This window comes from Linepithema humile, chromosome 1 (genome assembly GCF_040581485.1).
Source record: "Linepithema humile isolate Giens D197 chromosome 1, Lhum_UNIL_v1.0, whole genome shotgun sequence".
Taxonomy (NCBI): domain Eukaryota; kingdom Metazoa; phylum Arthropoda; class Insecta; order Hymenoptera; family Formicidae; genus Linepithema; species Linepithema humile.
In genome coordinates, this window is record NC_090128.1 from 41,258,169 (window position 1) to 41,773,424 (window position 515,256).

The 515,256-nt window shown below is 36.1% G+C and overlaps 52 protein-coding genes, 8 long non-coding RNA genes and 1 pseudogene across 147 annotated transcripts; 26 read left to right on the forward strand and 35 right to left on the reverse strand.

Moving 5' to 3' along the window:
• Positions 1-513: 513 nt before the first annotated feature.
• Positions 514-9,750, reverse strand: LOC136998478 (uncharacterized). 3 transcript variants are annotated; one of them, XM_067351154.1, is made up of 12 exons: positions 8,945-9,749; positions 8,701-8,859; positions 8,428-8,589; positions 8,026-8,187; positions 7,799-7,933; positions 7,424-7,546; positions 6,741-6,946; positions 6,177-6,669; positions 5,565-5,675; positions 943-1,130; positions 716-865; positions 514-626 (listed from the first exon to the last, which is right to left on the reverse strand). In XM_067351154.1, the coding sequence occupies exons 1-8, from the start codon at positions 9,132-9,134 to the stop codon at positions 6,634-6,636; spliced, it is 1,173 nt and encodes a 390-aa protein (XP_067207255.1). In that variant the 5' UTR covers positions 9,135-9,749; the 3' UTR covers positions 514-626; positions 716-865; positions 943-1,130; positions 5,565-5,675; positions 6,177-6,633. The 3 variants fall into 3 exon arrangements, with proteins under 3 accessions (XP_067207255.1, XP_067207251.1, XP_067207253.1); XM_067351150.1 differs by having other exon boundaries at positions 6,177-6,946; positions 8,945-9,750; XM_067351152.1 differs by lacking the exons at positions 514-626; positions 716-865; positions 943-1,130; positions 5,565-5,675 and adding an exon at positions 5,730-5,896 and having other exon boundaries at positions 6,177-6,946; positions 8,945-9,750.
• On the forward strand, positions 6,555-7,378 carry LOC136998505 (uncharacterized). Its single transcript, XR_010889074.1, has 2 exons — positions 6,555-6,682; positions 6,764-7,378. It is a non-coding gene; the product is annotated as an uncharacterized lncRNA (long non-coding RNA).
• A 110-nt stretch (positions 9,751-9,860) lies between the features above and the next one.
• LOC136998487 (uncharacterized) lies at positions 9,861-15,026 on the forward strand. 5 transcript variants are annotated; one of them, XM_067351182.1, is made up of 7 exons: positions 9,861-10,429; positions 10,780-11,041; positions 11,617-11,764; positions 12,128-12,290; positions 12,363-14,555; positions 14,641-14,799; positions 14,911-15,026. In XM_067351182.1, the coding sequence occupies exons 5-7, from the start codon at positions 14,366-14,368 to the stop codon at positions 14,955-14,957; spliced, it is 396 nt and encodes a 131-aa protein (XP_067207283.1). In that variant the 5' UTR covers positions 9,861-10,429; positions 10,780-11,041; positions 11,617-11,764; positions 12,128-12,290; positions 12,363-14,365; the 3' UTR covers positions 14,958-15,026. The 5 variants fall into 5 exon arrangements, with proteins under 5 accessions (XP_067207283.1, XP_067207261.1, XP_067207275.1 ...); XM_067351174.1 differs by lacking the exons at positions 14,641-14,799; positions 14,911-15,026 and having other exon boundaries at positions 10,083-10,429; positions 10,623-11,041; positions 12,363-13,048; XM_067351167.1 differs by lacking the exons at positions 14,641-14,799; positions 14,911-15,026 and having other exon boundaries at positions 10,083-10,429; positions 12,363-13,048.
• A 1,036-nt stretch (positions 15,027-16,062) lies between these two features.
• Positions 16,063-16,887, forward strand: LOC136997456 (uncharacterized). The gene has a single exon (XM_067348335.1). The coding sequence runs from the start codon at positions 16,063-16,065 to the stop codon at positions 16,885-16,887; it is 825 nt and encodes a 274-aa protein (XP_067204436.1).
• A 10,470-nt stretch (positions 16,888-27,357) lies between these two features.
• On the reverse strand, positions 27,358-30,905 carry LOC136998476 (cytochrome P450 9e2-like). The gene has a single exon (XM_067351145.1). It carries the CDS (start codon positions 29,910-29,912, stop codon positions 28,386-28,388), a length of 1,527 nt encoding a protein of 508 aa, XP_067207246.1. The 5' UTR covers positions 29,913-30,905; the 3' UTR covers positions 27,358-28,385.
• A 13,277-nt stretch (positions 30,906-44,182) lies between these two features.
• Positions 44,183-46,937, reverse strand: LOC136998504 (uncharacterized). The gene is made up of 2 exons (XR_010889073.1): positions 46,164-46,937; positions 44,183-44,851 (listed from the first exon to the last, which is right to left on the reverse strand). It is a non-coding gene; the product is annotated as an uncharacterized lncRNA (long non-coding RNA).
• A 24-nt stretch (positions 46,938-46,961) lies between these two features.
• Positions 46,962-50,850, forward strand: LOC105679145 (uncharacterized). 2 transcript variants are annotated; one of them, XR_010889263.1, is made up of 2 exons: positions 46,962-47,814; positions 48,128-50,850. It is a non-coding gene; the product is annotated as an uncharacterized lncRNA (long non-coding RNA). The 2 variants fall into 2 exon arrangements; XR_001101805.2 differs by having other exon boundaries at positions 50,427-50,850.
• Positions 50,851-53,784: 2,934 nt separating this feature from the next.
• Positions 53,785-85,651, reverse strand: LOC136998567 (uncharacterized). Of its 7 annotated transcripts, XM_067351433.1 has the most exons (20): positions 78,670-79,071; positions 65,104-65,293; positions 64,860-65,018; positions 64,587-64,748; positions 64,185-64,346; positions 63,958-64,092; positions 63,583-63,705; positions 62,900-63,105; positions 62,336-62,828; positions 61,724-61,834; positions 57,102-57,289; positions 56,875-57,024; positions 56,653-56,785; positions 56,415-56,558; positions 56,154-56,225; positions 55,867-55,953; positions 55,007-55,102; positions 54,707-54,918; positions 54,202-54,361; positions 53,785-54,098 (listed from the first exon to the last, which is right to left on the reverse strand). In XM_067351433.1, the coding sequence occupies exons 14-20, from the start codon at positions 56,539-56,541 to the stop codon at positions 53,992-53,994; spliced, it is 861 nt and encodes a 286-aa protein (XP_067207534.1). In that variant the 5' UTR covers positions 56,542-56,558; positions 56,653-56,785; positions 56,875-57,024; positions 57,102-57,289; positions 61,724-61,834; positions 62,336-62,828; positions 62,900-63,105; positions 63,583-63,705; positions 63,958-64,092; positions 64,185-64,346; positions 64,587-64,748; positions 64,860-65,018; positions 65,104-65,293; positions 78,670-79,071; the 3' UTR covers positions 53,785-53,991. The 7 variants fall into 7 exon arrangements, 3 of the variants coding, with proteins under 3 accessions (XP_067207534.1, XP_067207542.1, XP_067207540.1); XM_067351441.1 differs by lacking the exon at positions 55,867-55,953 and having other exon boundaries at positions 78,670-79,074; XM_067351439.1 differs by lacking the exon at positions 56,154-56,225 and having other exon boundaries at positions 78,670-79,069.
• LOC136998582 (uncharacterized) lies at positions 66,611-70,672 on the reverse strand. Of its 3 annotated transcripts, none has more exons than XM_067351518.1 (6): positions 70,594-70,672; positions 69,228-69,444; positions 68,617-68,877; positions 67,894-68,041; positions 67,369-67,531; positions 66,611-67,296 (listed from the first exon to the last, which is right to left on the reverse strand). In XM_067351518.1, the coding sequence occupies exons 2-6, from the start codon at positions 69,278-69,280 to the stop codon at positions 66,986-66,988; spliced, it is 936 nt and encodes a 311-aa protein (XP_067207619.1). In that variant the 5' UTR covers positions 69,281-69,444; positions 70,594-70,672; the 3' UTR covers positions 66,611-66,985. The 3 variants fall into 3 exon arrangements, with proteins under 3 accessions (XP_067207619.1, XP_067207614.1, XP_067207608.1); XM_067351513.1 differs by having other exon boundaries at positions 68,617-69,034; XM_067351507.1 differs by lacking the exons at positions 69,228-69,444; positions 70,594-70,672 and having other exon boundaries at positions 68,617-69,221.
• Positions 85,652-87,514: 1,863 nt separating the features above from the next.
• Positions 87,515-89,710, forward strand: LOC105672976 (metallophosphoesterase domain-containing protein 1). The gene is made up of 5 exons (XM_012368290.2): positions 87,515-87,706; positions 88,057-88,201; positions 88,341-88,617; positions 89,012-89,238; positions 89,302-89,710. The coding sequence occupies exons 1-5, from the start codon at positions 87,584-87,586 to the stop codon at positions 89,427-89,429; spliced, it is 900 nt and encodes a 299-aa protein (XP_012223713.1). The 5' UTR covers positions 87,515-87,583; the 3' UTR covers positions 89,430-89,710.
• Positions 89,711-90,316: 606 nt separating this feature from the next.
• On the reverse strand, positions 90,317-98,503 carry Prps (phosphoribosyl pyrophosphate synthetase). 5 transcript variants are annotated; one of them, XM_067351523.1, is made up of 8 exons: positions 98,349-98,503; positions 96,652-96,859; positions 95,799-95,982; positions 94,281-94,343; positions 92,837-92,860; positions 91,410-91,633; positions 91,007-91,340; positions 90,317-90,896 (listed from the first exon to the last, which is right to left on the reverse strand). In XM_067351523.1, the coding sequence occupies exons 1-8, from the start codon at positions 98,413-98,415 to the stop codon at positions 90,804-90,806; spliced, it is 1,197 nt and encodes a 398-aa protein (XP_067207624.1). In that variant the 5' UTR covers positions 98,416-98,503; the 3' UTR covers positions 90,317-90,803. The 5 variants fall into 5 exon arrangements, with proteins under 5 accessions (XP_067207624.1, XP_067207631.1, XP_067207628.1 ...); XM_067351530.1 differs by lacking the exon at positions 98,349-98,503 and adding an exon at positions 97,233-97,379; XM_067351527.1 differs by lacking the exon at positions 94,281-94,343 and having other exon boundaries at positions 98,349-98,502.
• Ubc4 (ubiquitin conjugating enzyme 4) lies at positions 97,559-102,248 on the forward strand. Its single transcript, XM_012368303.2, has 5 exons — positions 97,559-97,870; positions 99,156-99,308; positions 99,685-99,767; positions 100,043-100,206; positions 100,298-102,248. Exons 1-5 carry the CDS (start codon positions 97,808-97,810, stop codon positions 100,435-100,437), a joined length of 603 nt encoding a protein of 200 aa, XP_012223726.1. The 5' UTR covers positions 97,559-97,807; the 3' UTR covers positions 100,438-102,248.
• Positions 102,249-102,403: 155 nt separating this feature from the next.
• Positions 102,404-103,911, forward strand: LOC105672834 (cell growth-regulating nucleolar protein). Its single transcript, XM_012368020.2, has 3 exons — positions 102,404-102,733; positions 102,827-103,209; positions 103,306-103,911. The coding sequence occupies exons 1-3, from the start codon at positions 102,609-102,611 to the stop codon at positions 103,839-103,841; spliced, it is 1,044 nt and encodes a 347-aa protein (XP_012223443.1). The 5' UTR covers positions 102,404-102,608; the 3' UTR covers positions 103,842-103,911.
• Positions 103,912-104,059: 148 nt separating this feature from the next.
• On the reverse strand, positions 104,060-108,110 carry LOC105672844 (putative inositol monophosphatase 3). 2 transcript variants are annotated; one of them, XM_067351573.1, is made up of 6 exons: positions 107,971-108,110; positions 105,983-106,313; positions 105,664-105,912; positions 104,615-104,993; positions 104,433-104,541; positions 104,060-104,218 (listed from the first exon to the last, which is right to left on the reverse strand). In XM_067351573.1, exons 2-6 carry the CDS (start codon positions 106,209-106,211, stop codon positions 104,180-104,182), a joined length of 1,005 nt encoding a protein of 334 aa, XP_067207674.1. In that variant the 5' UTR covers positions 106,212-106,313; positions 107,971-108,110; the 3' UTR covers positions 104,060-104,179. The 2 variants fall into 2 exon arrangements, with proteins under 2 accessions (XP_067207674.1, XP_012223455.1); XM_012368032.2 differs by lacking the exon at positions 107,971-108,110 and adding an exon at positions 106,396-106,630.
• Positions 106,672-109,073, forward strand: LOC105672717 (tubulin delta chain-like). Of its 3 annotated transcripts, XM_067351445.1 has the most exons (3): positions 106,672-106,809; positions 106,881-108,360; positions 108,861-109,073. In XM_067351445.1, exon 2 carries the CDS (start codon positions 106,996-106,998, stop codon positions 108,337-108,339), a length of 1,344 nt encoding a protein of 447 aa, XP_067207546.1. In that variant the 5' UTR covers positions 106,672-106,809; positions 106,881-106,995; the 3' UTR covers positions 108,340-108,360; positions 108,861-109,073. The 3 variants fall into 3 exon arrangements, with proteins under 3 accessions (XP_067207546.1, XP_067207549.1, XP_012223268.1); XM_067351448.1 differs by lacking the exon at positions 108,861-109,073 and having other exon boundaries at positions 106,881-108,406; XM_012367845.2 differs by lacking the exon at positions 106,672-106,809 and having other exon boundaries at positions 106,859-108,360.
• A 964-nt stretch (positions 109,074-110,037) lies between these two features.
• Positions 110,038-127,097, forward strand: wnd (wallenda). 12 transcript variants are annotated; one of them, XM_012367871.2, is made up of 13 exons: positions 110,038-110,616; positions 112,918-113,015; positions 114,644-114,833; positions 120,053-120,339; positions 120,751-120,937; positions 121,021-121,212; positions 121,556-121,982; positions 122,238-122,470; positions 122,647-122,974; positions 123,344-123,735; positions 124,026-124,205; positions 124,318-124,513; positions 124,878-127,097. In XM_012367871.2, exons 3-13 carry the CDS (start codon positions 114,679-114,681, stop codon positions 124,995-124,997), a joined length of 2,697 nt encoding a protein of 898 aa, XP_012223294.1. In that variant the 5' UTR covers positions 110,038-110,616; positions 112,918-113,015; positions 114,644-114,678; the 3' UTR covers positions 124,998-127,097. The 12 variants fall into 12 exon arrangements, with proteins under 12 accessions (XP_012223294.1, XP_012223281.1, XP_067207362.1 ...); XM_067351258.1 differs by lacking the exon at positions 110,038-110,616 and adding an exon at positions 112,492-112,515; XM_012367858.2 differs by lacking the exon at positions 112,918-113,015.
• Positions 127,085-129,696, reverse strand: LOC105672862 (armadillo repeat-containing protein 1-like). The gene is made up of 4 exons (XM_012368054.2): positions 129,075-129,696; positions 128,670-129,005; positions 128,387-128,596; positions 127,085-128,249 (listed from the first exon to the last, which is right to left on the reverse strand). The coding sequence occupies exons 1-4, from the start codon at positions 129,180-129,182 to the stop codon at positions 128,082-128,084; spliced, it is 822 nt and encodes a 273-aa protein (XP_012223477.1). The 5' UTR covers positions 129,183-129,696; the 3' UTR covers positions 127,085-128,081.
• A 158-nt stretch (positions 129,697-129,854) lies between these two features.
• DCP1 (decapping protein 1) lies at positions 129,855-132,325 on the forward strand. Its single transcript, XM_012367964.2, has 4 exons — positions 129,855-130,236; positions 130,428-130,854; positions 130,933-131,379; positions 131,494-132,325. The coding sequence occupies exons 1-4, from the start codon at positions 130,028-130,030 to the stop codon at positions 131,731-131,733; spliced, it is 1,323 nt and encodes a 440-aa protein (XP_012223387.1). The 5' UTR covers positions 129,855-130,027; the 3' UTR covers positions 131,734-132,325.
• On the reverse strand, positions 132,311-154,155 carry LOC105672885 (BMP and activin membrane-bound inhibitor homolog). 5 transcript variants are annotated; one of them, XM_012368130.2, is made up of 6 exons: positions 148,576-148,989; positions 147,804-148,065; positions 147,511-147,730; positions 146,400-147,007; positions 133,837-134,109; positions 132,311-133,610 (listed from the first exon to the last, which is right to left on the reverse strand). In XM_012368130.2, the coding sequence occupies exons 4-6, from the start codon at positions 146,533-146,535 to the stop codon at positions 133,354-133,356; spliced, it is 666 nt and encodes a 221-aa protein (XP_012223553.1). In that variant the 5' UTR covers positions 146,536-147,007; positions 147,511-147,730; positions 147,804-148,065; positions 148,576-148,989; the 3' UTR covers positions 132,311-133,353. The 5 variants fall into 5 exon arrangements, 1 of the variants encoding a protein (XP_012223553.1); XR_010889228.1 differs by lacking the exons at positions 132,311-133,610; positions 146,400-147,007; positions 147,511-147,730; positions 147,804-148,065 and adding exons at positions 149,640-149,768; positions 151,664-152,083; positions 152,737-152,875; positions 153,215-154,155 and having other exon boundaries at positions 134,032-134,109; XR_010889225.1 differs by lacking the exons at positions 132,311-133,610; positions 133,837-134,109; positions 146,400-147,007; positions 147,511-147,730 and adding exons at positions 149,640-149,768; positions 151,664-152,083; positions 152,737-152,875; positions 153,215-154,155 and having other exon boundaries at positions 147,799-148,065.
• A 79-nt stretch (positions 154,156-154,234) lies between these two features.
• Positions 154,235-158,608, reverse strand: LOC105672892 (uncharacterized). 2 transcript variants are annotated; one of them, XM_067351787.1, is made up of 6 exons: positions 158,378-158,608; positions 157,896-158,290; positions 157,469-157,673; positions 155,725-157,169; positions 155,201-155,485; positions 154,934-155,065 (listed from the first exon to the last, which is right to left on the reverse strand). In XM_067351787.1, exons 2-4 carry the CDS (start codon positions 158,112-158,114, stop codon positions 157,153-157,155), a joined length of 441 nt encoding a protein of 146 aa, XP_067207888.1. In that variant the 5' UTR covers positions 158,115-158,290; positions 158,378-158,608; the 3' UTR covers positions 154,934-155,065; positions 155,201-155,485; positions 155,725-157,152. The 2 variants fall into 2 exon arrangements, 1 of the variants encoding a protein (XP_067207888.1); XR_010889249.1 differs by lacking the exons at positions 154,934-155,065; positions 157,469-157,673; positions 157,896-158,290; positions 158,378-158,608 and adding an exon at positions 154,235-154,686 and having other exon boundaries at positions 155,725-157,430.
• Positions 158,609-158,797: 189 nt separating this feature from the next.
• Positions 158,798-160,828, reverse strand: Spx (Spliceosomal protein on the X). Its single transcript, XM_012368008.2, has 4 exons — positions 160,724-160,828; positions 160,364-160,447; positions 159,890-160,164; positions 158,798-159,771 (listed from the first exon to the last, which is right to left on the reverse strand). The coding sequence occupies exons 1-4, from the start codon at positions 160,755-160,757 to the stop codon at positions 158,935-158,937; spliced, it is 1,230 nt and encodes a 409-aa protein (XP_012223431.2). The 5' UTR covers positions 160,758-160,828; the 3' UTR covers positions 158,798-158,934.
• Positions 160,829-161,503: 675 nt separating this feature from the next.
• On the forward strand, positions 161,504-164,075 carry LOC105672851 (uronyl 2-sulfotransferase-like). Of its 2 annotated transcripts, XM_067351581.1 has the most exons (7): positions 161,504-161,631; positions 161,856-162,295; positions 162,686-162,886; positions 163,051-163,211; positions 163,307-163,381; positions 163,558-163,718; positions 163,814-164,075. In XM_067351581.1, exons 2-7 carry the CDS (start codon positions 162,119-162,121, stop codon positions 163,975-163,977), a joined length of 939 nt encoding a protein of 312 aa, XP_067207682.1. In that variant the 5' UTR covers positions 161,504-161,631; positions 161,856-162,118; the 3' UTR covers positions 163,978-164,075. The 2 variants fall into 2 exon arrangements, with proteins under 2 accessions (XP_067207682.1, XP_012223464.1); XM_012368041.2 differs by lacking the exon at positions 161,504-161,631 and having other exon boundaries at positions 161,639-162,295.
• A 138-nt stretch (positions 164,076-164,213) lies between these two features.
• LOC105672805 (obg-like ATPase 1) lies at positions 164,214-173,210 on the reverse strand. Of its 5 annotated transcripts, none has more exons than XR_001100876.2 (12): positions 171,747-173,016; positions 171,203-171,397; positions 170,703-170,763; positions 169,439-169,566; positions 168,209-168,384; positions 167,031-167,108; positions 166,839-166,936; positions 166,606-166,746; positions 165,298-165,394; positions 164,932-165,054; positions 164,621-164,862; positions 164,214-164,483 (listed from the first exon to the last, which is right to left on the reverse strand). XR_001100876.2 is itself a non-coding variant. In XM_067351474.1 (12 exons), the coding sequence occupies exons 2-12, from the start codon at positions 171,775-171,777 to the stop codon at positions 164,752-164,754; spliced, it is 1,239 nt and encodes a 412-aa protein (XP_067207575.1). In that variant the 5' UTR covers positions 171,778-172,193; positions 172,263-173,016; the 3' UTR covers positions 164,214-164,751. The 5 variants fall into 5 exon arrangements, 4 of the variants coding, with proteins under 4 accessions (XP_067207575.1, XP_012223411.1, XP_012223399.2 ...); XM_067351474.1 differs by having other exon boundaries at positions 164,214-164,862; positions 171,747-172,193; positions 172,263-173,016; XM_012367988.2 differs by lacking the exon at positions 171,747-173,016 and adding an exon at positions 173,060-173,210 and having other exon boundaries at positions 164,214-164,862.
• Positions 173,211-173,946: 736 nt separating this feature from the next.
• Positions 173,947-311,901, forward strand: LOC105672946 (uncharacterized). 5 transcript variants are annotated; one of them, XM_067351744.1, is made up of 11 exons: positions 173,947-174,141; positions 174,253-174,418; positions 174,571-174,633; positions 175,051-175,113; positions 175,443-175,571; positions 228,677-228,854; positions 233,576-234,097; positions 236,419-236,457; positions 267,163-267,269; positions 283,425-283,454; positions 307,970-311,901. In XM_067351744.1, exons 7-11 carry the CDS (start codon positions 233,845-233,847, stop codon positions 308,027-308,029), a joined length of 489 nt encoding a protein of 162 aa, XP_067207845.1. In that variant the 5' UTR covers positions 173,947-174,141; positions 174,253-174,418; positions 174,571-174,633; positions 175,051-175,113; positions 175,443-175,571; positions 228,677-228,854; positions 233,576-233,844; the 3' UTR covers positions 308,030-311,901. The 5 variants fall into 5 exon arrangements, with proteins under 5 accessions (XP_067207845.1, XP_067207840.1, XP_067207850.1 ...); XM_067351739.1 differs by lacking the exon at positions 228,677-228,854; XM_067351749.1 differs by lacking the exons at positions 174,253-174,418; positions 228,677-228,854.
• On the reverse strand, positions 226,984-305,991 carry Sp1 (transcription factor Sp8). 6 transcript variants are annotated; one of them, XM_067351335.1, is made up of 4 exons: positions 304,513-305,991; positions 280,097-280,195; positions 228,792-229,836; positions 226,984-228,723 (listed from the first exon to the last, which is right to left on the reverse strand). In XM_067351335.1, the coding sequence occupies exons 2-4, from the start codon at positions 280,139-280,141 to the stop codon at positions 227,858-227,860; spliced, it is 1,956 nt and encodes a 651-aa protein (XP_067207436.1). In that variant the 5' UTR covers positions 280,142-280,195; positions 304,513-305,991; the 3' UTR covers positions 226,984-227,857. The 6 variants fall into 6 exon arrangements, with proteins under 6 accessions (XP_067207436.1, XP_067207447.1, XP_067207444.1 ...); XM_067351346.1 differs by lacking the exon at positions 304,513-305,991 and adding an exon at positions 235,100-235,138; XM_067351343.1 differs by lacking the exons at positions 280,097-280,195; positions 304,513-305,991 and adding exons at positions 235,100-235,138; positions 263,122-263,230.
• A 4,535-nt stretch (positions 311,902-316,436) lies between the features above and the next one.
• LOC105672921 (uncharacterized) lies at positions 316,437-319,005 on the reverse strand. Of its 3 annotated transcripts, none has more exons than XM_012368208.2 (3): positions 318,814-319,005; positions 317,981-318,111; positions 316,437-317,735 (listed from the first exon to the last, which is right to left on the reverse strand). In XM_012368208.2, the coding sequence occupies exon 3, from the start codon at positions 317,699-317,701 to the stop codon at positions 316,790-316,792; it is 912 nt and encodes a 303-aa protein (XP_012223631.1). In that variant the 5' UTR covers positions 317,702-317,735; positions 317,981-318,111; positions 318,814-319,005; the 3' UTR covers positions 316,437-316,789. The 3 variants fall into 3 exon arrangements, with proteins under 3 accessions (XP_012223631.1, XP_012223623.1, XP_067207712.1); XM_012368200.2 differs by having other exon boundaries at positions 318,810-319,005; XM_067351611.1 differs by lacking the exon at positions 318,814-319,005 and having other exon boundaries at positions 317,981-318,176.
• Positions 319,006-320,921: 1,916 nt separating this feature from the next.
• On the reverse strand, positions 320,922-330,662 carry LOC105672908 (zinc finger protein 271-like). Its single transcript, XM_012368188.2, has 5 exons — positions 329,694-330,662; positions 328,430-328,484; positions 323,688-323,755; positions 322,738-322,857; positions 320,922-322,498 (listed from the first exon to the last, which is right to left on the reverse strand). Exons 1-5 carry the CDS (start codon positions 330,632-330,634, stop codon positions 321,553-321,555), a joined length of 2,130 nt encoding a protein of 709 aa, XP_012223611.2. The 5' UTR covers positions 330,635-330,662; the 3' UTR covers positions 320,922-321,552.
• Positions 326,311-327,934, reverse strand: LOC105672950 (uncharacterized). The gene is made up of 3 exons (XR_001100897.2): positions 327,713-327,934; positions 326,832-326,960; positions 326,311-326,583 (listed from the first exon to the last, which is right to left on the reverse strand). It is a non-coding gene; the product is annotated as an uncharacterized lncRNA (long non-coding RNA).
• Positions 330,663-335,311: 4,649 nt separating the features above from the next.
• Positions 335,312-355,251, reverse strand: LOC105672709 (uncharacterized). 4 transcript variants are annotated; one of them, XM_067351307.1, is made up of 8 exons: positions 353,573-355,251; positions 349,306-349,466; positions 346,524-346,681; positions 341,205-341,361; positions 340,831-341,127; positions 340,439-340,752; positions 340,017-340,360; positions 335,312-339,916 (listed from the first exon to the last, which is right to left on the reverse strand). In XM_067351307.1, the coding sequence occupies exons 2-8, from the start codon at positions 349,457-349,459 to the stop codon at positions 338,989-338,991; spliced, it is 2,352 nt and encodes a 783-aa protein (XP_067207408.1). In that variant the 5' UTR covers positions 349,460-349,466; positions 353,573-355,251; the 3' UTR covers positions 335,312-338,988. The 4 variants fall into 4 exon arrangements, with proteins under 4 accessions (XP_067207408.1, XP_067207418.1, XP_067207413.1 ...); XM_067351317.1 differs by having other exon boundaries at positions 340,017-340,333; positions 341,202-341,361; XM_067351312.1 differs by having other exon boundaries at positions 340,017-340,336; positions 341,202-341,361.
• A 150-nt stretch (positions 355,252-355,401) lies between these two features.
• LOC105672703 (uncharacterized) lies at positions 355,402-359,425 on the forward strand. Its single transcript, XM_012367806.2, has 7 exons — positions 355,402-357,279; positions 357,426-357,548; positions 357,610-357,753; positions 357,944-358,178; positions 358,313-358,504; positions 358,566-358,714; positions 358,787-359,425. The coding sequence occupies exons 1-7, from the start codon at positions 357,026-357,028 to the stop codon at positions 358,917-358,919; spliced, it is 1,230 nt and encodes a 409-aa protein (XP_012223229.2). The 5' UTR covers positions 355,402-357,025; the 3' UTR covers positions 358,920-359,425.
• Positions 359,426-359,714: 289 nt separating this feature from the next.
• LOC105673002 (acetyl-coenzyme A transporter 1) lies at positions 359,715-367,211 on the forward strand. Of its 2 annotated transcripts, XM_012368327.2 has the most exons (10): positions 359,715-360,448; positions 360,953-361,242; positions 361,328-361,482; positions 361,556-361,749; positions 361,827-362,011; positions 362,096-362,213; positions 362,308-362,523; positions 362,641-362,816; positions 366,449-366,542; positions 366,635-367,211. In XM_012368327.2, the coding sequence occupies exons 1-10, from the start codon at positions 360,218-360,220 to the stop codon at positions 366,650-366,652; spliced, it is 1,677 nt and encodes a 558-aa protein (XP_012223750.1). In that variant the 5' UTR covers positions 359,715-360,217; the 3' UTR covers positions 366,653-367,211. The 2 variants fall into 2 exon arrangements, with proteins under 2 accessions (XP_012223750.1, XP_012223758.1); XM_012368335.2 differs by lacking the exons at positions 366,449-366,542; positions 366,635-367,211 and adding an exon at positions 363,724-363,868 and having other exon boundaries at positions 359,716-360,448.
• LOC105673020 (cationic amino acid transporter 4-like) lies at positions 364,254-369,385 on the reverse strand (annotated as a pseudogene).
• Positions 369,386-372,556: 3,171 nt separating this feature from the next.
• LOC136998716 (uncharacterized) lies at positions 372,557-373,921 on the reverse strand. The gene is made up of 3 exons (XR_010889260.1): positions 373,634-373,921; positions 373,275-373,494; positions 372,557-373,190 (listed from the first exon to the last, which is right to left on the reverse strand). It is a non-coding gene; the product is annotated as an uncharacterized lncRNA (long non-coding RNA).
• A 293-nt stretch (positions 373,922-374,214) lies between these two features.
• On the forward strand, positions 374,215-375,725 carry LOC136998715 (uncharacterized). Its single transcript, XR_010889259.1, has 3 exons — positions 374,215-374,648; positions 374,788-375,007; positions 375,092-375,725. It is a non-coding gene; the product is annotated as an uncharacterized lncRNA (long non-coding RNA).
• Positions 375,726-379,616: 3,891 nt separating this feature from the next.
• Positions 379,617-382,035, forward strand: LOC105673658 (INO80 complex subunit B). Of its 3 annotated transcripts, XM_012369446.2 has the most exons (7): positions 379,617-379,795; positions 379,929-379,999; positions 380,115-380,265; positions 380,485-380,662; positions 380,801-381,034; positions 381,129-381,301; positions 381,394-382,035. In XM_012369446.2, exons 2-7 carry the CDS (start codon positions 379,954-379,956, stop codon positions 381,524-381,526), a joined length of 915 nt encoding a protein of 304 aa, XP_012224869.1. In that variant the 5' UTR covers positions 379,617-379,795; positions 379,929-379,953; the 3' UTR covers positions 381,527-382,035. The 3 variants fall into 3 exon arrangements, with proteins under 3 accessions (XP_012224869.1, XP_012224868.1, XP_012224870.1); XM_012369445.2 differs by having other exon boundaries at positions 379,618-379,999; XM_012369447.2 differs by having other exon boundaries at positions 379,619-379,957.
• Positions 382,036-382,173: 138 nt separating this feature from the next.
• Blos1 (biogenesis of lysosome-related organelles complex 1 subunit 1) lies at positions 382,174-383,600 on the forward strand. 2 transcript variants are annotated; one of them, XM_012369451.2, is made up of 5 exons: positions 382,174-382,379; positions 382,567-382,643; positions 382,718-382,790; positions 382,871-383,088; positions 383,180-383,600. In XM_012369451.2, the coding sequence occupies exons 2-5, from the start codon at positions 382,583-382,585 to the stop codon at positions 383,212-383,214; spliced, it is 387 nt and encodes a 128-aa protein (XP_012224874.1). In that variant the 5' UTR covers positions 382,174-382,379; positions 382,567-382,582; the 3' UTR covers positions 383,215-383,600. The 2 variants fall into 2 exon arrangements, with proteins under 2 accessions (XP_012224874.1, XP_012224873.1); XM_012369450.2 differs by having other exon boundaries at positions 382,570-382,643.
• Positions 383,601-385,978: 2,378 nt separating this feature from the next.
• Gr43a (Gustatory receptor 43a) lies at positions 385,979-389,679 on the forward strand. 3 transcript variants are annotated; one of them, XM_012369432.2, is made up of 9 exons: positions 385,979-386,376; positions 386,614-386,745; positions 387,066-387,273; positions 387,609-387,825; positions 387,920-388,253; positions 388,380-388,487; positions 388,678-388,952; positions 389,193-389,351; positions 389,444-389,679. In XM_012369432.2, exons 1-9 carry the CDS (start codon positions 386,346-386,348, stop codon positions 389,603-389,605), a joined length of 1,626 nt encoding a protein of 541 aa, XP_012224855.1. In that variant the 5' UTR covers positions 385,979-386,345; the 3' UTR covers positions 389,606-389,679. The 3 variants fall into 3 exon arrangements, with proteins under 3 accessions (XP_012224855.1, XP_067207475.1, XP_067207482.1); XM_067351374.1 differs by having other exon boundaries at positions 387,920-388,487; XM_067351381.1 differs by lacking the exon at positions 386,614-386,745 and having other exon boundaries at positions 387,920-388,487.
• Positions 389,680-390,004: 325 nt separating this feature from the next.
• LOC105673649 (myotubularin-related protein 3) lies at positions 390,005-397,407 on the reverse strand. 2 transcript variants are annotated; one of them, XM_067351197.1, is made up of 16 exons: positions 396,852-397,407; positions 395,150-395,213; positions 394,645-394,961; positions 394,307-394,493; positions 394,046-394,224; positions 393,763-393,961; positions 393,465-393,655; positions 393,156-393,351; positions 392,892-393,077; positions 392,651-392,815; positions 392,310-392,560; positions 391,997-392,236; positions 391,626-391,914; positions 391,386-391,487; positions 391,113-391,297; positions 390,005-391,006 (listed from the first exon to the last, which is right to left on the reverse strand). In XM_067351197.1, exons 3-16 carry the CDS (start codon positions 394,950-394,952, stop codon positions 390,649-390,651), a joined length of 3,036 nt encoding a protein of 1,011 aa, XP_067207298.1. In that variant the 5' UTR covers positions 394,953-394,961; positions 395,150-395,213; positions 396,852-397,407; the 3' UTR covers positions 390,005-390,648. The 2 variants fall into 2 exon arrangements, with proteins under 2 accessions (XP_067207298.1, XP_012224848.2); XM_012369425.2 differs by lacking the exon at positions 395,150-395,213 and having other exon boundaries at positions 396,852-396,983.
• Positions 397,408-398,112: 705 nt separating this feature from the next.
• LOC105673659 (protein OPI10 homolog) lies at positions 398,113-399,289 on the reverse strand. The gene is made up of 3 exons (XM_012369449.2): positions 399,126-399,289; positions 398,845-398,974; positions 398,113-398,738 (listed from the first exon to the last, which is right to left on the reverse strand). The coding sequence occupies exons 1-3, from the start codon at positions 399,153-399,155 to the stop codon at positions 398,308-398,310; spliced, it is 591 nt and encodes a 196-aa protein (XP_012224872.1). The 5' UTR covers positions 399,156-399,289; the 3' UTR covers positions 398,113-398,307.
• A 501-nt stretch (positions 399,290-399,790) lies between these two features.
• Positions 399,791-409,116, forward strand: raw. Of its 6 annotated transcripts, XM_012369438.2 has the most exons (16): positions 401,338-402,080; positions 402,199-402,794; positions 403,642-403,740; positions 403,938-404,091; positions 404,188-404,348; positions 405,084-405,160; positions 405,255-405,364; positions 405,436-405,650; positions 405,739-405,847; positions 405,926-406,029; positions 406,097-406,160; positions 406,236-406,314; positions 406,401-406,628; positions 406,818-406,923; positions 406,998-407,226; positions 407,519-409,116. In XM_012369438.2, exons 5-16 carry the CDS (start codon positions 404,206-404,208, stop codon positions 407,657-407,659), a joined length of 1,605 nt encoding a protein of 534 aa, XP_012224861.1. In that variant the 5' UTR covers positions 401,338-402,080; positions 402,199-402,794; positions 403,642-403,740; positions 403,938-404,091; positions 404,188-404,205; the 3' UTR covers positions 407,660-409,116. The 6 variants fall into 6 exon arrangements, with proteins under 6 accessions (XP_012224862.1, XP_012224861.1, XP_012224864.1 ...); XM_012369439.2 differs by lacking the exons at positions 401,338-402,080; positions 402,199-402,794 and adding an exon at positions 399,791-400,023; XM_012369441.2 differs by having other exon boundaries at positions 401,338-402,794; positions 406,401-406,538.
• LOC105673663 (uncharacterized) lies at positions 400,903-401,557 on the reverse strand. Its single transcript, XR_001101000.2, has 2 exons — positions 401,417-401,557; positions 400,903-401,190 (listed from the first exon to the last, which is right to left on the reverse strand). It is a non-coding gene; the product is annotated as an uncharacterized lncRNA (long non-coding RNA).
• PIG-S (phosphatidylinositol glycan anchor biosynthesis class S) lies at positions 409,005-428,578 on the reverse strand. Its single transcript, XM_012369435.2, has 9 exons — positions 428,027-428,578; positions 413,063-413,293; positions 412,154-412,351; positions 411,440-411,658; positions 411,010-411,198; positions 410,815-410,953; positions 410,463-410,610; positions 409,967-410,313; positions 409,005-409,711 (listed from the first exon to the last, which is right to left on the reverse strand). The coding sequence occupies exons 1-9, from the start codon at positions 428,070-428,072 to the stop codon at positions 409,609-409,611; spliced, it is 1,620 nt and encodes a 539-aa protein (XP_012224858.1). The 5' UTR covers positions 428,073-428,578; the 3' UTR covers positions 409,005-409,608.
• LOC105673654 (protein I'm not dead yet-like) lies at positions 418,422-427,779 on the forward strand. Of its 2 annotated transcripts, none has more exons than XM_012369430.2 (10): positions 418,422-418,836; positions 423,328-423,398; positions 423,471-423,588; positions 423,769-424,040; positions 424,207-424,321; positions 424,404-424,462; positions 424,586-424,711; positions 424,951-425,280; positions 425,534-425,912; positions 426,081-427,779. In XM_012369430.2, exons 2-10 carry the CDS (start codon positions 423,337-423,339, stop codon positions 426,330-426,332), a joined length of 1,713 nt encoding a protein of 570 aa, XP_012224853.1. In that variant the 5' UTR covers positions 418,422-418,836; positions 423,328-423,336; the 3' UTR covers positions 426,333-427,779. The 2 variants fall into 2 exon arrangements, with proteins under 2 accessions (XP_012224853.1, XP_012224854.1); XM_012369431.2 differs by lacking the exon at positions 418,422-418,836 and adding an exon at positions 418,938-423,122.
• A 147-nt stretch (positions 428,579-428,725) lies between the features above and the next one.
• LOC105673653 (sodium-coupled monocarboxylate transporter 1-like) lies at positions 428,726-434,266 on the reverse strand. Of its 3 annotated transcripts, none has more exons than XM_012369429.2 (15): positions 434,115-434,266; positions 433,060-433,392; positions 431,950-432,164; positions 431,808-431,859; positions 431,531-431,598; positions 431,069-431,223; positions 430,765-430,905; positions 430,471-430,579; positions 430,287-430,396; positions 430,024-430,210; positions 429,866-429,952; positions 429,653-429,741; positions 429,477-429,587; positions 429,155-429,353; positions 428,726-428,954 (listed from the first exon to the last, which is right to left on the reverse strand). In XM_012369429.2, exons 2-15 carry the CDS (start codon positions 433,322-433,324, stop codon positions 428,871-428,873), a joined length of 1,872 nt encoding a protein of 623 aa, XP_012224852.1. In that variant the 5' UTR covers positions 433,325-433,392; positions 434,115-434,266; the 3' UTR covers positions 428,726-428,870. The 3 variants fall into 3 exon arrangements, with proteins under 3 accessions (XP_012224852.1, XP_067207467.1, XP_067207461.1); XM_067351366.1 differs by lacking the exon at positions 434,115-434,266 and adding an exon at positions 433,730-434,108; XM_067351360.1 differs by lacking the exon at positions 434,115-434,266 and adding an exon at positions 433,730-434,108 and having other exon boundaries at positions 433,060-433,545.
• A 3,596-nt stretch (positions 434,267-437,862) lies between these two features.
• On the reverse strand, positions 437,863-444,170 carry LOC105673666 (sodium-coupled monocarboxylate transporter 1). Of its 2 annotated transcripts, none has more exons than XM_067351353.1 (15): positions 443,548-444,170; positions 442,862-443,148; positions 441,731-441,945; positions 441,590-441,641; positions 441,313-441,380; positions 440,818-440,972; positions 440,508-440,648; positions 440,211-440,319; positions 439,958-440,067; positions 439,695-439,881; positions 439,537-439,623; positions 439,325-439,413; positions 439,032-439,142; positions 438,707-438,908; positions 437,863-438,507 (listed from the first exon to the last, which is right to left on the reverse strand). In XM_067351353.1, exons 2-15 carry the CDS (start codon positions 443,124-443,126, stop codon positions 438,421-438,423), a joined length of 1,878 nt encoding a protein of 625 aa, XP_067207454.1. In that variant the 5' UTR covers positions 443,127-443,148; positions 443,548-444,170; the 3' UTR covers positions 437,863-438,420. The 2 variants fall into 2 exon arrangements, with proteins under 2 accessions (XP_067207454.1, XP_067207451.1); XM_067351350.1 differs by having other exon boundaries at positions 442,862-443,342.
• A 147-nt stretch (positions 444,171-444,317) lies between these two features.
• Positions 444,318-446,604, reverse strand: Prosbeta1 (proteasome beta1 subunit). Its single transcript, XM_012369457.2, has 5 exons — positions 446,407-446,604; positions 445,338-445,405; positions 445,139-445,270; positions 444,795-445,069; positions 444,318-444,705 (listed from the first exon to the last, which is right to left on the reverse strand). Exons 1-5 carry the CDS (start codon positions 446,497-446,499, stop codon positions 444,578-444,580), a joined length of 696 nt encoding a protein of 231 aa, XP_012224880.1. The 5' UTR covers positions 446,500-446,604; the 3' UTR covers positions 444,318-444,577.
• Positions 446,605-446,632: 28 nt separating this feature from the next.
• LOC105673664 (uncharacterized) lies at positions 446,633-449,029 on the forward strand. 3 transcript variants are annotated; one of them, XM_067351626.1, is made up of 6 exons: positions 446,633-446,951; positions 447,317-447,532; positions 447,598-447,681; positions 447,748-447,854; positions 447,934-448,057; positions 448,339-449,029. In XM_067351626.1, exons 1-6 carry the CDS (start codon positions 446,804-446,806, stop codon positions 448,494-448,496), a joined length of 837 nt encoding a protein of 278 aa, XP_067207727.1. In that variant the 5' UTR covers positions 446,633-446,803; the 3' UTR covers positions 448,497-449,029. The 3 variants fall into 3 exon arrangements, with proteins under 3 accessions (XP_067207727.1, XP_067207736.1, XP_012224877.2); XM_067351635.1 differs by having other exon boundaries at positions 447,518-447,532; XM_012369454.2 differs by having other exon boundaries at positions 447,598-447,854.
• Positions 448,978-450,668, reverse strand: LOC105678870 (uncharacterized). Its single transcript, XM_067351541.1, has 3 exons — positions 450,293-450,668; positions 449,768-450,179; positions 448,978-449,595 (listed from the first exon to the last, which is right to left on the reverse strand). The coding sequence occupies exons 1-3, from the start codon at positions 450,496-450,498 to the stop codon at positions 449,050-449,052; spliced, it is 1,164 nt and encodes a 387-aa protein (XP_067207642.1). The 5' UTR covers positions 450,499-450,668; the 3' UTR covers positions 448,978-449,049.
• A 280-nt stretch (positions 450,669-450,948) lies between these two features.
• LOC105673670 (borealin) lies at positions 450,949-452,173 on the forward strand. Its single transcript, XM_012369467.2, has one exon. It carries the CDS (start codon positions 451,199-451,201, stop codon positions 452,024-452,026), a length of 828 nt encoding a protein of 275 aa, XP_012224890.1. The 5' UTR covers positions 450,949-451,198; the 3' UTR covers positions 452,027-452,173.
• A 172-nt stretch (positions 452,174-452,345) lies between these two features.
• On the reverse strand, positions 452,346-455,041 carry Gbeta5 (guanine nucleotide-binding protein subunit beta-5). The gene is made up of 5 exons (XM_012369466.2): positions 454,402-455,041; positions 454,057-454,193; positions 453,857-453,975; positions 453,410-453,767; positions 452,346-453,078 (listed from the first exon to the last, which is right to left on the reverse strand). Exons 1-5 carry the CDS (start codon positions 454,505-454,507, stop codon positions 452,749-452,751), a joined length of 1,050 nt encoding a protein of 349 aa, XP_012224889.1. The 5' UTR covers positions 454,508-455,041; the 3' UTR covers positions 452,346-452,748.
• A 740-nt stretch (positions 455,042-455,781) lies between these two features.
• Positions 455,782-458,866, forward strand: blw (ATP synthase subunit alpha blw, mitochondrial). Its single transcript, XM_012369465.2, has 8 exons — positions 455,782-455,970; positions 456,361-456,474; positions 456,616-456,965; positions 457,129-457,485; positions 457,607-457,988; positions 458,055-458,199; positions 458,292-458,409; positions 458,483-458,866. The coding sequence occupies exons 1-8, from the start codon at positions 455,905-455,907 to the stop codon at positions 458,595-458,597; spliced, it is 1,647 nt and encodes a 548-aa protein (XP_012224888.1). The 5' UTR covers positions 455,782-455,904; the 3' UTR covers positions 458,598-458,866.
• Positions 458,867-459,069: 203 nt separating this feature from the next.
• elm (calcineurin like EF-hand protein 1 elm) lies at positions 459,070-461,040 on the reverse strand. Its single transcript, XM_012369427.2, has 4 exons — positions 460,726-461,040; positions 460,337-460,600; positions 460,087-460,180; positions 459,070-459,978 (listed from the first exon to the last, which is right to left on the reverse strand). Exons 1-4 carry the CDS (start codon positions 460,790-460,792, stop codon positions 459,834-459,836), a joined length of 570 nt encoding a protein of 189 aa, XP_012224850.1. The 5' UTR covers positions 460,793-461,040; the 3' UTR covers positions 459,070-459,833.
• Positions 461,041-462,544: 1,504 nt separating this feature from the next.
• LOC136998627 (uncharacterized) lies at positions 462,545-466,492 on the reverse strand. Of its 3 annotated transcripts, none has more exons than XM_067351650.1 (6): positions 466,122-466,492; positions 465,789-465,954; positions 465,692-465,712; positions 465,508-465,589; positions 464,904-465,385; positions 462,545-464,185 (listed from the first exon to the last, which is right to left on the reverse strand). In XM_067351650.1, the coding sequence occupies exons 1-5, from the start codon at positions 466,196-466,198 to the stop codon at positions 464,973-464,975; spliced, it is 759 nt and encodes a 252-aa protein (XP_067207751.1). In that variant the 5' UTR covers positions 466,199-466,492; the 3' UTR covers positions 462,545-464,185; positions 464,904-464,972. The 3 variants fall into 3 exon arrangements, with proteins under 3 accessions (XP_067207751.1, XP_067207748.1, XP_067207745.1); XM_067351647.1 differs by having other exon boundaries at positions 462,545-463,006; positions 463,999-464,185; positions 465,508-465,712; positions 466,122-466,461; XM_067351644.1 differs by having other exon boundaries at positions 465,508-465,712; positions 466,122-466,461.
• A 161-nt stretch (positions 466,493-466,653) lies between these two features.
• On the forward strand, positions 466,654-472,399 carry LOC105673667 (nuclear receptor coactivator 5). Of its 6 annotated transcripts, XM_012369464.2 has the most exons (9): positions 466,654-466,811; positions 467,023-467,110; positions 467,471-467,706; positions 467,832-468,116; positions 468,225-468,735; positions 468,915-468,992; positions 469,071-469,270; positions 469,374-469,805; positions 470,182-472,399. In XM_012369464.2, exons 3-9 carry the CDS (start codon positions 467,472-467,474, stop codon positions 470,385-470,387), a joined length of 1,947 nt encoding a protein of 648 aa, XP_012224887.2. In that variant the 5' UTR covers positions 466,654-466,811; positions 467,023-467,110; position 467,471; the 3' UTR covers positions 470,388-472,399. The 6 variants fall into 6 exon arrangements, with proteins under 6 accessions (XP_012224887.2, XP_012224883.2, XP_067207427.1 ...); XM_012369460.2 differs by having other exon boundaries at positions 467,832-468,735; XM_067351326.1 differs by having other exon boundaries at positions 466,658-466,811; positions 467,040-467,110; positions 467,832-468,735.
• On the reverse strand, positions 472,135-473,930 carry LOC136997458 (uncharacterized). Its single transcript, XM_067348356.1, has 5 exons — positions 473,777-473,930; positions 473,463-473,589; positions 472,775-472,996; positions 472,405-472,606; positions 472,135-472,333 (listed from the first exon to the last, which is right to left on the reverse strand). The coding sequence occupies exons 1-5, from the start codon at positions 473,786-473,788 to the stop codon at positions 472,135-472,137; spliced, it is 762 nt and encodes a 253-aa protein (XP_067204457.1). The 5' UTR covers positions 473,789-473,930.
• Positions 473,931-474,096: 166 nt separating this feature from the next.
• LOC136998636 (uncharacterized) lies at positions 474,097-476,994 on the forward strand. 2 transcript variants are annotated; one of them, XM_067351670.1, is made up of 7 exons: positions 474,097-474,421; positions 474,499-474,697; positions 474,793-474,981; positions 475,092-475,209; positions 475,604-475,879; positions 476,003-476,085; positions 476,177-476,994. In XM_067351670.1, exons 2-5 carry the CDS (start codon positions 474,545-474,547, stop codon positions 475,828-475,830), a joined length of 687 nt encoding a protein of 228 aa, XP_067207771.1. In that variant the 5' UTR covers positions 474,097-474,421; positions 474,499-474,544; the 3' UTR covers positions 475,831-475,879; positions 476,003-476,085; positions 476,177-476,994. The 2 variants fall into 2 exon arrangements, with proteins under 2 accessions (XP_067207771.1, XP_067207769.1); XM_067351668.1 differs by having other exon boundaries at positions 474,097-474,417.
• A 971-nt stretch (positions 476,995-477,965) lies between these two features.
• On the reverse strand, positions 477,966-482,388 carry LOC105679274 (fatty acid synthase-like). The gene is made up of 9 exons (XM_067351563.1): positions 482,292-482,388; positions 481,093-481,571; positions 480,413-480,670; positions 480,001-480,252; positions 479,814-479,916; positions 479,032-479,491; positions 478,546-478,780; positions 478,098-478,427; positions 477,966-478,017 (listed from the first exon to the last, which is right to left on the reverse strand). The coding sequence occupies exons 2-5, from the start codon at positions 481,516-481,518 to the stop codon at positions 479,815-479,817; spliced, it is 1,038 nt and encodes a 345-aa protein (XP_067207664.1). The 5' UTR covers positions 481,519-481,571; positions 482,292-482,388; the 3' UTR covers positions 477,966-478,017; positions 478,098-478,427; positions 478,546-478,780; positions 479,032-479,491; position 479,814.
• Positions 478,122-479,392, reverse strand: LOC136997459 (putative nuclease HARBI1). Its single transcript, XM_067348359.1, has 3 exons — positions 479,379-479,392; positions 478,546-478,780; positions 478,122-478,427 (listed from the first exon to the last, which is right to left on the reverse strand). Exons 1-3 carry the CDS (start codon positions 479,390-479,392, stop codon positions 478,122-478,124), a joined length of 555 nt encoding a protein of 184 aa, XP_067204460.1.
• Positions 482,389-486,801: 4,413 nt separating the features above from the next.
• Positions 486,802-488,474, reverse strand: LOC136998723 (uncharacterized). The gene is made up of 2 exons (XR_010889265.1): positions 487,083-488,474; positions 486,802-486,992 (listed from the first exon to the last, which is right to left on the reverse strand). It is a non-coding gene; the product is annotated as an uncharacterized lncRNA (long non-coding RNA).
• Positions 488,475-488,557: 83 nt separating this feature from the next.
• LOC136998647 (uncharacterized) lies at positions 488,558-495,322 on the forward strand. 4 transcript variants are annotated; one of them, XR_010889241.1, is made up of 7 exons: positions 488,558-488,658; positions 488,749-491,707; positions 491,922-492,243; positions 492,459-492,629; positions 493,040-493,248; positions 493,365-493,524; positions 493,734-495,322. XR_010889241.1 is itself a non-coding variant. In XM_067351705.1 (6 exons), exons 2-4 carry the CDS (start codon positions 491,942-491,944, stop codon positions 493,230-493,232), a joined length of 666 nt encoding a protein of 221 aa, XP_067207806.1. In that variant the 5' UTR covers positions 490,087-491,707; positions 491,922-491,941; the 3' UTR covers positions 493,233-493,248; positions 493,365-493,524; positions 493,734-495,322. The 4 variants fall into 4 exon arrangements, 2 of the variants coding, with proteins under 2 accessions (XP_067207806.1, XP_067207808.1); XR_010889242.1 differs by lacking the exon at positions 488,558-488,658 and having other exon boundaries at positions 490,087-491,707; positions 493,734-494,026; positions 494,187-495,322; XM_067351705.1 differs by lacking the exon at positions 488,558-488,658 and having other exon boundaries at positions 490,087-491,707.
• A 1,980-nt stretch (positions 495,323-497,302) lies between these two features.
• LOC136998643 (uncharacterized) lies at positions 497,303-505,584 on the reverse strand. 2 transcript variants are annotated; one of them, XM_067351690.1, is made up of 7 exons: positions 502,588-505,584; positions 501,853-501,997; positions 499,278-499,484; positions 498,942-499,181; positions 498,695-498,808; positions 498,340-498,423; positions 497,304-497,987 (listed from the first exon to the last, which is right to left on the reverse strand). In XM_067351690.1, exons 3-7 carry the CDS (start codon positions 499,465-499,467, stop codon positions 497,902-497,904), a joined length of 714 nt encoding a protein of 237 aa, XP_067207791.1. In that variant the 5' UTR covers positions 499,468-499,484; positions 501,853-501,997; positions 502,588-505,584; the 3' UTR covers positions 497,304-497,901. The 2 variants fall into 2 exon arrangements, with proteins under 2 accessions (XP_067207788.1, XP_067207791.1); XM_067351687.1 differs by having other exon boundaries at positions 497,303-497,987; positions 499,278-501,997.
• Positions 505,585-515,256: the final 9,672 nt, after the last annotated feature.

A 515,256-nucleotide genomic window follows, 5' to 3' on the forward strand; every position in this document is an offset into this window, starting at 1 on the left:
TTCTGTCTTTCCTAATTTCTTGGAAGTTTATATCATTTTTATGTATATCTATATTCTTCATTTCGTCTGTATTTTCGGAAAAAATAAAAATATAAATATTACATATTGGAAAACATTAATGCTCTTTTTATTTAAGTAGATTATTATTTTAATTCAGTTGAAGTTGTCAATATCGTACAATTAAGTACAAACAATATATTTAAGGCTACTGAATATTTTACACACTTCGTGTTTAATCTGCTTTTAATGTAATACCTGGTACATCTTCTTCATCAGAGTGTTTGTGCGATGAATGCGATGAATGCGATAATTTGCTACCTTTCTCTAGATCATCCAAGGAATCGTTGCATTTATCATACAAAATAGAGATATGTTTTCTCATTTTCTCTGGTTCGTATTCTATGCATTAATAATAACATATATGTTAGAATTATTTTTGTATTATTTATGCATCATTGATAATATTATGCATTTCGTGTAGAAAAATCTTAACCTGGCTCAATAAAAGGAACAGACTTTTCAATTGGTTGACTATTAGATAAATGTTCTCTTTTTTTTGCGGAATGTAATTAGAAGGCGCGTTTATATTTCTCTTATTCTTTTCTCTTTTCCTTTCTTGCTCACATCTAGAATTTTAAAAATTATACATTAAAAATTACACTAGTATTTTGGATTATAACGAACAAAACGACAAATCCTGTACGAACGTAAATACCTTCATCCGTTGATGTGTCGCCATAAAACTTTCGTTTTCTAATAAATCTTTTTTGTTTGTCAACGGTTGTCGAAACAAATATGTTTTCATCATTTGATGTTGACAATTCACTCACAGTTTTTTCGACTGCTTGTGCATTACTGTAAGTATCTGAAAGAAATTTTAGAATACAAATACATGTGTTAACTGTTGCATTTGTTGCAATTGTTGCAAATCATGACACGCACCAAACGGTCCAAACTTTTTCTTGAATGACAGTTCCTGCCAATTGTCTGACGGAGTAAGCTGTTTATAACACGCTTTAGACACTTCTGAATGCTTTTTGGGCATCTTGAAAGTACTTTGATCGAAATTGATCCATGACGATGGTACAGATATGCAGTACATATCATACAATAAAACGTAATACTCCATTCTGAAAATAATATATATAAATTATAAAATATACATATATCAGTTATAAATTAAAATATGCAAACATTTATTTTATGACTGCATTTTATAATAATAATGTAAAAAATAAAATATAAATTGTAAATTAAATTGTAATAGATTAAACCAAATACAAAATATTAATGTATTACTTAAAATATGCTAACAATAATAACATAAAATGTTGAAACGCGTAGTCAATCGGGTGCCATCTAAAATACACAGTAACAAAAAATACAAATTAATTAATATATTACACATAAAAATATATCACAAAATGTAGTACGATAAATAAAAAAATATATGCGTTCAAATGTGCACAACATTAAAATATTATCGCAATTCATAAATAAAATTGAATCGTACCTTTCTCATTAGCGGGCCATCAGGTAGTACTACAGTGTAGAGGTAGTAATAATTTCTAATTTAATGCTACAATGAATGTAGCAATGGCATACAGCACCATGAGTCTTCCCTGAACGGAAGTTGAACAGCTTTATTCGAAATTTCGGTAACTGCCCATATCATTAACTGGGATAAATTGTTTACAATATACACATCCATATTTTCCGATGAACATGGGTACAAAGATAATGAATTTTTCGTTAAAAACTTTCTTGCAATTATGACGGCAGTATCTCCATTATAGCAAATGTGTTTAATAACAACAATTGTATTATCTTTTAGATAACAGCAATTGTCGGGTTTCTTAGCTGTCAAAATAAAGTCTTTGAATTGAATTACACGATGTGCTCTTTTGTAATTTGCAGGAAGAATTTCTCGAAATTCCTTCTTCAGTATGGGATAAATGGATTCGTTGTCAGTAATTTTAAGTTCGGCATTTATTTCGGAGATTCTGTTGTACAGCTGCTGCAGTGGCTTTTCAGCTTTTCGGAGCATTTTCTTTATTGTCTGCATGTAATTTTCAAAAGGAAATGCAGAAAAATTATCGAGTGGTCCATATTTGAGTACGTCTTCGCTTAAATGAATTAAATTGTGTACGTTATAAATAATCGAATCTTTTCCGTACAACTGTTTACAGATTTTGACAAAATGTATCAACAAATCTCTGCTATATTCATTGTTGTGTAAGAAATCGGTTGAATGACATAGTATGCGAATAGCACAATGTAGCACATTGAAATGTTGTAAATTATCTCGCGATAAAATACCATGCAAAGCGATTGGTCCTACGTATAGAAGAAACAATCGCAACTCAGTTGTTTTCCATCGAGGCAAGTCATCCAATGATCGTGGCTTTCGAGGAAATTCCTTTGGTATCCATTTTTAAATAGCAATTAATTTGTCAGATAACTGCGTTATTTTTTGACCACTCAATTTTGACGTATGATATCCATTTGTCCACAACTGTAATAATTTCTTTGTGACTCCCAGACACACTAGATGCATATAATCTAGAGGGAAACGTGACACCATAGGTAGTATAGATTCCAATGGAGACGTATTATTATGGTGCTCTTCTTGCAATCTATTTTTAAAATTTTCATCGGTCCGAGGAGGTGAATCAAAGTCTAAGAAAAGCATGCGATGATTATCAAACGTGCCTTCTTGCATACACTTGCCACATCCAAAGAAGGCATTGTGTGCTTTAGTGCCTGTAACAAATGATCTGGCAGGGCTATCGCAAATTACGCATCTTATTTTTACGGCATAAGTTTTTCTACGGAAAGCTATTCCTGTGCGTTGAAGTTCACGATACTCTTCGCAGAAAGGAGCCAGAAAATCTGTTAAAGATTTCGGTTTTGTGTACCCATGATAGGCACTAATAACAAAAGACGTGAATGCTTTATTTCCATAGATCTTTCCCAATATCGGCCAAATTTGACTTTTACTGCTCTTACTTATTGGCAGTCCATCAATATTTAAATCTATTTCAATTACGTTATTTTCATCTTCATAATTAATACGTGTCAATTAATCAATTAGAGCGTTTTTCAAACCGTAATAAAAATTACTACCTCCGCTGGCTGAAATCTTGATAGAGTTAAACCTGGGTGTTCGTAACAGTGTTCTTGCATCCTTTGGTAAATCGGCATGGCCGCATATGCGCAATTGACTCAAAAGTTCGGACATAGCACTGTGTGAAATGTTATGTTTCAATTTCCACGAACGTAACCAAATAGAAAACTCTTCATCGTACGTATTTTCGGAAAAGTTTCCATTGTTCTCATTTTCATTATTTTCTCGATCGTGAGACATTAAAATATTATTGGAACTTTCGTCACTATCATCTGAATTATCAGCAATGAATTGGTGAAAATTAGAGACCAATTCCACATTGGTACGGACGTTAGCTAGAGTATTCTTTGGAGAAGAATTTGTTTCCTGCTCTTGTTCAGTTTCGTACGCTTGCAAGCGACGATATTGTTGCCTTGTTGTCAATTCACGAAAAGATTTCCGCATTTCTGTTATAAATGTTGTTATTGTTATTATTATTTATTATTATTATTATTACTTTAAAAGATTTAAATTGAAAATTCTCCGTTCCGTCCTAGCCGCATAGATGGCTCCCATACACATTCATGCAGAGTATCACATAAGGGGACACGCACGTGCGAGAAATAAACAGTATATATATACGTATTTGCGATAGTTACAATAAGCTTGTTTTATATAATTGTGTTTTTGATTTTAACACATTGATGTTTCCCGCAGAAACATTTAACCCTCAAAGTACACACCTTTATTTTATACCTTAAAGTGCACACAAATGCGAATTGGGATTCGAGATTTTTGACTTAACATAACTTTAAGGAAATAAAAGCAATTTAAATGAAAAACCAGTGTTTTTTTATATAAAATTTTGTCAGTAATCCAATTGTAATATGTACAATTTAAAAAAACAATTATTTCTTATCGATAATGCGTGTTTTTCACAAGTACAATTTAGAAAAAAATCAATTTCTTTAAATTTTGCGAATTTGCACTGGTATGCACTTCAAGGGTTAAGTAGCCCGTAATGGGTTACTTTCGCCGCACGTATGTTGAAAAAGTTTTACTGATTCAATGATATGATATATCAAGGTAAAAAGAAATAGAAAGCTGTGTTAAATGTATCACGAAATATACTGTATCGATTCGTATTTGATGTTCCAAGTTTAAGATAATTAATAAAAAAAATGAGAGGTATAAATAAAACAAATTACGAGGCGAGACAGCATGTTAAGATATAAAGCAAATTTTACAAGCAATTCTATAAAAGCAAGTGTAATTTAACTAAATATAAAGATTCAAAAGGCTCTCGGATTAAATACAAATAATAACTAACAAGACAAATAAGAGCTGTACGCGGATGGATTTGATGAATTAAATTTTAATTTTAATGCATAAAGCACAATATTTCTTGGTACTTCACGAAGTATTAAAATTAATAGATCTCAATTTTGAAATTCATTTAATAAAAACTCCCTCTACACCCTCTAAAGATATAGGCGAGAAAAATATCGAGACGAGAATTTAAGTCGGATATCGAACCCGAGACCTTATCGTTTTACGGACGACTGTTCTACCAACTAAGCTACTTCAAGTGTAATTTATTATTGTACAATTTTTATTGTATATTATATATATATATTATGTATTGTATAAAAATTAGATTATACATATACTTTATAATAAACACAATAGTGTCATGCACATGAGCACACAGTAAAGAAACAAGAATATACCCACAATGTAGGAGGTTTAGAAATAAAAGTTAAGAAGAATAGTTTATAATGTGAAATATTAATAAATATTTGAAATATTAAACATGCAATTAATATCTTTGTATTAATTATTGAAAGTAATGTCATTTTAGAAACAATCTAAAAACAGTTATAAATAAGGTATGCAAAAATATAAAAATGCACAATGCAAAACAAACTTCAATATACCTACGAAACTCAATCAAACTTTATATAAGGCTCACGTATTCATAATTCGTTCTTATACTTAAAATCGTCTTAAGTACAGTCTTAAGATATTATGAGAGAAATAAGAGATTATACCATTTTATTGACTGAGATTTTAAGACGACCCAAGATCACTCTTAAAGATGATGTTAAATATAAATTCGGACTATAAATACCAGTCATAGTTATATGTGCACAGAAACTGCACTTACATATAAACAATTTGACATGTGTATATACTTTTTTATAAAATAATATAGAAAAAAATAATAAAAAGTAATGATTCTAATGTATAACAAGTAAAAAAACAAGAAAAGAAGAAGCAAAAAAGTATAGTAAACAGAGTACAATTAAAATGAGTTTCTATATATTTATAAATTTATAATTATATAAAGATAAAAACTGAGATTAAAGTTGAATTACGTTTTACAAGTATTGTGCAGTGTATTTTTACATAATAAAGAAAATAATTAAATATATGATAAAGAAAAAAATTACCTTACCTTAAAGATTGTTCTTTCCGTATAATAGAAGACCATAAATGTGAACGATAGATAAGTCTTTCGCATTCAACCAGAAATGGGATACAAATGATACCATAAATGATGAAAGATCTGTAACATAAATTCATAGCAAAAAAAAAATACAAATAACCATGCAATCAGTGCTCTACTTTTCACATTTTTATTTCTTCACAAATATACAATCGAACCCCTGAAAGAGTATAATCCTTTAATTCCTTTAATTTTTAAATAATTAATAAAACATTATATATAATTATATTTTTACTCGAACACGACCACGTTTCTTGAACATAACCTCTGTGATGTTAGATCTTAAAAAAGATAAAATTGAAGTAAAATACATTGAAATATATAAAAATATTTTTAATAATGTGTATTTTACTTCATATTTTGTATAAATATATAAAAAAGGAAAGAGGATTAAGCCGACGACACATGATATGATATTTTCGTACTAGATTTAGCCACTCACGAGAGCGAGTGTCTTTCGCTGCCTCTCGCTCTCGTGCTTAGTGGTTAAATCTAATACGAAAAATCGTACCATGTGCCGTCGGCTTTACTCTTAAAATACATGATTTTTATTACACTTACCTCGTAGATATCGAAGCACATGGAACATGTAGAAGCAGGAAGAAACACACGCAACACAGAGATCGGCGGAGAGAGACGCCCGGAAGCCGAGAGAGCTGCGCAGCAGATCGCAGCGCAGCTCTGTTATTACGCTAACGGGCTACGAGCGAATTAAAACTAAGATTTCTTTTTATGTTAATTGTCTTTTCGGCAAGATAAAATATCTATCATTTGTATCTTTTCGCTTTGTCGAAAAGATATAAATAACTTAAAAGATATAAGATCTTTATTTGTCGTAAAAAGAACAGAGCTTTCGTCGACTTTGAGTCATATTTCAGTCGACTATTTATTAACCATTTGTCGACTTTTAAAAATCGCCAAATAGTCAACAAATAGTCAATTGCTGTCGAGTTACAGTCGACTGTTAAAAGTCGCCTTTAAGTCAACTGAGAAAAGTCGGCTATCAGTCAACTAACAGTCACGCGTGTTGTGTGGGGAGCAGTATGTGGCGAGTCTGCAAAGTACATGTAATCAAAAAATGTGCATCATGTAACTATTGTATTTAGTACATGTACATAAACTTACAAATTGCTTGCATACATCCGCAGATTGCAGATTGTCATTAAAAATCTCCAGATCTTCACTCGTCTCCAGTGGAAAATCTGGCAGGAGGTTGTCAACCTCCTCATTCAGCACAGGTCTACCATGATCTTGGAGTTGATTTATGACGTGGTTGAGTTTCGTCATGATTGTTTTATAATATTTTAAAAACCGCTCCTCAGTCAACGGTTCTGAAACAAATGCACATTTTTGTTTATCAACAAATGAAATGTGTTTTTTTAATTTTTATATATATATACATTTGTTATATACATATTATATTTTCTAATAGAAATATCAATTAGTCTTGAAGTAAACTTTCATTTTTTAATTAAAACTAAATAAATCTTGCAATGAAATTGTTGACTGATGGACATGTTTATTTACCAATTACTGCAGTAATAGTCCGAAAATTATTCATGACTATGAAACTACTCGATAAAATGAAATACCAATTTGTAACTCTTTTGTGGAGAATAATGAGATTACAATGGAAATGAGAATGGGAAAACTCATTATAGTTCCTCGTTAACAATTTCATTACAATATTTGTTCAGTTACAATTTAAAACGGAACATTTTATAATTATAACCTGGTGCTCTAATTAAAAATGTAATTAGCAATGCCTATGTCAGTTTATACGTGAATATTATCGAATTATACATTACCACATGAACGAGCATTTCCTCGTTGTTGAAACAAGCGCCTCTGATCAGTGTCATCGAGTTGCTCTTCGTCCATTTCTTTGGAGTCATCATCGCTCTCCTGCATGTTCGACGACTCATCTTCAACTAAAGGAAAATAACATGAATCTATAGTCTTATTATTGCAACATCAAAGGTGTAAATCATTGAAATAACTAGGCAATTGAAGAATTTTAATTTCCCTGTTTTTTTTTAATATTTTGATTTGATAAATTGTCAAAACATTTAAAAAATTGAATTTTTATAAGAAAATATATCGATTGTTCTTCGAATATAAAAGCATAGCCTTTATTTGTACATATCATTTTTTATGTATACAAATTATGAACATAATATTACCTGTTCGCTGTTTCTTCAACGGTAATGACACTCCCTTGTGACATTCATTTCGTATGGAAGTAGGCAAAAGTTTCTTTTTGCAAGGGTTGGTTAATGACTTCGTCGTGACAATACCTTTATTTCTTTGACATGTATCTGTTGAAAAACGTTTCGTGTAATGTGTTATATTATTACATCAGTATCTATCTACGTTTCCGTAGATTCAAACAAATAAAATAAAAACTCACTTTGAGATTGCTTCTCATCCTTGTTGGTTGCCAATACATTTTGCCAGTGTCGTGATGGAGAATTCTCTACCTGAAGAGATGCGAATGCAATTTCTCTTTCAAAAACTGCATCGAAGTTTTCAAGCTCCTCGGATACATCATGCGATAACAACTTTTCGTTCTCTATAAAAATATCGACATGAAATACGTGTGTATTATGACATGGCAATATGAGAAGTTATGAAATATATTATTATCAATTGTGCAATATATTAGTATAAATTATAAATTATAAATTATATTAGTATTAATTATATTAGAAATTAAATATATTAGTTATATTTAACATATAAATTAATTATATTAGAAATTAAATTACATATATAATATAAAATATATTACTATATATAAATATAATTGTACCTAAAATAGAGTTATGCTGCAATACGTCGACTAGTGAAAGTTCTGATACCGAAACTGTGACCATAGGACTAACACTTTTCGCAGAATGATCACATTTCTGTTGGGCCTGGTAATTTGAAGGTGGTGGTACGAATGCACCTATGCCAATATCATCGTCAGTAGCTGAAAAATTCATATTTAATTAATTATTGATGTCATCATTAGAATGATTATTATTGTGGCTACTTGTAAATTGTAATATAATCTATTAATCAATTTAATCTTTAACAGTACCTGCTTCCTCTTCCGAGGTATCCCCAAGACGTGCGGGTTTTTTGGTGACACGTTTCTTGGCCGGTTTTATTAACGCTTTCGTACACAGATCATCCGTATCATCATTTGTGGAAGCGTTCGTGCAATGCTCCTCTACTTGATTGGCAACTTCAATGGTCTCTGTTAAGTTTATAAAGACATTTTATTGTGATAATTCATTTTTAAAATATTATGTTTATAAATTGTTTTACAAAAAAATATTAACCGAAAGGTCCCAGGAGTTTACGATATTCGTACTTGATCCATCGGTCATCTGGTTGAAGTACATGCATTTTTTTTCTTATGAATTTCATGTTTTTTGGAGGCCAAAGAATGAACTTATGATCCAGATGCACCCAATGCTCAGGAACGAGAGAGCAAAAGTCTTCGCACAATACAACATAATATCGCACCATCTGCAAGTTAACGATTTCACGTCGACAATAATTACTGATGTAAAAGTGGCATTACATATTGATTGTTTTGAAACGTTAGTAAAACAGCTTTGCGGCATATTTGGTCTGCAGGCCATATTTGTGGAGGTGACAGATTTTTTACTTCATATATGTGCAAGTTGCTCGAGGCACATGGATAATTCTGAATATCGTTCCTGTTTAAAAATGCACAACCAATAACGACAATAACATTTCCTCTGAATGCGATATGATTGATCATGACGATACTTCCATCAGCCATGAAGCAACAATTATCTGGTCTTTTATTTGATATTTCCAAATTTTTGAATTGTAAAACTCGATGCTCTCTGTGACAACCCATAGGAAGATTGGACCTAACTGGTTTCTTTACCAGAGGATAGTTGAGATTCATACCACTTATATTTGCTGTTATTTGCGAAGATGTTATTTGCGATGAAAAGTATGCAGTTGCATGTTTTTTTTTGCAAACTACATATTTTTTCTTGAAAGCAACTATGTGTTTTCTTTATACCAATTGATTCGTCTTATTATTTTATGCATAAAAGTATTAAAGTAAGATTCCCAAAAATTAAATGTTTTACAAGATATTTTGTATTTTATGTCAAAATACTGTAATTTACAAGCCTCATAACTCGAAAAGTACTTAATGAAAAATAACTTCATTATAGTGTTTTGAAAAGCTCTTGACACCAGCTATTAGATTTTGGAATCAAAAATAGGGGTTTCTATTTAAAAAACCTAACCTAACCTTGAAATGACCTTGAAGGTCAAGCTCAAGGTCAAATTGAAGGTCACCGTTGAATTCCTCGTTGAAAATTACTTCAGAAATGACCTTGACCTTTTTCAAAAATACCTTACATGAGAAAATATTCAGCCGTCCCGGGACTTAATTGACACCCTGTATAGCGTGATGAATATTGCGCTCAAAATATTGTGCTTATTAAAATATTGTGGGAATTTTTTACAATTACAGTTACTGTTACAGAAAAAGTATTATTACTATTTTATGTTTATGTTGACAATATTAATGTTTAGATTATTTTTGTCTTGTTTTTAGATCCATACATCGTCCAAAAAGATTATGTAAAAAACCACATCGATTCGAAACTACTTCGAGCGAAGAAGGAGTGAAGGTTAAAAAAAAATCTAAGTATATTAATGAAGAAAAAGCAAAGAAAAAAGTTTCATCTACTTTACAAGATATCCATAATGTTATGAATAATGAAAATGTGCCGTGTAATTCTAATTTCAATAAGGATTCAAACTGTACAAGGGTACGCATTATGTCTGATAAGACCTATCAAAATACTCCATACACACTAACGTATAATCAAAAACATCGATTACCATATCACCCAATACCTCTTACTGGACAAAATGTTTCTAATAATACTGGACAAAATGCAACAGACAATTTTACAGAAAATGCACAGCAACAGACTATTAACAACTTTCAATCATTTAAAGCGAATAATGCAACAAGTATATCACCACAACAATCTGGCATTAATGGAAACAGTTTTCATCATATAACTCAAGAATTAAACAGAAATTTAATGAAGAATAACATACAACATAAAGAAGTTTCGGAAAATATTACATCATCACCCATTTATCCACATAGTATTCCTTTGGAGAATGAGATGCAGTTGCTACACAATTTACAACCATGTTGTCAACCTGTATCAAATGTTGAAAATGCAAATTCATTAGTGCAAGAATCATATCACATACAAGAATTGGGAAATACCGTATCAATTGAACCACTTCAAAAAGTTATACCATCACATCAAATACAATTGGAAAATAATGCACCAATAGCAAGAGAAAAAAATGAAATATCGCAAGTAATTGAAATACTTCGCGACTTACAGCATAAAAATGCAGTACGTATATATTTTCTTATTTTAACTAAAATTGAAAATAGATAATAACTCTGTTTTGAATAATATATATTTACTTTCTCTCTAAAAGTTTTTAATAAATAGTTCATAAAAATTTTTAAACGTTACAAGTTTGCTTCTGAGCAAAAATTTGTAAAATATATTTGAAAAAATATGACTAAATAAGTAATGAAATATTCTTTTTTTATTCTGAATGATTCTAAATAAAGGAATGCAAGAATAACTAACATATTTTGAACATTATTATCGTTTTGATATCATTGATTGGTTTCAGAATATATGCTTCTAATTATACTTTATTAATATGTTTACTACGTTATATATATAATTTTTTTTTAAACATTTCTCAATTTGAAACTTCTTATAATCTATAATATTTTTGATTTTTGTTCTCAGAAAAACATATACTTGTTTCATTCAATCTATTTAAAAGTTTTGATGAATATGAAATATTAATCATTAAAACAATTAGATGGACTATTACCGTTAAATATTTATTTTAGTATTTTCACACACATTGTTTATTAATATTACTAATTATAATCAATTAATTTCAGAAGAACAAATGAACGATTGAATACAATAGAGCGAAAAATCGATTGCAACGTTATTAATACAATTCCTACAAAGCCGCGAATTCTTCCATTTTCGACAATAGAAGCAATACAAATGTTTACAAAGGATAACGCCGTTTATGAAGAAGTTGTAAATATTAAATTAATTCATATTTAATATACACATAAAAGAAATTGCTTTATAGATGTATATTTCAATTTATATTATGTAATAATTTGTATATCTTCAGAATTTATTTTATACCTCGACAGTTTTGAATCGTTAATCTTGTTAGAATCAGTCTTAATTAATATTGTATTTATTTATTTTTAATGTTTATTTTCTAAATGACTATCATCGTATTCGAAAATAACTTTATTACAGATCGAAACGTTTGCGGAATTATTCTTTTACACATATACATAATTCAGAATATTAAATAGCATGTAACTAACTTATCTCTTTATTGATTAACCTTTTTTACTTTTATTGCAATAATTTGTATGTTTATAGGTACAGTACTTTAAATTTTTAAACTGCATAACATTAAAAGATAGCGTGCATCAATGTATAAAAGAAGCTTTAACGATGCAAGTAGCCGGACAAATGACATGGTGGGGAATTAATGATATTAAATTCCCATTCTATAATACAATTTTATGTCAAGCGATTTACCGTATGTATATTTGTGTATATTTGTTAGTCCACTGTGTGTACAATATTGATTATAATATTGATTATTTTTCAGAAGCCGTAGCGTCAAATAGGTATTATCCTAAACCAACCAGAGAAGAATTCCAAAAAAATATCGTCGCATCCTTGAAAATTGCCAAACAACGATTCCGGAATGCCAGAGGTAGACATCCAGGTGTACAAGGAAATCGGAGAAATTTGCAGGCAACTGCAGATGCATTATATAATGATGATAACGACGGGGATAATAGAAATTCAGAAAATGATGATAACGACAGGGATAATAGAAATTCAGAAAATGAATATAACGTTACAGACGTAGAAAATGATAGCGATGAAAATGAGCACTCATCAAATGATTCATAAAGTTATCTTTATCTTAAAGTTATCTTTTCGGTTTTTTTTATGTTGTTAACGTGCATTCTTATTTTCGGTTTCTTTTATGTTGTTAACGTGCATTCTTATTTTCATAAATATATTTTATATAAAAAATGCGTAGATACAAATATTCATTTATATAGTGTTGGATTGGCCAATAAGTGTGTTGTTTTTTTTGTAAAGTGTTTGGAAAGTCTAATTTAATTTTGTAAGGACACTTATTATTTAATTGGGTAGCAATAAAATATATAATAGCTATAAAAATTTTATTTTCCCAGAATATGGGCAATCATTAATAAAGAAAATTCTAAAAGAATGTTGAAAAGATACTTTTTAAATAAACTTTTGAATCCAATTATATAATTATGGTTAATTATTGTGAAGCATGACCTTGATAGCCTACCAAAATCTTACCAGGATATTGATTGTGTCATGCAACATAATAAAAATTACAAAAATGAGCAAATTTATGCATCTGTATGCAATGAATGCATCTGTAATTTAGGAGTCGATTTTGTATTCTGTATTCATGCAATGTAGTAAAAATTACAAAAAGTAAGCAATTTTATTACTTATTAAACAATAAGATTATATACTTTTTAGTAATTTTTTTTATTTCTGTAATTTTCACTACATTTCATGATACAGAATTGACTCTCAAATCACAGATACATTAATAAATTTGCTCATTTTAGTAATTTTCACTATATATATTGCATGATACACAATCAATGTCTCAGATGAGTCTTTTTTTAACGGCAACGGTTTCCTTCAAATTATCGTCAGATTATTAGCAACTAATGGAATTAAGATTTTAGGTGGAAACTATTTCCGTCATGTTGCCATATGATTTCCAACAATCTATTATATGACTGATTCGTAAGAAGGCAACTGTTGCCATCAAGTTGCTTGTAACTGTTCCTAGCAATAAAAATCGACAATCCAATAGACAAAATCGGAAGCCGCTTTCCTCAATATTGAAGGCAACTTTAATAAAGCAATTTCAAGCAAATTAATAGCAACTTGCGGGCAACTTGCTATCTGGGAAAGAGTATGTTACGAGTAACGTACATAATTTGATTCATCTGAACGAAAGTGTAAAGGCATTTGGCACGTTGGACGGATTTAGTGCTTTCGATTTTGAAAATCACATGCAAACTTTGAAAAGTTTGCTCCGAAAACACGCGAAACCATTGCAGCAAATTCATCGACGATTATCGGAGATTGGTCAGGCCAAATCTTCGCAAATAACAGCAAATATAAGTGGTATGAATCTCAACTATCCTCTGGTAAAGAAACCAGTTAGGTCCAACCTTCCTATGGGTTGTCACAGAGAGCATCGAGTTTTACAATTCAAAAATTTGGAAATATCAAATAAAAGACCAGATAATTGTTGCTTCATGGCTGATGGAAGTATCGTCATGATCAATCATATCGCATTCAGAGGAAATGTTATTGTCGTTATTGGTTGTGCATTTTTAAACAGGAACGATATTCAGAATTATCCATGTGCCTCGAGCAACTTGCACATATATGAAGTAAAAAATCTGTCACCTCCACAAATATGGCCTGCAGACCAAATATGCCGCAAAGCTGTTTTACTAACGTTTCAAAACAATCAATATGTAATGCCACTTTTACATCAGTAATTATTGTCGACGTGAAATCGTTAACTTGCAGATGGTGCGATATTATGTTGTATTGTGCGAAGACTTTTGCTCTCTCGTTCCTGAGCATTGGGTGCATCTGGATCATAAGTTCATTCTTTGGCCTCCAAAAAACATGAAATTCATAAGAAAAAAAATGCATGTACTTCAACCAGATGACCGATGGATCAAGTACGAATATCGTAAACTCCTGGGACCTTTCGGTTAATATTTTTTTGTAAAACAATTTATAAACATAATATTTTAAAAATGAATTATCACAATAAAATGTCTTTATAAACTTAACAGAGACCATTGAAGTTGCCAATCAAGTAGAGGAGCATTGCACGAACGCTTCCACAAATGATGATACGGATGATCTGTGTACGAAAGCGTTAATAAAACCGGCCAAGAAACGTGTCACCAAAAAACCCGTACGTCTTGAGGATACCTCGGAAGAGGAAGCAGGTACTGTTAAAGATTAAATTGATTAATAGATTATATTACAATTTACAAGTAGCCACAATAATAATCATTCTAATGATGACATCAATAATTAATTAAATATGAATTTTTCAGCTACTGACGATGATATTGGCATAGGTGCATTCGTACCACCACCTTGAAATTACCAGGCCCAACAGAAATGTGATCATTCTGCGAAAAGTGTTAGTCCTACGGTCACAGTTTCGGTATTAGAACTTTCACTAGTCGACGTATTGCAGCATAACTCTATTTTAGGTACTGTGGCGGCTCACCGCCACACCGCTGCACTGACGCGGTATAATACATCACGGCGCCGCTACGCGCCGCAGGCCTTCTACCAGTTACAAGCTTGCGGACCCACCGCCAGGTTGCGCAGGCGGTGAAGAACCTTCTCGCGATCAAGCTTCGATCGACGAGATATAAAAGAGCTGCTCCGCAGATCTTTCCTCACTCACTCGCTTCAAGGCGAGCTCTCCCCAGGGCCCTTGAACTGAGTCGTATTCTGCCTCGGCAGAAGATAACCAGAGACACAGAGTCTCGCCGTTTTTCTCACACTGCCTCGCAAGGCGTGTAAAAAGAAAGCAGAGTCCCAGCATCGGCCACGCACTTCAACCAAGCGGCCCGCGGATACTCCACTTTCGCCGTCACCTCCTCAGTCTCTAGTGTGGAAATTAATCCCACTAGAGTTCTGCGTCCGGTTGACTCGACCACCAAGGGACACGCTCACTCAAGGCGACATCCGAATTCGGAGACCTCTCTCTCCTCGGTACACGGAACAATCCGTAATTCCGAGAGCCGAGACGGTTGCCACCACCAGCACACCAGAGACTCGATCCATCGCAGTACAGACTTCACCGCTCAGAGCCTGCTCAGAGAGCAGTTGTCAGACGGAAGACCACTTCCCTAACGGCGTTCCACCGACACCGGGAAAGGGGCTGCAACGAGCTAACTCAGTTGAACCGTCCTTTTTAGGACCCGTTCAACACACTAAGACGCGGCCGGTAATTTCTTACCGCGCCCGTCAATTTTTCTTTTAATTCTCGGCCTTACACGCTTGCCGAGAAAGCGCCTCTGGCGCCCTTAATCAAATCAAACACAAAACTTGTACTTTACTCTACTTCTCTGACGAGGAAAAATAAATTATATTTTTCTAAGAAATTGGTCTCAATATCTTTCAACCAAGTCGAACACAATCCTTAGGCAATACGCCTATAAACTGGTGACCCCGACGACTGGTTAAAGCAAATGAGCCAATCAGAGAAGGCCGGCGATATGCCAGGCGCCGACGCAGCACAAATCGGCAGAGTATCGGTGCGAGTACCACCTTTTTGGCCGGAGGAACCAGAATTATGGTTCGCCCAATTAGAGAGCCAGTTCCTGCTGAGCGCCGTCACGTCGGATTCAACCAAATATGCGTACGCAATCTCGCAGATCGAAACCAAATACATCAAGGAAATCAAAGACGTGATAACGAATCCTCCGACATGCGGGAAATACGAAGCCGTAAAAAGGGCACTCATTCAAAGGCTGAGCGACTCACAGGAACACCGCATCCGCCAATTATTAGAGCGAGAGGAACTAGGCGACCGAAAGCCATCGCAGTTCCTGCGCCATTTAAGGACGCTCGCGGGCAATGCCGTGCCTGATCAACTCCTGCGCACGCTATGGCTGGGGCGTTTACCGGCCCAAATGCAGATCATACTAGCGACGCGAACTGACGATCTTCTCGAGGACGTGGCGGAACAGGCCGACCGCGTCTACGAAGTCACATGCCGAACAGTCGCAGTTTTGGACAAGCCTAAGGAGACGAAATCAAAACCTACCGGCTCGCTCGAGGACCAGATTCAGGCATTGGTCAAGCAAGTCGCCGCACTCAACACGCGATTGGGCCGGCAGGAGCACCGCCACAAGCAACAGCGCCACAGATCGCGCAGCCGCAGCCGGACCAAATCAAATTCGGAAGAAGACAGCGAGTTTTGCTTTTTCCATCGGCGATTCGGTAGCAAGGCAAGAAAATGTACAGAGCCATGTACATACAAGGAGAAGAAGAAGGACAAAACGGAAAACTAGACGGTCCGGAATCAATGGCGGCAGACGGCCCGGACCCGAAACCATGCCGCCTTGTAATAACCGAGCGACAAACAAAAGTTCGGTACCTCATCGACACGGGATCAGACATAAGTGTCTACCCGCGCTCGATGGTACGCGGACGGATGTCCGGAGCAACGCAAGCCCTGTTTGCAGCCAATGGAACTGTCATTCACACGTACGGGTGGATCGCGCTTCAGCTCAACATCGGATTGAGGCGCGCCTTCCAATGGAAATTTATCGTAGCTGACGTCACACAGCCAATCATCGGCTCCGATTTCCTTGGGCATTTCCATCTCCTGCCGGATGTAAGGAGAGGCAAACTTTTGGACGCTACGACGGGATTGGCCACAAACAGCCTGCAGAGCAGAACCGGACAAACATCAATTAAGACATTACTGCAGGAAACAGCTTTTCACGCCTTATTGGCTGAATTTCCACAGCTCACTAGACCAACCGGAAAGACGGAATCCGCGCCGCACTCAACGATGCATTACATCGAAACAACACCGGGACCACCGGAAGCATGCAGGCCGAGGAGACTGGCGCCGGAGAAGCTAAAAGAAGCAAAACAACAGTTCGATCTTTTACTGCAAGAAGGAGTAATCGCGCCGTCCAAGAGCGCATGGGCCTCACCGTTGCATATGGCACCGAAGAAAGGTGGCACGTGGCGACCATGCGGCGATTACAGGAAGCTCAACAACCGAACGGTGCCGGACAGATACCCGATTCCGCATATCGAGGATTTCACACAGGCTCTTCACGGGAAAACAATTTTCTCTACACTGGATCTGGTTAGAGCTTACAACCAGATTCCAGTAAACGCTGAAGACGTGCCAAAAACGGCAATCACCACACCGTTCGGTCTGTTCGAATTTCTCAAAATGCCTTTCGGTTTGAGAAACGCAGCGCAAACGTTCCAGAGATTCATAAATGAGGTGATATGCGGACTCGATTTCTGCTACGCCTACATTGACGACATCCTGGTAGCATCTCACAACGTAGACGAACATAAAGCGCATTTAACAGCTTTGTTCCAGAGACTCAGCAAATACGGAATTCAACTAAACCCAGCAAAATGCGTGTTCGGAAAAGAAACCGTAGCATTTTTGGGCTACCAAGTCTCAGCAGAAGGGACGCAACCACTACCGGAAAAAGTCGAGGCCATTCGGAAATTTCCAAAACCGATCACCGTCAAGCAGCTGCGGCAGTTTCTCGGAACCTTAAATTTTTACAGGAGATTCATTCCGGGAGCGGCCATAGACCAAGCAGTTTTGAATGACGCGCTAAAAGGGAACAGACCCGGGAAAACACCAATCGAATGGAGCGCAGAACGAGAGGCAGCGTTTGAAACGTGCAGAGAAAGCCTTGCACGGGCAACGCTCTTGGCACATCCGGACCCGAAAGCAGAACTCTCCTTAACAACCGACGCCTCAGATTTCGCAATCGGAGCAGTAATCCACCAACATGGAAAACTCGGACAGCAACCGGTGGCGTTCCTCAGCAAAAAGCTGACCACCGCGCAACAAAAGTACAGTCCGTACGACCGAGAGCTCTTGGCGATATACGCAGCAATCAAACATTTCCGGCACTGGTTAGAAGGAAGGGAGTTCATCATTTACACGGATCACAAACCGCTCGTGTATGCATTTCGAAAAGATCCTTTACAGAGCTCACCGCGGCAGACACGGCACTTGGAGCTGATCGGGCAGTATTCAACCGACATCAGACACGTGGCGGGAAAGGATAACATCGTAGCAGACACACTATCGAGGACGCAGGCTGTCCAGCAAGCAGTAAACTTTGCAGAGCTCGCAAAGTCTCAAAAAGACGACGCCGAAATACAAGCATTACTCAAAGGGAATACGAAGTTGCAGCTTAAAGAAACCGTAATTCCCGGCACGGATATCAAACTAATTTGTGATACATCGACGGGCATCCCACGACCATACGTCACGCAACAGTTCCGAAAGCAAATCTTTAAGCATTTGCACGGACTCGCGCACACCGGGATAAAAACCACCGTCAAATTAATCACGCAGCGCTTCGTGTGGACCGGAATAAAAAAGGATTGCCGCAGATGGGCGCAGGCTTGCGTTCCCTGCCAGAAATCAAAGGTCCACCGACACACCGTTTCACCAACAGGAAATTACTTGGGGCCTACCAGCAGGTTCCAGCACATACACATGGACATCGTCGGACCTTTGCCTCCATCTCGAGGGAAGAAATACTGCCTCACAATCATTGACAGATTCACACGATGGCCAGAGGCATACCCGATGTCCGACATCACCGCAGAAACGATGGCTCGCCTCTTATTTGAAAACTGGATTGCGCGTTTCGGAGCGCCGGCACGAATCACCACGGACCAGGGACGGCAGTTTGAGTCGGAACTATTTAAGCAGTTGGCCAGACTGACCGGATCGCAACACATCCGAACTACCGCATATCACCCGGCAGCCAATGGCATGGTAGAGAGACTACACCGGCAACTCAAAGCGGCTATCAAAAGCCACGAAACAGAAGCATGGACGCAAATTCTTCCAGTCATTTTATTAGGCATCCGCGCCGCAGTAAAAGAGGACATCGGAGCCACACCAGCAGAATTAGTTTTCGGAGAGACTATTCGGATTCCCGGACAATTCTTGGACCAAACCAATAACGAGCAACCAACGGACGAGTTTGTCCGTCATTTACAGGAAAAAATGAGCAAACTCCGTCCACACTTGCGACGCCATGGCCACCGCAGCACCTTCGTACACAAGGACCTGGCCACATCGGAAAAAGTTTTCGTCAGACACGATTGCCCGACCAGAGCGTTACAGCAACCATACGACGGACCATTTAACGTTTTAAGCAGAAACGACAAAGTCTACAGGCTATTGGTCAACGGCAAGCCAATCAACGTCTCGATTGACCGATTGAAACCGGCTTACACGTTGGACGACGATGAGCAACCAATCGAACCAACATCAGCCGACCAACCAAAGCCCTCCGCAACCAACAAGACGAGGAGCGGCAGAACTTCTAAACCAACCGTGCGTTTCCAGGCTTAAAAACTGCCAAGGGGGTCCTGTGGCGGCTCACCGCCACACCGCTGCACTGACGCGGTATAATACATCACGGCGCCGCTACGCGCCGCAGGCCTTCTACCAGTTACAAGCTTGCGGACCCACCGCCAGGTTGCGCAGGCGGTGAAGAACCTTCTCGCGATCAAGCTTCGATCGACGAGATATAAAAGAGCTGCTCCGCAGATCTTTCCTCACTCACTCGCTTCAAGGCGAGCTCTCCCCAGGGCCCTTGAACTGAGTCGTATTCTGCCTCGGCAGAAGATAACCAGAGACACAGAGTCTCGCCGTTTTTCTCACACTGCCTCGCAAGGCGTGTAAAAAGAAAGCAGAGTCCCAGCATCGGCCACGCACTTCAACCAAGCGGCCCGCGGATACTCCACTTTCGCCGTCACCTCCTCAGTCTCTAGTGTGGAAATTAATCCCACTAGAGTTCTGCGTCCGGTTGACTCGACCACCAAGGGACACGCTCACTCAAGGCGACATCCGAATTCGGAGACCTCTCTCTCCTCGGTACACGGAACAATCCGTAATTCCGAGAGCCGAGACGGTTGCCACCACCAGCACACCAGAGACTCGATCCATCGCAGTACAGACTTCACCGCTCAGAGCCTGCTCAGAGAGCAGTTGTCAGACGGAAGACCACTTCCCTAACGGCGTTCCACCGACACCGGGAAAGGGGCTGCAACGAGCTAACTCAGTTGAACCGTCCTTTTTAGGACCCGTTCAACACACTAAGACGCGGCCGGTAATTTCTTACCGCGCCCGTCAATTTTTCTTTTAATTCTCGGCCTTACACGCTTGCCGAGAAAGCGCCTCTGGCGCCCTTAATCAAATCAAACACAAAACTTGTACTTTACTCTACTTCTCTGACGAGGAAAAATAAATTATATTTTTCTAAGAAATTGGTCTCAATATCTTTCAACCAAGTCGAACACAATCCTTAGGCAATACGCCTATAGGTACAATTATATTTATATATAGTAATATATTTTATACTATATATGTAATTTAATTTCTAATATAATTAATTTATATGTTAAATATAACTAATATATTTAATTTCTAATATAATTAATACTAATATAATTTATAATTTATAATTTATACTAATATATTGCACAATTGATAATAATATATTTCATAACTTCTCATATTGCCATGTCATAATACACACGTATTTCATGTCGATATTTTTATAGAGAACGAAAAGTTGTTATCGCATGATGTATCCGAGGAGCTTGAAAACTTCGATGCAGTTTTTGAAAGAGAAATTGCATTCGCATCTCTTCAGGTAGAGAATTCTCCATCACGACACTGGCAAAATGTATTGGCAACCAACAAGGATGAGAAGCAATCTCAAAGTGAGTTTTTATTTTATTTGTTTGAATCTACGGAAACGTAGATAGATACTGATGTAATAATATAACACATTACACGAAACGTTTTTCAACAGATACATGTCAAAGAAATAAAGGTATTGTCACGACGAAGTCATTAACCAACCCTTGCAAAAAGAAACTTTTGCCTACTTCCATACGAAATGAATGTCACAAGGGAGTGTCATTACCGTTGAAGAAACAGCGAACAGGTAATATTATGTTCATAATTTGTATACATAAAAAATGATATGTACAAATAAAGGCTATGCTTTTATATTCGAAGAACAATCGATATATTTTCTTATAAAAATTCAATTTTTTAAATGTTTTGACAATTTATCAAATCAAAATATTAAAAAACAACAGGGAAATTAAAATTCTTCAATTGCCTAGTTATTTCAATGATTTACACCTTTGATGTTGCAATAATAAGACTATAGATTCATGTTATTTTCCTTTAGTTGAAGATGAGTCGTCGAACATGCAGGAGAGCGATGATGACTCCAAAGAAATGGACGAAGAGCAACTCGATGACACTGATCAGAGGCGCTTGTTTCAACAACGAGGAAATGCTCGTTCATGTGGTAATGTATAATTCGATAATATTCACGTATAAACTGACATAGGCATTGCTAATTACATTTTTAATTAGAGCACCAGGTTATAATTATAAAATGTTCCGTTTTAAATTGTAACTGAACAAATATTGTAATGAAATTGTTAACGAGGAACTATAATGAGTTTTCCCATTCTCATTTCCATTGTAATCTCATTATTCTCCACAAAAGAGTTACAAATTGGTATTTCATTTTATCGAGTAGTTTCATAGTCATGAATAATTTTCGGACTATTACTGCAGTAATTGGTAAATAAACATGTCCATCAGTCAACAATTTCATTGCAAGATTTATTTAGTTTTAATTAAAAAATGAAAGTTTACTTCAAGACTAATTGATATTTCTATTAGAAAATATAATATGTATATAACAAATGTATATATATATAAAAATTAAAAAAACACATTTCATTTGTTGATAAACAAAAATGTGCATTTGTTTCAGAACCGTTGACTGAGGAGCGGTTTTTAAAATATTATAAAACAATCATGACGAAACTCAACCACGTCATAAATCAACTCCAAGATCATGGTAGACCTGTGCTGAATGAGGAGGTTGACAACCTCCTGCCAGATTTTCCACTGGAGACGAGTGAAGATCTGGAGATTTTTAATGACAATCTGCAATCTGCGGATGTATGCAAGCAATTTGTAAGTTTATGTACATGTACTAAATACAATAGTTACATGATGCACATTTTTTGATTTTATATACCATAGTTTAAAAAAATCGTAATAATTTAATAGAATGTAATAGTATGTAGAATATATCGCAGTATATTAAAATTATTGAAAAAGAGTATGTACAGAATTTTATTCATTGTCAGTCAAGTCGGGCCAAGAGAATAGAGTCAGGGTGGATATATGTTGAATAGATTGTGTGATTCATTCACTGTTTTCGTTTCATAAATTATTTTCCCGTGGTCACTGCAAGCAAAACTTCAAAGTGTAATATGCGCTGATAGCTAACTTGTATATGACAACGCGCTGCATACGAAATGCAGCGATTATCTATAAGAGTGTAATGTGGAAGGGATGCTTTAGCAACAATTTTAGTTAACTTTTCTTCCTTAAATATGTGATAACATGTCATTTTTATATTTATTTAACGACTATTGCGCAACACAAGTGCGGTATAAACAATGCGTCATGCAGCGCGACGCATATAATATGATACTGATGACTTATTTTTGAAAGATGCAATTTCGGAACATAATAAAATCATATATGGTTAAATTCAGCGTAAAAAATGCTACAACTTTTGTCATTACAAAAATTTTGAAATTCGAAAAAATAATACCAAGGGGTAAGAGTAAATTTAAAAAAATTACATTTTTTGAAAATCCAACTACACAGTTATAAAGCCCATTACAAGCCATACAACTTCTACTTGAAACATTTTTTTATATCTCCTACGGTTTTGGCGATAGTTACACACAAAGAAAAAACTCGTTTTTTTCAAAAGGGTGTTTCACCCTTTAAATTTGAGTTAGGGCCGCTATAAAAAAATACGTGTCTTCTCAAATTGTATGTTTTACAACATATTTCAAGGAGAATCAAATCGGGAGGGGACACTTGTGAACGTTCCTTTTAAGAGTGTTGTCAGCATGTGTGTTGCTACACTTCTGCACTTCAAGACGAGAAAAATTTTTTTTATAAAGAATACTATTATTTTGATATACACTATCTCTATTCGTCTCCACAACACGTTACATATACATTTTACGACCGATATTAATTATATCAATGTGATTAGTATCATCAAAGCTGCGAGCTGACAGGTCTGAGCGCCGCCATGTTGAAAAAGGACAGACATCTTTTAGAAAAAGAAAGGAAAGAAAAAAGACGCTCTTATGCGGGAATCGACATTTCACGGGATGTAGAAAAGGACAACTATGTCGCATTTTGATGCTTCTAGTTGACAAAGGAAAAACTTATATATTAGAGAAGGATGACGAACAGACGACGACGACGACGACCAAGCTTACATAAATTTCGGCATATTTCGACTTTGGCAAACTTTGGCAATTAATATATTTTTTTAGAAAGTATGTACAAAAAAAGTAAAGATACTTTTATTATGTAAATCGCATGTGCTCTATCGATTGAGCCTATTATAAATTCGATCGGTCCACGCATTATTGAGATATGAAAATCTCGACTCCTATCAGCTCATGTGCTCGCGTAAAGATACACGGTCGGTCTTGCGCTGCGCGTGAACTTGGCGCGAGACACTACCGTGTCTCTTGATATTAACATAATTTTTATATATTATAAAGTAATTCAAAGTAATCAAATAATATGTTTAGAGTTTCAAATAAATTGAAAATTAAAGACAAAATGTTTATAGAATAAAGCCAATTAAGAACTAACACAAGAATATAAATGCAATAAGAATATATTATGCAATATATTATATAATGTAATATTAGAAATATGAGAGAGACATTCAAACATATTGCACTTTATCGGATAATGAAATAAATTTTATAAAATTACTAGAATGCAATCAAAAATAGAAAAACAATATTAGTTTCACGATACTTTAAATTAAGTATTATAAAAACATGTCAGCAAAATAAAGTTAATTTAAAATTAAACATGAAAATATTATAGAATAGATATATTATGCAATATTATCTACTGTTATATATTGCAAATATTAATATGAATAGAAGAAACCAAAGCATGTTGTACTTTATCGGATATTTTAAAGCAGTGCTCGAAATTAGTCTGAACATTTCAGCCGATTTCCGTGGTATACGCCTCCTCTCCTCTCCTTACCGCGCGCACCGCAGCCGCTAGGGCCAGCGCCGCCGAGCGTTAGGAGCGGCACTATCCGATTATGAGTGGGTTCTTCTCCCTATTTATTAAAATTTAAAAAAATTTATTAAAATTTATTTCTTAAAAATAAATTTAAAAATAAAAAATTTATTTTTAATAAATTTCAATAAATTTTTTAAAATTTTAATAAATAGGGAGAAGAACCCACTCATTAAAATTTAAAAAAATTTATTAAAATTTATTTCTTAAAAATAAATTTAAAAATAAAAAATTTATTTTTAATAAATTTCAATAAATTTTTTTAAATTTTAATAAATAGGGAGAAGAACCCACTTATAATCGGATAGTGCCGCTCCTAACGCTCGGCGGCGCTGGCCCTAGCGGCTGCGGCGCGCGCGGTAAGGAGAGGAAAGGAGGTGTATATCACGGAAATCGACTGAAATGTTCAGACTAATTCCGAGCACTGAGTTACATCATATTTTTACGACTGATCCGGTTTATAAGAATATTGCGAAACATTTATTTTCTGTGCGAGTCGTGTTTACGAGAAACAATACATCGTCACTGGACAGAATTATAGAAAAGAAATATTCTAGAAAACTAGAACTTCTAGAAAAGAAATATTCAAAAAACAGAAATGTATTCAGCATTCTAGTTCTGCATAAAATCTTCACCAGATTAACAGTTATTTTTGTCAATAAAATTTATAATAAATTGAAGAATGTGGAGGCCAGCAAAGCAAAAACCATTTCCATTATTTTAATATTGCGATTTTGTAAACTGAAAATATTTAACTTTACAAAAAGAATTTTCCATTGACTCTTTGAACTTACACTCTCGTGCAGATGAAATATCGAGTGTAAAACGGAAATAATTTTCTGTGAGACATAAACGAAAAGAATTTAATTCTGCGAAATTAAATATCTAGTCTTTGAAACCAGGAACTCTTGTGTGGCTCTTTTTGAGAGTTTCGTCCTGTTTCTCTCTATTTCCAGCATACCAATGCCGCGTGCGCGTAAACTGAGTTACTACATATAGTGAACAAACAAACGCATATTTTATTTTCATATTAAATCTCGATTTCTTTGTCGAAAGAATTTGAATAATTGCAACAGAATGCGGTTGCGAGAGAATTTAATTTTATAATAATATAAACTACTCTCTGATTTCATTAGACATCATTAAAATATTTCTTTGCTTTCGCAATTTTATCCTTTCCAATTCTTCTCGGCTCTTTTTAATTCCTCTACTTTTTGCTAAAAGGACGACAGAAATGAAACTAGAGCGACGTGGCGATGAGCGTAACTTTATTAAAAATCTCGAAGAGGCACCTCGCGCTTCTCGAGCGTAAATAATAGATCGCTTTTCACTGCGCGGCGGTCTTTACGTCGTTTTCTCAATATCGGTCTTTCTGAAATATTGCGCGGTCCTTTTTGTGGACATTCAAGTTCACAATTTATTGATCTCCCGATTTTATTTACGTACCTCTACTCGCATGCCGTGCCATTTCGTGTGCGTTCCTTTTACGTGCGTGTGGACTGAATGCGTGTAAGCTCGCGATTATGATTTAAATTATTTTATTTGTGCCAACATAATTAATTCATGAGAATGCTAAAAACGACAACGTTTTTCTCCGGTAATGACGACAAGAAATCTTTTTATATCTTGCAAGAAACAAAAAATTAAATAAAAAATTTACTGAAAACCAAAGAAATGTTTTATGGATAGAGCGCAATTTTTTTTTCAAAATTGTAAAGCCATAAACATAATTAAAACATAATTCTTTTTTTTATCTTGAATGCTTAATTATACCTGTATATTGCTACATTTTATTTCCACACAAGCATTTCAAAAGAGTATTCTGATTGTATAAATTCCACAAAGTGCATTTCTAGAAATAGGACGCCGTAGAAAAAAAGAGATCGAGAAAAACAGTTTTCTCACTCAATGCTAATTTTCAACGATCAGAAATTTAATTTCAGTGAACGACGTTTGTCAATTAAATGTCTGTCAATATCGCGGAACTTTCAATCCATCTATCAGTTCTTCTGCCGAATAAAAATCTAATGAGATGTTCTTCAGGATATACTTACGCTCTCAATAATTCATTTCTCGTTTGCATCCAGAGCTTCACATGGAACCTGGGAAGGCCAGTGGACGAGGCGGAGGTGTTGCAATTGGCAATCGTGTCGCGCGGGGTGCTGAGAAACGAAAAGGTCATGGCAAAATATGGACTGGTGTTGCAAACAGTAGTGCGCGAAGGCAGGATCCTGGTCTCGGACGCTCTGGTTGACCTCAATAACAAACCGCTTCCGGTATGTTTCGATATCCAAGCGAATAATACTGAATACGTAATCGCGATATCAGCTATGCGCGGTATTGAATATGAAACTGTATTCAAACGTTCCATCGACGTTTGCTATTGCCTGCAAAGATTTTTTTTTTTTCATATTTTTCTCGTAAAAATATCTATTCTTTTTCGAATTATTAAAAAAAGAAATGTTTAATTTGGACCTTATTAATAAACGAATTATCATATAATGTAAAATAGCTATATCGATCCAGAGCACAGGTGTTGGATGCTCAAAGAATAATTAACAAATTATTATATCAAACGTTTCGGCACATTTATTTTGGCCATCCTCAGTGAAAGGATAATAGAAGGCAACCACTCGTTACAGAAAGAAATAAGATAACAATCAAAACAAATATACGCCGCAAGGCCACCGCATATCGGTTAAAGAACTCAAACGCTCATTACAGAAATAAAATAAAGATCACAATAAATCTGCGTCGCAAGGCCATCGTATATCAGTTAAAGATTTCGAACGTTTTCCATATGTGTCAAAGGACTCAAAATAGTTTTTGGAGTTGTAAATTAAAAAATCTTACTTGAGTTGTCAGCGTTATAAAATAGTATAATATGACGGTGTGTTACGGTAACGGATAGATAATCCAAACCATGTGATTCCACCGTCGAACGCATATGAGTTATCTGCCATAGCTTGTAGAACACACAACAGCGATCAATCATTTTCCTTTTCTTATGTTTTTCAAAACGAGGAAAATATGCAAAAATATGCAAAACTTTTCTCTCTGTTCATGTTTCGGTTTATCGTTGTTTAATAAGTTTAAATATTTTATACCACTCGAGTGTAGTATTGAGTTTTTTATCGCATAATTTCAATTCCTTCAACCAATCTTTCTCGCAGGTTGACCGATCAGTTGTCTTCTTCATTTTTGCATATTTTCCTCGTTTGAATATTTTGACGACATCAAGTTAATTGAATTGTGATAAAAAAAAATACATTTAAGGTGAGACGAAATAGATAATGACAAAGTATATTAAATACTAATACAGTTTTATACATAAAGAAATTAATATTTATTGTTGCCATGTTTATTAAAAATGTTATAATATACCATATACATATAATATATATAGAATGACATTTTTATTGAATACATGACATTTTATTCCAATATATTCAGAACTCAGGCCTTTTGATATGTTATATATTAATATCTTATAAAGCCCATTTTTTTTTTTTTTTAATATGATTTTAATTCTTAAAGTAAACATTACATGCAATAAATGTTTCAAATTTTTTGCCCATTTGACAAGAATTTCTAGGTAGAAATCGATGATTTCCTCGCCCGCATTTTTAACCAGAAACCATTTTCCGAAGTCAAAGCGAACGATTTTTTTCCCAAAACGATAGGATTTTTGGTTTTAGTGTCAGGTTCGAGATCGCAATGCCATAACAAGTAAAACAGCATAACTTTTGTTTCCATTGCGGCCAATCTGTTACCTATGCAGATCCTTCGTCCGATACCGAGTGGGTGGTAAACGGAATTATCCACTTCGTCATTCAGGAACCTGTCTGGATTAAATTTCTCTGGCTGAGAATAATACTTGGAATCGTGATGCAGAGCGTAAATCGGGAACCAAATAGTATCTCCCGGCTTAAGTTTGATCGGTTTGCCATCCGGTGTCGCTGGTGGCAATACGAATTCCTTAACGCACACTCTATCGAGGAAAATCGATGAATAAAATCTCGTGACTTCCTTCACAACGGCATCCATATATATCATGCCGTTGATGGCTTCATATGTAGGTTTGTTATTGGTTTCCTTGAGAACATCTTCGATTTCTTCTTTCAACTTGCTCTGTATGTTGGGATTAACAGCAATCTCGTGTGCCGCAAAGCACATAGTTCTTGACACGGAATCAAATCCAGCCAGGTAGAAAACGAATGCTTGAGCGGTTATCTCGTTGATATCGAACGTAGGTCTATGGTCCTGGTCTTTAGCTTCCATCATCAATTGAATCATGTCCGGACGAACAATTCCTTGTTCGTTCCTGGCCTTCACTATACTGGTGACAATGTTCTTAAAGAAATTGTTCGCTTTTGTGCTGAACACCCTTATTCTAAATAATTTTGCAATGTTTGGAAAGTTTCTATTCATGAGAGATGTAAACACCAATCGGGGGTTGGTAAAACTCATATTTTTCTTGCCGAGCAGGTAAAAGTCATTATTCGGATGCTTGAAAGAATCCATATTGATACCAAAAGCGCACGTGGCAATCACATCATTGGAGTATTTGGAGATCATGTCTTGCATGTCGTATGTCTTGCCGGTGTCTCCAGATTCAGTAATTAAAAAATCGGTGAAATTTTTTGCGCACTCACACATCAGTTCAAACATTATTTTTATTTTGCTGGATGTAAAGCTTGGACTAAGAAGCTTTCGCATTTTGTTCCACTCATTGCCCCGCAGACAGAATAAATTCCTGCTGACTATTGGTTCATACTCTTCGTTTATTACTCTTTCATGATCACAGAAATAATCAAAATTTTTAATAGCAATTGAATTGATCAGATCTGGATCACGGATCACGTATTTCGGTTGCATAAATTCAAAGAAACCAAAATACTTTGCATCAGGAAATAAATTATATATGTTGAGTAAGTTGTCCGCCATGGCTACGCGTCGGAAAATGAAGGGTGCCATGTTACCCAATAACGGAATTGGCCGTACATGCGGAATTTTCAGTCGTTCGAAATAAGATAACTTGCTTACAAAATAATATAGACAAACCGCCGTGAGGACAGTCAAAAGCAAAGTAGAAAATTCCATAATTTCCGAATTCATTACGGATAAAGAAATTACTGATGTCCAGCTGTTGCTAGTTTTTTTAAGAATCGGCGAAAGAATTTCCAAACACTATTCCAAACACTATTGTTCAATATCAGTATCATACGAAAATATTCGTAGTTGATAGTACACTAATTTCTTGAATTGTTGTTGTATTTTCTTTGTAAAGAAAAAACTTTAGAAAGAACTTTGATGATAGATTCTGTTTCGTAGAAGTCACAATGTACACTAACTTCCTATATTTTTGACAAGTGAAACGAACACTTCGAACGTCTTTTCATCACTGAACGTTGTCCAAAGAGAGTGTCCTTATAAAGGACACTTATCCCGGAATATTTAACGCAGGACTCAGTGTTGCGATATGGGACCGGTTGTATGCGCATGTGCGGCAATAGGCGTCAGTACAGTGTCTCATACAAGTTAAACAAGGTACCGTTACCTCGCTACATTAAAAATATTTCAAAATTTTTTGAAATTGATTGAAATTTTCTACTTCTTGGTTTTTAACTGCTGGCTCCGTAGATTCCATGCTTGTAAATAAATAAATCTTACCTTATTTGTAGTCACCTAACCTTCTCATGTCAAAACGTCCCGCCATACGGTCAACACACACATATAACGGCACTGGATCTCCATCACCGCACATGCGCAGAGCCGCACATGCGCATACAACCGGTCCTATATCGCAACACTGGCAGGACTGACGAAATGTGGCTCGCGAGCCGACCCCTACTTCGGACGCTTCTTCCTCCAACGCGTCAGCCGGCAGAACCGACCGACGTCTGTCAGGACCGTAGATAGCCCATCGTGCGAGATTGCGGGGCCATTGTGAATTTTTGGAAATTTCGATGTTTAACGACGTAGTGAATGTATCGTGAATAATTGTTAGAACATCAACTTCGTCTCGCTTCAACGCAAATTAATATTGACATTAAAGAACTTATTAGCAATACTAAGCGCATCCATTTGTCACATTAATATTTTCATTCTTCATTTTATTCACGATACATTCACTACGTCGTTAAACATCGAAATTTCCAAAAATTCACGATGGCCCCGCAATCTCGCACGATGGGCTATCTACGGTCCTGACAGACGTCGGTCGGTTCTGCCGGCTGACGCGTTGGAGGGAGAAGCGTCCGAAGTAGAGGTCGGCTCGCGAGCCACATTTTGTCAGCCCTGATTTAACGAGTTATAATGCAATATTTATACAAAGTGTCCGATAACTCAAAGACCAACGATATAAATTACGTATAAAAAAAAACGGGAGATAATCATATCTCAGAGCAAGTTTTGCCGCTTGTAATAAACAACTCTCCGTGCGCTTAACGACTTGGCGGCTGTAATTATTTCAGCATTATGCCCTATCTCAGCGCTCGGAATTAGTTGCACATTTTGGGCCAATTTAAGAGACGCCTCCTGTTCCCCCACTACCGCCCGGCCGCTGGCGGTCGAGACGCCGATAGCTCTGACGCAAGAGCGTTTTATATAAGAAATAGGCTCGGTTGTTGAGGCACCTCTCAAAAAATAGTAATATTTTCTTTGCTACATAAATAATGTTTATTTTCATTAATAATTAAATATATATATTATGTATTAATGAAAATAAACATTATTTATGTAGTGAAGAAAATGACTTAGTTTACACCGATTGTTTAGTACGCGTATCAAATACTAAATCTGCTTCTTCGATAGGTATAAATCGTTTAGTGTAAAATCTACACCAATCAAAGAAGCTGATTTAGTATTTGATACGTGTACTAAACAATCGGTGTAAACTAAGCCAATGTTACGATTTCCTGAGAGATGCCTAAACAATCTAGTCTATTTCTAATATAAAACGCTCCTGAACCAGAGCTATCGGCGGCTCGGCCGCCAGCGACCGGGCGGTAGTGGGGGGACAGGAGACGTCGTCTCCAGAATCGGCCCGAAATGTGCAACTAATTCCGAGCGCTGCCCTATGCAGTACGTGTATCCTGAACCGATTAATTGAATAGTACCACTCCTCGGCGACGCTGGCTTTAATGGCTGCAGCGCGTGCGGTAAGAAGAAGAAAGTAGGCATGAACCGCGAGAGTCCTGTAATGCTGAAATAATTACAGCCGTCAAGTCGTTAAGCGCGCGGAGAGTTGTTCATTACAAGCGGCAAAACCTGTTCTGGGATATGATTGTCTCCCGTTTTTTATTGTATCTCGCCGCGCGCTTGCATTCGGCAGCAGGCTAGACGGATACGCACTTATTCGCGATCTTTAGTAATTAATAACTCATTAATTGTTGCGAAAATTGCAAAATGGTACAAGACTTTTCAATTTAGTTTAGTCCGTTCTATCTGCACACGAGCGCTTTGTCAAAATTTTAGGGACATTCTGTATATATATTAAAATTCAATAGCATGATTTTGTTTTGCTTAAAAAAAACTTTTAATCTAACTTAATAACATTAAATTAATAATTTATCAGATTACCATCCAATTATACATTGTATTAAATTTTATGCCGTAATGCGATTAAATTAAACTTTTTAGATTCTTTATATTATTTTCAAGCACAACTTTTATATAAAAGACAGAAAAATTGTTTACTGACTTATTTTGCAAATATGTTTTAGGTTTTTCTTTTTTAATATTACATTCACTGAACCTTAATTGCGAGGGACGCATTAAATACATGAGTTGGATATTTTTAATAACAAATTTAGATGTTTGTATGACCTATATCAATGCAGAACTACCGTGTACTTGTCAGTTGCACATCAACAACTGATTGCGTTGTATCTTGAAAAAAGACGTACGTTAATAACGTAAAAAGTAAGTAAAATAAAACATACGTGTATAATTAATTATATGATCTCTGATATCATTCCATTGATAGAAAAGAGACACAACTCAAAATGAGCAACTTTACAGTAGAGTATTTAAAAAAATTCTGAATTGGAACAATGTTTTCATTAAAACTATGTCATGAGTTTTCAAAATTTGAACGGTGCAACCCTAGTATTGTGTAAATTTCATCCTTTATCAAAGTTATGATACTTTTCCATATAAGCTTTCTAATATGATTACATAATCTTTCACACGCGTGCGAAGATCTTGCATTCTGACTCTTTGCGCTCTTATTAATTTTATATGATTATTTTAATTACTTGAGCCTTATTATGCATTTAATTCCCAAATATATCTCAATTTTCTGAAAATGTTATTAAGATATCATAATGAGTATATTACTAAAACGCTCTCATGTAAAATATCCATAAGATATTTTCCATAAAAAATGTAATTATAAAACAAATAAACGCGCATATCATGAGAATTTCTGACTACTGCAGTAAAAGCATACACCAATAAATAGCACTAATGTTTGTAATAAATATTTTCAGACTTTATAACTTTATTGTGCGATTTGTAATTACTGTAACAAATGTCTATAGCTTCTCTCTCGAGACAATGCTAAATCGATTGCAAGAGCCATCGAAAGCAGATTTACGATAAATTCTCCTTTGAGATAATAAAATTTTCAGTCGTTATCAAATAATTTCGTAGTTTCCTACTGTGTAAAAGAGAAAAATTATAATGTGACACATTTATAATTCAAAAATTGAAAAACGAAAGAAAAGTATGAGTGCATGAAGTTGGCCCCCCTTTTTTTGAAAATGACAATTCTGACACTTGTTCCAGGTTGTTCTAACTTTGTTCCAAAGCAATATTATTATATTCCAAACGGTTCACCAATAAAACGAAAAAAACAATTTTTTGAAGTGGCCCCCTTTTTTTAAAAAATCAAACTATTTTTGATCGCTATAGATTGTTCTAATTGTTCCAAACATTGTTCCAAAATGACAATTCCGTAAGTTCAACGAGAAGCTCGGAAAACAAAAAAACATTTTTTGAGGTGGCCCCCCTTTTTTCAAAAATCAAACTTTTTTTGATTGCTATAGATTGTTCTAATTGTTCCAAATATTGTTCCAAAACGACAATTCCGTAAGTTCAACGAAAAGCTCGGAAAACAAAAAAAAAGTTTTTTCACAAACGGATTCTCGGACCAAGAGTAAACGTACTCTTCCCTTCTTGTTCCAATCATGAACTTTTTGTTCTGAGTTGTTCTAGGCCTACGAAACGTAGTTCTGCAATATATATCTCGTATCGACATCAGTTCTCTCAAAATTCGGAAAAATCGACTTTTTAACAATTACCGTCAAGAGTAAACGTACTCTTCCCTTCTTGTTCCAATCATGAACTTTTTGTTCTGAGTTGTTCTAGGCCTACGAAATGTAGTTCTGCAATATATATCTCGTATCGACATCGGTTCTCTCAAAATTCGAAAAAATCGACTTTTTAACAATTACCGTCAAGAGTAAACGTACCCTTCCCTTCTTGTTCCAATCATGAACGTTTTGTTCTGAATTGTTCTAGGCCTACAAAACGTAGTTCTGCAATATAAATTTCGTATCGCCATTGGTTCTTTCAAAATTTCGAAAAATCGACTTTTTAACAGTTTTAATAGTTTAAACAGTATAGTATGAATCTCGCAACACAATCGGTTCTCCAAAATTCAAAAAATTCAATTTCTTTATTTTATAATATGCAAATAGTTTAGTAGAATAAGTCAACCTCTATACAATAAGTCTCCTGCATCTGCGTTTTTATCTGCCGCAATCTCAGTTATCGGCAATTTGCAAAATGTTAAATAAATATTAAGGAAGAAAAGGATAGAACTAGAAATGTATACATTTTAATTTGCAAATTTTCATCACGTAAAAAGTACAATAATATATTGTGAGAGAGAAAGAGAGGGAGGGAGGGAGGGAGGGAGGAAGGGAGGGAGGGAGGGTGGGAGGGAGGGAGGGAGGGAGGGAGGGAGGAAGAGAGAGAGAGAGAGTGAGTGAGTGAGTGAGTGAGTGAGTGAGTGAGTGAGTGAGTGAGTGAGTGAGTGAGTGAGTGAGTGAGTGAGTGAGTGAGTGAGTGAGTGAGAGAGAGAGAGAGAGAGAGAGAGAGAGAGAGAGAGAGAGAGAGAGAGAGAGAGAGAGAGGAGAGGGAAAAAAAGGGAAATATAAAGTATGGTCATGCAGATAATAACCTAATGTAATGTATAATCGGGAGTATTCGCGTGCTATGATAGTATTTTAAAATAAAACATATTTTAACATTATTATGATAATATATTTATTGATAATATTCTATAAAACACATTTCTTTGGTTTAATTATTACAAAAATAGGTAGGGATACTTTTGATCATTCCTTTGGCGTGATTATTACAAAAATATTTTATGTTTCTATGTAAATACACATATTTACATCGCGTTTTACTTTAACGCATACTTTTTTTGGCTAACGTAACATGTCATCGTATTCAATCCAGTTGGTACCATTACGTACATATGCAGTGGAATGACCAACTGACGTTTTGGAATGTTGTCCGTGGTACACAACACATCCAACATGAGTGTAATTTTGCTCATTTAATTGAATAGATAATGGAATATCTTCCAAAGCGGTTATAATCGAAGATTCGATAAATAGTTGTGCACCGTATGATACGTTCATAGAACGTTCCTTATCACATTTGCTACATCTAAGTTTTAAAACTTTTCCCTCTTTTATTGCATCAATAATTTTTGCGTAACCGTGTTTGTTTAATATCTTCTCATTTACTGGTAAAATACATTTCTTAACAATTTTTATGTTTCCACATATTTCACATGTACATCTTTCGATATAGCTATAATTTTCTTGAAATATATATTCGCATAAATTGACAATGTTTGATAAGGCATCTATTGTTACAATGTCAGGAGTTGCCGTATCTTGTAAAAAGTATGTAACATTTTTCAAAAGTTCAGCTCGCATTTTATACATCTTTTTAGTCGGACCTATTTGTACAAAAGATTTTATAAATTTAAAAGCGTCTGTTGTTGCTGTATCTATAGTTCTTTTAAATTTATCATATACGCATGCCGCGGCGAAAATTTGCACAATCAAAGCCACTATCAAAGCCGCACATTTTTGACGATTATATTATTGAATCTTATTTTTAAAACAGAAGAAGTATTGGCAACACACTTACATTAGAATAACGTGGTTTTTATTAATATATCAAATGTGTCGCAATTAAAACATACAATTAAATGCGTTTTGTTTCTTTATTGTTTTTATTTCGCCAGTTTTGTTCTGTTGCTAACTCGCAAGGTTCTTTATCTGATTTGTCAGAATTTACTAATTTTATATCTAATTTTGGTAATGTAACCACTTCTGATGTCTTGTGATGCGTATTAATACTTGATGCAGATGAAGATACTGGTCTGTTAATTTCTGACATAGCTAACTTTGCTTTACCAGAAAAAGATTGAATATGTATTGTTAAAAATTTATTTATTCGCATTGATTGCGAACTATATTTTAATAATCTGTGTTTAATATCATTAAATTCTGACTCAACTGCAGATGAACTTGCATTTATTTTACCAAATCCAAATTTTGATATCATTACTCCGGAGTACAATGGAAAATATGGTAACAAATATTTAATTTTTTGCACCATTGCTGGACAGTAATATGGATTTATGTCTACACCCTCAATAGCATTACGTAAGTTATTAACACAACTATCAAAGATTGTTATTAACCCAAGCAATAATTAGATTATTATCAGTAGAATTAAGTTCCTCGCTATTTTGATGTGTATCTCTTTGATTATCTGTTAACAACAAATCCGATTCGTCTACATCGCGACCAATCTCATTACCCTGATCAACAATTTCATTTATATCAGGAACTCCTTTGATTGTATTACATAACAAAAATCGTGATTTCTCGGATAAAGTATCTTGCTGATTTTCATCTTTTCCAACAGTTTCACTAGAACAGAGAATAATCGCTGCTCGCACGATTTGTTGTAGATCAATGAAATCTGTTGTTTTTGTTAGCAAACACATTATCATTATATAAAATGTTTTAACTTTAGGATGGACAGATGTAAAAATTTTCCATCTAGTTATAAAACTGACATAATGGGAAATATCTAAACGCAAAAAACATGCAGGCATTTTCTCGTTGTTATTTGTAATTAATAAGAAACATCTTGATAAATATTCTTTTAAATCATTACAATTACCAAATGCTCTTACAATAGCACCCATTAATGCCCTATCAAAGTCACAAACTATTTGTTGTGGACATGGAAAATTTGTTTTGTGCAAACTACCAATTCGGCGTATTTCAAATAACCAATAAAGAATCGCATTCGTGTGTTGCGCAGCGCTTAACATTTGAAATATTGGCATCTTTGCAGTTGGAGTTTCGCATACTATTTGATACAAGAATATATGATTTGACAGTTCTCCATTTGGCAATTTTAGTTTTTTTACCAAGGATCCAGTCGCATCTATTGAAATATATTTTGGATATTGCATATAGATTGCTAATTGTTCTAAAGTCCAATAATGAACGAAAAACTAATGAGATAGAATGTATTGTACCGGCATGTAATTCATACTTCATGTTAAAAATATTCTTTATCGGATCTGTTTCGTGATTTGCGCCTAAATTAATATCTTGCCTCTCTTGTTTCGCTTTTCGCAATACGTTGTTATTAGGTAAATGTGGAGGTTCTGAATCGCCTAAGTCCATAAGTTTGTCTGCTTCCGTTCTGCGCCACCGACAAGGTAATTCATGATTTTTTGCCAGTATTTTGGATACATCTATCCTCCTCTGTCCCTTGAGCTGACGTTTTCTTTCATGTCTTACGGATTCATCAAAATTACTAATCTTACATTCCATGATAACGTCGGATTTAGGTGGAGGTTTGTTAACAACATGACCTAAAAAGATACAATTGCATTCTTTACATGACCCCTTAACGGTAAGATATATGCCAGTTTCTGAAATTTTAGAATTTTTAAAAACCAACGCGCACGGCAGCTTTATCGCTTTATAAATATATATTTATAAATCGATTTATAAATCTTATCTGTCCAAATTTTACGCCGTAACATACAATAATTGTGAGAACTCTGTTTCTTATCAAAATATAATACATCTTCAGGAGACATGCCAATCCAATCTTTATATGAAAATGTGACATTAAATTCAAGAGTTTTATCTCGTGTAGAAGTATCGAGAGAAGATGTACTACTTTCTAAAAGTGTGGAATCTGATATATTAATATTGTGAAATTTTTGTATTTTATCTTTAATTCCATATCGGTATTTTATCATCATATAAATATATTTTGGTGTAATATCATTTTTTAACGCTGTACTTATCTTTGTGTATATTTTGTTACTCGGTATAACTGGTTCGCCATACTCGTCCAACAAATCTTTATAATCTAGTGATAGAATAACGTCCAACAAACGTTCGACGTATCTGGCCATTCTACTATAACATGACACGCGAGAATAAAAATAATGTCATTAATATAATAAAAAATAACAATAATATACATCAGAATAGCTATACGTACGCTATAATATACATCAGAATAGCTATACGTACGCGCGAACAGGTTTCAAAACACTGCTTTCACTGAATTTCTGTATATAACTATTTCTGTATGCTCTACACTCTACAGTAACCACAGAGACACTGCCACTGCCGTGTTTTCAAGAACAAAACACTAGCGAAGTTCTTGCGCGATCCTCCACTGTGCTTCTTATATTTATTTATTTTTCGTTAGCTTACAACTCGCATGAACGCGGTAGATACAAAACTATCAGTAAATTTGACAAATGAGAAACCTTCTGAGTTAATAGCGGAAAAAACTGGTAAAATAAGAACAATAAAGAAACAAAACGCATTTAATTGTATGTTTTAATTGCGACACATTTAATATATTAATAAAAACCACGTTATTCTAATGTAAGTGTGTTGCCAATACTTCTTCTGTTTTAAAAATAAGATTCAATAATATAATCGTCAAAAATGTGCGGCTTTGATAGTGGCTTTGATTGTGCAAATTTTCGCCGCGGCATGCGTATATGATAAATTTAAAAGAACTATAGATACAGCAACAACAGACGCTTTTAAATTTATAAAATCTTTTGTACAAATAGGTCCGACTAAAAAGATGTATAAAATGCGAGCTGAACTTTTGAAAAATGTTACATACTTTTTACAAGATACGGCAACTCCTGACATTGTAACAATAGATGCCTTATCAAACATTGTCAATTTATGCGAATATATATTTCAAGAAAATTATAGCTATATCGAAAGATGTACATGTGAAATATGTGGAAACATAAAAATTGTTAAGAAATGTATTTTACCAGTAAATGAGAAGATATTAAACAAACACGGTTACGCAAAAATTATTGATGCAATAAAAGAGGGAAAAGTTTTAAAACTTAGATGTAGCAAATGTGATAAGGAACGTTCTATGAACGTATCATACGGTGCACAACTATTTATCGAATCTTCGATTATAACCGCTTTGGAAGATATTCCATTATCTATTCAATTAAATGAGCAAAATTACACTCATGTTGGATGTGTTGTGTACCACGGACAACATTCCAAAACGTCAGTTGGTCATTCCACTGCATATGTACGTAATGGTACCAACTGGATTGAATACGATGACATGTTACGTTAGCCAAAAAAAGTATGCGTTAAAGTAAAACGCGATGTAAATATGTGTATTTACATAGAAACATAAAATATTTTTGTAATAATCACGCCAAAGGAATGATCAAAAGTATCCCTACCTATTTTTGTAATAATTAAACCAAAGAAATGTGTTTTATAGAATATTATCAATAAATATATTATCATAATAATGTTAAAATATGTTTTATTTTAAAATACTATCATAGCACGCGAATACTCCCGATTATACATTACATTAGGTTATTATCTGCATGACCATACTTTATATTTCCCTTTTTTTCCCTCTCCTCTCTCTCTCTCTCTCTCTCTCTCTCTCTCTCTCTTTCTCTCTCACAATATATTATTGTACTTTTTACGTGATGAAAATTTGCAAATTAAAATGTATACATTTCAAATTCTATCCTTTTCTTCCTTAATAATTATTTAACATTTTGCAAATTGCCGATAACTGAGATTGCGGCAGATAAAAACGCAGATGCAGGAGGCTTATTGTATAGAGGTTGACTTATCCTACTAAACTATTTGCATATTATAAAATAAAGAAATTGAATTTTTTGAATTTTGGAGAACCGATTGTGTTGCGAGATTCATACTATACTGTTTAAACTATTAAAACTGTTAAAAAGTCGATTTTTCGAAATTTTGAAAGAACCAATGACGATACGAAATTTATATTGCAGAACTACGTTTTGTAGGCCTAGAACAATTCAGAACAAAACGTTCATGATTGGAACAAGAAGGGAAGGGTACGTTTACTCTTGACGGTAATTGTTAAAAAGTCGATTTTTTCGAATTTTGAGAGAACCGATGTCGATACGAGATATATATTGCAGAACTACATTTCGTAGGCCTAGAACAACTCAGAACAAAAAGTTTATGATTGGAACAAGAAGAGAAGAGTACGTTTACTCTTGACGGTAATTGTTAAAAAGTCGATTTTTCCGAATTTTGAGAGAACTGATGTCGATACGAGATATATATTGCAGAACTACGTTTCGTAGGCCTAGAACAACTCAGAACAAAAAGTTCATGATTGGAACAAGAAGGGAAGAGTACGTTTACTCTTGACGGTAATTGTTAAAAAGTCGATTTTTCCGAATTTTGAGAGAACTGATGTCGATACGAGATATATATTGCAGAACTACGTTTCGTAGGCCTAGAACAACTCAGAACAAAAAGTTCATGATTGGAACAAGAAGGGAAGAGTACGTTTACTCTTGGTCCGAGAATCCGTTTGTGAAAAAACTTTTTTTTTGTTTTCCGAGCTTTTCGTTGAACTTACGGAATTGTCGTTTTGGAACAATATTTGGAACAATTAGAACAATCTATAGCAATCAAAAAAAGTTTGATTTTTGAAAAAAGGGGGGCCACCTCAAAAAATGTTTTTTTGTTTTCCGAGCTTCTCGTTGAACTTACGGAATTGTCATTTTGGAACAATGTTTGGAACAATTAGAACAATCTATAGCGATCAAAAATAGTTTGATTTTTTAAAAAAAGGGGGCCACTTCAAAAAATTGTTTTTTTCGTTTTATTGGTGAACCGTTTGGAATATAATAATATCGCTTTGGAACAAAGTTAGAACAACCTGGAACAAGTGTCAGAATTGTCATTTTCAAAAAAAGGGGGGCCAACTTCATGCTCTCCACAGCAACGGTCTTTATTTCGTGGTGCTTTTTGAAATTGCTGCCTGGTGAACAAGGTCCCGTAATAGCTTTTTTGAATACTGTCGTTCACATTATTATGTACAGTTATTATTTCATTGCCGCGCTTGGCTCGAAATACAAAAAGTACATTTGGTGGAAGAAATATATGACCTATATTCAGTTGGTAATTATAAAGCATTATACTGCCAAAATAATTTATACAGATTATTAGAATCTTATTTCTGTCAATTGACATTGAATTAATTCTCGTCAATTTTTTTCAATACGCGATTACATTTCTACAACTTAATAATCGAATTTAATGTCGACATTATTTTTAAATGTTTTATTTTATTATTCTCAGCTATTTTTTTCAATTAGTGTGCTTAATATAATTTTATAATATTTGTTTATTTAATAAAAAAAAATTGGAAGGAACATGACAATTATACATAGATTTATTATAATATAATGATTCAAATGTAATAATTAAAATTTTTTATCAAATTTTAGTCGCACTTTGGAATGCTATGTTTTTATCTAATAGCAACGTTGGCTCTGGACTGCCGAATGCCAAAGGCTCTAACGTAGTTTTTCCTAATAGTTTTTGTCATATTTATCTATCTGTTCAGCAATTTCTTTCAAAAGACCTATAAGACAAAAACGGCTTAATTTCGCTAAAATTTAATAAATACAAATAAATTCAATCGAGCTAACGTATGATTGAATTTTTAAATAAGCGAATTTTAAATAAGTAATTTTTAATATTTTTAAATTAGTAAAAAAAAAGAATTAACATAAGAACATACAACAAGAAGATTGCAGTTTGTAGTGCAGCAGCAGCTTTCAAATGTCATCAATTTTTATGATAAAAATAAAATAACGTAAGAAATCTGTGTATAGAAATATCTACAAAATAAACGATACATTTTTATGCTTTATGCTTTAAAACATGTGTTTACTTGAATTCCTATTTCATTGTAATTACATGTATTTCAAACATTATCGCCGAAATTCTTCTAAAAATTATAACACATATAACGCATATAACACGTTCTAAAAATTATAACTCATATAACAAGGTTCTACAAAAAATAGCATTTTTCGAACACATGAATGTTAGGCATCTTCTTTAATAAGTTTTTTTAATACAATGCCGCTCGTAATGATGCTCCATCACGTCACAATTTTGAGAAATTTAAGATCAAAGTTATAATAATGGGCTATTTTAACTTTACCATGCTATAATATGCAACGTGTTAAAAAGTTCCTTTTTTTTAAATAAAGTATATTACTAAAATTTTTAACTCTTAGAAGGAATTTTTTGTATACATTACGATTAACATGAATTTGACGATTAACTATTATGTTCGTTACACCGCTATAGATAGATTCTAATTGATGGTTTATTGAGATTTTTCGGATATACATTTTTCTTACATTTAGTTTTATATCTATCTTACCAAAATTTAAATTCTAATTTTACTTTATTTTATCCTACTTGGAGAATGCTAATGCGTGTCCAGTTAAATCCGGTCACGCGTGTTCACACTCATCCCATTTCACACTATACACACATGTACATACGCTCCTAATCCGATTTTTATTTCTTATTGCATGTTAATTTATCAGTGCTGTGCCAATGTACCTATGTGAACTTGGCACCCGACTTTTAATAAATAAAATTTTAAATAAGTAAAATGAGAGTATTTCGTTTGTAGTAAAAATATTTTTGTTTGTAGTTCAACCCATTATAAAAAAAAAAAAATGTTTAAAAAATGACTGTCACCCGACTTTAAGATTTTTCAAATCCGCTTCTTCCACGTGATTCAGAATCGTTTGTAGTTGTTTGTAGTGATTTTCCTTTCGTTTGTAGTTGAATAGTTTAAAAGTTACAAAATATTTGCAATAAACAAATAATTTAACTTTGTCAATTTTAAAGATTTTTGAAATCCGCTTTTTCCACGTGATTCGGAATCGTTTGTAGTTGTTTGTAGTGATTTTCCTTTCGTTTGTAGTTGAATAGTTTAAAAGTTACAAAATATTTGCAATAAACAAATAATGTAACTTTGTCAATTTTGAAAATTTTTCAAATCCGCTTTTTCCACGTGATTCAGAATCGTTTGTAGTTATTTGTAGTAATTTTCCTTTCGTTTGTAGTTGCACCGTTTCAAAATTATGATTCTTTAAACAATTAGCCAAGAGTGAACTTTGTCAATTTTGAAGATTTTTCAAAAAGTGGCGAAGATATGTATTTTCTCTATCCATTTTACTGCTGTAACTTCTCAACAGTGCAACTACAAACGAAAGGAAAATCACTACAAACAACTACAAACGATTCCGAATCACGTGGAAAAAGCGGATTTCAAAAATCTTTAAAATTGACAAAGTTAAATTATTTGTTTATTGCAAATATTTTGTAACTTTTAAACTATTCAACTACAAACGAAAGGAAAATCACTACAAACAACTACAAACGATTCTGAATCACGTGGAAGAAGCGGATTTGAAAAATCTTAAAGTCGGGTGACAGTCATTTTTTAAACATTTTTTTTTTTTTATAATGGGTTGAACTACAAACAAAAATATTTTTACTACAAACAACTACAACGAAGTACTATTATTTTACTTATTTAAAACTTTATTTATTAAAAGTCGGGTGCCAAGTTCACATAGGTTGCCAATGTGTTATATTTATCTCCTCTTTTTCCCTCTCTTTTTCCTTCTTCTTTTCTCTCCATTTTTCTCACTCTCTATTAAATCTATTGTACTATTTAATATTTATGAGATACACTGTATATATAATGTACACAGCAATATTTAAAAAAAATTTTTTATCGCTGCTCGATGATAAAATACACACCGTCTTTGGGTACAAATGCAAGAGGTCGTTCATCGAAAGAGAGTGGAACTGGAGTTCAAGGATGAAGCTTGAACTTAAACTTCGACAAGAGACTCACAAGTGCAATTTTGACTTGCAAATGAAAATTAGATGTAGATGCAATAACGGAATAATTTCCAGTTCAATCTATAATTATTAGCTTTATTAACTAGCAACAAAGTTGTTACAATTTCTCTGATTACGAAGAGGAAATATTTCTTTAACTTATGCAAAATTAGTATTGCAGTATTAGTAGTCTAAGAAATCTTTAGGTGGCTGTAAATTTCAAGGTTCCTAATTACAAATCAGAGATCATAATTACAAGATTTCAAATGGCCATGTTAATGAAAAAAAGAAGTGTAACTACGTAGCAAACAAAATGTTAGCGATGTTGGCAAATTGGCCAACATTGTTAACATTTAATTATCTAGGTATGATAGTCAAAAAAGAAGACAAAAATACTTGTAACGGCGAAAGGGCAGATGCAGCGTTGTTCGAATTGATTTAGTTGTATGATCCCCTGTTATTAAATATATAAATAGATTAATTTATTCTTACCGATGCAATTTCGTGGTCTTTCTCCAAAAGGCAAATAAGCATAAGGATGTCTAGCCGCTATCTCATCCGCGTTGAATTGCTCGGGATCAAATTTATCCGGATCTGGATATATTGATGGATCACGATATACTCCTAATACCGGAATGGAGATTAAAGTTCCTTTTGACACATGGATGTTCGTCGTTGGAATGTTTATGTCTTTAGTGCAGACACGATTCAGAACAGGTACAGTCGGATATTTTCTCAAAGTTTCTGTAATACGTAAAAAATATAAAAATGCACTTTTGAAAATGTAACATATTTTTATTAATATTTTTTTAAGAAATACATATAAATTTAAAAAGAAAGTATTTGAATATTTCTTCAAGTTCTTTGATTCATTATCTTACAGTAAACTACATGTTAATTTCATCACTTTGAGGTGTAGCAACGCCAAGTTTTTTTGCGTTTTTTAATAAATATTTTTATTTTTTAAATATTTTTTTTATTTAAATTTTTTAAATATTTTTTTATGAAAGATATTTATATATACAGTGATGGGAGAAAGTTCCGTGACGGTCAAATATCTTGGAAAATAATGATTATGAAAAAAAATGTTTAATACAAAAGTTTTAGTATATCAAGTGGTCTATTATATGGTTATATTGAAATGACCTTCATGTGACCTTGAAGGTCATTTTAATATAACCATATAATGGACCACTTGATATACTAAAACTTTTGTATTAAACATTTTTTTCCATAATCATTATTTTCCAAGATATTTGACCGTTACGGAACTTTCTCCCATCACTGTATATAAATATATAAATGTATTATTGTGTATATACAGGGTGATTCAAAATAATCTGATGTCCTTGCAATGCCATATTCTTGAGCAAATTCTGAGACAATTTTTCTTTTTACAAAATTTTGTCCGAAGCTTAGTTTTTGAGTTATAATTGAAAATAGGTAGTAACTTACGAGTTTGATGCAACGGGCAGGAAGGGACGTATAATGAGACTGTCAAGTGTTTACTATCGTCTCATAACGCATTGCTCGTCCTTGCCTGTCCGTTGTATCGGACTCGTAAGTAGCAAACTATTTTCAATTATAACTCGAAAACTAAGCTTATGAGTCGCAAAGTATTCATTATTCATAATGAATTTTTGGGGAATACTTCAAGACAAACTGATCCCAGGGAGAACAACAGGTCTAATAAACGGCTAATAGACGTCTATAAACGTCTATAGACGTCTATTAGATGTCTATTAGACGTTTCTTAGACCTGTTGTTCTCCCTGGGATGGTAGTTACAATAATTCTTTTAGAATTCTTCAGATATTCATTTTTCTAATTCTGTATATATTCTTTAAAATGAATTCTCTATAAACTTCTATTCATCTCTGTGCTATCTGGAATAAATACAATATATTCAAGTTCAATATAAGCAAGTTCCCACACGGAATAAAAAGCTCTAATGGATATCCACTAGATGTCCATCATGGAGATTCGAAACCTCTATTAGATGTCTATGTAATCTCCTATAAATGTCTACTAGACATCCACAGTTCCGCATTACATACCTCCATTCGACATCCATTAAATATATTCATAGATATCATATGGAGCAATCATAGATGTTCCATAGATATTTCATAGAGCTTTGATGGATTGTAGTTTCAATTCGTCATTAATAAAATTATTTGGAAGTAAAGTCACAAATATGATTGCGAGATAGTCTTGTTTATGTAGGTGTTAACAGAATGTCACGACTGTGAGACAGTCGAGAACTGTGAGACAGTCGAGAACATAGTGACACTCTGTTAACACCTACATAAACAAAACTATCTCGCAACCACATTTGTGACTTTACTTCCAAATAATTTTATTAATGACGAATTGAAACCACAATCTTTCTACTAAACAGATTTGTAACGTTAGCACTGAAGATGGCTGAATGATCAGCCGAAACGTTTGACATCAACGATGCCCTAACAATATTCGTTACTATGGATACTGATACTTCTATCAAACATCAATAACAGATGAATGATAACTACGGTGACCATCCGTCCTTTATTTCAAAGGACAGTCCTTTATTTCAAGTAGCTGTCCTTTAGATTTATTCATTTCTTGAAAACTTAATTTTGTCCTTTTTTTTAAAATTGTATTTTTTATATTACAATTTTGTCCTTTATTTACAAATTTACAGTCTTAATTTTTTTTTACTTAGTGTATCAATGTCTAATGTCATACTAAAGTGAAATTTTTACGAAAACGATCGATAAATATAAGGTTTGTTCCTTTATTGCTGCACTGGGATTGCATTATAACAGGATAATACAAGACAGATAGATAGGCTGCGTTCCCATTTCGTCTCACTCAGTGCAGTATCCAGTGGCCGCCATTTTGCTGGATACTGCACTGGAGAAGCGTTCCCAAATTACTGGACTGGCTAGTGACTAGTAACAGCCTTGCATACGTATTAGCTCATAACCTAAATAAAATTGTTAGTTAATATGTAAATAGTGTTGAAGCAATTATTGCTAGTAAAGATTATTATATCGGTAAGTAAATATTTCAATTAGCAATGTATTAATAAGTGTTAGCGTTATTTTTAAATATTATAACGACAATTATACCGATTATTTGCTTGTATAACTTCACATTTAAAAACAATAAATTATTGTAGATAATATTTATTGTATATAATTATTGTACATAATTTTATTTTTTCAGTACACATTGATTTATTATTATTATTATTATTATTATTATTATTTATTATTTACATTTCCCGGCCGACGACATTCTGAACGAGGTACGATTGTCACTAGCCAGTCCAGTAATTTGGGAACGCTTCTCCAGTGCAGTATCCAGCAAAATGGCGGCCACTGGATACTGCACTGAGTGAGACGAAATGGGAACGCAGCCATAGTCTGATCTGTACTATCTTGTTTAGTACAGTTCCAGTGCAGCTATAAAGAACAAATGATTTCCTGCAAGAGCGAAATTAGTTATTTGATATTACCAGAGAGAGCGGTACTGTCAAAGTATTTATGTCAAAATATTGTACATTTTTTGCAAATTATTTTAATGAAATTATTGCACATAGACATAATTCATTAGACTTCATTGACAGCAAGATACTCTTGATCTAGTTATTAATAAGATTCTCTCTTACATTTTTCTTTTTGTGATAAATATATTTTGTTCCGATTGAACATTGAAGATGTAAGTTGGCTATTACGATACCTATTCAATATACAATTAAATATTTATAAATCTTTATACTTAATAATTCTTTTTACATAAAAGATATTTAGTAGTAATATAATTGCGTATAACATAATAATCGTAATATTGTAGTTCTAACCTCTAACCTATATCTTTACTAAGTATCCCGACAGCACAAATGCCTTAAAGACATTTAAAAAACTAAGAGTTTAAAAGATATCTTTAAGATACTTGTGCTGTCTGGGTATATTTTGAATTTTGATACAAAACATTTATATAGTAGTTTTAATGAAACTAATTTTTATTTTAGCCCATACTATGGCACCTAAAAGAAAATGCATATTTAATGATAAATTACAAGAAGAGTTCCCTTTTATTAAAAAGACAGTTACAGAAAGTGATGTTAGATGTGAAAAATGTACGGCTAATTTTAATATTGCAAATAGTGGGAAAGCGGCAATAAAACAGCACATAGAGACATCAAAGCATAAAGAGGCTGATTTGAGAGCTTCATCATATAAACAGATAAAATCATTTTTTAGAAGTGAAATGTTTCAAGATAGAGAAAAATCTTTGGCTCTTAAAGAAGCTAGCTGGAGTTATCATTTAGTACAACATAATCATTCGTTTCGTTCTAATGACTGCACTTCAAAATTAATAAAAAAATGTTTTGATGAACAATATTCTTGTGCTAGGACAAAAACAGAAGCTATAATTCTTAATGTTCAGTTAACTTGTTAAAAACTGATTTATCTAAAGTGAATTATGTTACAATTTATTCCGATTGTTCCAATCATGGTAATGTAAAATTATGTTCGGTTCTTATTAGATATTTCTTACCAAATGAAGGTATTAAAGTTAAGATTTTATCTATAAAACAATTACCAGGTGAAACTTCAGATATTTTAAAAGATTGTATCTGGGATTTGCTAAACGAATATGAATCTACAAAAAAATTAGTGGCTTTATGTGCTGATAACACCAATTGTAATTTTGGTGGCGCTCAAAGAAAAGGCAAAAATAATGTTTTTTATAAAATTCAAAGAATGTGTGACAATAAGTTAATTGGTGTCAATTGTGCCGCCCACATATGCAATAATTGCATTTGCACTGGTTCGGAATGTCTCCCAATTGATATTGAAGTTATATTAGTAAAAATTTATTCATATTTTTACATCTATACAATCAGAATTGAAAATTTTAAGGAAATTTGTGATGATGTAGATGTTCAATATCACAAATTACTAGGTTACAGTAAAACCAGATGGTTGACTCTGTTACCAGCTTTAGAAAGGATTTTGAAATTGTTCCATCCTCTTAAATTGTATTTTTTGGAGCAAGAAAAATGTCCTACAATTTTAAAAATCTTTTTTAACAATTCTTTTGCTGAAGCATGGTTATTTTTTGTTTACAGTCAAGCTTATACTTTTCATACACATATTCTAAAAATAGAATCTCAAAATATTTCTATGTGCGAAACTTTCCATATTTTGAAAGAATTAAAATTAAAATTAATTGAACGTAAACAACAAGAGTTCCTACCTATAAATGTTAAAAAAATTATTTTAGAATTAGAAATATACCAAAGCCATGAAGTTAAATTATTTAAAGAAAATGTGCAATTATTTTACCAAACCTGTATTGAATATTTAAATCAATGGGACAATGCTTTCCTAGAAATGGAAGTATTTGAATGGATTCTTTTACGAGAAATTCCATTATTATGGTCAAAAGTGGAAGAGAGTCTTTCTCTTATTTTAAATAAAATAGAACTAAATATTGATGACGGTGAACTATTTGATGAAGTTTGTTGCATAAGAAGCTATATTACCAAAGAAAAACTTGAAGAGTGGCAAAAAAATACAAGAATGCCTTGTGATGAAAAATAGATAGAAATATTTAAGCATTTTAGTGAGAAACAAATATCTTTTAAAAATATATTAAAAATTGTTGAATACTGTTTATGTCTTCCTGGCTCAAATGCTCCAACTGAAAGAACATTTTCAATTATTAATAATTTTTGGAGCAGCGAAAAAGCACAAATAAAAGTTGAAACTCTAGAAGCCTGCATTCGCACAAAATTCAACTACGATATGAATTGTTTGCAGTTTCATGATTTTCTCAAAAATAATCATAAACTTTTAAAAAAAATCCATTTATCTGAAAAATATCATTAAATAATATTATATGAATATCAAAATTAATATTATAAAAATTATTCATCCGGATTGAACATTAAAAATGTAAGTTAATTATTACAATACCCATTCAAATATGCACTTGAATATTTATAAATCTTTATACTAATCTTTTTACATGAAAGATATTTATAGTAATGTAATTGCGTAGTAATATAATAATTATGATAATGTAGTACTAACTTATATCTTTATTAAAGGTACTTTTTTATGCTGACGCTTGATACTGAATTTCAGCGTCAAAAGACATCATGTGATCAAAAATCGCTGCAATGATTCGTTATTTTTAGTCACGTGATGTCTTCTAACGCCGAAATTGAGCGTCGAGCGTCAGCATGAAAAGGTACCTTAAGTATATTTTGATGTAAAACATTTAAATAGTAGTTTTAATGAAATTAATTTTTATTTTAGCTCATGACGCCTAAAAGAAAATGCTTATTTAACGATAAATTACAAGAAGAGTTCCTTTTTATGAAGAAGATAACTATAAAAAATGATATTAGATGTGAGAAATGGCTATTTCAATATCTCAAACAGTGGAGAAGCGGCAATAAAATAGCACAGCAGCACATAGAACATAGAGACATTTAAACATTAAAGAGGCTGTGTGTGTGATCTAAAGGCTTCATTATATCACAGATAAAATCACTTTTTAGAAGTGAAAAATTTCGTGCTAAAAATCTTTGGTTCTTAATGAAGATAGCTGGAGCTATCATTTAGCAACATAATCATTCGTTTTGTTCAAATAACTGCACTTAAAAATAAGAATAATAAAGAAATATGTTTTTATGTTTATTACATTAAATTTTTGTCATTAAAATTATTCACATTTAAATCGTTTTTATTTTTTTTATCGGAAACCTATTTAGAAAATATATGTATAAGAGGCGAATTAGTTTGAAATAGCCACAAACGGAGTTAACTTTTTTTTTGTTTGTCGACGCACAGTGTTAAAATTCTGAATGTCAAGTGAACATTATTAGTCATAAATTCATTTAGAAGCATATCGGAACGAAAACCCTGAAATTTTTTGATTTGTCCTTTATTTCCTTTTCGAAAATATGGTCACCGTAATGATAACAGATGAACAGAATGTCTAATAGACATTTATGATGGATTTATATCGTCATTTATCATGGAAATAATATGGATTTCTAATAGAAACCTATCCAATATCCATCGTAAAGATAGATGTAGTATGGAGTTATGGAGATTATATGGACGTCCATTAGATATTATGTTCCGTGTAGGTTAAAATTAATTGATTGTTTCTTAAAAAATTTATGTGCGATTTCCTTGGAAATAAATCTTAATGTGAAAAAAACAAAAAATACCCTGGTGAAAAAACATCTCATAATTTCCTAGAAAATTTTAAGAATTTTTCATAATTTTATTTTATGAAAAATTCTGAGAAAAAATTTCTTATTTATTCATATTTTTAAAACATTTCTTAGAAAATTATATATTATAAGAAATCTCAGAATAAGAAATCTCAGAATTTCTTGCATTGTGGATACGGGCTTTAATATTATACAGATCTGGAAAATATGAGAAATAATGAATTTATTCATATATTTTCATTTCTTTTCTGAACATATCTGAAAAGTGTGCCAATTCATATAAAAAATCTTAAAATTTTCTGAAAAAGTTATAAAATTTTTGTAAAAAATCTGAAAATTTTTATGAAAAATTCTGAGAATATTTTTCACCAGGGTAGAAAATCTTAATTTTTATACAAACTTTAAAAGATTTCTTTACAAATAATAAAATTTATATAATTGTAAATGAGAATACTAATACAATAAAGAATATTTGTTTATTTCCTAAATTCAAAAACAGTTTTTCTCAAAACACATGTTTAGAAATATGTGAAAAAAATTCATATATGTATGTCAACGCATATATAACATTAACATCCCAGATAGCAAACAGAATTCAAAAAGAATTCCTCAAGAATTCGCAGATTCCAAAATGAATTCTTTAATGTGTCTCATTTCCATCCCAAAAGAATTCATAATTAATTTTATAAGAATTCAGGGTTATGTCAGTATTTGTGAATTCTTTTATAGACACTAAATGAATTCCAAATAAGGAAGAAAGAGTTCGTAAAGAATTCATAAAGAGTTCCAAAAAGATTCCAAAGAAGTTCGAAAAGAGTTACAAAAGAACTAAAATAGATTCAAAAAGAATTCTTGTACTAATCCAAAAACGTTCTATAAGAATTCTGCTCCTCAGAAGAATCTCATTGAGCATTCAGCAAACGCCAATAGTTGCAAAACTGCCAAGCATTTTTAGTGGTTCAATTTTTCAATTGGGTTATTACAAAAACTGTCTTATTCAATTGGAAAATTGAACCACTAGAAACACTATAAGCAGCTTTGCAACTGTTGACGCCTGTTGAACGCAACTATACTATTATATTACGGAATTATATTTATTTCATCATCAGACACACAAAATATACATAAATATTGGTAATGTTTTTTTTATTATTAATTTAGCTTTTTTATTTTTGTTATATTATTTTATTACTATAATATTTACGCATATTAATTAACATATATGAAAAGTTAAAAATAAAAATTTATAAAAGAAGGAAGAAAAATAAAAATATTAATTTAGTTGAAATTATTTTATGCGGTCAGTGGCATGCTGTAGCCACATTCGGATTGTGGCTTCAACATTTGTTCTTGGCACTTGCCGGGAACTTGAAACCCCTTCTGCAATAGAAAAGTGTTTTATTAAATAATTATATAATAATGCATTATAAGACATAGTTGTGTGTGTGTGTATATATATATATATATATATATATATATATATATATATATATATATATATATATATATATATATATATATATTATATATATATATACTTTTTCAAATATTAAGTCAAAATTTAAAATAAAAATGTGTATTGTTAACGGTTTTATAAGAGCTTTCTGTAATATAATATAACCTTTGAATTGTTTTCATCAACTCACCGATTATCACTTGGCAAACCTTCATAGCCCGGAATTTTTTAGTGTTTCGCTGTCCCGACCAGGAGTATATTTTTGCTAGCTGGTCTGTCATTATGTTTCTCAATACGCCGCGTGTCAATTTTGCTGCATCCGTTCCACCAATGACCCACACAACACGAAGTCGACTATGAGCCGACTTTAAGCTAACTGTGAAAGGCGAGAGTTGACTTTTAAGTCAATCTGTCAGTCGACTGTAAGTCGACTGACAGTAGACGAATGTCCCAAAAGTAGTTGACTGTCAGTCGACTTTTAAAGTTGACAATATGTTGACAATGTGTTGACTTTAAAATGACAATAAGTTGACTGTGAGTCGACTATCAGCCAAGCTAATGAAAATTGACAGGTTACCGAATACTCAGCTGTTGGGTGGTTTATGTCCCACTTTTTTAACTTATTGGACATTGATAACTACAAGATATAATTATCAGTGCTCAATGAGTTAAAAAAAATGAGACGTAAACCAACCAATAGCTGAATATTCGGCAACTTTTGTCAATTTTGATTAGCTGGAAATTTATAAATATATTTTTAAATTTTAGTTTTTAGAGTAGCACAATAAATACGTTTAAAGAATTAATGCGTTTAAATAAATAATTATTTAAAAGATCGTTTAACTTGTATGTAAATTTTTAATTTGTCACAATAGTAATTTTATATAAACTTTTCAAAATTTTCCATTTTTAGTTTTAATGTGATTTATTGTGCTACATATATAAGGATAGGAATAAATAAATAATATGTAAATTTTATCAATAGAATTATATATATTATTTCATCTATGTATGTATTATTTATATTGTTTTATACGTTTGCTTGTTCTGTTCAGTACTCCGCGAGCAAAGAACAACGCCAAAACGATCTCAACCGCCGTACAGCGAGAAAACACGAACTATTTGTCCTCGTTACAAGTAGAATGACGCATTCTTCATCTATATTATTAATTAATAAAATTTATTTTTTTGAGAGCGATCTAATTCTATCGCCGGCTCGTCGCACCCATTCTTTCATATATCCTTCCACTTCGGCCATTGTCGTATTTATTGAAATCATAATTGCTTCTAGAAAGAGATGATAAAATAATGGAACGGTTAAATGCGGAATGAATGAAACAAATAAAAAGTATATTGTGTAAATATGAATAAAATAAATGAATATATGTACCGATAATAACATCTGAAATTTTAGTTTTCTTTAATGCTAGTCTCTTTTTTTGACCTGTCCACGTATAAATTTGGGCCAATTCATCTGCAATTGTTAGAGACATGACATTTCGCACTGTTTTACAGACAGTATCTCCGCCAATCTTTGACATTTTTTGTACCTATAATATAATAGATATATATTATATATATATATATTTTGAATATTTAAAAAAAACACAAAGATATACATTTCTTATAGTGTGGTTCAAAGTTGGATTTTCCAATTTAGCTTTTAAAATGTTTTATATAATACTAAAATTTATAAAAGAAGAATGCTTAATTATTCAATTATGAAACATATAAATTACAATAATTAAAATAATTAAAAGATTATCCAAGTTTTGCTTTTTATTATTATAATTTTGTTATATTGTTATATTATAATTTTATTTTATATATTATATTTTATTGATATTTTATGTTAGTATATCTTAAAAATTTTTTAATTATAATAATGGACTTACGAATTGTCGTTGAACGTCATTCTGCATCAATTGCTCGTTGAAATTATTCAATTCCTGTATTGTACTAAGAGGAAAGTTTGGTAACAAGTTATTGTTATTTTGTTCGACTGGGTCGGCTTTATCACCTCCTTTATTTTCCAGCAAATTAATGATGTGGTTGAGCTTACGTTTTACTTTTGCATTTTCTTGTAAAAGTTTTCGTCGACATGCATCTGAAGGACAAAATAATTACTTTATTAATAAACAGAATGCAATTCTATAATGTAAAAATAGCAGTCAAGTAAAAGCAACAGAACTTACTACAGCAAGATGTATGGTCTTCATTCATACTATTAACTGGATTTTGAATTCGTACATTAATCGGAATATTAGTCATTGCTTGCCTACCTGAATCTTCTATAAAACGACAAAAAAATTTATATTAATTTGTTATATTAAGGGAGTGCAATGACACTATCAATATCATTATCGAAAGCAGTTTGTTACTTCAATTGTGACTTCAAATATATTACACAACGGAAAATCCTTTTCGTGATCGAAAAAAACAATTGTTCAAAATAGATATATGAAAATCTCGATTTTGCATTTCTGATAAAAAGCTACAAAACATATCTTTTGATTTCCAACACACATAACTTAGCTTCTGAGTAGTCATCGCTGCCAACGTCAAATCATGACATCAGAAGCGAGAAATGACATGCTAAGACGGTTAAAAATTCTTACGCGCCATTTTTTAATGAAAAGATATTTTTATGAAATAACACCATAAATCACTTTAACATACCTTTAAAATTGTCTGAAAACTGTTTTTAATACATAAACCGTCAAATGAGTGTCAGTAAAGTACGCCTAGTTATGTGCATAATAAGGCACAATTTTACATGTTTAAAGTGATTTATGGTCTTATTTCATCAAAATATCTTTTTATTTAAAAATAGACCGCAAGAATTTTTAACCGTCTCAGCGTGTCATTTCTCGCTTCTGATATCACAGTTTGACGTTGACAGCAGTGACTACTCAAGAGCCTTAAGTGACATTATCATTTGTCACTATTTTAAATTATTTAGGTGTTCAATAATAAATTCGACTCTATTTATCAAATTCATTCAATTAATGTTATTCTTTGTAAAGTTTTAACACAATTACAATTGATAATATACCTTGTTGCGTCTTCTTTTTTGCTTCATAAAACTTTCCTTTATTGTTCGGGTTTTTAGAGATACTTAATTGCATTTCTTGTAGCGGTCCTAACAGGAAAATAAAAAAGTGAAATATTTTAAGATGTGCAATAATCTTGAATTAAATAAAAAAAGAATTAAATAAAAAAGAAGAAAGCAACATATATCTATATGTACTTTTGAAATGTATATATTGTGTAATATATAATGTAAATTTTTCTAAAGATTTTTTAGGATGAGATCGCGCGATTCCAATTGCTTATATATACCTTCTTTTCTGTCTTTCCTAATTTCTTGGAAGTTTATATCATTTTTATGTATATCTATATTCTTCATTTCGTCTGTATTTTCGGAAAAAATAAAAATATAAATATTACATATTGGAAAACATTAATGCTCTTTTTATTTAAGTAGATTATTATTTTAATTCAGTTGAAGTTGTCAATATCGTACAATTAAGTACAAACAATATATTTAAGGCTACTGAATATTTTACACACTTCGTGTTTAATCTGCTTTTAATGTAATACCTGGTACATCTTCTTCATCAGAGTGTTTGTGCGATGAATGCGATGAATGCGATAATTTGCTACCTTTCTCTAGATCATCCAAGGAATCGTTGCATTTATCATACAAAATAGAGATATGTTTTCTCATTTTCTCTGGTTCGTATTCTATGCATTAATAATAACATATATGTTAGAATTATTTTTGTATTATTTATGCATCATTGATAATATTATGCATTTCGTGTAGAAAAATCTTAACCTGGCTCAATAAAAGGAACAGACTTTTCAATTGGTTGACTATTAGATAAATGTTCTCTTTTTTTTGCGGAATGTAATTAGAAGGCGCGTTTATATTTCTCTTATTCTTTTCTCTTTTCCTTTCTTGCTCACATCTAGAATTTTAAAAATTATACATTAAAAATTACACTAGTATTTTGGATTATAACGAACAAAACGACAAATCCTGTACGAACGTAAATACCTTCATCCGTTGATGTGTCGCCATAAAACTTTCGTTTTCTAATAAATCTTTTTTGTTTGTCAACGGTTGTCGAAACAAATATGTTTTCATCATTTGATGTTGACAATTCACTCACAGTTTTTTCGACTGCTTGTGCATTACTGTAAGTATCTGAAAGAAATTTTAGAATACAAATACATGTGTTAACTGTTGCATTTGTTGCAATTGTTGCAAATCATGACACGCACCAAACGGTCCAAACTTTTCCTTGAATGACAGTTCCTGCCAATTGTCTGACGGAGTAAGCTGTTTATAACACGCTTTAGACACTTCTGAATGCTTTTTGGGCATCTTGAAAGTACTTTGATCGAAATTGATCCATGACGATGGTACAGATATGCAGTACATATCATACAATAAAACGTAATACTCCATTCTGAAAATAATATATATAAATTATAAAATATACATATATCAGTTATAAATTAAAATATGCAAACATTTATTTTATGACTGCATTTTATAATAATAATGTAAAAAATAAAATATAAATTGTAAATTAAATTGTAATAGATTAAACCAAATACAAAATATTAATGTATTACTTAAAATATGCTAACAATAATAACATAAAATGTTGAAACGCGTAGTCAATCGGGTGCCATCTAAAATACACAGTAACAAAAAATACAAATTAATTAATATATTACACATAAAAATATATCACAAAATGTAGTACGATAAATAAAAAAATATATGCGTTCAAATGTGCACAACATTAAAATATTATCGCAATTCATAAATAAAATTGAATCGTACCTTTCTCATTAGCGGGCCATCAGGTAGTACTACAGTGTAGAGGTAGTAATAATTTCTAATTTAATGCTACAATGAATGTAGCAATGGCATACAGCACCATGAGTCTTCCCTGAACGGAAGTTGAACAGCTTTATTCGAAATTTCGGTAACTGCCCATATCATTAACTGGGATAAATTGTTTACAATATACACATCCATATTTTCCGATGAACATGGGTACAAAGATAATGAATTTTTCGTTAAAAACTTTCTTGCAATTATGACGGCAGTATCTCCATTATAGCAAATGTGTTTAATAACAACAATTGTATTATCTTTTAGATAACAGCAATTGTCGGGTTTCTTAGCTGTCAAAATAAAGTCTTTGAATTGAATTACACGATGTGCTCTTTTGTAATTTGCAGGAAGAATTTCTCGAAATTCCTTCTTCAGTATGGGATAAATGGATTCGTTGTCAGTAATTTTAAGTTCGGCATTTATTTCGGAGATTCTGTTGTACAGCTGCTGCAGTGGCTTTTCAGCTTTTCGGAGCATTTTCTTTATTGTCTGCATGTAATTTTCAAAAGGAAATGCAGAAAAATTATCGAGTGGTCCATATTTGAGTACGTCTTCGCTTAAATGAATTAAATTGTGTACGTTATAAATAATCGAATCTTTTCCGTACAACTGTTTACAGATTTTGACAAAATGTATCAACAAATCTCTGCTATATTCATTGTTGTGTAAGAAATCGGTTGAATGACATAGTATGCGAATAGCACAATGTAGCACATTGAAATGTTGTAAATTATCTCGCGATAAAATACCATGCAAAGCGATTGGTCCTACGTATAGAAGAAACAATCGCAACTCAGTTGTTTTCCATCGAGGCAAGTCATCCAATGATCGTGGCTTTCGAGGAAATTCCTTTGGTATCCATTTTTAAATAGCAATTAATTTGTCAGATAACTGCGTTATTTTTTGACCACTCAATTTTGACGTATGATATCCATTTGTCCACAACTGTAATAATTTCTTTGTGACTCCCAGACACACTAGATGCATATAATCTAGAGGGAAACGTGACACCATAGGTAGTATAGATTCCAATGGAGACGTATTATTATGGTGCTCTTCTTGCAATCTATTTTTAAAATTTTCATCGGTCCGAGGAGGTGAATCAAAGTCTAAGAAAAGCATGCGATGATTATCAAACGTGCCTTCTTGCATACACTTGCCACATCCAAAGAAGGCATTGTGTGCTTTAGTGCCTGTAACAAATGATCTGGCAGGGCTATCGCAAATTACGCATCTTATTTTTACGGCATAAGTTTTTCTACGGAAAGCTATTCCTGTGCGTTGAAGTTCACGATACTCTTCGCAGAAAGGAGCCAGAAAATCTGTTAAAGATTTCGGTTTTGTGTACCCATGATAGGCACTAATAACAAAAGACGTGAATGCTTTATTTCCATAGATCTTTCCCAATATCGGCCAAATTTGACTTTTACTGCTCTTACTTATTGGCAGTCCATCAATATTTAAATCTATTTCAATTACGTTATTTTCATCTTCATAATTAATACGTGTCAATTAATCAATTAGAGCGTTTTTCAAACCGTAATAAAAATTACTACCTCCGCTGGCTGAAATCTTGATAGAGTTAAACCTGGGTGTTCGTAACAGTGTTCTTGCATCCTTTGGTAAATCGGCATGGCCGCATATGCGCAATTGACTCAAAAGTTCGGACATAGCACTGTGTGAAATGTTATGTTTCAATTTCCACGAACGTAACCAAATAGAAAACTCTTCATCGTACGTATTTTCGGAAAAGTTTCCATTGTTCTCATTTTCATTATTTTCTCGATCGTGAGACATTAAAATATTATTGGAACTTTCGTCACTATCATCTGAATTATCAGCAATGAATTGGTGAAAATTAGAGACCAATTCCACATTGGTACGGACGTTAGCTAGAGTATTCTTTGGAGAAGAATTTGTTTCCTGCTCTTGTTCAGTTTCGTACGCTTGCAAGCGACGATATTGTTGCCTTGTTGTCAATTCACGAAAAGATTTCCGCATTTCTGTTATAAATGTTGTTATTGTTATTATTATTTATTATTATTATTATTACTTTAAAAGATTTAAATTGAAAATTCTCCGTTCCGTCCTAGCCGCATAGATGGCTCCCATACACATTCATGCAGAGTATCACATAAGGGGACACGCACGTGCGAGAAATAAACAGTATATATATACGTATTTGCGATAGTTACAATAAGCTTGTTTTATATAATTGTGTTTTTGATTTTAACACATTGATGTTTCCCGCAGAAACATTTAACCCTCAAAGTACACACCTTTATTTTATACCTTAAAGTGCACACAAATGCGAATTGGGATTCGAGATTTTTGACTTAACATAACTTTAAGGAAATAAAAGCAATTTAAATGAAAAACCAGTGTTTTTTTATATAAAATTTTGTCAGTAATCCAATTGTAATATGTACAATTTAAAAAAACAATTATTTCTTATCGATAATGCGTGTTTTTCACAAGTACAATTTAGAAAAAAATCAATTTCTTTAAATTTTGCGAATTTGCACTGGTATGCACTTCAAGGGTTAAGTAGCCCGTAATGGGTTACTTTCGCCGCACGTATGTTGAAAAAGTTTTACTGATTCAATGATATGATATATCAAGGTAAAAAGAAATAGAAAGCTGTGTTAAATGTATCACGAAATATACTGTATCGATTCGTATTTGATGTTCCAAGTTTAAGATAATTAATAAAAAAAATGAGAGGTATAAATAAAACAAATTACGAGGCGAGACAGCATGTTAAGATATAAAGCAAATTTTACAAGCAATTCTATAAAAGCAAGTGTAATTTAACTAAATATAAAGATTCAAAAGGCTCTCGGATTAAATACAAATAATAACTAACAAGACAAATAAGAGCTGTACGCGGATGGATTTGATGAATTAAATTTTAATTTTAATGCATAAAGCACAATATTTCTTGGTACTTCACGAAGTATTAAAATTAATAGATCTCAATTTTGAAATTCATTTAATAAAAACTCCCTCTACACCCTCTAAAGATATAGGCGAGAAAAATATCGAGACGAGAATTTAAGTCGGATATCGAACCCGAGACCTTATCGTTTTACGGACGACTGTTCTACCAACTAAGCTACTTCAAGTGTAATTTATTATTGTACAATTTTTATTGTATATTATATATATATATTATGTATTGTATAAAAATTAGATTATACATATACTTTATAATAAACACAATAGTGTCATGCACATGAGCACACAGTAAAGAAACAAGAATATACCCACAATGTAGGAGGTTTAGAAATAAAAGTTAAGAAGAATAGTTTATAATGTGAAATATTAATAAATATTTGAAATATTAAACATGCAATTAATATCTTTGTATTAATTATTGAAAGTAATGTCATTTTAGAAACAATCTAAAAACAGTTATAAATAAGGTATGCAAAAATATAAAAATGCACAATGCAAAACAAACTTCAATATACCTACGAAACTCAATCAAACTTTATATAAGGCTCACGTATTCATAATTCGTTCTTATACTTAAAATCGTCTTAAGTACAGTCTTAAGATATTATGAGAGAAATAAGAGATTATACCATTTTATTGACTGAGATTTTAAGACGACCCAAGATCACTCTTAAAGATGATGTTAAATATAAATTCGGACTATAAATACCAGTCATAGTTATATGTGCACAGAAACTGCACTTACATATAAACAATTTGACATGTGTATATACTTTTTTATAAAATAATATAGAAAAAAATAATAAAAAGTAATGATTCTAATGTATAACAAGTAAAAAAACAAGAAAAGAAGAAGCAAAAAAGTATAGTAAACAGAGTACAATTAAAATGAGTTTCTATATATTTATAAATTTATAATTATATAAAGATAAAAACTGAGATTAAAGTTGAATTACGTTTTACAAGTATTGTGCAGTGTATTTTTACATAATAAAGAAAATAATTAAATATATGATAAAGAAAAAAATTACCTTACCTTAAAGATTGTTCTTTCCGTATAATAGAAGACCATAAATGTGAACGATAGATAAGTCTTTCGCATTCAACCAGAAATGGGATACAAATGATACCATAAATGATGAAAGATCTGTAACATAAATTCATAGCAAAAAAAAAATACAAATAACCATGCAATCAGTGCTCTACTTTTCACATTTTTATTTCTTCACAAATATACAATCGAACCCCTGAAAGAGTATAATCCTTTAATTCCTTTAATTTTTAAATAATTAATAAAACATTATATATAATTATATTTTTACTCGAACACGACCACGTTTCTTGAACATAACCTCTGTGATGTTAGATCTTAAAAAAGATAAAATTGAAGTAAAATACATTGAAATATATAAAAATATTTTTAATAATGTGTATTTTACTTCATATTTTGTATAAATATATAAAAAAGGAAAGAGGATTAAGCCGACGACACATGATATGATATTTTCGTACTAGATTTAGCCACTCACGAGAGCGAGTGTCTTTCGCTGCCTCTCGCTCTCGTGCTTAGTGGTTAAATCTAATACGAAAAATCGTACCATGTGCCGTCGGCTTTACTCTTAAAATACATGATTTTTATTACACTTACCTCGTAGATATCGAAGCACATGGAACATGTAGAAGCAGGAAGAAACACACGCAACACAGAGATCGGCGGAGAGAGACGCCCGGAAGCCGAGAGAGCTGCGCAGCAGATCGCAGCGCAGCTCTGTTATTACGCTAACGGGCTACGAGCGAATTAAAACTAAGATTTCTTTTTATGTTAATTGTCTTTTCGGCAAGATAAAATATCTATCATTTGTATCTTTTCGCTTTGTCGAAAAGATATAAATAACTTAAAAGATATAAGATCTTTATTTGTCGTAAAAAGAACAGAGCTTTCGTCGACTTTGAGTCATATTTCAGTCGACTATTTATTAACCATTTGTCGACTTTTAAAAATCGCCAAATAGTCAACAAATAGTCAATTGCTGTCGAGTTACAGTCGACTGTTAAAAGTCGCCTTTAAGTCAACTGAGAAAAGTCGGCTATCAGTCAACTAACAGTCACGCGTGTTGTGTGGGGAGCAGTATGTGGCGAGTCTGCAAAGTACATGTAATCAAAAAATGTGCATCATGTAACTATTGTATTTAGTACATGTACATAAACTTACAAATTGCTTGCATACATCCGCAGATTGCAGATTGTCATTAAAAATCTCCAGATCTTCACTCGTCTCCAGTGGAAAATCTGGCAGGAGGTTGTCAACCTCCTCATTCAGCACAGGTCTACCATGATCTCGGAGTTGATTTATGACGTGGTTGAGTTTCGTCATGATTGTTTTATAATATTTTAAAAACCGCTCCTCAGTCAACGGTTCTGAAACAAATGCACATTTTTGTTTATCAACAAATGAAATGTGTTTTTTTAATTTTTATATATATATACATTTGTTATATACATATTATATTTTCTAATAGAAATATCAATTAGTCTTGAAGTAAACTTTCATTTTTTAATTAAAACTAAATAAATCTTGCAATGAAATTGTTGACTGATGGACATGTTTATTTACCAATTACTGCAGTAATAGTCCGAAAATTATTCATGACTATGAAACTACTCGATAAAATGAAATACCAATTTGTAACTCTTTTGTGGAGAATAATGAGATTACAATGGAAATGAGAATGGGAAAACTCATTATAGTTCCTCGTTAACAATTTCATTACAATATTTGTTCAGTTACAATTTAAAACGGAACATTTTATAATTATAACCTGGTGCTCTAATTAAAAATGTAATTAGCAATGCCTATGTCAGTTTATACGTGAATATTATCGAATTATACATTACCACATGAACGAGCATTTCCTCGTTGTTGAAACAAGCGCCTCTGATCAGTGTCATCGAGTTGCTCTTCGTCCATTTCTTTGGAGTCATCATCGCTCTTCTGCATGTTCGACGACTCATCTTCAACTAAAGGAAAATAACATGAATCTATAGTCTTATTATTGCAACATCAAAGGTGTAAATCATTGAAATAACTAGGCAATTGAAGAATTTTAATTTCCCTGTTTTTTTTTAATATTTTGATTTGATAAATTGTCAAAACATTTAAAAAATTGAATTTTTATAAGAAAATATATCGATTGTTCTTCGAATATAAAAGCATAGCCTTTATTTGTACATATCATTTTTTATGTATACAAATTATGAACATAATATTACCTGTTCGCTGTTTCTTCAACGGTAATGACACTCCCTTGTGACATTCATTTCGTATGGAAGTAGGCAAAAGTTTCTTTTTGCAAGGGTTGGTTAATGACTTCGTCGTGACAATACCTTTATTTCTTTGACATGTATCTGTTGAAAAACGTTTCGTGTAATGTGTTATATTATTACATCAGTATCTATCTACGTTTCCGTAGATTCAAACAAATAAAATAAAAACTCACTTTGAGATTGCTTCTCATCCTTGTTGGTTGCCAATACATTTTGCCAGTGTCGTGATGGAGAATTCTCTACCTGAAGAGATGCGAATGCAATTTCTCTTTCAAAAACTGCATCGAAGTTTTCAAGCTCCTCGGATACATCATGCGATAACAACTTTTCGTTCTCTATAAAAATATCGACATGAAATACGTGTGTATTATGACATGGCAATATGAGAAGTTATGAAATATATTATTATCAATTGTGCAATATATTAGTATAAATTATAAATTATAAATTATATTAGTATTAATTATATTAGAAATTAAATATATTAGTTATATTTAACATATAAATTAATTATATTAGAAATTAAATTACATATATAGTATAAAATATATTACTATATATAAATATAATTGTACCTAAAATAGAGTTATGCTGCAATACGTCGACTAGTGAAAGTTCTGATACCGAAACTGTGACCGTAGGACTAACACTTTTCGCAGAATGATCACATTTCTGTTGGGCCTGGTAATTTCAAGGTGGTGGTACGAATGCACCTATGCCAATATCATCGTCAGTAGCTGAAAAATTCATATTTAATTAATTATTGATGTCATCATTAGAATGATTATTATTGTGGCTACTTGTAAATTGTAATATAATCTATTAATCAATTTAATCTTTAACAGTACCTGCTTCCTCTTCCGAGGTATCCTCAAGACGTACGGGTTTTTTGGTGACACGTTTCTTGGCCGGTTTTATTAACGCTTTCGTACACAGATCATCCGTATCATCATTTGTGGAAGCGTTCGTGCAATGCTCCTCTACTTGATTGGCAACTTCAATGGTCTCTGTTAAGTTTATAAAGACATTTTATTGTGATAATTCATTTTTAAAATATTATGTTTATAAATTGTTTTACAAAAAAATATTAACCGAAAGGTCCCAGGAGTTTACGATATTCGTACTTGATCCATCGGTCATCTGGTTGAAGTACATGCATTTTTTTTCTTATGAATTTCATGTTTTTTGGAGGCCAAAAAATGAACTTATGATCCAGATGCACCCAATGCTCAGGAACGAGAGAGCAAAAGTCTTCGCACAATACAACATAATATCGCACCATCTGCAAGTTAACGATTTCACGTCGACAATAATTACTGATGTAAAAGTGGCATTACATATTGATTGTTTTGAAACGTTAGTAAAACAACTTTGCGGCATATTTGGTCTGCAGGCCATATTTGTGGAGGTGACAGATTTTTTACTTCATATATGTGCAAGTTGCTCGAGGCACATGGATAATTCTGAATATCGTTCCTGTTTAAAAATGCACAACCAATAACGACAATAACATTTCCTCTGAATGCGATATGATTGATCATGACGATACTTCCATCAGCCATGAAGCAACAATTATCTGGTCTTTTATTTGATATTTCCAAATTTTTGAATTGTAAAACTCGATGCTCTCTGTGACAACCCATAGGAAGGTTGGACCTAACTGGTTTCTTTACCAGAGGATAGTTGAGATTCATACCACTTATATTTGCTGTTATTTGCGAAGATTTGGCCTGACCAATCTCCGATAATCGTCGATGAATTTGCTGCAATGGTTTCGCGTGTTTTCGGAGCAAACTTTTCAAAGTTTGCATGTGATTTTCAAAATCGAAAGCACTAAATCCGTCCAACGTGCCAAATGCCTTTACACTTTCGTTCAGATGAATCAAATTATGTACGTTACTCGTAACATACTCTTTCCCAGATAGCAAGTTGCCCGCAAGTTGCTATTAATTTGCTTGAAATTGCTTTATTAAAGTTGCCTTCAATATTGAGGAAAGCGGCTTCCGATTTTGTCTATTGGATTGTCGATTTTTATTGCTAGGAACAGTTACAAGCAACTTGATGGCAACAGTTGCCTTCTTACGAATCAGTCATATAATAGATTGTTGGAAATCATATGGCAACATGACGGAAATAGTTTCCACCTAAAATCTTAATTCCATTAGTTGCTAATAATCTGACGATAATTTGAAGGAAACCGTTGCCGTTAAAAAAAGACTCATCTGAGACATTGATTGTGTATCATGCAATATATATAGTGAAAATTACTAAAATGAGCAAATTTATTAATGTATCTGTGATTTGAGAGTCAATTCTGTATCATGAAATGTAGTGAAAATTACAGAAATAAAAAAAATTACTAAAAAGTATATAATCTTATTGTTTAATAAGTAATAAAATTGCTTACTTTTTGTAATTTTTACTACATTGCATGAATACAGAATACAAAATCGACTCCTAAATTACAGATGCATTCATTGCATACAGATGCATAAATTTGCTCATTTTTGTAATTTTTATTATGTTGCATGACACAATCAATATCCTGGTAAGATTTTGGTAGGCTATCAAGGTCATGCTTCACAATAATTAACCATAATTATATAATTGGATTCAAAAGTTTATTTAAAAAGTATCTTTTCAACATTCTTTTAGAATTTTCTTTATTAATGATTGCCCATATTCTGGGAAAATAAAATTTTTATAGCTATTATATATTTTATTGCTACCCAATTAAATAATAAGTGTCCTTACAAAATTAAATTAGACTTTCCAAACACTTTACAAAAAAAACAACACACTTATTGGCCAATCCAACACTATATAAATGAATATTTGTATCTACGCATTTTTTATATAAAATATATTTATGAAAATAAGAATGCACGTTAACAACATAAAAGAAACCGAAAATAAGAATGCACGTTAACAACATAAAAAAAACCGAAAAGATAACTTTAAGATAAAGATAACTTTATGAATCATTTGATGAGTGCTCATTTTCATCGCTATCATTTTCTACGTCTGTAACGTTATATTCATTTTCTGAATTTCTATTATCCCTGTCGTTATCATCATTTTCTGAATTTCTATTATCCCCGTCGTTATCATCATTATATAATGCATCTGCAGTTGCCTGCAAATTTCTCCGATTTCCTTGTACACCTGGATGTCTACCTCTGGCATTCCGGAATCGTTGTTTGGCAATTTTCAAGGATGCGACGATATTTTTTTGGAATTCTTCTCTGGTTGGTTTAGGATAATACCTATTTGACGCTACGGCTTCTGAAAAATAATCAATATTATAATCAATATTGTACACACAGTGGACTAACAAATATACACAAATATACATACGGTAAATCGCTTGACATAAAATTGTATTATAGAATGGGAATTTAATATCATTAATTCCCCACCATGTCATTTGTCCGGCTACTTGCATCGTTAAAGCTTCTTTTATACATTGATGCACGCTATCTTTTAATGTTATGCAGTTTAAAAATTTAAAGTACTGTACCTATAAACATACAAATTATTGCAATAAAAGTAAAAAAGGTTAATCAATAAAGAGATAAGTTAGTTACATGCTATTTAATATTCTGAATTATGTATATGTGTAAAAGAATAATTCCGCAAACGTTTCGATCTGTAATAAAGTTATTTTCGAATACGATGATAGTCATTTAGAAAATAAACATTAAAAATAAATAAATACAATATTAATTAAGACTGATTCTAACAAGATTAACGATTCAAAACTGTCGAGGTATAAAATAAATTCTGAAGATATACAAATTATTACATAATATAAATTGAAATATACATCTATAAAGCAATTTCTTTATGTGTATATTAAATATGAATTAATTTAATATTTACAACTTCTTCATAAACGGCGTTATCCTTTGTAAACATTTGTATTGCTTCTATTGTCGAAAATGGAAGAATTCGCGGCTTTGTAGGAATTGTATTAATAACGTTGCAATCGATTTTTCGCTCTATTGTATTCAATCGTTCATTTGTTCTTCTGAAATTAATTGATTATAATTAGTAATATTAATAAACAATGTGTGTGAAAATACTAAAATAAATATTTAACGGTAATAGTCCATCTAATTGTTTTAATGATTAATATTTCATATTCATCAAAACTTTTAAATAGATTGAATGAAACAAGTATATGTTTTTCTGAGAACAAAAATCAAAAATATTATAGATTATAAGAAGTTTCAAATTGAGAAATGTTTAAAAAAAAATTATATATATAACGTAGTAAACATATTAATAAAGTATAATTAGAAGCATATATTCTGAAACCAATCAATGATATCAAAACGATAATAATGTTCAAAATATGTTAGTTATTCTTGCATTCCTTTATTTAGAATCATTCAGAATAAAAAAAGAATATTTCATTACTTATTTAGTCATATTTTTTCAAATATATTTTACAAATTTTTGCTCAGAAGCAAACTTGTAACGTTTAAAAATTTTTATGAACTATTTATTAAAAACTTTTAGAGAGAAAGTAAATATATATTATTTAAAACAGAGTTATTATCTATTTTCAATTTTAGTTAAAATAAGAAAATATATACGTACTGCATTTTATGCTGTAAGTCGCGAAGTATTTCAATTACTTGCGATATTTCATTTTTTTCTCTTGCTATTGGTGCATTATTTTCCAATTGTATTTGATGTGATGGTATAACTTTTTGAAGTGGTTCAATTGATACGGTATTTCCCAATTCTTGTATGTGATATGATTCTTGCACTAATAAATTTGCATTTTCAACATTTGATACAGGTTGACAACATGGTTGTAAATTGTGTAGCAACTGCATCTCATTCTCCAAAGGAATACTATGTGGATAAATGGGTGATGATGTAATATTTTCCGAAACTTCTTTATGTTGTATGTTATTCTTCATTAAATTTCTGTTTAATTCTTGAGTTATATGATGAAAACTGTTTCCATTAATGCCAGATTGTTGTGGTGATATACTTGTTGCATTATTCGCTTTAAATGATTGAAAGTTGTTAATAGTCTGTTGCTGTGCATTTTCTGTAAAATTGTCTGTTGCATTTTGTCCAGTATTATTAGAAACATTTTGTCCAGTAAGAGGTATTGGGTGATATGGTAATCGATGTTTTTGATTATACGTTAGTGTGTATGGAGTATTTTGATAGGTCTTATCAGACATAATGCGTACCCTTGTACAGTTTGAATCCTTATTGAAATTAGAATTACACGGCACATTTTCATTATTCATAACATTATGGATATCTTGTAAAGTAGATGAAACTTTTTTCTTTGCTTTTTCTTCATTAATATACTTAGATTTTTTTTTAACCTTCACTCCTTCTTCGCTCGAAGTAGTTTCGAATCGATGTGGTTTTTTACATAATCTTTTTGGACGATGTATGGATCTAAAAACAAGACAAAAATAATCTAAACATTAATATTGTCAACATAAACATAAAATAGTAATAATACTTTTTCTGTAACAGTAACTGTAATTGTAAAAAATTCCCACAATATTTTAATAAGCACAATATTTTGAGCGCAATATTCATCACGCTATACAGGATGTCAATTAAGTCCCGGGACGGCTGAATATTTTCTCATGTAAGGTATTTTTGAAAAAGGTCAAGGTCATTTCTGAAGTAATTTTCAACGAGGAATTCAACGGTGACCTTCAATTTGACCTTGAGCTTGACCTTCAAGGTCATTTCAAGGTTAGGTTAGGTTTTTTAAATAGAAACCCCTATTTTTGATTCCAAAATCTAATAGCTGGTGTCAAGAGCTTTTCAAAACACTATAATGAAGTTATTTTTCATTAAGTACTTTTCGAGTTATGAGGCTTGTAAATTACAGTATTTTGACATAAAATACAAAATATCTTGTAAAACATTTAATTTTTGGGAATCTTACTTTAATACTTTTATGCATAAAATAATAAGACGAATCAATTGGTATAAAGAAAACACATAGTTGCTTTCAAGAAAAAATATGTAGTTTGCAACATGCAACTGCATACTTTTTCTTGAAAGCAACTATGTGTTTTCTTTATACCAATTGATTCGTCTTATTATTTTATGCATAAAAGTATTAAAGTAAGATTCCCAAAAATTAAATGTTTTACAAGAGATATTTTGTATTTTATGTCAAAATACTGTAATTTACAAGCCTCATAACTCGAAAAGTACTTAATGAAAAATAACTTCATTATAGTGTTTTGAAAAGCTCTTGACACCAGCTATTAGATTTTGGAATCAAAAATAGGGATTTCTATTTAAAAAACCTAACCTAACCTTGAAATGACCTTGAAGGTCAAGCTCAAGGTCAAATTGAAAGTCACCGTTGAATTCCTCGTTGAAAATTACTTCAGAAATAACCTTGACCTTTTTCAAAAATACCTTACATGAGAAAATATTCAGCCGTCCCGGGACTTAATTGACACCCTGTATAAAGATTTGAACAAGCAACATGTATCAAATTCTTGCGAAATAAGTTTGTTAACGACGTGAAAATACATACATGAAAAGTATAAAATGTACATACACATATACAATTACCTTTAAATATTTTAAGATGATCGATGTGATATGTGATGTGACAATTTTTTTATGCAAAAAATGTTTATAATCACTTTTGATAACAAAGTTTATTGTTATTTACATAAATACCATACTTTATAATTATATATATATATATATATATATATATATATATAATTAATATATTATTATATATTATTATATATATATATATATATATTATTGATAATATATATTATTATTATATATATTATTATTATATATTATTGATAATCAATAAAAAAAGAAAATTTTTCTTTATTTTATAGCATTACTGCAACGATAAATTCGTCTTTTATTATATTATCTTGTATTACTTCATTATTAGAAAGACAACTAAAATAAGGCATTTTAAAACATTTAGCTTTGATATTTTTTAATAGAATAATATCATAATCATGAGCTAATCTAGAACACTTGTAAATACCGACGGAGGATGAGTTGATGCCAATATTGTTAAAATCTGTTACTCGTAGAAATTTTTTAATAACAATAAAAAAATTATTTTCACATTGTAAAATATTTTTTACGCAACATATATTTGAGTCTGATAAAATACAACAATCGTCTTGTTGACTAATACCAATTGTAATATCCAAAGTTTTTAAAAATTTGTACTGGTCATACATCCTAGAATTATTGTCAGCATAAGGTAATGGACCCTGCTCGTGTTTTTTCCACACTTTTATATAATCATTTTGTACAATAGACTTCCTTTTGCATTGTTCTTGCTCCGCACGCCTTGCAGCAATTTGTTGTAAGGAAAGATGTGGTTTTCTACACATTCTTTTGAAATTAATTATGCTGTTTTCATAAGGAAATGCTGAATAACTATCTAAAGGGCCAAATCGAAGTACATCTTCGATTAAATGTAGAATTCCATGTATATTGTATGATAAAAAAGTTGGGCCATAAATGTCTTCAGAAAGCAACACAAATTTCTTTATAGCTATTTCAGAAAAAACTAGATTTCTATTTGTATTATATACCGACGAAACAAGAATGCGCATGGAAATATGGAAAAGTAAAAAATGATTATATACGTAATCTTTAATAACTCCTTTAAAACATACTATTCCAACATATAACATAATTTGACGCCACTGGGTGGCTTTAAATTGGTCACAGTCAACAAGCGATTCAACACGGCGTGCAAATTCTCGTGGACAATATTTCGATAGAACCTTCAACCGATTTGAAATAATTTCGATTTGAATTTCCGATAATTTAGTATTTTTCGTATAAGTCCCGCGTAACCATGTCAAAGTTAATTTTTTCATTACTCCTAGACAACACAGATGCATATATTCAAAGACAACATCTTTAACCATATTGAAAGATAAATAAGATAATGGACTTGAGCCTTTATGATGCTCCTGATCTATTTGTTGTTTGTATTCTTCATTTGTGCGTTGTGTATGCTCAACACCTCTAAGTACCATATATCTTCCAATACTAAACCCGTTAACTGTGCATTTTGAGCATGGACTGGAAGAACAGTGACCTTTATGTCCTAAAATAAATGCTCTAGCTGGCGCATCTGCGATAAAGCATCGTAATTTTATTAAGAATTTTTTATTTTTAAAGATAATTCCACCTTCATTAAAAATTTCATGTAAATCGGAGTTACAATACTGGAAAAACTCTTCTGCACTGTTAGGTTTTTTTGGACCTTTATATATGCCTACAGTTTCTGGAATAGATTTTGGAATATTAGCAATTCTGCATTGAATTGGCCAAATATCATGTTTCCCACTTTTATATAATTTTGCACCATCCGTACTAATATCAATTTCGAGAATTTCGGGAATCAATGACAAATTTACATATTCAAGGGTTTGAGCCAGACATTTCTTTACCCCAATATGTAAATATTCTCCTGGCTCAATTTTATATAAAATTGAACGAATGTGTGGTGTGAAGAGCAATGTTCGGATATCTTTGGGTAAAAATGTTAAGCAACTATGACTTCTTAAAACTGTTAAAATACGGTTACCCAAAATGTGATTTGCATCAACTAGAACAGCTGCTAAGTTTTTCTGAAAAATTACTTTATTATTTGTATTCATAACTTTAATCCTATCTACATTGTTTATACATGAATGAAGAGAATATTTATTTGCAGCAAGTTGTGCAATCGGAGCAAAAATTTCTTGTACAAAATAATTTTCGTTGCAGTCTTCAAAATTTTGAGGTTTTATAATATATTCTTTAACATTTTGAGATTCTATATTTTCAGCAAAGTTTTCAAGCGAAATATTTACAGGACTACTATCTATCAAAAGTGATTTTTTAACACTAATTGCTTTTTTTATCATTTGTTTCTGATGGGCTAATCTTAACCTTTGTTGCCTTTTTGATACAGCATGAAGAGACTTGTAGTAGCGCGAATTGTTAGTTTCCAATTGAATTTGCTTCATTTTTAAATTTGAATTAGATCCAGATTATTTACACTGCGAAAAAATTAAAATAAATAGGTACATGTAATTAACATACAACTTCTTGTTCAGTGAATGCATATAAATTGTTGTATAACTTTAGGAACGAAATTTAAGCGCATAATCTTTTATATTGTAATATTTTCTATTATATAATGAAAGTTTTAAAATAGAAAAGTGCAAAAAAGTTTCCAAGCATAGAACTAAACCACATAAAATAAAGTTTTTATTCAATAAAGTCATTGTATTACAATGTGACTTTATTACCAATGCTTTAATAAAAATGTTTGAATCTTTTATTCATACTACTGGACATTTAGATGTATCACTAAAAATCAAAATACAATGAATCATATTGGAAACTCACTTCGCTGGTATTCTAGTAATCAAACAGCTACGATATATAAAGTTTATATAAAAAAAATATCGAAGAACATGTATGTACATACATGCGTGCAGGAAGAAACAGAAGAAGAATAGAAACAATTAAATAGTGCAAGATTAATTTGATAAATTATAAATAATTAAAATTTCTTTAAATGTATTTTTCTCATTAATTAAGTTTATGCAAATATGCACTACTTTAAAATGTTCCACATATGCATCAGTTTAAAATTAAAAAGTTTTTAAGATTATTGATTGAAAAATTGACATTGAGTATACTAACAGAACAGAATTTGTAATGTGTTATTTCAATTTTGTAATATAAATACATATACAAATAATTAAATATTTAATTTTTTAAATAAAATAATTATCAAATAATTACCACTAAATTTACTTATATAAAGATTCTGTTCTATTAGATCTTTTGTTAATCTTTAATCCAAATTTCATAAAAATCCATTGAAATTTGTCATATAAAATACATTCTCTTCCTAGAGTATATTTTTCATGCATTTAATCAATATAAAAATGTTTGTTTAGATACTTAAGTCTAAGTTTTTAAATTAAAATCACTTTTTATATGCAATATGATAAAAAATATTATAAATAAAATAAAATAGTATGATAAATATGATAAACATAAAATAGAAAATTTAAACATTTTTTAATTCCATGCTAAATTTTCACTTTAATGATACAGTCTTTTTAGAAACAAAGATTGATTATTTTAAAATATGACTCTTTCATTTGGCTCCATTTATAAAATATGTTGCTATAATAAAGTTTGAATAAATATTTCTTATTGTTATTTGTTTTACATTGTTCAAGTAACACATGTAACAAAAAATTTAATGAAACAGTCTAAATTTTTTAATAATCTGTATTTAATTTTAACACTATTATTACTTTAAGATTCAATGTTTCTTTTGAAATATTTATGAATATAATTTAGAAGATACAAAATCTTTAACAATAACATATTTTAACTAATAATGGGCTCTTTTTATAAAATAATTTTAATTACAGAGCAGTATATTAAGAGTTAAAAGCTAGAACTCAAATACATTAATGTTTTATTTTAATTTTTATTAATTAATTTATATTAATTAATTTGTATTTGCAAGTAATTTTAATTTTTATTAATTAATTTGTATTAATTTGTTAAATTGAGCACCAAGATCTAGCTTAGACTCTTAATACACTACTTCATAATTTAAATTACTAAACTTTTAATCAATATATACACAAGTAAAAAGAGTAAGAGAATCAATCTTTCAAATATCTTTTCTAAAAATTACTCACTATTTTCGACTGAAGCAAAATTGAAATACAAATTTTTTTGCTACTTTATTCATTTATTCTCCTCATTGTAATTTCAATTTTTTCATCGACAATAATTGAATGTTGTCTAATATTTTAAATATTTTCGTAGATTCTACCAATTACTTTTAATTTGTAATCAATTAATCCAAAAACATAATATAGAGCAAAATAAATAAAATATTTCAACTAAATATTATTTCATAACATTTAATGCAATTTAATATAATTTAATAAAAAGAATTAATAGTGCAAAAATACTGTCGTAGTGAAAGTTTATAGAAAATTTTTTTGAATGTGAATTATAATGTACAATATATTTATACTTACCGCATCGCAGTAAAACTTTTTTCGAGAAATGATATCAAAAAACGACAATGCTAAATTTATATCTATTATATAGTATATTATACATATATAGTAGTAAATAAACTGTGATACACTGCCAATTTTAAATCTGAAATTATTTAAAATAAATGCACAATTAACATATAAAATATTATTTAATAATCAATCCTACGGAAAATATGTGATTTACTTACATTATTCGCACTGATTATTCTTAGAGTTAGAGGTTATTGTGCGTCTTGCGACGTAGTAGTGTACTGCCGAGTCAGACTTTGTTATTCTTCTTTCTTCTAATGATATCTGCTCTCAAAATGAGAGTCCTCAACATTTCACGTATTAAATACACATAGAAGACACAATTGTGCCGAAATTGTTAAAATGTTGTATAATAAAGAACAGCGAGAAACGGATTACGCACGTGCACGCACGCGAGACCAGAAGTAACAATGCTGCCAACGATCTGGGCTGCGGGCGGCAACGCGCACATCATGCCGCCCGCAGCCAATAACGCGCTCTTTTTAGTCCAAATGTAAAAATTAATATCTTGCTTATTATTGCTCAAATCGCAAAACTATAAAGGATTTTTCTACTCGGTTTAACCCACTCTACCTGTATAAGAAAGGTGTTTCATCATGTCGGGGACACTCTGTATATATGTATAGATATTTTTTTTTATTATGTATATATATATATATATATATATATATACCATATATATATATATATATATATGTGTTTAAATAAATATCCATTAAGGTCCGCGCGCTTATAATGCATTTACTACGGTACATGAAGGGCAACTCGGCCCATTTAACAGCATTGAGAGAAGATGTAAATTACGTCTTGCGTTTCCGTGAGACACTAAGTTTCATCCATATATTCCCAGTATTACAATCACTGAGCGGCTAAGGCTGTGTCCGAAATTGACTGCCGGTATTGAAAATCTGTAATATACGTAACGTGAAATATAGATTTTTAGTACTGGCAGTAATTTTGGAATGCAGCCTAAATAGTATCGAATGTGATTAGTTTTTCAAATTATTATTATATTTGAATTATTATTAAATTATTATTAAATTTAAAGATAAAAATATTAATCATTATTTATGGCAATACTCCTTAGTGAGAAATACAAATCGAAAAAATGTCTATTAAATATCTATTATGTCTATTAAACGTTTTTCCATTCACTCAACGGAAATGTGAAATAAATATTTTACGAAAACGATTTCCAACAGATTGTAATAATTTTTATGACAATAAATGTGCTACAGCATTTCCGCTTGTTTGCGCAGGCAATCGTTGTCTGCATAATGCCTTTAGTTTGACCTAAACAAAATTATTATTGTCTCGATAATAGCAATATGATGACAACTGAAGAGAAACTTGTGTCAAGCAATCATTTTCCTTTTTGTACCAAAGACGCTTTTGCTATCTGGGTTTCCATAAAGGGTTTTGAATTGTTGCACAAAATAAACCAACAATTCTTTAGCATAGGCATTGTTGACATAACAATCGTGTGGGTCGCATAATATCCGAATAGCGTAACTTACAGCATTGAAATGAGCCAAATATTTTTTCGAAAAAATTGGTTGTAGCAAAATCGGTCCTAGATATAACAAGAAAGTCCGGAATTCAGTGGCTTTCCAGCGATGCAATTCTTGCAATCCTCGAGGTTTCCTGTTGAAATCTTTGGGTATCCATTGTCCTGAGATCACTAATGCGTCAGATAATTGTTGTACAGCCTCCGCGCGTAATGTTAGAATTCGACGACGATCGAACCATATCGTCAACAAAATTTTCATAACTCCTAAGCATACTAAATGCATATAGTCCAGCGGAAATTGAATAACCATATCTATAGGTAATGCCTCAAATGGTGAAGTACCTGTATGATGCTTTTCATTCGTTCTGCGCCTAAAGGTTTCATTTGTCCGTAGTGGTGCTGATTCAGAAAGAAAGACCATCCGATTCATAAAATCTCCCTCTTCAGTACACATTCCGCAACTGAAATATCCATTGAATTGTTTCGTACATTTCACATAGGATCGTGCGGGACTATCACAAATTATGCATCTTATTGTGACAATAAATTGTTTTGAATCCACAACAAATCCTTCACTGTTCAGTCTTTTATATTCGTTTATAAAAGGTATTAGATAGTCGTGAACTGAATATGGTTTTTTATCCCCGTGATATATTCCAATGACGAACGGGGTATTAAAAGGGCCATTAATAATTTTTCCTAAAATAGGCCACAAACTTGTTCCAGAAGATTTTGCAATGGGTAGCCCATCAATATTTAAATCCAACATAATTTCTGTTCCAGAGATGAAAAATGTATTATTTTGCAAGCGTTCTTCTAGAGCTTTTTGCAATCCGTAGTGGAGGTATGTTCCAGGCGGGCAGTCGGTAATTTCCATATTAGAAGTACGTAGTGTTTGCAACAGTGTACGAGAGTCTTCAGGCAAGTTCTTGTGACCCGCTTTTCTCAGAAGTTTTAAAAGGCGATTTAAATGAACATGTTTCATTGCAGTATCCAATGCAAAGGATGCTAATTCCTCTACGAAATCAAAAGTTTCCAAAATAATTGCAGGACAGTCCTTTTCGAGATCCTCCTCTGAATTACTGTCACAATCTTCTGACACGAAATCTTGTGCAATGTTTTCAACAGCCTTGTCAATGTTCTGAACATTAATAACATTTTCTGCAAAGTCATCTGCAAAGTTATTAATCATAAATTGAGGGTCATTTTTAGCCACGCCATATTCTGCGTTATTTGCATCAGTTGCAGGATTAAGGTTCTCTTTATTTCGCTTGTGTTCAATGCCCATCGGAAGCCGAGGTACATTATTGAGAAACTCGTCATCGACAGATGAACTGTCTACAAGCATTACATCTTCTTGCCATTGTTCAGCGAGCCGACGATAGACTTGACGTTCCGACAAGTTATTGTAGCGTTTCCGTTTTGGCATGTTGCTTATAATCTATAAAATTATTTTATTATTATCCCGAGCTGTTTTCTATGATGCAAGCAAAAGTGATGAGTAGCGAGTGTAACTCGATATCGGTCACTAATTTATGTAAATACATACGACCTTTCTCGGGCCGAAGTGTTTACACCGAGCACGATAAATTCATCGACGAGACCGTGTGTCACCGAGAATTATTGATATCGAGAGATAAATATCATTCTTGCAACCTCAATCTAATTTCTGTGTCTTGTATCATCGATAAAGTAAATATCGGTACCAAGCGGGCCATTTTCACAAAGAGTATCGCGACCATCGCCGTCACAAAAGATGAGGCACACGTGCGAGATGCGATAAGAGATTGTACGATAGGCGTAGCTGTGATATGTGTGTCGCGACGGCGAATATCGATAAAGGAATACAAGGAAAGTTTTAGACTCATTCTACAAAAGAATTATAGCGAGACACGGATCACGGATTCCGAAAAATTCTGGGAAAATATATCATCTCTTTCGTGCATGTGCATTAAAAAACAGACGAGAAGATTGAATTAAAGAATAGGGTTAAAAAAAATTTGACAATGTCCTTACCGTTTAGTAGGTTACAGCACGTCAGTGTTTGATTAACTGATGGAGATAGTAGAAGAAAGAGACAGAAAGAGAGAGAATTAAGAGACACACAGAGAAACAAAAAGAAAGGAAAGAAAGAAAGAAAATGCAATAGAAATACAGAGGTAGAAAAAGTAGAACAAAAGAGACGAAGAAAAACGCGATTTTCACGGCACTTGAAATTATAGAAACAGAATACACGCAGCTCGATCTCGATCGCTCAAAGTGCGGAATTCTAATGTCAACAATGACACTCAGCGCTGCCGTGAAACTCGTTGCCATGATAACACAAACATATCACACTGCTCATGCGCAGACCTCTAAAAAATGATACTGTTAATAAATTCTTAATGAGTACTTATTTTTCGTCCATTTGGACCTTTCGCAAAGGAACTCTTTCGGAACTCTTTACAAGTAAAAAAAAATAATTCTTAAAGAAGTCTAGATCAAAATCGTTTTTGAAGTCTTAAAGAATACATTATAATTCTATCATTTTGATTATGCAAAAATAAATTCTATTTCAGTTCTTTTTAAACAGAAATACTGAGGTCTTTAAGAAGTCGAAAATGCGAATTCTTTTGGAATTCAATACGATTACTTGTGCTATCTGGGTATGAATCATGTAGGGGGTAATGTTGGCGCTGTTGAGCACGTAAAGAGCTGCCTTCTTATCAGTATTCATTATCAGTATTGAAATTTATAATTTACGTTACTTACTTCTACAATTTTAATATTGGTAGTGAATATCAAGACACAGTCAAGCTTAGAGGGTTACAATGGAAAATTTTTTAAAAATATTTAAACAAAAGGCCTGAGAGTACCTTTTTTTCCTAAATTAATATTTTATTGCCAATTCATGATCAATTTTCAGACACATGCGAAAAAAAATATCTAACTTTCTTTCACATGTTTACAATGCAATTGTGATAACAGTATAGTCCTAATCGTTACCTGAAATAAACCGTTTCCAAAAATAAGTCCCAGATAGCACATGACCTTGCCAGCACAAGTATGAGAGAAAGAGACGTTTTATCCCACATAACATCGGACATTCTATGTATATGCATTTTTTCTCCATTATGTGAAAATAATATTCTGTATGTAGAATGTATGTACATTTCATATACATGATTTGAATATACATTATGATACATAATATATATATATCCATTAATGTATTTCGTATGTACATACAGTGCACAATATCAAATACGTGTACATTTCATATTACAAAAAAATATGATATCAGGAAATGGCACCAAGTGGGACTAAGGAACTATGAAAAAACTTGTATACTATTTCTATAAAACTCTTCTATAAAACTCTTGTACATAAAGCTGTCGTATATATAATTAACTATATTATATACTATATTTTATCTTATTTTACATATATTATACTATATATACTATATATATTATAAAAAAATAAAAAAAATATTTAAAAAATAAAAATATTTATTAAAAAACGCAAAAAAATTTGGCGCTGCTACAGTAAACTACATGTTAATTTCATTACTTTGAGGTGTAGCAGCGCCAAGTTTTTTTGCATTTTTTAATAAATATTTTTATTTTTTAAATATTTTTTTTATTTTTTTATAATATATATAGTATATCTAATAATATATATAGTATATATAGTATAATATATGTAAAATAAGATAAAATATAGTATATAATATAATTAATTATATATACGACAGCTTTATGTACAAGAGTTTTATAGAAGAGTTTTATAGAAATAGTATACAAGTTTTTTCATAGTTCCTTAGTCCCACTTGGTGCCATTTCCTGATATCATATTTTTTTGTAAGAAGTATATAGGATAGCTTTCTTTGAAAATTTTAAAATATATGACAGGTTTTTTTGAAAGGTTTAATATATACAATTTTTTTGAAAAGTAAAACAATACTGTTTTGTTTTAGTTGTGACAAGAACGTGTACTTGGCGCCTTTTTTTTACCTTTTTTTAAAAAAGGTAATTTTTTGATAGGTATTATTTCTTTTTTTTTAATAATATATATACGACAGTTTTTTTTATTTAATATATACAATTTTTTTGAAAGGTAAAACACTGTTTTGTTTTGATTGTAATAAAATTGACTGGAAATTATAAATATTGTTGGAACTAATTTAGTATACATAGAACAGAAATATTAAACTTTGAATTATTTAATTTTATTTATTTTAGACAAATCATACACTAAAGTCTCTAAACAATTGTCACATAAGGCATAGTGATAATTAGTATAATTGTATAAATTTTAATTTTATCATACTTTCTGTCAAAAAAGCACATGATTCGAGACTTTAGTGTATGATTTGTCCAAAATAAATAAAATTAACCTTTAATCCCGACTCATGGGTCGTTTTCGACCCAAGCGAAATTTCAAAGTGCTGTAAGGTACCTCCATTTCTTAATAACAAACTATATAAAAAAATAATTTTTATCGAAATATTATAATTGGGACTTCAAGTTGAAGGTTGAAAGAAGCTCCATGAATTTTTTCAGATTTTTTAAAGCGTTTTTACTGATCCAAATAACGCAAAGACGCAAAGCGACCCATGAGTCGGGATTAAAGGTGCCGAAAAGAACCGTCGGGATTAAGGGTTAAATATCAAGTTTAATATTTCTTTTCTATGTATACTAAATTAGTTCTAACAATATTTATCATTTCCAGTCAATTTCATACTGTTCTGTCTGTCCACTAACCACAGAATACTGAGAGTGTTGTCAACATGTCTTGCTACACTTCTGCACTTTAAGATCAAAAAAAATTTTTTTCATAAATAATACTATTATTTTGATATACACTATCTTTATTTGTCTCCACAACACGTTATATATACATTTTACGACCGATATTAATTATATCAACGTTAATTAATGGGCTTGTTCGTTTTAGCTACACTGGGGCTGCTCTGGTTCTGCTCTACACAGGATAATACAGGACAGATAAATAGTTTGTCCTGTATTATCTTGTTTAGAGCAGACCCAGAGCTGCCCCAGTGCAGCTAAAACGAACAAGCCCAATATCATCAAAGCTGCGATCTGACAGGTCTGAGCGCCGCCATATTAGAAATTTGAGTTGTGTGCGTTCTGATTGGTTGCGTGCTGACGACGCTGACCAATAAGACATGCGTTACATTTTAGCGTGACATCCGAGAAAAATGATGATTTTTTAGATTTCTCGACTTTGGATGCATATATCTTGATTTATAAAGCACACAGAGCAAAAACAAGCATATTTTTCTTATGTAATTTGGGTATGCGCTTTCGATTGAGCCTATTACCAACTTAATCGGCCCAGCCGTTATTGAGATCCGATAATCTCGGCTCATCTGAACCTTCCGTCTCGCGTAAAGATACACGGTCGGTTTTGCGCTGCGCGTGAACTTGGCGCGAGACACTACCGTGTCTCTTGATATATATATATATATAAATATTTATTAATTTCGTGAAAAAAAATACTTTTTTTTGCGCGTGAATAAAAGAAAAAAACATTTTTTTAAATCGTTTCTTAAATATTTTTTTATCGGAAAAATAACGTTTTTCTTAACGTTTTTCAGAGTGCGGTCGAGTTGCCGCTTCTGAGTGCTTCGAACGCTTTCGTTTTCAACGCTTTCATGGAATGGTCAAGTAGCGCTACAGATGTTCTCAACGTTGGTAAAATTGACCGGTCTGAAAGTGTCTGAAGCGTTTGAAGTGTAAAATTAAAAAAAAATATAAATTAACATATAAAACATAACGAAATTTAAAAATTTTTTTAAAATAAATAAAGATATAGCTGCAATATGTATTGTAAAGAATTATTTAGATATATATTCTTATCTTTGTGATGATGAGGAAATTGACATAATAATAACCTCTCAAAATATCACAAATGAAAACCGTATTAAGAATATTGAAAATTATGTTGAACATATACTTTGATTTCTTTCATCAAATAGCGTAATATTTGGCATTTTTAACAATAATGTAGCTCAATGTTTCTTATTATACACAGAATCTTTAGATGAGCACGTAGAACCACGTTACACATGTATGTTGTTTAGTCGACAGTCGACACAATTTCCCGCAATTTACGAAAATTCAAAAAACGCTTCAGTCGTACTACCTCTCCGGCTGCAGCATTGGAAGCGAAATGGTAGAGAATATTTATGACGTGACGTCATTTATATCATTGAAATGTTTCAAAGTGCTAAATTGACCGCAGTCGAAACGCTTCAAAGCATTTGTAGCAGAAAAGCTGGTTCTACAATAAGTTGCAAATGCCCCGTCACCGGTCGCGAAGGATGGCAACTACTAATTGGAAAGCGCTATTTTTAGTTATTTTTAGTAAGACGGAGCATTCGCGACTGGCGACGGAGTATTTGCAACTTATTGTAGAACCGGCCTAACTCGACCGCACCCTCATAGCGTTTTCGATTATACAGGATTTGAACGACCCAAGATTGGTTAATGACGTCATTGCAACCTCTCCACCAATGAAAGACTTGCATTTATAGTAAAATAGTGGGCTTGTTCGTTTTAGCTGCACTGGGGCAGCTCTGGGTCTGCTCTAAACAAGATAATACAGGACAAACTATTTATCTGTCCTGTATTATCCTGTGTAGAGCAGACCCAGAGCAGCCCCAGTGTAGCTAAAACGAACAAGCCCATTGATTGATCAACCCTAGATCGTTCAAACCCCGTTTATTCGAAAACGCTATCAGATTGACATTTTACCCATTCAGATTGACCAATGAGAAACGCTTTTAAGAACCGTTATGAAACGTTTTAAAGAAACATTTGTGAAACGTTTCTGAAAAGAACATGTGCTATTTGAGTTCCTGAATCATTCTTATAGTATTCTTTTATGAATTTCTAAAGAATTACAATGAAAAGAATTACATAGAAAAGAATAAAACTTGAAGAATACTTAACAAATTCACTGTGCTATTTGAGATAAATATACATTACTTATGAATATATATTTAAAAAACATCTTGGCATCTTGTGAGTCATGAATTTAACATTATAAAACAGGTATTTCCCAGTAAACATCAAAATCTTGTAGACATCGAAAAGATATTTTATTCAAGATGTCTTCAAGATATTTCTAAAAGATATCTAGAAGTTATTTAAAAGATGTCTAAAAAAGTTTTGTTGAAGATATCTTTATAGAATATCTAAAAGATATCTATAGACATCTAAAAGATCTCTTAAAAGATATCTTTAATATATTTTTAATAGACATATTAAAGATATCTAAATGATTTCTCTTAAAATATGTCTTTAAGGCGTTTCTAAAAGATATCTATTATATCTTAAAGACATCTAAAAATATGTCTTTAAATTATTATTTCTAGTAAACAAAATATAATTAAGTGTTATATAATACAGATCATACGTATAAATTCATCGACGAGACCGTGTGTCACCGAGAATTATTGATATCGAGAGATAAATATCATTCTTGCAACCTCAATCTAATTTCTGTGTCTTGTATCATCGATAATAGTATATTGTGTATCAAGTGCGGGAAGTTGGCAATTGCCCACGAGTGGGTAGGGAGGGGAGAATGGTCGCACTCGCCTTCGGCTCGTGCGACCATTCCCTCCCTACCCACGAGTTGGCAATTGCCATCCCGCACTTGATACATATGCTATTTTGTAGTACACGTGCGTCGAAAGTAGCCTATTGTAGTATAAGTGCGGGGTAAGTGTAATGATAAGACGCTTTTTACCTTACCAGTTTCTTACATGTGTCACTGCGTGTTGGGCGCAATTGAGATTAGACTTTGGGACAGGGAAGAAGTAATGGCTATTTATTTTCTATCGCGCTGCAAGATGGCGTTGCTTTGTAATGAAATAATAAGTGAAGCGTGCGGTAATAAAGCGGAAGCGTGCGGTAATAAACCGGAAGCGTGCGGTAATAAGTTTGAAGCGTGCGGTAATATGTTGCGTGTGAAATTGGCTACTTTCCGCACGTAAAGCATGCGCGTAATAGGCTACTTTCGACGCACGTGTACTACAAAGTAAATATCGGTACCGAGCGGGCCATTTTCACAAAGAGTATCGCGACCATCGCCGTCACAAAAGATGAGGCACACGTGCGAGATGCGATAAGAGATTGTGCGATAGGCGTAGCTGTGATATGTGTGTCGCGACGGCGAATATCGATAAAGGAATACAAGGAAAGTTTTAGACTCATTCTACAAAAGAATTATAGCGAGACACGGATCACGGATTCCGAAAAATTCTGGGAAAATATATCATCTCTTTCGTGCATGTGCATTAAAAAACAGACGAGAAGATTGAATTAAAGAATAGGGTTAAAAAAAATTTGACAATGTCCTTACCGTTTAGTAGGTTACAGCACGTCAGTGTTTGATTAACTGATGGAGATAGTAGAAGAAAGAGACAGAAAGAGAGAGAATTAAGAGACACACAGAGAAACAAAAAGAAAGGAAAGAAAGAAAGAAAATGCAATAGAAATACAGAGGTAGAAAAAGTAGAACAAAAGAGACGAAGAAAAACGCGATTTTCACGGCACTTGAAATTATAGAAACAGAATACACGCAGCTCGATCTCGATCGCTCAAAGTGCGGAATTCTAATGTCAACAATGACACTCAGCGCTGCCGTGAAACTCGTTGCCATGATAACAACAAACATATCACACTGCTCATGCGCAGACCTCTAAAAAATGATACTGTTAATAAATTCTTAATGAGTACTTATTTTTCGTCTATTTGGACCTTTCGCAAAGGAACTCTTTCGGAACTCTTTACAAGTAAAAAAAAATAATTCTTAAAGAAGTCTAGATCAAAATCGTTTTTGAAGTCTTAAAGAGTACATTATAATTCTATCATTTTGATCATGCAAAAATAAATTCTATTTCAGTTCTTTTTAAACAGAAATACTAAGGTCTTTAAGAAGTCGAAAATGCGAATTCTTTTGGAATTCAATACGATTACTTGTGCTATCTGGGATAGGCTGTGTTCCGAAATTCACTGCCAGTACTGAAAATTTATAGTTTACGTTACGTATATTGCAGGTTTTCAGTACTGGCAGTGAATTTCGGAACGCAGGCATATTACTACTGGTCGGCTAAGCTGCATTGATAAAAAAAGACAACCGTAAATTGATTTTTTTTATATAGTTTTTTTCATCCTTTATTTAAAGAATCACATATGTGACTATCATCAAAACAAGTTTTTACTTTGGCCATCTCTCACAAGGTTAAACGATCTCTTACTAAACATAATTTTAACATAACAAGTTTTTACCTTAGTACGTTATCTCATTAGTAAAAGGAACGGACCAGGAAACTTTTTTGCGGAAGGCCATGATCTTTCCCTCCTACCTGTGAATTTTAAATTCCTATTATCTTTTATTGAACGGTTATTTAATGATATGATAATAATTCTAAACCAAATAAAGACATTAAAATATTTCTAACTTTTTCACGTCATAACTCTGTGCTGCATGCCAAAATTATTTTTATTTAAATTAATTATTATTTTTTATTCTTAATGGGCTTGTTCGTTTTAGCTGCACTGGGGCAGCTCTGGGTCTGCTCTAAACAAGATAATACAGGACAAACTATTTATCTGTCCTGTATTATCCTGTGTAGAGCAGACCCAGAGCAGCCCCAGTGTAGCTAAAACGAACAAGCCCAATTACTTACTATTTAAATTAATTTCGAAATTTCTGAGAGGGGCTGTGCCCCTCCCCTTGACCTCCCCCCCCACTTATACCTATGATTTACCTATATAAAGAGATGAACAGATCGAATGTTCAGTACAAGAATTGGATTTTTGGTGCAAGAGTTAGCATAAAAATAGGAAGGATGGTTCAGCTAAGCTGTATTGTGTTTATTGGTATTGCACTAGTGTTCGTTTTCGCAGAGGAATTATACACCAGTCAGTATGACTATATCGATGTCGATATCATTCTAGCAAATAATAAACTACGAAATCAATATTATAAATGTTTCATGGAAACTGCGCCCTGCAAGACAGCAGATATGAAATTCTTTCGAGGTACATATACATCAGTAAACTTTATACTGGAATGCACCGCATTATATACTTCGTTATCAATGAATTCAATGTCTCAATTAATTACTATAAATTAAAACTAATAAGTCTATTATTTTGATTTTAGAAGTCTTTTCCGAATCTCTTCAGACTCAATGCAAAAAATGCACGGAAAAGCAAAAGATTATTTTGGAACATATAATTGAGTGGTATACAGAAAATAGACCCGATGAATGGAATGTTTTAATTCGGAAACATTTGCGAGATTTAGCAAAGAAAAATGCTCAATAATTACGAATAATACTGTGGTGACAAAACTGATAAAGATATTTGCAGCGAGCCGATACTTTTATATTATATTATATAACACTATACTGTACTATAATACTATACTATACTGTAGCTAATATTAGAATAAAACTTGAAAATTATTTCAGTTTTACTTATTTATTATAATCATTATTTTAATGTATATTATCTACTATAACTTTGCAAAAAGAGTAAGCAAAATTTTAATATATACATTATACTTTAATAAAGTAATTTTTATTTTCATAAAAATAAAAATGATAATATTTGTTATTATTTTATTTAAATAAAGTAGTAGTAATTTTTAATATTATTTCATTATTGTATATTATATGTTGATGTAATATTTATTTATAAAAAACAAAACCCTGTCTGACAGTTTGACATCTGTACGTATTTCACGTGTGAAAAATTAAAGATAAAATTAAAAAATTAATAATAACTCACATAATAAATATATAGAACGCAATAAAGTGTTGCTAAAACTTCGAGCAAATCTCATGTATGTACTGTAGTTGAAAGTAGCGACATAGCGACAGACTATCGCATTTATCTCGTTCAGCATGAAGATAGAGATTCATCCGTTGACAGCAGATCCTACAGCAGCCTGGCGCGAGTTATCTCAGCATCAGAAAGTTGTTAACATAACTGCTAAATTGCCGACGACCGAGGCACCAAGCGATAAAGTACGTTTAATAATTTTTACTGTCCTAATTTCTTTATAAAAAGATATGTGTTTTTGTTAACCTCAAAATTACTTTTGTTTATTCTACACGTTTTTTGTTGTATCATTAATTATAATATAATTATTAATAGCATGCAACACTATATATACTATTATATTAATGAGTAGTAAATCAAAGAAATATAAGAACAAAAATCAGTTTTTTATTGAATGTCAACGTTTCCAAATTTGTTAATTTAAATATTGAAAGTGTAAATAAAATCAAGTTCTTCTCTTCTTATCATTTTATCATTATTAACATACACATTTTTTTGAGCAACACATAAATTAACAATACATTTTAATTTTTAGTTGCGTATAGTATGTATGAGCGATACGCATTCACTCACACCATACATAAAATTTGACATACCTGCTGGAGACGTTTTCATACACGCCGGAGATTTTACGAAATGTGGTAGTCTACAAGAAGTCATAGAATTCAATAATTGGATAGGTAAATTAACAGCATGCTATATATACTTTTATATTAACGGATAGTAAATCAAAGAAATATGAACAAAAATTTGTTTTTTATCTAATGTCAGTGTTTCCAAATTTGTTAATATATAATTATATGTATTATATAATTTCAGGCAATTTACCACATAAACATAAAATAGTTATAGCTGGAAATCATGAACTTAGCTTTGATCCAACATTCACACACCCTTTTTCTGTGCATACTGGTGGGGATCATCAGAAACATACAGGAACCAGTATACTTGACAATATACCTACCTTGGGTATGTCAAAAGATACTCTTGCCGAAGCTATTAAAACTACTAATGTTAAAGATTATTTGACAAATTGTACATATTTGGAAGATTCTGAAATTATATTGCATGGAATCAAGATATACGGTACTCCATGGTAAATATTTTACTGTATTTCTCGATAAGTTAGTAGTAAATAAATATAGGATTTATAATGTACTGAATAAAATATTTATATAAATTGGAATGAAAAAAGCTAAGCTTATTACATACATAAAAGTGAATAACTTTATATTATTTTTTAAATATTTTGAAAAATATATTTCTTATATATATCTTTCTCTAGATATTCTAGAATTAAGTAAACAACTGTAACATTTCAACTGTGAATTTCCTGTGTTAATATGCTGTGAATAAGATCAATTTAATCGTTACAAGTGTAATCAAAAGATTATGTGTGCATTGTGAACATACTATAAAAGATATTTATAGAAAATAATTTCAGGTAAAAGAGATTTTTATTTCTGAGGGATATTTTGTTGAAACTTTAGGCAACCAGAGTTTTGTAAGTGGGCATTTAACGTGCCGCGTGGGGAAGCGTGCCTCTCTAAATGGGAAATGATTCCATCAAATACAGATATCCTCGTAACGCATACTCCTCCTGTAGGTCACGGAGATCTGTGCTGTACTGATGTACGCGCTGGATGTGTCGAATTATTGTCAACGGTGCAAAATCGTGTGAAACCCAAATATCATGTATTTGGTCACATACATGAAGGTATGATAAAATTTTAACCAAATTTAGATTTATATGAAAATATTCAATTTTATTTTATTTCAGGATATGGCATATCTTCAGACGGCAAAATCATATATATTAATGCATCGACATGTGATTTGAATTATTTGCCAAGTAATCCACCAATAGTGTTTGATATAACACTACCACCTGGTGTTCAAAAATCATAAACCACCAGCTAAATTGAAATTAATATATACTATACTGCATAATGTTACATCAGGAGTATGTCAGATCTTACAAACAGAAAAAAATTGATAAAAGATCGACATATAAATTATGTAGGAGTTTATATAGTTTCTTGCCTTAATTCAATCATGACATGTATAAAGCATAGACTGTAAGTATTAATTTGCCTTTCTTTTTCATACAATTTGTAAGGTCTTAATAATAACATGTAAGAGATAATCTAATTTGTGATCTTTCTTAAATAAAAACTTTATAAATTATATATATTGTTATGCAATGTTTTTTATAAATTAGCTTCTAATATTTATCTTTTATTTTTAATCATTTTTAACAGTTATTTAATAGTTGTTAAGTTTTTGTTAAAGAATGATCGAATTAGTAAAGGAATCAGTTGTGGAAAGGAAACTTTTATTTAGATATCTTGAATATACGTTTCCTTCGAAGTAATTTTCAGTAATAAAATTTATGTTTTACTTTTTATGTATTTATTGTATTTTATGTATTTATATGCCCAATTGAGTAACAACCCAATTGGCACTTTCTCATTAGGAAAAATTTGCAATTATATACTGTCACATTTGAGACTACATTGGTCCGAAGTTATTTTACGGAATAGAAACACAATTTGCATTTAGCTCTAGCAGCCTATTTTCATTTTAATATCGCTAGCATAGTAAATTATTATAATCGCATTAAAAAGCTATTTTTCCATTATATACACAATCATAATACTTATTCAGTATAATTATGAAAATTTATTTATGTGATTTTTTGTACTAATATACGAAAAATTTTAGATATTGCAAGTTTAAAACTTGTTTAAATATGCGATTTCTATCTCCTTGTTGGTAAATTACATTTCATGTGATTTATGTGCATTGGTGACATTTTATTCATAGTTTACAAAAATTTCGATCCATTAAATAACTAGTGATCTCGTCACATAACAGAGATCCGATCTTTCTCTTATTTTTTAAATCTAAGTAGATAAAAAGGATGCGATGTCATTTGTTTTATAGAGCTGAAGCTATAAATTCAATCACAACAAAATTCTAAAAGCATTATGCATTGTTCCTGGTTTTTTTTAAATTCGGATAATGCTTGGATTACTAAGTTTTAAAGAAAAAATATATATCTATTCTATCCTAAAAATTCATTATGATTCCATATTGATCTATGTCACATTTGTTAGATGTTCGTGAAAAAATAGATCAAGTAATCTCAATTTGGAATTAGGACACAGATATACCTACCTGACTAGCAGGTAGACGAAGTTATCTTTAACTAACAATAATAATAAACAAATGATTTTTCTTGCGCAGTTTGAGAAAAGGTAGATACGGAAGATTTTTTGTCTAATACGGTACATTTGAAAACAGGTACGATACAGATTCACCGTTATGAGTCCGTCTAACGGCTTCGGCAAACATCATCGAGACGTCAATACACTGAAAGAGATAAAAGTTTATTGAATTCATTTCTATTATATTACAGTTACGATTATCATAATGATAAAAGAATTTAGTATGAGAATTTCTTTAGTTTATGAAACAGTTACCTGAATCTTTGGGCAATCCTTCATGTGACCATCTTGAGGAATAGTATTGGTCACTACTACAGCCTCAAAGCAAGCATTGTTAATCCTACTAATTGCAGGACCACTGAATATGCCATGTGTAAGTATTGCATAAACTTTGGTGGCACCAGCTTCCAAAAGTTTCTCCGCTGCGTGACAGATAGTACCACAGGTATCAGCCATATCGTCAACGAGGATCGCAACTCTGTCTTTGACGTCTCCGACTAACACCATACTAGCGACTTCGTTTGCCTTCTTCCTCTCTTTATGGATAAGCGCGAATTCAACATTTAATCGATCTGCGATAGATGTGACTCTGTAAAACGAAAAATGTTTGATATATTATTTTAATAAAAATGAATTTTCTTTTCTTTAAATTATTTACCTTTTAGCACCACCCGCATCAGGAGAGACAATGATACTATTTCGCCACTCAACGATATTCTCTTTGATCCACTTCAAAACAGCTGGTTCAGCAAATAAATTGTCTACCGGGATATCGAAGAATCCTTGTATTTGACTAGCATGCAGGTCCATTGTGATTATGTGATCAGCACCCGCGACGGAAAGCATATTCGCCACTAGTTTTGCAGAAATGGGCGCACGGCTCTGTAAAATACATTTGAATAGATAAGTTTCGAGAAGATTTGGACGAGTCTTCAAGTCCATTTGCAACTGGAAATATCCTGCAATTTAAAGAAATTGCTATTAAAATTTCTCAAAAGCATACCGGAAATATTACAAGAGAATTACAGAATCTGTTTACCTTTTAAACTAAATATAAATTTCAAAGATACATTATTAATTTTGTTATTTCGACTACCTATATGGACATTTTGGAAAATCCAAGATGGTTTACTAAATATTTTGGAAATAAATTGCTGAAAGAAATCTTTTACAGAGGGGACAAAATATGAATACAATGGCTATGTACTAAGATACTACTTTTCAGGAAATATGTATTCATAAAATTTGACAGGGAACAACGTTGCAAATGCACCCCAGTTAGACTCTCAACAATTATTGTAAGTGAAGCAAAATATCTAAAATTATGAACGCAAAACGAAACACAATGCATCTCGGTCCCTTGCCCTCATATAGCAAAGGATGATGTGACATGAACAAGAGGGCAAACATTCAGATATTTATGTAACAGATATTTTACAAGTACATATCACAAGTGTAGAAATAAATTTTATCAAACAAATATGTCTGTACTAAATTATATAAAAGAGAATTTAGAGCTGTGAATTAAAGAGCATCGATATTAGTACATTGTTCTCTAGAGAAATGCATTGTGTAAACAATGAATATATTTTTAGTAAACCAATATTTGTAATAAGTATAAGGTTCACAAGAAGCTATTAATAACTGTTTCAAGATATCTTCCCACAATCGCTTAATCGACAAGGCAAGTTATTACCAAGATAACACATTGACATTCCTATACTATTTAAGCATTAATAGGATAGGCAATACTTGATTAGTGCACTTGGACAATAACACTGATTTAAGCTTCAATAATTAGTACCCAATGAAACATATATGTGCGTACCCCACTATACTAATGACTAACAATGTACTGCTATTATATTAATATTTTGCCCTCTCATTCGGAATATCAATATGCTTTGATCAAATGATTCATTCATTCATGGGGATACCACTGTGCTGTATAGCAACGATATAAGTTTGGTTAGTCCTACAAAGAAAATTCTTGTCTGAATTCAAAAATAATATTAAAAATCGTATAATTCATCGAGTTATCATTGCAAACGCTGCACTCGACAATCTCGTTGCTATTATACTCACTGTAGACAGGTCGGGCGGAATATCCTGAAAATACCCAACTATTCAGAAACTTGAAAAAATATGATTGAAAATTTTTTTGAACAAATAATATTTTTTGTATCTCTCTCTTCATTTTTACAATATAATCTAGAAATATGAGCAATCACTGCTTTAGAGTTGTAGAATTTTCAATTTTATCTTATATATCATTTTCATGCAATACCCTCAATTAATATTTGTAAATGTCCACTTTTGTCGTAAATAAATAAATAGAAAATACCACGCATGCAAATAAATTTTTACTTAAAATAAATAATAGCAGAAAATATAAGAGAAATCTTATTTGCAACATGTTTAACGTCTAAAGTTAATCAAATAAAAAGTATTTCAGAGATTAGTTATAAACTACGTCTGTTGTCATCGTAAGATAAATAAAATGCGCAAGAGACCCCCCTCAAAGACATCTAGCATAAGTTCCATTTGGGTTATCTAGCTTCTGATAACCCTATATCATTATTGAACAACATGCTTGGACTATATGCATTTACAGTGCTCAGAAAACTAAAATGTTTGCTATTTATTTCAATACAAACATCTCATGATTGCATCGTTGCAAAGTGCTTAAACGTGATAAACCGTTAAAAATTATAACTCTATGTATACAATATTGCAATCATCTATTTCGTCTGTGTTTCAAAGTAATATCTATATGTTGATAATACTAAAAGCAATACGTGTTTATTTAAAAACAAAATTGTAATATGACGCAAATCTGATTTAAACATGTTGATGTCCAACTCATGCCTAATTTATAAACTATTTATATGGTTATATAAATGATGTAATTCATTTATTACTAAGATTTTGATATGACCTCTGCAATGTACGAAATATTATTAGAATTTTCACTTATTATTCATGCATTGCTTGCAAATTTTATTAATTATATTATATTATATATACAGACATATATATATATATATATATATATATATATATATATATATATATATATATATATATATATGCCTGTATGCATGTTTAGAAACTATATTAGTTTCACCATTTGCTTCAGAATAAAAAATTCAGAAAAGTAAATTTCTTATATATTTTGTTAAATTTTTTAAGTAATAGAATTAGAATTATTTATAGAGATTTCACATATTTGTATAAAAACTATCTATATAATATACAATCATTTGATATTCTTAAATGAAAAAAGATACAGATATCTTGAAGAGAATACAAAGTTGCAATAATCAACGAATGGTGAAACTCCTGCAATATACAAATGTGTGTACTATTAAATGCAGCCCAGTAACATAAAGCCGGTAGATTACAAGCATATTTTATATGGCGATGAGAGATCAAGTTTTGCGTTCCTGAAATGATATTTCTCCACTGGTCTGTTGCAAAGCTATGAGAGAATATAAAATAAAACAGAAAAAGAACCGCCGCAAGTTACCCTGAATTTCCACTCGTTCGACTTCATGACAATCTGATTTTTAGAGTCTCCACCATCACCGCCCTGTGAAGATAGTACATGAAAGAAATATAGCTTCTTCTTCAAGACAAACTGTTTTCTCCTGTTTCTTGCGCTTTATTACCAAAAAACTTGGATTTCAAGGTAATATTAAAAAGAATCAGAAACTGGAAACACATTTTACAAAGACAAGCTTGCACATTTGCATTATGTAATATGATATAAACGCGTTGTATCATTCGAAAAGTAATGATAAAATATTTTTCACCAAAGAATTGCTATAAATTTATAGTTAAGCAAAGAGATATCAATGAAAAGAATTATCTAATTATATAAATGTTTAAAGTGTACACTTTCTCTGAGCTATTTCTTATAAATCATTACAATTCAAAATTTTGCGGATTATACTATATATCTGAATATACATATGTATATTAACTACTTGCATATAGATGAGACATACCTAAGTCCTGTCAGAAAAATTATAAGTTTAAACGTTAGTTTTTTGTAAAACTGTATTGCTAATCTGTCTTATGTAAATAGAAATATTAATATTAATTTATTCAGTGGATTGTGATTATGTTAATGATAAATTAATTGAGCACATTAGTATGTAATTTGTTTAATTGCAGGATTGATGTCGCAGGAATCACTGCAGCATGTAGAGTATATATACAGTTATATGTACATGTATAGTAATACACACATACACATATATATATATATATATATGTGTGTATATATGAATATACATTCTGCAATGATTATGTAAGTTGTATAAGACATATGTTCAATATTACTAAAGTGTATTAAGCATTTCAGAAATATGCATGGATAGAATATCTTATGTGTGTATGTGTATATAGATATATATATATATATATATATATATATATATATATATAAATAAAAGAAATATTGTTTCTGTATGTGTATGTGTTTCTATATATTGTATATTGCTGAATATTGAATAAAACCATTTTATCAAAATATTTGTAATAAAGATATAATCTTTTTTAAAAATATTTTAAATAAGATCATTTTCCAAAGATATTTTTTATAGCCAAATTTTCTATCACAAATGCATAGAGAAGCATATAGATATACATATAATGTGTAAGTTTCTTATTTATTATTTTGTTTTGCAAAGTTCATTATATAAACTTATAAACAGCTCATTATATGTTGATAATTTTTAAAAGAGATAAGCATTTACATTAAAAAATATTCACAAAAAAAGTTAATATTCTATCCAAAATGTTGCATAGCTATTTCAATAACATACTATATTATATAAATTATTAAATTACTTTAAATAAAATATTCTTATATGCCTAAGACACAATATAAAACAAAAAAAAATTAACTTATATAGCACTATCATTAAAATAGTGTTATTTATTAGTGTGAATATTATTGAGATATTTATTTTGTTAAAAAACTATTTAAGTGCACACCTATCTAAACAAGTAATCATTAATTTATTATTTTCTGTCTTACCTTGTCCTTTTTGTCCTGTCTTGCATAAGGAAAACAAGGAATAACTGCTGTCACTCGAGATGCTGAGGCAATTTTGCAAGCATTGATCATGATCAGGAGCTCCATTAGATTGTCATTTACTTCACCGCTTCCACTTTGCACGATATACACATCTTCTCCACGAACAGATTCTCCTATCTCCACGCTAAATATTAAATTTTGTTATTTTTAGCGATCTTACAACAATCGAATCTAATTATATGTAGTGAAAAATATACCAAATAAAATTTTAACTTAAAATTCTTAAACTAAAAGGAGTTAGTATTAAAAATATTAAAATTATTTTTAGCAAGTGTAAAATTCGAATTGATATTTGAATAATATGTATTATACTTCGCATTTTCCATACGGACATTGATAAAGATTTTTTTCGTTTATTAATTACACGTGGTATTTACATATTTCAATTCATCATACACGTGGTCTTTGCGATAAATAACATATTACGAGTTTCGAAAATTCTAATATCACACATACGTGCGATTTCGCGTGTATATTCATATTATAGCATGTTGCAGCATGGATCGATTTTTATAGCACACGGCCACCAAGTTGAAAGACGCGGTTTAACGGACGCAATCGACTTCGAAAGGATAGGGTTGTTTGGAGCATTCGAAAGGGGTGTTGCAAAAACAGACGAAATATCTGAACATTAGTTAGAATACGCGTGAAAGACGACGGCATTGGCGCAAGGAGGAACGCCGAATGGAAAATACGCAACTCGTGCGCAATGACACGTGGTCACGGTTACGCTTGGGTCTCATGCAATTAACAATAACGTGGTTCGCAGCGGGGTACCCGCGGCGACCATTACCATGTCTCGAGGTTGCTGAATTTCTTCGTGACAACCTTGCCAATGTCGATGCCGAGCCGATCCACGATCCGCTGGGCCAAATCCGGATGCGAGGTGCCGCTGAAGACCTTGATGTTCGGCATCCTGCTCTGCAAGACTCGCACGCGAGAATTTTCTAAGTTTGCGCGTAACAAACTCTTGGCACGCACTGGCTGCGACACGGGCATCACTACAACAGAAACCACCGGAACGGTCGGCCAATCGGTGATCGCGCATAGACCGGACGTGACGTCGCTGGATTACGCTCCGCCTACGCGCGTGAGGAATTAGCGCGTAAACGATGCTTCTTATCGCGAGCGGCCCCCTTTTAGCTTTTCGCGCTTGCGAGGAAAATAATCTCCGACTGAGTGCAATCCAGCTTATACCGTTGCGTAAATCACCGATTGCGACATCGGCCGCGTTGGCCGGGCGCGCTTCGCTGTCTCTCGCGAAGGGCGCGTCGTCGCAATCAATACAGCGATTTGCGTCTTGTGATTTGCTCTCTCTCCCTCTATCTCTGTCTCTCTCTACCAATGTCTACCCATCGAATCTTTTGTTTTTACTTGTTGGCTCGTTGCTCGCCGGATCGATGCGCAAAAATGCTTCTATCTTCAACTTCGTGACGAGTGCTTCCAACCCTTGTGCTCAGTACCTTTGCCTTACGACAATAACGCGACCATAATCTAAATATCTCGACTGAAACACACGTGCCACTCTCATCCCGCCAGAAAACGATGCTAGATCACCTCATATGCAGTCATGTGTATGTAGTTCGGAAAGTCGTGAGGCGCCGTCGCGTAACGCGACGTGAACCTAGACAAAATTCAAAAGGAGCGGGCGCGAGAATGGGCTGATAGTCAAGTTTTGTCCGCAGAAATGTGGTGCCGGTGGCGCCGATCGTATGATAAATCGCATGTGTATACACGCGACGGCGTGAGTTTCTGAATACGGCCACGGGTTAGGGGAGACCGCGCGCAGTACTCGCCGAAGGACAGGGTGACGGGCGAAATTCGCAGGTATACATCGCGTGAAAGACGCCTGAAACGCGACGCCGACGTGCGAGCACGCGTGGTCCTTAAATTTTCATTCATCCGAGCGACAATGACAATGTGCTAACCATCCTAACGATTCGGAAGCCATGGCGAACATCGCGGCGCAGCGAATCAAACGAGAATTTAAAGAGGTTATAAAGAGCGAGGAGGTGAGTGTGCGAAAAGTCGCGGTTGATAGCACCCCCGGGAAGATGCGAGATCCATTTCTCTCGATAACCCACGGCGAATGAAAGCGGGGACATGGATTACGCAATCTTCGCAATGAGAATCACGCACGCGGCCTGACAAAAAATGCAATTCGCATCAGCTATTGACATATTTGCAATAAAGTCCGATCGTTTGTATTGTGTATCGTCTTGTCGATCGACTGTCATCTGGGTTTTTTCATTCATTTTGCAACGTCAATCGCAAAATTTTTATTGTTTCTCATCTCCAATAGCTCTCATTGTATTCCTGTTGCTCAAAACTGTTTTGTATAGCAAATTTTACGTCAGCAAATAACAAAATACCACATATTTGTGGATGTTGACATGCATGAATATGCGATGTAATAATTAACATCTTTTTATTCTATATGTGACGATTCTAATTAAACTGTATGAACATAGATATTAAATGTTTACTTACTGCGATGTCTGGGATCTCGACTGCATTGAGATCTTTGAGTAGCTTTACACTTTTTTAGATTGCTCATTCTGTATTCACATTAACGTCCCTTGTGATAGAATGTTACCACATGCATCTAGGCAGCTGAATTATGTCAAGACACTACAAATGTCAATGCCATGACAATTTTGGAGATTATCGCTAACAGCAGTCAAGAGTTTTCTTATCATGCTTGAATGTCATAGGTTATGTTGATTACATGTTTATTTTGAAAGTATTATGAATGACGTAATACCACATATGAATTTTATAAAAGCATGATGTCGCAATGTATCTGCTTCAGCTTTATATGCTTTTATCTATGATTAGGCAACTGCCATATTCTTTAACTGACAAACAGGATTGATTGGAAAACAAGTATCCCAAACATTACATTCTTAACCATCAATTGTTTTTCACCAGTTTAGTTGAGAAAGATAATTTTATATTAATTTTTGTATAAATACATATAAATTATTTTTAAAATTACTTTTTTGCGAAATTTTTTAATTGTAGCTTTTAAAACAATCATTGTATTCTCTATAATGTATCCTTATATTTTAAATGTGTGTATAAAATAAAATTTTATAAAATATTTTTTTCTATTTATTTAATTCAATCTTATATTCATAATCAATTAATATTTATTATCTTTACCATAAACCTATTGATATTGGTTTTTTTTGTACGTAACATAAATTATAAGCACAAATTATATATAGTAAAACTAATAAATATTTATAGCTACTTGATTCTCTAATATTTTTTTTTATTTGATGTTTCTACTAGATAGCAAAATGTGCGATTAAAGTTGAATTGGTCAACGATAGTTTTACCGAATTAAAGGGTGAGATTGCTGGTCCACCAGACACACCATATGAAGGGGGTAATTTTGTGCTTGAAATTAAAGTTCCAGAGACATATCCATTCAATCCTCCTAAAGTAAGTTGATATTTTAAAAACATATATCTTTAAAGAACATTTGTAACGCTTATTTTCATTACTTTTGAGAATATTAATTACATTCAATATTAATAATATTTAATTGCAACATGCAGAGCTTAATTTATTTATATTTTAATTTTATATTGTAATTTAATTTATTTAATTGTAATATATGAATATTATATATTTATTGCTTCAAGTTTATATATAAATGAGAAATATAAATATGAACCATTAATGTATTGCTAATAAATTTTAGTTTTTATTTTATTCTCTTGCTATTATAATAGACAAAGCATTTTTTTATCTTTTTGAAAATAGATTGTTGAAAGATATTTTACATTGTGTAAATAATAACACTTTTATTTTGCAGGTACGTTTCATAACAAAAATATGGCATCCTAATATATCTTCCGTCACTGGTGCCATTTGTTTGGATATTTTAAAAGATCAATGGTATGTATTTTCAATATATTTGTATTTGAAAATAATTTATTAAAAAGTTTAATTTACAGTAAAATTGTTACAAAACATAGTAAATAGTTTTATAAGTTATATTTGTTCAATTTTTATCATGCTTTATGTTTGGTGAAAACTATTACATTTATATATTTTCTGCATATATTCCAATTTATTATTATAACTTTATTGCATAAGTTACATAATATTAAAAACTATAGTCTGCAAATTACAAATTAGCATTTATCTTACTCTTAATTTTTGTATCAAAGGGCTGCTGCAATGACTTTGCGTACGGTACTGCTGTCGTTACAAGCGTTATTGTCTGCAGCGGAGCCGGATGATCCTCAAGATGCTGTAGTTGCTAAGCAATATAAAGACCATCCCGAAATGTTTCGTCAAACTGCCACACATTGGACATTTGTATATGCTGGAGGTATGTGATTTAATTTTTGTGTATATGTGTTTGGATGTATAATTTTAAGTGTGTGTATGTATATATACATATAATTATATATTGATTTTAGGACCGGCAAAAATGCCTGATTTAGATGACAAGATAAGAAGATTAACAGATATGGGAATCGAGGAACATAATGCAAGAGTTGCTTTGTCTTCATATAATTGGGACTTGGAACGCGCCACTGAGCACTGCCTCTTCAGTTAGTGATAACTATATAGCTAATCTGTCACATCCAAGTATCACTCATTTTGTCACTAAAAATTTCCTTGTAATAATATCATGCTCGGATATTGATATCATTAATAATTTTAAAATTAAAATTTCACTTTAAATGACAATATCTGAATGATAAAGAAGTTATCAGAAAAGTTATTCACACACAATATCTACCAATAGTCATTTATTTAATTTGTAACATAGGAATGAGAGAGAAATAATTAATAAAAAATCCACTAGTATTCATCAATTAGATAAATTTCAAACATTTTGTGAACAATGTATTGTTTTATAATCATTTATTGAAATTATTGTTTAAACAGCAAAATTTCTTTAATGTTAATACGATGTAAAATTCAAGTTAACGTATTTTTAGTTGCGTGCTTTCTTTCTATGCGTAATTGTTCAATATGTAATAAATTTGATATAAAAAAACCATGTTATATCTGTTAGTATTGCATACTAAAATTTTTATGGTTTTCTCAGCTTTTGAAATCCTATATTATATTACAAATTTTAAAATTATATTAGCAACACACACACACGCACATCACACAGAGGGTTTTTGGTACAATCTGATATCAGATTCATGACGCTGAACATATTTCAATCATTTTAATTGTGTAGTTAGATGTTTTAATTGCCATTTCTATAATTTACAATATCTATGCTTTATGTCAGTGATGCACAAATTTTACTGATAAATTGCATATTTACATTTACAATCTTAATGCAGAATATATATAACAAAAATCCATATATTTGGATATATGTATATAAAAATAATACACATTACAATTTTACATATATTGTTAAATTTATCTTTCATAAGAAAAAGAGAAAAAGACATCACACTACTTAAAATTATTAAAATACTAGAAATAAAATTGATATTTTTAATTAAATGGTATTATGTTCTTTATATTAGCTTTGAAATATGCAAGGATGCTAAATATTTATTGAATTTGTTCATCACTGATTTATGATAAAGCACTATTAAAATGATATGTGTGTGCAAAAAACTTTGTATCACACTGTTTTTTCGATAAACTTGAGATAGAAAAATCTAATTTAAGCAAATTCAATTGTATTGAAATAGCATATAGCATGTAAAAAAATTTATGAATTTAATTGCGTATTGATATTTTACATTTATATATTTCCAATGTTGATTTGTATGAAATAATGAAATTGTTACTATATGGATATGTATCCTTGTACATACATATTCTTTATATAATTCTTTTTGCATTTGTATATTATGCGGTGTACATTCCAGACTCAATGTAAATGGCATTTATTTAGCAGCGTCAATTAAATTCTATATTATAAAACTTTTAAGAAATGTGATTGAAAATGATCAAAGTAAATAAAATTATTGTTTTCGATCTTTACATTTTAAAAAAATTAGGTGATTCTATTGTAACTAATTTGTAACGTCATGAAGAAATCAAGAGGGCAATTAGGGTAAAAATAAACATTTAATTAGCTTATTTGTATAATAATATGTATGGTGCAGAAATGCATAGTTTTTTGTACAATGAAATGTTAAATTGTATGCGTTCTATGAAAAGATGGAAATTTAATTACAGTTTCTACTTGCTGCATTAATTTTCACACGTATTGTATTTAGAAGTTATAACCGAGTTAATTATGAAATATTTTTTATTTACTTCTTTTTTGTACTATTTAACTCAAGATACAATTTTACATACGAATTTGTTCATGGGTGAACCTACATCTTCTTACATGTTACAATATAATAAGTTCATGAAAAAAAATAAATACTTCTTTTTTTATCTTTTCTAGTTACTGGTCCTTTGCATCGTTTTATACATCCATGGAAAAAAATAAATAAGCAGAGAAATTTTATAGAAGAGGTCTTTGGTAACCAGATGGAAAAGAGTAATTTAAATTTGCCTTTAAGTAATTTCAAAATGGCCTAGCCAATCAAGTTTGCTGCTCGCATGTCGAAATATTTGCTTGACTTACCATCTTTCATGTTTTTTTTCTATGGTTCATACTTATATTTATGGAGCCGATTTAAAACACATGGTTTGTAGGTTAAATTAGTGTTTCATCAATTAACGACATATTCGTGATCATATTGACGATTATTGATATCAATTTTACGATTTAGTTACATAAACGATCACAATATGGTTGTCTTTACTTGTAGCCATTGTGGTGATACGTTGCAAAAACCCAAAGTGGATAAACATTATCAATTTAAATGCCGAAATACACCTTTCCTCACTTGTGTAGATTGCTTAAAGGATTTTCGGTAAGAATCTAAATATTAAATAATAAATATTGTTAAATATTAAAAACTGCACATAATTATACATGTTTTTAATATTTTTAATTATATTTTAAGAGGAGAGGAATATGTTGCACATACTAAATGCATAACTGAAGCTGAGCGATACAGCGGAAAAGATTACGTTCCAAAACCGAGCGCAAATAAAGGTGAACGCAAACAGCAAGAATGGATTGGCGTTGTTAACAATTTGCTAAATGGACCAACAGATTTATCCAATGCAGAAAGAAATTTTCTCAACTCCTTATCAAAATATGAAAACATACCAAGAAAGAAACCTAAATTCCTCAATTTTATACGTAATGCAATGGGTAATCGTGTAAATACGAATGTTTTGGAAAATGTTTGGAATAAAATGGAGAATGCACATAAACAAAATCAACAGTCTGTTTCAAGGGAGAGAGATGTGCAGACCGTACAGACTCGGGAAGAAAATAATGGTACGTTTTTAATTATCTTGTTTAAGTTTATTGAGCAAAGAAATTAACTGTAATGTATAATATAAATTGTATATTTTTATTATCTCTGTTTTTCAGCGAATGACAGAACATCAAATCAAAACATGGATTCCAATAATTTACTGGACACGGAGAACATTATTGAGAATCAAAATAACGAGAATATATATAAAGAAAATAATTCTGCGGAGTGTCAAAATGGAAATAATGAAGCCCATGAAATTAATGGCAATGATACATGTGAAAAGCGAACAAAATCTAAAAAACGATCATTGAAATCAAAGAATGTTCAAATAACAGAGGAAAATGAACCTGTTGCCAAGATTTCAAAAACATCCAGTTTAGAAGTAAATGCAAATGACAGTGAAAGTGCTGTGTTTGATTGGAAAAATATTATTTTAACCATTGTACAAAATAAAGGTGAAGTATCTTTAAAAAAATTACAGAGCAAGATTATTAAAAAATATACAAATCACATTTGTAATTTGAGTGACATATCTAAGCTGACTGATGAAGAGCACGAGAAAGCTATTGCAAAGTTTAACAAAGCATTGAAAAAACTGAAAAAAACATTTGCATTATGCATCTTAGAAGATAAGGTGAAATTATCTTAATAGTGAAATTATCAAACCTGTCCATCTATGTATTACTTTTATATAGAATAAACCAGATAAAACATTTAAATGTTAGTTATTTAACATTTAGTTACATATGACTCATTGCAATAAACCAATCAATCAGTTATGCAATTCACTTACTCTGATTTTCTCTAGATTGTGATTAGGTATACAAAATATAAAACAAATTTTTAATCTACAACGCTATGAATGGCTATTGTATAACTTATAATTTATTGTATAAAAAATCTATACGGTAGTTACACAGCTACAAGAAATACACTTCTTATAATAAATAGTTAACGATGACAAAATCTACTGGAAGATATGTGATGTTATTGTGTATTAGCATATCTTGATATTAATTGCTCGACCTAAAACATTTAAAGACATCCTTTAATTAAAATTTGTCCTTTTTACAGATAGACATTAATATATTGGATATTAATATATTAATTATATTAATTATTTAATATATATTTAATATATTAAAAATATCATGTCTTGCTTCGTATATTATATTACTAATTGATAAAAATTATAAAAATTTATTTAAATATTTTTTCGGAATACGACATAATCACTTACAGAATCACTCATAGTCGCCAAAAGACCCTTTGTAAGTACTTTAGAACTGTCAGCTCCAAAATGGATTGTTTGTCGATCATACAACTGTGCTACTGTTCCCCCTAAAGCTCTATTAAAAAGTAAGGAGTAGTTAAATAATAAGACCAGAGAAATATGTAATAATAATCAAAATACTTAAATACCTAAGAATTGCTGTTCCTGCACAAATATCCCATTTCTTGATAGCAGTTGCATGAGCGTATGCTGTCGTATTACCAACAGCTACCTCTAAGAATTTATATCCTGCACCACCAGCAGAAATAATTTCAACGTTATTGCCGAATGCAACTTTAGATGCATTTGTGATTTCTCCAGCATGTGAAAGAGATACAATCAGAATAGGCGTTTCACTATCCTTCATTTTGGGCAAATTTTTCAAATTTTTTGATGTACCATGATTAGCCCACGCCCAATATAAACTATGATTTTGTCTTGTCTCAAATGGTTTATATATAACACCAATAATTGGTTGTCCTTTCACAGCTACACACACCATAGTGGATACATATTGTAATAAATTCTCTAAAAATTAAACATAAGATAGCATGTAAAAATTGTTAAAATTTCTAAAACATTTTTTCAAACTAAAAAATAGTGTCCAAGAATCTTTAAATATCCTTTCAGCTACAAAATTTCATTATTGAAGTTCAAGCCTATGTTTGCTTAGCAAAAACTTTCTAATGACTGAAAAAAGAACATTTAGCAAGTTTGAAATATCTTGTATAAACTTTATATATATTTATGAAGAAATTTAGAATTTTGTATCAAATTCTTATGCTTACATATTAAATTATTTAAAGAATAAGCTTTACACACAATTTTGTGCTTTATATATATATCTGAGATTAACATGATCTTCATGATCTTCACAGAACTGAAGTAATTATCTGTATATCATGTGTCAAAATTTATTTTTATTATTTTATCCTAAAAACCAGTGCGTTTTTAATATTTAATCATAAACAAATGTAAAAATATTAATTGCTTCCAAATTGCACTTATAAAAAATATATTTTTCTCATTTTTTAAAAATTCTTCCTATAGAATTTAAAATGTTGATTGTAACATAAATATGCATAAAAGTAGACAGCATCAGCCACCTTAAAAATAATTTTTGCTACAAATTACCTGCAAATTTATTTATAATTTACTTTCATTAAAATACTGGGTTATTATCAAAATATATTATTACCTGTGAATTCTTTAGTAGCGTCAAGAGGATCTATCCAAATTGTAACATCATAAATGTTTACAATGTCATCATTTATGTCATAACCATCAATACTTTTAATAGATTTCTTAATGTCTTCTACTACTATCTTGTCGCAATCTTGCGATGCTTCCTCAGATATCACAGTAATTCCTGGAAATGCCTGGACTAAAGAACCATACATTGCACAATGGGATCTGTAATCAGCTGCGGTTACTGGGTCATCCACTCCTTTAAGCACACAGAAGAAAAACATTTTATTATTTAATAGTTAATACACATTAAATATTAATGTACCTACCTTCCTTCGTTTGACCTTTACTTTCAATTTTAAATTTAATCTGATCATGTACTGTCACCACTTGAAATCCGCCAATTTCCGCCGCTCTTATCGCGGCGGCGAGAAGCTGTTTTAAGGATACATCCTTGTCATTCGCACGCTGATTTGTACATAAATAAACGATGATGAAGATCACTACGAATACGCACAAGAGTATCTTCTGCAGACGTACGCTTATCCTATTGTACATTGCAAATTAGTGATTTGCAATTAATGGTAAGTCAGCAAAATCTATCTATCACGTTGTAATTTTTACTGTTGCGCTCAATTTTTTAGTGCAAATATAGAAATCCTGTTGACAAATAATACAATTAACAATGCAGGTTCTTGTTAACCTCATTTACCATATAAAGTTTAAACATGAAACAACATACTGCTGATATTGTGCGAACAGTCTCTGTATAAATGTGAGTTGTAGACAGATTTATGTTGGGTATTAAGCTTGATGATAAAGTTTTGTTTCAACATGGTAATTAAATGGGATTAAGTGAACTTTTTATTTAGGTTAGTTTCACTAGTCAAGAAACAGTACAGCTACAGCTACAAAAGTGCAACTACAAAGAACGGGTTTATGCCTGTATATATTAATTTAACCGTAAATGATATAGAAAATGTTTAAGATATAAACAAATCTAATTCTCGTTTAAGTTATATTCTTCATACGTTGTTTTGTTTTTTTTTGCCTCTCAAAGTATGAATAAATATATATTTTATTTTAAAGTGCAGGATGCAGTTAAATCGACATATGCAATTCTGGCGGGAAACAATGGCGCGCTGGAAATTTCAAGGTTACTTGCTTTGCATTCAAATGTAACTTGAATATTTTTTTTCGATAAATAACATATTGTAATTATTGCAGGTATATTCTAAACCTAAAGCTGTTTTATAGTACATCTGAGATATATTTAACGAAACGTAAGAAAGTTTCTGTATCAATGACATAAGATCATTCAAAATACAAAAAAAGGACGAAAATGCTCACGATACAGTTTGGGCAATGCGGAAATCAATTGGGATACGATTTATTCTCGAAGGTATGTGCTGATCTGAAAAGTCCAAATACTGGCGTTTCTTATTCTGCCAATTACGAGTACACGGAAAACACAATCGAGAAATGGTTCGACGGAATCACGAAAGGCGGTCAGCATTTGGCAAGGGCGATTCTCGTCGACACCGAAGAGAAAGTCGTCAACAAGATATGTAAGAATACGAATGCATCTTGGATGTACCGAACAAGTAACGTTATTTGCCAGTCTGGCGGTGGTTCTGCCAACAATTGGGCGTATGGCTACAAAATAAATGGTCAACGATTGTCAAATATTATATTGGATGTTACGCGACGAGAGATTGAGAAATTGGATCGATTCCAAGGATTTTTCTTGCTTCTCAGTTCGGCCGGGGGTACAGGATCCGGTATTGGCAGCCACATGGTTGAACTTCTGCGTGAGGAGTATAAAACCAAGCCTATTGTTGCTACAATGGTGTTACCATTCACCTTTGGAGAAGTTTGTACTCAGAACTACAATACTATATTGACATTAGCTAAGTTTTCTGACAGAGCAGATCTCTCTGTGTTATTTGAAAACGAGCAGATGCATGCTATATGCACCAATTTATTGAAGAATCCTAACATCATGTTATGTGACATGAATAGCATCATCTCTGAGAATCTGCTTGCTGCTTTTCAACCTATCAATAATGCAAGACATGATGTGAATTTTTTAGTATCCAAAGTAGCTGCACATCCAAATTTTAGATTTGTAACAGTCAAAAGTACTCCTCATGCTTCTGAAACATCCTTACAATATGAATCTACATACAAATGGAATGTGTATATACGTCATTTGAAACAGACTCTTCGTATATCAAAGTCACAAATGGAATTAACAAACATCCAATTAAAAGTACCAAATCCTATATTAAGCAAAACAACAGTGTCTCATACATACAGTCCTTGTGTGTCCAATGTTCTTGTAACACGTGGCAGATCTATGGAGAATGATGTTGTAGCATTGGAAGATTTGCAAGAAAGACATCTATATCCAGAGTGGATTACACTGGATTCATTCACTCATATGCATCAGGAACGCAGGTTTCTGAATCGAGATAAGTTCTTGGCATTAGTCACTAACAATTCGGAGATACATAAACCATTGGATGTTTACGCAGACAAAGCATGGAATTCTTATAAATGTGCAGCTTTTTTGCATCAGTATAAACAGTTTGGTCTGGAGGAAGATGATTTCCTGCGTGCTTTTGCAAAAGTTGAGAATGTAGTGCAGGAATATAAAAGCTTGAAGAACGATAATGGAAACTAAGTTTTCTTATATATCATTTTTGTAAGTAAGAATTTTTGCTTAAAAATATAAATCTTATGTATTTCAATCTTGAAGATGAAGGGAATAAATCCAAAATCAATTTGAAATATTTGTATAATTATATTTTAAAAAACGAGCTATTTTTTAGTTACAAAATAAAATACAGCTTTAAAATTCATATTATTTGAGCACGGTACAGCACAGAGACAATACTTAATTACAAAAAAATCTGTGGTTTTACATAAATAATACGGATTTTTTGAAGTAAAAATTCTTTTTAAATAAAAATACTATATAAAAATTTTACATTTATTAATATTGATTCATAATTTTAAATTAATTTATTTAATTCAAAATAAAAATTATTTAATTTATTTTAAAAGTGCGCAAAAATTCTGCGTCTTCACAATTCTTTCTTGAAAATAAATATTTGGATTTATATCCCTCTATTTGTCAGATGGAAGGTTATTTTTGAATCCATTCTCTCCACGTTTTTCTTGCTTTTTCCGGGTATTGCGTAGGCGCTTACGCGAAACCTTGTATATCACCGTATTATTACAAGATGAAGAGGGATGGGCGAATCGTGACGTCACTTGGGAATCGACCAAGCTGCGGCTACAGACACATGAAACAGGCTTTCATGTAAGAGAAGGAAGGAGAAAAAAGAGGGTAAGAAACGGAGGGGGTAATCATAGAACGAACGAAGGAATGAACGGATGATGCTTACCGCGGAGAAAAGCGAGATGAGACAAATTACATCGACGTAGTGTGTATCTGATTTCTCAGTTATGACGTGTTTTCAGAACTTGCGCAACTGCATCCCTGCTGGGACAGAAATCCATACATCTGTATGTGTATATTAAAGAAACGAAATGCCTTCTCTCTCTTTCTCTGCGTAATGTGCGCGCGTCTCTCAGTGATAGACGTAAAATCAAAAGCCCAATCACCCCTCTTCTTGGAAAAGAAGGAAATGTTTCTAGGAACTGCTGCTCTCCTCCCGCGCCAACTGGGAAACAATCCAAGGAATAATCGAACGAGGGAATCTCGGCGAATGAGCTGATTCCAGAATATACACAATCTCGCATATTCTGAAATGTACTCTGGTTATTTTTGGGTGAATAGAGAGAAATTATGTATGTATTTTAGCAAAATTCTTTGAATTGTTTACCTTTTTTTACATGTAAATAAATTTAACATTAACATTTTCGCAACCGCTCACGTATTTTTACGTTTATATTTTGGTATAAGCCAGGTGTCGGTCACGTAGTTTTACTGTCTTTTGCATCAATGTATTAAGTGTAATGTGAAATGTCGGATTTTATATAACGGTCGCGAAAGTGTTAATAAAATTAAAGGATAACAATTAAGTTTATCGTTTCTAATCTTTTAATTTGCTACTTTCTATAAATATTTTTGTTTTAGTAGTTTCTGGAAGTTAATTAGGAAAATATGATTGATTTTTGACTTTTCCCACATTTATAAATTAAAAAATTCAATGGCCAAATTGCAAAGTCGCAGAAATATAAAAACCATAAATAAGAGAAAATATTTCAAGAGAATGATAGATTAAGAGACAAGAAATGGTAAGTTTAATCTTTATTTTTTAATTTTTTTATTGCATAAATATTTTCGGAGCATTTCAACTAGATTCTCTTGTAGCCACATCTCCACCGATGCGGCTTGAATATCAAAGAGGTTTCGGGAAGTTTGATCATAAAAGAACCTGTTCGTTTGTTTTCTACCGTCGTTCTCTATTCTCCTCGTTTCATGCGTCAGCGATGTGACGTCGAATTAGAGACGGAGATTTGCTGACGGCGTCTCGCACCGCACATCCAACTTTTCTCCTCAACCTGTTCCCCACGGCGCGCTCTGGTGTCAGAGTTGCGGGATAATCACGCGCGCCATTTTGTTCAGTGTCCGTCGAACGCGTCGCGCGTCGGGGTGCTATCGCTGTAGGGTGGTTCGTCGAACAAGCCGAGTAAAATCAGAATTGTGCGGTGCGATAATACGAGCGCGCGTACGGGCGAGCGAGCGCTCGTCGTGCTCCATTCGAGACGGGTGTAATATGTATTGCGTGCTTTCTCAGTTCGTGGTGACAACGTCCCGCGCAGCGAAGAGGACTGCCTTCTCGGACAATTGCGGCGAGCTGCAACAGTGGATGTAGCGTCGCGACGACACTCGACACTCGACACTCGGGAAGGACGATCGACAAAAGAGTTGAATGGCAACGGCGGCAATCTCGATTCCGTCGTCACAGCGGAGAACAGTAGCGTTCAGGTGAGCATTGACAGGGTAGTGCGCCGCTCTGATCGATAAAAGCGTGTGGCGTCTCTCTTGCCGTCCATCCTTCTCGATTCCCTTTTTTTACGGAAGAGGAATCAGCGCGCACTCATCCCCATCCTCGCGAGAAGAGCTTTGCGGCTCGCCGAGTGTCCTTTTGTCAGGTACAAAACAGCGACGGCGGATGAACACTCGCTCGCTTGTGCAAAAGTGAAAGCTCACCTCGCCGCCGCGATCGCTTCGCCTCGATTCGCAAAGGAGCATTTCATTCGCTTTTATGTGTTATACATTTGCTTTTCAGTCAATTTGTGTGCGACGGCCTTTGCTGCGCACCGGTGCGCATTAATGCAGGCAACCGTGTTCACGGAAAAAATGCACAAAGCGCACTTTGGACGAAAGGATCCGCCGTTTAATGTAAAAAGACGCTCGTTCCAGCGGCTGGCATCGGAGCGATCTCGCAATGCGATTCGTAAATGATGAGAAAATTATGCGATATGCTGGAATTACACAAAATAGATTTTTTGAAAACTCTGAAAAAATTCCTATTACTTTGTTCTTGAAACAAAACTGGAAGTGTATTAAGTTAAATTAAAACTCAAAAACAATGTTTGCACTCCTTTTCGAAAAAAGAATAAATTTTTCGTGGAATTTTGTATACAATAAGTAGCATAATTTGGACAAAGCATTCTCACATATGTATAACAAAGAAAAATTTATTTTTCTAAAACGATTGACACATTGAATAATTGACACAATGTATTGTTATAAACAATTATGTAACGTTTCGAAGACTTGCATAGACATTAAGCTATCCCAAATTTGTGTCATCTTTGGTCATTTCTTTTATCTTTTTTGTTTCAAATATAATAAGAGTATACATAAATTTATCCAAAATTTATAATATACTATTACAGATATTACAATTATTATCAGATAATTACTATATAATTCACATAACATTAACATAAGAATAAGTTAAAAATAGTGAAAACGGAGTTATAAGAAACAGTCTCTATAATGAATATAGCTAATAATAACTTGGTATTCCTAGAGTTATTTTCGGAAAATCGATTTGTTAATAAATAGTTGATCGTGGGATATCGCGAATAGCATTGTGATCACTGACCACAATCAGTGATCACTGGCTATTATCGGTGATTTCAATGCCAGGATGCGTAGTAGAAGCGTACGCGAGCTGTCTTTTAAAGATTCGGCTTCACGCCGTGTTTATTTATGAGCCCCGAGGGGTGAGAGGTTTCATTCATGATATGGCGACTTCGTGCGATCGATATTGCACGCGAAAGAAACACCGAAAGCAATCTCCGAATACGCTTGGCTATATATTTTTATTTCACCCCTTTTTCCTTTTGTTTGCAAATTTGAAGCATCTGACTGCAAATATATAGTCGTTAGTTTACGCTCAGATTTTTTACATTTCTATGTCGCGTAACAATATTCGAATGTCATATTATAAAAATAAGTGTGAAATTTAATCAAGATTACTTTCTGTACACAGATTGTTCGAGACGTAATTATATATAACATAGCAAATAGAATCTTCTTGCTTGGTCGATGAAAAATCGTAGTTACAAACTGGCGAATAGTTTGCGCGAATAACATAAAAAAACGGCTTTGATAGGCAGATCTGGAGTTTGCAACGTTATAACCATTTAACGACGTTGAAAATGGATTTTTATCTTCTCCACCCTTGTTACGTTTGTCCCTAAGGGGCTGCCTAGGTTCAGCCCCAAAGAGATAGCTTGGGCTTGTGTGCGCAAGTCAACTCGCACAATCCATGCAATTCTTTACCAGTGGCTCTCGGACCGTTGTCACGTCGTACTATCCGTAAAACGCAATTATATGGCAGAGTGGAAAAAGTAGGTTCGGCGACATCAGGTGCGGAAACTTTTCAATACGAAATCTTGATCTTTGACATAAAAGAAATCATGCAGATCTTTTCTTTCGGTTGGTTCGGAGTAAATCTCTTTTTCTGAAAATGTGCAGCCGATTATTTATCCCGTTTTCAGTCCGTGGGATGTTAAGCGGATATTATAAAGCTTTGCATTATGTGTATTATGTGTATTATGTGTGTCCACGTAGGTAGTCAGTGATTCTCAAAATGCTTTTGACGTGAAATTGGGCCATTTTTTGCGCCTACATTCTTCATATATTTTATAATTTTTTATTGATTAATAGAGTATTTTGTTAAAGAAAGAAATTTAGTATACTTATTTATCGTTATTTGTTATCATTAATGTAATAGATAAGAGAAAAACTGACATTCCTTTGTTATTTTAGGAAGTACAATACAATGTATATTGCACACAAGTCATATGAGTAACGGACTGACATATGTGATGCTACCATTCGCTGCTATTTCTGTCAGATGGCTGCATGTGAGTTTATATCTGATCGAAGTCGCAATTTACATGTGCAGGGTGCTTGGAATTAGAACGGAGGGTATATATCCCTTTCGTTAAAATTCATACATCTCAAATGAAACTGGCAATTGCTTCAGAATACTGTGTTTACTGTGTCGGAATAGTACAACACTGACGTCATGTAGATTTAAATCTTTTATTCAAAAGCTTTATAGATTTTTGTTAAGTGTTTTGAAATCTGTACCTATGATTTGATTAGATAAACAGCTAGAAATTTTGAATAAAACATAAAAAAGTAATATAATTTAGAAAGCAGAAACAAATTTTGGAAATTTTGGAAATGCCATTATTGCGGATATTTGTATGCCACAGTTGATTACGCGGTTTTAAGGGTTGCCGGGTTCAAGTAACTTTACAAGACTTCGATCCAGGTGCGCAGGATTAAACCGGGGCACACCTACGCATGACTCATTGTTGAGGAGTTTCCTTCACCCTTCGTATAAGGGATGTTCGTAGAGTGAATATCATATGTACAATTCATTCTCCGTTTATACATTATTAATAACTTATAAATCTGAAAAGGATATAAAGATTCTTTTAGCCTTATAATTTTTAATTTATATTAATTTCAATATTTGAACACAGTTTGATTTTGAATTCAGACAAACTAGCAAAATTAAGTAATACATTGCAAGAAGCAAACAGAAATAGACTACTTTTGTCGAATTTTTGTTAACGTTTGTTTAAACATTTTGAACATTTTTATTTGTTAATTATTTGAACATGGATTGTTTATTCGTATTCTTTAAAATTACATTAATTTTAATTTTTTTTTAAATTTAAAGTTTAAATCTTAATTGAATATTTGATTCATTTTAAGATAAATTTAAACCATTCACTTTAGCTTCGTATAACTCTTTATTACTTCGAGGAAGCTGCTATAATTATCAGAAAAAATGCGCAAATAACAGGGTTAAGTGAACGCAGGGCCCAAAGAATCTGCGTATAAGATAAAATAAAACGAATGCTATAAGTTCGGTATGCGGACGCTCAAATACCATACCTCTTACTAGATCGGCATTCCATTGAACCCTTGATGCTGCGCGAAGACAATTCTTAACATACTGCGATATAAGCGCTTGATGAAATAATCGGTAAAATTGATCAATAGAGATCCTGAAAAAATTCATCATTAACTCTTTAAAAATATTAGCATTTATTTTTGTACCATTTACATGTTAACACATTTATCAAATAAAATTATATAATAAAATAGAAACAGAATTGTTCTTTTTTTTGCAAATTAAACTTTTAAAAGAAAGAAAAAAGAGTGGATAGTTTATTCTGAGATCAAGGTTTAAAATTGCACGTTATCGAGGAGCAATTTAGATAAGAATTTACATAATCTCGCGATAAGTTATAACAAAATTTTTCTATTATTGTTATTAGCAATGTAGTCTCATAAACTAGATAGCTTCATTTTCATAACTTATATTTACACAAAAACGTTTGCTAAAGATAAAAGTAAAAAAAAAAAAACTCGTGTTTTTATATGATTTTTGGTACAATAATACTTACGCGACAGATATTGTTGATAATTGTATTGTTAAGGATAGTTGCTAAAGATAATGTAATCTTTTCAGATGCAGCAAGTTAGGCTGACACGATAAAAGCGAGAATGCGCACCCCTGCTGAAACCGAGGTCTTGGCTATACCCGAAATGTATAACTTAGCGAAGAATATTATAAAAAGCGAAGAAGCGGAGACGTCTGCAGACGTAAATGGCGTGATTCTTTCGTCTCCACATCCAGAGGCTCATATATTTACTAACAGGTACTTTTTCCTTTATTAGCAATTTTCGCCTTAAAATCCCAAAATTTTTCTTTCAAATCGAAAATTGTCCATAAAAAGATATAGATAAGAAAAAAGAATTTATATAATATATTACGTAGCCACTTCGTTCATTTTCAATATTTATGAGAAACAAAGCTTGCCCGAAGCTTGCTTTCTTATGCAAAATATTATGTATCAATATTACGTACACGATGACAGTATTTAATGAAAATAATTATAAAAAGTGCAAATTTAAACTTGAATTTAGATAAAATTAGATAAACTGAGGATTATACGTCTGGTTATATTTACAAACTGTCAATGACGTTAATAGCGACACGTTAAGAACTGTATTATTTAATAATTGGTACAAAGATCATCGTTTCAACGTACAACGACTGATATTACATACCGACGTGTGGCGAACGAAAATCGGTTCTGATTACATTCTGTATTCTCGCATCATGCTTCTGATGTGTAAATTCAAAACAGCGCGCGTCACGTTATCTATTCTCACGCATATTGCGTCGCGATCGGGCGAAAACGAGCACCGTAGCAGCATAATATAGCGTGTAACGGCGACATTGGAACAACAGAGAAGTCGAACGGAAAGCAGAGAGAAGAAAATGGAATGAGAAAGAGATAAAGCAGCGATAAAGTCGACTCTCTTGACCCTCTCCATACAGTCTCGAGTCTCGGCTCGTTCACGCGCGCCAAGCAAGTGCCAGTTGGTGAGATACATTTCACGTGTGCGTGTCGCTGCAAGTTCCGTCGCCTTAAAAACATTCGGTCGGCGGTGTGACGCGACGACGACGACATCCGTGCCGTTGGATTGTCGCGGTGCAGTGTTCTCGTCACGTCCATATGCTATACGCGACACACGATGGTCCTCGCGCGATTCTTCCTCAAGAAGCCAGCGACGCAGAACGATGACGCCGCGGTCGGCGACGTTGCCATCGGCGTCGTGATGGCACCCAGCGATGTACCAGACGAGGTACCCAGCGCTACGAGGAAGAGGTGAGCGAGAATTCCTGCGGCGCGAGGCGCGAAAACTCGCCCAGCCGAGTGGCACTCCGGAACGTGCTCCGATAACGGCATCAGATCGCTGCACACCGTCAACGGAGTCGACGGCTCCGATTACGTTCTCTTCTCGCATCCGATTTTCGATTTATCGGCTGTCTCGAGCGACAAGATTTCGGGCTGGCGTTTGCTCGCGTTTGTCAGTTACTTTTATATAGATCTCCACTGTCCCTTTGACTTATCTAGAGCATAAACGCTCAAATCTCAGCCTGGAGTTTTTTTCTGTATCTTTTGTTTGAAGGAACATCTGTGAAAGAAAGGATATTCACAAGCTTTCAGACTCAATTGTCCATAAAATTTCTAATCTCGAGGATTACATATGCCTAATGTACGTACTTTAGATAAAATTTTTCTGAGAGATTTTAAAGTTTTCTTTTATTGCATCTTAAGTATCTTCTCTGCTCCTTTGTCTTTTATGCTATTAATTTAGAATGTCACGCTTTTGTTGTATTGATTAAGAAGAAATGATATCGAAGAAATGGATAGACCGCTTGGATTTCTTCGCCGATGACGTTATCATTGCGTGGCGTGCTTAATCCTTAATCACAGAGTTACCTGAGTTATACCATGAAATAATTAATTAAAGATAACACTTCATAAATCGATGAACTGCTTGCAGTAATACAAAATTAAAAAAGCAAGATCATTACAATAACATTGAATAGCAGCCAATGATCTCAAATTAAATCTCCAAAAAAACTGAAATGCTCTGTCAAATATCATATTATTTGTATATAAGATTCTCTCTATGTAGGTAGTTGAAATTTATATGTGATAAACGTGGTGGAATCTGTCAATCCGTCGGTCGGGAATATTGTTTACGACAACGAGCACGGGTTCTCTCATTGAGAGTGACGCCAGCGGACAGCTGATACGAAGGCCACGGTGAGCGTGCATGCGCGTACTACGCGTTTACTCAATTTCTTCGCTATGCAAGCGCATTAGTTTCTCGTGCATACAAGTGTTAATTATTCAATCGGCTTCTTGCATATTCACAAGGATAGAAAGAGACCATCGTTACGGAGACAATCGTTTTATCTCGTAACCGGACGACCGCCGTAATCTTTTCTTAAGGCCACTGTCATCTGTGACTTCAAGGTCGCTTTCACTCCCTTAAATGGAAATATATCTTTTACGGGGCTATTTTAGCGTGAGCATACGTTTGAATGTGTTCAAAAAAGGAATATATAAGTAACGGATCTCTCAGATTGTAGAGTTTGAATTTTATCTTGTAACTCTTGTTACATATGCAACGAATGAAAAATTAAAGATTAATACAATAGTATTTTTATCCCATTTCAGGGATGTATTTCAGGTAATCGATAAAAGAGTAATTAATATGAAAAAAAAATCATTTGAAAAAAAGAAAGTAATTTTTCATCATTGTTTTAATTTTGTTTACTAGATGGTCATTAAACTTGGAATTCGAAATATTTTCGTAGGTTGGCTAATTCATTATGTTCAAAAATACACTTTATATTTAAAAATCATGAAGTCATTATATATATATATATATATATATATAATTGTCCTGAAAGTTATTTTTTTCTTTCAATCTTACTTAATTTTATCTTTTATCTGTAATCGTTACATTTTCTTCCAGAGAGTTTAAAATCAAAACTTTTAAATTTAAATAAAATTTTTATTCGAGATAGTATTAATGTATAAAAAATACGACTAGCATTTCACGATTAGTACAGCAAGCGGCATTGTCATCGATTGAGCACGCAGCGTGATAACGCGGTGTAAAAATACAGACAGTTTATCCGCACTCCTTTGATTTTTTTTTCATATTGCAATGGACAACCCATTCTGTTACCGATTACCGTATCGAGTATCACTTACGTTTTTTGATAAAACTGCCGTGCATTAGACATTCTTGTGGTATGTGTGCTTCGTTATGCTGCATCGATTATCAATCAAAGTAACAGCTGATAACTAGTGGAAACAAAACCTCAGTTTGTTTATGCAATTCCTTTCGCACGCGCATATAATTCCCTCCATTTTACATGTCATGTCATGACTCACATTACAAGAATATTACAAGAATATATCGTGTCGCTAAAACGAGTTCATTTTACAGTTGTAAAAAATTGTAATAAACTCAAAAATGTTCCGACAAATTAAATATAATTAGTAAAATTCTGTCGTCTAACAGTAATTGAAATTTTGATCTTTACGTATGTTTGTCATCGACAGAAATATTTCAGGGTTGATAAGCGTTCGCTAAATATTTTATCGATATTTTAATATGAATAAAAAAATATTAGTAAATGGTGCATTTATGAGAACTCAATGTACAATGAGCATTCAAACGTGTATGTTTGAAATATTGCTTTATAATTATTATTTTGTGCAAGGTTATACTTATCAGAGACAAATTAAAAAAAAAAAGAATTCTTTTCCTGAAGTGCCGTCTGGCTGAATTTGATACCGTACCATATTACCGCATTCTAATGTCAGTTAACTGCTACAGTTTACAAAATGCTTTACAAAATACCTTACTCGTATTAAATTAACAATATTTCGCATTATCCTTCTATTAAATGCAATTTGCATTTTAATAGCTCCGCGATTTCATTAGCAACCGACAAATACATATTATTTGTAATTTGCGTGCAGAAATGCTATTCGTGATTGAATTGCTATTGGACTGTTTCTGGTTGAACATTCTTACAAAATAATATCGTAAAATATTCTTTCTTTTTTGATAATTTATCTTTATTATTACTAACGATTCAAATGACAAATTTTTATACAAATGGGTTGTATTTATATTATACTTCTATTTTTTGGTGTAATATACATTGCTTTTTTACATTGTAGCGAAAATATAACACTCGGAATATGTGAATATTGAAAGAAAGAATTTTTTACATAGGTCTTTTTCTTTAAATACAATAATCCATATATTTCAATAACTCAGTTTTTTTCAAAGTGCAAAGGTCTCTTCGTGAGGGCGCTGGAAAACTTATTGTTCGGGGGACGCTAGAAAACTTACTGTTAGTAGAGCGTGACTGCTAGTACTATCAGTTAAGAGCTAAATTTAGGAAAATGCTACCTGCAATATAGTCGCGTGTAAAGAGCACGATCGATATCCGCATTGCATACCACATTGCTGTCCGCTCAATGGTCTGTCGCGATCGCATAACGAATAACGAAACGCCCGATAATACTATACGATATTATCGGAACCGGTATTGTGAATCTCTGCGATGAGTATGGAAAAATTGTAACGTATTAATCGAAATTACAGTGGGCGTGATTTCAAGTCTGCGATGTGAGCGCGCTATCAATGCGTTTGATTATACAGAATGTTTTATTGATCTTAATCTTGAAAATAAATATTTTGTCATAGTAATAAAATACCGATCATTAGGAAAATGTTTTGAATAACCTTATCATTTGTTGTAATGTTTTAATAGTACATTTTTCAGTAAGGAGATTATCTAGATAAATATCTAAGTTCTGAAAGAGTAAGTTGGAACAAAGGCTTAAAAATTTATAGAAACTTCTTATACATATTGCGTATTCCTAAATAGATAATGTATTCTTTCTTATTAAGAATAATGTATGTTAACTATTTTGTTTACTTAAAATTAAAATCAGGACGGAGTCCTTTTCCTATTGAAGTTTTTTTACATAAGTATTAATATTTGTATCTTGCATAGATAATTCAAAAGGCAGTTTTAATTACGCATAAATTGAACTGATCATATATACCAAAGAACAACAAACGTGTTGAATATTAGTGTCAGTCTATATATACAATCAGCCGATTGATATAGCGTGACGTTGTATACGTCGTTTCTTATCGTTCATCAGACTGAACAAAGATAAAATTACGTGTGATTGATATACCTCTTTTTTTAGTACGCGGGTTCTATGTAACTTATATCAAGATAACATTTTTTTTCTTAGGTTGATTATTCATTTGCAATATATTTTGAAAAACGTATTATAATTACAAAATATAAAACTCTTTCTATTTTATCACTAAATAATTTAAAATTTGTTTTATTAAAGAAATAGAGGACAAAATTATATTTAAAAAAAAAAAAAAAAAAAAAAAAATTAATATAATATAATAAAGAAGGAAAATATATATAAATTTCTAATAAAACATTATAAATTTTCAGCATGTTATGCATCCAAGAGGAGTTGGCTCAGCTAAATGAAATCGCAGGAAATCCCGAAAAGCTAATCACGGAATTGCAGGAGGTTCAAAATCAATTGCCCAATAGCAACCAACCTAATTCTGCAAGTAACTCCAGTGATACTGCGATAAAATGCCCTCTCGGATCGGAAAGCATCGATTCTCGATCGAGTTGGGTCGACGGCATACTAGGATGTATGCGTCCTGTTTGGACTATGTTATCGAAGGCTGCTATTAACGAAAAAATTAAGATTCTCTCAAGTAAGTCATGTAAGTCTCCGTTTCTTATGTTGGCTTTTTCACTCATTCCTTCTTTCTTTTCTTAATTAAGTTGCAGTCGGTAAAAAAAATTTATACATTTGATAAAAATAAAATTTTGTATTTTATATCCAGTAGAGATGAGTCGTACTCATTCGTTGTGAATATTCTCCAGAAACGTTTGATGTAAGAATAGATTAAATTTACATCATTCTTTTTTTGTAGACTTATTAAAATTTACTAAGTATTCTTTGTGAGAAATTTGGAGACTATTTTTCTTTAACCACATTAAACCAACTTCTTAATTTAAGTTTAAAAAAGTTAAAAAACCTATGAGTTATGCATAAGATTTATTTTTACTCCGAACATTTGAAATATTAATGAATACACTTAATATGCTGATTAATACGGCCTGCATTTTAGCAGATGATTGGGAGATAGATTTTAATGACATCAGCGAGATGCAGTGGCTCGCATCCGGGGCTCAAGGTGCAGTATTTAGAGGAAAGTTAAATAACGAAGTTGTGGCTGTAAAAAAGGTGAAAGATCCAAAAGAGACTGACATACGCCATTTACGAAAGCTCAATCATCCGAACATCGTACAATTCAAGTATAACGCTCGCTATTTCTCCTGCATATAATATTACGACGTAAGTCACGCGTTATAAAATACTTATTGTTTAATTTTTACAGAGGAGTTTGTTCACAACCCCCTTGCTTTTGCATAATAATGGAGTTGTGTCCGTTTGGACCATTGTACGACCTTCTGAGAGCTGGAGAACCGGTTCCTCCCGCCAGATTGGTGTCATGGTCAAAACAAATTGCTGCAGGAATGGGTTATCTCCATGCCCACAAAATCATACACAGAGATCTGAAAAGTCCAAAGTAAGTAAACAATGAAATGATAATATGGAATTTTATCGAACTTATAAAAGTTGCAGTTGTCTTTTTTTACTTATTAAGCCACTTTAATCTATTAAGTTTTGTTTTTTGGACAAATTTGAAGACAATTTTTCTTTGGTCAATATTTTTTTTAAATTACAAGTGATTTGGAATAAATATCAAGCTTTAGAAGTGGCTAAAAATGAAAAATAGTTTGATAGATATATGAGACATGTTGTATAATATAAACGTTGTATAATTTAATTGGCAAATTATCTCCTGTAAACAAGATAGATTCAACAATACTCCCGTAATGCTGTGGAACAATAAAAAATTATACTTGTAGCGTTCTAATCGGGCAAAGGGAAGTGGTGAAGATTAGCGATTTTGGCACGAGTAGACAGTGGAATGAAGTTAGTACGAAGATGACTTTCGCCGGCACGGTAGCATGGATGGCGCCGGAGGTGATCAGGAATGAACCATGCTCGGAAAAGGTGGACATATGGTCGTACGGTGTTGTATTGTGGGAATTACTGAGCGGTGAGATACCTTACAAGGACGTCGATTCCTCTGCTGTAATGTGGGGAGTTGGCAGCAATTCTCTTCATTTACCGATACCCACTAGTTGCCCCGAAGGTTACGGATTACTAGTCAAGCAATGTTGGGCAGCTAAACCACGTAACAGGCCCTCCTTCAAGCTTATCGAAATGCACCTTGCCATTGCAGCTGTTGATGTACTTTCTACGGAACCTGATGATTACTTTAAGGCACAGGTAATAATTGTTCTGGTGGTAAATTTATGTGTGCGAAATGCTTGAATAGATAAGAATAGTAATTCACTGTCTTTTAAATACGAAAAGTTCCTTTTTATGTTCCTTTGGCTATTACGACAAAGTCTGTAATAAGAATCAAATTTGGAAGGAAAGAAAACGGTGTTTTTAAACGGTGGTCATAAATATTTTTCTCTTTTCTCTCGATGCCAATTTATTTAATTACTAATCAAAGTACATGGAAAGATGATAGTAAAGTTCTCTCTGTTGCAGCAAACTTGGAAGAGGGAAATACAGGAACGCATGCAAAAGATACCACTATTTACTAACACCAATCCAGAAGACCTAATCCGACGGAGGAAGGATGAATTACGGCAGGCTCAAGATGTCAGAGAACACTATGAGCGTAAGCTCGAGCGCACGAACAATTTATACTTGGAATTAAACGCTATTCTACTGCAATTAGAGCTACGCGAACGAGATGTGATAAAGTAAGCAAAGTATTATTATGTAAAGTCATAGAAATGTATTATATTGCATTATATTTGTTTTTAAACATAGATACTGCAGTAATTGATATTTGTATAATTGTTTTATGTTATGAAGTAAATTAGATAGCTTACATACAAGCCATACATTTGGAAATTAATGTCCGTGTTTGTTTCAGGAGAGAACAACAATCAACGGGCTATAAACAGTACAAGAAACGCCTTGTCCGTCCTTTATTGAAGGCTCAGGAGAGACTGTATCGGAGACGGAATGGTACAATGCAGTTTTCCACTTCTTCTACGCCCACTACTCCACCGTCACCCACGGATTCACCGCAAAGCCCTGTCAAAGTCACCATGTATACGCAATTGAATGAATCCAATCAACCGGAAACTATTTTAGCACCGAACAATAGTTTCAAGCAGCGCAAATACAGGCATCATAGAGTCGGTTCGGGTTGTGGCCTGAGTTCCAGTCCTAGATCAAGTCCTCATCGTGAAAGAAAGGTGAGAAATCGATCATAAATAAATTAAGCATATTAAAAATAATTTTGATCGACACTTGTTGACTTTCTTAATGTCTTTTATATGAACGTTTGTGTTTACATTTAACTTTTTGAATGAACTTAAAGTAAATTCTTTGACAAAAAGATGATGTTTATTTAAAAATTTACTATAAAGCTATTTGCTGTGTGTATTAGAATATTCGACAAGGTTCTTAATTGCATAATGAATTAATTTATATCATTTTTCAGTCAACTAAAAGAAATTTAAAGAGAGATCTTTTAGTTATTTTATATTAGTTAATTGTAATTAACGATAATGTTATAAACGTGGCGTAAGTGTGACACATGACATTGTGCTTTTTAATTATAGAGCATAGAGATATCTGGAAAATTCGTGGATAGTCACACGCAAACAGATATTATGGGCATCAGCGAAACGGACCACATCCCGAATATAATGTCTTCGCATGAAAACATTTCTTTGAACGCTACTAGCAGACACTCATTCAGTAAACAAGTCATCGAATGTTTAAATGGAAATCCAATTTTGTCTAACACGCACTATCCGATGCAGACTAGTTCGTGCTCTAGTCCTGAGCCCATGAATGAACATAACACGAACGGGAATGAACGTTTAAAGGATTGTAGCGATGATGACAATCTTGAGACTCTCGGCAGAAAAGTCAGTGAGATTATGAATGCGAATCGTCTTATCGTATCTTCCATGGATAATGGAAATGGCGATATCATAATATCCCACAGGTACAGATATAATATCCTCTGTGTGATTTACTTTGATTTTAAAACTTACAACGAATTCTGAAACAAATGTTTCGAAAGACACATTGCTTTATTACATATATTTATAGACAGAATACGTTATCGCTATTCATACTGTCAAAGTAATATAATTTTATGAATTATTTTATCGCATTTTTTGCTTTAACAGCAATATCTAAAAATAAAATGCTTCAAAGTTGTGTAGAATTGCATTACTAAAGAATCAACATTTGATGATCGTGTAATTTAATATTTAAATGGAATTTTTACAGTAGAAACAAAGAAGACTCAAGTAAGTTGTCTGGACATTATGTGGAGCAATCCGACATTGAAGTACGAATTTCTTCGGACAATACAGATGATCGCGAAGATGATGCTTGTGAGGAAAGCTGGTCAGATGAAGAGGGAGAGGATCCAAACTATACTTACAATTGTTCCTTGAGACGAAGAAGGTACATTTGATTTATGTATATAATAAAGAGAATTATTAAGAAGTATTTAAATGCCTGCTTCTCTGAATGGTCAAATCATATTAAAAAAACGTTTGTCGCGAATATTACATAGTATCGCAAGAAAGCCAATCGGTCCCGGCTGCAGATTACGAAGATCCAAACCAGCAGCATCTGGGAGAATACAAGGGGTCTTAGCTTCTGATGAGGAAAATACATCTGAATATTCGCATCCTCCGTCCAGTCAGACCTCCACCTTAGAGAGCAATCCAGATGTTCAAAGGATTCTTCGTAATATACAATGCCAAAAGGTGAGTAGAGTAAATTCATTTATTTTTATAATATAAAATCTGATTTAAGAATTATGCTTTGTCAAGATCAAATATATCACATGCGAAAAACGTAAATTATGTTTTGTAGAAAGTAAGTAATATGTTTGTACTGGAATATACATTACATTGTTAATAAAGAATATTGTACATTTATATTTATCACATAGTGAAAACGATATGTACAAGCTAATATATCACTTGTTACACTTTTAAAGTGGACTTTGCAAAATTTAATTTTTTTGACTTATCTAGTTTTTCGCAGGTGGTTAATTAAACTTTATAACAATATCTTTTATAAGAAATGCAGAAAGATTAAAAGATGCGTGTGTTTTATCAAATTTAGAGAAAGGAAATAGATGATGCTTCTGACACATCGAGTCAATCGGAAACGGATGAAGTCAGTGAGGTTACAATCGCATCTCAACCAGTGAGCGGAGCGATGAAGATAGAGAGCCGAGTATAAATTACTTATTAGTATAATTTTTATATTTGATTTATGAACGATTTGTAGGATAGAGTTACTGCCTAAGTGAAATTCGGTGATTACAGCATCTTTCATTCTGCAACTTACATTGAATATTGTAGATATTTATCGATTCATATACATGTATACACATTCATATATACACATACATAACGATATATATATGCAGTTACATATATATATATACTTATTTATGTATATATACACATATGCAACCATATACATCATATATATACACACACACATATATACATACATACATATATATATTAAAAAGATGTAGTATTATTTAGAAAACATAAGCAAATAATTGGAAATTCGAGACTTGACGTCTTAATTGAATATTGAAGCCAATCAGATTTCAAAATCACTTATATAAGTTAGTGAAAAACTATGTTAATATTGCTCAAGTTTATTTGAGTTACACACAAGTTTTTTTTAAAGCCGCATGAGATCGTGAATTTAGATCTATACATAGTATAATTTTCGTCCAACAAATCTAAATACTGCTTCGAAGGATTTTATTTGCAAATGCAGCGATTATATTAGTATTATTCAGAATCACTGTGTCCACCGAGCTTTATCTACGTCGTAGCATTCGTTAGATTTACTATTGGAGAATGTTATATACATGACGTGTCCGGTGTGCTTCACGTGAGAAATCGTCTATTTATTTATTTTTCATGGCATCTCATATTTTGCGTTGATAGTTCCTGAATAAGCGTATGTACGTCACTTACAAGTCACAAATTTAATTTCAAGCATACCCATTGCCGTAGAAATTAGTTTTCTACACATATTTGGAGACAGACAGCAGATTCTCAAGTTCAAATATTTCCCTACTTATGTACGTTTATGTCTGATGAGACAGAAAGGCAATTATAAGTAATCACAATTGTGAAAGCATCCAGCTAATGATATTATGTATATATACATACAATTTAAACGCAGAATACATGCGTTTGCTTGAAACGAAAAGAAAAAAAAAAAAAGAGCAAATAAATTACTTGTCAAAAACGGGATAGAATGTACAACATAACGATAACGAATTTTATGAAGACATAAGTGCCTATGGCAATTTGCATGCATCGACCGCGACGATTGAAGTGTCTAGTGAAAGTTAGAGAATTAGTGATATATACAATTTAGTCTTTGAAGCATGTATTGGAAGATATTGTTGTACTTATATGATCTTTTATATTTATAATATATTATGAATATACACGGGAAAAAAAAATGTTAGACGAGAAACGAAATGCAAGAAAAAGTGCAAGAATATAAAATTTCCTTCCTAAAAAGCTGTACTCTATTCACGGGAGAGTATCGTTGCATGTATCTCTCTCCGAGATATGTGCTCATACGTAAGGAACTTGATTCTTTTCTTTTTTTTACTTCACAGCCAACAGGGGTCAAAGAGTATAAGTTTACAGTGACTATGTACTTATTGATTTCGGGCTAAGCATTTATATATAGTTTAAGAAGTGAGTTGTATTGCGCAAGATAGTCAAACGTGGTGCAGATTACGCGAGTTTCAAAACGAAGCTCAATAGCACTGGACTGCACGCGAACCTCATACTCATTCCGCGGATTATCGGTACTAATAATTATTGTAAACTCTGTCTCTCTCTCTTTCTCTCTCTCTCCCTCTCTCTCTCTTTCTCTCGCGCATCTTTATGAATTATTACGTTTACTCAAATGCCGAAAAGAAATGATGTTTTGCATCCATCTATTGTACCTGCTTTGAAACTCAAATTGCCTTAATGACAATTATATATACATCTGTATCTGTAAATATAGACAATACAACGGAAACTTAGTGGAGTAAGAATAAAGTAGAGTAACGATTTTGATGTGCTCATTTGAACGAAATAATTTATAAGATATATTATATAGAGAGATGTACTTTTTGTAGTAATCATACGTATTGTATCCATCATACTTATGTGAGTAGTTGCGTAAATTGTTCCTTTCTGTGCAGTGGCAGCTAAAACTGACTAGTTCTATTATTATATAATAATGGAAGCAGTACACAAAATTTGTGTTATATATATAAGATAAAAATAAAGTTGATTTACACGATGTCGTATATTTCATTCTTTGTACAAATCCAACGAATGTATCGTGGCGTATATAGATCGCTAACAAGCGATAAAGATTTTTAAATGTATGCAGCTTTGTTTAAAAGCGATCGTTAAATTTAATGACGGCATTGGCATACGAAAGTTTTGACGCTTAGTTGAGAATTGCTTGGTAATTTGATAAACATGGATTTACAAATATGTTACACGAGTAAACTTAAAAACAAACAATTTACATTACAACATCGATGAAAACTATTGCGGATTTAAACATTAAAATTCTTTTAATCAAAACTTCGCACAATTGTATACACTACTACATCTTGAGAATGTCCATGTCATATATATATTTAATTCCTATATCTAATTTGACATATTGCAAATTTCTACACTGAAATCTCATTTACACGCAATCTCTTTAGTATGTATAATATATTGACATTACATTAGCATATTTGAATTTGAAGAAAATCCTTTGGTCGCAGTATATCAAGTCACACGTTAAAAATTTTAAATGTAAAACATGTATAATTGTTGAAATATGAAAAATAAGAAAAAACTAATTATGTACATAAGTAAATACGTAAACAAGTAAATAACATAAAGCGTATATACATTTTCTTTTTACAAATATAGGTGTAAAAACTTAGAAATCTTTTTATACAGATTAAATTTATGAGAGTATAGGGCATTATTAATTGTTAGAACCAATTAACATGTTATTCTACTATAATTATTATCATAAACACGCTTTGACAGGAATATAAAATTCTTAAATGATAATAATTGATTCATCATAAACATTAAACTAAAACAGTTTATCAAGTCTTTCTCTTTAACGTACACCTATTGAAGCAGTGTATATCATTTAAATCCGTAAAATTGTTTTTGTTCATTTTTTGGTAAAATAAATGAACAATTAATTTTGAATAAATAAAACTGTAACTACAATAATCACAAAGGAATAATTTTCATTACATAAATTCTACCAATAGAATGAATTACTTAGAAATTCAGCGGTAGATTTATATAAAGATGAAGCGCTTTGTTTTAAACCGGTAAATAGCGATACGACACCTTCCTTGTCATCTTCTTCTTCCTCTTCGGGCAAATAATCAGGCATTTCTTCGCCATCGCTATTGTCGCCTTGTATCTGTGAGAATTTTATAATTGCATACTTAATACATAAAAATATATCAGTTATTGGTATAGCTTAGCAAATAAAAATTATACTAATATAAAAAGCAAGATAGAAAACATAGTCAGTAATTCAAAAATTACAATTCTTACCAAGTTTACTAAAAATTCTTGATTAAATTTATTTCTTGTAACCAATCTTGCTTCCATGGCATCTGTGTTTTTATCGATTGCTTCTGCAATTTGTTTTGCAGTGACATAATTTAAAGTACGCATAGTTACACGCTGGTGTTCTACATCGACAACAAGAGAAATGAGACCTTCAATTCTTATTAAGATTCTTTCCAATTCGGCACGAGTTTCCTATAATCACAATCATTATAGTTTATATAATCAATTTATTACTTCTTTTTTATATAAATTAATTAATGCTTACAGGTAATAAACCTTGAACATGTAAAACCATCACATGAGTCTTCAACTTTTTGGGCTCTATAACTCGTCTGCAACGACTGCGTAAGTTGTATATAGGAGGTTTCATGCGCTCTATGTCATCTTTGATGTGTTGCGCTTGACCGGCTATCTTTGGTTCACTCAAGCTGTACTTATTTATAATAGCCTCTAAGGATTCTCGTACACCAAAGGTAGATGTTATGTGAATATAATTATCAACGTTTTTAACAAATATCTCCAGAATGTCTAAGGCTAAAACGACTATATCTGGGTCAGGTACTTCTAAGACATATGCTATGTAAGATAAAACTGTTTTGTCCTGCAATATAAATAGTAAATAAACCATAAAAGTATACATTTTGTACAGGCTTCGTAAATGAATACTTACTTTCAAGATTGTGTCATGGTTTACAAAATCATCGGCAAGCTTTCTATATGTTTGAAGAGTCTCCTGTAACTCTCGCGGATCGACATCAATGGCATCCTCTCCGTCCATCGTCCGCTAACGTTATGTTGACATTAACACGCTCGAGATACTTTGAATGATTAGATGCGATTTATCTAATACATCTATGACTCTCGCAAATTATGTAGCTTATAAATCAGGTTTTAACGTAAAGTCTCGCCAAGAACTGTATTCATCTTTGAGCAAAAAATGAAAAACCTGCCACTACGTTATTACGTCGCAATGATATTGCAGATGTAATCTAGAGATCACTCCAACCTTATTCACAGGACATTGATGAAGAACATTACTCGAGAGACCGACACATTAAAACGTATCGCGAATAAAACAATAAACGAGTGCTTAAAAGGTCACATTTGGCATTTGATCAAAATCGATCGAAACATGTTGTACTCCGACATGTTGTCATTTGATCTTATCAACACACTGTCAATCGTGATGCCAGAATACAGACGCGGCCGCTGACGAAAAGGGATATAAAAGATCAGCTCTTTGTAGCTGTACTATTTGTATTTATGTTTTCTTTCCTTTCCTGTAGTGATATTATTATCGAATAATTTTTTTTATTTAGTAAAAAAATACATATGGCGCCAGGAAAATGTCCATGCTGTTCTATTATCATCTAATAAAACGAGAAGAATTATTTTGTGCCATCTTTCGAGTATTTCGGAAACTCTTTAGCGTCTGTGATATCAAGCCAAAATCTAGTATGGCGGTTATTCCAGGAGCAGCTGCTTGCGTTATTTGAAAATACGATCCTTTCTGTGACTGGTAATCAGTGGACAAAGAGTGGTGAAATCAGCACGTTTATATTAAGTTTCTAATTATTATAAAGCCCCACGTGCACAGCAATTTTAATCATTATCATCATTATCATGACGGATCGGATCGAATTGAGGATGAACGTGGCCGCGTTGAAACGAGTTGATCCCTATGTCAAGGATATTCTCGAAACCGCGACTCATGTCGCTTTGTACACATTCAACGCAGAAGAGAATGAATGGGATAAGACGGACATCGAAGGCGCTTTGTTTCTTTATTCGAGAAATGGCGAACCGTATCACAGTATTCTCATAATGAACAGGTAGTGTGATATTCTCTGTTGGTATCTATGTATCTATATTTCCTGTCTAAAGAGATATAGTATACTATGTTTACCCTGTATTGCCAATTTACTCTAGAGATTTGTTAACTTTTAATCCAATACCTGATCTAAAACTGACCACTGGAACTTGACATTTATTTATTTATTATAATAAATAAAACCTGTTACAGATTGAATACGAATAATTTAGTAGAACCAGTTGCTCCTGGTTTAGATTTGCAGCCACAGGAACCATTTCTGCTGTACAGAAATTCCAGAAACAACATACATGGTATTTGGTTTTATGAAAAAGAAGAGTGCATACGTATCGCATGCATGTTAAGAAAACTTTTGAAGGAATGCGAAGAGACTCGCAGTGTTAATAACAATGAACCAGTAGATAAAATTAAAAAAACCTCAGGATCTAATGTGAACGATGTGGATATATTCAGTATGCTCAGCAAGGCGCAAAAGGATTTCAATACAAGCAGGAATATTGAAGGTGGCACAATAATCAGATCAAACTCTCCACCGAATAATGTTACCGGGCCACTAGCTGTTCCCTTAGGACCTGACGTTACCTCGCAAAGTGTAATGGATTTCTTTGCTAAAGCTAAGGTTAATATCATCTTATTCACACTTGTATGTAATTTGGAGTAAAATATCTATTTAATTCTTCATATTGTTTACATGTAGGTGAATACTGGACATTTCAAAGCAGGCGATCCGCCTACTCAGGGAAGTGCGGTTGCAGCTGAAAGCAAACCTTTACTCGCCCGCTTAATGTCTCACCCAGCGGCGCATACTTTGGAACATATTGAAAAACAACAGAGATCTATAACGCCACAGCCCTCCACCCTTCAGTCGCAATCCGCAACAATTTCCTCTACAAACAGATCTAAAAGACGGAACAAAGCAACTCCTCAACAAGAGTCAGTAATGTCCACGTCTACGTCGATCTCACAAGATCATTCGTTACCCGTTACTCAAACTACTACTGATTCAAACGGGCCGACTGGATTTCTCAGGATACTGTCTCCAACCAACACGAGTTCTTTAAAAAACCATCAATCTATGAACGTTGCTAATACCAACAATGCCAATCCACTTGCATCATTATTTGCTCACGCTTCCGGAAGTACAGTAAGAAAATAAAAATTTCACGATCTTACATATATTAATACACACACACACACACATACACACATATATTATATATATATATTTTTAATCTTTATTTTTCTTTGTTTGATTTAGTCATCGGATGACATTATCGCACCGACAGCAACATTGTCTGGAAGAGGATCAGCGCCAGCCTTGATACCTCCTGTAATGTTTGCCGCTCCCAGTCCGCCAGATCCTTCAAGCAGATCAGTAGAACCATTGACGAGAAATCAGCTTTTACAAGCGTTCAATTACCTGTTGAAAAGCGATCCAGATTTTATCAACAAGCTTCACGAGGCCTACGTCAAATCATTTGGAGAGATACTTTCCTAAATCTGTCAGCATATTGTAATACTAACGAAAAACCCATGCGGGTTGTGACTGATAAAACAATTAAGCTAAAAATCTCGATACTGTGTATGTACATGTATGTATGTACATATTTGTGACAATGCTCGAAATTCAATTGACTCGAGAAACCAAGAGCCGTTTCTTTTAAAAGAAAGGAAAATTTCTTTTCTGGCCAAGAGTTAGAAAGCAATTACAGGAATACAAGACGATATGATACCTTGAACAGTATTTTTGTAAAATAATGCGCTTTCTTTCGAAAAAAAAGGAAAGAATACATGTAAGAAGTGATCGGTAATGGAAATCAGTGAGAAATCTGTGAACAAATTGGATGGTATACAACGGGAAAAATAATGAGCGGTTTTTAAACTGTGATGCCAACATTTGTATTATAAGCGCGTTTTATGACTGAAATTTCAATGCAGCACGAGATCCTTTTTTTTTTGAGCTGATCAAAATATCTATTTTACAGAGTAATGACGTATCCTTCCTATATATCGGATACCAATGTGTATGTTATCCATGAAAAGGAACAAATAAATAGAGACAAACACATCGAGAAGATGCTTAAAATATACTTTACTTTGATCTTTTTGTTCATTCCTCACAAGTAACACGTGTAAAACAAAATCTAAATAGTCTTATTGTGTATTTGTTTAATCATATTATGTCGTACTATCACATAGTATTTATACGGAATACGCTTAAAAATATGTATAAAGTAGGTAAAATACGGTTTCACAAATTTAGTGGCTACGCTTCAAAGTTACGCAACGGAACTCTTGACGTAATTATATCAACTACGAATTAATTTCTCACTGCAATAATTTTTATAGATTATTTGCGAAATATTATCTTCCCTTTATTGGAGAAATTAAAATTATATAATATTCTTATTTACAGTCCATAATGCAAATATTTCCGCGTTTACGACATTGTAACTCAATCATTACATCTTCGAGAATTCAACGTATCGTTTAATATGATAAAAAATACATAGGTACATATATTATCTATATTTACAATCCTACAACGATGCAGAGACATCGTATGCGCTACATCGTTATAACGTCATGTTTAAAGGGTCCAAAAATCCTGGCCCGTTCTCACTCTTCGATTTCACGACGACGCATGTACTGCGTCGGAGTTTCGAGGAAATGCAACAAGTAATACGCCATTGTTTACGATATAATTTACAATAGTTGCTTTCTTCGTAAAATTCACAGCCAAATGGAGCCTTCGCCGGCTCGCTAGCTTTCTATATAGCTTAAATGGCTGGAGTTTAGTATATGACTCTGGCCTCCATGGAATCTTGCAGAGATTTTTGTGCATTAAATATGCATTAAATATGTAAAAAATTAATAGAGTTGAAATGAAGTTAAATGTGAATAACATTAATATCTTATCATAAAAGAAATCTTGCTCATACAGCCTGTTGCATAAAATTGCAATACACAAATGCTCGGTGTCGTCCGCTACGCAAGTATACGTATATGGCACAGTTCCGGTTGTATGAGTCATATACTAAACCAGCACAAGCAGCTCTACTGACTACTACTTAGAAACATCTTGTCGAGAAACTCTGTCTTTGGATTGCGGAATTTCTTAAACCAGAGGCACTTTCGGTGATCCGAGTAAGGGCGGCCCGTTGTCGGATGTTCGATGTGGCATAAACTTGTTTACGTTTTGTGCCGGCACGGGCTGGAGCCATCTGACACCTAAACTGACGATCATCAACAGAACGATGAATCCACAGATACCTACGACGATTGTCGCCATCGGAAACCAACCGTCCGTTGGCTGACTTCCGTGATTGCTCGGATGCAAGGAATCCAAGTACGCACGCTGATCGCCGAACAATTCTATAATAATAATGTCAACGGCGAATTAGAATCAGTATTTGACAAATATTTTTTTGTAAAAGTTTAGATTGATACTTTTATTTAAAAAATTTAATTTGATCGATATTTTAAAGCTATATCTAATATTCAATAGCAATGTATATTACAAAATAATCAATACGACCGACGGTGGAAGTATTGAGAATATTTTTAATGGCGTGCGACATAAACAAGACAACCATCGAACCTTGTATTGTTTTGTTAAATCTGTTTTTCATCGCAGGATCGTCCACATGGTTGCAGAGGTCCTGATTGCAGCAGAGAAATCCCACGGGGCACTGACGTATTTCGAGACTCTCGGCCAGGCAACCGCTGTAAACGCTTTCCATTTTCAAGCGCAACATGTTTGCACTCGACGGTAATTTTGTGAAGCAGGCTTCACCGCGACACATATATCCCTGAGGAACGCAGTCCGGTTGATTGCAGAAGCATCTTATTTGTGTGTTGTTCTTAGGAAGATCTGTAAGCAAACGAAATCGTTAATATCAATGAAGTACTTTTCAAATTAAACGTATTGGATAAATAATCGAAGATATTCACAGACATATCTGCATTCGAAGAATTCAGATATTCACTGTTTTATTGTGCTGTGAAAAGTAAAAGTCGGAAAATAAATAACTATAGCATTTCTCAAAACCACACACATTCTTTCAATTTTGAATAATAATTTTTCTTGCGATAAATACTCCAAAAAAGAAAAAAAAAAAATACATTAAAAGTCAAAGTCTGGACATTGTTCAATATAATCAAACGTAATGTGAAGTTTATAATTTGGTTTCCAGTTTGGCATTTCTCTGCACTATTGCTACTGATAATCTTTTTTTTTTATAAATGATAAAGGAGCGAGATGAGGAAGTGATTCAGCCTTTTTGTTAATTTCAGAAGTTAAGAGGATTGAGAGAAAAGACAGACAGCCTCTCGAGCCGTTATCTTCAAAGCTCTCCAAGGGTGTACGGCGCGCATAAATCTTTCGCGAACAGAATGTCTTTGCTGAAATCACGAACGAGTCCGACGACTCCTACCAGTTTCGAAAAGTCTTGCGCGTACCAAACGTGCTCAGCGTGAATATACAACGAGGGTGGTCATTATTTTTTCGTGCGACTCCGTTAATGAGGACCGTGCGAAATAAATAAAAACGAGAGAGAGAGAAAGACAGAGGGACACGAGGCACATTTATTATGATATTGCGAGGCCATCTTTATCCATGAGCATGCTCGCATTTGCCCCAACCCCCGGTCTACCATCTTGCCGGTTCCCCCGGCACGACCTCGTCTTTCCCCACCGGTTTCTTGCTAATAAGCCCGCAGCGATGTCTTGCCTATATGCATCTCTCTCTCTCCCTTCGCAACGAGCGAGCAAGTGCGGCCCTCCCTCCGTGCGCGGCCCGTCGGGGTCCGGCTCATCGGGGAATAAAAAACGCTAAAACAGCCGAGTCACAAAAGAAAGATTAAAGTGGAGAGGATATATAGAGAGAGGCATGCGATGCCGTGCTCCGCCGCACAGTGGGGCCAAACGACATTTCGTGTTTCAAAAAAGGCTACAGTCTCGAAATGTTAACCGATTTCGATGCTTTTTTTTTTAAATGAAAGCTAACAAAATTTGCAATAACTTTGTGGAGGTAGATTTTTGTTTTTTGTTTTTTTTTTATTATTAAATTACACATAAAACAATTAAATTTGTAAAATATAATGACTGAACAGCAAGTAACTCTTCAACAGTAAATATTTTCTGTAACTTAACATCGGGCACTGATATAGTTGAAATTAAACATTCAAATCCTGATTTAGGAACCATAAAGTTTGACCTAACTTCACAAAATGTTACCTTAACAAATAAAATTGATATGATAAAAATAATATAAAATTTTAATAAATTAGTAAATTAGTGAATTAATTAAAAGTAACACTAAATTATTATTATAAATTCGTAACGAATGGAAGCATTTTCCAATTCCAATAGATGCGGAAGCTCAAAACTTGTTGCTTGACGAACAATAGTTATTTAATAAGTACGAATTTATAATAATAATTTAGTGTTACTTTTAATTAATTCACTAATTTACTAATTTATTAAAATTTTATATTATTTTTATCATATCAATTTTATTTGTTAAGGTAACATTTTGTGAAGTTAGGTCAAACTTTATGGTTCCTAAATCAGGATTTGAATGTTTAATTTCAACTATATCAGTGCCCGATGTTAAGTTACAGAAAATATTTACTGTTGAAGAGTTACTTGCTGTTCAGTCATTATATTTTACAAATTTAATTGTTTTATGTGTAATTTAATAATAAAAAAAAACAAAAAACAAAAATCTACCTCCACAAAGTTATTGCAAATTTTGTTAGCTTTCATTTAAAAAAAAAAGCATCGAAATTGGTTAACATTTCGAGACTGTAGCCTTTTTTGAAACACGAAATGTCGTTTGGCCCCACTGTGCGCCGGCGCGCGTACCCCTCTTCCTCTCTCTCTCACTCTCTCTCATTCTTTCTCTTCTGCCGCCGGCAACTCTGTGCTAAATAATGACAAGCGCGAGACAAAGAATAGGGGACACTTGATGATTTCATTGCGTTCCACATTGACGGTTTTTACATGCCACAGATTGAAAAGTCGTATACAAATTCAGAAAACTATTTCCGCGTGTCGGCGTCTTGACGAAAACGTGATTCTTCGATCTTAAGGCCGAAATAATTTTATTAAAGTAAAATCGAATTTTGCTTTCGAGATGACGGAACATGCTCAACTTAAAATTCTCGTCCGAGTTCTCGTTTCGTTTCTGCCAATAAATCCAGTTTCATCTTGTTACACATGAAATATATCTTTCTAAAGCGTGCACTTTGGAATCTATTGTGAAACGGTCGAACCGAAAGAAAGACAGTAGCCCCCGAAAAGAGAATTCGAAGAGGCACTCGAGGGACAATCCTGTGCTTGCGCGCGTGTGTGTGTGGCGTGCGTTTAAAATAAAAAGGGAAGGAAGGGAAAAACAGCAGGAGGTCGAGGGGCCTGACTGAACAGAGATACGGCCGACAAGCCTAAGGCCGGGTAAGAGCCGTCCGAAAACAAACAGACTGCATCGCAGAGTCGTTCGTTATGCGTCTATGGTATATTAATTATTCCCGGGGGCCCGGCCTCGACGAGTAAGTTCCCCCCCCCCCTCTCTCGCCTGTATTTCTTTTTACGTTCCTTCGATATCGGGGGGGGGGGGGGGGACCACCGACGAGATCGACGTGCAGGACCGTCGAAGGTTTCATCCATTTTTCAATTATCAAGATTAAATTTGTATGACATTGAAATCGGTATTTCATTCGTTAACGATTTTCAATTGGCCGTATTACGATAATAGAATACATTAAGTGCAACTTTGATTGTCGCTCTCGGGTGCTTTCTCTGTTCAAAAAGTTCGCTTCATTTCTAAAATATTCGAAAAAAGCTGTGTATTTTACTCAATCTTTTCTTGCTATCTGTGTTACTATTGCAGATAACGCTATTGTCTCGTCGTGACTCAGAGAGGATCGATAAGTACTCGATACGGTTTGTATGCGAGCGCGGCGACAGAAATAAAGGTGCATTTAAAAATAAACTCGCAATATTCGACGCGAGTTCTGCGAGCAAGGATAGAAAGCTCGGCTGGACGGAAACTTGATTCGAACGAGCGCCGTTTGTACATGCAATTACGAGAGCGACGACTTATATACGCGTATATACGGCAATATGTAGCGGACATCTGAGGCGTACGGCCAATGTCTGCCGCGTTCGCAATGATGAAACTAACGAGCCGCCTCGAGTGTGTCCATGTAACCCGCGCGAGCATTACGCAACGTCGTCGCCCGTGCCTAGGTACATCGCGAACTTCTGCATTAAGCCGAGTTGCATCGGCGAGCGCGCTTTTCTAATTAGCGAGTGTAGTTTCTCTGGCGGTCAAGTAGCGTGAGAGCGAATCGCATCTTTACATCGCGGGGATAACAAAAGAATTGCAAATCCGCAATGATTACGAAATAGCGAATCGGATTGTCGGATATTGGCGCTTCCGCTCCGTTCGCTTCTCAATCAATTTAGCATTGCCACGTGCGATCCTTCGTCTGAGCGATGGAGTTATCTCGCCATCTTGCTCTCTGCGAGGAGTATTAAGGTAGCGGCGGGAATTAGAAACGGCTCGCAAATCGAGAAATAAAAAGTCAGCGGGAATGGAGTCACGGGACACCTGTTCGTACCTACGAGCGAGCAGACTATGAACCCGCGGAGTTATGCGAAAAGGAAGAAGGAACGTCGGCTCATCATCCAGCAACACGTGGAAAGGCGAAAGGAGTGGCCGAAAGAGATGAGCAGGTCGAAGAGGACCGGTCTTCTCGAGAAGCAGCACAGCGTGGTTCGTGAGAAACTTCCGTCGAACGATATACACTCGCAGTTCGAGACCTGCCGACTTGCGTAGAGAATCGCAACGGTCTATCCGATCGCTTTCGATCGTGTTGCGATCTTGAAAAAAAAAATTGCGAAATATCAACAACGCGCAATTTTTTTCGAAAAAATTCTCCCAGACAAGAAATACTTCACCGGTGATTAAATAAGTCGTCCATCGCGACAGCCTTTCAGGAGCGATATTCTTATATAATTTTACTTTTCCTTATTTTCTTATGTAATTTAAGGAAGTTCTCGAAACACGCTGCTGTTATGCTTGCACGGACGTGTAAAGGAAGGCGCCATCGGAGATCATCGTTCGGATAAACCTTTTTTCGAAGTTCTGCGACGGAAAAAACACGTCACAGGTCGAGAATTTTCGTTACGCGGCAAAAATTATCCTACATTCCTTCGGGCGAAGAAAGACGAGGGGCGTGGGACAATCCCGCTCGGCTTTCGGCTAATTCCCGTTTCACAAAGGTACTGTACCGAAGGTAGATATTTGCGTTGGGACTTGTAACTATCGAGAGAGCCGGGTCTATCCGGCTATTATGAGAAAAGCCGGCTTGAGATGGTTCGGAAAGAGAGAAAGAGAGAGAGAGAGAGAGAAAGAGAGCGGGTGGACCTAGCCGCCGGATGGTTACAGCGGGGTGGCAATTAGCAAGGAACAATGGGGAGCCCGGGTCCTTGTTTCTGGGAAGTAGGCGGAGGGTCCCTCACCGGGGGCCCTGCCATTCCACGGCAACCCGGGCCAGGTATATACGCGTCCGAAGACCGAATATAATATATGGCCGACGTAAGTATACACACAACGTTTCGGCGATAGAACGACGGGTTGCCGATGCTCTCCCGGCAACCTGGTGATTAGCCCTACTTAAACTCGGATACGCGGACGCGAGCGGCCCATCGGCAAGTAAAAGGCATCCTCATCAATTATATGCAATTGCCAAATTACTCCAAATTACACACGCCGGCTCTTGAAGAACGCGCAACCTTTTATGATAATTTTCGTGTTTTTGCGGAGGCAGCCTGCGCGATCACCTTTGATTATCGTTCGCCGAACGCGCACGTGATTAGCTCCGAGAGATTCGGGATAATTAAATTTCAAATTTCGACGTACGTCGGGAGAAATGTGACCGAACAAAGTGGGCATCGACAGGCCGAGCACGCGAATATACAATTATTCGTTCTCCGACCGATCGCGTTTACGCGGTTTGTTATCGTCGCGCGTGTCGCGTGGCAGAACAATGATTTTTGATTTCTTATTTCTCTCGTCTCGTTGTCTCGCGGAGGCGACCGGATAAAGCGTAATGTCGCGCGGTATATAACGTTCCCTTTGAATCCCTTTATTTCCGCTCGTTTGCGTGCGCTTGAGTTAGCGCGAATCAACACGGCCGCGTTGGCACGCAACGGCATGCGTGTGCACGGCTTGGAGACCAGCTGGCGCTTAACCGACGCCAAGCCGCTCTAACAGTCTAATTGCGCGGCACGAATTAACGGCGTCGCGACGCGTCGCCGGCGACGCGAGCAAATCCGCGCTACTGAACAGCGTGTTTTCGTTTCCACATTCTTTTCCCGCAACTCAAGATAAGATTACGATGGAGCATCGCCTGTTTTAATCGCCTTCTCTTTCCTTTGCCTCTGCGCAAATGCTGCCTGAGCAACAAAGCGGTGACCGGAGCCATCGAGACGCATTCGATGATTTATTGCGAGAACAAAGAACGAACATACTCGATATGAAGCGTGACCCGACCGAAACAATTGCGACGTTTCTCGTTTTATTGTAAAAGAGATGTCAACGACTTTCCCGATGACTAACGCTTCGACTCATTTTTGCACAAATTTGCGAGTATAAATACGCGGGTCTAATTAAAGCGATGATTGCTGAGTGGAAATCGATTGGTAAATTGAAGCAGTTTAAATGATTATCTATACACATTTTTTGCGATCCCTACGATTTTTCTTTCAGCTAATCCAATAAATCAGCGACAGCAGGTAGACGAGCAGCCGCGTGTTGCGCTGCGGGCGAGCGGTTACTAAAACGGTATCGTGTTCCTGATTCCATCACGCTTCATCGAGCATTATCAATGAAACCGGAATACCCTCTCTGCTGCATAATGCATTGTTTATTTTACGTCATGTACGCGCGGACATCTCGTGACGCGATTTCACTGTGACTTTACGTGTTGCACGAAGCAAGTGCCGAGATAAAGAGATTGATTTTATCAATCATTTCGAAATCTGCCGTTACGCTTTTATCAACAACAGAAATGTGCAATAATGCGTAACCTGTAGCTTTATACTGCGTATATTTGTAAAAGCGTTTCCTTGGAACCGTTGACATTGGTTCCGAGAATCTATCGTTGTGGCAGATCTATTTATAGAAAGTGCATTGTGACTGCATCGATACAAAAGTATCACTAACGATCCATCCACACGTCAGTCCAGCGGTCTTAAATCAACGACTCGTCTCTTGCTAAATGTGAATGCGCGATAAAGTAAAATCAAGAGCCCGTGAACCGCCCGGAGATCGACGCGCGATTTTCTTCGTCGAGTTTCTGCTCGCATCGAGTAATTAATTCCCCCTCGCGAGAATCCGCTATCACAGCCGACCGCCAAGATTCTAGCTTCTATTCCGCGATTACTTTCGCTCGCTCCGGGTGATGCAAACACGTCATCGGCACGGCAAAAAGTGGCGCGAAGGGGGAAACTTGGAATCGCGTTAATTGATCCAGAACGGGCGCGCCGTTATTGGCCGGCTATCGCGAGCGTCGGCGGCACGTGAATCCGAGGCGCGATTCAACGTGCGAGGAGAGATTTCTATCCCAGCGAGTACGCGGCGAAAATGCGAATCAACGCCGCGAATCAACCTCTCTCATCCTTCGTGTGATCGAGAAATTATCGAGTTATTAGCGAGAGAGCAGTCGTCATTCTTATTAATTTAGACCGCGCCGCGTCTTTTTCTCATCGCCTCCCGACAGCCCTCTCATCAGTCGTCGCGCATCGCAAGTTCGTTGATCGCCGCAACTACCGAGCGGCAGGGAATGGCAGATTGCGACAACGCTCGTTCATTTGGATTCGACGCATCTCGATCCTCGGGAGTTGCACATGCATGCACGCCGTCGCGCCGCGCCGCGTCGCATACAAAGTGCGCGATTAACATAACGCGCGCGTCTGTCTATTCCGAATGCCACGGATATAACACGCGCGGTGATTGATAGTCGATTGTAAATAGCGAAGAGCAAACGTCTCCCCGGGTAGTTATGTACACGCCGGAGTAACGCGCGATTTTGCACGGTCGCGGGCGTAACGTCGCGCATTTTTCATGAGCCGTATCGCGGAATGCGCCTCGGGCGCCAAAGGGTGAAAAGAAGAGTTTCGTGTCCGCGCGTGAGAAATCTTGTCGAGCGGACGCGCACTGAGAGTCGCGAAAAAATTTTTGGCAACCGATATATCAACGCGGCGATCGCGCGGATTATTTTGTTCGGCCGACAACACATATGTATTTAACAGAGAGAGAAAGAGAGAGAGAGAGAGAGAGAGAGAGAGAGCTGCTTTGGAGGCAGAGTGCTGCCGCGCGGAATTCCAAGTTCAATAAAACGGAATATGCGTTCCAAATAGCGGGGCTATATTTATAGCGAGATCGCGTACGTGATCGTTCATGCGATCACATGCGTGTGATCGTGTGCGGCGCCGCGAAGAACGCGTGTGTATAATTTTTCGCATGACAAAGACGACCACCGGGAGAGCATCATTATCATGAATAGAATGTTAAATCCAGACAAGTGCAATACTGTGGATAAATATGTATGATAATCGAACGACTTGCGTCCTGTGAACAGGACGTTTCAGTTTATAATACACATGCGTTGCGAAGGATAAGCGAGCGGGAAATCCTAATCAATTATCCGATAACCGGAAGTTAATAAAGATAACCTAAAGTTCCTTAATTAACAAGATAATATTTTTTCGTCGTCTTATCTAGTCACGATGGTTCTGATTCATCGGTAAAAAATGCGCCTGTATGATATAAATCCTGCTACCAGCGTGTAAACACGTCCCAGCGTTTACTCGCTCATCCACAGAGTTACCCTTGTTCTCGATTCTCGCGCTTCGCAAAGCAACGCTTGAACGAACGGCGCGAGCCGAGAAAATTTTCGAACGCGCCGAGTTTTACCGACGATTGTACGACCCCAGCCCTGGGACGACTCTGCGTGATTTCACCGGCTCGGAATAATGCGAGTGGTGGTAAATCTGTAAATAAGTAGCGAGCGAGATCGGGATTACATGAATTAGCATCTCATGGCTCGTAATGTTTGCCACTCGCCTACACGCGCACAGTCGCAGTAGCACAAATAAATCAAACAGATATTTTGCGGTCTTTAAAATAACTATCAAAACTGAGGTGGAACACGTGATTTTCGAACGACGGCGCTCGCGTGTGTAGCAACACTTCTTCAGCGTCGAATAAACGAGCTATAAAATTTCCATCAGCGTCCATCGAACGAGTCGTTAACTTTGAACTCGTCGAGTCGGTTTTGCTCAACCTGAATGCGGTTCGTAACGAACGACAAGGCGAAAGTGTTTTTGTTCATTGCGTCATTTTTACTTGATACTTTATGTTTTTATGCTCGTCATAATTTTGTCGTCTTAATTGATACAAGCTATTTAATTAACAGTGGAATGTACAAAATAAAACGAAAATAGAAATTTAGAATTAAAATAAATGTTGCGATACATAAAAGAGATGCTGAGGAGATTTTCTACTAAAATGTGATTTATAGATCCAAAATATTTTCAAGTATAAATTCACGTTGCTTAAACCTGTTCTTCCTCTTAGCGATATCAATATGTTTCCTATTGCGAAAAAAGATTTATTCTGTTTGACGCACAATTGTATAATAAATTCATGCGTGGGCCAGAAGCTTTATCAAAAAATATTGCAAATTTTTTTTCTTTATATCACTTTTTTATATAACATGCGTATGCAAGACCGTTCGCGATTATGTGCGACAGCGGTCATTTCCGTATGCCACTGTCTGCAAAGTGCAGAGACACACAACACAGTAATGAGTCATATTAAGGGTGTCGCAAAAACGAACGGTGCTTCAACGCGCACCGTATTTTTTATGCAAAATAATTAAAAAAATTATTACATATTCATATCGAGATTAACAAGATTCGAAGAGCACAGCGGCGTTCCGAAGGAAATGCGAAAAAATTCGACAAAATAAAGCCCATCCTTACGAATCCATAGCGCGATTGCTTCGTGGGACACCGCGTATGTGTACGCACGGCTACGCTGAGTATTTATGTACAGAGCGTACATAGCCGAAGAGGTACAAACTCGTCACGCACGCATGCATATCCGTGTAGACGACAGGCGCCATCGAGTTGACGTTGTGTGTGTGCGTGTGCACGTAGCGTAACGCCATGCGCCAGCTGTAGCCCCGCCACTGCGCCGCGGTACTTACGAGGCGCACACGTGTGCGTATATGCGAACGATAAACTAAGCGTGTGCGTGCATATGCTCCGCTCTCCTCATTGGCGTCGATGAGCTCGCATTTTTCGTCGTCGTCGCGCCGTTCGCCACTCGAAAGACAACGGCTGCGGCAACGACGACGATATAATGAGAAGCAGCGCGGATCGAAGCTCCAATTAAACCGAGCTTTCGACCGATCGATGAATTTATCAACGTAATTACATGCTCGAGAATATCTCACAATCACAGTCTAGTCTCTTTAATATCTTTCTAGTAAAATTTATCCCAACTTTGAATTTTTAAATCTACGATAGAAAAGTGTATAAATGATAGAAATAACATGGTTTGCGGAAGGGATGGGCAAAGATCACTCGATTAATCGATCATCGAAGCGTTTTTTATTAAGAAAACGATTATGTGTCCAATGTATTTATGTTCGATTAATCGCAACATCGTTAATTTTTTTTCTCGATGTTACGAAATTTTTTACTAGATTTACTAGTTATAAGTAGTGTAAAATCGTTTAGTGTAAAATTTACACCAATCAAAGTAGCAGATTTAGTACTTGATATACGTACTAAACGGTGTAAACCAAGCCTGTTATAAAAATTAGAAATGAATCGAATATTATCGATGTTTTCAAGATATAATCGTTTATAAAAAAATAGTTATTTTTGATAATCGATTATTTAAAAGTAGATTATTTTTTTTAGCATCGCCCATCCCTAGTTTGCGGTCGCATTTCCGACAAAAACAAAATGTTATTCTCGAGGTTTACACAATTTCATAATAAATTAATACAGCAGTGTTATGCTCTTCGCAATATGCAACACGTGCAAGGATAAAAAATTAATTAAAAATTTAGATCGCAGGAGAATAATTATTTCCATCAAATGGATAGAGCGCCGATGCCGTTGGGATTGCAGTTCGCTTTAATTAGCCAATGGACACTCGATTTTGTGTGCGCATTTAAGAAGCGAGTCCGTATCGGATGCTGCTATTATACGCGAACGGTTTAACGACACTTGCAATTCGTCGAACGCATTCGGATTAACGACCTCGAGCGATATATAGAGGGTTGCAGCTTTGCCGAAGATGCGAAATGCATTCGGGAAACTATAACCGCCCAACGAAATAGTTACGCGGAATCGCGCTCGAGTATGTCAATTAAAAGCGAAAGAGCATTCCGCTCAAGTCGATCAATCGAATTTTATTCCGGCTTAAGAGGAATGCGCGCAAACAACGCGACCGGCTCACTTCCTTGATTGACAGGTCTGCTTAACAATTAGATCCTCAGCGGAATCTATGCGACGATGTCTATTATTCAAGTATATATATTCAAATCCGCTTCGATTCAAGGATTATCGAAAGAGAAAAGGAAAACAAGACGCGCGGACGCGTGCAACAAGCGTGTCGGTACCTATCGTACACATATATAGATATGGTACATTATATACTCTACTATCCGCGCGCCTAGCTGGCGCCCGGCATATATACTTTATCGTCTTCCTAAACTCGCTATCGTGCTAAACGACGAAATTTCAATATTTATTATTTCGCCGGCTGGGTGAAAAGAGCAAAAGCAGAGTCACGCGTAAATAAATTATGCCGCTCACGACGTCAATTATGTATTATCGGTCATGCATTATACGTAATCACTGTGCTCACAGAAAATTTACCCAATCTCACTTGGCCGATTAAGGGGATTGTTGGCAATATAGATACGGAATACTTATTGTGAGAAGTTTGAACAAGTCCGCCGGCTCGCGTGATGCTAGTAGGCGCCGCTCTTTTGCGGATATAAATCTATTGATCGATCGTGAATCATTCGTACGTCGCACCGCGCCGGGCGATGCGAACGTTCGCTCCGCTCGCTCGCATTCAACTCGAGTAAACGATTTTATTGCTCGCGCTGAGCATTCCACGAACAGCGATCGACCCCCTTTCGAGATAGTTTACACCATCGCGTAATGGTTTTTGTTTGTTTGTAACTAAATCGCACTGGCGAACCCCTTGGCGCCGAGTATTTTCGGGAAGTGCGTGAACCTCTCATCATCCTTCGGTGGCTCGGTATATAAAAAGTAGCAATTTAGTATTCGTAAAAGTTCGAGGTTTTTCATTTTGTCAAGCTGAAAACGATTCTAGCAAACAGATTATAAAAAATCATAGCTACAAATGGTATCAATAAACGTTTTATCTTAAAATAAATGTGTTGAAAGTACGATCTTTGGCTCAAATCACGTCACGTAAATATTTGTTGAATATTTTGAGGTTCTAATTTTTATATTACAACTTTCACACAAACGAATAATCGGATAATACGATAGCCATTATCCCTGAAAAGATACGATGTGCTAAATTTGTGAGAATTAGCAAAACAAGCGTGTCGAGCACGTGTATGCGCCGTGTTTCCTGAGATTATTCGCACGCAAGTGTCTCACCTTTGCTAGTGACCTAGTGCTCATATCAGAGCACTATGTTCCACATTTGCATTCGAATAATAAAAGATTGACAATCGCAAAAAAAAAAAAAATTTATTACCGGCGAATAATTTATTGTGCTTTAAAACTTGAGATTTTTCACCACTAATATATTTATTTTCAGGTCTGAACGAAATATAAAAAAACTAGAAAAAAAAGAATACAAAAGCTGAGAATACCAAAGGAATGACAATGTCGCGCGAGAAGACACAATAAGCTCGATTGAGATGTATAATCTTCCACGAATATGACTTACAAGCGCCTGCCCGCGCGCTCATGTTTTCGCATTGGCGACTTATTTAAGTGATATTTCATACATATATGCGACATTGTTTGCATATCTGCAGCACGATGTTTGCACATCGTTCCGTTTATTTCTAGCAGACACGTTACCTTTATCGATGGATTGCTCCTCGTCGAGCATCTTCTGATAATCCTCCAAATCTAAATTCGCAGGCGCGCCGTTGGCGACGATGGCGATGAGACTTATCATCACCTTCGCGAGGATGAGAACGTTGTGCGGCAACATCCCGAACAGTCGGTTGAATCAATGAATATCAAAAGCGCCGCAAATCCCGGCGGTGGCACAGCGTCGTCGTGTTCGTCGTCGTGTTCGTCGTCAGAACGATGATGATCTTCCAAGGATCAGGCATGTGTTTTTTTTTCCCGCGTGGATCAAAGCGTCCGGAGCATCGCTGAAAATCGTCACGATCAATGGACCGCTTTTACTCGCTTGATTATCGCATCGCGTACAACGCGAATGCGATCGGCTCGAGAGAAGCACGCGCGAGAGGTTCGAAAGCGGACAGGCGCCGACACGAACGTACCAAGCACGGCGCTGTCCGACGACTGACTGACTCACTTGGTCGCGCCGGCCGCTCGGAGCCAGTCAGCCAGCCAGCAGGCACCCGGCGTCGGGGGAGCACTCGCCTCGAATAGTTTTTAAACGAAAGCTGCCGCCTGCCGCTCCGTATGCCACCGCTCCGCCGCTACCGCCGATCCTGCGATGCACAGTATTTACTTGGTTACTATGCAGGTCGCTCAACTTGCCACACAACAGATTGACACAAAAAAGAAACTTATTCTCGGGTGAAAGTAACTTTAAAGTTGTTATTGCGGTAAAGCAGACTATAAGTAAAAATTACTCTGTTTATTTTTCTACGGAAGCAAATTTTCCGTTGGTACGATATTATATTTATTTTGCAATTCTGTCAATTATGCAAATCTACAGCGCGATTGTACAGACATTTTCCTGCCGCGTGTCAAAGCGCGTTCTCCCTCGTGAAAATTTGATATATTATTATTCGCGCTTTTAAACGCAAAAGCTTTCGACTATTACGAAATATATACATGGAAGTTTCATATACGAAACGAGTTTTTCGTTCATGAGAGAAGGGGAGAGTTTATTACACGTATCCGTTTCGCATATTGAGATAATCGTCGCTGACGCGGAATACCGGAATTCGATTATTTTTCCAAAGAGCACACACGGCGCGCTACTTACATTAACGATGTGAGCTGTACACACGAACGTCCGATCAGCCGACACTGTGAAACAGTGTGCGTGCAGTCTGTCGGCAGAAAGTCGGTGAGAACTGCGGAGCGGAAGGGAGCGGTGGCGCCTGACTCCCGACGCCAAAGTGGTGCGACGCGACGCGTCTTTGCCTGCTTTTTCCCGTTGAGTCTCAGCCGTTTTCGGCGACACAGTGACAGGCCACCTTTTTCTACCATAATACATATCTTATTATTGCTTCCCGTTTACGAACACGAAACTTTAAATAGCGATTCGTACATTACCGTTTAAACAGAGGCAATTAGCTATCCGTTCCGCGGCACCGCGTTAAACACACGGCCGCTTTGGCTTATTTCCATCGTGGTAATACATCGTCCTTAAACGAAAGGGCTTAAGTGTAAACGCAGTTTAGCAATGACAGCGTGATGGATCTGCTGCTAGTTGCATCAGGCGCAAAATAGTCAAACACAATTTCGCCGTCTTATTTTAGGCGTCAGATCACAGCTGGCAATCGCGACAGGCGGACGACACACAAGCGGGATGGAACTAATATAAACAATTATACATTATTTCTATTAAGAAATATATTATGTATTATTTATCTTATACAATATATCTCTATCTAGATTTTATTTTTAGATAAGACTCAAAAATTATATTTTAAATGTACAACAATAACCTTTTTTCTATAACTTTTTTCTATATATTTAATTTTAGTGTTATAAAAACCCTTAAAACGTCATAAAATTTTTTATGTTAGTTTATATATTAATTTTTAATGACGATAAAAGTTATCAATAGTGTAATATTATATTTTACTGTTTGCAAAATCACTGTGTAAAATCGATATACGCAATGTATTTCAATTCTCAATTATATATAATTTTTTATGTATCTATTTAAAGAATTGAAATTCAAGCCCGCATTCTTGGCGTTCCATAGATAAGATTTGGACAGCGAATTTCTGACATCTCTATCTATATGCTTCAGTGACAAGCGCACATTTAAAACCTCACATTGATTACATTACTCTCACAGAGAATTCACTATACTCACGGGTGTCACGACGTCTTCCTCCTCGTTGTTTTATTTATGTTAGATGGAATCTTTTTTTTCACGATGATGCGGCGTTTCGGACGTAAGGTTTTCGGCGCGCGCGTGCATTATTTCTCCGCCGTTATTCATTTGATCGGCAGGATGCGTGTGCATGTGTGCTCAGCAACCTGGAGGATGACTAATTACGTTGAAACGGCCGAGGCACCTGGTATACCGAACGCCCCTCGAGGGGCTTGCTCGATAGCGGTGAAGAATTTGAGCTACATGGCCCGTCGTTAGGCAGACGATGTAGAACAAAGGATGCTAGCGTGATGGTTTATTCTTCGGGAAGCTTCGTCAAATACGCATACGTCGAGCATCTCGGAGTCACCCATCGTGAGTGACGTGGCTTTTCTGGGACCTCCCCAGTTATTCCTAAATAAAGATAAACCAAGTCTCGTTACTCGGCGCGCATGCATAATTTCAAATGGCATCAACAAAGGTCTCTTTTGTAAAGCGTGGTACAAAGTTAAACGATGTAAAGCTTAAAAATGCGCAAATAGTTACGGCAATTTTTTCCAAGCACATGCTTTATAAATATCATGTATCGGCGAATAAAGTTAACAGCTGGGTTTGCAATTTCAAGCTTTTCAAAATCGATGTTACGGTTATATCACTTGGACTGGTAAGGATTAATAGGTGCGGAGTGTGTGTCCGCTGAGATAATATTATTAGCATGCGATATTCAATCGCGCTCGCAATCCGACAGCCGTGCCGGCGCTACTGCTGGAACTTGAAAGCTATCCAACGAGAGTGTAACAAAAAATCGCCTTAATACAGACTCGGCCGACCTGTCGGCGGCAGTTATCTCCCGCACGGCCGGCTTCTATTTATATTTTCCGTTCGTTAGTCGATCAGTGGCATACGATCAAGGCGAGAATTATATCCACGAGCGCGAACAAACGCGTGCGTAAGACCGATCTGACGCGAACGAGAGATATTATCTTGTTGCATTGTGCAACGCTACAATTCTGTAAGTATTTATATTTATAAAATTTTGTGACATAACAGCCACAATACTTTACCTATGTCTTAATTTATCCCGCTGGAGGAAGAAGCGCAATTGTCCTACAATAATTATAATATACCTAAGTTTCGGCAATTATATTCAGTAGCTTACAGCGCCCATCGTATAACGATTGCTTCTCAGGAATCTATAATAGAAGTATTTATCATTAAAATTGTTATTATTCCTCGCAGCATTTATATTAAAAAATTGGCGTGCATGGTTTATGATGTATGCCTGATAAGAAAGAAATAAATGCGAATGATTAAATACGAATTCGGTATCATCACGTCGATTCATCCCGAGCTTCCTGCGTATAAATCGCGATCAAAAATCGATTCGACGCGCATCATGTCGGTCCACTTAAAACCGGATTTCGCCCCGACTCCCTGGAGGCTCATTCGGATATGCCTGACAAGGATTAGAAACCGTGAACGATGCGAGGGAAAACAATTCTTTGACGTAAAACGTGCGGAACTGAAACGATCGTTAACGTTACAGCAGTCAAAGGAATCAATTACGCATGTACTCTTAGTGATACTCGATAGAATCACACAGAGTCGATATCTCTGTCGACCTGAGAACAATAATGCTGGAATTTTGGATGAGTTTAAATTTACATTTGAATGTCACGATAAATAGAAAAGAAGTCGATGTTCGTCATTAACTATTGATGTATGTTAATAAGATGTTGTCAGCGTCCTATCATGTTCTTAAATTGAACAGACGTGAATTTTATTAGAGGTGATCATTATTTTTAAATAATATAAGTAAGTTAATTATTTTATATTTTATTTTATATCGCATTTGATCGGTGTTATATTTATGCGAAAAGTGCCAGTTAAGTTTGCAATGTGTTTATAAAGAATTGATTACAGATTGTGGCAAATTGTTCTTTTTTTTTTTTTCAAGAAGGAAATAGCTTAAAGTTTTCAGTCGCTTTTATCGCTGTGAAATGCGAAGAAATCGACGGGGCGCACCGTAGAGCCATACCGCGATGCCGTCCATTTCGAGATAAAAAGAATGAGAGGCTAACGACGCGCTTCGCTAAGGTGTATACAGGATGGGTCGAACCGAGACATTCCCGAACTCGAAAACCCACTTAGCCATTCGGAGAACGAAGATTAGAGGGTAGGTCTGTGGGTATCTTCAAGTTGTGCTATCTTATGCCTTTCGGGATCCGGAGGCTGAGGATAGGACCCCTCGTCGAGAGGTGGACTGATAAGAGGGCGGCTTTTAGCATATCGCGACAAACCACCGCGGGGAAGTGCGGTCGAGTAGGAGGAAAGGAAAAAAGGAACCGAGCAGATAATAAGAAATGAGCCTAAAATGCAGGAATGCTGTCAATTAGATAGAAGACGGTTATAAATATATAAAGGCGAAAGTCATAAATATGTTGGCGCGCGTATGTATTTGTATTTACTTATGTATTCAGACTTGATATCTGTTGTTTTATTAAAAAGCAAGTACTACTATATTTAATAACACCGTAATTGAGAAGCATGATATACGTAAATTGACATTAATGGAAGGTGCATTGTGGAGATTTACTCTATTCGAGAAATCTCTCGCGAAATGGTCTGCCGTTTCCCACGTGGGAAAAACGAGTCCTGCACTGTGTAGGTGGCTGCTATAAGCGTGAACACTCGCCATGTGGCCTCGATGCTCATGATCTGTGACATAGGGTGGTCCCTGCGCTACCAAGGCTGCTTTTGAGTAGATTTATCTTTCCCGAGCGTTAATTATATATATATATATCCAATGTTAATTAGCCGTAGTATGAAACCTTATGGCGTTTCTTTGCGCACGACGATATTTCGACGATAATATTTCTTATTTTATGTTGTTACGAGAATCCTTTTTCATATATTTATTATTTTAAATCTTATATTTAATATTTCTTTTCGTATAGTTGAGTGTAAGCTTGAAAAAAGTATGTAACGACAGAACTCGATATTTTCTTTCACAGCAGGTAATCTAAAGTCAAATAAATGACTGATTTATGTACGTGAGTAAATAAGATAAAAAAATGTGCGTAGTTACCGTGTGACTACGTAACAAGACGCCAGGACGGATATGAGGGCCGCAAAGGCAAGGATGAGGGCGGCAACGTGCAGCGCCCTGACGCGATTTCGAAGGAGTCGGTCGGCCGATTCCGCTTGATCCTCGGACTTCCGATCAGGTTGCATCGTCTGTATTGCGTCACGACTCGTCGATGCTGGATTCCCCGGCGTCTCGCGGTCCACCGTGGAACGTGCCTGATCCATCTGAGGCTTTCTCTCGCGTGTCCACGTACTCGTGTTCTCCTCGTCACTGTCGGCGTTGCAGTAGTCGTGGCTATCGCAGCATTTCAACCTGGGCCAGGGCACGAGAACCTGGGAACTCGTCGACGGTTCCACAGAGTTGACCAATCGCGACCCTGTGATCCAGGATTTTGTTTCGCACAATAACGGCCTGGCGACCCTGCATGCACAAAATTACGAACGATTAATTAATGAACTTGCTCAATAGAAATAACTGTACAATAGGCGGCAACTATTTTTTTCAGTTCAATTATTGATTCTCAACACCGAATGATAGATTTGTTGGAGAAATTAGCCGCGTTATAATATTCATAAAATTTGTACGACACCTTCTTTTACTGATTTTTTGAATTGAACAAATTAATACGAATTCTTGTCTAATCGGACGATTCTTCTGCAAAAATCCGGAAAAAAACAATACTAGCCGCATTAGCATATTACAATTCGGATTTTGTCGAACTTCTGCGTGATCACAGCTTTTAGGACGGCGATCATGATGGTAATATTAATGAGACATTTAACAAAGTTCGCAGAAACTTTTTCGTTCGATTATCTCGTCAAGGTTACTTGCGCATTCCTGAATTTATATTATGGCGTTAATCGAATTTGTACAACGCAACGAATTAAATCCTGTTTGCGAAGAGACATAACACCTTGCCTTAACACTTTAGCATTTAAAAGATATTAAATAAAAAGCTTCTTATCAGAAAATCAGAAGATAAACGATTCAAACGTTATATTACATCAGAAAGCTGGTTGTCTGCGTAAATGCAATTTCCAATAAATATTAAATGTAATTTATGTTATACACACTCTGTACATCCTCTTGTAGTCGTGCTTTCGCCAATTTCTTGACTCGTCAGAATAAGTTCGGTGTAACAAAAGAATTTCGTTCTACAGATTTCCACTCCAGCTTCTTTACAAGCCTTGTTCGTGCACACGCATTTTCTTCCTATAAAACGTAATCTTGCATGTAACGAACAATTAAAATGAGACAGTTACAAGTAAGAGTTTCATGTTCATAATATTTTATGTATTGTAAAGACAAATTGCTAATTCATGAAAAATAACAAGTCTTGTGAACAGAAGCAGTTTACAAAAATAAAACTGAGCAATTTTTAACGATACTATTAATTTGTTGGAATAAATTAAGTGAGCTAGATATATTCGCTACATATATTTATGGGAAAAAATGTTTAATTAACGACTCTTCTCCGAACGTTTCGCTAACGAGCGTCCTTTGCCAATTAGAAAAGTCGGCGGTGGCCGGCGATAAGCGGGCCTCGCTTACCTTCGACTTGCGCGAGACTCGTTGACAGCGACACGACGCACACCGCGACGACGTATCCGGCTAACGATCGACTGATTATCGATCGACGAGTGTGCATTTCTTTCTTCCGCTTGCCGAATTACACGGAAGTTTATCGGATATTTATCGTTTATCACTCAATACTGTACTTATCACTTCGCGTTCGCCGAAGTGATCGCGGAAGCGCTTATCAGATTGTAATACCGTTTATCACTCGGCGTTCGCTGAAGCGACCGCGGGCCATAATTGTAATGATTCTCGAGTGCCGATGGAATATGACTGTGATTCGCGTCTCATCGGTTGAAACGACTATTTGGAAATGTCCGAGGGAAGAGGTTGTACGCGGCTACTTACGTAGGCACCTCCAATTTTAGCACCTCCCACTAAAAGAACGTCGCGCCGTATAGCGCCGTGCTGCGTCGCGTCGCGTCGCATCACGGTCGTCCGGTTCGACAATTTACTACTACATCTATTTTAATTCCGTCATCGGCGGGCATTTATACGCGGCCGCGAGTTCAGCTACTCCAGCCGCGGCCGATTTATTCCAGTGTTTTCGGCGCAAACGGCCTTTCTCGCGGGTGTCACGATAGAAGTTGGTACGCTCTTAAAGTTGGCCGATTTATTGAAAGAACAACACGCCTGACTCCCCCTCGCCTATGTTTTTATATATTCCGAGACACGTGTGTCCCGTCGACGACAGTTCGGACGTAACGAAGCTTTTGACGGCGTCTGATAGCGAGACTATAAAGACGCTTTTCACGAAACGGTGCCGACTGCCTGGAGTCGGAGTTCTCGTTAGCGGAAGAATCGAAGATACGACAGTGTAGCGCGTTTTCATCTTTTTCACAAAAAGATATTTTTATTGCTTACACGGGCGCTTCATTCAGCATTATATCGTTCTCAGCAAAATTAAAAAAAAAAACAAAATACAGGACTTAAAAAACGAAAGATTATTAACAAATCAAAATATATTTTTGATTTTTATAAACACGACATTTCATAAAAAACCTTTCAAAAATTCTGCAGTTTAAGCAATAAAACAATTTTATAATTTAAATTCTTCAAATTTTTTCTTCGGTATTTTAATATTATGAACCGCTATAGATATAATCGTTACAGATCAGTTGAACGGCGATATTTCGCCAGCAGCGTAATATGAGATGCTTTTCATTTGACTGGCATTCAATGACTCAATCGCGTAGTTATTAACTTTTCAAGTGCAGCAGACGGCAGTTGGATTCTCTTGCTTGGTTTTCTGTGCATGCAACATTAACCAGAGTCGCCCGCTTGTTGCATATTTCTTTATCAATCTCGAGAGTAAAGTAAAAGCGAGTTGGGTTATCGGAATGACACTTGGTTACAGTTTAACGAGGTCGCGTCACAGGCTTTAACAGTCCACTCTTCGATCATTTCTTGCTGCGCGAACGGATCGAGTGTCCACGGTAAAAAGATTTCTAAGAGAGGAGGGATTACAAGGCTTTCTTTCATGTATGAGTAATTTACCGAAATGTAGTTTGGTCAATCATCTTTTCAGTACGTAGATCGACTAAGTCTGCTAAGTAGAGTGTGTGAGATAAATCGCGATATAAACATTTTTTTCTTAATATTTTACAAAAGAATACAACGATTTATGTTGATAATTCTAATAATAACATTTAAAAAAATCTAAGAAATCGAAATTTGGTTTTAAAATCTTATAGATAAATATTTAGCCGACTTTATTAAATTGGGAAAGTACATTGCACGACAATTACAATTGTTTTGTCAATAATCTGCGCTTTACTGTTTTCCGCACAGTATAAAGTCGTTAACTTGTGTCGATCGTATCTTTTGCTACACGATTCAAACAAATGCGAGTAATGTCAACCACATGATTTATATTGTTGCAAAGTATATTATTAAAAAATGTTTCATCAATTTTTTGCTAATAAAGCGGATACATCCGCGAATGTATTATAATTTACTTACGTAAAAAAGCGGAAAATCCATAAATCTGCAAATTCCAAAAGCAAATAGTCGCATCATGCTTATTTTGGATCTTCATACATCGATTTGCAACGGTTGCTACGGTTGCTATATGAATAACATACGTTTCTCGCGCGTGAACACATGCATACGCGGTTATCTTGCTTTTATTGCGAGGAAAAACTTATTTTCCACTGCGGTATTTTTGATTGGATGGAAATAGTAGTTTCTTTTCATTTGCGACTTCGTACAAAGATCATATCTTTTATTCATGTTGTGAGTTTAACTCTGAAATAAAAATAGGAACAGGAGAAATTAAGGAAAAAAGAGTAAAAGTAGATTAAATGTTTGTGCTTTAAAATAAAACAATACCCATGTTATTATTTTAATATTCGATGTTAATAATACATTGATTATTAACATAAAATATTTTAAAAAACAATAAATTAAATAAATAATGCAGAGTTATTATTTGCGTAGACGCTAAAAATGTTCATTAAAAAGATTGGAAATGAAGCGCTGCTTACGTGAGGGAAAGGGAGAATCGTCGCTGCGAGCGGGATTGTCCGTTTTAATTAACTTCTGCATTCTCGTCCTCTCCGCTCAAACACAACGATCATGCGGACAAGAGCATGTCCTCTTAATTGTCGGCGAGAATTGCGCCCGGTCGGGTCGACGCGAAGAACGGGTTTCGAGCAGGTTATTCCACGGGTATGCGAGGGGAACTTAGGACTAAAGAACGCGGCTATATCGTTATCCTGGTTATCGCCATCCGCTGTACCGGTGACTGGTGAAATGTTGCTCGAGAGAATATGCGTTAATCGTTTAAATTGATCGACGCGATCTCACGAAATCACTGTGAGATGCGACGAGAGCGGTTCGTGAAGCCTGTAATTCTCTCGTAATGGCTTCGAGAAAGAACGTCGCTACCTTCACACATGTACGCGCAAGCTGCGCGTCGCCGCGGCATTACATCTTACGTGAATTCGAGCGGCAGATTATTGTCGGCGACGTGAACGAGCCCGCTTGAAACACCGCGCTACTTTCATCAAAGTTAATGGAAAAGATGATTACGGCAATCAATGACTGGAAACGATAATTACCCCTTTGAAATGATCATAGTTAAACTTGTCGCGGAACTACTTCGCGTACTTTCGTAAAAAGAAGGGACCGTACTGAACCAAGTTGCAAATTCAAATTTTGTAACTAACAATAGACAAAGTTCTAGATATTAGGGGAACAAAATTTAGAAGATACAACCCTGCGAGTCATTCTGTGTGGCGCGAGTTTTAAAATATGACTTTTCTATATTAAATTCTATCAGAGATTTATCTAACATTTTTTAGGTTTAAAACTAATACTTTTGAAGTTTCTGATAAAAAATCTATATTCTCATTTTTATTGGAAATTATTCACGTTCGCATTACTGCTTAGTGCTGTCAATACACGGCTATTCGCGTACGCGGATATTCAAAATATGATAATTACACACACGTATTGCATTGTAATTGCATTGCTAATACAAAATTATCGCACATAATCGCATTACATGTAAAAAATAACATAAAAAGTTATAATTTATTTTTTTTATATGTAATTATATGCGATAATTTTGTATTAGTAATGTAATCACAATGCAATCGTGTATGTAATTATTATATTTTGAATACCCGGGTACCCGGGTACCCGGGTAGTCGGGTAATACCTGAGATAATCGGCTACCCGGTTCTAAATGACAGCAGTATCACTGCTATCGATTGTCGAGCATAAGAATAAAGTAAAGAGATATGCTTGAATCAATGTTGTGTCTATAATAACGTGACTCGCAGGCAAAGAAAGACAAGATACAAAAATTATATACCGTAGATTACCACGTAGACGGTTTAAAGCAGACATAAGTTTAGCGTCACATTTCCCAGTCGATCGTGGCGATGTGTCACGCCAAGTAACATTTATTATGCCACGACGGGTGCTGAAATGTAAATCAATAATTTCTATGTTTCAGTAATACATAAATGCGTAAGATAGTTGTAAAAATTGCAAGTTTACGATTGAGCAATTAAATATGCGTAATAAGATTATAAGCATTTCAACACTTTTTCATTGTTAATTTAGATTTGCTAACGTCACTCAAATATATTGGGTTTGTGTAATAAGTAATTTCAAATTTTTCAATACGTTTTGAAAATTCCGAAATTATTACACAATCCAATACTATATGCAAATCACTATAGATTAATGCTAAATGAGGAAGACGCTGCTCTCTCTTACTCATGTGCGTGACGTTCGGCTGCGCGCCAACGACCAACATCTTTTTTTGAGACGAAAACATTCCCGTCGTGGAAATTATGCTAACAGATATTTGGTCCTGATTGGTTCTCAATTGATTCAACTCCCGTCCGTTACCGTTGACATTTTGTCGGAATCGAATACCTTGAATGTTATGTCTGTAATTATTGACTATGTAGCTGCTCACCTAGTTTCAAAATGAATCAGAAATTTTCTTAGCACGATTCATTCTAGATAATACAATAAAAATTTTAAAACTTGTCTTGTTTTGCCGGCACACAGATTGTGATTCTAAAGATGTTTCTAAATATTCTATTTAAAAAAAAGAGTATGATACTATGATGCATTCTGTATTATTATATTGCGTATAGAATACTCTGCAAACTCGATATATTTCGGATATGCTCACCGAACAAATGACAAAAACAGCGACCAAAGCAACGCCTAGCCAAAAGTACCAGGCTTCCCAAAGATGACGTGGTGGTCGCCGTTGCACTACGAAGCAACACTGCGAGTTACAACAGCAATACAGACAATACTTGGGTGTGCACGCGTACGGCTTGAGCGCTTCGCTCTCGTTGTTATTTTTAAGTTGGAAGTTGTTACATTCGCGTAACAATCGTGCCATATCTATCTCGTGATGTTCGCATAATTCTCACCGTCATGCATACAAGATCGTTAAAAATTTATCGCTTTATCGGCGATTGCTTATGTTTTTATAATAAAACGTCCGAGCGTATTCAACGAGTCGGCGAACGTGCGTCAACAGATCGATGAAAGAACATTGCGTCGATCGTGAACAATCTAAAATAAAAAAAACATTATTGGAATGTGCAAAGTAAATAATAAATTGATTGGTTTTTTGCTCGAACACCTCTTTATTTTACTTACCAAATTAACGTTGCGACACTTGGCAACGTGATGTATATCGCACGTAAATTTTCTTAATAACTCACCTAGAAAAACCGATCACTCAAATGTTTAATGTAACAAATTTAAGAAACTGTTTAATGCGCAGTGCGGTAACGGTTTTCAAGAACGGTGTTCAACAGTAGACTCTGTGTTCGACTAGCGCTATCATTGACTAGGCTGGACAGAGACGAAATAATCAATAGAATAAACGTAGTACGTTATTCACGCATGGCCAATCAATAGAAAAAGTAACCGGGGGTAACCGCATCATTAGTGCCGAAAGCATCACTATAACTAATCAGTTAAGATAATATTTCAATTAATTACGCAACCTGTAATCAATACACAATGAATAGTTACAAAAGTTTACTTAAATACAATAAAGAATCGTTTTACAAATACGGCTAATTTCTGTCGTTTATTCTCTTGCTAGTAATAGATTTATCGACATGAATTTGTTGTAAAACAAAATGTTGTATTATATCAAATATTTGCCAAACATTATTCATATGATATAAAAATATAAGATACAAACATTAATATTGACTGCCATCATGCGGGGGTGGCGGTGGCGGCGGTCCTCTTGGCGGGAAAGGTGGTCGGAATTGAGGCGGAGGCGGCGGCGGTGGACCACCCTGTGAAACAGGTGGTGGTGGCGGATGCCGCCAAGCCGGAGGTGGTCTTGGCGGCGGCGGCTGGAACTGTCCGAATTGCGGGGGTCCACCGGCAGACGGCGGCGGGGGCGGTGGAAACTGTCCTTGCGGCGGTGCTCCTACGGCCCAATGAGGTGGTGGCGGTGCCATCATCCTGGAGGCTGACTGCGCTTGAGAATTCGGTACAGGCATCGGCGGCAATGGCGGCGGCATACCAGGTGGTAGAGGAGGATGCGCGGCCATGGACATCGGAGGCAGAGGAGGCGGGGGAATGTTTGCCGGCGGAAATCCACCCGATGGTGGTGGCGGCACAGGTGGCGGAGGCGGATGGCCGAGCGGTGGTCCTGGAGTCGATGGTGGCGGCGGCGGTGGTACAACCATTCCGTGATGCATCACATGATGCTGAGGATGATGTGGAGGCTGATGAGCGTTTGCATTCGAATTCGGCATTGGCGGTGGTGCCAGCGGTGGTGCGTCTGCGAACAGCTGATGCGGCCTATCTGCTTGACTTAGAGGGTTTTGCGCAGCGAGAAGTCTTTCTGCCGCACTGCCGTGCCTTTCGCCTTTAGCATCACGCTTGAAAGCGTATGATACTGAGATGGGACGATTGCATAAATACTGTCCATTCATGGCCTCGATGCTGGCATCCGAGGCGTCAAAAGAAGCAAAGTTGATAAAAGCAAAGCCTTTCGAATTGCCTGTCTCAGGATCTCTCATTATCTATAACCATTTCACAATATTAGTGATAGTTAAAAAGAATCAATATAATAGATAACTAGATTACAAAATCTTTATAGTCTCCAGAATGATTCATTTTAATAAAATAAATAATACATACCTTGGGTGTTTGCAAAATTACACCAAATGCGCTGAATGTATCGTACAACAATTTTTCATCTACTTCTGGATCCAGATTTCCTATAAATATATTTGCTCCAACATCCAAGTTCTTCTGATGTGCACTAGCTTTGTTTACTCGAATAGGTTTGCCATACAGCTTGATCATATTCATGATTTTGATAGCATAATCTGCATCTTCTTCTCCCATAAATTCAACAAAACCGTATCCTTGATGCATTTGAGTTACCCTATCTTTTGGCATGTGCACATTAACTAAAACAAGATTATGTTAGATATATTTCAAAATCTTGAGAAATTTAGACATGCATATATCTATTTTTTATCTCGATTAATTATAGAACTGAGTTTACATTATATGTTTTAGTTATACATATATAAAATATATATTAGAAAGTATGTATATTTAAAACTGTGCATATATCATATATGAATAACACATAAATATGCTTACCAACAGGACCTGATTGAACAAATAGTTCCCACATAAGAGATTCAGTGACTTTGTCATCCAAACCTCCAACGTATATTGTTGCATCTACAAATGTTTATTAGTTTTTATATTAAAGATATGATATATATAATATTTATTATGTTTGTAATAATTTATTATGTTTGCTACATATGCATATATCTGTGATAAATGCAAATATCTCTTAACTGTTTAAAGTAACCACAATCATATATTATATCTACTTTTTAATATAATAACAGAAAAGCATCAATTAAATTTCTTTTTTAAACATAACATTAAAGTAAAATATAAACATAAGTTAAAATAACGTATTATTTAAATTAAAAAATTGAAATATACCTTGATTACGCTCTGCAATCGGACCGGCTGCCATAATTTCTAACCTCTTGGCAAATACCACTCGCTCTTCTGTTCCCTGGAATATACTAAATGGGTATCGCTTTACTACTCTTTACCATTGAGCTCTATAACATAATGTGACGCGTCACCGCTAGATGGCAATACATACATAAAAAAATGTACGACGAAACACGTTCATTGGGCGCGTTCAGCAGAACAAATCGCTTGGTAGCAATCGAACATGATTGGCTCTTACTTTTAGAACCAACAAATCAACGTTAATAGCGTTTTCGATTATACAGGATTTGAACGACCCAGGGTTGGTTAATGACGTCATTGCAACCTCTCCACCAATGAAAGACTTGCATTTATAGTAAAATAGTGATTGATCAACCCTGGGTCGTTCAAATCCTGTATAATCGAAAACGCTATAAGTGTTGACTAGACGACAATTCAGCAGTTGTTCTGCTGAACGCAGCCATTGGCTGTTAGTATTATGAAGCATTTACATTGCATTCAATGTTTGCGGCACTGTATTAATATATAGATATATTTTTTATATAAGCCTAATACAAGCGCGCGATAATTAAAAAAAAAAACAAATTATCTTTATCTCTTTGTTGACACATTGAGAGCTTGCTGTATAATTCGTCGAATGGCAAAAAACAAAAAGCAGAACATAAGATAATCAATACGAGTTCTGATTGGCTTAAAAAAGTTCTGCACTCTGCTTTTCTGCTTCTAGTGTGAATTCTTAAGTTGGCAATTCTAAAAAAACTCACTATTGTCAATTCAATGCAGTTTTCGGGAAAAATTTGTGATTATTTACTTTAATTTGCAATTGCTGGCTACTCAAAATCTTCATGATAATTTTAATGATCCATCACTGACAACTGAATTCCTAAAATGTAACAATAAAACTTAATTAACTATTACGATTGCTTTTTCTATGTTTTATTGGGATATTTAATTATTTGATTAAAAAACTAACTTTAATCAAAATTTATAAAACATAATAACTTTGATTTGTAATATTATTAAAATATATATTATTAATATAAAATCATTTATATTAAAATATATATATTATTAAAATTAAATTTTTTTCTTTCTTTCGTAATTTACATATTAGTCATTGGATATTACGCAAGAATAAAAGGCTCATGCAGTATGCATTGGAAAGTGAAATGTTGCGTTTCACCTAATCAACCGGTGGGGGTCATAAGCTACGACGAAGATGTGGGGATCATACGGTGTATCGAGTCTGACCCACTAACATTCTCTTCAGTTCTGCGGCAGGCAACAGTATCAGTAAATCCTACCAAATATAACTCTATAATAAAATTGTGAAACACAATTAAATAAAAAATAAATAACGTATTCCTCAATTAAAACATGCGAAATTATAGTCATTTGTTATTGCTTTCAATGTGTCTAACAATAGTCTTTATTGTTTTAAATATGAAATCATCTACGGAATTGCTTGAGCCTGCAAGTATTGCCGGAAAGCGTAGCTTCCGGAAGCAACAGGAAGAATCGCGCGCCGACTATCGATGGATCGCTCACAATAAGGTAAAAATAAAATTCAAACGCCAATAAAAATGTAAAATAAAAATCATATTCAATTCTACACTTGCTAAAAAATTTTTAAAATTATATCATCGAGAGAATATTTGCTCGATCTTGAAAGATGAAAATTTCACACTTTGTATTCTCTTTATATAAGATAAGAATGTTCTTATATGCTTGAAGCGTAGGATGCAGCGAAAGTGCATCATCGCGCATGTTTCACATTGCAATCACCGAGAAATTAAGTACATTCCATAATTTAACCCACATATGATTAATTATAAATAATTGGTGTTTTTTACGGATAAGCCGTTAAAAAAATTAATGTTAATTTATATCACAAAATACAATGATTGTGTATGTGATATTGTGATTGTTTCAATTATAAAACAGACGCCTCGATATGTCACTCCTTCCCTTGCCGAATTGGGTAACATACCGTACAAGTACAAGCACATCCTTATGTTAACACGCATACCTGGCACAGGCGCTGAACTAATAGTGCTGATCCTGCAGCGTTTGCAAGGATACAATGCTTTCAAACACATACGTCTACCACCGGGCGATCATGGATTTTTATCTACTTTGCAACAAGTAAGCTTAGGAAAAAAAATTGTTTCTAATCTAATTATTTAAAACTCGATATTAACGATTTTTCTTGCAAATTAATAAATATTTCTTTTTATGATTTTGCAAACATCGTCGAGAGTGAGAAATGCGAACTTACATTTTAATCATAAACTGTTTTAACTTGGTAGGACTTACTAGTGGAAGAAATTTCAAATATCGTCAAACAAGAAGCTATTCCCTTAACTTTCGATGGAGATGTAAAGTTTCTAAATTTCTCGAAATTTGGACGGCAAGGACCTACGTTTATTTCTTTAGTGAGAGATCCTTTGGATCCACGCATCTGGCAAAAGTATATCTTCGCACTCTTAAAAATTATTTATTGGAAAGAAACAAAAAAAGGGGATATAAAGATATAAATAACGATATTACTTTGGTATGATTTAGATATGAAAAGGGAGAAGAAGGAATGCTTTATCGTGGAGCTATACCTCACTTTTGTGGACAGGAACCGCGTTGCATGTAAGTACATTTTTGTTAATAAATAAACACTATTACATGCAATACGATATTATTAGTAGTTTAGCAGATAAAAGTAATATCTGCTCATTGCATATGAGTAGATATTATTTTTTTAGAAAAGGAGTTTGAGAAAATAGAGTACCTGTTATTTTCATCTTGCACATATTTTCCTTCAGGGAACCAAATGACACATGGGCGTTAGAACAAGCTAAAGCAAATGTTGTTCGATGGTATCCTGTTGTTGGCATACTGGATTACATGGAGGAGACGTTGAACGTACTTGCAGTCGAATTTCCCTATTTTTTTAAAGGCGCTATTCGTATTTATGACCAATTTCGTAAGTATTTGTATAAATATTTGCTATCCATACCTTTGTAATGTTTCTTATTGATTCGTTCCATCCGTATTATTACATTCATTTCTCACATATAGGGCCAAAAGAAAAGTACCTGTTTGCTTCTTCAGTAACTCTAAATCCATTAGTTATTGAAGATATGCTTTTAAGAAAAGTTCTTGCACAAGAAGTAGAATTTTATGAATGGTTGAAGTTCCGACTTCTCAACAGAACTTTCCACAATGACCGAGTTGTTCCGTGACTTGATTATTCAAAAATAGGATTAGACGTCACAATTTTATAATTATTACACCAAAGAAATAAATTTGAACTTTCCGTGCCATTTAGAGGTTGACTATGTAACTGTATATCCCGTGCAAATCGTTGCAGTTGCATTACGTAGATATACTCGATTTTTTTACCGGTGTGGTACACTGTCTCATCAGTAGAGTAGTTGTCATGGCGCTTGTAAACTTGTAAATTACAAAGTTATTACAATTTTCATATATCAATCTAATTTAATATTTGTCGAATAAATACAGAAAAGTACAAAGAAATGCGTTACGTGTTTGTCGTTTTCTTTCCTTTCCTTTCAAATTCGTCCATTTTCCTAGCGAAAAATGCAACTCAGGAGATCTGCTGTTTATGTACACACAATAAGAAAAGCGAAAATGCAGCTTGTTTCGATTGCCACTACATTGATATCATTGTTTGCTATAAAAGGGACATTATACCGTGCCATTGAGTACGTTGTTTCTGCGCGTAATTCTAAACAAAAAGAATTTTTATTTATTCAGATAAAACGTCATGCAAGTATCTATCTTATGAGCACGATTAATTCTCTATAGAATATAAAAATAATTGTCAATATCGTGACCATTAACTGCACTTTTGCAAATGTATACTTGTTTATTGTGAATGAAAGTCAGGGAGAAAGCGAATTGGATTGATTGACGCGTCGGCGATGCGTGCAGCAAGATAGTAGGATCATGTTGATGTACAGGTAGACAAGCAACAACATGAGAAACGCGTGCCATCACTTCTTTTTCGCGTCTTTTAACCCGGCTCCTGCGTTGAACTTGAAGAAGATAATATCGCCATCCTCAACTACGTAATTACGTCCTTGCTGTCTATACTTGCCGGCAGCCTGGCAATAAAATAAAAAGTAATAAGTAAATAAATGAAGAAAACATAATACGGAAATGATTTTGAATACCTTCACTGCGCCTTCCGAGCCTTCATTCTTGAAATCTTCGTATTTCATTACTTCCGCCATAATAAATCCTTTTTCGAAATCCGTGTGTATCTTTCCAGCAGCTTGAGGTGCTTTCGTGCCTTTCTGTATAAAATAAGTAACAAATTTTTTACATCTATTATTAAAATAAATAAAAAATTAAATTTATAATATTATTTAGTTTTTCCATGATAAAAGAAAAAGAAGAATAATAATGTGTAATACTAGTTTTTAATATTAATTTTATCCAATTAAAATTCTACATTTTCATAAATTTCTATTAATGTAAAATTTTATCGATATTATAATTTAATATGTAATTTTTTTATATTAAAAATTTGTGCTTACCTGAATTGTCCACGCCTTAACTTCATCATGACCAGCAGTGAAAAAGTATTGTAACTGTAATGCCTTGTATCCTTGTACAATAATCTTATCAAGTGCACTGAAACAAAAAAAAAAAAAAAAAAAGATATGGAGGAAAAATAATTCAACGTACTTTCTTATTGAAACAATAAACTATTTATGATTAAGCACAAAAATGTATTTTCACGTTTGCAAGTCACAAATAAAATGCGTCAAAACGAAAGGTGTCCGAGCGCCGCATTGTAGAATGAGATTGTCTCGGTCCAAATATCGTCTAATGACAGGTTAGCACACAAGTGGAGCCGTCCAATGTGCGGTAGGCCCGTCCAAGAGTTCAGAGAATACACATAAAGCTGAACGACTTAATACCGCAATTTTATCATTCCGACTCTGACGCGGACCTATTCCTCGGCGCCTCAGTTATCTGCGGTTTCGAAATAAAATCACAGTATCTTTCGTCCCTTCATTTGTGTTGCCTAATTATTAGGCGAACTTGGATATCATAGTCTCTCCGATCATAGACTGCTTGATTCGCCACAAGAATCTAGCCGAACGTAAATGCCGGAAATACCAAATATATATATCTCTCTTTCTACCTATTCCTTTTAAATCAAAATTATTATGTCTCAACTGACTTGATTAATTAAGAGAGATGTAGTTTACAAAATAATAATTCCAATTATATTATAATCCAGAAAAAGAGAAATCATATGCGTAAGTTGTTGCGAAAATTCATACCACGTGCAGCGCACCTATGCCGTAGGGTACGAATGACCCACTAAGCAATCGAATTACCGAACCTTCGTCGATTACTGTTCGCTCCACCCACCTCCCCGATTATGCTAGCGTGCCCGCAAGGGGAGGGAGGGGTTTTTATGCAATTTTGCAAGAATTTGAATAGCCGTTCGTAAAAATATAATGCGCCGCGTCGAAGCAGCCATGGTTTTTATTAACCGTTCCACGTGGTGAGAGTGGGACGGAGTCTAGACGCCGGTCGGACCCACCATTATTATTACCGTTAGAGAATAACTCGATGCATAGTTAAATGTGGGAACCCGAACTTGGCCAAAAGAGACGCATTCGCCAGATTTTATGAACGTTTACAACCTTTTTTCTCTGCAATCTTGTGGCGCTCCGTCGCTGACACCAAGCGATATATGCCGTACTACCAAATTTCTCCGAGTTTAAAGTGGCGATAACGTTGAACCCTCTTATTTGAGTGCGCGACAAAAGCCGCAAGCATTTAGGGCGTAAAAGTAATCGTTATACTATACCGAAGCTGATATTAACCTGGTGACTTTCTGTTCCTCGAAATATTTTGAGCGATCCGTCTCGTCCATGTCGAAGATCTTGTTTTCGAAAATGCCGCTGAAAGGGATTAACACTGCTCCTGCATCGTTTTTGTCAACCCATTCTTTTATTTTAATTAACCTGTTTAGAAAAGATTAAAGAAAAACATATGAGACTCATAGAGCATAATATTGATTAAGAATACTTGTTTCATCATTATTTAAATTGCGTACCACTTATTCTTTTTCCGTATATAATCCTTTTCCGACAGATTAACCAAATAGATAATTGGTTTCGATGTAAGGAATAAATATTTGTTGAGTACTTCAATCTGAAAGTTTATGAAATGTAACGTTAGGAAAAAAGTCTTTTAATAAATGATGAAACACAAAGTATACATATAAAGATAAAATTTTTAAACTTACATCATTGGCACTCCAGTCGGCAAACCTTATGTGTTTTACGTCGTCCACTAGAACGCTTTTTACTTTTAGAAGTGTATCCTGCGAAATACAAATTGAAAATTTTTTTATTCTCTTAGAAAATACTCTTGTTGCGTAGCTTTATTCCACAGCAATCAATCGTAACGTTGCCATTTGTTATTGATCGATTTCATCAGACATTTGGATAATTTCAAGATAGAATCATGATTAAAGAATTCTACTGGCTAACTAAGCGCGCGGTCCCATTAGGTTTGCTGCTAGAGAATGAGAGGAGGAGGAAGGGAAAGAGAGAAGAAAAAATGAAAAAAAGTAGCTTTAAATTCTCGAAAACTTTTGCCAAATTGCAAAGTCGAGAATGAGGGGAAGATCGGTAATTGCCGTGGGTCAATCCGCGGAAGGAGGGTAATCCAACGATCGACTCGTTCCAGGAAGCCTTTGCTTCGCCCGCGTTCTCTTAATTTTCTCGGTAATTTCGTAGCTGGTTTGCAAAGGGGGCTGCAATTGTATTTGGCATTCATGTTTTGCGTATGAGACATCGAGCGAAGAGGAAGAGCGCAAAGAAATTCTTCAGATTTTCGATGAAGAACAATTCAATGAAATGATTGAAAATAAAGTGATCAGAATATTGGTCTTTAAATAATCAAAAATACCAAGTAAACATTGTGTGACATTGTAGAATGCGTATAAATTACGACAGATAATTAACGAAGCTATTTATCCATAAAAAGATAAACAATCGAATGCGAATCGAGCGATTTAAGCTTTGCGCGCGATATTGTGTTTGTTTGCAGGAAGTGCGTAAGCGCATGTTTATGCATCAATGAAAATAGGTCGATTGAACGTTATCGCCGTTAGGAATAGTCATTCTTGAAACGTTCGCATTTTCGTGTAAAATTATCGCGATAATTCAGGGTAATCAATGTGTCACTGTACATATAGGGAAAAGTCAGTGGTTACATCGTGCCGATAATAGCGTACGTGATAAACTTTTTAAGTAAGAATGCTGGAAATACTTTCAAATAACAAAGAAACATGTATATAAAAAATAATTTTCACAAAATAAAACATTCTCCTAATAACTGAAAATATATCTTGATAAAACTGATTCTTTTTCTTGTTGAAGAAATGATTTAATTAAAAACTAGTAATGAAATACTCACGTATTCAGGTTTCAGCTTCTTATCATTACCGCGAATTACAAGCTTTTCGAGTTTCTCAAGATGCGTGTTCAAGAATTCTACATCCTTCAATCGCAGCTCCTCGCTGATAATATCGAGATCTCTCACGGGATTTACGTCGCCTTCCACGTGGGTAACGTCATCGTCTTCAAAGGCACCTGATAAAGCGCGAGTAAATTAGTTTTGTGCGCAAAGCGAGAAAGCGCAAAGCACATATTGGAGCTGCGGTGTTCGTAGCACTCGCTTCAATGCGAAGCTCGCATGTCAATTATTTAAGCGAGCCGCCGCCGCCGCCGCCGCCGCCGCCACCGCCACGCGAAGATTGCCGGGTTGGTTTAATTGAAAAAATTACCACCTGTCGGCGGTCTGCCAAGATGTATTAACCGGCAAAATTACTTCGAAATGTTATTCTCAGTACGAATGTAATATATACCTCCTAACGATCGTTCTCTCTGACGAATCAGTAGCCGTTTGGTGAATAACTATGTGTTACATTATAGCGACGTAAAGTATGCGGGTTAACGTCCTCACGACCCCTGCGGACGCAAGAAATGCCGTGTGCTGTTGATTTTATTAATGACTTCCTTCGAATTCACAAAGTGAATTCCTGCGTTACTTGTGGCAATATTCATAATCTAGTTGACTGCGATAGATAGTATCTAGCATAACTAAAAGCTCATATTAAATGTTCATTAATCATTGAATGCAAATTGCGTAAAAGATTTTTTTAACTTATGCAACAAATTTATCCTTTATTTATTTGAAATGTATAGATGTTTCTGTTGAGAAACAAGCGCAACATAGTCGATGTAAATTATTCAGTAGACTAACAATGTAATGTAATGTGCTTCTAGGAAGATAGTTAAGGACAGTAATAATGTGTGCTCGTAATATAAAAAAAATACACGCTCGTGTACTCGTAAAAATAAATTCGCATCCTCGATTACACGTTCAACGGGCGCGAAGTAAATATAGTTCGAAACTAATCTTCCGATTTCATCAACGAAAATTTCTCCCTCTAACTCGCCGTAATCGCTCTTATCGTGATTCCACGCGCGAAGTGGTTCCATGAAAATGCGCTTCTCTCTGCGATTTATCTATTTACTCGTGGGTGCAATGCACGTCGTTGCAAACATTATTAAAAAGAAATTAACAGAAAATAAATAACATAAATATTGAACGAGTGACGAACATATTCAATAGTACACTCACGACAGAGATGAAATATGCCATCACAAGCTCCGATGTGCGAGAGAAAATTGTTTCCTAAGCCTTGCCCCTCGGCGGCGCCTTTCACCAGCCCAGCGATGTCCATTATGTGCAGGAAAGCCGGAACTTTACTAAAAATCCAAAAATTTCTAATTACAAATAAGTCTGACAAATGCTAACAATCGATATTTCATGTAGTTTGAATCGATTTACTAGTGCAAACGTACGCAGTCATTATTATTTCGGAAATAGAAGCGCTTTTCACATTTATTCCTTTATAACGAAGGTCACTGATGATTGCGATTAAAGGTCGAAGGCACGTGATGTGTGTGTGTGTGTGCACGCACCGACAGAATGGAAACGGGGGATGACGATGACAACGAGGTGTATTTAAATGCTAATGTCAGTGGGCTCATTAAACAATTAGCCTTTGAAGGGAGGCGTCGGTGAAAGTGGACTACCCGGCGGCGGCAGAAAGGGAGAGGGGCGGTGTATTAGTTAGCTTTCATCACGGATCGTCGAATCATCCGACACGTGCCCGGTAGTCGGGGTCGGCCCGACACATAGACGACGAGAGCGCAACGATAATAGGGCGACCAAGAGGCACGGATGAATCGGCCACTCTTTGATCGACGCTGCTTCGCATTTTCAATGCTTCGATTGCCGTCGAATCTGGCGCAAGACAAGCACGATTTGCATTTGACTATTCGCGTATAATGCTGAGCGGCAAAGTAGAGTTTTATTAACTGTTCAACTCAAACTAACGCTCACGAGTCACGCTCTCGCACGCACTAACGCGTTAAACGCGATTGAACGATCGTAATCAAATATTGATACGTTTCTCGTTCAATGTTATATTATTCTCCAAGTGCTATCTATAGATTCATCATTTGTTGCACATTGTTTGCCGATTGTTTCATTTGAAAATCTGCTGTTGATGTTATTCGCAATGTAAAAATGCTGCATCACGTGCTAACATGAATAAAGAATGTGTAGTTTCGACGAATAGGAACTTTGCGTTTCGTAGACGAATTTAGTTCAATCTGCATTGCAGATCGTTCCCTTGCCCCCTTTCCCCCCCCCCCCCTTCCTCCTCTTTTCTCCGAGAATAAAAGCGAAGAAGTATGGAAATGTCCCCGGTTATTCCGACTCGTTTCCCTTCACAAGGGTGCATCTTTAGGCGGTACTATATGCTTTTATTCCGCTATATACATTTACCCGCTACGTCAATGTATTTTAGAAATGTTCGTTGCGGCGTGTTTCTTACCTAGCTGGCTTAAAGTATTCGCAGAGATAGTCGAACCTTTGGTCGGGCACCGGAACGCGACGTGCTGGAAAAGAAAATGGAATAGCTTTACATTCTCGATAATATAAAAGCGATTAACAATTTATTGAGTCAATTAGAAAGATTCTTTTTTTATCTTTCATTTTTATAAAAAAAAATCGGAAGAAATGCAATAACGATTACACCGTTTCTATTCGATATTTCGTTCCTCTACAACCAAGCGAGATTAAATAAACGAGACTGAAATTGTTTATATTACATACACGGCGACTATTATTACTTTATTATTGTATAATAATAAAAGTTTACGTGCAGTTTAGAATCGATAGTTTGATTAATTGATATCAGTAAAATAAAATTCGAATAATTAATTAAATGCCGCCTAATTATAGTAAATTAAAAATATAATAATAGAAGACGAGCAATCAGGAATATTTAAATTCTGATAAAATTTATATGTTTATATATCAAAATATACTTATTTTCATTTGGATCAATGGTGCAGAAAGGAAAATTCTCGGCCGCCGCTTGACTCTTGGTGAGAACATTGAAGAAAGTTGATTTCCCTACGTTTGGTATCCCGACTATGCCCATTTTTAAATTAGTACCAACGCGACCGATGAGCGGCTTCCGCTCGGGTTCCTCGGGTTTTTTTGGAGCCATGAAAGACGATAGAGCTAGAAAAAATAAGATGTTGCGTTAATATATCGAGTGTATCTGAATTTTATTCACAAATAAAAAGAAAAGAAGACAATGTGGAACGAGCGCAGCGCGCGAATATAGTATAAAGATAGCATAATCAGCTAACGGCCGTCGCCGTAGATGAGACGTACGTTGCCCGAGGCACACGTCCCGATACACGCATCCCCCGAAATACTTAAACGCAGCTGCGATATTTTGTGTGCGTGCACCGCCCAGAGCACGGCGTGCCAGAGAATCCGCTCCCCGGCATTGCTCTCCCCAGTCGCTCGCGGTAACTAATTATATTAATGCAGACGGCACATCGCGAGCGATTGCTGTATTTACCGCGAGATTGAGCCCCCTGTCTCGCCGGCATACGACCGGAGCCGCCGTCGTCATCGTCGTCATCGTCTTCGTCTTCGTCGTCGCCGCCACCGCCGCCGCCGCCGCCGCCGCCGCCGCCGCCGCCGCCGCCGCACTGTATCAAAGACCGAGAGAGGGCTGCGCGGGAGGAGGAATCCGACCGGACGAAGACCCAGGATTACTGGGCACCGAAGCCGCGAATCACCGGCATCACGCCGAGAATCCGCAACCGCGCCCGAGGCCGCCAATCCGCCACCGTCTTCGCGGTTCCTGTTTCTCCTCTCTCCACGCGCTTCGCCATCCTCCTTTCTTTTCACCTCCTAGCGGTCCTCTTCCTCCTCCTCTCTTTTTTTCTTTCCGTGCCTGTTCACCGCACTCGCACGTTTTAACGTGAAACCACGGCGCTTCTCGTCGTTTTTCATCGCGGTCCTGAGGAAATTTGCAAATTACGATAATGGAGGAGCATCTCTCGGAGAAGCGTTCCGTTCGCGATGCTACCTCGAGAACCGAGAGCCGTCTTGGCGCCGCGGCGTGACCGTCCCTCCCCTTTTACGACGTCGTCTCACTCTTCGCAGATCGCTAGACGCATGGTTAATGGATGATCTCAGAAGCGCACCGCGCCGCTCTGATCGAGATTAAACCTGAGGCCTCGGGGCTACTGTTAATCGCAAAAAATCTGCGAAATAAAAGTCCTCAACGAGTCCCTGTTGACATGTGAAAAATCAAACCGAGCATTTTTGCACTAGTATTTATAATCGTGTTTCGCAAGATTTTACAAATCAAAATTATTTCAAAAAATTAAACTAAATATCTTACAATCTTCAGATTTTATTCGATCGGGTTTTTGCCTATACTTTCTTCTTCCAAGTTTTTTTAAACAAAAAATATTTATATTTACATTTGCATGGAAGTGCTGCATCGTCGAAGGTTAGGTACTGTTATAACCGGCGCCGTCAAATGGTGCTGCCACATGACGGCCGGTGGATAAAGCAGTTGTCCGAGCTGCACTATAAAACTTAACCTTACCTCACTACCGGGAGCAATTCTTTGCCGGGACTTATTTTCGCGGATAGATTTTTACGACTTACGAATGTTATATCCATATCCATTGTGGATTATCGTCGCACTGCGTTGAGCTTGACGCACATAGCTCATTACACTTGATAATGTCTGTAACCTCTTTCTTTCTCTTTCTCTCTCGCATATACATTCTTTCTCGACTTGTCCGCAAATCAAAATAATACGTTTCGCACTCGTTCCACAAGTAGCATGCACCGCAGTCCTTGGAAAAATACCTTGTACGTCTGGGTTATGCACTCGCAATATGAATATCGATGTGCAACGTGTCGAACACACAACAGGAACACGGCACGTAAACGACGTCACAGATCCGACCGGCCATCCGTAGAGTGCAGCAAGAGTGCAGCATTTTTATTTATTCGCTGTGTACCGCGCGAACGCTCCGCCGATAACATAGCTTCGCAGGAGTGCCAATGGCTATACATGCATATCTCGCAGAATTATTTATTTACATATTTGTAAATATGAATATTGCAGCGTCTTCGTTGAACAAAATAGTACTTAATTAAACATTGGATCGAATAAGATTACATTAATCCTAAAACTTTGCACAATTCCTGCAATTAGAAAAATTAACATATGATCAATCAAATCAAGCCTAAAAACATGCAGTGAACATTGTCATGAACATTGTCACTTAATTACTCATTATTAGTATAATCGAGTATTAGAACAGACCAGTTTATGTCGATCGCGCCCCTTTCCGATGGTGAGTTTGAATTATTGTTTGTATTATTTTGTTCAATCCAATTAATACATTTTCGAATTACTTACAATTAGTACATGAAAACTTTTGTATTATGCATTTCCGATCAAGATGTGATAGTAACATTTGTGATAATCGAAGCGCGGCAATCTCGTACGAATTGTAAGGTTATTAATATGATTTTTCAATTCTTTTTTCGCAGATTTTCTTCTCAGATTGACCTGGCATGAATCGAAAATCATCATTCACAAAGTATATTGGTGAGGAAAAGAACATCTACATTATATACAAATCAATTTTAGAATAAATTTTAATGCATTAAATATATGTACGTGTGCATATGGGTGTGTGTGTGTGGCCGAAAATTTGCAGTCTAGTTATAATAGAAAACACCAATAATCAATCGTGGCGCCGTGCAAAAATATGTAATGTACATTATTAAGTTATTCAGTTGCAACCACTGCAAACAAACTTTTGAAGTGACTAGATGTCACACCGACCGCGTCCGTTATGGGTCAAATTGAATTGTATCATTCGGTGAAGTGGGCCTGATACATCATGATTGAGAATCGGCATCCGCGAAAGATATTGGTGAGCGAGAGAACATTATATATTTACCGGCTTTAGAATGAATCTTATGACGTTGCATAAATGAATGTGTGTATGCATGTGTATGTATTTGTGTGATCGAAAACTTTACAGTCTAGCCATAATGGAAAACACTAATAATCAATCGTGGCGCCATCCATGCAAAAATAAGTAATTACATTATCGTTTAAATTATTCTGTTGTAACCGAATATTTGGATCAGCTAGTTCATCGAATCAACTGCGTCTCTTTGCTGTCGAATGTTGAATTATATCATTCGGTGAGTTAATTAGTATATAAAAACATTTGTATTACGTATTTCTGGTTAAGATGTATCAAGAGAGACGCAAAGATAATACTTGGATAAATCGAATCGCGGCAAGTTCATGCGAATTGTAAGGTTATTAGTATTATTTTTCAACTTTTTCGCAGAATTTCTTTTTGGATTGACCTGGTACAGCGTGGGTTGAAAATCGACATTCGTGAAAGATACTGGTAAGTGAAAAAACATATGCATTATATATTTGCCGGTTTTAGAATGAATCTTATCGTACTGCATAAATATATGTGTGATTGAAAATCTTTGCAGTCTAGCCATAATAAAAAGCACTAATAATCAATCGTGGCGCCACCCAATGCAAAAAATATGTAATTACGTTATCGTTTAAATTATTCTGTTACATCCGAATATTTGGCTTCAATTCAGCTAGTTTATTGAATCAATTACATCTCTTCTATCGAATATTGAATTATATTGTTCGGCGAATTAGTTAGTACATGAAAACTTTCGTATTACGCATTTCTAGTTAAGATATATCACGAGATACGAAGATAATACTTGGATAAATCGAATCGCGGCAATCTTATGCGAATTGTAAGGTTATCAGAATTACTTTTCAATTCTTTTCACAGAATTTCTTTTTGGGCTGACCTGGCACAGCATGAATCGAAAATCGGCATCTACGAAGAATATTGGTGAGTGAGAGAACATATATATTATATATTTTTCGGTTTTAGAATGAATATATCGTATTGCATAAATATATATGTGCGTTTATATGCGTATGTGTATGTGGTCGAAAATCTTGGCAGTATAGACGTAATAAGAAACACTATAATAGTCAAGCAAGGCAATTTTTCTTACTTTATCGCTTGAAAGATTAATTATTATATAAAAACCTTTTAAATATGTTAAATTACGCGATAGTAGAATTTATAATATTTGGATGGAAAAGTAATCTTCTCTTTTGTGTAAACTGTAAGGTTATCAAAGTCATTACTTTAATAATTTATATTTTTCACAGGATTCCTAAAATCAATAAAACCTGGAATCAATAAAGCTTGGAATCAATAAAGCGGAATTAATGTGGCGGAATCAACGTTCTTGTCTTTTGCAGAATTCGTTGGATTAACGGGATCAGCGGCGCAGAGTGGTGAGTGAATTCATTTATGATATCTGTTTGATTTTATATTGTTCCATTATAAATACATTGCGTCTGCAATCGTGTATTGGCACAAGCACTTGTTCGTTGTCATCGTACGTTTATATTATGAGTCATCATAATTTGCTATTATATAATCAATTAAAACATAACATTTTATAAATCATATTTTATTTTAATTATTGATATTATTAATGTCGTTATATTAACAATATTATTAATATTGTTTTATGATAGACATAAATTAAATATTTGAAAATTTGCGTTGAAGTAAAAGTTAGAAATCCAGCGTGAGCTTCTTATTCTCTGCATTATTATGCGAATAAATCGTAAACACAATGAACGTCCAATGTCGATGTTTATCAGCGCGGACGGATAACAATCGACGATGTAAAGGGCTTTTCGCGTCGGTACTGCCGCGACATGACGTCAGTCCATGTTTATGAAGTGTCGCTATCACGACACGGCTACAAGTTATGCCGTGTATATCCAGCCGTTTCCTGCCAGGACAGGCTACGAGCGACACGATACGTGCCGCGATATATGAATGTATTCTAGCCAACGGGGCGAATATTATTTGCGCCATTCCATTGCGTCGATATAGCATCGAAGATTTACGACGGTGAAATCTCGTGACAATGTCTCATGTTCGCGACGGACGGCGGAACTATTCGACACTGCGAAATATTCGCACGTAGCATGTTTGAAGTCAAGTTGAATTATTACAAGAATTATTACAATAATCATTAAAAGCCGCTCGTAGTCTGCAAAAAGTAGAAAATGCTTTGTAAAAAAAAAATCCGGCAGCATATTATTTATTTCGTACATGCGCGAACGTAATAGGATAAATTGCATAAGCGTAATGAGAATTATAAATAATCATCTTGTTTGCTGAAAGTTGCAAAATAGTCCAGATGGTATCCTGATATTATAGTTTGAAACGTCCGGCGAGGAAACCGCTCCGAATTTCTTGTTCGATCATTAGAGTCGATGGCTTGTACGTGTAGTGGGAATGCGTATCGCGTCGGATAACATTAGGGCCATAATTCGAAGGATAATATTAAGATTGGCATGGAGCAAAATAGAAGGCCACATGTGTAGCCGCGACGGTTGGATCGCCGGCGCCATGCGCCATGCCGCGCCGTGAGATCGGACAAGGAAAGGGCAGGGCGCGACTATTCGTAACGATTATTTCAATGTGCGGTTGATTTCTTATTTTCTTATATTTAAGAGAGCCAGAAAGTGTTCCATTTGAAACCAAGAATTCTGTGAGCTTCGTGAACGACAAATTTTGTCGAGTTTTCACATTCGGAAGGTCGCGTTTCTGGGCTTCAATTGTTACGAAAAAACATTGCGTATAAATTGTGCATATGTGTGAATCGCGCGTGTGAATTCTACATCGTATCTTTAAAGATACACGATCGTTCGCGATCTCGCCGCGTGACAGCGGACTTCAGTTGAATAAATCTTGCCATAAGGATCGGTGCATCGGTGTTTCGGTAGAATTAGTAACGCAATCCTTCAATTCGCCCAATATCTAATTTGCCGAAATTCCTATAATTCGTTGGCCGCTAATACCCTTTTGATCGAGATCGGTCCACGAGGTGGGAGAAGGGCGGGAAGGGGGGTATAGAGATAGGTTGCGCGCCGGCAAGATGCTTCGATGTACCGGTGACGTCAGGGGGTTTGCGGTCTCCAAATTACAATATCGTTAATATGCGAAAGCGACGGCGAGAGCGGAGCGGAGCGAAGGGATGAATGCTCTTTCCGCCTGCTCGCCCGCACTCGCGGAGTAATAAGTTTCTGATTATATGCATTATGTGGGCTGAGATTAATATGATATGTAATAAAATAAATGAAACAATATCGTACATCACGTGAATGAGTAGGTATTGATAGATATTACGCCAAATGCGATCCGCGAAAATAGTATGCAATCGAAAACGAGTACGTTCGATTAATATTTGATAATTTGTATTCTTTTCTGATAGCACTTGCCAACAACGCAATATTTAGCTGGAAACATTTGGAAATTGAGCATAAACACGCAAAGAAAATGTATACTTTATACATAGAAGTTTATCTCCGACGAAATATAAATGCAAATGAATAAGAAATATGTTATTTGAAATCTCTTGAGACGTTATGTTATTATTTAAAGACACAAAATGTATGTAATAATAGATTTTAACTGCGCGAAACATTACTGGTGCTTCAGATATAATGTGCACGTTATTGGAACATTACTACGCAGAAAGAATGTACTCTCCTTCGCGTGCATAAGCTAATTTAAGGCAGTGCAAGGCTTAATCATTTCTCTAGTGAGTATCTTAATCTAATAAAAAGTAAGCTCGCGTTCGTTGAGACGTAATGAACAAGCTCGCAGTACAGAAGAAAACATCAGGTGCTTGTGCAAATACCATACACCTTCCGTGGCTTTTATTTACTTGCGGGTGAATTGTAGTAGACTAACATTTTGCGAGAGGTATATTTCATGTCAGAGCACTTGCGAGTGCACTGCATGCTTTTATTGCTAGAAGAAATGTGGAAGGCGGCTCGTAAATACGTGTTCGAATAACAGGGTACGGAAAATAAGAGAGACGGTACCCCTATGCGCAACTCTATAATAAATATATAAACGATTATTTAATGAAGATCTCGTAGGGTTTATGATAAACTGCAGTTCAATTATTTACTCTCGGAAGCTGCAATACACATGATTTAATTCGTTCAAATCTGGCATTTTCGTATCTAAAAATCAAAAACATTTATATTTGTACATAATTGTGATTCTTTACAATAATACCAATTTATATTTTTGAAACAATGTTTTCTCATCGTCAACATTCTCAAAAAAGAAAAAATATTGCTTCAATGTTTTCATCCTAACGAATTTAACATATTTATATGAAAATACAAAAGTGGAAATGACTTTCTGCAAAAATGCAAAAATAATTTCAGGGGGCATTATATTGTTTTATGAATGCGATTCATAAAGTTGACAAAATTTACATAGAAACAAGTAGAATATAATAATCAGGCTGATAGTATTTCAAATTGTCGAATTATGTTAGATTATGAAAACTTGACACTACGATTTATTTTTTTATTTGTGCATCGCATGAGCTACGGATTACGTAATGTATTGCACATTGATAAATTGGTCTCTAGGGATGTGATATTAACTGAATATTTATAACAATGGCGCCGGTAAAATGCTCATGTTAAACTGTTACCAAGAGGGTATTCAATAACGCCGACGATTAACCGTAAAACGAATAGTTTATAGTAGAAGCGTCGCATACGCTCTATTTGCATTTTCTCAAACATGAGCAAGGAAAATGCAGATGAAAAATAAATAAGCAGTTTCTGCATAATAAATGATAACTGCTAATTATCACATACATTTTTCACTGCAATTAAAATTGTTTTGAATAGATCAAATAACAAATTGCTCGCGAGTAATCCTACGGTTAAATAAATATCCAAGCATTATTATTAGTTAACATATTAATATTTTCAATAAAAATTGAAAAAACATTTTAGAAGTACATGATACATGTTACAGAAAGTTAAAATTATCAAGAACAGAAAGTCAATTCGAATAACGTGATTTTATGCGTTATACGTACATAAAACCGTTTTAATTTATTCTGAAGATAATTTTTATATTAGAATGTCTTTATAACATAACTTTTTTCTACACGTATAAATATCATGCCTAAAAATGTTTTAACAATATTGCAATAGTCCGTAATTAAGATATTTATTTAAAATATATATTATCATGTGTAAAAATCCTTTTTTCGTCTCAATGCTTGCGCAAAGCACAATATTCTTATACGTTATACACAATATTCTAATACGTTAATCGTTGTTTTTTCCGACCGACGCTGTATGACGTCCCAAATATGGACATGTAAAAGAGGAAACGCGCATCTCCTGATCGTTGTGTCGAGAACCGAGAGAAGAGAAACAGGCCATGCTATGATCTCTCATTTGCCTCGTAAAAAAAAGAACAAAACGTAAAAGAGCAGATGCAACGTAGAAGCAGTATCGCGTTTTACGGCCGCGTAATATAACCAATGGTCTATCGCTAGTGTACATCCGAGTCGTCGGGAAGTTATTACAATATCGTAATATACCGATAATTTCCACGTTTCTTTCTTTAATTCATATCAGTCGTAGAGTTTCTGGTTACGACTTCACGTCGATTTATTCAATTTTCAAGCGCTCTTTTTCATCACTGAACACTCGTTGATCTTATTACTTTCTATTTTTACGGCACGACTTTGGTTTTTGTATCTATATACATATATCTTTATATACGATTTATATACGATTATATACGTAGCATATCGTAATAAGGATATTATTTTTTATACAAGACTTACATGATACAAGCTCGCGACAGTTTAATGAAAAAGCTATTAACGAGCAGATATCGCGACGCGATTTCTCATACTTTCGGTCAAGTGAAGTTTTTGAAAAATGGAATACAGTTGTATCGCAAACTTCGTGCTAGAGCCGGCTGTACATGTAATAAGTAATGGTGTAAGGGATGTAAGGAAGCCTTGATAATTCTTCGAGCATGTAGCCACGCAATTAAGGTGTAACGTTTCGAAGTTCTGGTCGTAAACAACGCGGGCAAAGTAGCGGAACCTTCGAGGCTCGGTTCCGCCCGTCAATTGTTACCAATTGTTGCCAATCAGAGTAATACGTGTCATTATACCGAGAGAAGGCTGGCAGCGGTGCGCAGCGCTGCTGCTTGCGTACCAGCCTGATTACACCGCGGGTAATATTAATTTGGCGCTAATTGGATAGTATCTGACGGACGCGCGCGCGGATCGAAATCAGTGTTTTACAGAATGATGCGCCCTTGCCTCCTAAAAAAAATGAATTCCCTTTTTCGCCATATGTAAACAATTTGTAAACAATTCGGCAACGTGATACCTTTTTAACATTCGCGGTTTTGCAAGTTTATATTTATTTCAATACTATATTATAATACCTACTAATTGACTCATAAATAATTGTTTTACTTACATATCGGTAAATTTATGTATCATGTAAGTACTATATTTTGTAGATCAAGAAAAAGCACTTATTTATAACTTGAACCGATTAAAATCGATTCCGATGTATTATTGCCGTTTCGATGATTGCTCGACGTTACACGGCGTATAATTAAAGCTCTTTGGCCATTAATTGATACTTCGTTATTTCGTTCATTAAAGTTGATGTGTGTATTCTTACATCTCACATTAATGGTTTTGTGTATTCACTGTTATCCTTTTTACGCGATCGCGTTTATGCACTTGTAATTTACTCTTAAAAGAGATAAGACAAATCAACATAATCAGTAACGTTAAACTATTTAATTTTTTTAATTGATTTTTTCTTGAATATAATGTTTTCTTCTTTTTGCCTAAAATATCTAGGAATACAGAAAGTTGTTGCGTTAGAATTAATACCTTTGAATGATTCAACTACAAAAATAATAAGAATATAATATTTGCAACTTTTCCATCACGGCAATGTTCGTCTTTCTCATGAAATTGTAACCGTTCCACTGCAGCGAGCACATTGACGACCGTTGATTAAGCGGCGTAGTGCACTTTGCAATTCAGGAATCCGATGAGCTAGACCACGAGCGTAATTCTCCGCCTTTCGCCGCGCCGCCAGTGTCGGCAGCTACTTTGTCCGTGTACCAGTTAGTTGGCATTTACATCGCAGCGTAGGAGTAGATTTATTACGTGGCGGTATATTAGTGCCTGGAGATTGTCGCAGGATAATCGATAATTGCCGCTTAACGTCATTAAGATTAATTGCGGCGATGTACCAACTTGATCGGATATTCATTATCGTTTGTCATGAGTTACACTTGGACGGTTTTATTACTTGGTTACTCAATATGCTGTTATCTTCTTCCGATGAGTTTCATAACTTCATTTCGTGACACCATTTCGATATTTTTCGAGATATATTTAGTTTGTTTTAGCAAATTTCATAAATAATTTGCAAAATATAGGATAAAGTTAGTTTTCGGTATACGTAACGACTTGTGCAAGAAATATTTTATTCAGAATGCTTGTAACTTCTCCCGTTTTGTAAACATTCCGCGTATTTTGCAGCGGAGAAAGATAGGGAGTGGGAGAGTCACTCTTCGGTGCCTATACATGTAGTTACGGCTCTCTGGTAACTCGATGCGATTAGCATACGTGTTGCGCGGACACCGTTGCACTCGACCGAGACGTAAGGCGACTCGAGAACGTCGCGATGCATCGTACTCTCTCACCGTGCGAGAATACGCGAAGGGAGCGAGGGGCGGTGGGAGAGAAAAAAGAGAAATAAGAGGAAGAAAACCGATGCGTTCGTGCATCGCGTGGCTGAAAGTGAACCAACCGGTGACCACGCCTCCTTAGACAGCCGCCAGCCAACAATTAAGATTTGATCGGCAAAAATGGTCGAGGCAAAATGGCGCTGGCCACTGAATACGTAATGCCCACGAACGAGACGATCTCGATCCGTTCTGCGCCGATGAAACTGATGCATTTCTTCATTCCATTCCGAGATACATTCGAACCGGTAACTTCGATTGGGGGGTAAATGATCGATTCGCAGTAGCCTTTATAATTTCATACAAGAGTAAAGCAAACGGAATTATTATTATTCAATATAATTTCGTTAGAAAAGACCGTTGAAAACCTCGGCGCGATCAAATATTTTTTGTACACATATGCGACATGTGAGAGAATGCCTTTAGAATTTTAATATTTGATATTGATTCGGCCGACCGATATTTTGCGTTTCGTATTGCGATTAGTGTTGACTATTTTTAACTGCGATTGAGATAATTGAAATTGTCGATTGTCGCGATTTCATTGAATCGTATGCTTCTTTAAATTTGAATTTTGCATATATTTAATGTACTATCGAGCAACGTACTCATATTGATATTAATTACTTTGTTTATAACACGCGTCCGATTAACATGTTTCCAGCAATGCACGCCTGTAAACGGGTAACCGAGCGTGTAACGCTGCAGCGAATCGTTTCTATCGCAATCCGACCATCTTGTGAAAATATCTGATATCCGCATAGCAATCGCGCGCGCGACATCACTGAGGATTTCCCAACAGTTCAACGCGCGGGACCAAAATCGACCGTGTTTACGGAACAAAAGCGCAGTGAAAAAAACCGCGCGCGTCGTTATACGGGAACATAAATTACATCGATAGCAAACTACGCTGTCAATCTCGCCGCGTGATCAGTCGTATTGTGTCTATACGCGCGCGCACACATATATATCTGTGATATCGAATGCTCGGCCGTCGCGTCGATCGAATTCCTCCTTTTTATATTCCGTCTTTGTCCTCGTTCCCCGCCGAGATCTCTTTCAGCGGCATTCCTCTTTTTCTATTTCTTTCTCCCTCTCCCACCGACTGGAAGGAAGACTCTCCGGGACTGGATTAAAATTGCAGGAGTGATTTCACGAACTCACGATATCGGCGAAAACGCCACCGAGGCTCTAATCATGGCGGGATACACGGCGCGCGGTAGCCGCTACCATGTTTTACCCCTTAACTCAAGACTCTCATTACACTAATGTCCTACCAATCATCGGCCCTCAGTCGGCGGCACTCCCCCTCCCCCTTACGCCCCTCCTCGCGTTTCTCAATCACTTCAATCAGAATCATGCAAACCGACGAGAAAATCAAATTCCTCGACCCCGCCGGGGCGCGTGACGATACTGCGAAGATACGATCGATTTCTGCGAAACGATCGGCGTACTTTGTATCCATCCCGTAATAGCCATTAGTTTGCGCGTGATTCGGATTTTTCAGGACTTTTAGTCTTCTCTTTTATTCAAATGCTTTCCTCGGGCGTGCTGGATTATAAAGAAAGCTCAATTATTCGCAATTATTTCGTTTATACGAACGTTATAGGCGAGAGAAGGCGATCCATTTTCCTAGACGCTTTGCACGACGCACTCTCTCTCTTACGTGGCGTGGAAGCCGCAACGGCCCATCGAAGTCTTTAACAGGGTACTTGGCGAAATAGCCGAAGAAACGCTCTTTAGCATACCGGGAGGGCCAACCGTTAAGGCAGTCGTTAAGTTTATGGGGGAGCGCGAGATGCGAGAGGTTGGCAATTAGATGCCTTCTGTGAACACTGTGATCTTCGCCACGCGAAAGAAAACGACCGCGACCGCGCGCGCAAGGATCTTATATAGTCTCTTCGAAGCAAAGCGCTGTTGTACACGCGGATGCGGTCTAGAGAGGAAATTGAAATGCATTCACCGGATTCGAACGATTTCACCCCATCGTTGTCGTTTCGTTTTAAACGAACGTACGTGGAAGATCGATTTTGCGCGGTTGAAATCGGCAAAAAAGGAAACACGAAGCAGGCGAGAATTAAAGCCGCGCGATCTGATTCGTTTACTTGGAATTTAGTGTGTTGCAAAGTGTTGCTATGCGCACGGCGTGCATCGGGATTGTAATTTACATGGCCACACTCGATAATTGACATAAATCAACTGCAACATTACGAAAGACCGTCGGCGCCATTGAAAGAATGTTTGCTCGCGAGCTGCATACACGCCAACGCGCAATGTAAACCCGACTTTGCCGATGTAGGGCCGATTTAATCAAATTTTTAGCTGTAGTTTCACCGATACTCCGTCTCTCTCTTTAGATCGCATTGCTGATTACGATACAGAAAGGAAGGAGCGATAGAATCATACGGTCCATGATCTCGAGAATGTCGGACATGGAGCAAAAAACGAGAAAAACTGATGACGTGCCGCGATAATCGGTCGCGCAATTTGCGTGATTTTGCACGACCAAGTATCGAAAATTGATTCCGTTGGCAATTACGAAAAAAGTTTCGAGGTAACTCCGATTGGATTAAAGTAGCGTAGATGGAAACGTCGACACTCAAAATTATACATATGATCGATTCGTATGGTACGCATTAACCGACATAAACCCGCCATTGTACAGTATTGTGGCACGTTTGATATAAATCCTGGAGGGGCTCTCCGCGCTTCCTATCTCCAGCTTATCCGCGTGGTGAAAATAGTGCTGACAAGAGAGAGAAAGAGAGAGAGAGAGAGAGAGAGAGAGAGAGAGAGAGAGAGAGAGGGAGAGAAAGAGAGCGACGAGACTAAAGGCACAACGCGCGGCAAAGGCTATGCTTCGCAGGCCTTCCAGAGAGCAACCAACCACTTATCATTAGCCGCATCTTCCGCCGGGCAGTCAGGGTAATTGTTTCCTCCGGTTTATAGTTTTATTCCGACTCACCGGCGCGATGATATCTCTGCTCGTTTTATATTCCTCGAGGCTATATCGGCGGCATCATGGCCGCGCGTCTGCCTTTCTTCTTTTTTTCTTCGGCGCGTTCTAACTTGCTTTTTTGTCTCCTTCAGCATCCGTTTGCTTTCCCCCGGCGCTTCTTCAGCGTAGGCCGTTGCGTCTATGATCGCAGAAGCGGCCGGGTGGCGTGTCGAGATATGCATCTGGCGCGATTCGATTCGTTGAAACATTCGTGCACGCGAGGCGAAATTTAATCTGCCGAATTGCGACGACGAGAGAAAGATTCCGCTTCCCGACGAGCCTGTCAGCAATTGAGCGATATATCAAATCGAAAGAGGAGGACTGTCCGAGGCTACAAACGGCTGGGATTCACCAGTGAAATGGCGGCGCCCATCCCAAAAGCCGAGGAAGCTACGGGGGTTGGCAGAGGTACCACCGATGGCGCGGCATTAAACCGTCTAGCGCGATATGGAAATATTCGAACCGCTTGTAATAACACGGCAACGGGTGGCCCGTCTCGTAAACGGCGACGAGGACCTCCTTGTAAAGTATTTTCGTGGAAGCCGCGCCGCGTTCTCGTTCTGCCTTGGAAATTAAGAGTCTCGCGTACGAGGGCGGCGCTCGAAACGGGGCCTATCGTTTAAGCCGGATCTCCATGCGAGATTATTGCCCCCGGGGGTAGCCGCGGCGGCGGTGGCGACGAACACGACGATGATGGAGGCGGCGGTGTCGACGATGGTGTGGCCGGTATTGCTAGTAGCATCGGCGGTGGTAGTTGTTCGCTGGAAAGGCGGACTCAGGGGAATCCCCACCCATGCATAATCTAAGTGGCTTTTATATATGGACGACCCGCGGTCGCGATAAGCCTCGATGTTCGTCAAATGGCAATACGGCGCGAACGTTCGAAGATGCGCTCCATCGCGAGTACATCGGTGTCGAAGTTTCACGCATTGCTAGGAAAACGATCGCTCTTAATTTGGATTTTAATCATTAAAATTTAGAAAGTTATTAGTAAATTTTGTAAATTTAAATAAAATCAGTAAGAGTTTATTCGATATTATTTGCTACTTTGGCGGTTTCCAAAAACTGACAGATATTTGTTTCGCATTCAATACTACGTGCCGCTCTCAGAGCTTTTTATCGCCACAAGATCGATCGGAGATTGATACGCTTTTATTGTGTGTCCGAATGCAGGAGGGAACAAATCTCATCTAAAATCGTTACAAGGGTATTAGGAAAAATTTGACAACGCGTGCCAGTCAACGTGAACTTCTGAGGGGGGTGTGTCGTGTGGGCGTGAGGGATGTTGCAGCTGCCTCTCTGCACTATACACGCGTCCCATAAAGCGCGCGTCGAATACGCACGCTTCATCATAAATAAACGTGTCGTACGTGTGTCAAGTACACTGCAAAATACCGTTCCTGGCGTTGCGTAACCCAACCTGGCGTTTTCCGCCTTTGCGATACAGAATGCATCTTCATCTTTCGTGAGTTTCGTGATATTCGAGAAAATGACGAGAACCGTGCAACCACTATCCCGTTAGATACAGGATCGCCTATTAGCGTGCCGCGAAGGGAGGAGCACCTCGGGACGCGAGCAAAAGAATCTCAAATGACAGGAAGATGGCAGAAGGGAGAGAAAGCGCGCTTTGCTTTCTGCCGACTTCCGGGCTCTTCCTCGGTATCTCGTTTCGGCTTAGAAAGTAGCCGCTTTCTGATAAATGCACTTTTAACGTATCAATGCAGCGGCAAATGTGCCACTGTTGAAATAAATATGTTAAAGAATTGTCTAAGAATGAAGCAGTTTGGATAATATTAATGTTGCGATCGATTTCAATGCTAGAAAAGTATGGAGAAAATTTCGCATCCGTCGGTTTTACTTTAAAAACTGTGATTAGGAAAGCATCATGATATTTTCAATAGCAATCACTGGCGTTACTAACAACCTTTTCATTTTCGATCGTTACGCGCGTTTTTTTTCTTTTTATATAGACAAGCGAGTGCCCACGCGCATATACATATACACTATGCCCGAAAGCAACCGGATCTTTCCTTCTCCCCCTTTCTCTCTCTCTTTCTCTCTCTCTTACTCTCTCTGAAGCGGGAATAATTTGCCTCCTACCAGCACAAATTCTAATACGCAGGCGGGCACGGTAATGACTACAATCATCTGGGACCGTACAATGCTATCTGATCGGATCACAAAATGGGCACGTCGTTGTTTTCAAAACAGGTATGATTGTAGAGCTTTGCGGCGCTCGGCAGATGCTCTACGCCCGAAAATGCCCCGTATAATAATAGAAATTCGACGCCGCGTAAATTTCGATGATTTTGAAACAATGGTTGAGGTGCGACTTCCTTGTCAATAGAAATTACACGAAATATCTAGAAGGCCCGAAAATTAACGTGAAAGATTTTCCGGCACTTATTTTTGCAGATGTGCGCACTTTAGGCGTTTCGTTGATTAAGAACGTATCCGTAATATAGTGTTACCGTGAAAATTTTCATACGGTCAAGCTTTTATATTCGCTTTTGAAATAATTTTCTAGTCAGGTACCGCGTCTCGTCCATTCAGCGAACTGACGACGGAATCGCGAATTTCTCGTGTCAAAATCCGATTTGAATGAAGAACCGAGAAAATGCGTTACAATAAACGAAAAGACGAAGGTGTCGAACGCGAAAATTTCGGGTATTCTAAAAGGGACGATGGTCGAGCGTATCGCTCTTCAATAGAAATCGTTATTCTGAAAAGCTCACTCGTTCCTTGTCGTGGCCAGGACGATGATCTAGAAGCGGCTTTGAAGCGTGCCGCCGCATTGCAAATGCGTTTCCTTCTCATATCGTTTAGCCGCTTCTTTAGCAACCATAATGGTGACTTGGGAATATCAGATTCTATTCGTCATTGTTGCCCGCGATGTATCATGCGGTGCCATGTATGATGCGGTGAAACGTCAGCTGTACTTGCATCCGTCGATCGATGATTCGATTATTCGGCGTATTTCATTATGCAATGCTTCTGAAAAATTGTTCAATAGTTTCTCGTTTACATTTATCTTTCTTGGATTACAAGTATAATTTATTTTTCATTCTAATGTCATCTGAACGTAGTAAAACAGCTGTATGTGTGTTTCAATTAATTCAATCTATGTATGCTATTTTTTGATAAAGTGTATGAAAATTACTGAGATATTAACGTGCAATTAAGAATATAATATCTTGAGAATAGTTTTAAAAAAATAATATGTCAGATTACATATTATTGACCACAGTAGATATCTATTATCGCATCCGCATTTGAAATAATGAAGAGTGTCATTATAGTGTTCTTTGCTCGATGTGAATTAACCTTCGCGGACATTTTTCGTTTCGAATTATTCGAATCTGCAATTCATAGCTTCCTTGAACTCAATTGTAATTACATAATTAATCGACAGAGATACGAAGAGAGGAAGGATACATAATGTATGCGCCAACCGCAACTCCGTTCGTCGCTGTTATCCGTGTAGCCGCGAATTATACCACGTATTCCGATATTCATTATGCCAAGATGTTCTGTGTATCCGCTGATTCTTCTTTTTCATCTTATATCTGTAAAAAACTTTTTAAAGTTGGTTAAAAACTAATTTAGAACTTTTTAATATAATATTTTCACTTGCGCACATCAAGATTTATTTTTTACGGACATTTACATATCGTAATAAAATTGCCATGATTCGTTTGTTTACATTGTTTGCGAGTTTTTCATGTATCGCGTATATATCTGCTTCTGAAAATATATAACCATCTGTTGCGAGATTTGCGTACAGAGCGGAAAAAATCCAGTTTTTTAGCGCGTTACATAAAATGTGCGTAAATCTCGCCATTGACGAAAGATTTATCATGATGTATCGTTAAAATCAGCGATAAATTCTCTTTTATCGGGAGTAATTACAGGCAGCAGTGTCGAAGATTGCATACAAACGGGGCGTTGCAAATTTTCGACGCTGTGCGTCGCGCGACTGAGGGATGAGAGGTTCAATTATCGCTTCGTTTGCTTGAAAAATTCTCGTATCATCGTTTCCGTTAGCGGGATTAATGATTACCGTTACTGATCGCCTTGTATGTTAAGACAACAACTTCGCCGTCGCGTTATCGTCGTCATCGTTTTTTCCCCGCTGTTATTATTATTATATTAATATTATGTTATTATATAACGAAAATTATATTTTTTGTAATCGTCGTGAACTTGCAATGAATTATGTATTCCATTTCTCAAACCGATGCCGTTACGTCCTTCTTTATAAGGAAATCTTTTATTTTGCAGACATGAAGGACCGAGCAAATTGTATTATCTTTTAATTAGATATTTATCTTCTCTCTCATAACCTACATATAACTGTTTTTTAATGCACAAAATTTAATTGAAAAGATTTATACTTTATTTTCATTTATGCTAATAGTGAAATTAATGATCACAAAAGCGTAATCGTCGATAGTTTTCATAAATTCATATATGCAGTTAAATTAAAAGAAAAAATACAGTTACTCGTGAATCACCTAGATATTACCAATTTTTGCTTCCACTTTTTTTGGATAGTATCGTTTTTTCGTTTGAAGTTTTCCGGCTAGTCGAATACAAGAGACATTTCCGACGAGAGAGCGCATGTGGAAGAGAGAGGTGGCGAAAGAGTGGCGATGAGGGGAAGAGGGAGAGAGGTGTTGAGTGTCGATGAAAGGGAAGCTGGAACCGTTGCTACGAAACAGCAATCGTGGTACGCACAACCCCGACGGGAAGACGAGAGGGATTTAGGCGGGGTGTATTATATGCTGAAAACGCAGTTTGTCTTATCATCCGCCATCTAGCAATGGCGAGGAGCATTGGTTTACGACTAATGGACTTGCACCGGTAAATCACCGGATACAATGCGCGCCGGTCTGCTCACGATTTACGAGGGTCCAGTTCCGCGCGGTATAAAAGATCAGGACGTTCGAGTTAAAAGCGGAGAGTCTACGGCGTTCTGTAACACAGAACGGGACGAAAGACTTGGAAGACGCGCCGCGCCGCCCGGTATCGATTTGTAAGATCTCACTTTTTTTTTCGATTATAAATACATCGTAAATCACGCGAAAACTTAAACCGCACTCGACGCAATATTTTCTTAACACTTCAAAGGGGACGTTCTCGCTGACAATAAGTATCTCGTTCGTTGATAAGTTTATGAGTCGACTCGCGGCGTGAATGCTTTAATTTGCGTCGATACATAAATTTCATAAAATGCTCTGGGCTTCCTCTTGGCTGTACCGTTTTGGTATCGTTGAAAAATCGAGCGAGGTAGCGCGATGTTATGAATCGTGTAGAAGGAGAAGAGTTCGATACCATTATTCGACGTGCAGCAGAAGAGTGGCATTACGGCGATGCAGTATCGCGACAATGCTTAGTTTTCAATTACCGCGTGTTAAGCGCCCATCGACTTACGGTCGCGTCGCGGTCATCCCGGATGCAGGGAAGAGATGGGATCTTCCCGACGCAGGCGCAATCTCATCTTGAAAAGCACTTTTGATGTTCCAGAGCGAGAAGCACTTATAGGATACGCCTCGGGTATGGCGTAATGGTAATAATAATGTTATCGAGCTTTTATCTGAGCGCGAGGACGATAAATGTTTAGCGAGGTATGGTTACGGCCACGTAAACAAGGATCTGGGGGCGTGAGTAAATCTATAAAGTATCGAAAGATTCTACCTTAAGGGAAACGCGCGGTTGAATTTTATGGGGGATAATGCTTATGAATATCTATTTTAATCAATAATTTATTCGTCGATGTACACACATTGATATTTGACTTGAGGAATCGTCATAAAATACTGAATTACATTTTCGAATACTGTTTATTCGTGCTGTTTTCGCTGTGGAGTGAAATATGACGGAAGCGTTTTTACTAGTTTGAAAATCAAAAGTGGATTGACCGTGAATTGAAATGACTGAAAATGATCTTTTTATTTTGATAATAATTCAAAGGGACTAGGCGCAGTTGCCAAAGAGGTAGCTAATTAAATTATTTCGTGCATCGATTCAGCCGTCAAAGAGAGAGAGAAATATAAAGAGAGAAAAAATCGTTGGTTATATTTCTTCGACCAGTCACTCGAGAGGTCACTGCAAGAGGCTATTGTGCTCATCTCGATAGTCGAGTTCATCTTGTCAATTCAAAGGAGCTCGAGAGACCGAAAAGAACGAATTGTTCTCTTTTGTATGAAATAGTTAACCAATGCGGTGTGCTTGTTATAATGCTTTTGCTCGGCTAATATTCAGACTTTTCTTGCCAACATTTTTTCCTCTTTTGGAGGATATTTAATAAGGAAACTTTCCGATTAAGATATTTTGTGTAGATCTTAGATAAGATTTAAATTGAACGATGAAAAGTTTTGTGTGTTAAGATAAGCAAGGAAAGTGTCGTAGGAATTAAGTTAACTGTTAGTTAACCTGAGGTTAGTTGTAGTACCTGTTAGTTGTATCAAGTCACTTTTAAGTTAGCGATGGCTTCTGCCCATTAGACGGATAAGATCTCCGATTGATCGGACCTTTACTCTTCCGACCCCAATTTGTATCTTTCTACCATCATCAGTGCTGCCTTTACGAAGCCCGGCTTTGTCGGAATGCGAAAAGTGACGCTTAGTACTTCGATAAGATCGCAGCGGTGTCCCCTCGGGAAAAGATATTGAAAAAGAGAAAACTATGACAGATGCAAAATTTAGGAAAGATCTTTTTTCCAGATTAGAAACGGTTTTTTTTTCTGTCAAATTTTTCATCTATTTTTTCAAGGTCTGCGACCCAAGTCTCATACTTGACAAATGTGATTAATATTTCCGAATAAAACACATTTGTCATTCTATGGAGAAATCTCTCGGGTATCGTTTACTGAATTTTGAAATTGAGCCTCGCAGTATGATGCTGGTTCACCGAGAAGAATCGGGTAATGAGTTGGAGCAGACCTGGCGCCAGCCGCTGCGTCACGGTCTTATTTAGTTGAGGCCGTTTTTTGTCATTTACTCCTGGCTTGATAGGACCACAAGGGAGATTGTCGAAAATACACACGCATTGCATATAAAAAAATCGGAATAATGGGTTATTGTAATAAATCTCGATGTTTTTCTTAATCTTTAATCAATTTCTTTTGTAGTTTTTTTTATCTTGCACAAATTGTATGCACTTTTATTGTAGTATGAGTACAGACTCCGCTTGACTTCTACAACTGATCGCAAACGCAACGGAGATGGAGAACGTGTAAAAGCTGAGAAAAAATTTCGGCAATACACGCGACAGTGCCGGACAGTGGCGTTCGATTTACGTTCGATCAAATTCAATTAAAACGCGTAACGACCCTATTCGTAGGTCATCACAGGACGGATATTGATGGGTCCAAGGGTTCGACGTGTCCCGTCGCACTTTGAATTACTATTGGATTATACAGCCAAATTCAAGGTTTTGGCTTCGGGCTGCGCGGCGCGGAGAAGAAGACGAGGGTCTGACTGCCGCTTTATTGTGTCGGCTTCTCTCCTTTCGCTTCCTTCGATAAAGGATAGCATTAGTAATGGGTTTTAATTACTTTATAATGAGGCCGTGATTTGGCTCCCTCGACTGGCGCCAAGGTTGGGTGTACTCTAGAAAAAAGACGCTGCCATGGCTCTCTCGCGGTTTGCTGGCAGGTTGATGGCTTTATACTCCGTTTTATAAGGAACAAAGGACGCGCATATTCTGGTCTTTTCAGCGCGGCACGGGAAGCGTGGCTATTATCGTAAGAATTTTTCGAAAAAACATCGCCGTTATGCAAAGAAGCAGGTTTAATTTTTATCAATTTCAAGAACGATCCGCGGTCGAAGATTCGCGATTAATTTAACGTAGAATAAAAGGCATGTAAGATTCGAGAAACGACAAGATGGGATGATGCAGTTTCTTTTTAATCAATTTGTACTATTGTCGGAAGCATGCTCACACGCATACGATTACTTTACAAAAGAACAAGTATTCAACTGTGAAGAGATTCTGTGGTCGATGATTAATCTCGCGTAAAAGATATACAGATCGATCTGTATTGGCAATGTTGACACGTGTTCACCGGAGCTCGCAGCCTATTAACGATTCTGAGCAGCTCATTTAGATACCTTCGTCTTCGGCGGCATGAGTAGCGGAGAGGGAGATGGGTGAGGGGAAGGAGAGGAGTGACTAATGCGTCTGTGGCTACCTGAAAAAGCGTCCGCGCGGCTGATCTCAAAGGATTCGTTGGCGCCGGCTGCATCTTTCCGAGACATCGCGCGTTGATGTCTCACAAGCGTGCCGAGAGTTACCAGGGGGACCTTACGTATGATCGCCGCGCCGGTGTTTTACACAGCGGAATTGTGTTCGACGGGAGATAAGGAATGGCGAGAGAATGACGCGTGGCTTTCGGTCGCGATCGTATCTGTGGACATGTATTTACACGGTTGACTAATCTTTTTTGATCGCGAATATTTATTTCAGGACACATTCGGGAATTCTATCGGAATGCTGCTCTATCGAGCATGATGAATGCGCGATGAATGTTTGAATGCTTAACGCTTTGATATTAATTGTGATATTCTCGCCGCCGAACGTTCCTGGAACGCGATCATCGTTCTTTCTCTCTCCCGATAATCACAGTTAGCGCGGCAACTTGGCGAAAACCATGGCGAATATCCCGGACATGTTTGACCCTGAAGCAAGACGCGGGCAATTCTACTTACCATCTGTTTAATTCGATCAATTTGCGTTGCAGGTCGCGATAAATCCCGTCGGCAAATCGAATGCAAATTGCAAATAAATTGCAGCCCTACTCTCGTCATTTGCGCGGCATGCAACTTCTATGAAACAATTTCCCTCTGGCTTCGCGCGTCTGGCTCTCTGTCTTTTCTACCTCTACCGGAGATTCCTCCCCGATTCTCCCTTGTCACTTTACCTCTCCCTTCGTTCCCGGTCTCCTGTATCAATCAGCTAATTGTCCTGCCCTTTGCGTCAATTATATCATTATTTAATTAATCGCGAGTGCGCAATTCCCGCGGCCCCGACTCGCCCTCGGTTTCTTGCCGCATACATACTAATTACAACCCTTCGGTTCGCCGGATCGTTACTCTGTGTGCGCGGTGTATGCGAGTTCCATAAACGTGAGCACGGCACGATCGCGTCCGGAATTCGTATCTCCTTACGTTATTATCGGACGAATGCGTTTTGATGTTGCATGTCACTTTCAGAGTCTCATTGCTGATGCGAGTCGCGTACCGTCGATTACATGCTCGCGTGGTTGTTTTCACGATGTATTTACGTCCTGTTTGTGTGGAACAAGACGCGAAGCCGATTTTTTTCACGACGTTCCCGTGAATATGTATTTAATTGCAGTCGGTGGAAACGGTTCTTGGCGGTATTCGGCGAGATTTTACCTTTCTTTCTTATATAGGAAAGACATTGCAAAAATTATTACATCAAAACGTATGCATTCCTTTGTAATGATTATCGCGATAGAGCAAACTGCGCAATGGTCAATGATTCGATGATTCAGTGTGTTAATTGACGACTCGTTTGCAGATATGAGTTACATCGAATGCAACGAATATACCGTACAATTATCCGCCATTTTCAAGTATACGCGGTGCATATACGCGACGGTTTAGCGAGCGTGCACTCGACCGCACCTGAACGTCGCCATGTTTCGACTTAATATCGATCGTAGATGCTCGGCACTAGCAGGCAGCGATGCTACGAATGCATTATGCACGCTCTTATGGAAAGACGGATAGACCGGGACGACTCGTTTATCGGTGCGATGCGTGTCAGTTGTATGGGATATCCTCAAATTGGTTGTACAAAGGGTGATTCTTCATGAAAAAGTAAAACGGAATAATTTAACTGTGGAATAGCTTCTTGTCATTTAACTGTATACAATTTAATGATTAATCGTCTTCGCGTGTCGTCTGCACTGCAATATCGTGCAAGAGGAATTGGTTTTGCACAAAGTATTATTAATTACAAGTCTTGTGTATCGAGTAAGCGAAGAATGATAATACAACCGAGCGATTTATTTTCGAGAAAAGTACGTCTTTGAAAGTTTCTTTCATACAAATTTATTTCTTTTGAAATTTAGCTTGGAATTATTTCTCTTTAGTTTTAGAAAGTTGGAAGAAAATTTTGCATTTGGCTTGAAAGTGTATTAGCTCAAACTAATACGATATATACTTTTATATCATAGAGAGAATATATACATATTTATTACACTTATTGCGAGCGTATGTTTCAAATATATCAGGCTACCTAAATTGTTGTTGATGCTTAGGTATATTCAAATTTTATGATAATTAATTTCGGATTATTTTTTGTTAAGAAAAAGTTGATTTATTATTTTAACAATAAGTTTTCAATTTATGTTGAAATAATTTTGAAGCGTTCTTAATTAAAGCGTATTAAATTTAATTTATACACACACAAAAGTAAATGCAAAGATCTTTGAGTATTAAAATCTTTTATAATATGCACATTATTACGCACATAATTATTGCGAATACATATGTTGCAATTGACATCCATTGTACATATTAAAAAATCACTCTGTTATTCTCTGTTTTTGTACGGTTTTGTCTCGAGAAGAAATTCGGGCAAAAACACGTACAACCTGACTCTCTCGCCACATGCTGTGCCATTATTTAAGACAAACGTGTCCCAGTTCCACCAGCCCAAGTAAACATCCTCGTATAGTATAATATATGCGGTAAACAAGTCATTATATGTATTATGCCATCGTTCAGGTTATATCAGTTTTCCCATCAATCTGTCCTTTCAAATTATTGCACCTGTCAATGACACGAAATACGCACGCACACACATTCGTTGAATATTAAAAATACGTCAACTGACCGCTTCTTTGTTGACAGGCGTTGAAAGGTGTTTATTATCTTAAAAAATGACTTCTCGTAATACGATCATCATTTATCGATAATCATTTTTTAAATTTCTTCAATTTCTGCTTAAAACTTTCATAAAATAATATTTGCTTACAATATTTCTCATTTTTTTCATGACGCTGCGTCTACCTGACTCGGATTTATTTTTGTGAAAACGTTGACTCGCTCAGTCATGGTCGTCAACTACAGACGGTGTAGACACGGCGAGCGATAAAGTCCTCTGTTGCTCTCGGTTGGTCCGTGAAAATCCACTAATACGTTACGTCAAAAAGAGGCGACGAGGACAAATGAAAGAAGAGGGAATGGTAGTATTCCTTTGGGATGTGTCCGTGAGCTTTATGTTCCGTCGTAAACCGACGATGCTTTTGCCGTTCGAGGGGGCGGGGGCTGCTGCCATCTCCGACTATAAAAGGCAACCGACCCTATACCAACCCGCAGCTAATGAGCCGTGTGTATTTATGCGATATGCGATTCGGCTACCGAATTCCCGTGGTCCGCAGCCGTGGTCGTTAATCGAATTTTATATAACGCCACATAATGCGACGAATAGCCGCACATGTTTTCATATCGCGATAAAATATATAAAGAAAAACGCAACGAACTCTTTGAATCATTCACTCGCACCGATATCAGGGGAAAATTAATAGAAAGTGTATCGAGTCTCTCTTCCTCTTCCTCCTCCTCTTTTTCTATCTCTCTCACAGGAATTGTCTAAAAGTTAGGAAAAAATTGCTTGTGGGAGTTTGATTATCGCACTTTATTGCATTTAGAGTTCAAAAAGAGATGTTAGTATTTAGTTTAGAGCATTGTGAAATAATCAAATAACCGAGACGATGGTGTAAAGAGAAGCGTGAATGGCATATTTGTATAGAGCCGCTGGCAGGAACTCATCTGGGATTAAAGCTTCAGCACCACCCAACGACGCCCTGGACCACCTAGGGGTCGATGGGGGCGTTGACTCGGTCCGTCCTTGATACGCCTCTGCGTGTGCTGCTGTTGAGACCGTCCGGGGTCCAACAGCAGTCGCCGCACACGCGATATTCTGATCTCGAGAACAACACGCGTACCAACCGGGTTTAGAATTATCCACGCGGCAGGGGCGTGAACCGGTCTCTCTCGCCGACTCCCGAATTTGACGACGCGCAGCCCGCCGCCCGACTCCGCGGACAAAAAACTAAGGGTGACGAACGTGTACTCGGCCGTGAAGCGCGAACGAGAATAAACTGATGCACGCTGGTACGCAGCGGCTAACGATCCCTCCTGATGCAAAACTAACGACTGTTCATTAGCCCTTGATAATTTTCTCGAGGAAGCGTCGTTCCGCGAGTTCTCAGCGCGAGTTATATACGTTCTCGCTTAACCGATCACGTAACGAACCTCAAAATTTAATTGCTTGTAAACGTAGCGCGATACTCGTGGATTACTTAAGAATTTAATACGGCAATAAAAGTAGGGAGTCAAGCGAAAAGAATGAGAGGCACGAGTCGGGTATTTACAAATGAGAAATTTTTGTTCGAATGATTATAAGTGATTAACTGAGCGTCTTGGTCGGAAATCGAGAAATATTTCCCTTTCTCAGAGATTTCCCGCGCTGGTCTAATTTATTTTCGATGGTTTTGTCGGGCCTTTAGAAAGTTCATCTGGCCGATAGAAGCGGCAGGGAAAAAGTTGTAATAACGACTACGTAGGCGGAGTCCTGTCCAGTAGGGATATGTAGAACGAGCACAAAGGATTTTCCTTTGTCCCGCCGACACTTTCTGAACCCACATCTAGATCATTTGGGAAGCAAACGTGGGTTCGAGCGAGATCGTTGTTTGCTCAACTCATTAGAGAAGCTGATATGTTATTAAATTCATAATAGGTTTCGATTCGACTTAGCGCTTTTTCACAAGACAGCTCGAGGAGAGCTCAAGTTAGCAGCACTTTTTACAATTCTCCACAGAATCTTGAGTATGCAATTGCGATCGATTTTTTAATTCGAGATATTGAAAAACATTAGATTGATTAATATCAAAATTTTTCGTAAAAAAATTATTGCGTTTTTTTTTGTCATTTTATTCCTCAATCATAGAGATTTTAAATCGAAGGTTTCGTTTTTCAAAAAATGTTTGTGTCTGCTCTGCGTTTGAACTGGGTCCGGCACAGGATTGAGCATGTAGTAAGCGGCGCGCGTTGAAACGGTCACCCAACGTACGTTTGCGTCCTCGTCCTCGTAATCGGATCCGCGCACCCCTGCATCTTCAAAAGGTAAAGCATCCGGGCGTCGAATTCAGCTGTTTCCGGTGGGCGTTGACGTGGAAACGGGTTCGCGATTTCTTTCGGTCGCCCGGTCGAAATCGTCGTGCAACGAGAGACTTCCCGCTATACCTGTGATAAAGCGCGCGGAGCTGTAGACATATGCAAAGGGTGGCGAAGGGTACGCGGTGGGTACGCGGAGGGTGCATTGGGAGCGCGCGGAAGAGTGTACATGAAAGACGCTCGAATAAAATCATCCCGACGGGTGCGGAAGCGATGACGTCGCGGCGGCAAAGGGTGCTGGCGCGTGTGCTCGCGCTCTTAGATCTTACGCCTTTAAGGGCGTATCCGGCAAACTCCCGCCGGGAAACACCACGGGGGTCCCGGGGTGCCCCTCCGACGAATTATCGTCCCAGGCGGTATGTTCTCTTTCGCCCCTGCGGGACGGCGGACGCCGCGATGATTACGGGTGTCTCGGGTTTCCTCGCAGTACGCGGGATGTCGCAGGATACATACGCGGACTTATTGTCTCCCCATTTGGGTCCGAACGACGTTGTGACGCCGCTCTCGGAAGTTTCTAATCGTGAATCTAATATTCCATTATGAAGTCGTGCACGATAAGGATCCCTCCATTCGTACAATAGAGTTGTTTTATACAATTTCCTCCTTTGATTTGTAAAAGCGAAAACAAAGTCTCTATAATTATTTTGCGGAAGAATGCAGTTTCACGATATTTCCTGAACGAATTAATTCTTTTCACATCTTTCCATCGTATGCAATTACTCCGTTGCCATAAATAAAATAAGAGGCGTATGTTTAATTCGCGAACGATATCTCGCGAGCTCACGTGCGACACATTCAATCTCGACATTCCACGCTCGGCGTTAATTGTGGCGCCAAGAACGATTTTACAGCCGTATCCACGCGCCGAAACTGCAATTGCCCGCAGTTTGAGAGCCGCGATTAATCTTGAAATTAAAGTGAGAGACTTTGTCGGCTGTAATTGATGCCGAGGGAGCGAGAGAGCGAGGAGGGCAGCGCGAGGATAGCGGGAAGGACAAATAAGAATGGTAATTATTGTAATCTCTACGCGGTGGGAGGACAGCTGGGAGGTCCTGCTGTTCTCCTCACTCCAGCCGTATCTAATATCGGAGGCTACCGCGAAATTATCTTCTCAGGAGGTCCATTTCTTTAATTTATATTATTATTTAGGACGTCTGTAATCGAGATTACGTTTTCAACGTCACGCCTCGTATCTATTAAACAGTCATCAGTGAAAAGCTGTTACTTTTTAGCGCTGCTTTAAGAAAACACAATTAACGAGATTATCAGAATTAAAAACACATGTATTTCTCAACCGAAAAGTAAGTTCAGTAGTCGAGATAATTAATGATCTATGTTGATTTTTATTATACAATTATTCTAATCTTTGACTGGTAAGCGAGCCGCTAGAAATGCATTTCGTAGGCAGACGGATCGAATAGACGATGCCATTTCTATGCATCGCGATAACGTAATGTTGCACATTATAAATGGCAAGATATAATCGGCGTAACGTTAGAATTGGCGATTCAATTGTTTGTCGCATTGGCCGTTAACGCGGACATATCGCGATGTATCGAAGAGGTGCGCGCGTCTCAGGTGAGCTATCAGGTTGTTCAGGTATCGTCCTGCCCCGCGAATACCATTGGTCGAAGCGAGACCACGCCTGCTCACCTGCAGCTAGCACATTCCGTGGTGGGGTTGCAACTTACCTGTCGCTGACGTCACCGAAGTCACGCTAACTCCGCGCTCTCGCTTCCCTGCATTAGCCGCCCTCGCGATATTTTCACTCGTTTATCCCGCTCGTATTTTCTCAGATCTCACGTCAAATTGACGCTATAACTCTAGAAGCTATGCACGTAATATGGAATGCACGGAGTTTTTGTACAATGGATATTTTTATCGTGTAGAAATATTTCCAGATACGATGGTACTCACAGATCGATGAATGCAACAATCAATTGCGAGATAGTGAAGAAATATAATTTTACAGCAGCAATAGAGTAGCAAAAGATATTAATCTAGAAAGGCAGAAGAATATAATTATATTATAAGTAATATCATTATTGGTCGTATTTGGGAATAAGCAAAAAAGTACATCTTGCCGAGAAATCTCGCTAAGTAAATATTGGGTATTAAAAAATACCAGATTGGAAAGTTAAAGAGATCAATAATGATTGCTATCCGGTTCGCTGTCTGGACGTTTTTCGGATCGGGCGAGAGCGTTCGCTCTCGCGAGTCATAATCGTTGGAGCGAAAAAAAGCGATGGTCGCAACCTCGGCGGCTTTCATGGCGAGCTCCGACGCGGGGTTCCCGGACGCGTATGAAAATTCATGAGCGCCTGAAGTCAAAGGCAGTTGATATCCATATTCAGAAAATGGCGTCGTTAACATTAAACGGGCACCATTATGCGTGGCTACCAACACGAATGCGCTCGCGGCCCCGCGTACACACACGATTGTTATTGCGTGCTCCGCTACGACTCCCAGGAGAAGTCGCGCGCGTGCAGCGCGCACGCTGCACGCTGCACGCTGCATCGAGGCTGCGCGCATTTCCCGCGACGACGACATTGCTCCTTGGCATGCGACGATAGGCGGTCGTCTCGCTCGGCTATCATTTCGAGTCGTTCCATTTGGAAAGGGTGTGACTCGGGGTGTAGTTCGCGAAGGAGAGACCGATTACTCCGGAGATCGTCGGACGATACGACGCCATTAGGGCGCTTATCCTTTCTCACGATGCGTGTACTAGGCAGCGGACGATAATTATTTAGCGCCGCTACGCTGAATAGAACTACCGCCGTCGACTCGTTATGTCGACCGATCGAGTCGCGGTCGGGCTCTCACTTAGTTATAATTCCGTTCAATAGATGTTAATTCGTTACAGCCGAGGCTGTGATCGGGGCCGCGATTTTTCTTATGAGCGATAAGTATATATTTTTTGCGAATCAGTATGCATTGCGCTACCGTAATGCAATATATTTTGCAGATCGTCGATATCCGACATTTTAAATTCCCAAAGTTCAAACACTCTTCCAGTTGACTCGATTCGCGTTCAGTTTCCTTCGGCAGAGCGAGCGGAGCGCAAAGTGTTCGACATCAGAGAGCTCTGGAGCCGACGAGCTAATATTGACGCACGTAGGATAGAGATAACGGCAATATTGGATGTCCCTTGGTTGCGAGCCGAGGAAACGGGGATGATCGGCGCCCCTCGCTCCAGGATTTGCCTTCGTAGTCGCAGCTCCATTGTGGCATGTTCGATGAAGCAAATGCACATCGGCGGTGCGCTCTTCGGCGCGGGACCGCGCTTCGGCTCGGCCTATATATCTATATACGCGTCGTCCGCGTGCGTGTGCGGTGCCGGTACATGCTCCAAGACACCCTGCGGCGCAGGGTATTTACATATCAAAGTGACGATGGTCTCTCGCACCGTGGTAAAGCTGCGCTATCTATCGACAGACCGCGCAGTGGCTCGCGCGCGAATTTTCCTCGCGTTCCGTCTATATCGCCGATTTTGTCAATTTTCGCGAAAAATGGACGATAAATAAATAGGGTTTGTTTTTGCGCACTTTCTTGTAAATCTGTGGCTCTAAATAAAGTATAATTTTTTTTTTTGATAATATTAGCCAGTTCTATTCTTTGAATAGAGAAAAATTAATAGACTTTTTCATTATTTTAATATCTGTGATTTGCTGTCCGGGGCAGATCTGAGTCCCGAAAAATCAGCGATAAATAAGACTCGATTGAAAAGACTTTCGTTCGATCATCTATCGCGTGTCGCACCCCGGCTGGATGCCAGGGTGACATCCATCACGGTCTCACAAATTTGTCAACGAGGTATAGCTCCGAGCTCGGTTCAGGGGGTCCCCCTTTTGGCGCGCCTACCTTAGGATTCCCACGTCGGAGGGTGCATTGTCACAATACGCTCCCCGCGTGCTTTAATTCATGGCTAAACTCGGTGCTAAAAGCAACGAAAGCGGCTGAATCTACGGGATAAATCCGCAAAGCGTGACATCGATCGCCTTGTTGCGTTCAATGGAATTGACAGAAGTATTACGGTAGAAAAGTTGCAAATTTGTATTACTTTGAGAGAAATGTATATATATATATATATATATATATATATATATATATATATATATATATATATATATATATATATATATATATATATATATATATATAAAATAGAAATAAAACAAAGAATAAATATATCAAATAAATATATGTTTTTCGTCGCGATAAAGAAATGGATGAGTCAGCCGGAAACTATAAGCTGACGGCAAATGTGGCAAACAAGTTGAGTGTGCAAGTAGCAAACTTATCGTGAAACCAGATAGAACGCAAATCACATCACCGATCGCAGAAACAAGCATTGTTCCCCCCGCGACTTGAGAGGCTTGCCGCGTGCATGACGGTTACTGCAGTAGATCCGCCATATGATTAGAACTCGCAAACTCTGCGCAGTAAAAGTGGAATACGTGGGTATCGAGCGCTGCGGCGTCTCTTTAAAACTTGTCTTTTCGTAACTTTATCCGTCGGTTATGGACGTGAGAACGTAGGTGGAAGGCGTAAGTGCGGGTAATAAGCCGGAAACGATTGCATGCTATGACGATCAGGAAATAAATTATTTTGCACGTTCGAGGGAACGGCGAACTCATATAGCATTTTGTAGTATATGATTTTTTTTCGCTTGTTCCCGATTCCGTATGTTGCATGTGGTGCAATTTATCGAACAACATTTATAGAACAACTGCATATTTTGCATTCACATTTATATTTCTAATAAAATGCTGTTATGCATTGTCGCGCAAATTATTAATCAAAAGACAGATTCTTTTGGCGTAATACAATTAAAAAGTTGCTCTATTGATCTTTTATTATATTTCGCACGCGAACGCGGTATTCTTCACGGTGGCGTCGCGTCAGTTAAATTAGCGGTGTTAGGATATTCCTTCTGCAGTTTACATCGCTCGGCGCATCGTCGCGGCATCACGACGGTGGCTCCGGATCACGGATGATCTCGATGACCCGGCGCTTCGGGGTCAAGGTAGGCCTCCTCCGCCAATGGGTTTCCGTCGATCGAATACAGAAAATCAGCGGAACGACTTAATAAGGCACGATTGCGGGACGATTGCTTCACCCTGCCGCTCTGTGACGATTTGCATACACGATTATAGACCGCGGAAGGCTGAACGGAGGAGAGGAAAAAAAATATCGAATTCCTCTCTCGGTAGAGAGGTGGATCGAGGCGAGATGCCAAAAATGTTGGCTATATCCGCCTGCATAGGTATCGCGGTTGCATTTACGTGTTCATACTATTACCGTGCGATAAACTTCGCTAACCCTCGGTGAGCGCACCTTCAAACGGCTAACATAAGTGCGCACTCGTTATAATATGCGCAGTCTGTTACGATTTCCATGATCGCGAAAGCGTGAGTTCTCGATTCCGTGACGCAAAAGTCTGGAAATTTTTTAAAATTATATTTTCTCTTTTATTGGATTTGCAAGGAATAATGCTTTTTTGGTTTTTTTTTTAAATTATTTTAATAGTAGCACAAACTTTCTTCGTGGTATTATTCTCAGCAGTGCTAGAATTGCATTCGTCTACCGCAGCGCTCGGAATTAGTTGCACATTTCGGGCCGATTCTGGAGACGACGCCTCCTGTCCCCCCACTACCGGCCGGCCGCTGGCGGCCGAGCCGCCGATAGCTCTGGTTCAGGAGCGTTTTATATTAGAAATAGGCTGGATTGTTTAGGCATCTCTCAGGAAATCGTAACATTTTCTTCACTACATAAATAATGTTTATTTTCATTAATACATAATATATATATTTAATTATTAATGAAAATAAACATTATTTATGTAGCAAAGAAAATATTACTATTTTTTGAGAGGTGCCTCAACAACCGAGCCTATTTCTTATATAAAACGCTCTTGCGCCAGAGCTATCGGCGGCTCGACCGCCAGCGGCCGGGCGGTAGTGGGGGAACAGGAGGCGTCGTCTCTTAAATTGGCCCGAAATGTGCAACTAATTCCGAGCGCTGGTCTACCGCGTCAAGTCGCTCTCGATTAACCCGATTGATTTGAATTTTGCAATAACGCGAAAAGCGACGAGACGCAATGTCTAAAATGACAAGCGTTCCCGTCGTTCCGGCGGATACGTACATATCACATGAATTAGAGATAAAGTATGACCGTTTATTAGATTCGCCAGCAGGATAATAATAACTTGGTAATAATTTCGTACCGAGAGACTACAATGGCGACGGTAGAAAAGCGGCCGTACAGTTGGTTGCGCATCTGCGATATCACGCGAGTGTAATCGCCGCTGTTCCGCACTTTTTGTACGCACTTCGTCTCTATTGCGACAGTTTGTCATGTGAGCTTTTTTTTGCTACAGAGGAAATTGATTTTCTAATTTATATATTGCTAATTTACGCAAAATAAATTATAAAAAAGAAAATTAGCTCAAGCTTGTTTTGCCGACTGGAACGACATAACTAGCGTGATAGCGCGCCATTATGTGTAAGCTTACGCAATACGCGGACGCAGGAAAAACAGGAAAAAACGTAATATAGAAAGGTCTAATCATCTATGCTAAGCTGATTCAATTTCTCGCGACCGATTGCTATAGTTGATCTTGTAATTCTGTCGCGAGTGAAATGGCCGCGCGATGTCACCGATGACGCCGCGCTGGGGGGCGGCAGACATCAAAGGGGACGAGGCCGATTCGAGTGCGAGACCCTCATAAGCTTTCGCGAGCGGGTCTGTCCCGACTCATCTTGCGCCGGTGCTTCGCCTCGCCACGGATTGGGACGTGACGCGAGCGCGGCGATTTATTTGCCATTGCTGCTCCTCATTTTGCGCGACGTGCCGCCGACACGGCGTTCCTCATCGAGAACGCACGACTCGTATTGTCCCACTCCCCGAAACGTCACGAGCGATTGATTTCTCGCGTGGTTTATTTTATTTTTCTTAATGTATAATTATATTATAACAATCGCGAAAAATCGAAAATTTTGACTGATTACAATGGAAAGGCGTTTTTCAACACATTTAATAAAATGATATCGAGTAAAGGGAGGTGAAAAAAAAAAAAGAAAATTAGACGGAAAGCGTGATAAGAAATGTTCTAAATCGTAAAAATATACGAAAGTTAAAAATTATAATCGGAGGCATTTACTTCAAGGAAATGAGGAAAATTGTGCGGGGGCGGGCGAAAGAGAGAAGGTCTATCAACATTCCGCCGACTCGGTCGTTCTTGAATCGTGTGGAGACTTTTGTTGCCGAGTGTCGTCGCGATCGGGCGGCTTCATCGCACGAATTACAGGCTTCGCTCGTGTTCGTGGGTGCCTTCGAGAGTCGCGTGGATAGGCGGAGAAGCTTTGCTGGAGCAGCACGCCGCAGCCTCCTGGATTGAATCGGTGTGCAGCACCGACAATGGTTGGCAAAAAGGAATGAAAAAGATGCTTTTTAAAACGACTACACTCGAGATATTTAGAAATTTCGAAGATTTGCAAAAGAATTGCAAAATTTTGAAAATTTTGAGAAATGAAAAAAATAATTTGTAATGGAATGCATAATCCGGCGGGTGATTATTTTAGGATTATTTTAGAATTAGGTTGAAAGGATCTCTTTTTCTCTCGCGTGTTCCACTATATTGCATTCCTGTTACAATACTTCTATCGAGTTGTGCTGCCACCTCATCGGCTGACTGACCAACCCGGGAAACCACCGCGTCGAGCAGCCGGTGCTGGACGTTCCAGAAAAGAAATTGCCTGCGCATCGCTGTGGGTGCAATCGCTTGGAGAATGTTAATCGTGGGGACAACGACCCAGTCGGTGTGGTCCATCGAGCCAAAATTGCGTTTTCGGTTCTGGAGATACTCGACGCAATGTACATTAAGGTCATCCGGTTCGCGAGAGGCCGAGCGGCTATCCTTACTTCCACTTCTCATCTCCTCGTACATTTTACCTGCTCTGAACGTGCTGGAGGTATACGCTTTGTGAGATAAATTAAACTCCAAAATGGAATGTGAATGTAAATTGATAAACAATTTTAGTGGCTAACAGCAGAAATATAATAATAGCTGTAACAGCTGAATAACATTGGAATATTAACAACATTTGATAATTATTAACATTTGATGATTATAAATTATTACACGCAGATATTCATATCTCAATTACATAATAATAATCGATTATATCGATAATGGAAGACGTTGAAGAGTAAATTGACCGTTTCGAGACAACAATACGCGTTAACGAGTTTCGAAGTTTCTATAGAGACCCATTTTTTCATTTTTTCGTGAACCGAGGGAAAACATTCTTTGCCGGCATCGATTGGACGTAACGACTGTCGAAGACGGGTGAGATGTATTCTCTGCGTTCAAGAGAAACTTGTTTCCATCATTAGGGATCGAATGAGTGGCCGGTACTCAGAGCGCCGTATTCGGGACGATGCTTGGTGTGGATGCTTCCGAAAATTGTCGACGATAAACTGGACACTCGACATCGGTCCCCCGAGTGCTCGGAGCTATTTCCTGTTTGCTCCAGGCTCGACCACGGTATACTCCCGTGACCATAAAGCTAATACATCTGCAGAGAGGGGTTCGCGATTGGGGTGTCGCTACGTCCTTCATTTCGATTGTTCGTTCCTTCGCCATACCTTCCGCACATCGCTCGATTCCATTCGCCGTCGGCATGGGAGGATACGTCGTTGAAACTCTTTGACAAATCGGTCGCGTGTCGAAAATGTACGATACTTTAATACCACGCTTAAACGGGAAGGAAGCTGTAACTATTAAGTACACGGATGAGTCATTTATTCATTGACTCTGCTTTGCAAAAGAAACGGGGGGGAAAAACGCTGAGAGCAGAGTTTGCTATGAAAATTGATATTTAGATCTCTTATTAGTGGGATAAATTATAAACCTCTGGCGCAGTTTGCTCCAAGTTGTACTTACATATGAATGAGAGAAGTAAAAAATGATGCTGCCTGAGATAGCTGCCAACTCGCGGAAATCCCGAGCGCCGTTGACGATGAGAACCTAGTCCGGCGGATATTGTTCTCGTCCTTCAAGCAGGCTATAAAGATAAATAGTCAGCCGGCAAATTTACACAATTTGTGGCGAACGACGGTCGGCATGGATCTCGTGGAACGAAAGGAGGTGTGGGGTGGTAAGATAGGTTGTGGAGGGAGTAGCAATCTACGGAAATTGGCAAGAGCGACGAACCAATTTCCGAAAGAGGCCCGCAAACACCGGGCCAGGGGTCAGTCGGGGTGAGGGTTAATCGTCGATAAAACGATCCTCGTTAACGCGCTCGAGCGATATACGGCCGGGCTCGAAAACGAACGTCGCACTTGGCACGTCCCGTGAACTTTGTACGCTACCGTGTCTCGATATAAAGTACGTGTTAACCCTCGGTTAGTTACGACGATCGAACTTTGGATTGATCTCGATAAATTTTTTCAACGTCAGTGTTCAAAATTAATTTTAATGCAAGAATAATACACTCACCCGAAAAAAAAGCGGTACACTGAAAATGTGGGAAAAATTCATCAAATTTCAACTGACGATAACTTCGTAAATAATAAAGATAGAAAGTTCTATAAAATATGGAAATGAAGCTAAAAATCTCTACTTTAAGAATCAATTTATTTCAATGTTGCAAAATAAATTTATTGAAAATGGCGGATGACAAAGCGCGAGCATGCAAAATTGAAAAATAATGGTTCGAGTTTGCGACGGTGCACGGTATAAACAAAAAATTGTAGCTTATTGGGATCAAAAGCGTACGAAAGTACAGAGTCTCCTCTTTAAAATGCTTTTTTATGCATCTCGATACGATGATTTTTCGCCGAGAGATTCGCATTTGAAGAAAAAGGCAGATTCTTACTTCAAATGCGAATCTCTCAGCGAAAAATCATCGTATCAAGATGCATAAAAAAGCATTTTAAAGAGGAAACTCTGTACTTTCGTACGCTTTTGATCCCAATAAGCTACAATTTTTTGTTTATACCGTGCACCGTCGCAAACTCGAACCATTATTTTTCAATCAATTGTTTTGCATCCGAAGGAGATGTCTGCAGATCTTTTGTGATTTCTCCGCCCTGACTTTTTGTTTATGCTCGACCGCACATTGCGAGAAAAGTGCTTGATTTCTACGATGAAGTTGGCATAAATCGACTCGAATGGCCAGCAATGAGTCCAGATTTAAATCCCATTGAACACCTATGGGACAATATTAACAGAAAAGTACGAAATCATATACCTGCTCCTCAGTCATTGCCAGAACTTCGAAGAGTTCTTGAAATAGAGTGGAATGACATTACGCAGTCTGAAATTAGAACATTAATAAGGAGTATACCTCGTCGCATGAATGAGGTAATACGCGCACGAGGAGGTCATACCCATTATTAATATACGCGCGCGCACACGCAATTGTACACGCACCACCGGGAGGGTTTGGAGTCGTTAAATATCGTGGACCTGACGAGCCATGAGGTCCTTATCCCAGTGGTGCACGCACACACACACACACACGGGATCAGATTTCTGCCACGTCCACGCCGTTGATCCTGGGTAACGCTAAAAGCAGAATTGACACTTACAACCGTAAGAAGAGTTTGGAGTTTTAAAATACCGCGGAGCTGATGACCACGGAATTCTTATTCTTGCAATTCGGTCTGGTTCAAAATTGAATATCTCGGCACGTAATACAGCTAGCAGGATTTTTTAAAAACCATTTTAAAAGTTTGGATGTCTAGTGTTCGAAAATTCATAACGCAATAATGTGCAACAATTTTCTCCAAAATGGCGGATGACAAAGCAAAAGCATGCGAAATTGAAAAATAATGGTTCGAGTTTGCGACGGTGCACGGTATAAACAAAAAATTGTAGCTTATTGGGATCAAAAGCGTACGAAAGTACAGAGTCTCCTCTTTAAAATGCTTTTTTATGCATCTTGATACGATGATTTTTCGCTGAGAGATTCGCATTTGAAGTAAGAATCTGCCTTTTTCTTCAAATGCGAATCTCTCGGCGAAAAATCATCGTATCAAGATGCATAAAAAAGCATTTTAAAGAGGAGACTCTGTACTTTCGTACGCTTTTGATCCCAATAAGCTACAATTTTTTGTTTATACCGTGCACCGTCGCAAACTCGAACCATTATTTTTCAATTTTGCATGCTCGCGCTTTGTCATCCGCCATTTTCAATAAATTTATTTTGCAACATTGAAATAAATTGATTCTTAAAGTAGAGATTTTTAGCTTCATTTCCATATTTTATAGAACTTTCTATCTTTATTATTTACGAAGTTATCGTCAGTTGAAATTTGATGAATTTTTCCCACATTTTCAGTGTACCGCTTTTTTTTCGGGTGAGTGTATAAATTATATTTGCGAGGCGAATTATACGACATGCTTCTGCCTTCTGCATCAAAGAGAGAGGTTATACTGATATATTTATAATATTTTTAAGTTTTACTACATGATATCGATCATATCTACTATCTTCACTTATCTCATCGAAACAGCATCTGCAATTTTTTTTAAATTTTTATTCTCTTTTGACGAGCGTAGACGGAAGCAAGCTACTTACCCAGATCTGTTACTCGTATTTAACTTACGTAATCATCGTTATCGACAGTCTAAAGAAATCGAGACGAAAACAGAGAGCAAAGGGCGGAGTTTATGTAGGAAGCAGGGCAAATACATGGTGGCGGATAGCCCTTCGGGTTAGTTACACGCGGATTTTGGACAAGGCCCGAGGGGCCTTTTAGGCTCGAGTATCGGAACGAATGATATTTATTGACCGAGTAAATCTGCAGACTATCCAAATCCCAAGGGTAGTCCTTACGTCTATACTTTCCGATAAATAATACCCACGGGGTGGTCATAAAGTGAGAATAGTACCGGTACTTATCCGAAAGAACGACCGTGCCGAAATCACGAGTGCTCTACAATTCCTGTCGGTTTATGATATTTTTACATTCCACTTCCCGCAAGACGAGACGTTGTCGTATATTTTCCGAGGACGCGAGACGGCATCTGCGACTGGAACACATAGTTCAATGCTTCTTATCTCTTCTTCGAAATTTAATTTACATGACATTTTAGTGAATTCCTATAATGGGGGGGGGGCTATGAAAATTATTCTTAGCAAGTTTGCAAAGATGAATCAGAATTTAGATATTTTTTCTCTCAAAATCTAAATTAATAAATAAATTTTCTTTCAAATTCTAATTTTTTAAAGAGATTTAAAACTTAAAAAAAAAGAAAAATATGATTGTGCTGCAATTGCAACATCTCTTAACACATTCTAAGCTTTCCGTCGGAATTAACAATTTGTTTCAATAAAACTAACATCAAAATATTTTCATTTTATTTGGAATAATGAATGAATGATTTTTTTATCCTAACGAATCGTGCATCAAGTTACGTCCAATTGTGAAAAACGCACGAGCTTTAGCGGATATACTGATCCATGACATTTGATACTAATTGCCTCTCTCGATCGATTGAAGGTCTTTTCAGGCTGTCTGCCTTTTTTAAATCCGTGTTCTTTTCAAGAAATCGTCGATCTATGAAAGTTTGCGCAATTCATCGGTTCTACACAAACATTTGTATGTTACATGATGAAAGAATGCGCTGCATATAGTCTACAATATAAGATTTAGGAATAAAAATTAAAAAATCGTCAAATATATCTGTAAATTTACTTATATTTGTAAAAGATGTTGTAAATGTTTTTTTGAATTTTTAAGGTCAAGATTATTTTTGTACATGTCGCGATGTAATTTATTACATAAAGATAAATAGATTTCTTAATGCGAAAAAATCGGAAGCAACACTACCGACGCATACTACGGAAAAGTTATTGAAAGAGAAATATCACTCATATAATGTATCTTCTTTTTAATCGCGTTTTTAACATAGCGTTAGCGTCTCGACGGTTCTTACATCAAACGAGTACGAAGCGGCTGTAACAAGTACTTTCTAGATGAGGCGATAGATAAGACTTGTCCGTATACCAACTCGAGCGAAGCTGCACAAGGCGTGATGCATGTTTTGTGTGCTATGTAGCGTTGACTGCCGTGAAAAAAAATTTGTATGTTTTTCGATGATTTATTGTCTTCGGGGGCGAAAAAGTGCAACGTGGTTCGCGGTAAGATAGAAAAACGATGATGCCGACGAAGAACGGATCTAGAAAAAGAGAAACATTTATTATCGTCTGATATGAACGAACAAAACGAGTAAAAAGGAAAAATAAAAGTTGCGTAAAGTGAAACTTTGTAAGATGAAAAAAGTTTATTGCAGATATACAGGATGAAGCGGTTGGTAATTTAAAGTGTTAATATAAACTTCAACACGGTCTACTTTATTTATAGCATTAATTATATATTATTTCGCGGTTCAAATTTACAATTATTTTTCCTGATTGTTACAAAAAATGTACGTAGAAAATGATTTATTTGTTCCGTAACATCTGCAGTGATTAAAATGGTCGAGTGACGCGTTTACCATCTTCTTCATTGAGCTATAATTTACGTTTCTTTTAAGTGTGACAGTCAGCACGTTAATAAGCGCGCGCTGTTCGCACTTCCAGAAACAATTATTCGGTCTGCTCGCGCATTCCGTGCTGGACTTGTTGTAAATATATCGGACGAAGCGCGGATATGCCATAAATACTCGTGCTAGGCAGTATATCTCTTTCGCGCTGCTCCACGCCCAGAGCACATGCTGTCGCAGGCACTTCTCGCGGTCCCCTTCGCGTTTTCTTAGGCTTCTTCTTGGGCCCGGACGACGACGAGGCCGTAAACCCCGTTCTCGGATCGCCAAAAATTCATCGTATTTAACGCAAAGGCGCGATGCAGCGTCGCGGGTGCCGAGCCGTTTGACATCCGACCTCTGAGCTGTGTATCCTCGAACGATAACGCCCATTGTCGTCGATTCAAGTGCGCTTTTCGAGAGCTTGAATGATTCCCTGATTGATGTTACACGGTATTTAATCGCGTTTACCATGCATTAGTATTTTTTAAAACGAGTGATTACGCGCTTCTCTATTTTTCAGAAACAAATTACTGTTATGAGTAAAGTAAATTTTCAATTTGTCAATTATTAAATATTTATCGTACACGAATTTCACGAATTTCATAAATTTTCCGTACGTTCGTTGTAATAGAGCCGTCCTTCTGAACGAAATTCCTTAAAGGACCATAAAGCGCAGATGGACCAGAAAGAAGGATAGACTTCCTTCTGACGGCCACGGGACCATAAAACAAGCTAAACGTCGACAGAATCCGTGCTCATCTTGCGTCGTTTCTGTGCGAGGCGTTACCGGAGCGCCAACTTTACGCGCCCCTTGTACTCGTAACTCTTGCGAGCGGTTCTTCACGCGAGTGACACTCTCTCAAGTCGCCGTGAATTCCGAATTCTATTCCTCCGAAGGTGTTTCCGTACGATCTCGGGATCGGTTATTTTCAGAGTTTCACAGCTTCTTTCGAGTCGCGTCTTCTTTACGTCGAATAAACTGAGGAAAGCGCACTCTCGAGTGCTTTTCACAAATCTGTTACATGTTTAGGAGGAACATTAGCTAACAGATCAGTCTGCATTATGCTTAATCTTTGTATTGCTCGTAAATCACTGATCTCTCTTTATCGCAAAACTGAATGAATGGAGACCACTTGTAGTGGGAGCGTCTTCAGAAGCTAGCTGTATTGTACGATGTATTTTGGATACTTTTCAACAATCAGACATGGTTCCACCGGTAGCAATACGTTCCCAAACTTATTTCTCTCGGTCGATTCAAGAATTCCCTATTTTGTGCTAAAACGTAGCGGGCACTTTGACCCGATACGAGGTGAAAGGAGTTCCACTTTGTATCTGGTTATATGAGTGATTTCTCGACACGTCGGCGTGCGTAGATCTCTTTCCATTCGACGTAACAACGGTTGACCATCACAAATGACACATAGGTTCTCTAGGTCGATCGAACAAGCCACCGGGTACCATTTGTCATCGGGCTATATTGTGGTATTGCCTGTCGCGTCTGGAAAAAGCGTCGCGGTTAAAAATCTTTGCTCTCCTTTGAGGAGACAGCGATATATCCCCAGGCCTTAAGTCGGAACATTGTTGCCCGGTTTCGCACCGATACAGCTTGATTTATGCATTACGACTCGCTGTGGGACTCGACGATACAACACCACCGAGGTCCGACAATGTGCTGCGAAAGAAACCACGGAAATGTCGTTCTCTATTTTGGGGTGCGCGCTGCCGAGCCCCTCGGGACGGCGGCAATAAAGGATGGTAGGGATGACCCTAGATGTTTAGGCGGTCGTGGCATCGCGCGATCGAGCATCTGCCAATATTTGTCATCTATTATCGCTCTCGCCTCGTAAACAGAGAGGTATATGATCCGCTTGTTAAAGCTTGTTAAACCGCGCGCTCGCAGTACGTGCAGATCAGTGTATCGGTACGCGGCTCGCGCTTCGTAAAATACCGCTTCTTATCGAGACTAGCAGCCGTCATTTTGCCGCTCAAAACTTGTCATCCGTGTACGTTGTTTGTCTGTCGCGTTCTGAAATGTTTCGATACTATCGTACAAGCCATTCGCGAACATTGAACAAGTTATTTGCATTATCGCATTATCAATCGCGCGATCCGCGCCCTTATTATTTCTCGCGCGTGATGGAGCGATAGCCAGAACCGGAAGAAGAAATTTGCGAACGAGCGAACGAGACTATCTGTGGTCGCACGCATATCCTCTTCGAGTCGCTGCTGCCGGTCGCTATTATTCCTTCCTCGGGCATATGTAGGACACGTATTCAGGAGGTACACTTTCGAAGACATTGACAGGCGCGTTTCTCCATCTGTTGCCGTCACCACTTTGCCAGTCGGGAACTACAGTTACTCATTGTTCGGCCGAGACGTGTACCGAACAAAAACCTTCCCGCGAGATGCAAAATGCGAGAAGGCGGGCGGAGCAAAGGGGATGCGCCGGCGAGAGAGTATCACGTAACTCCGCGCAACACATCAAGTCGGTGATGCATGGGTATGTTGCACGCGATATCGGGAGCGGTCATTGTTGTCGCGCGGAAATTACGTTATGTTCTTATACGTCTTACCATCTGACGCGCTTCGAACCCTTCGACAGTCCCGTCTGCGCTGTCTGATCGAAGGAAACGCAATGCAGCGTTTTTTCCCTTCCCTTTTGTATCGATTGCTTTATCAATCCGAGAGCTTGATTCTAGATAACGTGAAAAATATTACGTAAATATTACTGAGGAATTTTCCTTTCAATGTTGCAAAGCCATACATAAATCTTCGCTATCGCTTGTGACGTCATATGTGTCACGCATTTTACACATTCTCCACACGAATTCATGCTTAATTAAGGCAATGTTAGCGTGGTCGGGATCTTTAGTTCCATGGTATTTATACTTGCGTTATAAGAGCGTGAGATATGCCGGGTACCACCCTGACCCACCTGGGGGCGGAATCGCCACCGCCCCGGCCGCCCTCGGGCGTATTCGGGCAGCGCTTACAAGCGTTCCCGTTGTTCCACGCGCGTGCTTCGACGTGAAATGTTTCCCGACTCATTTGCCCACGAATTGCCGAATTCGAAACTATAATCATATTTCTCAATTCAAAACGCATTTGCGTAATCGCAATTAAAATTCAATTACGACCACGAGCGTGCGTTTTGGAATAGAATCTAAAGTAGCGTGCGCGGGTTTGTTGCGAGAATAAACTTTCATTCGAAGACATTTAAAGACTTCTCGAAACTCTCGGGCAATCTTTACAACAATCGCATACGGTTTACTACTTGCAAAACGGCGTACACGCAGAAGAAACGTAACCGATTCTGCCATTGTCCCATGGCGCGTACACATATCGCGGACAATACTCATAGACGTGTAATGAACGGCTTCGTATTGTGTTTTGTGCGACGCCGCTCTCGCCGTCCCGTCTGTCACGCGCGAAACCGTATGTGGCGCGCGCGCCAGATCTACGCATCCAGGACGAGGTCCTATCGGCGTGAGCGCGCGTGTGCGGAATAGTACATTCTATGAATGTACGTGCGTACGTACGACGAGGGTGCATTCACGGGAACCTCTTGCATCGCGGCCGAGAGGCGTGGTAGGTTCACTCCCAGGTGCGCTCCGTCCTGGGACAATGCCACGTAGGAAACGACACCATCGGTCACGCCCCGATCTACGTGCTCTAATATACGCTCACCCCGTGGCAGATGCGCCCTGCTATATATAAAGAAAAAGAAAGATAAAAAAGATAATGGAGGTAAAGTTAAGGGAAATAATGACGCGCGCGCGAGAATAGTGTCGCGGCGCATTTTATTACGTTATCGAATTCTTTTATCGATATTTTTTTCATATCGCAATACATATTTTAAGCGGATTAAAATATTAGCTTGTTACCCAATTCGATTTGATAATGTTTTTCTCGAATAACTTGAATAATGAGCGAACGTGTTTGCCTCGACCTTCATTCGCTTTCAACGTGCTCGCGGCATTCATCAGAATAATCGTCCATCCATCGTGGAGAAATCAATCGTCGACTCGAAAAACCACGCGACAGATGCGACGTGCGGTCGCGAGTGCGTGCATCGGTCGTTGTTGCATAAGAATAAGCGACGAAGCCTTTAGCGGTTTATACTGTATCTAAAATCTCACGCAAACCGCCGAAAGTTGCACTGCTGTTCCACATCGGCCTTTCTACTCCACTGCTCCGTAACGTTCGTCGCACTTGTACGAATCGGGAGAAGAGAAAGATATTTTGGCGAAACACGCGCGCCAAACCGCAGACGAGACGAGATGGATCGCGATCATGCTACGGGACGCATTTTTAGGCCGCATCTGACCCAGTTCTGCTTCCGACGTCGCCTGGTGCAAAAGAAATTCGTGACACGCGTAACCGCGGTTGCATCTTGCTGCTCGCTACGTGAGAATATGCTCGGAATCTTCAAAAACATATATCGATTCTTGTCTCATTCGCAAGCGATAAAATTGACGCATTCTTAGACATTGGCAAAGCATATGCACGCTAGCGTTACGGTGGGATAGAAAATATTTGTATTTTGAAGAAAACTACAATTGTGTAGTGTACTACATAGTTTTCTTCAAAGTACGAATATTTTCTTTCCCACATTTTCTTTCTTCTCGGACACGAGTCTCTATACATAGCATGTTTCAAGAAAACACACAACGCTAGAAACTGTGTTTGACGGATGATGGGATTTCGTAGGGACGGTTCTCCAAAACGACTCGCATTTTCCCGCGCTCGGTCTGTCGGTGGTTTACCTGCGCGTCGCGCGCCCTTCGCCCGTCGTCGGAGAGCGCGCAAGCAACGTGTATATAACCGGGGCGGGCGAATCGTTCACGACATCCGAAGCATTGTAACGCAACGTGTCATTCCGGTAATGCTGCGCGGGCCACGAGCGTAACAATGCCGCGCGCATAGACGTTTAATTATCATAGAGTAATGCGTCTAATGACATACATTAGCTCGCGAGTCGCCATATGGGGACCCTTTTGTCCGCCACTATATACGGTATATAATAATAGTCGCTCACGGAAAGAGTTGCGCACATGCGTACAGGCGATCGCGGGTTTCTCGCATTCTCTCCGTTCCCCCGATTCCCCCTCCCTCCCGGTTTGTCTTGCTCTATCGCTCGTGATGTCCTCCACGCTCTTCCGCAACTCGGCGTCTCCTTTTCGCGTCCTGACTCGCGTCGCGCGCGACGCTCCCTCCCGACGTTCCCCGGCTTCCTGCGTTGCCGTGAATCATTCCGGTGCGACTGCGTGCGACTGATTACCGTAATCAGGCGATTCCTGGTTCCGGTATATCGACTGCTAATTATAATCATCGATTTTTCTCTCGTACGTCACTTCCTCGTTTTCATGCTCGCTTCGTATCGTACGGCCCCGCGGATGTACGACCAAACGGATCCCGTCGACCCGCGCCGCCGACCGCGGGAAAGCCTGTTATTCGGTAACCTACACGCGTGACCTGTCAGTTACACCGGAAGCGAGATACGTTGGGAAGCCACGCGCGGAAATTACGCGCTCTCGATGTCGAAAAAATAAATCAATTTTGGAACCGGGAATAATCGTTTTTTAATGTGATCGTGTATCCGCCAGAGATTTTTCTAAAATATCCTTGATCGGAAAAATTGGTTGTATACGTGTCCTTGAAAGATACGCGATCGATCTTGTACTTTTCCGTATTCGCCTTGCGAAAGGAGAAAATTGAAACGTGGCTTTTTGTGAAGTCGGGAAATGCGATTATTTCTACTACGACTGTAAATTGCAGTCATTAAGCATACACTCAGCGTTCAATTCCTGATATCTTTTTGGCATAATCGATCGCGTCCTTTACGCGGAATTCAGGATATAATCCGTATGTACGGTGCTCGCGCGTACGGAGATATAGCATCAGGCTCGATATGGTGCGAGCCTGACAGCCAATTGCCTTTGCACCGTTCCGTGCTGCGAAATGGAAATCGACCGCTAATCCAGTTAGAGAAACGAGAGGTATCGCTACGCGCGGCGTCCACAAGGGAAATATATACCCCATAGAATCGTTGAAGTAATAAGCGCGCCGAGCGTAAGTAATACCGCAATTATCTAGAACTCAACCGCTCGAGTTACCTATATGTGCCTTCTCAGGTTGCGTGAAATTGAGCAAATATAGCTTGTTAACCCTTTCGTTATCATTCTCATCATTCGTTATCATTCGTTATCATTCGTTATCAAGTCTCACTCGAAGAAAAGGCTTTGAGTTTTATTTTTTGCAAAAAGAGGCGTGAGTAGACAAAGTATTATCATTTAAACGTTGTAATAAATCATTTTGATGTTTTTCATCAATGTTGGCAAAAACGATAGTGTTAATTTATGCAGATTATAAAGATTATAAATTATAGAGGACAAATTGCTATTTGTGATGGCCGGTAGCGTCACCACGGATACGAGAGTCGACCGATCTCGAGCTGCAATTCAATCCAAACGTAAAGTCTATTCGACGAGACGTGTCCACTGAATTGCGAAATGCGCACGACGAAACGAAAACAAAGCGGCAGGTGGCGGCGCACAAAGCGAGCGCTTTTAATTGCTAAACAATGAGAGAGAGAGAAAGCCGTGCCACACTTTGCGCCTGTGCGCTCTGCGCTTTATCGCGTTGCTTACACCGACAGATCGGCGTCTAGCAACACCGTCGGCAATCATTGTCGCATCTATCGGCGGAAAACGGGTAATAGTCGATATTAATAAAAGAAATGAAGCTTTCGTTGATACTTTCGTTCGATTTTATAAATCTTTGCGCCCAGTTTAATTGTTCCACGAAGCCGACGAGAACTGTTCAGAAAGGCAATTGTGTGTTTGATCCGTGCTTCGACATTACTCTTAAAGTGGATAAAGTACAAACTTTCTTGTTCGATTACGAAAGCAAGGGTAATTACGAAAGGGCTACACAGGTCTTCTCTCTTGGCCGTTATCGTATTGCCGGACAAACCCGAAGCGATCTGAATTCGTGCAAAAGTATGAATAAACCGTGACATAGGCGGAACAATGGCATTACACGTTACACGCCGGCCACATGCGAAACATCTGGCATTTTTCACGTGAAAGAGAAAGACCGCGGAGGCCGAAAGACGAATTTCTGAAACGGTGCACGCCCCCCTGTCACGCTCCTCCGGAGAGGCCCCCGGGGGAATTTATATTGTCGCGGCGCTTCATTGTACCGACACACGCAATTATATCGCAATTGTTCTACGATCTAACCGTTAATTAAAGATCAATGAGATCACTCGCGCGTGGACGCGCAAGACGAAATTTAATTCTGATTCTTGGCTGACGAGAGGCGTGACACCTTTGGCGTGTGGATTTGCACGCGTTTTTTGTCCCGTCGTGTTACCACCTACCTTCGAGCGGTATTTAGTAGAAACGGTAGGCGGCCGGCGCGTGCATAGGAATTGGTCCTCTGTTTGCAGAAGCGAAGGTACTTATTGTGCGGCGAAAAAAAATTTACCTCTCCTTTTCATCGCGAAACTGTTTGGAATCTACAACGACGAATAATGCACAAATCTCTAGCATATATTTTGTACTAGATTAACAAATTAAGAAAAATTACGTAAAATCTCCCGAAGAACATGCGTGACAGAAATTTTGGGCGCGCATACGTCGCGAGAAATTAGAGGGAACGTCGCTCTCGTTTCTCTTGGAGATTCCTTATTATCCGTGTGCTTATTCTGTACCGTAATGTCGATCCGTTGTTATGCGCGTCCCGTCTATCAAGATCGATCGCTGCTCTCCCGGTGGGCGTTCGTTCGACGAAGGAGGTCTCCGAGATTGACGCGCATCGGTCGACCTGGCGACGTATAACGCTTCAGATTTATTCAATGACGACGATCGTTAAGGGCTCCGAGAGGTGGGTGGGGCAGGGTCAAGGGGGTCGCGGCCCCTTCCGATATCCGACGCCAGACACGTGCTTCATTCCGGCACGGCTCGACGCCAAGAATCCAAAGTGCGGCGTGATTAGCGTCGCGCGAGCGTCTGCTCGTCATTAGCTCCAATCGCAGTACAATCTCGTCATGCTCTATAAATTGCGCCGATGACACACGGCCGATGACTAAGTATGAAAAACAACTCTTCCGTTCACTATTTTGTTAATAACAAAAGACAGCCGATGCCGAGCGACGGTTAGACGAGTCGCGAGATGTATCGAGCGGGAGAGTCTCAGTTTTCGTCAGCTTCGAAAGAACTAAGTTTAGCCCGCGGCTGCCAAATTGCGTCTCCGTTGAGTAGCGACATGTTAAAGTCGTACGTCATATTTCTGTGGTCGTGGTTTGTCGCTTAACCGACAGTCGTTTTATCGTCCGCCGTCGCCTCCGGAAATTGTCAAACGTCGTGCGAGGAGGGTCGCAGTTTTTTGGCTCTTTATCACAGAAGGCATATGTCCGGAAAATGTAATAGATACGGCACTCCTTCACCTATATTTTTAATGCACGAACGAGATGAGTAATTATCGAGAAAGACGTGAAACTCAGCGATATAATATTTCCAGTGATTAATTTGATATTATTACTCATCAATTATCAATTATTACTCATTGATAATTATTAATTGTGCTCATGAGAGGAATTTAAATATTCTAGTCGCGACCGATGTACGAAAGAAGAAAAAAAGAGCACAAAGTAAATTTTACCAAAAAACCGATCGCTCCAAGAAAAGCTTTAAGAGCCTTATTCGTCTCGTTCATTCCGCCTCTTCGAGATTTCATGTCCTCCTTTTTCATCGTTCTACTCTCCCTTCTCCTCTGTTTCTCTCGTGCTATCCTGTTTATCCGTGTGTGTGCGCGTGTGCATACAAGACCGTCATGAATCGTGCGATGACTGGCGAAAATCAATTCAATTCCGTCGTATATCTAATTCAATAATCTGAACGTGACGAGTGGGCGAGGTACAGGCCGGAGAATGTAAATGCGATAAATGAGTTCGAGATGGTATACTATAAGAAGGAACAAAGAGTACCGCGACTTCCGGCTGCGCCGCATGACCGACCCGGCTGTCATAAATCGTTTCGTGGACGGAACCAACTGGCTCGGCTTCATCCGCCTTACGAATCTGACAAATGATCGTTTCACGAGAAGCCAATTAACACCTCGTACAACAGTCGTACAACAGTCGGACTGGAACGCGGGGAGTATCTCGGTGACGTGTGTTAGTGAGATGACTTTGATCTGACAAGGAGTTGTATCTCAGATGAGGTGTATAAAGCATAAATTTAGATTCTCTCAGGCCGAAAATCTTACTTTACTTGCAATGGTTTTCTTTTTTTTTTTTTTTTTTTTCCGCGTATACACACAGTACACTTTACAGTAAGAAAGAAAAGTGAAAGAGCTGTTTTATTCATTCACTAAAGAATCGATAATCATGTAAAGAGAACATTTACAAAGAAAAAAAAGAGCTGCTTTGTCATCGCTATTTGGAAACGTCGTTTATACCACCATGATCACTTTATACATTTTTTAACTGTTCGGCCTGGCAACGATGAGGTAACGAGGTAACGAACCAAGGGTAGTGAAAACGTGAAACGCGAGGGTTAAAATTCCAAGTACGAAACGTTTAATCACACCGACAATTAGCATGTTTCATGACTTCAGTGGAGAAGGCATTTTTATTTCACGATAGCGTTTCAAATCTGCGGTTTGCTTTATTAATTGTTCCTCAATTAATTCATTATTTATTGATATTCTTAATTTGAACGTAAACATAAAATTATTGTAAACGTAATGTTGAAATAATTTTTTTATAGAAAATAATTGCAAAGATTAATATGAAATTTCTTCGCGATCTGCATCATCAGCTCGACCCTAAAAAAGTTATTCGTTCGCGAGCGTGCCATCGAAGATAGCCACGCGTTCCCCTTAGATGTTGCCATCTATTTGGCACATCCGTTGTCATGGTGGATTTCTTGCTGTCGAGGGGCGACCACTCGCTCGTGGCAAGATAAAAATACGGTCGGAAGGGTATTAATCACTGCGCAATAGTCCGTGGGGTTTCGAGAGAGAGAGAAAGAGAGAGAAAGAGAGAAAGAGAAAGACAGAGAGAATGCGAAAGAAAGAGAAAGAGAGGCGCGTCAGTCCGTCTTTCACGCGTATTCCGCCACTCTGCAAACTGCATCAACACTCGTCCGTGATGCACGCGTGTGCGTACGCACGTTAACTAGATCGCCAGGAAGCGAAGCCGTTAAATCACTCGCGGGACTCGAACAAACCCGGAATGCAATGGTCGTGTGTACATATACGGCCGGGTTGTGTGCGTGAAATCGGCGCTGTGTGTATCTCGCCGCCTCATCGGGCGCGGACGTATCAATTAACTCGGAAACTCGACGGCCATCTCAACTAATTTCCATCCATTCTCGACATACCTACTCGATGTGCCGTGAAATTATCGGTCGATAGCTGCGAACAGCTAGACTACCGCGTTGCTCTTTCGTGAACTCTCGGGTCGACGCTTCGCTTTTGAATAATCATCGAAAGATGGTTGAAGGCTTCTTTTTTCTCTCGTTTGCAAGTACATAAGAATATTGTTAAATTGAATTCCTTTGATATGAGCAACGCATGCATCTTACACGACGACGGAGACGAAGTCATTATAATTATAAAACTCAATTGCTTAGTGGCAGTTACTTCTCATTGTCAGCTGATCATTTTTTAAATCATAACTACAGCGTGTTAATGAAAAGCATCGTCGACAAATGCAACACAAGCGTCTTTGGCTTCTTCAAAACACTTAATTACGCGCAATTGCCGGCTGTTAAATCCGCCTCATGTGATTAAAAACACACACATTATAATCCCGATGCTGAAGCTCGTCAGTACACGCATCGATCGCGAACGAATAATGAATTGATATCGAAATTGGCAGCGCTCGATAATTAGTCGCGGCTGTTCGCTTCAATTAGGGTAAGCTTGCGTAACGAGGTGATTGCGGGAGCGACGTGATTCGTTAGCCAGCCCGGAGAAATAACGCAGCGTTCCGTGGCCCCTCGACGAGTGTCGCGTGAACCAACCAGATACTTTAATGACCTCTAACGACGAGCAATTAACTCGAATCGGACGGTAATGTTATCAGCCTTGCGTTACAGGATTGCCTCGGCCTGTCCTGTCCGGTGCGTCGCGGTGGTGAGCCAACGCTCGTTATGACAGCGTCAGAATGCTCGGTGTTGTTTGCCCATTAGACTCGGCTGTTCGACAATGTCGAACACGATATCGCATCGATCGCACGTGTCGTATGACATTACTTGTCTGATTTTCCGAGATTGTTATTTCACTCGCGAGAGACACACAAGATATAAACGCGGCTTCTTTTTGCCGCAAAAAAGCGAATTAGAGTATAAAATTTTACAGGTTGCAACAGTACTAATAGAATAATTTGATAGAATGTCAAAAAATTTTTGCAGAATTTTTGTCGGTGATAAATCTTTTTTTTTTCAAGTCGATTTTCACAGACGGCCCGGTTTCTCTCAATGCTCAAAAGCCCGCGGCTTTTTCGAGTGCGCGCGGCACTTTGGTAACAGGACTCGCGTGGTTCTCTTACGCGAGCACGTGTGCAACGCGCGTGTCTACGTGCGTCTAGTAAAGGACGGTCTTTCAAACGCATACTAACTTCACGCATGTGTTTCCCTGACTTTTCCAACAAACCACAAAGGTGTTAACCATATGTCCATAAACCTTATATCTAACAGTGACTTCATTAGTTCTCCATAGACCTCTTTTAGATATACAATCGGTTCAGATTAGTGCACTAATCTGTTTTTACATTCAGCAAATCGGTTACATTTATCGTCTTGTCCATCATTACAAATCTTACAAATAATGTTACAGTATAATCTGAATAATATGTACTATTTGACGCAGTAATTAAAACTATGTATATTTCACACTCAAAAAAATGATCTTGCAATAATAGCTAAAATTTTCTAGGTGTAAAAAATTAACTAAAACAGATAAATGATTAGCAACTGTTGTGATATTGCATATGTAATTACTTAATCAGTTTAGATGACAGAAACAGAATATATATTTGTATTGTTTGTGAACTTTAAAAAGAAAGTTTCTCTAAAGCGCCTATCTATATAAGATCAATCACGTGTTAGATCATGCAATGAATAACATTTAGCAATGGTACCTAAATTTTTCAGAAGCTATTGCTAGAACATTACTGCTATAAATTCTATATGTGACAAACAATGTTTTCACAGATACGAAAAATAGTGATACATTCTTGTTGCGATATCTAGAAATCTAACTACATCAGCGAAATATTTTTTTGAGTGCATAACATTATTTTAGAATTTTCGAGGAAATATTTTATATTCTTTATTAAAGACAAAAAGCATTATATATATAATGTAAATTCTTCATCATAAATTATACATATAGCACGTTAATTTTATATTTATTATTTGGAAAGGGACGTTTTTAGCTTTTTCCTAGCAGTAGGAGCTCCAGTGCGGTGGGTTGAAAAGAGACGGTTTCGCTTTTGTAAATATGAAACCGTGGTATTTCTAACCAAAGTCGCGTCGTTAGGATCATGAGATTTGTTAGCAGACCTCGAAGGGGCGAGAAATGGTGAACCTTTCGGGGTTCTTTGTCCGCATTTTTTTACTAAGCCTCGCCGACGGACGAGTGTGAGATTTCAAAGCATTATTCAATGTTCCGTCTTCGCCACTTAGTACTTTATCTTTATCAATCGCTAGTTTGTTGCACTAAAAAAAAAACCGATTGACTTAATTTATTATTCGATTTTGAAACATAGTAAAATAAAAAAAATTCTCAACTGCTATTATTGAATCAATTATTAAGTATATCAATTGATAATTAATACTAGAGCTCAGACGAAAGATTCAAACATATTCACCTGAAATTTCCGAGTACTAATTAACATTATTGCGCATTTATCGCTCAGAATGCGTTTTATTTCGTTACATTTGTACATTTCTTTTATTATTCACGATCTATTGTATTTATAAATCATGACGAACGCGATTTGAACAGGACGATGTTTGCGAGCAAAGTGTCGTTCCGCGCCTGCTTCATAAAACGCTCCCACCGTTCCATTCGTTTCAATTGTATCGCGATGGGGCGCACCGCCATGAAATTAATCGCACAGCGGTGCCTTTGTCGAGTGACGGTGCGCGACCTTTATTATCGCAACACGTTCGAAAGAACAGACGGATCTAATGACCCCGAGCCTTGAGAACGGTCTCGCGAACGTGACACTCGCACGCGCCTAATTATTCACTCGCAAGCTGCGGAAGAGACATGTATGCACTGAAAGGAATCTTTTTTTTTTTCAATTTGGATTATTACATAAACTCGGGTGCATATTTTGAAGAAATTAAATAATGCTGATGTTAATAAGTTGACATCAATTAATTGGAATTTATTATCGTATTCATATTCAATCGTCATTTTAAGGAATATAATGATAAAAGATTATTGATAATTGCAAAGAATGACTATTGCTTTTTTTGCAAGAAAGACAAAAGATGAGAAAGACGGGATGGATATATGATTTGTGTAAAATCATTTTATTTAATTAAAGATTATTTTCTTCTTTCAAATATCAATTTTTCAACATTGATTATCTAATGACAGATTACATTTTAGAAATAAAATAGATGTAGTATGCTTCAGATAGAGTGAAAGAGAGATTCATAGGAGATAATTATATAGAAGAAAGATTAATTGTAGAAATCTCTTTTGATTTACAAAGTTTACCGCGATAATGTGTATTCTTATACTATAATTAACAAGTCTCGGGTTGCAATGCGTAGAATGGAAGATAATTTGAACGTCTCTGAATACAAGATAATACGGCACAATGTTATCAATGTGTAATTATTGCATAATTTTTAGTAATAAAAAATGAAACGGAGAATAGCATTACGTAAATGCGGAAAAGTAATGTCAAAACATAGCGGAATACCCACCAGTCGTTATATCTGGAACGAGGAGAAATGTTTCCTGCATTAGGAACGTACGGCCATGGTCGTAAAGGCGCGATGATCTGTGGGTAGAGGGTGAGCAGTGGCTGGTACCGAGGGGGTTGCAAATTGAATAACAAACGTTCACCCTCCTCGGTTAAATCACCGAAAAAGCCATCCCCCGGGCTTGCATGCTCGCCGCTAGACGTTAACCGCACCCCCCGCGAATTGCTGCGGCGCAAACCCGGCGCGACCCTTTCCGACTGCTTTGCATAACGATCTTATTTCGTAATCTCTGCCATATTGATCCAGTTTACGGCGCTGTGCTTGAAAATTGTTTATTGCGGCGTCGTTGTCAGGGCAGTTGAATGTCGCGACGCTGCTCCTCGTATTCGGTCAAATTAATTTCGTCTTTTTAGTTTCGGAGTCAAATTTTGCGGCGTCTTTATGAATGTTTTCTTCTCGTTAGATCCGAGAGATGATTTTTCTATAATCTTTCCATTAATTTGTTAACGTATTTTTGTTTAAATACATGAGTTGTTTTGCGACACAAGTGATTGCTTTTGTTATTATTGTTTGAAGAATATTGTACATGTTGTAATAATTATGACCGGTCGGCGGAATGCTCGGGAGAAGCAACTTTTATAGGCTCGTAATGACCGCGTGACGCGGCTACTCCGCTGTTTAGGCCTGAGAGGCGCGAGCCAAGTCATTCTCGCTAATAAGATCAAGAGCTGAAGCACGTATCGAACGCATTTTCGTTGCACTCGCGAGGCGATGCCGGAACGATGCCGGATGCCGCACAATCGGCGGATCTCCGAATGAAACGAGAGTCGGAATAAAATTCTGGAGTGAGAAAATAAAGTGCCATGACTCCGAGTGGGGGAGGCCTGATGTTATGACAGGACATTTCACGGTTCGCAGGATCTGGGATTTAACGGCCCATGCGATAATATCGTCCTAAGAGCTCGTGTCCCGTGTTGGGTTATTCTTTGCTTAGCGTCACTTTGAAGCCTCCTATTGACCTCCATATTACTCTGTAAACATTTCTTAGTATCGTGCTAAATGATATTTTATCGTGAACATTTAGAGAAGGATGTCAAAATTAGTCATATTTACATTAACTTGGTGAACTTACTTTCAATTTGTGCGTGGCCGAAATTACATTTAAAAACTAGGAAAATAACATTAATTACCTTCGTAGGGATTAATCCTTAATCAGCTGTAACAAGGTCGAGCTAGGAGAATGAAAAATAGAAAAAATATCTAAATTGTTGTTCCATAGATTTACGATTGGAAATCGGGAAGAATGAACTTTGTGGATCGAATAAAAATGCGATTGAATGGAGCCCTCATTATTCACAAAAGCATTATTTATTTTCTCTTTTTCTTTAAAATGAATTTATAATTTTTATAATAATACAGTAATAAGAGGAGTTAATAATAATAATAATAATTAATAATAATAATAATTAATAATTAATACACTAATTCATTGATAATAGTGCGATACTACATCCAAAAGGTGTAGGTGGGCTGATATGGGTCATCGTTCGAGTCCAAGTTCCAAACGTAATCAACAAAGATGGACTTTGCCTGGAAAGAATTTCAAAATCACTAAGAAAACTTTCTTTTTTTCGTTAGATAATATGTTCAAGGCCCTGTATGGTATGAAATCGTTTGGAACCTGTCCATACTCCATGGTCGTTTCTCTTTAATTTGTTCCGTCTCTTGCCTTCCAAAAATAAACGGAAGAGAAGAGTCGGCAGGGCGCGAAGTGTTTTGCCGGTGTATGGTACAACGCGACAGTGCATATTTATGTATGTATATATATATATATATTTATATATATATATATATTTATATATTTATACGGGTTACTTTTTACACAACATTACACCGCTTAATTAATATAGCATTGATTCTCTCTCTCTCTCTCTCTTTCTCTCTCATCCTCGTTCGCTCTCTCTCTTGCTCTCTCCCTGTCTCTTTCACACACTTTATATATATTATGTACAAATAAAAAATCCTGAAATATCCACGTGCGTGCGTTACGAGGACCAGATTTGTAATCGAAACCAGGACGGGGAGCCAGATATCGTGTGTACATCTCCGTGTGTACTCTCGTGTCTGCGTGTGTGTATCATTCGTGCCTGCGTGTATGAACGCGGCGGACGGACGTGCGGTGGATCGTGACCGGTTGCTGGACGCGAGTGCGCTCGTAACCGCTTAGAGACTATGTACAGGCGCGGGGGACGAGGGTGAGGGAGTCTGCGCGGTCCCCGGCGTGCCAGGATTTTGTTGTACGGAGTAGGTGTTATTTTGTCGCGAGTGTTGCTGTTGGTGCGATTGGTGATGATGGTGATGGTGATGGTGATGGTGATTTTGGTGTTGTTGGTGATGGTGATGGGGTGCGGATGGATTCATGGTCGCGTGATTCTGCATGAGATTCAGGTTGAGGGGGTAGGATAGGGGGGAGCCCAGGGCCGTTGCGGCAGCGGTACTGCAGGCACCGGCTCCGGGCCCCACCGGGCTCAGTGCATGCTCATCCCCGCGTGCGGGTGGTGGGCCGCCGGCACGGAGGCTGCGTGATGATGAGGATGGTGCATTAGAGGCGGGAGATGCGGGTGGTGGGGATGGTGTGGGGTCAGAGGCGGTGGGGTCATCTGTATTGGAGTCATGGGTGTTGTCGGCTGATGGCCGAGAGTGGTGGTGGTGGTCTGGGGGGAGGTGGTGTTGCTGGTGTCCTGGCCCGCCGCCACCGCCGCCGCCGCCGCTGCCGCCGCCGCTGCCGCCGCCGCCGCCGCCGCCAGCTGCTGTTGCTGCTGCTGCTGGGCCTGTGCCGGCTGCTGCTGCGGCGGCTGCGGCTGCGGCACCGAGCTGGAAGTGGGACTCTGCTGACTCCCGTTGTCCTCGCTGTCGGAGCAGGACTCGGCCGACGAGCTCCCCGCTCCCCCCTTGCCCTTGCTGCCGCTGCTGCTGCTGCTGCTGCTGTGGGTCTTGACGTGCTTCGCGAGATGGTCGCTGCGCATGAACCGCTTGTTGCAGACCGGGCAGGCGAATCTCTTTTCGCCGGTGTGGGTTCGAAGGTGCCGCTGCAACTCATCCGAACGTGTGAACCGCTTGCCACAGAAAAGCCAGTTGCAAACAAACGGTCGCTCACCAGTGTGCCACCGTAAGTGGGCCTTCAGATGCGACGTTTTCCCGTAGACCTTGCCGCAACCAGGTATGTGGCAGCTATGGATGTTCTTCTTCCTCAGGTGCACGCCGGCGGGACCGAGTCTCTCGGCTTCTTGACAATTCGGGCAATCGCAGGTAGCGCGCCCGGTGTAGCGTCTCTGCGAGCGTGGCGATGGCGCCTGGCTGACGCCGGCGGCTCCGACGCCGACGCCGCCGCCGCCGCCCTGAGGACTGCCGGCACCGGCGCCGGCGCCTGCCGTGGCAGCCGCGTGGTGATGCAGTCCGAATCCAGGAGGACCGCCCGGTAGCATTGATTTATAAGTGTCTTGCAGGAGATTGTGGCCGGCCGTCGTGGCCGTGGTCAGCAGGTGATTGCCGGCGAGCGCGAGGCTCGTCGAGTAGTCGGCCGAGTAATTGGCCATTTGCGCCGCGTGGACACCGACGCCGACGGTGCTGCTCACGTCCAGCCACCCGCCGGCGGTCGCGGCCCCGTGCACATCCCACCAACCGTCGCTCGCTTTGATTCCACCGTGCGTCGCGCCCGGCATCGCGTTGAACGGCCACGACTCGTACGGATGCCTGCCGTACACCGAGCCCAAGGTCGCGCCCTCGACCTTGCCCAGGAGACTGCTCTGATGGTGATGGGGATCACCGGCCGGCTGGGCGCTCGCCGTTCCGGGGAAATATAATTCGCTACCGTATTGCGGCGCTGTCGAGGCGCAGGACGTCACCGGCGCTCTAGCGTAACCACCGGTCGTGCTGCCGGCGCTGCTTGTCGCCACCGGTCTCTGGCTCACTCCCGTCGTTGTGCACCCGCCGGCACCGCCGCCGCCTCCTCCTCCTCCGCCCCCGCCGCCTCCACCGCCGCTGTGCTGCGGCGAACTGCCGCTGCTCTGCGGGCTCTTCTTCCACGGGTGAAAACCCTTACCCACGGCTGCGTCCGCCAGTGGTGGTGGACTTTTGCTGCTTAGCTTGTTGCATTGCGCCGCCAGCATGGCTAAGGGCGTGCCTCGTAGCCCCGGATGATCCTGTAACATTGCAATGAAATCTCCGCTCAGTCTATAACATCGTAATTGCGCGCGTAGGAAAAGAGCTTATCGATTTTTCTCCTTAGTCAAATACTATCAGTTTCCCACATTTCTTTCGTCGCATATACTTATATCGTATAGCTACGTGATAAGTATAATTGGAGTTAAAACTTTATGTATTATAATATAGTATATATAGTCTCGGTTAAAGGCAAATGTCGGTTCGCATGATCTCTATCGTCGATTTACAATGTGCTAACAACGCTCGCGCGCGCGCGCGCGCGCACGCATTACTGGTCTTTTTCGGAATTTTTAACATCGGAAGCGCTCGTTATGGAGCAATCTCGTCGGCGCGATTACGCAAATCGGTAATAACAACTCTGGAACGAATTACGTATCGCGCGTATCGATTCACGGGACCAACGGAGTATTTTTCCGTGCTGGTGCGGTTCGTAATATCGAAATCTGGCGGTCGGTGGACGCCCATAATCGCCGCCGCGTCTAAATCGATCTAAAAAGAAACCTCGGCCCGGGCCCGGGTCCAAGAAGAGAGAGAAGGAGGAAAGTCTTTCCTAAGGGCGTATAATGACACTAAATTGCCGCTCCTATCCTAGAAGAGATCGAAGATTAGTCGTTGAAAGTAATGAGACCCGGGTAGGCCGCTCTCCTCTACCTAGGCCAGTTTCATGCAAATTGTTCTCGAATCAAACACAAGGTCGACATACATTTTTCGCGATACCATATTAGGAAACCTGAAACAACGTGAGAAAACGCTGTCGAGTTAAAAAGATCGAGATTATTTTGCTTTAAATATCGTGCAAATATGCGCACGATGAATTTCTCACGCAAATGTTGACGCAATAATTCAATGACGATACAATTTGAATTTTATCACAGATTTGAATGAATCTTTTAAATTCCCAGAAATTTGCCAGACATTCGCGTACGCAGCACGTGAAATTAGAGGGGACGCAATTTGCGAACAAACTAAAAATTAGAGCGAACGACAGAAGTCGATTGAAACTTTGGATAACGAACTTGATCAAAAGCAGCTTCATGCAAATCGCTCGCAGGAATAGCGCGAGGGCGAAAGGACAAGGAGAGTGTCGGCGGCTACCGAAAGGGCCGGAGGCTGAAGAGGAGAGATCCGGAGCGGATTCGGACGCGGAGAGGTAAAAGCGAGAGGGTCCGCGGAAGCGGCAGGAAATTAAGGTCTGGAGGGCCGCGCGGCCATTAGCAGCCGGCGCCATCGAGGCGACACGCCCCCACGTGGATTCAACCTTGCGCCAACAACACCGGCGGAAGACAACGAACGGCGCGCACCCTTCCAGGATGGAAGTGACGAGAGAGCGAGAGAGGAGAGAGAACGAGGGGGGGAGAAAAAGGAAAAACGGAGGAGTCCGCGACCGCTCCATGCTTGATCTATCCTTCGAAGAGAGATCCCAAGTCCTACTCGGTTGCCTTGATCATTCATCAGCGCACACAACTAATATCCTGCTCATATTTCTTCACGGTAACATGACATATTGCTGTATATGGTTGTTATTTAGAATGCATTCGTATGCGGAGCTCCATTACAAGATCTGCCGGGTGATTTAGTGCTATTACGTTTAACACAGGTAATAAGTTAAATAATTAAGTGTTAAAACGTGGACATTGTGAGTGGAATTTATACTTTCATGAAGCTGTAAGTCAAGCGGAATTACTGTAATTTATACTTGAACGATAAGACGTGGGAAGGTGACGAGTTGCAAAAGTTGATACTCCGAGAGAAATCTCTGCGCGGACGCTATTGCGATTGCTCCCCGTGTTACGATGCTCTCGACGAATGAGAGCGCTCGTCGACGCGGAGATCGCGGAGGGTGACGACGGGAGAACCGCGTTGAGGGCTGAAAGGACGAAATCGTCTCTCCCGCTTTTACGTCGAGAGGGAGGCGGAAGGTTAGCGCGCGGCGGAGATCGCAACGGGGTTGAGTGTCTCTCTGCCGGTGTACGAGCCACGCCCTCTTCAAGCTCGATGAGTGCAGGTTGTAGGCTGCGTATCGATCCGCCAGGGACAATATGACAGTGGCCTGCGGAGACAACGACGTCCCTCGATCAACTCCCTCCAGTCTCCATGGCGAAGCCCTACGCGTAGATACACGCCCTCTATGGCGAGTTACTCTTAACCATTTCGATAACATCTCAAGTTATCGTCGCTCTTTCTCATTTATCGCATCTCGTTTACCGCAGCACACACCCAGCTCGCTCCATTCATAACAAAATAACTTCTCGGTTGTAAGCCGCGGGTTTTAATCGCGAGAGATTGTTCGGTCGAGCAAGCGGATCGATTGGACTTGACGGCCGCTGACGGAAGTGCAACGTCAACGCGATCACTTTTGTAAAAAGATCCATAATACGAAGCTGACGGAGCGTAAAGAGTATCGAGCCACTCGGCACCGGCGTCGACGTCGGCGAGGACCGGTCCCTCGCGCCCTTCTGTCGGCACGGTTGAAAGGGAGCCGACGTGAAATGAGCACCGGTAGGATCCTTTGTTTTAGCCGCGTGACGTCACGCCCCTCGTAGCCAGCTAGGACTAATAATGCCTCGAGCTACGCCGCGCATAAATTAAAACGAAGAATCTTCGCTTGTCTCGCCTCGTTCCATCTGCACCGACTCGGATCTTTTTCCGAGAACTCATTCTCGCCACAACGTAGCGCGATTGTTTTCCGATTAAACGTCGAACGAGGCCAGAAAGTATCGATCGCCGCTCGGGATCGTTAACGAGATCGAGCACTCGACGTCCGACACGATGCGGCGCCGGACGGCGGAAAATAAAGCGGAAACGATCGTTCGAGCACGGGCCACGTGACAGCTGAATGCGAGGGAGGTAAAAGACTCGACAGCGAGGGTGCGAAGCAACAAACCGTAGGGTGTCTACCGGTCGAGCTTCGTGGCGAACCGCATCCGACGGCCGTGTCAAACTTTCGTTCCCCTTTCTGCTTGAGGAGAACCCTCATTTACACATCAGGCGAGTCGTATGTACGGTGATCGGTATTTGACGCGTGCACGCTAACGAAGACGTTGAATCTGTTCGATAGATTAGTTTAGAAATCCTTCTTTTAGTGTCTGCGAGACGAAAAATCTTCTTTCTTTAAACAAAATTCACGTACAAATTTTTACTTTAACCAATACAAGTTTAAAAAAAAAAAAACGTTTTATAGCACATATAATGTTGCTTATTTATTTATTTTTATTACGAAGCTATGTCGTCGAATTAGCCGAACAAAAATAATTGAAAGAATTATAGAGCCACGGAAGAAGAGTTGCTCCGTGTTTCGTAATGAAGCGCCGCGCAAAATTAGTCGACGCTCTTTTCTGCTTTCTGTGTAAAAAGTGTCGGCCGTTCCCGAAAGCCATTGACCGTGATCCCCGAGCACCTGCCGAGCTGGCATGGTCGAGTTTCTGATTGGATTCACCTGCATTGAATAGCCTCAAACCAGTGATATTGACCATTTTACCACATCAAACTTTATGACTTATTTTAATTTCTATTTTTATATATCTACTTAAATGGCTCACATCGTTCTTTTTTATATATTTCCGATCTTTTATCTTTTTTATAAGACGCCGTCCAAAACGTTTTAATTATGGTGCTATGTATATGTTAAATTGGTGTACATTAAATTATTATCCATCAATTTTACGCGTACTCGCCGATCATCGTAACTAACACATGTCGATATTTTTTTTGTTTCAGGAACGATATTTTTGGACATGATTGTGCAAAATTTCGCTAAGTGAGCAACATCCTCGAGCTGCGAGGCTCAAATTGTTACCATTGGTGTTCGGTCATTTACGAAGTCGGTTTAATTCGCGCGTGAGTACGTCGTTCGTCGTGTGTGCTTTTCCGTATTTTGGCGGATTTACAGCGCAATAATTGCTATATATAATATACATGCTTAAGCTTACGTATATAGTATTCACGAATAAAGGAGTCGCGGATACGATTGTGTGAAATTTCATTGAATGAAAAATGTGTTCGGAGTCGCGATAACGAAGATTTCGACGTGTGAAATATCGCGAGAACGATTGTGCGAAGTGTTTATATTGGAACCGCGATTGTTTCGTAATTTTCGTCGCGTCGGTCGCGCGTGTGTGTGTGAAATGTGTATACTTGGATATGGATTTGGACCAACGATAAAGCAACGAATGCGGCTGTTGAGAAGAGATTATTGTCGAATTTCGATTTACACATTGGATTGCATCGTAGCTGCGAACGGTGAGTGTTGCATATTCAATTTTTCTTTTAATGAGTGTTGGAATTACTATTTGGAAACTCAGAATTCTACATATAAGATATTAACTCTTTGCATTCGAGGGTACTATAATTGCGTTTTGAATTATTTTTATTATCTTAATAATTTCCTTTATAAAATATCAACATCTGTACTCATTTTTTATCGGCGAATCTTTCATGAAGATAAAACCGTAATTTTAATTTTTTTAGCCTTAATATGTAAATGTTATTTTCATATGGAAATTGCTTCGAGTAATTGATAATACCTATAAAAAAAATTTAGGTGCGAAGGTTAATTTTTAATAGTTTATGAGTTTCTTCACTTTATTTCGTTCTGAAGAAAAATATATCAATTTAATTTATTAAAAAAATCAACGAAGTAATTAAGGCGGTGACAGTATCAGCTTTGAATCTATTATAAAATTTATAGCGTATATATTTTTAAAATATACATGTGGTTTAAATTATTATAGAAGAATCTGCGAATTAATTTTCAAACATAATTTCATACTTATCACACACATATATACATACGTACATATATTATATTCATTGACTGCGAAAAAGTAGAGTAAAGTAAAATTATTCATAAAGTATGTAGTATCTGAGATAAGCAATCATTACTACCATGCAAATTGTAACACGGTATAGATGTGCTATATACATAAAGTGTCTTAAACCAACCGTATCACCGGTGAATAACAGATTTCTGAAGTCATTTGGAGACGAAAATTTTTATACCAAATGTCCAGGCTACAATAATATTCAAATTTTAAAGTTGACCGATTAAATTATTTAAAATTAACGCGCTCAAGCACGTCGCATATTGATTTTTATATACTTGGCATATAAGAAGCCTCAGAAATTTGCTTTTAACAGATGATACAGTTACTCTGTGAGATACCTTGTATATTTTACATTATTTTTAAATCTGTTTTCTTAATTCTCTAATATTAAAATAAAACAAATTGGATTGAGACTTACTGGCACGATGTGCAGCAACGGAGTTGTTTACAAGTTGATCTGTAACATACAAAGTACATTCAAATTATAGCAGCATTTTAAATAACTTTTTGCGAAATAATTATTATGCATATTAAACTTTTACTTATTTTTCATGCAAATGTCTAATAAAAGAATTATATATCTAATAACCACAAATATTAAAACTTGCAAATCTTTTACTGAATATTTAAAGTTTCTATGTGCGTTACACAATATTTAACGCAATAATTTGCAAATAATAGATAACAAATAAATAATTATTTACTTTAAAATTGCTCCGCCTGATGCCCTTCCCGAGCTTCTTCCTTTCAGTTCTCTTTGCAGTTCTTTAAGGCACTCACATGCGTTCACGACGCGAATACAAAAATCGCACAATATTTTAAACGATACTCTCGATATGTCATCTCGACGGACAAAGTAAAACTTATATATCATTGCACGGGTTACACATACTCTGCCACGTCTATAATAAGTAACGACAGAAAGAGTGAGATCGAACACTACGGAAAATAATAAAGATATTATACTAATGAAGTGGATAAGGCATCGATATGGAATGATCTGTACGAGGTGTCGCCATGCGCATAATAATTGGGCAATAAACATATCAAGAACAAAGTCGCTCCGATTCCGATTTTAATTTGATTTTGTCCTTGATATGTTTACACAGTTATGCGCACGGCAACACCTTGTTCAGATCGTTCCGTATCGACGCGTTGTCCTCTCCAATAGTATTATCTTTATTATTTTCCGTAATTTTTGGTCTCACATTTTCTATCGTTAATTGTTACGGATGCGATAGAGTGTCGAACGTGTAATCTGTGCGATAATATTCTATACAAGTTTTACTTTTGTCTTAATATGACAAAGTACGCATCGGTGGTGTCGTTAAATATTGTGCGAATATTTGCGTCGTAAACGCGTGTGAGTGTCTTGAAGAATTGCAAAGACTGAGAGGAGGAAAAGGCTCAGGAAAGGCATTGGACATCGGCGGAGCGACTTTAGAGTAAGTAATCATTTATTTGTTATATGTTATTTGTAAAATATTGCACGTAAAATATCATGTAATGTACATAGAAACTTAACAAATTAACATCATGTAACGCACATAGAAACTTTGAAATATTTAATAAAAGATTTGCAATTTTTAATATTTATGGTTATTAGATATAAATGTATAATTCTTTTATTAGATATTTGCATAAAAAATAAGTAAAAGTTTAATGTGCATAATAATTATTTCTCAAATAATTATTTTTAACATTGCTATAATTTGGATGTACTTTGTATGTTTATAGATCAACTTGTAAACAATTCTGCTGCTGCGCATAGTGCCGGTAAGTCAATCTAACTTGTTTCTTTTAATATCATTAAAAGAACAGATTTAAAAATAATGTAAAATATATAAGGTATTTCACAGAGTAACTGTATTATCTGTTATAGCAGATTTCTGAGGTTATACGGTCTCATATGGAAAGGATATTAAAATATACCTGAGTGCGTAAATTTTTGACAATTTGATCGATTAACTTTAAACATTTTCCATTTAAATATTGTAGTCTGGACATTTTGACGTAAAAACTTTTGTCTTCAAATGACTTCAGAATCCTACTCTTAATAGGTGATACGATTGGGCTGAAATACTCTGTATACCATTGTATTATAATTTAAAATAATATTATACTATTGCCTCATATAATCTCATTACTCGGTGTTTTCTTTATCATCTCGATACGCTTACGCGGACACGTAAAACATATTACGGAAAAGAAATGCACTTAGATCGAACGGTCGAATTGTTCAACGTGATTTCCATACCGCGTTAATTACCCGTCCGAGTACAAGTCGGGTAAAATGTATAGCGGGTAGCACGAATGCCGTTGCACGTTAACCGGCTAGGTCTTCGCTGGCTCGAATGCGCGCAGTATATACGTCAACGAAGGGTTACGCGAATACGCCTTCCCTTCACGAGGAGAGCGATGCCAGCGATAATACGAATGCAGGTTACTTCGAATGCTAATTATTTGTTTATCAGCCTCCGCATGCAACCGCGCCGGCACGCAGCCAGTGTCCCGATAAGAAGCGGTGCCCCTTGAAACTGTTGCGCGCTAGGGTTCTATACGCTCGACTCCGGCCTCGCAGATAATTGCAGCGATTATAAAAACGTTCGCTTTGCCTCGCTCGTCTCTCTCGTTATCGGACTGGCCGTCGACTCCGATATAGTCGTTTCCTACGTTATTTCCTACGTCGCGTCATAGGCTTCTTTTTTTTATCATTACTGTTTTCTTCATTCTTCGTTTTTTATCTTTGAAGTATAAATTAACATTCAATATGCATGATTGAGTGAAATACGCATATCCATACAATGAGCAACCAAAGTAATACGTAAGATTTAATCAATAGCACAAATTCTTAGTTTGCGAAAAATATTGCGTGTCGTGAGACTTCATGTTGCAACGATAGTCTAAACTGAAAGAGAAAATTACTTTTTTTGTTGCAGAACGCGTTATCTGAACAACCTCGTTACATTTATAAAGTTAATTGTGTGATAATACCAGCCGCGTTAGTGTCTCCATGGGTCACGCAATATTTTTGCAAATTTTACACAATACAAAGCTTAGGTAGTTTAGTAGAAATAGATTCGAGCTTGACGTAAATATTATATGAAGACAGATAAATTTTTGCTATTCTACACTATACACAACGTTCACAAACGTGCTTTTCATAATGTTTTGTAATAAAGGTTATAAGTTATTTTTCTCTTTTTGTTTAATTGTGAAAAATCTTTTCGTACTGACGACTGGCACCTCGTTTTCCTTCCGCTCTGTTGGCTTTGCCGACAGGACCCCTTGATCGACCGGTAGCGATGGAACAAAATTGTACATTCGCACGCAACGCGACTGCCATTATACGCGGGAGAGAAACTAGCCGCGAGGTCATCGGTCCTCCTTTCGACAAAATGGCGTTGCTTTTCTTGTCCGTCGGTATCTCTCTTTTAATCTCGCGCGCGACACTGACCGCGTCCCCAACAAATGGATTTTTAACTCGGCCCATCTAACCGACCCGGGGTCCAACCCAGTGTGTCAGTGGCGATCAACTTACTGCCTGTGCTGACTGCGGACGGCCGATGCGGCCGTATCGCGTGTAACATCAGCGATTACAATCATTAACGAAGAACGATGGCTAACTTGCTTAAATCTCGTAAATTTGAGGGGATAAAAAATTTTGCCAACTTTTTATGAGAGAAAATCCGAATCCATCCGTAATGCAGTAATTATTTTGCAACAATGCTTTACGGAAATCCGTACGATATTAATCGTAATTCGTATCTATCAAATTTTGAAGTCAAATGAAAGATTATGAATCAAATGCACTATCTCGCCTTGCAGTCTTTCTCACTCGCTCATAAATAATTATTAATAAATTAAATCACGTGCGATAAATTTTTCTAGATATTAGGAAACGCGAGAAGAGAGCGATTGTGCGAGGAGCGAAACAAAAAAAAAGTGGTTTTCTGTAAAGGACGGGATTAATAATCTTATTCATGAGTGACCGCAGGCCGGCGCCGAACAGCGCCGTGCTGTGACGGAACCTCCGTTAGTTCCCATCGGAGCCAAGCTACCTGTTATCCTCTGCCTGCTAAATTATGTTTTTTAATTAAATCCATCGTAAAGGAGCGGCTCGCCTGTATACCTCTCTTTCGCCGGCCCTGCCCAGTTTTCTTCTCTACCCTTCTCGCGCGCCGCGTTACGAAAGAGTCGATCGTACGTCTGAGAGTGCCTACGTCGGGTAACCGTGGCTCGAGGCCAAAACAGGGAGCTATCCAAATTTATTCCGCTATCCTATAGCCCGAGAGCCATCTCCTACTTCGCCTCCTTTTTGCTCCTTCTCCCGACGGCATCGAGTTTTTTTTTTCCATTACGCACCCTCGACAAATTTCGAATCGCCCTTGGAGCTAATGATTTCCGGGTAAAGTGTCGGCATGTAAATCAGATGTGCATTGTTCGTTATGTCGTACAACGTTTTTCTGTATAACATATTCCGATAAATTTTATCTCACTCGATTATTAATAAATTATCAATCAATAATCGATAACAAAAATATAAGCCAACACTTTCGGTTTTAAATCAAATTGTCCGCGAGATAGACGGAGAGAAAGAAACGGATGGGAAGAGGGATAGATAGAGAGAATGACTACCGATTCATAAGCTCTCGTAAATCCGTTGCTCCGCCGGCGTTGAATATTAAGCGGACATTACGCGGGCTGGTTATAATTCGCAGTCAGTTAACACCGGAATCGTTCTTCCGACCTTTCGTGCTCCGACGATTATTCTAGTGCATCTTTCAAGTATCTGCAAATTTACGTTTAAGAAAATTCGTCGTAGCGTCAGTGACGAGAAGTTCGGTAACAAGGACGTCGCAATGATCAATTTCCAGCAAAAATTGCGACTCGTTTTTCGCGAAGCGTTTACGTCTTCATTAGGATAATGAGGGCAGCGTAATCTCAAAGGGCACGTCGTCTGCGCGCGCGAGCACACTTTCAGAATGCCCTCATCGAGAGACGACGGAAGCGGTCACATTTGCATAGAGTAATTTAGTGGTACATAAAATTCCGCAGCCAATTAGCGCCGAAGTGTCCGATCTATCGCCCGGCTAGTCGTTTACCGCGTTCGCTCGCCACGGAACGCTTCTAATTTGGGAAGATGGTGACTCCTTTAAGAGCGGGGACATTCTCGCCCCATAAAAAACCTGCATCTTCGCGCAGGTTTTATCATCCTATACGAGTTTTATTGTCGTACCCTACCCACAATGTTTTTACATCTTGATGGACCACCCACTAATATTCATGCGCGAACAAATATTTGTTTCGAACACTGTTCGAAGAATTTTACAAATAATTTCAACTCGAACTCACGTAAGATATTGATTTGAAAAATATGAAACAAATATGTGAAAAATACCGATGTTTATTTCGTACTATTTTTCGATACAATCTGACGCTGCTATCGTGATTTTTAATTAACATTCTGTAAATCTTCAATCATTGTACATTTCTCGAAATCGAAGATATTCTTCGATAATCTTCGGCAAAGCCTACTAAGATTTCGGAAGTGGAGCAAGCACGGAAAGCGCGAAACGTTGTATTGTATATCGGAAGCCGTGTATTAGCATATAGACGGAGTTGCCTCTTGGCGATGTTGTCGGGTAGGTAGGTAGCTACGAGGGGCTCTTATTTATTAACGATGTATTCTTCACCGCTACGCCGTATTTGCTCACTTTGTTCTCGTTAACCCTTTCCACCTTCCTGCGCCGTGAGGTCCGCGCGGAACTACTCAGCTAAATAAAACCAATTTGACTGGGATAGGGCAGAGCGTATGCGGTAGCGGTCAAAGGATGACTAAGCCGGACAGGTTGATTAACTCTCTGATGCACTGTTTCATCTTGCTCAGATATCTGCAAGCTCTATACAATAATAATAAAATGAAGTTTTTAAACAGAATTACTCGATTAGTTGCAGTGAGAAATAAATTTTATCGTCAAAAAGAAGTAATAAGAAGGGAAAAAAATATTATTTATCTGATACTCTCTCTCTTTTTATAATTTATATTTTAAATTTTAGTGCAGTTATTTGTATATATTACGAATTACATTAACCGCGTCTGATTAACCGCATCGTAAAAAGCATATTTTAATTTTGGAAATGTTAAATTCCTTAGTATTCGGAAAGGGCCCGATCTCGGAGCGCTTAATAAATTTCTCTATCTATGCGGTTCCATTTTTTTTCGTATACGCTTACAGCTGTTTCTAAATCGTAGGGACAATAATTTTTTATATGGCGCATCGAGTTTGGGCGTCTTATGACGCGTGAAAGGCGCGCGGTCATAAGCACGCCTTTATCAACCACTCAGGTAGACTAGTATGGTCCATCTCTCGATCGTTGTGCGCTCTCCTAGACGAGTTCACCAAAAAACCTCCCTGTTCTCGTATATTTCGAGTTTTATAGCCATAGCTACACGGTGGTCCTGGTCGGCGGCTTTCTTTCAATTATGGAAGTTCCACGTAGAATCGACGTGTAAATAGCGTCGACGCACGGGGTTGCTTGGCAGAATCATAGGCCGATAAATTAGGTCTGTATTAGCATTTAAACGATGGAGCGGTCCATCGACGATCTCGATGACTCTCGATTACTGCGAGAACTGCGAAACGAGAGGAACAAGACGGCTTCGTCATTGAAAAGAAAAGAAAAATGCTATCATTTTCAAACTTGCTTTCTGTATAAATAATCGCCATATGTATATATATGAATAATTTATTCAAGAATAATTTTCTCACGTCGAGAGAATTTTTCATTATTATTATGTATTCTCATATATCGCGTATTTTATTATTAAATTTCTGACAACAACGAATAGATGACGAATACGTATAGACGGAGTTGCCTCTTGGCGATGTTGTCGGGTAGGTAGGTAGCTACGAGGGGCTCTTATTTATTAACGATGTATTCTTCACCGCTACGCCGTATTTGCTCACTTTGTTCTCGTTAACCCTTTCCACCTTCCTGCGCCGTGAGGTCCGCGCGGATTCCTGCGTCTTAACATTTGATAACCATCGTGTCGAGAATACACTGAAGTAATTACGAGCACACCCACTCTCCCATATTCACGCCTCGTGAACTGAATTTCGAAGACAAACTGTCTGCTTCGCGCAACATATACGCGCGGTTGTAAATAATTCATGGAAGCGTGTACGAAACTGTCGAGATTGGTTTTTTCTTTCGCACGTTGCATTGCCATGTCCAAGCTGTGAGTGAGCTGCACGCATTCTGGAATCAATTTAAAAGGTATGTACGATTCTCGTCGCGACGCGCGTTTATCTCATTATTTGTGGTGTACAACTATTTTCTGACGAATAATCCATGAGAGAAGCGAGAGAAGTACTAATTCTTGTTTAAAAATCGACCACACACGCCGGTTTGAATTATCTCACCTGCTCCTGAGCGGCATTATTTATTCGCCGCATTTCGGCCGTTGATACAAAAGCGACACCGTTTAGAGAACAAAGTTATAATTTAATCACGGAGACATTTTACGAGGCGAAAAACAGAATGCTCGACGAAATTCGCAGACAGACATATGGGTGAGTTTATAAATTTATGTTAGGCGGCTCGCTTTTACGATGGAAGGTTACATCGAAGTCGGATATACATGTCCGATACGCGCCTGCGTTTCGCGCGATTACGAGCGAAATCTCGTGCACTCGCGCACCTGCAAATATTTACGTTCACTTAAAAAGTCGTAAAGACACGGCGCTCCGGTAAATCTGTGCAGCGCGCTCTTCGGGGTGATAACGAGCGCGCCGGGAACGACACGCGGTCGCCGGCCTTGAAGACGATTTGCTCCGAGACGATCGGCGTACCGCTCTCGAATCCAGTTCGAGACGATGCGCCGCCGTTCCATCAAAGGGCTCGTACACACACACACACACACACGCAGATTTCACACAGCAACAGATTTTACTGCATTCTACGGGCAATCTAAACGATAGTAGCGCGATAGGCATGTTGCGTGTTGTTTTCGGTAGAACACATAAAGATATCCTCGCGCGATAATGTCAGAAAGTGCGCCTTGGCGTGTAAAACATTTTTTGTTTAACCTTCCAATATAACTTTATTATTCGTAATATCTATTTTTCTTATCCCCTTTCGAAGAGATTTTAAAGAAATCGGCAACGTGCGTAAAACTTTCAGGATTTGCCACAAGGTAGCATTTCGCGGATGTGATACGATCGATTGGCGGCGAATGACAGTGCACCTGCATCATCGCAATCATCGTTCCCGATGCAAGCGAGATTGGCGTCTAATCGCGGCGGCCACCGGCGTGGATCGTCGGTAGTAGCGCGCTTAGACCGCGCGATAGATACAAATTGTTGGCGGACTAACGCGCGGCCAATTCGCATAGCGATCCCTCTCGCGCGCGTTTGCGTTTTAATCGTCGGCTTATCGGGATCGTTTGGAAGGATAAACAAAAGCGCCGCGCCGACCGGGGCTGAGCGAGCGCCCGACGAGGTAATTTAGCGGCGGACGACCCGCTCGTTCGGCAGATCCTCGCGTCTACGCGTCTCGGAGCCGTGTAATATAGCGGCCGCCTTCGCCTTCGTCGAACGGGGCGACGTGTTACCGACGGCGTTACGGCAACAAACCGGCACTAAATCACCTTTGGCAGACCACGTGAACCCGTTCATCTCGCCGGCCGGACGCAGCTGCCGCTAAAGTAAAGCGGTTAAAGATCCAATCTCGTGGAGAGCTCGCGCTCGCCTTCCCGGCGCTATAATATTCCGAGCAAAAAGACGCGTGCGGTTCTGAGATCGCCCTTGCAAATAGCTCGAGAACTTGTAAAGCTTCGCGACGATTCGCAAAGGAGCGGCTACGTCGACGATAAGGGATCGCATTCCGTTTCTACGCCTGTAATATTCGGTATTGATCATTTCGCGCATTTTTTAAGGCTCGAATAATCTCATCCCAGAATATTGTAACCTTTATGAAATATGCAAGATTTTCATAGCGTTATCGCGTTAAGCAGATGACTATAGTCGTACTTAACATACTACACGTACCTGACTGATGGGACTATAAGTTGCGAAACAGGTGACACTATTCTCGAGGAAATTGCGCTTTACATCCGGTAGTGTACGTCAGCGAGTTAATTCTGGCATAAAATGCACACTATGTTGTTGATCATAATAATATATTTTCAACATTTGTTGAGGTTCGAATTATTTAAAAAAAATCTAAAACAAAAGATCAAGTGAATTAATGCAAATTGTCCGTACTTGTATAATACATTATCTTAATAAATCTGTTAAGCCAAGTGGGCCAACGGACCAAGCAATTTGGCCAACGGACAACTTGTGTTAAGTCAGTAGTCCGTTTGATCTTTAATTTAATATTTTTATTATTGATTTATGATGTACAAATGCTTGTGTTGCATTATTTTTAGAAGTAACATAGCGTTGATATAAAGTTCCGCGTTGTCTATTTGTAATGTGCCGGTAATGTCAAAAGATTAACGTGCGAAAGAATCGGAATACGAGAGTCAAAAGGTTGCGCGTAGCTCAGTTGCGTATATCTATACCCGGTTTGTTTAACAATGCGCGCTATAATAAGAGGTATCGATTGCGTCCCGTTAAAGTCAAATATAAATATTGAAGCTATTAACATTGCACTCGGAACAAAAATTGTTATTTTTATCCTATAAAAATTTAAATAATAACCAAAAATAGGTTATAAATTGTAATTTAAGATAACGCACACCAGGCCTGCAATTCCAGGACCTTAAAGGGAAGGCAGAATTAAGTGGTCCTTTCCTTCAGCCGTCAACGAGACGCTTTACGATCGGTACATGCATGTAATACCTATAATCGTTGCATGTGTAATCCGTGCTTGAGAAGAACCTGTGCTTTCTATCTCGTTAGCGTTTGGTATAAGGTGTCCGTTTCAATATATAGGCGAAATTTAATTCGCAATTGATTCCGCGCATTCAAATTGTTTTTGCCTTCAAATATAACTGCCTTTCAAAAATTTATAACGTACTGATTTACAAAGAGAAAAAAAGCAGTGCGGAAAGAAAAATGTATGCAGGTGTCAAAATATGATAAAGATAGTTGTAAAAATGATAAAAGTGGAACCGTGTACGTATGTTTAGAGAAAGCTTGTTGCTCGTGTGTGTAATTGACATGACGTGAAAAATACCTTTAATGGCGTTCGTACTGGTCGACGAGGCGATAAAGTTTACCGACACGCACATCACTGTGTTATTAAAGCCAACCGAGCGCTATTAAAAATATTTCTCACGTTGTCTATTAGAAGAGATCGTAATTTTAGATATTTTCTTATTTTCTACATGGCTGTTACTGACAATGAGTATGTAGCGTTGTAATTAATGTTTCGCGCTTAATAGAGCAGTACATTGATGACGTTTCTCTTTAATAGATGATTCGACTTGCATTAATCACTGCAACTATTCATAGTTCTGTCGACACGTGATATAGTTAATATGGCATTCGAAGTAACCAATGAAAAGTAGCAAATAGCGTTGAATGTTTAATATGGCATTCGAAGTAACCAATGAAAAGTAGCAAATAGCGTTGAATGTATGTTACTTATAAAATATCCAAATTATTATGGCGAAATAAAATTATCGATTATATATGTAGTATCCACGCAGCCAATGTTGCGAAAGTGAGCATTTACGTGCGCAAGTACCGGTGAACCGACCGATCGTCCGGATCTCGAACAAAATGGTTCGCGTGTCTTCCGCGCCAACTTGGTAAAATTTATTGCTTCATCGTGCTTTCGCGCGGTAGATTCGCGATACGCTCGCTCGCTCGTCTTATCTCACAGCGGATCACGCGTTTTGAAATTATGCAAATCATTTTTCTCGACACTGCACCTTAGACTTTTCAACGACTCCATAAGCCAGGTTTTAACCGACCTATAGAACAAGGATCAAAGAATGTGGTTAAAGATGAAATTTGTCATCGGCGAATTCAGCGATTCACAAAGGAAACAAGGCGGGCGCGATTCTCGATTGTAAAGCTCAGGGAACACGAGATCGTAAAATACGAGAAACGAGGATCATGCTTAATTCGATTCGCGGACTCGAAACCCGGGAACGCGTGGAATCGGTTTATCAGATCGTCGCTATTGAATCGCTCCATTAAGAGCGCATCTAATCGCAAGTCGACCCCTGAAACGACGGGCCACCCTCCTTTTCGAGGATGGGCTCTGGCGGGTCGTCCTGCAACAGACTGTGACATATTAGACTACCCCCGCACTCATGGCGAAGGGGCATCATTCCCGGCTATGAGGACCTCGTAAAGAGGGTGACCCCGGCAACCGGATTTATTGTTTCACGATTTGATGGACGGGCGAGCGAACGGGCCGTGGGAGCGCGATCTGTCGCGGTCGATTCTTCGCGTATGCATCGACAAGCCGCATAAATGTATTATCGTCGCCGTCGCGGAAAGATTGCGAGCGATCGCCGGAGACGGCTGCCGAGAAGCGGTAATGCTCGCGAGCACGCGAATAGATGCTTACCGGCGCGCCTTTCAGCGATTTTATCGCCACGACGGAAGTTTGAGTAATCGTTGACTGTCGGTCGGTGAGTTACGCTGTTCTGGTCATGATATAATGAATGCGTCTAATTGTAAGACACACTAACGCAAGTTGATCGGAATATTAGTTTCGAGTTAAACAGTAATGAGTGGGCAAGTATTTTGTAGATATTTCATAATATTGAATAGAAATTCTTCGCGTCTCCTCTGTTAACAATTAATCTCCTTTTAAACAACGAGAGTCAATGTTAAAGAGAAGACGTTACTGCTTAACGATGGTATCCCAATGATAGAGAGCTTCGTAAATAAGCATGAGAGTCATACGAATCCCCCCTACATAAAAATTCATAAACGAATGGACAAGAGAATGTTCCCTCGATTCTCGAGGAGACGCCATAAATTGTGACGGTAATACGTTTTGCGGGAAAGGGAGTTTGTTTTCCTAATTCACTGGTGGATGTCGTGCTGAAATAGAACATGGTGAGTGGACCATCCGATTTATAAATCTACCAGTATTGCGTTCGATAACGACGACACGATCGTTCTGTAAAGGGCTCATAGCTCAAGTCGTTATGCAATGCGCGGAGAGGATAATTCCTCGCCTCGAGCTGCGCGAAGCGCAGATAGGGATACTGAGATGCAAATTATCCGACCTGCGAGAAAGCGAACGAGTGAAACTGGTGGAAAATTGAAATCGCGTCCCCTTGACCGGTCCTCGTTCGCCGGTCCGGTTTCTCCTAGCGCGCATTTTCTTATTACGCGACTACGTAAGATACAATCTAGATTCGGTCGCCTCGCGCGAATCGATTCCACGAAAATAGAGGTAAGGCAAGATTTGCGTTGCTTTTTTTACGATCACGCACTTTCCTTTCGATAGACTGCGTCTTGTCCGACCACATTAATCCACGAAGGATCCGGCGGATTCTGGCACAATCTCGCAACAACTAAAATATCTATAACGAAAGAGCGTTTTATGGATTAAAAGTGTCACAATTGAAATATGCAAATTTCACATTTTATATTTTTATATAATGTGTATGTTTGATATCGGTGCGAGATGAGAACAAGACAGCTATATTGAGCGTTAAACGCGCGGTGAAAACACGAGTCGGCCTTTAAACTCTCGTCAGACGTTTCATTTGACTTGTCGTTCATAAAGCGTTATGAGTTATCGATACAACATCCACTCATTAATCATGCACGCCTCGTTACTCGAAAACAAGCTTCTCTCATTTCTGTAATTTATTATGCGGGGCATTACGTAGAAAAGACCAACGAAGTCATCACAGATTTATTTCTGGCTTGACGAGTATATTCGTCCCTTTCAAAATAGATACGCAACGTGTGCCGTCATTTTCTCTCTCCGAAGATCGGGTTGAAACAATTGAGCGCCGGCGTGATGTGAAATAATTTCCGAGCGCGAACGTTCTATGAAGGGCTTACGGGTCAAGTATCATTACGCGTAACGATTGCGCTGGCGACTCCGCTTTTTATCGGCGCTTCCAAGACACATTTTCTCAAGTCAGCGGTTCGTTCGCGTAAGTCGGGATAAGAATAAGGTTAGGCTTAGGAAGAACGATTACGTATAGGTGCGCGCGCGTTACCGATTATCGTGCAAGGAAAAGATAGGCACGTTCGTCTCACGCGCTCGATTAAATATCGAATCCGCCACATTCCATCGTAATAACACGCCGGGCAATTATCCCAGCTATTACTCGAAACTCGTTGGTTCCTCTTTCGCACGCGAACCGCACGCAATGCGAGATCCGCTCGCAAGTGTGCACACATACCCGAGGCGGTCCAGGGCGCACAAGGTGCGACCGTAAACACATCTGCTGGAAGAGGAAAATCGCGGTTGGTCTCTTCACGTGCGGAATATGCCGGAAGTCATCGTCAGAATCCCGGAAAGGGTCGTCGGCCGGCACTACGCGCGAAAGAGCTTTAAATTGCTCGAAAGAAAACGACGCTAAATACGGCTCCTCGGCCGGCGAATAGAATTGCGAGACGCGTCGAATATTCGTCACGCAAGCGTTTTTCATTCTTCCTTCCTCTTCGGGTTTGTCGTCTCTTCGCGAGGAGTGAAAATCGAGGAGGCGCGAGATGCCGACACGTCGGTCGAGACGCCAGGCAAACGTGAACGAGAAAGAGTGCGAGTCCAGATTGCGAGGCCGATTTTTACCTTGTCGAACCGTGTGCGTGTACAGTGGCGGCTAAAAGTTTGTCAAACCGCATCGTCATGAACGACGGTTTGATATCATACAGAATATCTCATGTTGAATGCATGAAAATTTAATGATAAATCTTTCAATGAATACAGATTAGCATAGAATCATATCTGCCGACATATATAAGAAGAAGTAAACAAATTTTCCTAAATTTATAGAAAAGTTTTATAATAATTGCAATAAAAATCAAACTTTTCTTTATCGATTTTCTCGCTTAAAGATCGCATTCGAGGAAACAAGAGTGAAAATGCGCAAGACACGCAATTGAAAGACCAATAAATCATCGCGGTCGACACTGGACGCGTCCATGCCGTTGGTGTTTTGGTTTTGACGCTGCGGGAGAGACGGCGCCCCGTGGAGACGCCCTTTATTCCTCAAGCCGAGCGCCGAGAGGTCGGCATTATCGGATAAAGAGTAGAGGCGTCCATATCCCGCCGAGCGTCGTTGGTACCCGTCATTTATCGCTCTCTTTCAACGAGCGTTTGCGGTCTACTCTAGTGTAACGATTATTCGTACGTATCAGTGCTAATGCGTCAACTTTTACACCATAAACAGCTATGCTCAACGGGTGTGCATTTAGAATAGTCAGTTAAGTAGCATGTTTTTTCTCGCTTGAACACCTATGATGTATCGGTTTTCCATGTATCAACATTCGCAGATACCTATTCGGTATTTGAGAAATGTACCGTACTGCGTGAATAACGTGATGCGCAAAAACATTTTAAGCAAACATTTTTGCTCACTTACGACGAGTGTCACTGAGTAATTTAAGAATTTTTAGCACAAAAATTATCGAGACCATTAACAGTTGCTTTAAGCAATATGCGTCAAAATGGTTGTGTGTCAACAGGAATATTATTCATCCGTTGTGTATAACATCGTGTTAAATGATTGCACTTACAACGATCGATAGGAATAATAGGCGGCTATGCGATATTGATATCTATAAATGGCCGATAAATATATGAAGAGGAAAAACCGAGCTCTATGTCGACGACTGAAATTTGTAAGTTGCGTCTCGCGCAATTCCGCCGCGAGCGTTTTGGTGCCGGCGAGAATATTCCATTGTCTCTGAGCGATGAAAAAAAGTAGCGAGCTTAAATAGAATCGCGCGGCGAGAGTCGTTAATAATCGTCCTCCACTTTACTCGGAGTGGTGCACGTTAAAGCCTCGAGGTGTCGACCACAGATCGCGAGTATTGTTCGTCTTTTCCCATCATGGGTCCCGGTGAATGACGCTGCCCGGCGATGATACGTCACGATAATGGCCGGTAATTCGACGTACCATCGTCGGGGCTCGTGCGCGCCTAGGAGGAATATTGTTTCGCAGCGCGCGATGGGAGTAGAGAGAAGTCTTGGCTTTTCAATTATCGGACCTTGGAGCGATACGATGATGGCTGGCGGAAGGCACGTATAACCCGGTGCAAGCCGCTGCACGCGGCCGGTAAACCTACACGCACGGGCGTATCTACGCCAAATTGCAGGTTCGATCGAGCCGCGCTCGTATGTACAATGTGCAATGTACGATACGTAGGGTACACAACGTGTGGATCTCGCAAGCGGTCGATATATCTTGTACGCGGGATTCGCGTGGTCAACATAGAGCGAGCGCTCGCAATATTTCCAACAGTTTCTCTCTCCACATTGATTATTATCACTTAAGAACGCTTCTATGTCGAATAATTTCTTTTTCTCAAGTTATAATTTTTTTTTTTAATTTACTCTTTCTCTTTTAGTTGCGTACTAGTTTGATAAAAATATTCACTTCGCCGAAAAAGAAAGATTGTCTGTGAATTTCTCACGAGTGTCTTTTGATTTATTGATATGTTTCACGGTTTATCAATAACAGTAGTATAATTTGCTTGGGGAAAGATGCGCTGTCATTTTCACGACAGTCTCGGTCTGACTCTGACATGTGGTTAGGTGAGTCTTAATATTCAGTCTGCCGTACAACACGCACTTTTCTCTATAACTGCGACATCTCTTTTTCAAGATATTTATACGAGCTTGCTTCCTCTCGAGCAGAATTTTTGTGAAGAAAGAGTTTGTGAAACGAAAAACACGGACATGTATACGATGTTTCGATCTATAACGTAACCACCGATCGAAGATTAACTTCCGTAATGTTTTTTCGACCGATTCACTTCGCAGATACGGCGCTGTTAATCGAAGTCGGGAAAGTAAAGATGAAGGGTAATGGCGAGTATCATGTTTCGCGACCGGTTTCGAGAAAGGCTCACTCTCGAGGTTCTAATACGTTGAAACGCATAAATCATTCGCACATAAGAGGACTTTGAAAAAGCAATAAATATATCGCTCTGCGTAATATCTTCTAGCCTGCAATTTCACACAATTTATGTCTCTGTGAAATATATAAGCGACGTGCCAATCCGATTCGAGAAACCTCATCTATCGCATGTTTCTGCCGGTGCTTAAGATCGATTATATCTTCGAATGACGTTTTTCAGCCCGCGGCTTTTCCAACGTGAATTCTATGGCACGCGACGTTTTTTTCGTTTCGAGATATTGCTTGTCAAAATAAGTGGCAAGTGTCAAAATAATTGCGAGTTATGCAACACCCCGTATTCGCTTCCCGATCTCTTCTTTTGAATCTTTGCTCTTTTTATTTTCTACATATGTTCTGAATATGCTAATACAGTTTTTAAACATGCGCAATGCATATACATATGTAAAAGAAATTACCACCTTATTTGACGCGTCGTCTTTTATTTCTCGACCGGGGCCATTTTTCTCAACACATATCGTGAATTTATAATTAATATGATATTACAATCATTGAGACTTGTGTATATATAATTCTTCGTGCAAATCCATTGCACGTAAACACGTATCCGTAAGCAAATTATAGCCGGCTGTTTTCCCGTTTCTCCCGAGAGAAAGAGAAACGATCGCCCCGCGATCCACGTCGACGCTTAAACGATGCCGAAATCAATCGATCATACGTAATAACGGTTTCCTAAAGACGACTTTTCACAGACCGTCACCCGGCGGCCATGTTCTCTCCCCGCACATCTGCCAGTTTCGGACCCCGTGCAGCACGACGAGCAGAACGAGCTGAGCGAGTACGAGCGAGCTTTCGAAAGGGTGTTTACACGTCGCGAGTTACGATGTGCTCGACGAAAATAATTCATTAGGGTACGGGTACGGTTCCGTCACGTTGGGCGTGACAAAGGGGGAGACTCGGAGAGAAGAGAGTGAGTGATTACAAGTATCCATCGCGAGCGATTCTCCGTAAATGGAATATTATTCAATATTGCTCTGAAAGCCGTTGAAACAAATCAAATTTCCATGTAGAGTACATAGAGGAATATGCGGTCCATAAAATTTTATTTCAAAAGAAACGTACTTCACACAGACTCTGCCTCTAAGAAAGAAAGGATCTTTATTAACCGAATTTTAGACCGCACGCATGTGGTTCTATTGGATTCTTTCTAACCAAAGATTTATTCTCCGGAGCGTGAAGTAAATCCGGGGCGCTCGCGGTTATCCTTAAGATACGTATAGAAGAGCTTCGTGGCCAACAAGGAGCGGTGTGCATCGCGTGTTTCGCAAGAAGCAGACGCGGTCGTTTAAGGAAATATCGTTGCCCTCTTCTTTTTCCCTCTCAAATAGTACAAATTAGGACGACATCCTCGTGTGGCATCCGGTGGCTCAGGTAAATCCTCTTAGGTCACGTAAAAAGCCCCCGCGCTCTCTTCTCCGCAACCTCTCGGCCGCTCCCAGCGTGACGGAGAGGACGCATTTTTCAGCGACAAACGTCGTGGCCGTTCGCAGTCCATTGTTGCTCTTGAAAATGTCAACGGGACGTCGCTTAAAGGGACACCTTTACCAGCCGAATCGGATTATCGGATTACCGATGTGGAAGTGGGAGCATCGAGGGCACTCGAGAACTCGCGGTACGGTCGACAGTGTGCAAAATATTGACAGGTGTCAACTACATTGGACACAAGCGAGAACGTATAAAGAGCTCGAGGATCCTGCTTCTCTTCCAATTCCGCATTCTCGTGTCAATCGCGTCCTTACTAATATGATACCTGTAATAGGTCAATCTGCGTCGACCAACGCTTATTCAAAATAGACAATTTGAGTAAAGATTCTTTGGAATCGTTTCTCCTGAATATACGCATGCATTCACAGATACATGTATGCAATATATATTTATTTTTCAACCAAAGTTTTATAAGATTGCGTGTATCAAATTTTTTAAATATTTAAGACGGGATTGCGAAGCGAAACGGAAGTAGCGTACCCCCCTGAAAACAGAAATGTTATGTCAACGAAGAAAGCGACGGGGCGCGGCGGAGTCGTTCGTGAATTAATAATTACAGTTCCAGGGATATCTCAAGCTTCACCGATCGAAGCATTAATTATTAATGGCACACAGGATCGATCGTCACAAAGACGACGCTGCTGCAGCAAAGACAAGTTGTTCATATAGCGTGACACGTTTGCCGGTTTCCCTTGGATTCGCGTCTTTTCAGCGTAGCGTGCCGACATATAACTTCACGAAGAAAATTCTTTCGAGGCTTGTGGGTAGTTTTATGTATAGCTGCAACGTGACGAGCGAAAGTACAACGTCGTTTTGCGTGTATCACGTTCATTATGCATGACATTGGAGCAGTAAGAAGATAACATAACTTTATATTCTAAATATATACATTATGTTTTTCTTTTTTTTAAAGGTCCTTAATCAAATAAATTTATCATTCATGATTTTCACGGAAAAATCCCGAAAATTCAATTCAATATAATATCCAAAATGTTGCTTGAAAAGTTGAAAGTTTACGATCAAACCGTCGACGTAATATTAAAATTGGATATGAAGGGTTGCCGACATCCTTATCCAATCGACATTAATCGACGGCACAAAAAGGGAGAGCGTATATGCGTGAAAATAAGAAGTTGAACGTCGCACGACAGTAGATTCGCCTTTATTCCTCTCGCGCTAAGTCGAGCGTGTTAATCGACGCGCAGCGCGGCGATCGTCCCATTCATCGATGCGTCGTCAAGGAGTTTCACGGCCCTTCAGGAACAACCCCGACTGATGTGACAGACAGGGCGAGGCCTTTAGCGGGAGAAAGAAACAAAAAGACAAGACCCTTACGGAGGAGAGTATCTTATTGGCGGGATCGGGTGACGAAAGGAAGTAGGCATCGCGTTTCCATCCCACGCATCCTGTCAAGTGGATTCCCTCCGTGCACAAAGGAGATCGGACAAATAATTGGCTCCTCGGATACACAGGTAGAGCAGTCCTTTTGAGCCCTGAGAACCTTGCGCAAGGACCATTGTGCGAGAGACACTCGATACATTCGGATCGAGTGGCTCGACACCAGGAGAACGTGGCCGGAGTTTATAAAACGGGACATCTCCGATTTAGATGGAATGCAGTATACGTACATGCGACGGGTGAAATTTGAAAACAAATTTTAAAAGAATTTTTGCGATCTACTTTTTGCGTAAAAAAATTTGTTGCGAGATTGCTCTTAATATTTGATGCATCTTTTTATTCCGAGAAAAGAGAAGGATAAATCTGATATATGAAAACGATTTTCTTGTGAAACTTTGCTTTGATTATTAATGAGATGACTTCTCACGAGTGCAATTTAGATACTCCTAGATCCTCGATCGGAGATGACGTCTATGAATAATCACACGCAATGTGCAAAAACAAGCAGCTTGCAAAAGCAACTTTAGCGACGTTACGACGGCAAGACGGTCAGCAGAGAATATCACGCAAAACAGGTTTGTCTTTGCGAGCGAAGAAAGACGGATATTGAGAAACAAACAGCGAATCAACGTGAAGGATCGTGCAGAATAACGAGAGATCGTAAAAAGCCGAACCGGAAGCTGGATCAGTCCGAAGGACAATCTCGAGCGCCCGCGCGATGTCCACTGACGGATACGCGACTTTTCGCCGACATTAATATTCGGCGCGGCACACAGGAAACTTTCTGCCTGACTTAATTAATACTTGCGCTCGCGCGCACGCCTTTCTTTTTGACGGCAGGGATTTAATTACTTTTTTACGTCGACTCGTAAATCATCTCGCAGGGTCCGCACAGCAACCGCGTCGTCCTTCCTGCCGAGTCATAAAATAAAGAGCTTCGAGCAACGAAGGAACATGTGTTGCCCGACTACGACCACAAAAGTCGAAGGTTATACATTCGAGAGAGTTTATCACTAGATTATCTGATATCTCGAGCATGAGTTGTGATCTGTAACGCGATCTGCAATCGCGATCCGCAAAATCCGATATATTCGAAAGATGCGATCTTGTTGAATTGCAACTAAAAGTAATACAAGAAATTGTATCTTAGGAAACACGCTGTAATACGATTAATTGATACTTTTTTATTTTTATTTGTAGGTCCTAAGATTCATACTGATGATTAAAATTTAAAAATCGTATAAGAAACTTCAGCTCCATTTTTTAAAATTATTCAAACATTTTATATTCCACATATCTATAGATTTGTTAGCGTGATTACATATATAAGTTATTGACGTCTGTTACACAAAATTCTTGCAATTGCAATATGATGCTGTAGAATATTAAATATTTTTTTCCTCGACGTTAACATTTTCAGCATTGATTATTTTTACAAAAGCATTCTTGCTTTTTTTATCATCAAACATAGTTTTAGTAATTAATCATGAAATGCAAATTCATTAACAATTTCTCATATAACGCATATAAATATTGCATATTATTGTACAGTTATGTTTAAAGAATTAATATTATTATTATTAAATGATTATTAAATGATTATTAAATGATAGATAAATTTGACTGAGTTATCAAGCAATTAATTGATTAAAAAAACATAAACTAGCGATATAATTATATGTTAGTATTATTTCGTAAGAATAATCAATATTGCAACGATTTGCTTTGTTATTATATCCTGATTATTAAACAGAAGTACAGACAATCAATCTCGATTCGCAAATGATATATATATGTTCCATATATCATGATTAACTAAATATCATATATTACTGATAATAATCTATCTTTCTGTTTATAATTTTTAATGATACTACACGTTGCAATAGAAATACGTTAACATATAATTAGATATTAAATTACTGCTTTTAATCGCATACGGGTGATCGAATTGTCGAAGTAATAAATAATTTTCAAAGTAATGTATTATTAATATACAATTGTATAATACTCACGTCAATTATATGGAACGGCAATTACATTATCAATAACAAATTTTCTGTTTTATTCTCAAGAACATTTTCAACGCTCAAAACTTGCCCTTTACGAATGCTCCGAAGATGTGAAAATAAAACAAAATCGACTAGTGAATCGATGTCAAAAATTAAAGACTACACTTGTCCCGGCGCCGTCGATGATTGGAGCGTCGGCGCTCTAAATGGTTGTCAAACTGCATCTTTGAGAAAATCTCAGCGATCTTATCGTAGGTGTTAAGAATCCGACGGTAGCAGCCAATCCTTGACATGGTCGATACGCACTCTACCTGACGGAATTAAGATCCCTATCGTCAGGATTAACAGGATACTCGTTGAAATTTGAGAGAGATCGGCCTTGCTCCGAAAAGATTGTAGATCTATTATAACCGGTCGCGACAGGGGTTCCTTTCACTAACGTCAAAGACTTTTTACGCGAGTCATGTTAATGATAGATATAAATTCGCAACGTCACACCACGTGAAGTGTCGCAATTGTAAATTTCCATATGCGATATGCAACGAAACGGGCCGTGAAATGTCGAATACCAAGATACACACAATGCACATAACGTTGAAGAATGATGAATGGAGACTCACCACGTGCCCGTGCACCGGCGATTTGGTGATAGACTGTAGTTGAGGATAGAGTTGACCAGCCGCTGCCGGCGTCATGTCAGTCAACATCTCGACTGGAAAGTAACGCAGCCGGTGTCTCCCGGGATTCGCACCGCGGATTCAAGTCACACCTGACAGGTCCTCTCGCGAATTTCGTCCGAGTAATTTACTTCGTCCTGTTCTTTTTCCTCTATTTTCGCACTACACTCTGAATCGCGGGACCGAATGGGGCGATTGATGCGGTCGCATCGACTCGTATCAGACGCGCAGTCGGTGCCGACCTCGCGGTCCCCGTTGTTCGGATAAAAAAAACTTGTCCGTGGAAAAGGCCGAGGTTACCGTGGTTTCTGTTCTTCGCTCCGTGACAGACTGCCGACTACCAGGACGACTTGCTTTAACCAGACGGGGATATGGGTGGTAGGGAAGCGGCCAGGACTTGGCTACCCCCGGGCAAAAAAGGGGCCGAGCTTGTCGGGGCGGGATCCCACCAAGCCAGAATCCGTCGCCGCCCATCACCGCCTACGTGCTGTGCCCCGTTTCCTCGACTTTATTCATCCCCCCCCCCCCCCCGATCCGCGGATTCCCACCTCTGCGGCGATCTCTCCGCGGGCCTCTCTCTTTCTCTCCATCGCTCCGCTTCTTCGGCTCGCCTCTCTATCGCGTCCGCGATCCCCTCTGCGAACCCCCTGATAATTCAGTCGGGCAATGCGCGCGCAGCCGGTTGTCGCTGGAAGGAGGCACACGCCGGTGGCTTTGGCGGTGCCTGTCGGCGTATAGAAGCGAGAAGAGACTTTCCACGCTCGGCCTCTACCTCCTCGTTCACCCTCGTCTCGCGCTTCCCCTTTCGCCGCTTTACGTGACCCGAAGTCGTATCGGTTCGTGGGTTCTGCGTGAATGTAGTTTGACATAACGGTATACTACGTGCCGTCGTTATTTAAATACCGATACGCGCGATGAAGGATCAGATGTAACGTGAGGTCTTTGCCTATCCAAGATACACGCGACGACTGCGGCTCCGCGCTTGGTGCCCGCTCGTGTGCGTGTCTCGGGTAAAAAGGGTAAAAAGGATATAAACGAAGACATCTGGGTATATTGACCTCTTTCTCGAATCAGTGGTAAAAGATGCATTAGAGACTTGCCACGCAATAGCGATCGCAGTTGACGACTCGCGTCCCCTCCTCCTGTAATCGACTTTTAAATATCCGCGCTGTTTATTCGGGACTATCCTTAATGCGTCGCGCGTTTGGAAAATTACATGCAAATTGTTTTGTACTGCTGCCTTTCCCGCGATCGTGCTCTTAATGAGGTTTATTTCAGTTGCTGATGAAAATAAGTAACAAGGATTGAATTGCTTGCAGCTTGAGATAACATTTTTTTGTTAACTGTGTGACCTGTGATGATGTACCTCGCAATTGTAATTCCATATAATTTTTCATTTTGTATAAATTATTTAAATTACGTACGTGTGATGCTGTATATTTTCATATAATTTTTTTCTTGATATGAATGCACACTATAACTTGAAAGTATATGTAAAGAGGTAAAAATGCATGAGTTATTTAGGAATTTATAGTCGATTGATGTCGCAATATGCAACATAATGTTCCAAATTGAAATATGGTATCTTTAATGTACCAATATTTCTAGAACAGTTACTTTCAGATCATCAGATGGACTATTATTAATGTGTGTTTTACTTTTATTTCGTCACACTTGCTGTAATTTAATAGCACTTAACGTATGCTGATTTTGTGCGCATTTTGTGCAAATTTTTTACAACACAAACTTGTTATAACAAATAGATATAAAATTTACATTGCTTCTCGTTATTACGACAGCATGCATAAACGAGTGGATACTAATATTTAATAATATCATGATTGGCGAATAATTTCATATTAATGGCTGTGTCGCAGTTGCATCGAAAAATATTGCCGTTTTTATATCTATTGAAATAAATAGCGAACTAATGAGTACACTTGCGAATGCAAGGAGACAATGTCTAACAGTATCTGGTTGAATTATGGCCGACGCAGACATTTGCATAACATTTTCTGCAAATCAAAGTCGTGATACATTATGGTATATTGTAATTTTATAATAATGCTTATTTAGACATCTGCGTATATATATAACTGTAGTTCTCTATCGAACGCTTATTATTACATATAAAAAGAAGATAATAACGACTGTAATTTGTCCGTGCTTCTTTGGTTTTGTGAAACGAGCGGCATGTATAAGCTCGAGTGCAAGCGTCTATTAAAACCATGAGCATCGTAACTTTGCCCAAGGAGGACCGTGAATGCACGAAAGAACCTAATGCGATTTTAATCGTGCGGTTTGAATTTCAAATGTTATCGAATCTGTCTTATAAAGTGGAACATAGTTGAATAAGCGTATTTTCTCAGTGGCGTATTTCTACGAGTAAGATGTTTGTTTTTAACCTTTCGATGAACAAGCAAATTGAGTCACGACAGGGATTTTATAAATATATCAAAAAGTTAAAAATATTTTTACTGGATCTTGTTAAAAAAAGCTGTCTCAGAGATTGAAAAAATAAAGTCTGAATACAATTTGTATTAATAACTTGAAAATTAAGGCGACAGTCGTCATTAAGCTACTGCTATCTCTTTTTCGTTTCGTCGCATAGCAAATGATACGAGCGGCTTTATAGCTGCGCGTTGTGGTTGTGATTAAACCGTGCCTATAAAACCACATCATAAGAAGTAGCGACCGGTTGCTGAGAATTTCATAATTGGTGTAATTTGGAGTCGGCTTTCTCTTAAAATTTAACGCGAAAAATTAAATGAACGAAAGATAATTTAATTTCGCCGCTAAAGAGCCATTCGCTCAATTTATTTATACAAGTCGCGACATTCGAATTTCCTGAGAATAATTTAAAAACCTTCTTAAAGCACACCGCGATATTTCTCACTACTCGTTCGTTAACTTCCTACGCCCATGGTCGGTGGATACGCGAGCGACGGGTCGAGGTCGCATTAGGACCTAATTTTCCATAATGGAAGAAGTCCGTGGCGTGGTACGGCGCCACTACGGCGAGGCGACCGGCGGCTAATCGTGGTCCATTCATAACCATTCTGGGGGCCCAGTGCACAACGAATGAACGATCGCTTTAATTCCAATCGAGAGATTTGTGCGGGTAATTTAGACGCAATATCCCATGAAACTTGATAACCGATGTGACTTCTTGTCACGTATTTGCATTGAACATTTCACGACGTTAAAACCGCGAAATGACTTTTGGCAAGACTAGTAAAATATTTTATGTGTGATACACTGAAAATATACATCAGACGTATCTTTTTAAATTGCAAACAGCACAAGTATAACTGATGAAATAGTATTGGAATCGGCGTAGTTTCATTTTGACAATTTCGACTTGACTGATATATCGTTTATTATAAATTAAGTTCGGTGAGCACGATTTCGTATTATCCGGATAGATGATACTCCTGAGATATACGTGTCCGGATAATCGATAGATGGACATAGCCAGAGATGAGAAAGGAATGGGTTCGCGGAACGAGGGGACGTTATCGGCCGCCAGCCGCTACGAATCCTGGCGGCGATTATGCGTACATCGCGTGCCACCAGCGCACAAAAGGTGTGACCCGCCCACGCCCTTGCGTATCGCGGAGCAGGATGGTAAGTGGGCGCGGGGGGGGGGGGGGGGGCGAAAAGGGATGTTTTACAATGAACTGAACCAAAGACGGGCGTTAACGCTCGCGGCAAGGACAAATGGTGTTGGGCCGAGCGCGTGGAAGCGGTACTAGTAGCTATCGAATTTCCTCGTTTTCAGATTCTCGCGCAAGAACGTTTCTTTGGATTTATCGCGGCTGTAAACGTGAAGCGCGTGAATGCCGAAGATAAATTGTCTTTGGCGCTGATATTTTTCGAGGATGGACATTTAATTCGACGCTAATATACATGGATATTCGGCGTTGAAAAATTTATTAGCGTTGATCGACTACCGATCGTCGACGCGTCTTTGATAGCACGATAAATTGGCGCAACGTACATCGGATCTTCCGATGATGGATCGTTGATTGGCAGAGACGGGCCATGGGGTTGAAAGGGAAATGGGGCCTAGGGGCCCTCACGGGGGCGGATAATGACAGGGCGGCCTCGCGTAGCGAGGATGGTCCGCGGCTGGGACCAGCTCGGCTTTTGCCTCTCACACGGCCATGTGGCCATCGAGAGATGCTGATGGACTAATAATTACCAGGGAACCAGCGCTCCGTGCGTAGCGGCTGGCAGCGTCGAAAATGAAGATTCACCTTACAAAGTTGAAGTCAGATCTTGTCTACTATCTGCTAACGGCGTGCAAGCCTTTGCCGAAACCAGGCCGAAGGTTGCAGGCGCAAGATGATTGCTCATTGATGTGCCGACGTCCGCTATGCTGTTTCATGAGACTTCTACATGTCGGTTGAACGTAATATTTGTTATTTCGACATTTCTAATTATTCTTAAGATATACAAAACAAATGTATTCGTTAAAAGAATTAATTTTACAAAAGAAAATAACCTGCGAAAGTTTAGCTGTTACAATTTGCAATGGCAAATACACGTGGCTAGGTACATATCGCGAAATCACGTCGGAAGTACGAGGCTTTTAAGGCCGGACAGTACGTTTCGCCGCGAAACAGGACTAGGAGAAACTCGGGACTGATTTACGGACTCGCTGCCGCAGTCGATGTGCCAAGGCGTAAGTCGAGATTCTGTCTACATCGTGCTCCGGGATAGAGAGACGCCTCCCCGCCGGCCAGATTTATGGGGTGTTCTGCGGGGAGGAGAAAAGACGACCCCTCCGTAATTCACGCGTCGCTCTTTTTCACCGACCGCGACGTCAGAGGAGCGACGCAAATAAGGCGCACCCTATTTCACAGAAGGGAATCGATCGAAATAAATGTCTTTTCCCGATTTATCCCGTTGCCCCCGATGCTATTGCCTTCTTCCACATATTCTACATATTCCGAGCACATTGCATGCAGATTAGATGATTAATAATATTGAACGAGTTACCAGATGCTGAGGATTATATAAAACATTATGATTATAATTAAAATAATCTCAACATTAAGAACGTATATAATATCAGACATTTTATTTTTTGCATAAGTAGCGGGCGTGTGTGAAGCATTGAAGCAAATTAGGTGTGACATTTAAGCAAGGTGATTCACGAGAATATAGCGCAAAGAAAATTATAATTTTTTTCATAACCCACAGACGTGGAAAATAATAGAGGTAAATTATCTCGCTTGTGTATCGGTGAGACAAGAATTCCATCGAGATTTCTACATTATACATGATGTAATATATTGTACATTGTAAATGTTTAAGCGGTAGCCGATTCTCAAAGGTTGATGCACGCCACTATAATTATCTATAATAAAATGATAGTAATCAAGTAAAAAACGAGTAAGAGGTTTGTAATGACAATTAACTATCTTACAAAACATACTATTGTGTAGATTGATGTAATATTTGAAAAATTGGAAGATTATGCGAACAGCATCGCAAATTTAATGAACTATAAATCGCACTCGACTCTTAAAAAAAATATCTTTCTCACCTCTTTTCGTGCTGTGCTAAAGTACACGATATGCAGCTGTTTAGTAGCACAATATAATTTTGTTGTACGGCCTGCGGATAGGTGTTACTTAAATATTTGCTTCTAATGGACAAACAGCGTCCTGTCTGATCTCTACTTCCGACGATCGACACGTCTCATCGGATGCACGGGATGTCAGGAAATGATCGAGAGCGGGATGATCGCCGCGAGCGAAACGTCACGGTTTAAACGCGTCGTTCGCTAAATCTAATACCCGGTACGCTATCTTCGTTCCTGAAAGCGCGCGTGTCGGGAATATGAAGAAAGTATTCGGGGAGGAGGTGGGGTGATGCGCGAAAGAAAGTTTGGCGCAAAAGGGGGAAACAATTAACCTGGTCAAGGACCCGCGCCGACAAATTCGCGCTCATGTTCGCTGGAAGTTGAGATCGCGAAATGACGTGCAAACTGAGGGACGCCCTCGTCCGCCCCCCGGCAATACGGTAATCACTATAATTACGTATCGAGCCCTTATATTAATATCCCCCAGCTACGTCTCTCTTTTCATCTTTCTCTACCTTCCTTCTCGGTTCCACGGCGATTCCTCGTTCGTCGTCTTAGCTGCGTGAAAGCCAACTTTTTTCGCAATCTCTCGCGCGAGTCGATCGACCGCGATTTATTATTGGCACGTTTCCTCGCCGATTAACGAGTGCTTTAAGTAAACGAAATCCCGTCACCTTTCTCTCACGCGCGGATCAGCTTGCAATCAAAATTCATTTCAGAGAATTCATTGATCATGCGTTAATGCGACAATTTGCGATTAAATCAAGAGCGCTATCGAAGCGGTAATTGACGTCGTCGGTATTCCTAAGATGGACCGCTATCCATACTCCTATCCGCGAGAAATCTAATTGAGCGATCCGATTGGCAATCGGACGAATCGAATTTTCCGCGAACCCCAACGAATTTCCACCACATTAATCGGAAATGGCTGGTTGTGGCGCTTGGTGATCCCGTGTCGGCCCTCGTGCTAGATGTCGGGAGATGAACAATTAACGAAGGGGCGCTTCGGCACCGCCCAGGACCGTCGCGGAAGAAAGTTACGAAGAGAGTGTCGTCGTGGGGTTGAATCATCCGCAAGCGTTCTCGTGGAGTTTTAAGTCGCTATAATTATTCGTCCTCAATTCCTCGTCGGTTGAACCGAATCTCTCTACCTGCACGTTCGCTTTAAAAGTATAATACGTCTCGATGTCTTACCTCGAAATATTCCGTTTCCTCGACGGGATGTAGAGCCTGTTGCGGCACTGCCGGCGCGATTGTCATCACATTTTGCGGGTGTCCGTTATGCGAATACTGATAAGCGCAATTCATCTTTGATATTTTTGCTTTAAGAATCGCGTGTCTTTATTTTTCAAGAATTCACTGCAATTCTAAAAGATTATTCTCGATTGTGCTCTTCGCGCCGGCCGGCGATTTGCTTCTTCGGCAATCGCGATTCGGCCGGGATGTCCCGTCCAGAGTTGTGCGAGCGAGGAAACGCTTCTCGGATGACGTCTGAAAGTGCATCGGCTGCGGCGGTAGTCCGCTCGGTGTGCTTTGCACGAGCTCTCGTATATCCCGGTAATCACAGTAATTTCTGTGGCTGCCGCTTGGCCGCGGACGAGGTGAAGGAGGTCAGTCGATAACGAGGTCGGTCGAGGGCGACGTGACGAACGCGGATTCTCACTCGTTTGGTGTTGCCCGATATACGCGTCCGGCGCGACGTCGTGGGTTTACAGTCGCGCGGAAGGAGGTAACAATTATCAGCGGGACCGAGATGCACCTCGCGGCGTGCAACAATTATAACTGAGCTTTTTCGTCTCCACGTAGAAGAGGAGCGGCCCGGCTACGGGAGGCGAGCCGAATCAAGTATCTCTTTCTCTCCTTTTCTTTCGACTCTTGTCTTCCTTCTCTTTCTTCTCCCGTCTTCTCTCCGTCTCTCTTTCTCTCTTGCCGTTGCCCGAAGTCGCCCCCCTACTGCGCGAGTTTGCTCCTATCGGCGTGAGTACGCGTCTGTATGCGTGGGTCGTGCGTGCGTGCGCGTGCTCCAGGAGAGTGCGTCGAGTGGTCGTTCCTAAGGAACCTCGCGAGTACGTTTCCATCCTGGAAGGTGTTGCTGGTGGGGCAGAAACAGCGCCCGCCCTCGCAACGCTCTTCCTCGGTACGACCTCGCGATCGTCGTCTAATCCACGTTGCAAGCAACCCTAACGAACGCTGTTCGCTCTTCCCTCACCTCCTCGCCAGTCATCCCCTCGGCCCCCCTCGTTCCCCTCTGTATTCCCTCCTCCTCCCTGGTTATCTCGTCCTCCCTCCATCGCAGCGCATATCGCGCTCCTGACCAATTAAAACGCTCTACGATCACGTGGTTCAGCACACAGCGTCCGCCGCTTCGTCTTCCTCTTATTCGATTCTTCTCGTTCCTCCATGTCCTCTTTCTCGTCCTTTTCCTCTTGCTCCCTCTCCGTTGTCTTCTCCACCTGCGCCTCTTTTCCCTTCTCACGATCTCATTGTCTGTCGCTCCCTCTTTATCTCTCGTTCTCTCCATTTTCCTTCTCTCCTCGTTCTCGCCGTTCGCACTCTCGTACTTCCTTCGGAGTCTCGCGCCAGGGAGGAGCAGTGGGAGGATTACAATGACTATATAGATTTGAGATATTAGTATGTCGTTGTGCTAAAGAACAGGTTTCTCGATTTTACATTAGTTAATAGCGATCCTCTCTACGGAAAATAATACCGTATCGTGTCCAGTGACGCCTTCGTCAATGAAGCTTTCTTTGATACTTTTACGCTAAGCTATACTATAATTAAGCAAATGTTGACGATTTTCCACGCTAATTCCTTTTACCGCATAATTATTTTTCAATACTAATAGCAAAATTCAATTCTTTCTTAATTTCTGCTTTTGTTTGTCGCAATAATTACAAGTACAGCTATTTGCCATTGAGCTATTTTGCAATGTTTACGTTATCGACTACGAACGCAATGATAATGCGGAAACGTTGCTTATGATAACAGAAACATTTGTAAATGGAATGTTAGAGTCAAATAAATAATTTCTTCGCTAATGTACAAGCATTTAACGATATTTCTGGAATCTAATAATGAATAGATAAGCAAGTACGAAATACTGATAAGAAGGACAAATATTATCGACTTAATAACTTGAGACGTTCACGTACCGATGCACTGTACGCAGGTCTTTCTTCAGGCGCTAAATTGATATCATAAATAACAGGATGTAGTGTGCATCATCAAGATATAAATTTTAACGATATAATTATCGTTAATTTGAAATTACAGTTGCAGTCGTTTACGCGATGCATTATTGCCGAGTCAATAATAACGGTTCGGTTGCTCCCATAAACGAGCATATGTACGTTCTCATAAAATACACAATTTTTAGCGCAACTTTGTTTCCCGAGATAAATCATACGTGTTGTATCATTAAAAACATTAATGTGTTCTAAGAAATTTTATACGCAAAAACATGATTTAGTTACTGATGTATCCAATTCGGTACGCAATTTCATCGCTCGCGTCACTGAAAAAAAACATTATATACCATGTATTAGGACCTTGAATAAGTTCTCGCTGTTTTTTTTGTTAAAAAAAACATTAATTTAAAATATAAGGCTTACAATAACTTTACTCAAAGTATTGTCCATCATTAGAGACCACTTTCTCCCATCTTTCTGGCAGTAATTGAATCCCCCGTCGAAAAAACGATTTATCTTTTGACGCAATCCATGAATCGACCCATTTTTCGGTTTCTTCGAAAGAATGGAAGCGCTGCTCGCTCAAACCATGCGCCATCGACCGAAACAAGTGGTAATCCGAGGGGGCTATGTCCGGTGAATACAGCGGGTGAGGTAGAACTTCCCATTGAAGCGTTTCCAGGTAAGTTTTGACTGGTTTTGCCACATGTGGCCGAGCATTGTCATGTAACAAAATGACTTTGTCGTGTCTCTGCCCGTATAGTGGCCGCTTTTCTTTTAGAGCTCGACTCAAACGCATCATCTGAAGTCGATAGCGAGCTCCCGTGATAGTTTCATTAGGTTTAAGCAGCTCATAATAAATTACGCCCTGCTGATCCCACCAAATGCAGAGCAGAAGTTTCGAACCATGGATATTCGGCTTTGCCGACGATGTTGATGCATGGCCGGGCTTACCCCACGATTTTCTACGCTTAGGATTATCGTAGTGTATCCACTTTTCATCTCCAGTGATGATACGGTGCAGAAAACCTTTTCTTTTATGCCGTTGAAGCAGCAATTCACACATGAGAAAACGTCGTTCAACGTCTCTCGGCTTCAACTCATACGGCACCCAATGTCCTTGCTTTTGGATCATTCCTAACGCTTTTAAACGTTTTGAAACTGTTGACGCATCTACTTGCAATGTTTTCCCGAGCTCTACTAGCGTCTGACATGGATCTAGATCAAGCAATGCCTCCAATTCTTCGTCTTCAAACTTTGTCGGTGCTCCAGAACGTTCTTTATCTTCAAGGTCAAAGTCATTATTTTTAAAGCGCCTAAACCAGTCTCTGCATGTCGTATTCGACAGAGCATTGTCACCATATGTTTCAACAAGAATTCTGTGTGCTTCAGCTGCAGATTTCTTTTGAATAAAGCAGTGCAATAAAATTCCCCGCAAAAACACTTTATTTGGCACAAAAGTAGACATTTTCGCAATAGGTAATTAAACACGTGGTTGACACTGTGGTAAACTGTATCTACTAGAATTTGAGGTTACATATAGTACTACTTAGCTGATGCGTTTCCGTACGAAATTCCATGCACAGAGTGCCGCTACGCCATCTTTTAAGAAACAGCGAGAACTTATTCAAGGACCTAATACATTCAATATACTATGTAAGTTTAAACGAATATAAATGATTGTAGAATGATAATATATTTTATGTTTAAGAAAAACACGTAAAATCGAATTGGTTTTTATTGCTTCTGTTCTGCGATGCTAAATGGCCGCTGTATTTCTTTCGTACCGCGAGCAATCGACATTGCGAATGTTGTGTATTTCGACAATGAAATAATAAATCATTAAATGATATAAGGATATCTTTAAAACTCACATACATATTATTTGAGTTTGACTGATCACATTCATCTGCATTGTTAGACAATTACTTTTTTCGATCTTCAAATATTTGACTTTGATCGCCCAGCTAGATTTTTATCGCATAAACTTGATTTCTTTATTCATCCATATAAATATAATATTAGCAGCATTAATCGTATGTTACAGATGTCCGAAAGAAGCAACTGCGAGGATCGAAGAGCGAAATTTGTGAGGAGGATCAACGACGATCGACCGCTTCAATGGATCCCTCTTTTGGGCGCATAATACTCAAGGTATTTCATTCTTCCTTCGTCTGTCTCTAGCGTTTGTAACTTGATACAGTGGGAACCGCGTGTGATCTCTATTGAGTCGCTGGAATACCGAAAAAGGATCCAAAGGATTATTTCGGCAACGCCAAGGGTGCGTCGCTGACTATACGTACGCTCTCTTTCATCCCCGTGCGCATTCTATCGTTTATTTCTCAAGAAACGCGACGCCGCACCTTTGACATTTTTATTTCATACGGCACGAACGATAATTAATCGCGATAGCGCGAAAAGTACATAGCGAGTGATTAACAAGTTACGGTTATTGAGATTTCTCGTACCGATAATCAAGCGCGGCGAAGAAGTTTAAACTTCTTGCGCCGCGCCGTACTGAAATTATATCGATCATCGCGCGACAGTTGGATTCCAGACGGGCAAGAAAATGGAGAGTGCTGGGGATTGATCGATATACGCGTGCGGGTCCAGGTGGCGCCAACGAGTTTTCCCGAAAAGAGAATAAACGTCGATCGCGTTAAAGGATGATGAACGACTTCGAAGGCGGTCTGCCGGCAAAACGGACGAACGAGGGAAGGAGCGAGCGGAGCGTTGCAAAGAAAGTTGAGAGCGTTGAGAGAAAGAGAGAAGGAAGTCGATGCAGAGCGGTCAGTACGCAGTGTACCAGGGGGGTGAACGATGAAAAATCGTGTCGGCCAAGACTCGTGCGTTCTCCTGGATATGAAACTGCCAGACGGATAGACGGACAGACGGACGAAAAGAACGAATGGCTGTTTCTTCTCGAGCGGAGACGGGTCCGACGGTCTGTTATTATTTCTCTCTCTCTCTCCTTCTCTCTCTCGTCCAGTTCTCTGTGTCTTCGGGAGAAGAGCGGATCGCCGCGTTACCGACGAGAGAAAGAATAATAGCCTCCCCCCGTATCCGTGGACTGTAGTCTACAATTAAAACTCTCTCTCTCGCGCGCGCGCGCTCGCGTATTCCTAAGGGCGGGAAGAAGAGGTTCTCTCATTGCTGTACCGACTAATCGACTCGCGCGCTCACTCGCACAACATTTCGCAGAACGCTCGGACGAAAGGGTCGAAAGGGATATAGATCGAGCGACTTGCGGCAGACACCTATCCGATACCGCCGTCCAAATAGCCGCACGCAGTCCACTTTCTCACCGGGCAACGCACCCGACATTTTATAACGGAAATTTCATATCCTTGGCATTAGGAAACATTGTGAAATCCGTGCACACCCGGACGCGATTCTCTTAATCTTTCTCAAGTCGGTAGTTACGCGCATCGGGAATGAATACTGGAGATGGTTAGTCCCTGTCGGTCTAATAATAGAAATCTGCGTTGACGTCGGTAGCGGCGGGCACGCAGGGCGAATAAGAGGGTACCACTTGGCACAACGGTGGCAGTTGCTCGGGTGGTTTCGGTCCGCATTACGAGTTACGCGGGCGGGGTAATCATGATGATTTCGACTTCGGGTGGGTCATCATCTCGTCACTGCGTCACCCGCGGCCAAAAAACACTAGCATGCACGAACGACCGATTCGCAGCATAAGCGCAGTCTCAGCTGCCACCACCACCGCCAGCGTTGATCGACACCACCGTCTGCAAGGACTATAGGGAGATCACGAGAGGAGCGAAGGATACTTTATGGACTTATCAATCACTTGATAGCCTCGCGCTGGATGCGTGCGGCGCTCCGCGTTTCTTCTTTCCAGGCGCGCACACTGTTATTAGCGACGATTAAAAGATTCCGCGCGGCGGTCGGAATCGAGTGCCGTTTCCTCGATTCGTTTCATCGACAGGGATTTATGGTTTCCGCCCCGGTCGAGATAGATCGTCGTGCGCATTTTCACGGGTTTTCACGGGGATGTTTTTATTGTTGTCGCTATGAGACACACAGTGATAATTTTTTAAATTAATGATTATTAGGGAATCAGTGATAAATTGACATCTAATTGCAAATTGTCATAATCGTAAATTTTGAACACATTAAGCGGCTAGTTTCGGACGGATATTACCACTCGGAATTATAACTGTAATAATTGTTCGTAGTTTAAACGTTATTAGTTATGTTATTAGTTCGCAATTATATTGCCCCGGGGCTGAACGAAGAAACCTTACAACAGATCGCGTGGATCGATGGCTAGGCGTTTGGGGCTGAGAGTAGAATCGGCTGCAGATAGCCATGGCATGGCGCGCGATATACGCACACGAAATCTCGGTATCTCGAATCGAAATCTCGAAGTGCCGATCGAAATTGAGCGAACCGGGCCCGCGAGCGGCGCGGCCCGGCGCCTATCGGCAAATCCTCGCGTCGCGAATGAACCGGGGATCGTCCCGCTGCTTTGTGGGTGGACTTGCGGCTGGACTCGCTGGATCTACGTGTTCTTGCCGTACAAATGTACTCGCATTTTGGTTCGGGCGTGTAGGGGCCCGGGGACGGGGCCGCGGCTGGGCCCCACGAACCCGGTAATTAAATAGCTGTACCCTGCAATTAGGGCCACTAAATCGTGGCGGAGCCCGGACCCGGGCCAGCGAAAGGCCCGCCAGACACAAAAAACAACGTCGAAACGTTGCTTGTGCCAAGAGAGAGAGGCGCACACATGTACCCTACGTACTATGTGCGAGCGAGCCCTGGGATTCTTGATGTGTGTGTCGCGGGGGTGGCTTTGTAGCATGTGGGAACCTAATCGGATAGAAGAAAATAGAGAGGCTGCCCTTCGTATTTAAAACACGCTCCACTGTTGTTTCCATGCCTCTCTTTCTTTTCCTCTCCGCCTCCTCTTTCCTTTCTCTTAACTCGCTTATATTATATGGCGGACAATGTGTTTGCCGTTATAAGCTTCTCAACATTGTTAAAAAAATGTGTAAATCTGAACAATCTATCAAACTGTCGTATAAAAGTGCAGCTATTAAAGACGAACTATGTGAAATTAAAGTGTGCAACAAGATATCCGACAGTTGACTTGAGACGTTTTGAAAATTAGCCCGTTAGCAAGAAATTTTCCATTAGGAAAATCAGCATGCCGCAACGATCGCGCCAATTTCGCAAATTATCTCGCAAAATTAATTATCTTGCGTGTACCGTCATATCGAGCGACGCACTTTTAATCGGCGGAACAAGTTTGACGATCTTATCGTTCGAGAGAAGAATGTTGAATTACATCGTTCGAAGAAATAGATACGCACGTGAGTTGGCATCTCCGGAGAGATAGTTGCGCGTGATTAGCTTTTTTATGAATTTCTATTCATTAAATATTTATTTATAAATTCTAATTTCTGCAGCTTTTACGCAAGCGAAATAGAATAATATTTTACTTTTCGTATTACAGCAAGTAATTAACGGGTACTTATTATAACATGTGTAATTAAAGAGTTTAGTCTAAAAAAAGAACGCTATTAAAATAATGCGAGATGTATTGTAACGCAACACCCGCCACAAGATAAAGTTATAAATCTACGTTCACATTGTACTAATAAAGCACTTGAATTTGATTAAACCACATTCCGAATAATTGCGTTAGGAAAAAATGTTAATGCAATCAAGTTTGTAAGAAAAATAGGCGTATTTTGTTTTTCACGACGTCTAAATCTCAAGCTAAATCTCGAAAACTTTCCGATATACGTTCGTGTCGGCTGCGAAATATTCACCATCGCCGAAGTACATTTCCGCCGTGGGGGATAGACGAGCAGGGAGCGGCGAAGCCAGAAAGGAAGATAATGGTAACAAACAGTCTTCCTTCCTGTTACAGAACGACAGTGCCGCTTCCCCGCTTCTCGTCCTTCCCGGCACGTAAAGTCCGCCATGCATCGCGATATCCGCATATGCAAAATCGGGTCTGCGCACGCACCGGCGGAGAGTACCTCTAGATGAATGACCGAGCATCACGCTTACCGCCCGTATTAAAATATCAGAGCTACCCCCGGCAACCCGACCAACCCTCCGTCGCTACGGTTCCGCCGCCGTGCCTGTCGGTTCTCTCATCCCCTCGCCCCTCGGCCGCGTTGGCATTAAATCAGCCACCCACCAGCCCCGGGTTATCTAAGGAGCCTATCTGTGGACCGGCTAAGATATCGTCGCTGCTTTGTGCGAGAACTCGTTGCGTTTGTTGCGCGCCTACACGATCCTTCTCCCGTCGTGGAGTACCTTCGAGCAGCTCCGAGGAAAGGGGGAGAAAAATGGAGAGAAGTATGTACGGCCGAGAGAGGCCAGCCATTGCCGCGTATTAGTCACGACTGATGTTCTCCCTGATTTTTCTCGATTTGGCAGAGATTTGTAATGCACGATCCTTCTCGTAATTCAGACAAATTGCGCGGCGTTTAATAATACTTTGAAACTAGAACAACGTCTCTCGGCGAATTCTCTTGGAGCGTTACACGTTATAAAGCGTATTCAGATTTTGCATAGATTATTGCGTTCGACATTAAGATATACATTTCTTTCGTAATAATAAACTCTTTTCAAAACGTAGGAAACTATATTTGAGAGCCGCGTAGAGTCGCGGAGGAACGAGAAGCGAAGCGACGCGATGTCGATCGCGCGCGCTATCGACGGACAATTTAATTTTCTAATTATCACGACGCGCTATGTACCTCGATCGAGAGAAGGTATGCCGTCGTTATCTCGGCACGGCATCTGCGTACGTAGCCAAGCACTCTACGCGCATATAAAAGCTAATGGATCCACGCGAGGGTCGCTTCTCCGGACTCAATCTCGACTAATATCCTCGTAGTGCGCGTGTACGTGCGCACGAGAGAGAATATACGCCCACGAGGTAAATGCGAATCGTCGCGGACGATGAAGCGAACGATGAGGAGAACGAGTACGAGGAGGATAAGGACGGGAGAGGACGGGAGAATGTTCGCGTACTGCAGTGCGGTGAATTAATTGATTACCGTGTGCGCGTACCCACGTACAATCGTTCTTGCAGCGAAGAACGATTGCGGTAGGGAGAAGTTTGCGGAGGGAGGGACGGCCGGGTGGAAAGTTTTCGATGCTGAGTAACGGGCGTGTGGCGCTTTCCACGAATACCCATCGTCTTCGCGCACAACAGAATCGCACCGAGTTGTCTTCTTCCTTTTTATAACAGATTCCTTCGCAGAATCGCTCTCGATGCCAAAGATTATTCCAACACACATTAATCCTTTGCATTTTATTTCGAATTATTTTTCGCTGAAAATTCTGAACTCTCGCGAGATGCGAGATTCCGTACATTAAATATAATGGAAGTGGCAAAATTATAGTATCGGGAGACACTATCACCGCCGGTAATCAATATAAACCTCAACGGTTCGTTACACAACGTTTACAGTTTCGCGCTGGCGGGTAAACGCCGGTATATATCTGATCGAACGCACGAGCGTGACCCGGAATTACCTACAAATTCGCGGAGCTCTCGTATGCGTCTTGACCGCAATCACGGTGTCTAAGTAGCGTAAGGAAACGGACGGGACGGTTATACAAGGGGTTCTTACGGTAGTTGGCGGTACGTGTCGGCGCGCGTTGCGGCTGTATACAACATACGGTCCACGGGGTACACGTCGGGCAACAGCGCTGAAGCTCTCCTCCCGGCGGGCCCCATCGGCGGTTAGGCCGCGGTTACCGCGTGGTTATCAAGTTAACCTTTTACCTCGGAGCCGCGACTGGATGAGGTTTGCGGCCGCGTCCGACGCGGGCAGGGAGACGAGAAAGGGGCGAGAAAGGGGACGACGGAGGTGTGAAACCGCTCCAAAGCAAAGAGGCAAGAAATTGCGTGCGATTATCCCCCGACACCGGTAAACGTCGGTATGGCTATCGCGAAGCCTCGATAACGATTCGATGAAACTTTTCTCGCGTGTTCGCCTCCTTTCTTTTTATTTTTCTCCTCTCTTCTCGAGGAATCTTTCCATATTATCACTGGTAACGGCAACAGGTTACGCCTTTATCGTGCGACTTGTGAAAAGGTAGGCCGCGGCGTCCGGAAGAGGACAAAAGCGGAACGCCCGCGCGCGTACGTATACTTTATTCATTATCCGGTTTGTAATTTATAACGCGTCCTGTATATTAGTCGTCTTATTATGATATTTACTTGCGTCCCAATAGCGGGTGTTTGGACGAAAGTTGTCATTATGCCGTAGCGCGCGCGAGCTTCGGTAATTGCCGAGTCAAATGTGAAAAGGGAAACTTGAAGCTGTGCGAAGCGTCGTAAACGCGAAAAAGTCGTTGCTCCCATACGAATCTACTTCTATCGACGATTTTTTCACACGATCCAAACGACAACTTTTCTTCAGATCAATCTACACGGAGATTTGCAATCTATTTTTGTAATTCTCCAAATTTTTCGGCATTACTCTACCCGCTGCGCATTATTGTTTGCGTAAACGCGATCCGTAAATCTCCTCGTTTCGTAATTCCTCGTTCGCGTGTTGGATCGTTACGTAACATGCGCGGACGTACGACACACATCGCAGATATTTTACGCCATTTTCTGAGAAACGGCTACTTGTCGGGACACGAAGGAGAATTGCTAACCACAGGCGATACGCGTCTTAAAAGTCAATCCTGTTTTTCGAGCGCGCTCGCGCGAGTGCTATCATCGGTTTCTGGCTGTCTTCTCATTCCGTGAGACAGGGAAACGATAATACCCGAATGAACATCGACGAGCGTTTCGACCAACTCTCCGTAATCACGCTCGTTATACGTGGCCTCTTCTCTCTTTCTCCTCCGTCCTTTTCACCACGCGTGCGGTCGATCGTCGATGAATTATCGCGCGCCCTCGCGAAATCCTTTATTTGTCATCTCAATAATCGCTGCGAAGTATCCGCTAAGCGTGTAACGTGATCCGGGATCACGCTACACCTGCCGTCCCGATCAAGCTCGGTGGGCGAGCGATTGGCGCGGTGTCTAGGTGTAAAAGCGTCTAGCGTCGTGAGGCTACAATGAAAGTAATATTAATGATCAACTACCAATGATATACCAACGATATAAGCACGTACGTTATGAGGAAGCATAGAAAATACTTGGGTAACGTGTAAAAATTTAATGCCGATCCGCCGATTTATCGCGACGCCGATGTATACGCTACAACGCTTGCATAAGCGACGGTCATACATATTCTCAAAGCAGTTTCCTACGTTTCCCTCTTTTCTACCCGACGGGTTTCCTACGCGGCTCCATCCGGGAAGACGGACCGCCGACTTCCTTGACTACGATCCCATCCAAGTTCCATTTCGAGCGAAACGGCCGCCTGTTAATCTCAATAACGCCAGGCGCCCGGCGGAAGCATCGGCTCGTAAAACGCGCGCGGACCGCCGTCGCTCCCTCGTCGCTCCGCTTCCCGGAGCTCATCCGTTTCGATCGGTTCACGCGCGACCCGCGTCGTCTCCACGGACGGAATACTGCGACTTCCTTCCCCCGCGCCGCGGCGATTCTACGACCGGCGCGTGTTTGCAAGAGCCTCTCGAAGTCGCATACATAATTCATACAATTAGCGGGCGTGTCCGCCAGCTCGGGCCGGAGCTTACGACGCGCTTACACGCTCGACACTAGATTGGGAAGTAGGTACCCCTAGCGGGACTTGGCGGCAAGGCCCGACGATCCACTCATATTGTCTGCGATGGTAAGAGAGGAAATATGTCGAACTTTCAGTCGTAATGTACATTAAAAAAAAAAAACAAAAAAAAACAGCCTTTTTCGTGCTGGTAATAGTTTTCGTAATAGTTACAACTATTTAATTAACGGAAGTGAAAATATCGTCCGATTGAGAACAACAAGATTACGCCGCGATTGAGTAAGATAATGGAAGAAATGAATGTCGTTGTCCTTGCCTGCAAAATTGTGAGGTTTCCTGTATTACATCAACAGTCATTAACGAGGACGAAAGAAAAACATCGTTATCGCTACGAGACGCTACTCGCGAGTCTAAATGAGACGTTCTTTGTTTCTACAAGAATTGTAATAATATGTCGTGAAGGCGTGGTGTGCGCGTAAGACCATAGAAGGAAAGAGAGTAAAAAATTAGGCTGCAAATATCAGCGTCGCGATCGTGTAATTGGAATTTTATGCTCGGCGAGTACTACTCTAATTATAATGCAATAAAGTAGACGCGCAGTCGTCGTTATCAGGCGCACATCTCTCCGACAGTCATTATAGAGTCGTGATAAATTGGCTGCCTCTCGCACGTGATAAATATTGATGTATAATTTGTTTATTACAATGCGCTTATTGCTAGCTCTCAAGACGATTGAAGCGTGCGATGTCTAATGCGCTGATCGATTCAAAACACGGTATAGCAGCCTCGCGCTTGATGATAAGGTAGCGCTGTAGTTGATAGGCGGAAACAACAAAATATTTATTAGTTATTATTCACTCGTCTTTTCCTGTTATTAGTCAGCATCGAGATCTTTTTCTCAGCTTACTGGGATAAATGTATACAATATTTTATGTATAAAAGGTGGATAGAGAGATAAAATAAAACGTGGAAATGGTTCCACAATTTGCAGTGCCGGATATTATGTGAATTACAGAGCCATTACAGAATCAAAATCACCATCATTAAATCGCATCATTAAATTGACAGTGTTTGCATTGTGTTACGCGAGTAACAGCGCGCGTTTTTCCGACAAGCAAGTTTAAAATTTCAAAGTTATTTCGCACATACATTGTTAACGAACGCTACCGCGTGACTGTGGGGCGAGAAATGCATCGATATATGAAGATCGATATTGCCGAGGTGAACGCCGAATGGGACATAAGCGCTGGTTTTGTCCGTACGCATGTAGGTGCTGCGCGCCGGCTGCATTTGTCAGATGCATCGGCGCTTGGCGACGCCGCGCGTTGAGTAGTGCGACGACTCCTCGTGTGCTCGTCAACTGGCGTCTGCCCTGTAATTGCGATTCGCGCACTGTAATAATTATTACCTTCGGCCTGTCATCAGCGGCAATGCCTACGCGCGAGTACACTTGTCGTCGTCGTCGCCGCCGCCGTCGTTGTACACTTTGTAGCCGCCCTTGTCGAGAGCTTGCGAAAGGAGGTCAGCAAAAATATCTCCGACTCGGTATATGTCAAAGAGAAATTCGCGTAATGGGACGGAGAAGAAGAAAAAGCTCATCAGGGGTGTATTGTGTCGTGGTTTTATAATCACGCTAAAGAACGGTGCCGAAGGGGAGTTTCTCCATGAGCGCAAATCCGGATTATCATTAGGAGATGTTATCGCAACATCAAACAAGTCGAGATCATAATCGAGTTCGTGATTGAAAAATTTCTAATACTTGGAGACTGATGATTGCAATACGCTGGTATTAAATTTTGTCGAACGGCGTGAAATGTAATAGTAGCGGCAGAGGAATAATCGCGCTGTTACGCAAAGTCCATTCTCTTCGTCCAAATATTACGTTAAAGGAAAAAGGAGGTGAAGAAACCTCGCTAAAAATCGGCGCGACCGATTGACGATCTAGCGGGATATATCTGAAGAAGAATAGGGGAGAAAAAGCGACGAAGAACAGACCGGGGAATGAATGGAGACTCGGTAACGTTATACGTGGACCGGTAATTATGACTCCTCTAATCACCGACTATTACTGCAGTTACCGGGCTCGCGGCGTTATCTCAACCGGTCCATCTCGCACCGCGCTAGAAGAGAAGCGCAGAAGAGGAAAGAACGCAGCAAAACGTCGGGGAATTAGCAGGAAGAGTGTGAGGAATGGATTGCAGCGCAGTGGCAGCAGTTGCGACCACAAAAAAAAAAAAAAAAAAAAAACAAGAAATAATTTAATCGATGGATTTTTAAATCCATTAATTTAATCGATGGATTTCTTTTTAGACGCACTCTCACAATTATTCATAGCCTGCCAGTTTCGAATACGAGTCCTATTAATTCGAATCAACATAATCATTATGTAAAATCATGCGGTGATCCGATCGATCAGCAATGCCGATTGTCTTCTCGTTTCGCCTTAAGAAAATTCCATTTGTAAACATCGCAATGTCTCACAGATTCCTCGACGCATAATCACAATCGCGCGATGAGCGGAAGAACCGTCGCGATGGATTTTAATACGTTTCGCCAGTCATTGCCCCCCTAGTCGTTCCCCCCCTCCCCCCCCCCCCCTCTGCGCGCATCATTCCGTTACGTCGTCGGCCGAGGTCGATATCAGATCGCTACGCTTCGACGTCGGCTATGTAATTCGCCGGAGCGAATACGCGCCGTCTGGTTCCGAGCAAGAAGAACGCGCGGGACGTCGCGCCCAGGTGATGCGCGTCCCAGGGAGAGGGGACGGCGGGGGCAGGGGGGATATTCAAATGGCTCCACTCTTGTATGGAAATGCGCGAGATGTAAAGATGACGGCGGGATACGACGCGAGCCCCGGTCGCGGGGATATTACCAGTCGTTAGCGCGACAAGCTAGCCGCGATAACGCGCGTCTCGAGGCCGTCCTCCTTGAACCCGTGGCTTTTAAGGTCCTCGCGAGCTAACGCGATGATTGATAACGGAAAGAACGGTATATGAGAAATAAAGCATTTAAATGAGCACACGGAGGGCAGAAATTATTATCCATTAATCTCATTCATGATTCACAATTGTCTCTAAATTTTCATCGCCGGATGTATGAAGTATGGAGAATTATGCATCGCGAGGATGAAAGGTGGATTTTTAACAGAGTAACATGTGCGCGCTATTTATATGAAAGTCCGGCCGCTAACTACACAATCGACAGAGAGAGAATGCGGATTCGTAATGATGAAAAGCATCACTGCTCCCCGAGCCTCGCAACGTGTAATTTCGTGGGCCGTGCAAACGTCGAAACTTTCGCGGACCTACGAGGGAGATATATGACCGAGTACCCTCGTCACTGAAAAAATCGAGCGCGTCTGAGTCGGCTCGAGTCAGTTCGAGACAGATTTTGCCCCTTCGGGCCAAAACGAGGTAGTCGTTGCACTCGTCGTAATAGGCAACTCGGACGCTAAGGTGTTATTAAAAGCGGCAGAAAAGCGCCGCGCAACAATTAAAAAATTACTCTCGCGTTCTGCACGTGGGAACACTCGAATGAGCTTTCGAGATCTCTTTTTCGCGGAGTTCTGAAGAGGGTGGCGTTCGGCTATCTGCCTTTTTTTTTGCGGCGAAAAAAGAAAGAAGTAAATGGAAAAGGATGGAAACTATTTTGTAAAGTATCGATACTATATTCTATATAGGCAATATTCCACAGCAATATCCCGCAGGCTAATCGTTAAAGGTTTGTTAGCGACTAGCGGAATGGTTGAACATGTGAGGCGAGTTTCTGCGAGACCCTTTGCGATCGGACCGCGGATCTTCATACGTGTCAATAATGTTGGTCAATTTCTGCGATAATTAGACGCGATACGCGAAAATACATGGCAGTCGTATCCTCATAAGGGTCGACCTAATTAGGTATCGATCTTCTGGACAGATACCTTCGGCCATAAAGTAGCATGCCTTCTATAATTGTACAAGATACCCTTTGGATAAAAGCCTGGTGTGTGCAGCTGAATCGTTCTAGCGTCTCAATTATCGATCGCAGCGATACGTCTATCATCGACGACTTTTGCGGTTTATTACGGATATCGTTCAACGAGTCCATTGTTCATCATACAACTTTTGTAATCGGATTACTGCTGATGAGTGATCCATTGTTGCTACGTGTATTGTTTCAGCGCGCCGGAGTCGCCAGATATATGCTTGAAATTCTCTCGCTTAATTGAGAAACAAGAAAACATGACAGAAATTCGTAAAGAAAAAATTTGAGGCGATTAAAAAATCCAAAGGTAAAATTACTTTCACGTTTCAAGCAAAATCGTTTCAACATTTAAGTATTTAACGATGCAACGATGCAAAAATGCGTTCTGCGGAGCTCTCGATTTTTTAATAAAGTATGATTTATCGCACGATCTGAGAATTTGGCGGGAATCAAAATTGATACAAACATGATCTGTACATTGTAGTACGGTAAGAGGCTAATAAGTGGCGGACCAGACGATAATTGGAGATTCACACGATGAGTTTCCGCATCGGCACCGTCGCCGCAGCCGCGCGGATGCCTTTCGCGGCCGAAAGGAAAATAGCAGATCAGATAGGCTCGCAACCGTTTAGCATGCAACGATGCATTCATATCGATCGACGCATGCATATGCAACACCTCGCCGCGCGTTACCGATATGCATTTCGCACGCGTGCAACGAGGAAAGAGAAGAGAAGACGCCGACGCATACATTTTGTCCGTGTAGGCATGCGTTACGACGCACCAGTTAATTACCATCGCCCGCTTACCAAAAGTTGAGGGACTGCGATAGTGTCGATCATTCTAAGTCCATAGCGAAGTAAGCGAAAACTTAAATCACTTCCGATTTTGGTCGGAAAACATTCTTTTAATTTACAACATTTAGTATCGTTCGAAAAAAAAATGTAAATATTCTTAAACCTGAAGATTTCACGGACCATCAAGCAGCATTGTTCCGCTTTCACAGATTCTCTTGAGAACGATAGCATGCCTTGCAGCAAATAACCGGAAACGTCGCGATTCTGCGATAACAGAAATTTGTGCGTACTTTCTTTGAATGCACCGAGGACGACGGCTGCTAATGGATGAAGCGTACCGTATCGTCTCGTTCGACATGAATATTCACAGCCTGATTTCCATGCGCGCGAATGTTTGCATTTTGCGAAATTAGAAATTGCAATATCTCAGCCTATAGCGTGAAAAATTGCGCGATTAAAAACCGTAGATATAACTGTCATGCGTAAGACGAGAAATTTCCGTGCAACGCGTTAGCAAGTGCTTTTTTTTCTCCGGAATTTCTTATCGTGTAATATATACCTGGAATAACGATAACTGTAGTGCTTACTTGGAAGTTGCCATGCGCGTAACCAGATAGCCATCCTGCGATCATCGTTCGACGGCTGTCTGCCTCGGCGAAGGAGGAAGCATCGTGTACACTTACCGGCTGCAACAAAACAGTAAAACAGACAAGCTACGAGCGATCGGTCGTAAAAGACAATTAGCTTATTGCACGCTAATGATTTCAAATCACGATAATTCGACAATCTATAGTTATCATGAGAAACAATTGCACCTCGGCACTTGTAAAGAAATCGCTTCTCACTTTAGATTCTATTCTTTAAGAAATGATATAAGATCGATTGGCGTGTAAAATGGCATAATTGTTCCGCGATGCCGATTAGTTTTCTTGTCGTGTACTTGACATTCTTCACGAAAATTCGCGTTTCTTACAAATCGTGGCAATGTAAAAGAATTCTTTAATAGCTCGTCGTTCCGGTTGATCGAAATCTCGTGGTCGTAATCGACCGGAACGTGGCGTTATTAAATTTTTTTAATCGCATTGTATAAACCCATAACTTTCTATACGTCTTTACCGAGATGTGGCGCGTGTATTATTATCGAGATAACTTTATTACGTTTAGGAAACCGGATTGTTGTAAGGCAGAGACGTTGGCGGACAAAGTGCGGGGAAAGCTCGAGCACAGTCGGTCGCGAGTAGAACAAAGCGACATTAAGCGGTCCTGTGAACGGAGTGGTGGAAGAATTTGGTACAGTAATAGCTCTCAAACTAATATTTATTTATAGAGATTTGCTCTATCTTTTCCCGTGAATACAGCGATGAGTAAACAAAGATCTGCAACGATCGTATGTGTGTATATGCGAATAGGAGTGATATTGTGCATATTTGCCGTCGTCGCAAGCTTCGAATTTAAACAATCGCTTCTTTCTGTTTCGAGTGCACTATGACGTTTCTTTTAGATATTATAATTTCGTTTCTGTTGTGCGAGAATTCCACTTGGGAACAAGTTGGCAGTGCCATTGCAGGCGAAGAATGGCTTGTGCCGCGCGATGGTATACGTGCGGGCGAGTATGTGCGCGTAAAGTGTACAGAGAGAGGCGCGGCGCGATGCGACGCGACGTGGTGTGGCGCGATGCGCTCGGTAAGAGGAAGACGTGATCGATGCCCGTGGGATGCGAGGGCGTTCCTGGTGCGGGAGGCGCCCGAGACAAATGGACGTCGCGCGTCTACCGACCACGCCTTCCCGCGGGAGAAGAAACTCTCCGTTGCGTGTATGTACCCTCTCGCTTCGCCCTCTCGGAATCTCTCGACGTCTTCGACGAGTTCTCGCGGCCGGCCGGCCACTCTACTCGCCTTGCGGGGTGGTGACCGCGGGGAGAGGGGTTTCCCTTTGAGCGTCTCCCGACGTCCTATCTTTACGCGTCCTGGCAAACTTGGCGTCGTATCTCGCCGTCGAGAATCTAGTTGCGATCAGATAAGGACGCGGATTGTGCTCCGGTTAATTAATGTCAATCATGCGGTAAGTTGAAAGAATCGGGTCGAGTTTGATAATCATAGTTTACTCGCGGAATACGCTGAGCTGTGTTATACAGTGGGCGAACAGTAAAACGCAACAGCTATTTAGATTTAATGTATTAGGTAAGAGTGTAAATCTTTTTTGCGCAGCATTAAAAACGATACGTCATTCGAGTGTGTATAAATTAGAAGGCGAGGTGGAAAGGATTGATTGAAAAGGCGCATTGGATACGGCGAATGCTCTTTACCGCTCATCTTCTATACATAGAAGCAAAGAGATCACGTCGACGGACGCGATGACTTTGCGAATACGCGCGTGCTCCGCTTTGCACGAGGCACTCCCTCCGCGGCTTTTCGTTTTACCAGAGAGAAGCAACGAGCATGCCGCGCGCTCCCGTCACCTCTCTATAAATAATTTCCTCGCGAGGCGAGAAAGAATCGTTGCTCGCTAAGACGAGAGGAAACGCGCGAGCGGAGGTACGAAAGGTATTTAAATTCAAGCGAGGCAGAACGGCGTACAAACAAGGCGAGCGGCGATAAATATTCAACGAGCCCCGGGAAGCTACGTCAACACCGGGTATACAAGTCCCACTCGTTGCCCGAGCCACGCTCGTTTGCTACTTCTCGTCTTGCCGGACGTTGCGACCGTCACGAAACGGCGCCTTATTACAAAGCAATCCGTACACGAGAAACAAATCTCGAATTCACAGCTATTGTTCGCCGCACGGGACGGACGGTTTCGGGATTGACACGCGATCGATCGTGCTTGAGAGCCGCGGGACGCGGAAACCACGCGTCGGCATGATGCTCGGAAGCAGAGTCACGATCGGATCATTCGTGGTGATGGGAAACGACGCGCGAGAGGCGTCAAGAGTCGCGTCGAGATTATCGTGGGACCACCCAAAGCGACCAAGAAGCACGGATTATCGTCCCGCGCGTAGGAGGGATAACGATAGCGAAAACCCGTCCTAACAGCGGGATCCGCGAGATAAGGTGGTGAATGCAGGTGTTTAGCGGCTGTCCAGTCATCGTATTGTCATTACTTACGACTGACACCGCGGTGCGGTGGATCGATCGACGTCCGTAGAACGCCGCGGGGGTCGGACACTCTTTTAAATTTCGAGAACACGCGCGCGCGCTTAGCCAGCGTCGTTTTTGTCACGTCATCGACAGCCGACCCGAAGTGTCTCTCGCCGTAACGGCGTGTCGATGATTGCCCATCACCGAGATCGTGCTGTACCGCTCGCGGACAGTCGAACAGAGTTTGTTAGTAAGGTTGAATGAATAATTTGAGCGGAGGAGGCATTATATAGGAACGGGTTAGTAAAGAATATACACGTATAAATTTTCGCATATGTCACGTGCTTGTATTATATTAGCAATACTCCGTACAGTAAAGTTCCAAGTCACAAATATCGCCATAAAGTATAGTAATGGCGGTTTTTAACATCGACGACGACGCAACAAGATTTGCATAGACATTAGACGTGTTGCGCGACACCTGTGCATCGATACATCGTCGATGATTGATGCCGGCTCATGCACAATGCATATACATAGCTGTCCAACAACGTGGATCGTGCCCAACCCAGCTGGAGGTGGGTCCGCGGTGATATAACGTAGACTTTTACCACCCGTCAAGACGTTTGTTCGACAACAATCTTGATCCTCGCATACTCGATCGCGCGTGGGCTATCCAAAGATTTTTCGGGCTTTGTCCAGCAATATCGGTTTTATTTTAAATGTTGTTACGATAGCACTATCGTATTATTGTTTTTTTTTTTAACATTAATATATTCTGAATTTGTGGATAAAACATGATTATTTATGCTCACCAATGTTTTTCTCTTTGTTACAGGGAGGTTCTGTGAAGTGGCCGGTGATCATGGTGAGTCAAAAATCATTTTGTCGTTTTTATAACAAGGTGGCGGGATGTTGTCTTTGCACGTTTCTTGAATTTTAAATTTTTCAAATTCGATTTCGATTTCTTCAAAGTTGATAATTTTTGATTATTTATCGAATATTGATTGTTCAAACGACATCATGTGCAAACGATCGTACATTGCAATTTTCACGATAGCGATAAATCAACTAGAAATGCAATAAGTTTTTAAACTTGCGCTGTTGCGATGCTTGATCGATTCGTTACGCCGATAGCCCATCATCGATAACACCGTTAGAAATATTTCGGTTCGATGACATTAGTCAATGTGATTGCTGCGATGTAAGGCCAAAGTATTCGCGCGAACAGGAAGGATTGAAAATCAATTCTTTCATCAAACTCCATTATTGGCGAAGCGTGTCTCACGTCATGCTCGCGACCCCGGCTCGTGCGCGCTTAAATAAACGCGCGGTCGATGCGTTGCGACCCTCTGATGCTGGACTACCACGCCCATTACGAACACATTCGTTCGTCCGTGACACGTAGACGCGAAGACGCAAATACGGAGCGTTCCGTAACGAACACACGGGAAGACGCCGCAGCTTCTCATGGCTCCGCCGCCAAAAATACGCGCGAGATAGTCGCGAAGAATAAGACGCGGTAAGAGAAAGGTGATGGGAAGAGATGAAATTACGCCTTGCAAAATCGGACCACGGCGCAGCCGCATCTTGTAAGATAAGGGAACGGAGTTCATTCTTTACGATTCCGTGTCGCAATATTCCGCGCGCGCGTGCGCGCGCGTGTGTCATTATAATTCCATATCTAACAGAGATCGGACGTGTACTTGTCAGAGAACATGTTTATTACAATCGGATAATTCGAATCAGCGCGGAAAATCTTAATTATAATTGTAAAATGATCGCGCACGCGATAAATTTACTACAGAAAAAGAAATAATGGCGATGAAGGGCGCGCGTTTCGCTGTTCGCCCGCTCAGCGAAGCGCGCCTCTTTGCACGTTTCACAATCAACTCGGTTTTTCACGCGTCGGCACGCGCGCGCGGAAAATCCGAGAGCTACCAGGCGAGCGAGGGAGATAATATCGGGGGCGCGCATAACGATCGAACACCGGGAGCCTCTTCGGGGCATCCGCGCGAGCGCGCGTGGTGTATGTGCGCTGTATCGGGGCAGGGAACGCGGAATCGGAGATCCCGGCGTCGGATGGCGATGGGGAATAATTGCGCGTTTGCGCTCGTTGCGGGAGGAGGATTCCGTGGGCCGCCTCCACGACTCCCGGTAGTAATTATCGAATCCCTCCTCCGTCCCGGCATCTCGGAGCCCTCTCTGCACCCCGCGACCCGTCTCGCGCGTTACTTGGTCTGTCTTGCGAGCAGCGGGACACGCTCCTCTTCTCGGTCCCGTGTGTTATTATTCGGTGCGCTCTCGCGCTCGCTTAGATCGACTTCTATCGGATCCAGCATCGCCGTTTGCCGCGCACCGCCGCATCGGAAGTCGCTCTGACGCGAAGATTACTGGAATTAAGACCGTGGCTTTTGCGATTTGAGCCGACGGAATCGCCTCGTAACCTCGTGCGCGCGCGCTTCGCGCGGTCGAAGCGATATCCCGATATTAATTTATTTTACCCGTGACATCGTGAACATTCAATTGTGGTTACCGGCGTACCGTTGTTTTGCACATCTAACCATTTATTTATTCAAATCTGATCAATCGAACTGATTACCAATGAAATTGCATTAAAAAATTAAAAGTATTTCAATCTGCATTAACGATCACGGATACGAAATTTATTATCCGCCAAGAGCGACGTTGCGATACAGATTGCGGTCAAGTCGAGTTTTACAATATGTCAGTGGCTAATGCGAAAATTCGAATCATTCTTAATTTTCTGGCGGCGACTGAGTCGTGCGTCGAGATAGGCACCGGTTATCGCGAAGCTCTTCCATCAAAGTCGACGGACATCGCCGACGGACAGGAAAACGCATGACGTTTTAATTGCTTAATTGCCGAGCGCGGACTTGATTGGTAGTCCCTTATCGATTCCACCGAAGCGACAAAGGAACTGTCTCCTCTTCGCCGTGAGGCTATCAGAACTGGGTAGATCGAAATCGTCGATGAACGACTCAATCGAGATGAACGCGTACGCCGATAGTATCATCTTTCCGGTGGGTATATTAAAGTTCTGCGAAGACGCGGTTACAATTCTTTTCCGAGGCCGCGGTTCTTTAATTAAACCGAGCCGAATGCACCTGCATGACGCAGACCAACGTCGCAAGATCGATCGTCGCGCTGTTTTTATGTTTGTTCATTTACTTCTTTTATGAAAGTAACGTGTCTCGCGGCAGTATCGGGCGATATCGTTTCCGAATCGCATTAGAAGCGAGAGATTCTAACCCCGAGGCGCATTAGGGAGCATGTAACCCCGAGAACTCGCGCATATATAGTCTATCCCCTAATCGCGGTTGGAGTCAATATCGTTGCCACGATCGACCTCGTTGGCCGACGCTCGCTACCGCAAATGGAGTGCCTGTAAATAACGCCACCCCGATGTTGTGATTATATTACTTACTCGAGACGGGAGAGAAAGAGAGAATGAGACATACAGAATGCGGAATGGAAGATGGGACGGGGAAAGAGAGAGAGAGAGAAAGAGACAAAGAGGCGCAGGAAGGGTGGTCTCTCGGGGGAGTCTGCGGTAGATTAAATCTTCGTTGGTTAGCGTTTGATTAAACTCGGGATCGGGCTGGATGTTAATGTTCGTAGTAAGGCCGATTGCGTACCAACGAGATTGTCTGCCCGAGTCACAACATCGTAACAGTGGTACGCATACGATTTATTTTTCCCCCGCGTTTAATCTACTTCGAAATTTAGGAGGAAAGGAAAGACGTCTTTAACCTCTGTTCGCGAGATGACATTACCGTTTTCAGTGGCTTTAATTTAAATAATTGAATATCAATGATACTGATAATCACTCACCAGGATAAGGATTCATTATTTTCGCATGTTTTATTTAGCGAAACAGGCGCGGATGTGCTGTTTCGTATAAAGAGTATGTTGCGGTGCGCACGCCAGAGAGTATTTCATCCATCCCGTATATTACTTATTAATCATCAGTATCGGTTAAAATTACGTATCCAACGGGACTTTCGGGTAATACGATTATACGTCTTTGGCGATGACTCTACTCTCCTCGTGCGGTATGAGCGATCGCGAGATGTGTACGTACTCATTCGTAACACCTTCGACAGATTTGTTTAATTACTTAATTGCCGTGCCGCGAGCGATCGATGTATCATGCGTGTACCGACGTCGCAGATGTCGAAACCTTTCGCGCAAGATAAAGATGAAACAGCCGTCGCGTCGAATCCGTTGGAATCGAATTAATCACACAAGCCGGCTCCGGCACCCTTTTCAGATTTCGCAATACCCCAACCACTGTCATATTTCTATAGGCTGAGAGGATTCTATGAGCATGCGATTGAATTTTCCCGATTTAATCCGTCATTGGAATTTGCCTTTAAGGCGATGATAATGTTAAAATGATACGAATCGAATCAGATTCCGCGCCAATTATTTCTCTCAATTATTTATAATTTACTTTATTTCTTTGCACTGTTAAAGCGGCAAGAAACATCTCTTTGCGCTGTTCATTGCGTGTCACTTTATTATTATCACGTAGTAATAGTTTTAATTCGATGCATGTTACATTCAGCAAACAATTTTGCAAATTGTTCGACTGAACGAAAAAACTCGATGTATGAAATAAAAACACTGATCTGCAGTAAAAACCGAACAAATACGCGAAGGAGGCATATTCTCGATGAGGCACGTATACGAAGAAAGAGAGAAAAACACATCGGCGGTTGTGCGCGGAGCGGAAGGTGGGGAGGGTGGGGAGAGAGAGAGGGAGACCGGGTCTCGAAGCGAGGGGCCTCACAATTAGCGCATACATCACCGCTTGAGAGGCCGCGAGAGGGTAAGAGAGGGCCCGGTACTGGCAACCTGTTATTATATACGCGGCCCGAAATACGCATGTATCATTCACGTATATACGTGGGCTCGCGCGGGCGTGAGCGCGAGCGCACGAACGGCCTGTCACTGGATTAATTCACACGCGGCGGGCCCGATCGCGAACGACGACGGAAAGCTTCGTGTATACGACAAAAGTGGATTTACGACCGCGGAAACCGCACACGCTCACCTTTCTCGCTGGCGCACCCCCGCGCATACGAGCGCGCATGCGAGCGCGCATCTAAGCGATCCGACAATCGAGAAAAGTCCCGGCGGATTTTGACGAATCGTGCGACTGCACCTAATGTCCCGACGCGGGCCAATTACGGGATGACTTACGGCCGAATAACCGGCCGACTAATGGCAAGACGTTTCCCTAAGAATCCGCGTAATTGATAGCTTCGCATAAACGAGCGGGCGCATGTGCGATAAGTGCGAAAGATACCGCGAAATAGTTATTAACGCGCGCCCGCCGCGAAGTAAATAATCGGTGATGCAATCATCGCTCGCGATAGTTGGCCGCGCTCGTCCAGGCTCTTCGATCGTTAACCTCCTCGCGCGACCGTTCGACGTTCCGAATTAACGCGGTCGCATCGCCGTCGTCGGGCGATGCCTGCGATAGATAGAGCGCCTCGAACAGATTATCTCGTAATGTTTCGTGTTGTAGTAGCGATTAACGCGAGCGAAATATTTTTGTAAAGAGCACAAAGTGCTATCTTCTATCGGCTCGTATAATTCGCTGTCGGATCGATAGTGACAAGGTAAAAGTTTACGGAGCTCGTGAACCGCGCTGGTAAGTAATCGATTCGCGGTTCTCTGTATTAATAACAGCAACAGCATCCAAGTACCCGGGCTCGTGTCAAGGACCACCCGCGGCGAGTCGTCCCGACACTGCAGGGGACAGACGACACGACACAATCAGGAGCTCCCCTTCCGTTGGCGAGCTCGCTAATAAATTATTAAAGGACAGCTTCTGGAACTGACTGCCCCGGCGAGAACGAGCAACCAGCTTCTCGCATTGTCACACGATTTGTTTCTTCGCTCCACTTTGCAGCGAAGATCCGTAAAGTGCTTGTAAAGAGCTAACTTTGCGTGATCGAAAAAAGAAAAACGGAAAAAAAGAATGATTTAACACGCAGGATAAATCGCGTAAAACGAAATTTTTTATTTACATTATGACAATACGTAACTTTTTTTATATGTAGCGACTTGATAATTTTATACACTTTTCACGCGATATATTTTACTTTGTACTAGTCGCACATTACGAACAAGTCGAAACAACGGCGATGTTTCTGCAATGCATTATCTGCGAGTTAGTTGAACGAGCGATAGGAAAATTGCGGGGAACGTCGGTATATCCAAGTTTCACAGGTGCACGTGAGTCCCGACGAGTTGCATATCCCGCGCTCGATCTCGACGCGATTCGACGGTGCGAATACACGGCTCCGAATCCAAACTCTGCACTCACATTGCGAAGCGACGCTCGAGAGAGTTCCCCTCTCACGAACTATAAACTCCGTCACTATTTTGATTCCCAGCATTTGGCATGATCATACGCGCGTTCGGCGGTCCCCTCATGCAATATTGATGACCCGCCGCGGATCAAATGCCCTATGATAGCCCCCACCCACCCCGTCACCCTAACCGGTATCCTGATTGCGAAGCGGGTCAGAGCCACTGATTTTCAATGGATGGGATCCGAATTTAAACTATGATTATACCCCCGCGTCGCCTAAGTACCGGGCACGACGTCGGGTTAATGAAGCTTTGCCGAATTAGTGCCGCGAAAATTACCGTCGAGCGCCCGCTCCACGACCAAATCCGAGTGGGATACATCATTGTTACGAGGCACGTAGCGTTATTCGCCGCGATTCGTGATCCGCCGATGTACGTCTTCGTTCCGAAAAGCGAGCGAGAGCGTCGCGAAAATACGGATTAAAATATCCGACTCTCTTATCACGAGGCATAAGCGGTACAATCGTTCCATATAAGCAATAGTAATTTTCTATTCACATCTCCTAACGATAATGTAGTTTAATCAAGTGCGATAACGTCACAAGTGGAAATTATTCCGAGAGAGCCGTAGCTCACAGCGGCGATTCGCCGCGAGGGTTAGAAGATGCCGCGGATATAAAGCGTTAAGACCGAGAAAACTCGCGACGATATCCGGAGATGGCGATCTCCGCGCCGGCCGCGGCGAAGCAAGAGTGGAAGAGATGAATGACGGCCCTCGAGAATACGTTCCACTTGCGCGTCATAGCGATAGCTTCGTCTGTGTAACTGGTCGGCCACCAGAGTGGAAGACTGGTGAAATGGAGGTAGACGATGAAATAGCCGACGAGCGAGGAAGGAAAGACTCGCGGTAGAAAGAGAGAAAAAATCCGAAAGAGTGGAAGGTTGAAGGAAGGCAGAGAGAAAGGTAACAAGGAAACGAAGTACAGAAGGTTATTCAAAGTCAAATCGGTGAAAGGAGATATGGAGAAGGCACGCGATGAGGCTAGAATGACGAAATGACGCGCAATTCTGACCAATTCTGACTGATTTTTTCCCGACATTTTATTCTCCGAGTCTCCTTGCCGTGAATCCTTCCCTGATTCATGGTATCAATGGTGACCGCGGGTATCCTCGATTCTTCCTTCTCGCCCTGTTCGTTCCCCTTCCCTTCGTCCCTCACCCCCGTTCGCTCATCGGCGCAATGGCGCGGCCGGCGTGGTATCCGTTCCTTCTTAATGGCAAATAAACCAGGTGGAGCGCAGTGGAGAACCGCTCGTGATTGCCGGATTAATTGGCTGTAGCGTGGCTGCAGAGCGGTAACAGAGAGGATGTACACGGCACGGATTATTATCCGGCCGACGAAGAGAGAGAGCTATCCTAAACGTTCTTTCCGTGCTCCCTAACGGCCACCCTCCCGGCGACCCCTTTTCGCTCTCTGTACTCCGCGGCATTGATCCTGCGTAAATTCTCCGGAGCCGGGAGAGAAGATGCGGGAGCGCGAAGGACGGCTCGATCGATTATCCGCAAGCGTATCGCTCGGCGCGACTCGTCATCTCGGCAGACTAATTTTCGGTATCGTCGCGCACCTTTGCAGCCCGATTATTACGAACGATGACAGCAGGCGATAATGCTACGGTGAGAAAAATTTGAATGAGCTGAAATTTAACTCTTACGCAAAAAAGATTGACTAATGAATTAAAGGTAAAAAAATTTAAATAGGTAACAATGTTCGAGTTGATAATTACTAGCGAGACTTATCACGAGAAATTGCGCGATGTATCGCTTTCGTACAGATTGCATTTTTCAAGAAAACAAAATAAAGCATCGCATTCCGGGTTAAAGACTGTATCCGTGTATGCGTTACGTCGAAATCTCATCTACTCGGTAAGGTTTTTCGGGAATGAAGAAACGCCCGGATCGCTTGTTGTATAAAGTTAGCGAAATCGCTTGCGTATATTACCGCAGGCGGATACATCGGGACGATCGTCGAAGACTCGAAATGCTGACGCCGGTAACCATCTTGGTTTCCCTGAGTGGCAATGTCGGCGAATGCCGTTGGTTGTCACCGGGGTGGATTCGTCCGCGGATAGCGACGGTGGAAGACTCGATTTCGTGCGGTTACGGGTCGAGAAAGGGGACAAGTGGGGGAGAAAGAGAGAGAGAGAGAAGAGGTAACTGAGCGACGTGACCGCGGGAATCGATGCGGACATTTCGGTAAATTGTGCGCACCATTGCTGACGCGGTGTTTTCGTAATCCGCGACACTCACGATGCTACATCAGCCGTTCGCTGTGTATTGGCCTTATCGAGCGTTCACGAGACGCAAAAAAATTATGAAACAAATGTAAATATAATATAAAAGCAAGTCTTTCACTTTGTAAAATTAAGTGCCGTGGATGACGCTTGTAATGATTTTCAACTTGATATGCTTGCGTTCAATATCCACTTTTCGTAAAATGTGCTTTGTCATTCCATGAAATTTTAGGCACGACTCTCCTCATTCATGGTGATGGCGAGAGTGGTTTCGAGGAAGATTGAGTCAATGAAATTCATGAGGGCGGGACGGACGCGTGCGCGGAAATCGAGAACACCGTATATCACTTTAGGATTCGAGTGGACTTTTATTTTTTGCCGGCAGCAGTGTCTTCCCCTTTTGCAGCGAAGCCCGCCGCGATGCAAAATAGAATTTTTATTACTCTGTTTGCGCTTTTTCCTTGCCACTTTGTAACACTTTCGCAGGAAGCTCGAACTATATCATACATTTTTTTTTGTTTTCTTGAACAACGGAATTTTCCGCTGATCTAATTACAAATTTTATTTGTATCCCTGTTGAGAAGATTAACTGGTTAATCCCCTCGTATTAATTCAACGTTGATCGATAGTAATGCGAGCAAAGCAATCGCGCTCGCGAAACCTTGTTACCTTGCTCAGCCACATTCCAGCGACATAATTAGAACTGTGTCGAGAAAACGATGCCGAAACTCGCAACGGTGTGCTGATATAATTATCCGATCGTTTTGTAATCACGGTCGATTGGCAGCCATATCAAATTGTAACAACGATTATGCTAATCACTCGGTTTTTTTAGCAGTCGCATATGATTGGTTCATTATACACACACTAGAAACGCGTTATCGCTTGTGACGCACATTAGTGACTAGCCTGTCGAGCACGTTCTCGATAGATTTAGGTATATCTCGTTACAGCCTTCAATTGTTATCTCCGAGGCTTCGACTCGGTCTCTCTTGAGATCGCGCCCTCCGTTTAATTCTTCCTCGGCCTCGTCTCTTTCTCGCGCACGCTACAGATCGGCCATTTATAACGGCAATCACGCGACAGCGTGCGTGTGTGTCACTCAAAAGTCGGCGAATCTCCTTCACGCGCGACCTACCTTCTCATTTAATTCCAAGATCACACCGGTACATCGTGCAACGATATCGATCATGCATCTACATATGTAGAGTCGTCGTGTGGAATCAATGTACAAACTGCCGTAGAGAGATATATTACATCATATGTCGTAGAATTAAATAATTCTTTATTTTCGAGAGATATATAATAATGAAAAAATTCAATAACATCGTTACGAGAGTGACATCACGCGTTGCTATTTGTCGTCCTTCTTCCCGCACTTATTCGCTCGCGATCGATGTTGCGTAAGTCGGTAGTAGAAAAATGCTCACGGAAGGTAAACTCAATTCCGAGAAACGATACTGAACGGCAGGCGAAGAAAGAAGAGAAAGAGAGAGAGAGAGAGAGAGAGAGAGAGAGAGAGAGAAGAGAGAGAGAGAGACAGAGAAAGAGAAAATCATCGATGCGTTTCCGACACACAGACGCGAGTGACCGGCACTGAGGGTGGGAATTGGTCGTGTTTCAAGGACGCCACGGAGAGATATTCGTAGATTGCGTGCCTGTCATACGTTTTCGCTCCGTCGATATATACACGAAGCCTCAAAGGTGTATAATGACGACGTTTTCTGTCGGCCCCTTTCAAAGCGTCACGATCAGACAGCGGTCTTGGTAGCTCTGTTACGCGGAAGCCATGTCCAAAGGTATCCCGGTAGTTCCTTTCCCGAATTCACGTCATCTCGCAATCACGCGCGGCTATCGCGCTTGACCGCTTACTTGTTCAAACCGAGATAGAATTCAAACGAGGAATATGTTTTCCTCGGATAAATTCATTCATGATTAATATATAATGTAGTTATCATCCGTTCCATTCTCGCGATTGTGCAGCAGGCGTATGCATAAATCACTGTATTTATCAGATTTTGCCATCGTTTTAATTGCACTTAACCCTTTGCACTCGCGTACCGAGTGTTTCCGCTCCTATTATGCAGCAAGCCTTTATGAATATTAAAATAGACCGTTCAAGATCAACCTCTCGGCGATAAATAATATTATCTCATTTCTCAACCTATTGCCGCGTACGTGTACCACGACATCGTTAATCAGAGTCTGCATTCACTCGTGTCGTAAAGCAATTTCCGTGCACGAACCGTGAAACAGAGGCACACATTTTTCGCGTTACGGTCAGAATTTTCCTTTACGCGACGCGCGTCAAGTTGTAGCGACGCCCGCCGTCGGCGCCGCTTATCGTTTAGTATTATCTACCATAATCAGTCCACAAAGTTACGGAGCGGGAGATAATAAGCAATTACCGGCCGAAGGGAAACGCGTGCGTTCTTTTGCGTTTGGAAGAAACCGGTCATCGCGATGATCGCGCGCGACGCAATCACGGAAATTAAACTTTATGGTTTTGTTTCTCCGATAAGCCGTATCTACTTGTTGGCCGACTTCGAGCTACAACTCGCTTGGATTACCGCCATGTTTTGTTAGTTTCGCACTTTGCAAAAAACTCGGTATCGGTTTTCTATGTTGTTTAATGTAATATTCTCAATAATTTTTAAATCGTACTTGCGCATTGCATTGGAGTTATTAATGTAACCAGTTACGTGTATTTATCTTCTTCAGAAAAAAACATTACTGCGGCAAAAGTAGAACACGCGATTATCCAAGACGTGTAAAAACGCGGCAAATCTTTGCGTTCCACGCGCGGAAAACTCACAAGGAATGCTGACTATGATATCGAGTCAAGTGTTTACGAGATCATTAGTAGCGTATAGACTATTACGCCGACTAACCGCAACAAGTCCGGCCGATTGATACGCAAAAAATCAGCCGCTACGATTGTTACGTAAATCGAGCTGATAAATCAAGATAATAATAATCCTTCGATGTGTCGCGCGTGCGCTATTAAAATATGTAGTTGCAGAAAGATTTTATATTATTGCTGTTTACATCAGCAATAGCATGACTATACATCATTTTTGCAATTTTCTCGATTAGCGCAGATACGTGCTGATACTCTTTTTGTTGATTATACAATTAATTATCCTATTAGAGATACACGTCTCAAGATGTAGCGAGTGTTAACAACAAAATTTCCTTCTTATTTTGAATATTACACTTGACTTCTTTCTCACGCTATTTACAAAAGGATTCGTGAGGGCTTTTGCGAGACAACCGTGGAGCGTCTCGTTCGCTCCTCGCACGACTCGTATTCGCCCGTCTGGATCGCTGGATAGGCGCGCGCATCATCTTAATGTTGGCCAGCACGATAGTCGTCGCTCTACCTGAAAACTTGGCCGTCCGATCGCGTGTCCATCCGCGCACGACCTTGGAGCGATTAAGTCGATGGAAAGGTCCAAATTCGCTCGCGCGATTGCTTCAACCGCTCGTTGCTTCTCGCGATCCGTTCGCTCCAAATTCCATATACTTTCCGTTACTCTTCTAAGTCACGGATCCTCCGAGGACGTGGTGGTTCGCGATTCAAGTTCGACTCGATGAGACGTGATAATTGTGGCAATCCGATAGCGGCAAACAAAGTGGCGGTGATGGAAAATGCGAGCGAGCGTCGTCTACGAGTCTCTCGGTTGCGCGCGCGGCCACCTCGGGACGAGTTCCCACGTAATCAAAGTCCGAACCCGCGCACGGAGTCGAGGGATCATCGGCATGAAAACGGGGATAATTGTGGCCCCGTAAATACCGCTACTTAATACCCGGCCGTGGCTCTCCCGTACGTATAGAGCGTATATGCACCTTGTTGCACCGCGCGTATTAGCCTCCCTTCTCGCGTTCGTGCTACCGTCAATCTCCTTTAGAAAACGCTACTCTCCTCGCGCGCGCGGCACAGCGCGGCGCGGCGCGGCGTGTAGAAAACGAGGTAATTGTACGCGGCGGTTGCATACTCCGCCGATATGCACTTCCGCCGCGGATCTAGCCCTGTGTAATTTCACGCGATCTCGCCGACCGATTTCGTTCCAACGCCGAGTCCAACGCCGCGCGATGCTCTCTCGAGCGTTCGATCGTCCAAGAGTTACGATACTCGGATACCGAATATATCGATTTCACAATATCCCAAATACGGGCACTAGAGGTAACACTCACCTCGACCTAATAGATAGATAGAAATGTCGCATTGTAAAGCACGATCGCGCTTCGATCTAAAAAAAAAGGCGATGAAATCTATGCTATGCGACTGCGTGCGAGAACGGAGCGATCGAGCAATTATCGACGCCGTTATCGCTGTCGCCACTCGCAGGTCGGCCTTATTTGCATATCGGTGATTAAGAGCGAACTGGAAAAGTGGAGAGCGCTCTTTTACGAGCGGTCAATGCACCGCAGTCGCGTCCTTCATTCGCCCGGTCATCTTGATGTCATTTTGCATTCCGCCCGATGCGACGAGTAATTAAAACGTAGTCAGCGCTATCTTAGATCCCTCGACGGTGATTAAGTTCTGCCATCTGATGCGCACATTCTGGCTCGACGGCGCGCTGTCCCGCATCAACGTGTCCCCGTCATAATGTCCGGCACATTGCCAGGTGGATGACCCTCCCACGAAATTAGACGGAAAGTCGGTCTGTTCGAGACTTTGAACGTTCAAGTGCGAATCTAATATATTTCGAGAGTCGCATAATCATAACCGTGTGACCACCGAGAAATGAAGCCACAATCCGCGAACCGCGTACGTGCGCGGCGTGGTGACGCACAATTAATTAACGTCGAGTGCCTCACTTTCGTCAGAGCGAGCGCCAAAGCCGTTGTATATTATGAGCTTGATGTCTTGTTGGAAGAACGCATTCCGAGAAGGCCGATCCTCTACCGCCAGAGAGACCGTGACCGAACCTCGGTCTCTGAATTTCTGGAATCCGGAGTTTGTCGCTTCGAGTTAATTCGTTAACACGATGAATTTATTGAACAAAGCGGCGACAAAGTGTCACGCGCTGCTCTCTTTCACCCTCCTTCTCATTCTTTGAAAATCGACATCTCGCACGGTGATTGAAGAGATGCGGAAACGATGATTTTTCCAAACGCAGAAAAAAGGGGGAAATGCGGTGAAGTAAAACAGCGAACGCCGAATATGTAGCATGAGGATGAATACAGCTAGCGAGTTCCGAGTTTATAAATGCAGGAAGTTGCGCGTTAACCAGAAATCGCAATGAGAAAGCCCGCGAGAAAATTTCCACTGACGAAGCGGGAAACTCGAGTGAATGCAGGGCTCTCTCGTAACTCGCTACATTAAGCCGACGCATTTAGAAAATGGCGAATGGTGGATAGTGTGTGCCTTGGGCCTGGCGATTACTCAGGAATGAAGGGATACCGGTATTGCCGCACCAGGAACACGATCCGGCTGTACCAAGAACCGCTGGCGCCTGCCTCCACACCCACCGCACTCCCGCCCCCACCTCCGCCCGTGCGCGCACTCGCGGTCTCTCTCGCCTGTATTCCTACGGAAATTACGTAAATTTCGGCAATGCATCGCTTGTGCGTGAAAAATGTCCGATAAAATCGCAATCGATGCCAATCTTTGGTAGTTTTTGAATTTCGTTCAGCTGGCTGGATCGTAAACTGGCACTGGACTTGCAAATTTGAAAATAATAGTTTGGGAGTGTGGGCAATATCTGAACCTTATTCACGTTGTTACATACGCGAATATTTTACGTGCGTATTACACGCTGTGTAATGCGAGTTTTATTACCACGGAACGCGGTGCCACTTTTCTCGTTGCACGCCAGTCACGAGGCTCTTAACCGCATAAGCCTCACCGTGCTAAATCCTATAAACTACAGCTTTAAGAAACCACCTTATATCTATTTGCGTGTGTAAACGTGTTGCAAACGCCGATAGATGCAACAACTTTTCAACAATTATTACTTCCAACATTATTGAACCATTCGGCTGTAAGTAAATGACGATAACAAGTGAATGATTTTTTTTTTTTTTAAATACGCAGAGTATCTCGACCTAAAATATTTCAGACAAATCGTTACAAATTGATGATGGCATTGCAGGCGTAGACGTTCAGTTTTTCACGAATAATGTAGCGCGAAATAAACAAGTCTTATCGTGGTTTGTCGACAATTTATTACGCTTTACATCGCGCGATATTAATTAACGCCGACGCCTTGCGCAAATTAACGATGTCATACGAAATCGAGCGGCGATTCTATGCGAGGCACTGGAAAGTAATTATACGTCATTACCGGTCCGGTAACGGGTATACCGCCTGCCTGCTGGAGTCTGGATTCAGTTTGCGATGTGATTATGTTTATTGTCCCTTCCGGCCGACTTCTCGGAAATCTCGGAAACGACACGTAAGATGGCCACGCGAGATCTGCGATTGCCGCTTCTCGCCGTCTGCCTTTAATGCTTTTATCGTTCCATTCGTATGAAGCTGATAAGAGTGCTAATTATCTTCAAGTTATTTTGAACATTTGCTTCTTATAAAAAAAAATGCATATATATATATATATATATATTTATATATGAATACGACGTGGTTAGAAATTTCTGGCATTTATATTTTTAATACTTCTTTTATCATAAATTATGAAAATAACGAGTTTCAAAAGCCACTTGAAATAAAATATTTTAATTATTTTGATTTTCATGCATTTGATTCACACACGAGCGCGGTGATATTCGTAAATGCGCGGAAATTGCGACGGCTTGCTATCAACAAAACTGCATTTTGCCAAGGCGAGTTACTCGTTCCTCTCGGCGAGGTCGTGCTCTCATGACTTGGCGCGAGAGAAATACGCGAGTACTTAACTAACGGACTCTTCCACGAAGTGGAACGACGCTCGTCCGCTAGAGTCCGCAGTTTTTCGAGCCAACGCAACGGAAACTGGAAAGTTGCTCAAGATAAATTTTTAATATAGGAATAAAAAAAAAAAATACAAAAACAAACTACAACAAGCAGATTCTCGCGAGAGAAGATCATAGATTTGCAGAGAAAAAGTAAACTGGCTCCCTTTAAAGAGATTTCGAATCACTTTGCATGTGTACACGCTGTCGCATTGACACAAATATATAAACGTCTATTTTAAAAATAATTGCTTAAAGCGATAATAGCCTTATTTGTATTCAGTTCGTGTGGTATTATTTCTACCGATATAACTTACATAATTATCAGACAGTGCACTTTTTTACAATATTTGTCATGCAACAATTTAATTTTTAATTTTCCTTTTAAAGTTAAATTATTTAAAATTATAATATAATTATATAAAAGTTCTCTTACTAGTCCACACATATTTTATTCCGTTTGTGCTACAAATTGGTTCATGAACAATTTGTATTTATTACAGGACTCGCATTTTTTGTTATATTTTATTTAAACTGTACTACGCATCGTGATGTCGCGCGATAACTAACAAAAGAAGAATTGTATTTTTTTCTTTGTGCTTTTGACAGTCGTATATCTCTCTGAAAAAAACCTGAGATAAAGATCGTTCGTCGCGAAGAAACATATTTTCTCTCAGACTGCAGATAAAATTTTTCCATTGAATGCTGTGAACTTAGCACGCGCCAATTATAGCATCGCAGACTTATTCAATCACTGTTTTGCCGCGTTGCTCATATTTTTTTTTAGACAGTCTCTATTTGAATAATTAGTGTAATATACAGCAAACGACGCAACTTTAATGAGATTTACTTGGATCATTATAATGTGGATAAATTTGAAAAGAGAATCTTTCGCATTTTATACTCATTATTAATAATAATATAATAATAATAATAATAATAATCTCTGACACATCCTTTTGCTAAAGAGAGAATTTTCTCGCTAGTCTTCTTCCTGATCATCGAACTTCCGTCGAGACGGATGTCGGAAGGTCTCGCGTAGAGTCGGAAACTGCGCTGGCTGGCACACACGAAGTCGAAAGAGGCTTCGCAGGTAATTGCCAGGCCGGCGGGTCGATAATGAGTACTGGCTTCGGGGAACCGATTACGCCCGACCCGAGCCAAAAGCAAAGTCGGACCCCAAGAACCAAAGAGGAGCAGAAGTATGAAGAAGAAGAAGAAGAAGAAGACGAAGAAGCAAAAGCAGAAGAAGAAGAAGAAGAAGAAGAAGACGACGATGTCGAAGAAGACGGAGCAGAAGAAGGGCAAGAGGATCCATTGGGTGGAAAGGATCAAGTTGGAGAGAGACGGGAGGGAGAAAGTGATGAAGGAGAGATTTTAAGTCGCTTATAATCCTCCGGACCGTAGCTGCGCGAGAGCGGCATTCACGACTCTCTTTGCGATCCGATAATTCAACGGACTCGGAGTTCGATATTCCGCACTAATCTCGTATGATGTGTGTGCAAAAGTTCTCCGTGTGTGCCCTCTTCGGCAGATAATTGCGGCCATATTTTTTGTTTCGCGCTGTAAACTGTCTGTGGCCCGACAAATGCTTACGGAGCTTGCTCGGACGTGCTTGTACGCCATTATAATCGCACCCTCTTCTTTCATCGTGTACGCACACGAGGAAAATCTGTTGTACATTAGTTGTACTCACTGTATGGCGATAAGTCATTTGTAATTTCACAGTCTAAAATTATTGCAGAAATTTGTGCCACATTCCTTAAAATTCTTTCATTTAAAAAATGCGATTTATTTATATTACATCATTTAATCAATTTTTTTTATTTTTAATTAAAAATAAAGATATAGGAAAATAGATGTGCGAGACATCAGGCAATTTCATACTTATTGATAACGATAACGGATCATAACTCGTGCGTTAACGGTATCGCAAATTTCTCGAGAACAGCGAGATCCAACGAGGACGAATGAGAAAAATTCGAGAAACGATCGACCTGTCGATCTGCATCAATACCTTACAGGAGGAAAGAAACGTGTAGCTAATTGCTAAATCGCCGGCAACAAGTTGTCGATGTCAGGCGATCGAGCGGCCACCAACACGACGGTAAGGAAGAAAGCATCGCAATGGAAAGTGGAAGAAGTGTCAGATCGGGCGAGGGGGAGTTGGACGGACGAGAAGAAAAAAAAAAATGAGAAGTAGATGAAAGGAGAATAAGAAATCTTTCCTGTATCGCGCGATGAAACCTGCCTAGATCTCGCTACCGGGATGAGGTAGAGGTAGGTGATCTAATTTCCCGGGCAGTCGTGCAGAAAATGATCCAGGCCGCGATTACGAAACGGCTTCCAGTCTTCGCCGGGGGCGACGAAGGCGCAGTTTTTGCCATTCTCTTTTCATTTCCATGTACCGTGCGCAACGATTGCGGACGCGATGTTGTCAGCTACCTCTGTAAACGACATCCTGCGTACGCGAAGAATTATTTCACGGTTGGAAGGACGAATTTTTGGAGATAACGTTACAATTTTTGCCGTTAAAAGTATTTTTCCACTAGAAATCAAAGAAGAATTTCAACTTTAATTTCAAAATATGCCAATTTTCGTTCGTGAATTGTTTCTCTTAATACGTTCGCTGTAAAGTGTTTCGCGGACGAGCGTAAAGTGTACGAATCGCCGCGTAACTCATGGACCGGTAGTGTGATGGCGACGATGCAGTGCCCCTTCGTGGCCTCGAGGGTCGCTGATCCCACAATTAACATAATGAGGCAGAAAACGTAGATATTAGCGCGAGGTTAGTTAATAGTGCACTTATCTGGAGAATGTAAATAGTCAGTGGTCGCGGTAGCTTTCGTGTTTCGCCGCGGTGGTGCGACTATCCCTCGCCTTCTGCGTAATTCACGTCTCTCTCGTATCTTCCGTTCTTCCCCACCCTCGGCACGCCGCTACGTCGTAAGAAATCTCGTAAATCAAAAGTGACAGAATCAAATTCTCGTTTGCATAATCCGGTCGTTTTATTCCACGCGCGTGCCCCGATCGATTCGCCGATACGGAGGCTTACATACCTCTAAACAAATTATTAATCAACGTTATCATCGGATATTTTCAAAATTTCAACGTCCCGTCGATGTTAACGCGCAATCGATGCGGTCGATAATCCTAGATCAATATAACCTTTCGATTAAAAAAATGCTCCAGCGAGAACGTAATAAAAAATGATGATGTAAAGAACAAAAAATCAAAATATAATAAAATGCAGCAAGAATTCACGAAGAAGGATATATCAGCGGTCGGTGATGGCATTTTAATTAGAATTGCTATCATTCTTTATGAATTGTAGTTGAAGAAAAGGATGATTCAAGTTCGGAAAATAAATTAATACGTGCTATTACCAATGCTGATTGCAGAGTAAATTAATTTTTTGTCGATACGTGTAATACGACTGTAACGAGAAACGTGACTGCGTTTTCAATGATATATTTTCCATTTTGCTGCTGCTCGGCGCGAATTTCCTTCTTGTTTATCTCCTTGTATCACTCATTTTGTATTCTTTCTTGCGTATTCGTTCTTCAGTTCCAGCGTCGTTACGTCGTTACACCGCGTCTCGTCCATTCGCATGCACCCGGCGCATCTCTCCGCGCGCGTCCGATGGTATCGCCATAATCTGCAACAGCTGCAACGGCGCGCGTTCTCGCGGTTCGAAAACCATCTTATCCGTTGCACCCTGATTTCTAGGCCTCCTTCTGCTGCGACTCCTCGTGCGCTCGCAAATGGCCGGTGGCAAATTGCAGGTGCAAAGTTCACGATGGGGGAAACCACTAATGAGAGAGTGGGAATATCGAGCGCGACACGGGGCATACGTGGGTTTTTAGAAGGACAGGTTAATTATCCGCCGACCGCAGTTGTGTGCATTGCTTTTCGCAGACTGTCGTGCGTCCGTAGTCTCTGACTTGTCTTTGACAACATCAATTTGTCGCCGTCGCGTCGTAAAAATTTTTTTGCAACACAAAGATGTCGAACTAGCCATTCTCTCTTCTCCTTATAACCGAAACCATAACTGCTCGATGGCGCCTCTCACTAGCCATAAATTAATTAAACTGGCGCGGAGGTGTGCGGACGGCTGTCAGTGCGGCGTTCTTCATCTTCTGACTATCGCTCGAACCGCTCCGCTCCGCTTCGATCGGGTAGCCTAAACTCGAGCGGCTACGGCTCGTTTCATAATTCTCAAGAGGGCGGTCCGCATCCTTTGATACATAGAGGTCTTCGCCAAAGTATCATAGTTCTCACATCTATTCTTGCGGATGATTTTTCCGTGTTTTACAAAGAGGCGTCTGACAATATAATTGCTTTATATAGAGCAGCAATAATAGCGTACAGAAGTTTGTGGTATAGCTTATGTAATTTCTTCGACACTGTATCGTGCCACTAATTATACCTTGAACGGGTGCTAATCGCTTCCAAGTACGTATGTACATCGTTATTATAATTATCGCTGTGTGGTCTATGGGAATTTACCGCGTAAAAACGTAAAACTCGTCTCTACATATTTATTGGAAATGATTTTAATATAATAAATATAAAATTAACAGAAATAAAAAAACATTACATAGTATATGCATCTCGTGGTTATCTCTCTCTCTCTCTCTCTCTCTCTCAGAAGTGGACGCGTAAAGTGAATAGAACAGAGTTTTGTCTTTTGAGAACAAATATTTGTTATGATAGAAATATTTGACTTTTAAGATTGTTACCCTCTTGAGGAGAGACTATTGTTTATAGTCCTCATCTTTTGCGCTATTATAAATGCAAACGCAGATAGACAGATGAATTTTTATCGCGTTTGCAGACTGACTTAGGAACGGCTTGTACGTCGACGCATAGTTTCTAGCATAAATCGCTCTTCGGCCGACGTATGGCAGGGGGGCGTGAACGGGGCGTAGCAACATAGTAACTTTTATTACATTGGCTGGCAACTAGTGAACTGTGTGCCCTCGCCGAGTTCTCCGGAGGACCGAATGCGTTAAAACTTTGCAGAGCTCGTCGCGGTCGCTTATCGATTCCATTCCATCTTGTAAGATGTTGATCCTGATTGTGAGACAAGCGCGAAGAACAAAGACATCTGATGGAGAGTGTTAGTATCGCTATTGTAAAACGACTTTAAATAAGCTATAAGTGCTGGAAAAAAAAAATAGAAAGTTGAACGATAGTCTAAAATAAAACGCATCTACGTCTTGAAAGTTTCCCTCGTTGTAGATAATGGCGGTCGGTTCGATTTAATGGAGAAAAGAGCGAGGTGAGTAAACGAGGTAGTCGATACGCTTGCGACGAATGTTCCATTCCCATTGTTGTTTCGCCGTGTGCAGGTCACTTCTACGACGAAAGATCGATCGAGTGGCATGGATGGTTGGACAGCGAGTGTGCGTTGTTTTCGCACGAGCTCTCCTCGTCGCGCTTAACTAGAGGTGGCCTCGCGATAGGGGAAGACCGGATGCGGTAAAGGGACGGTCACTCGCCAACATTAATTTCTGACGACACGCCGCGCAATTTCTTCTTGTGCTATCAATTGCACACGATCAAGCTGTGGTGGAAGTGTGTACATCAACGCATATCATGTTTTCAAAAATTATTTAACATACTTAGGTATGTACGAGTTGTATTAGGAGGAATACAGGGTAGAAAGTGTTAAGTTGCGATTCGACTATTCCACCTTATGAATGACGAATTCTCATGAAAAAGAAACAAGGTTGAAAACAATCTTAGGAAGTCATAACGGGATCGGAATCATTGCTGAGATTCTCACAAAGTAAGAAAACAATGAAGGCGGCGGCAGGAATTTGTTTCCTCATAAAGCTCATATCGGAATGAAAATGTTGGCGGAATTCTTGTTAGATGAGAAAGGAAAGATGCGAAATTCAAAACAATCTCCGTTGCGCATTGTTAAATTCGAAGCCTCGTTTAAGACGATCGTAATTAGATGCTCGTAATATTATTAAGATGATCATCGGAAATGACGATGTTAGAATGTGATTTTGCGATCACGAAATCTTGAGGAAATTAAAACGATTTTAAAGGTGACCGTGGGATTTTCGTAAAATAACAAGGAAACATGGTCGTCAAATTCTGATTATCTTAAGATGGCGCAACAAATTGTGGCGAAATTCTCGTAAAAGCAACATTTTACTAAAGCGCTCGTCAAAATGATACGATAAAAAACTTATAGCCGTGTAAATTGAAACAATGTTCACGCTTCTAGAAATACGATTATAAATGCGATTAAAAGAAGTATATTAAATGAAATTGTTTATCGTGTAAGTAAAATTAGCAGCGATGATCGAATTATCGTAATGAGAAAATTCCACGATCGAAATGGATGCACAAGATTCGAGAAGTGAGACTCACGTTTATACTGCTGAGGGGAGTCGGGCTGACACCCCTGCGGCCGCTGCCGCCGCCGCTGCTGACTTCCGCGTCCAGCTTGCCGATTTGCCTAATCGTTGCGTTGCGGATGATCCCGGACTCGAGTCGGTCCTACGTCGGAGTCGATGGAACCGCTCGAGCGATCCTGAAAACGCGCGAAATCACGCGAAAGATGTGGTGCGCGCACGTCGACCGTACGCAACGTTCGCCAGTGTGAAGACACCTAGCGATCTCCTTGGTGTCAGAAGGACGTAACTTGGATCACGACTCCATCTCTCGAGTGTTCAAACGTATCTCTCGGTGGAGATTTCTTCTCGCTATCGCGATACTGTCTCTCTCTCTTTCCCTCTCTCTTTTTCTCTCTCTTTCTCTTTTGAAAAGCGCTCGTTAAATCGTTTAAAACGTCGAATGTAATAATTTCAGTAAACAAAAACTGGTAAACGCAGCTACACGTCAATGTTGCATGCGCATCGTGTGGGGCTTTGGTTCAAGCAGCCGGCTACGTTCATCGCGACGAGCGCACTGGCTGAATGGCACTCGTAAAACGTATACACAATATTCGCGGACGCTCATCGGGGCATAGAGCGTCGACGTGCGGCACTCGGCGCGATCGGCCGAAGCCGCGAGCAGCATGTCAACCGATGTCTCGCTCCAACGTGAGCGAGGATGCAATCGCAAAGCATTCGCGAAACGCAAACGTTAATTTTCACGGACACCACCGCGACAGGTGACACGATACTCTCTCCTCTTTTCGCCGGCTTCGTCGGTCAACGTCGGTCGGGCGACGTAACGCCGGCGACGACGCATCCGTCCCACTGTGGTTCCTCTCGCGTGGATACTACCTGCTTTGCTGATAAGAGAAGCATTCGCGGATGATACGCGCGTGATTATAGTGGTAACGGCGGCGACGACGACGACGACGACGACGACGACGACGACGACGACGACGGCGACGGTGACGGTGACAATGATGAAGGCGATAACCGCGACGAAGGCGAGTCGGCGTGCTGCTCGTTCGCCTTAAGGGCCGTTGGTCGCAGACGCATGCTCGCGGCACGTCTTAGCCTCTCGCACTGACCGCACGTAACACGTAAGAGAGAGGTGCGTACTGTACTTGTGTGTCTACCCCCTCCTGCTGTCTTTCTCTCTCTTTCTCGCTCGTCGCTCCTCCGCGGCTTCCTTCCCTCCCGTCGTGCGCTCTGCGCTCGCCCTCTGCGTGAGCACTATTTCCCCCTATCTCTCTCCCGCTCTCTCCTCGTCACTTTCTCGTCAATTACCACGCGCGCGAAAGACGGCCAAGAGAGGAGAAGAGTTCCAACTCGCGTCGGGCCCTCTTTGAATCTGCTTTCGCGCCGGCTTCTCGCCGAGTATCCTCGGTAACTCCTCGGTAGGGAACGTTGAACGCGAGTCCGGAATTGCCGTGGCGCCACCCCTCCTTCCCTCCCGGCCCCTCTATTCTCTTCTTCCACCTCGTCGTCCTCCTCCGAGTGAGTGAGCGAGTGAATGCCGCCGCGCAACCACGGGGGCTACCTCCTCTCCTCGCAGCGCGGCGCCGCGCGTCCCACCCCGTTTTTCCCTATAATTTGCTCGGACTTTTTTTTCCTTTACACCATTTTCGTATCTCCTCTCCGCCCCGCTGCTCCCGTCGCAACTCCCCCGCTGCTGCAACCCCCTTTCCGTCTGTCCGACCTCCCTCCTCAACCACTGTTCATCCTCCGCAATGTCTCTCTTTCTCTCTGTCTCTGCCTGCGTTACGGCCACCGCCACTGCCACCGTCACTGCCTCTCTGCCTCTGTTCGCCTGCGTGTACCTCTTCCTCTTGGTGCCAGCCATGAATCCTCGATCGAGCCGAGGGGCCAGGGGGTTGCACGGTGCGCCGCCCCTTTAATAGCGCTACGTCGACCTCTTCCATTCACCGTGTCTCCATCTGCCAGCAGCAGGATGAATAAGACGCGTGCTGGAGTCGCGGTGCTGAATGCGATCGTATTGTTACCCTGAATAAACAAGACTGAAAGGTGTCGCAAAGAGGTTGCATTCATGTATGCTTTATCGGTTTTCATCAGTCTGAAGGAAAGTTTGGAATTACTATTTCGTCGATTTTATGAAAACATAATTTCTCAAAATGAGATTAAAAATAGATGAGATTTTTCAGGTGATAGTATAAAATCAATAAAACTTGTATTATCATATATGAGGGTTTGCTTCACGTGAAAGTCTACCTGCGATCCAAATCGGAACATCTGCCAGACGGCGTATAGAACTCTTTAGAGCGTCTATCTTCCCAGTTGATACTTCCTTCGGGCCGGACGGATTGTCTATAATATCCAATGACAGAAAGGTGTCAAGAAAAAACCCAATATATGCACATCGGGAGAACATTTGTATATAATTTATTTATACGAATTTTTTGACGGTGCAACGTTCCTTTCTCGCTTTATAATATGAAAAGCTCTACTTATGAAACTATTGAAAATGGTTCTTTCAAAATCTAAAGCGTGCAAATAGAAAAATAAAAGTCGTCAAAGTCGAAATAAACACACGCATTGTAAGAAAAATCTTTTAATTTAAATAATATTTTTTTCAAAAACGTTATATAATTTTTATATTCATAAAATATACATATATAGAATGTCCCCGAATTGATAGTAAAACTGAAAACCACTGATTCTATATGCAAATACAAGGCGAAAGAAAAGAATAAGATTTTATCATACTCGTCACAAGTTCAGGGATATCTAATACGTGTGTATAAGTTTTTAGAAGCTATACTTTATTCTTTTGGAGTTAAAAGTTGGAAGAAAAAATATGTATATATAATTGTGTATATTATGCACATAATATGAGATATGGATTAATATCAATATTACTCAAATCTAAGCATTAAAGTGTTTTTTATTATTGATTATTATTGATTCTTACGATTCTTGCGATGTTTTGTTACTTGACACATCGGCATCATTCGCTATCAGTGCTGCTAGGGCTTCGTGGGATTTATTACTAGTAATCGGTTGATGTTGATTGTTGAATGTGAGTGGAAAGATATGTGAGTGTGGTTCGTGAGGAATATTTTTTGGAATCTGGCTAGGGTAGATGACTGCATTAGAACTGATGGTTTTAGAGTTTGAAATAAAATGACCTGGTGGAAGTTGTGCTGTTCCATGAAGCATTCCAGTATTTTGTCGCGTATAATGCTTGTGTTCCATTTCTTTGTTATTTTTCTTCATTATTACTACATTTGTAGATATGCAATTTTATTGGATATTATTTTATTGATTGATTAGGATTACTTCTTGGCTTTTTAGTTTTTACAAACTAATATGTATTTATTATGTGATTATTAATTTTTTGTTATGATGTTTGTTATAATTATCACTTAAATGACATACGTACTTTTTGTTTTTTACATATTTACTATTCTGTTTTTTTTATCATTTTTCAGGACGACGAACATCTCAACGTTTTGCATTTTCGATGGCTCAGACGACATCTCTATTATTAAATACGAAATTCAAATACAGACCTGACCTGCTTGATAAATGCAATGTATCTCTCTTGGAAAGAGAGATTGTCTATAATATCGAGTGACAGAAAGAAATCAAGAAAAACTTCGATATTTGTACATCGGGAGAACGTTTTTATATTATCTATGTATATGAATTTTTTGACAGTACACCTTTCTTTCTCACTTCATAATATGAAAAATACTACTTATAAAGCTATTAAAAATGGTTCTTTTTAAATCTGAAGCCTATAAATAGAAGAATAGAAGATGTCAATATCGAAATAAACGCACGCAGTTTAGAAAAATCTTTTAATAAGATAATATTATTTCAAAAATGTTATGTGTAATTTTTATATTCATAAAATATACATATATAGAATGTCCCCGAATTGATAGTAAAATTGAAAAGCCATTGATTCTATATGCAAATACAAGGCGACAGTAAAGAATAAGATTTTATCTTACCCGTCATAAGTTGAGGTATATCTAATACGCATAATTTTTCAAAAGCTATACTGCATTTTTTTGGAGTTAAAAGTTGAAGGAAAAAATATGTATACATAGTTGTGTATATTATGCACATATTATAAGATATGGATTAATATCAATATTACTCAAATCTAATGTATTAAAGTGTTTTTTTATTATTGTGAAGGCAACTACTATCAAATGGATCATTGATCAATTTTTAATAACCGACATATCTCTATGAATATAACATTCGAGAATATTTTAATTTGTGAATTTTAAATGTGAAAAATCAACAGCATTTTTTTATTTGCTTTATTTTTATTTAATTTACTCTGTACAACTTATTTATACTTTATACGACGCTATCTATCTATACATTTCTGCAAGAATATTTCCATTGTCAAATCCAAAATTTGAAAATTTGTCTGCATGCTATTATCTTTTTCATGATCCTTTGTGCATATTATGCTTACGTTCTTCGTGTTTTTTCAAACTACCTTTTGTCGAATACTTTTTAAAACATATTTTGCACTTATGTACCTCACCGCCAGTATGCAAGCGGTGGTGAAATTTCAGATTGCACTTCTGACTGAATTTTTTACCGCAGTTCTCCCATGTGCAGTCGTATGGTTTTTCACCGGTATGAGACCTCATATGTGTTTTCAATTTGTACTTCGTACGAAATGACTTTTGACACTTTTTTACAGGACACTTAAATTTATGTTTACTATTACTTGTATGTTTAATTTTACTGTTACACAAAATGTCATTGCAATTAGAAGTGCAGTCACATTTCCTGATGCATTCAGCATCCGTTTTATCATCTTTGTTTACGGATGTGGAAGGTAAAACTGTCGAAGGTGTCATTGACATTGAGTCTGTTTCTGATACGTCAGAATTTAACTCTATTAAAGTCTGCGGCTGATTGTGAGTTGGTACAAGTTGTTTGATTGACGCAATTTCATGAGTTTTATGATTCTGCGATACATTTTTACTTGACACATCAGTATCATTCGCTATCATTGCAGGTGCTGGTGCTGCAACGGCTTCTTGGGTTTCATTACTAGTTATGGGTTGATGTTGACTGTTGAATGTGTTTGGAAAGATAAGCAAGTGTGGCTCGTGTGCAATGTTTTCCGAAATCTCGCTAGGATAGAGGGTGACATTAATATCGCTGATTGGTGGATATGAGATAAATTGGATAATAGGTATATAGTATGCTGTTTCATAAAGCATTTCGGTATTCTGCAATGTATAATGTCTGTATTCCATTTCTCTGTTAGTATTTTCCATTGGCATCTCGTGTATTAATTGAATTATATTTTTATCTTCGTTGTCAAGCTCATGTTCTGAAGGTGATGACATCGTTAATATCGATTTTCTATTTTGCTATAATGATCTGAAAATGAAAGAACTGTATATTTAATCTTTGACATACAATTTTTATTTTAATTTTAATGTTTATATATGTCATTGGAAAAATTCAACAAAACTATTTTTATTTTACTTGTGCAAGAATTTAGCATACTTCATCTTTTTATTTCATGGTTCTAGCACTGACATTGGGTTCCAAATATTAAGAAATTATTATTTTTTATTTTTTCGATAATAGAACTTAAGAGGCATTCAGCAGATGTCTACCTGTGTAATTGTGAAATCTGTTGGTAATGTTTGTCCTTCCGATTAATCGCAGTCGCGTCAACTGTTTTCGTGACCTGTACATCAGAATTTCTTTTTCACAGTTTTGTTGTAGAGTGTTATTCTGTAATCATATGTTTGGCGGTAATTATTCTAAAGCTAAATGAATTGTTTAATTAGCAATATATGTACATAAATGTCTTTACAATTTACTTTAATTCAATGAATCATGCTTTTTAGAAAGCGGCTAATGGAATGTTAATATAATATCTAAAGCTCTGCAATTGTGTACTTTACATGTGTGTGACTTATATATATTACTATCTACTATTTTAATATTATTACACACTTTTCGACTCCCCGTAACTTTTATTTCCGCGAGAAAAAAAGCAAATTAAAAGTGGCTAAAAAATCTGTATGTGTGAATGTGAATCGCTCTGTACGTATCATAGAAATATAAATACTGAAGTAATTACAACTTTTAAGTAGCACGAATAACTGTGCAAAGTAGCCTATTTAGAATATTTGTTGAAAGTTATTTGATTAGAATTTTGTTCGAGATTGAATGTACAGATCGAATATTCGATGACCAGTTGTAATCGCCGAAATTTCGCGAATATCTGTGTGACATTTTCGAAAAAAAAACGCGAGAATCTGTAACGCTGAAACGACCGAAATCTAGCTGTAATTAGCTGTTTGATTAAATCATAGTATGCATGATAAGCAATCATAAGCTTAGCGGCAATCGCGACTCACTGGGAACGCATATTGTGCATAAATATACAGTGAAATTCTCCGTGATACCACTTATAAACTTGTCTCACACACACGAGGAACTATATATTACTTCAGACACATATTAGATACTTATCTAAAGATTTTAGTAGCTCACTTTATAAGTCGTAAACTTCGATGAATTGTAATCAAAATGTGAACAGAAAATGAACTAAATCCGCGCGCGTTAAATTGTAGTGAAAATTAATTAAAATTTAAGACAAAACTACCAGAACTTTTTCTCTAAACATCACTCATCGACTGCTAGACAGCGTATCATACGTTTAACTGTGCGTTTCTAGACGACAAATTGACGAGGCCTTGATCGTAGGTCACATTTTGTTTATAAGAGTTTGTTGTAAAAGAAATCCAACGAAACACGCTTGTTGCGGTATATTTGAGAGAAATAATGGCATTTATAATTGTTATAAATTTTCTTCAAACCAAAATTTAAAAAATTTATAGAAGAAGGTATCACCATCTCATTTCAATTATCACAAATTCCTGCATTAATCTTTTTGGATCGAGAAAATGTATTTGAAATGTTTTTTGTATTGTACAAATCGCAAAGCATGTGATTGCAGTCTTGATGACGTTAGAATGTTCTTTGAGCGAACCAATTTTTAGCAAAATAAACGTTTTCAAGATAGATATATTGAAATCGTAGAATGCGCATTTATAGCGCATTTATTAGCGGTTTCTTAAAAAGCGAAACGTTTCATTTATACGCCGCTAAGACATGTTTTACAATATAGTGCCGAAAGACTGTTTTGGTAGAAAGAAATTTGTTACGAATACTGTCTACTCGCATCCAGCTGCTTCTCTGTTCTGTTGAGGAACCACTTTTAATTTCTGACCGGCTGCTGTACCGGGAAATTGTGAAACATTTGACGATTTGTAATTAAATGATCAGTCGCTAATCAGAATTTATCATACTTATAGAAATGACATAATACATAATTTACACTACATTTGTAGATATGCAATTTTATTGTATATTATTTTATTGATTGATTAGCGTTACTTTCTGGCTTTTTAGTTTCTACATATTAATATATATGTTATTACGTAATTGTTAATTTTTGGTTATGATATTTTTCATAATCCGCGGTTCACATAGATGACATACGAACATTTTGTTTGCTCACATACTTACTATTCTGTATTTTTCATCATTTTTTAAGATGACGAGCATCACAGCGTTTTGTTGTGACTGCGTTTTCAATGTCTCAGACGACATTTCTGTTACTTAATACAAATTTCAAATACAGACCTGATTTGCTTGATAAATGCAATGAATTTCTGCTGGAAAGAGAGATTGTCTATAATATCGAGTGACAGAAAGAAATCAAGAGAAACCCCGATATCTGTACATTGGGAGAACGTTTTTATATTATCTATGTATATGAATTTTTTGACAGTACAACCTTTCTTTCTCACTTTATAATATGAAAAACACTACTTATGAAACTATTTAAAATGGTTCTTTCAAAATCTGAAACCTACAAATAGAAGAATAGAAGATGTCAATATCGAAATAAACGCACGCAGTTAAGAAAAATCTTTTAATTAAGATAATATTATTTCAAAAATGTTACGTAATTTTTATATTCATAAAATATACATATATAGAATGTCCCCGAATTGATAGTAAAACTAAAAAACCACTGTTTTTATATGCAAATACAAAAAGGCAAAAGTACACAGGCAAAAGTACACAGGCAAAAGTAAAGAATAAGATTTTATCATACCCGTCATAAGTTCAGGGATATCTAATACGCATAATTTTTCAAAAGCTATACTGTATTTTTTTGGAGTTAAAAGTTGGAGGAAAAAATATGTATATATAGTTGTGTATATTATGCACATAATATAAGATATGAATTAAAATCAATATTACTCAAATCTAATGTATTAAAGTGTTTTTTTATTGTTATGAAGACAACTACTATCAAATGGATCATTGATCAATCTTTTAATAACCGACATGTCTCTATGAATATAAGATTCAAGAATATTTTAATTTTTAATTTTAAATGTGAAAAATCAACAGCATTTTTTTATTTGCTTTATTTTTATTCAATTTACTCTGTACAACTTATCTATACTTTATACGACGCTATCTATCTATACATTTCTGCAAGAATATTTCCATTGTCAAATCCAAAATTTGAAAATTTGTCTGGATACTATTATCTTTTTCATGATCCTTTATGCATATTATGCATACTTTTTTCGTGTACTTTTAAATTACCTTTTGTCGAATACTCTTTAAAACATATTTTGCACTCATGTACATCTCCGCCAGTGTGCAAGCGGTAGTGACATTTCAGATTGCCCTTCTGACTGAATTTTTTACCGCAGTTCTCCCATGTGCAGACGTATGGTTTTTCACCGGTATGAGACCTCATATGTGTTTTCAATTTGGACTTCGAATGAAATAACTTTTGACATTTTTTTACAGGACAAATTATGTAAAATTTATGTTTACTATTACTTGAATGTCTAATTTTACTGTTACACAAAGTGTCATTGCAATTAGAAGTGCAGTCACATTTCCTGATGCATTCAGCATCCGTTTTATCATCTTTCTTTACGGATGTGGAAGGTAAAACTGTCGAAGTTGTCATTGACATTGAGTCTGTTTCTAATACGTCAGAATTTAACTCTATTAAAGTCTGCGGCTGATTGTGAGTTGGTACAAGTTGTTTGATTGACGCAATTTCATGAGTTTTATAATTCTGCGATACATTGTTACTTGACACATCAGTATCATTGGCTATCATCGCAGGTGCTGGTGCTGCAACGGCTTCTTGGGTTTCATTACTAGTTATGGGTTGATGTTGACTGTTGAATGTGTTTGGAAAGATAAGCAAGTGTGGCTCGTGTGCAATGTTTTCCGAAATCTCGCTAGGATAGAGGGTGACATTAATATCGCTGATTGGTGGATATGAGATAAATTGGATAATAGGTATATAGTATGCTGTTTCATAAAGCATTTCGGTATTCTGCAATGTATAATGTCTGTATTCCATTTCTCTGTTAGTATTTTCCATTGGCATCTCGTGTATTAATTGAATTATATATATATATAATTATATATATCGTGTATATATTGAATTATTCTGTAATCATATGTTTGGCGGTGATTATTCTATAACTAAATGAATTTTTTTATTGGCAATATATGTACATAAATGCTCTTACAATTTACTTTAATTTAATGAATCATGCTTTTTAGAAAGCGGCTAATGGAATGTTAATATAATATCTAAAGCTCTGCAATTGTGTACTTTACATGTGTGTGACTTATATATATTACTATCTACTATTTTAATATTATTACACACTTTTCGACTTCCCGTAACTTTTATTTCCGCGAGAAAAAAAGCAAATTAAAAGTGGCTAAAAAATCTGTATGTGTGAATGTGAATCGCTCTGTACGTATTGTAGAAATATAAATACTGAAGTAATTACAACTTTTAAGTAGCATGAATAACTGTGCAAAGTAGCCTGTTTAGAATATCTGTTAAAAGTTATTTAATTAGAATTTTGTTCAAGATCGAATGTACAGATCGGGTATTTGCTGTCCAGTTGTAGTTGCCGAAATTTCGCGAATATTTGTGCGACGGTTTTGAAAAGAAAGCTAGAACTTAAATCGCGGAAATAACAGAAATTCAGTTATAACAAGCTGATTGATTAAATTATAGTTTGCAATTATAAGCATAGTGGAAAGCGCAATGTAGTTGGGACGCTTACACACACACATTTCTCACACACGCGAGAAACCACATATTACATTCAATACATATTCGATACGTACGTACGTTAAGTAGTATATTTTATTAGTCGTAAACTCCAATGAATTAAAACCAAAATTTGAGCCATGATTGAATCAAATCCACGCACGTTAAACTATAGAGAATATTAATTAAAAATTGGTGATTTCGTTTAAAACTACTTAAACTCTAAACAGCACTCATCGACTGCTACACAGCGTATCATATGTGTAACTGTGCGTTTGTCGACGACTAATGAACAAGGCCTTGATCGTAGGTCACATTTTGTTTATAAGTTTGTTGTAAAAGAAATCCAAGGAAACACGCTCGTTGTCGTATATTTGAGAGAAATAATGACATTTTTATATTTCTTTTAAACTTTCTTCAAACCGAAATTTAAAAAATTTATAGTAGAACGTATCACCATTTCTTTTCAACTATCATAAATTTTTGCATTAATTTTCTTGAATCGAGAAAATATAGATGAAATTTTTTATATATTTGTATAATAGATAGGCATATAACTGCGGTCTTGATGATGTTAGAATGATCTTTGAGCTAACCGATTTCTAGCAAAATAAATGTTTTTAAGTGAAAATTTGAAAATGTGCATTTACAACGCGTTTATTAAGATTTTCTCAAAAAGCGAAATCATGTACTTGTACGGCAATAAAACCTGTTTTACAATAGAGTGCCGAAAGACTGTTATAGTAGAAAAGAAATATGTTACGAATACTTTTCTTCCACATTCGCTTGCTTCTCTGTACTGTTGATGAACCACTTTTAATTTCTGACTGGCTGTAGCGCCGAGGAAATGTAACACGTTTGACGATTTGTAATTCAATGATCAGTCGCTAATCAGAATTTATCACACTTATAAAAATAACATAATACATAATTTAAATATACTACATTTGTAGATATGCAATTTTATTGTATATTATTTTATTGATTGATTAGGATTATTTCTTGGCTTTTTAGTTTTTACAAATGAATATGTATGTTATTATGTAATTATTAATTTTTTGTTATGATGTTTGTTATAATTATCACTTAAATGACATACGTACTTTTTGTTTTTTACATATTTACTATTCTGTTTTTTTCATCATTTTTTAGGATGACGAACATCTTAACGTTTTGCATTTTCGATGGCTCAGACGACATTTCTATTACTTAATACAAAATTCAAATATAGACCTGACCTGCTTGATAAATGCAATGTATCTCTGTTGGAAAGAGAGATTGTCTATAATATCGAGTGACAGAAAGATATCAAGAGAAACCCCGATATCTGTACATCGGGAGAACGTTTTTATATTATCTATGTATATGAATTTTTTGACAGTACAACCTTTTTTTCTCACTTTATAATATGAAAAACACTACTTATAAAACTATTAAAAATGGTTCTTTCTAAATCTGAAGCCTACAAATAGAAAAATAGAAGATGTCAATATCGAAATAAACGCACGCAGTTAAAAAAAATTTTTTAATTTAGATAATTTTATTTCAAAAATGTTATGTAATTTTTATATTCATAAATTATACATATATAGAATGTCCCCGAATTGATAGTAAAATTGAAAAGCCATTGATTCTATGCAAATACAAGGCGACAGTAAAGAATAAGATTTTATCCCATTATAAAAGTAGGGAAATCTAATACGCATAATTTTTCAAAAGCTATACTGTATTTTTTTGGAGTTAAAAGTTGGAGGAAATAATATGTGTATATAGTTGTGTATATTATGCACATAATATAAGATATGGATTAATATCAATATTACTCAAATTTAATGTATTAAAGTGTTTTTTTTTTTATTGTGAAGACAGCTACTATCAAATGGATCATTGATCAATCTTTTAATAACCGACATATCTCTATGAATATAACATTCGAGAATATTTTAATTTTTGATTTTTAAATGTGAAAAATTAACAGCATTTTTTTATTTGCTTTATTTTTATTTAGTTTACTCTGTACAACTTATCAATACTTTATACGATGCTTTCTATACATTTCTGCAAGAATAATTCCATTGTCAAATCCAGAATTTAAATATTTTTTTGGATGCTGTTTTTTTCTTTATTGCTATTTGTACATGTAATGCTTATGTTTTTTGTGTCTCTCCAAATTACTTTTTTTCGAATATTTTCTAAAACATATTTTGCACGTATGTACCTCACCGCCAGTGTGCACGCGTTTGTGACGGTTCAGATCGCTCGTTACACTGAATTTTTTACCGCAGTTCTCCCATGTGCAGACGTATGGTTTTTTACCTGTATGAGACCTCATATGTATTTCCAAGTGTGACTTCCAACGAAATGACTTTTGACATTTTTTTACAGAACACTCAAATTTATGTTTACTATTACTTGAATGTCTAATTTTAATGTTACACAAAGTGTTATTGCAATTAGAAGTGCAGTTACATTTCCTGATGCATTCAGTATCCGTTTTATCATTTTCGTTTACGGATGTAGAAGGTAAAAGTTTCGGAGCTGACATTGACATTGAGTCTCTTTCTGATACGTGAGAATTTAACGTCGTTAAAGTCTGCGTTAAAGTCTGCGGCCTGTTTGGTGCAAGTTGTTTGATTGACGCAGCTTCTTGATTCTTACGATTCTGCGATACTTTGTTACTTGACACATCGGCATCATTCGCTATCAGTGCTTCTACGGTTTCGTGGGATTTATTACTAGTAATCAATTGATGTTGATTGTTGAATGTGAGTGGAAAGATATGTGAGTTTGGTTCGTGAGGAATATTTTTTGGAATCTGGCTAGGGTAGATGACTGCATTAGAACTGCTGATTTTAGAGTTTGAAATAAGATGATCTGGTGTAAGTTGTGCTGTTCCTTGAGGCATTTCGGTATTCTGTTGCGTATAATGCCTGTGTTCCATTTCTTTGTTATTTCTCTTCATTATTATTTCCTGTATTAACTGTTGTATTATCTTTTTACTTATCTGCGACGTTAAATCAAGTACAGAAGATGGCAACATTGTTAATATAAATTGTCTATTTTGTTTTAGTAATCTGTAAATGAAAAAATAGAACATTAAATTTTTGGCATACTTTTTTATTTTTTATTTTAATACTTAAAAATGCCAAAGGGGGAACTCAACAAAACTATTTTTATTTTAGTTGTGCAAAAATCTCGCATATTTTTTTTTTTTATTATTACGTGGCTATAACACTGACATAGGGTTATAAATATTAAAAAATTATTATTTTTTATTTGTTCGCTAATGAAGCTGAAGAGGTAAGCAGCAAATGTCTACCTGTGTAATTGTGAAATCTGTTGGTAATGTTTGCACGTCTGTCCCTCCGGTCAATTGCAGTCCCGTCAACTGTTTTCGTGACTTATACAGCAGAATTTTTTTTTTTTTCAGTGTTGTTGCTGAGTGTTATTCTGTAATTATATGTTTGGCGGTGATTATTGTATATCTAAATGAATTTTTTCATTAGCAATATATGTATATAAATGTTTTTACAATTTACTTTAATTCAATGAATCATACTTTTTAGAAAGCGGCTAATGGAATGTTAATATAATATCTAAAGCTCTGCAATTGTGTATTTTACATTCGTGTTACTTATATATATTACTATCTTCTATTTTAATATTATTACACACATTTCGACTCCCCGTAACTTTTATATCCGCGAGAAAAAAAGGAAATTAAAAGTGGCTGAAAAATCTGTATGTGTGAATGTGAATCGCTCTGTACGTATTGTAGAAATATAAATACTGAAGTAATTACAACTTTTAAGTAGCATGAATAACTGTGCAAAGTAGCCTGCTTAGAATATCCGTTAAAAGTTATTTAATTAGAATTTTGTTCGAGATCGAATGTACAGATCGAGTATTCGCTGTCCAGTTGTAGTTGCCGAAATTTCGCGAATATTTGTGCGACGGTTTTGGAAAGAAAGCTAGAATTTAAATCGCGGAAATGACAGAAATTCAGTTATAACAAGTTGATTGATTAAATTATAGTTTGCAATTATAAGCATAGTGGAAAGCGCAATGTAGTTGGGACGCTTACACACACACATTCCTCACACACGCAAGAAACTATATATTACATTCAATACACATTCGATACGTACGTACGTTAAGTAGTATATTTTATTAGTCGTAAACTCCAATGAATTAAAACCAAAATTTGAGCCAAGATTGAATCAAATCCACGCACGTTAAACTATAGAGAATATTAATTAAAAATTGGTGATTTCGTTTAAAACTACTTAAACTCTAAACAGCACTCATCGACTGCTACACAGCGTATCATATGTGTAACTGTGCGTTTGTCGACGACTAATGAACAAGGCCTTGATCGTAGGTCACATTTTGTTTATAAGTTTGTTGTAAAAGAAATCTAAGGAAACACGCTCGTTGTCGTATATTTGAGAGAAATAATGACATTTTTATATTTCTTTTAAACTTTCTTCAAACCGAAATTTAAAAAATTTATAGTAGAACGTATCACCATTCCTTTTCAACTATCATAAATTTTTGCATTAATCTTCTTGAATCGAGAAAATATAGATGGAACTTTTTATATATTTGTATAATACATAGTCATATAACTGCGGTCTTGATGATGTCAGAATGATCTTTGAGCTAACCGATTTCTAGCAAAATAAATGTTTTTATGGTATGTGAAAATTTTAAAATGTGCTTTTACTGTGCGTTTTTTGGGGTTTTCTCAAGAAGCGAAATCATGTACTTGTACGGCAATAAGAATTGTTTTACTATAGAGTGCCGAAAAACTGTTATAGTAGAAAAGAAATACGTTACTAATACTTTTTTATCCGCCTGTTCCTCTGTCCTGTTGATGACCAACTTTTAATTTCTGATTGGCTGCAGCGCCGAGGAAATGTAACACGTTTGACGATTTGTAATTAAATGATCAGTCGCTAATCAGAATTTATCACACTTATAGAACTGACATAAAACATAATTTAGATATACTGCATTTGTAGATATGCAATTTTATTAGATATTATTTTATTGATTGATTAAGGTTACTTCCTGGCTTTTTAGTTTATACAAATTAATACGTATGTTATTACGTAATTGTTAATTTTTGGTTATGTTATTTTTCATAATCCGCGGATCACATAGATGATATACGTACATGTTGTTTGCTCACATACTATATCGGCATTCTCTCTCCATTGTCTGTTTTCTTCATTATTTTTTATAATGGCGAGCATCTCCACGCTTTGTTGCGACTGCATTTCTAATGTCTCAAACGACATTTTTTTTATCTAACACAAATATCAGATACTGACTTGATCTGCTCGATAAATGTAATGTATCTCTGCTGGAGAGAGAGAGAAAGATTGTCTATAATATCGAGCGACAGAAAGATATCAAGGGAAACCCCGATGTCTGTACATCGGGGAGAACGTTCTTATATAATTCATTAATGTGAGTTTTTACGATTGCATGCTTCTTTCTCGCTTCATAATATGAAAAGCTTTATTTATGGAATTATTGAAAATGGTCTCTTCAAAATTCTAGAGCGTACAAATGGAGGAATAGAAGTTGTCAATATCGAAATAAACACATGCATTGTAAGAAAAATTTTTTAATTTAAATAATATTTTTTTTGAAATATTACATAATTTTTATATAATAATAAAATATATATATATAGATGGTACCCGAATTGACTGTAAAACCGAAAAACCACTGATTCTATTTGCAAATACAAGACGAACGTAAAGAATAAGATTTTATCACCCATCACAAGTACAGAGATATCTAATACGTGCATAATTTTTCAGAAAATTTATTTTTAATTTATTTTTTTTTAAGATAAAAAATAAAGGATAAAATATGTATATATAATTGTGTATATTATACACGTAATATAAGATATGGATTAATATCAATATTACTCAAATTTAATGTAATAATGTGTTTTTTATCATTGCGAAGACAGCTACTATCAAATGGATTATTATTAAAATTTATAGTAGGAGTTATATCAGCATTTTTTTTCAATTATCTTACAAATTTCTGCATTAATCTTTTCGAATTGAGAAAATGTATATGAAATGTTTTTTGTATTGTACAAATCGCAAAGCATGTGATTGCAGTCTTGATGACGTTAGAATGATCTTTGGGCGAGTCTATTTCTAGCAAAATAAATCTAGTGCATACAAATAGATGAACAAAGGTCGTTATCAGTATCGTGATAAAAACGCGCATTGCAAAAAAATCTTTTAATTTATATATTATTTTTCCAAAAATGTTATACAGTTTTTATGTTTATAAAATATACATATATAGGATTTCTCCAAACCGATAGTAAAACCTAAAAGCCACTGATTTGCAAATAAACGGCGAAAGTAAAGAAATAAAGTTTTCTCATACCCATCACAAGTTCAGCGATATCTAATACGCATGCATAATTTTTCAGAACTTTTTATTTATTTTTTCAAAGTAAAAAGCAAGAGGAAGAAACTTCTAGGTATAATTATGTACATTATGTATATAATATATATATATAGATTAATATCACTCATATATAATGTTGATATATCAGTGTGTTTTTTATCGTTGTGGAAACCAGCTTTTATTAAATCAATTATTTATTGGTAGTTTTTTAATAATCGATTGATGTATCTTTGAATATATGAGAATATTTGAATTTTTGGATTTTTTAATGTGAAAAATCAACAACATTTTTTTTTATTTGTTTTATTTTTATTCAATTTACTCTGTACAACTTATCTATACTTTATACGACGCCGTCTATTTATTCATTTCAGCAGGTATAATTCCATTGTCAAATCCAGAATTTGAATATTCTTCTGTATGCTGTTCTCTTCTTCATGGTCATTTGTGCATATTATGCATATCTTTTTCGTGTTTCTTCAAATTGCTTTTTGACGAATACTTTTTACAACATATTTTGCACGTATGTGCCTCACCACCAGTGTGCACGAGATTGTGACGGTTCAGATCGCTCCATCGACTAAATTTTTTACCGCAGTTCTCCCATGTGCAGACATACGGTTTTTCACCGGTATGAGACCTCATATGTCTTTCCAACTCTGAACGAAAATTAAAAAACTTTTTGCATTCTTTTACAGAACACTCAAATTTCTGTTCACTATGACTTGAATGTTTAATTTTACTGTTACACAAAGTGTCATTGCAATTAGAAGTGCAGTCACATTTCCTGATGCATTCAGCATCCGTTTTATCATCTTTGTTTACGGGTGTGGAAGGTAAAACTGTCGAAGATGTCATTGACATTGAGTCCGTTTCTGATACGTCATAGTTTAACTCCATTAAAGTCTGCGGCTGATTGTGAGTTGGTACAAGTTGTTTGATTGACGCAATTTCATGAGTTTTATGATTTTGCGATACATTGTTACTTGACACATCAGTTTCATTCGCTATCGTCGCAGGTGCTAGCGCTGCTACGGCTTCATAGTTTTCATTACTAGTAATGGGTGGATGTTGACTGTAGAATGTGTTTGGAAAGATAAGAGAGTGTGGCTCGTGTGCAATGTTTTCCAAAATCTCGCTAGGATTGGTGACGGCATTAATATTGCTCATCTGAAAATTTAAGATATCTTGGTTTTGAGTATGTTGTGCTGTTTCATGAGGCATTTCGGCATTCTGCAACATATAATGTCTGCGTTCCGCTTCTCTATTATTATAATCCATTATTATTTGGCCTATTAATACAGTTATATTTTCATCTGCGTTGTCATATTTATGTTCTGAAGATGATGACATCGTTAATATCGATTTTCTATTTTGCTTTAATAATCTGAAAATGAAAGAATTGTATATATAATCTTTGACATACTATTTTAATTTTAATTTAATTGTTTAAATATGTCATTGAAAAAATCTAACAAAACTATTTTTATTTTAGTTGTGCAAGAATGTAGCATACTTTATTTTTTTATTTCGTGGCTTTAACAGACATTGTGTTACAAATATTAATAAATTATTATTTTTTATTTGTTTGATAATAGAACTTAAAAAGCATTCAGCAAATTCTACCTGTGTAATTGTGAAATCTGTTGGTAATGTTTGCCTCTTCGGTTAATCGTAGTTTTGTCAACTGTTTTCGTGACTTGTACAGCAGAATTTTTTTTTTCAGTGTTGTTACCGAGTGTTATTCTGTAATTATATGTTTGGCGGTGATTATTGTATAGCTAAATGAATTTTTTCATTAGCAATATATGTATATAAATGTTTTTACAATTTACTTTAATTCAATGAATCATGCTTTTTAGAAAGCAGCTAATGGAATGTTAATATAATATCTAAAGCTCTACAATTGTGTACTTTACATGTGTGTGACTTATATATATTACTATCTACTATATTAATATTATTACATATTTTTTGACTTTCCGTAACTTTTATTTTCGCGAGAAAAAAAGCAATTTAAAAGTGATTAAAAAATCTATATGTATCAATGTGATTCGCTCTGTACGTATCGTAGAAATATAAATACTCAAGTAATTACAACTTTTAAGTAGCATGAATAAATGTGCAAAGTAGCCTATTTAGAATAAATGTTAAAAGTTATTTAATATGAATTGCATTCGAGATTGAATGTACAGATCGAGTATATGCTGTCCAGTTGTAGTCGCCGAAATTTCGCGAATATCTGTGCGACAGTTTTGAAAAGAAAGCTAGAATCTGAATCGCTGAAATGACAGAAATTCAACTATAATCAGATGATTAATTAATTTATAGTTTGCAATTATAGGCATAGTAAAAAACGCGATGTAGTTGGAACGCTTACACATTCCTCACACACGCGAGAAGCTATATATTACATTCAATATACATTTGATACGTACGTAAGTTTAGTAGTATATTTTATTAGTTGTAATCTCCAATGAATTAAAACCAAATTTTGAGCCAAGCTTGAATCAAATCCACGCACGTTAAACTATAGAGAATATTAATTAAAAATTGGAGATTTCGTGTAAAACTACCTGAACTCTAAACAGCACTCATCGACTGCTACACAGCGTATCATGTCTAACTGTGCGTTTGCCGACGACTAATGAACAAGGCCTTGATCGTAGGTCACATTTTGTTTATAAGAGTTTGTTGTAAAAGAAATCCAACGGGACACGCTCGTTGTGGTATATTTGAGAGAAACGATAACATTTTTATATTTCTTTTAAATCTATTTCAAACTAAAATTTAATAAATTTATAGTAGAACGTTTATAGTATCACCATTTTTTTTTAACTGTTACAAATTCCTGCATTAATCTTCTCGGATCGAGAAAATGTATATGAAATGTTTTTCCTATTGTCTACAAATTGCAAAACATGTGATTGCGGTCTTGATGATGTTAGAATGATCTTTGAGCTAACCGATTTCTGGCAAAATAAATGTTTTTAAATAAAAATTTTAATATGTGCATTTACAGTGCGTTTATTGGGGTTTTCTCAAGAAGTGAAATAATGTACTTGTACGGCAATAAGACCTGTTTTACAATAGAGTGCCGAAAGACTGTTATAGTAGAAAACAAATAAGTTACGAATACTTTTCTCTCACATCCGCTTGCTCCTCTGTCCTGTTGATGAACCACTTTTAATTTCTGACTGGTTGCAACGCCGACGAAATGTAACACGTTTGACGATTTGTAAATAAATGATCAGTCCTTAACCAGAACTTATCAAATTGATCTAAATGACATAATACATAATTTAGATCTAACACATTTGTATAGATATGCAATTTTATTAGATATTATTTTATTGATTGATTAAGGTTATTTTTTGGCTTTTTAGTATTTACAAATTAATACGTATGTTATTACGTAATTGTTAATTTTTTGTTATGATATTCGTCATAATTCGCGGATCACATAGATGACATACGTACATTTTGTTTTCTCACATACTGTATCGGCATTCTCTCGCCATTGTCTGTTTTCTTCATTATTTTTTAGAATGGCGAGCTTTTCCACGTTTTGTTGCGATTGCATTTTCAATGTCTCGAACGACATTTTTCTTATTTAATGCAAATATCAGATACTGACGTGACCTGCTTGATAAATGTATTGTATCTCTGCTGGAAAGGGAGATCATTTATAATATCGAGTGATAAAAAGATATCAAGGGAAATCCCGATCTATACATCGTAGGAATGTTTTTATATAATTTATTTATATGAGTTTTTACGGTGTTTTTTTTTCTTTCTCGCTTGATAGTATGACGAACACTATTTCTAAAACTATTGAAAATGGTTACTTTAAAATTCAAGAGTGTTTAAATGGAAGAATAGGAGTTGTCAATATCGAAATAAACACAGGCACTGTAAGAAAAAAAATTTTAATTTATATATTTTTTTAAAAATGTTTTAATTTTTGTATTCATAAAATATACATATATAGAATGTCTCCAAACTGATAATAAAACCGAAAAGCCACTTTTTTGCAACTACAATGCGAAAAATGCAATAAAAAATAAAATTTTCTCATTCTTATCCCAAGTTTGGGGATATCCAATACGTGTGAATAATTTTTCAGAACCTTTAATTTATTTTTTTTAAAGTAAAAAGTAAGAGGAAGAAACTTCTAGGTATATATATGTACATTATGTACATATATAATATAAATATGGATTAATATTACTTATATATACTTTTGATATATCAGTGTGTTTTTTATCGTTGTGGAAACCAGCTTCTATTAAATCAATTATATATTGGTAGTCTTTTCATAATCGATCGATCTATCTTTGAATATCTGAGAATATTTGAATTTTTGGATTTTTAAATGTGAAAAATCAACGACACTTTTTTTATTTGTTTTATTTTTATTCAGTTTAATCTATCCAAACTTTATACGACGCTGTCTATTTATTCATTTCAGCAGGTATAATTCCATTGTCAAATCCAGAATTTTTATATTCTTCTGAATGCTGTTCTCTTCTTCATGGTCATTTGTGCATATTATGCATACCTTTTTCGTGTGCTTTTAAATTACTTTTTGATGAATACTCTTGAAAACATATTTTGCACGTATGTACCTCACCGCCAGTGTGCACGAGATTGTGACGGTTTAGATCGCTCTTTCGACTGAATTTTTTACCGCAGTTCTCCCATATGCAGACGTATGGTTTTTCACCGGTATGAGACCTTATATGTATTTTCAAGTGTGACTTCCAACGAAATAACTTTTGACATTTTTTTACAGGACACTCAAATTTATGTTTACTATTACTTGAATGTCTAATTTTAATGTTACACAAAGTGTCATTGCAATTAGAAGTGCAGTCACATTTCCTGATGCATTCAGTATCCGTTTTATCATTTTTGTTTACGGATGTAGAAGGTAAAACTTTCGGAGCTGACATTGACATTGAGTCTTTTTCTGATACGTGAGAATTTAACGTCGTTAAAGTCTGCGGCTGGTTTGGTGCAAGTTGTTTGATTGATGCAGCTTCATGACTTTTATGATTCTGCGATGCTATGTTACTTGATACATGGGCATCATTCGCTATCAGTGCTGCTACGGCTTCGTGTGATTTATTACTAGTAATCGGTTGATGTTGATTGTTGAATGTAGGTGGAAAGATATGTGAATGTGGTTCGTGTGGAATGTTTTTTGGAATCTGGCTAGGGTAGATGACTGTATTAAAACTGCTGGTTTTAGAGTTTGAAATAAGATGATCTGGTGTAAGTTGTGCTGTTCCTTGAGGCATTTCGGTATTCTGTTGCGTATAATGCCTGTGTTCCATTTCTTTGTTATTTCTCTTTATTATTATTTCCTGTATTAACTGTTGTATTATTTTTTTACTTATCTGCGACGTTAAATCAAGTACAGAAGATGGCAACATTGTTAATATCAATTTTCTATTTTGTTTTAATAATCTGTAAATGAAAGAATTGGACATTTAATCTTTGGAATACTATTTTAATTTTAATTTTAATACTTAAAAATGCCAAAGGAGGAACTTATATATAACAAATCTATTTTTATTTTAGTTGTGCAAAAATTTAGCATATTTCCTGCTTTCATTACGTGGCTATAGCAGTGATTTTGGGTTCTAAATATTAAGAAATTATTATTTTTCAATTGTTTGTTAATGAAGCTGAAGAGGTAAGCAGCAAATGTCTACCTGTGTAATTGTGAAATCTGTTGGTAATGTTTGCACTTGTGTCCCTCCGGTAAATCGCAGTCCCGTCAACTGTTTTCGTGACTTATACACCAGAATTTCTTTTCTACAGTTTTGTTGCCGAGTGTTATTCTGTAATCATTTATTTGGCTGTAATTATTCTAAAGATAAGAAAAATGAATTTTTTCATGAGCAATACATGTACATAAATGCCTTTAAAACATAATACTATAAAACAATGAACCATGCTTTTTAGAAGGCGGCTAATGGAACGTTTTTAAAATATTTAAAGCTCTAAAATTGTGTACTGTACATGTGTGTGACTTATATATATTATTATCTACTACATTAATATTATTACATACTTTTCGACTTCCCGTAACTTTTATTTCGGCGAAAAAAAAGCAAATAAAAAGTGACTAAAAAATTTGTATGTATCAATGTGATTCGCTCTGTACGTATCGTAGAAATATAAATACTCAAGTAATTACAACTTTTAAGCATAAATATTAGCATAAATAACTGTACAAAGTAGCTTATTTAGAATAACTGTCAAATGTTATTTAATTAGAATTTCGTTCGAGATCGAATGTACAGATTGAGTATATGCTGTTCAGTTATAGTCGCCGAAATTTCGCGAATATCTGTGCAACAGTTTTGAAAAGAACGCTAGAATCTTAATCGTGATAACGACAGAAATTCAGCTATAATCAGCTGATTGATTAAATAATAGTTTGCAGTCATAAGTTTAGCGGGAAGCGCAACGCACTGGGAACGCATATCGAGCATAAATACACGGCGAAATTCTTCGTTATACGGCTTATAAACATGTCTCACATATGCGAGAAATTACATATTACATTAAATAAATATTGGATACATACGTAAAGATTTTAGTTGTACATTTCATAAGTCGTCAACTCCAATAAATTGGAACCAAAATGTGAACCAAAATTGAATCAATTCTACGCACGTCAAACTATAGAAGATATTAATTAAAAGTTGGAGACTTTGTGCAAGACTTGTACTTTAACTCTAAACACCACTCATCGACCGCTACACGCCGTATCATATGTCCAACTGTGCGTTTGTAGACGACTAATGATCAAGGCCTTGATTGTAGGTCACATTTTGTTTATAAGAGTTTGTTGTAAAAGAAATTCAAGGAAACACGCTTGTTGTCATATATTTGAGTGAAATAACTGCATTTATAACTTTTTAAAATTTTCTTGAATCCCAAATTTAAAAAATTTATAGTAGAACGTATCACGATTTTTTTTCAATTATCACAAATTTCTGCATAAATCTTTTCGGATTGAGAAAATGTATATAAAATGTTTTTTGTATTGTACAAATCGCAAACCATGTAATTGCAGTCTTGATGACGTTAGAATGTTCTTTGAGCGAACCAATTTTTAGCAAAATAAACATTTTTAAGATACATATATAGAAATCGTAGAATGCGCATTTATAGCGCATTTATTAGCGGTTTCTCAAAAAACGAAACCTTTCATTTATACGCCGTTAAGACCTGTTTTACAATATAGTGCCGAAAGACTGTTTTGGTAGAAAGAAATATGTTACGAATACTGTCTACTCGCATTCCGCTGCTTCTCCTGTTGAAAAACTACTTTTAATTTTTGACCAACTACTGTACTGGGAAAGTTGAAACGTTTGACGATTTGTAATTAAATGATCAGTCGTTAATTAGAATTTATCACACTTATAGAAATGACATAATACATAATTTAGATATACTACATTTGTAGATATGCAATTTTATTAGATATTATTTTATTGATTGATTAGGGTTACTTCTTGGCTTTTTAGTTTTTACAAATTAATATGTATGTTATTATGTAATTATTAATTTTTTGTTATGATGTTTGTTATAATTATCACTTAAATGACATACGTACTTTTTGTTTTTTACATATTTACTATTCTGTTTTTTTCATCATTTTTTAGGATGACAAACATTTCAACGTTTTGCATTTTTGATGGCTCAGACGACATTTCTATTACTTAATACAAATTTCAAATACAGACCTGACCTGCCTGATAAATGCAATGTATTTCTGCTGGAAAGAGAGATTGTTTATAATATCGAGTGACAGAAAGATATCAAGAGAAACCCCGATATCTGTACGTCGGGAGAACGTTTTTATATGATCTATGTATATGAATTTTTTGACAGTACAAACTTTCTTTCTCACTTCATAATATGAAAAACACTACTTATGAAACTATTAAAAATGGTTCTTTCAAAATCTGAAGCTTACAAATAGAAGAATAGAAGATGTCAATATCGAAATAAACCCACGCAATTAAAAAAAATTTTTGAATTTACATAATATTATTTCAAAAATATTATGTAATTTTTATATTCATAAAATATACATATATAGAATGTCCCGAATTGATAGTAAAATTGAAAAGCCACTGATTCTATATGCAAATACAAGACGACAGTAAAGAATAAGATTTTATCATACCCGTCATAAGTTCAGGGATATCTAATACGCATAATTTTTCAAAAGCTATACTGTATTTTTTTGGAGTTAAAAGTTGGAGGAAAAAATATGTATACATAGTTGTGTATATTATGCACATAATATAAGATATGGATTAATATCAATATTAGTCAAATCTAATGTATTAAAGTGTTTTTTTATTATTGTGAAGACAACTACTATCAAATGGATCATTGATCAATCTTTTAATAACCGACATATCTCTATGAATATAACATTCGAGAATATTTTATATTTTGAATTTTAAATGTAAAAAATTAACAGCATTTTTTTATTTGCTTTATTTTTATTTAGTTTTCTTTGTACAACTTATCTATACTTTATACGACGCTATCTATTTATACATTTCTGCAAGAATATTTCCATTGTCAAATTCAAAATTTGAAAATTTGTTTGGTTGCTATTATCTTTTTCATGATCCTTTGTGCATATCATGCATACGTTTTTCGTGTTTTTCCAAATTACTTTTTGACGAATATTTTTAAAACATATTTTGCACGCATGTACCTCACCGCCAGTGTGCACGCGGTGGTGAACATTCAAATAGCTGATCTGACTGAATCTTCGACCGCAGTTCTCCCATGTGCAAGAGTATGGTTTTTCACCGGTATGAGATCTCATATGTATTTCCAAGTGTGATTTCCAACGATATGACTTTTGACACTTTTTTACAAGACACTCAAATTTATGTTTACTATTACTTGAAAATCTAATTTTACTGTTGCACAAAGTGTCATTGCAATTAGAAGTGCAGTCACATTTCCTGATGCATTCAGTATTCGTTTTATCATCTTTTTTTACGGATGTAGAAGGTAAAACTATCGAAGGTGTCATTGATATTGAGTCTGTTTCTGATACGTCAGAGTTTAACTCCATTAAAGTCTGCGGTTGATTGTGAGTTGGTACAAGTTGTTTGATTGGCGCAACGTTATGATTTTTGTAATTCTGCGATACATTGTTACTTGACACATCAGTTTTATTCGCCATTATCGCAGGTGTTGGTGCTACTACGGCTTCATAGTTTTCATTACTAGTAATGGGTGGATGTTGGCTGTTGAATATGTTTGGAAAGATAAGTGAGTGTGGCTCGTGTGCAATGTTTTCTGAAATCTCGCTAGGATAGGCATTAATATTGCTCATTTGAAAATTTAAGATATTTTGGTTTTGAGTATGGTGTCCTGTTTCATTATTATAATCCATTATCATCTGGTCTAATAATTCAATTATATTTTTATCTTCGTTGTCAAGTTCATGTTCTGAAGATGATGACATCGTTAATATCGTTTTTCTATTTTGCTTTAATAATCTGAAAATGAAAGAATTGTATTGTAAATTATATTTAATCTTTGACATACTATTTTTATTTTTATTTTAACGTTTAAATATGTCATAGGAAAAGCCTAACAAAACTATTTTTATTTTAGTTGTGCAAGAATCTAGCATACTTTATTTTATTATTCCGTTGCTCTAGCACAGACATTGTGTTTTAAATATTAAGAAATTATTATTTTTTATTTGTTTGATAATGAAGCTGAAGAGATATGTAACAGATGTCTACTTGTATAATTGTGAAATCTGTTGGTAATGTCTGCTCTGTTTGTCAATCGCAGTCCCGTCAATTGTATTCACTACTTATACATCAGAATTTCTTATCTACAGTTTTATTGCCAAATGTTATTCTGTAATAATATATTTGGTTATAATTATTTTAAAGATATTTGAATTTTTTATTAGCAATATATGTTTATAAATGCTTTTACAATTTACTATAAATCATGCTTTCAACAAACGGCTATTAAGATCTTAATATAATATATAAAACTTTGAAATTGTATTTTTTACATATGTATGACTTATTTAGATTACCATTGATCATATGAATATCATTACATACTTTTCGATTTCAGGTGACTTTTATTTTTTCTAGAAAAAAGTGCAAATCGAAAACAAGGCTAAAGAATCCTTATTTAGCAATGTGAATTACTTTCTACATGTCGTAGAAGTACTAATGTTCAAAGAACTGAAAATTGATGTGGAGTTAATAAATTTGCAGAATAGCATTATTTAATTAAAATTTTATTCGAGATGACGAATGTACACATCGTGTATATTCCGACCGTTTGTAGTCGCCGAAATTTTGCGAAGAACTGTACATCAGATTCGAGAAAAACGCGAAAGATTGCAACGCGGAAATGACAGATCTAGCTGTAATCAGTTGCATTATCGCTTGCAAATATATGCTTAGCGGAAAGGGCGACACACTAGACATATCGAGCATAAATACGCAGCGAAATTCTTTGTCATACGCCTTAATATACATGCTTCACACACGTGAGAAACCATATATTACATTAGATACATATTACATACATACGTAAAGGTTCTAGTAGCACATTTGATAAGTCGTAAACTCCAATGAATTGGAACCAAAAAATGAACCAAATCCACGCAATTTTAACTGTACAGAATATTAATTAGAAGTTAGACTTTGTGCAAAACTACCTGAACTCTAGACACCACTCACGGACCGCTACACAACGTCTAACTGTGCATTTTCAAACAACAAATGAATAAAACCGTGATCGAGGGTCATATTTTGTTTGTTAGATACTGGGAACACGCTTGTTGTCGTATATTTCAAGAGAATGATAGCATTTGTATATTTTATATTTTTCTTATTTTCTTCAAATTAAAGTTAAAAAAATTTAAAGCAGAATTACCATTTTTTTCTCACCATCTTTTTCAGCTATCACAAATTGTTATATTAACACCAAATCTTCTGGAGTCGAGGAAATATAGATGAAATTTTTTACATCTAACAAATCGTAAATCGTAAATTGTAAAATATGACGGCGGTCTTGATGACATTAAAATGAGCTTTGAGCGAATCGATTTCTGGCAAACCATAAACGTTTTCAAGATACATATATAGAAATCTTGGAATGCGCGTTTGTCGTTAGTAACGGTTTCCCAAAAAGCGAAACCTTGTATTTATTCGCCGCTAAAACCTGTTTTACAAAAGAGTGCCGAAAGACTGTTATGATAGAAAAGAAATATGTTACGGATATTTTCCGTCTGCTTCTCTGTCCTGCAGAGAAACCACTTTTAATTTCTGACAGACTTCTGCGCCAGTGAAATGTGAAACGTTTGGAAATGTGAACGGTTTGTAATTAAATGATCAGTCGCTAATCCGAATATACAAAATTTGAAATAACATAATACATAATCTAGATCTAACACATTTATATTTTTGTTAGAGAATCTGGAGATCATATAGATGACTTATATACATTTTGTTTTTTCACACACTATGGCATTTTCTCGCTATTGGCTGCTTTCTGCATCATTTTTTAGAGCATCTCCGCGCTTTATGGTGACTGCATTTTCAATGTCTCAGACGACATTTCCTTTATCTAATACAAATCTCAGGCAAACTTGATCTACTTTGAGAATGCAATGTATCTCTACTGGAAAGAGAAAAACGGAGAAGAAAATTTCCATGAAAAGAAGCGAATATGTAGTAAAATATAAATATTTTTCAAAATTAATAATAATACTAAGGCTCCAATAAATTAACAAATAATCTGGAAGAAAAGGGCAAAAAGAGCCGTTGCTAGGTGTTTGTGCCACAAAATTCAACATTTCAACCATCCGACACAGTTTAAATATTTATTTAGTTTTAATTACGGACTCTTCGGTTTTTTTAAATAATTCTTCCATGAACTTTGAAGGCATTTTGATAGATAATGCTGTTCTCTGACTCTTCCATGTTCTTTATTGGAGATATAGATCCGGCTTCTAATAACAATGCCAATTACCAATCTTTCTATAATGGAAATTATTTATCATGAGGAATACTCTGCGTAGTTTGTCTTATTTGTTTACTAAACGCTTCGACACTTGTAATACCGTTTTATTACTGAGGAAGGCCTAACATAGGCAGAAACGTTTGTAATTTTTGTAATTTTTATAATATAATTTGATTTTTTTGTGGCACGAACGCGTAGCAACGGCTCTTTTTGCCTTTTTCTCCGAGATTATTTAATAAATTTTTTTTTTAACAATAGAAACTAAACGTGGGATCTTCTGTAACGCATATTTTATGTTCGATAAGATGTTAAAACGTTAAATGTTAAAATGTTAAAACTATTTTTAATATCTTAACAGATTAGTCATTTACGACAACAAATATTTAAAATTGCATTGTAATGTTATATTTTTATTCTAATTCGTCTTGGTATCTATCAAAACTATGTAATAGAATTTTGCGATTACATTGTCGCGAGAATGTTTAACATTATAGATCGTTTTGATCCGTCTGTGTATTAAGAAATGTGGAATAAATTCATTAATCATTTACCGAACGAGAAAGATCATCGCGCGGAGAGAAAAGACGGCTGGACGGTCACTATCCATTCGTCACGCATCGTTTACGGACAAAAGCGGCGCGCTGATCGGAGGCGCGCTAATAATCGACAAGACTCATCGGAAAAATTCAATCTCTGCTTTTTTTTATGCTATTACAACAAACGAAAATTTATATGAGTAAAGGCGCATTTAACGGTTCCAACAAACGTCAATGCAACTTTTGAAATTTCTGCCAATTATTCTCGATCAAAGCCAATCTAGATCAAAGGCGCAACGCCGACGTGGACTACCTGCCGCGGCGAGCAGGTGTCAGTTCTAGAGATCTATAAATTTGTATACTTCGCAGGCGAATTGTGTCCGAAGGGGTGCCCCAGCGCGACGCGGCACGGCAATTTTATTCGACATAGAGGAACGACACCCTCATCACAATACGACCTGTTACCGTCGGAAAAAAAAAAAGAGAGACGACCGTGTCAGAATCACTTCTTTAAGCTTCTTGCTCCAGCCGTGAGAAGACTCAAACTTCAGAAAGCTAGCCGCTGGCATTGTGACGTGGCTTCATTACGCAACCTAACTTTTGTATAGGAATGAAAAGAAATGCTTGCGCCCTATCGCCCTAACATGGTCAATAATCAGCTGTTAGATCTGTGGCCGACCGGTTCTACAGTAACATTGCCAGCATTAGTGGAAACGAACGATTATATTAGATCAGTTCAAAGATATTCGATTATGTTTCTTATACAAGAAATATTTTCAAAGATAAAATCATGACTGTCTGTTATTAATTAAATTTGTAAATAAAAGTAGATAAAATTTGTATTAAAATTTGTATTAAATTTTTATTTGCAGACAAAAGTAAATATACTTTTAATTTGCTAATATTATTTTTCGGAAAACTTAAGAAAAGATTTTATCAAAATCAAGAAATGTCCATGCAGATTTACGCATCATATAAATAGATGTAAACGGTATTTAAAAGTCACATGTTTAAAGGTTTAATCCCATTCTCTCTTTCTCGCCCGTTGTTCATATGTTCTTTTTTTTTCTTCCATTTCTTTTTTATTTAACTTATTGTTAGACAAGTCGCATTATAATTTTTAAATTATTAAAATTTATATAAAAATGCCTACAAATTTAATAAAAACACGATATGCGAAAATTACATTTTTGTGTAGGCTCATTGATAGATATTCAAGGAAGGAGAGAAAAAGCCTTATCCTTTATATCTGTAGAACTAGTGCTGCAATCTTACGAGACTTTTGAGCGTTAAGCGTTCGTCAAAAAGTCGGTAACATTATCATTATTTTCCAACAGATTTACTTCTAAATCATTTTTAAAAAATTATAATTAATCTTCTCTAATTACATTTTTGTATACATTTAATTAATTATACACTAAACATATGTGTATTATACCTTGTAAATGTATGTAATACCTTGTTGAAATAGTGAATATAACTATCGCAATTTGTTAGAGAATTAAATGAAATGCTGTATGGAGGAATGCAATTAGTAATTAATTTAGGATAGGGAAATAAAAATGCCGTAAAATTATCTTGGAAAATATGACTATAACACATAATTTCATATTACTGAATTATATATAGTATATTTTCTAATCATAGTAATACTGTTCCATTAATAATTGTTACATTAATTACAATGCAATTGAAACTAAACACATTGCCGATGATTATCAATCAGAGATTAATTAAAACCAAAAAGCTCTGAGAATCGCCAGGCGCGTATCTTCGCATTGACATTCAAATTGGAAAAGGCAATGAACACAATTTTGTAACATTGCGGCATATACTCACATACATTATAACACATTCGCTGGAGTCTATAGGACAATAAAACTGCGTAACTTCGTAGCTAACTAGCTACAGAAAATTGTCTATATTGCATACGTACCAGCACCAAAAACGTTAGCAAACTACAATCCCACTTTTGATGAAATTTACAGTTTGCAGAAATTTACTCGGGAAATGTCAGTTTGCACGTTGATCTATCTTTACTTAACATTTGTACTTACACTTATCATGAAACTGCGATAATTTCAATATGGCATTTCTCAAAAATAAGTCTTTGTGTGACTCGTCTACTTGCATTTTCGGTGCTTCGTATCGCATGATATATTTCGCATATATATATTGTCTTGATATATTAAACATAGAAATAATTAAGAACAAGAGTCACCTCTTTGTATTCGAAAATTTGGTCTCTGAAAAAATACTGCGCTCTGTGATATGGAACTCTAATAGGAAGGGTTTGCCTTTTAATCGATAGCTTTCTCATATGACGCGGCACACAAGTTATGCCAATGCAAATGCCCCCGATAGACGCGTTTAAGCTTATAGAAGGAGCACGTTAATTTTATTTTTATTTTCGCTTCATTTATTTCTACATAAAGTTTTACCGCTTCTCTCTCTTTCAAGCTAACGCAGTACACATAATTGTACGCTTTACGTATTTGTACGTGGTTGGGTGGTATGGGAAGGAACGTGGTAAATTGTTTGTTCGTGTTCGGGTAATGTGTATTGTGGAATAAATTCACAGTTTCTTTTTTTACGATAACGCGGATGACTCGCTATCGTAAAACATAAAATATTGGCGTAGGAAAAATGTCTATACGAGGGTAAATGCAGTCAAGTAAAGGTAGTACGAAACATTTATCTCAAGTTTTGTACACTGAGACTTGTAATTGACTAGCTCTACAAATGGAAAACATTGATTTTCGGGTATTCGAGGCCTGAGACTAGATATCAAGAGATCCTTTCTTGAAGAAGCGACACCACCTTTGAGCAACCATTTGCGTATTCGCCGGGCTTGTTAATCATCGACGACTGCAATTGTAAAACTTGCGATATAAGTCACCTCCATTTTTCGCCAGCTGAAACAAGTTTGTAATAAATTTTCATTCAGTTGTAAGTGTTACAACTTGAAGTAACTCTAATATTGCACTTGCCCGCGTTATACAATTGCAGCTAAATTATTTGTTTGTTAATCGTATATATTGCTTGTTGCGAGAATGATATAATCTAATGAAATAACGCGTGTAACATTTAAGAGAATATCAAATGTTATATCGAAAGGATAATGATAAAAGCATCTCTCAATATCTAGCCCGTGAAAAGCCACGTCGACCTTAGCTACTTATGGATGGATTACATGCGTTGGGCCTTTGCGGGCATAAAAATTCTACACGAACAAGAGAGCTCCCATCGTACTTGGCCATTGTCTGCTCTACTTACATTACGCTTACTTAAACTAACTTACTACGATACAATCACGGTAAAGACTTTCGATTTCATCGATTCGCGAGTCTGCAGCGAGACTGGTGACGTTAACACATTGACTATAGTCTCTTGGAACACAATTGTCTTTTTTTTTTCTTTCCTTTCAACATTTTAGTGGCTCCCAAATTCTTACACCTTATAAAACGATATTCTTTTAGGGATTGCGCTTTGTTACATTAATATTATATACATACAATGTAGTGCATAATAAGATTTTAATGGGTTAATTTACAATTGCAGAAGTGCAAAATTTCGTTTCCTTGAATTTTTGATATGACCAAATCGCAAGTGAAGATTTGAAATACCAACATTCGGACGAACATTCGGGCGAACATTCGGGAGCAACTGTTACTTTACACGACTGCATCCTTGGCATCACTCAGTCACTAATTTTTCAAAGCTGGCAGGAGGAGATTATCGCTAATATTTATAAGCGTTTACACGTATACGTAAGCTTTTAGTTTCGAGATCAATAATTCTGTCTCACAGTCACTTCTTTGGCTACTTTTTAGTCGTCAGACTAGCAAATTTGATGCGCTAACAAATTACAATTTGCTGATTCGTCAAATGCGTTTAAATTATAGATTTTCTTTATAAAAAATCTACCTTTTTATTGCAGAATAGAAGAATCGATCAGTAATAATCTCTAAACTGGACACAACCACGAATCGATTGTAATCTTTGATCGACGATTCCCGATCCAATTTTAAGCTTACGAATCTGACACTAACTCTAAACTTATACTTTACACATATTGAGTTTTCAAATTCGATGGCAGTCGAGCGCAGATCAGGCCAGTCGATATTCCAGTTGACTGATGCTTTCGCGCAAACAACTTGAAGTTTTGGCGCGATTGGGAAGATTAGAGTATCCTATTATCTTATGAATATAAATTACATATCATTAAGTGAAAGACGGATTTTTTTCAGTAAAGTGCGCTTTCATCGGTGATGATTTCAAGTTCGATAACAACATTACGCGATCGCCGACTTGACCTGCGCTTTTATTTGAACATTCATCGTGTTTTCATAAAACTCGTGTCGAGATGAGTGCTCGCATCGAATCGGCCAGTTCAATATGAACTCACGATCCGGGAGTATTATTTCACGACTTTAGCTTAAATACGCAGATTTCACATATAGCGGAAAGATTAATCTGATGCATCTATTAATAAGAGAACGGTAACAGAGTAATACTTTGGTAATAAAAAGATACAAAAAAAAAACGAATCAATGTAATAAAAATTTCTAAAATTTTTTGTAATTATTAATCATTAGTAAGAATTAATTCTAGCATTAAAAAAGAATAAATACGTAAAAATAACAATGTGATAAAAGAATTTTCTATAAATTTAATATCTAAGTTATAAATACGTACTCATTATTATCTATCTATTTGATCTATCGGCACATTATTAAATAAAAAATGAAGACTTCTACATTTCTTACCCAACCAGTGATTACATTATTCTTTTATAATAAATTTACTTTCTGGGCAATAAAATTTCTCTTGAAACATACTTCCGAATTGCGCATTGATACATGGCATTTACTCTGGCTTACGTCACGCGTCATATCTGGTTTCGATTCCTTGCTTTTTTACATACTTTTTTATACGGTTGAGCGTACAACGCATAATGCAAATGGCAATAGCAAGTAACGAACAAACTTTAACGGGCAAAAAAAGTTAACACACAACCTCACGTAATTTAATAGCAACTTAATTAGGAAACATATACGATCTGTAACGAAGAACACATATAAAGTTAACGACGTTCAACTTTAATAATCAAATAAATAAGACTAAATATATAAAAAGTCGATTTTTCTCAAACGCTTTGATTTGACTATGAGAGAATATTTGCAAGACATCACATCAACGGAAATTGGATTGCGCGAACGCTTTCCTTTATCACTAACGGTGCGCGGATGACTCAACTAAAGTGTACCATCAATCATCCTTAGAAGATATGCGGCGCCAGCTGTAGTTTCCAGAGAGAGACCGGTCTGGCGAACACCGTGACTTGACCCTTTTCTTTGCCGCCGACCAAAAAAACGTACAAGGGCGCCGGCCCGTAGGAAGGCGTTGTTTTAACATCGGTCGCATCGCCCACCGCTGCCACCTTCGCTCTCTGCCTCTCAGCTCGCGACGCACTCACCGCTCTTCTCGATGGCGAACCTAGAGGCAGGCTCTTCGGTGGCGTTCGGGGTGTCCTCTTGATCTCCTGAAGCTCCAAGAGTTCCGCGAACGTTTGCGAAGCCGATCTTCCAGGCTCATCCTCCAGCACGCTGTCGGGCGGGCTGTTGAGTAATTTGGCATACTTTCCATCTGGTTGTTGTTGTTGATGATGATGATGTTGATGATGAGGATGATGTTGATGATGAGGATGATGAGAAGGAAAAGCAGAAGAATGATGATGCTGCTGCTGATGATGCTGCTGCTGATGATGATGATGCTGCTGATGATGCTGCTGCTGCTGCTGATGATGCTGCTGCTGCTGCTGCTGCTGCTGCTGCTGATGATGATGATGATGGTGATGGTGATGATGGCCACTCGTTTCATCCAGACCGAGATAATTCGGATTGCAGAAACCGAATTGACCCTCTCGTATCGTCGACGAGGCGACGATCGGTCTGTGCGACTTGGACCTCTTTCCGGATACCCAGTCGTCGTCCGCGAGCGGATCGCCCGGACTTCTCGCCTCGATACTCGCGTAATCCGACGTCGATTCCTCCCCTTCCTCGAGATCGGCGAATCTGACGGAGGCAGATGTGGGAATCTTCGTCGTGGTCGGTGTTTTGGGTGTTTGTAGAGCGGCTTCGTACAGATGTGAACTGTAGCTCTCGCCGCGGGTGGGTTGACAAGCTTGATGCACTGCTGCGAAATCTCTGCAATGAACATACCAAATATCGTGATATCAATCTCAATTAATTCTTGACAAATGCGTTTAATGTCGTTTGCGTATAACGATTTAACCGAAGTAATTACCGCCTTTCTTCTTGAACTTCGATCAACCTCGACGTGGGCGGTTCCTTGCGCTCTTCGTCGCTATTCTCATCCGGGTCTACGAAGACCAATCTGGCGGCCTCTACAGGCGTGAGAACAGGAGTTGGTAGCGTCAAAGCACGAAAATTTGGCACCGAAATAGGATCTCTGGTCATACCAGAAATGGCGGTATTGTTAGTGTTGCTGACGTCAACCGTTCTTGGCGCTCCCTCCGACACTTTTTGCCTTCGGCGAGCCAGCGTGTTGGCACTGCGAGACTTTACCATACCCGTGGATGGTTCGACCACTTCGACGTCCACCTGCTGAAAAGGATAATACGTGTTTGCCTGCACGCAGGCCTAATTGACACACCGCAAAGTAAAACATGCTCATCTTTTGAAAATGCCTCTAGGCATTCGACGTACCTCTTGAGGACTCTCTTCGTTGTCGTCGTGTCCACTGAGAACCGTATAACTGCACTTCGTCGGATGACTGAGCCTCGATAGATTTATTTGCGACAATTTCGAAATTTCCTTGAGGAAGCTCGGTCTGGCGGAGGGTGTTTCACTCGGCGATATCCTAGTGCTGGAGAGCCTAGGTCTTTGATTCCTCGGTCTCGGCTTCGGATTGTCCACGTTTGTTCCGCGTATCAGCAGTTCAGATACCGCAAGAGCGACGCTTTCGGCTCTCGGTTGCGGCTTTGGTCCTGGTACTGACAACTTCTCCCAGGTCTCTGTGCCTGTCAAAAAAATACTTCATAAAAATCTCATAAACTATTTAAAATCTTCCGTAACCGCAGCCATGCGGTGATGCATACCGAAATGAAACCTCCAAAGCTCGTTCGTTGCCGAACCGCCGCTCTCACCGCCAAAGATCAGCATGCAGCTCGGCAGTCTGCACGCCGCGTGACCGTGAAGAGGCCCGGGGCCCGGTTTATTCTTCAGCATGGACCACGACGCGCTGTTGACGTCCCATCGCCAGCAATCGTTTCTCTCTTGAAGATCCGTCATCCCACCGTAAATGTACATTGCGTCGCCGTGTAAAACCGCCGAGTGCTTATGTCTCGCAGCCGGTCCGTTTTCGCTCGATGAGAGCAAGTGCCACGATTCAGTCTCTGTAACGTTAAAGTAAAGCTAGAAACGCTGTACATATGAATATTAAATGAGCGATTTACGTTGAGAAACACACTACCGAAATGAAAAGCCCATAATTCGGAAGAGCTTCCACGTAGATCTTGATAACCGCCGTATATGAGCATTTGTCCGCGATGTACCAAAGCGGTGTGACCTCGTCGGCCTCTAGGAACTGCACAACCCCGTTGAGCTCTCACCTTTCTCCAGATATTTGTCTAGAAATTATAGTTATTATAAGCTTTTCGCAACTTAAATTATTTTTCATTTGAATGAAATATTTTCCGCATAATTACAGATATTATATAAACGAACATGATACTTCGTCTTCTCGACATTTCTATATGTTTGCGAGTACTTGTGAATGCCACGTATAATAAAGGTAGCCTGCAACAAAAGGGATAAAGACCTCTAATTTCGCGGCCCTCCAATTCTGCCGTCTGAATAGCTTCGGCTTTAGCTCCTGTAACTGCGATAATCGTCGCTGCTGCTACCGAATAGCAACGTGAAACTATTCTCTCGCCGGCTATAACAGCGGAATTTCGGAAAATAAAATTTTATTCGAGTACGTGCTACTAGCTAGTAAGCGTCCCTTTAATATCTCGCATATTTCGTTAAATTAATATGCAACTTGATATCTATATTAACAAAAACAAAACGAGATATTTTGTCATAAACTATATAAATTTATATGAAAAAAATATTAAATCGCATTAATAGTTCGCATCGTGCGATTTATATAAATCGAAAGGATCTCTGATGTAAAGAATGCAATAAACGTAAAGAATGCATAGTTGCTATAGGCGAAAGCCACAGCGCTAGTGAATATTTTAGCTGAAAAATGCTTGGTAACATATTCATAACTCCGCTTTCATCTATCTACGAAAAGCATGCGGCTTTATAAGCATACGCGCGAAGGAATGCACGCTACATACGAAACTATTGGCAAGAATAAATTATATCATAGATATATTATGCTTATATACGACGATATGTATGTCGGAAGATGAATATGAAACGAAATAAGCAAAGTTCATATATGCCTGGGAATAAATACGGAACAAAGTTCACAAAATTAATCGAATCTTTATTACAATGTTATACATGATAGAAATATTTTATTAAGTTGAGAGACAATTTTATGTTGCTCATTATCGCGTGCGATACTGTGTATGAGAAGAATTTTGTACATCACACATACGCGCACATTAATGTTGCCGTATAATATTCATAAAAATGAATATTATAAAGTATCGTTGTACAGATAGGTAGGTAATATAAGCTGATTTATTTTTACCGTACTGTTACCTTGGAACAATTTTCATGGAAAGTGTGTCATAGGAAAAAAACATATTCTTCGCGTCTCTTATATTTATACATATCGATGAAATCAATACGTTGTGCCCGGGAGAGATTTATCGCTCAGTGTAGCAGAAAATTCGAGCCTGCATATCGATCCGCGCTTTAAAATCGCATTAGTCGTTTTTTCTTTCGAAACATCACGGTTCACAGATTTGTAACACGGAGATGAACATTCGCAAATGGACTGTGTAATAATCTGGTGAATACACTTGAAAAGATCTTTCCCCGTGCGATGCCACGGCTGTGATAAGAATGAGATGCAAGTTTCCATTATTAATTTCAAATGAAAGTAAGCAGATTGCTTCAAATTATCAGCTGTAAACATGTTAACTGTGATTACTTTTGACATTCTTAGTCATCATTTTTGCAATTATTTTTCACGCGTTTGCGCACACTCATATTATAGGAACGTAGAAACCAACGCTCTGCGATAAACATTACCTCGATTGAGATGAGTCGTGCCATTACACATCAAAAGGAGTACCGACATTCATTCTGCTGCGAGGGAGCTATTAATATACTGGCCGCGGGATATTTGGACGTACTCGTGAATACGTCTCGTCACATAAAAGAATATGAAATTTCTCAATATTTTGCAATGCAAATTTTTGACAAGACAAATTGATAAAAGAACCACGATGTAACCTGTGAGAAAAATTAACCCAAATTTAATCTCGTTAATAGGATGGTCTTTGTTGCAGATCTTTGAGTTTTTCGTAAACTACAAGTGTAAAAAAGATGGAAGATGTGCTACAGTACGTGCCTTCTTTTACATTCTGTACGTTTAAGCGAGGGAGCGTTTTAACAAAGTACAAGGGGAAAGCAACAAAGACAAAGGAGTAAAGCAAATCGAGAGAAAGAGAGAGAGAGAGAAAGAGGGAGAGAGCGTGCCGAGCAACCCCTCCAGCTAAACCAATCAGGTTTGCCTGACGCATTCGTAACGCGGATTTCAATAATACACGGCGAACAGACAGAAACAACGGAGGGGATATACGGTCCAACGGCTAAAAACAAATGGACCAAGAGTAACCATGGTAACCTAGCCGAAAAAATCTCCAAACATATGAAAAAGAGTTGACTGCGTTTTTCCATTTGATAAAGTGGTTTGGTTTCATGCACGAAATTTTCTCTTTGACTACAAATGCAAATTTGTTAAATTTTTAAAATCTGCATTACGATATCAGACAAAAAGTATTTAAAAAGATAGAACATTTGATCCAATAACGTGGTTTATCCAGGAAAAAAACAGAAAGAAAACAACAAAAGAGTATTTTCGCAGACATAAAAATTATCACGTTGGAAGAAATTGTTAGAACAGCGGATAGATGAAACCTATCGAGTGAAAGAGATAACCCGCTGCTGACGAAGGAAAGTCATTATGACCGACGCATTCATACGTAGATACAGAGTTATTCAAGCCATACAACGCAATTCAGCGCAAATTTGTAAATTTGTGACAAATATACATTTACACGAATGTGATTAGACGATTTCATTCGGTTATTTATAGGATAATAAATAAAAATAAGAATTTTCTAAATTTAGCAAGGAAATTTATTGTTAGTAAAAAAGCCCGTTTTAACTTTTTCATCTTTAGATGAAAGAATAATCGATGTTGGATCGTTGACGTGCAATATATAATAAATAAAAAAGTACTAACTTTTTATAAATTTAAAATTTTGATGAGTAAAAGAATTCGTCTTTTATTTTTTATTTTTTTATCTTTAAGTAAAAAAGCAACTGACAAGACGCTGAATCGATGACACGTGATATTTCACATCGTGCACTTCATGCAAACTTATTAATTCTTAATGCCTCGCACGTGAGCTCGAGGCACCACCCTCGAGAGAATGAAACACTGTCTCGTTTCGAGGGTACGAATTGGAGAGAAAGCCTGTTAACACCAGCTGCTGTCAAAAACCCTTAAATTGCACTTGAAAGTTCCATGAAAGATATGTCGTTTTTGATTATTGTACGAAATTAGTAAATGTGCCCGCAAATGTTAACACTATCACAAGATAGGCAAATAAATGTCATCATAAAATTTTTTTTTCCAAATACGTAGCTCCTTCTCAAAATTAATTTTATAACATAAACAATAATGTTTATTAGTGTTTATTAATTAATAATTTACTTTTTAAAATTTGTAGTATTCTACTTGCTTAAAAAAGAAAAATAAGATTATTCTGAAATTTATTTATTAAAAACAATTACCAAGATAATTCTAAATTGCGTTAAATTTAACACATTTACTGAAGGTAACTTAAACTAGATCAATTTATTCTACATATTATATTAGATACGTATTAGTTTGCTTCAAATGTCATCTAATTACCTCAGATATCATCAATTACATTATATAATCTGAGAGATTAATCTAAGATCCAATACTGTGACTATATATTTTACCGATCGATTGCAATCCAGTCTCTCTAGAACTGGAAATAATGCCAGTACCTTGCCACTGGTATTCCACTGGAAAGAAACATTTGTCACTGATGTCGATATACTTTTATTATTTCGTAAAAATAAAGTGTTACGTAGACGTTTTTTAACAATTAGACTCAATGCATAGTATTGAAGTTTAAACAAAAAATCCAGTTTGTAGACAAGGTACGCTTCAACATAATATAATAAAATCATAAAATAACTTTTGATAACTTAATCGTTTTAAAATTTGAGAAAAAAGTAAAATGATTATCATATAAATAAATATAAATAAATTTTTAAATGTGCTCATCTAAATTAGAAAACTGATAAAATTTTACCCTCCACATTTCTGCGAAAGTAATGTGTTTCGTCTGAAATTCGCACTGCATTCATTGCAAAGATGTAGTTAAGAACGACTTATATGATTAGATTAGATAAGGTGACGAACAGCCTCTGGGCAGCCGCCACAGCCGCTTCACTGATCGGAAGGAGGGCTTGGCACCCTCTTGATTTGGTAAATCAGACGAAGGGCAATAACGAACATCTACTAAGGTTGATTGATAATATCGCACATCGCTGCCTTTCCTTTAAATTTGAGGTATATACGAATTTGAAAATGCAGGATATATCATATCCCAATTAACAATATCATATCCCAATAACACTTTGAATAAATAATATTAAAATGCAAAAATTCATAAATATTTACCTGAAAAATATTATTCTCTCTAATACCATCCAATAAAATTAAAATAATTGGATTATTTGGCGATACAACTGATATGGATTTTTATTATTTGCATATTATATTTTTTTAACAATAAAATTTCTTATTGAAATAAATTAAAGTTAGTATAAAATATATTATTATCACATCCGGTAATAAAATTTCTTATATAATAGAGCAAATTATTAGGATAAACATTTGTATTCTCGTTTGATCGAAATTCTCACTAAATCATTACGAGCCACATTTCCGAGCTTCTATTATTTCGAAAGATTGATTTCCCGCACGCGAGACGACGTCCTCCTTATACCATGAAGAGGCCAACCACCTTGTGTCACTGCTCGTTTCACGTCGCGCTTATCATGCTCCCCAAGGAGCGTTTGAGACCGTGCGAAAAACAGCAGGATACCAACGGCGACACGGGGAATTTTTACGCGTACTGCGAACGGCTATTGGCCGGTCGAACTTCGATTACCCTCGGTAGCGCGTTCGGTCGTCGCCGAAACTATTCTTCTGTATCGTTACACGAGGGAGGCGACACGCTACTGAGTAAAAGTATAGCCGATGACGTCGCTATCGATTAAGCGATATTTCTCGAGAGTGCGATTCTTCCGTCCTCTTTCCTTTTCGACGATACTTTATCCTCCCCTTTTCTCTCCTCCCCCTTATACGGGTAGAATTATGGAATTTTTTTAACGACGCTCGTTATCGCGATTGTTATCGAAAGTGCGGGACCGTGTCAATGTTTACGACCGTAGAGATATCCTATCGTAAATGGCATTATTCACCTGAATCAATTTCATTGCGTTTTCCATTCACATTTTGTGCGAGGCATTTTCTTTACCTTGACGAGCATATTACCTTGACATTATAAACCCAAAGCGGCGTTTCCGTTCCGGCGGAGAAACCCAGTTCACCTCCGAAAACGTAGAGGCAATCTTTATAAGCCACCGCGCTGTGCTCCTGCAAAGCCGGCGGTCTTTCACCTCCCGGATGCAATTCCTCCCACTTGCTCTCCGCTGTAAAAAAAAAGAAAAAAGCTTGTTACACAATCTGACATTGTTATGTTGAGCTGTATCCAGTTATTATGCAAAAAGAGCACGCAAGTGTTATCAATGTAATTGTTGCAAACGCGAGAATGGAACATAATGTCACGCGACATGCATTTTTATGATGCACTCGTTGCATTTTAATAACCGATTTTTGCTGCATCGACACATATTTCATGTTTCAGTAAAAGAATGCAATCTGGCGTAATAAAACCGGTGCGATACTTTTTATTATTGTACAACCTAGACTGTAATAAAAGACTTCGTGAAATAGTCATTTTTTGCACGCGAAATTCTACAGTTAATAACTCGGCTATATTTCTTGCAAAAATCAAGGAAGAAAATCTACGACTCATTGCTATTCGATCGCAATAGCTACGGTTTACGAAGAGAATATTAAAAATCTCCTCCACTTTACTGCTTCCCAGCCTCAAGAGACAAGAGACGTCTAGGTGGTCATACCATTGCGAAAAGGACGCCAGAGCGTGCTCCCTCGGCAAAGATGAAAATAGAAGAGCAAAAAAGATCGGTCGAGAAAATAAATTGCATAAATTTGCATTATATTCAATGAAAGTAAATATTCTTCTGATGTATCGAAATGGATTGCTAAAAGTATTGCTGTATGCGTCAATTATCATTTCTTTCTCTGTTTGTGTATCGAGATGACATTGTGCTTCCCATCGATGTAACTTTATTCGAGCGTCTGTTAAATTATAGAAATTTTGTCACATATACTAAATTACTTTCCAAAAATTTATTTTTGTGATTACTTTAGCTTCTTTCATCCGCAACCACGCCCTTTTCTGTAATTTCACACTTTTCATATCGCGCGTACTTTTTATCTCTCGACCGCTGTACTTCACCTTCCATATCTCATCCCCTGCATTCGCCCAGAACTGTTTCCAGTGGAATGATAATACATTTCTAAATAATTAAAAGGACGAAATATATATATATATATATGACGACATCGATGCTATCGTCTAATTTGACGGTACCCATGAAACTTTCAACTTCTTGCTTCTGAATCGTGTTCAAGTACAAAGCTTATGAAGACTTATGTAAAGAAACACGTCGCCTGAAGTGTCTTCACTGTGATACTAGAGATGTTCGATATTGATTACGTAGTACACGTGTCATATCTACATAGTTTTGGCACAGTAGAGCAATATTTCTCTTTGTTTGAAAGTATACCCTGCGAAAGTGCATGTCCGATACGCAAGTGCACCTCGTACAACAATTTAGCCATTAGAGTTCCGTCTGAATAAGTATCTTCATGACATAAGCGAGAATATTAAAGATGCTTTGTGCAAGAATGTTGTATAAAAAGAATTTTATTTTTCGTTTGTAAAAAAGCACGATCACTATATTTATTTTTACTTTTCTCCTCCTTCGTTGATAATTTTCTTCCTTTCTGTCAATAAAATTTTTTCACGCCTGTCCCCTTCTAGGATTCGCGTTCCCCGGTTATATCCCCTCGAGTATACCGATGATAGAAGAGGGTGTAACAAAAACCAAGTTTCGTTGGAGTGCTCTCGTGGTTCTCCAAGTTATCACAATATTTTTGCAAGATCAAGCGATCAAGCGAGATAAATCGACAAAGTTAGACTTTTGAAATTGGAGTAGCGAGACAGTTGGGAGCATTGTTCACTTCGGGAAACAAAACGTTACGTGCCAACTATTTCGACGTTGTTCAGTATTCACCCGCACAGCCGAACAATACTCTGTGATTAAGAGAACCTGCTGATGTACGTACGAGCGACGCGAATTCATGTTACGTTGACTTCACTTTATAAATCACCATTCTTTTACCCGTTTTAAGTCGTTAATCTTTCAAGTCGTTAAGCTTTACAAATAAACCAGTCGTCGTTTTAACCAAAATACATGACAGAAAGGCTTATGATGAATGATTAATTGTTTAGAAGAGACGCTAACTCTTCATGCATTAGGACAAATATAAGTGAAAGCAAGGAGCATTCAGTCGGAGGAAAATCTCGCCCTGTCACGTACGTGAGCCACCGATTATGGCCAGCGGGCGCAATTAATTCACATATATCTGATCTCCGTGGAAACACCACGTAATTGTAGAGTATCGCCCGTGGATTTAGTTGATGTACGGTAGGCTTTAATAATGGTGCATTATTGATCAGGCTGAACCCCGTTCAAATTCTGTCGCGCACCCTCGTTTCGTAGGGTGGCATGGATGCGATGGAGTGCGCTGGTCAAAAACGATGTTATATCGTGAGTCGTGAGTCGTGTTCGAAATACGAGCAGTACAACTATATCGCTCTCTCTTGATAAATACGAGATTTCCTTTTTTTAACCGAAAAATCAACAATACTCGGCCATCCAATGGTTCAATAATTAACGCATTCATATGTACATGGAGAAAATTTTACATCGAAAATTACTGTGTACGATAGTAGCCGCGGACTATGAAGGAATTATAAAAATTTTTACTATGTTTTTCACATGTAAAACATGGTAAAAATTTTCGGTCCGCGGTTAATACCATGCATAGTAATTTTTGATATAAAATTTTCTCCGTGTAATGCAAGTTAATCATAATATAAATGTAAAGTAACACGACTCACCAAGACTGTATCGCCAGAGATCTTTGAGAGGTAGATTTCCATTTCGACCACCGAGAAGGTATACGTGACCAGCAAGTAAGGTGGCACTATGCTTGCTTCTCGAAGGTGGTGCTGGCCCGTTTTCAGTACCAGCCGCGGTAACCGAGCTCCACATTTTTTTCCTGCAACAGAACACGATATAACGTAGTTTCGTCGGATTTACTATTTCCTATCTACAGAAGATCATTGTTAGAGAGATTTATTGTTGTATAGCGGTAAGCTTCATTGAACACGTCTGGTCTTATCTAAAGCCAATTAAGACCTTGAAGAATTAAACTGCGTCCTAATAGATACAGATGGCCGTGGCCATCCGCAATAGTATTGGCTTCCCTTAGTCTTTCCTGATATCTTTTTTCTCCTGCGTTCCGAATGTTTCCTTCGTCTACGGAATTACTGCCTACACAGCAGAAAATCGCTCTGACAAATTGTAGACGAAATATATTAACTAATCGTCCATTATACATATCTCTTTCCAAAACACGTTAATGGATTCTCTCAGAGGACGAAGAAATTGATAACAATTTATTTTCATTTTCGTAATGTGGCTGTTTTACTTTAATGTATTCAATTCAGACTTAATTGATAAGTAAAGAGACATTTACGACATTTATTTTTCTTATATCGAGTTCCGTTGCCTGCTTTTCGTTATGTAAGAAATTCGAGTTTTTGTGAAGGGTTTTTGCAAAATGCGAAGAAATATCTGCTGAGTTGAAACGGATAATTGATTGGATCCTTCTAAAAGTTCTATTAACAGTAATCATACGTCTATTACGATCCATCACAGCGCTACATGTTAGATTTTAGCAGAGCTAGCTGGAGAAAAAACGTTCATTGGATTTCGAAGAACATCAGCATCAGGTGTAACGATTTTTAGATCGTCCCCTAAAGCAAGGGGACTATCTGACTATCATTGGCTAGCTTGTATTCCCTTGATCGTTGCATTAGTAATACATCTCGCACATCTGGCTCGAGATAATCTATTTCCGTGTCCCTAGTTTCTCCACTCGATGTATCAATCTCCGCACATCTTTAAGAAGCTTAGAAACTTATCAATGATTTTTAGCATGCGACAATTTATATCACAGAGAATATACATTTTATAATCTTTAATTAATAATTAATCGAATAAATGTAATGTGCTTTTTTTAAAAAGATACCTTGGTGCTCGACAATATCAGCTCATCGCGCGCGACTCTACAAAATCCAATTAGTCAAAGAAAGCGAGCTTAGCCTTCGACATTGGCCTTGTGAGAGTTTCTATCCGCATTTATATCCGACGCATAGCATTTGAAATTCAATTACTGCAGCTGTAAAATCAAATTTTCGTGTAAATGAATGCGCCCTCACGTTTCCCGAACACGTGTACGCAAATGCACGGTTCTCGCGAGGCAATACGTTTAATAGACGCCGCGATGCAAACGCGATCTTTCCCCAATAGTATTCGTTTCATGCATTGCACGATCCACTCACTGTCTAGTGGATCGAAGAGGCAGAAAGGGTGCACAAAGAGAGCATAAATTTTGAGTTTTATAGTGAGCTTTTCCAATTTACTTTACTGCTTTTATTAACGTTATTTTACTCCTTCGATGACATGAAAAAATATTAGATTTTCTTTCTGTGGTTAATCAAAGCTTAAATGTGTGTGGAAAAATATCAAATAATCGAAGGCTTCGAGCTATCTAAGTTATTTCAATTCTTATCGTATGTACGGGTCAAGTTTTACTTCAGATTTTTTACAGATCAGTGAACATAGGCGCACAATTTTCTCTTTACAGTTTCCTCTCGTAGGATCTCGAATAGGAAGCGTATACGCGAAGCGCACGATCGCTGGTAAGGATTTTATGGTAGTTGCACACACGTATCTGTACTATATCGGCGGATTCCATCGGCTTGGGGCGAGAGAATGCCGGGCGATAATGTCCTATCCGCAGATTTCAGAACGAACCAGACATCGGCCTTTGCATTCCCTCGCTACAAATACACTCGGCTCAAAAGCTGGGATTAAACGCACGTCACAGCAATTTTTCAACGATTTTACGGACTCAACTTTGAGATTTACGAGATACGCCAAAACGTTCGAAGATTCTTTCCCCTTAGAAAATCTAGCTAGAATGTTTCAAATGTCAAAATCTCAGTTTTCAACGCTTATCGATCTTGGCTAACAAAATTTCTACGTCGTAGAAAAATATTTTTTATAGAAATAAAAATTATTGCACGCGATTAATTTTTTTGAAAAATGTACCTCTAATTTTAGCTACAATGAACATGGGTGAATTCTTACTCAGAATATTCTCTTAAATATTAACGAACAAAAAACAGCTATAAAAGCCGTGATTTTTTATTCACTACTCAGAAATTGTTTCTAAAAGTGTCAATCTAATTTTCATTACATATGAAATGAGATGTGTACAGTATACATGCGTTAAATAGGTAATTAAAAATTTGAATTACTCGTTAATTACATAAATATGTGTCTAAAAGTTTCAGAAATTTCTAAATTTTATTTCATGTAGAGTATATTGTAAATAGTCTCTTTCTTCGGCAAGCGGCTTTAAGCGTGTGATATCCGGAAGGATCTGCGATTGTTACGGAAGGTGCGCATCCCTCGTCTCGAGAGGTGTCACACCTTACTATACAATTGATAGTACCCTATCATCCTTGACAAGGGAACAACGATGTCGCGCCCACGAAGGGAACAACTCAGATTAAGAGCCACGCGGATAACAACATGGGAAACGCGCGGCCTGCTTCCTTTCGGGTGGCATTACCCTCATGAGAGTTAAGTTAAAGAGCTAGCAGAAGTGCTGGTAGAGAGGAAGGGTTGACATTCAGTCAAATCTTTGTATATCGAAGAGATGAAATGGATTGTCGGTGCACTCAGTATACTCGAAATAATCTTAATCGGCAGTGCTTCAGATGAAAAGAATTTATAACCAGAAATATCGTATTTTTTCGTAATGCATTATATTATAAAATATGTAACAATCTAAATAAATTATATAGAATAATTAATTATGCGTGGAAAACGTTTCATTGCATTTGTTAATCATTCAAGCTCATATTTCTTAAGACTTTATTATTTTATTGTAAGTATTTCCATAATTTTGAATTTATTTTCGAAACTTATATAAGAGTTTAAACAATTTGGCAGGGCGAACGCTCTTACGTTATAAGCTACCTACGAAGGATCACGGTTAAAAGAAGTGCGATCCTTGTGCAAACAGTGCGGTAGTTCTCATTACCGATCCCTTTGTGCTGAAACAGTTTCTAATCCGCTGCATATCTTATGAGACACTCGTACATTGGTGCTTTATTTAAATTTCAAATAGCAATCGTGCGCAAATTGTGAAGTCAATTTCTTAGATAAGCATATAATCATTAAAAAGATCTATGAATAAATGTGCTTATTATATGTTTATTAAGATAAAATTTCTTTAACAACAACAAAAAAAGAGAGACAGAGAGAAAGCACTTTGTAAGCACTTTGTTTCTTTTATCCATTGCTATCATTAATTGCTTAAGCGTATAAGCAAAGTAATTACTTAATTACTGTATGTTATATCGCATATAGGACATACAGTTATCAGTATATGAAGAACATTGATTTTCCACGAGGTTAAGGACATCGTAAACTGCAGGCACCTACTATAGCCACGTGACTCGTCGCGATGAAAATTTATAACTACCTGCGATGCCTTTTTGCTTATCGGGATTTCTTATTATTAAATTATTATTCAGTCCACATGTAGTCAATAAAACGAATACATGCAATCCATGGAAAATAATTATTTACGCTGAAAATCGATTGTTACTAAAGCTATTAAGCTATCAGTCGCTTTAATTGAAATCAATTGTATGCATTATATATCTCCTTCGGCTAATAAATTTTCTCGAAGGCCATTTTCTAAAATAGAACAAACTATGTATAATTAAAACTGTAATACTCAAACTGAATTTTTCCGAATTTATTCCTAGCTTATTCACACAGTTAATTTTCCGTAACTTTCGACAGAAACTGATTATTTTTCATATTATAAAGTTTTCCATTAAGGTAATTGAAAAACATCCATTGCAAAAATCGATTCGATTAACTTTGCTCTCACGCCGACGAGATTAATTCGTTCACGCGCGAAGCTTCCTTGCAATTATACCCGAATCCATCTTACTCATCGAATCGCTTTTACATCGGCAGCTTCTGGCTGCCAGTAACGCCAGTTAACAGGCTTACCTCTTGGCTCGGTAAACCTTCTATCTCGTTAGCTGTGGCCGATGCAACTCGTGACCCACATGCAATCGGCGATTGAAAATTGCTAAGCACCCAGCACGGCGCGAAAATCTACGGCCAACGTGTCCTCCCTTTTCAAACGTGCATCTTTTATGATCCTTCTCGGCGCCGCATCCAGCTGCAGCGGAAACAATACAACGCACGCAGGAAGATCCCCCGGCAGAGCAGGGGTGTTTGAAACTTGGAGACGGGAGAAAGTTCCTTTACGATCATGGATTTGTAAAAATTCAACGTTCACAAAGACGAGCTGCTGATTTGACGTGTGCAACACAAAATCCGCATTAATCACTCGACCCGCATCATCTTCCGCTGCAGTGATTTTTAAGCGCACGCAAGTTGCTTTAACAGAATGAAAAAATATTTTCAAATTGCAACCCTAGATAGATAAAAGAGTTCAACGAACTTATCGCGCGTATTATCGAACGTCAGTTTTTTTCACACTATTATATTCTCCACTCGAGCTCTGTATCATCATCGTCCAGTCTCACTTCAGTCACCATAACGTTGCACTACATCCAGATCAATCATGATTCCGAGCCGCATAGGGTCATTAAACTCTCGTTTTTATTGACGATCTCTCGTTCGTCAAAACTTAATGAGAAAAAGGGTACGTTACGCGACAACAGCAGGCCGTCTGCCGCTTGTTTTCTCCCAACTGCGTCCGGGTCGAGCACCTACCTAGCCGAGTCGTCATCGGGGACTCGACGCAGGCGCGTCGGAACGAGCAACCCTCCCTTGCCCCGTCTCCAGCGTGGCTTCTCGTGGCATCGAGAGGGTGGCCGAGGAAGCTTGAACACAAGTCCGCCGAACGAACGCCACGCTTGAATCCCCGAATGACGGCGATAGAGAGGCCGAGAAAACCATCGTCGAGAGAACAATCCCGCACTCTGTCATGTCTTAGATGCCGGATTGTCGACGAAGCGGCGTAAATATAGATATTGCGCAGCTGTGCTAGCATACATTCCTAATCTTATCAGATCACATTTTTGTAGAACAGCCTTTACACGATTCAGATATCAATAATTTTATTAAATTCTGATAAATTATTGAATATATAAAATCTAGCTTCTAAAATCTGTCATATTTGATTTCTTCTTATTATCTTTATTGCCGCAAAAAAAAGAATACAATTATTAATCGTTATTATAACATGTATATTATTCGTAATTCTCTATATTTTTAATTTATTTTTTCTCGTCAACAAATACTCTCAATTATTGAAATGTTGCATCTAAATTACATAAATATTAAAAATTAATTTCAGAGAAAAATGTGTAACAGGTGCAAAAATATCTTCAAAATGGAAATAGGTCATGTCATGCTGAGACAATAATATTGTGTCAAGTCTTTATCGAGTGCTGTTGCTCGTCGACAATAGTATTAACAATCTCTCGCGCATAGAATGGTTGGCGGGAGACTGAGTCGGACTAGTAGATTTGCTTGGTACGGCAGCATCACTGGACCAACGCATGCGTGGGCGTCAGTTCCCATGGAAACTGGGAATGCGAGGCACCGCGTGTTGAATGCGTATTGATTACTCTGCTCTCGCTCCATTCCGCGATCTCTTGCATCTTCTTCAGGCTATCCCGGACTCTCACTCTTTCTCTCTCTCTCTCTCTCTCTCTCTCTCTCTCTGTATCGTCCCGTTTCCACACAGGACTCCTGTGACAGGAGTTCCCTCGTTCTATCGGGCGGTCTCCCCCTCTTTTCTTTAAATTAGCCCCCTAATGTCCCGTCCCCAACATCCTCGAATGAAATCGGGTTCTCTCTTTCATTGTAGCCTGCCGGTTCGCGCGAGGGTCGGTTTTGCTTAAATTAATGCGTCTCGTACCAACTTTTGCGGTTGCGAATACGTGTACTCGACACAACGGTTGGAGACATACGCTTTTTTTATGTATAAAAAAGCTGCGCATGTAAAATGGCAAAAAAAAGCGCATCTTTCATATATTGAACTCTAAATTTCTTAAACAATTTTTAATCTTACTTCTTATAATTAGTTAACTAAAATATAACTGATTAACGATAAGTATAAGTCGCAATTTTTTATAATGACAGTTACAAATACTATAGAAATTTAAGAAACTTTGACTATTATTGTTTTACAAAACTTTTGTTTCGACATTTAAATGTGAAGTCTTTTTCGCTGTTGCAAATTTGATAGCATGCTGTAATAAGAACTGGAGGAGCGTAGACACAGTGTACTCGAATAATTTCGGTCGTTGGTCACACTAATAGATTGCCAGGCGGAACAAATTGTTTCGTCTACATTTCGCGATGGCAGAATCTATCAAGGAAAACAGGAAATTGGCAATCGTCAGTTCGGTGAAACTCTTTTCGAACCTGGTTATAGCTTTATGAAGTCATTCTCAAATTTATAAATATTGGACTAAATTGTGTCACACAGATAGTTTCAACTGTATCTTCCTGCTGCAAATTAGAAATTAAAGGAAAGTGATAATATTACGTATTCACTTGAATTTTCACTGACAATAGAAATAGATTTTCGTAGCGCGGAAAGAGCGAAGACCGTAGCAAACATGAGGGGAAAGTAAAAAAAATAAAAGAAAAAGTATTCGAGTCTTGTAGAGTTTTCTGTGAAAACAAAATTAATTGTATATTAATTATAAGGGAGAAAGTTGGCTGTGAATGTATAAATTAAATAAATTTTCTAAAGGGATTAGATGAAATGTAAGATGTGATGTCGTGACGCGAAACTGATAGTATCTATTGATATAATTTCGTCCTTCGAACTTGCCGAATTTCACAAGCAAGTGATGAAAACAATGATGATGGGAAATCTTGATTAATGTGCTGGCGTGACGATTGTTGGCTCATTCGCGACACTTTTATTTTCGCTAGCGCTCTGTTGCTTGACGTTTGGTCACACTTTGTGACTGCAGGGACGCATTAAATGATATTATCGTACGGAAAAATGTTGTAAGCTGCCATTTTTACAGTAAACCCTCACAGTAAAATCTTGCCATATATCTTTTTTATAAACTGAAATAATAAATATCACAGTTATTAAGAAAAATGCAGGAATGAACGTAGAACTCTCTTGCAGAAACTGTAAACAGAAAATAGAAGCATGAAAACAAAAGTCGATAAAAATTCAGCGGTAAACAGAACTTTCCTGCACTGATAGATTTGATTGCAAGAAAGTCCTGTATTCGTCCCTGAAGGGTGAATACGCGACAGCATCCCATGCATGACTACTATATAAATAGGTGAAACTTGGAAAATTAGAGAGCCACTTTTACGTTATCTCTACGTTAGAACAGATATTCGTCCAACTTGAGCGGCTCAACATTAGAACTGTTCGTATACTCGGATATCCGGAACGTATCAAGCTCGAACGAGAAGTGCATTAAACAACTCGTGCTTTAATTTATCGCGATGATGACGCGTGTCGCAGTCCTTTTCGTCGTCGGTGTTTGTTGTGTGCTGGCGGAGGAGAGTGAGTTCGCGGCGACGACCGAACTACCGAAGAGAGATTCCAATTCGGAAGACCGACTCCTGACAAACATCATTCACGTTACAAACTCGTCGCAACTCACTCAAGATAAGAGCAACGAGGAAGAATCCAAGAAAACAGACAAAAAGCCGAGAACCGTCATACATCGCGACTCGGGTCACGATTCCAGAGATAAGTCAATATTTTCCACCGAATTGTAGTTTCTTTCTTCTCAAGTTTCAAATTTCTTTTCTCTAACTCTCAAAGTTGAAACGTGACGGATGACGTGACATAAATTCAAATCGATGACAGTTTGGATTACGGAGCATTTCTATTTGCAAGTTCCAGCTGCTGCGGCTCCAGATACAGTTCCACCGGATCTGCACGACCGGATTATAATTATAACAAAATCCCTTTAGGAACCGGACGATATCCCGAATACGGCGAACGACACCCTGTCGACAGGTAGTAATGTTATTGGCTATGTGTATATATATTATGAAAATTTAAAAACGCAAAATTTTAGATGGGGATGGCAAACCCAAAGTCGACCCCCAGGTTCCACCGGGAGCAGCTCTAGACCCGGAGGAGCAGGAGGAGGAGGAGGAGGGAGTGCGAACGGAGGCTACAGCGGAAACGGAGTCTACGCAGGAAGTCAGTCGGGAGACAGGTAAATTTTCTAACATCCTGCGACTATAAATTTTCCACTAATGTACATTACATTTTTCTTTATACAATCTAGAGAAAGAACTAATTTTCTTATAACGTTAAAAAATTCATAAAGAAATATCTCAATATTAGATAGATATTTCGATTTAAACATTTTCGCTAATATTTCGTTCGCTTGACGGAAATAAAAGGTACGGACCGCGTCCAGTGTATGGAAGTGAAAGTTCAAACAGACCAAGTACTTTGGGATACGGTTCAGGAAACGGAGGCTATGGCTATGGCGGCAATGGTTACGGGGGCTATGGTAGACCGACTGGATATGGAAGCTATGGGGTTTCGGGAACGTTGGCCGACGGTGACGAATTTGGTTCTGGTGATCTGGAAGGAAGCATGCCGCAACCTCCAGGAAATCTTCACACACAAAAAGTGCATACATTTTGAAAGAAATGTCTTTTATACATTTTTAAATGTCTAAAAATGTTTTCGAAAATGTATAATTTAAAAATTAAAAAATTACAGATTAAATATATAATATATAAATAATATATTTATTTATGAAGGCCGTAGCATTGAAAGCTCTAGCTGGTGTTGCATTGATCGGGGCAGCAGCGGCATTAGCTTCAAATCCGGTTCTCCTGCCGATTGGCATCGTGACTGGAAGAAAAAAAAGATCGGAAACTTTCTCAGAGGAAACGCTGACCGATTTCCAAATGGATTACATTTTGAACACGCTAAAAAGAAATTTGGCCGAGGTACATATAACGTAATATTGTTTCCGCAAAAATTTTACTAAAATACTGTCTTTGTTTTTAGATACAGAGAGGTAGTTCGACCAATAGACTGGTTGTTTCTCCAAGATGCGTCGCTAGACTGACATGCGAAATTCAAAAAGATTATTTGACTGAAATCGACAAGGATACAGAGTTCTTGGACACGGACCGAAAATATTATCTCATTAAGCTGTATGCATTTTTCTCAATATTTAAATAACCATAAGACTACATCGATTGTCTAATTAACTTGAATTTTTGCAGACTGCAGAAAAATGTACTTAATATCTCTTCCGTGAGTGCAAATGTGAAGAACTTGATCAAATTTGCCGCCGGCGTTGCATCAGAAAATAAAAACTGCGATGTATTTACTTGCAATTATGTAAGAAAAGGTTGAGTAAAATTTTAATTGGTCCTTCACTGCGCTACGCGTGAAACACGACCGTCTCTTGATAATTCATATTATAATTCACATTTATCACTGTTTGACAAAGAAAAATGCATATACATAGAAATAAAATTTCGTTGTATAATCATAGTATTGTAATTTAATCTTTTCACTACCAAAGAAACACATCTTAACGAAATATGGAATGTAGCCTATAAAAGAAAAGAAAGTGCGTAAAGTGTGTAAAGTTCATAAAGGTGATCAAAAACTGCCGCAACGGTTGATTAATAATAATACTAATAATTTTGGTCACACGATATCTTCTAACACTGAAATTGAGCGTTGAACCACAATGAAAAGGCATCTTGATGCATATACATAAGAAAATCAATCAATCATGTGGCTCACGCTTTCAATGAAAATTTACATTAGATTTTTTTATTTATCATGTATGTATATGATGAAAATACGCAGGTTTATCTGGATATATTTAAAAAAATATTTACTCGTTATATATTGTTTAAAAATATTCATTGGATATTCTATTTGCATTTTTTCTATTCGATATTTTTGTATTGAAATTGAAAAATATCGAATGTCAGTAAACAAGTCTACTCTAGGATCCTCTTAATGATGAAAGTGTGTAAACCATATACGAATATACTATTATAGAAGTTATTACATATATGGCATAAAGAATCTGTAAGAGTTTGATTTGAAATTTCCTCCAAATATACTGTTTTATCAATGCCAGATGGTGCTTTAGTTCTCTCTTCGTGCGCACGTGAGTTGCGAGTAAAAAAAAACAATGTATAACTGACGTGTCCTAATAGGAAACAACGTGGCGACACGACAGTGCATTGACAGTGTACGATAGTGTATGAGTATAGCGTATGGAATTCGTGACGTGTGATTCTTATTTAATTTATTTATTTTTTGTACGTTTGAAAATCGCGAAAAGAAATTAATTCGTGGATAACGTGAAAAAGAAAGAATTAACATTGCGAAGCGTCGCTCCGTTATTCCTTGGCAGAACACATCGCGCAAGCAAGAAGCAAAGGTTATGTCTGCAATGATCGCGTCGGTGATATTTTACGACTGTTAGCACAAATTATTTTGCCGTCATTGCGAAAATAACTTAACTGCTGATGCATTATCGGGCATCGTCGTACGTATTCATTCGCCTGCGATATGCGATGACTAACCTAAACGCAAATTCTAACCTAACGATCGGCAATAACCTTGAAAATCTCCATTAAAGTGTCAACGTGTAAACGTAATACGAGTGAATATCTATTGCTGATTGTATGAGAATTAGAAGAGAAAATATGAAGAGAAAATTGGAAAAAGGAGACCGTGTTATGGAGGATGGAGGTGCCACTGACGTGAACAATGCCCAGGAACCCTCTGATTTGCGCGGTGATGAGAAAAATATCGCAATTCTATTTTTTTTGTATTTATTACAAGGAATCCCACTTGGATTATGTGGCTCAATTCCCATGCTGTTGCAGAACAGAGGAGTTTCTTATCGGCAACAGGTGAGTGAGAGCTTTCTTTTATAGTCTTAGGAACAAATCTTAGGAACAAATAAACATCATTTTTCTTCAATATTTTACATACAATTGATCAAACACAGCTCTATTAATGTATATATCATTATTTCTCATTTAATTTATCATTTATTTACTCTTAGTTTTCCTAAAATGTGTGACTTAACACGTTCTCTACCGGATCAATTTTTGATGATTCCGTTCACATTGTGTGAGTCGCATGCACCCCATGTATCAAACACTATTTATATTTTATAGATATAATAAAAATATACAACAGCCTGAATGGAAAGTTCAGTGTGGTGCATATGGTCCATGTGGCAGAAAACGTGTTAATTAAAAATGTTTTTGATATGAGTTCAAATGTAATTCTTTTTCTTTTTTAACAATTTTTCACATTTGTTCTTTAACAATTGTAAAGTTTAAGAGTAAACTGAACTAAATCATAGAAAATTTAACCAGACAGTAACATATAATCTACTTTGTTTACAGGCAGAATTTAGTTTTGTACAATGGCCATTTTCATTAAAACTTTTTTGGGCACCTATAGTGGATTCCATTTTTTCTCAAAAGTTTGGTAGAAGAAAGACTTGGTTAATACCTACCCAGTATCTAATGGGCATGTTTATGTTGCTTCTGTCCAATTACGTTGAACATTGGTTGGGCAAAGAGCATGAAAAACCTAACATTGAAATGCTAACCGCATTGTTTTTTGCCTTGAACGTACTTGCTGCGACACAGGACATTGTAGTAGACGGATGGGCGCTTACGATGCTTAAGAGGTATTTTTGCAAAATATTTGTTTTAATATGACGTGCGTCAACAGTGTTTGTGTACAATTCGTTTAATTATAATTTATTCGTAAAGGTGCAACGTTGGATATGCATCTACTTGTAACAGTGTCGGGCAAACGGCAGGCTACTTCATTGGCTATGTCTTATTTATTTCACTGGAATCTGCAGAATTTTGTAATAGTTATTTACGATCAACTCCTTCTGATGAAAGCATACTGACTCTACCTGGTAAGAATCGTAATTATTATTACATTATATTGAACATATTTGAATTGTAATGAATGAATCGTTATGTGTGTAGGATTTCTGTATTTTTGGGGCTGGACATTTATTGTTACTACAACGTTTATCGCCTTATTCAAACGTGAAGATAAAGGTAGAGTTTTAAAGGGCGAAGAACTCAATATGGACATTAAACATGCATACAAATTGCTGTGGAATTTGGTTAAATTGCCGGCTATAAAGACTACAATTATCTTTCTTTTAACTGCAAAGGTTAGTAAATTATGGATTTGAAAATTTGAACTTACATAATCCGTTATATATTCGTTACATTATTGTTGCATTTGTAGATCGGTTTTTCGGCATGTGATGCTGTAACTAGTTTAAAGCTCATAGAAGCTGGTTTTCCCAAGGAAAAACTTGCTTTTATGGCTGTACCTATGATACCATTACAAATAATTTTACCGTTAATGATATCGAAATATACTGCTGGGCCCAGACCTATGGACGTTTATATGAAAGCCATGCCTTACAGGTAATTAATTAATGTAACTTGTTGATATTTAACTATGAAGATTTCACTCAGATAATAACTTCTATATTTACTTGTGTGATACAGGCTGGCTTTCGGGTTAATAGCAGCGTTTTTGGTGTGGGTCACACCGTTCATTGTATTAAATGGACTCGCTCCAGCTTACTATTTCGTTGTATTAATAGCCCTCTATTTTATACATCAGGTAAATATTAACTCTTTATGTACTTTGTATCTTTGAAGCAGGCTCTCATAGGGTCGATCATTTAATCATTGCAATTATTCTTTTCACATTTCAGATTTGTGCAAGTAGTATGTTCGTGGCATCGATGGCTTTCTTCGCGAAAGTGAGTGATCCGGCTGTTGGTGGCACTTACATGACATTGCTCAATACTTTATGCAATCTCGGTGGAAATTGGCCCGCCACGGCCGCACTTTGGTTTGTCGATCCTTTAACATTTCGACAATGCAGTACTGATTTTACAAATGATTGTAGCACAATTACAGAAAGAGAGGTGAGTCGCGGTACTATTTGCCTTTGTATTATATTTTTACATTATATATTTTCTTTATATTATATATTTATATTGTATGATATAAAAATGTATTTATACCATTGTATTACATTTCAGATCTGTGCGAATACCGATAACGGTGTTTGCGTTACGCAGCTAGATGGTTATTACATAGAGAGCATTCTCTGCTTAATCATAGGCTTCTCCTGGCTTAGGTGGGGTCGTAGAAAAATTAATATATTACAAGGAAAACCAATGTCCGCTTGGAAAATTGTGCTTACTCGTAACAACAGGTAACATATCGACACACAACATTATGAATCTATTAATACCTGGTACCTGTAAAACTATTAGGAAATTTTTTTCAATGAGTTGATACATATGTAGTGTGTCCATCGAGTTTCTTTATGTCAAATCCGTTATGTTATCAAATCGCATCAAACTGAATAATTTTGAAAAATCATTTGAGCAAAAATAATATTCAACTCAATTTGTTCAAGAAATTTATTTGAAGAATTTTGTGAAAACACTATTATATATCTGCCCATATGTGGGGCACGTGCATGCATCATTTCCTGCACGTTTATCAAGTGTTCCAGTTTTATAAATGTACACAAGGTAAATCGATAACGATCCACCTTGTAAAGCAATATGTTATACATTGTAGAATATATACAGAGTACAGACTTTATGATGAAAAAATAAAAATATGCTACAATCTTAGATAAATATTTTGTGTATAAAGGGTCTTTAAAGGTTGTAATATTTCTTTCTTTGATTCGCGCTATTAATGTGATTTAGTAAAGATATGAAATATTTACTATACATAATACAACTAAAATGTTATTTATTGTATATAAAGAAATTGTATTATGATATAATGTATATTTTCCTCCCTTATGCGCGCGTGCATGTGTGTTGTGTGTGTGAGAGAGAGAGAAAGATATGTATAATATACATTACACACACATAATACATATTTTTCTTATACATAATATTTATGTATTTGTTAATTAATCGACAAGTCTAATGCTTTCCACATTACAAAAGAAGCGGAATATAATTATTTTTTTATAAAGCGTTATTAACATGACATTTAGGTGAGACTTGCATACATGAACTTATGATTTATTATCTTTCTACCAGAAAATTAGCTTATTGTTGCAATTAATATAATTTACACAAAATTATACTTTACAGATGTTTCATAGAAATTTTGTAAAAATTGATGAACGTAACACATGCGACGTACGTTTATACTGTAAATATATGTGAAAATATTTTACTTACGTATGAACTAATGGATATTTAACCAAGATGTTAATAAAAGTTTTTTGTATAAAAAGTTGAAATCGATGTACATGCGCATCGAGTTCTTTTATACCTGTCTGAAAAAATTGTGATTTAGGCAAATTATGAAGGTACATTATCAAACATGATAACCGTACGTATAAAATTACGTTTTTTTAAAATAGGTATAGCTACACTTTTAAATATGGATAATAGAAATGAATCACTCGCATAAATTTTTAGGACGGCCAATGTATTGCACAAGGACAATATTGCACGACAGAGTCAATCAGATGTGTTACTGTGGAATCAATCATTTGTATCACTACGATGAAATTAAATTGTTTTTCATGCAAACATCTTACGTACGTGCAGGAATCTGTATTAATATCACAGATACAGAATTGCTTATTAAAAGAATATTTTTATGAACGATTAAATCAATTCTCAACAGTTTATTTTGTTGGAAATCATACTACAGTAATTATAACGTAGTAATTGACAGAATATATCGTTTGTACTTCGCTTTGAGGAATTGCATTTTATCGCTCGATATTTATCGCTTATTATTAAAGAGATATAAATGTCTCTTAATAAATAAATTCCTTTTAAATAACAAATTATTCGTCATTTGAGCACTCTTATTTTAAAACATTTTGACATTTTCTTATATAACATTTGTCGTTGGTATACATCGATGTTAAACATATTGTACAAATACTTTCCATGTAACATCATACATTTATACTTCTCACGCGCAATACACGTTTATGCAACACACATAGATTATGAACTACATACGTAACAAAATATATTTTATGTATAGACACAATATATATTTTTAGTATATATCCAGAGAATAAGTTTTGTACTCTCTATTTATCTTTCGTGATTTTATTAATTTTATCAATGCATATTTTCAACAAATTATAAATGTTTTTAATCTTAACGATTAGTGTAATGCAAATGAATCTATTATCAAGACTTTAAATTTCATTCTTTTTTATTTTTGTAATATCTACCTATGTTCCTAAGACACGATTCTGAAGTCAATACACGCAAATGTAAATTATGTTAAATCAAATCGTTTTATAAATTTTTAGTGTATAGTCTTTTTATAATTTTTAGTTAATAGTGAGATAATTTGGTCATTCAAAAACGATATTTTATCGTTATCGTATACTTAATCGATACTTAAGCTAAAAAAAAATTATATAAAATGAGAGAAATGATGAACATTCATGAATTTTTAATTTTCTCTCTGAACATTTCACTTCAAGTTTGCTAAATGTACAACGGCACCAACTTATAGCGCAAATGGTTCGTCAAACACATCAGTTAATTTTGTGGCTAGTTTTGTAGCTAATTTTGTAATAACAACAGTCATCTGAAGAAAGGAAGAACTATATGTTCTTTGTTAATAGTAAAAAGTAATGACACAAATTTAAAATTATAAAAATAATTCTCATGATTCAAACTAGAATAGTCAGACTAGATGCAGCTAAGTCCTAAAAATATAGTTTTTGTTTGTACCAAACAAAATTTTCAAGAACAGATCTAGTTATTTGTAAGATCGATATATTTATAAAATATATCTTATATTTAAATCTCGTTATTCTGTTGCATTAGCCTGCATTATGTGCACATAGCATGCAAGCGTATTTCGTATTGTTGTTAAACGTTAAAGTTTATAAACGTTCCTTTGATTTTCAACAAAATTCAAGCGATCTTTACTGATAAGCAAAATAATGAAGAATATATTACTTATTGAATGAATTTTTCTGAAAAAATAGGTGCTTTATCACCCTTTGGATTAATTTGTAACGTTAATCCCTATTTTGTACCTTTTTTAGTCTTTCAAGGTAATCATTAAGATAGAATTTGAATTTGAAATATTATTACTAGCTTCTTTCCTACAATGAATGCCGCACAGAAAGTAAATTACTGTTCCTGAAAAAAAATTAAGGTAAAATCGAATTAGCAATTAAAACTTGCTGAAATTTAGTATATACCCACTCTTGCTTTTCAAATTTCTATGTTTGTACACACACACTTACCAATCGCCATCCATATAAAAAATAATTTCCCCATCTCTAGAGAAAAATTAGTCAAGTGCATCATTAAAATAATGTTGAAAAGAATGCTTAATGCAGGTATTAAGGGCACTAGCGGCACTCGAAATTTGCCATCAGGCGGATTTTGTTTATGAACGGCAATTATGGAAATACCTTTGAACAAACAATGAAAAAATATATTTGAAATTAATAGCACACGACGATTGTATTAATCATAATAAAATTATACGAAATTTGACTCACTGACGACGATTATCGTGAAGTACATCCACATGAAAAAGTGTTCGGCAAAAATGTATCCATACGATGTTTTAAGCGCCAATATTAGAAGAACGCTAATGAATAAGCAAGCAGTCGTGTAGATTAATAGAGACAAAAATATGACGTATTTTGAAGCGCTATAAGTATACAGCTTAAAGCAATCTTTCATCCAGGCATATCTTTGTCTGACTTTTCCAATCCCTTCGCATCGCAACTGCGTAACATAAACGATTCATTATTCAAATAGGTTCACCATTGTCTAGTGTGCTGCTATCATTGTATTGCTTTATGATTTACAGAAAGAAAATATTTGAAAGTTATATCACGACGCGGACGAGGCATTGTAAAAGTATTCGGCATACGTACTTCAGACCTGGCGGATGCGACGCTATTGTAATTATTGACATCTGCTTTCTCGGTGGATGATGAGGACCGATTGTTCGGTCTACCTATGGTGTATCTAAGTCTTCTTCTTCTTCTTTCAGTCTTGGAAAAGTACCTAAATCGATTGGATATAGATTTCGCAGATATAACGTCGTATCTCAGTAAAATGACGTCGAACGCCATCATGGTGTATGTGAGCAAGCTCCCAAGCGACATAAATTCCACCAATTGATGAAGGTTGAACAGTAGAGCGATTAAGGCACCGAATCCATTTATGATGACATTGCACACTGACACTTGCGTTCTCTCGTTAATGCGACCGAAGCTGAATAACAAACCCGCATTCGTAGACTGTAACGTTCTCGGCAGAGAGAACAGAGATCCGAAGAGGCTTGTCATTCCGCAAAGAGCGCCACGCTGCAACGCAAAGTCCAAGTTAATGCATTTTAATTGGAAATTATTTCTTGCTGCAATACTTTTTTCCGTAAAAATATTGCCAAGAGTGAAGTTATAACTTTCGAGAACAAAGAGCGTTCACGTTCATATAAACATTAAAAGACTTTTAACGCTTCGAATATTACGGTTATAAGATTACATTCCTCGCTATTGTTATACGTGTGGTGTAAAAATTATGAAACAAAAAGGTAATATATTTTAATAAATTTATTGAAAGGGAAATCAGGAATTCGTTTACCTTATTACATATTTAGCCCAAGAGATACCTTTGGATAAAAAGGCTTCTGGAAAAGCCGCGGTGGGATTGATTGCCCAAAACGGCACAATCAGTGTCAGAGCGGTACTGATCGATATATATCCAATGATTACTATTATCACAGAGAGTAAAGTTGCTCGTGGAATACTTCGTTGTGGATCACGGGCTTCTTGTCCGAACGTCGCAATCGAGTCGAAGCCGATGAAAGCATACAGACACGTTGCTGCGCCTGAATGATGATCAATTTTAACGCTTCCATTTTCAATCAACAAAAATAGCTTTTTTCTTATCTATATAATTATATCTATTGCATTCTTGTGAACAATTTTTTAATTGCAAATGAATTTGCTGATGGATTCACAGATTAGCGTGATTATAGATCATTTATTTTACGATCGTCACATATATCATATTTAGTTGAGTTGCTGACGAAATAACTCACCCTTGATTACATCGCTGAACTTAAATGGCATAAAGCCTCTGTCTTGGCTGCTCCAATTAGAGATATCCGCGTAATAAATTCCCAGGACGACGATCAATCCCATTACTATAAGATTGATGATAGTCAGTAGTGAGTTTATCGTCACTGAAGTTTTCACCCCTACTCCCAAAAGTAACGTATAGATCAAATATGTTCCGCCAGCTAGAAAATCTGGGACATCTACCAACCATCCACCCAATTTGTTATGGGTATAATTGCTAATTGCACCATTTACTAAAGAATCTACATATCCACTCCAAACTCTTGCCATGGATGCTATGCCTAATTAGTAATAAATTCCACTTCTGATAAAACTGGTAAAGTTAAAAATTATTTGTTTATATATTATTTAATTTGTCTTGTTATCAATTAATTATTTAATTCTTATTAATAAATAAATTTTCTAAGTCTTCTAGGAGAAACAAATTTATACCGATTACATTCTTCAGAATGAGGAACCAGCCTACGAAGAAGACCGGATACTCATTTATAAACTCGTTTATAAAGTTGTATGTGAAAACATATACGCTGTCTTTCGGCACTCGAACGGCGAGCTCGACATAACAAAGTGCCGCCAAAACGGAAACAAAACCAGCCAGGAGGAGACTAAGAATCACACCAGGTCCAGATATGGTATGTGCAACCACTCCTGTCACCAGGTAAATTCCGCCGACCATATGACCTACGCCTGGAAGTTGAACGCAGTTGCATAATTGCATAGTAATAGTGCTAATTTAAATAGATTAATTTTATCAAATAAGAAATATATTTGATCAAATTATTTTTATTTAATGCAATTGTTAAAGCTGTTAGATGTTGTTACATTTATAATCGCCGCAATAATAGCAAATTGCATATTGCTTGCATACATCACAATGGAAATTAATTATAATGAAGCAACATATATTATGTAAAAAAAACATCTTATTTTAAATAATTCTACTTGCTTTAAGTTGTAACCGGTGTATAATAAAATATTCACCAAGCAATGTGATGTCGAAGGTGGAAAGATATCTCTCCAATGGAGTTTGAGGAATATCGTCCAATTTTTTCCGATGATTAATTTTGTACCATAAATCGGATATAATGGATATAATGTCACCCAAAATCATCCTTCGAACTGCCGGCATGATGAATCCTGTGGAATTTCAATTTCCAGCTATTGATACGTCATCCGTAAATAAATATTATTTTCTTCAATCAAAAAATAATTTATCGAATTTTTTGATTGTTAAATTAATTATTGTATTAGATATAATTAAATTGCAGGCGAGGAATCTCAGTTTAATTATTTCGATATCCTAATAGAATACACTACGATGATAACAAACATGTTCATTAAATGTCATCCACACTTTCATCGTGACCGATCAATAAAACAAGCAATCCTGGAACATCTCAAGGATACATCGAGATACTATAAAAAGTGCTTACAGCGTAACTGTTGTAATAACAGAAACCTGATAATAAAATTGTCAACTTGCGACTTTGTACTACAGTACATACAACCCGCGATGCGCACATGCATCCGCGATTCACACTAGAAGGGTCATACAGTCACTGTATGCAAGTAAAAAAAGGTGTAATATTCCTCCGTGGATGCGCAGTAGATAACCAATCAGAAATTGCTCTCATATATTGGGCTTGTTCGTTTTAGCTACACTGGGGCTGCTCTGGGTCTGCTCTACACAGGATAACACAGGACAGATAAATAGTTTGTCCTGTATTATCTTGTTTAGAGCAGACCCAGAGCTGCCCCAGTGCAGCTAAAACGAACAAGCCCATTGAAAAGCAAAATCGTTGCTAGCGTTAATACAAGACCTAAAGATCAGCTGACAAATCAGAATTAAATAACTTTCAGAATAAGTTTCTGAAGCCCCTATTATTTGTCATATATAATTTTATCTGTTCCAATCATTGAACTATATACCATACTGGAACGAGCACGCCTTTGTTCTCGACCGGTCAGATGGAGATAGCTGTTTGGACCCGGATCTCTCTATCTAACCAACAGTCTCGGTCACGTGTTCACAGCTACTATTAGTTCTACAAACATTCGCCTTCATAAAAATAAAATTTTATGCTTTAAAATGAAATTGTTGGATAATTATAAAATTTATATGTTGAAATTTATTTTTATATTATAAAATTATTTAATAAAAACAATGTATATTGTTTAATAAAAATTGTTAATATATAACATGTATGTATACATATATATTAAATAAAAAAACTTAATACATTTAAACACTTCTATATTTTATTTGTTTAAATATTATAATTTTGTTACATTTATTAATTATAATATCACAATTAAATCACAATTGAAATTAAAGTAAAACAAAATTAATATACATTTAAAATAAAATATATAATTAAAATAAAATCAAATAACAAATCACAATTGCCTCAAATTAAAATATTGCACAATGCACATTGTGACTAAAGAAAAACGAAGCAAAATAAAGATGAACAAGAAACGATTATACGTGACTAAATAAAATAGTTTTATGCAATTTTGCGCGTTTTGTTCCACGTTCTTTTAAATGTCGTTCTGTCATTTTTTTACAAAAAGTCAAAATGCGAAGTTTTATATACTTCATTGCTATTACTTTAATTATTTGAATTTCATGCAAATCTTCACTTCCCGTATTATCAAGAAGAGGATGTTCAGGTATAAATAATTGTTTTATTTTAGGCAATAATAATTGCATGACTCTGATTACAATATTTTGTTTAAAAGAATTATTCTGTATGTGACCTGAAGCTAATTCTATTTTGAAAGCTTTTTCTGTAGTTTGAACAATTTGAAACGCAACATTTGATGGATAATAAAGTTTTCCTCGATTAACAAAAGAAGTGAATGAATTGTATTTATTGATATTAATTGCATAAGTATGAAATGTATCACATCTTTCCATATTTCTTTCTATTAAAATATTTATGCAATGATGGCAATGTATTTCAGTAAGAAGTGTACGAATAATAGAACCCGTTATATAATATAAAATATTTTGTTGAAGAAACGATAAATTTACATTATCTATTAAATTTGATAGGGCTTGCAATTCTTCTTCATTTATATTTATACAATTATCATCATGTATTGTACGTTTTGGCGTTCGAAATTTTAAAATAGAGGGTACTTCGTAATTGTCACTTAAACAATTTGCATTAAAACTAGCACGTACAGAATTACGAAACAAAAGTTGCCGTAAAGCCCATTTAAACTGTAATGCATTAGGATTATCATTCCATCCACCACGTCCTCTTATGCATGAAAAAAATAATTCTAAATGATCTTGAGAACACTTATATGCTAAAAAATATCGTAAAGCGTTTACTTCTTTGTACAATAGATCGTGTGCTAAATTGTAAAAACTTTGACAATTTATAACAAATCCTAGTGCAAAAGTACTTCGAGAATGGACAAAAATATTAATGTCATTTATTTTTAAACTCGAAATGTATGTGATGCTATCATCAAAAAATTGTTTGACTAATTTTAAGTTGTTAATCGTCATAGGTGACTTAAAACCTGTACCAAAACCGTTTCTTGTATTCATCGTGTCAAATAATCTATCAATGATACGAATAAATTCTGTTGTTGCTTCACTATTTATAAAGTTTTTATCTCCACTTGTTCTAAGAAAATCTATTGCATCAGCAACACCACTACTTAATACCTGTGCTGCCAAAAGTACATTCATTTTCTTATTTGAAAAATTAACGTGATTATAACTTAATTTATTAGCAAGTTTTAAATCTGCTTCTTCTTGAATTGTATGCAGTTTTTTAATATAACTGAATGAGATTAAGCCAGCTTTAGATGAAATATTTGTTTCTGCTAAGGCATTACGTGCTAATTTAACCATGTGACATGGATCCATTATACAATAAACATTTGACTTATTTTGTGGATGTTTAAAAAAGGTTTTTATATTGTCAGTAAATAGATTACATCCAAGTAATTTAAACGTTGAAAGGTTTGTTTTTGTTCCATCACATGTTAATGAACGTACTATTACGCCTACTTCATATAATTTTTCAATTGCACATTTTATTAGTTGTGCTTGCATATTTGCATTTATTTTGTTAATAAAAAAATATGCAATTGGGCATTTAAACTTATTTGTATATGAAACTATTTGAAAAACTAATACTTCTGTAGCTAAATCTTGAGAATCAATATTTAAGATATCACCATAATCAACATAGCCTCTGTTTTTATCGGTTTTTATATCATGTATAATTTGAGTACGAATTGCCATTGAGTCAAATATTAAAGCTACATCTTTCAAAAATTGCTTTTGTGGTATTTCTGTTTCTAAATATTTAAAAATTTCCGAAAGAGAAAACCTACTTCACAATTATAATTTCCAAGCCATTTTCGTAACATCGACGGATGTGGTAAACACAATGTTTCTCGAAGCGTGTCATATCCTTTAGGACTATAAAAATATAGTGTTAATGCAAATTGTTTCATTTCTTGCGTGTATCGTCTTTGCGTTGAAACAACATTATTATTATGATATTCATTTAAAATAATTTGTAACTTAGAATCACTAAAATTATTCAGTAATATTTTTTCCAGATCTGTGTTTGTGTCATGATTCGTTTTAAACGTTTCAACAATGTTCCGTGTTGTTTTAATAGTTTTTTCTCGACGATGTAAACGTTTTTGTAAAATGTGTATTTTTTTCAATAATTCACCTTCTCTTCGCTCTTGTTCTGTTGCCGTCTTTATTACATTAGAATTAAGCATGCAAATATCCATTTGTTCATCCACTTGTTTATCTAATATTTTTTTAGTTGTTTTTCTCTACCAAAATCAAATAAATATTTTATACACACACGCACATATTAAAAATATTAAGATATATATTTAAAGCTATCACACACATCTGTACGTAATGTTACAAATGCCTTAAAGCGTTCTTTCACTGCTTTTCTATTTATTGAAAAGAAAGAGAAAAAACACATTTCAAAGCATTTGTAACATAAAATAAACTCCAGTCTCTTTGGATAAACTATAGTGTGTATATTCTCAATATTGTTCATTTCTCAGTGACATCAAATGTAGCAGTCTATTGTGAGATGCAATGAATGACAAATTAACTTTAATGACAAATATATTTACTTTTATGCTTCTAATTATATTACCAACTTACAATATGTACAAGTATAAAAGCGTAACTAAATATATATAATATACATAAAATTGTGTATATATCAATATTCAGATAATTGAAACAATCGCTGAATTGAGTCGTAGATACATCCCGATTAATCAGATTCAAATATATATATATACACAATCGATTTCAATTATATACACACATTGATTATACATACATATATATATATATATATATATATATATATATATATGTATGTATGTGTATTTTATAATAAGAATCCAGACAGAATGCATGTCTAAAATTGGAAGAAGATCCTAGAGATCCTGAAAATGTGTCTGTTATAGACAGTATCTGGGAAAAAATTTATTTTTACAATAGTAAATTAAAATATTTTCAATAAACCATACCTCAATATTCTCTTTATCTGCATCATTGCTAGATGTTATATAAAAAATTGACGGACTTGCATCTTTGAATAATAGATTTTTTGCTGTTCGTAATACATAGGAATCATGTGAAAAATGCTTGCTACATATATATGTGTGCTGTTTTAGGGGCAAGTCCAACAAATCTTTTGGTATAGACATTATCCATTTTTTATATTTTTTATTATCTTTCATAGGAAAGCTGAAAAATATTTATTAAATACTATAAAATGTACATACACAAGCACATGCACACACGCACATAATTATACATATATATCTATATATATTTATACATTATAAAATATAAATAATATATTTATCAATTTTAATTTTAATACCTGTGAAAAGAAAATTCCATATTGCTATCGCTGCTGTTTAAACAATTTTTTAGGCCACAAATTTTTCCCATGCTTGACAGATAAATAACAAATTGTCCTATATGTATATAAATGGTATATATGTATGCGCAAGGCGAATGTTTTCAGCTAAGAGAGTAGACGAGATAGAAAGAGAAATCCGGTACCAAGTCGCCGCCTTGTCTGACCGTTTTGTCGAATGGAGGGGGTAGCCTGTGCTCCTTCCAGTATGGTATATAGTTCAATGGCTATCTCAGACAGCTACAGTTTGTCGATGAGATCATCATGCTCTTCCCTTCCTTCATCGCCCCTCGCCATCAAGCTGTTTCTAGCTCCCCCCCTTACTTCATCGTTCCTCGCCCTCAACCGGTTTTACTGAGGTAAGGCGGGAGCACAGACTTTTGCATAAAGCATAACGCATAAGCATAAGGAAATTGATTGGTCCGTTTCCTTATGCATTTGCTTATGCTTATATATAGACCAATCAATTTCCTTATGCTTATGCGTTATGCTTTATGTAAAAGTCTGTGCTCCGGCCTGTAACCTTCTCTCTATAGATCTTGGGGCTCGAGAGTCGGGAGCCCGGTAGGAAATATCGCATTCTGCACGGAATCCTACACGGAATACTACACACGAGAAGTTGGAATTTCCATTAAATAAGGTCGAATCTCGATTAAGATTCGAATCTCTGCTAGATATGATTCAAATCTCAATACTATGCGCTATTGGAACCATTGAACTATATACCATACTGGAAGGAGCACAGGCTACCCCCTCCATTCGACAAAACGGTCAGACAAGGCGGCGACTTGGTACCGGATTTCTCTTTCTATCTCGTCTACTCTCTTAGCTGAAAACATTCGCCTTGCGCATACATATATACCATTTATATACATATAGGACAATTTGTTATTTATCTGTCAAGCATGGGAAAAATTTGTGGCCTAAAAAATTGTTTAAACAGCAGCGATAGCAATATGGAATTTTCTTTTCACAGGTATTAAAATTAAAATTGATAAATATATTATTTATATTTTATAATGTATAAATATATATAGATATATATGTATAATTATGTGCGTGTGTGCATGTGCTTGTGTATGTACATTTTATAGTATTTAATAAATATTTTTCAGCTTTCCTATGAAAGATAATAAAAAATATAAAAAATGGATAATGTCTATACCAAAAGATTTGTTGGACTTGCCCCTAAAACAGCACACATATATATGTAGCAAGCATTTTTCACATGATTCCTATGTATTACGAACAGCAAAAAATCTATTATTCAAAGATGCAAGTCCGTCAATTTTTTATATAACATCTAGCAATGATGCAGATAAAGAGAATATTGAGGTATGGTTTATTGAAAATATTTTAATTTACTATTGTAAAAATAAATTTTTTCCCAGATACTGTCTATAACAGACACATTTTCAGGATCTCTAGGATCTTCTTCCAATTTTAGACATGCATTCTGTCTGGATTCTTATTATAAAATACACATACATACATATATATATATATATATATATATATATATATATATGTATGTATAATCAATGTGTGTATATAATTGAAATCGATTGTGTATATATATATATTTGAATCTGATTAATCGGGATGTATCTACGACTCAATTCAGCGATTGTTTCAATTATCTGAATATTGATATATACACAATTTTATGTATATTATATATATTTAGTTACGCTTTTATACTTGTACATATTGTAAGTTGGTAATATAATTAGAAGCATAAAAGTAAATATATTTGTCATTAAAGTTAATTTGTCATTCATTGCATCTCACAATAGACTGCTACATTTGATGTCACTGAGAAATGAACAATATTGAGAATATACACACTATAGTTTATCCAAAGAGACTGGAGTTTATTTTATGTTACAAATGCTTTGAAATGTGTTTTTTCTCTTTCTTTTCAATAAATAGAAAAGCAGTGAAAGAACGCTTTAAGGCATTTGTAACATTACGTACAGATGTGTGTGATAGCTTTAAATATATATCTTAATATTTTTAATATGTGCGTGTGTGTATAAAATATTTATTTGATTTTGGTAGAGAAAAACAACTAAAAAAATATTAGATAAACAAGTGGATGAACAAATGGATATTTGCATGCTTAATTCTAATGTAATAAAGACGGCAACAGAACAAGAGCGAAGAGAAGGTGAATTATTGAAAAAAATACACATTTTACAAAAACGTTTACATCGTCGAGAAAAAACTATTAAAACAACACGGAACATTGTTGAAACGTTTAAAACGAATCATGACACAAACACAGATCTGGAAAAAATATTACTGAATAATTTTAGTGATTCTAAGTTACAAATTATTTTAAATGAATATCATAATAATAATGTTGTTTCAACGCAAAGACGATACACGCAAGAAATGAAACAATTTGCATTAACACTATATTTTTATAGTCCTAAAGGATATGACACGCTTCGAGAAACATTGTGTTTACCACATCCGTCGATGTTACGAAAATGGCTTGGAAATTATAATTGTGAAGTAGGTTTTCTCTTTCGGAAATTTTTAAATATTTAGAAACAGAAATACCACAAAAGCAATTTTTGAAAGATGTAGCTTTAATATTTGACTCAATGGCAATTCGTACTCAAATTATACATGATATAAAAACCGATAAAAACAGAGGCTATGTTGATTATGGTGATATCTTAAATATTGATTCTCAAGATTTAGCTACAGAAGTATTAGTTTTTCAAATAGTTTCATATACAAATAAGTTTAAATGCCCAATTGCATATTTTTTTATTAACAAAATAAATGCAAATATGCAAGCACAACTAATAAAATGTGCAATTGAAAAATTATATGAAGTAGGCGTAATAGTACGTTCATTAACATGTGATGGAACAAAAACAAACCTTTCAACGTTTAAATTACTTGGATGTAATCTATTTACTGACAATATAAAAACCTTTTTTAAACATCCACAAAATAAGTCAAATGTTTATTGTATAATGGATCCATGTCACATGGTTAAATTAGCACGTAATGCCTTAGCAGAAACAAATATTTCATCTAAAGCTGGCTTAATCTCATTCAGTTATATTAAAAAACTGCATACAATTCAAGAAGAAGCAGATTTAAAACTTGCTAATAAATTAAGTTATAATCACGTTAATTTTTCAAATAAGAAAATGAATGTACTTTTGGCAGCACAGGTATTAAGTAGTGGTGTTGCTGATGCAATAGATTTTCTTAGAACAAGTGGAGATAAAAACTTTATAAATAGTGAAGCAACAACAGAATTTATTCGTATCATTGATAGATTATTTGACACGATGAATACAAGAAACGGTTTTGGTACAGGTTTTAAGTCACCTATGACGATTAACAACTTAAAATTAGTCAAACAATTTTTTGATGATAGCATCACATACATTTCGAGTTTAAAAATAAATGACATTAATATTTTTGTCCATTCTCGAAGTACTTTTGCACTAGGATTTGTTATAAATTGTCAAAGTTTTTACAATTTAGCACACGATCTATTGTACAAAGAAGTAAACGCTTTACGATATTTTTTAGCATATAAGTGTTCTCAAGATCATTTAGAATTATTTTTTTCATGCATAAGAGGACGTGGTGGATGGAATGATAATCCTAATGCATTACAGTTTAAATGGGCTTTACGGCAACTTTTGTTTCGTAATTCTGTACGTGCTAGTTTTAATGCAAATTGTTTAAGTGACAATTACGAAGTACCCTCTATTTTAAAATTTCGAACGCCAAAACGTACAATACATGATGATAATTGTATAAATATAAATGAAGAAGAATTGCAAGCCCTATCAAATTTAATAGATAATGTAAATTTATCGTTTCTTCAACAAAATATTTTATATTATATAACGGGTTCTATTATTCGTACACTTCTTACTGAAATACATTGCCATCATTGCATAAATATTTTAATAGAAAGAAATATGGAAAGATGTAATACATTTCATACTTATGCAATTAATATCAATAAATACAATTCATTCACTTCTTTTGTTAATCGAGGAAAACTTTATTATCCATCAAATGTTGCGTTTCAAATTGTTCAAACTACAGAAAAAGCTTTCAAAATAGAATTAGCTTCAGGTCACATACAGAATAATTCTTTTAAACAAAATATTGTAATCAGAGTCATGCAATTATTATTGCCTAAAATAAAACAATTATTTATACCTGAACATCCTCTTCTTGATAATACGGGAAGTGAAGATTTGCATGAAATTCAAATAATTAAAGTAATAGCAATGAAGTATATAAAACTTCGCATTTTGACTTTTTGTAAAAAAATGACAGAACGACATTTAAAAGAACGTGGAACAAAACGCGCAAAATTGCATAAAACTATTTTATTTAGTCACGTATAATCGTTTCTTGTTCATCTTTATTTTGCTTCGTTTTTCTTTAGTCACAATGTGCATTGTGCAATATTTTAATTTGAGGCAATTGTGATTTGTTATTTGATTTTATTTTAATTATATATTTTATTTTAAATGTATATTAATTTTGTTTTACTTTAATTTCAATTGTGATTTAATTGTGATATTATAATTAATAAATGTAACAAAATTATAATATTTAAACAAATAAAATATAGAAGTGTTTAAATGTATTAAGTTTTTTTATTTAATATATATGTATACATACATGTTATATATTAACAATTTTTATTAAACAATATACATTGTTTTTATTAAATAATTTTATAATATAAAAATAAATTTCAACATATAAATTTTATAATTATCCAACAATTTCATTTTAAAGCATAAAATTTTATTTTTATGAAGGCGAATGTTTGTAGAACTAATAGTAGCTGTGAACACGTGACCGAGACTGTTGGTTAGATAGAGAGATCCGGGTCCAAACAGCTATCTCCATCTGACCGGTCGAGAACAAAGGCGTGCTCGTTCCAGTATGGTATATAGTTCAATGAACGGACGGCAAGGACGCGTGACGTAAATAGCTTCGCTTGTGGATATAACATGGACATGAACCATCTCAGAAAATAGACGTGACTTTTTGACCGATGCGGAAAATGGACGTGGCTATTTAGTTCCTAAGCCGGCCGGAAATGGACGTGCGTCACTAGCGTACAGCCTAGAGAAAGCGTCGTACGGAAAACGGCAGCGTGACCTCTCTCAGGTTTCTCTCTGCTAGTATATGCTCCCTCCTGTTTCTTTTTACTCAATGGTCCGTGGCATGATGTAAGAAGATAGGTGTACCATTGCGCATAATGGCAGCCGTATGACGTCAGCATGATAGGACAGCCAATCAAACGTGGTCCAAAATGCATCCGCGAAATTCTAATATAGAATTATCATATTATTAAAATGTAATTAAAATTTATAAAAATATCTTATAAAAATAATAAATTTGCAATATAAAATACAGTAGCAATAAATGACAATTACCCACAATAATAAATAATATCAATTAATAAATATTATATAGAAAATTAAGTGTTTCCAACACAAATGTGTGAATACATATATTTAATATCTCTTATGATATCTCGTATGATCAGTACGACTTATACAATTCTTTACACAACACGTTGGCATAGTTTTTAAATATCTTTTAATATTATTATATTTAATAACCTTCGGTGTCAACCGTGGGCTTGTTCGTTTTAGCTGCACTGGGGCAGCTCTGGGTCTGCTCTAAACAAGATAATACAGGACAAACTATTTATCTGTTCTGTATTATCCTGTGTAGAGCAGACCCAGAGCAGCCCCAGTGTAGCTAAAACGAACAAGCCCCGTGTCAACATATTTTGGCAGCCATATTACTTTTTAGCATTTTGGACCAATTCCTGATTGGTCGAAGAGCGATCATTACTTTGGACGACTGCGCATTCACGGCAATGGTACACCTATCTTCTTACATCATGGTCCGTGGCTTCGTCCCTCTATTCCTTAGTCCGTGCTCTCCGGGGAAAACTGGCAGCTCTGCTTCTGAGCCTCACACAAGCGAGAAGCGCGTACATGTGCTGCGCAAAGCGTTCTGCGCAGCGCATATACGCACTTCTCGCTTGTAGGGGTTCTGAAGCCGGGAGCTCGGTAGAAAACATTGCATCACTAGTTAAAGGTGTAAACAGATTTTCTAACCTCTAAAATTGTCATTTTGGCTCATTATTTTTTTTATGGTGACGAGCAATTTTAATTATCGTGCAAACTTATCTTATGTAATTTCCACGTAAAACGTGGAATTATTTTTTAAGTTATTTGGCTGCTGTTCTTTATTTAATGGGTAAGCCGAAAGATATAAGTACAGAAGAAGATGTAAATTTAGGTAATTCTGTGTCCAATGTATCTGTATCAGATCTTGTATTGTATAGAATATATATGGAATTCTTATGTTAAAAGTAATATATTTTGCAATTTTTTATTATTAATATGTTTGTCAGATACAAGTGACGTTCCATCGCAGAAAAGGCATAAAAAACATAAACATAAAAAGCACAAAAAGAAAAAGCTCATGCATGATGATAGCGAGGCTCTTGTTGACATCTCATCTGAAAAGAAAAAGATAAAAATGAAAAAAGAAGATGAAAGAAGGTAATATTTCATTGTGCTTTTATCTAATATATAAAACTATATATCGATGTTTTGTTTTTAAGATTTACTATTTGAATAAATTGTGACAATTTAAAAATAAGAAACTTTTTAACAATTTTTAATAATATTTTGCATGATCTTAACAATATTTATATATATTTTTTTTTACATATAGAACATTCATGACTAATAATTATTACATGACTTATTATTTTCTAGTTTGGAGAAACGTGAAAAGGTATTGAAAACATTGAGTATACCTACAATGAGTACTGCACCTTCTCCAAAAGCTACTGTAAAAAAGAAAATGCCAAAAAGCAATAAGGGTAAAGATAGTGGAACCAGCAGTGAAGAAGAAAGATGGCTTGATGCTATCGAGTCTGGTAAACTTGAAGAGGTATTTTACTTAGATGTTTTGTATAAATATTAAAGAAAATATGTCTGACATTCTATTTCTATTTTGTATATGCTTGCAATAATGGTTACAAGATTGGTAATAATCATAAGAAATAACAGCATGCATTTTGTATTTCAGGTTGATGATGAATTAAAAAAAATTAAGCCAAAGGATCCCAAATTAATGACAGCTCGACAAAGAGCAATGTTTGAGAGAAAAACTGATACGGAGACAAATTCAAGTGTTGAACAACTGATGTCATTGCCAACTGGTTACAAAGAAAAAGTCATGACTGCAGAAGCTATACAGAAGGCTGCTCTAAAATCTCTAAAGCGAAAACAACTTGCTGATGAAAAAAGAGAAAAGGATAAAGTAATATTTACAAAAATTCTTGAAAGTTTTGTTTTGTGGCCAAGCGTTATAGAGATAATTTATAAGTAAAAACGTTCTTTAATTATTTTTGTAGAAAAAGACAATGGAAAGATTACTTAAAAAGCAAGAATCTAAAGCATCCAAAGTGATCAGTAAAGGAAGATTATCTAGGCGACAGGTGCCATTGGTAACATATCGATTAACAGTCGAAGGAAGTTCTATATCTTTACCACCTGGTGAGGATTTTCCACTTTCTCCCACCAAAGAGTAAGTGATAAAATTATTATTTATTATTGGATTTATAAAGAATTTTCTAATAATATTTAATATGTATATCAAATTCTTGTAACCTTTTTTAGGAAAAGTCAACCAAAACAAATTCTTTGTGGTATAAAACAATGTAAAAATCCAAAAAGATATTCATGTTCAAAAACTGGAGTACCATTATGTAGTTTAAAATGTTACAAAGCTAATCTCTTTTTAACTATGTAAATATTATATAAATAATTTTAAAGCGTTTCGATTAAAAAGCTTAGTTTATAGAATTATATATATATATAGTTTAGTTAAAATTGTCAGCTTGTTTATATTGCTACGATTAACAATTTAGTTTGATATGAAACTGTTCATCGATTTCGATACATAAAAGAAGTATGAAATATCATTATTTACAATAAAGAATAGAACGAACTTTCGAAAAGAACTCTTCAACAATTGTCATATAATTTTAGTAACAAAAGTTACATTCTTTATTGTAAATGATGTTTTTTTTCATATTTTCTGTATCATACCAAATTGAATTTTGTGTATATGTGTATGTGTGTGTTATTATTTCATTCATTTTTTTCTGATATATTATATCCTAGAATTCACAATTAGCTTTGTTAACAGCATTGTTGAGAATAAGTTTTACAAAAAATTTTGATATAGTTTTAAAATTTTAAAACTGAAATGTTTATGTAAAATAAAATATGACAATAGAATAAAATCAGATTTCGGTGTTTCTATGTTTTCTTGCAAAATCCATGTCTGTCACAGTATTCATTTTTACAAATTTATTTTATTGCTAAAAGGAATATCATACTTGACATTTTTAGCTGAGACTTGAACCATTTGGGTTGAGTCTCAACTAAATAATTTCTTTACTTTCAGTAAATTTGTTACGAGTCGCCACAGTCGCAATGTTAGTATGGCGTTAACAGCGTTAGAGTTGATATTGGTTGATATATCATAATAGGAGCACAGTATATACAACGTCGATTGTAAATTAAAATTTGTGATCTAATTTTAATTTTTTTATATCGCAGAAGATTAATTCACATATAATATAGAACTATTACAAGAGGTATAGTGTTAAACATATAATTATTTGTTATAGTCAAGCATGTAATGTATAATTGTTTATTTCTAAGAATGTTATTTTCAAAATAGAATATAATTAACTTCTAAATTTATAGTTAATTTAAAAATGTCGTTAATTATTATAACCAAAAAAAAAAGTCGATTTAAATTACATTTATTATTATTTCCAGCAGCAATTTGTCAGAAATGTTATCATCAATTGTGAAAGAACATCAGAGCAAGCAAGTGATAAGAAAAGAAAGACAAGGTAAGATACAAATTATTGAACTTTATATCAAAGTTAATTATCACAACTGTTAAAATCTGTAAATGATATAACAGAACAAAAACGAAAAGAAGCTGTTCAGGCTGCAAGCAATTTAACGCAAGCTCTTGTTGATCATTTAAATGTTGGGTAAATATAACATTTGTTTCAAATTTGATTTAACTTCTATATATATAATCATATAAGAATAAGAGATATTGTTATTACAGAGTAGCTCAGGCGTATTTAAATCAGAAAAAACTAGATGCAGAAGCAAAACAATTACAGCATAGTGCAACCAATTTTGCCAAACAAACACAATTATGGTTGAATTTGGTAGAATCTTTTTCAAGTGCATTAAAGGAGATTGGAGATGCAGAAAACTGGGCACGCAGTATAGAAGGAGATATGAGAACAATAGCCACTGCCTTAGAATATTCATATAAAGGTACAAAATTTAATAATTTATAATATTCAATAATATAAAATTTTCTTATAACCAAATCCAGATGAGTAATGTTATTATATTTTATTCTTAGCTACACAAGAGAATCAAAATGTTAGCAATACTTGAAGATATTAAAGTGCAAGATACTTTCTCTGATTATGACAAAATTACAAATGAAATATATTTAAAACTATTTGGTTAGGTATACCATTCCTGGTTTTTTCAATTTTATATCATTATTATCTCACACATTTTTTAAAAATACATATTTATATTTAAAAAATAATCTTTAAACTGCTAATAAAAAATTATTGAATTGTTAGATAATATTTCTGATTTGTTGGAAATAATAATTATTAATTTTTTTATGCACTTTTTTTATGGTGTAAATTATAAGATACTTTATATTGCTTTATGTTCAGCATAATGCTTGGCGATAATAGTAAATATATAAAAGTTATGTACTGTTACATGTATTTATGATTGAGAAATATAGTATTTATGTGAAAATAGTGAATAGTTTTATTATATGTTGTGTTGTCTTATATGGAAAATATTTTTAAATAATATATTCGACACTAGTACAATTGTTTAATTAACAAATACGTGTATACTTACCGTTGGGGCAATATCGACGTTGCATGTGATTGATAAAACCATTTATCAGTCGTAGTAGTAAAGTCGACGATGCTTGATAATTGCTCAAGCACATCTATTACATTAATAATGGGAGTAAGAAAAAAATTACTGTAGACATAGAGTACATGCTGAAACATGTAGAAAAAAGTTTATTTGCCGAAAATGTGGTATTCTTTAATCGGGACTTGGAATTATTTCGATATTTGTTCACTATCTCTCGCAAGCAATTTATTCTACGATGAACTTAATAAAGTCAATATAAACAATGTAATGTTTATTTAATGTTATAATTAATTATAAAAACAAAAATTTTATATTTAAACTACGGTTTGTTACATAAAATTGTACTCAATGCTACTGTCAGAATGTAATGAAGATAAACAAAATTCGTCGAGGAAAAGTAAATATATAGTCGCATGACGTTAAACATATCACCAAGCATTATTCATTCACATTCGCTAGCAATAACAAACAGAGCAATCTTCTACGATCAATTTAGTTTCCAGAGTTCTCAATGTGTCTTTTCTGTATAACACGACAAATGTGTGTGTGTGTGTGTGCGTGTGCGCGCGCGCGTGTGTGTGTGTGTGTGTGTGTGTCACATACACGTCTTGATACAAAAATAATAAAGCTACAAACATGTATAGCTATTCAAAACAATTGTTAAAAAATAAAGTCTTTATGCAATTAAAAACACTGTTTCTATATTATTAGATATATATCTGCATGTAAATATTTTATTTATTTTTCCTAATAAACAGCAATATTGAAAATAGTAAAATTATATATGAGATGATTTTATTCGATATTTTCGCAAACCATTTTTAATTGATCTTTTTTATCACTGTGAAACAAAAATGCCGATTAATAAGGACAATTGAAAATAATAACTAAAACAAAATCTTTAATTCTTTAAGCCTTCTGAATTTGTCTAAACTTGAAACATTCTTAACTTTAACTGAAATAACACTATTGATTAAATATTATCAATAAAAATATAAAATTATTTAATAAACTATAATAAAACTAATAAAAATATAATAAAAAAGTCGTGTTTGCAATTATATCACAGATGTATCGGTTTATAGGAATTCGTGCCGCAAATCGTTTATTTTTTTATTTACTTCGTGCTGAATACGGAGCGAAAAAAAAGTAGCTGTCCTTCGTTTATCACACCCTCGCATAATTACGGACGTTTATCACAACGTTTGATCGGCTGTGCGGGGACTAAGGGAGTGATCGAAGTTACAGTGTTTACACAAAGGTTTTCTTTTCACAAGTAGGTCTCCTTATAGCGACGATGACAAAGGTTTCTTCAGTTCTACGCGCGATTTTCATCGAAGAATACGTATAACACTGAGATAACAAAATTATTTTAATTATTCGTCATATCGGAAACATCGTATCGGATAAATTGAGAAGTACTTTTACGAATACATTATTTGCGTTTTTGTATCATGTAAAGTGACACTTTTTATTTTAATTACATTAAATTGAATATTAGTGTGTATTATAATTTCACATATTGTCATGTAAAATTAAAGACGCGAAAGAAATTTTGATTGTGTTTTTCGAACATAAAGAAGTACATATTAACACTAATAAAAATGGCACGTAAATTATGTTTACCAATGTAATCAACAGTAGATACAGATCGCAGCTGATCGTGATTATAGATGTAAATCGCGACACATCATTGACACGAAAGACCTAATATTACTTGTCAGATCGATCGAAGAATACTGCGAACAACGACTGTGTTTTTGTCTGTATGCGTAAATACAAGACATTGTTGTTGCCACCGTTGCGTGGCGAGTTACACAGTAAGCTGGGGGAATTGTAAATTATAAATAAAACTTAATGAATACGCGGTGATCCTATTAGTGGAAAGGTAAATACAAATATTCTTTTTAAATGAATAATAAATATAAATAAAATGATGGAAAATCTCATTTTACTTCTATTTATTTCTGTTGCTTTACATTTTGAAATGTAAATGTGTGTATGTATGTACATTCTACAAGGGGTAGTTCAGAAAATGGTGTATCAATACACGGAAAAATTAATTATTCGATAAATTAATAATTTTTACCTTTAAACACTGATAAGGCGCAAATACGCTTTCGCGCATAAATATACAATGTAATATTGTTTGCGTGTGTATTAAACCGACAATAACAACTTTCGCTTTTATTATTCTCGTTTAACGCTGGCCTAATAATACGTTCTACATAGGAAACAGCATGATTGCGGGAACATCGTGCTTATCAATTGGATCGCACGCGATAAAAAGATCACCCGGATTTATTTTCTTCCTTGTCCTCGATGAGACAAGTCCTCGAACGAGACCAAACTGAGATCAAAGCTCTTTTTACAGATCCTGACTGAAAACGTGCCTCTGCACGCGCGCATTTTCTCAGAAAGCTCGTCGTACATTCAGGTGCGCATGCCATACACGAGTGTGTATTTTCGAAGGATAATCATCGGCCAAGAGCGTTCGATCGTCGACAACAATTATTCACCGACAATCTGACGAATACGAATGGACGAGTACGCGAGTGCATAAAACAAATGCATCCACACTGTGACCGGCCGCTTCCTGTTGGCGATTCTCTCCAATGTACAACGCGAATTCCGTAAATCTCAACGGTGAGTTTTGACAAAAATAGCTAACTGATGAAAATAGCTTTTCCGAAAAGTCTTAAACTTTGTGCAAAGAAACGAGGACATTTTGGGATTTTTTTGTGACCTTTCTTCTCGCAACGCATCTCTGTCTCGTCGAACACAAATAAAATCTGCTTGATTGCGATATATAGTATATCCCGTTTTGACTCTAAAGTGTTGTAGATGCAGCAACATCTTAATATAATTATTATGTGATCGTAGGAATCCATCCAATGCAGCTCGCGAGTTATTTTGCGACCGCGCCTGTGAATATCATTGACGATATGTCTGAAAAAATGCATGTGCAATGGAATGATTTCGATAAGCAACAAACAACAAACAAAATGGCGAATAGTAAGATGATAGACAATATATAAATTGCCATTTTCTTTATAATTTATATTGTTCTAAATTTGAAGTAACTTTTTTAATATAAGGAACAAATAAATTATATTCATCTTTCCGAAAAATAAAATAATCCTTATAAAAATATTGATAAACGTTAGACAATTAGAGATCGGTACACAAGATGAAGCTTAATGGCATGATTTGCAGAATTTTAACAATTGCGCTACATAAAGAAATCCCCAGTATAATTTATTCGAGGCCACAAGGCCTACACTCGTGTAAAAGACGATTAAAATCGATAGTGGAATAACGCAACGTAATTCTAGTGTCTGTAGACAAGCCCTCAAAGCCCGTGGACGAATATGACGTAAATTCCGATGGCGCGAGTAACAAGTCGGTAAACAGCGATCTATACCAAGCGGTGTTCCCGATCTATCACCTCAGCAAACTGTCCGGCGTATTTCCGACGAGATTTGTCGCACAGGCATCTGGCAGATATCAAGGCCGATTGAGCATCATCGACAGCGTTTACAGGTGACGATGAGTGGTCGATTCAAGTTTTCCGTGCAGATATAGATCAATCTCAGATCAATATTTTAGAAATGTATATGTTACCTGTTATATCCCAAGTAACTTTATATCCCAAACGAAACTAAGGGGGTTCTGTTAGGAAAGCACCGAGTTGTCACGTTAAATAGGCCTAGCATCATCTATACAGAAACGTAGGAATCTGAAAGTTGAGAAAGTTCAAGCTTAGAAATCTCAATTATTCATAAGCATATTTGGAAATAATATTAGGCGTAAGAGTAATTGAAAAAAAAAAGAATGAAAAAAGTTCCTACAAATTGATGAGAAATAATGCGTTGCAGTATATTCCTACTAACATGTCTGATCAGCGCCGAGATCTACGGCTTCTGGCGCGACTTGAGAGACGGATGGGAGCACAGCACTCGACTCAAGTCGCAGAACGCGGTGATCGTCACCAGCAGCGACGTGTTGGGCGTGATGAGTCTCACCACCGTCGCCATCATCGGCTCGATCTTGCGCTGGAAGCAAGTGCAAAGCGTTATTGATAAACTAGTCGACGTAAGTCTCACTTAACTGACCGTTTATCGTTGCCATAAATTATCGAGATTATCCGCATACGCGGATTCATCATTCGGTTCGTCTCTGCGTCAAGTGCGACGAGAAAATAGGGATCATCTCGCCGAAGAAGGTCCGACGGTACACGATCCTTCTGACACTCTGCACCGTCTCCTATGCCATCATCCTCTCGTGCCTCGACGTTTACACGTGGAACCACGAGGTGAAGCTAAACAAGAAGCTAAACGACAAGGGTCCGATCAACTACCTTCCCCTGTACTTCATGTACATAGTCATCATGATGATGGAGGTTCAGTATGCCGTTGCCACGTATAACATTGGCCAAAGGTTTTCCAGACTGAACAAGTGCCTCGAGAACATCCTCAGGAGCGGCAGGATCACGGATCAATTCAGGAAGGATCTTGGATTGGGTGCGTGTGTCCCTTCAATAAATCATCACAATCATCGTTCTGCAATCATAATCAATTTAGACATCTTTTTGAATATCTTCGAAGTTATTGAGCACACTCTTAAAATGATACGAACTGTTCTCTTAGCCGGCGACCTTCGAGATCAAGGACAAGTTCCTATGTACATTCGGCAGGATTTGGGAAATACTCGAATGTTTAGGAAATCGAAGATCATGGATTCGTCTGGCACAAATGGTACAATTGTCTATCGTATACCTAGAAATAGTTTTATTTTCAATTTTTTATTTCCTCGACTTTTGTTACGCTTGCAATGAGTATAATCGATAAAATATTGTAACAAAAAAAACACAAATTGTGTATAGCACAAATTGTTGAAATAAAAAATTTTTGTCAATTAAATGATAATGATGAACCTTTTGTTCAGATGGCAAAGGTTTCACGGACAGTATAGCCCAACTGGTGACAGTTCACGCATCACTGTGTGACACGGTGACACTTATAAACACCGCTTACGGCGTCATTATACTCGTAATCACAATCACCTGTCTGATACATTTGATCATCACGCCGTACTTTTTAATAATGGAGGCCGATGGAAGACGAGAACCGTTATTCCTCGCAGTGCAAGGATTGTGGTGCGTCTTCCACATTTGGAGATTACTCATGATTGTACAGCCCACGTACACGACTACGATACAGGTGAGAAAATCTAATAAAAATAAGTGAATAAATCAACAATTTACTGTCGAGATAAAAATGAAACATTGAAAGAAATTTCAAGAACTTGAAATTTAAAAATCAATCCTCTTTCCTGAAAATCAAATAGTTTAAGCACTTTATGTTTGAAAGAAAGCAAAGATTCCAAAATGCCTCACCTATTCTATCGCAACTCCACCGTTTTATAGTTGCTTATCGTGCGATTTGTGCAACTGTCCTCAGGGAAAGAAAACAGCGGTCCTAGTCAGTCAATTGCTGTCCGCGAATCACGACAAGGAAGGCAGGAAACAGCTAGAGATCTTTTCGCTTCAGCTTCTACACCGCCCGTTAGAATTCTCAGCGTGCGGACTTTTCACTCTGGATCGAACTCTTGTGACTTCAGTAAAGAATTTTGTTTCAATGTGCCTGCGTGCCAATTTCGTGATAAATAAACACAAACAAAAAAAAAATAATATAAAATTGATAATTTTTAGATTGCTGGCGCCGTCACGACGTACCTCGTGATACTCATTCAGTTCCAAAAGGAAGACGACACGAAAGGCAATTACGATAGCATCTTGAAGAACGCCACGCAGATACTGAAAAACGCATCGACGCTTCACAATCTCACGGCAGGAAAATTAGGCCTGATTTAGGACAAATTGTGCTTTTTTCATCCATCTTTTTTTTATGTTCTCGAGTCTATAATAAAGCTTTTTAAAAGTTAGTACATGTCGCCCATTTATTTGTAAAATATTCACGATCAAAAGATTCACGTCGAGATGCGAGTCAAATCCGGTCAAAGATGCAGATTTCACTATAAAATCAGAAAATCGAAACGCGCGCGCGCGCGCTAAAATCAATAGAGCACACAGATACATGACACGCAAATGATGTAAATCAATTCCTTAAACTAAGCACGAGATTTACAAGAGGCTAAATACAATAATGAGCGCCATTTGTTTGCGTTTACAGATAGATTTAATAACAGAAGGGATCGATGTGTGTGTGTAAGGTAAAATATGGATGTGAGAAGTCGATCGATAGCAAACGCGTGCGATGCGATAATGACATTTAATGAATCCCAATTCTCGTACATCGGCAATGATATAAGAAATACGATTTCGTTCGTCTCGCTCGACCCGACAACTAAATCAATCAACGAACGATCGGTTTTTATCGTGATCAATTGACAATTAATTAGCACTTTGCTTCCATAGTGTAGTCGTCTACAAAGTTAGACGTCGATCACAGCCTATCCGAAACATGCCACTCGTCACCCACCCGTCGTGCTGAGCGCGGAGATACCTAGAAACGGGTAAATCTCAGAGGATCTCCCTCTACCTCTCGGAAAAAAATACCAGGAATCTTAGCTCGAGTTATTTCCTAAGGTATATACAACGTATACTGACTCTCTGCCGTATTTTCTTGGTACCCGCTACATACTTGTTCGTACAAATTATTAATCTAGCAATAAATATATTAAATCGCTCAGGAGAACCTAAACACGTTACTCCAGATGCCACATGTATCCGTTAGAAATCATATATAAATCCAGCGACGGCGACGAGCTTGCGGCCGCGCAGAATTAGGTGATGCTGAACGGCGATTGATTGATCCGAAGCAGTTCCACGCCGGAAAGCTGCTTTCCTTTCAGCTTTCCTCGGGCATTCCTTTCCCCCGCTTCCGGCTCTTCTCCTCAATTCGCCGTGGCCGCTGCGACGGACGGTTGTGTTTTCTGATGCGTCGCTTGCAGTAGCTTGTCACAGCAGATATCTTTCGTCGTGGTCGGCGGCAGTTTCTTCGCTCTTTGACACGTTACCGATTGCGGCGGCGGCGGCAACGGCGGCAGCGGTGGCGCCGTCTCGACGGAGGGGTCCACCTCGTTCTCCACTTTGGTGCTCTGATGGCGGGCGTTACACTGGCACGAGCTCGTGTGATGGTGGTGCAGCCGCGCGTAGCAATCGCTGCATACCCTCACAGGATTGTAGAGCTGCTCGCTAGGCAAGGGGGTGGAGTTCTCGGAACAATCGGCACAGAAAATCTTGCCGCAGCATCTACGTACAACGTGACATGTTTAAGATTCTCTTCCCGATTATCTACAGTGCACTCTCCTACCGTAGTTAGTAGCAAATTTAGCGTTTCATCGCGCGAAATGCATACCTGCAGTGATGCTTACGTCTACCGAGCCAAAACTCCGTGTTACATCCCATGCAACGAGTCACGGCGTGATCGGGAACCCAAAGGGTGGGCGCAGGACCCAGCTCCTCCACGGCTTCCCAGGACATGTCCGACGGTAGTGATTCTCCGTGTTCACCAGCGCTTCCCACCGAGTCCGGCAAAGAGCCCTGTGCGAGTCACCGCGTGAGTTTCATGTTACATTCTCTGTATAAATGCGTGTAAGAACTATGTCACCGGTCGAGAGACTCTACTCACGATATCGTCGATACGATCGGTCTCTGCGTTGTGATTGCAAACTTGCTTTATTAGTGCCAGTCTTGTCGTGTGTAATTCCTTCCTCAGAGCCTCCTCCTTGAGCTAAAAAGATAATTAAAACAATCGTTGACTTCGGAGAGCGGGGCATTGTTCTGTCTCGAGCGTATCACCGGACTATATGCTTTCGGGAAACATCAGGAACGTGATTAAAAAACACTAATAATCTGCTGCTTTAAGTACCTTATGCTCTACGATAATTTGTTGTACTCGCATTTGGACGTCACAACATATGACAGGAAGACCGTCAACATCGTCCAGCCAGTCAGGATTATCTAGCATAACGTCCTGATGGGTTGGAGAAGCTGGACATATGCTACTGGGAGTTCTTGATATCAATGGGGCGCTAGTATCACTCACGTCACTACCCTCGTTGTGATTGCGATTGCACGATGAGCAAACAATCCGTCCGGTGGTAGTGCCGGTTTCGATCCACGGAGACACGATATCTCGCGACGAATTTGTCTGTGGTCTGCGAATTTTGCAAATAAATTACGCATTCGTCTACATTTCGCAGATATCAAGATAAAAAAAAAAAAAAACCAAGCACTCACGCTTCCTTCTCCCCATTCACTGCTGTAACGACAGAGTCATTGTTGGGTATCAAGGTATCAGTGGAACTATCTACCGAAGGATTAGCGGGTGAATCGCTGGACACTTGATTTGTGGTACATTGTTTTATCTTGCTTTCAGTCTCTGATAAATTTTCGTTTGCATCTTGACTCTTTTTACTGTCCACATTTTTCACGCTCTTTTGATCAGCATTAGTCTCAAGCGCCAAAGAATCGAATTTTCTGCGGTGGACATGAAATTGACGAATGTACAAGCTTATCGTACGCAGTGTATTATGTAACGTTGATTACGTACTTTTCCATAGAAATACTTGGATCGCTACGTCTTCGGTGCAGATAAGCCGCGTGATCGGGCGCGTGCATAAGATCGCCGTACGACCTTGTTTTCGTCATCTGTCCCTGCGGTTCCTCGCTCTCGCCACCCTCGATGTCTATCATCGCCACCCTCTGCTTGTCGTCTCTCATACCGAGAGACGATTCCATCGAACCCAAATACACTTCGGACCACAGAACAAGATCGCGCACGTTGCAACTCGGCCACAACACCTAAAGTAGCAGAAGAAAAATTATAGAAATCATAATCACTTTGCATGTGCAATTATATTAATCACACGCCGATATACTTGATTGACGTACCTGATTCTTTAACGGCGAATACAGATGATTCACAAACGCAGTTGAGTTGAGGAAACGCCAAACGGAGAATGTACGTTCCCGTATCCTTAATTGTAGCCTCTCCTGCCTAGTATTACATAAGAATGTGCCAAATAATTGCGAGTACGTATGTTGGGCCAGTTTCACCTGAAACGCAATTGCTCGAGTTCGAATCTTCAAGAGTGTATTAATATGACATCATAAGAATATTATGTATATTTACAAGATACGCAGACGACATTTGAAAACTACATCGAAATTGCAGAATCAACTGATGCACGCAGTCGAGCCACTGAAGAAATACTGGACAACGTTCATTGGGATCGTCACAACCGATCGTTTGTCCGCATCGATCCGCAAACTTGTGTCCAAAGTCTAACCACTCTCTCTCAACCAAAACTTGAAACCCCTGCAACGCGGAATGGAATGGCAGAATAATAAAATACCCCGGTTCACTTTACTGCCCTTAAAAAATTAACAAGCATACCTCCATAGTACGATAATATGGATCGAGTAATATCTGTGCTAACGCGACGATTTGCGGCGTTCTGTCCCAGCCGTCGCTACAATGCACTAATACTGGTCGACCGTCCCTCTCAATCGCGGACGCTACGGTGACTGCCGCTCGTAATAAGCCCGACATATGCTGCAACCATCGCGTTCCCTCCAGCAAACTTAACCAACTGTAAAACAAAATTGGAAAAATAAAAATTAGTCAGAAGTTTAAATGTATCGAGAGAATAAGTGAGTTTCCACCAGCGCTATCGAGACACCGTTTGACAATCCAACAACTTACTTTGGTTGATCCGCATCCGATGCGCAAAGTTGTCTCACAGCGTGAAAGCTCTTTCGTATCGAGTGAATATTCGGCAAATTCATAAATTGTATGTCACAGCTTGGATAATACTCGGGGCACTCGCAACCGCCGCCGCGTGCCCGATTCGCTACGGCCGTGGTGTATGATCTGGCGTCGACGATTAAAACCTTCTGTAAATAGAAAAATTACTTATGCAAAAGATACGCTAGATATTGAATTTCTTAGATAAATAATCAATTTGATGAACTGAACATAACTCTTGACCGGAAGTTCTCACCTTGGCAGCGCTCGGTGTAATATCGTCACCAGCGTCGGAGTATGTAATAGGCGAGTCTACCATCGTAGATTCGCCTTTATCATAGCTACACGCATCCGCGAGAGCTTTTAGAAGATCCTCGTCCTCGGAACTTCTCCAACCGAGCCAACCGACTTCCGGTTGGCTACTACGAGCTATCACGGCGCCATTATTCACATGCCTTAAGATACATAAATATTATATCGATAAATGTCATTTCATTATGAATGATATCACATATATTATAAAAGGAAGAGACAAATACCTCCACACAATGGCTGGAATTCGTCTGGAACTTCGAAATTTGGCAACAAATTCGAGGGTTTCGTCAGAAATGCAAGCGGGAACTAAAAGCTGTGGTGGGTAGGATGGGCACATCCGATAATCCTTATTTATTTGACTGATGCGCCATGTGCCATGTAAATTAAACTTTAATCGCTCAATCTAGAAATATCACGAGAATAACACTTGTACCGAAAAATTTCTGCACTCACTCCACTGTAAAATTAAAAAAATATATACTCACTTCTGAATTAAAAGTAGTAATATAAGAACTATTATCTTTTCCGAGCCTAGGATAATCTTTGCCCTCCTCTATGGACCATGCATAGTACGCGAATGCAAATATATCCTCTATACTCTTCCGTGGATAGGTCACTTTGTGTAATCGTTTGAACCATTCCAAACAGTGTTCGTTTGTGGTAAATGCACAACTAAAATATAAACGTTGACAGTGTTTTTTTTTTTTTTTTTTATTAAAGTTGCTACACAAATCTATAACACCGCACATAATAAATAAGTGCGATTTCATAAGCGCAAGAATATTAGATTCTAGCGCAAACAATGATACTGAACTAGACGTACCTTAAAGAACGCGCGTCCTTACATCCAATGTGCAAATAGAAAATCTCTTTGACTTCTAATTGCTCGATGAGACCCAGAGGTATATTGTAACATGTTTGGCTTAATTGCAGGTAAAGTCTATAATTTGAAAGTGCCAAAACACCGTCCGTTGTCCGTCCCAATGCCACAACCGATTCCCCACTTAATGGCGTGAATGGAATCGTCAGCGATTCATCCTCGCACTCAAAGTGTGTGTGCTTGGGAAACAATTCCGAGGCGTGCAAGTGGCATATGGACTGCAAACTGGTCGGCTCCTCGGAACTCTCCATTTCTTTGCTCTGTGATATAAAACAAGCATAAAATTATAAAATGCGATAACATTTTCCTGATTGGCTATATATGTTTCAAGTGTCATATAAGCATGAGATTGAAGCAGATAAAAGCCAATAACGACGTCTATTGTTTTTATCTTCATTGTGTTATTGTTCTTGATATCAGTATAATTCTCAATTCGAAATCGATTTACCTAACACAAGAAACTTTATCAGCAATTATCTGATGCCCCAAGAATTAAGATGCCTTCTTGTCTCCTGTAACATATTATTAATTTATAATAACATCGTGGGCGTTCCCCTTCCATATATATCTATATATAGCCCACAAATGTTTACATTGTCAACAACCTTTAGTATGTCTTATGACTAAAAATACCAATAATATTTCATTATTCAATTTTATTGCTCTAAAGTGATAAACTGATGTGAAAAATATCCATCAATTTTGTAAAAATTATTTAATTTTTTTTTTAAATATCTCATTCAATTTATATTTAACTATCTCTATAAAATATTACTATAGATACTTGCATACAACCATTAATTCTAGAAACATGAAACTGCAAAAATGTAAAAAAGTTTTCATACTTTTATTTTGTTCGTATGTAAATAAATTTTATGCTTGTAATCAATGCACTATATAATTCAGTTATCAGTGCATTCTTGCTGTTTCTGTTTATAAAAATAGTAGCTTATTCATTTCAGCTGACTTTCTGACTGACATCTCTCATAAGTCTCAAACATACATCTGTATCACTTAAGTGCAGAAAATGCAACTTGAACAAACAACTCCATTAGTGGCATATTTTTGATCATATGAAATTTATGGACTGAATTCTTTTCGACATATTTTTTATTTCACTCTTTTGATTTATTTATAACTATGGAATGCTCACGAACCATCTCGGGGCACATCCTCGTCTCGCATACACAGTTTAATCGCAGTATCGCAGTGCGCGCACGGGGAAAGCAAGTCCGACTCGCTCTCTGCGACGCTCGTGCGCGGCGCGGCCACCGACGTCGATTACCGCCAATTCCGGTCGACCGACTTTTTTTTTCTGTCTAGATTACATAGGTGGGATCGCGACCGCATAGAAAAGGACAGCGACTGACATTTAATTAATTAATTCCGACTCTGTGAGAACTCATGGTCGCTATGCAGTTCTCTGTGCATGGTCAAACTCGAATGCCGAGTTGTTTTCCTTTTCAGCTGTACTTGAAACAAATATATATATGGACTGTAGAGATAGAGCATAGAAAGAATAGGAATGGAAATATCAGTATTAATACTAACAAATCGAATAATTTTATAATTTTCACGACATGCAACGCGTATCTCAGATGCAGCGTATATTGCATCTACAGATCGCAGTTGTACTTTCTGCACTTTGTCTTCAAGTCCAAACTTAACCCATTTTGACATTTGAAATATAATTTAAATAAATAGCTCTATCAGGTCGTCTTTTAATTTTTACTGTTGTGCATATTTACTCTTTTTTTTTCACCAATGACTGAATATGAGCTTACTGCAGAAAGATGTATAACGTAGTGCAGCTGAGATGAATAAACTCATTATTGCGAAACACAAAATAGTGCAGCGCGACGCAACGCATCGCGAATGCAATGTCGAACGCGAGTATTCCCATCCCGCTTTATTCCATTCTGTATCTATCGCCGTGCTGCTCGCCTGGCCTTTTCTTCACTCTTATTATTATACGACCAAGCTCGACATGTGTCAACCTTGAAACGCGCGTCACACACGGCGCGTAATTACTCGCATGATTACTCGCTCTCTCTTTTTCTCTCCTTCTCTCTCTTTCTCTCTACTTTGAAAGAGAGCGTGTAACTGCATACAATATCATGCGAGAGCAAGTAGACTCGCTTCTTACTCACTTCTAGATCGCAAGGTGTCCCACGCAATAGACGACGCACGTCGGTTTGTCTCCAAGATTTCTCTCTCTTTCTCTCTGCCTGATACACACACTCTCTCTCTCTATAGTCTATTCTCTCACGCGGAATCCATGAACCAAGCACTGCCAGATACGCGTGCTAACCGAGGGGAGACGCCACGCATTAACGATGTTGCTCTGCCATGCAGGGCATCGTCCTTATAAACACTACCGCACGGCTAAATATCAAGGACCACAGATGGATGCGTAGACGGAAGAGTGTAGGTTGAACGACGAAAAAGCAAGAACAAGCACTCGGTGGAGACGGCGGCGGCGGCGGCGGCGACGGCGACGACGGCGGCGACGATCAGTTCTCATTACGGCGGCTGGCTCATTGGAGTACGCGCTCTCCCGTGTCGTCTCGCCACGGCACGGAGATTCGCAGCACGTTCATAGCGGACACGGGGTTTTGCAGCAGCCGAAATATATATATATATATATATATACTGCGATAACACGTAGCGAAATTTATACGCTCACGAATCTTTGGACTCGAAACTCTCACTACTACACCCGACCGACGTGAAAGCTGTTATACTGACAGGTCGTTATATGTATGACTTAAAGGTGGCTTTTTATGAGCTGTTGCGCATGCGGTGTGCATTGCAAAAACGGAAGTGCCGGTCTGTTCGTTTTAATTGCGCTCTCTACAGGTTGCTTTTTTTACTTTATTTTTTTTTTCAAAACTCAAATGTATCATAGAAAACATTCATTTATCATGAAAATATATTAAAAGTTGGCAATAACAGATAATAAGAGAATAAATAGTTGCAACGATAATGTTAGGCTAGATCAGATAATACAATTGTCTAGAATTCAGAAATAAAAATGACAATCATTATAATAAAGTTTATACAAAGTTGCAGAAAACTCTTTTTTGTGAAATACCCTTTATTTTATATATTACAAAAATTAAATCCAATAGTATTTTTTTTTTTTTTATTTAAAGTAAATCAAGATTAGAATATTACAGGGCATAAATTCACAACTGCTATTATCAAGCCGACCTGTTATTTTTAATAAGAAAATTTAAATCAAGTAGAGATAGATACTAGAGTTAGTCAGAAATTATCCGCAATTTTTTCAAGTAAAACATAATTCGAATGTTGCGGATAATTTCTGACTTATCCTCGTATGTACTAATCTGCTCCAAGATTTCTTTTATTAAGACATTCAATGCATTTGAAATGAATATCTAATAAATCTATATTCTTATATAAGATCAAATAATATCATCTTTATTGATGATAATATAAAAATGATAAACTTACACTGATTGATCAACAATGTCTTAATAGTATTGAAGCACTGAAGCTGTACTTAATCTTGACTATCAAGTATTCATGTATGTATCACGACAGAAGTTTCTAGCTCCATATTATACACACAGTTTTCCATAATCACGACTTCCAGAAATTTGGATTCTGTAGTAACCGTCTCTCAAAAGTCTCGTACCAACTTTGCAGTGTAGACAAAGGCACATAGTTCTCAGTTGGATTTGGCGTCATTTGCGCCTGTGTCACTGTAAAACTGGTTACATAGTTCACAAAACTGTTCAGCATCTTCTGCACAAATTCAGCAAAGGTGTTGGTTGAGGTTGCAACAACTGTAGCCGCTTGTTGTTCAATCATCATCAGTGGTTCAACTGACACACCAATCTGTGCAACGTGTGAGATCTTGCCAATGCCAAAAATTCCCACATTGCTATTCTCAAACTCATGATTCTTCTTCAAATTTGACATTTTGAAGATAGCTGAAGGTTTGGAGTTGGAAATGTATCCAAGAAACTGCCAGTTAGGTGGTGCGTTTGAATCTGGCCAACTAAAATACACTGCAAACAATTTGATATTTCAAATGATCAACTCGAGTACACAGAAAAACATAACTTCTCACAATAACACGTATTCAAAAATAATTCTTATTGCGCTCTATCTTACCTGCACCCCCAATGCCATCAGGAAAGGGTATAGTTCCAGTAAGAAAGACTACTATATAGTTAATGTTGTCAGCATCAGGCACAGTAATCAAGAACTGATTCTCTCCTACTTGTTGAAAGTCGGTTTGTACCTGAAAGACAAAAGTTATTTAATAAGATAAAACAATCTTACAAGTGCCTAATAAATAACTTTAAACTGATTTTTATTAAATAACTTAAATTTTAAAATTATATAAATGTAGATAAAGTCAATAAACACTATAAACAAAGTTTGATACTCACAAGTCGTCCAGCTACGAGTAAACCGAACATTTTTGCCAATATTTGTGACGCATCTAGGCTATTCTGCTACACTTATCGTTTATCCACGTTTATTACACAGGTCTAGAGAATTACTCCAGTATAGTATGTTTACATACCAAACTTCAATCGAAAATTTTCTAGATGATACCACGATACCAACCTAACCACTAATCGACATTAGTCATGAAACACGTAAATACATAAAATGGAAACTTGATACATCACAAAAGATGTATTCATGAAGGCTGCAAATTTAAAAATTACCATAATTCGCAATTTTCAATGCCAAAATCTTGAAAAAAATAATATTATGAGTAAGTTAATATTTTGCCTAGCATTTTGGAATTTAAAAAATATTGTTTATACATATATATTATTTAATACCTTTTACATATATTCTTTCTCATAGTTTGTCATAAATTTTATTCTGTAATATTAATTTTAAACTATTTAATAAACCATTAAATAATTTTCACGTTTACTAATGACAATACTTTAACAGTTAAATATAGTTCCTTGTGAGATAAGCAACATTATTGTAGAATGATTTATGTCGAATGACTACATACAATACGACACGACACAACGTGACGTAAAAATACACGGATGGAAAGTGCAATAGAAATAACGATTATATCACTTTGAATGATTTCCGCATTATCGCGTTTGCTTCAATAGTGTTTTCTCACGAAGAGAGAAGGGATTAAGCAAGAGAGGGAGAGAAAGAGAAACAGAAAAAGAGACATAAGACAAATAAGCGCGCTCCAACAAATTATAAATTATTATTTCCGCCATCGCCGTCGTACGATTCGCGCCTCCGCGATTTTCGCGATCACTAGACGAAAGTCACCTCGATCTCGAGACTGTCACCATAAGTGTGAGTATATTCTACTATATAATAATATCTAGAACACACATAACACGTACACACACATGTTATTAAATATTAAGTTGATTGACAAATGTATTGGTTTTTTTTGTATAATTTTGTTACTAAAAAAAGCGACCAAATTTTTCAATGAATTTAATATATCCTTCTTAGCTGCACTTTCTGCTCTTAGAATAAAGCAACGTGTACATATCGTATTTACCTTTCAGAAGATAAAAGTATGAAATTAATATAAAAACTGTTATTAAAGGCATTTACACGAATCTTTTTCTATTTGAAGCGAGTTTAGTTAATAATAAGCTGTCTTGTTGTCAATGTGAAACTTACTACGGTTCCGAATTTGATTATGCGAGTCATACAAATCACAAACAATCTTGATCGTTTCCTTATAAAGGCAAATGTTGCAGATATAATATTCAATGGCAATCTATTATTTATACTGTGCTAATATTGTGACTGACATTGTATACAATATCACTACACAACAAAATTTCTTGCCTTTCGATTTCAATCGAATTATTATTTCGAAAAATCTATTTTTAATCAAAATTGAAAACTCGGCTGGCGACTTTCGAAATCGATTGATTGAAAAGAACGTCTAGGATTGTACACACAGACTTTTGAGCCTGTCGATAGTGTGAACCGCTCGAAAACTTCCACACCATATTTGATGAAAAACCAGTCGCACACCGATTGATTCCCTTTTACTTCGCCCCGTACTCGGCATCGCGCGAGCACGCGCGCGCGCGCGCAATTCATACATTCTAAAGGCTACTGCACGCATGAAGAGACGAGGAAAGGATTCTTAAGGACAGTGTAACCTGATCGGACAATGTCAACGACCGTTCTTGTACATTGACAACGCTGAAAATTTAACGTATAATATATTTAACTTGTGATTTCACTCAATTTGAAGTTCACACAAATAAGACATTTGATTGTGCGAGACATACGTGACGCAATTTCGATTTTACTAATTTGATCAGTATAATGACTACTTCGCAAATAACTTACAAGTTATTAATGTTAAATGCTAATGAAATTTACTGTATAGAAAACTATATTAACAATATTTATATATTTCATTAGCGCTCAATTCACAATGCTTGTATTTTTGTTCCTTTCATATTGTACGTCATAGAATACGTTATTTCTCTGCAATTGTCATATTAACTTGTAGTAAACAGAAGATAATAAATACGTATCTAACATATTTGATATATTATTATATATTTCTCTCTTATCTTAACCTTTAAAACTTTAATGATTTCAGAACTTTGTACTTCTAACCTAATCTATTGCACCTATATTGTTTTTGTAAAATAACGTCATAATAAAAAAGCAGCTTATAAACAACGATAACGCTTCCACATTCACTTACGTCAATGACAAGCACGAATGACAAAAAAAAGCAACACTCGCCATTTTCGTTGTGCCCGCGATTGCTCATTACACTCGCGCGCAAGACAATAAAGCCCGCGTATGACGGTATCGATCGAAAATTGCTCGTGACAGCATCGGACGTGTGGTTTTTATCTGCCCGAGAATATTTTTTGAACCATGGCGCGTGTACAGACGACGATCTCAATCTCGCGCAGCAGCGACGATCGATGACATCATCGCCGCGCGTGGTACGAAGTTAAAAGCGCGTACCGTCAAGACGCATTGGAGTCCAACCACGAAATTCAAGGTCCCTGCAGACTTGCGCGCGCGCAGAGTTGTACAGAGTGGCGCGGCGATCCGGAGAGCCCATGCGAACTTCACCGTGTGTGACATCACGTTTCATTGTTAGAGGTTTACGTCATTCTCTGAGTTACTAGGAGTGTGTGGGGTGCGGAGACGGCAGAGGGGCGCACGCACGCACGCACGCATGAGCGTACGCATGCAGACAACCTCTTTCTCGTCGCGGAAAAGACAACATGCGATAAAATGTCGCCCACCCCATCGTCGCTGACCTGAGTGAGATTGAACAACCGCTCGCTCACTCGCTCGCTTCAGTGTTCGCCGTAGCCTGTCGCACGTAAAACGTCAAACGTAAAACAGAGGTACTCGCGTACAGACGTGTCGTATCGGAATCGCGTACAAATAACGTCAATGACGACAGTCGTGCGATTATTAACCTTTCCGTTTTTATAAATCAAAATAAAATCTTTTCTATTTTAGGATGTGTCAATGCTCGATGTATCGGAGAATAGCCGTTTAACTTTCCACAAAGATTTGCTCTGTTACAAGTGAAATTCACGTGCGCGTCCCGAGTCGCCACAAACGCGTAACTTGGCGCAATTCGATGTTGCGCGGCTTCCTCATCGACGTGTGTCTCTCGCGTTGTCAACAGCGAACAGCTCGGTGGAAATGTGATTGATCGCCTGTCACCCATACGGTCCTTTTTACCATCTCTTCCTCCACCAGTCAGCAGTGTACGCTCAACAACGACGACGACGATACGGCCGCCGGCGCGCCTCTCTTTCATTTTAAATATAACGGTGTATAAATAAGTATGAGCAATAGCGGGAGTGCGCTGTGAGGCTCCTCGCACCACCACCGCCGTTGATTTTTCTCCCAACCGCGCAGACACGCTTTGTTTATCCACGCGCTCCCTGCGCTAGAGAGAGGGAGAGTGATAAATAGAGGGAGAGAGGAAGCGTATGCGAGGGATGTGCATCGTCCCGTCGGTTGCACTCGAACAATTGTGACTTTTTCCATTGTACGCTGCGCTCTACGCTGTTCTTTGTGCACGGGTATGCAACACCGAAATCAAGGTTAGTGTGCGCACTTCGCTATAGTGCTTGGTTCGTGCGTTTCTCCGCCTGCCCCACTGAATCGCCATCGACAAGGATGGTAGGACAAGCGATGGTGTGTGAGCGATAAGCGATGGAAAACGCAAAGGAGAACTACGAACGCGCTTCTAATGAAAGTTCGCTAGTCCGACGTTGTAAAAGGAGCTCGTTTCAAGTTTGTCGCGTTGAAAGAGATAATCAACTGACTTGATCCTGTGTTTAGCATGTTTAGATAAAAGTTTCAACCGTAAGATTTACAAGATTTAAGCGTGTACAATCGATAACGATTACTATCGAGATAACTTCATTCTTGCTGACAATCTTAGATCTCTTATCTTATAATTCGGGATGTATTGTGATACAAAATGTTAATTCTGTACACCTGAACGATTCTACGCCTTTGTAAGAAGTGGTGAAGAAGCGACACGACACAACGTGGTTGCACGGTATGTGTGTATACACAGGACGTCCGTCAGTGTGATTAGAAACTGTGGCACGCGATTTGTTATGTTCGTCTACTCCATGATTCGTTCGTAGGGCGCATTACATTACTTCCCCCCCCCCCCCGTTTTTCTAGTTAATGCCATTTTTTATTTTGCAAATTAATTCCGTGATTTAAATGACTCGTGTGTTATTAATTGGAAATTACAGGAAATATGATCGCGTGTTTCGCAGAAATATTAGTGAGTAATTGCATTATAATGACTGGAGTGAGAACATCAATATTAAATTTTTTCTATGAAAATCATCTGTGCTTTACTAATTTTATAAATATAGTCAAACTCAGATCAATGCAATATATTAAAAGTTTTCTTTGTATTTTATGTAGGTGAACTTGGGGTTTTCAACTAGAAGATACAAAGTCAAACTTTTATTCTTAATGACAGGCATTTAACATGCTGGCATGCCTAACAAAAAAATTATTAAGGTAGATATAACTGTTACACTCTTAAAATTAACAAGTGTCTATTTATTATATTAATTATATATGATATTATTATATTATGTTACAAAAAATATATATTTTAGATCATATAATTATTGTTAGAGTGCAAAATATTTCTTAGTTAATAAAACAATTCTATTTATCTTAATTAAGAAGTTAATATTCCATTTTTTTTACAGGAAAACTTAAAAGAAACTTTCCCTATTGAGAAAAACATAGGTACATCATTACTCCTGGAAACGTACATTTGGATTAATTGCTTTTAAATAATGAGGAATATTTATCATCAGACGTTGATTAAGCGTAAACTTGGCAACCATTCGTATACTCTGTGTAAGTATGCATACCTCATCTTATCTTACCTGCACGTAATTTTTATTTAATTAGCAATGCTGAAATAAAGTAAAAGAGAATTGCTTGATATTTTAGATACAAGAAATATACGTGATGCTGTTGTTTCCAAACTGCTTGCAGCTGTGCAATAAGCTGCAGCATGATACTGAAGATCGTCCTGATTGTACCGATACCTGTATAATGTTAGAAGAATTTTGCATATTTGCCGCAGAACTGGCACATCTGTGCGAGCAAGGGTAACCTAAAAACTTTACAGTATATTGACTGGTTCGATTTTGCTAGGTATTTTTTTTTAGCGCTTCTCAAGACATCACGTATAATTCCCTTGTGCAGTAACAAGTTCCAAATCTCTCGCAAATTATATTATTATTTGCACTAAAGTACACAATTTTTTTTTACACACGCGTTTCTTTGATCAATTATTAGGTGAACGGAAATTTGTATGTTTCAGGCGAAAATATTGAACATTTGATTATGATAATCATGGGGGATGTTTTAAAGTGATGATGAAACGCAATGCGATGTCTGTTGTTGCAAAATTATTTGATATTTGGAAGTACGTTCAACTACAAAACGATAATAAAAGCGTGCCACTATCTAGTATATCCCATTACCACACTCTGATGAAATTTAATTACGCAATTGATAGTCCCTTTTTTGATATACAGAGTGATTTCATTCCATATTGCGAAACAGTTAATGTCATTTTACTGCAATCAAAAACTATGCTCATTGTATGTAGTCTCGTTAACAATGTTGTTAGCTAACTTGCTTTTAAGATTACAATGAGACGTTTAACAGTTTTCACACACAGTAAAGATTACGAAATTTCTTCCTAGCGACGATGATCAAAATGATGAAAATTGTAAGATTAGAAATAAAGAAAGCTTATTCCTAATTACAAAAGCTTCATAATTGAGAGTGAGAAAGCTAAGATTATTGTACACGTTTATATTCTTGTTTATCTTTAGAACAGCAGCTGTTCCTATGAACGCCTCCCGCTCATTACTCGGTGATGGAAAGGATACTAATCACAAAACTGGCTCAAGTAAGTCAATAAATGATCCGTCCACGATGTCTCATGTACGGTTTGATCGCTCCGACAAAGCGTCCCATTAATTACTTATGGATTAATTGCTTAGAGAGAATGGCATATGAGGTATTTTTGGGAGGCTCTTGCAATCCAACCACCTGGAGGTCAGACATAGCGATACCGACTCTTCAGAACCTCGGAATTACTTATTACAATCCTGTAAGTTGCTCACTTTCTTGTGCCATATTTATTTTCGCGCAGATGCAAACTAATTGAATTCTGTATCGTAGCAAGTATCACAATGGGCTCCAGAGTTGATAGCCCAGGAATACGAGGCGAAGCAAACGGCACGGATCTTGCTGTTTGTCATCGACAATCAGACGCGCAATAGTGCGAGTATTATTGAAGCAGCTCAACTGTCAGCTACGCGCAGCGAGTCGTTGGTTCTCGTTATTTATCCGTATCGCCAAGGGCAGACTATACTCGGAGAGAGTGTTTCTACGCAGTATGTTCCTTCAGAATTAATCGATCTAACGATCTTTTATCGACCGTTACGAGTTTTCTCATTTTATCAGTACACATGTTATTTTTAGAGAATATTATGATTTAATGAACGGGTTGTTAGTACTTCAGTACCTAATGGAAAGGCAAAGGATACCGATATTCGAAAGTGTGTCGGTTGCTCTTCACTGCACGTCCAAGGTAATCGATTTAATCGATACGAAATTGTGTTTAAAAATTGACGATTGATATACGTATACTGTATATATATATGCACAGATGTTACGCGAAGAAATCAATGTGCAGGATTGCACGAACCTGTACACCGATGATGGCATCAGACCTATAAGAATCTCACTCACTCAGAATGGGACAGATACTATGTAAGAATTTTCGTCCAACGTAATCAACTGTTTATGAATAATTTATGCCAAATTTGGTCTATTTTAGTACGTTACGGGAGATTTTCAAATCTATGGACGTCAATGATAGCGGCATGGTAAAATTAGGAGAGGTATGTACGCTTTATCGCATCAAGTATCCTTCAAATATATTTCACGAATTGCAACATAATTTTTTTTATTTCCAGGCTTGGCTAATGTTGCAGTCAAACACAATATGCAATAACGTGTCCCTCTCGGATCTGCTCAACGCAGTGAATAAGTCCGGTAACGTTCACGTTTTTATGACGTTTAATAGATTCGTGTTTTGACTTTAAAAAAATGTTAATCGGCACAATATGTCTGTCGCGCAGAAATGTATAGGACGCTGATAAACGAATTTCCGGCGAAAGATGATCCGACAGAACTACGAATCAATTTCGAGCAGTTTTGCGCGTTGGCCAGCGAATCATCGTGGACGCGGACGAAGAATAACGGCGTCTCTTGTGAAAGTGAGATACCTTCAATATGGAATATATTAAGTAGGAAGGCCTCAAATTTCCTGCGTCGAGCTTTCGTACATCCTTTTAATCGTTTCCTAGGTATTTCGGATTTTCAACAGTCCTTTGTTTTTGGCACTCGCACCGACTCCCTATCCCCATTCTTTCTCGCCCAAATCTTCCATTCTCTCATTCGCAGTCTTGATTGTTTCACCTATTTCACTTATTTCGTAGAATAGGCTGAAAATGTAACTCGCACCAAATCATATTCAAACGTCAAACTTTTTTTAGATTGGGCAAATTCCTTCGTACAGGAGTTTGAGAAAAGGGATATTTACATCGGCGTAGTTAGTAAAGATCTGGTTTGGCTAGAATCTTCTGCAGTACCGCTGTTAGAGTAAGTGTCAGTTTTGATGATTATTCACCGGTGTATCTCAGCACACTCTTCTCTCATTTCACGGTCTTTTTCAGATCAATGAGATTGTCTCTGTATCGACCAAGCCTGAACGAGTACAACGTAAGGATATTGCCGCAGGAATTGCAGAAGATGAAGAACTCGCGGTTGATCCTGTTGATAGTGCCGCAGCACTCGCGCGGTATCGCCATCATGGCATTGGCAGCTCACTTGATTGGACTGCGCGCTAAGCTCGTCCTCTGTGTTCAAACTTTTCCCGAAGATTCTATCGTGTCTGGTGAACAAGTACGACTGATATAACTTATATTTACTATGAAGATTAATATATAGCGTTTCTATTGAATATATTAATTTATTATACTCTTATCAATAATTTCACATAGAATTGACTACCGCCTTATTTGAGATTAAAAGACTTGGGCGAATTAAAAAATAGTGACAGTTTCTATATATGTATTGCGAAGTAAAAGTTGTGTCGATCTACGATATAGTTTGCATTTATAGACATTCGTAGACATTTTTGTTTTCATTTTTAAAACTATAAAATGTAATTGTTATTTTCTTTTGATTGATTTAGCTGACTGAACAAGCCAGAAAAGATTACAACCGAGGAAGGATGTACCTGTCGGACTATGCGACGCGCGAAGGTGTACCTGTTTTTCACAATATCGCTGACGCTCTGCAACACGCGATACAATTAGTTCAAAGTCCCTGTTGACTTAATTGCTCTTTACTGCTTTTTTTTCTTCTTTTTCTATTATTTTCGTACGAATAAGCTCGGTTCGACGACTAATTTATTTTTACTCTTAACAATGTCCATCTACCATTGGAGATCTACGCGAACACGATAGGATATGATGATGATAATGATGATGCCGCACTATCATTATTATTTCTATTAAAAGTGACTATTGTAACCATCGTTGGCATGAAATGCCTCTCACGATGTTATCTTATTGCCATCGTCTCATCGCTAGCTCTCGCGCTACAAATAGTTAACGATACCATTTGTTTATGCATTATTATTACTACTACTATTACTCTTACTGCTATTACTATACTACTATCATTACTATTAATTGTTACCGTTTTTAAATTCTTGACAAAGTTGCAACACAAATAGTCAAGATCTTTTACTTCCATCGAGATATTCCATTTATTATTACTATTTATTACGAGCATACGGCATTTCTCGAGCAATTATTTTTACTTTGTTGGTGAAACACAATTCTTTTTATTTTTATCTTTTTTGTTTTTAAGGAAAGAGTTGATATATATATATGTGCTGTTTTATACTGGCTAAGTGCATCGAGCAGCTAATTGTTTTAATATTATTTAGTTCTTTTTTTATTACTATGTTTTTCTCTTATCGAATGATGTTGAACCTTTTATTTAACCGTTGTAGATCATTAGAAAAAAAAAGAAGAAAAAAAAAAGAGGGCGGTCTTTGATGGTAGACGGACATGTACTATTTTTCTCGTTTTTTTTTTCTTTTTTATAGCAACTTAACGTTCGCAATTTTTTTGTAACCTTTTGGTAACGTGGTTGAGGATTGATTTGATATACGTGTACATAAACCTTGTAATTGTTTCTAATTATCTAATCAATTAACTTGGCATCTAATCGAAGAGGGATATATCACACGAAATTCACTTGCGTTTTGGGTGCGTAATGACGTGTGTTTGTGTACGCAGATGCACGCGTATGTACATCTCGTCCGCGTGTATCCGTAGCGAATTCTTCGTAGAATTCATCCCCCGTTTCGGTGCACCAAAACGTGCAAATATAAAATTCCAATTGTCGATGATAACGAGAATTTCAATAACGCTATATTCTCGTTCCAATCGGTGTACAACATACGAGTAAGTGAATGATGAATGAGGAAAAAAATGATTGAGTGAGTGACTGAATATGTGTATGTGTGTGTTGAGAGAGAGCGAGCAAGCGAGCAAGCGAGAACGAGATGTTAAAACATTTATCATCTCTTCGAATTACTTGATATCTTGCTCATAGACCTCATCCGTTTGAATGAAACAAAAAAAAAAAAACGACAAAAAAGTGGCTCAAGAGAAAAATCATTTATTATATCTTCTTTTTTTTTTGCACGAATGGTTTCACGTACACATATTTCATTCAACATTTTCTTTTCAAAAATAAAACAAAACTATCACCGTTTCTCACGCGTTTCTTTCCAACGTTTTTTCTCTTCGCACGAGATCCCGATGCGATAAAGTTGCCGGTAACACACGACGGTGAGTAAAAATGTTTAAAAAGTTACTTTCATACTTAATGATCATTAAAAATACATGATCCCGACTAACAGTGTCAGCTTTGAGTACACCTAAATTTACGTAATGCATCTCCATCGTGTTGAAAATATTTAAAGATTATGGTTACCGCTTATAACGTTGAGCGTTATATGCGTAGAAAAAAAAAGCTTTTAGATAATAGCTTTTTACGATAAATGATCGATATCACTTCATACACAAAACTTGACTTTTTATGCTATAAAAGTGGTAACAAAGTACGAAATAGCTTTTATTGCTGGACATTACCTTTGGTCGAAATGATCTTAAACAAGCGATAGCACATTTTATTGTACACACGTAATCACCGTATTATCGATCAGATAAATGCTTTTCATTATCCGACCTTCGCCATTTTATTCTACTTATTACCTTTTTGAGGAAAGTAGTATCTTTGTATATTCTTGAGCGATAACAAGACCGGTATCATCGCCGGCAGGAACAGAGGAATATACACTGCATACCTGAAATATCGAAAATGATTATTGATAATGTAATTTAAAAGATACATAATCGATTTATAATGCCTCCCCTATTAATTTTATACAAGTATACAAAATAAAACCTGGAAATAACGGAATAAATAACTTCTGCGTATGTGTATATATATATATATAATCATACATTCCTTTCTTTCTCCAAGTAGCAGAAAGTTATTCTTTTTTTTTCTTCAAATATACTCGCGTCTTTTAAGATTATTTAAAATCATTCGCACTCACTTCTGATCTTCTGGAAAATAGAGAAGCGCCAAGAGCGTTGGATCGGAGAAGGCTGCTTCGGCAGTGACAAAGGCCTCCTTGCTGAGGATGAAACTACGCTCAAGATCGCCGCGTCGCAGACACTCGGCAGACTCGTGCACCAATCTGAGCGCAGACTTAATCCTATTTCCCACTACGTCCGTGATGACAATGTTGCTGATTTCCTCTAGTAGCTGCGCCAGCGATTGCAGGGTCAATTTCGCCGAAGTCAATTGCTCAACGGTACGAAACCTCAGTAAGGAATCAATCTCCCAGTCGCGCGGCCTTAATCCCACCAACGGCATCGCCGTCACTCCGTTAATAGGTTTCTGAAATTCGCGCGAGTGTCTTTGCACCGTTCCTCATCGTGATTGTTTAAAACGAGTTGAAAACCATATCAGCCATACCATTACACCATTTTCCTAATTATATCCCAGCAAAATAGAATTTGTAAAATACTTGTGTCAAGAGTAATTACCGTCTCTGGGATGCCGAGCAATAGTCTGAGCTGTGCTAGGAACGTGCCTACTACGGCAGTTTCCTCGGGAACGATGGTAACGGCTTCATTTTCCTGTGCATTCTCGCAAACCTCTGACGGTGGGTTGATCAAAACTACACCACCCCATCTATGTTAATAGACACATTATACGATATCCATGATAACAAAATCGAGTTAAGCTATTTTTATAAAAGAAATTAAGAGACTGAGAGATAAACCTTCTAAAAATAAATAAAGTTGCACGATATTTATATACGTAAATAAGCAATCTTAATGTTGGTGAGCTTAGAAAAGGACATGTGCGATAAAATAAAATGAAAGGGAAAGGTACCTCGGAGAAAGAAAGGCTTCTATGTTGCTGTCCGTTCGCGATATGTCTCCGCTGCGGGTGTAGATGTGCAAGGGCGCACTGTCGCATGGCACAGTGTAGACGACCAAATTGACACACGGATGGAGACTAACCTGTGATGCTAAAATTCAGTCAGAAATGTTTTGTGCGTATAATTTTTTTACACGCGTTACAAACCTAATTTTTTCTCCAACGGCGTCACGAGCTGCGGCAGAACGCTTTCGCGCAGGGCAAAGTGTCTGCGACTCGGGCTGCTATCAGGCACACGTTTAGGATTCACGTCCAACGGCAGCAGGTACAACCATTGCGACTTGACTGAGAAATTACTCAAGATGGACAATTCATCCAAGAATGGCTCCATATATTCTGCAACAAATTAAATTTTAATCTCAATTGTGTTATATGCCTTTTTGTTAACAATTAAAATCGTCGGTGTCTAATAATAATAATACGAAATTATAATATAATATAAAATTCATGAATTAAAAACGCTAAAAATATGATATCCATGCTATTTAATCGCAATCATGTGTAATAAATTTTGCTAATTTAATCGTTAATTTAATAATATATTAATTTTTATATTACTTTTAAATATAAAATATACCTTCGGTTATCATCTTTAGATCCCAAACGACCTTCAGTTTCTCAGGATCGGGATTAACTAGCGTAATTAGGATGTCGTATGCCGGACTCGCTGGGAATCGCCTCCTATTCTCCTCGTCCAAACTGTATACAGTAGGCTCGGCAAGCGCATTCTTTGTTAACGCCAATGATTTATCATGTAGAATCCATTCTGACAGCACTTGTATCAATTTAGCAGCGCCTGGGGACAATGCTACTTGTATAACCCCATTAAGAAAGCTTGATAGCTTCTTTAAGATTTATCAAGCTCATTCTTAAATCGAGAAATTTATTTAATCAGCAAGTTCAAAAGTCAACATGATTGTGATCAATCAAATATAATTATCTTTAATTGTTAGATCACTACTAATTATATAGCAGCATACATTTCTTATAAAATTTGTAAAACCTTGATATATTCTTTAACATCTTTCTAATATTACTCAGCTTTGATATCTTTCTAACATTACTTGATAAAGTGAGAATATAAGCAACCATTCTTCTAACTGTTGTACATTCCTGCATGAATGCAACAGCTGCGTGTTATGCAAATCACGGTATGCAATTTCTAAACCGCTCTAACGACAATATCGTTGCGACACACGTCTAGCCAATAAGCTGATCATTGACCCTGACGTAGTTTCAGATCAAACAAGCAATTGATCTGAGCGAATTGTTTAATGATGATGCAGCTTACTGGTTTCGGTTGAGAAGTACAATGTTCTTTTGGAGCCGACTAGAACGGGAACATTCAGATGTGTCGCTTCCAGCAACAGCAAGCCGCCCACGTCTAGATCAAAGGTTGAAGCCACCTTCTCGAACTCGTGATATGTGAAAGCGGATGCCAGCAGACTATTGGAAATCACTTGATACTCCACATCTAGCTGATAGATTTCTAAAATAAATTCATAAATTGATATTAGAGGAAAATAAAATCATTGATGACCTTAATAGTATCGATCGCTGTGCAATTTTAGCCTAAAACAAATCGCGATATAAAATATAATCTACGCAAAAGTATATGTATGTAAAGTTGAGAATGTATTCTCGAGAAGAGAAAAATATTATTAATTGTAATAATAATACAATATGTTAATCACAGTAAGATATAAATATTATCTTTCGCGTTTCTTTCTTTTTGAATTTTTATCGTCAAAAAGCATATTTAATTAAAGTGTGTGAACGTAATATGCGCGTGCGTTCAAAGTTTATCACGCTTATTTTCTTGCCTTTAACGTTGCAATGTAAGATCGCCGAGATAGCTTTGACAACTTTTAACTAATCTTCAATCCGTACACGAGCATCACGAATGGATCAAAGGTCCTTGTTTATTTTTACACACTTCAGTCATAATATGGGTATAAATTCGAATCAGTGCCATCTCAACTGATTGTCAAACTCGACTCGTGCTAAATATTCATATATACAGATTTTCTGATTGACGTCAAGCGACAGATCGTGCATAACAATGATATTATTCGACTTGTTGACAGCATTCTTTTCAGCGTCAAAATCTGCTGGCATCGCATATCATTATTGCTCATCTCTCATTTCGTTTATTATGCCAGTTTTCATTGTCGATCTTCTGCGTTTGAATATCACTCACCAGCGTTCGCGAATGCTCGCCTGATTTCGCGCGTGAGCAACTCGGCACGATTGCGCGAAAACGCCGCGACGGTGATCTTCGTGGTGATCCTTATATCCAACTCCCACAATTCGTCGATCTCAGCATAAGGAAGTGCGACACGAGGCACCGCCGTGGTGTACCACCAGAGAGGCACACCGACTCCCAACAGCAGCACAGCAAACGACATACTCGCGTACACCCTGTATTTCTCTGTAACACACACAGAAACTTTATTATTTATCTACAAGTTCACAGCCAAAAATTATTTTGAACAATATAAGGTATTTTGAACACATAAGGTGTTTCTTATAGATTTTTGGATGCTGAAAACGATGCCGCAAACCAAATTTCACCAACACGTCAGGTTTTCAAAATAATTGAGGTTTAATATGTAAAAAATGGGTGCTAGTGAAATTTGGTTTGCAGCATCGTTTTCAACATCCAAAAATCTATAAGAAGCACCTTGTCTAATTCAAAATAATTTTTTTTTTTTAATTTTTTGTAAACTAGTGTAATTTATATACGTTATTGCAAATTATACTTAGTTATTAATATTATTCAATTGGATAAATTCTATAAATTTGTCATTTTTAATTTTCATTAAATCTTTGCTTCATATTTTTTAATACGTGTCGCTGTTTGACGACTTGTCTGACGAGTTCTAATTAATAATTAATATTAATTCGATAATAATATATCAATAATAATGCATTAATTATTCAACATTATTAAAGTAAGTAGCAGTCGCAAAAAAGTCTCGATAATTCCTAACTAACCGCTAAAACAGTTGTAGTCGGCTCTTTTTCCCGTGCTCTTAACCTTCGGGATAAAATTGAACCGGCTCCAATTTGGTCCGCATTACGCTGCGCGGGCGTGATGAAACGTTAGTTCAATGTTAAGTTTGTGGCCGTGCGACGTCGCGAATGTGAAATTAAACGCCGGGTTCACAGTCATTTTTCCACAAATCGACCAACAAATTTTACATCGATGTCCAGTGAACACGTTTTAATTACAAGAGATCCATAAGCGGATCAGGAGAGAAAAAGAGAGGGACAAACAGAGACCACACAAGTTTGCCGACGATGCCAGTAGTGATATCAAATTATGTAACAATTATTATGTGCGCCGAACAATGATAAAGCCCAATCTACAATGTGCCTTTTGTTTTCTGCCTTTTTGCTTTTATGTAAAGGCGTATTTTTATTCGGAAATTCAGAAAGGAAAAATTGTAAATCACGGTGTTTCTTGACTCCATGCGACAAACGCATAAGAAGCAAAAATACGAACGGCAGAGAGCAAGAAGCGACACACAAGAAGCACATTGTAGATCAAGTCTAATACATCTGAAAAACACAATTCTTTTGCCCGTAAAAATGTTTGAAGAATAAGAACACAATGAGTAAATTAATTTCTTTTAGAGAAAAGTACATAATAAAAGTACATAATTCTACATACAAATGCGCTATATATGCAATAATCAATATAATAATACATTTATAATAAATCTAATTTAATTATGTCGACGTAGACATATATTTTGTATAGATTTTATAAAAAACGTTGATCGAATTTTTTAGTTTCGCCAATGTATACTTGAAACGATAAGCATACTTCATTGATGTCTCGGTTAAAGTGAAGGATGGATCCATCCTATACAACACTGATGACACGCACTCCGCGTTTGTGGTTCCCATTGGAAATTATTGCTTTTGTACGATGTCTGTATATATGTTATTTGAATTATTGTTTCATAAGATTTTTTATTCTTGTTTACACAATTCTCTAAAGCATATAGCTATGCAAGTATAAAGCGACGCGTATGTGTTACAAGTTATCATCGCGAATACTCGTGAGTTAAACGAGGTGATATGAATCGAGCTCAGCATTTGAACGAATTTAACAGATCAATTAATCTGCTCTGTCCTTTTATTACGTAAACGCTCGTCATGCGAGAAATGCATAAACATGCTCTATGCAAAGCGTAAACGCGTTATGTAGTTTTTGTCGAGTATGCATTCCGATATTATGATCAGCGCTTAATTTCGCACATAGATCAGACAAAGCTGAGATCAGCCAGATAACAAACTGTAGAGGCCTTTTTATGAGAAAAAATATGTGATATCACGTCTAGAGAAGTTCGGCTTTATTCGGCTTCCGATGCAAAATGTAATTATAAAGTGCGATATATATTTACTTAATTAAATAATATCATAACAACGTTAAATGTTAGACAAAGGCAATTGTATCGCATTCATTTTTAGAATTGTGCAATTGTTGCAAATTTATTGTCGAGTAATTGAGAAAATTCTAACAGTTGTATATTTGACGTCGTGAGATTCATGACGCTAATTAAATCGTTGCGCATCGCGATTTTCCGCTGATAAATACTCAAAGAGGTAGCGTGGACGTAAATATTATATAATTGTAAAGAAGATGAAGTTTCGCTGAATTAATTGAAACAAAATTTAATTTAACGCGTCGGACTGTAATTCGATTTAATTAAAAGTATTATTAACGTGGCACAATTTCCTTCATTTATAGTTACAAGAATTACGTATTCACGAAACAGACGTTGTAGTAACAATATAACATCTTCTTTCTTAATAAAATTCACTTCTCAATATATCTAAACATATACGGTTGCATTTAATTATACATAATTGGACTTCACGTACTTGTGATTTAATATGTTTATCAATTTATCATATCGTAAATTTAATAGCAACGTAGATTTATTAATTACAAAAGTGTACACGCATATAAAAAGGTTAATACTAATGCAATTATTTCGCGCCAATTGTATTTATATATTATAAGCGCTCCATCGTATCTTTATTGTCTGCTATTTTACCCATTTAATCACCCATTTTAATTTTAATCATAAATATGTCAAGTTTGTTCAAGTAGTGTCAAATTAAATATTTAACGGGATATAATAATATCTCATGATTGCTCATTATATTTTCATGATCAATTTACGATGATAGTTCATTTTAGATCTGCTTATGAACCGCACAATTGCTCGAATTATGCGAACAAGACAATGCACGGGACATTATAACGGCCTTGCAATTAGGACCTTGTATTATTTCCCTCGACGTTTACCTGAATTGGTGTTATTTCACAGCAATAGATATACGGTAAAAGAATATAAAAAGAGTTCCGTTTATTCGCTAGTTTCTTTAAGCATGCAAACGCGCGCGCGTGTAGATTTCCACGCGCAACGAAGCTATTATATAACGATTAATTTAATGCATCAATTTATGGTATTACTGTATTACAAGCGTAATGACAAAATTACACGGAAAAATTTCAAATAATATTGCTAAAAATGCATAAATCATAGTGCACTTCCGATAAGAATAAAAGTCAAATTTGCGAAATTATAACTTGCTTAATTATCAATAATTGTGGTATATAAAAAAATATATGAATTATAGTTATCGAAAATTAATTTCCAAAAAATGCTAAAAAAATAATTGTTTTATTTTAATTAAAATACTATTTGCACCATGCAGTCAAAATTTTCGGTATTCGATTAAGCAAAAAGAAATTATTTATAACACATTTTTTACGATAGCGTATTATAAATAATCGGTGACTAGCATTTGCGGTTCAATGTTAATGAACCGTTAAGTATGATGAAATCATAACAGAATATCGAGAAGACAATAAGGTGTCAATAATCGCGAATGTATCACGCATTTTCCAACACTAAGATAAAGACATATTATAACGTATTAATTTCTTGAGTGTACATTACTTTCACAATTGAACAGAATTGACGTTTGTATTTAGGACTTTGTGTTTCGCTTGACTTCTCTCGAACGACAATGCACGCGTATGGAATGAATAATGAATGCAGGACAGAAATGAAGAATGCTTCCGGCGAATCGCGGTTCGTTCAAACACAGTTAAAATTTTCCAGAGCTTCGTAAAAAAATACGGTGAAATAACAGAAAAAATGAAATAATTAACGAATCTTTAATATTACACATTTATCTCTTTTATAAATTTAACAATATCGATCAAATAATTTTTAAATGTTAGCTCTGTGCGATAGCGCATTGCTTTAAGATAAAGTATCAAATATCTTCGCATTCTTGATATTTTTAAATATCTGGTTAACGAATAACCAAACAAATTTTTCACCGGTGAAATATGTACAAACACAAAAAATAAAATAACTCCTATTGCGACCTCTTGCAATACGTCCTACACAGTGTGTGCATTCGAGACTTTTTTTATGGTAGCATATTTGTGACCTGAAGACGAAGGAATGTAGATTTTCTTGTTGTTGCCCGATGCTATAGTACATTTCAGGTGAGGCAAGGTGTAATCTGCGAAGTCCGGCTTACTCAAACAGGATTTGCTTGTACCTTTATGCACTGCATCCAGCAGTAATAGAAAATACTCAAATTTATTCGACATTTTTGGAACAGAAGCGGAAGAATCGTTCAATAAAAAATTTAATTTTTTTAATATAAAATAATTAATGTCATTACTAAAATAAATACCATTCAAATAGCTTATTAACAATAATAGCTAACCAAGCTTTAAATAAAAAAAGAAATTTTAGAAAGTGTGACACAAAGAAAAAATATGAAAAAATACTAAATATAATTGATTTGTGATAGTAAATATTGAAAACGAGAATATCCAGCAATAAATCCGGCAATAAAATTTTTTCGGATTGTAGCACAAAAATGCTGATATTTTGTAACTGACTTTTCCATATCAATTTACAGATTAAAAAATACTTTGCCTGCCTGTGTGTGATGCTTTCTCTTCCTTACTAAACTTTATTTTTGACAAAACATCATAATTTTTCTGCTAAAATCCAAAAAAAATTTTATTGTCGGTGGATGTTCTCACACTAATAAATTACAATAGTATAAGAAATTTAGGAAGGCATAAAAGTTAGATTTAGGAAAAACTTTCCTTTTTCACATCCATTTATAGATTAAACAGTATTGATGCTTTTTCCCTTCCTTAAAGAAACTTTATTTTTATGGTTTGACAAAATATCATTTTTGTGCTATAATCAGAAAAAAATTTATTGTCGGTAAATATTTAAAATAAATAAAATATTTTCGTACTTTCATCAATTAAGTACAATAGTACAAAAGGTTCAAGAAAATGTGAGTGTTAGGCTTAGAAAAAACCCTGTTGATCCCTTGTTAACAAATGAAAACCCCCGTTGTGTCTTGAGACTTGAACAAATTGGCCAAGAAAGAGATAACTAGAGAAATAGAAGAAAGATGGAAATAGAGGGAGAAGAAGAACACGAGACGCAGAACAGGATTCACTAAAGAAGAGAAGGGATGAGGCCTGAATTGTAGACCTCAACTCGCTGTGCTTTTGGCCTGAACGGTCAGTACGCGTTGAACTCAACATCGAAAAGCTTGGGAAGTTTCAAGAAGCATCACGAAAAGCGAGAGAAATTCTCACAAAGAAATGCATCACTGAATCACAAGTCGTGCAAGATTGTTAAAAAGACTTCGTGGAATGAATTATTACAAGGAGTATTTTTAGAATTCATGAGAGAAATTCTGTTGCTGACTAACTGCTGATAAATTTGTATTAGTGGCAATGATGCGACCGCGCGTTAGACTTTTTCGTCTTGTACAAGTGATTATGTTATCGCAAATATAACGACGTGGTCACAACGTCTACGCGTGCAACGATTGTTTGAAGTGTAGTGATTGAAAAGGGTGAATCAAGAAGGGTGTCTCACGTTGCTATCTAAACAAGTATGTGATAATTTAAAATAAGTGCACATCGCAGTTGAATGTAATTGCGTCAGTTATCGAATTAATATCAATAATCATTCGATATTATATTTTTTACATTTACAACAGCTTAATTCGTGATATTTCAATCTTTCTAAAGCATCTTTTTCATTTTATTACTAATATTAAAAATTGAAAATATTTTAAAAGCTAAATATCTAAAGCTTAAAATTTCTTGATCTCCGTCAAATGAATTAAATCAAGTCTATAAAAATAATAATGCATATAAATCATTTCTCTGTCAAAATTCACTCTAATCGCTAGAAAGTTTCCTCGCAATTTTATCGTACGAGATAAATTTATTTCGAACTACGCGGTGTTAAGTTTCCTGTGCGAAAAGAAAGACAAAAAAACGAAACAAACTATGATATGCTGCATGTTCTATTTTTAATGCGGTGGCGGTAACGGGCGGTATCACGCCTCTTTTAATTTAACTTTGTATAAGACCTCCAGTGACAATAAGAGAAAGAATGTACCCCCGATGATCTGTCGAGATTAACTCTCGGCGTCGCGGGGATACGTTTACACGCGACGTGTAACGATGCATGGCGTATCGCTTGCGGATGCATCAAAAGGGCGATCAAACATGCATTAAAAATTTGCATTTCAATTGTGCGGATCTGATGTGTTCTAAATTGCGAATTTTACGACAAACGCACGCAAATTGTGATATCACAAATTATTTTTTCTTAATATCCGTCGGAAATAATCGTTTGTCAATTTTTCAATAATTTTGGCTAATTATTTTTTTAGCATTTTATTAATTAATATTTAGATTAAACTCACAAAAATATAAAAATCTTCTAAAAATTATAAAACTGAACACAACAAAATAGTATGTGCGACATGCAGAATGTTTGCGAAAAACAAATGTGACAAAAACAACGATGACAAGTACGAGATTGCAACTATCGCTTACTTAAATTTTTATCGTCTTTTCCTACGATCTGGTGTTCTATATTTAACGCATCTCTTGAAGCGGGAGCGAAAATTGCATCCGCGAATACAACACACGATAATGTGTGCAGATAGAAAATTGTGCTTTTTGGGATACGCTCAAGTTTTCATCACAATCACATCTCTCGCAATGATTGCACTTTTCGTATTGAGTTGTCTGTTGTATTTCTTCGCAATTATGCCTCTCTCTACTATGACATTTTGTTATTTTGATTATTTAACAACACTGCTTGCGCGATAACATCAGCGAGTGAAGCGATTCCGTATCTTTCAATTATCCAAAATATATATAGTTACATCAATCAATATGTGTAATTACATCGGTTATTTTCATTATTGCAAATAACAATTTTCTCGGCAATTTCAGATAAATATCGTGATTTTTCATTTGTGAAATATCAAATTATGTAGTTAAAACTGCATTATAAAATAAAATAAATAAGTAAAATAAATGAATGACGTAATTAATCATGTGTGCCAATTAACTTCAGTGATCATAAGAATTAGCTGAAGGTCGCTAGTGTAAATTGCAGAAATTTTTCCTGCTTTTTCGCGTTAAATTATTTGTTTAAAATTCTGCCTTCTTTTAATTTAATCTCCTTTTTATTCCAATATGTCACTTCATTATTAAATCTTTTATTAATGTATAGCCTCGCATAAAAATATATCGATTGAATATTGAAAGATAAAAAACTAATAACATTCATATTTAAATAAAATGTATATTTATAATAGAACAAACAGAGTAAAGAAGTCAATAACTTTTGCAATAACCTAAAATACGAAATAAATGTAAAAAATTAACCAAAATAGCAGATATCACTGAGAATAAAAATCATTGAGTGCGTGTAAGGTGTGAAGATCTTCGACTTGACTTAATGGTGTGCGGAAGCGTAAATTAAGTCGACGACGAGTCTATTTTTGTTCGTGAATTTGGGAAACATCTCGCTACATTTGTTTTGCAAAAATAATAATAGGAATTTAACTTTCAACACACACACGCGCGCGCGCACACACACACACAAATCAATAAGCTCCTCAACTGCAACCTCCATGAATCATTCTCAAGACAAAGCAAAAAGATTGAGTCACGACAACTCCTTATTGAATGTACAAGATACTGCACTTTCTGTATTTCACTTATTGAATACTTGAATTATAATTTATATAAAAGAAAATTTAAAACAAATAATTCGACTCTGAAAGAGATTCGCAAATACGATAATTATTAAAGTTAAATAGAAAGATTTAAAAAACAGATCATTTTTTATCATAAAAATTTTGTGCATTTTTATATAAAGTTACATGAAAAATTAAAATGTTCTAAAAAATTAAAAAACTAATGAAAAGTGTATGTTTATGTATGTTTAATTATCATAGAGATTTCTTCACCTCAATGTATGTAGATTGATACGACATTATAATGTATTCTTTTTTAAATGTCATGCTTGAATAAAACAGAATTAATACTTCCTATTGACACATGAGAAACATTTTGTATAATTTATTATATTTAACTTTTTTTATATTTTTGCTATTTAATATTAACATAGGTAACTTAAATTGTTCAGCTTGTTCTTTCATATGTAAAATAAACTTTACCAAATCTTTCTTTTATCATTCACTTTAATAATCCACTCGCGAACATGTATAACGCACTTCAGAGATGTAAAGCTAACTTATACACTTATCCTTTATCTAAGGATAAATCATTCAATCACTCAAAACAAGACAATGAATCATTCAAGAAATGATATATGCACGATGTTTCGCTATTTTAATTAGCAATCTCGTTTATCGCAAAACGCGTTAAATTATTATCGTGGTTTCATATTCTATTAATTTACCGCAATCTAATCTGCAGTTTTCCATGGCTCGTAAAAGGGGAATATAAAAAAAGCAATTGTAATATTGCGATTACGTTTTTGCAATAACATTATCACTCATTAGTTCCTCCATTGTTTACCGAGTTTAATATCTGACGTTTAAGAACTGACGTTTGTCGATTTCACATAAAAGTAGCGCGATGCCGTACGGAAAACAGTACTTTATTAGCAAACGTTATTATGTTGAGAAATATTGAAATTTTACAGCTTGACATTTGAATAAGTAATATTATCCCGTAAAAAGAAAAGAAAAAAAGATTATCTCTAAACAAGATGTCAATATTTATGATATAACGAAAGGAAAAATTAGTTTCAAAAAATTTTCTTACGTGGAATATCCGTATGAATTTGAATACATCCTGCATAAATACTCAAAGAAAGAAAGAAAAACCCAGTTTGTGCAAAACATTGCAAAAATCTCATGTAACGCGTAAATTTTGCTTGCCGTATTTGGAAAATCCCGCGAGCAAATTAGCGCGTGTAGGACTTTCGATATCTAAGTGCGATATAGCTTAAACGATATTATGTACACAGTAGTTTTGGGAGGCTATAAAACACATATCCTAGAACAATCAGTCAACGTCGTATTGTTATTGACGCAAATGGCGCAGGGTTAAACGAGCATGAGAGAGCCTGGATAGACGACGGTATCATGTCGATTAATCGAGCGCGCGCGTACGAGGGGAACACATAACCGGTGTCACATAAACGGAAATGATGTATTTGCATATGCATACATGTAAAAATTACGAAGGCCATGGGAGAACAATACCGCGAGGTCCTCGATCTGATTCTTTTTGTACTTGCGTTTTATTAAGGTCGATATATTGCGATAAGAGTCTCGCGCGAGATAATCGTCAGGTATGATTGTTAGGAAATAAATAATAGAATAATTATACAAGAAACAAAGAAAAAAAAAAGTGATAAATTAACGTTTTGCGGACGCATGTCGGGAATATTCCCGAAAACGTACTTTCATCATTTTGAACGCGGAAAATTCTCAGACGCTCGTCGCCGGTCGTTTGTTTATATGCGTATAAAAACGCAATCGATCACCGCACAAAATGTTATGATTGGAATGTATATTTGAGACTATTATCTTGTCTATCCTCAGTACAGTAACCGTTGTCCCAGGTGGTACTCGCCCTACAAAGTTATTTCGTTCGCGAAAAATTCAGAAATAATATAGGAATAAAAAGATTAAATAAAGTATAATTTTAATAAAATAGATTAAATCAATTGAGTGAAAAAAAGCTAGTACGATAAAGAATACCGTGACGAAATTCGTGGATATATATAGATATTTTCAATGATCACAAAGTTTTTTCAAGAATTCAATATCTTCTCTTAATGTCTTAAAAATGTCAAATATCAATAAAGCAAGATAATTTTTAAATAAAAAAGGCAAGATCATCTTTTCTCTGAGTTTTTCTCTGTACCCATTTTTTCTCAATTATCGCTTTATTATTTACTGTGAAATTATATATTATAAATGTTTTCTTTTAAAAGATTGAATATATAATTATTTTTATATGATTTTTAAGTGCGCATCTCTCTCTATAACAAGTTTTCTAGATGGATAAAAAATATATTATAAATTCAATTTCAGTAAACAACAATGGCTTCGAGATCGGAAGCTTCATGCATAGAAGCCGCCGAAACCGAAGAGAGTAGAAAAGAGTAAGCATATTATTTCCTTATTTGATTTGTAATGCATCTTTCCATCAACATTTTTTCTTTTAATAATTTTAGGAAAACCCCTAGATTCGGCAGATTACTGTTAAGGTTTCTAGCAATTTACTGGCGAAGCTTTGTCGTGGTGTTGTGGCCGTTAATTCTGACTCCGATACTATTGGTTGAAAGTGAAAAAGTACGTTTTTTTTTCCATATGCCAATATTGATATTTAGTTAAATAAACGAAATGCACGCATCTTATTGTACATCAAAACGAAAGATTAATCACGCATAAATTAATACATTTGTACGCGCGGATTTTAATTGGAACCGAATCGAAAGAATTAAAGGATTATTCTTTTCTTTTCGAGCGCAGTATATAGCGATGAAATGTTTATACATCGTCGCATTAATGGCGCTGTTTTGGGTGACTGAAGTTCTGCCGTTACCGGTCACAGGCATGATTCCGGTGGTTCTGTATCCGCTGATGGACATCATGTCTACCAACGACACCTGCTTGTGCTACATGAACGACACCACAATGATGTTCCTGGGCAGTTTAGTGATAGCGGTGGTCATCGAAAATTCTGGATTACACATGCGAATAGCGTTGCTCATCATCAAGACTATTGGCTGTAGTCATCGAAGGTACCTCCTTCCTTTTCGTTTTACCGCTTTATATCATAACATTTTCAATTTTTTAAATTCACTCGTGGGACTCGTCATTAAATATCAATATATTCGCAACATAATATGATGTAGCGTTATATTTTTATATCTTTGAGCAAAATTTTACGTCATCTTCCATCTTTAGATTGACTTTCGGCCTATTTTTCGTGACGATGTTCATCTCAATGTGGATCTCGAATACCGCCGCCACAGCTATGATGATACCCATAATGGAAACCGTTCTCGTGGAGCTCGAAGCGGTGAGTTTCTTTTTTCTTTTTTTAAACCTTCAGATTTGGGAACGAGGCAGTCGTACTAATCAGTATTCCAAATTGATTTTAGCAAGGACTCGGACAGATGTTTACCCAAAGCGAAGAAGCGATCGAAGAGGACGGGGAAACGTAAGTGTTTATCACTGTTTTCTTCTCTCATCTTTGATTTTCTAGATACTTTATAATATATAAAAATTCCGCAAATATAAATATACTCGTGTATATTTCATATATCTTTTTGCTATTTTTTAGATCCAAAAGACCGACGCACAGTACTATGGTGTACTATCTCGTTGCGGCCTATGCGTCCAGTCTCGGTGGTATCGGCACCATTGTCGGAAGCGGTACAAATTTAACACTGAAAGGCTTTTTGGAAAAGTACGTGCACAAATAGTGCCAATTCTCAATAATATGCGTCGCGACATCTTCAAATAGAGACATTTGTAGCGCAAGGAGGAAGATTGGACATATACATGTATTTACACATGTACTATATCAATAATTTCGCAAATTTGTAATCCCAATCTTTCAGTTAATTCTTTTTCACAGTATACTTTACATTGCTGATAGAATCATATTATGCTTATAACGTTTGCAATGTTTACCGCCATTTCCAGGCGATTTCCGACCAGCCCCGGCATAAATTTCGCTTCTTGGATGCTGTATTCAGTGCCGCCCATGCTACTCATGGGTATCTTAACATGGTTGTGGCTGCAGATTATGTATATGGGTCTCTTCAGACCGAAAAGCAAAGACGCTCGTGCTATCGATATTGGACAACAGGGCGAACGAGTCGCGGCGGCGGTTATTGAGAAGAAATACAAGGAACTCGGACCGATCTCATGGCACGAATTCTCCGTAGGTGTCTTATTTATCCTCGTGGTGCTTCTCTGGTTCTTCAGGAGCCCCGGATTTATGAATGGCTGGGCATTTTATATCACCAACTTGTGAGTATCTATGCCACTATGAGAAATACGTTTTCGTTTTTTCCAGGATTAGACTTGATTCGATATTTCCGAATTTTATAATCGGAATAACAGAAAATAACGAAGATTAATTTTAAATAATTTTGCAATCATTTCACGGGTACGATTTCTTTAATAACATAATTTTCTAAACTCGACAAGTACGTATACAAGTTAATCCGAAACGTAATCAAAGTAACGAAGGACAAAATAATTGAAATTTCACAATTCGCAGACCTGTCAAGGACTCGACTGCAGCCATATTCGTGACAATATTGTTTTTCATCATTCCGTCCAAGCTAGACTTTCGAAACGCATTCAACAAGGATGCGCGTAAGCGACCCACGAAACCGTCACCCGGTCTGATAACATGGAAAATAATAAATGAGAAAATGCACTGGAGTCTGATATTCGTGTTGGGTGGCGGATTCGCAATTTCGGCGGGTAGCACTACATCTGGATTGTCGCAAATGCTCGGTAAATCATTAATAGGACTGGAAAAAATTAATGTAGTGGCGATACTACTGATTGTCTGCCTTTTCGCCGAAAACGTGACGGAATTGACTGCCAATGTAGCCGTCGCGAATATTATACTGCCTGTATTAGCGGAAATGGTGAGTACAGAGAAATCATTGGCAATTTTTATCACTGATTAATCAAATTTGTCAAAATTCATGTTGTAATGCAACGCGGTACCCTTTTATAAATTACTTATAACGAAAAAAAGACAATAGAATATTAAAAAATGTAATTTTACAATATTTTCCTTTCTTTATTTTCAGTGTGTGGCCATCAAAATACATCCCCTGTACCTAATGCTACCCGCGGCTCTCTGCTGCTCATTCTCGTTCCACCTGCCAGTCGGCACTCCACCGAACGCGATTGCCAGCGCGGCAGGACATATAAGGACGAAAGATTTTGTAATCGCCGGTATCGGGCCCAGCATTATTACGCTTCTTGTTACCGCGATCGCGTTTCCCACATGGGGTACATATGTATTTAATCTATTCGAGTTTCCTAGATGGGCTACGTAACATTACTTATTATAATTTAAGGCTCCTGGGTAGTCACCGCAGCCATATTAGATTCGTGACGTCAGAAGCGAGAAATGACACGCCGAGAATTCTTGCGTGCCATTTCTAAATAAAATGATAATTTAACAAAGTAACACTCTGGATCGCTTTAAGACACCTGTAAAATTGTCCGAAAACTATGCTTTTTCCTTGACAGGTTATAAACAATTGTTAAATCAACAGTGAAACGAAGCCTAATTATGCGAGAAAACACACGGTTGACAGCTGTCTGTATGAGTAGAAAATTCTCCTTCTACGTTGGGCTTTCCCTGCTAATCTTAGTTTTCGGATAATTTTACAGGTTTCATGAACACGTCACATATCACAGTACTAACATTTAACGAATATTAATGAAATGGCACGCAAGAATAAATTGGGTAGTCAACATGTCATTTTTTCACGCCTAATAGTTCATCGATTCTCCACCTAAGACGCTGCATAAGAATTTCTGTCATATGGACATGTCGATAACGGTACTAAGCTATATATATTCTGTATTTATCGCGTTTATTTTTTTGTAAACAAATTTTTAAATTATAAATTAACATTTTGTATGTTATTCAGTAATTTACTTTTATCGAATCAATTGATTAGGTCAAACTGTTACACTATTTATTTATACGATAAATCGACTGGGTAAATTCGACTAGGTTTTTATTCCTACCACAATTATGTCGCTACTGTCAACGCGGAGTTCACGGCTGCGGGACCAGGAGCCTTAACATTAATTTATACTTCGTTCCACCAAAGTGTGAAGAACGCTTCCACAACGACAAAAATCCTTGCATAACAATTTATTGAATATTTGTTCATTAAACATAAATTTATAAACTCTAAAGACATACAATGTTTTAAGTAACAATTTTATATCATAGCGAATCAATTTTTTCTGAAAATGCACGTTAAAAGATTGCGAATTGAAACTGTGTCTTGTGTGTTCATAACATTATCATAAAATTGCCAGGTGATAACGAGTCCATTGTATAATATTTTTAGAATAATTTGGAACAATAGTGATATTTATTTTTCATTTCATGTTAAATATAACAGTAAAGATAATTTTTAAATGAAAAATCAGAAATCAGGTTTCCATTGTTACATTTGTCTCATTAATCACTATCCACTATTTATATTAATAAAAAAATTCATTAACATATATTTATTTGAATACACTAAGAAAGTATGTTCCTTTAAGAGGAATGTACATTGAAATAGACATTAAATCCCAATGATAATGTCAGTTATCAGTCATTTCATCTTATCTTCTGAACTACCTTTTTTATTCAATTATAATAGTATTAAATATTTGCTTTGCAACATTCGTTATCAAGTGATAACTTTTCCACAATGTAATGTAAAAGATTAAGAAACAATATTGACAATAAATATTGCTAATTTTTTTATATCACCATTTTTCTTAAAATATCTTATACTTATATATAACAAAATGTGTGATACATTTTGTACCCGGTAATGCACAAAAATTGAAGAAAAATCTCATTTTGATGTATTCCGAAAATCGTAAAAAAAAAAAATAATTTTTCTGAAAATACACGATATCTAAAATACACGACAAAGGCTACACCTCATATTAATGCAAAGTAATAATAGCTATATTATATAATAGATAAATCTGTATTATATATCTTACTCACCATCCATGCCGGAATCATGATTGATGCTTTGCACTTCTTCCGCCATTTCGCCGATAGCTTATAACGACTCTCAATAAATAAGTTCACAGACACTTGTTTTCACACAAATGCGTTAATAACACTTCACTGAATTGTTGTGATTTCCAAAAAAAATCCGCGAAATACAGCAGAAACTCGCGAAACAGAATAGATAAACAGGATAGTCAAATAAGAACATAACCTATAAAATATCGCGTTCTATTAGAAACACTTGCGTAATGTATGTAGCATAAGAATGTATTATAATAATAGAATTTATCACTGCGTCCGTTTTACAACGATTAACACTAATAAATTCGCGATATTTTCCGTACTTTAATCAATATTACCTCTTAATTTTATCACCAATTTTTCCGTCAAAACATGATAACCGAAGATCTGACCGTATCGGGGCAGCACTGAGCAGCAGTGTGGCCAAATTTAAGACACAAGAAGCAAGTAGCATGAATAGAGGGCGTATTGCGCACATGCGCATCATCTAAAATTTTAGCCAGCTCAAATCAAATGATTCGGGTCTCGACTAGTGGTTTGAATTTTAGTTAAAAATATTGTGAGTTTTTTGCATTTTAAATCTCTGATTACACTGCTGAACAGCACATGAGTAATATTGGAACACGAAACAAATATGATAAAATGTATATAAATGGAAATAATTCCCAATTCTGTTATTTTAGGCTATTTTTATTTGTCACACATATTCTCGTATTGATTGATTATGAATACAGAATTTCTAATATCTCTCTAACGAAACTGTAGGTAAAAATTCAATAGTAAGATTAAAATATATAATCACTTAGCTTTATTATCATTCCAAAGTTGTTTCCAATAATAATTTATCGGCCTCTTTGTTAGCACAAGATGCCATCTTTTCACCATCCGATTTTGCGAGCTAATTATAAAAAATAAATCAAAATATAAAATTTGACTACTAAATAATATTAATATTACAACTTGTAGCACGTACTCAATGTAAAATATGAATACAATTTTCTTACTAATTTCTTACGACGAGGCATAGTTGTTACTTAATCAAGCAAAACACACTCTGTTAAAAAAAACAAAATATATTTTAATTAAGAATAACAATACCTTGATTTGATAAAACTCTTCGGACACATCTTTATTTGACATCAAGTATTTCCTCATAAATGGTGCTATGAGCATTGGATCTAATTTTTTAACATCTTGAGAAGTAATAAGAGTTACGATGAGACCGACGCCTATAGTTACGATGGCACCAACCAGAGTATGCCAAAGATAACTGAGACGGTATAACGCCCATGGTTCTCTATTAAATAATAGTTACTATTTTACTACAGAACTTATTAATTTTGTATCTTAATAAACTAACTACAATTATTATGTAATAATTATACGAAATTACACAGTTAAAAGTATTTTTTTAACTTACTCTCCACTTGAGTCATCTATGATTGTAACTGGCGATGCAGATGACAATAAATTCTCTACTTGTGGAAAAGAGTAAGTGCATCCTTCCGTAGTAACAGGTTTTGTATCAAATCTGTATCAAAGACATGTACGTTTACATATGTGCGCGTGCAACACAATAATAATTTCAACACTAACGTGATTTTTCCTTCTGCAATAGCTGCTTGGACGGAAAACACAAACCAGCCCATAAAGCTTAGACCTGCAAGTCCTCCGACTAGAGCACCCTGCCAGATTTAAATAATAACTTAGATTAGTATTTACTCGACTTTCTATTATTTATGTGGATCAAGATTTCATTATAAATATAATTTCAAATTAAATTAAATTAATTTTAACATTGACATATACCTTGCCGTTAATCCATGGTAATAGCATTCCCATGGTGAAAATGCCGATAGATGGTCCAGTGGTAATAGAGTCTAGACTTAATGACAGCTATAATTCATTCAAGAATGAAATGAAAATTAACAAACATTCCTTATTACAAAAATTGAATCTGTGTTTACCTGCAACACGTGAGTGCCTGCTTGTTCAACGACAAAAACAAGAGCAACGCAGATTGTTCCTAAAACGACGACTGTGAGTTTCATAAAAATATCGGCGCCTTTTGGCGTAAACGGGATCTTGATAAAAGGTTTGACAAAGTCTTCTAACACAACGGCCGCCATGGAGTTTAAACCGGTCGACAATGAACTGGATACACAAATAATTAATAATTTACATTCTTTCTCTCCTGCATTAATTATATCAAAAATATATACATAATTACCTGAGTGCAGCGCTAAATACGCCAGCCACGAAGAGACCGGGTAATCCCGGAAATTCTCCTAAAACATTCATGACTAACAACGGGAGCAGTTGATCTCTAGTACGTGCCAGCTGTTATACATATATATACCATTAGTTGATCCCAATTTTAACATTCAATGTCCAGGATTACAAATAAAAGTTACCTTCGTTGTAAGTGGATCGCATTCGTAATACCAAGCGTAAATTACCAAGCCAGAATATCCGCATATGCAAATCAAAGTCAAAAGTCCGACTATAAAACACCAAAGTGCTCTAAAATGCATAGTTGTCGAAAACAGATTATCTAATCTAATAATCATCACAGAAATTCTAATTCTAATATGGTCTTACACTATTACGTGCTACATTAAATTAGTAATATATTAAAATTTTAATACCATTTAATTACACCCAAGTAAATGCATATTTTATTAAAAGAACGTATTTTATGAAGATACCTTCTAGCTGATTGTAAATTGGGAAGCGACAAGTATCGTTGAATCATATTTTGATTAATGGCGGAAATTTGCAAGTAATGTACAAATCCGCCTACCGTGATTGCTAAAATTGAGTGTCTCGCTAAAGGACTCCAATCCATCCTGTTGAATAAAATAAACGTTTTAAAGTCTTAACTAAAATACTTTTATCTTCGTTCAATTTAATGAAAAGACGCCTGTCTTATGAATTTTTACAAATAATTTATTTCGTATTTAAATCAATATTTTGCTTTAGCAGTGGTTAATACTGTAACAATGTACGCACGTGGGAAATTCGAGTCTTCCAGATTCCTGGTTTCTCTGAATCACTACAGATAATCCGCCGACGTCGACAGTGCCTTTTATTACAATTAATAACATTGAACCGAACATGATAAAGCTCTGAATAAAATCCGTCCATACTACCGCCTTGAGACCGCCCTAAATGTAATAAAAAATTCTTATACAAAAATTATATTAAAACAGGAAGTTATGAATAACTTACTTTCTAAATACTATTACTAGATTTGAATATTATTACTTAGCTCAATCTGACTGCGATACGTAATTCAATTAAAATTAGATATTCTTTTCCACAGAAAAAAATTTGACTTGATAATTAAAATGTCTGTACAAGAAAAATACAAGATAAATATGAGCCAAACGCAGATGTTTATCTGGTCTTTAATTTAGATATTATTTGCGTTCAACTTACATATATCTTGTATATTTAGACTAACTATCTTACCACACATGTGTAAAATATGCAAACAATGCACACAAAGGGAGTGATAATATGTATGTTGACTCCAGTGACTAAAAATAAAATTATTTAATATAAATTTCTGATATATATGCGTAAATAACATAGCGATTCCCCCATATTGCATTTACATAACATATCTTCAAGTAAATTTTAAAACATACGATTAATCAAGTTCGAATATTATGCAATATTTACGAGGATTGTCGAAATTAATTTCTGATAAAACAATCTTAAAATTTTGCTTGATTAAAAAATATACCTTGATTATAGGCTAATGCAGGTACGTAAATGACAATTGGAAGCCAAATCATCTAAAAAAATATATTTGTTAATTATACATATATTGCAGTGTGTGGAAATATATTTACCACAAAATTTATACGTTTACAAATTTTACTCACGATACCAATAGAGAAAAAAATTGAGCCTAGCAACCTGATCCTTTTATCGAAACGTTTCTCAAGATACTCGTAGGTGCTAGTGAGTTTCAGCTCGTAAAAAACCGGCAGATATATGCTGGATGAAACGAAACCAATAAAAATGAGCGCGAAGCCGATGAAGAGAAAACTCGTGCCATGTACATAAATTTCCGTCGGTATCCCCAGTAACGAGATACCTAACATATATTATGTGTGTTGCAAACTGTTTAACTAGTTATAAATGCAAGATCGGAATTATAATGCAATTTTCCAATATAGAATAGTTATTTTAATTGAATAAGATCAATCCTCTTTGGTATTTTTCACGCAAACTTTATAGTGTTATTATATAAGTATCCGATATTACACAAAACATTTGATGAAATTAATTTAATTAAATGGAATATAAAAAAATGTATGTGTATGAAAAACTTTCGATTTATGTACATTAATCCTCAAGTACTTTTAAAACTTTAATTTCAGAATTTTTTATAAGTTTCTTTTTATTAAATTTTACATTGCTGACCAATTAACTGATAAACTGTATAAACTGTAGCTTTACCTTATTTCGAGAAATACACATAAGTTTACATTGTACACATCACGCGTTGCATACTGCACTCATGCAAACAGTTTCTCTATCACACATTTCAAACACATTTACAAATGACAGGATATACCTTTATAATTTACTACTTAATCTGCTTATCTAATCAAATGATTTGCTATTATCGCTAAAAATAAAACAGTAACATCGTAATAGAAAGTCAAGTGAAAATTTTCCATAGACGTACGTAACAACAAATGAGTAAATATAAAATAAATTTTTGACGTCAATTTAAAATATCTTTTAAGCAATTCAGACTTTAAGAAAAGCACTATAAAATGAGTATGGATTTATATTAATAAACACAATAATGTTTAACAAATAAAAATAAAAATCAATTTTATTAGAAATATACTAAGCTAGTATAATGCAATCGAATATAAAATTATTCTATTTTTACAATTTATTTTTATTTTTATGATTTACTTATAGCGTATGGAAATTTGCATAGGAAAAAGATAACCAAATGCAAAATATAATTCTACCTGATATAAAGCTGGCTATCAAACTGAGACTAATTGGAAATGTTTTCATATTCCTTCCACCAACCAAGTACTCGTCTTCACCAGAGAATTTTTTTATGAATCCGAAATAAATGCCAATGATACCGCATGCGATTAGCATTGCAGTAAATACAGAGTAATCCGACATTCCAAAACTCTGCATCGATTTGATGATTTCCTGAGAGGTAGAAGTTTCTGATGGCCATTTCGTTAGGCCTAAGTCGCCCGAGATACTTTCCGAAGTCATCTTGTTGCCAAGTTTCGTCACTCTAATAGAGTATGTAAGAAGAGTACGTTTTTTGTCTGATAATGATCCTGTTAACAGTGCAGAATGATTAATAAATAGTCACGCTGTCGTCTACCATGAAGAATATATGGGATGATGACGAAAGAATCTATGTTAGTGAATTGTTCCACGCAACTTGCGATGCACTATGATATATATCGATTGTCATTGCACACAATTACCTAAATAATAAAATTCATTAATAATATTCACATTATTTATTAAGATTTCTTGCACACCAAATTTTTTATAAGCTACAAAAATATCACAAATCATGAAAATCTCAATCGAAACTGTGTCACATATAAACATATTTGCAAAGAAGAAATAAAAAATTTGTCATGAAGGCTACAATTTCTTACTTACATTTATGTCGCAAAATTTGAATCTGATGAATAACTGTAAACTTTTAATGCAATTATTCTGTCTCACATCTAAATCACTTCAGCGCGTTGAAGATTAAACCGTAATGGCTGATTCAAACTAGATTGCTGTTATACAAACTACGACTGATAATGTAAAATATTAATTAGAGAATATGTTTTACTATAGATAAAATGCTGATAAAAATATTTATAAGTTGGAGAACACGCTTAAGCGAATATTTGATCTTGATAGGTAATACATTAGAATGAATTGTTTTCTGATCGGACCAGTTAGGCACTGTTAAAGCACTGTTAATGAAAGTTGATCATGACATATTTCATGTGCAAAAACAATGAATCTACTGCGGAATCCAAAAAACGACTACCTTGATAGATCACACGAATCACGACAGAGACTGCAGAGGAGCTCTGAGTGTCGCGTCATGTGCGATTATGCGTATCACGACAGTGTTATTGCGACAATCTTTTAATTAAACTGACAACAGGGGGCCTAAAATATGAAGTATGAAACAACCAACCGACGGACCGACCAACCGACTGACCGACCGACCGATCGACCGACAGGAAAGAGAATCTCAAGTAGATAATATCCTTCAATTAACCGGCCTAAATTTAGTAGTGACAGTATAAATATGTGTTTGACTAAACTAAGGGCTGCAATTCTAGCAGCAGTCTTCTTACACGAAATTTTAATAAACTAAGCAAGTTTTATTTTAAACGCCTAGAAAAATGTCTTGTAAAGTAAATATATTATAGTAGTAATATCAATGGAATCGATGTTTCTATCCCTTTATTTTTTATGCTTAGATTAACGCAATTTAACAAATCAAAGTTTTACTTTATTCTTTATCTTTTATACATTGCCAGAACTGAAATACTTCTCGTATTTTCAGAGTGTATACATATTAAGAAATATAAAAAAAGAATAGTAAATCAAAATTTTACCTGCAATTTTAATTAGCAAATGCGGTGTGTATCTTACTATAAATATATCTTTTATATTAAACTTATTGCAAAACAGAGATTTAATCATCTTCAACCTTTGTAAAAGCGCGGCAACTCGTTGCCCAATATGACTTTCCTTTCGATTCCTTTTTCCGTAATCACACCAGTTCGTATGACGCTACCGCTGCTACCATCGCGAGCCATGGCTAATGCGAGTGCTGAAAGAAACATCGAAACATTGAAATGTCGAAGTTATTACTTTATAAAGAACTAAATCTTTTGATGCAATTATTTTCCAAGTGCTTACTGTTCTTCATCAGCTTGAGGCACTCCCCAGACAGCACAACATATCCAAAAGACGTCCAGAGGATGGTTTTGGGACTACAAGACGTCCTCTGGATATCCTTTGGATATCTTTTGGATGTATTTTGGACATGTGTGCTGTCTGGGTCGTCTTTTGACATGTTAGACTTGTACTGTGCGTCTACATAGCCATACACGTATGTCAAACCAGAACCACCAATCGAGATCGATTGTCTAACGCACATACCATCTCTTCATATGCTATAGACTTAACCACCTTTCTGTTTATCCCATTCTGCTACCAACATTCCAGTCAGCAAACAGTCTCGGTAGTTGTAGCATATTTCATACATTGGCAGGGGCTTCTGCCAAAGACTGCGCTCCAAGTTCCATCTTGGAAAAGGTTGACAAAAGTTCTCGCATATCAACTTATTAGATATTTGTTCATTAAACATAATTTTATAAATTCCAAAGACACACAATGTTTTAAGTGACAAGTTTATATCATAGCAAATCAATCTTTTTTTCAAAATACGTATTAAAAAATTGCGGATTAAACTGTGTATTGTGTATTGATAGCACTATCATAAAATTGCCAGATTATAACAAATCTATTGTATAATATTTTTAGAATAATTTGGCACAATAGTGATATTTATTTTTCATTTTTTGTTAAATATAACAGTAAAGTTAGTTTCTAAATGGAGAGTCAGAAATCAGGTTTCCATTGTTACATTTGTCTTATTAATCACTATCCACTATTTATATTAATAAAAAAATTCATTAACATATATTTATTTGAATACACTAAGAAAGTATATTCCTTTAAGAGGAATGTACATTGAAATAGACACTGAATGATATAACTATTATATGATAATGTCAATTCATATAACTAATTATATGATAATGTCAATTATAAGTCATTTCATCTTATTTTCTAAACTGTCTTTTTTATTCTCTCAATTATAATAGTATTATATATTTCCTTTGCAACATTCGTTATCAAGTGATAACTTTTCCTCAATGTAATGTAAAAGATTGAGAAACATTATTCACGATAAATATTGCTAATTTTTTGATATTAACATTTTTCTTAAAATATCTTATACTCGTATGAAAAAATGTGTGATACACTATTTCTATATCTGGTAATACACAAGAATCGCAAGAAAAATTTTATTATTTTTATGTATTCTGAATCTCGTAAAAAAAAGGTCTTATAATTTTTCTAAAAATATTAGGTCTATAACTTAAAATCCGTTCTCTAGCGATAAATAGCTGTAACTTTGACAATCGTCAACTGTAATGGCTGAACAAGGCATCATTTATAGTTTTGACATCTGTCAATAATATTCAATATATAAAAGTTTGTGTTTGTGACAACAACATAGTTTTTTACTGCGAAGAAAATGTCTGAATTTCAACCAAATAAGCATCATTTGCGCGAAGCTTTGCTTTTTTGTTTCAATTTGAAGAAAACTGCTGCTGAATCTCATCGAATGCTTGTTGAAGCTTATAGGAAACTTGCTCTATCGAAAACAACTTGCAATGAATGGTTTCAATGATTCAAACTTGGTGATTTTGACACGAATGATAAAGAACGTCCAGGCCAGCAAAAAAAATTCGAAGATACAGAACTGCAAGCATTGGTGGATGAAAATCCATGTCAAACACAAAATCAGCTTGTAGAAAAGTTGGATGTTACTCAAACAGCCATTTCCAAGCGTTTAAAAGCCATACAAGGAAGGAAAATAGGTGCCATATGAACTGAAAGAAAGAGACATCGAAAGGCGAAAAACCATCTCCGAAATGCTGCTTGCCAGGCAAAAAAGAAAGGGATTTTTGCATCGACTTGTGACTGGCGGTGAAAAGTGGATCTATTTCGATAACCCCAAACGCCGAAAAACCATTTGCGACCCAGGCCAACCATCGACACTGACGCCAAAACGCAATATTTATGGGAAGAAGGCTATGCTCTGTATTTGGTGGGACCAGAAGGGTGTGGTATATTATGAGATACTGAAACCTGGTCAAACAGTCACAGGGGATCTCTACCAACAACAAATAATTCGTTTAAGCCGAGCATTGCGCGAAAAACGACCAGAATATAAGACAAGACAGCATAAAGTGATCTTGCTTCATGACAACGCTCGACCTCAAGTCACTAAGACTGTTAAGAAAACATTGGAAGCACTTTGCTGGGAAGTACTACCCCATGCGGCTTATTCACCAGACTGTGCCCCTTCCGACTACCACTTGTTTCGGTCGATGGCACACGCACTTGCTGAGGAACACTTCAACTCTAATGAAAGCGTCAAAAAATGGGTCTCTGAGTGGATAGCCTCTAAAGATGAGTCGTTCTTTCGCCGTGGGATCCGCTTATTGCCAGAAAGATAGGAAAAAGTCACATCTAACGATGGCCAATACTTTGATTGATATATTTTTTTATTTGTTTCTTAAATAAAGACTTAATTTTTCTAAAAAAAACGGGTTTTAAGTTATAGACCTAATACAAATTATCTAAAATACATGACAAAGGTTATACCTCATATTACTGTAAAGTAATAATAGCTATATTATATAATAGATAAATCTATATTATATATCTTACTCGCCATCTGTGCTGGAATCATGATTGATGTTTTGCACTTCTTTCGCCATTTCGCCGATAATTTATGACGGCTCTCGATGAATAAGTTTGAAGACACTTGTTTTCACACAAATGTGTTAATAACACTTCACTGAACTGCTGTGACTTCCAAAAAAAATCCGCGAAGTGCAGCAATTCGCGAAACAAAATACGAGTAATATTGGGGCACGAAACAAATGTGTTGAAATGTATATAAATGGAATAAATTTCAATTCTGTTATTTTAGGCTATTTTTATTTGTCATATATTAATACAAGAATTCTTGTATTAATTGATTATAAATAGAAAATTTCTAGTATCTCAAAAATTTCCTACGTTTGCCAATCAACATCGCTGAAAAATTCATTTAACAACATATAAAATATTAGCCTTAAAATTTAATCACAAGTTAATTTATGTACTTAAGTTTCCTGTTTAAAAATGACGTGCAAATGCAATCGAAAATCTTAACTTAGCGCAAACTAACAAAACTGTAGGTAAAAATTTTTAATGTGATACGATACAATATTGATATATTAGTTGTTATAGAATGCTTAACTAAAAACAGTATGCACAACGATCTATAATAATTTTTTTACATGGTTACAATACTACTATTAACAATAAAAATATATAGTCATATGTCTAAAAATATATGTAGAATTTTGATTAATAATTTAAATGCCTAATTTTAAATGACATAAATAAGCGCTATCGAAAAAACTATATTTTATTTTAAATAAATTTGGAAATCTAATAGTAAGATTAAAATATATAATCACTTAGCTTTATTATGATTTCAAAGTTGTTTCCAATAATAATTTATCGGCCTCTTTGGTAGCACAAGATGCCATCTTTTCACCATCCGATTTTGCGATCTAATTATAAAAAAAAAATCAAAATATAAAATTTGATTACTAAATAATATTAATATTACAACTTGTAGCACGTACTCAATGTAAAATATGAATACAATTTTCTTACTAATTTCTTACAACGAGACATAGTTGTTACTTAATCAAGCAAAACACACTCTGTTAAAAAAATAAAATATATTTTAATTAAGAATAACAATACCTTGACTTGATGAAGCTCTTCGGTCACATCTTTATTTGACACCATCATGTACTTTCTCATAAATGGTGCTATGAGCATTGGATCTAATTTTTTAACATCTTGAGAAGTAATAAAAGTTACGATGAGACTGACGCCTATAGTTACGATGGTACCAAGCAGAGTATGCCAAAGATAACTGAGACGGTATAACGCCCATGGTTCTCTATTAAATAATAGTTACTACTTTACTATAGAACGTATCAATTTTGTATTTTAATAAACTAACTACAATTATTATGTAATAATTATACGAAATTACACAGGTAAAAGTATTTTTTTAACTTACTCTCCACTTGAGTCATCTAGGATTGAATCTGGCGGTGCAGATAGTAATAAATTCTCTACTTGTGGAAAAGAGTAAGTGCATCCTGCCGTAGTAACAGGTTTTGTATCAAATCTGTAAAAACATGTATGTTTACATATGTGCGCGTGCAACACAACCCTGACAGCACTTCATATCCAAAAGACGTCCAGAGGATATCCCGAAGACGTTTTTGGGACGACAGGACGTCCTCTGGGCATCCTTTGGATGTATTTTGGACATGTATGCTGTCTGGGAATGATGATTTCAACACTAACGTGACTTTTCCTTCTGCAATAGCTGCTTGGATGGAAAGACCAAGCCAGCTCATGAAGCTTAGACCTGCAAGTCCTCCGGCTAGTGCACCCTGCCAAATTTAGATAATAATTTTGATTAGTATTTACTCAATTTTCTATTATTTATGTGAATCAAAATTAATTTTAAATATAATTTCAAGTTAAATTAAATTAATTTTAACATTTATATATACCTTGCCGTTAATCCATGGTAATAGCATTCCCATGGTGAAAATACCGAAAGATGGTCCATTGGTAATAGAGCCTAGACTTATTGACAGCTATAATTCATTCAAGTATGAAATAAAAATTAATCAGCACTCCTTATCATAAAAATTGTATCTGTATTTACCTGCAACACATGAGTGCCTGCTTGTTCAACGACAAAAACAAGAGCAACGCAGATTGTTCCTAAAACGACGACTGTGAGTTTCATAAAAATATCGGCGCCTTTTGGCGTAAACGGGGTCTTGATAAAAGGTTTGACAAAGTCTTCTAACACAACGGCCGCCATGGAGTTTAAACCGGTCGACAATGAACTGGATACACAAATAATTAATAATTTACATTCTTTCTCTCCTGCATTAATTATATCAAAAATATATACATAATTACCTGAGTGCAGCGCTAAATACGCCAGCCACGAAGAGACCGGGTAATCCCGGAAATTCTCCTAAAACATTCATGACTAACAACGGCAGCAATTGATCTTTAGCACGTGCCAGCTGTTACACACATATATATATATATATATATATATATATATATATACATATATATATAAATATATACCACATTAGTTCGATCTTAATTTTAATTATATTAAATATTTTAACATTCAACGTCCAAAATTATAAATAAAAGTTACCTTAGTCGTAAGTGGATCGCATTCATGATACCATGCGTAAATTACCAAGCCAGAATACCCGCATACCGTAAGCAAAATGAAAACCCCGATTACAAAACACCAGAGTGCTCTAAAAGTACAGTTGTCGAAAACAGATTATCTAATCTAAGTCATCACAGAAATTCTAATTCTAATTCATATATGATCTTACACTACTACGTGCTATATTAAACTAGTAATACATTAAAATTTAAATATCAATTATTTACACCGAAGTAAATGCACATTTTAATAAAAGAACTTATTTTATGAAGATACCTTCTAGCTGATTGTAAATTGGGAAGCGACAAGTATCGTTGAATCATATTTTGATTGACGGCGCAAATTTGTATCCAATGTACAAAACCGCCTACCATAAATGCCAAAAGAGAGTGTCTCACCAAAGGACTCCAATCCAGCCTGTTGAACAAAATAAACGTGTTTTATAATTTTATAACAGAAATACTTTTTATCTTCGTTCAATTTCGTGAAAAGACGTCTGCCTTATAAATTTTTACAAATAATTTATTTCCTACCTAAATCTTCATTTTGCCTTAAACAGCGGTTAATACTGTAGTAATGTACGCACGTGGGAAATTCGAGTCTTCCAGATTCCTGACTTCTCCGAATCACTACAGATAATCCGCCGACGTCGATTGTGCCTTTGATTACAATTAATAACATTGAGCCGAACATGATAAAGGTCTGAATGAAATCCGTCCATACTACCGCTTTGAGACCGCCCTAAATGTAAAAAAAATTCTTACAGAAAAATTATATTAAAACAGGAAGTTATAAATAATTTCTAAATATTATTACTAGACTTTCTAAATATCTAAACTTTCTAAATATTATTACTAGATTTGAATATTATTACTTAGCTCAATCTGACTGCGATACGTAATTCAATTAAAATTAGATATTCTTTTCCACAGAAAAAAATTTGACTTGATAATTAAAATGTCTGTACAAGAAAAATACAAGATAAATATGAGCCAAACGCAGATGTTTATCTGGTCTTTAATTTAGATATTATTTGCGTTCAACTTACATATATCTTGTATATTTAGACTAACTATCTTACCACACATGTGTAAAATATGCAAACAATGCACACAAAGGGAGTGATAATATGTATGTTGACTCCAGTGACTAAAAATAAAATTATTTAATATAAATTTCTGATATATATGCGTAAATAACATAGCGATTCCCCCATATTGCATTTACATAACATATCTTCAAGTAAATTTTAAAACATACGATTAATCAAGTTCGAATATTATGCAATATTTACGAGGATTGTCGAAATTAATTTCTGATAAAACAATCTTAAAATTTTGCTTGATTAAAAAATATACCTTGATTAAAAGCCAATGCAGGTACGTAAATGACAATTGGAAGCCAAGTCATCTAAAAAAATATATTTATTAATTTTGCATATATTGCTAGGAATGTATATTCATCACATAATTTATACATATTTTTCAAACTTTACTCACGATACCAATAGAAAAGAGAATTGAGCCTAGCAACCTCATTCTTTTATCGAAACGTTTCTCAAGGTACTCGTAAGTGCTGGTGAGTTTGAGCTCGTGGAAGACCGGCAGATATACGTTGGATATAATGAAACCAACGAAAATGAACACGAAGCAGATGAAGAGGTAGCTCGTGCCGTGTACATAAATCTCCGTCGGTGTGCCCAGCAACGAGATACCTAACATACAATGTGTGTGTTGCAAATTGTTTAACTAGTTATAAATTCAAGATCAGAATTATAATGCAATTGTTCAATATATAATGGTTACTTTAATTGAATGACATCAAATCTTTTTGGTATTACTATAATATTGCTTTGGTATTTTTCACGCAATTTTATAGTGTTATTAAATAAGTATCCGATATTACACAAAACATTTATCAAACTAATTAAATTAACTGGAATATAAAAAAATGTATGTGTATGAAAAATTTCCGATTTATGGATATTAATTCTTAAGTACTTTTATAAAACTTTAATTTCAGAATTTTTGATAAATTTTTTTTCGTTAAGTTTTATATTGCTGGTCAATTAATTGATAAACTGTATAAACTGCAGCTTTACCTTATTTCCAGAAATACACATATGTTTACATTGTACACATCACGCGTTACATGCTACACTCATGCAAACAGTTTCTCTATCACACATTTCAAACATTTACAAATGACAGGATATACATTTATAATTTACTACTTAATCTGCTTATCTAATCAAATGATTTGCTATTATCGCTAAAAATAAAACAGTAACATCGTAATAGAAAGTCAAGTGAAAATTTTCCATAGACGTACGTAACAACAAATGAGTAAATATAAAATAAATTTTTGACGTCAATTTAAAATATCTTTTAAGCAATTCAGACTTTAAGAAAAGCACTATAAAATGAGTATGGATTTATATTAATAAACACAATAATGTTTAACAAATAAAAATAAAAATCAATTTTATTAGAAATATACTAAGCTAGTATAATGCAATCGAATATAAAACTATTCTATTTTTACAATTTATTTTTATTTTTATGATTTACTTATAAGCGTATGGAAATTTGCATAGGAAAAAGTAAACTGAATGCAAAACATAATTCTACCTGATATAAAGCTGGCTATCAAACTGAGACTGATTGGAAATGTCTTCATATTCCTTCCACCAACCAAGTACTCGTCTTCACCTGAGGACTTTTTTATGAATCCGAAATAAATGCCAACGGCACCGCATGCGATTAGCATTGCAGTAAACACAGTGTAATCCGATATTCCGAAACTCTGCATCGATTTGCTGATTTCTTGGACGGTAGGAATTTCCGACGCCCATTTCGTTAGGCCTAAATCGCTTGAGGTACCTTCCGAAGTCATCTTGTTGCAAAGTTTCGTCACTCTAACAGAGTATGTAAGAACAGTACGTTTTTTGTCTGATAATGATCCTATTAACGGTGCGGAAATATTAATAAATGGTCACGCTGTCGTCTATCATAAAGAATATACGGAATCACGAAAGGATCTATGTCAGTGAATTGTTCCTCCCAACTTGCAATTCGCTATGATATATGGATTGTTATTGCGCACGATTACCTAAATAATAAAATTCATTAATAATTACATTATTTATATTTACAATAATTCACATTATTTATTAAGATTTCTCGCACCAAATTTTTTATAAGCTACAAAAATATCACAAATCATGAAAATCTCAATCGAAACTGTATCATATATGAAACATATTTGCAAAGAAAAAATAAAAAATCTGTCATGAAGACTACAATTTCTTACTTACATTTATGTCGCAATATTTGAATCTGATGAATAACTGTAAACTTTTGATCCGGTTATTCTGTCATCCATCTAAATCACTTTGGCGCGTTGAAGATTAAACCGTAATGGCTGATTCAAACTAGATTGCTGTTATACAAACTACGACTGCTACTGTGAAATATCAATTAGAAAATATATTCCAATATCGATAAAATGCTGATAAAAATACTTATCAGTTTAAGTACACGCTAAGCGGATTTAATCTTGATAGATAATGCATTAGGATGAATTGTTTTCTCGGATCAGTTAGGCACTATTAATAAAAGTTGATCGTGATATGTCATGTGCAAAAACGATGAATCTATCGCGGAAGCCAAGAAACGACTACCTTGATAGATCACGCAGATCACGACGGAGACTGAAGAGCTCTGAGTGTCGCGCCATGTGCGATTACGCGCATCACGATAGTGTCATTGTGACAATCTTTTAATTAAGCTGACAATGGGAGTGAAATATAGAGTGCGAAACAACCAACCAACCGACCGACCGACCAAACGAACGACCGACCGACCGACCGACCGGCAGGCAAGAGAATCGCAAGTAGATAATATCCTTTAATTAACCGACCTAAATTTAGTAGTAGTAGTACAAATATGTTTGACTAAACTAAGGGCTGCAATTCTAGCAGCAGTCTTCTTACACGAAATTTTAATAAACTAAGCAAGTTTTATTTTAAACGCCTAGAAAAATGTCTTGTAAAGTAAATATATTATAGTAGTAATATCAATGGAATCGATGTTTTTATCCCTTTATTCTTTATGCTTAGATTAACGCAATTTAACAAATCAGTTTTACTTTATTCTTTATCTTTTATACATTGCCAGAACTGAAATACTTTTCGTATTTTCAGAGTGTATACACATTAAGGAATATAAAAAAAGAATAGTAAATCAAAATTTTACCTGCAATTTTAATTAGCAAATGCGATGTGTATCTTTCTATAAATATATCTTTTATATTAAACTTATCGCAAAACAGAGATTTAATAATCTTCAACCTTCGTAAAAGCGCGGCAATTCGTTGCCCAATATGACTTTCCTTTCGATTCCTTTTTCCGTAATCACACCAGTTCGTATGACGCCACCGCTGCTACCATCGCGAGCCATGGCTAATGCGAGTGCTGAAAGAAACATTGAAACATTGAAATGTCGAAGTTATTACTTTATAAAGAATTAAATTTTTCCATGCAATTTTTTTTCAAGCGCTTACTGTTCTCCACTAGCTTGAGACATTCGTCTTTTGCCATGTTAGGCTTGTACTGTGCATCAACGTAGCCATACACGTATGTCGAGCCAGAACCACCAATCGAGATCGGTTGTCTAACGCACATACCACCTATGGGAATGCTATAGACCTGACCACCTTTCTGCTTATCCCATCCTGCTACCAAAATTCCAGCCATTAAGGAGTCTCGGTAGTTGTAGCATATTTCACGGAACACATTAGCAGCAGTTTCTACCAAAGGCTGGGCTCCAAGTTCCATCCTAAAAAAATTATACAATTCATTGTTGATAAAGTACCATTAATTAACAGGCATTTTGTTATAATCTTACTGATGCAATCCTAAATGGTAAGCTACAATATCGGAAATCGCCTGAGTATCTGCCGCTGAGCCAGAACGACAGCAGTAAATATAATCCGTCACTCTCGTTAATTTATCAGCAAAACGATTGGAAACGTAAGCTCTAAAAAAATATATGGATTAGCAAGTGTGATCGTAATAAATATCATTTTATTCGAGTTATATTTTACCCTGTTGTTCCTCGAGAATCAGCACCTATCACTACGCCACCATCAAATTCACATGCCATGATTGATGTCTGCAAACAAATTGCAATATAGTTTCAAATATTGAACCATTTAACAAAAAAAAAGCTGAATTTTCAAGATATAAATCAAGATAAGAAACATGTGATAAATCTGTTCTCCTACATAGCAATCTTCAGATAAAATCTCAAATGATGGAAATGTATGCAAATATAACAATAAATGGTATTAATAACACTGAATCATAAGAGCTGTTCACTCTGATTATACACTTTATCAATTTTTAAGCAGTCTTTACTTTTTACACATGACTGTACACATGACAAATATTCTTTCATTATTTCCAATATTTCTCATATTTCTATATAGATCTGTGTATAATATAAAAAAAGTAAAACTTAAATATTATTATAATACATTATAATACAACCTGAATATATGTATAAAATAGTGGATTTATAATGGCTTTATCTTTACCACTAACGGATCCTGATGTCGATAATGGGGGGGGGGGGGGGGTTTTGACCTGCTTTAATGCATTTTTTACCAAGATTCTTGAAACAGATCCAGCAAAATTGATTTTTTTAACTTGGAAGGAGGGGGTTAGTCCCCCCCCCCCCCCCAGGATCCAACAGTAATTTTTACAATTCAACTTTTTTACAACAAATAGCTTTAATTACAATAAAATAATTATCAGGTAATTAAGATATATTAAATGTCATTAAGAATAAATTTAAGAATTAAAACTTCTCTACAAAATTCAGGAAAAGTTGCAAATGTATCTCAAAATACGCGTTTTGTTTCAAAGTATACAAGAAACAGTATACTAACAGTATACTTATGTATATCTACTTGAATGTTGGAAGGAAATTAATTCAGCTCTTTTTACTCGATGCAATGAATGAATACGTTCCAATTGATTTAAAAAATGTTTATCTACTTCAGAAAATCGGAGATTTCATAGACTTCACAAATACATTTCGTTAACATCTCGACATTTGCAGTGTCATTATAACCTAAAAACGCATCACTGCTATTATTTCAAAAAACTTACTCCAGTGCTCTGTTCCGAATTAAGCCAATCTGGAATCATATGCTCTGAAGCGATAGACGCGTGCTGTTGAACAATATTATCCACATAAGCCATTTTTATTGAAAATTCTAATGAATTTAACTGTTAAACTTTTGCAAACAATCGCTGTGTAATCACACCGATCAACCTAACTTATAGTGTGTTCGAAAATAGGTTTGGTTACTGCCAGTAAAAACAGTACTGTTGGCAGCAATGAAAATTACTGGTGCTGCGTTTCGTTTCTGCTGCCAGTAAAGCCAGTAAAAGCTAGATGTAATGAATAAGTTTTCAAGTAGTCAAAAAATTTTTTTTATATTAAAAAATAAGTTAATTTTAATATTAAAAAAATTGTGTGTATAGTTACAAAGTTTGGAGAAAAATGGAGAAATCTGTATCTAAAACTCTCTCTATTTCTCAACATGAACAGAACAATAACCAATTGATTGATTTAATATTACTTGATGAAGTAACAAATATACAATATGTTTTAAAAGTGGAAAAAAAAGTATATAATCGTGCTCATAATGGTACAAGTTACATTTTTAATCCATTTTAATAATAGCAATAAAATTAATATCTTTTCCCTGAAATTATGAATGTGCAAATTTAAACTTAACCTAGTTTTTTATAAAATTTATTTTTTTGTGTCATATAGTTCAGGGATCTGAACTGAAGGCATGCTGCTAATAGCAGTAACACTTTCTCAAAAAAAAAAAAAAAAAAAAAAAAAATTATTTTGTGCTATTTGATTTGTATTTACAAAGCTTTAGAATCTAGGATACTTTGTTAGCTTTATTACTTAAAGTTTTTGAAGTATCCTAGGCTTTAAAGCTATGTAAATATATACAAAATTTTTTCTTATGTATATTTATATTACCTTATATTTGTTTAGACATAATGTTTGCTACTACATTATTAAAGAAAGCACAAACGTTACATAATTCTAAAGATACAATACATAGTTCTGCTTCATCAATAAAGAATAGTAAATCCAGTTGTTCAAATGTAACAAGTACTATAGTTCCTGACAATACTGATAATACTGAAAATATAGTTCACAAATATACTTCTTCTAGCACTGAAAACATTTCAGATACGCTAAATACTGGTAAGTTTAAATAATAATAATATGGAGACAAGTAAGAAATATATTAATTACTTTTTCTATTTTAGAAGTAAATATAGAAAAATGGGAACATAAAGCTGTACTTCTTTTAATATCTTTATATAAAGAAAAATCATATATGCTGGGAAAAGGTTCTCATAAAAAAATGTGGATAGACATTTCCAAGTGTATGAAGGAAAAAAAATATAATTTTACAGGCAACCAATGCAATAATAAAATGGATGCATTGAAGAGACGATATCGTCAAATTGTTGACCATAATGCTCAAAGTGGAAACGATAGAAAAGATTGGATATATTTAGATGTAATAAAAATGACACAATAGTATAGCAATAGTAATAGTCTGACAAATATATATATATATGTATATATTTATGTTTTAGGTATTAGATAATATTTTTCGAAAAAAACATTGGATAAAACCATTATCTGTAGCAGGATCAAATATTAAAGAACCTGAACATTCTCCATTAACTGACAACAGTGATGAGAATGAAACACCAGTTAGTAAGTAAAGAAATGCAATGTACAATATGTTTAATAATTTACTAGTTTGCAAGCAATCCAACAGAAAAAAAACGCACCATGTACCGTTGGTTTAATTATAGGTTTGTTCTTTATAACTATACTGGGACTGCACTACTAAGGATAGTACAGGCCAAACTATCTATGTTTTGTACTATCCCGTTTTAATACAGTCCCAGTGCAGCAATAAAGAACAAACCTTATAAGAAATTTCACATTTTTTTTTTAAATGTATACTTTTCTATAATTAATTTTGTATATAGAGCAAAGAAAAATCTCATTAACTGAAGCAAGAGCAAATTATTTGACACTTTCATTAGAAGAAAAAAGACTAAAAAGAAAAGAAACTGCCAATTATAGAGCTACAAAGTTACAAATATTAAGAGAAATAAAAGAAGCATTAGGGAAACAGAAACAATAGTAATATGCATATATGAAGAGAAAATGTAAAAAGAGAAAAAAAAACATGCATTTGCAAGAATTAAAAAAGTTAAAAGTTCGACAGTATTATCAAAAGCATTAAAATGTTACATATTTTTAAATATTTAAACGTACAAATTTTCTTACATTACTTTAAACATTAATATAATAACATATTCTTTAATACTTGTTTTTTTTTTATATATATATAAATTATTTTTTTATTAATACTGTTATTTTCATATTTGATAAGTTAAAGTATATAGGTTTAAATATATTCGCACTGTAATATAACACAAAATATTAAGATTTTTTGTTTTTTTAGACGTCTATGTTTTTTACATAGAAGAGATTATTTTGTTTTATATAGAAAACTGAAATGAGTTTTCATCTGTGATTTAATTTAAATATTGTGTTCATTTATTTTTTAAGCTAAAGTTAGTCAATTGTTCAACATAATAGGATACAAAAACAAAATCACATATCAATACATATATTTTATTATAAAAGATAAATAAATAATACAATATCTTATCCTTTTGCAGTTACGAATCTTAATTATTAATTCTTCTTTCAAAATCATCATGAGCAATTATTTCCATCAGTCTATTCCTTTTAATATTTCCTTCTTCCTTTAAGATATTAGTGATACCTAATGGTTCCATTTCATGCAATATTTCAGGAACAATAATAGGGATTTCAATACGATCATTTTGTAATAAACATATGTTATGCAATATACAGCAAGTAATTATATAATAAGGAATTAAATTAGTTCTTGTCATAGGTAATTTATCTAATAAATATCGCCATCGTCCTTTCAATAGTCCTATTGATCTTTCTACAGTTATTCGGGCAGATGATAAGCGATGATTAAATTTTTTTTGTTCTCTAGTTAAGTGACCATTATCATGGAATGGCACCATAACATTTTTTTGGATATTGTATGCTGCATCGCCTAATAAATGGCTATTGTCGGGAAAATACTCTGGAGTACAATATTGTTGTACTCCGGAATAAAGAAACACGCGCATATCATGGACACATCCTGGCATTCCAGCAAATACATGAATAAAAGACAAATCACTTTTACATATCACCTAAAAAGAACAATTAATTGTATACTTAATTAATTGTATAATTAATTGTATAACACAATTAACAATTAATTGTATAATTAGTTAATTAAAAAAATTTATTAAAGTGTATAATATATTATATTAACTATCTCTATTTATAAAAATACAACATAGGTAACATTTTTATTCTTACTTGTAACTGTACAGAAAATCTGCCTTTTCTGTTTATATAACTATTGCCATCTTCTTTCGGTCGAGGAATATTTATATGCGTTCCATCAATAATGCCAAGAACTTTAGGAAAGCCATATAGTCTTTGAATGTTTGTCCAAGTATTTTCAGCTTCTTCATAGGTAGGCCATCTAATAAATTGATTTCGAATACTATATATTGCTCTAACTACTCTCTTCACACTAAACCAAGTAGTTGATTTGGACACATCAAATCGTTCACTTATGGAGCGATATGAATCTGGTGTTGCTAAAACATAAATAGTAATTAATAGTTGTTTTGTAACATCAATTTGTTCTCTTCCTTTAAATGGAATATTGTTTAATTTTGGTCCAATCAAATATAATAAAAAATTAAAAGTATTACGTTCCATTCTGTAATAAAAAATATATACTATTATTAACACAAATAATATAAATAATATAAATAATACAAATAATGTATATGCAATATTTCTTATGTACAAATATAGTGTATATATACTAACCTAAAATGTGATTTAAATTCGATATCTGTGTATAGTGCAACAACATGCTCCAAATAATTTTTTATTTTTGGAACTCTTCTATTATTTCTATTTCTATTATTATTTATTATAATATTTAATAATTCTTCATTGTCATCACTGTCACTCGAAGAAGCACTAGTGGAAGATTCGAAAAGAATATTGTCAAGTAAAATATATTTTTCCATAATTACTGCCTTTTATTATTAGTCTGAATAACTAATTAAACATACAATTTCTTAAAATTAAATATGTAATGAAAATTATCTTTCAGACTTGACGTTATTACATCTGACTTTTACTGGCTTTACTGGCAGCAGAAACAAAACGCAGCACCAGTAATTTTCATTGCTGCCAACAGTACTGTTTTTACTGGCAGTAACCAAACCTATTTTCGAACACACTATTAATCAGCTGTCACCAATAGTGTTGCATTAGCTGAGCAAGGCACCAAAATCCAAAATACCCTAGCCAAAAAATAGTTTTTTTTTTTCTCTAAACTGCAACAGATTAGGGTGTATCCATAATAAATGCATAAGGAAATGGACCAATCGTGTTCCTTATGTTTATGCGTTATGTAAGTTTGTCTGAATATACCCTTACTGCACATGTTCTTACTGTACTTACATCCCTACTTCACCTAGCATTATTGGTTCATATTTGTTCAATGGCGGTAAATGCGGTAAACAGTTGAAAGCAAGTCAAACCAATAACGGTTTTTCCAACGTGAAACATTTAACAAATCTCAGAAGAGAGGTCCGAGAGACCGGATTTAATATTCTTGAAAACAATTTCATGTTCTCATTCAAAATAAGATTGAGCAACGTTATACGACGTGTCAAGTGAATTGAAGAAATCCGGTCATCACTTTGGGTTCTTGTGATCGAAATGCCGCGAACCAAGTATACACGCAAAACGAAAGCGAATGATTCGATTAAAGAATATAACATGATGATTCAGACTTACGATAGACACGTACAAACACGTATTGCCAAATTGGAACGTGACGCACAGACGGAAGTCAAAAGCTTCGAGACCTTCGTCGATGTTATGGTTAACCGTATACCGACAGAGATACGTCAAATGACGCTGAGCAAGATACTTGTTTGGCAAAACGGCGACAAACAGAAGGAAAATTACAATAATGAAGTGAACTCGTTTGACAACAATTGTATGCAGCCGCCTGCGAAACCTAAAGCTAAACCAAAAACGGTGAATAAAGCTATGAAGCGTCTAACCACTGCTATATCTGATGATGGATATGCGACTGAAGGCGGTACCAGCATAGGCAGCACATCAAAAAGTAAAAGACGGACACAAGTAACCACAACAAGGAAGACACGTAGTTCAACTATGGCAAGCAAAGCTAAACTTATGGAGATTAATCACTTCAAGACACCAGCGATGCTGAAACCTCCACCCAACGTGTACGATGTGGTTACGCCAAAGATCAAGCCCAACACACCATTAAATGTGCTGAGACGTCCACGCCAAGGAGAAATGGTTCTCAGCATGAAGGGTAGTCCACTGTTGGTCTCTGCTATTGTTGAAGAAAAAACTGCTAATATCAATGTACCTTTGGCTGATGGCAATGTAATGTCTTTATTGCCTCAAGAGGGATTACGCATGTCACATATTCCTTCTCTGGATGCTGAAACAATGCTTCAATTGCAAACACTTAAGAATCATATTGAGAAAGTTATTTCATTGAAGTAGCAGTAATTGTCAATAAATATAGGATATATAATGTAATATAATACGTAAAATATTTGTTTATTTTCATACACAGCCTTAGAAAATGGTAAATTATATCTTTCTCTAATTTGTTTTGATGATTTTATAATAAATATCTTTTATATTGTAGAGAGCTCTAAAAATGTATTATTACCTCATATTGATACTATTTTCTACGAGTGTAACAATTCTCAGAGAGAATAGAATCAATCTTTTTTTTAAATCAAAAATATTTATGCTAAATAATTGTGTATCATAAAATTGGAGGAATTTTGAAGGAAGAAAAAGAAAACCGATAAGATTTGGATTTATGAAATTTTTATTTTTTGTCACATACATATTTTGACTTCACTATTATATTTACGAATTATATTTACGAAAATTTTTCTGTAAATTAGGACCAGCCTAATGCAACTTCATTAATTTTATCACATTACCATAATTATGTATTACTGATTATATTTTGCATATGACATAACATGTTTGCTATTAAATGCACAACAGTTAATGTATATATATATGTATATATACATCATACATATTTAGTATGATGAAAACGTGAATAAAATATGAATAAAAAGTACACGAGAAAAGAGGCGAGAATTTAAATAAATAGAATAAAATGAGGAAATATTAACTATGTGCTGCATAGCAAGAATATTTGGTATTTCAACATGTTTAAGATAATAGTAATAATTACGAAGCTAAGCCCAAACTCGCAAAGTTGAGTCCCAACTTCCAGTAGATACGGCAGTACCATCCGGAGAAACCCTTAGACATGAAACTCGATTTTCATGCCCGTACAATAATGCTACTCGCTGACACTTTAAAGTATCCCATACGTTTACCGTGTAATCGTTATATCCGGCGAAAAGCAAACGTCCGCTTACACTGAGATCAACTGCGTTTGCTCCAAATATTATACTCTCTTTTGCGTATACTGCAACTTCCCTATCAGCACGTAAATCGAATAAACGACAAGTAGCATCGTCTGAACCTGTTGCTATCGCGTCGCCGCCTGGATGAAATCTTACCTACGTAACAAACAATATTATATTAAATATTTATACTCTGAAAAAAAAGAAAAGAAAACAAAATAGACCAAATGAAGCATTACAAACTGTTTTCCATAAACTATTGGAGACAGCAACAAAATTGTTTTAGTATTTGTAGTTTAAGATAGTCAAGATATTTAGATCTTAATTAAGAAAAAAGAATGGCATAAAAATGTTTGCAAGTTTTAAATAATCTTATTTAGAAAACAGTAATGTTTTATTCAATCCATTCTGGATATTAATTATTAATACAATCAACATCTCTTATTTGTCAATGACAAGATATAAAAAATATGAAGTCATTGCTTACTGAATTAACGTCGGACTGATGTCCCTCAAAGCTTTGCACACACTGACCACTGCGCATATCCCAAATCAAAACCATTTTGTCACAACCACCTGATACAAATATGTTTCCAGTTTCACTCGGCGCCAAATCAATGGACATAACATCACTGGAATGCCCTTGAAAACTCTGTAACAATTGCCCGCTCTCTACATCCCACAAACCACATGTGCTATCTCCGCTGCCTGTTAAAATTTGCTGATCACTATTAGGAAAAGCACAACAGGACATGTATGATGTATGTGTGCCAACAGTTTTCTTATGAGCTGAGACATCGTCCTCCAGACTCAGTGGATACACTGTAACTTTATTATCCAGACCTCTAAAACATTATCAAGCAATGTGTGAGCAGAACTTATTACATTAAATCTGACTTTTAACATATTTTACTTCTAAATGATAAATATATACCCGCATGCAACCAAGGTGCCACTGGGACCATAAGCACATGCCATTACCCATCTAGTTGGCATACTAACGGCATGTTCTTTATTTGTTGTAAAGGCATCCCATATAATCATTCTTCCATCCTAAGAGTGGAATATATATATATATATATATAGTAACATGATATATACACAACATAACATAAGGTACAACAAAAAACTTACTTGTGAAGAAGAAACAATATGACGCTTGTCAGGAGACCAGTCTGAACATAGAACTTTGGCTTGATGTCCTTTTAGAATACGTCTGGGTTTTACATTTATACAATTAATTGATTCAAGCCTATCCGCTATACTGGCAACTAAAACAAAAAATGAAAGTGTAAGTACATTTTATTATTTAGATGTTATTGATATAAATGTTAAATTTTGTTTAATATTATTAATAAAAATCACACTCATACAAAAGTAATATATGCTTTTCAAAAAGTAAGAAAAGTAGAATATTGATAAAATTTGAAACTTAATCATGATATGTATAAGATATGTGTAATCATGATAAATAATTACGTGTGATATCATTCAACTTTTGTCGTTCATCTTCCAAACGTATTTTCAAGCATTCAGCTTCTTTTGCCAGTTTCTCTATATGTTCCAGTTCTGTTGCAGAATCCATGTTGCCTTTACTTGTTCAACACTGGACAACTTTTTGATACAAGATAGAGAAGTTTCACAAACAAATTGTTCTCCATACACTGTCAGAATCGTTGGAATTGCCAAAGTTGTATACATACATATATATGCACCAACTCTGATATGAAATATATATGCATTTTTTATGACAATTCCCTCGTTATAAATAACTGATTTGTCAATCACAGCCAAAGGCAGTTAATTGTTACTTGATTAGAATTATAAACAATTCGCTAAATTCGGAACTTCATTCTCCCAAGTCAAACGAAACAAAAAAATTGTAATATTCTGGCAAGTGCCAACACCATTTTATACGTCAAAGTTCTTTCCATGTAATCTTCGCCTTTATTCGTTTATTATACGTTTGTTTTTAAGTGAAAGCGGCTCGTCACACGCGGTAAACGAGGATAATCGATACGACGAATTGACGCGAAGCGAAATAACCAAGTGCTCGGCGCCGGTGCAATGACGCTTTTACACCCTTCTGCATTTCGCAGTCCGCCCATATACTACGGCCTGTATGGCTGTTCACTATACATAACTATGAAAACGCGAAAATGTTTAATGTTGATATCTATACTTATTATTTGTCACTTTATACAAATAATAAGCATTTTATTTATATGATCAGCTCGTGATATAAATTTGAAGAATCTAAAAAATGAAACAGATGCGACTAATCGTGTATATTATTCTTGTATTACAATTTTACTCTATTACTCTTCTATTCTAACATATTCTCGTAAACTCAATAAAATTTGCATTTAATTTTACATTAATTTGTAAATGTAAATTTAAAAAAATATTTTCTTTGTCGTAATTATAAAAAGTAAATTATGATATGTTATATATATATTCTTAATATCTGCGCATACTTGATAATCACATTAATTTTGCTGTATTAATATCAATATACAACTTTTTTATTTATCAATATATAATTTCTGATCCGCGTATATATATTCAAATTTTCCGCGTTACATCGGAATAAACGTGCACGGCGCAGACGCCAATAGGAAATTTACTTTTCGTTGTACAATATCGTACACTTTGTGCAGGAATTAATATTAAAATACATATGGAACATAATAGTTTTTACATTTACACATATAATAGTTAAATATCTGTATTATAAAATGCCAAAAAAATGAATCGGTACGTTTTGTGGGAGTCATGTACGAGGTAACATGAACAAATCAATGATCGTCGATTTTCTGCGCATGATGGGCAGAGTTTACGGGTGGGGATGGACGGAAGAGCAACGTATACCACCAGACGTTCCCTTCTGCCTACTCTCTGTCGGTCGGTATCTTGAGTCAATCGGTCTTCTTGTCGTTGTTAGTTTTTGGTCCGGCCGACGGGCTTTTAACACGTTAAAAAATGGCACTCTTATCCTTACGTTTGGCCTCGGCCTTGGTCAGACACCTATCAAATACCACAGCACAGGTAATTCGAAGAAATGGTGTTTCATTAAACACTTGTGCCCGTGAGATGAAACATGCCTTCAAATGTGCCGACATTTTCCACTTTGTCAGAATCGCACTGCACTCCGATTTATCCACTTGTTATTTTCGATCGTAAAATCATATAAAATAAAAAGTGAAGCAAGTTTTCTTTTACATATAAGTCGATAATAGCATTTACATAGTATTAGAGATGTCAATAATATACAGTGTATTACATAAAGTTAGAGCAGCAAGTTATGTAATAAGAGTTTCAACAGAACATTTGACCGTATATATAGATATATCTTTCCTTGTCTGCAAATATCTTCAGTTTATATCGATTAATAAATTATTTGGCAGTCATACATATAGATATATTTTCCTATTGTAGGTTAACTGGCCTGCAACTGTTATAGCTTCTCGCAAGTATCATGTCTCCTGCAGCCGCCGTTCCGCAGAAATTTCTGCTATTCTGGAAGAACGTATCCTTGGATCAGCACCAAAGGTAAATCAGTTTTATCACAGATAAAATTATTACTCGAATTATTCTTTATCAAATATTCTGACCTTGTATCTTTATAAAATGTTGCATATACTTATTAAGAGATTATTTTCAAATATCTTACAAAAAGTATTTATATCTTAGGCTAATCTTGAAGAGACCGGCAGAGTACTCAGCATTGGAGATGGTATTGCACGCGTGTACGGGCTGAAAAACATTCAAGCCGATGAGATGGTGGAATTCAGCTCAGGCTTGAAGGGTATGGCATTGAATTTAGAACCTGACAATGTAGGTGTTGTCGTATTCGGTAATGACAGACACATTAAGGAGGGTGATATTGTCAAACGTACTGGTGCCATTGTGGATGTCCCTGTTGGCGAAGAACTATTGGGTCGTGTTGTTGATGCCTTGGGTAATCCTATTGATGGCAAGGGACCGTTGAACAGCAAATTGAGGTTCCGTATTGGAACGAAAGCTCCTGGTATTATTCCCAGGTAATTTATATTAATTATAATGTTTTGTAGACCATAGATTTCCAAGTAACATTTTATTTTTAAATAAGAAAATTAATTGATATTTCTCTTCCTCTGATTATTCTCTTTCTTAAAAAATAAAAAAAATAAGTTTTTTTTTAATGTTTCTCATCTTTTATAACAGAGTATCAGTCAGAGAGCCTATGCAAACTGGAATCAAAGCTGTGGATTCTTTGGTGCCTATTGGTCGTGGTCAACGTGAGTTGATCATTGGAGACAGGCAGACCGGAAAAACTGCGCTTGCCATTGATACTATCATCAACCAGAAACGTTTCAACGATGCCGGAGAAGAGAAAAAGAAGTTATACTGCATTTACGTTGCTATTGGTCAGAAGAGATCTACTGTTGCGCAAATTGTAAAACGTTTGACAGATAGCGGTGCTATCAATTATACTATCATTGTATCTGCCACCGCCTCTGATGCAGCTCCGCTTCAGTACTTGGCCCCGTACTCTGGATGCGCCATGGGAGAATTTTTCAGGTTAATATGTAAACATTTATATTATACTATTTGTATCTGTTTCTAAATTCAAAATAATGCACCTGTGCATAATATTATTGAATTTTATCGCTATAAATTTATACGCATGGATTATTTACAGAGACAATGGAAAACATGCTTTAATCATTTACGACGATTTATCTAAACAAGCTGTTGCCTATCGGCAAATGTCTTTGTTGCTGAGAAGACCACCGGGTCGTGAGGCTTATCCTGGCGATGTATTTTACCTCCATTCTCGTCTGCTCGAGAGAGCGGCCAAGATGAACGAAAGTTTGGGTGGTGGATCGTTGACTGCTTTGCCTGTCATTGAGACACAAGCCGGTGATGTGTCTGCATATATTCCAACGAATGTGATTTCTATTACCGATGGTCAAATCTTCTTGGAAACTGAATTGTTCTATAAGGGTATCCGACCTGCTATCAACGTAGGTTTATCCGTATCGCGTGTCGGATCTGCTGCTCAAACCAAGGCCATGAAGCAGGTACTGTATGCAAAATTTTTAATATATCTGATCAATATATAAAAAAAATTCTACTCTATTGCATAGGTTGCCGGTTCTATGAAATTGGAATTGGCTCAATATCGTGAAGTAGCGGCATTCGCTCAATTCGGTTCAGATCTGGACGCTGCAACCCAACAGTTGTTAAACCGTGGCGTGAGGTTAACGGAGCTTCTCAAACAGGGACAATACGGTAAAATTGTTATCCGATTCTAATATTAATCATTTTTGTGATACAAATTAGTCATTTGCACATTTTTACATTTGAAATATTTTTGTTTTCAGTACCTATGGCTATTGAGGAACAGGTAGCCGTCATATATTGTGGTGTACGTGGTTATCTTGACAAGATGGATCCTACAAAAATTACTGCCTTTGAGAAAGAATTCCTTGCACACATTAAGTATGTGATATATTTTATATAATGTATGTTTAAACTAATTGCACATATTTTTACAAATACTATTCTTTTCCAGGTCTACTCAACAAGATCTTCTGGCCACTATTGCGAAAGAAAACATAATCAGTGAAGCATCAGATGCAAAACTGAAAAAAATAGTTACTGATTTCCTCTCATCTTTCTCAGCGTAAAGCGCAACCATCAAACGTCATTCTAATACGAGTCAACATAGATAATTAAAGAGAATGTAAGATGTTCTGTTGCTGACAAACGTTAATGCACCGATATTATGCATTATTATTTAATGTTACATATTTTAATGTAATTACATATAATTATGTATAATATCTATACATTAATTTATGTTATCGCAGAAACTACACGTATGACCTATAAATAATAGTCATATGTAATATGTTGATACGAAAATATCGATCTTTAATAAAAGTAAAAATATTAATGTTTTGGATACGAATATATTTTTCTCCCAACAAAAATTACAAAAAGATTTTTAAAGACGATAAACGATAATCCAATATATTAACTTACTTTAACTTTACTTTCTGTGAAATATTTTGATTTTGTAAAGCTTTTTAATGTCATACTTTTAGAATTTGAACTTTGTTTTCATTAATTGTCCCTTATTATTTATTAATATACTCATTTATTTTAAATATGGTTTTATTTTATTTTATTTTTTTTCTCTGCAATATATAGTACATACAATATAGTATATATTAATGTATATAATACACAATTTATATTTAATTTATAAACATTTACTAGACATTTTTTAATTATCATATCTAATTGTTAAAATTATCATATAATTTGCAAAAACTAACTCCACAAATTTCATTTAGAAAAAATTTGAGGATTAAAATTTGTAAAACAAAATAAACAATGTTTTCGGTTTTGTGTTTCAAATACATAACATTATTTCTGCTTTTTTCTATTACGATAGAAACTCGTGCAATGAATTTTTTTATGTTTTAACATACAAAATTAATCAAACGATAATTAGACAACTTTATCTCGTTTAAGAAATTAAGTATATTTTAATTTACTATCGTTTATATACATATATTCAATATGCATATTCATGTACATTCAGTTATGTTTGCTCAATTCCCAAGTCTCACAAAAATTTGGAAGGACTTAACACATTCACTATTTGAGAATGCTTTTAAATATATACTGAATTATATCTATCCTAAACCACATAAGAATACACAGACAGTAAACGTATTAAATATCGTACATTATACCGCCAATTACTATTTTTTATCTCAAAATTGTAAACAATTTTGTTTGCTATTTACATAGATAGATATATTTTGCACAATCTCATAATAGCAATAAATTTACAATATATCAACCCCTATTTATAAATTCTATGTAATATTTTACATAGCTACAATCAATTTTTAACTGAGAAATCTTATGGACATTTTTTGCTCAACATCCGTACGTTCTAATGCTTTGCAAAATTCTTCGAATGATATCATACTGTCACCATTTTCATCTGCTTCCAATATGGTTCGTTCTGCAATACTAGTTAATTGTTCTTCACTGCAACAATATGTGTTCATTATTAGATTTATATTAAATCTTTATTTACATGATGCATCTCAAAGATTAATCTTAAAAGTTTTTATAAAATAAAAATATAATCTTTACCTAATATTAGCACCAACCATCATGTGCAAGATAGCAAGCAATTCATCTTTTGATATCAAATCATCATTATCCAAGTCGTACATTTTAAATGCAACTGGAAAAGAATTTAATTTAGCAACAATGCTTAATATGTAAAAAAAAAGACAAATAGTATTAAATTCAATTTGTATCACAACTATAAAATGTCTATATATATATATATATATATATATATATATATATATATATATATATAAATAACAATATTTACATCTCAACTTCTGCTGTCTGGAGTTCAATCGATTAGGACTATTCTTCTTAATAGGTCTAAAATGAGCCAAGACTTGCATGAATTGTAAGAAATTTACTCTGTCATTTCCGCTTTCCTCAAAGAAAGCGTTCACTATCCTTTCACCAAGTGGATTTATTGCTAATTCTGGAATTCTAAGAAAATCTTCACGACTTAGTGTTCCACAATCTCCGCGATCTAGACTTGTAAAGCGGCTATATAATCGCTCAATTTGGTTCGGTGTAACTGTAATAAAGAATACGAACAATATAATTATGCATCTCATTAAAAATTATTTTTACAGATTATCGCTGACGTGAAATATATCAAGATCACTTCAGACGGAATAAATAGACAATATGGATACTTGCAACCAGTAGCATTTTGTATCTGTGCTATTTCATCTTCGCGCAGGAGAAGACTCGATCTATTACCCATTTTAACAGTAACTGAAATTCAACTGCAGGTTGGTTGTATCACACTGTGCGCGAGCACTATTTACACAGTCAATTAAACGAGACACAGAAATTGTAGGTGTGGTAAATGTACGTTGTTAAAGCATATGATTGACTGATGAAACTTTGGACAGCAGATCAATCGGAAGAACTTTGCATATTAATGCGTAATTCCTTACTCCCACTTCCGGCTAGATATTTTCAATTTGAACACATCGTGTCTGAGTATTCGTTCATAAGAATTGTTGAAAAACCTAAAGATATCTCATTGGCCGCGTTCAGCAGACTCAACAGTTGTAGATTTTCCGCTGAACCTCGACTGTTAATTAGTTGGTTCTGAAAGTAAGAACCAATCACGTTCGATTGCTACTAAGCGATTTGTTCTGCTGAACGCGCCCATTGATTAGTCCGATGTTGTGTATAGCTGTCAGCTGTTATTTAAGCTTATGTTTAATCTGTCTAACAATGGCTGCGTTCAGCAGAACAACTGCTGAATTGTCGTCTAGTCAACACTTAACGTTGATTTGTTGGTTCTAAAAGTAAGAGCCAATCATGTTCGATTGCTACCAAGCGATTTGTTCTGCTGAACGCGCCCAATGACTGCGTTCAGCGGAACAAACCGCTTAGTAGCAATCGAACGTGATTGGCTCTTACTTTTAGAACCAACAAATCACGAGTCGAGATTCAACGGAAAATCTACAACTGTTGAGTCTGCTGAACGCGGTCAATTTAAGATGTCAACTCAAACACAACTTTGAGCACAATGCAGAAATATTTATAGCGTTTTCGAGTAAACGGGGTTTGAACGACCCAAGATTGGTTAATGACGTCATTGCAATCTCTCCACCAATGAAAGACTTGCATTCATAGTAAAATAGTGATTGATCAACCCTAGATCGTTCAAACCCCGTTTACTCGAAAACGCTATTAGATGCAATGCCTCTAAATAATGCATTGATTAGTGATTGGTCGTATCTAAATAACACATTGATACGTGATAAGTCTATTTTCTTCACTTTGGATCGTTCGCATCGTATCTAGATATTTATGTATACCATGACTATTGGTAAAAATTTTAAAGCTATCTTTATTGACTAAATTTACTTATTATATGAAATATATTATTACAATTATAGTTTTACATTTAATTGTCACACATTTCAAATGCTTAAAGAGGTCAAACCATCAGACATAATCCTGAATTGGGCGCTGCAACTTCTTATGTGTAGGACATTATTGATTTCGTCCATACATATACAGTGTATACCAGTGCTTACATATCACGGACTTAGGAATATAGGGACAGAGCACCAGGCCAGTTTGTAGGCCGATTTGGTGTTGCGGGAAACGGAAGAGGGGAGTATAAGTTCAGCGCCTCCTACTGTGCACGCAAACTAACAAACCCGCCAACCTTCAAATTGATAAGGACATCGCACACAAAATGACATAACTGCATATGCATAGCATAAAATCGTTTCAACCAAGCATCTAGTATAGCATCTAGTATAAAGGCGTCATAGATCACTCACTTGAATGCTCATTGGTCAAGACGGTGTTATGCTATGCATATGCAGTTGTCATTTTATGTGCGATGGCCTATATAATTGAACAGTTTTATTTGTATCGTGTATGTACGTTGATAGATACTTCTTAATATTGAAATTGTATAAGGGAAATAGAAATTTAGGAAATAATATTAGTATTCGAAAAAATAATAACAATAAATAAATACATATGAATTTTTTATAAGATATTTATTATAATTTGTCATATTTAAAATACATTTTTTACATGCCTTTGAAAAGAACAAGTTTATTTAATTTGTGTCTTTCGCTTTTCGCTGAATCATTTGACTTTAATCCTACATAAAATAATCTTATTTTTATATATTTTTGGGCCACCGCTTTGCACAGCTGTATCCTGTGATTTTCAAATGGAGATTGATCATTTGAATGATGTACTAAATTATCAAAAATAGTACGATTATCTTTGATATGAAATAGTACAGCAGTCAAAAGCTAATCCCCATTAAAACGTTTTAACATAAATTTACCTCCTGATTCATATAATGCTTGTTTAATAACATTTTCAGCCAATCGACAAATCTTAAATGTATCTTGGGATGGATATATTAATACACCACGAGTTTTTTGCTTAATTAAACCGTTCCGCAAACAATCATGATCTCCGTATAATGCTGCAATACATATTTCACAATAAATTGATGCCTTCAATTTTCTAATGACAAATCCTACAATGTACGCAATGATTCGCTCAGAAAATTCGGAAACTACTCTAATGTCTGGATAATAGCTGTGATCGTTAATTATAGTCGATTTGTTGGTTATATAATTCAGCATTTTTACTGTCGGAGTTGAACAATTAATGATTTGCGATGAGCTTTTTTTGACTGTTACATGTAGAATAGAGATTTTTTCTAATTCGATGCAATTTCCATTACTTGATCTCAATTCGGAATGAATTAAAGTTTTTTTGAAAGCGCTCTTATAGCGTTTTCGATTATACAAGATTTGAACGACCCAAGATTGGTTAATGACGTCATTGCAACCTCTCCACCAATGAAAGACTTGCATTTATAGTAAAATAGTGATTGATCAACCCTAGATCGTTCAAACCCCGTTTATTCGAAAACGCTATTAAATTGTCTAGCGGTAGGGTTGTTATTGCTCCCTCCACATAAACGAATGCATCCAAAATACAATTCGATATGGTCCTGAGATATTTTATAAGTCGGAATGTATTTAAATTCGGTACTATCTCTGCACACATCCTGAAATAAACCTTTTAAACTTTCAATGCATAATATAAATCCTAAAAAGCCCATTTTACGCCTACTCTGAACTACCAATTTTTCATCCGTGGTTCTTAAACCAAAAATGTACGCTTTCCATTCATTTAATTTTTGTATAATAGCTGTACTGTTTTCTAAATTAATTGCTTTTTTGAATCCGACTGATCTAAGATTTTTTGAATTGAATATATCAAAGAGATCGTTGAAAATATTTATAAATTCCGAAGTTGCCGCAGAATTTTGAAATTCATGTAATTGTAGGTCTTTTTCGCATACTTTCAATGCATCAGCTACAGATTTACTGAAAACCTGAGCAGCAAATCGTACTTTCATTTTTTGTAAATGATAATTGATGTGCGTTTGTCTAAGTTTATTACCTAAATGTAATCCTTCCTTTTCTTGAAATTCGTGTAATAGCTGAATGAATTTCCACGAAATGTGTTCCCCGCGTTCATTTAAAAACCATTTCATATCGCTAAAAGCGTTACGAATTAATTTTATTGCATGACAAGGATCAAGAAAGATAAACACTTTCTCTTTGGTCACGGGATGAGAAAACCATGTCTGTAACATATCAAAATTTAGTAGATTCTTCTGTAACAATTTAGCCATAGCAATATTAATAGGTGCTCCATCAAATGTTAAGCATTTTACTTTTATAGAAGCTTCATGCAACATTGTTAAGGCTTGTAATGGCCGGAGCACAGACTTTTGCATAAAGCATAACGCATAAGCATAAGGAAATTGATTGGTCCATTTCCTTATGCATTTGCTTATGCTTATATATAGACCAATCAATTTCCTTATGCTTATGCGTTATGCTTTATGTAAAAGCTTGTGCTCTCGGCTATACCATTTATAAAAAAGTACCCAATAGATATTTTCCATGCACCATTCATGCAAACAAATAAAAAAACCAAAGCGTCTTTTGCTAGGCATTCTTTATCACTTTCAATATTTGTACCCATATCAGTATAACCGCAAAACTGTTTCCCATCATACTCAATATGCTGTCTAATAGACATTTCATCAAACATTAATGTGCCTATTAAAGCGTAAGGAGTATTTTTAGCACGTTCCCTTATACTTTCAAAAGCTTCAAAACAAAAACCAGGATTGCCATCGATACATTGGTACCATCGAGAAAGTGTTTTTACATGAGGTAGGCAAGAATTAAAATAGTTACGAACATAATTATAAGCCTTAGGTGAGTAATAATGCAATGTCAATGCAAACAATCTCAATTCAGGTGAATAAATTTGCGGAACTGTCTCTTTCTTACCTTTTTTAATGGCTCGTTTTAAGAAATGGGCATTAGAAGAACTGATATCTTTCAAGGGGCTTGTTCGTTTTAGCTACACTGGGGCTGCTCTGGGTCTGCTCTACACAGGATAATACAGGACAGATAAATAGTTTGTCCTGTATTATCTTGTTTAGAGCAGACCCAGAGCTGCCCCAGTGCAGCTAAAACGAACAAGCCCAAGATATCCACTTGATGTTCATCCAAATACTTTTCTTGCAAAGTATGTAGTATCTCTACTATTGAAGCAATTTTTTTCTCTTGTCGCTGAACTTTTTGCTTTAATGCTGATACTGTCTTCGAATGTTGTTGTGCCTGCTCTTTTAACATCTCCCGCAACGTAGTTTTGCGTGGTGAGTTAAAATGAAAATTAGGCGAAACAGCTGTTGCTTTGTCCACTTTAAATCGGTTAGGTGATATCGATGTTGATTTTGTTTGACAATGTTGTATATCTGACTCAGTCTCTGCAATAATAAGTTCAATATTAGTTTATATTATATTTCAATATTTTACATCACTCATTCCTACTTAACTTACACTCGCTTAAACATGACATTTATATTTAACATTTTATTTATATACTCACTTATTTCTTCCTCATCAAATCGGCATCGTTTTGGTGAAAATGTTTCTTCACTGACATTAACTGTGATTTCCTGTTGGTCCACCTTATAAGGATATGATAAATTAGAAGATACAGTAACTTCTTCACTAAACTCTTTGGATGCATTTTCGATTTCGATTTCAGTCTCATTATTGTTATCACTTACTTCCATTAAAGTAGTATGTGGCTGTAAATGAATTATTTGATTTGCAATAATAAACTGAACAGCATTGTTCGGTATAACGCCTCAATTGTATACTTACAAATGGAATACTGTTTGGTTTAAGGTGAACTCTATTTACCGATCTTCTGTCAAACGCTTCTTTTTCAAAATATTCTGAACATAAAACTGGTATACTTGATAACATTGCTTCGGTTAATCCAATATTAGTGAGCCATATTTTCCGCGTGGCTTCACATTTTGGAAATCTAAAATACATGCATATAAAAAATAAAGTTGAGTGTTTACAAAAATTTGGAAAATATAACTGAAGAGTATAAAACACAATTATTATATTTTATTTTTTTTATTGTTAACTGATTTTTAATTTATAAGAAAGGTACCTATTATTTATTTTTCTACATTTTTTACTCACCTATGAAATGTTACCTTATTGCTACATGCTTTTCTTCCTGATTTGTTGGAATAGTTTTTTATTGCACATTTTACCATTGTGCTTGCACAATATATAGTTATTTCCAAAAAACTGAAAATTTCGTTTTTCGCTGATGTTATCGTTCACAATATAACGTAACAATGGGCTTGTTCGTTTTAGCTGCACTGGGGCAGCTCTGGGTCTGCTCTAAATAAGATAATACAGGACAAACTATTTATCTGTCCTGTATTATCCTGTGTAGAGCAGACCCAGAGCAGCCCCAGTGTAGCTAAAACGAACAAGCCCAATGTACATAAATATGTCGAGGCTAGGGCTGCGTTCTAAAATTCACTGCCAGTACTAAAAATCTACAATATACGTAACGTAAACTGTAGATTTTCAGTACTGGCAGGGAATTTCGGAACACAGCCTAGGTTAGCGCGTGAAAATGTAGTTACAGAAAAAATACGGTACACAGTAGGTGGCGTTGTTACTAATCATTTCCCTTTCGTCTTTCCCAACACCCCGCAACTTTTGTGCTCTGTCCCTATATTCCTAAGTCTGTGTTACATATGTATGTTCGGCAAGATGGCTCTGTTGTAAATCGACAAACGATTTTACAAAATACACAAACAGTGGTTGACGAAGATTCTTGTGGTGATATTAAGTTTTGTAAAAAAACCATTTGAAGTAAGTTTTAACAATAGAACACATCATCTCTTTTTGTAGGTTTTTTCTTTATTAATTTACTGAGTATTCACAATTAACACAGAGACATCAGTTTGATACAGATGCATTAGAATTTAATGTATTTTGATATATGTCAAAAGACTATTTTGATAGCTTATCGTTAGAACTCATACGGAAAAAGCACTTTTCACTAGTTTTTATAAAATTGCAGAATTTATTGTGTTAAAGCTACTGGAATTTAAGAAGTGTATTATTAGGTTATGTTAGATTACCGTCACCGTGGCTGACACAATTAAAAGGTAAGAATATCTAATTATTTTGTAATAACTAAAACTTTTAAAATATCGATGCAGTGGTAATTTCAATCATTTACTGCTTTAGGCTTTAACAAACAATAAAACTTGTGACACATGTTATATATATATATATAGTGTGAAATATCATATATATACATGTTTGTAAAATTGCATTTTTTTGTCTGTTAGACAAAAACAAAAAAATATTAACATAAATAGAAATTCTATTTTAATGTAAATAACATAAGTTAAACTTATAAGTTATAAACTTTTTAACAAAATTGACGAAGAGCTTTTTATCAATAACACATTATTATCTTTAATAACTTCTAAAAAAAGTTTCCTTTTGTATTATAAAATTAGGATGAGTGCCAGACTTCTGAAAGATCCTGCTACTGCATCTAGCCGTATATTTGTGGGACATTTGCAAACTGATGATGTCACAAAACTGGAATTAGAAGAGCATTTTGCCAAATATGGCAATGTTATAGCATCGATAATAAATAGAGGTTTTGGATTTGTACAATTTGAAGATGAGCAATCCGCTCAAAAAGCTATTCAGAATGAAGATGGGGCGATGTTTAAAGGCAGACGTATAGGTATATACTTTGAAAGAAAAAATATATTAAGTATAAATAAAATATATAAATATAAGGATGATTTAGTTTTTTTTCAAATATGTAAATATTAATATATTGATACATTTTATATTTTTCTGTTACAGATGTCAGACCAGCGAAAAAGGATAATCAATCTAGTGGTGGAAATCCAGGAAATGCAAAGCAAATGGGTGGAGCAAATAACCAATTTAATTTGATGAACAATCAGTTCAGTAATTCAAATGAATCATTTGGTGGTAATAAATCAAATTATGCAGGTGGAAATACAAATTTTAATACAAATCAGAATTTTGGAAATGATGGTACTTTTGGTAACAACCAAAAAGACTTGAATGCTCCGAATAGAAGCGGAAGTACCCACTTTGATGATGGAAATCAAATTGGAAGTGGTGTGTGTGATAATGATCAATTTAATGGAAAACATATTAATAACAATAATAATAATGGGAATGATCATTTCAATAATCAGAATCGTGGAAACAATCAATTTAATCTAGGTAATCCAAATCGTGGAAATGATCAGTTTGCTATCGGTCACGGGAATCAAAATAGAGGGACTAACAATCAGTTTGGAAATAACAACCAGATGGGAAATCAGAATAGGCCTGGAGGAAATCAAAATCGAAATCAAACTAATCAGGGTAATAACCAAAACCAAAATGCTGGTTCTGGAGCTGGAGCAATTGCCACAGGAGGAGGAGGAGGAGGAGGAAGTGGAAATAATGCTGTTGGTGGTGGCAGCGGCGGCGGCCACAGAACACGAGGATCGAGAGGCGGAAAGAACAGAAACAAGAACAACCAAAACAATTCAAATGCGAACAATTTCAGAGATCGAAGTCCAATTAATCGAGGTAATAGAATAGAAGACAAAACAAATAGAGAATGGGATCACAAACAAGGAGATAGACTACGCGGCAACAATTTTGCTCGAGATTCATTTAGCGACAGTGGGAATCGTTATGATGATTTTAAGGCTTCTGGTACTAGAGACACAAACACAACCTTTGGGTAAAATATATAATCACTTATATAATAATTAAAAATTTTAATAATTATGCGCTTATTTGCTTATGTAGTAGATAAAATTTTATCGAGATGCAATTATCAGTTTATCAATTGAATAATATGATAAAAACAAATATTTGCATGTGTGAATATAAATAATGAAATATATGTCTGTTTTACAGAAACACAAGTAATTCATCTGACTATCTCGCTGCCGAGAAGAATGATTGTGAAATTATTGTTGTTAATAAAGCGTTGACGTAAGATGCCAATTCTTATAATTACATATAAAGTTAGATTTTTGTGTTATAAATGACACGTATTAATTTATTAAACAGGAAATATGCAGAAGATATTGAATTACGATTGAAGCAAGTGGGTCTAATGGTAGATTTGCTATTTCCAAATGAAGACGTTCCTTTAAGTCGTGTTTTGGGGAATATCGCAAGTCGTGGATGCTTGTACGCTGTAGTCGTTACACCTATTAACCATGAACACCATTCCTTGACATTGAATATTTTACATGGTTTACCACAAGGTATATATGTATATATAAAAGATAACAGTTTTTACAACTAATATTCTTGTATTTAAATGTGATTGCGCAACACATGACATTAATCAACATTGTTATATTGTAGAACATAGAAATATGCCCGTTGAGGATGCTATAAATCTGATATCACGAGATTTTACAAATTACAAAGCCGGAGGTCGCTCAGTTCCTTTGAACACACCTCTTGCAAATGAACGTCATCCGGATGCTATACAAGTTCTTCTAAATATGTTGGCTGACAATCATCAGCTCACAGTTCTACAATATGATCGCGTCATAAAGTATCTTGATATGAAACGCGAAGAGCAAGTACAAGTTGAATTGGGCGATGTGAAGGATTTGCCAGTGACAACGCCACTCACTCCAGTCAACGATCCAAAACAGGCCGAATTACAAACAAGAATATTGAATATCTTGAATAATAGTAAAACAAGCACATCGACAACAGTGGAACCCAGCCCAGTACCACCACCGACTTTAGCACCGACCCCGGTACCTCCAGCTAATTGGGGAACAGGTAAAAATTATGATAAAAATTATGATTTGTTGAATTAAATCCATATCGGATATTAAAAATGAAAATCGTGACAAAGAGAACAGAGATTTCTGTTTTTAATTAAGTATCATGCAATCTCAATTTTCAATACAAAGTCTGATATGAATACTTATATTGACAAGATTTGAATCAGAAGTACATGTTGCTGACTTCAATATTAATATTTATAGCATTCATATACAAGATATTTTAAAAGCTAGATTTTTAACTAAAACATTTGCAAGTAAAAAACTTAATCTTGAAATATAACAATATTTAAGTAAAATATGCTCTTGAAAATTTATTACGGCAGTCAAAATTACAAATTGCATAAACATTTATCGTGTTATGTGAATAGCATCAAACACTGCCACATCATCCACGACAACCACTTCTACAGGAGTTTCGCCATCGCCACTTTTAAACGATCCCACGGTTCAGAAAGCTCTTGACAGTTTATTGCAAGGAAATTTATTGAAAAATATCGGTGATCAACAACCGCCACCTGCAACGATAGCTGGAGCGCCGTTGTTTGCCGCTTTTTCGAATATCGGCAGATTTTAATTGCGATAAGTTTCATCGATGTAATCATGTAATTTTTAAGATATACTTTATACTTTCTTGATTTTATTCGACAATTACACAATCTCACAGATGCTATAAACAAAAAAAGGACATAGAAACAGCATTGCGAGACATACATAATAAATAATATTTTAGTACATTGTATATTAATCATAAAATACTGAATTAACATAAGAGATTTATAACTTTAAAAGCACAGCAACTATAATTCATGTGATTACTGTTACTGCTTATCTGGTATCATTGATAATATATTTCATTCTAAAAGTAGTGACTATATGTTTACTGAATATGCTTTAATATACTGCATGTTGTTTGTTAGAGATATTATATTTCGTATATATTCTACATAGGACAAATGTTAGAATATATACTATATACTATACACAAAATGTTCATACACAAAATAAAAATGACTTGTTTTTCGCAATTACGCTTTCATGTAGAAATTAATTTTTACTTATTGTTTTAAAAAGTACATAAATATGCGATATAATCAAGAATATACTCTTTCTAATGTATGAAATTTTTTGTCTATATGTCCCTATGCAGAATATTTTGACATTGTCTCGACAATTATTTTTTTATTGCAATATTAAAAATTATAACTTAAAGAAAACAAATATTATAAATGAATGTCATGAGAGATGTATTTCTTTCTAGTTGTTATTATATTAAATGTTATATATCATTTATATTATACAAAATTAGTGATTGAGAAAGGTAGGAAGGTTTAAAGCCTAAACTTTGGTTCATTATAATAGGGAAATGAATTAATTTAAATCATTGCTCTCTTATTTATTACTTATTTATTACATGTTCAGAGAACAAAAAAATTAAAAGAAAATTGAAAACAATTACAGCAGTAACAATCAATAAAGCAGTGCAAAGCTTAGATGACAAAATGAAAGTTATTACAAGTATTAAGGGGTTTTTTTATACTTTGTAAGCAACTATAAATAGTAGCAGATTATTACATGTTTGTTTGCTTCCAAACGGTCGTGTATTGCTTTACATTTTCTTCTAATCGAGAATTTTTTAATTTAGTAAATAGGAAATGATTTCTCAGAAATTCTCTAAAGAGATTATATTTTTTTTTAAATATACAAAGCAAATTTATCTTTCAAATTTTTTAAATTTTTTATCTTTTTTAAATTACTAATCAGTAGCGCACATATTGCACATGCGCGACTCTCAACCGTGAAGTTAGGGTGCATCCCGACGAAGGAAGAAATAGCGGAACGGAACAGTAGCGGAAAAGAAACTAGATGGAAAGTAGCCAATCAGAATGATTCCGTTTCAATTCCGTTCCGCTTTTTAACCACTGGGTTCCCCATGGCACGGAACTGTTACGGAACGGAAAAATTTCTAACCTATCGACATGAAAAATTCGCGAAGTGTCCGTTTGTTTATTCGTTTTGCAACGTACGTGCATTTTGGAAGCTGTTGGAAGGAAATAAAAAGTAAAAAAGTTTTAACTAATTGTATTCTTCGCATTTTTTTGTGCCAACTTAATTGTGTTCTTTTCCATTCATTTATTTTATTTAATAATACTTTTCTTATACATCTTATTCTTTTTTCAGAATATTTGAAATTTTTTACTGGCAAAACATTTGTAAAGATTGAAGACTCTGATATATTCTCATACTCATCTTCATGAGTTTTTTCGTATTCGTCTAAATCAATCCTCTTTTTTTCTGCAACAAAAAAATATATAAATTAATTATTATTCATTCGCTAATGTAAGTTGCGTATAATAAACATTCATACTTCGTGATTTCGGTAAGACTGGAGACAGTGATGTGGAAGTATTATCATCAGTGATAGGAGTCAGAACATCATCCACGCTGCTTGTTGATGTGGAAGGAATGCTGTTGCAACTTGAAGCTTGCTCTTCACACATTGATCTTAAAGACGTTACGGTTCTGAAATAAATGTTAGGATGTTATTACTATATAATTATTATCAATAAAACTACCACTATTCTTGAACTTACTGTCGATATTCCAACATATCATTTAAAAAATTCATTACATTGTAGTGACGAAAGGACGGTTTCATTTCATATTTTTTTGATATACCAGCCGCACCACTTTTTTGCACAATACTTTGTTTTTTTTTAAATATATTTCTTGCTTTCCTATAACAATCTTTTAAATAGGTCCATCGTTTTTCCGCTTCAGTAGCGGTATATAAACCTACAACACATAATGTAATTAAAAAATATATTTAAATGTGTAATACTTGTTTTATATATACATATGTGTGCGTGTGTGTTTGCTTATATACAGAAAACCTTGCAAATAAATATATATATAAGTAAATAAATATAAATAAATATATAAATAAATAAATATAAATACTACCTTTCAAACGTACGCTGACTTCTTGCCATAAGCTGTCTTTTTGTTTCCTTCCTCGCTCTTTCACCGGTATGCGAAAATCATATAATGCTGGTCTTTCTTTTACTGCACTTATTAAATCTTCATCTAGTTTATCGATATCAATGTGTTCCTCAAGATTTTCATCAATATTTTCTTTCTCGTAGGTACTTTCTTCAATAGTGCTATTTCCACCAGTCTCATTCTCTACATGCCAATTAATTAAATTAATGACAGTTCTTAATTAATTAAATGAATGACAGTTCTTAAAAAATAAATAATAGTTTGTTGAATATATTGCCTCTTTTGTAGACACAAATATACGTACACCAGGTCACACAAATGCCTTGACATATGAAGTTGCACGGGTGTCAAGGCATATCGAGTCGGCGTGTTCCGACTCTACATATTTTTACATCATGACTATGGTTATGAACACAGCAGCAAAGCTGTTTTGACTGTTTCAAAGCAACTGGAGCAATTGACAAATAAAGGTTAATATTTATAATATCAATCAATTGCTCCAGTTGCTTTGAAATAGCCAAAACAGCATTGCCGTTATGTTCATAACCAGTCATGATGTAAAAATATGTAGAGTCGGAACACGCCGACTCGATATGCCTTGACACCCGTGCAACTTCATATGTTAAGGCATTTGTGTGACCTGGTGTACCATTTCTAAAAAGATTTTTATCCTTATCCATTAATAATTCTTTACACTTTCCAAAGCAACCATGTGAAATCTGTCCACTTTTATCACGCCAAATAATCCAGCCACAATATCCACATTTGAATTTCTCCTAATCAATAAAATATATTACATACAATTGTATCTGTTTTTTAAATTTCTATTATATATTATAAGAACAACTTAACCTAATCTATTTTATGAGTTTCATGTTAAATAATTGAATTTATGTGAAAACATACACACACACACATAGTGTTTTAATATATATATTTTATTTTTATACAATAATAACGTACCGATGACGACATTGCTTTTTATTTCCTTCCAACAGCTTCCAAAATGCACGTACGTTGCAAAACGAATAAACAAACGGACACTTCGCGAATTTTTCATGTCGATAGGTTAGAAATTTTTCCGTTCCGTAACAGTTCCGTGCCATGGGGAACCCAGTGGTTAAAAAGCGGAACGGAATTGAAACGGAATCATTCTGATTGGCTACTTTCCATCTAGTTTCTTTTCCGCTACTGTTCCGTTCCGCTATTTCTTCCTTCGTCGGGATGCACCCTAACTCTTTAACGACAAAAATCGTTATCGTTAACTGACGACAATTGTCGCTTGCGCGACCGACGACCATCATTGTGGGTGATTCTGTAACATGGCCTTAACGATTGTAATCGATGCAAAAATCGTTACAAATGTATCGAAATAATTCGATAGATGTGCAACGTTGCCAGACTTTAAGCAGTTAAAATCTAGTAACTTTTGAGAGAATTTAAGAACACGTATACACAAAACTAGATCTTGTGGATAGACTTCATTAAAATTAGTCTATGATTTTCAATACATTTTGACAGTCAAACAATTAGTCACAGAATTAAACACATTAGAAATAATAATAATTATAAAATAATTGGAAAATGTCACAAGTCATATATAAGTAAGTATGTATTATAATATGAAATATATATATATATATATATATATATATAATAAAACATAATTAATTTTTATTTTACAGCAAAAAAACAAGAACTGCAAGAGCATCACAGTTACAGTTAACAAAAATGGTTGATTATTTTTATTTAAACAAGGGTCTTGCGGAAGGAAAGTTTCACGCTCTACATGGAAAAGAAGAAGCTCAAGAAAAATGGACAGAATTAGCAAACGAATTGAATTCCTTTCAAGGAGCGACAAAAACAGTTGAACAATGGCAAGTTGTATGAAAAATTATATGCATATATATATTTAGTATAAATACAAAATCTTACAAGTTCTGTATTAATATGTTGGTTTATTTACATATATGGTTAAGGTTTGGAGAGACTTAAAAAGTCGCACTTCTCTAAAAGTAAAAGAATTGCGAAAGGCGAAGAGATTAACAGGGAATAAAGCTATCGCGCAACCTGAATTGACAGAATTTGAGCAACGTATAATTGGAATAATAGGAGCCGAATATGTTGAAGGAAGTAAATATTGTGCAGATAGTATCCCTGATGAGGAGGTAATTTTTATAAACTTTTAAAATCATGTTATGTATACAGCAATATGTTATATTTAATAAAAGTAGTAATTGTTTTTAAATATATAATACTTATTTGTCTATGTATATAGAATTTGCTGGAAGAACTTGAACATGGAAATAATTCAGTTTTGTCGGAAATTCCACAAGTGATAAGCGTTTGTACAAATATTCCACACGAAATTTCTCAAGACTCGCAATATGTAAATGGTAAGAAACCTAATTTTTGTTTTTAAAATATGTTAATATGTTCTATGAAATTTGTACAAATTTTTTCGGTTTTTTTTATAATAGCAATAAATAAATTTTAATAAAATTAACAATAATTATATAATGAGTAATTGTATAATGATACGTAATATATGTGCAGTAAAATAATAATAACTAAAGAGTATATAAAGTAATAACTAAGTGAATAAAAACATATTGTCATAATTTTTAAATATTTTATTATTATTAAATTTCAAAATTATTAAATTATTTGATTTCTAATTGCTTAAGTTGTTTTTTAAACTATATAATACATAATTACTGTTGATGCAGATTATTTTCGAACTAACATATTAAAATATGAAATATTTGGAAATTGTTCTTTCTTTTGCAGCTAATTCCTTGAATAATAATGACAAGGACTTAATTCTCGATGATGATTATTCATTTGATAACAATTTTTTATCAGGACATAATGAAATTAAAAATTCTGATACTCACATTCAGAACCAAAACAATCAAAACCTCGCTAATTACGAATCAAGAAAGGCTTCAAAAACTGTTACATCTCTTAAGACAAATAGAAATACCCCGTATCTTCCAACATCAAAAGCAAAATAGTCAAATAGTTCTTCACAAAATATTAATTTGCCCATTTCTTCAAATAGAGGTAACATTAAAATCTATTTAGATTATAATTTTTTTTAATTTTTTTATTTTTTGACATTTATTTATAATTTTAATAACAGTACATAAAATTTATAAATATGTTTTACATCTCTTAATTTTATAGCTAATCGAGTTACACCGTCAGCATTGTATTCATCAAAGGAGCACTTCCAATCAATTGCTCAGAAGCAGGCTGTTGCTGAATTTGTAAGACAAAATTTTCAATTAGCGTAAAATGTGTGATTTTTTTTAAAACAAATTATGTAAAAATTTATGAAATATATTGAAATGTTTGCAGATGCATGCTAAATCTGCCAAAGTGCAAGCAGAGGCATCTAAAATGAGTGCACTTGCAATGACTGAAATTGCACATGCTATACAAAAGTTGGCAGATACTGCTGCTGTACAAGCTGTTAATGATAGTGAACGAATACGGGTTTTCGAGAAACTTACAACAATCTTGGAAAATCTGTCGCCTACTTATCTGAACGAATAACTTTTGTGATATATGGAGCTTATATAATGATATCGTTATAAATTATGGAATAGGAGGTGTGATCTCTCTATTACAGCAAATTATTTAATATAATTAATAGTATTGCCATTTAAGTTATGTTAGTTTTCATATTATAAAATTTTAATATATAATATTTTTTTGGAGACCAGTTCCTAGAGAATTGAAGACTGTGAATACCATTCTGCCAAATGTGATTTGCTCTACCGTATACATTGTATTTTTATAACTATAAGTTAATTTATAGTATCTATAATAACTGTATTTATTCAATAATTTTTTTTATTTCATTTTCAATGTAAAGTTATGCAATATTTATAACATTTGCAATGTTAAGTTTTGCAATATTAAATTTTAAGTTAAGTTTTAAGATAAGTTAAGTACCTTTTTTAAAATTCTATAAACATATACGTGAAAATAGCATACTAAAGATGTGATATTATCAAAGATATAATATTATGAATATGATATGAAAGAAATGTATAACATAGTAATGTATTTTTTGTAACAGATTTGTGTATTTTAATTTTTATATTCAAACCTGTGTATACATGTATGTTATTGTCGATTATATGCTAATAATATTTTTTAATTGAGTAAAATTATTTGGCAATTTGTTAATTTTATTTGCTTTTTATTACACTATAGTGGATTGAAATAAATAAACAACTCATAATCATAATAAAAAAATATTTATATTTTTTTCTTATTTTTTTTTATAAATCATTCACGATTGAATACAATTTGCTATATTTTAACTAGTTATAAACATTTTTATTATAGTATGCTAACTCAAGTTTTAAAAAATTTCAGTCTTTTATTTTAAATTTACATTATACTTATATTATACATATATTATACATTATACATTGTGCAATTTTATCTAGTAAATCTTTCTGCTATTAAACGATCTTGAATGCGACGTGCAATAGCAAGAGGTCCACGAATATTATTATCCAAATTTATATCATGAGCATTATTACAATTTTCATATATATGTTCGTTATCATTATACTCATCTAATAGATCATCATTAAATATGCCGTAATAATTCCGCATATTATGGAGGACTGCGCAAACGTTGATAATTCTTCCAGCAAAGCCAGGCTCATATTGCAAAACTCTGTGGCGAGACAGACATCTCCAGGTAGACTTCAAAACACCAAAGAGACGTTCAATACAATTTCTTGCGCTACATAATGCTTCGTTATATGCAAAACGTGGAGTTCCTTCCGGCTCTCGTGGCAAAAGAGTTAATAGCCACGGTTCTAACGGATAACCTGAATCACCTGTATAAATAAAATATTCTAGATTTATTTCAGCTCCGTTAAAAATTTTTTAATACATTTTAAATTCAACACAACATAAAATTTATGCATTAGAATAAACAGTAGAGTATAAAGTATTATGTCGACAATAAATCGACAAAATAAAAACTTTGTACAACAAACATCTTTAATAAAAAGTTAAGATTATATACCAATAAGATATGTTTGTCGTTCACCACGATTGTACGCGCGTTCCATAACTCGTCGCGCAGCAGAAGCATTCCATATATATGCATCGTGTCGTGCTCCAGGGTATCTTGCATTAACGTTGAGTATTTTTAAATTAGGGTCACATATCTAATAGATTAAGTTATTGAATGTCATTAATTGAAATATATAAAACACGTTTTGTATGAATCAATGATTTAAATATTTACCATTTGCACATTCAATGAATGATATCAATGATGATTAATGTAGGCTTCTTCATGCTCTTTGGGAGCAAGGATCGCTATGTAAGTACAGTCAATCGCTCCGATAGCTCCTTTAAACGGTTGACGTGCATTTTGAAATTTCATTCTTGCTAATTGCCTGGCTCCTGGAGTCATTGGAAATTGTACCCATTGTCTAAATATTAATTCATTGATCGCATCTGTTACTTTGTGTATACATCTGTTAATCGATGTCTGGCTCATCGAAATGCCCCACTGTTCACCTACTGGACGTTGAAAGCAGCCAGTTGCATAAAATCTTACTGCCGATAATACCTATAACATATAAAATATATATGAATATCATGAACTCAAATAAAGAAAAAGATAAGTATAATAAATGTAATAAAACAAAAATATTGTATATACAGTTACAAATTGTAATTTGTATTACTTGTTTTTCTACAGCCAAACCAGTGATCCTTGTCCGCTGTAATCGAGGTTCTAATGCATCGACAAGATCAAAAATTAAGTCCGGTGTTAAGCGGTACAACTCCCTAAATTCATTATTTGTCAAATCAAATGGATTTTCTGTTGTTCGCAACAATTGTCTCTCTACTCTTCGTTCAAGGTGTTGGACATGATCTTCCATCATTATTAAATTTAAAGTAAGATAGCCGAGAGCCATCCTAAAATAAAAAATTATAAAATTGTTTTATCAGAGAAACTATTAACAGTTTAAATCGACTACAATACTATTTTTATTTTACATTGTTTATCTAAGATTGAGATTATGTTTTTTTTTATTGTTTTATTCACTTTGAAAACTGAATATTGTATATGTCACTTAAATCTTTACTTTTAAACAAAAATGAAACACCCTGTATATATATGAAAGATAAAAGTTCAAGGCTTAAAGAATGGAAGTATTTACACTTACTTTCAATCCGTATTAGCTGTTTTTATCAATAACTTCTAACATTTTATTGTCACATGTATTACATATATATGTATGCATTCCACACTAACGTATCACCGACTCACATCAACTATCGTTAATGGCTTAGCGAGACCTCCGGCATCGATCGCAATCACATCAAATCACATTGACACGGCTTCGATACTTTTCGGAATTTAACGATTCAAATATCGAGAATTGTCGATACCCACTAGTTACAGAATAACCTTTTGCGATTATCATCGATATCGATAGTTAACGATAACGATTTTTGTCGTTAAAGAGTTACAGAATCCCGGCACAGGACTAGGTAAATCCGCGGACGGTACGTCATGGCAGCCATCTTGAGCGACCACTTTTTGAAAGTGAGAGGGAATGCTCGAGCATTTAATTAAGCATTAACATTTTATTTCTTACTGTGTACGGTTGCGTTAGCCACATTCTGAAATATAATAGGTTTAAGTAGGGATATGGCAATGGTATATTTTATGCAAATGTACTAATAATAATAAATAGAACTAATATAATACATAAAATTTCACAAGCATATATTTATCAAAATAACAAAATATTTTAATTGATATTTTATAATAATTGTTTAATGTGCAATCTATAGCATATAAAATAAAAAAATTAAATAAAAATTTTTACATAGTTACGAAATTAATCATAGTAATGCATGTGACATCAGAAACAGTGACAACAATTATTTTAAATAAGAAGATTTTATAGTTCTAATTAACATCAATAATAAAATTACTTACATCAAAACGCTTCTTCATTAATTACAGCCGCCACTTTCTTGTTTGCTAAGATCGTTACGTGATTACACTCGATGTAATGTACTACTACCTTGTTTTCAGTTATCTTAAACGTTATAAAATTTATCAAAAAATAATGTAAAATTTGATATATTAAATAATTAATACTGATAAAATGTTGTCAAAATACCTTATACAAGCCATAATCCTCTTCGAGTTCAGGTGCATATGACAATGTAGGTTTTAACAACGTTATGGGTGATTTAATGCGCGGTAATGTAGAAGAATCATATTGTCGAATAGTCAGTATATGTTTATAAATTGTTGTATACAGTGTTTGCAAATTTAGGCGTGACAAAAGTGAATTTTCTTTTGAAAAGTATGTGGCAAAAATTTCAAATCTTTCTTCCCAAGTTTCACATTTTTGTAATTCCAATAAAACCTGTCAAATTATACGTCTTACTTTTAAAATCAACTTATTATAAAATGAGAAATATTTACAGTATAAAACTGGCAGTAAAAAATGAGTCATACTTAAAATATCCGTAATCAAAAATATATTAATGTAATTAGTCCAAAAAAAATAAAAAATGAAGTTATACCTTTTTACTGATTTTTGTTTCATAAATCTTGATAATATTAATCATAATATTAATCTGAAGTTCTACATCGCTCATGCAGCTAGGCATATAGAGTTCACAATGCATTTTCACAAATTCCGGAGCACCATCGATGAGAACTAATCGACTTTTAGTACCTACAGTCTCCAATCTTCTTACTAGTTCAATTGCAAGTATAGAACCGAAAGAATATCCTGTTATTACGATTTTCTTTTCGTCTCTTAATCGTGACGATATGCACTGAAAAAACAAAGATAAAAATAAATTTAGTTAGTAACTTTTGCATCTATCAGCTAAAAATCCTTTTATATTCCAAAATCATACGACAATATATAAGTTTTAATAATAATAAAAATAATTGTTAGAATACACCATGATGCACGGATAGCACTGTAAAAATCCAATTTTCGATAATGATAACGTTATGAATAAATATGTATGAATAAAACTGTCTCCACGTCTATAGAAAAATTTTAATAATAAAAAAACAAAAAGGTAGGACAAAAAAAATTTTGGAAATACGACATAAAAAATACAAATTTTAAAAAATCTAAACGCATAGTTAAGCAAAGCATTAAATAAAATATTGGAATAAAAACAATATAGATTATTAATAACTGTAATTATATAATTTTGAAAGTTGTTTAATTAAAATTGCATACCATTAAAAGATAATCAGCCATTTCGGATATAGTGCTGGTAGCTCGGATATTGCAATATAGCAAAGATGTTGTAGAAAATTTAATTTTTGGTGCTAAATGATTATATATTGTTCCACAGCCATCAATTCCTGGTAGAAGAAATACATGAGTCGAGTTATCCTCTGTGTTGGTCGCAAGATTTAAACAAATTTCTGAAATAAAATCTTGATTTCTCAAAACACCAAATAACAATTTCCATTCTTTCGTAAGAGTGGGTTTATTTTTATCAGTTGCCGTTTCAGTTTGTGTCTCGTTGCTATTAAACTTTGCATTAGATATTTGACTCAGTTCTGCAAATGTGAGGTTTCGCACTTCTTGTGCAGTGAGCAAGATATCAAATTCTCTTTCCAAAGTTTGTCTAATTTCCACAGCCATCATGGAATCCATTCCAAGTTCAGCCAAAGGTGTACTTTGACTAATTACTTTAATATCTCTTATATCTATAACATAAAATTCATAGAAACATTTTGACTTATTATATGTATTATTACAAAAAAAGTTTAAAAAAATATTCTACATAAAAGTGTGCGTGTATGGGTATATATATGTTTGCATTGTGTTTTCTATACGCATTTGTGCGTGGAACAATGACTTTTGGGATGCTGTGATATCGAAGTAATTAATGCACGCAAAAATGATCACGTTCTTAGTGTTACGTCCTGATAGATGTAGAATTTTTTTCGTTGGGCTCGGCGATCGACGTAAACGGACCTGACCGCACGAGCCGAGCGGCACGTTTAGGACTTGCGACGGGTCAGCGACTGGAAGAGTCGTTTTTACTCCGTCAACAAGTCAACCGCTCGTGGTTCCCTTTTTGGGTCAAGGAATTGAATCCCTATTACCCGGGGCGGAACCTTTGTGCGCAATTTGAGAGGGAAGGTGTGAGGGGGTGACGAACGAGGAGGGTGTGGTTAAATGAAAAAGAACAAAAGTTTAATTTACTAAAGACAACATTTTAATTTGATTGAATTTATAATTAGGATACAAAAACTTAATTCTTAATCGCATATGTTAATAATTTTATTTATGTATTCTTTACAAGTGTGTGTGTGTGTGTGTGTGTGTGTGTGTGTGTGTGTGTGTGTGTGTGTGTGAGTGTTTTATTTTTCCGGAGGGAGGACAGAAGAAATAATAAAATAAAGAGAAATGAACTGACTTACTCGTTGCAGAGTAGTTTCGGATCGCGTTGAATATGTTCGGTGGTTCTGAGCAGGCGCCCCGTTGAGGGAAGGTGTTGTATAGGCGTCGGACCCTTTTGTAAACGAGTGGGCACCTTACTGCGGGATGGTGTCGTCAAGGTAATGGACCCTCTACTTGAGATGCACCACGAGATGGTCGCGACAAAGTATCAACTGATTTTACTCTTTGATTCGCGCCCCCGAACTACTCGAAAAACTGTTTCGAGAAACTGAGCTAAACGGAATAACTGCGCAAACTGCTTGAAAAACTGTGTGTGATTGTGTCCGGAGCCACCAGAACACGGGTTTTTATACTTTTTCTTTGGGGTAAATCCCTTTGGAAAATCTTAGGTTTTTGGAGCGGGGATCAAATAGGAATTAGTCTTGCGAGAAAATTTTTAATGTGGGGGAGGATGGCGTCATTTTTAGCTAATAGGATTGGGTTTAGATGACTAGGTTACTTGAAATGAGATAGGAAGAAAGAGGCCCTAACGAATAAGGAATAGCGTCGTTTCGGGTCCATATATGATGGGGGTAGGTTTTTGAGGTGGCGTAACCCGGTTGGTGTTAATTAGTATAGGTGGGGTGCATCTCAGTGTCTTAAGATCTGGGTGGGCGTAGTCTTTAGACCATACGATGGAATGATGGGTGGTCTATAGAAGTGCTTGCCCCGATTCTCGGCTTTCGGATTGGGTGGTTAAGAATCGGTATATAAGTTCGCAAAGCCTTGGGTCACTGATCTAATAAATTTGACAGTTTACGACTGTCGCGTGCCCTTGGTGTCGCGTGGAGAGTGCGACTAATGCATCTCGGTTTCCCAGACCTACTAAACACGTGCGCCGTATCAGGTGTCGCGCCTTCTCGGCATGCGACTGCGGTCATTCCCCGATCGTTACTCGGTAAAACCCTATCTACTAGCTAGAGTTCCCGTAGGTGGAATCCAAGAGTATGACTAGTTGGTGCCAGTTTTTTCTTTTTATCTCTTACTCTAACCGTCTGGAGTCGGTTAAGGACTCCAGCTACCGCGAAGTTTTGACTTTTACGGTTTTTCTGGCGACGATAGGCACGCTGAGCGGCCAAGGTATTTTGAAATATCCATGCTATTTTTCTCCGTGAGAAGATTCGAGCTCCTGGTGTCTCATGAGAAAAACAGCTCTGGCGTTATAATATTTCTTAAGAGTTTTGTTGGTTCCGCGTTTACTAGGTCTGGTATTTAATGAAAAGAAAAGAATCGTGTAGTCTGATCAGGACGTAACACCCCCCACCTTAGACAAATGTTGGGGGTATGCAACATTTGCAATTAAATTAAAGATAGATTCTTTTCTTTTCTCGGTTAACATTCCCATTTGAGATGCCGAATCGTTCTTACACTGCTTGTTTGTTAAAGAGAAGGAAAGGAAAGGCGACCTCCAAAACCCCTTCCTTATTCCTTTCGTTCTTTTTGCTGTCGCTTACATACTGCATATATTTTTTCTTTTGACTCTATTTCTAATAATAAAAATCTACTATAAAGGATTTGATGAAGCCTTCTTCCGTGGAATCCTTTCAAATGTTCGATAGAACATGGTAAAATGAGTAAAGAAAAGAAAAGATGGAGTTTTATTTACGTGATAATCGTGTCCCAGAATGTCACGTGCAAAGGTCCGTAGGTCAGTCCAACCACATGTACCCTTTTATTGTTTTTCTGGGTAGCCACTTATCTTCTCCATCCCTTGGTCCAGCTCGGCTTTCATCTTTATACAGGAACCTTTTTGTACAGTCTTCTCATCTTCAATGTTATTAATAAAGTTTCCGCAACCTTCACATAGGTTGATCTCATGGATCAGGTAGGGTAATGTGATAGGTGCGTATTCAAGTTTGTCCTTAGTCACCTTAGTCACCTTAGTCACGGATTGTGACAACACTGGTGACGGGAATTGTGGTAGTCTACCACAATTAATGTATTTTCCCACTCAGGGCGGTCGTACATTAAGTTCCGTGAGCAGCGGGCAGGCTCCAGGGTGATCTTTCAGTGTGGCGTCAAGTGGATTAGTGGCACATTACTCTTCGATATACTATATGTATAGATCTTTTTTCTTCTTTCTCTCTCCTTTTTTGTATTTGTAAAAGTTGGTACTTTGACATTCTATACTGTGACTGATCATCGAGTAATTCTCCCTATAGCAAATTGTTAATGAAAAGGATTCCACTTTATCTAAGATTTACTTATGAGAGAATTATGGATATGTGAAAATCCTTTAAGTATACGACATTATTTATTTATGTATGTATTAAGTAAAATATATACTAGAAGTTAATCCTACGTCTAAGTTAATTATTTTGCTTATTTACTTAGATATATACACTCACCCGAAAAAAAAGCGGTACACTGAAAATGTGGGAAAAATTCATCAAATTTCAACTGACGATAACTTCGTAAATAATAAAGATAGAAAGTTCTATAAAATATGGAAATGAAGCTAAAAATCTCTACTTTAAGAATCAATTTATTTCAATGTTGCAAAATAAATTTATTGAAAATGGCGGATGACAAAGCGCGAGCATGCAAAATTGAAAAATAATGGTTCGAGTTTGCGACGGTGCACGGTATAAACAAAAAATTGTAGCTTATTGGGATCAAAAGCGTACGAAAGTACAGAGTCTCCTCTTTAAAATGCTTTTTTATGCATCTCGATACGATGATTTTTCGCCGAGAGATTCGCATTTGAAGAAAAAGGCAGATTCTTACTTCTAGGCCTCTCACTTACAGTACAGTCTGCAAATCGTTCTCCAACGCGACGGTATACTCGTTCTCGTCCGTCTGAAGAATACAGACAAAAACGAGATTCGTCGCTAAAAAGAACGGTACTCCATTCTGCATATGTCCAGCCTGCATGCTCGACAGCAAAATTGAGTCGAGTTACGCGATGGCGACGCATAAGCGAAGGTACATTTGCTGGCCTGCGCGGAAAAAGACCGTGTTCCGCTAATCTGTTTCGAATAGTGTCAACGGATACATTACATTCGCGGACATCTCTTAAATTGTTTCGAATTTGAACAGCCGTTCGATGTCTGTCTCTTAATGAATTTAAAACAATAAATCGGTCATCGTTTTCATTCGTACAACGAGGACGTCCCGAACCAGGTCTTCTTTGGACAGAATTAGTCTCCAAGTACCTAGCATAAGCACGTTGCACGATTGACACTGATAAATCAAGTGCCTCAGCAACGTACCTTCGACTTCTCCCATCTTCAATTAACGCTACAACTTGAGCAGCTTTTTCAGGACTTATCGTCGCCATAATTGACCAATAATTTCAATGCGAAAAGATTAATTATTGTTTACTTTGACGAAGTCGTACGAATAAGTAACGCGTCTCGAAAGAAAAAGATCAAGAGAAATCAAGCACTCTTCTCGCAATGTGCGGTCGAGCATAAACAAAAAGTCAGGGCGAAGAAATCACAAAAGATCTGCAGACATCTCCTTCGGATGCAAAACAATTGATTGAAAAATAATGGTTCGAGTTTGCGACGGTGCACGGTATAAACAAAAAATTGTAGCTTATTGGGATCAAAAGCGTACGAAAGTACAGAGTCTCCTCTTTAAAATGCTTTTTTATGCATCTCGATACGATGATTTTTCGCTGAGAGATTCGCATTTGAAGTAAGAATCTGCCTTTTTCTTCAAATGCGAATCTCTCGGCGAAAAATCATCGTATCGAGATGCATAAAAAAGCATTTTAAAGAGGAGACTCTGTACTTTCGTACGCTTTTGATCCCAATAAGCTACAATTTTTTGTTTATACCGTGCACCGTCGCAAACTCGAACCATTATTTTTCAATTTTGCATGCTCGCGCTTTGTCATCCGCCATTTTCAATAAATTTATTTTGCAACATTGAAATAAATTGATTCTTAAAGTAGAGATTTTTAGCTTCATTTCCATATTTTATAGAACTTTCTATCTTTATTATTTACGAAGTTATCGTCAGTTGAAATTTGATGAATTTTTCCCACATTTTCAGTGTACCGCTTTTTTTTCGGGTGAGTGTATATTTAATGCTATTTTTCTAACTCTGCGAATTTTATCTTTTTGTCTGTTTTGTTGTGCACGTGCAGAAATTTCCATATGTGATACAAAAAAAATTCCATTTCTTTACATATGTGACATATGTGTGTGTGTTTCTTTACATATGGGAAATAAATGGAAATTTGTCGGAAAAATCTCATGCAAACAAATATTATTTCTGAAAATGTAATATTTCTATAAAATGTCTAATGTACACTTACATATTTGTACGTTACGAAATTGTTATCTATACATCTGTTGGTTTAAAAAAAATTTTATTTAATTAATCATGCTGAATCCTCTATTATTCTTTAATCATAAATCGAACACTAAAATAAAAGTTTAAATTTTTAGTATAATTATTAATAATTATAGATGTATCAGGCTCTGATGATTGTTAAAGTCAATAAATTTGATAGGAGCGTAAAGAGCCAACAGCCAGATATTCGTGCGAAGGTTATCGTGTATTAATTTATAACCATTGAACAATACATTAAAGAACAAACGTTTCAGCCTGTCATCAGGCCTTTATCAATGTTATTACAAAATTCAATAAATACGCAACGCAAAAATTAAATACAAAAAACGAAGTAAAATTGACATAATAAACTGAAGAGTAGTTAAAACCACGTTAAACTGTAATAAAAAAGAGCCAAATGAGAAAATTCCCGTTACAAATTGAGCGCAAACAGAAAAAAACAGAAAAAAGAAACAATTTTTACATACTTGTGTTAAACATAGTAGAAAGCTCATCCACACAAGATGGAACGAGGTAGGAGAAAAAACTTAGAACCATATAATGTGATGGTTGAAACCTCAATGTACGTGATAGAATAACGATAAATTCAAGCGATGAAAGATTAATGAGAGGGCGGTGGAGAAGGGGGGGACGGAAAGAACAAGGAGTATGGAGGGGAGGGTATAAGTACCTAGGAGGGGAAGACAGGAATTAATATATGAAAAGAAAAACGATACAATTATAACGGGGGAAACAAATTAATAATGGGGAGATAAGAGTCAGGTAACCGTTCTGTGTCATTTTGATTGTTCAAGCCTGCACGTTGTCTTTTTATGAACACCATTTCGGATACCAATCTCTTTCCATAAGAAGGTTCTCCGTCCAGAATTCTCACATTGTCTCGGTCAAAATCGTGAGAAAAATCCAATTTATGTTTGGATATAACAGAGGGGGAACAGCTCTTTTTTATGTCATTCTTGTGTTCTTTAATTCTAGTATTAAGCTGTCTTTTTGTCTGACCCACGTAAGTTTTCTCACAATCTCGACATGATATCATGTAAACAACCTGACAATGTGAAAATTTATTTAAACTGTCTTTCCCCGTCCGTATGAATTGTGTTAGATTGTTAGGAATTGAACATGATAATTTTAAATTGAAGCTTCTGGCTATGGAGTTAAAATCTTTATAAACCGAAGGAATGTAAGAAATGGTAAAAAAATTTTTTCGACTATACATAATAGGCTTAAGTTTTTAATTCATAAAAAATCTAGTGACTTTAATTTAATTAGTAATTGTTCAAACAATATTTATGACAATAATGACTTCAAGACTTTTTTTACCATTCCTTACATTCCTTCGGTTTATAAAGATTTTAACTCCATAGCCAGAAGCTTCAATTTAAAATTATCATGTTCAATTCCTAACAATCTAACACAATTCATACAGACGGGGAAAGACAGTTTAAATAAATTTTCACATTGTCAGGTTGTTTACATGATATCATGTCGAGATTGTGAGAAAACTTACGTGGGTCAGACAAAAAGACAGCTTAATACTAGAATTAAAGAACACAAGAATGACATAAAAAAGAGCTGTTCCCCCTCTGTTATATCCAAACATAAATTGGATTTTTCTCACGATTTTGACCGAGACAATGTGAGAATTCTGGACGGAGAACCTTCTTATGGAAAGAGATTGGTATCCGAAATGGTGTTCATAAAAAGACAACGTGCAGGCTTGAACAATCAAAATGACACAGAACGGTTACCTGACTCTTATCTCCTCATTATTAATTTGTTTCCCCCGTTATAATTGTATCGTTTTTCTTTTCATATATTAATTCCTGTCTTCCTCTCCTAGGTACTTATACCCTCCCCTCCATACTCCTTGTTCTTTCCGTCCCCCCTTTCTCCACCGCCCTCTCATTAATCTTTCATCGCTTGAATTTATCGTTATTCTATCACGTACATTGAGGTTTCAACCATCACATTATATGGTTCTAAGTTTTTTCTCCTACCTCGTTCCATCTTGTGTGGATGAGCTTTCTACTATGTTTAACACAAGTATGTAAAAATTGTTTCTTTTTTCTGTTTTTTTCTGTTTGCGCTCAATTTGTAACGGGAATTTTCTCATTTGGCTCTTTTTTATTACAGTTTAACGTGGTTTTAACTACTCTTCAGTTTATTATGTCAATTTTACTTCGTTTTTTGTATTTAATTTTTGCGTTGCGTATTTATTGAATTTTGTAATAACATTGATAAAGGCCTGATGACAGGCTGAAACATTTGTTCTTTAATGTATTGTTCAATGGTTATAAATTAATACACGATAACCTTCGCACGAATATCTGGCTGTTGGCTCTTTACGCTCCTATCAAATTTATTGATAATTATTAATATTTACTCTCTATGATATTAAAATATAATTAAAAGTTTCCAACTATTTTAAAAATTTATAAATATGCTTTTATAATTATGTACTCTAATATTTGTGAAAATAAGATACAATTAATATGGAATAAAATCAAAATAAAATATATCTTACTCATTGTAATTTGTTTGAATAAAACGTTGATATCAGTAGGGATTCAATCTTATGAAAAAATTCTAGAGCTGATATGATTATTATATTTTGCATACGCATGCAGTGCTGCTCCTGATTGTAAATTATTTTGCACAATTTATGCTAACTTTTACTAATTTTTCGCCTGCGTTTGTTTCATTCGTTACAATAAGTGACATTTCCTCAAAATTACTTTCATGGCTGTAATCCTCTGTAACAGACGAAACTAACGAGAATGTCTGCGAAATTCAAAAGATTTGATAACCTCAGTTCGAGGCACAAGCGAAGGCGGTTATCGAAAATCCAAGGTCGCCCAAGAAATTTCGAATCTTCACCACACGATGGGTCTAATTTTACATCAGCTAATGTATTACAGAATGAATCATTAGACATTTCGGCATCACATCTTGCTACATCTACGCGTGCAGTCTATCTCCAAAATGACGAGGACCAATCAACTGCAGGTTACAACGTACAAATTTCTGGTAGAGAAATAGAAAACGGTGAAGGTACTGAAGAAGAAGGAGAGGATGAAAGCACTGAAGAAGAAGAAGACAAAGAGGAAGAAGAGTATGAGGGCGAAGACAATGAAGAAATAGAAGACGATAACGAACAATACAATAATACATCGAATTTTTCTGAAGATGAGAATGACAACGAACTACAAAACTTCAATGATTTTAAAAAAAGGATATTAAAAAATGCATTTTTAGCAGTAAATATAAAGCATACGCAGGGAAATTTATTGCTTAAAACATTACGCGAGTTTCCTTTCAACCTAACTTATCTGCCCAAAGATTCAAGAACGTTATTACAAACCCCCACAGTTGTGGCTACTAGACACATCCAACAAATATGTGAGGGAGAATACCTGCATTTAGGATTGAAATGCACGCTTGCAAGAAAATTAAAAAGTCTTCGTGAAGACTTGTGGCCAAAAACTATTGAAATAGATTTCAGCACCGACGGTGCCCGAATTCACAACAGTGGCACTGCTTAATTTTGGCCGATTCAATATAGAATTTTCAATTCAATAGATAAAAGACCCGTGATTGCGGGTGTGTTTAAAGGAAATGTAAAACCAACAAATCCGTTTCCTTTTTTTGAACAATTCATTCAAGAAATCGTGGATATTCGTGTAGAAGGTGGTATCCTTGTACACAATCGACGGCTACCATTGAAAATTCGCTGTTTCATCGCCGATGCACCCGCAAGGGCATTTGCTTTGAATCATTACGGGCACACTTCATCAAATGCATGCTCAAAATGTAAAATTCATGGTTATCGTTGCGAAGAAACGACAGCCTTTCGAGGAACAATGGTATTTCCAGGGATTCGTTATCAGCCAAGAACGGATGATGAATATCATAATATGCTTGATGAAGATCATCATAAGGGCCGAAGTCCATTAGACGCAGTATTAGGACTCGTTACACAAGTCCCTTTTGAACCGATGCATCTCGTGTACTTAGGAATCGTTAAAAAAGTGTTACATACTCACATTTATGGAAAGTACGGACATCGAAAACTGACTAAAAGGAAACTGGACATTTTTGATTCGAGAATGACGTCACTTAATTTATATTGTCCGACCGAATTCAATCGCCGCCCGAATAAGCTGTCTATGCTTAATCATTTTAAAGCCACTGAGTTTAGGCAATTTTTACTTTACTCAGCTCCAACTGTGCTGCAAAATGTTTTTGACGATGAATATTATGAGCATTTCATTTTGTTGCATTGTACAATGCGTCTTCTAAGTTTGGAAAATATCGATAATGATACTTTCGTATATTGCCAAGAAGCTGTTGAAACGTATGTTAACATGTGCGAACATTTGTACGGAGAACAATTTCTGTCATATAATGTACACAGCCTTCTACATGTAGTAGGCGATGTTAAACAATTCGGGCCTCTGGAATCGTTCAGCTTTCAACTACGAAAATAATATGCCTCAATTTCGGAAGTATATTCGCAAACCGCACCTTACACTGCAACAGTTTTATAACAGAATAAGTGAACTGAACAACGTAATCCTTACACCCTTAGATGACAGTGTCCAAGTTCGTGGCTCAAAAAGTCACGCAAAGGGTCCTTTAGTGCAAGAGATTCCCGCCCGATTTTGCCGGCAATTTCATAAATTGCAAATTGAAAAAATTACATTTTCAACCGCCGAACGTGACAACTGCTGTCTGCTAAAAAACCTTCAGATCTGCATAATACAGAACATCATTCAAATGGAAGAAAATACTTTCTTCGTCGTAAAAAAATTTTGTACAAACGTTATGGTATATGATGTTGGAGTGACGTCAGATTTTGCTGGAGTTTACCATTGCTTCAATTTATCAGTTGCAATCGAGGCAATCAATCTAATCGATGTTAAGGGGAAGATGTATAAAATGCCGAAATGGAGTACCCAAGAAGGCCAAGAAGAGTGCATTCTGGAAAACGAATGGATATGTGCATCGCTTATTACACTCCTCGTATCACCTGAATATTGAATCAGAGTAATACAAGACAACAAAATTATATATTTCTGCTAATTATTAAAAAGTACGTACAGCAACAATATTAAAGTAAACGTTTGTCATTTTAATATATAATATACATAAATTTTTTTGTATTACAATTTTGAAAAATAAATACTGACATTTTTAATACGCGCATAAACCACAATATTGCTTTAAACGGAAATATTGAAATGTAATCTTTTGTTTATAAAAGTTACTTTTTTAATAAAAGTTACTAACCTATTTTCATTTTGCAGTTCATCGAAATCGAACAAGAATGGATGAAGGAGAAAAATATCAAAAAAAGAAGAAATATTCTAAAATTTCAGGCAGCGGTAGATTAGTGACACTACCAAAACGGCTTATGACAACATCATCGTCGGATGAAACTTTGAAAAGACAAAAAAAATCTCAAGGTAGCAAATGTATGAAAACAGAATTTGATCGACTTCGACTGATAATGCACGAAAGGAACGACACCGAAAAGAAACAAAAATTGGCTAATACATCGGAGAAAGCCACTATTCCGAGTACGTCGGAAAAAATGAGAAATGCTCCAACACCCACTTGCGTACATTCGTAAGTGTATAAGTGTTAATGCGAATTAAATAATTGTTTCCCTAACTACAAATTCTGTCCAATTGTTTGAATTCAATATTACAACGTATAAAGTAAATTTGAAAATTCTACTTTATAAACCACTATATAATTAATTAGAAGTATTAAATACTTAACGAATATATTGATTACATTTAGTACATATCGTTATTCATGATTTTTGTTTTTCTTTTCAGGCAAGTAGACACTTCTAATAGCGAGACGCAACCATTTGAGCCTCCAGAATTTGTAGCATGTACAAAATCCATAATTGCAACGTCTCCTGTTTCTCCGACCAGTCGGAGAGACACCGCAGGAGAAGAGATGAGATGTACGTGTAAAAACCAAGAAATCCTCGATCAATTAACGTGAGTAAAAATAAATAAATAAATAAATGAAAAAGAAAATAAATAAAGATAAATAAATAAAAAGATAAATAAAAAATGTTCTTTAACATAAATAAATAATCTTAAAAAACATCTTTTTCTGAACAATTTTGGATATATATGTGTTTTTTCCCTATCTTTAATACTTGAAAAGGTATTACGAGTTAAACAATGTTAATAAAGTTTTAATTTCTATTTTTTTTAATTTCTAGAACCCAAAAAAAAAGAACTCAAAAATCGGAAACAATTCAGTAACGCTATTTCATATATTACTATTACATACATAATCATGAAGAAAATAAAAAAGGGGGGACTCAAAATCTTCGATTTCAAATGAAATGCCACATATAAATATATATTAATGTATAATATTTATATTAATACATTCGCAGGAATCTGGAAAACCAAAGCAAGACAATAATTGCTGGCCATGAACAATTAATGAGGCAAATTAAAGAAATGCAGGCTGAGGTACAAATAAGAGGCGAAGTAAATGTTACGAAAACATTTTACGAGCCGCTCGAAGGCTTTCCTCTCAAGACAGTTGAGGAATTTGAAGAAATGGAAAGCGACATCAAAACATAACGAGCGCAAGAAGTTGGTGAGTATTTTGTTTGCATTTTATTTCAGTATTGAAATAGAGATTTATCAGTTACTTGAATATTACCTGTATAGAATTGTAAGATAATATAATAATATATCTTTACTTTATTTCAGTATCATCACTTACGGGTATTAGGAGGGACAAAATTGCGAGAATTCATACATTTCTCCTTGAAGGAAGTAATGACTGATGAATTAGTCTGTAAGTTTACATGGCCCGGTGGGTCAGGCACGGAGAAGTTCAAAGATACAAAAATTCTGAACATTTTATATAGTAAGAAGTTTTGTTGACATATAATATATATACAGTGACTCAAATACATATGTTGTTAAGTACTGTGAGTGATCCATCACGAGGTCATTTTGGTTTAATCTTGAACAACTTTGTGAAATACAGACAACGTTCGTTTTTTTTTTAATAGAAACTGTCATCATTTTTATTGCATATTATACAGCTGTTATTAACTTATTTTCTTCTTTCAGTGGCAGCTCAAAAATGTCTCTTCTTCAGTGGACCCGACAATAAAACTGTATTCAAGGCAGATGTTCAAGAAGTTTTACGCTCTGTAAAACAAAGATTTCGAAAAAAAATAAAAAATGAAGAAAAAAAGAGAGAAAAACAAGAACATGAATCTGACAAATCAGATTATGACGCGTCCAATTATTCATCCGTTGAAACGGAGTACGAAACGGACTCGTAGAAATGCGGAACGGAACTTTTGTATGTCTCAAAAATATATTGTTTCTTTATTAACGGTAATGAAATACATTTATATGTAAGTATATATGTAAGTACATAATATATATAATTAATGTATATGGAAAAAGAAATAATATATACATGTTTGTAATAAAAATGTGTTTGTGTAAGTTTTGAAATGTTGACATTGGAAGAAAAATATCCACAGGTCTCAAACCTGTAGTCTTACTTTTTAGAGAACGGGTTACTCTGCCTGTAACCCAAGGACCAGGTGGTTCTATTGAGTCTTCAGGCTTTAGCGGATATTCATCTTCGGGCTGAGGAAAATGGAGGTTTTTCGGTATTATCCGCAATTATCTCTGTATTCCATCGCAGGGCATAATTGCGTGTCCTGTCTCAAAATTTGTGGAGGATGAAAATTGATTGCACAGAATGATGTGAAATAAAATGTATATTTTCGTGATATAAGCAGTTGTCCTACGTAGATGTGCTATGGAAACCTGGTGTATCGATTTAATACGGCAAGAAGGAATCGTTTCATTTCCTTGTATAATGGGACACTCGGAGTGATATTTTCAATTCCAACCTATTCTATTCTTTTCTGCCAAAGAAAGTTCATAATTTCTAAAAAAGATACGCACATGACTAACTTCTAGATATTTATACGAGTCACGATCAGTCACACATTTCATACTTGCAAATAAACGTATGCAAATAAGCACTTCATACACACTATACATATAATATATACGCCTATTACTATTACAATTTCGATCATACATTTTTGTTACAAGATAAGTCAATTTATGTATGTGTACAATATAAATTCCTTTCTTGGAAATAATAGATATTAAAAAGAATAGTAATTTACTGATTTTAATTCATAATAATATAACTTTGCTTTGTATGAATAATATACCACTTCTATCGAAAATCTACTTAATAATAAACTATGAACAATTGAGACAATTCTAAAGCATAAAAAATAATTAATACATAAATTATTAAGAAAGTTAAGGAGAGATATATATGAAGTATTCATTTGAAATACATATATGAAGTACATTTTGAAAATTATCAAATAATTTTTATAATATAATTGCACAAACATCATGTTAATTATTGGTAAACAATGTATTAAAAAATCCTTATCCATATATCAAAATTTTCGTTATCGCAAATAATAAGTAGCACAATTATATGTGTACTGTTATCCTTCCATGCAACGTTTGTTTCTGATACTTACTCTGCTGGAAAAAAATTAATATAAACATATTGTTTACAATAACTTTATTCTAACTTTCTATGAATAAATACGGTATATAAATTAATTTTGTAATTTGCATTTGTAAATTATATTCGTCTATTGCATTTTGTCTAGTACAAAATTATTTTAAATCTTGGTTACTTTGTATATTGTCTTACAGAATTTCTTTCTTGCCAGAGTAATTGTAATATTAAAAATTATTTCATTAAAGATAAATCGCTTATTCATTACTCAATTGAGACTCATTTTGCTCGCACGCATGGGGGTACATTTCACTCGCACGCGTGAGCCCGCACGCGTGCGAGACATATGATCCTCAAATGAGGACGCATCTGTCTAGTGATATGAAGTCACGCCGTGCGAAATAATCCGCATGGCGTGCACACACCGTGAGATCATGGTGCAGGCATTTTGTTATCTGGGTAATGCCGTACTACGAAAATACCCAAATAGCACAAATACATCCTATGTACGTACATCGGACATCCATGCCGGACATTGTGTACGTACATCGCACGTCCACATTGAGTAAAGTGGACGTACAAGAAACGTCCATTGTATGTCCATTTGCAACTCCAATGGACATCCATAAAACATCCTTTTCTAACCATTAATGGACTAATTATGGACTAATTATGGATTTCAAAAGGACAAATTACGAATATCTAATGGATGAATTTTGGCTCTTAAATGAACGAGTTATGGATCCAAATGTACCAATTTTGGATCTTTTATGGATAAAATTTGCCCATTTAATGGACATACTACGGATCATTATTATGCGTGTATAATTCATAAATTAATTAAATAATTAATAATAATTGATAATTTTGTAGAAAGCTGAAAAAATATTTTTATTTTTGATTTATATATTATTATATATGTATATGTTTGACATATCACATATTGTCTGACATCACAGTTTGACAAATCACATTTTTTTCTAGAGTACTTATTTATACTTAAATATATACTTATTATCATATATTTTTACTATATAAACAAAATAAATGCGAATTGAATAACTGTAAACTAAACATTCTAAATAAAATAAACTTTATAAAATAAACTCATAAATAAAAACTAAATTAAAAAATTAAAGAATCAAGAGACACGGTCGTGTCTCGTGCCAAGTTCACGCGTCACGCGGAACGCGCAAGAGACCGACCGTGTATATTAACGCGAACACATGAGCTGACAGGATAAAATTAATCATCAATATTCTCGTCTCTGACGAGATTCTCTTCAATATTTTCTCCGTGGTTAATTTTATTATTATTGCTGCGTTCTTTTGCCCTCCTTAGCCATTTTTTAATTGCTTCTTTTCGCAATCTTTGTTAGTCGCATTTGAAATACTTTTCTTAGCAGAACCTGTAATATATATAAAGACATGTTAAAAAAGAAAATTATATAAATTGTATATATTCTTATAAAATAAAATACACGTTAGTTATAACATATAGACATTAATTTTTATTTTTATATTTATATATACTTATTTATTAAATACATATTATTTATTTTATATTTGTTATATATATATAATTATTATCGAATCAATTATTGTAATTGACTTTTTTGATCACTTTATGTGATGATGTGTGGTTTAACATTAAAAAAAAAGTTAAATAAAAGATAATCTAATAACCTATTTACCAATTATCAAATCCGCTAATTTTAATTTGTTGAATATTTTTTTGGCACGTCTCCCTAACCAGCTATAGGTTGCTGCAAGATTATTTGTTATCAGCATTTGCAAAGCTCTTTGTATAAAATTATATATGGAACTCCCACCAATTTTTGAAAGTTTATTCATCTGTAAATCAAAATAAAAATAATATTACAAAATTAAACTTGATATGTAACTTGATTATTTCACTAACTAATAAAACACATTTAAAATATTGTACATATTATATTACTACAAAGTATATTAAAAAGTATATATGTAATAACATATATTTGAGAATAATATGTATGAGATAATATTTATAAGATAAAGAAGATTACCGCAGCATTAAAATTTTTCTCTGTATTTAGATATCCATCAACGCGAGTTAAGTCTTCTTTATCTTATAAATAACATCTCATACATATTATTCTCAAATATATGTTATTACATATATACTTTTTAATATACTTTGTAGTAATATATGTGTACAATATTTTAAATGTGTTTTATTAGTTAGTGAAATAATCAAGTTACATATCAAGTTTAATTTTGTAATATTATTTTTATTTTGATTTACAGATGAATGAATTTTCAAAAATTGGTGGGAGTTCCATATATAATTTTATACAAAGAGCTTTGCAAATGCTGATAACAAATAATCTTGCAGCAACCTATAGCTGGTTAGGAAGACGTGCCAAAAAAATATTCAACAAATTAAAATTAGCGGATTTGATAATTGGTAAATAGGTTATTAGATTATCTTTTATTTAACTTTTTTTTTAATGTTAAACCACACATCATCACATAAAGTGATCAAAAAAGTCAAAAAGTGTTATTTATAAGATAAAGAAGATTACCGCAGCATTAAAATTTTTCTCTGTATTTAGATATCCATCAACGCGAGTTAAGTCTTCTTCAGTTTGGACAGGAAAATCAAAAATTGTCAAAAATGAGGTTGTTTCCTGCACTTGATTGACCTTATTATTCGTAACAAGGTGATTAATAGATGTGGTTAATTCTTGGAGAGCATCCGTGTGTATTGCCACATGTTTGCTTTTAATATATTTTGTTGGCGAATGATTTCTTTGAAATATTTTTCTGTAAAAATTAAGTTATACACATAACATTTATCAATCACTTTTCGGACACGTATGTATTTTCGATAATAAATTATTTTATCAAATAATATGCTTGAGAATAAGTTTATCTAAAATAAATTAAAGAGTTTTGTTATACGTCATCGCTAATTAATCATCAATTAAAGATAACATGTATGGGTTTTAACACAATAAAAAATATAAGGAATAAGAACAGAGAATAGCATAGGAAAGAAAGAGAGAGAAGTTAGAAAGAAATAGCTTCTCTCTCTTTCTTTCCTATGTTATTTCCTGGTCTTTATATGTTTCATTATGTTAGTGCCCTATTAGCGCTCAAGTTATTAAATATATACCACAATGTTTTAAATGCACTAGACATTTGCATTCACCAGTGAATGATTGATCGGTGCCGTTCAAATCTTCTTTATCTTTAAGATCTATAAAAAAGTATATTATAAGTATAATATATATTTTTACATATGGAAAAAGTATATATCACATAAAAAGTATATTATATAGTCAGTATTCAAAACGCACTTATAAAGATCTTAACGCGTTGTTAAAAGAATTTGTATTGTGTAAAACAAATTCTTCTAATGGATAATAACGCGCTAACATTTTTAAGCGCGTTTCTGAATGCTGACCTATGTATATCTTTACATTTTGAAAAAAGTTATCAATAATTTTGTATTATGAAAAATAATTTACCATATAATGTTGAGAGATTTCTTGAAAGTTCCTTTGAAGTACTTGGCGATGTATTAATGTTATCAATATTAGTTTTATCAGTGCTCTTTTTTTTCATTGTTTTTATACTGACTTCTGAAAGAAAACAATTAAGGGTTAAACAATTTAAAAGTGTATTTTAAATTCGTAAATTGTTCGCTGTTTTATTTTATTTATAAGATGGTAAAACTTTCTATAAAATGTATCAAATACATAAATGCATACAAACCATTCGTTAAATGTGGAGGACTCGGTAATTTAGACAAATTTTTATTATTGGACTTAGACAAATTGTTATAATTATTGTTATCGTCTGATGACGATGAATTATTCTCCTCAAATGCAGATCCATAGGTTTTTCTTATTACTTTCCTTTTTTTAGTACTGGGTGACCAACTGGACACGTCAGAATGTACATCAAAAAAATTTTGAGCTTTGCTACATTTTTCTGTTGCCTTCGAAAAATTGGCTAAAACAAAATAAACGACATAATATTACAGGATATACAATAACAAATGGATTTTCAATTAGTTTACTAAGAAAACATAATATGTAATATATTCACCGAAAGTTCCATTTCGTATAATCCGAATAGGATATGATGGCCAACAAGTATTTGGTTTCTCATGATTTTTAATTGCAGCAGTTAATTTTTCAAAAGTAAATGACGGCCAGTAACACTTGTTATCAATTATCCAAGTAGATGGAACTGCTCTTCCACAGTATCTTCGTCCGTAAAAATTACAATTGTCCATGTTTTAGTCATCTTTTTCTGCAAATTATCAAAAATTTGTGTACGCAGTATTATATATATATTCTACACCACATTAATAAATATTATGAATATCTATATGAAGTCGAACCGTTAACGAATGAAGAGAAAGACTTTTTTATTCCCGAAAAATATATATTCTGAACGAAGTAATTATTTTAACAAGTTTATATGCGAAAGCACTTGTTTCGGTTCTGTGCATATCATTAATTTTAATTATGAAATAAAATCGACATTATTTAAATTATTTTTAATTAAAATTTTTTAATATGTAAAAATAAAATTATTATAATCCAATTATAGAGAATGAAGTAAAGGAAAAATAACAAATTTATCATTAAACTCTAATCTGACACATTTATGCGATATTTCACTTATATTCCAACTTCGAAGATCGTTAGCAACGTTTTCTACTAAATATATACCTAAATCAGAAGATTTACATGGCTCAGAATAAAAATCTTCTCTTGATTCATATTTATTTCCAATTATAACTATATTTTCATTGTTATTGGCAATATTTTTAATTAAAATAATGTCACCATTCTTTAAAGTACAACAATTATCTGGTTTTTTTATTTTTAAAGTAAAATTAGAAAATACTACTTTTTCCCACTGACTGGTATACAAAAATTGATCTAAAGGACCATTATCCATGTTTATTTAATAATTCAAATTTATCAAAATTATTTTCTTTACTTAATTCCACAAAATTTTCTTCATAAATACGATTAACTATTTGTTGTAATGGTTTATCTTTTTTACGAATATATCCTTTCATCTTTTGCATGTAATTTTCAAAGGGATAGGCACTGTATTTTTGCAAAATTCCAAAGTTTTTTACATCATCATATACATGTAATAAGTTATGAATATTAATTGAACAATTGGCTTTGCCATACAAAATACTAAAAGTTTTTATAAAATAATTAAAAAGAGAACGAGCATAATCTAAATATTGAACATGATAAGATGATAAAATAGTGACAGCGATATTCAAGCACATGAAATTGAGATAATTATTACGATTAAGTTCAGATTTTAAAACAACAGGTCCTGTGTATAATAAAAATTGTCTGAATTCTGTCGCCTTCCACCTTTTACTTTCCTGTAATGCTCTTGGTTTACGATTAAATTCTAATGGAATATTTTTAATTTGATTTATTAGCAAATGAGAAATTTGTGAAATTTCTAGATAAGATAATTTTGTGGATGGTTTACCATTACACCACATATTCACTACTAAAGTTTTTGTAACGCCCAGATCAATTTAATGCATCGGCTCTACAGGAAAATCACTAATCATATTCAAATCTTTAATTAATGTAAGATCTGACGTTTTTGACTTTACATGATGATCTTCTTGAAATTTTGATCTAAAATCGAAGTCTGTTCTATCACGCAATTTCCTTAAACTTGAGAAAGAAACTCTACCTTTCATATAATTCCCTTCTATAACACATTTTGTACATGCATAGTAACCGCAATGACCTTTTGTAAATTTAATAAATGCTTTAGCAGGCGTATCACAAATAAAACCTTTAATTTTAAAGGGATAATTAGATCCATTTATTATAATACCATGCGTTGATAAATCGATAGCTTCAGCAATAAAATCCTTTAAAAATACATTTGCATCATCTGGCTTTTTTTCCCCGTGATATATGCCTACAATACCTACATTATTATGATTTTCAACTAAACTACATAATATTGGCCACAACTGTTGATTTGAACTTTTAAAAAGTGGCAAACCATCAATATTTATATAAACTTCTGTTTGTTGTAAATTTTTAAACGTTACGACTGAAGAAAGTTTTTGAACGCAATTATTTAAACCAAAATGATAATAATGTCCTGGTTCAACAATTTTCAATGTTGTTTTTCTAGGAGTTTTCATTAATACGCGAGCATTCGAAGGTAAATCAGTATGAATTGGCTTTAAAATAGCTAATAATTCATTAAGTGCGACATGAGTAATTTTATTTTTCCAAGACCAAGTAGCAAGTTGTGATTCTAACGAACATTTATTAACTGTATTGAAATTTTCATAATTATTAATTGATTTATTATTATTTAAACATTTTTCATTAATCAAATCATTCAAATCATTATCATTAATCAAATCATCATTGTATGTGTCATTATTTGAATCAAAACTTTCTAATATATTATTGTTATCAAATTCATTGTTATTGAAATTATTATAATCTAATTCAATGCAATTTAACTGTTTATTAATATTCACATCATTATTTCTATTTAAACACTGATCAAAATCTTGATTAGATTTAATTGAATTTATCAACGCATCTGTATTAGCTTTTGCTCGCCTATAATACTTACTTGAAATTTTAGGCATACTCACTTATTTTTTATTTTATTTTATAATTTTCCAGTTATATAACAACTGCTACCTCCTGCTATCTCCTTTCTTCTAATTTTTTTGCTTCAGCTAATCTTTCTTCAGTGTAATCTTATTGACCTGTAATTCTGCGTAATTCTTTCGAGAACTATATAACATAAAAAATGTCTTAATTTCTAGAATTAAAAACACTTATTCTAAAGAATGTAGAAAATAAGAATGTGTTCATGATGCATATATTTTAATCAATGCACTAAGTCAAATACATATATATAATTCAGATGTTACAATATATGCAGAAACCTGAAATATACATTATGCATGCCTATATATTATTCATTTTTCTAGCTTATCGTATAGTTACTAATAAAAAATATTATCTAAAAATAATTTCAAAAATGTAGCAGAGTGTTTATCTTTTATGTGAACATATATTTAATTCAGCGTAACTAATATTTATATTAAAGTAAAACCACAAAACAATGTCTGTAACAAATAAATACATATATTATTTTTATTATAAAATTAAATTAAATTTTTAAAGGAAATTATATGAAATTAAATTTTTAAAGAAAATTATATAATTGTGATATGTAAATAAATAAATTGTATCATGTATATATAATATATAAAAATATAAAATACTAAACTTTTAGGTTATAAAAATACTATATCTGCCAAAATAATTTACTATAATAATAAATATACAACAAATATAAACTACATATATATACTTACCTTTTTAATTAATAACTGGTCCGTCTTACAAAACAATTTGTATATTTTTGGAATATCGATCTCAATGATTATGATCCACTAGTATCCACAAGCGTTCACTTTCAGGAAATGGCGGTAAATCGAGGCGGAATAAGCATAGAAATATATAGATACCAGAGATTTAAGGCGCGAACACACAAAATCGTAGCGGCAGCACCCAACCAAATGCCACATATATGTGCTGCGCAGTGTGTTTTACGGAACACCGCGCATATATGTACGCGATCGCATTTGTGGTTGTGTATTTGATTGCACACAAATTGCACATAAATAATGTCTCATAAAATACTTAAAATTGTACATAATAGATAAACATGACGATAAAAAATTTGAAAATTATCGCGCCGTTTTTTTTAGGATAAGAAATAATGGATAACTAATAAAACAAATCCATTACAAACGTACATTGAACGTACAGTATTTAACTTATATTAGTCATATATAAAATAAAATTCCAATGGACGTCCAGTGGACATCCATTATTATTAACCATTATATATCCTGGAATGGACGTACATTGGACGACCATTTTATGTCCATGGATGTATGGCTATAAAATGAACGTAAAATGGACATCCATAAGGCGTACGGTGCTATTTGGGTATGTTGTTTAAGTATGGGTATATACTTGTACTTAAATGCATACAAGTATAAATAACGGACACCAATGCAATTAAACTATAAAATACTTTTTTTATTTTAATTGAAACACAATATTTAAATAGAATTTAAATTTTTTATTATGAAACGCATTACACATTTTTCTCCTGTTTTTTTAGGCGATCTGTCGCTCGCCGGAACCAATCAATTATTGTTGTTTCGATCGCACGATCGTCGATCTTTTTGTATCGGTGTTTCACAGCCTCTGTAAAAGGAATAGTGACTATATTACAATTACGTACAATTATGTACCCGGGCATAATAATATTGCACGTTATACATTATATATATATTTTTTTTTATTTTATAAATATATTTAATAATCATATATACATATATTTTGTAATTGCATGTAAATTAAATTATGATTAGTCAAAAATTAATTCTGATTATAAAAAATAAAAAATTTAAAAAAATCTGAATTTTTATTTATTTTATTTAATTTAATTTTTATAAATTTCACTTACATCTATTTGTTAAAATGTATTAATTTTTGATTGTTTATTTAAAAAAAACAAATTGTTAATAAATTCAACATTTTTGTATAATGCATTTAATTTGTACGGAATGAATTGTAAAGTATTGTAAAATATTAATAAATTATTACTAAAAATGTTTTTTACAATAAATTTTCATGTATTTAAATAAAATATATGATATATTTATTACTTAATTAAAAATGTACAGTTTATTTTTAAATTATAATGTAATCAATGTAATTTGTTATTATTTTAATTTATTTAATTATTTACTATTTACAAAACTTTAATTTATTTGAATAAATTATATTATATTTTTATTACATGATTTAAAACGTACAATTTATTTTTTATTGACATATTTTTAATAAATCTAATTAAAAATCGATTTAATTTTTATAAAAATAATTTCTATTTCTTCAATTTTCTTAAATAAAATATATAATATTTAAATAGCTGATTTTTAAACCTCAATAAAACATAAATAAAAGTTCTTATATAATTAATTAAATTCAGTTTATTTTTATATAATTAATTTCAATTTATTTAAATAAAATTTATGACATTTATAATTGATTATTATTGTTATGTATTTAATTTTTATTAAAATAAATTTGCAATTTTTAAGTAATCCAATTTTTGTATTTTTAATTGATTATTTTAAAATGTTAAAAATATTATATTAAAAATTTTTTGTATTATTAAATTTTTTTATTTTTAACTTTTTATTAAGTATATATATATATATTAAATATTTTTATTATATATGATTATATATATGTATAATACACTAATAATATAATATAGTATATATAATATAAATATGTGTAAGTTTGTACGAATTACATTATTCTCTGGGAACGGATGTCTTTTGAGACATTATTATGGACGTCTTTGGGTCATACCACAGATGTCCTCGGGCCATACCACAGACATCCTGGGGACATTTTATGGATGTTCCCAGGACATCTTCAAAACATCTTATCTCTCATAAAGATGTAGACAATATTTTGGAACGTCCATAAAACGTTCTCTGGACGTCCTTTCGACGTCCAAAAACTGACGTCATAAAATGAACATCTGAGGACATATGTGGTACGTCCCGAAGACGTCCATGTGTTGTGTGGGTAATGCTGATATGCATTTGATCTTTCAGTGATCTTGAAAACTTCTATTAAGTTAACTCTAAAATTTTAAATGAAACACTCTATTTTTGATTCCAGAATCTAATAACTGGTGTCAAGAGCTTTCCGAAACACTATAATAAAACATTTTTTCATGGAGTATTTTTCAAGTTATCATTATCCCTTATTTAACATATTTTGATATAAAATATAAAATATCTTGTAAAATATTTATTTTTCGATAATCTTACCCTAATACTTTTATGCACAGAATAATAAAACGAATTAATTGATGTAAAGCAAATGCTTAGTTGTTTTTAACACAAAATGTGTAATTTATAATGTACTTTTTGTTAAAAGTAACCATGTATTATCTTCATGATAACTTGAAAAATACTCAATGAAAAAATATTTTATTATAGTAATTTGGAAAGTTCTTGACACCAGCTATTAGATTAAAGATTGAGTATTTGACCAATCAGAAAGAAGCAAACAAATATTGCTTCTTATTGATTGACTAAATTCTCAATCTTTAATCTCAATCTTCAATGCGTCGTCTGTAGCGGATTTTAGTTGACTGCGATGATGTGTCTTGTTTTTGTTACCCGAGCAACATAACAACAATTGCATCATCCTTAAGAGAGTCCTCGAACCACGTCATTGTTCTTTGCATATTATTCGTGTTATTAATACATATTAATTAATTGATTAATATATTACAATTAATTTAAATTATTGGTCAATTTCTTATAACTTGCAACTTAATTACGATTCTATTGTAGACCAGGTATTATAATGAAAAGCTCAATGGCGCGCGCGAAGCGCGCGCTTATAATGTTCTAGTATAATAAAAAATAAAAAAAAAAAATTTTTAATTAATTATTTGTATTGAATTGATTAAAAAGTTTCTTCGAATTTGTCAATAAAAATAAATGTAAAAATTATTTTTTAATTATTTTTAAATAATTTTAAATATTAAAAAGTTACTTTGATAATTGTTTATGAAAAAAATTACAATATAAATGTAGTAAATGTTTGATATACTTGTTGTAGTACTGTATATATATGCTATTTAATAAATTAATCGCAACCTTTTAGAATTGTAAAAGAACTGTTTTTTTTGCTATTGCGTTTCTACATTTCTTTCGTTGATTATACGGTAATATTTTTAACTTTACGTCCGCGTTTGCAAAATCAACAGTTTAAATGTATGTTAATAGCGCGTTTATTTTTACAGTATAGGAACATTACACTTGCTTGAAGAATATGTCAAAAAAATATATTTGCATCAAACTTTTCAAAAATACAAATTATATACTATTAATTTAAATTTAATAATTAAATTCTGCAAATAAAAACAATTCACAAGCACTATGTGCCAAGCTTTATTAAGAAATTTAACTCAAACATTATTATGCAGAATTTATAAAACAAGAATCAGCGAATAAGTATACGGTCTTTACCTTTTACTTTTGAAGATATTTTTAATTAATTTTTTTCGAGTTTTTAGGAAGATAGAAATTTTGTCTGGAAACAATCAGAGCCTTATATATTTTTTGAAAAATATTTCTGGAATCCAGGTGGAAAATCTAGCTAGAGCCTATAAAGTTTGAGACATCTAAATCAGACAGGCTATCGCTAAATCCTGGTCGGCCCAAGATTACGCCCGGAACTTGTTCAGAAAAATTATCTGGACTCTAGCTGGGACCTATAATTTTCTTAAATATTTGCTTGGTTTGTACCATAATTATTTCTATAATCCAGTCTGGTACAGGCTTGAATCTAAAATTTTTCCTTATCAATGGTTATATTACTAAGGCACTATGAACGTGAGTATTCTCACGTCTGCGCCATTTTTGGCCCATTCCCCCACTCCTTGCCCTCTCGCCCATTTACCACTGATTGTGAGCTAAGAAGTTTATCTTACTTCTTAGCTCAGCGGTAAATGGGCGAGAGGGCAAGGAGTGGAGGAATGGGCCAAAAATGGCGCAGACGTGAGAATACCTACATCTTTAGTGCTCTAATATTACTACCTTGCACATCATTGTTAACCTCACTATCGGTTTTCATTATTAGACACATTCTTTTTTCTAATTTTTTTCTCCCGTAATATTTTCGTTTCCTCAACAATCGTGAGAACATCTATGTATCTTCGATGTCACTCATTATCTCAAGTGTCTCAAAACTACAATTGTGACTATTAATTAAGAAAACAATTTGTACAAGACAATTCAAGAAAACTGATACAATTATTTAATTATGCGTATATTATATATTATACAACGTCAATTTTATTTTGGAAAACGAGATAAATTTCAGGGTTATATTCTGGACCTATTAGGGCAGTGCTCGGAATTAGTCTGAACATTTCAGCCGATTTCCGTGGTATATGCCTCCTTTCTTTTTTTTTTTTTTTTTTTTTTTTTTTGGTGAGGCAGGAAAAATCCTTTATGGATGGGTATCCATAAAGGATTTTTCCTGCCGTGGGTACGGGTTTCGGGGGGAATCCCGTGGGTTATGTGGAAGTCTTCTGGGAATAAGTCCCAGGCATACCCACTAAAACCCCTGCCGGTAGCCTTCCTAGACCATTTAGTGAGAGGGTGAGGCATACGCCTCCTTTCCTCTCCTTACCGCGCGCATCTACATTGTAGATATTGCATCAATTGTTCATTCTCATAAAAAGCCAAGAAAATCTAATTAAGAAAATCTCATATTTTTCTTTTTAATTAAAAATTTGTTATTTTTATCTTTAGTGGAGTAGGCCTACTGGAGAAACCACTTGAAAAAAAAACGCGTCAGCAATAGTACCTCATGGATAACGTGGAAATCTATTGAAATATTTCCACTTAATAAATTTAAAAATAAAAAATTTATTTTTAATAAATTTTTTTAAATTTTAATAAATAGGGAGAAGAATCCACTCATCATCGGATAGTGCCGCTCCTAACGCTCGGCGGCGCTGGCCCTAGCGGCTGCGGCGCGCGCGGTAAGAATAGGAAAGGAGGCGTATACCACGGAAATCGGCTGAAATGTTTAGACTAATTCCGAGCACTGTATTAGGGTATTTAAAGCTAGATTAGCCAATCCAGGCTCCATAGTTTCATATTTAATTTGGGAAAAATCTGTCAGTGGCAATCTAGGCCCCATGTAAACTTTTCCAAATATTTTTTTTCTCGGTAAAATCAAGGTAAATTTCTAGGGTGCATTTTGGACCTATGTAGACGGATATTTCAAACTGAATTTTTTTACCTGGACCCTGTACTTAATCTCGACAAATCGAGGCAGTTTTCAACCTGAGGGCGATCGATACATTTTTATCACTATGATACAAATAAAATAAACAGTGACCAGAAAGACTGTCGCAAATTAAATTTATTTTTTCTTGTTCTTCTTTGCAAATAGCACTATGACAACTAAAGTTATCTGTAACAAGTTAAATCATTTTTATAAATATGATAATTTTTTCCTAAATCCTACCTAAAAATTATAGTGACAGTAATTGCTGTAAGATTAAAATTAATGTGTTGTTAACAAAACGTGACTGTCAAGCGTCACGTCATGTTGCGTTGCACTGTTCTTGCTGTCTGCTCGTTGTACCGGATTCGTGCGTGTGGGAGAAAGAGAAAAAAGAGTAGCGAACTATTGTTAATTATATCTCAAAAACTATGCTTCGGAGAAATTTGTTGCCGAAAGAAAAATCATCTTAGAAGTCACCGAAGAATTTGACATTTGAAAGACATTAGGGTTTTTTGTATCATCTGGTATATCTTTTCATGATTTTAAATTGCGTTTAAATTGCGTGTTTTAACATAATTCAAATCATTATACACTAAAACAATTAAATAGTCGTTTTTTTAAGCAGAAATTAATTTATTAATTTAATATTAAAAGACAATTTGTATCTTTTATGTGTTATATGTATTTAAATACAACGAAAATGTACAAATGACTTTAAAATTAATTATAATATGTGCTGTATATGTTTTAGCTATTATAAGTTTTATTCTTTCCGACGTAGTGCTAAGAATGCATAATTTATAAAATACGCTTTAGACTTATGACATACGCAAATATGAATATTAATTTAAAAGTGCATCCGGAGCACTGTTTTCTTTTCTTCTTGCCTCTTCAATTATTTATTCACTTCTTTACAGTCTAGTTAGTTATTACGTGGCATAATATTGTCACAAAAAGTTTTGTATAAATTTAATAAAATTATTTATTTAAACCCACATAATTAATTTTTGATTATATTGAAAATAGAACAAAAATGACATTATCTGTAAATTTATGATCTCAAAAGTTTATATAATAATTAATTATTATAATATAAAAATTATAACATATAAAAACTGAAAAATTATTATAATATATGAAGCGAGCATGATTTGTCATCACAACACAGCAACAAAAATGCAGTAGAAATGCAATCGACAATGCTATATTATCTTAAATTATATTCTAATCCAAATAAATTTAAACTTAAACATTTATTAGAATTAATTATATCTGTCGTACTAATAAAAAAAATATATTTTTGTGGTATTGTTGTTCATATTACATCTGTGTTGATGATATCAAAAATGTAAGAAATGGTAATTACGCTCGTAAAATTATAGTAGTGCGTTTTTGCAGATACCATAAAGAATATGATAAGTTTTCTCTGCTGTCAGGAACGTAAATGTCACTTCTTATATTTTCTCTCAAAGTATACTTCAATTATGTATTATTATGTATTATTGTGTATGTATTATTATGTATATATATGTATTATTTATTTAAACTTGTCTGATTTTTTCATTGTAGCCATAGAAAACTCACTATCTCCAAGTTTATAGGATATGTAAAAAATAATGTTTCTTTAAGTTTATAATATATCTGCTACATATATTATTTTTGTAATGCTTTTATTATCGTAAAAAACTATAACAAGCTTGATTTTTGCCAACATAGTATTACATGTCAAGCACAATTTACATTAGAATACACTTATAAAATGCATCGTTAAGAAACTTGCAAGAAATTACGTCATACTTTACATAAATTAATAAACATTACACAATATCATGCGAATATTCAGCAACGCATATCCTTCATTTCTTTTCTATTTCCGCATGTCTAATTACATATATATTACAATACTACATGCAATTATATACATCTATAATGTTGCCACAATTGATGTATTTTGTGCCCCAATAAATGCAGTTTGCAGCAGTTATATAAAAAAAATAATTAACGTAACAATTGTTATATATAAGTAAAAAAAGGAAAAAAAGCATTACTCAAATATAATACTTTAAATCATTACGTGAAAAATTATAGATAGCATATACGTTATATATAACATTTTACAATAATGTAATATAGAACTGCAATGGTTTTTGTGTAAATAAAGAACTAGTTTTTTTACTTTTACTTATATGCATGCCACAAATACAAATAATATTGTTTATTAATATGTATATAGTATTATTTCTGGTGTATTTTTAGTTTATTATTAGTGTACTTTTACTCGATAAATGTGAGATATCCACTACACCGCAGCAATATAACTATCAATTACGATAGTGTTGATGACTGTGTTACATGTGCATCGGTTGTATAAAAAATTCCAAAGATAATAATGTATGCAAACTTTCACATAATGCATTTTTAAAAATACAATAAAAACTCGTTATATTTTTTTAACTGCGAAGAGTAAAAATATCTTTTCTCGTATTTTCTCTAAAATTCAAATTCTTGAAATTGAAATCTAAAATTAAAATTAAAATTATCTAATTACGAGTTTTTTTTGTTCATTCTGTTGAGGCAACAGAAAGCACACTCTCATTAAAATTTATGCTATTTATAATGATCTACAAATCGTACTCACAAATTCCTTTTAAATTGCGTGTATCATAACATAATTCGAAATAATATTTCAAAAAAATTATATTAAATAGTACTTTATGTGTAGAATTTATTTTTAAACTTTAATTAAACGATTTATATTTTTATTTTTTACATTTATTCAAAACTGATTTTAAAAACGTACAACAAATATATTAAAATTTATGTAACTTTTATGATTAAAATATACGCTGTATTTGTTCTTTTTATTACATATGTGCTATCATAGTAAGCTTATATAAATATGTGATTTATTTTGGCATAGTTTACGGCGTATTAATTATAAAAGTTTGCTCTAGATTAATAATTTATACTCTAAACTTTGCTACCGAGGATATTATAATTTACGTAAATGAGTGAATATTAAATAATGACAGAAGTCATTATTTAATATTTTAAGGGTCATTAATGTCGCACATCCGTCTTTCGTCTTTCGTCACTGCATATCTAAAATTTTCTTTTCTTTTCCGTTCTCACAGTTTCAAAGAAAGACAAAGATTTGGAGTCATTAAAAACTGTAGAAGTGGCATACATCATATAGGTACATGTATATGTATATTTTTTCAAACATTTATATATTAACTTAATCTGTGTATTTAAAAACAGGCATTTCTTAAACTCCAACAAGTTCCAAAAAAGACACTCCAATATGTTTATATTTTAATAATTATCTAAATTTTTAATATGTCACTAACATGAAAAGTAACTGATATATTATTCAAGATGCAAATTCAAAATAAACATACATAAAATATACATAAAATGTATAAATAAAACTAATCAAAATTTGATTTTAAAAAATTTAATTAAAATAACAAAACATTTATTAAAAAATACAAAAAAACCTGACGCTGCTACACCAAACAACATGTTAACTAACATAATGTCAATTAATTACATAATGTCAGTTAATTATTCTAATTATTACATTATTACTCATTTTCATTGTTTCATAATACTTTAAAGTGTAAAGAAAGGTAGAGGGGCGGAGGAGCCCCTTGACGGGGGTGAAGGGGGAATGGCGCGAAGAGCTGCGCTGGGGAGGGGAAGCGATTAAAGGGCAGAAGCAAAGCCCGTTAGCAGCGCCAAGTTTTTTTGTATTTTTTAATAAATGTTTTGTTATTTTAATTAAATTTTTTTTTTATCAAATTTTGATCAGTTTTATTTATACATTTTATATATATTTTATGTATGTTTATTTTGAATTTGCATCTTGCAAAATATACGAAATAAAACTATAATATCAAATCAAAGACATGTTAAACATAAAATAATTTAGTTAAAATATTCGAAATGACACTTATTATGTTTTGCATAACGTAATTGTGATATCCAACGCATTACTTATGTTAGTTATTTTCTAATATTACCAATAAAACATCTGTTTCACAGAATATAAGTGTGATATAAAACAAAATACTTGTGTTATAATGTAAAATATTTTAGTTAATATGTAATTAAGTTAATATAAATGTACAAAATTAATTATGTAACAGAATTGAAATTATTTTTTAATTATTGTTGTACATTTCGGATGTAACACTTATATAAGCTATGATATAAACTATGATATCAAATCAGCGACATATGAAACGTAAAATAATTAAGTTAGAACATTCAAAAGAACACTTATTGTGTTTCACATAACGTAACTGTGATATCAAACGGAAGACTTATGTAATTAGTTATTTTCTAATATTACTAATAAAACATCTGTTTCACATGACTTAAATGCTATATAAAACACAAGACGTGTTATAATGTAAAATAGTTTAGTTAATATGTAATTAAGTTAATATAAAAATGTATATAAATGTACAAAATTAATTATGTGACAAAATTTAAATTATTTTTTAATTATTTTTTTTACATTTTGAATGTAACATTTATATTAACTTAATAACATATTAACTAAATTATTTTACATTATAAGTTTTGCGATTGGATTGATGTCGACGTCGATGAGATGTTCTTCGTTCATTAATACTAATAAAATTCTATTACATGGCAGTTTATTTGTTAATAAAATATTAAGAAGATTAAAAGATATAATTTTCTTTTTCATACTTTTCAGAAGTTTTTTTTAATACTTTTCGAGTTAGTTTATATCTTAATCTGACATATTTCAATATAAAATTTAAATTAAAATATCTCTAAAAATATTAAGTTATGGATAATCTTACCGTAATACTTTTATGATTAGAATAATGAGAATAAAGTGGTATAAAGAAAACACATAATTGTTAAAAAAAGTACATTGTAAATTACATACTTTTTCTTCAAAATAACAATGAGTTTTTTTTACATGCATTGATTCGTTTTATTATTCTGCGCATAAAAATATTACGGTAAGATTATCGATAACTAAATATTTTAAGAGATTTTAGATTTTATATCAAAATATGTCATATCTCTCTCTCTCTCTCTTTCATGTTTGCGAAATTTTCATAGTGCAACTTGAGGAAGTTGAATTCATTGACCCTTGGCACCAGGTGCAAGAAATGCACGTAGCGCAACTCGGGATACTCGAATTCGTCAACTCTTGGGACTTGGTGCGAGGAATTCCCGTAGCGCAACTCGCGAAAGTTGAATTCATCGACCCTTGACACCTGGTGCGAGGAATTCCCGTAGCGCAACTCGGGGAAGTCGAAAAAGGAGACGACGTTTCTTAATTAAATATGAAAAACATCACTTTTTGACCGCTTGTATCTTCGGAACGGCTGAACCGATTTTAATTTTTTTCGGCTCAAATTACTCGTGGCGATGCCACCTTTCAGGATATACTATGTATTTTTATAAAATTTTTTATATTTTAGTTGCTACAAACCCCCAAAAAGTCGACTTTGTGCGCGCAGGATAAGAGACATAGTAGTGTCATTTTCTGAACTTTGCCAGAGACTCTTTTCCTGACTTAGTATTGTCGTTTTTTGAACTTGGCCGGAGACACTACCGCGTCTCCTGATAGCACTCACTTCAAATCATCATATATTTTAAACTTTTGATTTTCGGACTTTTTGCCAGAGGAAACTTTTGATCAGCACCACCTAAACTAAAACATATTTCAATTTCAGCCAATTTGACATAACTCACTTTTTTCATATAAAATGTGCGGGGTCCTTTATAATTGAGTCCATCTTTTATGATATTAAATATAAATGTGATGCGGTATCCATTTTTTAACAGAATTTTTACTATGTCTGTTAAATTCTTTTGGTGAGGTTAGATGATGAGTGAGATAGTGAGATGGCTTTATCTCTATTGAACTCATAATCACGCTTCTTTTTGCGTAATCGGATGTTGACAAAAGAAATTTAAAAATCTCCCCAAAAATGGGTTTTTTATATCAGTCAAATTTAATGCATCCATCCTTGACAATCAATTCTACATCCGAAAAATTCAAATGGCTTTCCTCATCTATTTCTATTGTCAATTGTATTCTTTCACAATATAAATTAAAAATCTGTAACATTTGATCCATATAATTTTTCGGAGCAGATAGAATTATGTTGTCCAAACATCTGAGAGAAAACGATGAATAAAATGTGAGCTTATTTCGGAGCATATCACTTTTTTCTTTATGTCACATAGAGTGGTGTCAGCGATGATGGGTGAGAAAAGACAGCCCGTAGGACTCCCAAAAAGTTTGTTTATAAATGTTAACGTCAAATATAAAATATGTGGTACTTAATATGAATCTAATGGCGCATGTAAATTCATTTTAAAAAAATGTTGTGTTCTTAAAATGAGATTCCAATGTTTTTGATACCAGAAATTGCTAGTTTACGCAGAACATTAATGAATAATGACACCAGATCGATATTTGACTACAATGACACTACATTTTTAGTGTAATTCTATCACAACAATACACAATGACGTTATTAGCTAAAAAATTTTTTTTCACGTGTCCATGATATTTGAATTAGCCGAAATTGTTAAAAAACTAAAAGATGAATCTACCCACTGCAATAAATAATTGAAAAATCTCTAAAAACAATTTTTATTATTTTTTTCAGCACTATAAGAGTTACTATCTAACTTTTTAAACAAAAAATGGAAAATTTTTTTTAATGAAAATATCGTCGACATAAGTATTATTCAAAGAGTATCACGGTTATACGATCAAACATTATTCAAAGCGTATCACGGTTATACGATCAGATTCATAAAATAAAAAAAATTAAAATCCGCTGAAGGCACACACATGTGAAAGCAGTTTCAAGCTTTAAAATGCTTCGCTCCGAATTAAATACGATGATTTCTCATGGAGTTACAATGCTTTGAAAATTATCGTATTTGAACAATTTTTCTTGATTCCTTAATTGTTGTTCATAGAGAATTTTGTATTTATATTATCAAATAATTTAGTCTTATATAATAAATATTTACTAATAAATAATATTAAATAAAAGAATTATAATACAACCAATAAATTTCAATTAGACATATTTTACTTACGTCACAAAACTAGAAAA

Coding starts and splice junctions, on each gene's coding strand:
- LOC105672851 (XM_067351581.1), top strand. CDS start 162,119: ATGCGAAATTATAGTCATTTGTTATTGCTTTCAATGTGTCTAACAATA. Junction 162,296..162,685: donor GATGGATCGCTCACAATAAG/GTAAAAATAAAA, acceptor ATTATAAAACAG/ACGCCTCGATATGTCACTCC. Junction 163,382..163,557: donor GGACAGGAACCGCGTTGCAT/GTAAGTACATTT, acceptor ATTTTCCTTCAG/GGAACCAAATGACACATGGG.
- LOC136998647 (XM_067351705.1), top strand. CDS start 491,942: ATGGATGAAGGAGAAAAATATCAAAAAAAGAAGAAATATTCTAAAATT. Junction 492,244..492,458: donor ACACCCACTTGCGTACATTC/GTAAGTGTATAA, acceptor TTTTCTTTTCAG/GCAAGTAGACACTTCTAATA. Junction 492,630..493,039: donor GAAATCCTCGATCAATTAAC/GTGAGTAAAAAT, acceptor ATACATTCGCAG/GAATCTGGAAAACCAAAGCA.
- LOC105673666 (XM_067351353.1), bottom strand. CDS start 443,126: ATGACTTCGGAAGGTACCTCAAGCGATTTAGGCCTAACGAAATGGGCG. Junction 440,320..440,507: donor AATTTACAATCAGCTAGAAG/GTATCTTCATAA, acceptor CTGTACTTTTAG/AGCACTCTGGTGTTTTGTAA. Junction 438,508..438,706: donor AAGAGCTTCATCAAGTCAAG/GTATTGTTATTC, acceptor TTTTATAATTAG/ATCGCAAAATCGGATGGTGA.
- LOC105672892 (XM_067351787.1), bottom strand. CDS start 158,114: ATGGCACGATTGTTACGCGAATGTAACAACTTCCAACTTAAAAATAAC. Junction 157,674..157,895: donor CTGTTTTTGTCATTTGTTCG/GTGAGCATATCC, acceptor TTTTGAAACTAG/GTGAGCAGCTACATAGTCAA.
- LOC105672946 (XM_067351744.1), top strand. CDS start 233,845: ATGAAAAATGTGTTCGGAGTCGCGATAACGAAGATTTCGACGTGTGAA. Junction 236,458..267,162: donor TGCTGCTGCGCATAGTGCCG/GTAAGTCAATCT, acceptor CGTATGTTACAG/ATGTCCGAAAGAAGCAACTG. Junction 283,455..307,969: donor TGAAGTGGCCGGTGATCATG/GTGAGTCAAAAA, acceptor ATCATTTTTCAG/GACGACGAACATCTCAACGT.
- Gbeta5 (XM_012369466.2), bottom strand. CDS start 454,507: ATGGATTCTGCAACAGAACTGGAACATATAGAGAAACTGGCAAAAGAA. Junction 453,976..454,056: donor ATATTGTTTCTTCTTCACAA/GTAAGTTTTTTG, acceptor TTCCACTCTTAG/GATGGAAGAATGATTATATG. Junction 453,079..453,409: donor ATCAGTCCGACGTTAATTCA/GTAAGCAATGAC, acceptor TTTGTTACGTAG/GTAAGATTTCATCCAGGCGG.
- PIG-S (XM_012369435.2), bottom strand. CDS start 428,072: ATGGCGGAAGAAGTGCAAAGCATCAATCATGATTCCGGCATGGATG. Junction 412,352..413,062: donor GCGAGCATTCGCGAACGCTG/GTGAGTGATATT, acceptor AATTTATTTTAG/AAATCTATCAGCTAGATGTG. Junction 410,954..411,009: donor GCCGTTGGAGAAAAAATTAG/GTTTGTAACGCG, acceptor ACTGAATTTTAG/CATCACAGGTTAGTCTCCAT.
- LOC105672709 (XM_067351305.1), bottom strand. CDS start 349,459: ATGTGGAGCTCGGTTACCGCGGCTGGTACTGAAAACGGGCCAGCACCA. Junction 341,362..346,523: donor TTTGGGTTTATAATGTCAAG/GTAATATGCTCG, acceptor TATAATTTCTAG/ACAAATATCTGGAGAAAGGT. Junction 339,917..340,016: donor GAAGTTCAAGAAGAAAGGCG/GTAATTACTTCG, acceptor TGTTCATTGCAG/AGATTTCGCAGCAGTGCATC.
- LOC105673658 (XM_012369446.2), top strand. CDS start 379,954: ATGGGTAAGCCGAAAGATATAAGTACAGAAGAAGATGTAAATTTAG. Junction 380,000..380,114: donor AGAAGAAGATGTAAATTTAG/GTAATTCTGTGT, acceptor TATGTTTGTCAG/ATACAAGTGACGTTCCATCG. Junction 380,663..380,800: donor AGTCTGGTAAACTTGAAGAG/GTATTTTACTTA, acceptor TTTGTATTTCAG/GTTGATGATGAATTAAAAAA.
- raw (XM_012369439.2), top strand. CDS start 404,206: ATGCTGTTGTTTCCAAACTGCTTGCAGCTGTGCAATAAGCTGCAGCAT. Junction 405,365..405,435: donor GAATTACTTATTACAATCCT/GTAAGTTGCTCA, acceptor TCTGTATCGTAG/CAAGTATCACAATGGGCTCC. Junction 407,227..407,518: donor CTATCGTGTCTGGTGAACAA/GTACGACTGATA, acceptor TGATTGATTTAG/CTGACTGAACAAGCCAGAAA.
- LOC105672921 (XM_012368208.2), bottom strand. CDS start 317,701: ATGTTGCCATCTTCTGTACTTGATTTAACGTCGCAGATAAGTAAAAAG.
- LOC136997458 (XM_067348356.1), bottom strand. Junction 472,607..472,774: donor AGTCAGCGTACGTTTGAAAG/GTAGTATTTATA, acceptor TATGTGTTGTAG/GTTTATATACCGCTACTGAA. Junction 472,334..472,404: donor GATATGTTGGAATATCGACA/GTAAGTTCAAGA, acceptor CATTTATTTCAG/AACCGTAACGTCTTTAAGAT.
- LOC105672844 (XM_067351573.1), bottom strand. CDS start 106,211: ATGTACAATAGGATAAGCGTACGTCTGCAGAAGATACTCTTGTGCGTA. Junction 105,913..105,982: donor TAAAGGTCAAACGAAGGAAG/GTAGGTACATTA, acceptor GTGTGCTTAAAG/GAGTGGATGACCCAGTAACC. Junction 104,542..104,614: donor GCAGGAACAGCAATTCTTAG/GTATTTAAGTAT, acceptor ACTTTTTAATAG/AGCTTTAGGGGGAACAGTAG.
- LOC136998636 (XM_067351668.1), top strand. CDS start 474,398: ATGTCACAAGTCATATATAA. Junction 474,418..474,498: donor ATGTCACAAGTCATATATAA/GTAAGTATGTAT, acceptor TTTATTTTACAG/CAAAAAAACAAGAACTGCAA. Junction 474,698..474,792: donor CAGTTGAACAATGGCAAGTT/GTATGAAAAATT, acceptor TATATGGTTAAG/GTTTGGAGAGACTTAAAAAG.
- blw (XM_012369465.2), top strand. CDS start 455,905: ATGGCACTCTTATCCTTACGTTTGGCCTCGGCCTTGGTCAGACACCTA. Junction 456,475..456,615: donor TCCTTGGATCAGCACCAAAG/GTAAATCAGTTT, acceptor TTTATATCTTAG/GCTAATCTTGAAGAGACCGG. Junction 457,486..457,606: donor GCCATGGGAGAATTTTTCAG/GTTAATATGTAA, acceptor GATTATTTACAG/AGACAATGGAAAACATGCTT.
- LOC105672885 (XM_012368130.2), bottom strand. CDS start 146,535: ATGTTGCCGCACAACGTTCTCATCCTCGCGAAGGTGATGATAAGTCTC. Junction 134,110..146,399: donor GGAGCAATCCATCGATAAAG/GTAACGTGTCTG, acceptor GTTTGCTTACAG/ATCTTCCTAAGAACAACACA. Junction 133,611..133,836: donor ATTTAACAAAACAATACAAG/GTTCGATGGTTG, acceptor TTATTATTATAG/AATTGTTCGGCGATCAGCGT.
- LOC136998643 (XM_067351687.1), bottom strand. CDS start 499,467: ATGGACAATTGTAATTTTTACGGACGAAGATACTGTGGAAGAGCAGTT. Junction 498,809..498,941: donor TCCTCCACATTTAACGAATG/GTTTGTATGCAT, acceptor GTTTTCTTTCAG/AAGTCAGTATAAAAACAATG. Junction 497,988..498,339: donor AGTGCATTTAAAACATTGTG/GTATATATTTAA, acceptor TAATTTTTACAG/AAAAATATTTCAAAGAAATC.
- wnd (XM_012367871.2), top strand. CDS start 114,679: ATGCGCACCCCTGCTGAAACCGAGGTCTTGGCTATACCCGAAATGTAT. Junction 114,834..120,052: donor GCTCATATATTTACTAACAG/GTACTTTTTCCT, acceptor ATAAATTTTCAG/CATGTTATGCATCCAAGAGG. Junction 122,975..123,343: donor GTCCTCATCGTGAAAGAAAG/GTGAGAAATCGA, acceptor TTTTAATTATAG/AGCATAGAGATATCTGGAAA.
- Prosbeta1 (XM_012369457.2), bottom strand. CDS start 446,499: ATGGCTTATGTGGATAATATTGTTCAACAGCACGCGTCTATCGCTTCA. Junction 445,271..445,337: donor GATTCTCGAGGAACAACAGG/GTAAAATATAAC, acceptor ATATTTTTTTAG/AGCTTACGTTTCCAATCGTT. Junction 444,706..444,794: donor TCTCAAGCTAGTGGAGAACA/GTAAGCGCTTGA, acceptor TGTTTCTTTCAG/CACTCGCATTAGCCATGGCT.
- LOC136998582 (XM_067351507.1), bottom strand. CDS start 69,218: ATGTCTGATAAGACCTATCAAAATACTCCATACACACTAACGTATAAT. Junction 68,042..68,616: donor GACTTACAGCATAAAATGCA/GTACGTATATAT, acceptor AATTAATTTCAG/AAGAACAAATGAACGATTGA. Junction 67,532..67,893: donor ACGCCGTTTATGAAGAAGTT/GTAAATATTAAA, acceptor GTATGTTTATAG/GTACAGTACTTTAAATTTTT.
- LOC136998476 (XM_067351145.1), bottom strand. CDS start 29,912: ATGAATTCGGAAATTATGGAATTTTCTACTTTGCTTTTGACTGTCCTC.
- elm (XM_012369427.2), bottom strand. CDS start 460,792: ATGGGTAATAGATCGAGTCTTCTCCTGCGCGAAGATGAAATAGCACAG. Junction 460,601..460,725: donor GATACAAAATGCTACTGGTT/GCAAGTATCCAT, acceptor TCTTTATTACAG/TTACACCGAACCAAATTGAG. Junction 460,181..460,336: donor CAGACAGCAGAAGTTGAGAT/GTAAATATTGTT, acceptor ATTCTTTTCCAG/TTGCATTTAAAATGTACGAC.
- Blos1 (XM_012369451.2), top strand. CDS start 382,583: ATGTTATCATCAATTGTGAAAGAACATCAGAGCAAGCAAGTGATAAGA. Junction 382,791..382,870: donor GTTGATCATTTAAATGTTGG/GTAAATATAACA, acceptor TTGTTATTACAG/AGTAGCTCAGGCGTATTTAA. Junction 383,089..383,179: donor CTTAGAATATTCATATAAAG/GTACAAAATTTA, acceptor TTTTATTCTTAG/CTACACAAGAGAATCAAAAT.
- LOC136998627 (XM_067351647.1), bottom strand. CDS start 466,198: ATGGTAAAATGTGCAATAAAAAACTATTCCAACAAATCAGGAAGAAAA. Junction 465,955..466,121: donor AATAAGGTAACATTTCATAG/GTGAGTAAAAAA, acceptor CATGTATTTTAG/ATTTCCAAAATGTGAAGCCA. Junction 465,386..465,507: donor ATTTGATGAGGAAGAAATAA/GTGAGTATATAA, acceptor TTATTATTGCAG/AGACTGAGTCAGATATACAA.
- LOC105673654 (XM_012369430.2), top strand. CDS start 423,337: ATGGCTTCGAGATCGGAAGCTTCATGCATAGAAGCCGCCGAAACCGAA. Junction 423,589..423,768: donor TATTGGTTGAAAGTGAAAAA/GTACGTTTTTTT, acceptor TTTCGAGCGCAG/TATATAGCGATGAAATGTTT. Junction 424,041..424,206: donor ATTGGCTGTAGTCATCGAAG/GTACCTCCTTCC, acceptor TTCCATCTTTAG/ATTGACTTTCGGCCTATTTT.
- Spx (XM_012368008.2), bottom strand. CDS start 160,757: ATGGCAGCCGGTCCGATTGCAGAGCGTAATCAAG. Junction 160,448..160,723: donor GATTGCAGAGCGTAATCAAG/GTATATTTCAAT, acceptor AAACATTTGTAG/ATGCAACAATATACGTTGGA. Junction 160,165..160,363: donor TGTTCAATCAGGTCCTGTTG/GTAAGCATATTT, acceptor ATCTTGTTTTAG/TTAATGTGCACATGCCAAAA.
- LOC136997459 (XM_067348359.1), bottom strand. Junction 478,428..478,545: donor GTTTGGCTGTAGAAAAACAA/GTAATACAAATT, acceptor TATATGTTATAG/GTATTATCGGCAGTAAGATT.
- Ubc4 (XM_012368303.2), top strand. CDS start 97,808: ATGGCGAACATCGCGGCGCAGCGAATCAAACGAGAATTTAAAGAGGTT. Junction 97,871..99,155: donor AGGTTATAAAGAGCGAGGAG/GTGAGTGTGCGA, acceptor TGTTTCTACTAG/ATAGCAAAATGTGCGATTAA. Junction 99,309..99,684: donor ATCCATTCAATCCTCCTAAA/GTAAGTTGATAT, acceptor TTTATTTTGCAG/GTACGTTTCATAACAAAAAT.
- LOC136998567 (XM_067351433.1), bottom strand. CDS start 56,541: ATGAGAAAACATATCTCTATTTTGTATGATAAATGCAACGATTCCTTG. Junction 55,954..56,153: donor TAGGAAAGACAGAAAAGAAG/GTATATATAAGC, acceptor TTTTCCTGTTAG/GACCGCTACAAGAAATGCAA. Junction 54,919..55,006: donor AGACCATACATCTTGCTGTA/GTAAGTTCTGTT, acceptor TTTGTCCTTCAG/ATGCATGTCGACGAAAACTT.
- LOC105672703 (XM_012367806.2), top strand. CDS start 357,026: ATGATGACGCGTGTCGCAGTCCTTTTCGTCGTCGGTGTTTGTTGTGTG. Junction 357,754..357,943: donor GGAAGTCAGTCGGGAGACAG/GTAAATTTTCTA, acceptor CGGAAATAAAAG/GTACGGACCGCGTCCAGTGT. Junction 358,505..358,565: donor TAAAAAGAAATTTGGCCGAG/GTACATATAACG, acceptor CTTTGTTTTTAG/ATACAGAGAGGTAGTTCGAC.
- LOC105672976 (XM_012368290.2), top strand. CDS start 87,584: ATGAAGATAGAGATTCATCCGTTGACAGCAGATCCTACAGCAGCCTGG. Junction 88,202..88,340: donor AGAATTCAATAATTGGATAG/GTAAATTAACAG, acceptor ATATAATTTCAG/GCAATTTACCACATAAACAT. Junction 88,618..89,011: donor AAGATATACGGTACTCCATG/GTAAATATTTTA, acceptor TTGAAACTTTAG/GCAACCAGAGTTTTGTAAGT.
- Sp1 (XM_012368167.2), bottom strand. CDS start 263,235: ATGAATTGCGCTTATCAGTATTCGCATAACGGACACCCGCAAAATGTG. Junction 229,837..263,121: donor AGGAAACGGAATATTTCGAG/GTAAGACATCGA, acceptor GCAATGTTACAG/GATCATCCGGGGCTACGAGG. Junction 228,724..228,791: donor CCACTTACGGTGGCACACTG/GTGAGCGACCGT, acceptor GATGAGTTGCAG/CGGCACCTTCGAACCCACAC.
- LOC105672908 (XM_012368188.2), bottom strand. CDS start 330,634: ATGTCATCATCTTCAGAACATGAACTTGACAACGAAGATAAAAATATA. Junction 323,756..328,429: donor AACAGGAGAAGCAGCGGAAT/GCGAGTAGACAG, acceptor CTTGTTCATTAG/TCGTCGGCAAACGCACAGTT. Junction 322,858..323,687: donor GAGTGCTGTTTAGAGTTCAG/GTAGTTTTACAC, acceptor ATATAATTACAG/AATAACACTCGGTAACAACA.
- LOC105679274 (XM_067351563.1), bottom strand. CDS start 481,518: ATGGATTCCATGATGGCTGTGGAAATTAGACAAACTTTGGAAAGAGAA. Junction 480,253..480,412: donor AAACAAAAATCAGTAAAAAG/GTATAACTTCAT, acceptor ATAATTTGACAG/GTTTTATTGGAATTACAAAA. Junction 479,917..480,000: donor AGGATTATGGCTTGTATAAG/GTATTTTGACAA, acceptor ATAACGTTTAAG/ATAACTGAAAACAAGGTAGT.
- LOC105673649 (XM_067351197.1), bottom strand. CDS start 394,952: ATGGAGAGTTCCGAGGAGCCGACCAGTTTGCAGTCCATATGCCACTTG. Junction 393,962..394,045: donor ATTCCAGCCATTGTGTGGAG/GTATTTGTCTCT, acceptor ATGTATCTTAAG/GCATGTGAATAATGGCGCCG. Junction 391,007..391,112: donor AGACGTAAGCATCACTGCAG/GTATGCATTTCG, acceptor CGTTGTACGTAG/ATGCTGCGGCAAGATTTTCT.
- LOC105673659 (XM_012369449.2), bottom strand. CDS start 399,155: ATGTTCGGTTTACTCGTAGCTGGACGACTT. Junction 398,975..399,125: donor TACTCGTAGCTGGACGACTT/GTGAGTATCAAA, acceptor TTTGTCTTTCAG/GTACAAACCGACTTTCAACA. Junction 398,739..398,844: donor TGATGGCATTGGGGGTGCAG/GTAAGATAGAGC, acceptor AATTGTTTGCAG/TGTATTTTAGTTGGCCAGAT.
- Prps (XM_067351523.1), bottom strand. CDS start 98,415: ATGAGCAATCTAAAAAAGTGTAAAGCTACTCAAAGATCTCAATGCAGT. Junction 96,860..98,348: donor TCGAGATCCCAGACATCGCA/GTAAGTAAACAT, acceptor TTTCTGTTGTAG/TGATGCCCGTGTCGCAGCCA. Junction 91,634..92,836: donor TTCCGCCCGACCTGTCTACA/GTGAGTATAATA, acceptor TGTATTTTACAG/AGCCGTGCGCCCATTTCTGC.
- LOC105672805 (XM_067351474.1), bottom strand. CDS start 171,777: ATGCCGGCGAGACAGGGGGCTCAATCTCGCG. Junction 169,567..170,702: donor GAATACTTTAAGCCAGCTAG/GTAAGAAACACG, acceptor TTGGATTTTTAG/TAAAGTTCCGGCTTTCCTGC. Junction 167,109..168,208: donor AGAAGCTGAAACCTGAATAC/GTGAGTATTTCA, acceptor TGTATTTCGCAG/GATACACTTCTAAAAGTAAA.
- LOC105673002 (XM_012368327.2), top strand. CDS start 360,218: ATGAGAATTAGAAGAGAAAATATGAAGAGAAAATTGGAAAAAGGAGAC. Junction 360,449..360,952: donor GAGTTTCTTATCGGCAACAG/GTGAGTGAGAGC, acceptor CTTTGTTTACAG/GCAGAATTTAGTTTTGTACA. Junction 362,524..362,640: donor GCACAATTACAGAAAGAGAG/GTGAGTCGCGGT, acceptor ATTACATTTCAG/ATCTGTGCGAATACCGATAA.
- LOC105672862 (XM_012368054.2), bottom strand. CDS start 129,182: ATGGACGGAGAGGATGCCATTGATGTCGATCCGCGAGAGTTACAGGAG. Junction 129,006..129,074: donor ACCATGACACAATCTTGAAA/GTAAGTATTCAT, acceptor TTTATATTGCAG/GACAAAACAGTTTTATCTTA. Junction 128,597..128,669: donor ATGTTCAAGGTTTATTACCT/GTAAGCATTAAT, acceptor TTGTGATTATAG/GAAACTCGTGCCGAATTGGA.
- LOC136997456 (XM_067348335.1), top strand. CDS start 16,063: ATGAGCCAATCAGAGAAGGCCGGCGATATGCCAGGCGCCGACGCAGCA.
- LOC105672717 (XM_067351445.1), top strand. CDS start 106,996: ATGCTCACGATACAGTTTGGGCAATGCGGAAATCAATTGGGATACGAT.
- LOC105678870 (XM_067351541.1), bottom strand. CDS start 450,498: ATGGAAAAATATATTTTACTTGACAATATTCTTTTCGAATCTTCCACT. Junction 450,180..450,292: donor GAATTTAAATCACATTTTAG/GTTAGTATATAT, acceptor TTTTTATTACAG/AATGGAACGTAATACTTTTA. Junction 449,596..449,767: donor GATTTTCTGTACAGTTACAA/GTAAGAATAAAA, acceptor TGTTCTTTTTAG/GTGATATGTAAAAGTGATTT.
- LOC105673653 (XM_012369429.2), bottom strand. CDS start 433,324: ATGACTTCGGAAAGTATCTCGGGCGACTTAGGCCTAACGAAATGGCCA. Junction 430,211..430,286: donor GTATTTAGCGCTGCACTCAG/GTAATTATGTAT, acceptor TTGTGTATCCAG/TTCATTGTCGACCGGTTTAA. Junction 428,955..429,154: donor AAGAGTTTTATCAAATCAAG/GTATTGTTATTC, acceptor TTTTATAATTAG/CTCGCAAAATCGGATGGTGA.
- LOC136998478 (XM_067351150.1), bottom strand. CDS start 9,134: ATGGTGCGATATTATGTTGTATTGTGCGAAGACTTTTGCTCTCTCGTT. Junction 8,188..8,427: donor GCAGCATAACTCTATTTTAG/GTACAATTATAT, acceptor ATATTTTTATAG/AGAACGAAAAGTTGTTATCG. Junction 7,547..7,798: donor GTTGAAGAAACAGCGAACAG/GTAATATTATGT, acceptor ATTTTCCTTTAG/TTGAAGATGAGTCGTCGAAC.
- Gr43a (XM_067351374.1), top strand. CDS start 386,346: ATGTACAACGCGAATTCCGTAAATCTCAACG. Junction 388,953..389,192: donor CGTACACGACTACGATACAG/GTGAGAAAATCT, acceptor AACTGTCCTCAG/GGAAAGAAAACAGCGGTCCT. Junction 389,352..389,443: donor ATCGAACTCTTGTGACTTCA/GTAAAGAATTTT, acceptor GATAATTTTTAG/ATTGCTGGCGCCGTCACGAC.
- LOC105673664 (XM_012369454.2), top strand. CDS start 446,804: ATGGAGAAATCTGTATCTAAAACTCTCTCTATTTCTCAACATGAACAG. Junction 447,855..447,933: donor AAGATTGGATATATTTAGAT/GTAATAAAAATG, acceptor TTTATGTTTTAG/GTATTAGATAATATTTTTCG. Junction 448,058..448,338: donor TGAGAATGAAACACCAGTTA/GTAAGTAAAGAA, acceptor TTTTGTATATAG/AGCAAAGAAAAATCTCATTA.
- DCP1 (XM_012367964.2), top strand. CDS start 130,028: ATGACGGATCGGATCGAATTGAGGATGAACGTGGCCGCGTTGAAACGA. Junction 130,855..130,932: donor ATTTCTTTGCTAAAGCTAAG/GTTAATATCATC, acceptor GTTTACATGTAG/GTGAATACTGGACATTTCAA. Junction 131,380..131,493: donor CTCACGCTTCCGGAAGTACA/GTAAGAAAATAA, acceptor TGTTTGATTTAG/TCATCGGATGACATTATCGC.
- LOC105672834 (XM_012368020.2), top strand. CDS start 102,609: ATGGTTGTCTTTACTTGTAGCCATTGTGGTGATACGTTGCAAAAACCC. Junction 102,734..102,826: donor GATTGCTTAAAGGATTTTCG/GTAAGAATCTAA, acceptor TTATATTTTAAG/AGGAGAGGAATATGTTGCAC. Junction 103,210..103,305: donor GACTCGGGAAGAAAATAATG/GTACGTTTTTAA, acceptor TCTGTTTTTCAG/CGAATGACAGAACATCAAAT.
- LOC136998487 (XM_067351160.1), top strand. CDS start 10,377: ATGAAAATGTGCCGTGTAATTCTAATTTCAATAAGGATTCAAACTGTA. Junction 11,765..12,127: donor ACGCCGTTTATGAAGAAGTT/GTAAATATTAAA, acceptor GTATGTTTATAG/GTACAGTACTTTAAATTTTT. Junction 12,291..12,362: donor TTTATGTCAAGCGATTTACC/GTATGTATATTT, acceptor ATTATTTTTCAG/AAGCCGTAGCGTCAAATAGG.
- LOC105673667 (XM_012369460.2), top strand. CDS start 467,472: ATGAGTGCCAGACTTCTGAAAGATCCTGCTACTGCATCTAGCCGTATA. Junction 468,993..469,070: donor GTTGTTAATAAAGCGTTGAC/GTAAGATGCCAA, acceptor TTTATTAAACAG/GAAATATGCAGAAGATATTG. Junction 469,806..470,181: donor TCCAGCTAATTGGGGAACAG/GTAAAAATTATG, acceptor TTATGTGAATAG/CATCAAACACTGCCACATCA.
- LOC105673670 (XM_012369467.2), top strand. CDS start 451,199: ATGCCGCGAACCAAGTATACACGCAAAACGAAAGCGAATGATTCGATT.